Source organism: Paroedura picta, chromosome 1 (genome assembly GCF_049243985.1).
Source record: "Paroedura picta isolate Pp20150507F chromosome 1, Ppicta_v3.0, whole genome shotgun sequence".
NCBI lineage: Eukaryota > Metazoa > Chordata > Lepidosauria > Squamata > Gekkonidae > Paroedura > Paroedura picta.
The window spans coordinates 71,314,546-71,891,261 of record NC_135369.1 but is presented as its reverse complement, the minus strand read 5'-3'; the positions used below and the strand labels follow the sequence as shown (position 1 = coordinate 71,891,261).

The following is a 576,716-nucleotide window of genomic DNA, read 5'->3' as shown; positions in this document are numbered from 1 at the left end:
AAAATTAAATCCATTTGAAAAGTTCCAGCAACATCTCACACAAGCTCATCCATCTGCTCCTGACATAATATTCAAATGCAGGTAGGAAGCTATGGCTTAGATCCTGTGGGAGATTTCTGTGACCAGAAGGAAGGTATTTTGGCTGCTGCCCTATTCCCATTGAAGACCTCTGATTCCCCTCTAATGCTGTTCTTGGGTATCCCCTGATCCTGAGGATCAGCATTTTGGGGAGCACTGTGGGACACAGTGGCAGGGGAGGGAGGAGGCAAGAAAGTCCTACCCCACCAATGGAGCCCTCTTCCTTCAAGGCATACTTACTGTGGCACATGGGGTTGGCAAGGCATCATAAAATTTGGCTTATTTTGGGAGTGACAGAAAACCAAAGTACTGTTCACTTATTTTCTCTTATGAGAGGATGCCTCAGTGGAACACAGCTATTGCTTTAGAAGTGGTAAACTATGTTATATTGGGGTTTTTTTGTTTGGTTTTGTTCAGGCCAGACAAACAGAATATGGTTTAATCATTTATTAACACTAGTACTAGTATTTGGTTCTGGTTATTGAGATTTCACTTACATTTCCCCCAATGACGTCTCATATTGTCCTATATTCTTTGGTATTTTTTTCTCACTCAAATACACTGTTCATTTCTTCAGTTTGGGTTATCATATTCATTTTCCTTTGTTTACTTGACATTGATCTATCTCTATAAGTGGTAGTATTTTTAACCTCTTTGCTGTAAGAAGCTGTTCTTCCGATCATTAACCTTGTGGAGGTGTTATTGATATTTTGAAACATCGGCACACTTCATGAAATTATAAATTAATCCTGTCAATCAGAGTTTTTACAGGTTAGGAAACTGGGCTAACTGGGTGCTTAAAATACATTTGAAGCTGGGAAGTGAGGAACCTATCAGATAGGTGGTGAGGTCTCTACCATTTTAGCATAACCACAGAAATAACATGGACATTAATTATGTGCTAAATGGAGTTGACTTGCAGGAGGGCACTTTGGGCTCAAGGAAGACATGCATCCATTTCTGTTGGCTTAAATAAGGCCATGGCTTTATTATTAACTCCACAGGAGTGCTGGACCAGCATGGGAGAGGGAGTCTGACTTGCAGTCAGCCAGCCACAAGAACCCAGAACCCAGCAGTGCCCTGGGGCCCACCCAGTTCCCCCTTGCCGCATTATTACCCCCATAGGAAAGTGTCCCACCTGGGGTGCCAAGAGGAAGCATAGACTTCCCTCGATCCCATCCCAGGTCACCCAGCACCATAAATCCTGGGGTGCCAAGGAGAAGTGCACACCTCCCCGGGCTACCTGGCAGTGTGAGCTCCATGCCGGCCCTGCTGAGTCGGCCCCACTTTCAGACCTGCTGCCTCTTAAGGAGGCCCCCTAACGTGGGGAGTCCGATGCACAGACCAAACTCCCCCCAAACAAGCTCCATCCCATGCCAAACTGCCAGCTGTGACAAAATGCAATTCAAGAACATATGACAGTGGTCCCAATAAAAAACAGACAGTATTAGCCAACCTAACAGAGAGGGTGGGAGGGAAGCTGTTCTGGTGGCATTTCCAGTGCGAGAGGCCAGACCCTTTTAAGGCATCCTGGGCCTGTGCATCCCTGCCCATGTCATTGGTGTGGCACATCCTTGCTGTGTCGTTGGGCTCATCCCCTGTGCATCCTCTTTCCTGCCCAGCCACTCTGTAGTGTCAACAGTGGCCGGTGGTAAGTCTCTCGGCCACATTTAGTGCCAGATTATTGGCTCTAGTCTTAAATGTACATGTGAAGTAGTTATCACAAGCCTGACACTGAAATCTTTGAAGTCACCATCTAGTGAGCTAGCTGATGGCCCTGGGATTTTACTGTCTTTCCCTGAGACCGGCAGCATGAGTTCCAGTACTAAGGCTCATGGCCAAAGATGACTCCCCTGGGACCCAAAACATCCAATTAATATAAAGAAATAGTTTGTTCAGCTGAAGGACATTTCTGCAACACGATCTCTTCTGCCAGTTTAAATACTATGACACAGTGTTTTACTGTTTGAAGAGGCCATATAAATTATCTTGTAGTCATCCAATGGACCTATAATGTAGGTCAGTATTTTATTGTAGCATACCACCTCTTTAATAGAAAGATCCAATACAAGCAAAAGTATAGGAGTGCTGGGCCTATACAAACTATTCAGATCAGGCCAGGGCATTCCTCAACCTATTGGGCAAGACACAGAAAGTCATTTTTTAATATTTCCTTTTCAAGCAAAGTTGTCTGCCCTGAAGTTTTTCCGTGTTGTTAAAAAATAAACCATTGCTTCAAGGAAGCTGGGTGTTTTTGGTTCGCCACGCAATAGTTGTCAACATCCTGCAGGTGTGGGAATGAACTGGGAGAGCATGGCTTCACTAAGATTACCTAATGAATTCGCAGCAGAAGTGTGACTTGGGAAGTTCAGAACTCTGACTTGGGAAGTTCCTGGATGCCAGCTTCCCGATGGGACCTGGGGATCCCCCAGTTTTACAGCTCATCCCCAGACTAAAAAGATCAGTTACCCTGGAGAAAATGGCTGCCTTGGAGGGTGGACTCTATAGCACTTTCCTCCCTGCCCCAAATCCTGTGTAGTCTTGGCTCTACCCCCAAAGTCTCCAGGTATTTCCCAACACAGATCTGGCAACTGTAGAGTGGCCTGGGGCGGTGGAGTTTGGGGAAGTAGCTGAGTGGCAATGTGATGCCACAGAGCCTTCTTTCCAAAACTCCAGTCTAGAGATCAGTTTTGATTCTAAAACTGCAGACCACACCTGGAGGTTGGCAACCCTAGACAGAAGTGAGGTTGGGTGCCTAGAATCACAGCAGACAGAGACATAAATCCTGTACAGGTGACCCATTTGCATGTTGACTGACCACACAGGGAGAGAGAACAGACTTGAGTGCACTGTTTGATGTAGCTGTTAGGAGTGCAGACTTCTAATCTGGCATGCCGGGTTCGATTCTGCTCCCCCACATGCAACCAGCTGGGTGACCTTGGGCTTGCGACAGCACTGATAAAGCTATCCTAACCAAGCAGTGATATCAGGGCTTTCTCAGCCTCACCCACCTCACAGGGTGTCTAGTTGTGGGGAGAGGAAGGGAAGGCAACTGTAAGCCGCTTTGAGCCTCCTTCGGGTAGAGAAAAGCGGCATATAAGAACCAATTCTTCTTCTTCTTCTTCTTCTTCTTCTTCTTCTTCTTCTTCTTCTTCTTCTTCTTCTTCTTCTTCTTCTTCTTCTTCTGCCCCCCCCCCCAGTCATCTACGTGCTGCAAACACATAGAAGAAGCATCCACATGGACTCTCCCTTCCCATGATCAGCCACATTGTCTTCTGATCACGTGGTGGGGGGGGGGGACATGTATGCAGAGACTTCCTCTGGGCATTCTATACCATGCAGACCACTCAGAGTTTACATGGAGGAAAAGACTGAGACCAGCCTGCCGATGCCTGTTCTTTTCCCTACATGGTCAGTCAGTGCACAGACAGGTCATCTCTACCAAGCAGCAATTGTGACTTTACACTAGTTCCTGTAAAAACAAAAACATAGGGAGGAAAAAAGAGAAAAGAACCATAATAAAATGGAACTTACTGTCTAAGAGAAAAATAAATTCTTTATTTCAGTTGTAAAGAATACTGAGAATTATGTCCAAGAAACATTTTCAGTACACAAAAACTACTGAATCCATGTTAAGTATTCCTATAAATATGGTGATGGATATAGTCGTGCTTCCATCATTCTGTTTCTTCAGTGTCATAACATTAATATATTGGCTCATATATTACTATATTTATATTATTTTTATTTTTTGCATGCTGGTTAAGTGGTGCACATTTTCAATAAATAATATCTTATGCCGTGAAGTTTTACTGTAGATTTGGTCCAGATGAAACTATTACACTATTTCATAAAGCTATTAACAGCCTTCAGGTTATCCTGTGCTAACAATTTTAGGTCACTGCTTACTTGGGACATATCTGAAGTGACAATTTAGAGCTGAAAGCTTCATGGCCCATCAGTATTTCAGCTTTCCAATGAGGTGCAGCCAATCTGCAACAAAATGGAACTGTTTGTAGCTGTGCTGCTGTATACTTCATTATAGAGGGCAAGTGGGCCTTTTATAATTGGCCTCCTTGGCTCACTGACCTTGGGCAGGTATGTGCTAGCTGAGTTACCTTGACCCTGAACTCCTCCGTTGAAAACATCAAGATAGCCTTCCCTCACTCCCCCCCCCCAAGCTCTTGTTCAAGTGAAGTTTGCTGTTCCCAAGAGGGGGCCTAATGAAACCATGCTCCAAACACTTAATAATTAATCAGCCACAGAGTCTTTGTTAACAGAAATAGTTCATATGAGAACATGGCTTAGTAGCAACAATTCTAGGAACTTTCAAACAAGAGAACAAGGTGCCAGGGCAAGCTGTGCATGATCTATTGCTGAGGAGTTTAAGCAGCGAGTTACCTGAAAGCTCTAGATGAGCTGGAGTTAGAAGCATAAAGCAAACCAAGGAACATTTCAGTGGCTTTTCTCCAGATTCAATAGGTGGTGAATTCATGGCCCCGCTTTTCTAGAAGTTCTATGAACTGTCTGCAGTACTGTGCCAAAACTAGATATGTGGCAACTGTAGTCCTCCCTTTCTCTCTTTAACATCTACTAGAATGTATCCATGTCATTTCATGTTCTAAGTATTCCCACTCCCAAGCCACATCACTGGCTGCCGCTAAGGACACAGTGTAAGGATAAAGGGAAGCTCATGACATTATTGCCCTGTAGAAGTGGTAGATCATTTGATAATAAACGAATTGGGGCAATGGGAAAGGTGGGATTGAATTCTGTGGCAGGGGAGAAGACCACCATGGAGGAGGATCCCCCCCCTCCAGACTGGAGTAGTTGGCACTTCAGCTCAGAAGTCCTAGGACTACCACCCATGATGAGGACTAGACTTCTGTAACTCACTCTACATGGGCCTAAAGGTAAAGGTAAAGGTATCCCCTGTGCAAGCACCGGGTCATGTCTGACCCTTGGGGTGACGCCCTCTAGCGTTTTCATGGCAGACTCAATACGGGGTGGTTTGCCAGTGCCTTCCCCAGTCATTACCGTTTACCCCCCAGCAAGCTGGGTACTCATTTTACCGACCTCGGAAGGATGGAAGGCTGAGTCAACCTTGAGCCGGCTGCTGGGATCGAACTCCCAGCCTCATGGGCAAAGTTTTCAGACTGCATATCTGCTGCCTTACCACTCTGCGCCACAAGAGGCTCTTACATGGGCCTACCCTTGTCCTTAACCCAGAAATTGAAGCTGGTACAGAATGCAGCTGCTCGATTCCTCACAGGTACATCTTGGAGCGTTCATATGCAGCCTATGCTGAAGCAGCTGTACTGGTTGTGGGTTGCAGCCCGAATCAAGTTCAAGTTCTTCGTATTAACCTTCAAGGCCATATGAGGTCAGGGCTCCACTTACCTGAGGAACAGCTTGCCTCCTAATGCCCTCCACAGAGCACTTTGCTTTGCGGGTTCAGATTTTCTGGCGATCCCTGGCCCGAGGGAGGTTTGCCTGGCCTTGACCTGGTGGAATGAGCTCCTGGGAGAGCTGAGGGCTCCTGATGAAGCTCAGGAGTCCCGATAATGGCGGAACAGCTACGCCTTTGATCCAAATGTCCCGGGTCCCACCAGGTTCCCGTGTACCCGGCTGCATCCTGACCTCCCCCACCCCGAGTGTGCCAATGCAAAGGCAGGCTGTGCTTCCTCCTCAGCTGGAAGTGGCAGCCTGAGCTGGGAGTGGAGAGCAGGGGCTCTCACCCACTCATCTCTGGGGGTGGCATCTCGGGCTGTGGTGTGTGTGGCGTGCGGGGCAAGGGTCATGGCTGGCGGAAGGCTGCCCCAACAGTGGGGCCTGGCTCTGCTGCTGCGCGGAGGCGCTGCATGGGGACTGTGCACCTGAGGCGCACCACTGGACGTACCGCCGCAAGTTCCTGCTCTGCAACCCCTCGTCTCCAGCACAGGTCACCCCGCGCAACTCTTCACTCCCTCTGGGCACGTGCTTGCCAGGAGCGCCGGCCCTCGCAGGGGCACAAGGCAAGTCCGGACGGGGCGAGGGACAGGCTCGAGTGTGGCTTCTCCGGCCTGGACAGCGATGATGGCCCAGCGGGCGGTACAGACAACCCCCCCCACCTGATCTTTGCTCCATCCCCTGCCAGTCCTCCCAAGGCTGGTGCAGAGTAGAGGAGTGACTCCCAGTAGGTGGTACTAGTTGTCTTGTTCCCCCCCACCCCCACGTAAGGTTTCTCCAGGCCAGTGAAAGGGGTCAGCCTGGGACTTGCTCGCATAGTTGTGGGATGTTTTCATGATGCTGTTTCCTGCTGCTAATTTACTTCATCTTTACATTTTCACTCCTCCTTTCTCCCCATAGAAGAATGAAAAAGCAGCTTGAGGACAAAAGGATTAAATACATACATATCCGCTTAAATTCACTGCCTTTGGAGAATGCTTTTGGCTTCAAAAATCAGATCAAATCACAGATGTATAACATATCTAATAGTTTTGCCCTAAGGTGGTGGTCTCAGGGTCTTGTTCTGACAAAGTATTTGCATGGGGTGTCTTATGGAAATATATATGGAAGAAAAAGGTTGGAACCAAAAATAAATCTACATTTTCCAGAAAAGGTTAGACCAACACAGGCTCCTGATCATGCATCTTCCTTGTAAAACCTAGATGCATTTTAAATTTCAACCGAATTATTTCCACATGTAGCCTTCTTCAAGCTTTGTTCCAAAAGCATAATGCAAGCTAGACACCCTGATCTGGTTGGTTTGGGTTTTCTTTTTGCATTTTTTGCATTCCATTGCATTCTGGAAAGGCTGGAAATGAGTCACAGTATAAATAACTTTTTATAAATAACTTTAATATCTGGTTGTTGTGTGTTTTCCGGGCTGTGTGGCTGTGGTATGGTAGTTTTAGTCTGTGACCTTTGACCAGTTACAGTGGCTTTCCTCCAGACAACTTCTGGAGCTTGGCAACCCCCCGGTCAATGGTGTCCCTCTTTACCAATCTTAAAATCTGATCACCTTACGCATGCAGTTCTGCAGGGCCTGTAAGATGTAGCTCTTCTGCCAGGTCTTTGGTTGAGGCCAGGGCTGCTAAGATCTGGGTTCTCCCCCTCTGAGTGAAAAAGATCTTGCTACTCTCTATTAACAACCTGAGGCGTTTTTGTGTCCTCTGTGAGCAGGGATGGGATAGGATTTTTAGTCTGCTGCCAATATATTGGTTTGAATTTTTAAATGTTTTTATGGGGTTTTATTGTGGGGTTGTAAACATTGTTCCCGGCCATAAACTGTTTATGGGAGTAGTGGGCTATAAACAAACAAACAAACACATGCATGTCCCATGTAAGCCAGAGTAAGAATGAATTAATTAGGAGCACTCCAGTTGCTTCCCTCCATCCTCGTACCTGTTATGGTTTCCAAGACCCTGGAATCAGCAGCTGGACATGGGAGTAAGTACCCAGCTTGCTGGGGGGGGGGGGTAAACGGTCATGACTGGGGAAGGCACTGGCAAACCACCCCGTATTGAGTCTGCCATGAAAACGCTGGAGGGCGTCACCCCAAGGGTCAGACATGACTCGGTGCTTGCACAGGGGATACCTTTACCTTTACCTTTTATAGTGTGAGTGATTCAAAAGGATATGAAGAATATCCTTCAGGGGCATTGGGAGAGATATGTAATTAGCATATTTTGGTAGGAATTTCCTAGTATTTTTCTAATAATCTTTTCCTGACAGGCTCAATTGGAGACTTCCTCCTCCTTTGAGCACCCTTCCTCCCTGCTTACCTCCAAAACAGGCTGAATAAGGACAACAGAACAGTTAGTTTCTCTTTCCTCCATCTGTAAAATGTTTGTTTCTTTTCAAAATAAAATAATTTTATTCTTTTAAGCATCTTGGTTCTCAGATCCTCTATGCATATTTAAAAGCTGCCAACAGAGTCTTCTTGGATTTTTGTATTTGTTCTATTCTTGGAGGCAGGCCATGCTGTCCTGGGTTATCCACATGCCAGTCCACTCCAGAATTTACAGTGGAGGAAAAAGGAAAAAATGACATTCTACAAGTTAGTTTAGTTGCTATTGTAACTCTGCACACAGAAGGTCCTTCCTTACTAAACTCCACATCTGTTAAAGCCTAAGAGAACTAGTGTGGTCTAGTGCAGTGGTCCCCAACCTTTTTATCACTGGGGACCGGTCAACGCTTGACAATTTTACTGAGGCCAGGGGGGGGGGTAGTCTTTTGCCGAGGAATGTCACTGCTGCCTGAGTCCCTGCTCCACCTGCTTTCCTGCCAGTGCCCCTGACTTCCCACCGCCCACTGGGGGGGGGGCTCTTGACAGCAGCAGCTGCGCAGTGCCACGCCGAGGGGGAGCCCCAGCCATGGCGGCCGCTGGAGAGCACCAAAGATGAGCCAGCGGCAGAGCAGCAGGGCAGCTCCTGAAGCAGCAGCCAGGGAAGAGGACGAGGAGGAGCCGCAGCCCGGTACCGACTGATCTATGGACCAGCACCGGTCCCCAGACCAGGGGTTGGGGACCACTGGTCTAGTGGATAAAAAATGGTGCCTCTAATCTAGAGAACTCTGATTCCCCACTCTTCCACATGCAGTGAGCTGGGTGACCTAGGGCTCGTCACAGCTCTTTAGGATTGTTCTTACAGAGCAGTTCTCTTAGAGCTGTCTCAGCCCCACTTATCTCACAAAGTGCCTGTTATGAGGAGAGAAAGGGGAAAGTGTTTGTAAACCACTTTGGGTAGTGAAAAGCGAGGTATAAAAAACCCCAGCTCTTCTTCTCTTCTGATTCTCTTGCCAGGTCTTCTGAATAGTGCAGGGGTTGGACTAGATGCCCCATGAGGTACCTTCCAACTCTATGATTCTATGATTCTATGATTCTATGAATACAAGAAGCATATACATGTGCAATGTGTTTGCACAAACAGAACCATGCAGAAACATATAGTTCAATTTTTCATAATTTTAACATATGCTTAAATGAGGTTGTATTCCAATCATTTATGACTCTTTAAAAATCTTTATTAAAAATCTGTTGTTGATATCTAGCATTCTGATCATCTCTTTCCCCTTATGAGCATTCAGAAGTCAGAGGGCTCAACTAGATGAAATCGATATGTGTGACATGTGAGCTAAATTGGCTTACATTGCTCTTTTCTCTCCAAGGTGGCCAGAAGCCTGCTATTCACCCAGATGGCCCAGGGGCTTTCCGCACCGGGATCCTTGTAGCAAATTGTTTGCTGAACGAAAAATCGCCATTTAAAATAGTGGAATTCATCGTTATGCATACCTGCCTTTGTAGTGGAATCCAGTTGCGTTTCTATCGTTTCCCACAGGCTTCCGGTCTCGGCAAAAATCGCTAGCCAGAAAGTGCTATTGCCAAGCTCATCCCACCCCTGGCCGTCAAGCAGCCAATGGGCGGCCGTTAGCATGCTCCCAAACAGCCCCTTTCCCTTTAAGAAAGGTTTTTTTTTTAAAAAAACACACACCCGTTGCAACGAATATGCGTTGATTCGTTGCAACGGAGAGACCCATCCAGCTGGCAGGTGTGTTTGAGCTGCCGTTTCATCGTTGCCACGCTCCCCCCGAGTGAAAAAAAAAATCCCCCCCCTCACGGGCACTATTTTCGGCCGAAAACAGTGTGAAAAATAAAGGGAAAATACATCAGCAAACGGGCTTCTCTGTTGTTTGTGCTTAGTGACTAAACAACTCTGGGGAGGGACTGAAGGCGGGGAAGCCTCTAAACGGAGGCTCGCTGGTGGGTTGAACTCCGCTCGCTCGGAGAAAAAAAAATGGTGATCGCTTCGCCGGAAGATCAGAGGAGAGAGCCAGGGGGAGGGACTTTGTAGAAACCACAACAATGGTAACGCACAGAACTTTCCCGCTAGTGTTGCAGATTGGTTGCAGGAGTGTAGCGCTTTCCGGAGGGTGAATCCACTTTTGGGGATTTCCCTGAAAGCGCTACAAGGAAGCGCTTTTTGCGGATCGGTTTCAGGTGTGTGGCAGATTGTCAACGACGTTGTGCATAATGGCAAAACTGTAGCGTTTTCAATTGGCAACCATTGTGCGATTTTGAAGGAGTGCGGAAAGCCCCCCAGTATTTTCACTGACTGGATGGGGGGAAAGGGGGAAAGCATGCTTCTTGGGTTTGGATAAGATAGTGACAAGGTAGCACAAGCATGAGGCAGCCTCATGCTTCTTGGTGTTGTACTGGGAGGTGGTGGCAGTAACCCTCAGCATGTCTGATGTTTTTCAAAACAATACGTGGTGACACTTTCCTCACAATAACTCTATGAGGTAGCGGAACACCCTGTGGAAGTCACTATTCACAGTGGCTGGGATTCAAGGGGCTACTTTAGGCACATCCACGACATGTGGTAGATGCCTATGCCATAGGACAGGCTCCTTTGATACCCTTCCATTTCCCCACAGCCTGAGGGAGGGGCCTGCTGTGGAAAGAGTCCCTTCTGCTCAAGGGGATACCGTCTTTGCAATTGTGCCCTTGAGCATAGGGAACCAGTTGTGCAATTCTTTGGCACCTAGTCATTGTCTTTTTGTAATCTTTTTGTAATCTTGAATCTTAAAGAGTTATCATCATTGGCTGTCAGTATCCCAGATCTCCCTTCCTCAGTACCCTCAGAATTCTCAAAAATTGATTATTCTGATTATGGGCATTTTTTGTTTTGTTTTACCCTAGCTATTTTATTTCTTAACATGGCATTGATAAGCAATTAAGCCTGAAAACATGTCACTATGAGCTTGTATCATAAAACAGATACTTTTGTGAAAATTTCATATGTTGGATGAAGGAAACATCATTATTACAATTTTATTTTGGACAGGTTCTTTTACTTAAGTATGTATGTCACAAAAGCCCTGCTTAGAATTAGGCCTATTTTCCACATCATTAGCGGGGTTTCCATGAAGGCAGGATAAATTGCAAAGACAGAAACGGGGAAGGGATGTCCAGGATTTGAGCAAACAGCAACTCACAAACCCTGGATGGATGGGTACGTGTGGGGGGAGAAGTGGGAGGGCAGTGACAAATGTGACCTGGGTGAGGTCACTGGAGCTTTCACAAACATGGCTTTTTCCTGTGTGCTTGGGGGAAACCTCAAACACAAGGCTTCCTATTGTGCAGCGAGAGCCCATGGTCATATGTGCAGATGCTTATTTGTATTTATTTACTTAACGTCTAGGCTGCCACTCCTAGCCAGCTAGCTCGTGGTGGCTAACAACATTCATTAAAATACAACATCAAATCAATAACACATACAGTTAATCCCATCATCCCACCCTCCCAAGCACCCTCCAGAACCCGCCCCCCTACCAAGCTGCCAATTTGCTGCTATATGTGGCCAGGGAATGATGTTACTAGAGACAGGGACAGGGCACAGGAGGAGGGGCAAGATCTTCCTCACCCTGACCTCAACCAAATACCTGGTGGAAGAGCTCCATCTTACAGGCCCTAAAGAACTCAAGAAGTTCTGGGAGCTCATTCCACCAGGCAAGGGCCAGGACCAAAAAGGCCCTGGCCTTGGTCGAAGCCAGGCAAACTTCACAAGGGCCAGGGATCTCCGACCTGTTTGCACCCACAGAGCACAAGGCTCTGCAGGAGGGAGGGATAAGTGGTTAAATGGTCCCTCAAATACATCTGGCCCAGACAGCAAATGGCCTTAAAGTTCAAAAACAAAACTTTGGATTTGATCCAGTATTCAACTGATAACCAATGCAGCTGCCTCAGCCCTGGCTGGATAAGGGCCCTTCATGATGTGAGAACCCTAGCAGTGAGAACCTAGCAGCTGCATTTTGCACCAGCTGGAGTTTCCAGGCCAAGGACAAGGGAGGCCCACAGAGCATGTTATAGAAATCTAGTCTGGAGATGACCATCACATGGATCACTGTGGCAAGGTGTTCTTGAGACAGATAGGACGCTAGTAGCCATGCCTGGCAAAGGTGGAAAAACACTAGCTGGGCTACTTTGGTGACATGAGCCTCCATTGAAAAAGGATGCATCCAGAATCACCTCCAAATTCATGGCTGAGTGTGAGACTCTGAATTGCACTCTGTCCAGGATGGGTAAGCACACTTCCAGATCTGTCCCTTTCCTACCAAACAACAGATCTGTCTTAGAGGGGTTGAGTTTCAACTGGCTTTGCTTGGTCCAAACTGTCACTGCTTCTAAACCACTGGCTAAGCCAGGGGTAGTCAAACTGCGGCCTTCCAGTTGTCCATGGACTACAATTCCCATGAGCCCCTGCCAGCAAAAGCAAAAGCTAGCAGAGGCTCATTGGAATTGTAGTCCATGGACATCTGGAGGGCCGCAGTTTGACTACCCCTGGGTTAAGCTTTCAGGAACGGGGGGGGGGGGAGTCCAGGCTCTCATCCATCAGGAGATAGAGTTGGAGATCAGTGTACCGAAAGCTTCAGGCTAGTTGGGCCAGAGGGTTCATGAAGATATTAAATAATGTAGGGGAGAGTATCACTCCTTGTAGGAACAGGACTGTTCCTCCTCTACAGAAACACTCTGTGTCTGGCTGCAAAAATAGGAGATCAGCCACTGAAGGGCTGTCCATTGGCAAGGTGGTGCACCAACAACTCATGGTTGACATTGTCAAACACTGCCAACAGATCTAATAACATGAGAAGAGCTGACCCGCCTCTATCCATCTCCACCCCATGGCCAGAACAGAAGCCAGACTGGAATGGGGCAGGAGCTGAAGTATCATCCAAGTATGCTAGAAGCTGATCTGCCATGGCCCTTTCAATCACCTGGCCCATAAACACTAAATGCAAGACTGGGTGGTAATTGGCCAGGTCATGGTGATCAAGCGATGGCTTCTTCAGTAATGGGCAAACCACCACCTTCTTAAGATTCTCCAGGAACTCTCCTGAAGTAAAAGAGAGGTTGATAATCTCCTGGAGAGGACCTTCTATCCTCCTGTTCCCCAATTTAAGGAGACAGGAAGGGCAGGGATCTAGGGGGCAGATGGTTGCCCTCACTGAATCTAGCAATTTTGATTGTTTCAGTCAGGTGTGGAAGTAATTTGCTGTAGTGATCCTGCTGTCCCATATGCAAATATTCATACCTTGAACATCTGAAAAAACTGTAGACTGTGTCAGATGTGTAGCGGTGACCCATGTTCTGGCTTCTTGGTTGGGCTGGATTCAACCAGATTTTCTGCTGATGACAAAGGAAGGACAGGTCCCCTTTGAACATCCAAAAAGGATATTTGGAGATCATGGGACTTGGGTGTGCAAAAACCATGTGAAATGAGAGCTGAAGCAGGAAAAAAAAAAGGGATGGAGACAAATTAAAAGTTGCCAGATCCAATCCATTATCTGGACTCCCTTCAGTCAAAGTTGGGCTCAATTTTGAAACTGAAATGGGTGTAGTCACTGTGATGGAAACTTTTGATGAGAAAGAGGGAGGAGCACAACATTGTTGATTCTCCTGGACTTTTCAGTGACTTTCCTTGTCACAGATCTTGGTGTTATTCTTGACCACCCAGCTGCTGATACGGGTATCAGGGGCACTAAACTTTGGGCTTCTGTTTCTATCTGACTGGCAGTTCCCAAGGGAGATGGTGGTGGGTGGATAATGCTCAACTCCTTGGCATTTGTTCTGTGGAGTCACACAGGGCTACATGAAACTACTGGAACAGAATTCCTTCAGAAATCTGGACCACAGAGGGATCAGTATGCTGATGACATGCAACAGTTTGAAACAAATAAACAAACAGGATGGCAGAGGAACAACTTCAGCCAGTAGGCCAACATTTGGAGCTTGTGTGGCCATGCGGCTCCCAGAATTCACTGTTCTCCAGAGGCTGCTGTTTTGCTGTTGGTGTTGGCTAGCTGGAAATGGTAACCATGGCAGCAGTGGCAGCTTCTGCATTGCAAGATAGCTTAAGGGAGAGAATTTTTATTAAAAAGAAATGATTTTTTTAAAAAATTGTAATAATTACAGAGGCATAGCAGTCCTGCTGTGGTTCTGATTTCCTGAGAGTTTTGCGCCTGCAACGGGTACAGGTCCACTCTCCCGGGCACCTGGCTAAGGTAGCAGGCACAGAGAGAGCATTAATAAGGAGGGGGAAGGAGGGGAAAAGGCTTTGCCAGGCACCTTCCCCTCCATGGGAGCCCTTGCTTTGCATGAAGGGAGGGAGCGGCACCGCATATGGAGCTTGCTGAGGAGATAATAAAAGTTTCTGCAACTTCTTGGTATTTTCATATTACAAAAATGAAGTCAGTCTGTGGGTGACAAGAAGGGAGCTGATTAAATTATTGCTAAGCAGCATGTTATATCATGAAAAGGAGTGCTACAGTCGATTTTAAAATCAGACACACACACATCTTCTGTTCCTGTGACATTTTTCTCCCCTAGACTTTTGGTTTCAGTTTGTCATGTAGTTGGGATTGGGAGGCAGAACGGGGAGGAAGAGCAAAGGGTTGGAACACAACAAGCTTTCCAAGCAGAGAAAATAAGATATATCTGTGACTTTATGACAATATGAATGCTGTGATCACACTGCATGGGATCCCCAGAGTCACCAGTTTCTGGCTGATATACTTGGCAGGGCCAGGTGGAAGTCTGGTGCTCATGAGGAAATCAACTTTCTTCCTAAATTATGCATTTCATGGAGGGTCATATGAGTACTCCTGAATCCCAGATTATTAGGGCCTTTGTAGCTGCCGAAGTATGTGAGTCTTTAAGGTATTGTAGGACAATTTGTTTCTATGGAGGGCAGTCAAATACAGTATCATGTACTAGTAGCTCCTGATTCCATCACTCAATGTTCTACCAGCACAATGAACAAAAGTAGTTCTTTTCTCTCTCCTCCTATTACAAAATGATGGGGTACATCCAATGATGAGTGCCTGTAGCTTTGTTAAAAGGTTGCATATGGCTTCACTTGATGATTCTCCCATTACACTGATGCAGGGAAAACACTTGTCAAGATAAAGACTAACAGACATCCATGATAAATTCAAGTGGGTTGCTGTGTTGAGTGCATGCACACAAAAGCTCACACCTTGAATAAATCTTTGTTGGTCTTAAAGTAAGGTGACCAGATTTTAACATTGGTAAAGCAGGACACCATTGATTGGGGGGGGGGGAATATATATTTAATTTCAGCATAATTACAATTTGCCAGGTACTCCCAGATGTCCCTCCAAAAGTGGGACAATCTGGTCACCTTATCTTAAAGGTGCTATTGGACTCAAATTTCGTTACACCTCTATGACCGTTTACGCACTGGAGGTTTCATGTCGGGCTGCAGGCTGGAGTTTTAGTCATGGCAGATTGCCCCACTTCTTTCTGCACCCACACACGGGAGCATTTGGCCCGATGTGCCTCATCCGCCCCCAATTTGTGTTTCTGCACAGGAGCTGGGGCAGTGAAGTTCCCAGTGTGTAAACGGTCTTTGAGGCACAGACTCTTTCATTTAGACATTATGTTTTCAGTGCTAGAAGCGTGGTTGGCTAGGGCTCTACCTAGAGGGAATTAAGCCAAAAATAATATTGAAATTTAAAAGGAGGACAGGAATTCCACAATCAAGTAAATGCATGCATAAATAGGATAATACTGACTACATACATCTCTCCCCCCCCCCCCCGAGATGTTGCTATGTGATCTGTCACTTAAGATGAGAAGGTGAATGTCATTAAGAGACAAAAGCCAGGATTTGGGGTAGGGAAAAATACTTCTGTGGGTGAGAATAGCAGACAAGATGGAAAGACTTCTGGAAAAGGAATTGCATCTGTGTTCTATACAGCATTTAGTAGATTGATGGTGCTAATTAAGGCAGCAATCCTGCTCCCAACAGGAGTGTGCAGAAAAAAGGAGAGAACTGGATTTAGGTCATTTGTCATTTTACAAACTTGAGTCAGATTCTTTGATATCAGAAGCAGTTATTTCCATTCGTTTCAAGGGGAAACATGTTTCTGGGTGTGACTTCTCTCCCTACCCACAGGACTGGAATTAACTTCTTAAGGATTTTATCTCTCGTTCTGGGAATCTTCCTCCCCAAATTTCAGGAAGGCAGAAAAAGCATCCTAGATTTATGGGCAAAGAAAACAGTCACTTGCACAGCACGTACGGGAGGAATCAATTGGTGCCTGGATGAGCTTTCATCTCCTCTTCAAGGATCCCCAAGGAGACAGGGGAGGGGAATTTTTAAAACTGAGCAAGGGGAATTGTGCCCTGCCTTCTCCTGGGCACTACCTCCCACTGCTCTGTATCTTTCAGTTTTTTCACTCCAGCCCAGCTGTTCCAGTGTCAGAGCCTGGCTAGGAGAAAATATGCTTCAAACCACGAAGCATAGCAGAGGAGCAGAGTCAGTTCCTGTGTGCACTCTTAAAAAACACACAAATAAAAACAGACCCTTGATGGCCGAACTACATTTTACAACATGCGCAAGTCCACCATGGAGACTTGAAGCTCTATTGTGGATGTGAGTGCCTAGTGGGAACTCAATTTAAAGATGCCACAGTGGCCTGCTTCAGATTGGGACTGTGGCATGGAGGGAATGGGGTGTCCTTCCTTCCCTCCATGCTCTTTTCCTGACCTGGTATGGTGGTGGGTGTGATTTATGCAAGAGGAAAAATAATGCCCCTCCTCTACCTGTGTGGTGGACCCAACCCATGGCACTTTTGAATGGAGTTCCTATCAGGACCTCAGAGCTGTAATGTGGCTACAAGTTGCTATCGCAGAATCACATATATCAAATCTTGTAGGATGGTTGAGATCTATACATGAGTAATGCCTGGGGGTATTATCCCTCCCCCCAAACTCACATATTCCAATAGGGTTGCTGGATCCCTCCTGGCAACCAATGAGGGATGGGGGGGGGATTGTAGAGCTGGAAAAAGTACAAAGGAGGGCAACCAAGATGTTTTGGGGTTAGAGCACCTTCCCTGAGTAGTCTGGGATTGTTCAGGTTAGAAAAGAGACAACTTGGGAGGGGGGGGAACGATGGCACAATAGAGGTTTATATAATTATGCATGAAGTGAAGAGAGCTGACAAAGATAATTTTTTTGTCCCTCCTTGAAAATAGTAGAACTCAAGGGAATCCAGTGAAATTGATAGGCAGTAGGTTCAGGACAGACAAAATGGAACACTACTTTACACAGACTATGGTTAAAATGTGGAATTCACTTCCAGAGGATGTAGTGATGGCCTCAGGAATAAACGGCTTTAAAAGAATGGAGGTTAAGTCTATCAGTGGCTATTAACCATGGTGACTGAGGGGAACCTTCATATTCACAGTCACTAATGCTCTGAATCCCAGAGCAGGGAGGCAACATCAGGGGAAGGCCAGAGGAACTGTTGACCACCGTTGAACACTGGGTGAGACAGGATGCTGGACTAGATGGATGAATGGTTTGATCTAGCAGGACCCTTCTTATGTTCTTATTTTACCATGAACAGGAGGGAGACCAAGGTGATGTCACTGGCAACTTGATCACGTTGCTTCCATTACAGACCAGAAGTGACATCATCATGTTGTGAGGTCATGACAAATATTCTGGTAAAAATGGTGTTTATCAATGCCAAAGATGTGACTGGACATTGCTGACATGCCATAACTTCCTGCGCACACCAGAAGTGACATTGCCATATCACCAGCAACACTGTCTGGGCCTCCCTCTGTGTCCTGGTAAGCCCTCTGCTGGTCTGCTGATCTGCAGCAGGGGTCCTTGCCTCTCCCGAGATAGGGGTCAGGGAAATGGCAACCCTATGTTCAAACAATCACTTGATGTTGGGAGACATGTCTGTGTGAACTCATCTTTACCTGATATAGAATCATAGAATTATAGAGTTGGAAGGGGCCTGCAGGCCATCTAGTCCAACCCCCCTGCTCAACGCAGGATCAGCCCAAAGCATCCTAAAGCATCCAAGAGAAGTATGTATCCAACCTTTGCTTGAAGACTGCCAGTGAGGGGGAGCTCACCACCTCCTTAGGCAGCCTATTCCACTGCTGAATTAGTCTGACTGTGAATTTTTTTTTCCTGATATCTAGCCTATATCGTTGTACTTGTAGTTTAAACCCATTACTGCATGTCCTTTGCAACCAATGGGAACAGCATCCTGCCCTCCTCCAAATGACAACCTTTCAAATACTTAAAGAGGGCTATCATGTCCCCTCTCAACCTCCTTTTCTCCATTCTCTGAACATTCCCAAGTCCCTCAACCTATCTTCATAGGGCCTGGTCCCTTGACTCCAGATCATCCTCATCGCTCTCCTCTGTACCCTTTCAATTTTATCTACGTCCTTCTTGAAGTGAGGCCTCCAGAACTGCACACAGTACTCCAGGTGTGGTCTGACCAGTGCCGTATACAATGGGACTATGACATCTTGTGATTTTGATGTGATGCCCCTGTTGATACAGCCCAAAATGGCATTTGCCTTTTTTACCGCTGCATCACACTGCCTGCTTATGTTTAGTTTACAATCCACAAGTACCCCAAGGTCTCGTTCATACACAGTGTTACCTAGAAGCGTATCCCCCATCCAGTAGGTATGCTTTTCATTTTTCTGACCCAGATGCAGAACTTTACACTTATCTTTATTAAACTGCATCTTGTTCTCATTTGCCCATTTTTCCATTGTGTTCAGATCTCGTTGAACTCTGTGTCTATCTTCTGGAGTATTTGCCAGTCCTCCCAATTTGGTGTCATCTGCAAACTTGATGAGTAGTCCTTCCACCCCCTCATCTAGATCATTAATAAATATGTTAAAAAGTACCGGGCTGAGCACCAAGCCCTGAGGTACCCCGCTACCCACTTCCCTCCAGTTGGATGAAACACCATTGACAACAACTCTTTGAGTGCAGTTCGCTAACCAATTCCCTATCCACCTGACTATCTGAAAATCCAGATTGCAGTCCTTCAATTTATCCATCAGAACATCATGGGGAACCTTGTCAAAAGCTTTATTAAAATCCAAGTAAACGACATCAATCGAATTTCCACGATCCAGCAAACCTGTCACTTGGTCAAAAAAGGAAACCAGGTTGGTCTGACAGGACCTGTTGGAGACAAATCCATGCTGACTTCCTTGGATATAGTTTGACCATGAACTTCCATGAGAAAGAAAATACGTATGCTACTGGAGGCATAAAAGATAGATGCAGCTGGATAAGCAGCTGTTTCCTGCGTACTAGATGTTCTTGAAAACATGTGATGGAAGGCATTTTGTCATCTGTTATACTTTCCTTGGAGCTCCTAGGCTGAATTCCAGGTTGTGAGGAATTTGGATGGGGAGTGACAGAAACCTCTAAATTCCATTTTAGCAGTGTCCCCTGAAAGCTTGCTGGATTGAAGAAGTGAACTTGAGGATAACAGTACAAGGAGGAAAGGGACTGTCATATTGAATGAGAAGGCCTTATCCCTAAACAGGAATGTCCCTCTGCTGACACTCCTTCATATCTCAGATCCATCACTTTAGTGAGGATGTGTGCATTAAAAATTAACCCAAAACATGTTCATCATTAACATGGGGTGGCTTCATTCCTGGAGCTCTTTGTGCCCATTTAAAGGATTTCTGTTATGCATTTTTCAGTACTTTGTCTCTTTAATTGCTCACTCTCTTCTGACAGCCCAGGCTAGGGCTTGCGAAGTGGTTGTCAACAAGACGTTTGAGCATGCTTACTTGGATACACCTGGGTGGCGTATTCACTGAAGTGGAGATCTAGGTGGATTCAAGTTCTGCATACATTATGGATCAAACTAAACATGATGATGGGGATCTCTCATTATGCAGTTGAGTCACAAAAAGGCAGAGAGGAGGCAATATCATTCAGGGTGGGTTTAACTTTTTGGCTGTAGCATTTCCCTTATAAAATGGCCTCACTGGTCTCCCTCCACCTCCAGAAGGGAAACAGTGTGGGTCCAGGGGAGTAAAGTTTTGCCCTACTAGACTTAAAGTGGATCGTGATCCATTTTCGACTGGGGAGAATACATATATAATCCTTTTCTTAGCATCTTGTCTTTGATTCAAACTGGGTCCTTCCACCACTGCTTTTTCATACCAGGGAGTTAACTCATGAATAATTTGACCATACGCTACAGAGTCCCTGCTCCTTCTCTCAAATAAATGTGGATCTCTTAGGTGGGTATGTTAATTTATACTATTCCATCCCACTATATTTTTATTTCAAGTTTATGGTAATTTATTAGAACAGTTATAGGCACTCTCCAAATCTATCAGAACTGAATCTCTATGAATATAGTTGCTGTTAGTCATGTAAAACAGAGGTCTCCAACCCCCGGTCTGCGGCCCGGTAACGGGCCATTAAGGCCATGGTACCGGGCCGTCAGCGAGAGGGGGGAAGAGGCAGGCGCGGCCGCTGGCATGCCAGCGACGCAAACGTGCACGCGCGGAGCCGCCGCGCATGTGTATTTGCGCCCCCTGCTGGCAAAAACGTGCACATGCGGCTGTTCTGCGCATGCGCGTTAGCGCCACCTAGTGGCGAAAACGCTCATGCGCGGCAACTGTGCGTGTGCGTTTACGTGCAGCTTCTGTGGCCGGGCCGCCGGCTCTCTCCCACCCTTGGAGGTGGTCCCCAACTACAAGAAGGTTGGGGACCACTGATGTAAAAAATGAAAGATGAAGTTGAGTTGGAACGGGCCATACTGGCCATCTAGTCCAACCCCCTGCTCAATGTAGGATTAGCCTGAAGCTTCCAGGATAAGTATCTGTCCAGCTGCTGCTTGGGGGTGCTTGAAGACTACCAGTCCTGTGTGTTCTAAATGTTTTCTAAAATTCACCTCTGTCCCCATTTGTAGGCAAACATTCATTTGTTTGAGTGGCAAAGAAACATAAGAAGAACACTGCTGGGTCAGTCCAGTGGTCCATCTAGTCCAACATCTTGTATCATTCAGTGGTCAACAGGACACTGTTTGCTGGAGGGCCAACAAACAGGACATATACATCTTGCTACCAGCAAGAACTGCTTCTTTCCCCAAAGCTGCACATCACTACGTGCAAGTGAACAGTCTGATACTGCTGTGGATAGGGTTCATGGACATAGGATTCCTGGAACCAAAAATATGCAGACACACTGCATTCTTTCTTTGGATTGTCTGAGCATTTGCCTCCTTCTGTGCACAGTTGCTAAGAAAAAGAATCCTTGTCCCTTAGAAGCCAGCCCTCTGGCAACAGACACCAAGTACTGAAAACCACAAGCCTGATCAGTAGTTGGAACACCAGCTATGATTGGTAGGAGGAAAAGTGGCTTGGATGTTTGAATTTGTTTTTCAGGTGTATTCTCTACAGCTGCCTTCTGAAAGAAAATATGGTTTTCCATTCTTAAATAGAAACACTTGTGAAAGGCAGGGGGGAAATTGATATTAGAGAAATACATATGAAATCTAAGCTGTTAGCTTCATGAGAGCTTTGCCTCAAGTGCTTTGTTCAGGTATGGTATTTGGCAGGATTTACGTGATTCATGAGTCCTGAAGAAATCCACTGAAGCAATCACAAAGCTGCCAAAATATCTGCAAGCTAAGGGATCTGTACTGTGTCTATAGTGCAGCAGCAAACTAGCCAGAAGAAGCCTGAGTTTGTTGTTGTTGCTTTAGGGCTAATAGTCAATAAAGCTAGGGATAATGTCTCCCTCTTTCACTTTTTTTTTTTTTAAGAAACTGCTTCATTTCTTTGACCAACTAAAACCTGCAGCTTTGTGTTCTTCCATGGGACCAGCTCTGGGCACCAACCCCAGCATTACCTAGCTACCAGAATTACGATTTTGAAACTTGGTATCACGTCCCTTATCCCAGAAACCCAGGCTATGGTGAAATAGAGAGTTATGTCGGTATTCCCAGACTCATGTCGCTGATGTATGTTCCCTGTTTATATTTAGTTTATTTATGTATTATTAGATTTTTACCCTGCCATTCCCCAGAGGTCTCAGGGTGGCTTACAGCAGAATTTAAAGTACATAATAAACATAAAATATAATATTGGTTTTAAATTTTAGTTTTAAAATTAGGGCTCGGTTCAGTTATAAATGTCTCTATGGTTAGTCCTTCTTGCACAGAGCATTAAAATGGACTACTGACTGGGGGCCAAGTGGAGTATTTGGTGTGATGCCTATGGGTGGACTTTTGAGCAGGGAAGCCAGCAGGTCCTTGAAGCTCTTTCTCTCTGGCCTCAACCACAGGCCTGGTGGAACAGCTGCCTTGCAGGCCCTGTGGAACTGATCAAGGTCCTACAGGGCCCTGATCTTATCAGGCAGAACATTCCATACCGGACCAGGGCAAAAAAAAAAAAAATCCAGTCACTGGATCTTAGTGCTCATGGGGAATGGAGAAATGGGCCCCCCAGATCATTTAGGGCTTTAAAGGTTAGCATCAAAACCTTGAACCTGATCCAGTCTCCAATCTGGAGGCAGTTTTCAATAAAATAGAATTCTTTAATTTAAAGTTGCATACAGTTTCTGCCTTGTGGCTGGGTTGCTAGGGGCCAGTTCTTGGACCACCTCGGTGCTCGAGAGCTCATGTGCCATCTCATTTCTGGGCTTCACTTTGCGATAGACAGCCACAGCCGCTGCATGGAAGGGAGAGTGCAGCAGTGTCCAGCAGCTGCTGTGTAGTCCATGATTGTGTGCATGGGCCCCCAAGGAAACAGGAGTGGGGCTGAGGAGTCAGTGCTTCTTTGCTGTGTTCTCTGTCATGCTCCTGTGGGGCAAAGTGTGGCACTTGTGGCAACCATACTGAGCTGCAGATCCTGCTTGGCTTATTGCCAGGCGACATCAAGGATCAAGGCAGCATTTCAGGCTTTTCAGCCCCACTATCCCCGCCAGACAGAAAACAAAAGCCAAGATTTGTGATTAGTTTGGCTTTTTAAAAATCATCTGGCCCCCACAGAGTTTCCACAAGCTGGCTAACATATGCTGGCATTTGATTTAATTTGGGTATATTGGTAACCAGATTAATTCTGGCATTCACCGTTTTTGTAATGTGACTGCACATCTATCCAAATTGTAATTGCTAAAAAAAGTACCCTAGTAGCTTGCACTTTATTATCTCATAGCATAAAGAAACTCAATCCATCTATCAAGCAATTAGATATATTAAAGGATAGCTTATCCCTTTATCATTACAACCTAGACCAATCTTTTGCAGTGGTCCATATTTAAAACATTACTATTTCCAGAGAAGATGCATATTTTTCAATCAAGAACTTCACCAAGTGTTTTCCACTCCTTACTTTATTACTTTTGCATGACTCATTGGACAAAAGGTGCATACCTCTATCTTTTTAATAGTCTCAAGATATGATTGTATGTGATCTTATTTAATTTAAAATGTCTTTATTTAAAACATTTCTATGCTGCTTTCCCATCCAAATAGGGTCCCCAAGGCAGTGACCATCAGACATTAAAACATTAAAAGAACAATTAGATGTATATATAAACAATGAACAATATAATAAAATGCGCTCGCATCAGATTGTGGGAACACATAATCTGCCGCAACCTGATCACTGTGCCACCGCTGCTGCCAGCACACTCAGGAGGGGTGTCCTGCTCCCCATCCTGGGTCTCTTGCTCAGCTGTGGCTCAAGGGGTGTCTCCTGCCTGATTGCTGACCTGGTCTGGCCTAGTGTTTGTGGCCAGGCCAGACTTACAACTCCACCCAGTCTGCAGGCTGCTTTGGCCCTCCATCCCTCTGCCCTGGAAAGGCCTGGAGGGGATCAGGGAAGCTGCTGGCTCACCGCCAGCCAAACCAGGTTGGGCTGGGGCAGGCAACAAGGTCCAGTGAGCAGTAAAGGTGGAGTGGATCGCAGCTGCCCTTACTTCTTGCCTTGCCTGTGCTGGGCTGGGCTTTCTGTTCCCTGGTGCCATGCACCAGTCCTGCCACCACACCTCTTGCCCAGGATGCCTCCACTGCCAGCTGTCTTCTATGGCTGGGTGTGCCCCAACCCCTACTCCTGAGTCTGCTAAGTCCAGGTGGCCACTGCCATTACTGCTGCCAATGCTGTTCCCATTGCTGCTGCCACAGCTACAGCCATTCCCACTGCCTCTCATAGTGTTGCACTCCCTGGGGCGGAACTATGAATATCACGTCCGTGACCATTTCCATCCCAGGGATGTAGACATTCCCACATCAAAAACAAACACAACCAGGGAGGAAGTCCAGTAAATTTACTGGGGATACTCCAACAAAACAAAACTATTGACTGCTTAGCAGAAAATAATGACAGAGGAAGACAGATGAATCTACTAAGGGAGGGTGTTCCAGAGTTTCAGTGCTATGACTGAGAAGACCTTTCTTGAGTTGCCACCCACCCAGCCTCTGATTACTGGAGCACTTGAGACAAGGCCTTCAAAGATGACTGGAGTGGACTGATAGGTTCATATGGGAGAAGACTGTCCAGTGTTCTAGGACTCAGATAGCAGCCATGCCGGTCAGCTTTATGGAGGCCCTCCAAACATATGGACCTTTCGGCTGCAGGAATCATGGCTAGAATCATGCCTAACTCATCCCTAAGGCTTGGGAAATGTCTACACTAAATGCATTGTACAAATAAAGCCAGCCATGCCTCCAGAGTGCGTTCTCAGCCAACAGGAAACACACAGGCATGAGGAATGCAGTTACACATAGTTACTGGGGCATTTGATACAACGGTTATCCAGTGGCTTTATTTGATTCTGCATTATGAAGGCTCTCATGAGGTAGAGTAGTTAAGGTTTGGGATGTGAGTCACAGAAGTCCTTGCACTGGGGATGCAACAACAACATGGGAGGTTTGAAATTAAAGGCACCTGGAAGAGCACTGCTGCCTGCCATTGTTTAAACTGAATAATTAAGGAGATGTGTGTGTGTGTGTGTGAAAGAGTCTGTATGTTTAATCATCTATCAGAGTGAAATAAGCCATTCAATAATTAATTGATGAAGTCCCAACTCTGCATTCCAACACTGTGGTGAAGGGTGGGCCCTCAGCATTTGCAGACAAACAGAGTGCAAAGTAATTGCTTGATGAAGAAAGATATTAGCATAAGATTTTCAAGGTTCCTCACAGGAATTCATCACACTGGGTCTGAGGCTTTGGGTGGGATTTACGCTGGTAATTCATCACTAATTAATATTCTAAATTGGACTGGACATGGGGGAAATGGGAGGGGGAAGTGTTTTTCAGAAAAGGTTAAAGATAAAAATAGATGGAAATGTCATGATTTCTTTTTAGGTGTGAACACATGGCTACAAAGGAAGGGAAAGACAGATCACCCAGAACTAAACAAATATGGTCCCAGGCCATGAAGCTCTTTAAAGGTAATGTCCAGTTCCTTGGAATGGATCTGGAAGTGAAATGACATCTGATGAATGCTCTCAACATAGACATGAGAGGTTCTCTGCAGCTCCCTCCAGATAACAACTGGGGAACTGCATTTTGAACTAGCTGAAATTTTCAAGGGCAGCTGCATGTACATCATAGTCTAGCCTTGAGGTTACTATTGGTTGAATGAGCATAGATTTAAATGTGTTACCCCTGTCCATGCCAGATAAATAGTACTTATTATCACCAAATGTGCATTTTTCAAAGAGAACCAGGTCCATCTGCACACCTAGGCTCACAGACTCAACAAGGCCAATCAGCACTCCCTCCATCATGTTGAGATTCAGGTTTGGCATTAGCCATATGACCATGGCATACAAGCATTGGCCTAATAAAGAGAGGGCAGCATCTAATCGAGGTCAGTTAATGAGATGTATAACTAGGTGTCATCAGCATATACATAAGGCTCCTACTCTCGCCCAGTTTGTTTCATCTGACTAGCAATAGTTTCCAGGGTCTCAGTCTGAATTGTTTGGATATGCTAGTGATGGGACTTGCACTTCTTTTTGCATGCATGTGCTCTACCACTGAGCTATGCCCTCATTGCAGTTTCCTTACAAACAAAACTTCAAAAGCGTCATGATACAGGAGCATATTTGCAGTAGAGTCCTGGACAGAGCTATACCTTCTAAGTCCATTGAGATCACTGAGCTAAGAAAAGTGTAACCCCCTTAGGACTGCACGGTTATAGCTTCAGGAATTGATTCTGAATGTTATAGAATCAAACTGCACGTTTGACTAGCTTATAGTTGGATTCCTCCTTTTTTTGGAAACCTTTACATGAAAACAAGCCCTTTAGATCAAAGACAGATAGATCTGAGGAACAATGAAGTCCCAAACAGGCGGATGCCTTCAGGGTTTTACATATCAAAGTGTGGAAGGAGATGGCTTATCCCAATGGATACCGGAGCAGCCTTCTTCTGACCTTTAACCCAAGGTTTAAGCCTCACTAAACATGTACAACATCTATGCCAGATAATGGTAAAGTAACATTTGCCACATCTATATAGCTCAAAAGCTACATCTACAACTAGTTACAGAAACATTACTAACCAACCAACCAACCAACCAGCATCTACAGTAAACTTTTTACCAGATATTTTCACAGTTGAAAATAATGGTACCTGTCTGCTCAGGACTGCAGTTCTTTAAAAAAGAAAAGAAAATGGTGTGCAGAGACTGTGTTCTAATAAGCAACCTGTCTCTGGGTGCTATCACTCAAGGATGCAGGTTAGACCTCAGATGATGGAATGTACCCCCAATGGAAGATGTTTTAAAAACATTCCCACTCACAGCCAGAAAACCTTTTTTGTACTTTGGTACAGCTTCCAGTAAAGAAGTTACTTTACGGGGGGGAGGGGGTAAGTTTTGGAAGTTGCTGAAGATGGAAATTCTTCCATGTGAAGAGGATGAGATTCAGAAAACAATACATGTCCTTAGCATTCCTGCAAGATACTAGGTGTGGTGCTTCTTTTTCTTTGCTTTGTTCTCATACTTCTATCCAGGTGAGGGTAGGAACAGCAAGGTTGAATGAAATATTTTGTCATTTCAGAAGAGGGTTTTGGTCCCCAGGTTCCTTTAAGGCTCATAGCATGTTTCAAAGACATAGATGAACTTGGATGGAGAACACTACAAGCTCATTTCTTGTCTTCTTGGCAGAAACCCATAGAGGGCTTTTCAAAAGATGCATTGCTGACAGTTGGCAATGTTGTTATCCTGGATTTAAATTTATTAGCACTGGGGTCGGCTGCTATATCATTAAGCACCCTGTGCTATGCACTAATAAGTATCTGGCTAGAGTACCCTAGTCACTGCACTTCTTCCCATTTCATTCTTTCTGCTGGATTCCTGTTCAGCTATCTTGCACTTTTTAAAGTTAGACTAGCTGGAATATTCCCTGTACTAGCTGGGAAATTCCTCCAGAAACTTCAAGGATAAGATAGATGCAGTTATGAAAGCCTGGTCTGTTTCCTACCATTCATGACTGGTCTAGACATGCAGTTAGGTAAGGCAGTCAGGCTTAGTTTTAGACTGTCACAGCAAAAAAGAGTGCCTATTCACTGCCAAAGCTCAATGCAATATTGATTGTTGTGGTGCAGGAGGTGAAAGGCATGGCCTCTGGAACTCATGGCTCTGTGGTACTGCCAACAATGCAGAGGCTCTGCTCAGACTAGGGTTCCCAGGTCCCCTGCTTTCTCGACACACCTGCACTCCCCTCTCCCCCCAAACCCCTCCCAAACTAGAAGAATGCAGCAAACTGACGTGACTTGCTGATGTTACCTAGAAATGACATCAGCACATTGTTATGGGGTGATGTTCTGGTTTGGGGGCAAAGCTCTATAGTTAGAACTAATTTCACTATAGAATTTCCCCAAAAGCCAGAGTGTTGCTCCCCAGTGTCACTTCTGGGTGATGTCATTCTTCCCTGCTCCCAGAAAGGGCCCCCACTGGCAGTACCAATGGACCTGGCCACCCTAGCTCAGACCAAAGTGAGGTTGCCAGAGCAAGCAACACATGTACCTTGCTTGGGATGAAAAAATACCTTGAATCAGCCCTGGAGATTACTGAGGTGGTAGAATGAAATGAAGTGCTTCAGACTGAGGGTATGTGGCACAACACATTCTCAGTGTATCCCCCCCCCATGTAAACTTCCCTGCAAATAAAGCATCAGCATATCAGGAATAAGGGGGTTTATCTTAGCACTTCACACACAGCAGTACTTTTACACTTCCAGAGGTTCAGTCAGTTCTCTGCTGGTGTAGAACAAGCCTCATTCTCTGCTTAGCCCAAATATTTAAACCTCTTTAAATGGTAAAATTTACTTATTTTTTGCATCAAATTGTTCATAGAGCTGCCAGAAGGCATGGACTAGCCCTAGCCCACCATAGCTGCAGCAAGGTTGCTATATTGTGTACATGGAAAATAATATATTTAAATTGGATTGCACAGCTACATTAGGGAAATAATAATCCACAAGTAATAAATCGTGCTGCCAGTGAGGGCACATTCAACAGAACTGAAGTACACACATGCAGCAGTCCCAAACCCCATCAAGCCCCCCACACTGGTGATGTCACCCAATCGGAGAAGGGAAAATTCCCTGCCAATGGAATTTAGTAAGTCAGAGTTTGGGGTGAAAGAGCCAGAGGGGATGTGAGGATAGTGAGATGGGCGTTTAGCCGAGAAAGTGTGTTTATCGATGCCTCCTAGCGGGTGTCAGCAGCTCCTTAACTCTCCTCCTCATAAAACCGCCTGCCTTTGTTCATTGAGGCCATTTTGATAGGAAATCCAATGAGCATTTACAAGCTCCCAGCCCATTAACGAATGGGTTCATAAAGCAAGAGCAAAAGATAATCAATACCCTCCTCGTGGGCAGGGAGGGAGAGCTGAAAGGCTGTGCTAATCACATACATAACGGTTGGACTTATTTCTCAAGCATCCTTGGGCAGGATGGAGGCACTGGGTTTAGCATCTGTTGAGGAGAAGCTCGGCACCGATCATCTCCAGCTTCTGTATGCCCCCCCCCCACTGGGGAGGCAGAGGACGGAGGGGGCACCACTAATGGTGACTGGTTGCTAGGATTGACAGAAAGGAAGCATATTAAGTGGGATCCCCCTGTCAATAGGAGGGGTGGGTCTGAGTGATGCTCAATTGCACAGTTGTGACATTTCAAAAGACAAAGTTGTAATGATCACCCAAAGAAGTGTAAAGAAGCCCCTTCTTGGGAGGTCCTTTTCTGCATCATGTTGGCATCACATCCTTCCTGCAAAGGCACTGCACATGAGGGATGGCCTCTTTTCATCCCGAGAGCCCTTCTGTGAAGTAGGTGAGCCACTTGCCTAAGCTACCCATCGAATGGTATGTAGCAGTCTTCCCTGTCAAAACCTGGCACACTATCCAGAGAATTAAGCTATACTAATACATTGTTGAGATTTAGGTGAGCAGGGAGCCATATAACTAGCCCCTGCTGCTCAACATTATGGGGAGGATTTCTTAATTTCTATTTCTCCTTTCAACATTCCCCACAGGTTGGTACTTTCCTTATGCTACTACTATAGACCAGTGGTCCCCAACCTTTTTATCACCGGGGACCACTCAACGCTTGACAATTTTACTGAGGCCAGGTGGGGGGGTAGTTTACTCCTCTACTCTCAACCACTGCCCTAACGCTCTCTGATAATGTTTAAACATCCCTTCAAAATAAGATACAGACACGCCACAACAATGAACATAAGGAACATTTTATTTTCATGGAAAACTGAGCTTGTTTCTCTGCTACGAGATAGTCCCATCTGGGAGTGATGGGAGACAATGACACCCAAAGTGTGTTGTAAAGGGCCGGGGGGGGGTGAAGTAAAGCGCCGGGGGGGGGGAGAAGGTGTCCTTCGCAGCCCACCTCCAATTAGATGACGGACCACATGTGGTCAGCGGCTCACAGATTGGGGATCGCTAGACTATAGAATCTCCTGCTTGATAGACATAACACTGATATCCAAATCCCTGACCCCACCTTATTCTGTGGCAGGATGGAAGACATGGTTGAGATAGGGAGCTGGCGAAACTGCACTGTTTGACACTCCATGGCAGAATCTAGCACAACAAGTACATTTTGCAAACAGTGATATGCCCAACACTCTGAGAGACTGGACTGCTCTCTGGGCCATTAGTCAGTACGGGGCACAGAAGCATGGAGACGGACATCTCTTCCAGTTGATGGACCCACAGCATAATCTTGTGGAAATGCTTCTAGCAAAAAGTTCTGGCTAACAGAGCATGGAAAATAAAGATGCCTAATGAGAAGTCATTTTGATAAAGGTGTATGCACAGAGTGGCAATCCTGTTTGTGACTTGTCTTAATTAGCAGCAGGTATAGTTACAGCTGTTTGTGAAAAAAGTGGGAGGAAAACTTGACTCAAATAGTGATTAAAAAATACCATTAGCCTTGTTTTTGCTTCATGATCCTAATTGTTCCCTGTCATAAAAAAACTTCATGATGCGGGTAGTCCAGGCTAGCCTGATCTTGTCATATCTCAGAAGCTAATCAGGTTCAGTCCAGGCTAATATTTGGATGGGAGATATCCAAGGAATACCAGGGGCATGATGCAGAGGCAGGCAATGGCAAACGATCTCTGAATGTTTCTTGCCTTGAAAATCCTATGGGGGTTACCATAAACTGGCTGCAATTTGATGGTGTATATATATTTGTGTGTGTGTGTATCTGTGTGTACACACAAAGTTTGAGTCCAATGGCATCTTTAAGATATGCACCCAAATCTCTGATATGGTCAACCACGAGTTATTGGTATACTGCCTCACCAGAATGGGGATATGGAGCACAGCCTTGTGCTGGATACCCTCCTTTCTTCAGAACCGGACCCAGAAGGTGGCTATGGGTAATGAGTTATCACACTCCTGTAGTCTCCCTTGTGGAGTTCCTCAAGGGGCGGTGCTTTCCCCCACACTTTTTTAACATCTTTATTTGCCCTCTGGTCCAGAGCTTTGGGCTGGGCTGTCATCAGTACGCAGATAACACCCAGCTCTATCCCCTCATGGACAGCTGACCGGACTTCCCTCTGGAAACATTAGCAAGATGTTTGGAAACCATGGCTGGATGGCTTGAGCAGAGTCATCTGAAACTCAACCCCACCAAGATGGAGGTCCTATGGCTGGGTAGAAAGGGGACAGAACAGAAAGGCGTTTTTCCATCTTTATCAGGCAAGGCTGCTAGCATCCTATCTGTCCTCTGAGCACCTGGCTATGGTGATCCATGTGATGGTCACCTTCAGAATAGACTTCTGTAACTTGCTCTACGTGGGCTTGCCCTTGTTCCTGACCCGGAAATTGCAGCTGGTACAAAACGTGGCTGCTAGCCTGTACTGAGCCAGCTGCATTGGCTGCCAGTTGCAACCCAGATCTGGTTCAAGGTTTTGGTTTTAAACTTTAAGCCCCTTCGTGGTCTGAGACCCACATATCTGAGGGACTGTTTGTCACCCTATGCCCCCCGCAGGGCTCTGTACTCTGTGGGTACCAACCTGCTGGTCATTCCTGGCCCTAGGGAAGTTCATTTGGCATCAACCAGGGCCTTTTGGGTCCTGGCCCCTGCCAGTTGGAATGAGCTCCTGGGAGAGCTACAGGCCCTGCGGGATTTGTCCGCTTTTAGTAGGACCTGTAAGATAGAGCTCTTCCACCAGGTCTACAGTTGAGGCCAGTTTAGGAGGAAGATCTGGTTGCCCTCCCCGTCAGGAAGTACACCACCCTTGACAATCTGGGTAGCCTTCTGCTACCCGGGTGGCAGGCATTCTGTTATGGGAGTAGAATTATTATCTGCCATGTTGAGTTTTTGTATGATTCTGTATGGTTTCAATGGGGTTTTTAATGGGGCTATTGTTATGGGATTTTTCTCTTATACTGTAACCCACCATGAGCCAGTATGTCAAGAATGGCAAGTAAGAAATATAATAAATAAATAATAATACTTTGAATAAAACAGTGTTCATCTAAAATGTGACACTAAACCCATCGAATCATAGAGTTGGAAGAGACCTCAAGAGTCATCTTGTCCAACCCCCTACTGAATGCAGGAAACTCACAACTACCTGCCCACCACAGTGACTCAGTTCCATGCTTAGATGATGCTCCTCCCCCAAAATCAGAATCCCTGACCAGTGTGGCCAGGAAGAAATACGGCTTCTGTTCTCAAAGTGCAATCAGTATTTCTCTGGGCACACAAGAAAGGGCCATAAATGCCCTGACACAATCCTTTCTACCCACCCACTTCCAATCTGCCTAAGTTCACAGAAGCAGCATTTCTGTCAGAAGGCTATTTAGCATCTGCTTAAAAAATTCCAAAGGAGAACCCACTACCTCTCGAGGAAGCCTGTTCCACTGAGGAACTGCCAGGAACTTCTTCCAGATTTTTAACCAAAAATTGTTTTGAATGAATTTCAACCCATTGGTTCTGGTCTTGACCCTCTGGGGCAACAGAAAACAACTCTCCATCTTGTGTGTGACACCTCTTCAAGTACATGAAAATGGCTATCATATCACCTCTTAGTAGTCTTCTATCCAGGTTAAATGGACCAAGCTCCCTCAACTTTTCCTTGGTCACCTAACCACTCACCATTTTCATCGCCCTCCTTGGGATGCACCTCAGTTTGTCTGCATCCTTCTTCAATTGAGGTGCCCAAAACTGGACATAGTACTCTGTGAGGTATAATCAGAGGAGAGTAAAGTGGTACCATCACCTCACATGATCTGGACATTCTTTTGATACAGCTTGGCTGGGAGTGGTGGGCTAGAAATCCAAATATAAATAAATAAAAATCCCATTTTCCTTTTTAGCCCCTGAGTCACACTGCTGACTCATGTTTAGTGTATGGTCTATTAAGACACCCAAGATCCTTTTGGCATATATTACTGTGAATAAAAGTCTCTCCCATCCTATAAGGATGCATTTGATTTTCTTGCCTAAATGCAGAATTTTACATTTATCACTGTTGAAATTCATTTTATTTTTGCCCGGTCTTCCAGCCTGTCAAGATCATCCTGTATCCTGATTATGTTTTCTGCTGTCTTTGCTGCCCCTCCCAGTTTAATATCATCTGCAAATTTAATAAGCATCCCCTCTGCTGCTTTAGACAAACATGGCCACCTGCCTCAATTTAGCATAATGGGGTATTATTGGAGAGGAAGCTTTGCTGGATTTTGCCCCTTTGTTACTATTTTCTTCAAACCTAGCATGCGCATTTGTCAGCTGTTTGGAAAATAATTTTTTTGTAAAATACTATTTAAAAATAAAACATTGTTTAAAAAGTGATATAAAATGTATGGCCATGAATGAGGAAAGAAAGCTGTATTCTTCATTACCAATGACATTATGGACACTATCCAATAGTTGTTGGGCAGCAGACCACGTTATATTCTCTTAGTAAAGACACTGCTGTGTAAATGCTGGGAAAATATTAATTCCTTGTAACAAAAGGGTTACATTGCATAAAACATCACAATTCCACACAAGAATATAGCCAATGAATGATCAGATATTGTGAAAGAGCACATGTGCATACACACACCGTTACTGTAAAAGGCAGTTACCACACTGGCCAGTAAAAGAGACTGAGACAGTCTCTGGGCCAATGGTGTAGTGAGCCAGTTTGGTGTAGTGGTTAGGAGTGCAGACTTCTAATCTGGCATGCTGGGTTCGATTCCCTGCTCCCCCACATGCAACCAGCTGGGTGACCTTGGGCTCGCCACAGCACTGATAAAACTGTTCTGACTGGGCAGTGATATCAGCGCTCTCTCAGCCTCACCCACCCCACAGGGTGTCTGTTGTGGGGAGAGGAATGGGAAGGCGACTGTAAGCCGCTTTGAGCCTCCTTCGGGTAGGGAAAAGCGGCATATAAGAACCAACTCTTCTTCTTCTTCTTCTCAACTTGGGTGGCAGGACCCCTTTAGCGGTCAAACAACCATTTCACAAGGGTCGTGGCAGGGCAAGCAGCTTGGCCAGGGGGTGCCATCCACACAACATCCTTGCAGGGTAGTTCGAGATAGAGCATTCGTCTGTCTGGAGCAGCGGAAAAAAGCGAGATCGGCATGATGGGACAAGAGGCAGAACTGAACTGAGATACCCTGGGGGTGGGGAAACAATTTATATACAATCATGAACAATGGATCTTCATGCCATTGGTCAGTTTCGGTTTAATTTCTGTGAAAGAACACTTGTATAATTGTATGGTTGGGGAGTCACCACAACATGAAGAACTGTATGAAAGGGTCGCGGCATTAGGAAGGTTGAGAACCACTGCTCTAGGCTATATTCCCCCTCCATATTACCAGATATGTAGCAATTTGGTACATATACGCTGGTAAAGTTGAGTCAAATTTAATTTGCAAAAAACAAAAACCCTCAATAAAACTTCTGCCTGTAGTTTCATGGCCACCAACCCCCCCCCCCCAAAGATGCAATGACCTCAACTATACTCAGTCAACCATGGCCAGGACCTGATAGAACATATTAACACACAGTGGGAGAGGAAAATAACAAGAAGAAAAAACAAAAAAGTCAAGACATGGGTTCAGTATCTTTCTTCTTCCCTAGAGACTGTTTATGCTTTGCAAACCTTAAAGAGAGCCAGTTTAGTTCTGTTATTTGTGTGGTATGTGACTGTGGGTGACTCTGCCTATCTACATGCCTGACTGTCTGTACAGCTAATCAACCATATCCATTTATTTTCGACAGAAATGAAACTCGACTCAGCTCAAGGAGTTAAATGCAACATATACTGGTTCCAAGCCAAGCTACAATCTTTTTGCACCACTGATGGATCCCTTTTCCACATTGAGTTGCAGGCAGAATTGAATGGATTAATAAATACAATACTTAATATATTATATTCTATGAATATCATCCCCACAGGCAAGTTTTTTCTTCATAATCTGTTTGGAAACAAGTCTCCTACAAAAGCCCCAGATTGTTTCTTTCATTTCAGTCTAATTAATTACTTCCTATTCCATCCAGGTAAGCTGGTTATTCTAGGACCTTTATGAATAAATGCTTAGGTATTAGCTTTTGTTTCTTTGGTGATAGGGATGTTATGAAATACACCCCCTCCCAATTTCCCTCTCTCACAGGGAAGGGTTTCCCTCTGTTTTCCTTTCCCTTTACTGACTGAGCAGCCCTAGTAACATGTTTTCTCCTTTGCAGCTATAACTTAAATGGCATTCAAGGCATTTTGAAATTCAAAAATAACAAAATATTTTATTTAACATAGAAGGGCAATGTCAAGTGAAATCAGGTGTTGTAATTTCTGAGGTAAAACCAGTACATGCAGTACTTTAGTTATCATATTTCAGGCTAATGAGAATTTCTTGTTTTTCACAGTGACTTAAATATTTATCCTGAGAGGCTTTTGCTCTAGTGTTTTCTCCAAACATTGAGTATACTTTGAGTATTTTCTGACACTTTTGGTTTCCAGAAGGCTGGTACACTCTTACCAGTACTCAAATCCCCTTCCCTTGAAGCACCAATACTTGACTTGAGTTTTTAGACTCTTAGGGTCACTACAGGCAGTTTCTAACCACACCAGGCAAGGTATTTCTACACTGTTCAGAGCTAACACCCTAAGTCAGTGGTCCCCAATTCCCGGTCCGGAGACCGGTGCCGGTCCGTGGATGAGTTGGTACCGGTCCGCGGCTCCTCCGTGTCCTCCTTCCCGGATGCTGCCTCAGGGGCTGCCCTGCCACTCTGTCGCTGGCTCACCTTTGTTGCTCTCCAGTGGCCGCCATGGCTGGGGCTCCCCCTCGGTGGGACATTGTGCAGCAGCTGCTGGCAGCGCCTCCCAGTGGGCGGCAGGAAGTCAGGGGCACCGGCAGGAAAGCAAGTGGAGCAGGGGCTCAGGCAGTGGTGGCGACATCCCTCGGCAAAAGACTACCCCCTCCCCGGGCCTCAGTAAAATTGTCAAGTGTTGACCGGTCCATGGTTATAAAAAGGTTGGGGACCACTGCCCTAAGTGACTGGATTGGGAAATTATCCTCTCTTTAGGAGATCTATCCCCTTTCTTTGTCTTGAATAGGAATCTCCATCTAACTACCCACCTGTCCTTGCCAACTTCCCCCAGTTCTCCTTTCTGTGTTAAACTGCTCTCAGTCAGGGCTGAATTCCAGAACGGTCAGTACTGGACTCTTCTCAGCCGGGGCTGAAATCAGACTCATGTCAGTCAAGGGTTCATAATGCATCTTTGTTCAACTGATGCTAATCAAACAAATTGCTTACAGCAGACTGTTACTCAAGGTTCCCTGTTTCTGTGAAGAATTAACCCTTCACAGCCCTTCAGCTGTTTGTATAGCACTTCTAAGCTTTTAAAAAGTGCAGTTCTTTACAAATGTATACTGATTTTACTTTGTAACAAGGCAAAACTATTTGTCCTATTTTTTATTTTATTGTTAATGATAGTAATAGCAGAATTACAAAATGATGCTAATAAAAATAATGACCTGATTTTAGCTAACTAAGCAGTGCAAAGCAATACTTAAGCCTTACCCCACCAAGAGAACAGGAATTAATTCATTAAGCTGCAAGGAGAAGGAAGAAGCAGTTTTAAAGGGGGGCAGTAGACCTGGGAAGCCTCAATAGTATTTTGACTATCCATACAGAACCTGATGCTATAATTGTATTGTTAGATTTAACACATTGCCACAAATCAGGTTTGGGGAAGAAAAAGAAAAAGCAGCGGGCTAACTGCAGTGTATTCTTGATAGCCCATAAAATGGGTTGAACAAACTATGGTATTCCAACGTAAACAGTGTGCCATACAAAGACTACAAAAAATGAAGCCTTCCCTTATGCCTTCAGCTCTCACAGCTACAGAATAAATGTGGAAGCAAATAGATATCATACATAAAAACTGTGAAGATGTGATAACATATGCCAAGTGTAAATATGGTGGAACAAGAATATGTTGTCTTGATGTGTTTTCGGTTGGGGAACAGAACATCCATTCTGTCTGCAGCTTTCTTCTGAGAAAGAGAAAACAGCCCTTTAAATGGATTTTAACCAGACGAAAGGCTACTAGTTCCTGAAACACCCTGGAACCTACATTTTTCTACTCAGAAATGCATTCCTATTTTGTACCTTTTTGAAATGGATATATTTTTTACTGCTAACTTCTTTCATTGTGGCTTGTTTTACCAGATTCTCTAACTGAAATTCTTGTCCTCAATAATTTTGGTTATTTGTGAGAAACTGATCCCACAAAAAAGACACTTAATGAGGAACTGGATCTGAAAGTTCCAGAGCAAAATGTTGTGCTAACAAACCGGCAACACTATTACCTATTTCTAGCTTTGCCTTGGCCAAATTAACTCCCAAACCTTTCAGATAAAACAGCTGACTTCTGACTGGGTTTGTCAACCTCCAAGTGGTGACTAGTGATTTCCTGGGATTACAGCTTTTCTCCAGGCAAGAGGGAATAGTTCATCTGGGGAAAATGGCTGCTTTGGAAGGTGGAATCTATAGTATTATATCTCATTGAAGTTTTCCCACCCTAAATCTGGGCTGACTCTCTACCCACATTTTTTTCAGGTTGGGTCCCAATGATTTTAGTTTGAATCACACCCACCTGCTGTAACCTGCACCCAAATAAACTTCTCCCTTGAAACTGGAAAAACCAGATTGCCAAAACTTTTTTCTCCCTTTGTTTGATTGGTCTGTTAACTGATCTCTGATGATTGGCTAGTTTCCAGCAGGAGCAGCCCCTTTAACTTCTGGTGGTTTCATTGCAATGCTTTCTCAAGTGAACTAACAAGCATTAATATCAGAAGTAAAGATGAGCTGTTTATTCCTTCAAGGAGGGGGGGGGAGAGAAACTTTCCACAGGGCCACCCTATTTCATATATATATATATATATATATATATATATATATATATATATATATATATATATCCCTTCACTTTATATATATATAAAGTGAAGGGATGTTTTTATACTGGGATTTTTTTGTTTAATAAAACAACTGTGTGGAGTCTTGGAAAACCAAGATAGCTCAGTTAGTAAGCTATTTGCAACCACAACTTAATGAGTTCAAGACTAGGTGTGTGTGGGTCTTTTCCCCCCACACAGGAGTTTTATTTAATTTTTACTTTTGAAAATCACATGTTTTTTAAATGGTGTACTTTAAAAACATGAGCTGTTCAAAAGCAAAGTAAAAGAAATTGGTGGGAGGAAAAAAGACCCAAAGCCAGCCTTGCACTTATAAAGCTATGGTTTTAAAGCAAGTACTTTACTAGCTGAGCTATCTTGGCACTGGCTGACTATGGCCCTATTATGAATATTCACTGAGTTTTTGCAAGCATTTACTCCCTACTTCCCTCTCTCAAACACAATCACAGGTTCATCTTTTTGCCATAAAGCACTAGCCCATTCTTCTGTGATTTTGCCTTCTCCACTGAGACAGAGGCAATCTCTGCTATCTGTCAAAGCCAACCTAGTATAAAGGGTTCCTTCCCTTCTTTGTTTCTTCGGTCTTCTCAATAGCCCTGCCAGGGGGAAACCATCTGTAGCTTACTTCAACTATGTTCTGCTGTGGTTGTATGGCTGTTTCTGTTGCAAGGGGAGAGGACAAGCAAATAAAACCTCTCTTTCACAACTGGCTGCCACAGCCTGAGGCAATAACGGCACTAGGGTAGGGAAAGAGTCTGTCACTTCTGCATCCATCCAGCATGTGCTCCTGCTTAGCTTTTGCTTGGATCTCTCTGGCCATGCTAGAAACTGCCTTCATGCTGCTGCTCATCTATAAAACAGTTTGCACCAAAGTTAGTGCTCCACATCTTGGCACCATGAGGGCAAGACATGCTTCCTGTTTCTCTATCCATCCTGGCTAGTTAGACTAGATTAGAATCCTGTCTGTATCCTATCTAGAATGGAGTTCCTTACAATAAAGGACTCATATTAGCTTTGCAAAGCTAAAGAGGCTCCATCTATTACTTGGTTGCTTGTCAGTACACATAAACCAGATAGGCTCTCTTGCTTTGTAAGCCTTGAACACTCTGCCAATCCATAATATTCCCACAGAAAGGTTTATACCTCATCTAGAGGCCCTTAAATCTCACATGAAAGGATTCTTAGCCTGGTTAAGAACATTGCTTTGAGGAAGTTGCTGATCACAAGGTGTGCAGATGGTCACTTTCTCCACATGGTCATATTGTGGAGATGACCAGGCAACTGCACGGGGTCAGTACACTCATGCCTCCTCTCCTTCCCCATATAGTGAATCAACATGGGAGGGAGATATCTATATTGTGCTCTTGTATGTCTGACATTTAGGACAGCAAACTCTTGGTTAGAAAATTCATGGGGATTAGGGTGGAACCTAGTCAAGGGGTAGGGTGTAATGCCTTAGTGTTCACCCTCATAAGCAGCCATTTTCTCTAGAAGAACTGGAGATCCACTACCCTTCTGGGAAGTCTCCAGGCCTCACCTGGAGGATAGTAACACAATGTGGCAGTTGGGGCTTGGACATGCAATAGCCAGACCTGCCAGCAACAAGGGAGGCAACTGTCAAGCTTCCAGTTCTTACAAAGCTCTCCCTTCTTTTCTCACCATGGCTGTGATGAGGGAATCTACTGCTCACCTGCAGCCATTCCTATGACCCTTTTGTCTCCTTCTTCAGTCACTCAAGGTCTTCCCACTATTTCAGCATTCTTTTTTCTACTTGAAGCTTTAAAACACAATTATGCAAAGTCATAATCATGTGCATGGCTAATGTGTCATATGCTCATTGAATTAATTTGCTTAATCAAGACAAACACTTCTGAGTTTCTTGGCAGAGTGTGGAAGTTGCTTTTTCCAACTCTTCCCCCCCCCATTCAATTTGCACTGTGCTATATTTTAATAGGAGTAGTTTCTTTCATTGTTTGTTTCATAGGCTGTTGCTAGGCCAGGTAGACTCCTTTAGATTTAAAAGGGAAAGCAGAGTAGGGAGAAGAAAGATGGAGGACAAGGTAAAATGAAAACTGTAAGAAATGAAGGCTAAAATCTTGTGTTTAGCAGCCTACCCCTACTTCCTGCATCAAGCTACAAAACACTGCTTTGTTTCAGATTTAAAGGAGAGGGATACATGGGGTTAGGCTGAGGACTTTTGGGGCAACGGTAGGGATGCCAACCTCCATGTGGGGATCTCCCAGAATTACAGCTTATCTCTACAGCATTTGCTGGCAGGGGCTCATGGAAATTGTAGTCCATGGACATCTGAAGGACCACAGGTTGACTATTCCTGCTCAGAGATCAGTTCCCCTGAAGAAAACGGATGCTTTGGCGGGTGGCTTCTATGGCATTGTGCCCCCCTCAGGTTCCTGTCCCTGGCTAGGCTAGAAATCCAGGCTTTCTCTAGGTGGGGCCGGGGGACACTGGTTGTACTCAACTGCATCAACTGCTCTGACCTTGGAGCTGGCAGCGTTCCCAGCTGTAGTCATCAGACCTGGTGGGAAGCCAGCAGCAAAGCTGCACAGAAACAAGCAGTCTGTTACCAGAGTCCAAGTAATAAGTCAGAGTCTTGAAGTCTGAAGGTAGGCAGCAAGGCAGAGTAGTCATAGATGGTCTAAGAGGTTGGGCAGCCAGCAAGGAGTCAAGGTCACGGTTATAGACAGGAGTCTAGGTGCACAGGCACAAGCAGCTATTCCACTTATTGCACCCAGACTAAGCACTCCATGCCTCACCATCATGGCCAAAGGATGAAGAAAGCTCCTGTGAAGACTTACACAGGGGGTGCAGTACTTTCAGTCCTCATCTTGCAAGGAATCAGATATGTCCTCCATTTTCTGGTGATAATGAGCAGTCAGCCAGGCATTCCTTCTGCCACTTAGGCTTTGCCTCTGTCTTTAATGCTCCAGAGGCTCCCTTTTGTGCAAGACTTCCCTGCTGGTGTTTGGCTTAGGAGTTTCCCAGCCTGGAACTGGCAACTCTACCTTGCTATCCCCTGTCAATAGCCAGGGAGGACCTGATAACTCTAGGCAACATGTCCTGGTGAGTTTTCAAGGCAGGGTTGAGCTGAGGACTGTGTCTTTACACCTAAATAAGGGTAACTGAGTGCAGCATGACAGTTTCCTTTCTTCTTTCCTTCCCTCCTTCTACTGTACTGATAGTTTTGGGTGGAATTTTAGATGCCAGAGCAGGAAGCTGAAAGCAGGATGAGGGTTTAGGCTGTCTCTCCTTATGGCAAGCAGAAGGTGGAAAATAACGCAAAATATGTTAATATGTGTAATGGGTTTATTTCTGCAGTTTACAAAGGGCTGTTCTTGGTGCTGAATTTGTAGGAACTTGGCAGAGAGTTTGATTTTCTTCATAGTACACAAACCATTGCTTTCTAGCCAATACTGAGGCACCTGGGGATTTCTTTGGGCATCCTTGGCAAGTTGCTTGTTTGTCTTTATCAAAATATTTGGTTGCATGTGACAGAATAACCAAAAGCTTTTCCAATTCTTCCCCCTTTCTTTAGATTACCACTCATCTTGGATCCCTCCACCCTGTTTCCTCTCTGTCTGGTCCCCCCCCCAATACTTTTAATCTCCCATTCCTTAACCCTTTTTATGCCCTCTCTGCCTTTTCCTTTAATCTTTCATCCCAGCTTCCAGTGCCTAGTTTATTCTTTTGCTGCAACTGAAAGCAATCTTTTGAAGAGAACTTGCCAGTAGAAGCATTAGCTAGAAGCAAAGCTGGGGCCCAGGAGGCTGAAAACAAAGGGAGCCAGCAAAAGAGGGCAGTGAGCGAAGAACAGGTCTGCATTAAGTAGCTCTTTATCACTGCTGAGTCTGAGTATAAAGCTTGCCCCTTGTTGCACATTAGTCACCAACTCATTTGTGAAATGGTTTCAGCCAGCCCAATTCACATTCCCTAATGAAGATGGTCACTTCCAGCCTTCCCCATTGCCCTGAGCCCATGTTCTATTCACTTCCTTTGTTAACCATTGTGCCAGAGAGACATTATGAGAATAATGGTCCCCTTACTTCTCCAAATAATATTGAAGAGATGAAAAAGGTTCATGTTTTAGGCAAAGTTTTCAATTCCATAGAAAAATGAATGAATAATGTGCTCTCAAGCCACCCTGAACCTCTGGGAAAGGGTGGGGTATAAACATAAAAGATAAATAAATTGACTCATGGTGATGCCATCCATGGGGTGTTCAAGGCAAGAGATGAGCAGGGGTGGTTTGCCATTGCCTTCTTCTGCAAAGAAGCCCCCTGGTCTTCCTTGGTAGTCTCCCAGACAAGAATTGTCAATGGTGTTTCATCAGACTGGAGAGAGGTGAGTAGCGGGGTACCTCAGGGCTCGGTGCTCGGCCCGGTACTTTTTAACATATTTATTAATGATCTAGATGAGGGGGTGGAGGGACTACTCATCAAGTTTGCAGATGACACCAAATTGGGAGGACTGGCAAATACTCCGGAAGATAGAGACAGAGTTCAACGAGATCTGAACACAATGGAAAAATGGGCAAATGAGAACAAGATGCAATTTAATAAAGATAAGTGTAAAGTTCTGCATCTGGGTCAGAAAAATGAAAAGCATGCCTACTGGATGGGGGATACGCTTCTAGGTAACACTGTGTGTGAACGAGACCTTGGACTACTTGTGGATTGTAAACTAAGCATGAGCAGGCAGTGTGATGCAGCGGTAAAAAAGGCAAATGCCATTTTGGGCAGTATCAACAGAGGCATCACATCAAAATCACAAGATTTCATAGTCCCATTGTATACGGCACTGGTCAGACCACACCTGGAGTACTGTGTGCAGTTCTGGAGGCCTCACTTCAAGAAGGACGTAGATAAAATTGAAAGGGTACAGAGGAGAGCGACGAGGATGATATGGGGCCAAGGGACCAAGCCCTATGAAGATAGGTTGAGGGACTTGGGAATGTTCAGCCTGGAGAAAAGGAGGTTGAGAGGGGACATGATAGCCCTCTTTAAGTTTTTGAACGGTTGTCATTTGGAGGAGGGCAGGATGCTGTTCCCATTGGCTTCAGAGGAAAGGATGCGCAGTAATGGGTTTAAACTACAAGTACAACGATATAGGCTAGATATCAGGGAAAAAAATTCACAGTCAGAGTAGTTCAGGGGTGGAATAGGCTGCCTAAGGAGGTGGTGAGCTCCCCCTCACTGGCAGTCTTCAAGCAAAGGTTGGATACACACTTTTCTTGGATGCTTTAGAATGCTTAGGACTGATCCTGTGTTGAGCAGGGGGTTGGACTAGATGGCCTGTATGGCCCCTTCCAACTCTATGATTCTATAATTGTGACCAACTTTCCTTTGCTTTCAAGCTCTGAAAAGCTCAAGCTTTGAACTTGGACAGATATGCAATTGTGACTACATATTTCTGAACCTGTTAATGTAGATGTATGTATGTCTATATTTTTAAAGGCACCCTGAAGAAATAAGCAATTCATTTTGAAGCAATTCATGCATTCTTTGGAGGTTTGTAGTCTTCTGATATCGATCAAGAAGAATTCCATGGTGGAAGGTGTTATAAAGTGCTTGTCATCAGCAACAGTGACCACGCTGGTTTCTTGCCATTTCATCTCCTCCAGCTCCTCTACAAAATCTAATCAAACAGGTCCTAATCCAGGGGACAGGGTGTTTAGGAGTAATCATGTCTATGTACCTAATCATTTTGCCACTAAAGAGTCAACCAAAACTACAGCAGCCCTTCCCCAAAGGGTCAGGGTGGCTCGAAATTTTAATACAATAAGTTAAAACATATAATGAAAACATTAAAATTATTGTTATTAAAATTTACATTAAAACCACAGCAGCAGCCAATCTCTCTTTAATGTGTGTGGGGGAAGTGCTGTGCTGATACAGATATTTGGCATCTAGGTGTTATTTCCTATATGATTTCTGCATAGACAGGCCAGTTTTGCTGTTGATCTATGGGCCTCAACTTTAGGTTTGGTAGAGGATGAAGGTAGAATTTTGGCACATGCAGTTTTTCTCACCTTGCAACATTATGACGTGAAAACGGGCATTTATATAAAGAAGGAGAAGGAGGGTTGAGGGAAGTTACATATTGTTGGTATCCCTGCACATCTGCCACCTCATGTGAATTTAATTTTTCTTGACACGGACTATAGCAGTAGGCTCTGAGTCACAGTGAACAACTATTCAAGATGTGCACATTAAATGGAAATCCACATGACTCAAGGGTGGTTCAGAATGTTTGCTAAATAACTTTGTAATCCTCAGGTGAACTCTTTGAACATTTCCACATAGAGGGCTAAAACATGCATGGCCTCTGGTTCACAAATGTGGGATTGTAAATCTTGCCTTTGCGATCCTCCATGCAGGAAAGCCATCCTGTGCTTATCAGCCACCACATCACGCTTTTCCCACTCCTTACAAGCCAGGGGAGAAGGCAGAAGAGAGAGCAATGCATTCTTTACTAACCACTCCTTGGCCTGTCAATCACTGGTGGCAAACAATCCCATCTCAGCAGAGGTTTGGGGCCATTTGAACATCCCCACCTCGAACCCCCCCCCCCCATGTTACCTGTATAAGCCTGACAAGCAGCAAACTTTTCCACCATTGTCCTTTGTTTCTTGAGAGTGGCTATTTCATTTACAATGAAGAATCACTTGACGACCATGCTGGCTCAGGTGGCATCCATCATCCAACTAATTACTGCCGCCCTTGCTCGGATCAGGGAGGACACAGCTCTTTTCTATGAGAGGGTGATCTAGCTATGGTGCAAGTGGACTCCTCACAGACCTATCTTCAGGTGTGCCCAGCACAGCCAGTACATTAGGATCTCACTAAAGTCTAGGAAAGCTGCAAGGCGAAGGTGGCTTCCTCTTACAAAGGAGATGTGGGTGGACAGGAGAACCACTGACTGATGAGAGAACTTTGTCCTGGCCACTTGGAGTGACAACAAATGGATCCTGAACTTCAGGATGTCCAATGGCACCTTTGGGAAGATTGTCTCCATTATCACAGGGAGGCTGCAGCACCAGATAACCAACATGTGCCTCCCCATCACAGTGGAGAAGAGGGTGGCCATAGTTATATGGTACCTGGCCAACACAACCTGCTACAGACTTGTCTCACAAGAGATTGTGCTGGAGGTCAGCTTTGCAATGGAGGCAGAGCTCTACAGCAAAGTGGTGTGCCTGGGGGAAGAGATTGGCAAGGTAGGTAGGCTGGGGTCCTGATGTGCATCTGAATTTCCTCTTTTTTTTTTTTTTTTGCTCGAAAGACACGCAGCCAGACGTATGTGCTGCTATTCACCCCTGGGCATATGCAGGAAAGCCCAGAATGGTTTGGGGTGTGAGGTTAATTTTGTTTAAAGGATTTGCTTTGTTTGTGTGTCTCCTACAGAACATGGGTGGGTTTTGTCAGCTGGGATTCCCCCCACTGGATTGGTGCTGTGGACAGTTGCCAAATCCCAATAGGAGCCCCAAACAGGAGCATCCGGTTGTTTGGCAACAGAAAGTTCTTTTGCTCCATGTTCCTTCCAGGGACCGTGGACCACACTGGATGGTTCATAGAGGTCCATTGTGTGATTGGCTCCTGAAGAATGAATGCATACATTAACATTACAATCACATCTATTAAGCTTTGATTCATTAACCATTGGTATTCCGCAGTGTAAGGCTAGTTTCCTAATTAACCTGCAGTTAAGAGGTGAATCTGAAACAGATTTTAAAACCTTACTTTGGGACAGGGTCCAATACAGTATCTAAAGCACAAAGCTTGTGCTTATGTGTGTGTGTGCATGTTTCAGACCATAGTTTTTATTTAATCTTCTCTTGACTGTCACTTCATCACTTTCATTGCTTAGCACAACCATTAAAGTTTAAAAAATGGAGAAAAATTGAGAAAGTAGAGAGAAGTAATGATCCTTTAGTCTGCATTCTTCAGAATGGCTCAAAGAGGAAAACTCCTCTCCTGTGATACTGAACTTAAATATACATTACTTGGTATCTGCTGCATCACTTTTCTAAGAACTCTCTATCCCTAGGTCATGTTTTAACCACTGAATCCAGCCACACTCAAAGCGTTAACAGGGTCTCTTGGTGCAATCCCATTTAAGTTAATGGGTTTAGAAAGGTGAAACTCTGCTAAGGACTGCACTGTTAATTTCTAAAATGGTCTGAAAGAAACCTTTTGACATACCACATGAATAAAAACAACAGCCTTATATACACAAAGACAACTGCTGACCCTGGGCTATCTGCTCGATAGGCATTAGTTCTCCTAGTTATCAGGCAGATATCTTTCCTAGACATTGCTTCTGACATGGTTTAGCTGGAGATGGGACTTAGGAATTAAATGTGGGGCCAGCATGCAGAGCAACATGTTTATATCACTGACATATGATACACACATACTTCCATATACAGCTGGTGTATGTAGAAAGCCATTTTATGTGTGTGTTTCGAAGTCTGGTGCAGGTTCCATACTAGATCTCTCTAGAAACTCATAAAAGACCTATGTACTAATGGGGTGGGATATATTTATTTATTTAAATCATTTATTCATGCACATCGTACTGGCCATAAGGGTGAGGCAGAAGTCTGTCTGAGAAGGTACCTCCACACTTGCTTTGCATTGCAGCAGTAACCTCAGCACTACTACATGGCCTTCTGAGGAATGTCACTAAACCTTATCAAAACTCCCCTGGTACTCTTTGAAATTCTGCAGGTATTTCACCACCAAATCTTCTGTCAGTTTTGCTTTCAAGCATCAAGCCATGTGAATAGTATCTTCAGGGAGACACTAACTTTGAGTCCAGTAGCACATTGAAGACTAAGATTTTTGGGGTATAAACTTTCAATAGTCAAAGCTCTCTTTGTCTGACATATTCCTTATACTGGATGAGGGAAAAGTGTGTATATCTTTGGATTCTAAGGTACTACGGGGTTTGAATGTAGCTGTTCTACTGATGATCAATATGGCTGCTTTCTGAATCTGTTCTCAGAAACCCAGTGGCTGAACTAGAAAAAACTACACTATCAACTTGCAGTTTGCTATAATACATAAACACTTATGTATTTCTGCAAAGATGGTAGGTTGAGGAGCTGTGATGCTATATATGGTTTCTATGGCCCTGTATGGCAAGTAAAATTAAGTTTTAAAGTCTGTACTAGTGAGAAATTGTTATATTCTGATAGGAAATAGCTGCTCTGTTTAACAATCAACTCTTAGCCGTATAGTCTCATTTTGTATCATAACCTACTAGTAACTTTATATTGTTTCAGATTATTTATCTAGACAAATCCTAAAATCTTTTGAAATAAAGAAAAAGGAGGTTTTTTTTGTGTAAATCACACCATAGTTTGCTTACTTGTCTTCTTTCTTTGATTTATAGACAGCTTTATAGATCAACTGCTCCCCATAGCAGTGTACAAATGATCCCTGGAGCACAGCAGCTTTAAAGTGCAAAGTTGCAATAGATCACCACAGGAATAGATTCATGTTTCTACAAGCGCTGTGCTTGCTTGTAAAAGTATTGTGGAAGACATGGAACTAGCCAGGGCCTTTAAATGGCAAAACATGTATGAAGTGCCAGACAGGAAAAACTCCTAAAATCATTGGGGGCATTTAGTGGATACCCAATTTGTAATTGGCATCCTTGGGTATCCTAGGGGAGTAAGGGAAATAGTGTGCTGCTAAGCAGAGGGGTCCAGTCAGAAGGAATAGGGAAAGGCTTGAAAATCCATTCCTTCACAAGAATAAATGGCAGTAAAGAACTCCTAAAGCTTAATTCTGCAAAGCTTGCCTGCTCTGGAATATCATGGACCAGGGAGATAAATGAACATTCCTTGAAAGGGTGGCTCTGATACAGTTGGAGGCCTAATATATTTCATGGAATATTTCAATTCAAGCTCCGTGCAGCTTAAACACAGGTATGTCTGGAAAAATCTTCCCCCATCTGTACGTGGAAAGAGGTGGGACTTACTGCCCCATTGCAAAGTATCAGTGGCAGTCCAAAGTGCCAATGCCAGTATGGAAGGGGCCCTAGAGAGAGAAGAGAATTCTCTACCCAGTCAAGCAGAGAGTTAGCTCTGAAGAGTGTGGAAATCAGTGGTCTGGTATGGTCAATGCAAGATTTAGATGAAGAATGGCCCTAGGCTATTCCACTTGTGACCCCCCCCCCCGAAAAAGCATAAATGTTATCATTAAACTTTTGTAATAACCAAACTTTGTCAACATTTTGTAGAATAAGCAGGAATTTTAAGAAAAATGTACTGTTATTTTCTTTCTTTGCTTCTATTTTCTTTCTTTTTAGTCTGGGAAATGTTAGCAAGATGATCATGAGAGAACAGTTTCTAACAGGCCTGTGACTAGCCCAAGGTCACCCACGATGTAGAGGAAGAGGAATCAAATCCAGCTCACCACATTAGAAGCTGCTGCTCTTAACCACTGCACCAAGCTATACAAATTGCCGTTGCCTTAAAGAGATGTAGCTAGAGCACAGGCAGATGAAGCTGTTGCAGGAAGATGGTTCAAGTCCTTTTGACATGCTCATTGACTGTTATAGGATTCTTTTCCTTTATATTTGGACCTATATGGAGAGGTGATTGTAAGGTTTGCAATTTAAAAAGGGAGGAATCCTCTCTCTCTCTCTCTCTCTCTCTCTCTCTCTCTCTCTCTCTGTGTGTGTGTTTGTGTACACATGTACAGCCAAGGCCCAACATCCCTCTTCTGCTAATTAGGGGCTGAATGCACATGCCACATTTATAAATCTTCTCGGGTTTTTTAGGTCACTTTACTCTGACTCTGCAAATTTCAGGGGTTTCTCAATGGTAAAAAAGTTGAGAAAAGATGACATAGTGGCAGTAATTTGGAAACCCTCGGTAAGTTCTTTGCCAACCAATGTTTTCATGTTTGATTGTAACATACAACATATTTTGATTTACTTTAATATTGAACTGAAATGAGGAATGTACAGACTGAAAGGTTTTCAGTTCTTCAAGCAAATTTTGCTATCAATTAAATATTTTCATTGAAGTTTATGAATTACTTTATGAATTATTTTATGTTTATTGTTATTAGCAATTACAGCCACACAGCATTTCTCTTTGTTTCCCATCTGGAGCCTGGCATTCTGCACCTCCATAGGATCCAAAGCCAGAGAGTCCCCCCTCCCAAGTAGCCCTTCCCATTAACATCAGAGTACAAATGTCTGAGGACATCTGTGATAGCACTGTAATTTCTGCCTCTGTGGCTCTTCCATGTGCCATCCACCTAGTGTTTGACAAATATTTAGTCACTTTAGACTTAGGTTGCAAAAATGATTTTAGAATTGCCCATATCTTTGTGGAGGATGAAAAGAAGTTATACATTTCATTGATAATATCAAAACAGTTCGCTGCATCAAAGCAGCATTCAACATCCAACCAGCCCACTAAATTTAAAGAGTGACCAGTGCATGGAATAAATTACTGAAGGGTTGTTTAGAGTAGCATGTTATGGCCACATGTGTATAAAAGCCTAAGACAGAGTGAAAAATATTATGCATATTGGCTGGAGGCCCCCTAGATTTTGTGGCCTTAGGCTTCGGCCTAATTTGTCTACTGGAAAATCTAGCCCTAGGTGTGGTCAGAAACTGCCTTTATACTGTTTCCACACTGGAGGCTCTGCACCAGGCTGCAGACTGGAACTTGAGGTGGGAGAAGTTGCCCCGCTGCCTCCTGCTCCTGCATGGTGGAGCATTTGGCCCAGAGAACCTTGTCCATCTGGATTTGTGTTCCTGCATGGGAGCTGGGACAGTGAAGTTCCCAGTGCGGAAACAGTCTTAGAGACCTTAAGAGTCAGTTAAAAAGATAAGGGGTACTGAAAAGAGTGCACTAGCATTCTGTTAACCAAAAGAGACAGAGAAAGAAAGTGTGCTGGAGTATTTATTATTGTTATTGGTATTGGTATTGGTATTGTATTTAAATTCATTGCCCACCTCTCCCCAAGGGCTTGAGGCGGGTTACAATGTTTGACTAAAATCCCCATTGTTGTTGTTAGGTGCAAAGTCGTGTCCAACCCATCACAACCCCATGGACAATGATCCTCCAGGCCTTCCTGTCCTCTGCCATTCCCCGGAGTCCATTTAAGTTTGCACTGACTTCTTCAGTGACTCCATCCAGCCACCTCAATTCTCTGTCGTCCCCTTCTTCTTTTGCCCTCAATCGCTCCCAGCATTAGGCTCTTCTCCAGGGAGTCCTTCCTTCTCATCAAGAGGCCAAAGTATTTGAGTTTCATCTTCAGGATCTGGCCTTCTAAGGAGCAGCCAGGGCTGATCTCCTCTAGGACTGACTAGTTTGTTCACCTTTCAGTCCAAGAGTCTTCTCCAGCACCAGAGTTCAAAAGCCTCAATTCTTTGACGCTCGGCCTTCCTTATGGTCCAACTTTCACAGCCATACATTGCAACTGGGAAGACCATAGCCTTGACTAGACACACTTTTGTTGGCAGGGTGATGTCTCTGCTTTTTAGGGTGCTGTCTAGATTTGCCATAGTTTTCCTCCCCAGGAGCAAGTGTCTTTTAATTTTTTTGCTGCAGTCCCCATCTGCAGTGATCTTGGAGCCCAGGAAAATAAAATCTGTCACAACCTCCATTACTTCCCCATCTATTTGCCAGGAATTGAGAGGGCCAGATGCCATGATCTTCAATTTCTTGATATTGAGTTACAAGCCAACTTTTGCACTCTCCTCCTTCACCCCCGTCAACAGGCTCTTTAGTTCCTCTTCGCTTTCTGCTATTAGAATAGTATCATCTGCATATCTGAGGTTGTTGATATTTCTCCCTGCAATCTTGATCCCAATTTGTGACTCATCTAACCTCACCTTTCTCATGATGTGCTCCGCATACAAGTTAAATAGGCAATGTGACAGTATACAGCCTTGCCGAACTCCTTTCTCAATTTTGAACCAGTCAGTGATTCCATGCCCGGTTCTCAGTGTTGCTTCTTGACCTGCATATAGGTTTCTCAAGAGACAAATAAGATGCTCTGGTATTCCCATTTCTTTAAGAACTTCCCATAAAACCCCTTAAAACAAACATAAAAATCCATTAAATACAATACAAAAGCCCATAAAAAACCAGAAAGAAAGTTGCGGCGAAAGAACACATAACCCGTCTAACAATCCCATAAAAAGACACACTAGCAGGGAGAGGGTGAAACGAGGGCACTGATGTAAATCGCTACTGCCACTCATGTAGGGGGCCCCTGATCTTCCTTGCCACAACTATAGACCTGGCAGAAGAGCTCCGTTTTGCAGGCCCTATGGAATGGCGAAAGATCCCGCAGTGCCCACAGCTCCTCTGGGAGCACATTCCACCAGGTTGGGGCCAGGACTGAAAAGGCCCTGGCCCTGGTCGCAGCCAGGCGGGCTTCCCTGGGGCCGGGAACGACCAATAGATTAGAACCTGCAGAGCATAGAGCCCCGCGGGGGGGGGGCACAGGGCAACAGGTGGTCCCTCAGATATGCTCGGCCCAGACCACAAATGGCCTTGAAGGTCAGAACCAAAATCTTGAACTGGATCCGGACAGCAACTGGCAACCAATGCAGTTGCCTCATTGGATATGGGCCCTCCATGGTGTGCTTGTGCATTTTGCACCCGTTGCAATTTCTGCATCAAGCCCACAGGCAGGCCAGCTTAGAGTGAGTTACAGAAATCTATTCTGGAGGTGACAGTTGCGTGGATCATTGTGGCCAGGTGATAAGAGGACAGGAAGGGTTCTAGTAGCCGAGCCTGGCGAAGATGGAAAAATGCCTGGCTAGCTATTTTCTCAAGCGTTAATGAGGTATCCATAGTCACCCCTAAATTCCTTGCCTGGGGCACAATCTTAAGTTGTGTCCCCACCTGGATGGGTAAGCGTACTTCTTCCTCTGCCCCCTATTACCCAACCAAAGCACCTCCATCTTGGTTGAGTTTCAGGCAGCTCTGCTCGAGCCATTCAGACGTGGCTTCCAAACATCTGGTGAATGGATCCGGAGGGATTCCGGGTGGCCATCCATGAGGAGATAGAGCTACGTGTCATCAGCATACTGATTCAGGAAAACACTGGAACAAAAGCCTCTCAACATAAAGATTTAAGTAACTGTGAATAGCTTAAGAAATTCGCTTTAGTTTGAAACACAAGAACTGAAGTCTGTGCATATACTGGTTTTACCTCAGAGTTATCTATATTGAGTTACCTCAGAAACTTCAGTTCCTGATTTCACCTGACCTTTCCCTTATACGTTGAATAAAATATTATGTTAATTTTTAAATTAAAAACATCTCAAATGCCGTTTTAAGTTATTTAATTTAAAGGGTGATCCTCAGGTTCCTGGGCTGAGCCAGGAGTAAAATATCTTACACAGGGTGAGATAGCCTAAATTCTTCAGGAAAAAAGAAAGACCACTAAGACTGCTCACTCAGAAAGGGGAAAAAAATGGAGGGAAAATCATAACAGGCTTTTGCAATGGTCCATTCTGGATGGTATTCAGTATTTTCTTCTCTGACTGATGTGGCAATTATTGAATTCATATAGGCAAAATCTGGACAGAAAATGCACTCTCTCCAGTCCTGTTCACAGGTTACAGTGAATGCACATATAATTCATGTATAGTGAACATTTTTAAAATATGTATGTGTCAGGATTGTAGAATCTCTGTCATAAATTAGCCTGAGTTCCTCCATGTCAGTTATACTGCTTGATTGGGCCTGGCGCCTGCTTGCCCTGGCCTTGTAGTTTGTAAGCTATAAAATAGAGTAGTGATGTTATGTTAACCTTTATCTTGTTGTGGGCTCACAGGGTTGTTGTCACCTCTCTCAAGGCTGGGAGAATGGAATCCTGTTGTTGTAACACATATGTCTTTTCTCTCCTAACCCCCCTCCTTGGGAACTGTCAAGTTTTGGGCGGGAGAAATGTATTGATAAGCTGGGGCAAATCTGGCCTCTGGTCAGATTTGACTTTCAGTCCAATGCGTATAGTGCTAATCAATAAAACTCTTTTCTTTTGAATAAGTTTTGTTGTGAGTTTCCTGTGCGCCTGACAGTATGTTGAGTAATTCTTATGTTGCATTTAGAGCACATGCAACTGAACATGTGATACATACCTCACCTTTAACTAGGTACTATTCCCCACTCTCATTCATAAACTAAATATGCATTGGCTCCTTCTCACAGATGTATGCATGTACATGCAAAATGTATGCATGTTCACTGTAACATGTGAATAGGACTTTCATCAGGGGCCAATGAGAAATTTCCCTCCAAACTCTTCCTCCAGTCTGATAGAAGAATGCATGTGTGAATCTGTGAATATGTGTGTGGTGTATTTGTATGCATGTGTGCAGAGGGTAAAGATGAGGGGATCTTCCCTCTCCCTTGGGAGGTTAACTCTCAGAGCTGCCACTAAAAAGATCTGTTGCTATTAATAATTCTTGCAACTTTAGTTTTATCCCTCTCCCACTCTATCACATAAAGTATTCTTCAGACTTCCAGTCTGGTATTGAAGGATCAGAGGATGGGTAGGCTGGGGCAGCAGTTGTACAGCTCCTAGGATTGCTGTATTAAAAATGATGAGAGTCCTAACAGATGATGAGAGTCCTAACAGATGCTCAGATGGGAGCCCAATTCACGAGGAGCAGGTGTTGGGAATGCTGTTACTAAGACAGAAAATGTCCCCCTGCTAAGTGGCACAGCATGGCTTTTAGCACTAGAGCACTTCCGCTGGGCATACAGCTTTCTGAGAATCCATGACAGATGGGATAAAAACCGAACCAGGTCTCATTATGCTCTGTGGGCGTTGGGTGTGAGTCTGTGTTTTTATGTACTCAAACTGGTTCTCAGTGGCTTTCCGATGGCATGGTGGGTATGTACACATGGTGATGACAGTGTACCCATGGGCATGTTGAGAGGTGTAACACCTATTTAAGGGTATGTTTTCATTACATTAGCTAAGATACCTATGGCATCAGATTGGTAAAGAATGTGGATATACTATCAATTTTCCTTGTGCAGGGAAGTTAAATATGTGCTAATTAATTGAGCTTAATACAGTAGTTTGTACAGGGGTGACCAATGTATTCAAATAACTAATCTCACATTAATTTTGTTAATACATTTTTGCCAGCTCATGCAGAAAAAACTACATGGTTTAATTAGGCCACCCTATTGGCCAGCTATGGTAAGGCCGAGTAACTAAATCTGAAGCAGGTAGTTGCTAAAGCTATCTTTGTGTTTAGTTAGGATTCTATGGGTATCCAGTGAATGAACATATGAGGGGAATAGATTTCTCCCACCAGTCTCACCATTCTTTTTGCATGTATGTAACAATTTTTGAACCAACCTATGTGCATACAAACTGTATGACGATTTCTGTTTGTACAAGCCTGTTTATTTGAGGGGCCCAATTCCATGTAAAAAAGGTTATAGTTTGTACATGTATAGGCTCATTCATGTATAGGCTCATTCAAATGCATGTAAGGGATGGGTCCTGCATGTGTGAGTGGATATGGTCCCTTTCTGCCACTCATGTGCATGTTCATTGTACATATACTATGTTTTAGGGTAATTACTCATTTAGTACTTTGGGAATCACTACCCAACCAGATATGTTGCTTGTATCATGCACCCTATGTTTGTGGTTGCTGCCATGCTTGTTTACATACTGTGGACATCATTTTGCATGGCACACATCATCATTTGATGCACATCAGCATATGGAAACTGAAGCTTAGAATCAGGAACTGGCAACCAGCATCTGCCAGAAGTAGCCAAGAAACATCCAAAACAGTGACTGGAGAAAACAGAGAAGAGGCATCTACATGACAAGTGAAAGGGCTTTGTGATGCTGACTGAGGAACAGATAACTGAGGAACAAATTAGAACAGGCCCCGTTTGTGAAGCAATCTTCTTCATAGGGGTCCACATCCTAACATACCTAAATACTAGAATGTGCAATCTGTACCCTGTAAAAATCTGAAGATATTGGTTGCATATTTAGAGCCTTTGAGTGGTAGAGACTTGGTATTTACAGTCAACATGGGGAAGTCACAAGCGGGGCTAGCAGCACAATCTTGAATCTCCCCCCTTGTGTGCATATTTTGTCTGAACACTTAGCTGTGAATACCTGTGGTATCAGATTGGTAAAGAATGTGGATCGGAGTGAGCTGGACATCTTGGAATCTGGAAAGCTTCAGCTTACTGAACTCTTGTGTTTTCCCCTGGCAGGTTTATTAGGTTTGGGAGCTTTGCTAAAAGTGGAACTTAGGTGAATGTAACCTACCAAAGGAATGCTTCAACCTGTACAGAGGCCACATGAAAAGCAAGAGTCAACACTCTGAGGGTACAGACACTGGGTTAGTGATAGGTTGGAAATTATGTTTGCCTTAAGCCCTCAGAACCCTCTGAAGTGGGTTCCCCTTTTCAGTCACGTCATCCACACAATTGTCTATTCTGTATGGTGCATGCATTAAGAAACTGTTTATTTGTGTGACATAATCTTGCATCATGGACTTTTCTACATTGTTAGTGATGCAGGATATGGAGAAGAACAGTAATTGCCAGTGCATCCTGACAACACATTGACTGAAGGAGTTGGAGGTCTTCACTTAGACAAGTAACAGAGACTGACTGGAACATTCAAACTTAAGTTTGACTGCCTGTTTCCCCATCTGAGAAGCCTTGGCATGGATTGAATGGAAAAATTCAAAGACTCACTTCCACCTGAAGATCTGAGAATTGGTCATCTAAACATTGGAGCACATCTGTGCATTGATCCCACTGTCAGAGAATATCGGTAACAATAATTTTCTATAAGCTTGTGGTTATTGTTTTTGTGTAGCTATGCAGCCACATAAAATTAGTGGAACACTGTTGCTCTTGGGAGCTAAATTTCATTTGCACACTTATAATTGCCTGAATTTAGCAGAGTGAATCTTGAGTCACTCTGGCTGGTCAACAAGACAGTCTCTTGCATAGCTGAGCTTGTGCTCATAGTCAAAAGTATTGCATCTAACATGTTGAGACTTCCAGTAGTAATACCACAGGATGGGGGGGGGGCAATACCTACCATAGTCCTCTCTTGGCTTCTCATAGTCTCCTCTGGCTTACTCTGTACTTACCAGGTTTCCAGTACAAATTTCACTTAAGGTAGAATGTGGCATCATTCTCACAGGATTTAAAATATAACCTGCATCCATAAAATTGTATAAACTTTCAAATACCACATGACAGAATGCCCATTTAAAAAAATCACTTAGTTTCTTGCTCTAAATTCCAGAGGGACCAGATATTCACCACCCTGTCTTTTGTTATATTTCCAGATTACTACCCTCCCTAGAAAGTGCTTTATGCTGCTCCTTAGAGAATCACATAGCAGAAGGAAATCAAGGAGACAATAACATGGAGCTTCAATTAAAAAAGAATCACGGAACACTAATGGGAAAGTAATTGAGCTAAATTGAAACGTAATTGGAAAAAAAATGTGGCAAGCAGCAGTTTAACACATTTTATTTTAATCTGAATGTAAAGTTTTATGGCTTCATGCTAGGACCTGGGTGGATCTTTCTAACTGCTCAAGTTTGGTCTTAATCTAATGGGATGGTTTTCTCTTGGGACTGGGAACAGCAACCCAAATCACATTGATAAGTGTAAGCCTCTTTTGAGTATATTTTGTCTGAACACATATTTAAAAGAGATCCTGCTAATGACCATGCCCCAGATTGTGTGTTCCTCAGCACAGGAATTGCACAAGATAGTTACCTAACCTTCCCATGAAACATCAAAGTTTGAAGGCTGTTGTATTTCAAACATATCGTGGCTAGCTCTTATAGGTTTGCTAGATCAATTTGGTAACAGGGGTAATATAGTATTTAAGCAGGAACCCACAAAAACATCTAATTTCCCCTCCTCCACCATTTAATCTTTTTCTTCCCTGAAAGCCCCCATAGCCTCTCGTCTTTTCCTATTTCCTTACCTTTTTTCAATTTCTAGCCAATTTACCTGTACCTGCTCCTCTGTCTCCAGCTTCCCCTTTCCCACAACAGCCTGTACCGAGGAAACCTATGCCACAAGTGTAAAGTCCCAGCTACTGGGCCAGGCTGACTTGCATGGTATAGAACACTGAAGGACTTGTGAGGTGGCACATCACTTTCCCCCGTGTCCTCTTCTCCAAATTATTTCCCCCTTCCCTCCTCATGGCAATCCCCACATCCTCTTCCCTTTCCTTGTCTCCGTCTCAGTTGTTCACATTTGATCTCCATTTTAAGATGTCTTTATTATTTATATACTTATTTATATCCTGACTTTCTTCATAGTGTCTTTCATAGGGTGGCTGCTGTTGAACAGTAGCAAGCAGACAGGCCTAAGTGAATCATGCAGTTGGGTGGTATCAAGTCACCCAATGGTTGCTGCTAGCCTGGCCCTGATGAGTTCTCACTTAAAGGCCAGAACTGCCCTGGAAAGGCCTAGGGATGCCAGCCTCCAGGTGGAACCTGGGAATTCCCTGGAATTATAGCTTATCCCCAGGCAACAGAAATCAGTTCCTCTGGAGAAAAATGGCTGCTTAGGAAGAAGAAGAAGAAGAAGAGTTGGTTCTTATATGCCGCTTTCCCTTACCCGAAGGAGGCTCAAAGCGGCTTACAGTCGCCTTCCCTTTCCTCTCCCCGCAACAGACACCCTGTGTGGTGGGTGAGGCTGAGAGAGCCCTGATATCACTGCTTGATCAGAACAGTTTTATCAGTGCCGTGGCGAGCCCAAGGTCACCCAGCTGGATGCATGTGGGGGAGCGCAGAATCGAACCCGGCTCACTTGATCAGAAGTCCGCACTCCTAACCATTACACCAAACTGGCTCTCCACAGTATTATACTCCACTGGGGTGTGTTTTTGTCTCAAATCTTGCCTACTCCTGTCTGCACCCCCAAAGTCTCTAGGTATTTCCCTACCCAGAGCTGGCAACCCTTTCCCTGCCCCACCTTTACTGGCAAAACCCAAGGCCAGAATGCTGCCTAGAAACTGCCACTGAGGGCTTCCATTTTCTGATGCTACTGGCATTCCTTTTATAATTTGGGGTTTTCTTTGTTTTTCAAAAAACTCCCCAATGTATACTTTTTAAAGTTTCTGATTTTTCTACAAATGTGGGGCATTTTCCAGGTTTGTATAAAGATATGTCTTGTCTGTTCACAGCTCCAGTCAGTGGATTTAAGTATCCTCAGATTTGGCTGATTTTGCTATTACCATACATGATATGATGATGATCTTACTTTATGATTTGTTCTGAAGATACCTTCTGCTACACATGGAAGCTGTTCCACAATGCTATTAGTAAAATGAAAAGAAGATGAATGAGGTAAGGGAATAATTACATATCCGAAAGTCCCTTGGGAATTGGGAGCCGAAGTCCATAATGAGGAATTTTTAAACTGAGAACAGGAGAGATCTGAAGATCCCTCACCCCAGCCACTGCAATCCATGTTTGTTCAGGAAATAGGAAATTTGGAGTGGCAGATGTGGATGAACCAGGAGCTAATAAGGGTCTGTGCGTTAAGTGTCAGGAGCAAATTTAGCTAGTTACCTGAACAAGCTGGGTTGACCAGTGTCACTAGACTCTCTGACCTTATAGAATGAGAAATACAAGATCAGCTCTCTTTCCTCAAGGCTGCACTTCTGCTGCAAGGCTATTACATTTTCTGGACAATCAACGCACAACGTTCCGTATCTGGGAAAAGTCAATATTTCCCTCCTATACAACCACGATGCTAGCTGAGTGGAATACAAGGCCTTGTTTATATAAACAGGAGAACCAGGTGGAAGAATGAAAGTGATGGCCCTAAAAATTTCCATGTAAATAGATGAGCAGCACAGGGCGGAGAAAGCTTTTACCCCCTTCTCTGTTTGCAATGCTAGTTTTCTAATTTCAGGGATTTATTTTTTTTTACATCAGGAGTATTCAAAAACATGAGCTTCTGTGTTCTTCTACTTGCGGTCTGAAGTGATATGCCATAATCTATTCTGAATTCTACTGCCTTGTTTCAGCTTAATTTTGTTGCATGTATAAATCAGGCTAATTGCACAACTATCATATAGGGGTGCCAGCCTCCAAGTGGGATCCCCGGGAATTATAGCTGATCAGACAATCCTCAAGTGGAGATAATTTATGGTGCAACTAAACCTTCCCTGCGCACACCATTTTGAGAACCATGCATATGAACCCCTCGTTGTGATATTGATGGACTTGGGGGTGTCAATTTGTTGGGATCTTAAGGAGATACCAGTTATATGCACAGATTTTGGCCATTTCATGCAACAGCAGTTGTGGGTTATAAAGTGCAATAGCTAAGTAGAAAATTGAAATATTTAAAAACTATTAAAATTAGAACAGTTAGCAGCACCTTGAAAGGTCAGACAGTGCACCAAAAACCATTCAGGGAAGGAAATACGTTTCAAAATATTTTAGTGGTAATTAATAGTATATGCATCTGAAGTCTAACTGAGGACAACTTCCTAAGAAGGGAGTTCCACAGCCTGACTGACACCATAGAAACATGTGGGAATTCCTTCATCTAGGGTTGCCAAGTCCCTCCTGGGAACCAGCAGAGAATGGGATGACTTATGAGAAGAAACAGAAAGGCATTGCACAGGAGATGTCATCAGATTTCCCTCTCCTCAAGGACATTACTGTCAGCAAATACCAGCTTGCTGGTGATCCCTGGCCCCAGAGAGATCTGGCTGACCTTAATCAGAGCCTGGAACTTACTGGCCTTGATGCCTGCCTGATGGAATGAGTTGCCAATGGAGATTCAGGCCCTGATGAAACTCTGCAAGGCGTGTAAAACGGCAGTCTTCCATTGAGTCTATGGTTGAGGCCAGGGTGATCCAGAAACATACCAGGTCTCCCTCCTTTCCCCTCTCCTACTCCCCATCTTAGGCTCTCCCCCCACTCCACTGGAAAACTGCAAAATTGTTATCTACAGCGATTAATGAATTTGTGGACTGGCGAAGCACTTTATAAATTTTAGGATTTTTAAAATGTATTTTAAAATGTTTTATTGACTTACGGTTTTAAATGTTGTAAGACACCCTGAGCCTGCTTGCGGAGATGGGTGGTCTAGAAATTAAATGATGATGATAATGTCCAGGCAATACTCTGGTTGTTTGGCAAAAAATCTATGATAAAACTATCTTCTATTATAGAGTTTTTGCCCAAATACGAGTACCTCTAAACTTGGGGGGACATCAATCAGGGCCTCTGTAGATGACCATTGTTAGCTGCCTCAAGGGCTGATGGTATTCAGCAAATGACAGAATATAATTCTTCTTAAATAATAAATAAATAAAATCCTGTAGTGTTTTAAAGCAGAATTTTGAATTGGGCCCAGAAACCAATTGTGAAGCAGTGAAGCTTTTTCCAAACCAGAACCACATAGAATGAACTGGGTGACTGTCTGTCTAGCTATGTTACAGATATTTTTATTGGACTAAAACATGGCTTTGAGTTCCTTGACTGAAAAGTGCAATATAAATCTAATTACTTCTTCTCCAGTTCTCTTAAGTTCCAAGAAAGGTATGAACTGAGTCCTATGCATCTGAGATGCCAAACCATTGGTTTCCATCTGAGAGGAGGCGGGGATTTATAACTCTGGTGAGCACAAGGGCCCTCCTTTACTAACCCTTCATGGCTATTTAATTGCCTTCTAAAATCCCCTCTCTCCTCCAAATTGACTCGCAGCCAAAACTTGGCATGCCAGAGAATCACTCTTTCCCATGAAAAGAGGTCTGTGGGATTCTCAGGATGCTTTTCAAGAGTCTTGTCACTGCTTCTGGGCATCCCATCTGAGGCTCAGCACCTCACGAGAAGATCCACTGGGATTGCAAAGGGATTCATTGGAATAACAGCCTCTCTCACATACCTCCCAATGATCACAGCACATCCCCTGGGGACTACATGCTGTCCTGGTCAACCAAAGTCAGCTGGAGAAGGTCCCAAGGAGTGATTTGTTCATGTTTGCCGCTCTTGGTGCCATCTTGGTAGAAGAAGAAGAAGAAGAAGAAGAGTTGGTTCTTATATGCCGCTTTTCCCTACCTGAAGGAGGCTCAAAGCGGCTTACAGTCGCTTTCCCATTCCTCTCCCCACAACAGACACCTTGTTAGGTGGGTGAGGCTGAGAGAGCCCTGATATCACTGCTCGGTCAGAACAGTTTTATCAGTGCCGTGGCGAGCCCAAGGTCACCCAGCTGGCTGCATATGGGGGAGCGCAGAATCGAACCTGGCATGCCAGATTAGAAGTCCGCACTCCTAACCACCACACCAAACTGTAGAACAGTACCGGCTAGATATCCGGATAAGTTTTTTTTCACAGTTAGAGTAGTTCAGTCGTGGAAGAGGCTGTCTAAGGAGATTGTGAGCTCCCCCTCACTGGCAGCCTTCAAGCATTGGCTGGACAGATACTTATCATGGATGCTTTAGGCTGATGCTGCATTGAACAGGAGGTTGGACTAGTGGCCTGTATGGACCCTTCCAACACTATGATTCTATTCTGCGATTTTAAGTGTAAAGTGTGTGCAAACTAAATCTGCTATAAATTAAAGCTGTATGCTGTTCAGAAATCCAAATAACATCCTAAGTGGTTATATTACCGCATAGTTAAAGTTTGTCAGTTCTCCTACTGTGTAGCCTTAGTCTGGGAGCTCTCTCTCTTTCTACAGCACAAACCTCAGCCTAACCTTTGTGCATACTTAGACCTTCACTTGTCAGATTCTGACTTCAATTCATTCCCTTGTTTTGTTTGCAATTATCTGTCACAGTCTCCTCATTCTTTTTGTCCATATTCTGAAAATACAACCTTCAACTCTGAGTCTTTCCTTTAGAGAGCTAATAAAATATTCGTGGAAATGTTGATCTCATGGAAAAATCAGTCTGCTGTTCACCATTCAGATTGCCAAACCCTATTATGACTTGGTGACTTATCTGATACAAGCTCTAGTTGGCTGTAAGTTAGATCCACATGGCAATGATTCTCCATGTAGCTTTCATGGCCATGATCAATGCCTTCAGTTTAAAAATAGTGTCAGCCGCCCAATTTCTTGAAACTCTTACCATATTGCTCAAGTCAGACTTTGACAGTTGATGGTAGATGGTAAATAAATGGGGCCCAACAGAAGTTAGATGTTAGCATATCATTGGTCCCAACCAAAAGCCTGGCAGAAGAGCTGTGTCCCTGCAGAACTATGCTAGCTCTGGTAGGGCCTAGCTACGTTCTGGGAACTCCTTCCATGTTGTATCGTGTTATAGTATGATTTCCACCCAGCAACAAATGACCTCCTCATGAAACCCTGTAGTGATATATAGAGAAAACGTTAGCTTCCAGGAGCTGAGGCAAGAAAAGTGGTGCTGAGGGAGTCAGAATCTATTGAAACATGGCCTTCTTATCCAGAAAGCTTGCTTAAGTGTTTGGAATACATTCTTTCTGGAGAGTTTAGAGAAACAATGTACTGAGGTCAGGAAATGTCTGGGAAGTTGGTAGAGACCCACATTGTATGATATTCTGAAAATCCCCACTGCAGCAATGTTGAAGCCAAAATTGGGAATACCTCTGTGGGGATGCAACCCCACTTCTGCACTGCTCAATATAACTGAGTTTCAGGATGGCATTCCCCCCTGAGCTGAGGATTGATATAATCTGGCTATCCTTTCTGCACTTTAATAGGTAACTAATCCCAGGATGCCTGCAAGGTCTTCCTTTCAGGCTGTTTCTCATCCTAGCTTAACTATTTTCAGCTTTTATAATGTATGATCCAGCACTCCTGGGAGCTTACTTGCATTGTGCCATGTTTTATTCAGACACACTTCAATGGAACTCTCCACATGCTGGGATGGCCAGCAAGGATTAGATAATTGCCTAGGTTGATTGTGCCATCCCTTCTGTCCACTGTCCTGCTTTCATTAACCTTTCCTTTACATTACTTCCAACACACACCTGGTATACTTTTAGCTTCATTCCCCCTTCTGTCTTACTTGAGGAAGGGTCAGATCTCATCTGGGCTTTTCAGGCTCTTTTCTAACCACTTGATCTTTTGTCATAACACAGTTTTTGCCATTGTTTTTTGTCCTTCAGCAAAGTCACCATCATTGGCCATGGTGAGGAACCACATGACATAAAGTGATTACACCCTGTGATGTAATACACAGAGTTAAAAGTTTGGAGAATGTATGGACTCCACTGGGATCCCTCCCCTCCACAAACTCCACCCTCCAAAGATTCTGCTTCCAAATATCCAGGAATTTCCCAACTTGAAACTGGGAACCCTATTTTATACTCTAGCCAGTTTCCCCCCCAAATGGTCTGCAACTTAGACAAAAGAAGTAACTGCCATCACCAGCCTGTGGCTGATCAGACTTATAAAAATACTGCCAAAATGTCACGTAGCAAAATCAAATTGTTCATGCATAGGTTAAATACAAAGGCAACATACTGCAATTCAAAAGAAAGCTTCTTATTTTTAAGCAAACACGAACTCGATAATATCCATATATTGAAAGAAAGATTTCTAAACAGGCTGGAAGACCATCTGTCTTGAGATGATAAAAAAAGATAAGGCTCACACTTTCATAGTTGCAGATTGTAGAAATCAAAGTGCATCAGCCACAATCAGATCTCCAGATCTGGGACACACAAAAGTGTCCAGGATACTCCAGATGTCTCTGTGGTGGAATGGGCCTGTTCAGGTCTGCAGGCTGTAGTCCACCCTGTCCACTCCAGGGTTTTCCCAAGACCTGGATAGGCTTTTCTTTCCCTTTTGGTTAACTTCTTTCCACCACCACATAACCTGCTTATAGAATGAGTGGGTCAGAACTCCCAAATTACTTTCCATGTTCTGTGATGCCTGCTGCCCAACCCCTTGGCTACCACAGGGACAATTTATTGCTTGGTGCACCCCTGGGGGAATAGCTGCTTGCCAACCACCAGCATCACCCCTCCTGGAGCTCCCTTTTACAATAGTGTGTCCAAGATGGTAGAGGTCTCTGTAGTACAGAGAGCCACTGCCAGCATCCAAATTTATAAAGGATTTATTTAAAAGTTTCTTTATTAGAAATGCAAGCATCTACTTTGAAGGCATAGTCAGAACTGACTCACAAAGCATAGGGTAGACAATATTGGAGCTCTCCTCCGGACACAAACGCGAATGCGCGGCAAGTCTGCGCATGCGCGTTTGCGCGGGGCTGCCACGCATGTGTGGGGCCCCGGGTAGCCCTCTCCCCCCACCCTGTGGCAGCAGTCCACAGCCACGGAAAGGTCGCGGACCACTGACTTAGATGGCATCACTGGAAAATCCATGGCCTTTCCAAAACTATTCATAGGGCCTAGAAACCCCTCAATTACCTCTGCATACCCAGAGCCTCCTTAGCCAGTGTAGGCCTCTTCTTCCTTCCCCTGCTCCTGTTTTGACAACATCCAATGCTGATTTGTCACCTTGGCAGCACCAAGAACCTCCAAGAGTCCTTTATGAAATGTAATTTTCAGGATGCCTGGCATTAAGATAATTTGGCAACTATTGCACATCAGTGTGAAGGCTGAGACAATGCTGAAACAGTTTCAGTGATGCTGGTGTGTGTGTGTGTGTGTGGGGGGGAGACTCCCTGCTTGCCAGAAGGATAGCTGAGATTGAGGGGAATAAATGAAGAAGGAATGGAAGTTTGTCTATGGCACAGCCAGAGATTAATGTGTATACTGTTAACTGTTAACATTGTGTGTGTAGACCTGTTGAGGACTTAGCATAAAGTCTGAGGCAGGATCACAACTGCAATTGCATCAGCCAATGTGCAACTGGACCTCAACTGCCGGATCCAGTCAGTTTGAACTGAAACTGACCTATAGCATGCACTAGTGGGAAGATCCCATTGTTTGTGCATGTTTATAATTTGGGGTTTTGGTGGGTCTTGTTGGTTCAACTCTGCTGGTGTCCTAATAAATAGCTGAAATCACTTCCAGTACCTGTGTTCTTCTGAACCTAAGGATTTATCAGTTAATACCCATTTTAATATTGAAGTCAGGGATCATGAGCTCCTAATGTCTGAGTTTCAAACCGAGGGAATACAAATCTTGGGCATCAGTTCTAGTAATCTGAATTAAGTACTTTTAAATGACGAGTGATTAATTATATTCAGGCAAGATACAGTGATTCTTCACACTCCATGGGGCAGTCTGACAGCAATTAAGAATTCTAAAGAACCTAAAGGACACTCTGACTGTTGAACAACAACATGTAGAAAGAAAGGGGTGGGGAGAAGAAGGAAGCTTCTACTATCTATTGACGACTAATCCCCTGCCTCTGTATGGCTGCCAAGATGGAGGGCTTTTGTGCCCTCAAATTCAAAATTTCTTAGATCGAAGGAGAGTGGGGTTGCAAAATGCTGGGACAGTACAAAGAACTATATCACTTCAAGGTGCATATGGAGGACAACATTTTGGAATGACAGCTTTGCCTCAATAAAAATTATCTGTGATAAAAAAAAACAACAACTCAGCCACCAAAGCAAAAAAGCAGAATCTTTATTTATGTCCTTCCTTTCTCCCCAATGGACAGCCATCAAAACTTACATTTTCCTTTCTTCCATTTTATCCTCACAACAGCCCTATGAAGTAGGTTAGTCAGAGAGTGTGTGATTGGCCAAGCTTCTATCAGGGGGTTGGGATTTGAGCCCAGATTTCCAAGATTCTAGTTCAGTACTTTAACCATGACACCTCTCACCACTATTTGCACTGAGGTTTTTTTTTAATGCAAAGAATGACTCAAAACTGGAATCCAGCACTTGTAGCCAGAAGTAGTGAAGTCCATTCTGTCACCTCAACATTCTTCAGTTTCACTTCCAAATCATTCTTCTGCCAGTTTCAACCAGTGTCCAGAGCTCACCCAGTTCCCTTGGATGCCCCGCAGTAGTGCTGGATTCTTTTTCAGGCCAGTCAACAGGGTGGTGAGGCTCTGTGCCGCTTTAAGGGCCTAGGTCCACTTGCAGAACTGAAGCGCATGGTTGCCAATGCAACTGGACTAGCCAGCCCTGTCAGGAGGTCAGGCTTTTCAAAATGAGCACAGGATTGGCTGCTGTGCTTAGCCCTCTGGTAGGGTTGTCAATCCCTCATTGGGGCCAAGGAATCCCCTAGTTTTTAGCCTCCCTCCTTATTTTAAGGCTTTAAGAAATGGGAGGAAATTACCAGGTGTGGGGCAGGAACAACCAGGAAGTAAAGACGACATCCCTGCTAATTATATCCACAAACCAGAGCATTGTCCACTATGTCTGTGACATGCTACATCACTTCTGGGTGATGCAGGGATATCACCTTTACTTCCTGGTTCTTCCCTTCTAACTCCCAGTAATTTCTCTCCATCCCCAACTGGACCACCCTGGCAATCCTACCTTCAAGGTTGGCAGCCTCTATTTACACCTGGACATATTCCGCTACGACAATTGAACTTATCCCCTGTTGAGGGCTCTCCCTTCCCCAAAACATCCCCTCCCCAGCTCCACCTCCAAGTCTCCAGGAACTTCCGAACCCAGAGTTGGCATTAGGGATGCCAGCCTGCAGGTGGAACTGGGGATCCCTGGAATTATAGCTCAACTATAAATGAGAGATCAGTTCCCCTAGTGAAAATGGTTGCTCTGGAGGGTGGACTCCATAGAATTATACTCCACTGTGGTCCCTCCCCACCCCAAATCCCACCAACTCCGGGCTCCATCTTTAAAGTCTCCAGGTTTTTCCCCACCCAGAGCTGGCAACCCTATTGGCAACCTTATCTTTGCCCCTGCCCTGCACAGGTACCAACGCTGCAGACAGGAATCAGGAGACAGGAGGAGCTGTTACCACGCATGATATGGTCAGCTGGGCCTTGTTGCCCAAAGAAGGAGGGAGGGGAAACTTTCTCAGGAACCTTGGTTGGGCTTTCTCTCCCCTTGGACCTTCTAGGTGGATACAATTCCACCCTGAAAGCCAGGGGTAGACTCAGGGACTGTGTGGCTCTAGGTCAATCCTCTTAAAAATAGGGCTGCCTGCTCTGGGTTGGAAATACTTGGAGATTTTGGGGGTGGAGCTGAGGAAAGTGGGGTTGGGGAGGGGAGAAATCTCAGCAGAGTACAATGCCATATACTCCTCCAAAGCAGCCATTTTGTCGGGGGGAACTGATATTTGTTATCTGGAGATCAATTGTAATAGTGGGAGATCTACAGGTGCCCCTGGGAAGTTGGCAACCTTATTTAAAAAGGACTCCATTGACCATGCAGGTGGGTGGCTTTGAAGTCTAAGAAAATAAAGAATTGGGGTGTTTTGTGAATGTGGTTTAACTGAAACCGAAAGTGGGGATCGCAGTTCAAACATAATGAATGTTTAACTTCCATTGGCTGGATCGCTGGACCCTTCCTGGGATTGGATAGTTTGAAATGTCCAATCATATCAGCAGGGTTTCTGTTGGGCCAGTCATGGGCCAATCATGGGCATTAGTGGGAACCCTCGACTATATATAAGTTTGGGTGGTGGACTGTTCAGTTCAGTTCATATGTGTGCAATCAATAAAGAGCTGATGTTTTGGCATATGGGTGACTCTGCATCTTATTGAACCCATTAGTCAGTATTGGTGATGGAGATGGGATGCTGAGCTGGCTAGTGAGGCAATCAAATCACTGATTCCCTACCTTATGAGGAAGAACTGCTGAAATCACTTCCCAAATTCCTGCCTTCCAAGAGGAATTACTCAGTCCCCACCTCCTAAGAAGGGGTCTGCTGGATGATGTCCCACCGACTAAGCTGAACCATGTTAGAGTCCTACCTCCAAGGAGGAACAGTCCAAACATCCCATGTGTGTGTCATGCACCAAAATCTACATGCCAGACTTCATCATGATGACCTGAGGTCATATCAAAGAATGTGACCTGGCATTTCCAGCCAAGTGGGAGTTGTACACCACCCACCTGGACTGTTTCATGGGGGCCAGCAACATTGCCAGAGCAGACAAGAAGCAGAACACACTCATTACAATACACGCACTAATAAGGAAACACACCATTGAAAATTTGGGGCAGGCCTTGGAAGAGAGCTAATGACTGAAAACTTGACATCTTCTTTCCTTAAGATATTTTACAGCTCTTACTTTGCAGCTTTTATTGGCTGCTGTACATATTTTATATGTGTTAAGAACTGGTTTGTTAAAAGGGCCAAAACTACAAGGGCCAAAACTCATTGGTCTTTTGGTTTTCCCACTGCCTCATCACGACTTTTGCCTCCTGACAAAGCGGAAAGGGAAAACAAAGCAGACTTCTCCCCCCACTCCTTGGCTTGTCAATCACTGCAAGCCACTAATCTCAGTACAGCAGTTGTTTTGGGGGCTCAAACTTCCTTCCATCCCAAGCCCCCAAATTAATTTTATTTAAAAAAGTACACTTCCACATTGCTATGGAGAAACAACACAACAATGAAACATTCCTCTCTTTTTTTGGATTCATATTGTAATGGTCTCCATTTATGTTTGGCTAGATTTGTAATAGGCTGGCCATGGTAACTGGACCCCAATGAGTGATTGTTCACAGTAGGGCTTTAAAACAAAGAGCACAGATGCCTAGCTGATCAGTAGAGGGCTGCTTCATCACAGCCCTGCCCCCCCCACTGCCAGAAAACATGTGTTTTGGCTTCCCAACATGTGTTTTTGCTGCCCAATCCCAAAACTACCATGCACACTAAATATAACATTTTATTTTAACTTAGGGAATATAGCTTTGTGGTCCTGCAGCAACATAGACCTTGCCATCTTTTTAAAAAAAAATCTCTATCAGGAAATGGAGAAGGGGGTTGGGTGCAAGGGTAAGCAAAACACCGCAGGACTGTCATGCATTTCTCCTTCCACACAGGTTTGCCCCTGGTTGCTCCCTCATGTGAACAAGAAGTGGCAAATCCAGTTTTGGCAATTTCCCTCATCTTGAGGCAAATCTGTCCAAAACTCATGCCAGCCCCTGCACAACCCTGACATCATGTGGAAGCAGCACTAAAACCTGAGAGCAATGAGAGGCTGTCCAGGGGCAAACACTTTGTGCAGAAACAGTGATGTTTATGTATGTGTGGGTCTGTTACTGGCCTCTGAAGAAGATCCATTTGGATTTAAATGTGTCTGGTCATTTTGTTATAGGTCATTTTGCTATCTGAGCATATTTTGTGCTATTCCTAGGGGCTTTACGCACCGGGATCTTTGTTGCAAATTGGTCACTGAATGAAAAATTGCCATTTAAAGTAGTGGAATTCGTCGTTATGCATACCTGCCTTTGTAGTGGAATCCAGTTGCGTTTTGTAGCGTTTCCCACAGGCTTCCGGTCTCGGCAGAAATCGCTAGAAAGGAAGCGCTATTGCCAAGCTCGTCCCGCCCCTGGCCATCAAGCAGCCAATGGGCAGCCGTTAGCATGCTCCCAAACAGCCCCTTTCCCTTTAAGAAAGGGTTTTTTTTAAATAAAAAATACACCCATAGCAACGAATCTGGGTAGATTCGTTGCAACGGAGAGACCCATCCAGCTGCCTGGTGTGTTTGAGCTGTCGTTTGATCGTTTGATCGTTGCCACGCTTCCTCCGAGTGAAACCCCCCCCTCTCACGGGCCCGATTTTCGGCTGAATTAATGTGTAAAAAATAAAGGGACTTTATTTCAGCAAACGTGCTTTTCTGTGGTTTGTGCTTAGTGACTAAAGGGGAGGGACTGAAGCCAGGGAAGCCTCTAAACAGAAAGAGGCTCGTTGGTGCGTTTATCCCCGCTCGCTCGGAGAAAAAAAAAATGGCGATCGCTTCACCGGAAGATCAGAGGAGAGAGCCAGGGGGAGGGGCTTTGTAGAAACCGCAACAATGTTAACGCACAGGTCTTTTTCGCTAGTGTTGCAGATTGGTTGCAGGAGCGTATCGCTTTCCGGAGGGTGAATCCACTTTTGGGGATTTCCCTGAAAGCGCTACAAGGAAGCGCTTTTTGCAGATTGGTTTCAGGTGTGTGGCAGATTGTTGACGACGTTGTGCAAAACGGCAAATCAGTAGCGTTTTCAATTGGCAACCATTGTGCTATTTTGAAGGCGTGCAAAAAGCCCCCCTAGTATATTTTCTACTAAGATTTTAATGCATTGTTCTTAATTGACCTTTAGCACTGTGCAATACAATGTGTATTTAATATATTTTTATGATCATCATTTTTAGTCTTCTCAACCTCTTTGGTTCCTTGTTTTACAGGTTGGATCTATTTCGTTTCCCTTCCCTTTTTTGTTTTCTCCAAAGGGCTTTTTAGACAGCTCACAGAAATGTCAGTCTGCTTTTCTGTCTCTGCCAGACTCCAATCCCAGAACTGTATGTACTCCCCCTCAAAAGAACACACTTTGAAAGTAGACAGTTTTTAGCCAGAGCAACAACAGAGGAGAGGCACTTGGTTTCCCTCTGTCCCCTTCTAAGTGCCAGATCATCCCTCCTCAGTGGCTTCAGTCTCCTGATATGGGCAAATGTGCATTCTAAAACTGAGGAGAAGCAGCTGTGTAGCAACTCTAAGTGAAGAAATATGGCTAAAGCACCCTTCCCTTGCCATTGTCTCCCTCTTCTGAAGCTTTTTTTTGTTTTTAAAAAACCCAACCAACCAACAGTGTTGTCTATGACTGCCCACTCACTGACCATCCAACAGACTAAGATTCCTCATAACAGTTTTATAACATTTCCCTTGTACTAAAAACAGTGAAACTGTGTGTCCTTTTATTCAACTCAGTAACTAACTTAAAATCGCACTGTAATGTTGATCCTCTCCCCCAAGTTGTTCTATTTCTCCTCTAGAGAATCAAAAGGAGCCTTTCAATGTAGCCTGTCATAGAATCATAGAATCATCTGTAAACAGCCCGTGGCGCCACGGGCGCCACGGACTGTATAAAGGAGTAAGGGGTAGTGGGGAGGAGTTAGGGCGGGACCGGTCCGGGATAAAAACTCGGGGGGGGCCAATCAGGAGCCGCGAAGCGGCTCCTGATTGGCCCCTCCGAGTGTCAATCCCGCCCCAAGCAGACAATGGGGAGCCGCGCGAAGCGCGGCTCCCCATTGCCTGCTTCACTCGCTCAGAAGATGGCGGCCCGCCTGGTGAGAGCCTCGGCTGGGGGGTGGGCCGGGAAGCCTTCTCTCGGCCGGCGGAGCGGCCTCGCAGCGTTGTGGACGCTGCTAGCCCGCTCCGCCGGCCGAGAGAAGGCTCCAGAGAGCCTCGGGGGGGTGGATGGGTGGGGGGGGGAAGGGAAGCCTTCTGCCGCCGGCCGCAGCGGGCTCACAGCGTCTACGACGCTGTGAGCCCGCTGCGGCCGGCGGCAGAAGGCTCCAGAGAGCCTCGGGGGGGGGATGGGTGGGGGGGGGAAGGGAAGCCTTCTGCCGCCCCAAGGAAGCCCCCGCCGCAAACACAACACAAGACTCCAGCCGCCGAGTAGCTGCAGAGAAAAAAGAAACACCCCCGGAGGAGCCTTTCGCCGCTAGCGCGACGAGAGGCAGCAGAAAAAAAAACCCCTGTAGGAGCTCCAAGCCGGCGCGCCGACGAGAGGCAGCAGAAAAAAATTAACTCTGTAGGAGCCTTTCGCAGATCCAAGCAGCAGAAAAAAAAACCCCTGTAGGAGCTCCAAGCCGGCACGCCCACGAGAGGCAGCAGAAAAAAAAAACCCTGTAGGAGCCTTTCCCAGCTCCACGCAGCAGAAAAAAAAAACCCTGTAGGAGCCTTTCCCAGCTCCACGCAGCAGAATAGAAAAACCCTGTAGGAGCCTTTCCCAGCTCCACGCAGCAGAAAAAAAAAACCCTGTAGGAGCCTTTCCCAGCTCCACGCAGCAGAAAAAAAAAACCCTGTAGGAGCCTTTCCCAGCTCCACGCAGCAGAAAAAAAAAACCCTGTAGGAGCCTTTCCCAGCTCCAAGCAGCAGAAAAAAAAACCCCTGTAGGAGCCTTTCCCAGCTCCACGCAGCAGAAAAAAAAAACCCTGTAGGAGCCTTTCCCAGCTCCACGCAGCAGAAAAAAAAACCCTGTAGGAGCCTTTCCCAGCTCCACGCAGCAGAAAAAAAAAACCCTGTAGGAGCCTTTCCCAGCTCCAAGCAGCAGAAAAAAAAAAACCCTGTAGGAGCCTTTCCCAGCTCCACGCAGCAGAAAAAAAAAACCCTGTAGGAGCCTTTCCCAGCTCCACGCAGCAGAAAAAAAAACCCTGTAGGAGCCTTTCACAGCTCCACGCAGCAGAAAAAAAAAGCACCTCCTGGTGTCCCCTGGGTCCTAGCGCCCATTGCATTCCTGGTTGCAATGGGCTTTCTTGCTAGTAGAATCATAGAGTTGGAAGGGGCCATACAGGCCATCTAGTTCAACTCCCTGCTCAACGCAGGATCAGCCCTGAGCATCCTAAAGCATCCAAGAATAGTGTGTATCCAACCTTTGTTTGAAGACTGCCAGTGAGAATGATCAGGAACAGTACATATATAATCCATTGACTTGGTTTGCCCTGGACAGAGATATTACCTATTCTGATCTAGTTTAAATACCCTCCTAACAAGAACCTGACCCCAAAGATATCCTTCCATGCCCATCTTATGCATTACTAGAAGCAGCAGGCTTTGCAAGGAGCTGGGAGTTGAAGAGAAAATCTCATGGAAATGTCAGAGTACAGAGCACGTCATCTCCAAAATATTTGCAATGTCCTGCAGGGTGAAGAATTCTACTTGTCCATATCATTAGGACACTGGGTGATTCTTGTCCTCCCTCCCTGGGCAGTTCCTCATCATCACTCCTGCAGGGGATGGTGGAGGAGGAATTAGATTTCTCTCTGCCCCCACCTGGATGAAATGGCTGTGTAAGCTGCCAGCCTAAAGCAAATTGGAAGAGCTTCCCTACTGGGTTCCGACCGTTGATTAAAGCAGCAGCCCTTCTTATTGTCATTCCTAACAGATCAACACTAAATTTCTTGAGACAGCTGCTGCTGAAGATAGTCTTTGTTCAGCTAGTTAAAAATTATCTGATATTATTCCTGCAAGGGGGGGGGGCATTCGCCTTTAGAGTGCAATCTCCTCCCTTTGGAAAAGGCCTATTGTGTTCTTGTGTTGTGCAGACAAATATCATTATGTTCCCAAATTGCCATTTGAATTCTCGTGTTTATTAGGCAAACTAATGCAGCCCACCCTGGGCTATCCTCACATTTGGAAAGTTAAGTAATTTAAGCAATATCAAAACATGTCAGTTGCAGAAAGCAATGCAAATGGCTGGAGGATTATAGGCGACAGCTCTGTATGCTCTTGAAATCAATCAGACTTATCAATGTGCTTAGATTGAAGTAAGCTCCTGATCAAGTGTAAAATGGAATTGTCCATTTCTTAGAAGTGACACAGTCCAAACTGGTGAGGGCTAATCAGTTCTTGTCTAAGCAACAGACGTTGCAATCCTAAATTGGGGGGGGGGGGAGGATGCCATCAAGTTACAGCCAATGTGCAGCAATTCTATAAGGTTTTCAAGGCAAGAGATGCTCAGAGGTGGTTCACCATGCCTGCCTCTGCGTCGCAGCTCTCTTATTCCTTGGTTATGTCTCATTCAAATATTAACCAGAACTGATCCTGTTGAGCTTCTGAGACCTGATGAGACTGGGCTAGCCTAGGCTATCATAGAATCATAGAATCATAGAGTTGGAAGGGGCCATACAGGCCATCTAGTCCAACCCCCTGCTCAACGCAGGATCAGCCCTAAGCTATCTAAGTCTGGGTTAAATTGAGTTATACCCTTTTAGGCCTGTTTGCTTCAGTGTGCTAAGAAGGGTAAATTAAGAACCCATCATGATGGAAAAACAAAAGTTACACTGGTGATTTCTATATATAACATCCTCAGGTCAGTCCTTTATACTCTGTTGAGTTCTTGTTATGGCTCTCATTGGTTGTGCTAATTAAGAATGTTCAAACAAAGTTCCATGTTTCTAGAAAGCTGCCAACTTTTCCTTCTGTTCCACATACATATGTCTGACTGTGCAATCAACCCAATGCAAGGGTATATCAAGGCAAATGAGGGGGTTTGCCATTGCCTTCCTCTGCAGAGTCATCCCTAGTAGCCTCCAGGTACCAACCCTGCCTTGATTCTTGGGAGACTGGACTACACCATTCTGTCTTCCTTCTCTTTTCCACATACCACAAGACCAAAAAGACTTCTCTTTTCCACATACCACAAGACCAAAGACTTTCTTATTGACAAGAAGGTAGGCTGCAAAGGGAAGGTGTTGACATTGTGTCAAGGACAGCTAACCAAGTTAATACCCTTCATTTGAATCTTGCACAATAATGTGAGGTTGACATCTAGTTGTGTTTAGAGAAACAAATGGCGGACAGGAAAACCAACTATTAGTGTATAAGTGACATGCCAGGCAAGGTCATGGGCAATTTTCTGTTCTCCCGAATAACATCTGTCAGTAAAATATACTGACTGCAAAAAGAGCCTCTACTTTGGTGACCTCTTGTCCTTTCCAGGAAAGGGAAATAGCAAATTTTCAAAGGCCCATTATCTTGTGTGCCCCAAATCATAGGCAGGAGCAACTGCTTTTGACCCATTTTAATCCAGATACATTCCTCTGCAAGGACAACCTGAGCTGAAGCAATGTTAAAAAAAAAAATCAAGCACCTCCTCAGAGACTAGGTGTTTACCATGCTGGCACCATCCATTCAACCCCCTTATGATCATCTCCATAAAAAATAAACAAGCAAGCCATCAAAAAGAATTTACTATTATCTACTATCTAAGCAATTAGCATAACATCTCTGCTTTAACCTCCTTTCCTAGTTTCTTACTTGGCTTGTTACTTCTCGAAGCAATTAGCATGCACCTTGGGCTTTCCACACTACCAGCTAAATATAAACAAACCTTTAATATATTTTTTCCCCTTCATTTGGAAGCTGTTGATACTAGACCTCTTCGTCTGTATGAAAGATAGCAGGATTAGACATGGGGGATGCATCTTTATAAACATATTGTTCTTAACTGAGCAGCCACAAAGAACTATAGAGAAGGGTGGCATATAAATAAAAAAAAATTAAAATTAAAATTAAAACTGGAGGTGTCTATTAACTGGTCACCACTCCTGATTAAGGCTGGAAGAACAGTTAAATATGCTATAAGGATGGTGATGGTGGAGAATTAACAGTGAGGAATTTTTTTTACAAAATCACCACTCTGAGAGTGTGGAAATGGCACTCACACTTACCGATTATGCAACAAGCCTGGAATAAAAAAAATATTATGAGTAGCTTCCATGCTTTAGAACAGAGTATAACGTAATTGTAATTGATAGGAGTGCTAGTCCCCAGGTGAGCCTATTGGGCCAGAAAATGTTGCTCACTCTAACCTATTGCTAACAGAGTAGTTGTGATAACCACATATCTTAATATGAGCTGTTTAGACAAAGGGTGGAATAAAGAACTGGAGTTGGTGAATGAATGACTTCTTTCTTAAACAAAACACAGAATGCTTATATGTAGTTCTTTAGCAATCTTGTATCAAGCCTGTTCTTGGGGCCAAATTAGGTGATACAATTATGAATAAATTGCCAAAATTTGTAGATTCTTCTAGCTCCACCATGACTGGTAAATTAGAATGGTAATCAATGATTAATTTATTTAAAGATGATTTCTTTAAAGATTTCTTAAAAGTTGATTTCTTTCCTTGCAGATTTTACCTGGAGTTGCAAAAAGAGGTAATATCTCAATTAATTGATGTAACAATTGGTAGATATCACTTGTCAACCTAGTATTCAGTATCTGTAGTCATATTGCAAGTTTTGTTTACTGTGTGCTTGTGTAATTCATGCTGAATTTATGATTAATACAATGTACTGTATAAATACATTAATAATAGCTTTTAAAAAACAGACAAAGCAAAACCCATTGGCAAAAAAGAGGCCATTTCCTTATGAAAAACCTTACATCTTAACTTTTACCTTTTGCTTTGCCCTGTTTTATTTTCTCCTTTTCATCCAACTAGGTGGACAAAGTCTCATTGTTCCCTTCCACTTCTTGCTCCTGGACATTGGCATAACTTGGCGCAGCCTAGTGCAACAAGCATTACAGGGAGAATCTAAGCCTTGAAAGGTGACTGAGATTTTCAGAGGAATTCATGAAGTGGGAACATTTTCCTGACAGCAAGATCACTTGGAGTCATCTCTCAAGAGGAGATGGCTTAAATGAGCTGGAGCGAACACTGGTGAAGATCACATAGATTGGGAGCAATTGTGCACAGGACCCCTGGGAAAAGGTGTGATTGAGCTAATAGCTCTATTCTGCCTCTGGATTCTGGGAACTGCACTGCAGCAAGAAGCATGTAGTTTTGACACATCTTCTTTCTGGATTTCTTGTTTCTCCTCCCCAATAAAACTGCTACCCCTTGAGCCATTGCTCTGTTTAAGTCCATTTGATTACTTTAAATCTTCTTCTGCTCTGATTTCTTTATTCAAAGTTCTACAAAAATTTTTGCCTTTACTTATAGTACATCCAGATATCAGTATGGAAAAGGGGTTGATAGAATAGATCCACTTCTTTTTTTAAAAAAATGGGGGGTGGGTCCATGTTATTTCATTCATCCATGTTATTTTAAATTGATTTGTTCTTGCACCTTGAATACAATTTTGTTGATCTCAAATGTTGTTGTTTGATAGGGCAGTCAGAATACCTTTTGGAAAATCAGTCAACCACTCCGGGAGAGAAGGGAGGCTGGGCTCTGGTTTCTGCTGACAAATCATTGACAGGGTTACTGCTTTTCTCATAGGGCGCCACTTCACCCAGGTAGTTTAAGATGCTGCAAGGTGCACATGGTTGGATGAGCTCCATAGTCTTTTAAAATATTTACAAACACAGTAAATATTTAAATTTCTTTTCCTGCGGACCACAAGGTACATTCTATCAGACATTAACACACTGCTGAAGATTAATTACACATTACACATGGTGATATTAATATTAGTAGACCCCTACAAAATTGGATATTACATGACCATTTTGGGATTGATGTACACAAAGCAAAATATTACCAGAGTTCTAAGTTATTTTCTATAATTTCATCGCCCGAAAGAATACAATTAGAGAAGATTAACAATATTAACAGTACTGAGAATATCACTGATGAAGATATTGAAAACAGACTATACCTAGGAATCCGTTTTGAAATTGTTTTGAACATTGTTTTCATTGGAATAAATAATTTTGCCATCACCAGCTTGAGACTTTTTTCTTCTGCTTACCAATCACAGCACGGCAGTTCTCGCGTGGACTGAAACTCCCCTCCTCCGAGCCCCAAATTTAATTTTTTTAAAAAAGGGAATTCCACATTGCTATGAGGTAATGTTGCAACACAGATGCATTTTTAATTTTAAAAAGTAACACTTCCGCATTGCTATGGAGAAACATCAGAACGATACAGCATCCCCCCCCCCCCCCTTTTCTGGAATGCATGGTGTTTTGGACTCTATTTGTGAGATGTTGAAAATGGTAACTGGAGCTCAAAGAGTGTCTGTGTGTGAACAGTAGGCTTTAAAACAAGGATCATGCATGTCTGGATGATTGAGAGAAGGCTGCTTGATCACCCGCGCCTCCTTTCCTCTTTCATTCCCACCTCCAAAGAACACAAATGGGACTGTGTTTTGCCTGCCTAATTCCAAAAGACCATGGACACTTTAAAGATGATTTTATTTTACCTTTGATATTGTAGCTTTGCAGTCATGCAGCAATGCGGACCATGCCATTAAAAAAAATACTCTGAGCAGGAAATGGAGATGAGAGGGTGGGTGTGAGGGTGGGATAATGCTACAGGGGCTATCACACCTTCCCCTCTCCATATAGGGCTTGCCTCTGGTTGCTCACTGATGGGATGCGAGATAAAAAGTAGCAAATCCATTTTTTGCTATTTCCCTCATCCTGAGGCAAATCTGGGCAAAACTGGAGTCAGCCCCTGGAAAGACTTGGGATGCAGGCGGCGTGATGTTGAGGGGGCTCAAAAACCCACAGGAACAGCAGGCTGTCCAGGGGCAGATTCCTCATGTGGAAACAGACTAGAAAGTTGCTAATCTAATTATCCTAAATACGCATCTCTTCTGATGCCCCCTGTTGGGTATTCTTCCTCTTCCTTGCAATTGTGCACACTGCAGGTCTTGCATATTCCAACAGATGGACCCTTGGTCTGATCCTGCTGGGCTCTTACGTTTTCTCCTTTGTTCCCTTGATGGTGAATACTATTGCACTGCATCAAATAAAGAAGAAGCAAAGGAGAACAATCCAGGGTTGTCGGGTTTTGTTTTTGTTTTGTTTTGGTCTTTCTCAAGAACCAACAAATTGCTTCTCTGCTTAATGGAGCTTCCAGGATTTCCCACCATTACCATATAGCATCTGAAAAAACGGATGGAAATGAATTAATCCATATTACTTTTAACATATGGCAGGAAACCCTTGACAATTTTGGGAAAAATAGAATTGCCTTCTAAATTCTATGGACCAACAAATGTATTTAATCATAAAACCTGTGGGACTAAATTCTATTTACATGGAATTTTCTATTTAGGCAAATGCAGAAATGGAACAGCCCTGCAATTTTGAGTTTACATAAGTATTGCCAGGTCCTTTCGTTGCCTTGTGGGGAAATGTATAACATACTGTGGCCAAAATATGTTTTATTGATGTGAGAATATTCTGAGAATTTCTACATGGTCCTTTGAACCTGCCTCAGGCTCCCTGCACTGTTGTAGTTGTCACTCAAAGGAGTAATTTGAATATGTGCAAGTGTGTGCATGCATGCTCTGCCTTCAAAATAAACACTCCTTTTCAGTCGGAAGCTCTATATGCATGCTTCTCACTGACTCTGTGCCCCACTGTTGTACCTCACCAAATTTGTAAGCAGGACTAGCAAAGTTCATTTAAGTGACATGGGGATCAGGGACATTTATGTTTCTTTAGAACAAATGAAAGGCATCCTTTTTGTATTCGGGGCAGGTACATGCCAGTGGAGGGGTCGCCCAGAGCAGCTGAGCCTCCCAATCAGTAGCAAATAGGAACATCAAATTTCCCTCTTTCTGCCTGAAAAGCAATTGCTTTATGCTCACAGGGCATCTACTAATTTTTCTATTTTACCTTTGATATAGAAAATTGGGGGTTTGGCAGGACTGCTTGCTTCAGGAAAGGGCTCATCTGTATAGTGAAATCAGACCGTGAGCTGCCTCATAAGTTAATGGGGTATGCAAGCAAACGAGAAAACCACCAGTAGTTCTACATGACAGAGTCCATCTGCAGCACATATGGAAGCTGATGGTAGCACCCTGCTATCCCCAATGGTATGCATCAATGGCGTGAATATGCAGTGAAATACATCCTGACACGATGAGGTGAAACAGAGTACTAGTTAATGATGTTTGGATGCGAAAGGCTGCTATTCTAAGTGCATCGACTGGGAATTAAGAATTCAAGTGAACTCAATAAGACTTCTAAGTAAAACTCACAATCCATGTAATACTATGAAAGGACCAAGCAAATGACACATAACACTGTGTGAGATTTTGACTTTCCCAAGAGTTTGTTTAGACTGGACATTAAAGGTATCCCCTGTGCAAGCACCGAGTCATGCCTGACCCTTGGGGTGATGCCCTCTAGCGTTTTCTTGGCAGACTCAATACGGGGTGGTTTGCCAGTGCCTTCCCCAGTCATTACCTGACTGGACATTACAAAACAACAAATCCAATAAAAAGGGTGTTGGTGTGTGTGAGAAATCCCTCAGGACATAATAGAGGTGATTCTACCTCAGCCTATCATTTTACTGGGCAAAATGTGAAGCCTTCCAGGAACCTAAGAAGCCTTCCCCCTCCAAGTTAAGTGGTTCTTCTGTTGGCAAAAGAGCCCTTCCTATGAAGTAAGGACTCCTTGGAAGATGGTTTGATCCAGTATGACATTATGCCCTATTCAGATTCAAACACTGCTGGTTTCAGGTTACACTTAAGAGTTTCTCAGAACAAGGCCCAATAAATTACAAACACCCCATAGATCTTCTCTAAATTTCATGATTCGTTCCCGGCCCTAGGGAAGCACGCCTAGCCTCGACCAGGGCCAGGGCCTTTTCGGTCCTGGCCCCCACCTGGTGGAATGAGCTCCCGGGTGAGCTGCGGGCCCTGCGGGACCCTTTAACGTTCCGCAGGGCCTGCAAGACGGAGCTCTTCCGCCAGGTCTATGGTTGAGGCTGGGGCTGCCGGGGTACATCGACTGCTCTCCCCCGGGCTTCTTGAACATCGTTGACCTCCTTCTCCTCCACCCCCCCTTTTTTAGGAATGGGGGTAGGAAGGGGATCTTATTATTGTGCTGCCATGTTGTGATATTTTAAAGTCTTTTAATGGGAGTTTTAATGGGTTTTTTAAGACATTGTAACCCGCCGCGAGCCATTTGGGAGTGGCGGGAAATAAATCGAAATAATAATAATAATAATAATAATAATAATAATAATAATAATAATAATAATAATAATGAGACTCACAATCTCTTTGCTAAGGAGAACACTGAAATCGCTTGATATTCATTGTGTTAACTCATGAGAAAAAATTAAGATGGTGCACAAGGTATAGAAACAAATAAAGCTAAATTGGATTGTTTTACCTCCTGTTACATTCTTATACGTACAGCCTGCTGCTAGTTGCATTATATTCCAGATGTCACATGCCTGTTTGTATCAGCTGAATTCACATAATAAAAGCAGAAAGTTGTTTGCAGCCATGCTTGTACAAAACCAAAAACTCAAAACCAAGAACACTATCCAAGTGATACTTTTTATTAGGACCAACCAAATTACACATAGCATGGGAGCATTTGAATTCTCTAGAAATAAACCTGCTCAGAGTGTACAATCAGATCCTGTAAATGCACCTTGAAGACAGGAAGTGTTTGGGAAATTTCATATACTGACCTTGACTATCAGGTACATGTGAATATCTTCTGTGGCTGCCTAGAATGACAACTGAATGACTTGCCAAAGTTATAAAAGACAACATACTTTGTGTCAAGGCCATAACAACAACAGCAAAAAATAAAACTGGGTTGACTTAGGAGATGTGGACAAAAGATTTTTGATGTTTGAATGCTCATACCAGAGAGAAAATGGGTATGAGCCATTTTAAATCCAGAACATAGCCATTTTGGGTGGTGAGCCATTTGGCTCAGAATCACAGAATCACAGAATCATAGAGTTGGAAGGGACCACACAGGCCTAGTCCAACCCCCTGCTCAACGCAGAATCAGCCCAAAGCATCCTAAAGCATCCAAGAAAAGTGTGTATCCAACCTTTGCTTGAAGACTGCCAGTGAGGGGGAGTTCACCACCTTCTTAGGCAGCCTATTCCACTGCTGAACTACTCTGACTGTGAAATTTTATCGTTGTACTTGTAGTTTAAACCCATTACTGTGTGTCCTCTCCTCTGCAGACAACGGAAACTGCATCCTGCCCTCCTCCAAGTGACAACCTTTCAAATACTTAAAGAGGGCTATCATGTCCCTTCTCAACCTCCTTTTCTCCAGGCTGAACATTCCCAAGTCCCTCAACCTATCTCCATAGGGCTTGGTCCCTTGGCCCCAGATCATCCTCGTCGCTCTCCTCTGTACCCTTTGAATTTTATCTACATCCTTCTTGAAGTGAGGCCTCCAGAACTGCACACAGTACTCCAGGTGTCGTCTGACCAGTGCCGTATACAATGGGACTATGACATCTTGTGATTTTGATGTGATGCCCCTGTTGATACAGCCCAAAATGGCATTTGCCTTTTTTACCGCTGCATCACACTGCCTGCTCATGTTTAGTTTACAGTCCACAAGTACCCCAAGGTCTCGTTCACACACAGTGCTATCTAGAAGCGTATCCCCCATCCAGTAGGCATGCTTTTCATTTTTCTGACCCAGATGCAGAACTTTACACTTATCTTTATTAAATTGCATCTTGTTCTCATTTGCCCATTTTTCCATTGTGTTCAGATCTCGTTGAACTCTGTCTCTATCTTCCGGAGTATTTGCCAGTCCTCCCAATTTGGTGTCATCTGCAAACTTGATGAGTAGTCCCTCCACCCCCTCATCTAGATCATTAATAAATATGTTAAAAAGTACCGGGCCGAGCACCGAGCCCTGAGGTACCCCACTACTCACCTCCCTCCAGTCTGATGAAACACCATTGACAACAACTCTTTGAGTGTGGTTCTCTAACCCAGTGATCCCCAACCCATGGTCTGGAGACCAGTACTGGTCCGTGGATCAGTCGGTAGCGGGCGCAGCTCTGTCTAAGAAGTTAGGTGCTTCAGCCCATCAACCTCAATCCAACTTTGCAGAAGTTCAGGTCACAAAGCTCCCCTTCTCCATTCCTGCTCTGACTAGGACTCCCTCATCTCACATCCAGGAGTGCCTTATTCCCAGGGCAGCCCACACAACTCCGTGGCAACGAGGTTCCTGCTCACTGCCTTCAGCAATCATGGCAAAAAAAAAACAGAGGCCAGCTTGCTCCCCAGTCCTTCTCATCCGTTTACCCAATCAGAGGAGCCGTAGCAGCTGCCAGCTAAGCCTGCCCCTCTGCCGCCATCCAATGAGGTCCTCTAGTAGACTACCCCCCTCTCCCGGGCCTCAGTAAAATTGTCAAGTGTTGATCGGTCCCCGGTGATAAAAAGGTTGGGGTCCACTGCTCTAACCAATTCCCTATCCACCTAACTATCTGGAAATCCAGATTGCACTCCTTCAATTTATCCATCAGAACATCATGGGGAAACAACATCAACCGAATTTCCACGATCCAGCAAACCTGTTACTTGGTCAAAAAAGGAAACCAAGTTGGTCTAACAGGATCTGTTGGAGACAAATCCATGCTGACTTCCTTGGATCACCAAATTGTCCTCCAGATGTTTGCAGATCACTCCCTTTAATATCTGCTCCATTATTTTCCCCACAGAGGTCAGACTCACTGGTCTGTAGTTTCCCGGGTCATCCTTCCTCCCTTTTTTGAAGATCAGAATAACGTTTGCTCTCTTCCAGTCCTCCGGGACATTTCCAGTCCTTAAAGAGGTTCCGAAGATGATGGACAAGGGTTCTGCAAGTTCTCCGGAAAGTTCTTTAAGCACTCTCGGGTGCATTTCATCCAGCCCAGGGGATTTGAACTCATCCAGTGCAGCTAAATGCTTCTCAACAACCTCTCTGTCCATGTCAACCTGCCACCCAGACACTATCCCTTGGCTACTGACATCTCTAGATGTGCCTAAACACTTTGACCTGTGGGGAAAAAACAGATGTAAAATAGGCGCTGAGCCTTTCTGCTTTCTCTGCATCTTCCGTTAGAGTTTGTCCATCCGCACCCAACAGTGGGCCTATTGCCTCCTTTACTTTACGTTTGCTCCTCACATAACTGAAAAATCTTTTCTTGTTACAATGGGCTTCCCTGGCCAATCTTAGCTCACTCTCAGCTTTGGCCTTTCTGATGATTGATCTACAGTGCCTAGTAACTTGTAGGTACTCTTCTTTAGAGCTCTGTCCTTCCCTCCATTTCCTGAACATTTCCCTTTTCTTTCTTAGTTCCCCTTGAAGTTCTCAGTTCATCCAAATAAGCTTCTTAGGGCTCCTGCAGTGTTTTCTTCTTTCTGGGATAGTCATTGATTGAGCATGCAATAGCTCTTGTTTGAGTAGCGCCCACCCTTCACATGCTCCCTTCCCTTCCAGCATTCTCGTCCATGGTATGACATCATGTCTCTGAGTTTATTAAAGTTTGCCCTACGAAAATCCAACATCCGCGTCTGGCTACAAGCTTCCTTGGCCCCCCATCCCAAAAGGAATTCTATGAGGACATGGTCACTTTCCCCAAGGGCCCCCACCTCCTTCACCCCATCCACCAACTCTTGCCTGTTGGTCAGTATTAAGTCCAGTATGGGTGAACCTCTTGTGGGTTAATCTACCATTTGATAAATGAAATTGTCAGCCAGGCTGGTCAAAACGTCAGAAAGTTGCATGAAAGCTCCAGACAAAATCACCTTGTCTAATGAAGGAAGCTTATACCTCAGAAATCTGGTTGGTCTCCAAGGTGTGACTGGACTCAAATATAGCTCTTCTATAGCCAACTGGCATGGCTGCCCTCCTGAAATATAACCCAAGCCGGCCTGATTTTAAGCCTCACATATGAAAAGCCCCTCTCCATTTCAGCATTGTGAGGCTGGCTGAAGTTTTTGCAGCTGTAGGCTTCCTTGTAAGGCTGGTTAAAATAACTCTAACATGGAAGATGGAAGGAAGGGTATCAGCAATGAATCTGCGTCAGAAGCATTTGGCATTCAAGGTAGAAAGTGAATAGCTGCTGATATAAGACTTTCTTTCTCTGAGCATTTCTGCTTAAGAAGACAAAAAATTCCAAAGATTATATTGTCAATGGAGCTTTTTAAAAAGTTGGCTTTCAGATAGAATTGAGATTTTTGACTTGAACTTTCTTGTCTCTGCTGCAGGCAAAATTTTCTTATTTTTTTAAATTAACCAGCTGAAAAGATCTGAATAGGTAATTCAAATATATGTAAATATTTTCCATAAATTTTACCAAAATTGTCAGGAAATTGAGTACATCTGTCACTTATGCACATATTACTACAAGCATTTCAATATTTCCTTTCCTTCAAATTGTTTCATAAATATACTGAAGTGTATATCAGTGTCTGCTGCTTGGTTCAGAGGCTTCATCCAGACTCAACATCTGCCCACAACCTAGCAGCCAGTCAACCTCTGCCAACTAGAGCTACTTGGCCCATTTGCACCCACCAGGAATGGAAGAGAGCTTGAAGGGAGGGGAACACAACTCTTTTCCTGCCCCATTTTGCCTTGCCAGCACCAACAACGTTGAATGGATCTCTCCCTCTTCCAGAAGGGTGTGCAGATGTGCACATACACTGGGGTGGTGTGGTTAATAAAGAGGTTGACTGGAGGGTATCTTGCTCAGCCCCTCGTCCAAACTTGGCACTAGTTTGGATCATCATTTCTGATCCTAAGCAGAAAAGGGGTTAATTAAACCTGAAGTAAGCTATTGTGTAAATCTGCTCAGTATACTGAAGGCTGTGTTCCTGGACTGAAGGGGTGGGAGGAGTAGCAGGGTTAAGGATTGCATCTTGTAACATACTTCATACCCTTCTAATCAGTTGAGCAACTTTAAATGGCTAATAGCAATCTGAGCTAGGGATTGGTTTCATTTAGTTAAACCCTGAGCGTTAAACCTCCTCCCTGAATAGCAATGATCTAAATCAGGCCCCTCTACAGCTGTAAGTGAATCTCTAAAGAGCTTTTAATGACAGAGAGATCCCTGTCTGGCTTAACCCATAAATAATAAACTGACCATAGTGGGTTCCTTTGGGGGTGGGAATCCTTAAGAACAGAATGCTGTATCCTACAACAAACCAGCATGTAATTATAGAACAGCTGCAACTTTAACACATTAAGAAATGTGTTACTACTAGGATTGTTGTTTTTGTATGCGTGCATAAAGGGAAAAGTGCACTGTCTTTATCATCAACATGTGCATTATCAGTGGGTATATAAAGGTAAAGGTATCCCCTGTGCAAGCACAGAGTCGTGTCTGACCCTTGGGGTGACGCCCTCTAGCGTTTTCATGGCAGACTCAATACGGGGTGGTTTGCCAGTGCCTTCCCCAGTCATTACTGTTTACCTCCCAGCAAGCTGGGTACTCATTTTACCGACCTCGGAAGGATGGAAGGCTGAGTCAACCTTGAGCCAGCTGCTGGGATTGAACTCCCAGCCTCATGGGGAAAGCTTTTAGACTGCATGTCTGCTGCCTTACCACTCTGCACCACAAGAGGCTCTAGTTTAAAAGCTCCTTAGTTAATTTCTAGAGACCCTTGAGAGAGAATAAAACCTAAAGAATGGCAGCTGCAATACTTGTGCATTAACAGCATTCCTCCAAACCTCCACCAAAAGCCAAAATGGAGAAAACAGGGTGTGTTTTACCAGAGAAAGAGACCAGAAAATAGGAGATGTGTCTGATACACAGGAAACAGTGTATATGTTGACGCGTGTGAAGAGAACACTAGGGGCCATTCTGCACAAGGACCAATTTTGCTGAATGTTTGCAGTATGCAGAAATGCTATATTTAATAGTGAAATTTTGTCATTCCACATACCTTTAATTCTAGTGGAATATTGAAGTCCCAGTAGCATTGTATTCATTCCCCACATGTTTCTGGTCTCTCTGGAATCGCAACAAAGGAAGTGATATTTTTGCACACTTCTTCCCGCCCCTGGCCATCAATCCAACAGAACAGCCAGTGAACTGTTGTGTCCGTACTCCCCAAAAGCCCCTTTTCCTTTAAAAACTGTTTTTTAAAAACCCAAACACACCAGTTGCAACGAATATTTGTTCATTCATTGTCTCATAAAGACCTTTTTTGCTGTTGTAGGAGCTGGCGCTTATTCGTTTCCATGCTCTTAAAGTAAAAAAAAAAAATCCCCCCCCCATGGGCGCGATTTATGGCCGAAATTATGGGCAGTGTCAAACAGGGGGTTGTATTGTGCTTGGAAACTTTAAAGACACTTGCAGTAGGGAGCTTTGTTTTATTGTTAAACACTTCTGTGGAGGGACTTTAGCCAGAGAAGCCTCGCTCATTCGTTGCTTTCGCTGGTCTAAGGGGAAAAAATGGCGAGGACTAACTCTCAGTGTGAAGCTCAGGGGCAAGAGCGAGGGAGGAACATTCTTTCTACCGCTACATTGAGAATGCACATGTCTTTTTCGGATGTGTTGCAGGTTGTTCTCAAGAGTCTAGCAGTTTTTTTAAAAAAGGGGGAATCCACTTTTCTGGATTTCCCAAAAAGCGCTACAACGAAGCAATTTTTGCGGGAGTGTTGCAGGAGTGTTGCAGATTGTGTATGACGTCATGCAGAACGTTGAATTGATAGCATTAACCAAAGGTAATACTTCTGCTACATTTAAGTTGTGCGGAATGGACCTAGATATTATTCTTTTTTATTCACTAACTCCTTCCTGCAAATATTATCATGACTAGGAGATGTAAGGTACTCTGAAGCTCACCCAGAGTTCCCAACATTTCTGAAAACAACACTCTTTCCCAGAGAGGAGGGCCATAAAATGCTTAAATGTCTAGCAGAGAGGAAATCAGATAACCCTTTGCCAAACTGCCAGGAAGGCGCAAGATGGATGGCTATTTGGATAACCTGAGCTGGGCAATAAAACAGAAAAATGTGAGGTATGCTCCACCTTGATTGGGTGGAGGAGTGCCAAGGTCCCACAAAGGCATCATTTACCAAACTCAGGATTGAGTAAGGACTTCTACCTTGTTCAGGCAGGAAGGGCTAGAAGACCAAGCTGGACTTGAAGTAAGGGAGGCAACAGGGAAGCAATCGGAAGCAAGGGCGGCCAGCCCCTGTTTCCTACGTTTGCACCCATCTCACGAAAGGGGTGAAGGGGTAAAGTAGTGGAAGCATTTTATTTTCTTCCTTTAGGCCCTGCACTAGTCCTTTGTGTGATGATCTCCCTTTCCCCTTACGTATTGTGCTCTAGATTAGCGGTCCAGAACCTTTTTGCGGTTGAGGACCGCCTCCGGGGTTGAGGGAGAGCTGCTGGCCCAGCTGTGCGCATGCATGTTTTCACCAGCAGGTGGTGCTAACGTGCATGCGCAGAGTTGCCATGCATGCACATTTTTGAAGCAGGGGGTGTTTGTGTCCGCTGGCATGCTGGAGGCTGCGCCTGCCTCTTCCCCCCACTCTCACAGCAGGAAGCTAGCCGGGCTGCGAGTGAAGCGACCGCTTTGGCAGCTGCTTCGCTCGGGGCCTGGCAAGCTTCTCACAGCGGGGGGGGGGGACAGGCAGGTGCGGTTGCTGGCGGCCCGGTACCGAGGCCCTCATGGGCCGGTACCAGGCAGCTGACCGGGGGTTGGCGACCCCTGCTCTAGATTGTAAAGCCATATGGTAGTGAATAAAGTTATTTCACTTTTAAGAAAGTAGGATGTGTTCAAAGCGCCTTGCCCAACTGCTCAGTCATACAATCACAGAGACAGGAGTAGGAGGTGAGGGACACAGAGCCTATGCAAGCACACAGAGCCTTTTACTGGCAGTGGCATAATATAGGTATAGCATATGCCCTAGACACTATTTTATGGGGAGTGCCACTGAGCAGTTTCTAATAAAGTCAGACAAGCCATTCTTGGATAGTCAAATAAGAATTTTCTTCCGATTTATGACTGGTCTTTGATTATCAAACTAAAAAGAGAAGAAACTGAATACACCAATTTTCATCATATCATAGGCCAGCCTTTCTTCCCAATTTTGCACGGAGAAACCTCTGAATCATTCTTCAGGCTTTGAGAACCCCCAGATGTGAGGTCAGCAGGGCACACCTTCCAGCCATGCCCCTGGAAGTCATATGTCACCAGAAGTGACATCATCCAGGCACTCCCACCAAATGTGACATCACCAGGCTATTCTCACAGCACAGGAAGTATCAGAACATAAATATTTTTAGGTGATTTGTGAATAGATCTGCACTCTGGACTGGTTACCAGTTTGCTCTTCTTCACCAAAGGGAGCCTGCAGTGAGAACGTGCAGGCCTATGCTGGTCGATTGCCCCCTGCCCCAGAAACAGGGTCAGCACAGGCCTATGCGGCTCTGTCTTCCCACCCCAATGCCAGAAACAGGGCCAGGGCAGACCTAAGCTGCACTGTCCTCCCATTTCCCCACAGTTAAGTTAAAATGAGAGTACTTACCTCTCTGGATTCTAATCCCTACCATATAAGACAAGCCTTGGCCAGCAAAGATTTGTATGGCCAGGGCCCCTCCCATTTACAAACAAAGAATGAAACAAACCCAAAATCAATTAATCAGTCATATCTGTAGGGATCAAACCAAACTGAAGCTAGCTTTGGAACTTAAAGCCCTTCTTAGAGATAGCAGAATGATGAATCCTGCAAATCTCAGGTCCATTCCGCACAGGTTTATTGTAGCAGGAGTGTGGCAAATTGTAATCGCTACTAATATGCAGTTATGCACAACATTGTACACAATCTGCCACACTCCTGAAACCGATCAGCAAAAAGCGCTTTGTTGTAGCGCTTCCAGGGAAATCCCAAAAAGTGGATTCACCCTCTGGAAAGCGCTACACTCTTGCAAACAATCTGAAACAGTTTCAAAAAACGTTCTGTGCGTTACCATTGTTGCGGTTTCAGCAAAGTCCCTGCCCCTGGCTCTCTCCTCTGAACTTCCTATGAAGCGATTGCCATTTTTTTTTCTTGGAGTGAGCGGAGAGCAATGAACCGGCGAGCCTTCATTCGCCCAGCGAGGCTTCTCCAGCTGCAGTCCCTCCACAGAGCTTTAAAGCTCGCCTCAAGTCACCAAGCACCACACAGCCCCGTTTGCAAGTTCCCTTTATTTTCAACTGAAAATCGCACCCGTGGATGGGGGGGGGGATTTTTTTTTCACTCGGGGAAGCGTGGCAACGATGAATCGGCAGCTCATAGGCCAGCTGCCATCTAGATGGGTCACTACGTTAGGAGGAAGCAAGGAATCAAGGCATATTTGTTGCAATGTGTGTTTTTCTTTTTTTTTTAAAAAAACATGTTCTTAAAAGCAAAGGGGCCTTTCTGGAGCATGGTAACAACCGCCCATTGGCTGCTCGCTTGATTGACGGCCAGGGGCGTGACAAAGCATGGCAAAAATCGCTTCCTTTCTAGCGATTTTTGCCGAGACCGGAAACCTGTGGGAAACGATTGAAACGCAACTGGATTCCACTGCAAAGGCAGGTACACTTACTCAACAGAGAACACTTACTCAGAAATGACCATTAGATTCCATGAAACATGAATCCACTGAGGAGTTAACTACATCAGATCTCAGTGGATGGGGAAAAACATATGGGTGAGGCAATTCCATTGGAGGTTCCAGCCAAAGTTCTTAAGGGCTTAGAAGCTAAATAGCAGGACTTTGAAGCTGGACTACAAGCAGGTTGGAAACCAGTGAAACTGAAAGAGAATGCTTTATGATATCTGAGGCAACCCTCCGAAAATACTGTAGCTTATTGGAGACATCTTATTTGTCTTCATAGCCATCCCTATATGCAGTGCTTGATACTATTCCAAAGAGCTTACTAGGGGCATGTTTTACAGAGGTCAGATCTTCCATTAAAGTGAACGGTTTGACTTTATCAGGAAAGAAATGCCTCTGGGTATAGGATAGCCCAAGTGAAAGATGAAGGTGGGGAGAATTGTGCAGTGTGTGGTGGCTTTGCCAAGATGTGACTTAATCCTTCCCTGGCCTGTGAGAAATTTGATGGGTGTGTTGGGCCTAAGGGGAGAGGGGTGGAAGAGAGATTCAGTAGAAATGGTCAAGGGCCATGAAAAATAAACAAATGAGCAGAAGGGAGGAGGTTTTCTGTAGAAGGGTATACATCATTTTGTAAGCAGACTTTAAATATCCAAAGGAGTACAGAACTGTCTGCCTAAAGAATAATATTAAGAAGCGTGGGGTTTTTATACCCTGGTTTTCATTGCCTGAAGGAGTCTCCAAGTGGCTTACAATCATCTTCTCTTCCTTTCCCCACAACACACACCTTGTATGGTGGGTGAGGCTGAGAGAGCTCTGCTAGAACTGCTTTATGAAAATTGCTCTAACAAGACTGTGACTGCTCTAACAAGGTCACACAGCTGGCTGCATGTGGAGGAATGAAGACTCAAACCCAGCTCTCCGAACTAGAAGCTGCCACTGTTAGCCACTACACCAAGCTGGCTCTCCACAGTAGGATAGCCAGAATTTTTCTGGAAAGAAGAAAACAGATAACCCGGGGAGCTCTTTATTGAGAGAACTGAACTTTGTCTACACTTCATTATTTGTCTGGAGGCAATCAGGGAGGAAGTGTGTTCAAAGTTGATCAGGACACAGGAGGAGAATATTTGAAAAACATCAGGAAGTTCCTAACCTAAATATGCTAACTATACATTTTATTTTTATTTTATTTATTTATGTTTACACTTGTATACTGCTGCTCCCAGCAAGCAGGCTCATGGCAGTTCACAAAAAAGGAAATACAAACAATATCCAATACAATTATATAATATTAATAGTCATCCTAACACAATCCCCAGCATTGTACAAAATGGCGGTATACAGTTTGACCTAACAAACCTCTCTCCATGCTTCGGGGCATTGGTGTTGGTGCAGATGACAACTGTGACTGACAGTTAAGAAAGGAATAGGGCTCCTGGCGCAGTCTAGCACCGCTCCCAGGAGCCAGGAGGGGGAGGACCCAACCACACAGCCCGGGATCCTCTGATGCCCCCTGCATATTCCAACATATTTAAATGCAAACATGTATTACTACCCAAGAAATGTAAGGTATATTTGGAAGGGCAGGTGACAAGAAACGTCAATAATTCTTGCACTGCATCTCTTACAAGAAACCTTTAATTAGGCTTTAAGTACCTAAAATCTTATTGCAGGCAACTTTGCTTTCTGGGGAGAATTAACACTAACAGTGCTTATGCTCTGGATGGGAGAGGAAAGAAAGTTTGTAAAGGAAAGCTTCCCCCTTCGTGTTGCTTCCTGTTCCCTATTCACTTATGGGTCTGTGCTTCCTCGACACCTGGGGTATCACCCCGATCGCTCCAGATTGTGATGTCCTCTCCCGAAAGCTGCAAGGGTGCTGGCAGGGAGGGCTGGGCGATAGCAGCCTGTTTGTAACCCTCGATAAATGCCATGGTGCAGCCAGCGTGAAATGAAGAAATATTGCTCCCGGTAAATATTTATTTTATATCAGAAATTAGCATACCAAATGTAATTAAAAACAACTTTATGTGCGCAGCCCCCCCTCCCTTTGGTCTGTCAAACGACAACTTGGAATAACTAGTCATAAAGAATGCGGCCTTAATTAGCAAGCATCTCAGCCTACTGTCGCCGTTTGATAATTACACTGCAATGAGCTTCTGAAATTAGGATTCTTTTTTTTTAACCTTTCCATAGTATAAGTCACCGTTGGGTGGTTTCTGCCCCCCTCCCTTTCCTTTATTTTGAGCCCCTCTTTCAGAATGCATTATACTTCCTGTGCCAGAGCAGTCGCACAGAAGCCTCCGAATGTCTTGCTTTGCTGATCATGGAAACGATGAGTGACACCTGTCTGCTCTGGAGGTGGGCTTGTGCATATCAGGAAGTTGCTGCAGTCTGTCCAAGCCAAATTTGATAAGGGGCATCCCTGCCCTTCAGTCCTCATCTTCATCTTTTTTCCATTGTTCTGGTGCCTGGGACGTTAAAAAGAAGAGGGGAATTTGAGAACAAAAAGAAAAAGGAAATGCCTAAAAGCCTTTTCAAAATGCTTCCAAAGATGATGGAGAGAAAGTCTTACCACATACCAATCAGAAAAGGTCTTCATAAGAGTAAAGGGAAGGTGTTGATTTCAATCTCTTGCATATCAGTACAATTTCTTCTGCTCAGCAACAAAGGGAAAGGGCAAAAAGCGCACAAAAAAGACATTATAGAACACACGTACTAAGATTTTTATTCATCAGGCATGGTACCTTGGGAAGAAAAAGGCTCTTTCTTTCTGTAATAACAAGCTTGATGTTGGAGATGCTTCTACAATTAAAAGAAAAAACACTTTATTTTTTCCTTCTGTTGATTTCTATTATATATTTATGCCATTTTCCTGATCTGAAAAGGTATTGCTTGCACATCAGGGGCTGTAGGTGTACTGATGAGCTATCCAGGGCCATTTCAGGTTAGGAAAATAGTGTATGGGAGGGGGGAATAAGTCCCCAAGAGCCTTGACATGCTGTGGATTCCATCTAAATCAGACATGTATGTACATAAAAGCCTCAAACTTCAGAACATGCCTCTCCACACTCAGCTCATGGACATCCCTACAGAAAGAGCAACACATATGCCAGGACTGTTTCCATACTAGGGTTTTGGCTTGGATTTGCATTTGTATAGGCTCATGTTTTTCATCCATTTCTGCACTGAAATTCACCTTTCTGCATGCAGACCCTTGCCCCTTCATTTACCCCACAGCAAGGGATTCCTCAGAAACCCCTTTTTGCTTTTTGAAGGGGGGGGGGCTAATGGGGGTCTTTATGTGGTGCCAATGATATTAGATATCCTGAAAGATTTTGGGCACCACTCAGGTTATAAAATAAACAGACAAAAATAAAATAATGGCTCTTGGAGCTCCACATCAAGCTTTGATGGACCTAAGGACTAACTCTCAGTGTGAAGTTAATCCAGATTTAATTAAGTATCTTGGAGTGATCATAGACAAGGATTTGACAAATCTCTGTGAAAATTATGTCTTTTTATGGTTTAAAATTCAGCAATATCTACAAAGATGGACTAAAATGAAATTTTCTTGTTCAGCTAGGCTGGCCATTGAATATTTTACCTAAGCTTAACTTTTTATTTCAAGTAATTCCACTAGGAATTAAGGACAAAATTTTACAAAACTGGGAAAATGAAATTAACAAATTTATCTGGAATTACAGAAGGCCAAGAATTGCCTTTAAAATCTTACAAGGTGAAAAGAAGAGAGATGGTCAAGATGTCCCAAATTTAAAACTTTATTTGAATGCTGCAGCTCTAACTTGGTTGTCAGATTGGATTTCTGATCCAAATTCAAGGGATTTTGTATTTGAGAAGACTGGTGTGGAAGAAGGATTTCAGTCTTTTGTGGCTTGTAACTAAAGGTAAAAGAAAGAGGAATCTCAATTACTGGACTTTAAATTTATTGAATGCATGGAAAAAATATAAATCTGATGAATCTTTGTTAAAATCTCCAATAGAAGTAAATTTTGATAAAGCCCCACAGAAAAGATTGGGCTGCTTTAAGTATAAAGATCTCTTGAACCCAACTGGGAAAATAAATCCTTGGATAACCTTACAAGACTGGGCATAGATATTCCCTGGTTGGAGTATTATCTTTAAACGTCCTGCAGCGCAGGGCGCTGCGGACTAAATAAAGTAGTAAGGGCTTGTGGGGAGGAGTTAGGGCGGGACCCGTCCGGGATAAAAACTCGGAGAGGGCCACTCAGGGGCCAAGTGGCCACGCGCGCCTCCCTATTGGCCACTTGGCCTGCCCTGGACTCCCTGCACACACTCCGTCCCCATATGGCTCGCTGGTGGGAAAAGAGCAGGGTGGTCGCGTCGAAGACATGGCCACCCTGCTCCTTTCCCACCAGTGAACCATTGCCCTCCCCTCCCCGCCACCTCGCCTCGACTCCCCGCCACCTCACCTACAAATGGCCCTGCCGCCCTGCTGCCTCCCCGACTGGCGGCATGCCAAGCTGCTTCCCCCCATCTCCGCGGCCCGCCAACAACCTCCTCCGCCGCTGACTCGATCCGCCATGCCACCAACGCCAACAGGACCATCCCCGCCCAGCCTCTCTGACGCCGACCCGCCCCCTCGACCCCGTCGCTCAAAACAAGATGGCGGCCTCACCCCCACGCCCCGACACGCCACTAATGCTCCCTCTCCTTCCCACCATTGCAATGGTGTGTCTCCCCCGCTTGTGACCGCCACGACAAACACCTAGTGCCCGCTGTATTCGGCCTACAGCGGGCTTAAATTCTAGTCAGATTATAACACGATTCAAAACTGAGTTTCAAGACATATGGACTTGGGAACCATGCTAACTGAGTTTGAAAACATTTTTGTTTCAAGACAAATCTTACTTACAGGGGCAAATCTATAAGCCAGTTTGGTGTAGTGGTTAGGAGTGTGGACTGTTGTGGGGAGAGGAATGGGAAGGCTTACTGTAAGCCGCTTTGAGCCTCCTTCGGGAAGGGAAAAGTGGCATATAAGAATCAACTCTTCTTCTTCTACTTCTTCTTCTTCTTCTTCTTCTTCTTCGGCAGGGGTAGTCAACCTGTGGTCCTCCAGATGTCCATGGTCTACAATTCCCATGAGCCCCTGCCAGTATTTGCTTGCAGGGGCTCATGGAAATTGTAGTCCATGGACATCTGGAGGACCACAGGTTGCCTACCCCTGTTCTAAGGTACTGTTGAAATATGAGACTGAAAATGAACAGGTTAAAGGGTGTATTATTATTTTTTAATTAATATTTTTAGATTTATTTCCCGCCTCTCCCGACAGGCTCGAGGCAGGTCACAACAACTAACCCCATTCAAATTCCCATTAAGACATCAATCCACTAACATGACAGCTAAAAATCCCATCCCTCCCCCGATTATTAAAGAGGTGAAGAGGAAAGGATAGGGGAGTAGCGTACACTCCAACTCCTAGGGGGGAAGCGATGTCCCTGATTCGCTGACCCCAGCCTCAACCATAGACCTGGTGGAAGAGCTGTGTTTTACAGGCCCTGCTTTTACAGGTATGATTAAATGGATGCAGAACTTAAGAGTGTATTGGGCTTCTGCTTTGGGCTTCCGCAGGGCCTGCAAGATGGAGCTCTTTTGCCAGGTTTATGGTTGATGCCAGTACGCTAAGGATGATCTGGACCCCCCTCCTGGATCATATCACTGGTAGCTTGAGATAGGTTCTGCCATGTCCACTCCTGGAGGTGGTTATTAGGGGCGGGGGGTTAGTTGTTTTACATTGCTGAGCGATATCTTGGATATGGAATAGGATATTTTGAATTGTATATTTTAGAGGTATTTTTATCTGGGTTTTTTAGATGTTGTAACCCTCCACGAGCCTTCGTAGGAGTGGTGGGCTAAAAATCAAATAAATAAATAAATAAAAATAAGTGCAATATTGCATTTGATGAATGGGAATGGATGTGGAATAAACAATAAAAATTACAAAAAAAGATGTTTTATCGATGATATATTTTGCCTAAGGTTATTAGTAAAATGTCTAAAGAATATGATCCTGTTGGAGATGTAAAGAAAATATTGGATCTTTCTCTCATATGTGGTGATATAAAAAAATAAGGAAATTTTGGATTAAGTTTCATACCATTTTAGAGATAATGTTGAATATTAAATTTCCTATGTATCCTGATTATAGGCTGATAAGTGTGATGCTGGGAAATGTCCCTCAACAAGCTAAAGTCCTTCAAGAAGCGCCAGCTGGATCAAGGCAGTTCTGCCATACTCATGTTGTTGGATCTGTTGGCCGCATTTGATGTGGTCGACCACAAGATATTGGCTCACCACCTCGCCGGAACTGGGATTGGGGGGATTGCGCTGCAATGGCTGGTCTCCTTTCTCCGAACTGGACGCAGAGGGTTGCAGTGGGGGATGAGTTATCTGACCCACGCAAGCTCCCACGTGGGGTTCTGCAGGGGGTGATACTCTCCCCCATGCTTTTAAACATCTATATGCACCCTCTAGCCCAGTTGGTCCAGGGCTATGGGCTGGGATGTCACCAATATGCAGATGACACCTAGCTCTACTTGCTGATGAACGGCCTGCCGGACTCCCCCCTGAACACATTTGCCAGTTGTTTGGAAGCAGTGGCTGGGTGGTTCAGGCAGAGTCACCTGAAACTCAACCCCTCCGAGACAGAGGTCCTGTGGCTGGGTAGAAGAGGTCAGGATCAGGAAGTGCGCCTCCCATGCCTGGATAGAGTGCAACTAACACCTGCCCCAGTTGCCAGGAATATGGGTGTGACCTTTGATGCTTCCCTTTCCATGGAGGCACAGGTCACTAAAGTAGCCCAGATGGCATTTTTCCATCTTCACCAAGCCAGGCTACTAGTGCCCTACCTGTCCTTGGACCACTTGGCCACAGTGATCCATGCAACGGTCACTTCCAGACTAGAATACTGTAACCCACTCTACGTGGGCCTTGTCTTTGATCCGGAAGTTACAACTGGTACAGAATGCGGCTGCTAGGGTCCTCCCTACCTGCGGGACCACTTGGTTGCTTATGCCCCCCACAGGGCATTTCGCTCTGCAGTTATGCATTTACTGGTAGTCCCAGGCCCTTGGGATGTTCACCTGGCCTCAACCTGAACCAGAGCCTTTTCAGCCCTGGCCCCAGCCTGGTGGAATGAGCTCCCGGAAGAGCTAAGGCCCCTGTTGGAATTGTCAGCTATCCGCAGGGCCTGTGAGATGGAGCTCTTCCATCAGTCATATGGTTGAGGTCAGGGTGGGGTCCCGACATTCGATCTAGGACTCCCTGTGTCCTTCTGATTGATCTGGTGCCTCACTCCCACTAGGAGAACAGCAGGATGGTTGTCCCCTGGCTGAACTAGGGGGAATAGATAGATAGTTGTTTTTGCCTGCCGCCTTGGTATTAATAATATTTATTATTAAGGGGAATTATGGGGTTTCATTTTATTCCTTTATCCTTGTAAACTGTTGTGGGCCCACCCGGGATCCGCAGTATGTAAATCCAATAAAACAAATAAATAAATAAATAAAATGTTCTTTTCTTTCATGATAGATCTGCAGCTAGAATTGTTCTCACAAAGGTCTAGAACAATACAGAGATTCCAACGATAACAGATTGGTTGGATAAGCTTGCAGAACTTTCTAAGATGGCGAAATTAACCAGCCAGATTAATGGTAAATCTTTGGAATATTTTCAAGAACAATGGCACTACTATATAGACTATATGCATAGGTAGCAAAATATGGTTTTTTAAAATTATTATTATTATTATTATTATTATTATTATTATTATTATTATTATTATTATTATTATTATTATTATTTTATTTATATCCCACCTCCCCCTGGACTGAATAAAGCCATAAGGGCTTAGGGGGAGGAGTTAGGGCGGGCTCTGTCCAGGATGAGGAAGGGTGCTGATTGGCCCCTTCCTCCGGACAGACCATTGGCCGGGCCAATCGGTAGGCGCGAATCGGCCGATTCCCACCCTGCTGACAAGGAAGCAACTGCGAGCCGTGCAGAGCGTGGCTCACAGTTGCTTCCTTGCCGGCGGCCAGACGCGTCGGGAGGTGCAAAGCGCCTCCCGACGCGTCAGGCCGCTGGCAAGGGAGCCCCCGGCAGCCGCGCAGAGCGCGGCTGCCGGGGGCTCCCTGCCTGGTGACCTGACGTGGCGAGAGGCGTGAAGCGCCTCTTGCCGCGTCAGGCTGCCGCCCAAGGGAGCCCTCGGCAGCTGCGCTCCGTGCGACTGCTGGGGACTCCCTTGCCTAGCACCCACTGTATTTATTTTACAGCGGGCTTGATTACTAGTATATATATATAGAGAGAGGGACCTAGGGCCAAATCTAGTCCTAAAGTTCAAACACCCCTGGGTCTTATTTTCTTCTTTGTACATCAGGCACTACATACAACAGATCCCAGACCATTTCTGCATGGAGAGGTAAAATGCACGTGGCATCCTGCTTGCAAACGTGGGATGGTAAACCTTGCATTTGCAGCCCTCCTCATGGGAGAACTCCTCCATATTTTCCTCTGCCCCATCATGGCTTTTTGCCTCCTGTTGAGGCTGCAAAGGAAAACAAGCGGAACTTCTCCTTCTGCTCCTTGGCTTGTCAATCACAGCAACCCACCAATCGCAGCACAGCAGTTTTCTCGTGGACTAAAACTTTCTTTTCCCCCGAGCCTCCAAATTATTTTTTAAAGGCACTTCTGCATTGTTATGCTCACTGGTTGCTCACTGATGGGATGCGAGATAAAAAGTGGTCAATCTACTTTTTGCGATTTCCCTCATCCCGAGGCAAATCTGGGCAAAATGTGAGCCAACCCTTGGACAGCCGTGGGAAGCAGGCAACATCATGTGGAGGGGGATCTAAAACTCGCCAGCAACCAGAGGCTGTCCAAGGGCAGATTCCTCATGTGGAAATGGTCTCTATATTGACCAGTATTACAAATTATACTGATAGTGGCCTTGGTATATGCTCTCATATGATTAAATGTAACCACAACAATGAATTTTTGTTAGCCAATACCACAATGAAAATTCTGAAAAAGATAGCTTCGTTGGCATTTGTGGTTTTTGTATATGTGTATAAAATATTTAAAACAGCAACGCTGGTGGATTCTGTTAAAACAACAATTGATTTTCTATTTATTTCTATTTATATACTGTTTATATACTGTTGTATTCTGTGCTTCACGGAAAAATCATGCTCCTTGGGTGCAGATTCAGAAGAAAGGTTTTTATCATGCAGCTTTTGGGAGTTCAGAGAAATGGTGAATTCCTGGGGTGGGAATGCCATTCCGCACAGAAAAAATAGCGGCAGAATATTCTCCCCAGAATAAAGAACACTTACTAACAGCCACATCAGGCCAGTCGCATGGGATGAGTGGGAGGAAGTCTGCTGGTTTGCCCAGAGCTGCTCCAGGTGAGCCACGTAGGATGGGTGGGAGGGGAGGGAAGGGGAAAGTCTGCTGGCTGACCTGATAATGCTCTGCAGAGAACAGAACAGCTACAGAAAATGGCAGGGTGAAGGGAAGAATCTGCTGGCTTGCCCAGAGATACTCCAGGTGAGCCACAGAGAGTGGCAGTGTGGAGGAAGCATCATCTGGGGATAGGGGGGAAACAAGGAGGTATGTTCACTCCACCTTTCAGTGAGCCTTCTCTTGACCCTTTTCTAATAACCCCTAGTATAGAGTTTTCCTTTTTTATTGTGGTTGCACACTGGGTTGGCATTCTTATTAAGCTTTCCACAACCAAAAGAGACATCTTTCCATCTCAAATTTATCCAACAGTCAATATTTAAAATTAGAATTTTGTGCTCCAATGTGCATCCAATACCCCTGTTATTTAATGCGTCACTGACCACCCAATTTAAAGAGATACTCTTATTGCCCTTTACAACCCACCTTGGTTTTGACCATTTTCAATTCTAATTTTGGCTTCCTGTCATCTAACCCACTTTTGATCCATAAAAGGTTTTCTAAACTAATTCAGAAGTCTTGAAGTACCTTGTCAAAAGTCTTTTGGAAGTCCCAGTATATGTTATTGACTGGTTGCCCTTATCCACATGTTAGTAACCTGCTGCCAACAGGTTACTCCAAAAGGCTGGTGAGTCAGTCCTTCCCTTTGAAAATGTCACACACTTGATCATCTGTCACATTGACCTGACATTGGCAGCCCAGGAAAAAATTTATTGGATCTGACACCCATGAAATCCTCTCTGCATCCCACCCATCCTGCACTCCAGGTCTCATTTGCGAAGAAGTCCCATCTCCCCACCCCCAGTCTTGAGGAATGGGTTTATTGGCCATATCTTCCTTTGATAGGAAGCCTCACCCTTGTTTCCAGCTAGAACAATTCTCTAGTTCTGAGGCTGCAAGTTTTGGGCACTTTTTTTTTGCCATGTTCTCTTCCAGCTACCTGCTGTGCAGAAGGTAATACATTTCCAAGGGGAGACAGTAGTCTAGTAAGTTTTATGTAGCAAGAAACTGTGGTGGTGTGTGTGTGTGCGGGTGGGGGGGTACTTTCTGTAGTCTGTTTTCATCTCTTAGACTTCCCCATTAGCTTACTTGTGTGTGCATAGAATAAAAGTCCTTTCTTTCAATTTGTCCTTTGATTCTGGGGATTTCTTTATTTTCCCTCATGAGCCTGAGGCTGGAGCACAGCCTGCCAACTAAAAGAGAAAAGGGGGATGTGGGATCTTTCTTTCCGTCTCCCACATGCATGCAGATTACATTTAACAGCAGAGTTGTTGGCTAGCCTAGAGCCACCTATTAATATATTTTAATTTCCAGATGATAGCAGAAACCGCTAAAGGGTTTAGGAGGACCTAGAGGTTGGACTGCTTGGGAGAGGCGGTGGCAATGATGGCCAGCAATTGCCCCCTTTCTCCACCAGTGTTTCAATGGCTAACAAGGGGGAAATAGGAGGAAATAGAGCAAAAACAACAAAAACAGGTGACATGACAGCTTGATGTTAGGGTGATGGTCTAGGATATGCCCAAAACTCTATGGCTTAACCATAAAATTTTAGGCAAATCCTTGTGCATTGGCCTGATGTCATGCTGTCCCTTCTGGTTTTGCATGGGAAGTGCACACACCAGCACATCTGTTCCCACCCCCAAATCTTCTCAGCAGGTTACCATAGTTCAGTGCTTGACATGAATGACCTCTTCCTCAGATCATGGAGAACCACTGCCTGTCAGATTAGACAGTGCTTGATAGACAAGTTATCTGACTCAATAAGAAGCAGTTTCATATTCACATTTGGAGCCATCATTCTCTTTCAGCCTACTCTGCCCACAGGGTCGTTCTGAGGATAAAATGGAGGAGGGAAAAGTCATGCATGGCACCCTTAGAAGAGGCATAGGATATAATTGATAACATGAATAAATATATTTAAAAGAGTATCCCATCCGAAATGGCTACAATTCCTGGATAGCCCAGGCAAGTCTGACCCTGTCAGATCTTGGAAGCTAAGCAAGGTTGGCCCTGGATAGCCCTTGGAAGGGTGACCTCCAAGGAATACCAGGGGGCGAGCAATGTCAAAGCACCTTCACATGTCCCTTGCCCAGCAACCAGACAATCTTAGGACCTCCTGACTATATTCCACACATGCCATAAGGTAAATAAATCAGCAAGCAAAAACGGTTTGTGATGGCTCCAGTCTGGTTATTACTGGATTAGGACTGGATCATTGGTCACAATATTGCTGGCTATCCCAGTTCAGCCTCCCCCAAGGAAGTCTCCCACCATCTGATGACCCTACTGAACAAAGATCTCCTTGGAATCCCATGTATGAGACCTTGAGTTCTCATAGTAGAAGAAAATGGGATGTGAATGTAATAAATAAATTACAGTATGCTGGAGCCAGAACAACCGAATTTACTTCATAGGGCCATAGACTGTTTGCAGGGCCCAAGCATGAGGGTGGAGGATAGTGTTGCCACCTTCCAAATGAGATGTGAAAATCTCCCAGAATTACAATGAGATCAGTTTCCCTTGAGAAAATGACTTCTTTTGGAGCATGGCCCCACATCCCTCAAATCTCCAGGAACCTCTTACCCCACAGTAGGCAACCCTGGGATATAAGGACCCAAAAATGTCCGTTGCAACTCTGACCTGACAAAGGGATCACTGACTCTCAGAACCCCCAAAATCTTTAAATTGTAATCTAATGTCCCCCATTGATTGATTTATCAAAATATTTATATGCCACCTTTCCCACCAGTCATGAAGCTCAAGGAAAGAAATCCGGCCTGCAATTAATAAATTTCTTTTTTTTAAAGGCAAAACCACAACTGTACAACTCTCCCTTAAAATAATCCCCTTGTTATGAAGTTAGAAGAAGAAGAAGAGTTGGTTCTTATATGCTGCTTTACTCTACCCGAAAGATTCTCTAAGCGGCTAACAATCACCTTCCTTTCCTCTCCCCACAACAGACACCCTGTGAGGTAGGTGAGTCTGAGAGAGCCCTGATGTTACTGCTCAGTCAGAACATCTTTATCAGTGCTGTGGCAAGCCCAAGGTCACCCAACTTTATGTTCTTTGCTTGCATTTGGTGGAAAATGCTGTCAAATTGCAGCTGACTTACAGAGACCCCATAGGGTTTTCAAGGCAAGAGATGAACAAGGGTGGTTTGTTGTTACCTAATTCTGCATAGCAACCCTTGCGCTTCTTCGGTGGTCTCCAGGCCCAACCATTCAGCTACTAACCAGGGCCAGCCCTGCTTTGTTTCTGAGAATTGAAAAGATCAGGCGAGGTGTAGTAAGTCAGGATTTTTATCTTTCCTTTAATAACTGTATTCATGTTTAGTTTTCTCCCTAATCCAGAAGACATCCTTCTGCCTCAGGAAATCACTCACTGTATTAATTACTCTTTTTAATTTCTTTTTTTTTTTTATGTTCCTAGACTTCCTTGTACTACCCTAGCAAGTGCCCCCATAAAGCAGGCAGTCTTCAAGAAGTCACCTCCATATGCCTGGCACATAGTGGGCACTGTGCAGGCTGATACTCGATATGGAAAGTTATTGGATACATTTCTTGGTCAAAGAGGTCAGGCTGGACTCCATCTTGTCTGCCAGAACAAGACTGGAAAATTCCCTTCTCCATTTCCTCTAGGCCAGTCCAATTGACTTAATGGGCAGTTACGGGGAGCACAATAGGACCAGCGCTCCTCCCAGCCAAACCATCAGATGGTCTCTAGAGAAGCCTAAACTAATCTTCTTATGTCTCGGCCTCCTGTCATACCCTTGTACCAATGACCCTTATTGTTCTTCCCTATTCCCATATTGTGAGCCATTATGCCCAGTCCAGATGAGTGCCTGACTGTATCCCCACCTGGAGTTAACACTATTCCCATCAGCATGGCTCATCAAGGGCATTGTTTTCACAACCCCTGACCATGAGTCACACTCTGAGCCCTCAGCTCAGTGACCTCACATTCCAAACTTACCTATCAGGTACTCAAAATATCAGAAACCAATCAATAGCCACTTACATCATACCACGCCTCCCAGGGGGATGACCTGTGGGCGGCCCAGGATTTTCAAACTCTATATCCGTCCCAACATGCACCTCCACAGTGTGCTGTGCTTTAACACACCCAATGTGTTGCTTTGAGCTTAGGTGCTGGTCATCTGAGTCTCCCTTTTTTTTGCTTGCTTGGAAACCATCTTCGTTTCAGGATCAGGCGCAGTATAATGTCCTTCCCCATTTGCTAGCATCTCCTTCTAGAAGTCTGTGTGCTGTATTGTGTGTGTATGTGTTTGTCATTTAATAAATACCAACTTTGATTCAGAAAATCAAGGTTTAATTCAAGGTGTCTAAGGAGTTCTCATCTCACGTATACAAAAAGTGAAAAGACCCCAGTTGCTCCTCCCCTTGCAAGCTAAATCCCCCTACTGAATTAATAATTTTCCAGCAATTCGAGTAACACTTGTTGCTGGGGATCCCTAGGGGTTTTGTACCCCAAGAGTTTAAAACCAATATGGGTCCAAATACATATTAACAGCACTGGAGTCTTCTGGTATTGTCATACAGCATATTGTCATTTATACTTAGCTCTACAATCAAATGTATTTTTAGCAGTAAATTACCCTGTCCCTCCAGGGTCCTGTAGCATGTACATGATGCAAGATCACCAGTGAACTTTGTTGATCATGTTTATTTTTCTTTGTAACTCGACTCTCATTCATTAATTGTTTCCTGATCTGTTTGTTACTCTAACCATTGTGATTATTGAAAGTTGCATCTTTCATTGCAAGACTCCTCCAGAAGTTTCACCAGACACTCAGTCATGTGAACTGTTGCGCCAGATCGGGTTCTGCATGGGTTCACCTCTCCTTTATCACTGGTGACTGTATCTATTTTGTGAACTCATTAATACAAAGGGAGTGTTCTTACAATGGGATTAGAACAGTATGTAATGAGGTCACTTCTGCAAGGGATAATATTACAATGTTTATATCACCTCCCTTTGTTACTCAAATGTCCTCTACCTTTATAATCTCATTCTTCATTATGCCTTAGTATCATGCTTTGGAAAGTTTTTGTTGCTACAGCCAGGGGCTTTCTGCATTCGTCCAAAATAGCACAATGGTTACTAATTGAAATCACTACAGTTTTGCCGTTATGCACAACGTCGTTGACAATCTGCCACACATCTGAAACCGATCCGCAAAAAGCGCTTCGTTGTAGCGCTTTCAGGGAAATCCCAAAAAGTGGATTCACCCTCCGGAAAGCGCTACACTCCTGCAACCAATCTGCAACACTAGAGGGAAAGTTCTGTGCATTACCATTGTTGTGGTTTCTGCAAAGTCCCGCCCCCTGGCTCTCTTCTCTGATCTTCCGGCGAAGCGATCACCATTTTTTTTCTTCGAGCGAGCAGAGATCAACGCACCAGCAAGCCCCCGTTTAGCCAGTGAGGCTTCCCGTCTGCAGTCCCTCTGTTTACAGTCACTAAGCACAAGCAACACAGAAGCCCGTTTGCTGATTTATTTTCCCTTTATTTTTCACACTGTTTTCGGCCGAAAATCGCGCCCGTGAGGGGGGATGGATTTTTTTTTCACTCGGGGGGAGCATGGCAACGATGAAACGGCAGCTCAAACACCACCTGCTAGCTGGATGGGTCTCTCCGTAGCAACGAATCAACGCAGATTCATTGCAACGGGTGTGTTTTAAAAAAAACAAAAACCTTTCTTAAAGGGAAAGGGGCTGTTTGGGAGCATGCTAACGGCCGCCCATTGGCTGCTTGACGGCCAGGGGCGGGACGAGCTTGGCAATAGCGCTTCCTGGCTAGCGATTTTTGCCGAGACCGGAAGCCTGTGGGAAACAATAGAAACGCAACTGGATTCCACTACAAAGACAGGTATGCATAACGATGAATTCCACTATTTTAAATGGCGATTTTTCGTTCAGCAAACAATTTGCTACATGGATCCCGATGCGGAAAGCCCCCCAGTATTCTATTCACATAATCCTACTGCTTAATCTGGATAGGCCACGCAAACCCAATCTTGTCAGATCTTGGAAACTAAGCAGGTTCAGCCCTGGCTAGAATTTTGATGGGTAACCTCCAAGGAATCCCAGATTTGTGGTATGGAGGTGGGCAATGGCAAATCACCTCTAATGTTAGCGGGTTCCAGAAAGAAAGCTCGTACCATTTCTGTATGAGGAATCTGCCCCTGGACAGCCTCCGGGTTGGTGGTGGATTTTAGAACCCCCTCCACATGCCATCCCCTGTATCCTGAGGTTGTCCAGGGGCTGGTTTGCATTTTGCCCAGATTTGCCTTGAGATGAGGGAAATCACAAAAGTGGATTTGACACTTTTTATCTCATATCCAATAGGTGAGGAACCAGTGAGCAACCAGAGGGAAGCGTATATGGAGATGGAAAGGTGCAATAGTCTCTGCAACGTTGTCCCACACTCACACCCACCCTCCCCTCTCCATTTCCTGCTCCGGTAATTTTTTTAATGGTACAGCCCACATTGCAGCATGTTGTCAAAGGTAAAATAAAATCTTCTTTAAAGTGTCCATGGTCTTTTTGGGACCAGGCAGGCAAAACAGTCCCATTTGTGTTTTCTGGAGGTGGAAAAGTGTGAGGGGTCTCCCATGAGGAGGGCTGCAAACGCAAGGCTTACCATCCCATGTTTGCAAGCAGGAGGCCACATGTGTTTTACCTGTCCATTTGGAAACAGTCTCAGTAATCCTCCTGATGACATAATAGAACCCCTCCCTCTACTGAGGCTTCCCTGAGGCTCTAAAAATATTGACAGCTGAAATCAGTGGCCTCCTGTATTCTTGATCTGATGGAGTGGGCAGTAGTTTATTACAAAGTTGGAGTCAAGTGGCACCTTTAAGATCAACAAAGTTTTAAGTTTTCATGTGCAAGCACACTTATTTGTTGGTCTTAAAGGGTTCACTGAAGTAAAACTTTATTCTACTTCTTCAGACCAACATAGCTACCAACCTGAAATCTGTAGTCTATTACAATTTATCCTAGAATAAAAATGCATTAATCAGTATTCTAACATTTCCTCTTCATCAGTTTAAAGGAACCCACAGGTTTCCGTTAAGTGGGCATGCTCAGAATTCCAGCTGTGTTCATTTCAATAAACTAATGAGATATGTGGTTATTACCTGACTTTTGACAATAAAGTTTGGCCATTTATAGACTATGGTGCTGAGTTTTAACCTGATTATACTGCACTTCCACATATTGTACAGTTTTACTTATGCTCTGAATCAGGTCTCCATGTCCTTGGTAACAGTGTTAAACTCGCATTTATCATGTCACCTGGTATATTGGTGTCTGTTTGTGTCTGTCTCTGTGAGTGTCTTCCAGTCTAATTCTGATTTAAGATTTCGTTTGAGAGCCAGACCTACTAAGTCTTAAAATACTGTAAAATACAGCCCTAAAATGTTGTAAAATACCAATCTACTGTGAGGTGTCTACATGCCAGTTGCTTGAGTTTTTAAGTGACTCTGGAATGTGAATTGTAGGCAATTAATTAAAGCTATATATCATTTTGCTGTTGTAGAACTGAAATTATAGTGCATATAACTATCCTGTTCTCGCTCTTTCCCCCCTTTTTGGTGCCACTCTTTGGCTCATGTCTCACTATTTTTCTTCTCCTTATTAGCTTTAGAGGGTGCTGTGGAGGCTACAAATGAAAGGAATTCCCTTCCGGGAGAGGGTGGCGTATGGCTTAATTGCCAGGATTTGGAAGGATTTCTAGAGTTCTGCAACGTGAACCACAGTAAAGGAGGGACAGTTTCAGCTTAATTGCTCTCCCAAGGCAGTCTCACTCCTTAATTAGAAGATATTTTAAAAGATCCTCTTATTTTTTTCCACCCCTTCTGATAGAAATGCCCTGCAGCGTGAAATAGAAAACAGCAGCATCTTCCGTTGTTTCAGTGCCTTCTTTGGTACACACAAAATGTTCTGTTGCAGAACATTTCTCTTCAAATGGTGCCCCAGTGCAGCACCTTTCCTTTGAAGTAAAGGTGTACCCACACTCTTAACTACCTTGGCCTATGTGTAAGATCTGTGGCAAAACAGCATGTTTTCCAACTGCATCTCTTGATAAATAGTTTCCTTTTTTGCCCTGGCCACACTCCAGAGAGGCACTATTTTCTCCTTGGGGGAGGAAGAAGCATAGAAAAGAAACTTAAACATTAATTTACCCCCAGAATGGCAGAAAGCTTCCAGAAAATAGTAATGCCCTCTTAAAGCAGATGATGATGATGATGTTGGGATGGGATGCAGAAGAATTTCTTTGGATCCACATGGATCACTGGTGATGCTTTGGTACTATTAACCCACCAGCTCAAATTGTGGCTGTCAGACATGTTCAATTGGCAGATATACTTCAGCAGAAAAAAAAAGTATCAATATTGATGACAGTTTCTCAGGGTTTGTGGATTACAGGTATCTACGACACTTTGTGTGACAATAAATAATCTTTTAGGTGCCATAAGGCTCTTTAGTTTCACTTCAACAGAATTAATAGCAACCCCTGGGCCTTTTTTAATTTGCTTCATTCAGATGCTATCTTTCTTGCTGAGGTTCTAGGGTGACAACTTGGTGGAAACTTCAAACATTCTAATAACTTTATTTGTTCGTAGTTGGAATGTTTTTTAACAGCCAGCTATGAACAAGATTTCAGCCAGAGACTTCCTGATTCAAAGATTCCTTTTACAACTGGGTAAAACCTACCCCCCCCCCCAGTTGGAAGATAGCCAGTGTAAGGCTGCCACTCACTCTCCTCCAAGCATATATATTGAAACTGTTTCACTCTAAAAGAAATGAATGCAGAGAAGAGGGAGAGGAAGGAAGGAAGGAAAAGGAAGGAAGGAAGGAAGGAAGGAAAAGGAAGGAAGGAAGGAAGGAAGGAAGGAAGGAAGGAAGGAAGGAAGGAAGGAAGGAAGGAAGGAAGGAAGGAAAATAATAGAACTAAAGTACGGCTCGTCATTTTCATTTTTAAATCTTATTCTTCTCAGTAATTTTAAAGAAACAATATGTAGAAGCAATTAATCTCTGCTGCACAACTTCTTCCCCCACTGTGCAAAATATATCTAGCTTCCCATTGAAATAAATTCTGTGACAGATATCAGGGACAAGATGGTGGTCACTGCCTTGGCAGTTGTCCCCAAGACTGTATAAATAATTTACTGTGGGCAGAAAGGGGTTTCAAATGTAAAAGAAATAGGCATATGGAGAGGAACAGATTACAAGAATGAAGTGCTCTTAGCCACTAAAGGGAACTTGTATCTTGGAAGAAGCCATGGTGACATCTTTTGCTTGGGTGCTTTGGGGACAATAGGATATGAGTTATGCTAAAAAATGAAGGGGAAACAGATTCACTTTTCATGTTCCTGCCAAGGCAAAGTCTCTCCCTCTCTTTCTTTCCCTCTTGACTTGGTGACAACTTTTACAAGATCCTTGCCTTGAGAAAGCAAAGTGGATGTATGAGCTCCAGGCAGCCAATGGGTGACAAAAGTCCCCTCAGTGGCCTGTCGCATTCTTCCACCCCAATACCTGCCTTTCTCTCACCCAACTGCCATTTTCCACTCAGTGAGCTCTGCAAACATTTTAATTTCATGCCTGGTTGTCATTGCTGGTTTGTAAAACATCTGAATTATATTAGTGCAGTTTAAAAATGTGACAGGCTGAGGAGCTGCCACCTCTAGTGATTGCTTATTCCAGATGGTTAAGTGACAAATCTCACTTCTAGGTCTGATGTCTTAACTAGAACAGTAATGGGGGTTTGTTGCATACTGACTTTAACACTATGATAAGCAAAAAGGAGACAAAATACCCGCCACGAGCCGCAAGGGAGTGGCGGGCTATAAATCTAATAATAATAATAAAATGGTGGTCCATGCCATTGAAAGGAAAGAATGTGGCAGTTCTAGGGCATGCTGAGAAAGATGGCTTTTTGCAGCATATGATGCCAAACGCCAACAGAATCTTGCAGTCTGAAAGGCTATTATTCTGTCCTAAGATAGGCAGAGGCCTCTTGATCAGATGCATGAAATGGGTACTCAATTGTTAGAGGTGAAAATGGAAAGTAGGATCCAAAGGCAAGGCTAGGTAACAGGTAAGCCCATACCATTTGTCTGAAAAGTCTGACGCTTGGGTGAGGTGTGTGGGGTAGATGTCTTTTAATAAATCAATAAATGCATACAAAATATGCATTTATTCCCAAAGCAGTAACAGGTGACATTTCACTGCCAATGCAACAAAACTTCACTAGAGCTGATAAACCAACTTAATGCCTGATTAGGTATTAAAGATAACTTCTTATATAATTTTGATACATTCAGTGCTTATTCGGTGTTATAATGAAATATATTTAGTAACATCAGGAGCCAAACTAGACACTACATTTTTTAAAGTGTCAATACAGACTCTACTGTCTCTCCACACAATCACAAAGTAGCTACAGGGACTGTTTAAATACAAAGGCAAGCATGATTGAGCTGGGAACTGCGACAGGGGAGGATGTGGGGCTCTTGCTTTCCCCTCTGCACCTTTTCTGGATCTGAAACAGCATGTGTGTGTGGGTGTGGTTTTGTGCGGGTGTTATTTTCCACTTTTTGGCTGCTCCATGTGCACATGAGAATGTAGCCAGAGGTTCAGACACACCACTCTACTGGGATTAATTAATATATGCAATTTAAAAGGCTTTTCAACATCTCCTGCTGTTGCTTTGCCCATAAGAGGCAGCAATTTTTAAATTAATATGTCAGTCAAATGACTGCTATGCAAGAAGAATGATTTACAATGGCATGTTAGCTTTCTCACGCTTTACACTGATATTCGCCTGGGGCTCAGCTTCAGATCGTGATGTTCCCGGGTTCAGCCCTGAGACCCCTGAAAGTACCACAGTTATAGACTGCAAAATATTGGCAAGTGACGGTCCTGTAAATATTGTCTGCCCAGTCACTTCCATTTGGCAAGCAGATCTCGGGGCTTGTGGATGTTTGTGTGCCATTTGTACACGATGATATAGGCAGTTGCCGGAGCTATAGAAAGGGGTCTAACATAAGTTCAAATTCCCCCCTTCTGCCATGAAACTCATTGGTAACTGTAGTAATCATCCCCCAAAGTCCTGCCTCTCCTCCAGGGCTCAGAACCAGTCCTTGTCCAGTCAAACATCGATGGAAATGTTATTTCTATTTACCACATAAATAATTACAGCCCTGGCCTAGCAGGTTCCCATATTAAAGACCTTTAGAGAGCACATAGCTTACATGCTACCACTCCTTAATCAAAAGCTTTTTACTTGATTCTTGGCAGCTGAGACTGAAAGAATCCATAGGAGAACTTAGAATTGGGAATTAGATATTGTTCAGTCCAGTGGACACTTGTCTCAAAGTACTGCCTCCCCCCACCCCTCCGCGGCTTTTTCAAGTGATGGTTACTCCCTGTGTGACACAGTAGCTATTACTCCCTGTCAGCCACTCTACCTCTGAGGGTTGTAATAAGGGGGGGGGGGGCGATTCATATATATCACTCTGACCTGTTTGTAGAAAGGGTGGGATAAAAATATTTTTGATAGGCATGTTCTGTCTCCATTTCTAAGTTCAAAATACAAAGCATGAAGCATCCATGTGAAAAAACATTTTTGTTTAGATTGTCATTCTTCTCCAGCTAACTTATTGCACATTTGCAGCAGCTAGACAAGAAACTGCAGCCACACAAGGGGCTTGTTACAATATTTAAACTTTTGCTTGTTATGTTACTAAAAATGAAAAATTAGGCCAGTTGAGTTGCCGCACACAGTTTTGTAATAAAGTAGCAGAGGCAGTTGTGCTTCAGAAATGTGTATGTTTAATTAGCTTAGAGAAATGATGGTCCCAGAAGAGAGAGAGAAGGGGGGGGGATCAAACTCATAAGAGAAAATGCTGAAGAATCCAGAAACATTGCTTATAATGGCTTATAATTATACAGGACTTTTTAAAAAGGAGTTCTGCACATCTACTAAGAAAAATTTGAAAGGATTTGTGCATAATGTGATCTATACATTATTTTAAAAAGTAAAAGCCATTAAAAGGACCAACATTCTATTTACCTGCTTAGCTTTTAATATCATCTTTAGGTAGACTGAAGCAACAGGGATATGTTGAGATGTATGGAATGCCATACTGTTGTGGTATAAATAGCCAAATTTACTACATACAACTTCTACCTAAACGTTCAATTGTCTGTAGCAGTAACTGAAAAGGCATTTCTTCTTGCTATGCAATTATTGTATGACTAGAGGCCAAGCCCGTTGCATTCAGGAATACAACGGGCGCTAGATTAGGAGGGTGGAGTGGAAGAAGAATGGACAGCCTCCCCCTCCCCCCAGGACCTGAAAAGGCTGCAGGCAGCTGTTATGAAACTCACCGGCAGGGGCAGCTCTCACGCAGCAGGGATCTGCAGACTCTGAGCCTCAGAGGGAAGCGGAAGAAGGAGGGGTGGTCAAGGGTGGGGGCCAGAAGGCGATTGGCTGGCCACTGGACAGACAGGCAAGCCGGTTGGAGGAGGAGGCACTTAGGGGTGGGACAGCCATCCTGAGAGGTGTTAAGCACTTAAGCCATGAGACATGCTCTTCCTCCAAGCTCTTACCAGAAATATTAAGTGGAACAGATTTTATTGTTCTTCAGCTTGTGGAAAGATGATCTTTATATTTAAACTAGGGACAAAGCCCATTGTATCCAAGAATACAATGGGCGCTAGAGCTTGGCAGTGGGAAGAGGAAGGGGAGGAGTTGTCCAGTCTGTAAGGGCATGGGGTTGAATGTGTGTGCTGCGTGGGAGGTTGTGGTGGCTTGGTGACAAATGAGGGCATGGGTATGGAGATATGGGTGTCAAGAACCTGTGGTGTGGAATGTTCCTTGAGTGTGGGAGAGGACTGACCTTTGGGAATTGTGGCATAGTGGTTACAGATGAGCTTTCCAGAGCCATGTCCTCAGATATGTGAAGGGAAAATCAGACTGGAGACTCTTCTTAGGGGAAGATTACATGGCAACCAATTCCTCCCAGTTCTGCGTCATTTCCCTTCTTGTATAAATTAAGCCACAGACACCAAATGCCCCTCTGCCCTAATATACATGGGGTAGTCACAGTACACAGGTGTCCACCCTGTTCCTTCTTTTCCATTTTTTCACATTTGATAAAATGTTATGTGCCCACATGCTTCTTTCATGGTTGCTCCTTAGAAGAACAGATTTTTGTATCCTATTGCTTACTACCCAAAGGAGTCTCAAAGCGGTTTATAAACATCTTTTCCATTCGTCTCTCCACAATAATCAACCTGTGAGATATGTGGAGTTGTGAGAGGTCTGAGAGAACTGGGAATGGGCCGCAGTGACCCAGCAGGCCTCAGGTGTCTCAAAGCATTTTCCAATCGTCTTCCCTTTCTCTTCCCATAGCAGACTCCCCATGAGGGAGGTAGGGTAGCGAGCCTCATAGGGAAGCTGGCAACCCCAAGAGGAAGACTCTCTGTGCACAGCAGTCTTGACCTTAGTAAGGTTTTTTATACTGGTTTTTTATTTGCCAGGCCAAGGTTATTTGCCAGGCCAAAAAATCATTTCAGTTACTATGTGTCTCCAGCCATTTACTTGTTCTCTATTTACAGTTTCAGGCTGTAAATATTTATTTGGATCTTCCTGCACTTTCCAGACTCACAGGACTGATGCTGGTCTGCCTGTCTGTGCCCCAGAATACAAACAGTTGCTGGTAAGCGCTGTCCATAGCCCATAGCCCAGAAGGGACACACCTGCACCACTCCCTCCCAACTGCAGGCAAAAATGGCTCCTTTGAAGGCTGGACTCTGAGGTGTTGTACAATTTTGAAGTTCCACCTCCAAACCTCCAGGAATATTTCTAACTCAGGGGTAGCCAACCTCCAGGTGGGGCCTGGAGAGCTCCTGGAATTACAGCTCACCTGCAGAGTATAATGATCAGCTCCCCAGGCAGAAAGGGCTACTTTGTACAGGGTTGTGGTAGAGAAGAAACATTTAAGGCCTCCCACACAGGTTGTTGTTGAATTGAAAGACTTGAGGCCTACTGCACAGGGTTGTTGTGCAGATGAAACAGGAGACAAAAGAGCCGGTTTCTTCTGCAGAATAATGCTGTGTAGTGGCCTCAAATCTGCAGAGAGTTGCAAAGAAAAAAGACACATGGCTTGGCTGTGTCTAACCTCCGGGCAGAGCAGTATTTTAAGTGAGAAGGGGCTTTTCTGTGGCCCCCCTGTCAGCCAACTGGCAGAAGGTGAAAGCCCCCCCCCCTCAAAAGGAAGGCCCTCAAGCTCCCCTGCGTTGCTCTTGGAAAGGCCTCCCTCCCCTCATTCAGGGCCTGTCAGAGGCTCCTTCGCAGCAGGCCTGAAGGGGGGGAGGGGGAGCACTCTGCAGCCTCCTGCCAGCTCTGTCAGGGTTCTGAGGCAATTTGCAGTTGGACATGGCAGTTAGGGCAGCCTTGGGCAAAAAGGGCTGGCACAGCCTCTGTTCTCATCCCCCTTGGCAGCCCTGCTGACCTCCTCTCCCTGCAGTGGTCAGGAGCAGACTGGCAGCCAGACTGGGCTGGATGAATGGAATTTTGGTCTGTCCTGGTGAGTGGCTAATCGGAAGGCGCTTCGAGCGTTCCGATTGGCCCCTCCACTTGTCAGTCCGGAGCCAAGGGGCCAATTGTTGCCCTTCCCCATCATGGACTGAGCCCACCCCAACACCCCTTACTGTTTTATTAAGAGGGAAAAGATAATGACCCAGCTAAAGTTTAGCCAAGCACTTTAATGTTTATAACTTTCTATAGGAGAGTTCAGCAGATGCTTAAAAGTCCTAACTTTAGCTGGATCATGACTGCTCTAAAATGAATGAGCGCAGAACAATCTTATAAATTGCTTTAGGTCTCCATTGGAGAACTAAAGCTGTCCGCTACTTATTGCAAAGGAAGTTCAAGAAATGGCTAGAAAGGGAGATTGCAGAAATGCAAGTTAGTACAACACTCAATACTATGGCATACCCTGGACTCAACAAGGACAAAGGTTTTTTTAATCTCACTATGTATGCTAACCTTGTTTAACTTGTGTATCCACATTCCTCACAGTTTATTTTAATTGGGATTATGTGACTGTTAGTGATATATAATGTAATTTTGAATTCAACTCTCTAGTCCCAGGACAAGATAGCTGCCAGCTTAGCTTCTACTTGTAGGAATGTTTCACACTAGTATGGAGACAGCTGGGGCCAGCAGTAAATGGTAGGGTGGAAGCTATTGATCACTGACATTTTCTTTCTCATATGTTTTTGTGAACTAAACTGAATTTGAGAGGTCCGATTGGCTGGTTTGGCAAATAATTATCATATGGCTGTATTTTGATGCTGTGGCACAGTTTACTAATATAACAGGATTAACTTTTGCATATATATTCCCACTGTCATGATGGTCCATAGTCTGACTAAGAGTGCTTGCATTCAAAAGCTCACGCCTTGAATAAATCTTTGTTCCCTCGGAGATAATGGAGGCGTTGGAGGGTGGACTCTGGGGCATTGTACCCCACTCAGATCCCTGTCCTCCTCAATCTCCACCCCCAAATCTCAAGTTGTTTCCCAACCTGGATCTAGCTACTATACCTCTCCATGCCTTGCTGGTTGCCAGGGGAGACCTAGCAACCCTAAGTAGTTTACACTCTGCAGATGCAATGGATTTGTCCCAAGTCTTCATCCATTGCTGCTCTAGTCATTTCCCTTGAATTTTGTCTTTTCATAAACCAAAGAGCTACCTGGGCTCTAACATTTCAGAGTGATTGTGTCAACCACTCAGCTCATCCTTTGCTCCTGGTCACCATCCCAAGACAACCTTTGTCCACTCACCCTGTTAGGCAGCAGGGTGACCATTACACTAACAAGATCCTAATCCTATCTCTCAGTCCTGTCATTAAGTATATAGCCTCAAATCTGGACATGTCCTGGATGGGGGATAGAATTTTTATAGACTACAGCAGCACCAATTCCCTGCCTGCCAGACCTAGGCTGATGTCTCATCAAGTACCTTGGGGGACATAGATGGCAAAGGTTAATCCCTCCAGTATGATCATTCTGTTTAGGACTTCAAATAATAGAATAATGACAGGAAATATACAAGATTGTAAAAAAGATATGCTGGGAATTAAAATACACTACCTTGCTAAAAATGAACAAGAGAATGATACATACCTTGGCTTCTCGGGACATTACAGGTCCAGTGCTTAATGCATTTTAAACACCTGGCTGTTGGCCTTTGGCCTCACTTCAGCTTTATAACTGTCTAATTTGCTACTTTGTGCAAGGTTGTGGCAAAGTGTTAATTTCTTCCACATGGAAAACAAAATGCATGTGAATTTCTTAACCTTGCATGAAGCTGTACAATTGTGTGCAGAAAGTAGACCTTTGTGATCAGCACACTTATCTATCTATCCCATGGCCTCTGAGCAGTGCCCTGCTGGGGTTTTTTTCCCTATAAAGGACAAGTTGGTCAGTTTCTGTAAAAGAATAAAAGGACCAATTGGATATCAGAAATGATAAACTAATGAGATTATGCTCTACCTCCCATGAGACTTTGCTGATGATATAACGTGGCATACTTCAACAAAAAAGGCTTCCAAGAGAGAATCCAATGTGAAGCTGCCAAACTAGAATTTATCAGCAAATTTGCCTCTATTGAATTTGTTTCAATTGTGCCTGGGGTTACATAGTCTCTAAGTGTTCAATTAACATATCAAGAAAAATCATTTTCTCACTACAGAATGTTGTGACTCAATTTGTTATTATCTTGTATGCTGATCAGAAACATGACAAGCCTTGATTACCTGTTGCATTTCATTGCTTTTTGACATTACCGTACACACTTTTTTCACTGTACCCATGGAAATGCACAGTACAGCTACTAACACTGCCTTAGCAAATTTTTAAAATGTGGAGCTTCAGGAGGATGTAATTTCCAGGTGATGCCCTAGGAATTTCCTTAATCTATATGATGCAGATCATAGAGATATGAGAATGACTACAGCATTACCATTTTCTCTTATTCCTCAATATTTTGCAGGCAGTGGATTGGTATCAAGGCAGGAGTTTGTGGGGTTGTGGACAGAGGATAGCAATAGAGACAACCAATCTTGCTGCTGGCAACTACCAGTGTGGGGTGCCGCAAGGAGCAGTTCTCTCCCCAGTCCCATTTAGTATCTTTATGTGCCCTCCTGCTCAGCTGATATGGAGGTTCAGACTGGGAGGTCATCAATATGCTGATGACACCCAGCTTTTCCTCATGATGGATGCTGCTCTGACTCACCCCCAAACTCATTAGCCAGATGTCTGGAAGCAGTGATGGGCTGGCTCCAGCAGAGCTGTCTGAGGCTTAATCTTTGAAAGACAGAAGTCCTGTGGTTTGGTAGGAACGGTCTAGGCAAGGAGATGCGAGTGCCCTACCCGGATGGGGTGCAGCTATCAGTTGCACACTCAGCCAGGAACCTGGGTGTGATCTTTGACACCTCCTTCTCCATGGAGAAACAGGTCACAAGAGTAGCTCAGCCAGCGTTCTTCCACCTGTGTCAAGCCAAACTGCTAGCACTCTACCTGGACCTAGAACACCTAGCCACAGTGATCCAGGCAACAGTCACCTCTAGGCTGGATTTCTGCAGCTCGCTGTACCCTTATCCGTGATCCGGAAGCTCCAATGGTGCAGACTGCAGCAGCCAAGGTTCAAACAGGAGCACCTGGAGGGCCCATAGTTGACTACTGCATCAGGCTTAAGGTTCTTTTAATCACCTTCAAGGCCATATGCAGTCTGGGCCCTGAGTACTTGAGGGACTGCCTCTCTACCTATGCCTCCCCCCCAGAAAGCACTACATTCTGTGAACACAAACTAGCTGGTGGTCCCTGACCCCAGGAAAGCTCTTCTGACCTTGACCAGGGCCAGGGTTTTCTCCGTTCTGGCCCACATTTGGTGGAATGAGATTCCAGAAGGAACCAGGGCTCTGCCAAAGTTAAAACAATTTTGCAGGGCCTGCAACATGGAGCTCCTCCATGAAGCCTTTTTTTCGAGGCCAATGAACCAGCTCCACCAACCAGAGGCCCTCCCACCACAAACTGCACCCTGTCGATGGTGCCAAACCGTGATGCAGCCAATAACAACATAGTTCTACTGTTACAAGTTATACCATTAGTAATGTTGTATGTTCATAGTCATATTTTTCTTTATATTGTATCACAAACTTCAGTGTAAACCGGCCTGAGCCGCAAGGAATGGCAGTATATAAATATAATATAATAAAATAAAAAATGAATAAACAATAGCTCTACAAGCACGCACAACTATGAATACAAGATTAGTGCAAAGCATTCACAACATTCCATAGTGACAAAAAAAATTATATACAAGAATTCAGTGATTTCAGGTATAATTTTTACAGAAGTCAAAAGCTACTGATTGGGGAATGGAAATGCAAAATAATACAAATCTTTGGTCTCTGTGCATTGCACTAGTGATTGAATACTACATACAAGTTTCTGCCATTTGGTGCTTGACCCTACTTTCTGTGACAGACATTTTGTGTCAAATTCCACAGGTATCACAGGCTCAAAACATCTGGGAATGCATGCTCTAGATTAGAACTTTCTGGGTGAAGTGGCTTAATGTTACATTAGTCTAGACCAAAACAAGTCTGCACTCGCCCTAGAAGCTAAAATGAGTACATTGAGGCTATTGTACGTTGGTCATAGCATGAGAAGACAAAACTCACTGGGAAAGACAATAAAGCTAGGAAATGTTGAAGGCAGCAGGAAAAGACCCAAAATGAGATGGATTGACTCAGTAAAGGAAACTATTTCCTTCAGTTTGCAATGTTTAGGAGGACATTAACTAATAGTGTCACCATACGTCGGAAGTAGCTTGATGACTTTATTTATTCGATTTATATACCACCCTTACTAAGAACAAACAAACAAACAAATCCTGCCCCATTAAAGTTTAAAAATTGGCAACTAGGTCCAATTAAGCTTTATGGTTTTAAAGTTTGGAAATTCTTTCAGTATAAATATATATAAATGATGGTATCACTATGAAGTATTTGTATCTGATATTTGAATCATGTAGTTACTCTTAATCATCAGTTACTCTTTTCTTCCTCTAAACATCAGATTCTCTCCAACCACGAAATAATTTAATCATACTGTTACTATAATTTCAGTTTCCAGTTACCAGCATGTTACCATAATCAGGAGATTAAATATGCTTAATTTTTGTACTGCTTCCCTGTGCCTGATATCTTAATTGCTGCTTCCTCTGGGCTGAAAAGTTGTTCGGCAGATTCATTTGGAAATGCCTGATAAGAAAGTTGAATTGCACAGAAAGGTCTCACAGTTTCAGTATCCGTGTCTTTTAAAAGATCCACAACATCTGTATGACTGGCAGAAAACCTCTGCTAATTGAGACAAAAGGCTGGATCCTGTGAAGCTGGTCTGCTAATGGTGAAACATACCTCCGTTATGTGAGTTGTCACCCTACAGGTGGGGCCTGGAGATAGCTTGGAATTGGAGCTGAATTCCCAGCTATAGCGATCAGTTCCCATGAAGGAAATGCCTGCTTGGGAAGGCAGACTGGATGGCTTCACATAACGATTGAGCTCTCTCCTGTCCCAAAATATATTTGCTAGTGAATAAATATACTATGCAGTCCAATTATAAAACCTATCCAGTGTTCTTGCCTCTGAAGGAAACTGATGTACAATATATATCCTGCTGTTGGGAGGGGGAGCAAATAGCATATTTAATGAACTAATCTCTAACCGCATAGAAGGCAGGAAAGAAAGAAAAAAAAGATAACCAAAGGTATTCATGAACTTGATCAGCGGCTATTTCCTCTATTAGGTAGGCAGCAGGGAAATGAGAAAGGCCTATTGATTGATTTCAATATGGTCTATTATATATATCATTTGGCTATTGACATATTAATAGTACCATTCCATTAAGTAGCAAAACCCTTCAGTTCCCCAGAGGACCCTGCAATTAGCAAACATGGGCACATTGTACAAGCATTTTACAGCCTCACAAGGACATAAGATGGGCTTATTTCTCAGATTTCTTGCATTCTATGGAAAAATGCCTGTTGCTGCTGATGCCATACTGAGATTGTGAGCTAGGACCCTGATGACTTAATTTTGTTTAGAGAAACTAGGGTGTAGTTTGCACGGGGCTTTTTACCCAGTCCCAGTTAATCCCTCCTGTCTACACGGAATTCGATTTGCATTTTGATTTTGGTCACTTAAAATTTTCCCTCAGCAACAAGCATGATTAATTTGCGGTGACCCTACCTTTCCTGCGTGATATCCTGGAGTGGATATAAGCCTCAATATTTAAAAAACTGCCATGAGTAAATGTGCAGATCTCTGTTCTTTCTGAATTAACTCTGCTAGTGCCTTGTGCCTCCAATGCTCTAACAAAGAAGACTTCCCGGATTGGCCAGGGCATCAGTTCAAAGTCTTCCTGGTTCCCGATTGCAAGGCTTGTCTTAAAGTGACTGTGCTCCAGAAGCCCTAACTTCTCTCAATAGAGATTTGCCTCTTATTAGTTCCCTCTCCTCTGCTGTCTCCAATCCTCTCCCCCTCCACGTTCAAGAAAAGAGACTCCTGCTGTGCTTGGCCCCGCCCCCCATTCTGAGCTTCCACAATCAAGTGCAGAACACTTTCTGTTTCAATGGGGAGGGGGGAATAGAGGAAGTCCCGAGTTCAAATCGATCTGAATTCACAACAGAACACACAAAGTAAGTGCAGAATCAGCCTAGGTGTTTGTTTACCACCCCAATCTCTTCCCTCTCTTTTATTTCTGGTTGAGCACCTCCTCTTTACACGTAAAGGAAGAAGCAAAGTAGGAAATTAACAGTTCTGCCTTCTCTTCATCACCTGTTAAAATTTCACTTCTCATAATGTGACTACCACTTCCGTTTTCTTGTTCTGAACGTAAGAAAAGAAGCCTTTTTGTTGTCTTCAATATTTCTTGCTAGCTAAGCTCTGACATTCTATTTACAGGCATTGACTATCATTAAACATAATAAAGCTCAGGTTGACAGCTCAACTCCTACCTGATTGGCCCTACCTGGGGGTTTGCCACTAATACAGACAGCACTCTGCCAATGAGGGCTAATCAGTTCAAATTGCACTCTGCCAGTGAGGGCCAATCAGTTCAAATTGCATGCAGACAAATCACTCCCTACCTGATTGGCCTTCCCTGTGGATGTGCTGCTAATAAGGAGAGAGCACTCGACTAATAAGAGCCAATCAGTTCAAACTGCATATGGACAACTCACTTCCTACCTTATTCCCCCTTCCCTTCCAAATGCTATCCAGGATTGACCCTGCTTAGCTTCCAAGATCTGATGGGATCAGGCTTGTCTGGGCTCTCCAGGCTGGGTCACCTAATATGTGCAGGGTCTGTGCCAGGGAACGCTGTTGGGTTAGTAGAATTGCTGCATGTACACTGAGGAACTCCCAAACCTGATCTGTGCATCCAGTTGAAAACACCCTAAAGAAATGTCCAGGAACTTGGACTGAACAAGTAGGCAGGGAGGGATTGTGCATGGAAGCCCTCAGGGAAGAAAGATGATCTGAGTCTGCAGCCTGCAAGTTAATAGCTCTCCTCTTTCTCATTAGCTAACAACTGGATCCTGCCATGCCAGGTTCTGTGATGCTGCGTGTCAAGGATGCCGGAGAAAGCAAAACAAATTGAACTGCTTTGTAGGCAGCAAGATGCGTGAGGAAGCCTTTGTTGATGCTTTTGTTTGTTTTTCCTTTCAGTTCCATGCAGAAATGGAATAAAAAGAAAGCTAAAAGCTGCCTGAGATGCGGGAGATTGTTATAGCCTGATAGGTGTTTTTTTCAGGGGGGGGGGGGTTAGGGTAGCAGGGAATGGTGTGTGTGTATGGGGGGGGGGAGGGATGGGAAACACACCAATGGGGGAAAAGGTTACTTGAAAAATATTTCTAATAAGGCACACTAATGATTTGCAATGCCAAGCCGGAGAGAAAGTTAAGAAGAAGGCTTGCTGCAGAGATATCAAGTTAATGGTGCTGAAGGGGCCAAATTATGTTATTCTGAAAGTGAAAACTGGACTGTGCCAGTTTAGATCCTTTATTCCTGTACTGTGTTTGGTAAATTTGTTGTTGTTAGGTGCGAAGTCGTGTCCAACCCATCGCGACCCCATGGACAATGATCCTCCAGGCCTTCCTGTCCTCTACCATTCCCCGGAGTCCATTTAAGTTTGCACTGACTGCTTCAGTGATTCAGTAAATTTGTACCCCCCCAATTCCTCCATGAAGCTTAGGGCAGCATACCTTGTTCAATCTTCTTCCCTTTGACTTTCAGAGCGAGGGACTGGGACTTTCCCAAGGTCACCCAGCAAGCTTACTTAGCAATGGGGGCAGCAGGGGGGAGGGAATTTGTACCTGTTTCTCCCAGGTCTTAATTTGATATGTTGACCTCTACACCCTGCTGGGGGTCTCAGAGCTCTGTTCATAAACTGAGAGTTGGAATGGTTAGAATGTTGGACAGAGATCTGGGAGACCCAGGTTCAAATCCCCAGTCTGCTGTGACTTTGGGCTGAGTCCCATACTCTCAGTCTAACCTAACTCACAGGGTTGTTGTAAGGATAAAATAGAGAACAGAATGATGTAAGCCATGTTGGGCCTCCAGGAGAGGGGCAAAGCAGGATGATAAGTGAAATAAATCATCATAAGACATGATGAAGATGAAAAAGGAGACACCCAGACAACTCCCAGCCTTGCCGCAAAACACCAGTCAGGTAGGGTTGTGTGTTGTCCCTAAATGCTTCTTCCTTGGCCCTTCAGGGTGTCATTGGAGGACCAATCATGTAGAGGATGCCACATCCCCGACTGCCTCCTCCTCCTCCTTGGCCCACTGGAGCATCACTTGCCTTGGAGAACTAATCAAATAGGGGATAACCCAATCACCTCCTCCTCCCACCCACAGGAAGAGCTGACATAGGTTTCACTGGCCAAGAGGGGTGGCTGGAAGGGAGGGAGAGGCTCCAAATCCCACACCCTGCCCGAGCCTCCCTGCCACCTGCCCAGCTACCTCCCCATGGGCCGAGGAGTGGCAGCAGCATCCCTATGTAGTCTGAGCTGCTGTGTGGGAGGGGCGGGGGGGGGGCTTCCCAGTCCTGCACAGGGCTGGGTCTGCCAGAAGTCTCCCTGCCTCCTGCCTGCCTGCCTGCCTGCCCGCCCACCTCCCCATGGGCTAAAGAGCGATGCTGGTGCCTTCCAGCCTTGTATGGAGACAGCGGGCTGCTGCCAGTTTCCTGAGCCAAAAGCTGGTTGCGTCCCCACGAGCACTGGTTCTTGGCTCACAGGGATGCAGGTGGTCAGGCTTCAGGTGGGACCAGGAACCCATGGCCCCCCTTGTGTGGGACCAGGAACCCATGCCAAAGGCCTGGAGCTGCCAGTGTCCCTGCACCAGTGCCACTCTCACCCCAGGGGTAGGTGAGCAGGAGTTTTATTTGATGCTGTCCTTGTTCTCCCACGAAGGTCCACCATTCTTCATGGATATATTTCTAATAATTACAGGATTCTTGGGAGAACAAAAACTCAGTGGCAATTCCAATGTATCCTGCAAATTAAAATTGCTATGTAGGCTGAGAGCAGTTAAATGAGGAATAGCAGGAACAGGGGCTTCAGAAGGCACTGACACAGACATAAGGAAGCAGGCAGGGCACTTTAGCCACTTTGCCCTTGATTTTCCTTCACTTTGATGAAGTGTTTTCAGATCTATAAATGGAAAAGAGCAGCTAATAATTAGAGATGGGAATAATACTCTCCTGATCTCGCTGGGTGATAATCCTATGCCTTGAAGCATGAGAGTCAATTATGTCTGTTGCAGGATATGACTAAAACATTACTTGTTTGCTTTCTAATTTCTTTATTAAAAGTTCATTCTCGAAACTCTATTTGACAAGCAGTGAACTTTGTTCCCTCTGAGGAATTTTAATACATATAGCTGATGCCATTAATCTGTCCATTTGAATCCTCTTCTTGCTTTTGGCATCAAGTTTATGTGTGGGGGTGGTTGGGTGGGAGGAAATGTAAAAACAAACATCCAATATCTTTTATTAGCAATTTAACTCCTGTAAATATGTTTACCTGCCATCCATCCTTCTCCTGCCGTCCATCCTTCTCGTGTGCCAAGATTTCTGTTTCACTGGTCAGTATTCTGGTTCAAGGAATTTACATATCTGTCTTTGGGTTATCTTGTATCTTAGCCCAAAGGTAAAAATGGAAGTCATGAGTGATGGGTGAGCTGGGTGGTAATACCAGTCCAAGACCAAAGGGATGAAGCAAGAACCTTGACAGGACTCTGGCCTCCACCAGAGATGTCTCATGTTCTTTGTGTTGATAACACTGGGAGATGGTGTGCTCATGGGTGGCAACAATAGGTTCAACTACAGAACAAGAGCAGAGGTTATGTAAACCCTTGAGGAACTATTTAGAGGAAGAAAACAGTGCTGCAAACCATGAAGTTGGCTAAGGCCAAGATAGCAGCCAAGTGAATCTTCAGAAAAGAAGGAACAAGCCCCTCAAAGACAAAAGGTAACAGAGATTATGGGTAGTAAACATGAAGGTGTGTGGTGACCCCTCCCAGCTAACCAGCAGAAAAAACCTATGCCATCTATAAGCATATGATTTAAAGGTAGAATGCTTCCGTGAATTGAATAGCACTTTCAAGGACCCCTTTGAGTAGGAAACTGGGAATGGAATGCCCTTAAGAACCAGTTTTAGTGTTCTCAAATGTAGTCTGGTGAAAGTATTTGAAAGGTTGTCACTTGGAGGAGGGCAGGATGCTGTTTCTGCTGGCTGCAGAGGAGAGGACACGCAGTAATGGGTTTAAACTTCAAGTACAACGATATAGGCTAGATATCAGGAAAAAGTTTTTCACAGTCAGAGTAGTTCAGCAGTGGAATAGGCTGCCTAAGGAGGTGGTGAGCTCCCCCTCACTGGCAGTCTTCAAGCAAAGGTTGGATACACACTTTTCTTGGATGCTTTAGGATGCTTAGGGCTAATCCTGTGTTGAGCAGGGGGTTGGACTAGATGGCCTGTATGGCCCCTTCCAACTCTATGATTCTTCTATTCTTCTAAAGATATGATTGTGGTTGTGGATGCCATCAAACTCAACATTTAAAAATGCTAAACATGGACTGGAACATTGTAAACCAGAGCCTGAGGACTGAGTTACTTGGTCAGATGGGAGAAACACCTTGCCCACCTGGATCCAATACTGCTCCAATAAATTCAATCTTTTGAGAAGGATAGATTTTACATTTGTAACAATATATTAGAAAAATATACGACAGAGAATGAGGTGGCTGGATGGAGTCACTGAAGCAGTAGGTGCAAACTTAAATGGACTCCGGGGAATGGTAGAGGACAGGAAGGCCTGGAGGATCATTGTCCATGGGGTCGCGATGGGTCGGACACGACTTCGCACATAACAAACATTAGAAAAATGGATGTATACTGGAAATACAAGTACTTTCTGTGATCAGAGTGTATAGCAGTTTGGAACTATACATCCCTTGGATCTACAACCACAAACCAAAGGTTTAATTTTAACACAATCTGTAACACAAAAGGTAATCATGCAAAGCTTCCTTAACATGCAAAACTTGTTTAAAAAATGAAGGTCCAAATGAAGGCCTACAACCACCATTTCTTTTAGGGGCTGGGAAGAATCTAGAATAAGAATCCCCAGAGAGGTTAGAGTCAAGAACATGCTTGACAAACTTCCTGGCAGTCCAGTCTTGCAATATTTGGGCTAACTGCTCTGGTCAGTATAAGCAGATGCTAGAGGAAGGGCTCTGAAGAAATTCTATGTGGTAGCCTCTTTCTAGAATGGATGGGGCTCTCAAGTCCTCCCAGAAATACCAGAAGGACAATAATCTCTCTGGAAACACTAGAGTAGGGGTAGTCAAACTACAGCCCTCCAGATGTCCATGGACTACAATTCCCACAAGCCCCTGCCAGCAAATGCTGGCAGGGGCTTGTGGGAATTGTAGTCCATGGACATCTGGAGGGCCACAGTTTGACTCCCCCTGCACTAGAGGCTTAGCAGTATTTTGCTAGTCAGGAGGGTGACTCCTTGGAGGACTGAGGATGGGATTGTTTTGCAATTGTCCTCTTGCTGAGAGGACTGTTATGAATGATGAGGTACATAGTATTGCAGAAAACTCTTCTGAGACCTTGGTTGAAGATGGTGGAATTGATGATGAGATTGACCATGTTTGTAAGGCACAGAAGGAAAAGCAGTGACACCTAACAATTTGGCAGTCTGGTGGTTCTTTTTAAAATCTTTGCCAAGGTGTCATTTGTCTTGGTGGAGAAGAGAAGAGCACCTTCAAAAGATAAGTCCTTGCCCTGTGTCTCTGGAGATAATATGGGAAGGTGGTATAAAAATCTAAGACAATAAAATAAAATAAATAAATATTATATAACTCAGCAAGGAAAAACAATGCAAAGTCACTGCTAACGCCGTAGAGTGGGTGGAGCAATCAGCCTCATGTTGTCCAGCATTCATTTGCCGTGTTGACAGCTTAATCACTTATGCCCACAACACCTTTGCCAAGCAGTGCTTATCCTCAGGGATGAGGCTGATGTAGGATGACTGGTACTCCCAGAGAAAAAACTGATATGCAGCCATAATGGACTGATAATTTGCAATGCTCGAAATTTAGTGCACCCACAGAGGGAACCTTACTTCCAACAGAGTCCATTTTAGCCCATCCTTGTCTATGGGTGTTGAATGAGACCCTTCTGTGCATTGCTCTGATTTCTTCTGTGACAAGAATGATGGAAGAGGACAGTTAAAAAGAAACATGCTGGCCTGCTTGACTTTATATATGTTTTGCAATTTCCATAATGTTGCTCAAATAGAAGTTGGTATTTCCCAAATTCTTGAGCCGATGCTGAAGAAATGGTTCAACATTTGGAAGGCTAATAACATTGGAGTGTCAATATAGAAGGCATATTGGAGGTGTATTGGAGTATCAATATAGAAGTATCAATATAGAAGGCACTCAAAAATTGTTTTTATGCCTTGGCTTAGGTGAATACATGCCTGTTTTCAATATCTTTGCCATATGTAGCATTTGCTTTAAGCATAGGTTTCCATTCAGAGAAATAGAGGTCTTGTCCCCTACTGCTTCATCAGTTGACTGGTCTGAAGGCAGCTCAAAATGAACAACAAAGAGGGAAGCATCATCACCTTCAGAATCACAAGTTGGTGCTAAGAAAAACAGGACATCAAAACCAAAGATCGACTGCTGGTACAGCACTGATGCAAAAGTATGCTGGATGTGCTGGGAGTACTCTGCTCTCCAATAAAGCATCTTCCAGTTCCAAGAGGTATGGAGATGGAGTATTCGGAAATGTTAAGGAGTCTTCTCCAAAACTATCTGTTCAGAGCCTCCATGTGAAGAACTGAGGAAGACTTGCTGGAGTGCTTGGGATGTGATGAGACAGAACCCTCCTCAAGATGTTTATGCTTTGTTTTGGTACTATTTGGAGGTGGTTCTGATGCTCTGTGATGCAGAACTGATGGATGCAGAGACTGAGATCAATGTCTTCCCAGATGAAGTGTCAGAAGGAACTGAACAGAATATGTCGATTCTGTCCTGGTACCATGCTGCCATGTGACTGATGGGTTTGATGCTGGCTGAAAAGAGCTAAAAAGGGCCTTTTCTGACAATGTAGCATTTGAATGAGAAGCCCTGTCATTCTGAGCATTAGCAGTAAAGTGCTGGAAATGCTGGCAAGAACTGAGATGCAGTTTTCCCAAATGGGTAAGACAGAATGAATGTTTGTTGGTTTACATCATTTGGTACCACACTGGGTATTTTTTTAATACAACACCTTCAGAGCCATAGAGATAACAAGAATAAGGAGAAGAGGTAAGCAAATTGACTAAAGATCAAAACTGAAAAGTGCTGAAAAACTCTAGAGGAAGGCTAGAGACTAGGGGTGTGTATTTGGCTAAATCAGACAAAACAAAATCTGAAAAATACCTCATTGGGATTGGGGCTGCATTTTGACTGTTGGAGTCAAAGAATGTTTAAAGGGACTGCAGTCCTTTCAAATGCCTTTCAAGTGAACTCGCAACTTAGAGGTGTTTAAAAGTACTGTAAGCCCTATAAATGTCTTAATTCACTTACTTGGAGAGTGCATTTAAAGGGATTGCAATCCTGCTAAACCAATATTGAAACCAATGGAGGATTGGGGCACCCTCTTTGGGGGGCTTAGGGAATTGGAAGGCTTGGTCCAATATTTTTGAAAGGGCCTCAGATACTTCTGGATCAACTCTCCATTTATACCCAATGGGGATCATAGACAATAATGGTCCTCTTATGGTATAATGGAGATGAAAAATTTGGGGTTACCGAATATTTACCAAATTTGGATATCATACTGGTATTGTGATTTGGGAATATTGGGAAATATCAATGTTGGGGGGGGGGGTATCAGTATATCCACACCTGAAAAATACCAGTTTGTTTTATACACCCATACTAGAAACATCCTCCCTACAAAACAATGAGAAGAAAATTGAAGGAAAATGGCACCCCACCCCAATGCATTTGGGTTTGGGCAGGAAGACATCATCTTCAGAGCCAAAGGGGAGGGGAGCCTTTTCAGTCACTAGAAGCTGGGGGTGGGGGAAAGCACCAAACTGATGTTACAGCTAGGGTTGCCAAGCTCCAGGCGGTGGTCGGAGATCTCCTGGGATTATAACCGATCTCCAGATGATAGAAATCAGTTCACCTTGAGATAATGGCCACTTTGGAAGGTGGATTCTGTAGAACTATACACCGTCGAAGTCCCTTCCTATCATAATCCTGCCATTTTCAGGTTCTTAGTTACAGTATGGGCTGATGTAAATATTTTTTTCACAGATTACAGTGTCAGGTAGTTTTATATACAATTTAACTTAATAGCTCACAGAGCCCTTAAATGATTCACCACTGAATGATATCTTTTTAGATAAGAAACATTCAGAAACTTCCTCTTGAGACAATTAACATCTATTAGCCTCTCATAGTCTTGACAAAATTTTATAGCCAGTTTATATCTTTCTGAAGAATAGTCTTCAAGAAGATTAGATCCATTTATACACAGAGGCTCTAATCTACCCAGTCTGTTCTGCTCCAAGTCAGTCTCTCCTTATAATGTACTAGATTTAAAGCCCATTTTAACTTAAAATAAAATGGGCGCTAGGTGGCTCGTTGTTAGGCTCCCGCCAGATGGCAGAAAGCTCCAGTGTGGGCAGGGATGGCTGTGTGAGGATGGCCATGCGTCAGCTGGGGCCGCAGAAGCCTTTGTCTTTCTCTGAGCTTCTGACTCCGGTAGGCTTTAGCGGGGCCGGGGTATGAAGTAAAAGAGTGTGAGGAGGCCGGGTGTTGGGGCACGGGTCCAGAGGGAGCACGCGGTGTGGGAAGGTCGTGTTTTGGGCGGCTTGGCATCCGGGCGTGGCAGCGTCAGAGTGGGGCGATGTGGCAGAGAAACTAACCTGGAGTACGGCGGCTGGGAGTGGCGGTGGTTGTGCGCGGGCTAGGTGAGTCTCGTAGGCAGTCCAGGGGGCCGTCCGAGCATGCACCAGAGGCGTTGTGGAAGGAGGCAATCTGGAATTTCATCATTCCGCATACCTTTAAATTTAGTGGAATATATAAGTCCCAGTAGTGTTGTATTCATTGCCCACAGGTTTCTGGTCTTGCTGGAATTGCAACAAAGGAAGCAAGATTTTTCTGTGCTTATTCCCATCCCTGGGCATCAATCAAATGGAACAGCCAATTGGCTGTTGTGTTCATGGTCCCCAAAAGCCCCTTTCCCTTTAAGAACTGTTTTTTTTAAAACACAAACACACCCGCTGCAATGAATATGTGTTCAATCATTGCTTCAGAAAGACCTTTTTTTGCTGGCCATGAGCTGGTGTTTAATCGTTTACATGCTCAAGTAACCCCCCCCCCATGGGCGGGCATTGTCGAACAGGGGGCTGTATTGTGCTTGGGAACTTTAAAGACACTTGCAGTAGGGAGCTGTGTTTTACTGTGCTAATCACTCTTGTGGAGGGACTTTAGCCAGAGAAGCCTCTGAGAAGCCTTGCTGGTTCGTTGCTTTCGCCGGTCTAAGGAGAAAAAAATGGCGATTGCTTCCCCGGAAGTTCAGGGGTGAGAGCAGGGGAGGGACTTTCTTTCTACCGCTACATTGAGAATGCACATGTCTTTCGCTGATGTGTTACAGCTTCTGCTCAGAAGTGTAGCAATTTTTTCAGGAGGAATCCACTTTTCCCAATTTCGCAAAAAGTGCTACAACGAAGCGATTTTTGCAGGAGTGTTGCAGATTGTGTGTGATGTCATGTGGAATGTTGAATTAGTAGTGTTTACCAAAGGTAAGACATCTGCTACATTTAAGTGGTGCGGAATGGCCATCATTAAAAAACTCTTTAAAAAGAGAACTCCTTTAAAAAAATAAGCCTTTTTTTCTGGAGAGTTCTAAAACTGCTGTAAATTGCCCTTTTCTGAGTGTTCTCCAATATCCCTCATAAATTTTGATGCTCTCTTCATACATTCTCAGTCTCTTTATCTTTGACAAGGGTGGCAGCTGCTGCTGGTCAGGTGATGAGAGAAGTGTTGGGATGTATAGTTTCATGTGTTCAAAAGAAGTTCCTGCAGGGAGCAGTAAATAGGAAAGCTAGTCAGATAAGGATGTGGCTGCTACTCTTCTTTAGTGTGCTAAAAGTTGTTTGCTTGTTTCTATCCAGAATATAACTCTCAGGCCTCCTCTTCCTCTCCCCATCCCCTCCAAGCTCCTGCCAGCCAGAGATCCAGTAAATTCTGCCCCTGATAGGATAATATCCCCCAACATTCCGCATCCCTTAAATATAGTGTTAAGCTTACTTTTTGCAGATGCTATATTTTTGTCATTTTACATGATGTCGTCCACTTCCCTCCTCCTTCCAGCAAAACTCTCGCTACATCCACTGATTTATAGCAAGAGTTGGGGAATCCAAAAAAGTGGATTCCCTGAAAATAAAGAATTAGCTGGCAGTGAGCTACCAGCCAAAGAACGGTATGGAGGTGAAGTTGCGTGAAATCCTCCTCCAAAATGTCCCACCCTCACTCCCGCCTCCCTTATTTCCAGGGATGGCAATGTTTTACTTTTTAAAAATGGTGAACAGCCTGGAGCAATGTATAGCCATTAACATGCCTTGGTGAGGCTGCAAAATGGTGATCTTTACTTGCCCCAAAGTGTGCTTCTTCCATGTTCTCTCTTCCCAAAGAAATAAAAAATCCTTCTAAAAAATGCCTTGCTGAATATACATAGGCACCCTGGTCAACCCCCTCACCACACCCCAGAAACAGATATGTGGCTACCTTGCACATCCATGGCCTTTAAGATATGCTGAAGTTACACCAAGCATGATTATCCCCCTGTCTTCTAAAAATTTTCACCTTAATTTTTTAACCAGCCTCTAAGCTTGAAGAGGCAATATTTTAATTGCCTTATCTGGTGAAAGCCCCCCACCCCCCAAATGTACTGTGCTTCCACATTCTAGGATGGGCATGATAATGCAGGGGGTAAAACAGCTGGGCGAGATATTAAGCCTGTCTCTCCCTGGCACATCCCTTTGATTTTATTTTGACATTATTGTGTGGAGCAACCAGTACACACACACTCACCAGCATTTTAATGATATGTTCTCCTAATCCTTCTAATCTTCTCCTTGAAAGCGGCTCCCCCCCCCCCCCATTTTCTGAAGGGTGGCATAAGCACGTCCTCTGAGAAGGAACAGCTGAGCAATCAGGGTGCAAAGGAGATTCTCCATTGCAGAGCAGATTCAAGAACAACCACCACTATGAAGCAGGCAAAGAACAATGGAGGGAAGGTGTGCTTCTGGAAAGCTTTATTCAGGTGTGTCATGTGGGCATGAAAATTACCTAAAAGGTACAGAGTACTAGAAAACTTCAAGAAAAAATAGTTTCACTACCCTATGCATCTATGAATAAGCAGGGACACGTTCTAACCCATAATTCTGAATTTAACAAAAATTATTCCCGACAAACGGTAGAGATTTCAAGCCCACAAGCTATGCTGGAAGGTGTTTGTTTGTCCAAAGTGATTGACTGTAACAGGCAGGCAGAAGTGCTACAAGCTTAAAGTATGTTGCTCACTCCTAGGGCTTACCCAGAAGGGGGTAAGTAACACAAGAAGTGCTACAAGCCAAACGATTGAAGTGAGACAGCTGTCAAGTGTAAAATGCCAGTAACACGCTACAAAATGTCACGCTTGAGCATGCAGCACGCATCATGCATCATGCTATTCTGACCATTGTGTGGAATGGCCCATTCCTTTTTGTCTTTAAATGGCTACACCTTTCAGCACAGATCTTTATGAACAAAAACTTACTCTGCTAATATGGAGATCATTCTCTTCTCTCCACCTCACTTCCTAGGATATGTAGAAGGAGGTCCTGACTTCCTTCTCCCTCTCCTTGGTCATGACAACATTCAGAGTGCCAGGGAGATTGGGAAATGTAGTTTTTTCCCATCAGACTACCTGCCCTGGCAACATGTACAAGAGGGGCCAAGATCTCCATCTCTACTATGGCCACTACCATTGCTATAATGTCCGGGGAGGAGAGAAGAGAGGGAAAGAATAGCAGATTTCCCTCCCACCACTGGGATAAGCAGCAGCAGCAGCTGTGTACAGGAGGGAAGAAAGTAAGAGTAGGCTTGCCAGCCTCAAGGTGGGACCTGGAGATATCCTGGAATTACAAGTAATCTCCATATTACTGTTATCAGTTCCCTTGGAGAAAATGCATTGAAGAGTAGACTTTATGACATCACAACCTTGCTAGGGTTCCTCCCTAAATCCTGTCCCCCCCCCAGGCTGTGCCCCCAAATCAGAACCGCAAAAACCCAACTGGAAACAGTCAGAGCCTTAAAAGGTTTAATGTCTGTATAACATCAGTCAATTATAAAATTATACGGCTTTTATTGTGCACAACTTAAAAACTTTTAAAATTAAAAACATATACCGCCCATAGCTGTAAAGAATGGGTGGTATAAAAATCCAAATAAATAAATAAATAAATAAATAAATAAATATTCACAGTCCATAGGCTGTGTACTATATAAATAACCTATAGACCTGAATTGTAGTCCATGGGAATTGTAGCCCATGGACATCTGGAGGACCACAGGTTGACTACCCCTGCTATAGAGGACTGACTATGCCCTTGCAATTCAGGAGCAATTGAGTCAATTGCCCACATTATAATATACTGTGAATTTTATAGGGTTGCCAGAAGCCATTTAATCTTGCCCTTGCTATCTAGGTTCTCTGGATTTACAGATTATCATCTAATTATCACTTTGCTTGCAGATAAAGATAAATATTGCAGATAATAAATATTGCAGATATTTCTTACACGGTGGCAAAGTTTTGCTAGACTGCCAGCAGAGTGCGGAAATCTTTGTTTACTGTTGATGCTGAGTGACCTGGCTGTCAAACTGCTGTAATAATGTTTGTGGTTTTGTTTATTCCCTGATATTGAGTGTCCTGTCTGTTAAAACACTGTAACTATGTATGTAGTTTGTATATTTTTTTGATGCTGGTTAATGATCTAATCTAATCTAATCAAAATAAGAGCTGTGAAATAATCAATGAATGGATGATGCCTATTCATCAGTTGTTACCATATTTGTTGGCGTATATGACTACTTTCCCCCCCCCTGAAAAACATGCCTCCAAGTGGGGGGGGGTCGTCCTATACACCGGGTGCACTTCAGTTGGGATAGACAGAGCTGCCCATAGTGGCCTCCCGATGCCCGCCCACCTCATTCTACATTCCATCCTGTATCACGCGGTATCCAGTGCAGCCATGGCGGGTCATCAGCGTGGCTGCGGTGAGCATCAGCAGCAAGATAGGGGTGCCAGCCTCCTCGGTATGACCGGCCCGTTCTGCTCGGCGGGAAGCAGCAGCGCTCCGGCCCGCCACTTGACTACACAGAGCTCACACATGCGCACTTGCACACTAGCACTGGTCACAAGGAGATGCAGGGGCGGGCTGGAGGTGCTGCGGTTGCGCTGCGGCTGTACAATGGTGACAAACTCTATATTTTGAGTGGAAATGTTGGGGGGTCGTCTTATACGCCCAGTCGTCTTATACGCCAGCAAATACGGTAGTTCTCTTCCAAGGGCTGCCAAAAATACCAATGGTGTGTACAATTGTTAGTGCATGAATATATTCCCCCATCCCTTTGGCCCCTGTTCTGCCCCCAGGAATTTCACAACCCTGATTAGTCAACCCTGGGTGAGAATGAGGAGGTTTCCAGCATGATTCCATCCAAGATGGAGAAGAAACTGGAACTGTCATGCTGAGGGTAAGCAAAATGAGCAACATAGGTTCATGTTGAAAGTTTCAGACTCACAAATTAGCAGCATTGTTAATAATAGTAAACCTACAAGGGCCAAAATGATGTTCACCAGCAACTCTGTATCTTAGGGATAGATTCAAATGAGTAGCCGTGTTGGTCTGAAGTAGCACAATAAAATCAGAGTCCAGTAGCACCTTTAAGACCAACAAGGATTTATTCAAGGTGTGAGCTTGACCAAGGGTGCTTGCACTCGAAAGCCCACGCCTTGAATAAATCTTTGTTGGTCTTAAATGTGCTACTGGACTCTGATTGTATTATAGGGTTTGGGTTGGTTCCGAAATATCTGTACAAAAAAAGGGAGAGGGAATGATTTTGAGTAGGAAACTGGTGGGGAAAAGACCATGACCCCATCATCTTCCTACACCCCCCAACTTATCCCCAGCACTATTTTTCTTTGCTCTGGGCTAAACAGAAATGAATCCTAGCTGGGTGGGGGTAATGTAGGTATAAAGGCAAATGCGGGAAAGGTTCAATGCTTCTCAGTTTGGAAACACTCCCCTTGCCCCTTGACAGATGTTGTGATTTACTATTCTAAGATGTGGATCCCCAAAACATTCAGATCTAAACCTGTAGTGTCTGTTAGAGGGTCCTGTACTAAGTGTGGGCACAGGAACTCTTTCTCAGTTAGGTTGCCAACTCTGAGTTGGAGAATTCCAGTATTAGAGTCTGGTGAAGGGCCTCAGCAGGAAGATAATCCTATCAAGTCTACCCCAGCATTCATTTTCTCCAGGGGAACTGAGCTCTGTAGTCTGGAGATCACTTATAATTCCAGAAAGATCTACAGGTGCCACCTGAAGGCTGGCCACCCTATGTCCCACCTGAAAAACAGAAATATTATTGACAGTGTTATTGTGATAGAAAACACAACAATAATATTGTAAAGCATTCTGCAACTATTAAATGCCACACAGCAACAGCAACTCCATGTGGATTTAGAAGTATTAATGTGTTCATTCAACTGCTATGCATTAAATGTTGTCCTGTTACCAATGTCCCTCAAGCGACTCTAGGGCCAGGAACGGGGTGGATTTCAATGACACTGAATGATCTGTCCTTGCCCTTCTCATTCATGCTGAAATCTTGTCCAGAGGCAAGAAGTGGCAGGCAAGGAATGAGGAGGGCCTGCTGGGAACTTGTGAAGGGCAGCATTAACATCACCTCCAAAGAAGTAAATGAAATGCTTGGCAGAGTTCCCAAGATGGGCAGGAGGAGCTTGACTGTGGAAGCTCCTTAAGGGCTTCTTCTTAATACTTGTCAACAGCTGACTGGCAACAAATCAAAGTTGCTGCACTTGTCAAAGGCTTTGCAATGTTTTTGCCTGACAATGAGGCAAAAAGAGAAAGAGAGATAGGAGGAGGAAAGAGAAAGATGCTGTAAATGACCCAGGCAGTGCCAGTTAGCAAAAGGGCAAGAAGCCACCAGAGAGGCAATGTGGGCTGCTCTGGGTGTTGGATAATAGAAGCTTAATCCTCTTAATGAAGATCTCTGCACAGATCATTAAGCTGCTTATTGATGACCATGGTAGCTGTTTGTTGACTTTTATGATCCTGAGCATAGTGCTTGTTCCACATTTACATTTTGCAGGGGATGTTAAGGCAAGTCCAAGCTGGAGCATTCATCACAGAAACTTTGCCAGAGGAGTGAGTTCTTGCATGGAGGAGAGATGCCTTGCCAATCATTCTTGGCACTGACTGGGCTTGAGATGGAAAGGGCCTTTTATAGACTTAGTCTCTCCGCCCCCTAATCTTCTTCAGAAGCTAAACCTCAGTGGTAGGCTTGGCCTTACATTACAAAAGCATGTCTCTACTTTGATTCCTGAAAATAACCTAATTAATAAACAGAACAAACTACATTCCCTGATCAACGCAGTACCCAATAATAGTTGTAGTCCTCCGTTTTCCAGTAGGGCATACCAGAAACTTAGTGGGAGCAAGAGAATTTTACTCCAAAGGAGGGCAGCCTTCTGCTTTGGCTGTTTACCAGCAAAGCAGAGGCAGACGTCCTGGCCTTGTGACTGCCACCTACTGTGCCTTTGAAACAGTCTTTCAAATACATGAGGTTTAAATTGCCTTGCAGCCTCTCTGATCATTTTTCATGTGGAAAATAACGCAGGCATTTGTAATGCGAACAAGTGCTCTATCCAATGTAGGCTTTACAAACCCAGTTGAAGTAAAATCCATTTCAGCTTCTCTGTGTGAGAACTCCCAGTTTTGCACAGATGGGACGAGCTTCACATTGCCCATGATATCCATCATTAGATCTCTTTTAATTTTATAAAAAGACTAAAAAAGCAACTGGGAGAAGATGAAGATCCTGATGCTGGGGCTGGGGTTTAACCCTTCGCTCTGCAGCTTTTGCCTGGTGGAAATGACTCTTCCCTTAAAGTTACTAACCCCAATGTCTCTCTGTGTGTGTGCGTTTGTGAGGGAAAAATAAGTAGCTATATTGTACTTTTTAATTTTGTTTTCCTGTTGTGGTTTGCAGAAGGCCTCCCCCCAACTGCTATGATCATTCTCACAGACACACAAAAGTCACTAATTTTTAGTTTAAAAAAAGACACAATGAGAACTCTAGTGACTGATCTCTTCAATTATGTATGTTCATTCAATACATACATCCCACAATGTATCTTATTATTTATGTATTTAATTTATTCATATTTGGATTTATATAACTATCCCTTCTGGATACCTGCTTGGGGTGGTTTACAACACAATGAATACATTAAAACATTCATCATAAAGCAATAAAACAATAGCAATTTAAATTATACGATAGCTAGAATTCCAAGGGCATTTCTGCACACCATAACTGTAGCTTAATGCTTACTTAATGAAGACGCTATATTCTGACCCCTCCACATGATGTCACCCACATCCTGCATATGGGCAACAAACTGCTTGCTACATTCTCCATTTTAAAGTGCTTCTCTGGGAATCCCCAAAAGAGGATTCACCACCCTAAAAAGTGCTAGCGGGGCTGGAGAGCAAGCAGCAGAAGGACGGTATGAAGGCTCAAATACGCTAAATTTGGCTGTAGCATCTTGTCCTTGCACCCGCCATCCTCTCCCTTGTTCTCAGGGAGAATTACTTTTTAAAAAACGACGAATTTCCTGGAGCACGCATGTAGGCGATACTAGAAATAAAATAATATTTCATTCAACAAAGAGTGCCTCTCGAAAGTTTTCTTCTCCCACCAAAAAATCATCAATTATATTAATTTACTCATTTATCAAAGGAATTGGCCACCTCGGCTTCAGCACCCATGAAAGTCAATGGCGCCATAGATTATAATGGGAATTTCGGCATTCCTGGGGCCTGGGGTGGGGGTGGGGGTTTGAAGTACAGCTTCCAAACTTTCAGGGTAGCTCCAGAAGTGGCATCACTGACTCCCCTCCAAATTTCAAAATGATTGGTACAAGGGGTCCATGACTAGTGGTTCCCTAAGAGGGTGCCCACATCGGCTCCATTATATCCCATGGGATGGACTCTCCATTGGATATAATAGAGATGGAGGCAACCTCTTCAGGAACCCTTATAAGTGGACCCCTTGGACCAATCATTTTGAAATTCGGAGGGGAGTCAGAGAATAGCCTCCCAGAGCTACCCTGGAAGTTTGAAAGCTGTACCTAAAAAAAAAACCCAGGCCCCGGGGAAAGTGGGAATGCCGAAATTCCCATTATAGTCTATGGCGCCATTGACTTTCAAGGGTGCCGAAGCCAAGGCAGGCAAATCGGACCCTTCCTGCACGAGCCTACTCGTGATCCCATTAGGGGTGGCGTTCGAAAGCACTATGCATTTATGATTCTATGCATATGCATTGCAATGAAGAAGTATGATTTTAAAAAAATGAGTGGGAATTGTGGGACCTTTAAATTGCATGAGAATATGGAGGAAAGGGATTGGTTGCCTGAACTGATTGACAGGCAGAAGTGCAACATGCATAAGGCGCATTGTTCTCTTGCGCCCCTTCCAGCAGCAGGTGAGGAGGGTAAGATGCACAAAAAGAAGGCAGACAAAGGCAACACAGCTAAAAGGTGAGGAGAGCCTGGGGGCGCAATATAATGTTGCTTTGCCATTCCATGGGCATGGCACTATTATTACTAACTAGCAAGAAAGCCCATTGCAACCAGGAATGCAAAGGGCGCTAGGACCCAGGGGACACCGGGAGGTGCAGATCTGTGTGTGTGTGTCTCCCTCCCTCTCCCTGCCTTTCTCTCAGTGTGCCTCGCAGCAGGAGGCATAGCACGTAATTAGGGGTGGTCTGTCTGTCTGTCTCTCCCTCCGTTGCAGCAGGGGCGGCTCCCTCTGTATCTCTCTCTCTGTGGCAGCAGGAACCATAGCAGATAATTAGGACTCGTTCTTAGGAGGGAAGCTGGGCTGGTGTGCAGTTTGGGGCAGCTCTCTCTGTCTCTCTCTGCCTCCCTTGCAGCAGGAGCGATAGGAGGGAATGAGGGCTCGTGTTCGGTCTGGCAGGGCTCTGTGTCTCTCTCTCTGTCTCTGGTGCATCTGAGAGGAATGTGGCTAGTGTCCAGGGAGGGAGGGTGGGAGCTGTAGGGACAGGGTCAATCAGGGTGCAGCCAGCATTGCTGGCTGCACCCTGATTGGCCCTATTCCAACTTGGACAGCCGGACACGTTCCACCCCCGGCTGTTTCACAAATATATAGAGGAACCATGGATGGATAAGGATGTGCAGAAATTGTCCAATTATCAGCACAGTCAGCTAACAGATGTTAAATCCCACAGATCTTATTTGTTCCAGAGGGGAGCACTTCTGGGGTTTTATGGGAGGAGAATCTGTACCACAGAACATGTCACCATTTCCATCAATCTGCTACATCTTTCCCATGGAAAAATTTAATAATTTGCAGTGTCAAGAGATTCTTGTAAAAATTAGGAAGGATTTCCATAACCCTGCTGTCTTACAGAGTCCCATAACACATAACCTATAGATATAGTATGAAATTTGTAGAGAGGTATAGAGTTGTGCAGTGGTTATGGTGTCATACTAGGATAGGAAAGACCTAGATTGAAACCTCCAGTCTACCATGGAAGCTTTCTGGGTGTGCTTGGACCAGTTGCAAACTGTCAGCCTAGCCTTCCTCACAGGTACACTGACACCAGCTAGTCAATTTGAAAAATTTCTGCCAACAGGACCATCACCCCTAGCTTCCCTTCCACGTTACTCACATTCCCACTACCCAACAACCGGTTACCATGGGGATAGGTTGCTGCACTTGTGCACGCCTGAGGAAATACTGATCTTGCAGCCAACTGCCTCCCTTCTTTTCTTGCCTGTTTTACTGTGTTTGAACATTAGAGGTCTATGTGGCATAGAGAGCACCATTAACATTTACAAGAGAAATAAGATGTACTAAATAATAAAACTCCACATATATACTCTGCATAACAATAGATCAAACAAGGAATACAAAGAAAAGATGCTAACAGGCACTTCTCTGTCCTTCAGCCCTACACAGTCCTACATATGCCCTAGCTGGTCTTAGTCTAAGGCAGGCTCTTTACACTTAAAAAGTTACAGCATTCTAAATGCTTTTTATTACCTTGAAGTTTTTGTAGAAGAAGAAGAGTTGTTTATATACCCAACTTTTTGCTACCCTAAGGAGTCTCAAAGCAATTTATAATCTCTTCCCTTTCCTCTCCCCACAACAGACACCCTGTGAGGTAGGTGGGACTGAGAGAGCTCTGACAGGACTGCTCTGTGAGAACAGCACTATCAGGGCTGTGCCTAGTCTAAGTCTGCATGTGAAGGAGCAGGAAATCAAACCCGGCTCGCCAGATTAGAAGATGCTGTTCTTAACCACTATGCCAAGCTGGCTGAGTTTTTTGCCTTTTGTCATCTCCATGTGGCAATCACCACCACACAAGATGGATCCTGATATGAAAACACCCTCCTTCAAGTTATTTCTGATTGGAATCAGCCCCAAGTGAATCCTGTTCCCTCTGTTCTGTGTGCCCCCTCCCTTGCAAGTAAATCTTGAGGTCTCCAGGAAGCTACAGTCTAGCTATCTGCATCCTATTTTACCTTCCAACTGTCATATTCCAGCTAAGGTGCATGTTGGCCATTCCATTGTCTTCAATGTGGTGAATCATGAGCATCTATAAAGCTTTGACGTCTGCGTGCTCATCAAAGCGGTTGGCAGGATGAGTGATACTTGTGAAAAATCGACTCTCTCTCATCCAACCAGGCTTTTGATAACAGAAAAACTTTTAAAAGGTAGTCTGGGCTTTTCATAAGCTCCAAATACTGGGATGTATCCCTGAAATAAAGGGCATTTTTTCACAGGCTGATAAATATTATAACTCTCCCCAGTAAAGAGCAAAAGGAAGACAGTGATTCAAATAATTTTCTCAGATGCTGGACTGAAAAAGAGTTACCACTCACATGATGTGATGCAAGTTTTTTTATGAGAAAGAATTGACTTGGAAGAGATCTTTTATCCTTTCCATTTCTTCCTTGGGGATATAATCACTATAGCACACTATCCATTATACCCTGATATCCATAAGGGAACACATGCTTGAGAGTTTTCCCAGACATTTGCATTCTTGAATTTCTGTTCCTCAGAAAATAATGTAATCAGTGCCCAGTGAAAATGCAGAACAAAAAGTTGGTTCTCTTTCTCAAGTCTGTCAATTGAACGCAAAGCTACATTGACTAAATAGACTTTTGATTTTAGAATTGCTCTGTTCTTCTTTCTATACCCCCTTATTATTATTATTATTATTATTATTATTATTATTATTATTATTATTATTATTATTATTATTAGATTTATAGCCCGCCACTCCCTTGCGGCTCGTTCATCAGTGCTACCTTGTAGACTACAAAAAATGCTCTTGGCATCAGGTCACATTTTTTAAAAGGGCCTAAAAAACCACTTTTCTTGCTCCTCCCCCTCCCCCATTTACTGAGGGCGCCTGCTCTGTGGTGTGTGGGCAGCTACATCACTATTGCCATATCTGTGAGAAAAACACAATATTGCCTTTTCCTTCCTAAATGTCAGCCTAATTCCTTTAATCAAGAGTCAATTCCTTTTCATAAAGGGAGGAAAGAAAAGTTAACAAAAATTATTTCTTAAATTGGACCAAATTGTTTTAAAGCTATGACTGAATAACTAGTGCTTAGGAAGTGCAGCATATTTAAAATGAAAGGTAGAAATAGTACTTTAACTATAACCCCCTAATTAGCTGTACTTTCTCTTCAAAGGCACAATTCTAATGTTCTCATCTTGCAGCAATTAAAAAAGCATTTACCACACATTGGAACTTTTAATTAGGTCTAATGTCTAATAAAATTAGAATACACAAAACAAATATTTTCTCCATTGGTGAAGAATTTATAGCTGGATTTTGAAGGCATTGAATTTCAAATAACAATCAGCCAGAACTTTCAGTGGCCTGACGGGAGATTTCATTGCTGGCCCAGAACCATCTGAGTAAAGGGAAAAAAAACAATTTATTTTTGTTTTGAAACAAGCAGAGAGATGTTGGCTATATGATGATATAGAACAGAGATGATATAGAACAGTGGTCCCCAACCTTTTTGAGGCTGGGGTCCGGTGGCAGCAGGAGGGCAATTGCCCGGTCGTGCATGCGCGCATGCGCCATGCGTGACTGAAAGTGCCGAGATTCTCGCTGCGGGGGGGGCAGGGAGAGGGAAGCATGGCCGCCAGCATGCCGGTGGGTGCAAATGTGCATTTGCAGCTCTACGCATGCATGCACACACAAAATTGTCACGCAAGTGCATTTGCGCCCCAGCGGGCGCTAACGCACATGAGTGGCAGCTCTGCACATGCACATTTGCGCGGAGCTGCCACACATGCGCAGTGCCCCCAGGTTGCCCTCTCCCCCCACCCCTTGGCAGTGGGCCTCAACAATAAAAAGGTTGTGGACTGCTGTTGTAGGCCCTACAGAACTGTTTTAAGTCCCATAGGCCCCTGATTTCACCTGGGAGAGTGCTCCACCAAGGTGTCCTTGGCTGTGGTTGAGGCTAGTTTTACTTCTCTGGGGTTGGGGATCTTTAGCAGATTTTGAGTGCTGGAGTGTAAGCTCCTCTGAGGAGCATAGGGGAGAAGGCGGTCAGGTAGATAGGTAGGTCCCAAACCGTTTAGGGCTTTAAAACTAAGTACCAATACTTTGAACCTGATTTGGTCCTCCATTTCCTGCTCGCGATAATATTTTTAAAAATTGCAAGTTCTGCATTGCCCGCGTTGCTGACAAGCTATATTCCCCAAGTTAAAATAAATCATTCTGTTCATTGTCCTCATCTATTTTGGGATCGGGCACCCAAGACACATCCCCATTTGTGATTTATGGCATTTGGGTTTTAATGGAGAAAGGTTGGGCGTGTGTGATGAAGCAGCTCTCTCCTGATCAGCTAGGCATCCATGTGCCTCGTTTTTAAGTCTTACTGTCCACACAAAACCACTAATCGAGGTCCATGTACCATGGCCAGCCTCTCACAAATCTACCCAAATGTAAATAGAGACCAAGAATCCCCAAAAGGGGGAGGTGGTGCTTTATTGTTGTGGTGCTTCTCCATAGTAATGCTGAAGTTTTAATTTAAAAAAAAAATGCTCTCATGTTGTGTTGTTACCGCATAGCAACATAGAAGTGCCTTTAAAAAAAATTAATTTCAGGGCTTGAGGGCAAGGAAGTTTGACCTTCCAAAATAACCATTGTGTTGTGATTGGTGGCTTGCGGTTATTGACAAGCTGAGAAGCAGGGGGAGAAGTTTGCTTTGTTTTCCCTTGCCACCTCTTTAGGAGGCAAAAAGCCATGATGAGACAGTGGGAAAATGCAGGAAGAGTCTCCTGTTAGTAAGCTTTCAAATGCATGGCTTCCAACCACACGTACAACACGAAAAAACAGGTGGTTCTGAATAAATATCCTAACAGAAAAAGAGAGAACCTGTCCCAGGCTATCAAAATCAATTAACAATATATTTATACAATATCTATTTTAATGATAAATGAAACAACCAGAACAGACTCTAGATTTTGTTCCATTTTCAAATATTGAAAACTTCTAGGATACGTTTCAAAATCATAGGAGGTATGTTTCTTTTGCAAACTGGGTTTGTTAATTTGTTAATGATGGAATTCACACTGATTGTAATTTTTCTGTGACTTTCTGCACATAGGAAATAACCACTGATGAAAGGTCTACTTTGAAAACAGAACAAAATCTAGAGTCCGTTCTGGTTGTTTCATGTATCATTAAAATAGAGATTGTGTAAATATATTGTTAACTGATTTTGATAGCCTGGGACAGGTTCTCTCTTTTTCTGTTCCAACCACACATATGCAAGCAGGAGGCAGTACAGATTTAACACCTTTGTGTAGAAACAGTCTGAGTTTCCTCACCTGACTATAACTGAGGCAATCAGATCCAAACTAGCCAACACATGTGGCATATCAGGGAGAGCCCCTGGCCTATACGTATCCCAAGTATCATCTGGATTGGTACTCAGATTGCAGGTGCGAGGGAACTCATTGCCGTAGTATGCAAGATCCTGATTCAGGTTGAGATTCTGGCATGATAGAACACAGGGTTTCAGCTCCTCTCATTCCTGAACCAAAATGGGGGTGGGTGCTATTTGCCTTTGGGGTGTATGTGTGCATGTCTACTGATAGGCCACATGTGAACCAATGCCTATTAACTCTGAAATGCTCCATTTGTAACTATGTTTCGCAAACATTGTTGGTCCACCAGATTGATTTTGAATAAGTGGAGCAGTTGGTGAATGGCTCACCTCAAGGAAAATTTCTGCCAGAGCAGGTGTAGGGTGGTCAGACTCCAGGCCCTCTCATTCCTGTCATATTATGTGCAATATATTTCAAGATTATTTGGAGACAGCATTTTCAAAGCTTTTTTTCTTTGACAGCTAGGCAAAAAATGACTACATTCGAGTCTTGTAGCACCTTCAAGACTAATAAGATTTTGGGGGTATAAGCTTTTAAGAGTCAAAGCTCGCTTTGTCAGATCTGACAACCTTATAGCCTGAAAAGCTTGTTGATCTACTGGGCTGAAATCTAGCTGTTCTAACCCATAGGGTTGCCACTTTGGGTTGGGAAATAACTGGAGACTTTGGGGATGGAGCAGGGAGTAGGTGCGATTTGGTGTGGGAAGAGAACTCAGCAGGATATAATGCAATAGAGTCCACCCCCAAAAGTAGCCATTCCCCCCCCCCCCAGAGGAACTGATATTGTTTGTCTGGAGATGGGATATAATAGTGGGAGACCCCAGGTGCCACTTGGAGGTTGGCAACCCTACTGTCATAGTCCAACATGTCTATTCTCTGAGAAGAAAATAGTCTCCGTTGCCCAAGATTGCTGCACAGACTTACCTAAATGGACTGTGTTGATGCCTTTACAGCCCCTTTGCCTATTTGGACTGTTTATTCCTTAAGAAACATGTTTTTGAAAGGTTTGACAGGAGTTAATACTTCAAACCTTTTTTAAAATTAGGAAAAATAAATTGTTAGCTAGCTTGCATTCCAAGGAGCTATAGAGAAGCTATCACATTTTAGTTTTTAACCACCTTCTATTTAGGCTAGAGGGTACTCTAAAAAAACAAGACCACAGAACTTTTCAGAAACGTAACATCTCCTTGACATTAAACATTGGGCTGATCCTGTGTTGAGCAGGGGGTTGGACTAGATGGCCTGTATGGACCCTTCCAACTCTATGGGGCTTTCCGCACGCCTTCAAAATCGCACGATGGTTGCCAATTGAAAACGCTACAGATTTGCCGTTATGCACAACGTCGTTGACAATCTGCCACACACCTGAAACCGATCCCCAAAAAGCACTTCCTTGTAGCACTTTCAGGGAAATCCCCAAAAGTGGATTCACCCTCCGGAAAGCGCTACACTCCTGCAACCAATCTGCAACACTAGCGGGAAAGTTCTGTGCGTTACCATTGTTGCGGTTCCTGCAAAGTCCCTCCCCCTGGCTCTCTCCTCTGATCTTCCGGCGAAGCGATCGCCATTTTTTTTTCTCCGAGCAAGCGGAGATCAACGCACCGACGAGCCTCCGTTTAGAGGCTTCCCCGGCTTCAGTCCCTCCCCAGAGCTGTTTAGTCACTAAGCACAAACAACAGAGAAGCCCATTTGCTGATGTATTTTCCCTTTATTTTTCATACTGTTTTCGGCCGAAAATCGCGCCCGTGAGGGGGGGGGATTTTTTTTTTCACTCGGGAGGAGTGTGGCAACAATGAAACGGCAGCTCAAACACACCTGCCAGCTGGATGGGTCTCTCTGTTGCAACGAATCAACGTATATTTGTTGCAACGTCTGTGTGTGTGTGTTTTTAAAACCTTTCTTAAAGGGAAAGGAGCTGTTTGGGAGCATGGTAACGTCCGCCCATTGGCTGCTTGACGGCCAGGGGCGGGATGAGCTCGGCAATAGCGCTTCCTTTCTAGTGATTTTTGCCGAGACCGGAAGCCTGTGGGAAACGATGGAAACACAACTGGATTCCACTACAAAGGCAGGTATGCATAATGACGAATTCCACTATTTTAAATGGCGATTTTTCGTTCAGCAAACAATTTGCTACAAGGATCCCGGTGCGGAAAGCCCCTATGATTCTATGATTCAGTGGTTGCTGCTGCTGAATAATAGTTTCTTGGCACTTCCTAGTTCTTTTCATCAAGGATCTCCAGTCATTTCGAGGTGAAACAAACAGGAGTGCTGTGGTTGTTCTTGCTGCTGATGACTAACATGGCTTCTCTGAAATATGGTAATAATATGGTAATATGGGAATCCATGAAGATGCATCACCAACTAACAAGAGGAACACAAAATCTGTCCATGGCTCTATTTGCCTGCCATCATCATAAGGCCTGTCAAATACATGGCATTAATGGGGCTGAGAGACGACATGATGGTAGAGAGATCTCCCAGATGTCACTGAACAGGACACAAGGGACAATAAATCATAGTTACTGCTATAGCTGAAGTTTATTTAGAATATGTCAAGGGGGCATGCATGGTTCAATCATCAACATAGATTTTGACTAGAACTCCTTGGCAGGTTTCAGTTAAGAGGATCGTAATATTCCTGGCCACAGTGGTCAATTCTTTGAGATCTATGTAGGGGTTCTGCATGCTTTGAAAATATAGAATCCATTAAATGAGACCTATAGCATGGAATCCAAAACCAAGCCAAAATCCATGTATTACCCTGTATAGGAATCACATAATGGTATGCAATTCTCCAAAACTGTTCTTCAGGCTTGAAGTTACAAATTCAAAAGTAGGCAGAAGGAGGGGTGATATATATATTTCAGACCATGATTTTAAAAGGTCCAGTGCTGAATGCTGGAGGGCAAAGAGACATAAATTGGTACTTTTTATGAAAGGTTGTGCTCTAGTTTCCCTGAGCAGTGATCCCTTTGAGAAATTGCATTCTGCTCTGGTCTGTCATTCCAAAGTTGGTGGAGACACCAGTTCACTTTATGTATTCCTACCCCACCATGCACTTAAGCAACACAGGATAGTTGTACATGGGATTCCTAGTGTTTCTTGGTAGCAAGTTGGCCCCCAACAGCTTGCCCAGTTCACAAAGGACAGATTCCTTGACAAAGCTATTGAGGCTCAACAGACAGTCTTAGCTATAATATAACCATTCAGTTCTTGTTGTGATTGTTTCTGTACAGTTGCCATCACTGTGATGGGCTGTGCTTGTGACAACTGACTGCTTTGGTCATAGCACATGAGGCCCAGTGGCTGGGAATCAGAAGGACAGGGAGAGTTCTTCACACCTTTTCCCAGATAGGCTAGCATCCAGAGTTCTCTACCCTGTACTTTTCTTCTGTGTATAAAGTCAAGCGTGTAACATACAGACTCCTTTGGCTGGCAAAAGGCTCAGGAAGCGTCTGTGATTGAACTGAGAGTTATTGCTTTGGCATTCACTGAGCATGTTGCTGTGAATCAATATCTCACCATAATTATCTCATTTGGCTGTGTTTTGAATTGGATAACAAGACTGAATCCTTGACCATATCGTCCTTCCTTCATTTATATCTTCCCTATCTCTAGTAGGGGAAGAGGGGGTGTCTCCCCTTGTCTCCTAAATAGTGCAGAGAAGGGGGAGGGAACTGCAGAATGAAATTCTTCAGCACTGTCTGATCAACTAGGCCATCCACATCATTGTGTGTGTGTGTGGTGTCAGAGACTATCTTGATGGCCCTCTCTGTGGAGCTCTGGAGGATGAGGCTGGCAACTAATGTTTCCACTAAACTGGATTCATTCATCATGAAATTACTGTTGATGTTGTTACTGCTTTGAGCTGTTAATTGCCAATTGACGTGGCTGATGGTTACCCGATTAGGCTAGTTGAAAAGATATAAGCATAATCCATTCCCTGCTTTCTTTTGACTGAAGTAGGTTTTAAATATAGTACATTTTTATTAAGATAAGCGATCAAGGCACTAGTTCACACATCCATGTACATGACTTAATTCCCTCTGACTAGATGACTCAATACTCAGCTTACAGCTGAATGTGCAGAATGACTCTATGGTCTGACCATATGGAAAGTGCCACAAAATTGGTGTTTTTTTCCCTCACATGCGTATTATCACTTGACAATGAAGTCCTCAAGGGATGCTCATACACCTGTAAAACATGCCCATCTTTCAGTGGCAAATGTAAGAAATCTAGGAGATGGCGGCAAAGAGAGCTCTGACAGTTCTCATGAAAGAGGTGGTCCCTTTAGCCAGTTGCTGCAGCCATGAGAATAGCTGCCGTTTCTGGCTTTGATCTGAAAGAAGTGAGTTGTGCTTAGCTCTAATGAAAACAAAAGCACCACCTTCAAAAGAGTCATAAAAAGCACCTATAAATTTACTGTGCTCAGTTTAAAAACTAATAAAATGTTTAGTTTTTGTGGCTGTTCGGAGCAGATTATTAAGGAATTTCACTCGAACAGTTAAGACATTTACTTCCAATCTTCAGCCTAAATTAATGGGCACTTTATATCCATTGTTCCTGTTCCAATGTTCTTCTTTAATCTAAGTAACTCTTTCACGTTTTGCTGTATTAATGTTGTATTCATAAAGTGCAATTATCTCTCAGCCCACATAGTAGAATAATTTTCCCCGTTCTGCATCTCCGGACCAATGCAGCAACAATTATTCTCCATTATGTTACACAAAATATCACTTTCAAAGCCCTTGCTTCAAAATTCAGTAGCAGTGCTCATTAACAAATCGAGAGGGCAAGTAGCTGAGTAAGACAGCCAATATCATATGGGTCAGTCGATGCTGTTGAAAGCCATGCATGGGGCTTTCGCAGGGGGATCACCTAGCGAGGATTGTTTTGGGAAATGGAGGCTGCTCCTGGACATGTGGAATCTTTGTGCTGTTTTCCTCACCACTGTGAATACAGACACATGCAAAGAGTGACCTAAGATTGGCCAGGGAAGCCCATTGAAACAAAAGATTTTTCAGTTATGTGAGGAGCAAACGTAAAGTAAAGGAGGCAATAGGCCCACTGTTGGGTGCGGATGGACAAACTCTAACGGAGGATGCAGAGAAAGCAGAAAGGCTCAGAGCCTATTTTACATCTGTTTTTTCCCACAGGTCAAAGGGTTTAGGCACATCTAGAGATCGCAATAGCCAAGGGATAGTGGCTGGGTGTCAGGTCGACATGGACAGAGAGGTTGTCGAGAGGCATTTAGCTGCACTGGATGAGTTCAAATCACCTGGCCCGGATGAAATGCACCCGAGAGTGCTCAAAGAACTTTCCGGAGAACTTGCAGAACCCTTGTCCATCATCTTCGGGACCTCTTTAAGGACTGGAGATGCCCCAGAGGACTGGAAGAGAGCAAATGTTATTCCGATCTTCAAAAAAGGGAGGAAGGATGACACAGGAAACTACAGACCAGTGAGTCTGACCTCTGTTGTGGAGAAGATAATGGAGCAGATATTAAAGGGAGCGATCTGCAAACATCTGGAGGACAATTTGGTGATCCAAGGAAGTCAGCATGGATTTGTCTCCAACAGGTCCTGTCAGACCAACCAGGTTTCCTTTTTTGACCAAGTAACAGGTTTGCTGGATCGTGGAAATTCGGTTGATGTCATTTATATGGCTTTTAGTAAAGCTTTTGATAAAGTCCCCCATGATGTTTTGATGGATAAATTGAAGGACTGCAATCTGGATTTTCAGATAGTTAGGTGGATAGGGAATTGGTTAGAGAACCGCATTGGTTAGAGAGTTGTTGTCAATGGTGTTTCATCAGACTGGAGGGAGGTGAGTAGGGAGGTGAGTAGCATGGTGCTTGGTGCTTGGTCCGGGCTCGGTGCTTGGTCCGGTACTTTTTAACATATTTATTAATGATCTAGATGAGGGGGTGGAGGGACTACTCATCATGTTTGGAGATGACACCAAATTGGGAGGACTGGCAAATACTCCATAAGAGACAGAGTTCAACGAGATTTGAACACAATGGAAAAATGGGCAAATGAGAACAAGATGCAATTTAATAAAGATAAGTGTAAAGTTCTGCATCTGGGTCAGAAAAATGAAAAGCATGCCTACTGGATGGGGGATATGCTTTTAGGTAATACTGTGTGTGAACGAGACCTTGGGGTACTTGTGGATTGTAAACTAAACATGAGCAGGCAGTGTGATGCAGCGGTAAAAAAGGCAAATGCCATTTTGGGCTGTATCAACAGGGGCATCACATCAAAATCACAAGATGTCATAGTCCCATTGTATATGGCACTGGTCAGACCACACCTGGAGTACTGTGTGCAGTTCTGGAGGCCTCACTTCAAGGACGTAGTTAAATTGAAAGGGTACAGAGGAGAGCGACGAGGATGATCTGGGGCCAAGGGACCAAGCCCTATGAAGATAGGTTGAGGGACTTGGGAATGTTCAGCCTGGAGGTTGAAAGGTTGTCAGTTGGAGGAGGGCAGGATGCTGTTTCAGTTGACTGCAGAGGAGAGTACAACCATATAGGCTAGATATCAGGAAAAAAATTTCACAGAGTAGTTCAGCAGTGGAAGAAGAAGAAGAGTTGGTTCTTATATGCCGCTTTTCCCTACCCGAAGGAGGCTCAAAGCGGCTTGCAGTCGCCTTCCCATTCCTCTCCCCACAGCAGACACCCTGTGGGGTGGGTGAGGCTGAGAGAGCCCTGATATCACTGCTCGGTCAGAACAGTTTTATCAGTGCTGTGGTGAGCCCAAGGTCACCCAGTTGGCTGCATGTGGGGGAGTGCAGAACCGAACCCGACATGCCAGCTTAGAAATCCGCACTCCTAACCACTACACCAAACTGGAATAGGCTGCCTAAGGAGGTGGTGAGCTCCCCCTCACTGGCAAAGGTTGGATACACACTTTTCTTGGATGCTTTAGGATGCTCGGGGCTGATCCTGCGTTAAGCAGGGGGTTGGACTAGATGGCCTGTATGGCCCCTTCCAACTCTATGATTCTGTGAGTCTGTGAGTCTGTGATTCTGTGACAGGCAGAAGCCTGTTCTCCTCTTCCACCATTTCAGGCAGGCGTGCGAAATGCCAGGAAGTACAAGACAGCAGCAGAGGAGCCAGCAGGTGAGGAATTCTGGGAGGCACTTTTTTTTTTAGCGTTACGCCATTGTGCTTGCGTAAGGCTTTTATTTTTCCTGTGAGGAATGGCCCACAGTCTGAGTCCCATGCTGCCTTTAAGACCAGTAAAGTTTTGTTCCAGGTGTGAGCTTTCATGTGCATGCACGCTTCCTCAAATAAATTTAAATGGAAGTTACCCTTTTGGGTGAGAATACAGATGTGAGGACTGAATGCAGTTAGTGAGGACTGACTGTCTAGCATATAGAATCATAGAGCTGGAAGGGACCTCCAGGGTCATCTAGTCCAACTCCTGCAGAATTGACAACACTCACAACTTCCTGCCTACCCACAGTAACCCAAATTCCATGCCCAGATGATTCACCCCCCCCCCGCAAAACCCTCAGAATAATGAGATGTTGTCTGTTCTTTCTTGTCCTGTTCCTGGTTATGTTGGACGTACTCCTTTATTTATTTATTTATTATTTATTAATTTAGATTTATATACCGCCCTAACCGAAGGCTCAGGGCGGTTTACATTAAACTAATCAACAATACATGAAACAGTCTTCATTAAAAACATACAGTAATTAATAACAGTGGTTGTAACAATATAACAGAATAATATAACAAGTATAACAATATAATAAAATATATTTTGGGAAAAGATGGTGGGAAAAGGCTTCTAGGTCTTCGCAGAACTAGACCATCTGTGTAGATTTGGTGGGGCAGAATGACAAGCCATGTGAAAGAACTAAGTCCTCCACTGGGCTGAGTCTATGTTGTTAAAGATTGGCAATATTGTTAGAGGAAGGTTTACAATATTGTTGGGAGACGTGTATGTGTATATGAAAGCACATACCTGGAATAAAACTTTGTTGGTCTTAAAGGTGTAACTGGATTCAAGCTTTGTTCTGCTGCTTCAGATCAACATGGCTACTCAGCTGCACCTATTTCTTAGGCAGTCTACTATTATATTAATGAGTTTGCTTTATGCCTTTACTACTTTTAGTAACCCAGTTTAGGACTGTAGGAATTCCTGGGTAAACACAACCAGGCAAACTCACCCTTAAGATTTTGTTCTTCCCAAACAAGATGCCTGACTGAATAGGAAAGATAACCCTGCTTATTTTGGATTCCTTGAATTACTGTTATCAGCAACCCACCATAAGGTGCCATCTTCGCTAGTAAAGTAAGACAAAGGACATCTTTCATATCTTTGGAATCCTGAAGGGAAGGGCAACAGGGAGCACTGATATTGTCCAGCCTCTGACTTATGGAGGCTGTATCTACCTCGGAAAGGTTCCAAGAAGTGATTGGATCCCGCCATAAACATGCCATCTTTCACCCATTTGATTCCACAAGCAGATAATGAAGATCCACACATCAGGCCTGTCATGATCTCTCTCTTGTGACAACTTAAGTCTCCTTGAGGGGAAGGAGGGGGTTGGGTGGGAATCTGCTCTGAAGCAAAGCTCCCTTTGTGCCACACTGGAGCATACCACATGATATGAGCGGCTGGTTATGAGCCCCAGGGGTCCGACTGGATTCAGGCTGGGTTATTAACACCATAAATCACGGAGACAGTCCTGAGGAAGGCTGACGAGGCTGATGCAGGCTGCAAGGAGCATGGTGAAGGGAGGGGTGGTGGCCAATGAAGTGGCTCAGTTTCTCAATGCTGCATGTTATTTTAAGAATCTTTCATTTTTATGACTTTGCTGTCAGTTCCTGCAAGAAAGAAAAAAGAGAGAGATTCCGGTCTGCTTGATTCCTAAAGAGGGAGGCTGAACAAAGTTCCTCGAAAGTGTGGAATGCTGGCAGATCTAGAAGGTTGACAAGGGGTCAGGAAGAACTGGATCCTGAGGAAGGAACAAAGCAGATTCTAGAACGCTGAAAATAGAAGGTGCTTCTGGCAGCCTTTTGCATGAGAAAATGACCTCATGGAAACCTGGTATTGGGAATTAACGTAGACACGTATGGGGCACTGATCGCATTGACAAGTATGTGGTGCTGGTGAATTTTGTATTGCCGGAGTCCCTCAGCCATGATCAAATGTGAGAATGAAGGCAGGGGAACCTTTGAATGTCCATCTCTCCTGCTATGAATCTCTGAGGGGACTTTGCTTTTCTATGCATGCTGTGCCACCCTGCAGGACAGTTCTGTCCTCCTCCGCCAGGTTTTCAGTCCTCTTCACACCCTGCTGGAAAGGATTACAGAAGGGAGTCGGGGGCGGGGGCATGGTTAGCTCTGAATTGTTTTCAAGGCCTAGCAGAACAGTTTAGTTTTCAAGGTCTCTTTGTTGAAGGCATTAAGCCTGCAAGCCGCTAGTTGCGATTTAATGCTATTTAATGCTTTGTGATGCTTGTGTCTTTTTGCTGCTTGGTCATTCTTTGTTGACTGTTCTTTTCAAATCATTTGCTGAGTTTTCCCAATGCTTATACATATATGCGGGTTAGCTGCCTTGTCCCCTTTTGATCGGGGAATGGTGGGCTATAATATTTCTATCTGATGGGAGGCTGCAAGGAGAGAAGAGTCAGGCAAATGTCAGTCTTTTAATACCTGCTACCATGTCGCAGTTCCAGCTTCTGTGGCTGAACATTGCAGTCCCTCTGCTCAGTGCTGATGACTGTTAAGAGGCTTCTATGCTCTTCAAAGCCACTTATCCATAGGCAGCTCTCAGGTAGTTATTGGGGAGGGGAAACACAACACACTGTTACATTTAAGCGCCAAGCTATGTATTGCATTAAGGATTTGCTGTCAGTTCCCCTAAAGCACAGTGTAGCCTTAAGAAGCAGGGCAGGGGTTCCTGAGGTTTGTGGCTGCGACATGAGGGATTTACCAGCATAGTCCTAAACTGTGTTACACCTTTGTTAGGCCATTGACTTCAGGGGACTTAGAAGAATATAACTCTGTTTAGGATTGCATTGTAACCTCCCCCTCTTTGCTGTGTTCCTGATTAGAACTCTCCTTCCTTTCCTAGGATGCTATTAGCCCTTCTAGGGGAAAATGCAGCAATCGACAATAAAAACAATTAAAGCAATTAAAATTATTCCATATGCACATCAGCCATGGGTCTTAGTTTCTGCCCTCCCCACTCAATCTCTCAGTTCTCCCAGACAAATTCCTCCCATGTGGCTGGGAAAATACTTGAAGGTACCTGAGTTTTGAAAATGAATTAAAAATGAGTTCCTTTCAGTTGTTACTAGTACCCAGAGAACTGAATTTTGGAAGAGTTAGTGAGGTACAGTTGACTACAGGAGTGGTTTACAGATTTGCAGGGCCCAGAGCACCAGAGCTAGTTGAAGGATTTGCAGGGCCCAAGCAGAGTACAATTGCAGCAGGAACAACCAGACTCGAGGCAGAGTAGCCCCCACAGTGGAAAGACTCCAAGTGTCTTTAAAGAGGGAAAAGAGGGAAGGAGACAGGCTACAGCCCTGACCCATGGGTGGGAAGTCACTGCGTAGGGCCCCTGGAAGCACGGAGCCTGTAGCATGTGCTCCATGTGCTACATAGAACCGGCCCTGACTGTGCTGCTGCCAATCAATTTCGCCTGGTCCAGCTCTCCTTCGGTTTGCACTGTTAATCTTGAAGGCTGCCTTATTATGTTGGTGGCTCATAGGTAGGTACCTTTGGGCAATTCGTACCTCTCGTTTTCACTGTCAGTTATGCGTTTCTAAGCAGACCAGTTAAAGGGCAGAGTTCATGGCTTTCCCATGTTCACATAGCTGAGCTGAGATCTGCACCAGAGACTTCCCATTCCCTGTGCTGCACTCATCATTTTAGCTCAACACAGGGATGTGTGTATCATTTTGAGGGGCACCACAAGTTCCCTGGGATCTTCTTGCCTCCACTTTGCTTCCTGACTACCGTACTTGCCAAGATCAGATGCTGAACCACAGATGTAGTATAAATATTAATGGTGACTGTGTGAGAAATGCCAGGCTGCTTTCTTGGGAAATGTCAGTAAGAACCAGAGACACGCGGAATTCTTGCTGTGATTGCAATTGGCATCCGTCTGCAGCACACAGAAAACACTCAGAGGCTGTTGCGATGTGGGCTAATCGATCTTCATAAGTATAGGAAGCCAAGTCTTTTCTGGCGGAGACGTTTTCTGGAGCTGATAGAGGGAGCAACAGGTTGTGCCTGCTCTCCAAACATGATCAAGCACCAGAGCACACTGAAGAGGTTGAGTGCACAGCTTGTTAAGAATCTGAACTGAAGGAGCAGGGCTCTTTCATTATGGCACAGAGACAGACGGAGAGCCTGTTGCCTTGGATATAGGAAGATGCTTGCAAGGTCTGCAATGTAGTTATGGCGTAGCCATGTCCTGGTCTGGATAGCCCAGGCTAGCCCAATTTCATCAGATCTCAGAAGCTGAGCATGGGTCACCTCTGGCTAGTATTTGGATGGAAGGTAGGCAATGGCAAACCACCTCTGAATGCCTCTTGCTTTGAAAACCCTCTGAGGTCACCATAAGTCAGCTGCACCTTGATGACCAAAAAAAAACCATTATAAGTTACAGAAACTCCTGTTTTTGTTTTTTTTGTCTAGTAGTCTACTTCAGTCTGGTGTCTCAATTTACTTTATCAGACAAAGGATATCTGCTTCCTTTGTGTATTCAAAAGTTGCCCAGTCCAGACTTTACCTACCTGCAACAGAGACATTCCCCCCTGAGAATGCATCTCTTTATGTGGACGAGTTCTTCCCTTTCCTCAATAAGATGATGTACAACAAAAAGGAAAATGGCGAGAAGGTCGTATGTACATGCGACAGCTTCCTTGAACATGTGTATCCTTGAGTGGAAACACTGAAAGGAAATGTTTGGTCATGGGAAGAAAAGAAAATTATGGCAGGGAGGCCTCCCCAAAGTATGGGTCATGTTCAACTAGTGACAGCGTTGCCGTGTTGGGTTGGGATATTGGTCTGGGGCAGAAAGGGGTAGGGCGGGAGTTTCCAATCCACTCAGTTGCTTTTCTGATCTATCAAAAGAGGTTATTCTGCCTGACCCTCATTGCTTTGTAGACTACAGGTCTCCCATTTCCTATTATTCACAAAGGGGGGCAGCACTGGGGGGCACAGAGCTTGCAAAGTTCCAGATAACAGTTTCCTCCCTACCCTTCTTTAAAGCCATGAGTTATATTGTTTACTTGTAGTTTAAAGGATACTGAGGTTGGATACCTGAAATTGGGTTTCAGGTGGTTCTTGTTCTCCAAGTTCAGCCTCCCATCTCTGGTGTACTTCCAAACAGACCACTTACTTCTCTTCAGCCTAATTTCCTGCATGCTGAAGGCTGGCTCTTCTGTATTGCTCTTGTGCTGCTAACAACTAGTCCTTATTCATGGATGGTTCGGAAATTTTGAGAGAAGGCAGAGATTCCCTTCAAAAAATGAGTCTTCTTTAAGAGACAACTCCCCCCCCCCCACACACACACACCATACACAGTGTGCAGGGATGATTCCATTTTTGCAAATAAAGCATTCGAAGCCCAGACTAACCCTGTTGGCAGTGGATGTTTCTTCTGGAATGCAGCACCTCTTATGATTGTCTTGATGACTGGCTTGCAATTCTAAACCAGTAGTATTTTAAGTAGTTTTGCACTTGCATAATGGTGGAGTTCAACATGACAGCTGGCTAGGTAGCTCCTGTTGGTATGTGCTCACAGCTTACTTCTTTCGTGGACTGCAAAATTCCCAGGGTCCTCCTGGGCACCTCATTTAAAATTAACAGCATTTGGAGTACAAGTGTTGTTTTTCAAACCGTGCTGTCAGTGGCATTTATTCTTTGGTAGCATCCGTCATTGGTGGGAACATCCTGGATTGAACTATAGTTTACAAGGGGCAGTTTAAGAATACACAAAGTGTTCTTTTGCACCTATATAGTTGGCAACATTTCTAGTCCATTGCATTTCTCTTGTTACTATGTGATCAGAATTTACTGCACCAAATTACAGCTCCCAGATGGCAAGATAAGATGGTGCAAAATATTTTGATCCCATTCAGAATACTAAATTAACAAAACATGCACAGCCATGAGTGTCAGGTGTGCGACACAGGTAAGGTGACCAGATTTTAACATTGGTAAAGCGGCACACCATTGACCGGGGGGGGGGGGGGTCTTGATTTAAAATTTGGTCTATATGGAGCAACGAAAAGTTTCATAGAATGCATAGAACGCAAAAATAGTATTGTAATATATATTTTAAATTTTCAACATAAGTACAATTTGCCAGGTGCCCCCAGATGTCCTTCCAAAAGTGGGACAATCTGGTCACCTTAAACACAGGTGATGTGGAAATGTTACAAAAACAAGACTGCATCACACCCCAAATATCAGGAGGCTCAAGACAAGCAAGGAAACACCATTTCCCCCTGGATGGTAGGGCTGCACACTTCCAGGAGGTGTCTGGAGATTCCCTGGAAATGATCTCCAAATGATCACTTCCCCTGAAGAAAATTGCTGCTTTGGAGGGTGAACTGCATTGGGATCATACCCCACGGAGGTCCCTTCCACCCCCAAACCCTGACCACCCAAGGCTCGGCCCTTACATCTCCAGGACTTCCCTTCCCCCTATTTTTTCCTGTCAGGTGTGTTGGGCAGTGGTCAATGGAGGAGGATGAACAGGAACAATTATGGGAAAGACGTGAGAAAACATAGATGTTAAGAATAATTTGGCCCAGTTGACCCAAAGCGAGCCATTTTTCAAGTGTTTGAGAATGCTACTCCATAACTATTTCCAAGCCGTTCTCAAGATTGACAGTGCTATCCTAAGCAGCGCCCCACTCTTCTTAACCCATTGAAACAGCAAAGACTTGAAAGTCAAAGCTGGCAGCTGGGGAAGTAGATACCTTTCCTTGAGCTCCACATTGGCAAGATATTAAGAAGGTATGAGTTTCAGCTTGCTAAAGCTTACATCTAATCTACCTGGGAGGTTGCTGTTAACATTTCTGTGATCTGAGAGGTCTAAGAAGAGCTCTGCCAAGTGTTTGGGATTGCCATGGGAGTAGAGAATCTATTGGCCAGTTACCATTATTTGGACAGCTTTTATTTTATACCAGGGGTATCAGACATAAGGCCTGAGGACTGGAACTGCCCCATCCAGGGCTTTTATCTGGCTTACGAGCAACTGGTGCAATGGAGGGAATAGGAAGCTGCTTGGGTGGGGGGAGTGGGCAGAGCCATTCCAGTTGTGGCTTCAGCACAACAGAACAACCTAGTTTTCAGCAATCAAGCAGAACCACTTCCGTGCAGTGACACCCTCACTGATAGGTTGGGAGGTGCAGCAGCCACGTTCATGCTGCCTCAAGGCTCCAAGGTGAAATCACATGTCTCTCTGCTCAGTTTGCAATTCTGGGGATGCAGTCTCAGATGGGAGTCAGTGCTTGCACAGCCTTGTGCCTGGACCGTCATTCTCTGCTCCTGCACTTCAACTTGTCTTCTCAGCCCCCCTGCCATGGAGACTTGGGGACAGGGGCAGCTTGCAACATCCAGACACTTTGTGTTTTTATTTTGGGGCCCGAGTTCACAACACTGGAAGTGGGAGCAGGCTGAGCAAGGGGGTTGCCCCCTCTCCAGGCAGTGCAGGTTGTCTGATCAACACTTTACTGTTGACTCTCCAATATGCCCACGTGGAGTTTCTTTTGCCTATGGGACCTTGCACTGAGGACACACCAACTAGGAGCTTACCAGCTACTGTCCTTTATGAGGTCTGTATCTCCGGCACCTGGCATTAGATTTTAGGATGCACCTTGCTGGCCTGACAGAGTGACATTTATGTCAGATACAGCCCTCATAACAAATGAGTTTGACCACTGTCTTGTGTTTTGCATTCCCTTCTAAGTTCTTCCTAAAAGCTTTGAACGTTTAAAGAGTTGCTTGGTGTTGTGGCTGAAACAAAGCTGCTGTTGGCTGAAAGCCATCATCTGTAATGAGTTTGGCTCCTTTAAGCCTTTAGAGAAAAACAAAAGTGATGGTGGGGGGACCCAGCTTGCAAATCAAGCCAGGAGGTTGAGCAAAGGTTGAAATATAATACTACTATTTAATATACAGTGCACGGAATCATAGGAGGACAGAAGAGCTGTAAAGAAGCTATCACATTTTACTTTTTAACCTTCTTCTATTTAGACTAGAGGGTGCTCTAAAAAGACCACAGAACTTTCAGAAACTTAAGGTGACTAATCTCCTTGACATTAATCATGTACTGTCACCAATAAAGACCTGAAATGCTTCCAGTTCCTCCGTGTACCTGGTCCCTGGATTTAACTGGGTGTCTGTTGTTGGGAGAGGAAGCGAAAGTTTGAGACTCCTGCTGCTTTGAGCATCCTAGTAGTGAAAAGTGGGGTATAAAAACCAACTGTTTTTCAAAGTGTAAGTAGTACACAGTCCCTCTTTTCATCACCTTTTCCCTGTCTCGTTCTTCTCTGCCGCCTTTTTGTGCTTCTCACCCTCCACATCACCTGCTTGAAATGGCAAAAGAGAGCAATGTGGTTTATATGTGACTCTCTTTCACCAGTCAATCAAGCCAGGCAGCCAATCCCCTTTTGTCATGCTTTAAAGGTCCTGCAATTCCTGCTATTTTTTTTTTAAAGCATACTTCTCCGTTGCTATGCCTATGCATCTAATCATAGTTTTTGAACACTACCCTTCTTGCATCACGAGTCTTGTTAATTAAAAAAATTAATCTCGGTCCTAATTTTGGGGGTGGGGAGAACTTTAGAGAGGTATGCTTTGTGCTACGTTTGGAAAAAATTCTTTCTGGCATCGCTTGTACGCTATTCATTGCTCCAGGATTTCAGACATTTTTAAAAGGACGTTCCCATTCTTGGGAGAGGTGGGTGGAAGTGAGGGTGGGACGAGGCAGGTGCCTTTCATGCGTTTTAGCCTCCATAACTTCCCTCTGCTGGTTGCCTGCTGGTTGCTCTCCATTAGGTATCACTACATAGGTTGGTGAATCCACTTTTGGGGATTCACCAACTAGCACTTCAAAATGGAGGATGTAGACAGCCATTTACTGCCCAGACACTGCATGTTGGTGATGTCAAATGGAGGGGCTGGAATATGACAACAAAAGGTTAGCATTTCACTATTTTTGACAGGTGCAGAAATCCCCCCTGAATTAGCCTTACTGCTGCTGAAGAGCACTACTACTGGTCACATTACCCTTCTGGCAATAAATGCCTACTTGTGAATAACACCCCATGGAAGTTGTAGCCAGTTTTATTCTTCATGTGTTGCTTGATTTCATTCCATGCAATTCCAAGAGAAAGGATCTGTCTGCAATGGGACAGTCAGAAACTAGAATAGATGCTCATAGTTCGGTTGATGCACCCAACATTTCTCATGCCGGATTCAGGGCTGCTACAGCAAAGAGAGTGTCATCTTTTCCAAAGCCCTTCTGTGTTCATAGGTGAAGCACACAAGACTTTCCAGAGATCCAGTTTCTCGAACAAAACCTGTCGGATCAGCTCCAAAGCAGCATTTTTTATTTCATGCTTCATTAGTGCTGTGACCACCTCTCAACATATGTATAAAGTGAAGAACCAAGTTGGAGACCAGTGGCCCATTTAAGACCATCAAATTTTTTTCAAGGTGCATAAGATTTTGTGTGCATGCACACTTCTTCAGATACATCGAAATGAAAGTTACCAGCCCAAACCTAGAGGCAGAGGGTGAGCAGCAAATTAGCATATAGCATAATGAAGGCATTTAACATATGCAAGGACCAAACTGGAATAACAAGCTTTGTTTGTACGGTCATCATCTGTTTGGGTTTAATTCTGGTAGAAAACATAGAGAAGGACATTAATAATGTGTTTAAGGTGTACCACTCAACCTTTCCCTTTTTGGGATGAGAGGGAGTTTTGATACTCTCTCATGGCTAGTTTTGTCAGGAGAGGCTTCATTAAGTTTGAACTGCAGCAGCTGCTGAAGAAAGCATGGGCCATTAATGGGGACAGAAGAGTACTGGGAGGGGAAAGAGTGGCTGACCGCTAATGACCTCCCAACCCCAGGGAGATCCATAATTTAGGACACTGGGCATTCCAAATTAGATAGATTTATTAATATGGTCAAAAACCAGCATACAAAGTACATTTGATTATATGATTAAACATACATGAGGTAAAAAGTGATACATCCATGATAGAGATGATAGAGCATCCCAAGAACTTACTGCCTCACCCTGAATTAATTTCATCAGCTTCCAGGCTCACTTCCCTGCATCCATTTATCCTAATTAAGCAATACGTAACACTGTTGATCAAACCTGCTAGCATCTCCCATCCCAGGGTCATCAAGCACCATCTACACCTATAGGTTACCTCAAGAAAAGACATCCAGATCATTGTATATCTCTGGATTGTTTGGGGGGTTAATACATCAGCCTGCCCCAGGGAACATTTTACCCTATAAAATAAGGCATTGTGTTCCATAGCAGTGTGTGCGCATTCTTGGACTACTCTGCCCCCCCACTTGTGTGGCCCCCCTTCTTCTTAAAAAGTGCCTTTTCCATAGAGTAAACCTATCCCCTTCTATTATGTGAGGACAGAGAATCATGCAACTTATCTATACTAATATCCTTGTAGTGTGTCTATTAGCACAAAGGCTGTAAGGAATCCTTGGACAACTTATTCAACTCCAGCTTGGTGTAGTGGCTAAGAGCAGTGACCTATAATCTGGAGCACTGGGTTTCATTCCCCACTTCTCCACATGCAGCCAGTCACAATTCTCAGAGCTCTCTTAGCCCCACCTACCTCACACAGTGCTTGCTGTAGGGAAAAGAAGGGGAAACTATTGTATGGCACTTTGAGACTCATTGAGGTGGTAAAATGCAGGGTACAACTCCCCCCCCTCCTTCTTGTCCTCCCAATAAATAAAGGTTTATCTGAACCAAGGGATACAGTATATTCCAAGGAGAAGCCCCTAAGAAGGAACCCTTTTGCAACATGGCTTTCATGTTTCTTGACAAAACTTTGACTGATGTGCTCATTTTTCAGTGTGTGTGTGTGTGTTCTTGTGTGTTTATGTGAAGTAGAAAAGCAGAAAATGTGACTATATCTGGTGAAAGAGGAATTGCTTCAACAAGGGGCAGGTTCTTACCATGTACTTAATATTGTTATATATGCTTTATATATTCTTTAAGTGTCACCAGAAGATTTTTCTCAGCAACACTGACATGTCAGCACTTTCCTGTTCCAGTAGTCAGTCTCTCTCTCTCTCTCTCTCTCTCTCTCTCTCTCTCTCTCTCTGTGTGTGTGTGTGTGTGAGAGAGAGAGAGAGAGAGAGAGGGAGAGAGAGGGAGAGAGAAAGAACAGCCAAGGCCCAACATCCCTCTTCTGCTCATGAGGGGCTGAATGCACATGCCACATTTATAAATCTTCTCAGGTTTTTTTAGGTCACTTTACTCTGACTCTGCAAATCCCAGTGCTATCTCATGGCTCATAAATCTTCCCTGTGTCTCCCAGTCACTTAGTTTTCCTCTCTTGGGCTTGTTAAGCAAACAGGGTCAGAGTGTTTGAAATCTAGGTTGGTTTCATTTTCAGAGATTGATTTGCCTCACTGCACTTTCTTCCCGTAAATTGAGTTCAGGGGATCCAGAGGAATACTTGGGATCAGGGGAGAGCAAAAAGAGAGGTTTATGTGGGTATTTGTGGCACACGTGGCCATTAACTGACCAACTAGCAGGAACACCTGCCTGCAGCACTTTACTTTATAACCTAATATACACCATCACTTACATGTGCAGCCTAGTTGGAAGAACGAATTCTTCAGGAGGAATCAAATGACTTCATGACCTGTAGTAACAAAATAGTATGGCAATAGGGCCAGTTCCAGCCTTGTAAACATCTAGATAGCTAGCTAAATTTGCATGCTGGGAGCATTGCCAACCTCCAGATGAGTCCCGGAGATCTTTTAGAATTACACATGATCTCCAGACTACCAATATCTCTGGAGAAAATGGCTATTCAGAGGGTATACTGTCTGCTGTAATGCCCCACAACCCTAATGCCTTTTTTTGGTATGTAACATCAGACTTCACACAGGTAGCTCACTACACTCTCTGGCTAGTTTGGGTTGACTTTTTCTTGCAGCTCTTCACATGCAAAATGGTTATCTGAACTGGCTTTGCCTTTTCTTGCTGGAGGATACAAGGAATTCATGGTCTCCACCTCTCATAGCCATGACTTTTCTGTCTTTCTTCCTCTCTTGTACACAGGTCATAGCAGTTGGCTCCAGAGAAAACAAGGAAGGAGAAGGGTGGGGTGGGGGGCAGTGATTACCTTCATCCCTACAGAAAGAAAAAATAAGGCTCTATAAAAGGTGGTCATATGTGTTGTATGGTAGTGAAAACATCCACATTTGCTCTTGGCGGGAGCACAGAGCAACAGGGAGAGCTAGAAGTAGATGCTTCAGCAGCAGGTGTTTGCAACAGCTGTTGGAATGTACAGGTACCTGGAGGCTTCTATACACATGGCACCTCATTAAGAGGTTAATGTGTGAATCAGCCTTTGTGACTGTCAGTTCAACTTATGATATGAATATATTTTGGAGAAAAAGGATCTGATCTCTCTAGATGAGCACAGTTCTCTCCAGCTGGTAGTAATTTGTGTTGAACGGTGTTAACAAAACATGCTGATGGAACCGGCTTGTGACAATGGGCTAAGGTGACCAGATTTTAACATTGGTAAAGTAGGACACCATTGACCGGGGGCGGGGGCGGCTTGATTAAAAATTTGGTCTACATGATGCAACAAAATGTTTCATAGAATGCATAGAATGCAAAAATAGTATTGTAACATATATATACTAGGAATAAAGCCAATTTTTAAAAATGGGCATGGAGAAGGCAGCAGGGGTGGGTGCAGTGCAGAAAGGGCGACGGGCCCAGCAGGCTCCAGGCCGGGTCTGGAGCTTGCAGCGCAGTAAGAACACTCCCCAGGTCCCGGAGAGGACGGCTTCCCCGGGGCCTGGGGAGCGTTTTTCTTAGCAGGGCAACTTGGAAAAATGCTCCCCAGGCCCCGGGGAGGGCGCAGGGGAGCCATTCTCAGGGAGAGGCCAGGGGCCAGTGGGCCTACTTTCACTCTTGGCAGCCAGCAGAGTAATGGCCGCCATGGAGTGAAGGTTCGCTCTTGTGGGGGGTGGGGTGGGGTGGGTTGGGAGGCGCTTTGCGCCTCCCAATTGGTTTGTGGCCGGGCAAACAGCCAATCAGCAATTTGGGGCTGATCTGACAATTGGGCCCTCCGCTTGTCAGTCCAGGGGAAGGGGCCTATCAGCACCCTTCCTCATCCCGGATAGGGGCCGCCCTCGGGGCCCTTACTGTTTTATTTCTTCCACTCCGCTAGGAGCGGTTAAAGATATATTTTAAGTACAATTTGCCAGGTACCCCCAGATGTCCCTCCAAAAGTAGGACAATCTGGTCACCTTACAATGGGCCCAACTGAAGATGGTAGATGGGACTAGTTCCAGTCACATATAAAGTGAATGAGGGAGCTTCAGTTTTTAAGTACAGGGACTAGGTGGGTGGGGAGCAGCAAGCCCTCTTCCTGCTTGCAACAGCTTCCCTCTTGTTAGTGCCCACCAAATGCTTTCCCCCTGAGAGCCAGTGTGGTGTGGTGGCTAAGAATGGCAGCCTATAATCTGGAGAACCAGTTTTATTCCCACTCCTCCACATGCAGGCAGCTGGGTGTCACTGGGCCAATCACAGTTCTCCCAAAGCTCTCTCAGTCCCACCTACATCACGGGTTACTAAAAATCGAACTCTTCTTCTTCAGTTCTGGAAGTGAGCTTGAAGTCAAAATCCTGATTGATATTTTCCATGTTCCTGCTTTATGGCCTGCTGGCTAGCATCACTGTCTTGTTAGATGCTCCCACAACCTCTGGTATGTTGTGTCTTTGAAATGCAACTGGTTTCGTCCTATCAAGATAGATTCAAGTGGGTAGCTGTGTCAGTCTGAAGCAGCACAACAAAAATTGAGTCCAATGGCACCTTTAAGATGAACAAAGATTTGTTCAAGCCATGAGCTTTGTTGGTCTTAAAGGTGCTATTGGACTCATTTTTTTGTTGGTTTCTATGTTAGCCTCTAGGTATGAAAAGCTGGCCCTGGTCTCATTGCCAGGGTTACTATCTCCCCTCAGTCCTTGAACTGTTTTCCTGTTGGGAGGGGTTGGGCATTCTAGTTGATAAGGGGGTCCTTGCCTAGGTTCCTTGGCAGTCTTGGCAAGAACTCCATGATGAGCTAATTGTTTCTCTTTAATAAACCACTTTCTTTTCATAAGCCTGGTTACTGAGCGAGTTCGGAGTACCTCACATTTAACTGGGAGAAGAAGAAGAAGAAGAAGAAGAAGAAGAAGAAGAAGAAGAAGAAGAAGAAGAAGAAGAAGAAGAAGAAGAAGAAGAAGAAGAAGAAGAAGAAGAAGAAGAAGAAGAAGAAGAAGAATTGGTTCTTATATGCTGCTTTTCTCTACCTGAAAGAGTCTCAAAGCAGCTTACAGTCGCCTTCCCTTTCCTCTCCCCACAACAGACACCCTGTGAGGTGGGTGAGGCTGAGAGAGCCCTGATATCACTGCTCGGTCAGAACAGTTTTATCAGTGCTATGGTGAGCCCAAGGTCACCCAGCTGGCTGCATGTGGGGAGTGCAGAATCGAACCCGGCATGCCAGATTAGAAGTCCGCACTCCTAACCACTACACCAAAGTGGCTTGGAGGAAGAGGCTGAGGAGAGGTTAGCCACAGTGAATGTGTGTACGACTTCCATTGAAAATAAACCCCTTCCACCGCTCTCTCTGTACTGTGAGCGGTCTGCTGCTGTTATCGCTTGATCCTGGGATATCAAGATGTCTGACAGCGGCATTGGTTCAGACAGTGCAGCACCACCCATTCTGCTGTGGAGAGGAGCATCTCAATACTTTCAGTACCTTCCAGCCTTCGTGTCAAAAGTCCAGGGCTGGTAATCAAACTCTCTTCTCACAGAAGGCAGAATGACCCTCTAGCAACAGTGTCATAATGAATCAGCACGTACCTAGTAAGTGGCTGGGGCAGCCTCCAAAGCCTTTCGCTTCCCTCAGGGGACTGCTGAGTCAATGAGTGTCCAGCCTGAGGCTGCTGTAAACACTGAGCTCTGTCTGTGTCAGAGAGACCCAGAGAAGAAAGCAGATCCTGGAAAATCAGAACTCCCCCCCCTTCTCCTAGGTACAGGGCAAGCAGGTGGGCTCTGGGGACAGCTGACTGGTGCTAAGCACTGGACGGGTAAGTTAAGAGGTCTCTCATTCTCCCTGCTTGTTTCATATTAACTGGAATTGTTTTCAAGTGACTGCCCGGTCCCTCAGGGGAGAGTCCTGAATGAGGGAAGGGAGGCTTGCTAATGCTTAACAGCAACAGCTTCTGCAGACTTTAGCTTGGAGAAAGCTGTGTGGCAACAGATAAGCCAATAATCAACCTAGGGGTTTGGGAACACAGGTAAAGTAGCTGGAGAAATGAAATACCCAGAAAACTGGCCTAGGAACAAGCTAGTGGTCCCTGGGACATTACCAGACAGTTCATGGTGCTCCAGGAGGAGACAGCTTTGAGTCAAAACCCACAGTGTTAGCCATGAGTCAGGCCTGAGCCGACTGGCCCCTCCAGGACTGGTAGAGCCCCCTGTCATGGGCTCACTGGGGAAATGGGCTCAGAGGTTAAAGGCCAGGCCACCCCAGGTCTACACAGGTTACCCAGAAATATTTCTAAGGCCACTTCAGAACCTCCCATCCCTCCCACCTCAGTGCCTGTTTCATGTGTTTTAGGGATAATAAGCTGACGTTTGCAATACACAAGCCTGAAACACATACTTTTTTTTAAATACTGCAGCTTTATTTGAATGAAACAGTCCATGTTGAGATTCTATAAAGAACACCATAGTGGATAGAGTGGGTGGGGGTGGGAAAAGTTTATAAAACATCTCACCCTGTTTCAAAGGTTCCTTCCGGTCCCTCTGTAGTTTGTGCTTTTAATTTTTGTAATGTCAAATATTTGCTAGCAAGAGGACTGACACCCCCTTGCCCCATGTCATGACAATGGAAGATGCCTCATGAGGAGCAGAGGAGGAAGAGGAGATGAAACCAAGGAGAAGGAATGGAGCCTGATTCCTGGGTGCTCGTTCTTCTTGGGATCCCAGTAAAAGAAACAACAGACAGGGAAAGATAACCCCACACAGTCCGCTGGCCCAGAGTCTCTTTCAGGGTGTTTAAACGTAGCTCACTGTATTCTTTGAACTGGCCTTGGAGAAGCAGAAGGCTCCAAGAGAGCTGGCAGGGGTAGGCCTGAGTATATGATTTCTTTAATGCTTCTTCCAGGGTTGAGAATTTTGCTAAGGCTGTTCATTGAAGACTGTGGGACAAATGGCTCCTATCCCGTCTCACTGATCTGAAGTAAAGTTGCTACCAGCTGCAAACTCAGGCATGTAAAATGTGGACTAAAGGCAGGTCCCGTATTCCTCCCAGATCTGACCTGCCCCTGCCCATTGGGTGTGGCACAGCAGCTTCTCAGGCTTGTACAACTTGGGAATTAACTGGAAGAGGAGTTCTTCTTAGACTCATTAATAGCTTTGCATGTGGAGCAGTGGTCTTGGCTACAGCAGCTTCTCACCAAGAACCCCCTCCAAATAAAACACATGGTCATAGCCCATTTGGGCCAGGGAATTTCAGGAAATGTATCGTGGAGATCTCTAGGCTCATTTTGTAAAATGAGAACATACTAATGCTTTTCTGTTCACCAACATTGTGCAAATGTTGCCAGTCCTCCACCTATGCAGTTGTGAAAGGAAGCTATAGCTATTTGTCTATTCAATTTACAGCACTTTCATAACTATTACTGAAGTCCTAACAAACGTGCCCATATGTTTACCCAGTTTTTCCATTCCAATCTACCACCCCAGTTTTCTAGTGAGTATTTCGCTGTGTATGCCAGAAGATTTGAAATTACATCTGGCCTACGTTTCTATCGCAAAAAGGGTACAGAAAATTAATTCAGCCTTTCCTTAAATGGCGTAGGCACTCTAGTCTGTCTTTGACAGGGTGGCACTCTACTGGGCTCCTTGCGCATTTTTAAAGATTTCATCATGATAGTTGTTCCCTATTAGAGGTTTGCACACAGGTGCAAGGCAGCTGGAAATACAATAGTTTTTCAGACACCCATGAGCCAGCCTCACAAGATGTGGTTCAATTTGAGGCTGAACCCTGCAGGGGATCAGGTACTTCACAAGTAACCCTTGGTTAGAGAAACTACTCTGCTGCCAGCTTGTCCCTTCTTCTCTTGCCCTCATCCTTTGTGATTTAAATGAGCTTTGGGGTAAAGCAATTGCCCTTCAATTACTTCTGCCACAGAGAAAAGTGTCAGGAACTGTCACAGATGAGAACGCAGAACTGAGTACAAACAAAGGTGGTGAGAATGGCTGCTAGCTTTAGAACCCTCTTGATCCAAAGACACCTCGTCCTTTGAAGGACAAAAATGTGCATTTACCTATAAGAAAGACTTAAGGGCCATCTGTATGCTGAAAAGCAACATGGGTAGGGGCAATTCTCAGCAGAGAAACACCTCTGGAGGGGTTGAAATTGACTTTTTCCCCTGCCCGCTACTTTTCTACAGAAATTGCCTTTCTGCTTCTTTGTACTGCACAGGCTTCCTGAGGGCATTTGCCCTTGCAGACTTACTTCTGAGACTGTAAGGTTGTGTGAGGGTGAAAACCACTATGGAAGAGCAGCATGTGGGAAAAGGTTAAGTACGCACAAGACTGTTCCTCCAAAAACCTTTCCAGTAAAGAAGTGGCTTTATAGGGTTTTCAGAATTGCAGTCCAAACATGGTGTGGCCCTCAAATGGCCAACACAAGGAAGCTTCTCCAGTGCCTCTTTTTATCTAGTCAGCAGACAAAAAATCAGATCTGAATAGATGAAATGGTGCAGGAAGGAAATGGCTCATGGTCATTTCCACTTGCCCTGGGTATGATTCTGAGGGAAAGTAGATTTTCTTCCTGCTTCCCAACAGCATTGTGGTATGTTTCATTAGCTTTTTTTTTCAGTTCAGGTGGCTGCTGCATGGGAGAGAAAATTTAGATTCTCCTGGTCCTGTCCAAATGTCTGCCATTTTTCCTGACCCCATAGCAGTCACTTCCTTCCCCTCCCCACCAGGGAACTTCCCCCCTCAATTAGCAATTGAATTTTGTTATATTTTTATAATGATATAACATCAGTGTAATGGATTCTCTGATTTCCCAGCTTTCCTTTTTTAAAAGTAAGGCTCTAGTTTATTGTGGAGATGTATATTTTCCCTTATATCTCTGCAATGAAAAGGGCTAGAGAGTGTTTTATTAAAAAAACACTGGCAATTCAGATAATCTGATACATAGATTGTTATATTGTTCTAATGATTTTCAGCTGCTGGCTTTAAAAATGCTGAAAAAGCCCTGGTGGTCCAGGGGGTGGAAAGGATAGAGGACCAAGGACCACAGCAAAAAAATTACAGTGAAAACTGCCGTGTGGTATTGGCAGCCATAGAAGTAGTGGGGAAACGAAAGCAGCCTGTCCCCATGTGCAAAACACCTGTGTTGCACCTCTGGCTTGCAGAGAAGAAGAAGGGGCCAATGGCTGCCTCCAACTAAAATATAAAACAGTTGACAATTTCTCTCTGGCACCAAAGAGAATATGTGGGTCACTTAAATGGATGTCAGCAGAGGAAAAATGTACTCACTAGATTAACAATGCTGGCGATTAATTTAGAAGATGTGCTGGGTGAAGAGTCAATGATCACATTGATTAGTATTACTTTATATTGGAGAGCACAAAGTCCCATAAACCTATTCTCTTTCCAGGTCACTTTATTCCAGTTGAAGAATCCCACTCTTTATTGGTTAAATTACTTATTTCTGAAATAGACATGAGCTGTTTCCTCATTTATTGTACGCACATGCTAAATTTCAAAAAGGATCTAGCATAAATATATATTTAAAATACCACTATTTCCACTGAATACCACTTAATACAGAATTTATTTCCCAGGAATATTTTGGGCTTTAAGAGCAGGGAAATATAACATCTACATTTCAAAATTAAAGTTTGGGGCTGAAACTGATATTTTAAAGCTAAAATGGAAGCACTAGTAATCTGCAGGCTCTGTCAAAAGAACTGCTATCTTAGAATCATAAACTTGAATGAAAAAAGAGGCCGTTCTATGTCTGTCTTCTGCTGACCAGTAGCCTCAGCAGATGGAAGTACACCAACAAAAATCTAGACATTCAGAAGAGTTGAGAGGTATACCAAAATTGCAAAAAGTGCAGTTTGGATTCTGCCAAGCTGCTAGCCCTAAAAAAATGTTTTAAAGTAGAATTTAAGATAATTTTGTACCACAAAACCCACTTCCAGCCTTAGATTCCCTGTTGTGCAACCATTAGCCAGATCTCCTACTCAGCATCTTCTCATTCTTCTATATAAGCATGGCCAGGATGATAGGGTTGTGCAGTTCAATACGCTGGAGTCAAAAGGACTCGCGCCCTGTGTCGGGAATCATAGAATAATAGAGTTGGAAGGGACCTCGTGGATCATCTAGTCCAACCCCCTGCACTATGCAGGACACTCACAACCCTCTCGCTCATCCACTGCAACCCGCCACCTCCTTAAATCTTCACAGAATCAGCTTCTCCATCAGATGGCTATCCAGCCTCTGTTTAAAAATTTCCAAAGATGGAGAACCCACCACCTCCCGTGGAAGCCTGTACCACTGAGAAACTGCTTTAACTGTCAGGAACGTCTTCTGGATGTTGAGACGGAATTTCTTTTGAATTAATTTCATCCCATTGGTTCTGGTCCGTCCCTCCGGGGCAAGAAAGAACAACTCTGCTCCATCCTCGATATGGCAGCCTTTTAAATACTTGAAGATGGTTATCAGATCCCCTTTCAGTCGTCTCCTCTCCAGGCTAAACAGATCAAGCTCCCCCAACTTTTTCTCATACGTCTTGGTCTCCAAACCCCTCACCATCTTTGTTGCCCTCCTTTGGATATGCTCCAGTTTGTCTGCATTTCTCTTCAATTGGGGTGCCCAAAACTGAACACAGTACTCCAAGTGAGGCTGAACCAGAGCAGAGTACAGCAGTACCATCACCTCCCGTGATCTGGACACGATACTCCGTTTGATACAGCCCAAAATCCCATTTACCTTTTTAGCCACTGAGTCACATTGCTGACTCATGTTCAATGTACGGTCTACTAAGACTCCTAGATCCTTTTCACACATGCTACTGCCAAGACAAGTCTCCCCCATCCTATATTGGTGTATTGGAGCAACCTCTATTGTGGGGCTCATCAACAAGAACATTCTCCACATAACTTGGGTTGATAATTGGCAAATTAATATGCATCTTTGTTCCTGTTTTTGGCATTTTAACACCCTGGGATAAATACTTCTCTTTCTCTCTTTAATACCCTGGGATAAACCATTTTCTCGCTCTTTCTCTATCCTGCTCCCACGATCACCTGGGACTGGCCCCTGCCAACTTCTTGGCTCTCCTTCCCAGTACCCTGCACTGACCCAGTAGCTTTTTGAAGCACACTTAGCACACCTTTTACTTCGAACTATGAGCACCCAACTTTTTCATGGGGGAGAGGCTAGTCCTTCTTTTGTCTCTCATTCAGGAAATCAAAACCATAGGCAGGATGGCAGGATGCCTCCAAACATGGCAGCACACCCATGGAACTGAGCTAAGCCTAAGCTTTGGATGGGCTCATTCAGAAAGGGTTCACAGCTCTGAAATCAGATTCTTTTGCTTTTACCAACACACTCAGATTGTCAGCTTCTTTGTTCTCTATCTCATACTGAAAACCAACACTATAAAGGATGCAGAGTGAAAGGGAGAACTTCTCTAGTTGGGATCTAAGCTCCGAATCCTTTTGTGGTTATAATTAGCAATGGCACTGAAGTTTGTAATTACCTGGTTCGCTATGTGAATTTGCCCAGCTTGTAATGCTTGGTTGTATTACTAATGAGTGTCATTTCACCCAGAAGCTCTACCCGGCTCAGTGTGTTTAATGATGTTCTGCACATGCATGGTCAGCGTCCAGCAGACCAGGCTTTCTGAGTGGTGTGTTTTGTGGGGGATATGCATAAAAGTGTTTTTTTTAATGTTGCCTTTTCCACTTAATTAAATTCTTCTTAATTGCTATGGCACATTGAAAATATTCCAAATGGGCACGTAAATTACAAAACAATACCTTACCATCAGCAAATACTCACAAAACCACAGCCGCTGCATTCACCACAACTTCAGTCATGCCTGTCGGACAATTCCATGGGGGCAATGCAATTGAACATGTACGCAGCAACAGCAAGAACTTTATACCAGGTCAAATATTTGAATGGAGCAAGGACTACACAGTTGGAGGGGACAGACCTTTCGGATATGTGGGGCTTTGGAAGCTCTAGATGCTCTGAAGTATCCAGTGACTCCATCTGTTTGTGTCTTACTTGACAACTGAGGTTGGGATGCTTGTCAAGGAATCTGGGGGAAAAGCAGTCTCCGTCCAAGCATTTAACACCAATTGCTCGCCATTGTGTTTTCATTTGGAGACATTCCAAATTTTGCTTCTGGTCTTGTAGAGTTTTGAATGGACACATTCCTAGCAATTTGGAAATACGATATCACTTCAGACGGTATGTGGGAGATGCCATCATGTTCCTCCAAGTAAAAATCTCCTGCCAGTAAACAAACAAGCAAGGCAGAAAATATGGTTTTGCCCAATGTGTGCTTCCAATTGTGCTAATTTCTACCAGCAGGGAGCTATTTTTAAAGCAGCAGCGGCAGAACTCTGAAAGGGCGAATGCCCTGCTCCCACTTGCAGCCTAGAGTGGTACCATCTATCCTACTATCTCATGACCCTTATCACCTTATTCCAATCCTATTCTGCTGCAAGTATAAACCCAGACCTGCGTGAACTAAGATGTGTGTAGAAGATGCTAACCACTTACTCTCCCATGAGGACCAGGCCACTCCCCACTGAAGTCACACTGACAGGCCACTGTCTGTCTGTCTTACCCAGTACTATTAGGACAAACATAAGGCCTCCAATGTCCTTTCTTCCTTCCTAGGCTGCCAAGCAGGCTAAGATTGTTGTGAGCTTCCTGTGATAACCACAGTCTCCAGACTGCCGTTTATTACTGTGGAGCATAAATTGGTCCTCGTTAAAATGCAATTTTCCAAAGCACTATGGGAGATCTTTCTCTGTAAATGTCTCACTCGTTTATTAAACATCATCCAAGGCCAAACAGGGCAAATGAAAAACATTGGAATGCGAAGACGGCACTTCAAAGATTGGCAGCTCCTGTATGGAGAATGCCAGTCCTGCTGTTGGGATGCTCGCGAGTGGCTGCGTCATGCTCTGTGAATCTAATAAGGCACTCTGTGAACGAGGCTGCCAAGAGGAGAAGCATCCAGCTGCTGCTTGGTTTTAGGAGAGAAGGAGGCCTGACTTTAGGCAAAGGGCTGCGCCAGGAGTATATGTGGATGTTCTAACCTTTTTCCTTTTCCCAGTCATTAGCAATTGTGATGGGTTAAGAGAATCTAGATGTCTCAACAGCCTGAATGCCTCCTGGTCCCTCCAGAAGAAGAAGACCTACACTGGGTATGGAGGACTTACTTCTCTTAGGCACTGAACTATATGGGTAAGATTTCCAACTTGGCAGCAACACTTTTATAACATGTGCAGTCTTGCAGCATGGCTGAAGATTAAGTTTAATTTATTCCATTGCATGCTTAGTCACAATAACTAATAAATAATAAGGCCGCATGAAACCCCCACACAATCCTTCAATCCTTTCATGAAATTTACCTAACTGAGCCCATGAAGAGTTAGTCCACATTTACTCCCAGTTGCACCCCAGAAATGACTTCTGTAGATGTAGAGGATTGTTGTTTTGCACAAATACTGCCAGTGATAAAAAAAAAAAAACATCTGCAATCTGTACGTTTTAATGTGTCCCTTCTTGGCTGTTGATGTACAAGGATTTTAATGCTCTAAAATGATTATTCTCCATGTATGATTCAATGCTTTCTACATCAATTCACAATGACCTTTCTCCAGGGACTACATCACGCAATAAAATGTCTGCTCTTTGATCATTCTTTCTGAGGCCAATTCTTCTTCAGTGTAAGAGACACATTCTTCTCCTTCTGGCTGCAATCCAAGCCCTAACAAACAGGACTACTTGAACTACAGAAACATGGAAAGTTAAAGTAATCAGGACCGCCCCCCGCCCCCCAAGTATGCAATGAATACACAGAGTTTGAAAGAAAAGCCACCTCAGAGACACCGTCTAAGAAGAGCAGAATAGCGTCTTTGGCCTCAGGCCAAGGCTCCATCTAGCCCAGTGTTCTATCTCCAGAACTGATCAGCCCTTGGATGCTTGCCGTTAGTATAAGATGGTGATGATCGCCCTCAGCATTTGGAAATCAGACTAATATTGACTGTGAACATGGAGGCTGGATTTATCCATCATGGCTGTAACCTTTGCTAAATCTGTCTCTGAATTTGTCTAATCCTTTAAAAAATACCATTTAATACTTTTCTGTATTGAATATTTGTACATATAGGTACGTGTATATTTCCCCAGCCCTCAGAAACACATACATGATCTGAATACTTCATTATATTACTCATAGCCTTACTTGTGTCTCTTTCAACAAGCATCCAACTGGAAATAATGGCATCTCCCACATCTGGGGTAACTTCTGTGAAGGATTATACAGCTATTTACAGTCGACTTCCTCACACAGCTGAGATGCTGTCACCTCTGGGGTGGCAGGAAGATTTTGCATTCAGTTGATGTGGAAGGACTCCTTTAAGGCAGCAGAACAGAGTCCTGTTTCTGAAAGCTCATGCAGCTAGGGAATCAGATTCTAAGCTTCTTGAACTCATGAGAAGTACCACTCCGATAGATCAGAACAAATTTTATGTGTACTTGGAATAACAGCACAACACCTGACAGCCATTAGTTTATAAGTAGCTGTTGATCCCTAAGTGACTAATATCCCTTCTCAGAAAGTAACTGACATTTACGTAGAGGTCTAAACATTCAAGCACTAATGCAGCCCAGCCTTGCAAGGATTTTTGTGCTCCCAGTATGAACTATTTCAATCCCAGGCTTAAGGTTTATGCATGGCTCTGCCCAGTCCTGCATAACCAAGGCATTCCTGTAGTTTACCATCTTATTTCTCTCCTCATTTTAGCAATCCAAACAATTACATGAAATCTTTTGTTTTAGTCATCATGATTTTGACAAGCCAAGGCACTTGCATAGGAACTCTCCCAAAGGAAAAGGGCATCTGCTGTTTCTAAGCCACAAAGAAGAACAAGAAGAATAAAGCCAAGAAGAAGATAGGTAAATGGAGCTCCCTGAGATTCCTAAAATGACTAATGACTGCTACCTGACTGGAAGATATCTGAACCAATGATAGGTGAATATTTCCTCTCTCTACATGAAATAATCAGATGTCAGCCCTACACATAGATGGGTAATTCACTGGCCCTTGTCCATTCTCACATAGATGGATAACAAATTGTAAAACATGAGGCTGATGTAGAACAGTCCTACCACAATCTGCATTTGGTTTCTCTTCTATCTCCACATTGCCACTCTTTCCTTCCTGTTCTTACAAATATGAGCAATATCCATTTGCAATGAAACTCTCCAAATCACCATGACCCATTACTCTACCCCCTAGTTTTTCAAGACTAAAAAAAAACCCACAGACACTTAGCATGCTGACTCCAGAGGATTTAAACTTGTTTCAATACCAGTATGTATAGCTGATCCAGGATAGGAACCGAAATCCAAAATTGCTTTTCTCCTTTTTGAATGCCAAATCTCTTGTTTTGGACTGGGGTCAAACCCAGAAAGTCCTCTTGTCCCTGCAGTGCAATTCTTGAGGCTCACATACAGAAAGCACAACCCGTTACACAGACTGTATTCATTCCTCAGACCAAAGCAGTCTTGCCAGATTGATAGGGCTAATATTCTAGATAATGAAGGCAGAAGAATGCAGAGGCATGGGAATCTGGGGGAATGGGTGTGTAGTTACACTGGATTGGACTATGATTGGGTCCAATGGCACCTTTAGTTTTTGTGTGCTGTGCACATGAAGGCTTACACCTTTGTTCTGCTTGCACCTTTGTTCTTGCAAGCTTTGTTCTGCTACTTCAGACCAACATGGCTAGCCACTTGGACTGGACAATATAAGCAGTGGCTATTCATGATAACCACATGGGATTAGCTTTCCAGCGGCTATGGTATGGCTCCCAGTTGCACGGATCCTCCTTTAGTCTTCGATTGTAGCTTGGAGAGTATAATCCCCAAGTGCTTGGCTCAAGAAGGGCTCCTTATTGCCTACTACTAAGACTTACGTAGGTTCTAGAACCAGAAGTGGCACACAGAAACCACTCTTTTTTTAGAAGGGAAAAATAAATCACCAATAGCTGGGAGGGATAGAGAGTTAAAACGTCTAATCAGATCCTTTTTCTTTCACCTGTCCTCACAGTCCAATATCCTTTTTAAAATAAGCTATGGCTGGCTAGGGTTCTTTGTCAGTACTGCTTCTAGACTGATAAAGGATTGGTAATGGGCAATTCTACTTCTGTGAGAATGAAGACTTCATCTCTTTCTTCTGAGAGAAAAATACATATATGTCACAATTAAATAATATGTGAGCCCTATGCTGATCCATGATCTGGGTTTAAAAAAGCAATTCTCCTCTGCCAGAAGTCTTCTATGCAAGGGAAAGGGTAAAGGTAAAGGTATCCCCTGTGCAAGCACCGAGTCATGTCTGACCCTTTTCATGGCAGACTCAATACGGGGTGGTTTGCCAGTGCCTTCCCCAGTCATTACCATTTACCTCCCAGCAAGCTGGGTACTCATTTTACCGACCGCGGAAGGATGGAAGGCTGAGTCAACCTTGAGCCAGCTGCTGGGATTAAACTCCCAACCTCATGGACAGAGCTTCAGACAGCATGTTGGCTGCCTTACTACCCTGCGCCACAAGAAAACCCAAAGAAACCCACACAAATACTGCCTTATTCCCATATACACCTTCTGTTATGCTTATAACAGTCATTATACTTTCAGCTGCAAGGAGCCCACTGTTAGCAGTAGAACCTGCATATCTATCACAATGAGAATCATCAAAAGAATCAGGTTACACAACCACTATAAAATGTTGCCTCCTTCCAAACTGATTAATCTAGATGCTTGCCTAATCATTTAGCACACATTTTCATCTTTCAGTCATTGCGAAGACAAGTCTCTTAGCATTTCCTATATTTTTTTAACCGTCTCAATTCTTATGTATAATTGGCATATTTTTGTGAAAGGTCCAGATATTTTGGAGAAGGCAAAGAGGATATATGCTGGGTCTCTGCACCTAAAATAACCCCACGTTGCTCCTAAAATACACAAGCTAAAAGTAACATATGCATTGGGATAATGCACACACTCATACTGAAATGCACTACTTCACACATTGGGGGGGGGGAAACAAGATATATGCACAGCAGATTATCTAAAGCTTTGCCTTGTTGTTACCTTCTAGAACAATAGAGGGCATTACTAATGGACAGCTAAACCTAGTGCTCCAAGCTCAGTAATGTCCAGATCAAGATGAAAACAACAAACTGACTTTCCTGAGATCTCTATTATTCTCTTATAGTGGTGGTATGGCTTTATCAGCACTCATTTTCCATGTGAACACATTCCTTTTTGACATCATGAAGTCTCTTTTCCCCAATCCTTGCTGGAGGGTTCCCTTTTTCTCTTACCTTATAATAGTGCAACTGACATACAGCTATCTCATCCTTCAGTACTAAACCAAATACCAAGTCATCCACACCAGATTATTAATAATGTGCCAAGGTAAATGCCACAGTTAGCAGGGAGCAATTTCAATTTCAGATGTCATGAGGGATAAGTTGGCCAAAGCATAGGAGGAGGAGATAAAAGGTAGCATACAGTTCCTTCCCTGATTAAATAACAACTCATCCTGTCTACCTGGGTAGAGTTATAGAAAGGGAGAGAAAACAAAACAAACACTGATAGAAGATCTTTGCCTCAAGGCTTTTGTAGCTCATGCTTTGACACTGACTGACTCAATGTTACCATTCATCTTGCCTTGTTCCTCAACCCCAAAGCATCCTTTTTCAGGCCCTGTGCTGGCTTGCCTTCATGGTGGTGAAAAGAACTAACAGCAAAGGTAGAAAGCTGCATGCAGGTTGAGAGTGCAAAAACAAATAAAAATACTTGGGGTAGCGGGGGTGTCAACAGCTGATCCAGCAGCTAATATCTGCCCCAGATTTTTCTATCCATCTTCACACCATGTCTGTTCATCTGCTTTGTTCCTTGAGCTGAAGTTGGTGACAAAGAGGCAGGAGAGATGGACCAAAGCAAATTGCACATGGACTAGTAAACATATGATATTCTTGAAAATGTATATGGATACTCTGAAGCACATGCAGCGGTGGGGGGCAAGGTTCTATGGTCACCAGCACGTGGGGAAGGGGTGGCCCCCCAATGGAGACGAGTGGATGCTATTTTGGAAGGGAGAGGTGGTGCTGCAGCAGATAGGTTGTAGCCAGAGACAGCCAGGGAAAGTAACAGCACAGACTTCCAGAAGGGAAGCTCTGTGCTAGAAGGTCTCCTAAACCGTGGCTCCGCAGTAAAGAAGGTAACAGTTCTGGTAGAAATTTGTGCTTTAATATATTGTTTTTGTTTAAAACAAAGTTTCCACTTCCCTGAGGAAGTCCCATCCACTGTTCCCAAGGAAACGTGGCTTTTTTCCCATTTCATCCATCCTTTAAATCTCTTTTCCCATTCTCATCTTTGCCTTTCAATCCAGCATTTGTATCTCTTCTTTCCATTGCTTCCTCCCACTTTCTCTGTCTCTCGTACTTTTTTTTTGTTTTTAATCCTTTTTTGTTTGATTGTTTGTTCTCACACTTTATGACTTCCTCCAGGAATCCTTCAGGCTCTGAGCTGGATCCCCTTTGCGTGGTCATGCTTGTTAGTCTTTGGTAACATATGGACACTTTGGTGTGCCAGTGAGGAGGGAGAGGAAGAGGAACAGAGGTGACCAAAGAGGAAAGGAGGAGGAATGTCTTGGTTAGAAGACAGAAGCCATCACTTGCTATCATCTGAGCAGCACATAAAGGAAGGATGGTAGCAGCCCATAGAGGGAAGAGTTGTGTAGTGTGAGGGCACTGTTCCCTGGAAGGGCAACCGCTGTAGGGAAAAGAAAGAGAGAAGGATTAGATATTGAATTCTTGTGTATTTTGCATTCTAGATTGTCAGGAAATGGATGGATCAAAAGTACAGGATCAATCATGGCCAGGGCCACTTTATCCAAGTAGCACGTGCTACAAGCTCCATGCTTCCAGGGGCCCACATGGTGCCTTCCTCCCCATGGATCAGGGCTGTAGCCTCTCTCCTCTCTCCTCCTTGAAGTGACACTTTTCCCCCCTGGGAGGCCCTCCACCACCAGTGGGGCTGCTCCCACTGCAATGGTTGTTGCATAAATTATATTAGTTTTAACGTATCAGGTGTTTTTATGTGTAAATAATTTCAAACGGTTCTCTAATTGTAATTTTTAAATTGCTAATTATTAGGCACATTGGGATGCCAAAAATATACCATACAGCCAAAGGGCAGCATTTCAGAATGCATAAATTATCACTTAAATACCAAGCAGTGATGTATATCTGTTTCATTCTATATCTTGATAAAATATTAATGAAAAACTAGCTTTCTTTCTTTCTTGTATGGGTGTTTGTGTGATTTTTTTTTCTGCACAGGGTTGATTTCATATATGTATTACAAATGTATACAAAGAAAGGAAAATATTTCTCCACAATTTTAGAAGAGGCCTCTTGACCCCTGTTTGTATGTGTCCTGTAACTACTTCTGTAATTATTACTTTCCTGCTTCACAGCAGATGAAAATTCGAAATAAAAATGACTTTAGTTGATTAATGTGGCAAAGGTTTAGAGCAACTGTTACATCTGGTTATAACCTGGGGATTGCAAGACCCCCACCCCCCTTCTCTGCCATCATCTTCACAAACTACTGTAATCTAAGATATGCCTTAGAGTAGATAGCAGGTGATCTGTGATTTGTTCTTCCGTTTTTTTAAAGCAGTGGTCCCCAACCTGCCATGAAGGCCATGGCGCCGGGCTGCGGTTCCCTCTCCCCGCCCCCCCCCGCAGTAAAAAACTTCCCAGGCCGCAAGCTTGTGGCCCGGGAAGCTTCTTACTGCGGGAGTGGGGGAGAGGGAATCAGGGTGACATGCCACACATGCGCAATTTCGGCCGCGCATGGCCCGTTTGCAGCCGTGGCCGCGCATGCGCGATGCGCTGGTGCGGCCGCACATACACGATGCGCGGGCGGGGCAGTTGCCCTGCCGGTCCCCAGCCTAAAAAAGGTTGGGGACCACTGTTTTAAAGGACATAGGCACTATGTTGTAGTAGTAGTGTGGACTGGATTGAAAAGGCAATGTCTCTTCCCCTGTGTAGTTCACACACATAGCTACTGTTTGCGCCATACATGTTTCCTAGGCAAATAATTTGATGAGGTTTCAAGGGGATTTAGATCAGGGAAACATCACAGTGAGAAAGGTTCAAACACTTCCCCAAAACTTATATTCTCCTCTGCATCTACTTTGAACATTAAAAAGGAGATTCAGTGACAGATCTCCTGCAATCTCATCTAGTTTGATTTTAACCAGTAAAGATGCACACTCAGAACATACACTCTGAGCCTGTCACTAAGGGTTTGTCCAACTTTTTCCTCAGATTAGGGGTGCTACGTACACCAAGCACTCACCTTTATTTGGGACAATTGGCTTCCTTGGACATTCCCCCCTTTTAAGGGTGACATCATCAATGGCAATATCTCCCTCGAAGCCTGTGCCACAGACCCCCTCAAAGATGATCTGCAGGCAGAGAACATTAGAGTGGGAAATGATCTTGAGGGGCAATCTAAGGGTACGTCCCCCCCCCATGGCACTGTCCAGGGTTCCATAGCACATAACATTCTCTACAGATGTTCATATACTGAAAACAAATGAAAGCAGAGGAAAAGCAAACAAAATTGTCCTTGGTCCCATTGTGTACACTGGGTCACGTCATGATGTTTAGTATCAGCTAAGAACAAGCTCTTGGGCTGATGATCTATTTGGCAGCTTCATACTGCACCGAGAACAGATCTCCACTTCCACATATATTGGTTTTATATCACTTTAACTGCTAGGGCTTCCCAGAAAGAACCCTGTCAAGCGTAGTCTGGTGAGATGCAAAGGATGTTGTTGGAAATCCTTAGCCTCTTACCTTTACAGAACTCCAGCTCTCAGAGTTCTCTAGAAAAACTCTTAAACTCATACCCACAAAGTATTTCACACACTTCATGGCTCCCACAACATATACTTTCATGCTCATATTGCATGACTCCATTTATTACATATGATGAAAGTATTCACAGTCATACTATTGATGTAAATGTGTAGCAAAGAAATGTTTTCATTTCCAAAACTAGCCCTCATCAATTTTTCTTGTTTGCTTGTCATAATTTTGCCTTGTACTCCATATATTACACACACACATTGTAAGAAGACTGCTGGGGCAGGTGAGGGGGACAGAAGAAAGCAGAGCAGCCCAAAAGTTGGCCAGGCCATGGGGAAGATAAATGGTAGAGAGGGAATGGTACCAAATATTAATGAGAAAGAGGTGATATCAAAGAAAAGCAAAGGAACACATCTCCTTTCAGGGAATAAATTAATAATAAATATGCTGGAAAAGCAGACATATGAGATTGGCATCACATTGCAACCAGTGCTCCTCCTGTCCTTACACCAACCACCATTTCATCTTTGCTATTGGCTGTGCCCCCCATTAATGCATGATAAATGAATGATACAAAGGATACAACATAAATGTGGCTTAATTCTGGACTCTCTTTCTTCAGGCTGTTTATTTGAGAACTCTGAGTGATGCATGTGACTTTTCCTTCTTCCCTTTTATCTATGTAACAACCGCACACAGTGGTTACTAAATATGTTAGAATGAGAGAAAGTGAGATTCATGCCAGAGGGAGGATTTGAACTTGCTTAGTTTAAGTCTGATGTTCACCTTTATGCCATACTGGCTGTCAGGTTTGTGGTCATTTTTCAGAGCCTCCTCAGGTAACAAGTATTGTGCATGTCATCAACTAACATGTGAAGGCACAGATATACACAGCTTTCCTATCTCTTGTGCTAGTGTGGACAGGAGAAGCCCCCAATTGAGACCCCCCCTCCTAGCTACAGCCTGTAGAGGAATAGTTTACCAATTTACTGTCTCAGATGTCTGCATCATTCCGTAGATCAACGACGTTTCTTCTCCCAAAGACTTGATCAACCTGAAGTCACAGCATTGTGGCAAGACAATGCAAGAGATTTTGGAGCAAGCATAACCAGATGTACTCAGAAGCAAGTCCCATGTTATCCAGGGGGCTTACTCTCACAGGGGGCTTATCTTATCCAGGGGGCTTAGTCTTAGGATTGCGAACTTTGTCTTGTTAAAACGGAACTGGCTTTCTAAGTTTAAACAGCAAAGCATCTACATGTGTCCAAGCATTTAATACAATATTTTTATATTGTTATTTGACCCATTCCTTAAGATACTGGCTAAGGAAGGAGACAGGGATGCTTGCTCCAGTGCTCAAATACCTCTGTCCTATCTCTGCAGCAGTGCTTCATACTCTGTTCTCTTGACACTGGACTCATAAGGATTTCCTTTATCCTTAAAGATCAAGACTTACTGCTTCATTAGCCCATGCAATTCATACTGTTCCCATAGTTACAATATTTCAGGGGCAGGTCTGGGCACAACCTGGGGAGCACAGCCAACAGCTGTGTTCACATGCCATTATGCAAGGGAAGGTTACCAGCCAGCTACTATCTGTCCTCATGATATGAAGCCCTGCATTATAAAGTCCATGACCATCCAGGCTTTCAGAATCAAACTGTCTTACATGCTGAAATCAGAGGCTGTGGTTAAAAATATTTCCTGGGAGTAAATCTGGATGAATAAAAGGGGACTTAATTCTGAGCAGGCCTGGGCTGAATCAGCACTTACTTTGTTTATTCTGTTGTGGATCCTGCTGAATCCAGATCGATTTGAACTCAGGTCTCCCCCCCCATTGAAACAGAAAAGTGTTCTGCATGTGGTTAGGGAGGCTCGGAAGGGGAGGGGGGAGCCAAGCACAGCAGGTGCTTCTTTCTTTTTTTTTCTTGAATGAGGGGCAGGGGGAGATGATTGGAGACAGCAGAGGAGGGGGAAAGAAAACCACTAGGCAAATCTCTACCGACAAAAGTTAGGGCTTCTGCAGCTTCTGCTGAGAGAAAATTAGGGCTTCCCCTTTTAAAAAATCTTACAGCCTTGGCCAATCAGGGGTTCTTTACCACAGAGTCAGCCCTGGCCAATCAGGGCTTCTCTACCATGGACCTCTTCAGCAAATTCAAAGCAGCTGGAGTTCCTCATGCTTTCTCAATCCGATTCTTCAAATATTGAGGGTTGAAAGCACTCTAAGATATTGCAGGATAAAGGTAGGGTCACTCTGGATCAATCATGCTTGTTGCAGAAGGAAATTTTAAATTGGACAAAATCAAAATGGAAATTGCATTCAGTAGAGATGGCAGGGACTGAATCAATCTGGGATTGAAATAAAAGCTCTGTGCAGACTCCACCCTGCTTAAGATGGCTCTTTGTAAGATAGAAAAGGGATCTGTTGCTCTTTGAGTCCCCCTCTACTTCCAATCAATATTAGTTCACCCTGCCTGGTGCAAAGGGAAGTGGACCACTGTCATGGGGAGGGATGCTGGAAACAATGAAATAATGCTCAGATTTCTCAAGGCAGGATGCCTTACTGTACAAGAAGAAGAAATTTTAGGGAAAACAATTGTTTCCCCAGCTTGCTGTGTGCTTTCTGCACATCTTCCCACAAGATAGTTTATCTGTTATGGGCTTATTCCATTGGTTGAACTTAATATTTTGTACTGGGAAAAATGTAATCCCTCCTCAGTGTTATTGTAACCGCTGTCTGGCACATACTGGATATTGTTTGTGGCATACATCCCTTCCTCCCTTGTAGCAATCATTTTAGGAACCTTTAGGAAATTCAACAAGGGTTGTCTGGTCTCCCTACTGTGGTTCTCCTTAACAGGAATACAAAGACAACTGAAAATGGTAAGCAGTTGTGTGGTTATTCCTCTGTAATAAGATCTCAACACCCCCTGCCCATTTATCGGTTATGTGCAAACTAGACATTGTACCATGGTCATTGAGAAGTCATGCGGGAACATGAAGCAGCAGCTCAAATATATTTATGGGGCTGTAATTGTATGGAAATGCTCCAGGTTTAGCTCCAGTTCTTAAAACATGCCCAAAAAATAGATAGGGCAGATACAAGGACACTTCCTGCCCAAAACTGTATAAACCTCAAGATGCATCTCCAAATGGCAAAGGTAACATGTTTCGGGCAGGGGGCACCCTGACTTCATCTATACATCTATGTTTTGTATTGTCATTTATCACTGTCAAATCTAAATGGTCCAGAATTCAGAAAAATTGCTGCCACAGAGAAGACTCATGTCCAGCTTGTGAATCAAAGTAATGTGTGTTCTGGAGCAGGCTCATAAGCCACTGAATGATAACAAATTAGTTGCCCATCTCTGCTGTCATTAAGAACACAGCAATAACTGAGCTACAAGCAATGAATGGCACATTTGCAAGTAACTAGATTATTATTTTATGGCACCCCAAAGAATGCTATGCACTTCAGAGCTAAGTAAAAACAAAGCAAATGTGCACAGCCATGCCATTCACAGACATAAGAAATCATTCACTGAACAAAGAAAATAAAATGTAGGGCATAATATATTCACTATAAAATCTCTTGGAAGCTGTTTTTATAATATTGGAAGAGATCTCCTAATCAGAGCGTTCCTATGGAAGCACTGATATTCTGAGGCACTTGGGAATTTAGCTTTAAATAAGCACTTTATCTACAAGATAGGGTTTTCATAATTGTTAATTGTTAATGGTTACTTATTGTGTAACTCTTGTTATTTAAATATAGGGGGGGAGGCATGAATAGGTTTTTAATATAATATTGTAATCCCTGCCCCAATTCAAATAAACAGATTGGGCAGAAAATCCCTCCCAGAATAAACACTTGAGGGCTGATATCTGCAACCAAGTACGATGTATAAATGTGGGTAAGCTAGGTTTACCAGCTCTGAGTCTGGACATTCCTGGGCCTTTGGGAGTGGAACCTTGGGAGGGACCACAGCAGAGTATAATGCTGCATTCCAAAGCAGCCATTTTCTCCAGGGAAACTGATTTTTGTGGTCTGGAGATATTGTAATATTGGGAGCTCTCCAGGCCCTATCCAGAGGTTCGCAACCACAGTAGTACAGTCTACAAGGAATCTATTTATGCTACAGATTTATATTGGTTTTATAGCAGCTCATCTACCATGCTCCCCCCCCCCATCCTAGGAACCCTGTTTTGCCATGGGTACCTCAAAAACAGCTTTTCTAAATACTGTAGTTATGTCTTTTTGTGTCCTTTATCTACTGATATGTCCTCAGCGGTTTACTCTTTGGGGGTTTCCGCATTCGTCCAAAATAGCACAATGGTTACTAACTGAAATCGCTACAGTTTTGCCATTATGCACAATGTCGTTGACAATCTGCAACACTCCTGAAACCGATCTGCAAAAAGCGCTTCGTTGTAGCGCTTTCAGGGAAATCCCAAAAAGTGGATTCATCCTCCGGAAAGCGCTACACTCCTGCAACCAATCTGCAACACTAGCAGGAAAGTTCTGTGCGTTACCATTGTTGCGGTTTCTGCAAAGTCCCTTCCCCTGGCTCTCTCCTCTGATCTTCTGGCGAAGCGATCACCATTTTTTTTTCTCCGAGCGAGCGGAGATCAACGCACCAGCAAGCCTTCGTTTACCCAGCGAGGCTTCCCTGGCTGCAGCCCCTCTGTTTAAAGTCAACAAGCACAAGCCTGCTGGTTTATTTTCACTTTATTTTCACTTTATTTTCACACTGTTTTTGGCCGAAAATCGCGCCCGTGAGGGGGGGGGATTTTTTTTTTCACTCGGGGGGAGCATGGCAACGATGAATCGGCAGCTCAAACACCACCTGCTAGCTGGATGGGTCTCTCCGTTGCAACGAATCAATGCATATTCGTTGCAACGGGTGTTTTTTTTTTTAAACTTCCTTAAAAGGAAAGGGGCTGTTTGGGAGCATGATAACGGCCGCCCATTGGCTGCTTGACGGTCAGGGGCAGGACACAGCTTAGCAATAGCGCTTCCTGGCTAGCGATTTTTGCAGAGACCGGAACCCTGTGGGAAACGATAGAAACGCAACTGGATTCCACTACAAAGACTACTTTGTAGTAATTCCACTACTGGATTCCACGTCGCATAACGACGAATTCCACTGTTTAAAATGGCGATTTTTCGTTCAGCAAACAATTTGCTACATGGATCCCGGTGCGGAATGGCCCTTTGATTTCTCAGTTCTATTGCTGGCTACATGGGTTCTGCCCCTTTGCATCACTGTTGTCCCCCAGGTGAGTGGGCCCTACTCCTTACCAGATTTGTTTATTCAGTGTTCTGTGGCAAACCTTAAGGTACACCAGCTTAAGTCTACTATGTAGATATGCCTATGGAATCATTAAAGTTGCTGCTGCCTTATCTGTGAGGTATTTCAAATTACACTTTCAATATTCTGGGTTGCAAAGTTGCAACTTTGCTTAGGTCCTGAACACAAAAACAAATATACTGACTATGATTGTGGCAGTTTGGGAGGGCTCTGTGCATGTGCCTAGCATTCAGAGAGTCCTAACCCTCATCATAATGGACCACATCTGATACAACTAAATCAGAAGGGAATATTGATAAGTTTATTCATCTCCATTCTGAGTTATATTTGCCGGGATTTTAAAACAAAACCTTACACATAGCTTGCTTATATACCTTGTATCTCCATAAATAAAACAAACATGAAACACCTAGCCTAGAGGGGCCATAGTATTCACACAGAGTCTGGGGGCTGCCTTTGTTGCATTCTGGCACCTGGCAAGAAAAGCAGAGCTGCTACAGTCCGAGCTGCCCCAGTATGGATTTAACAACATGGGGTTGCCATCTTTTTTCCCTAGCCCTGCTCCATTGCTTTTAAAGCAGGAACATAGAAAGTGATTTTTTCCTTTCCTGTTATCAACACTCTGAAAACCTTCTCCTGCTGAGTTTCTGGGTGTTAATAGGAACAAGAGCAAAGCTACTTAAAAAAACAACAGAACAGTGCCAGCTCTGAGATGCATAAGAGACTATCTGCAGTCAACCTTACAGCAAATCAGTATTTGAATTAATTCTTTGAGGAACATGCAGTCATTATAAATAGGAACAAATGTCATGCAGGACTCTCTGCTAACGCAGCTACATGGGTGACCCCAGGATTGGCACTAGCTATTATAGAAGAAACACAGCTGCTACTGAAGACTGTAGTCTGGTGTCTCCCCTGATACTGTCCAGTAATAAATGTATCATGTGGCATCGTCATGCTATGAATTTCCCCACTCCCCTTGGCATGTGGGAGAAACTTTGGAGTGCAGTCATGATAGGTACTGACAGGAGGAGACAGATGGTTGTTGCTTTTGGTAGCAGCTATGTGTCTCCTGTAACATCCAGGCTTGGTCCTACTTAGCTATGTAGACTTATCTGTTCCTTACTGACAAGGCAAATCAATCAGTCTGTCTCTATAGGTCTGTCTCAGTTAAAACAACTCTTTAGCCCATATATCTAATTCATTTATACCCCACTTTTCTTCCCAGTGGCTCACACCATTCTCCTCTCCTCCATTTTATCTTCACAACAACTCTGTGAGGTAGGTCAACCCGAGAGAGTGTGATTGGCCTAAGGTTACCCAGTGAGCTTCCATGGTATGTGTGGGGATTTGAACCTGTATCTTTCAGATACTAGTTCTATACACTTAACTGCTATGGCTCTCATATTTAGCTTGAGTACCACCATGAAGTATTAGTAGTGGGGGTAAAGATTTATCTAGAACTCACAAACAGGAGAATCATTACAGAACTGCTGTTGCCCAATAAGAACAAACTTACACTCAAACAATCATGGTACACACCCTTTGACTCTGGTCTCTTTACTTCCCTGTACAAGGGCTATTTTGTCATGGGCTTTGCTAGCACGTGCCAAACACCTACAGGAGGTGGCATGTGTCCTCTGGGTCCCCAGTGTCTGCTTACCTGAAAAGGTCCTGCTGGGTTGATAGGCACATGTGCTTGTTGCCAGGTATTTCCTCTGTTCCCATTGAGTGACAAGGCTAGAGTGGGCTGCTTATTCTTCACGTGAACCCAGAGATTTAAGAAGCCTGAAAGAAAGCAGCACCAGACACTGGAGTCACACTGCTTCTCCACTGCAATTTCCTCCTTCCTCTTAGAGGGTCAGTCTATATCTGCAACTAAGGCCTAAGTATTGCTCCTACACACTGGCCTTTCCAAACAAAAACGGTTCTGGTAATCACCTTCAAGGCCATACGTGGTCAGGGTTCTGAGGGACTGCCTTTCTGCCTATATCCCTCAAAGAGAGTTATGTTCTTCCACCTCGAAGTGGCTAGTGATCCCTGGTCCCAAAGAAACCTGCTTGACCTCATCCAGAGCCAGAGCCTTCTCTGTCCTGCCCCTCACCTGGTGGAATGAGCTCCCAGAAGAGATCAGGGCTCTAACGGAATTAAAAGAGTTCCGAGGGGCCTGCAAAAGGGAGCCCCTCCACCAGACATTTGGTTGAGGTCAACTGGAACCAACACCACCTCTGGGCCCCCTGAACCTCCCTCCCAGGAATCTCATGCACCTGACTTGCACAACCATGGCCCTGTTTGATTATCATTAGGTTAAACTGCTCTATCATTTGTTACTATTATCATTGCCATTGTTGTTATTTGTTTTTATTCAATATGTAAAAGGGAGTTGGATATACAGTTATTTCATGTTCCATGTAAATCACCCTGAGTCTCAGGGGAGGGAGGTATATAAACGTAATAAAATAAATAAAATAAACTTGGGCATATGACTGAGAGCACCGAGTATTCTGATACACCTTTCATTAAGGCAAATTGAAAGGACAAATTTTAAAAGGTTTCTCACCCTGCAGAGAGCTTCCCCTCAGAACCTCCACTTGAACCTAGTGAATCACCTTTCTGTCTGATTCTGCTGCAGTGCCAACAAGATGTAGCATAGATTTATGAATGTTGGTATATATTAGGTGTTACATTCTATATTTTATTCTTGAATTGCTCACAAACCAAGCTGAAAGCCTCTGGAAAGGGTGGGCTGCCATATCCCATTTTTGACATATTGGACAGAATCAACAGTAATGTGAATTCAAGCCCAGTCACTTTCTTTGTTCAAGCCCTTTTCTTCAATCAAGCTACAGTTATTATTGCCCCACCCTGGGCAGTTAAGGAGCCAATCAAAGACCTCTATGGCAGGATCCTTTCCAGACAGTCCTCCCACAAGCCTGCCTTGCTGCCATTCACTGTTCTCCTGATACAAAGTATCATTAAGTATTTTCCTGCATGGTCACCATGTGGGATGCACAGAGATTGGCCCACGGTCATATGAGCTGCATGAAGTCAGCATTCTCCAATAGGCATGTGCAATTTGGTTTAGACAGTCTGGAAAGTACCCAAATCAATTGTGATTCTGATAATTTTTGGACTAATCTGGCACGAATCGGGATTCCCCTGCAGTTAAACTGCCTGAATCAGACTAGGCCATGTCACTGAACTGTGATTCGACCACGACTTGCCCATGTGGAGATGATGGGCAGTTTAAAGGGACCAAAATTTCCCTCTTCTATCTATTCTGTGGTCTGGGGAGGCAGAAGTTTGCGGTAGAGGCACCAAATGTACCATATAGCTGCAGGAGCCTGTCCTCAAATGAATCTCCAAATTTTAAAAACATTAACCAGAGGGTCCAATTCTATGGGCACCCAAAGAGGGTGCCCCATCTGACCTCCATTGTTTCCAACGGCAAGGGAAAAAAGACTCTGTTCCTGTCTTGCCATTGTAAACAATAGAGGTCAGGTGGAGCACCCTCTTTGACTGCCCATAGAACTGGGCCCTCTGTTCAAATATGTTTGGAAATTTGGGGTTCTTTTGAGGAGAGATTCCTGAAGCTATGCTGCAAATTTGGTACCTCTACTTCAAACCCCTGCCTCCCAGACTAAAAATAGATACAAAGGAAAAATTTCCCATTGGCTTTAATGGCGCCATATGGCTCCAGATTCGGTTTCAGTTTTAGGTGTTTTAGATTTGAGTCAAATCTGAACTGGTCCAATTTATTTATTTATTTTTGCACTTGCCTATTCTCAAATGCCAGCAAGACTTCCTGTGGAGTGCAATCCATGCTGCAAGCCTGATTATTGTCACTAGCAGATTCTGTTTATGAACTAAGTAAGTCTGAATGCAAAGGGAAGGGAAATTGGAGCCTCCAGATGTGGCCTGGAGATCTCTCAGAATTACTACTGAGCTCTAGTCAGTATTCTAGTAGTAAGTTTAGAATTACTAATGAGGCAAATGCTGGCAGGGGCTCATGGGAATTGTAGTCCATGGACATCTGGAGGACCACAGGTTGACTACCCCTGCTCTAGTCAAAAGCAAACAGTTCCCCTGGAGAAAATGGCAGCCTTGGAGAGTGGACTGTATAAGCATTACATTTAGCTCAGGTCTCTCCCTACTTTAAATCCTGCTTTCCCCCATATCTACAGGAAATTCTAAACCTGTAGTTGACAACTCGAGGAACACCAGTTAGGTAAACGAAGTCTTATAGCCTGTGTTTTAAGTCTGGAATGTACTTTTCCATATTTTTATTTCTAAATGTCACAATTGTACATTTTCTCTTACTTGCTTTTTAAATCTATGTCTCATTGGAACTGAAATGCTAAATGGCCCTGGCACAGGCTGTTTCAAAGCTTTTGTCAAGAAACGCTCTGATTGACCTGAAAAAAAATACCCTTGAGAATTGACTAAAGAAGTGTGGATGCTAAAGAAGTCTGGAAGGGATAAATACTAAAATAAAGAGGTATGCTGAGATTTCGCATCAACCTAATGCTGCTGCTACTACTAATAGAAATAATATTTGCTGACACGCAAGACACTTCATGTACATTATCCCATCATCTTTACAATGACTCCATTCTCTGAATCAATATTATTATGCCCACTTTACATAATCAGGACTGGGAGAGGGAGAGAAAGAGAGTGACTGGTTTAAGATAACTTTGAGTTTGGGGCACACAAAGATAGGAATCATAGATTTCATGATTTGGTGCTCAGGCACATGCTGATCTGTGATTACTTCCCCCAAGTTAAAAATATAACTGCACATGGCAAACAAGGGGGCTGTAATGTAAGGAGGCAGACAAGTGTGGGGGAGGAAGATGCTGTTCTGCTCTTTCTCCTTGAACCCTTTTCCTGTAAAAAATTACACACACCCCAAGCTTGTCGCCTACTGAAGATCTTCCTCAATGGGAAACAGAGTTAAATCCTCTCCTTATAAAAGGTAAAGGTATCCCCTGTGCAAGCACCGAGTCATGTCTGACCCTTGGGGTGACGCCCTCCAGCGTTTTCATGGCAGACTCAATACGGGGTGGTTTGCCAGTGCCTTCCCCGGTCATTACCGTTTACCCCCCAGCAAGCAAGCTGGGTACTCATTTTACCGACCTCGGAAGGATGGAAGGCTGAGTCAACCTTGAGCCGGCTGCTGGGATTGAACTCCCAGCCTCATGGGCAAAGCTTTCAGACAGCTGCCTTACCACTCTGCGCCACAAGAGGCTCCCCTCTCCTTATACATCAGTTTAAATCATAGTCCTTATGGCTCCAAGCTGTTTGAAAAACCGTCCACCTTGGGAAAATAATCTGCCCTAGACTACCCCCTTGGAATCCTGACCTGGGCTGATTCTGCACTCACTTTGTTTATTCTGTTGTGGATCCTGCTGAATTTAAACTTGGGTCTTCCTCTATCCCCCCCCCCGCCCCTGAAACAGAAAAGTGTTCTGCACTTGGTTAGGGAAGTTCAGAAGACTGGGGGGGGGGGGTCAAGTGCAGCAGGAGCCTCTTTCTTTTCTTGAATGGGGGGAGGGAGAGAGGATTGGAGACAGCAAAGGAGGGGGAATAAATTCAAGAGGAAAATCTCAGCTGAGAGAAGTTAGGACTTCCCCTTTAAGGGAAGCCTTGCAACCTGGGAACAAGAAAGCCTTTGAACTGAAGCCTTGGACTATTAGGGCTTTTCTACAGTGTTGTTATTGGGTAAGTTATTTTTGGGAAAGCAGATAGTTGCACACTTACTGAAGGCGATATTTTAAATATCGAGGCTTATATCACTCCAGGATATCGCGGGGGAAAGGTCAGGTCACTCCGGATCAATCATGCTTATTGCAGAGGGAAAATTTAAATCGCCCAAAATCAAAATGGAAATCACATTCAGAGTAGATGGTAGGGATTGAATAAACCTGGGATTGGAATAAAAGCTCCGAATCGATTCAGCCCTGGATAGCTCAGGCAAGCCCAATCCTGTCAGATCTTGGAAGCTAAGCAGGGCTGACCCTGGCTAAAATTTGGATTGGAGACCTCCAAGGATTTGGATAGGAGACCTCCAAGGAACACTAGGGTCATGATGCAGAGGCAGCCAGTGACAAATCTCCTTTGAGCATCCCTTGGCTGGCTGCCAGACAATCCTTAGATCTTCTTACTAAACTACACACATGCCATACAATTAATAAACTGATGAAGTCAAAATGTGTTATAGTGAGGGCAGTATTTATTTGCAGATTGCAGTATAAGTGGTAAAACTGGAATGTCTGTTCTGGTTCTGGTCATCCCATGCCTGAGACTGGGTGATGGGCCATAGACACCATACCATAAAAGGACAGCCTCTAGTTCTGTGATACCGGGTTATGGGGAGAGACTAACAAAGGCTGCCAGATGAATTCTGTCACTCTATATTATGGATAGCCTCAGCTGTCTTTTCCTTAAATGGAAAACTTGATTAAAATTGATGCATTGAACCAGGACTTTTGCTTGGCGACTTAAATCGCTGATTTAATTCAATCCATATCAGTTCGGCAAGTAAAATATTTCCTTCATGAGGAATTACCCATAGTGCCTCTGCTTTGAATACTCAAAGAACTTACAAAGCAGATTCCCAGTAATAATAGTGATGATGCTGATGATTTACTTTGTCTGAGTATTCTTTTCTTGTCTCCTAGCTCTATAAACTCCATGCCCCAGTACTGTAGTAATTCATTGTATCAGCCAAGATAGTTGTCTACTGAAAGAGGGTGTTATGGAAGGAGATGGGCCTAGACACTGAAAGCCCAGCTCAACATCCTGATTTCTACTATGATCTGATGGCTTCCTGAAGCTGTTGTCTAGCTCTGTGTTTAACTTTCTCTTCATTGGGGTGATAAAAAAGATAAGTTTGTGATAATAAGGCTCTGTGATACCTGACTGCTATAAGTAACATTCCCCCGGGGTTTACAAGGCCCTGACCTGATGTAGAGATTACTAGGAGAATGACAGATCGGGATGAGGCTGAGTAACTGCACAAATAATTCTCAGTTGTAGTGCCCTCCTCTGCAAGCACAAAGCAAGCTTCAGGGAAAGAGTATATTGAGGAAGAAGAACACCTGGAAAGAGGACAATTACAGCATGATATCATGTAGAAAGTTTTTTTTTTTTTAAGGACTCTATTTTGGAGGCCAAGGAAGAAAAACTCAATGTGGAATTAAATGGTTTCTTTGATGGTACTAGTCATATGAAATATGCAATAAAGAAGCCGCAAAACCCCAAAATCATCAAAAACTTAAAACCTGCATAGCTGAGCCAATAAACATTACGTGTGACATGGATCTTACTTTTAAAATGTGTTATCGTACTACAATTTATTTATCTTTATTTCTTTAAATTTCTTCCCCATGTCCAGATGTGCTCAGGAGGACCTTGTGATGGCAGCTGATTACCAGGGTGGTTTCCAAGGAATCCTTGGTCTAAGGGAGTTTCTGGAAGTGGTCCATCTGGGACACGACATGTGGCTCTGGTATGCTGTCAGAGAGCCAGAGATAAATTGGAAGGAGTTCAAAGGGGTATAATAAAGATGATGAATGTCTAGGCTTCAGGTGATTGAGTCACAAGGAGTGGTGTAAAATATGAAACCCATATATAACTTGGCAAAAAAATGACAACGATTATTGTCTAGGCAAATGCATAGTGTGATGGCATTCAGGAGATGCAGAGAAGCAGAATGCGAGGGCCAACTTGTGCCTGTGAGACAAGCAAAGCCACATTCTGGAAGTGCCCACAATGCATACATGATTTGCTTAACCTCCGCCATATCCCGTCCTTTTCTGTACTGCAGTCTGGTCTACGTGTGGTGCCGCTATAAGCCACGTCTGTATTGTAAGATCAATAATGCTCTTAAAAGATTTCAATGATTTATCATATCCAACTCCTGCTTCATCCAAAGAGAAAGCACAGGTTTTTAGCATAGAAAATACAGAGATACAGACTTGCTCCTCAGATTTGGACAGTGTTTGTTCGATAGGAATAGCAGTGACAATTCACTTTCTAGATGCCACCAAGTTCTAAATGACCCCCGTATTTTCAAGGATGTGATCTACCTCATACCTAAAACACAGCTGCCTGCCAATGAGAATATGTAGGTTACATGCCTGCCACTCTCGTAAATGATCCTTTGAAAATATTTTTTCAACATGCAGAAAATCTACACCTGGGCATTTCTACCATACCAAAGCAACAAATGCAAGAACAGACTAGCCCAGAAGTCTAGAGGAAATTATGACACAGTGTGAAACCTAATGCCTTTGAATAATCTCTGATGAGAGGACTCAGTTACTCCGGTAATACCATTTCTGCATGGGGGTGGACTACATGAGCTGCCTGCTGCTTGCAAATATGCAATAATAAATGGTGCATTTGCATGCCTCCTGATGGGAGTCCCCTCCCGCATTATCCTGCCATCTCATTGTGGTTTTACACTTCTTGATGAGGCGGTGGAGAAGATGGAAGCAAGGACAACCAGCAGATCCCCCCCTGCTCCTCGGGTTGTCAGTCAATACAAGCCACCAGTCCATTCACAGCAGTTGTTTTGGGGACTCAAACTTCTGTCCCCCTGAGTCCCAAAATTAATTTTTAAAACTTCCTTGTTGCTATGGGGACACGGCACAACAGTAGAACAGTTTTTAAAAATTGCACTTCCGTATTGCTACAGGATCATGCCACGACAAAACAACATTTCCTTAGATCTCTTTTTGGGATTCTTTGTATAATGGCCTCTCTCTCTCTATGTTTGGGTAGATTTTTGATAGGCTGGCCATGGTAATTAATTGTATTCACAATAAAGATTTACAATCAAGAGCATGGACTCTGAGCTAATAGGGAGAGGGCTACTTCCTCACATGCCCTCCCTCTTTCCCCATTCATACCCCACCACCAGAAAGCACAAACAGGAGTGTGTTTTAGATTGGGTTGCTGCCCAATCCCAATATTACTGTGCACACTAAATAGAACATTTTTAGTAGAGGAAGAAAGAATCAAAAGATCTAGCTTTTTCCTGGGCAATTTATGTTTAAGGAATTCAAAAAGGGCTGAAAAGAAATCATTTGAAAGGCAAGAAAGTGTAGCAGAGTCTTCCTTTATAGAACCCTTTTTATCAAGGTGAGCAATGTAGAAAAGCATAATCTCTTGCAGAGTTAGATCCCTGCTGCTCAACTTTTGGGCTCTCTTGAGCAGTTCTTTCAAATTAAAGGAACTGTACAAGAAAGCCTGATATGGCTAAGCTGCTGTTCCCTGCTGCTCAGCTGTTTTTCAGGCTTTTTGCAAACTCCACTTAAAGGGACTGTGATTCTTTTCAATAGGGTTTGCAAGGTGATAAGCCACAAACCATTTTGGATCATGAACAAACTTCCTGGTCTGATTCAGTTTGAGGTTTGGTTCATGGTTTGGCTACAAATCACAAATCAACATAAGCTGCATTTTTCTGATTTGTGCCAATCACTAGGTATTAGCTAGTTTCTGAGTAAATCTATAGCAGGACCTGATCATAAGAAAACCTATAGCAGGGCCTGATTTGGATCAAGACTCCTATATCAAACCTTAAGGCCTTGCATGGTCTAGGCCCTGTGTATCTGAGGGACCACCTTTCTAAACACATTCCCCAGAGAGCACTTTGGTTAAAAAGCACCAGCTGGCTAAGGATCCCTGGCCCAAAAGAAGGGCTTTCTCAGCCCTGGGTCCTGCCTGGTCAAATGAGCTCCCCAGGGAGATCAGGGGATCAGGAACTTGGTAAGTTCTGCAAGACCTGCAAGATGGAGCTCTTCTGCTGGGCTTATGGTTGAGGCCAATCAGGTACTGTATTATAACAACTAACCAAACCTCCCTCCCCCCTGCCCTCTCTCCCTTCGACTCCTTTCACCTCCTTATTCTGTAACATCAATGCTAGTCATCAGCCATTACTGGTGCTTACAGTTACTTTTAACTATATTTTAATAATATTTTAAATTATATACCAATTTATTGTTTTACTGTTGTTATATTTTTATTTATTATTTATTTTTATTTATTTAGATTTTTATACCGCCCTTTCCATATGGCTCTGGGTGGTTTTCATGGAATGCCATAGGGTAGTTCCTATAATAAAATATCATATTTACCATAAAAAAATGAATTGTTGGTGACTGTATTGTTCACCACCCTGAGACAGTGAGTCTGAGAGGGGTGGTATATTAATCAAATTATATTATAAATAAATTAATAAAGAAGCAGAAATTCCTTCCTTCTCCACGGTGATGTTTTATGCACCTGAGCCAATCCAAGGGTCTTGGTGGGAGGGGGTTTACTTCATCTGTGGTGAGTCAGCATGTGCAAGAATCCAGTGGAGAGGCTGGCTCCTAATGGAGCAAATATTGTTCTGCCCATGCCCGCTAGGGCTGTGTAAGCCATCAAAAACATAGCTAGGGGAAGCTCCTAGCTTCTTTATCCTGTGTAGCAGTCCCATGTCAAATGGGTTTACTGATGTTGTCCCTGGGAACAAGCAGCTACAATATAGCTATTAAATCTCCATGGTAAACTTATGCACTGTGTAACATCTGGTCAGGCTCTTAAGAAGTCAACTGGAAGATCTACTCATGGATCTTGTCTTGTGCATAGCACAGTTTGCTAGTGAGTTCCCAGAATCTGAGCAACTCCTGGGAAAGCCTCCATGAGAGACAACCTTGAACTCTAGGCATGCTGACAATCACTGACCTCAGAAAGCATATCCAAGAACTCCTAATTTAAGAATAATAATGTCTGAATCTAACTGAAGCCAAGGAGGGAATTAATGGCCCAAACAACGATTAATAAACCAATGAGTATATGTTCAGTATAGCTAATTATATCAGTCAAAGCTTGGAAGGCTAAAAGTGGAAGAAAAGAATTAGCAATGAAATGCCAAACAGTGAGGATTAAGTCTTCTGTTCTGATCTCAACCCCAACTGATGGCAGGTAGGACCTGCCAGCTCAACTCAGCTGCACAGCTAGTAGTGGGACAAATTATCCAGCAAATGAACTCTGGTGCCCTAAGAAGAAGGAGAAGGCCAAATGAAAAGGGGGATGTCATATAGCAGAATCCGGAATGCAAAAGCAACTCAGCTTTGAACTCCTGGCCAATTATCCAACACGTACCCTTTGCTGTGAGCTTCAAGCCTCAAGGTCAGCAAAGAAACAGGGGAAGAGAGCAAAAGCCACCAAAGTCAGCAAAAGCCACCAAAGTCACTCCCTTCAGAAATCACTTAGCAATAGCAGTTAAGACCAACGAGTCTCAGTGAAGCATATTAATCTCAACGTTCCTTCTGGATTATGGAGTAAAAAACTGAATCGTACAAATGGAAGTGTATTTTTCCAAGTTCTGTAAACTGAGAAAGTGACCGCCTATTAGGATGACTAATCCATGCTTTTTTTGCACACTGTACAGTTTCATTCATCTGAATGGCAAAGGATTGCCTAAGATGTTTAGATACCACTGCATCCTGATTGACATGCATTTATAGTGGTTAGGAGCTAGAGGTTCTGATTGGCTCCTGAGGTCCAATTATGGGGGTGCAGAATATTGACTATAAGCTATAGAATATTGATAATTAGAGAGTTATCCTCAAACAGCAGGAAAAGCTGAAATCCGAAACGTGGTCCAACTTTTCACAGAGAGCTTGGAATGTTCAAATATGTTTAACCTAGGGAAACGGCAGAATCAATGCTGTAGTGACCATGTTGGTCTCCCTCAGTAAAGTGTCCTGCCATTAGAGAAAGGGAGGTTGTTTCAGGCTGACCTTTGGACAGAGTAAGAGGTCTGCAGGTGTCTGCTCTAAGTCTTGGCAGCCTTCCATAGCTTTGCTCAGAGTAAGAGATATCAGCATATGCCTGAGTCGGGGGACACGAGACAAAAAAGCATAATCCCGGTCTAGCCCCTGAACCAAAAAGAGATCTGCAGGCTGAATAAATTTTCAAAAGTATTTATTCATTTGTTTCTTCATTGTTATGATTTCACAACGATCAACAAAAGTCCCAAGAGTCCTGTTTTCATATTTTCCATCTCTTAAATATGATCAACAATCAAAACAGTATCCCAGGTATTCTGCCCAATTTCCTGCACCTTCGTCAGTGATTGTTAATCTTAATGCTCAATTTTATTGGATAACACATAGGTTTCTGCTCACAGATTCCTGCCTGTAAGCATTGGGGTCGTACCATAAACTGGCCCCAATGTACTGGAGTGGCTGATGATCTAGTTAGGGTGTGTTATTCTAACCATACAATATCCAGCATCAGAACTTGATTATCATCTCTGTTAATTGTCTTATATTGGTTGCAACCATTAAAATGTTATCTTTAAAGAATTCTCTGGCCTGGTATGGATCCTACCCACACTGGGTGAATGAACAGGCCCCTAGAGTTGGGGATAACATCACTGTCAGGTACACATTGACAGAATATTTTCTGTACCACTTTTCCTAGAGGGATGGGACACTTTGTGGGGCATTCTTTTCCTGGGAAAAGCTTTCCTGAACTCTGGAACCTGACTCTGCCTCTGAGCTTTTTGATGATGCATCTCACACTTGCCCTGAGGCACTGACCCAGGGGGCAGAAGTGGACCAGTGGGGGACTTTTTTGCAGCCATCTGAGTTACTGAGAACCAGTTTGGTGTAATGGTTAAGGCCATCAGCCTCTAATCTGGAGAGCCAGATTTGATTCTCTGCTCCCCCACATGCAGTCAGTTGGGTGACCTTGAGCCAGTCACAGTCTTGTTAGGGCTGTTCTCTCAGAGTAGTTGCATTAGAGCTCTCTCAGCCCCACCTACCTTATAAGGTGTCTGTTGCGAGGAGAGGAAGGGAAGATGGTTGCAAGCATTGAGACTCCTTTGGATAGTGAAAAGCAGGGTATAAAAACCAATTATTTTCCCTTCATTGTAGATGTATTGATTTCTCAGTGGCCCTGTGATGGGCAGGCATTGAAGGTCTGTTTGCTAGGCCTTATTCCAGAAATATCAGACAGCAGAAAGAGCTGTCTAGCGCATTATCTGCAGCGTGATGCTGGCATGACACCAGCAGTTCAGTTGATGCAAATTTCCTTTTCTAAAATTTAGACTCTTGTTGGCAGTTCTTATTTCCTCCTCCTGTGCGGCCACTTCCTCCCCTACCTGATTTGCGTTTGTCTTTTCCTTGAAACAGCTGTTTGTGATGCACAGTCAGGTGTCTTATTGCCAGCTCCTTGTCGGGATCAAAGCTCAGCTGTGCCCAGGGACAGTAGGAATCCCTAGGCACTAACAGTCTCTATCGTTCTCCATTTTAGGAATGATCTCTGGATCTGCCTTGTTATTCGTATGGTTATTATGATGACTATTAATCAGAAAGCCAAATGAAGCTCCACAATGAACAGTGAGGAATCGTTCAACATGTGAGCTGTGCCTTCTGCTGGCTCCTTTAAGACCAGAGCTGGCATTTAGAAGAGTGACTGGTATACAAAAGAGCACCAGCTGTGATGCCAGACACAGTAACCCAGGAGGATACATCTAAATGCTACCTGCTTCTAGATGAAAAGGTTTGATTTTAGTTTCTGACTTAGGCAGCCTGGTCCTTGAGCATGGTGAATAGCTGATGATCAGGGAAGACATTTAAAGCCCAGCTGCTGTAAAGCATAACAGAACGGATAGCCAGGGAGATTGTTTTCAGGTCCTTTAATTCTTTACAGCCACTAGTTTCATGGTACAGGGATGCACTCTACTTATTTGTTTATTTAAATTATTTATATCCTGCCCATTAATATTCCTCAAGGCAACTAGGTTACAGTCAAGCTCATGAGTGAACATGAGTTTCCCAAAGGTAGTAGAGATGGTCTAAGACAGCAAATCCAAATGGAGCTCCTGATGATAAAAATGCTACTTGCTGTCTTTGAATCTTACCCTCATCCTGTGACTGGAGTGAGTTGCCACCCCTTGCTTCGTGATAAAGTCATCCTGTGTAGCAGGTGAATGAGCTATGGATCTACAGTAGGACACCTGCTTTGCATGAGGAAGTCCCCAAGTTTAATTCCTAGCACCTCCACTTAGAAAAGGGGTCAGCAGGTGATGTGGAAGACCTTTCGTTGAATCTTGGAGAGCTGCTGCCAATCAGAGTAGCCGATTCTGACTTTGATAGAACAATGCTCTAATTGGGTCTGGGGCAGCTCCATGTGTTGATGTTTATAAATGAATCAGGATGCTTCTCTGTCTCTGTTCTGCCATGGATCCTTTTGGAATTGGTCTGGTTGCAATTCACCAATCATTTAAGTCAGAGCTAGTTTCAGTGAGTGGAACTTATGGGAACAAGTGATGGGCAGATTCAGCTTCTAGTGGCACAAGCCACGCAGAAGCAGTGCTTCCTATGAATGCCATGAAAGACGCTTTGATACGGGCAGTCAGAAACTAACAAGCTTGGAGATCAGAGAGTCAGTTCTTCAAGGCACTTCAGAAATGCTAAGGGGGCTGGCTGTAAATTAGATCTACCAGGTGAAGGAGGATACCAAGGGCTGCTTGTTAGCACAAACTATTGCATTCAAAAATATATGCCATTAAATCTGACCATGATCTGGAAGAGAGACAGAGGACTGAAATGACGCATTATATGCAAGCTACGCACATGATTCATAAAAAGAAGGCAAAAACCCTTTCAAAACAATGAGTGGATAAACATGGAGGGATGTATGGTTAATCCTGTGATTTCTGTGCCCCTCCAGAAATGGCTTACTCCTTTGTGGGATCTACAATGAAATCCTAAACATCACTAAACTAGGTATGACAGCATCCTCATGGCCACCAAGAAGATACCACCACCATTTAAAGGTCATTTTAAAATTCCATGTCCTGTGCAACAGGCTGAGGCATTCTTGTCCCCCTCCATGGCCATTCCCCCACACCAGCTATTTCAGCACTTGAAAAGGTATGCAAGAAGGTAGGGGACAAGTGTGATATGTTGCAGGCCTGATCAGGATCATTTAAAAGCATAAATGACTTTGAATTGGTGGCAGTGTCCTTATGGTGGCCATAAGGGTGTTGTTATGCCTAGTTTGCCCCGTAGAATTATACCCTTCCTAAGCTCATTGGCTTCAATTGATTTAGATGGGTTTAACTCTGTTTAGGATGCAATGTTAATATATGTGACTAAGGCAAACATGGTTTGAAACCTTGTGGAGGGGCACGTTTGGAGAGGACGAGGAGGAACTTAACATAGTCAAACAGCTGGGGGTGTCCTGGCCCTTCTCTGCTCCTTCCTTCCTTCCTTCCTTCCTTCCTTCCTTCCTTCCTTCCTTCCTTCCTTCCTTCCTTCCTTCCTTCCTTCCTTCCTTCCTTCCTTCCTTCCTTCCTTCCTTCCTTCCTTCCTTCCTTCCGTCCTTCAATCCTCACACATCTGCATGTTAAAATATAGCTCATTCAGTCATTTTAGCTAGTAATATGAGCCCCAATTGCATATTATCTTTTCCACAAAATTTCTGATGAATTCCCATTATAGTGCAATATCCTATCTATGTACAATGAATGAGAGGGGGGAAGGACAATTTTGCCTCAGAGGATAGGAATTCTGCAAAAAGAGCAACCACAGTAAAAAATGCTTGTGGAGTGGCATAAGACCTGGCATACAAGTGAGTGTGTGTTGGGTTTGGGGGCAATATACAGCCCTTATATCCTGCTTTTCTCCCCAGTGGAGACCTCTTCACTTAGTCTCACAACAATCCTGTGGGGGAGTTTAGGCTGAGAGTGTGTGACTGGCCGAGGGCCACCTAGCCAAGATTCCATGACAGAGTGGGGATTTGAATGAGGTATCTCAGATCCGCACTGGCTCTAAGTGACCCCTTGAAAATATCCAGCATCTGCTCACTGAATTCCCAGCTTTCATTTTTTTAAACTGGCAAGTCTCTGGCTCTTTTTCTTGAAGAGCAATAAGGGGAAAAGTTCTAGTGCAGTGGTCCCCAACCTTTTTATCACTGGGGACTGGTCAACGATTGACAATTTTACTGAGGCCTGGGGAGGGGGTAGTCTACTAGAGCAGGAGTAGTCAACCTGTGGCCCTCCAGATGTTCATGGACTACAATTCCCATGAGCCCATGCCAGCAAACACTGGCAGGGGCTCATGGTAATTGTAGTCCAGGAACATATGGAGGGCCACAGGTTGACTACCCCTGTACTAGAGGACCCACCATTGGATGGTGCCAGAGGGACGGGCTTAGCTGGCAGCCGTTACGGCTTCTCTGATTGGGCAAACAGACGAGAAGGACGGGGGAGCAATCTGGCCTCTGTTTCTTTTCACCGTGTTCGCTGAAGGCTGCAGGCAGGAACCTCGTTGCTGCAGAGTTGTGTGGGTTGCCCTGAGAATAAGACGCTCCTGAACGAGATGAAGGAGTCCTAGTAAGAGCAGGAATGGAGACGGGGAGCTTTATGACCTGGACTTCAGCAAAGTTGGGTCAACGTTGGTGGGCTGAAGCACTTAACTTCTTAGACAGAGCCGCAGCCCGGTACCGACTGACCCACGGACCGGTACCGGTCTCCGGACTGGGGTTGGGAATCACTGTTCTAGTGGTTTTCTGCTTCAAGCAATGGGGGCAGAAAGACACAAGAATCAATTAACCCCCTCCTTACAGAATTAATTCTCATCTGTCACATTCCATAATGTTTTCTCCCTGGCCCTTTGCTTCATTTGTGTTTGGTTCTCTCCTCTTTAAAGTCAGCAGCAGTAACAAATGGCAGCACTGTGAAGAAAATCTGAGTAAGAATGCTACTATTTTGGGGTTTCCTCCCCTCTTTGCACTGGGGAATTTGCCTCCAGGTTATGCGAGGACATGGCAAGGGATGGCAGCGAAGTCAAAAAATGAGTGCCTAGTTTCACTGTGTCTGGTATCTGCTTTTAATCACTAATTGCAAACCACCTTTCCTTTTGCATGTGTGAACAAATGAGTACCTTTGAAAATGTCAAAATGCCTTGTATAAGAGGTTTAAACTACAAAACTTCTCACCATTGAAATACATCACTACAAAGGGCCAAATGATGAGGCGCAATAATATTCCGGCAGTCTCTGTTGGAATCTGCAAGATCTGTTGTGGGCAGAATCTCAAGGGTGTCCTGTAGGGCGCACTGGATGAGATGTATATTTAGTGGGTCAACAGGAGACTTCCTGCTTTTCGAGCACTCTTCCTCCCTGTTTGCCTCCAGAACAGTTGTTGAATGAAGAATAACAGCAGATATTTAAGTCTCTATCTCTTTCTATTCATAGTTGTTTCTCTTCACAATAAAATACTATTTTGTTCTTTAAACAGCCTGGTGCCGTGCTCTCTCTGCATATTCAAATTTTGTCAACAGTCTTATAGTGTTAGTTCAGAAAAAATAAGACCTTTGGGAAGATCTAAATACCTCAGAGCCATGAAAGATCCCATCTGTGAATGGTAAGACTGTGTAAACTCTTGTACTCTGAGTACGTGCAGTGTAGACTGCTTTCCCCTCACTAGTCTACAGTAACCATTAGGAGATGAAGTTCTAAGTTGGTGGGAGTGATTACAGGTATATGCTTTTGTACCATTTGGCTCAGAGCAGTCATTAATAGCTGTGTGCTCCAGTTTTGAATCCTATTCCACAGTCTTAAGCCTTGCAACATTGCTTGTGAGAAGAATACAAGTACATGAATTAAATCAACAAAGGGCTCAGTGCATGATTGTAAGCAAAGCATTTTTCCATTAATAGATGATGGCTTCACAACACCCCAAAGAACATCCTTATCTTTACATTTTATATGTTTATATGACTTCATAGCTCTACATTCTTATGGAGATGCAAGGCATTTTGGAGTAATTCAAAATTACTGGTGTTTTGTCACCATGCTACAATTGGAGAATATCAAAGCTGAAGTTAATGAAATAAAGCATATTCAATTTGACAACTGAATGAAGAACTTTTGTTTGACACTTTTATATTATTGTGTATACACAGATTCTGGGGTCCCCCCCCCCATTGCTTGATTCTGTGCATCCTTTTATGTATATTATTGATATTAATAGATTCAGGTGTATTAGTCTGAAGCAGCAGAGCCAAGTTGGTCCAGTGACACCTTTCAGACCAATGTTTTATTTGAGACTAGAAATTAAGTCCACTGCATGAAAAATACAGTGGAGGCTAGCGGGCAGTTTGTGGGTGTGGGAGGATCCCCCCTGGGCCCCTCACCCCGCTGGGTGGGAGGGAGGGAGGGAGGGAGGGAGGGAGGGAAGGAAGGAAGGAAGGAAGGAAGGAAGGAAGGAAGGAGGGCGGGCGAGCAGGCAGGCAGGCAGGCAGGCAGGCAGGCATAGAGAAATGGAGAAATACAGAGAGGAAGAGAGAGAGAGAAGGGGAGAAAGGAGAGTAAGCCATGGGAGAACAAAAGGCAGAAAGACAGAAAGAGAGCAAGTGAGATGGAGAGAAAGAGGCAGAGAGAGAGAGGCAGAAAGGAGAGAGAGCAAAGGCTGGATACACACTTTTCTTGGATGCTTTAGGATGGTTAGGGCTGATCCTGCATTGAGCAGGGGGTTGCTTCCAACTCTATGATCCAAAGGAAGGAAGGAAGGAAGGAAGGAAGGAAGGAAGGAAGGAAGGAAGGAAGGAAGGAAGGAAGGAAGGAAGGAAGGAAGGAAGGAAGGAAGGTTGACGGGGCAGAGGAGGAAGGAAGGGGGGAAGGGTCCGCTGGGCGGGTGTGTTGGGGGTGAATTGTGAGGGGGGACGGCAGGGAAAGAGTTTGGGGGAAAGAAGGGTGGGTGGCTGGGTGTTTGTGGGTGGGAAAGTGGTGGTGGAGTGCGGGGTGAGTAGCGAGGGGGGCGGCAGGGAAAGAGTTTGTGGGAGAGAAGGGTGGGTGGCTGGGTGTTTGGGGGTGGGGGAGGCAAAGGGTCCGCTGGGCGCTCTGAGCCCCCCCCCAGGGCCGCATGGCAGGTTAGGCCGGGCAGCTTCCTACCTGCCTTGTTGGGGGACAGCCACGTAATGGTGGCTGTCGGCCAAAGGCGGCCCAGGTTGGGGGGGTGGAGGGGGGTCAGGAGGCGCTTCACGCCTCCTGACTCATCAGTCTGGGGGCAAGGGGCCAATCGTTGCCCCCCCATCCCAGACCGAGCCCTCCCCCACACCCCTTACTCTTTTATTTATACTGCTCCCGCAGAGCGGTATAAAGATGTAAGCTTTTGTATGCAAGGACACAGATATCTGAAGAAGTGTGCTTGCACATGAAAGCTTATATCTCAAATAAAATGTTGGTCTTAAAGGTGTCACTGGATTGAAACTTTGTTAATTTTCACCCAACCACATCCCAAATGAAAATGACATTAAAATTAAAATGTAACAGCATGCATTAAAACAAGTGAGAGTCAGATTTTTTTAAAAAAACCACCCCTCCCAATATTTTGCTTAAAGCCATTCATTCAGTGTCAAATTAGAGAGAGAAGTGCTACCAAACCCTGCAGCCACATATCTAACACCCTTTGTAATATCCAGTAAAACTTGCCTCACAGCAATATATGATGTTCCCCTTTCCTTACTATATGTCATTAGCAGCTGATTCAAAGTGAAAGTTGCAGGACGTGACCCCTATTCTGAGCCACAGTGAAGAGTCTGTAGCTCAGTGGTACAATATTCTTTGGCATGCAGAAGGTTCCAGGTTCAATCCCTGGAATCCCTTTTTAAGAGGATCAGGTCACAGGGGACGTAAAACACCACAACCTAAGACCCTGGATGGCAATTGCCAGTCTGAGTAGGCAACACTGACCTTAAGGGGGCCGATCAATATAAGACAGCTTTATGTATTCAATGGTGGCATCATCCCTTTTTCAGCCCCCATATTTTACCTCTTTTTAAAAAATCTTTTGTACTTATTTTAACCTCTGATTTTAACTTGTATAATGATACATTGGTATACCAGTTTTCCTGGCTTTTAAGATAAGATTTTAATTTTTGATATTTTCACTTATTAGCTGCTTTGGTAGCCCCCCCCAACACTTTTGTTACAAAAATTAAAGATGTTTGTCTCATCTAGTTGGTAAGAAAATTACTGTGTCATGTTTCCAGCTTGGACTCAGAGCAGTGAGGTGGCCACTCAGATTACTTCTCTTCTTTGTACCTTCAAAACACAAAGTCATGTGTCCCAGAGGGGTTTAGCAGTTAAGAGAGTTGGACTAGGATCTGAGTGGCCTGGTTTTAGATCCCCAGTCTTCCATAGAAGCTTGTTGGATAACCTTAGGCCAAGTCACCTACTCCTAGTCTAACCTACCTCACAGGGTTGCTGTGAAGATAAAATGGAGGAGAGGAAAATTATTTATATATAAATGATTGATGATTATTTATCAACCAATTTTATATATGATACAAACCCAGAACACAAACAATACTACCAAAAATCTGATGCTGGCTCACCATAAAGATTGCAATGGACTATATGGAGGAAGAAAGCCTCTATGATAGCAAAGGCCAAAATTTTTAAGAGCTTTCTGTCCTTTCAATTGAGCCTGGGAGACATCAGGGACACTTCAGTCTCTGATCGTAACCTTTCCTCCATGCAAGGGAGTTTTCTGCTGCAAGCACACCTTCCCTGCCAGTAGGTCTCCTGAGCATAAAGAGCTGCACTCTTGGGAGAGCCCTGCTGACATACAGGCATGCATACAGGGCAGGCTGAGGAAGCTTCTTCTGTTTGGCTTAACCTGCTCTTTAAAGAACCATGCACTGGGATGCCATCATATACAAGGGTGCTAGACTGGCCTATTATGCACGGCCGTTGAACCGGCAGCATGGAGAACACGGAGGAGGAAGAAGCGAAGCAAACTGCTTATGCACGGGACAGAATGCAATGGCGTCAAAACCCAGAGTATCTGATTATGCACGCGGCTACTCCAGAGCCGCTTCTGGTTGCGTCCTAGTTCCGGGAAGCTCCACTTTCTTCCGCATCTTGCTAACGTGGCTTTTTCGGTGGCATACGTTGACTCTGCGCCCAGTTGCCGCCTGCAGCGTGCATAATTGGTGATTTTAGCCACAGCCATTCCACCCCGAATACTCCGTGCATAATGGGCCTATGAGCTGTCTCTGTCAGTCAGTGGGCCAACACACCCTGCATCTGCTAAGGTGCCTATATATATCATGACCTAAAGCACAATACCGTAATGTACCCTGGTGATAGCTAGTTCTGAATTGGATGAGTCTGATTTCAGTCTTCTTGTCAGATAGAGAGGATGAAAAACACTCCTGGCTGCTGTAAAAACTAGAGTTTCTGGGCAGAATGCGAAATTCAGGAGCACTGCCAGACTGCCAACCTGAGGTTGCTATGGCATATATTCCTTCCATTGCCCTGTTTGTTATACATGCTGCCCTGACTGTATCTCCCAGAAAGCTTATTGTAATGTAGCTGGTGATAAAGCACAAGCCCAACACTCTCTGCAGGGAAATCCCAGGAGCGAACTAAAGCCCTCAAAAAGAATCTATTACTGTTCATAATCCCAAGAACAAATATGGGTCGCTCTTTTTCTCATTTAAATGAATGATAATAAAAAGCAATCAGCAGCAAGCTTGTGTTCTCAATTATGGCTCTGTAGTGGCAAGTTACCATTCTACGTCCGGAAAGAAAGAGAATACGGGGGGGTGGGGGGGGGGGAGAATCCTGTTGCTGATGGAGAAAGAAAAATATCAAGCTGCTTCAAGCCATAATTTTTAAGAATGTAATTTGTCTTCATGCCACGATAAGATGTATTTACTCTTCTATTAATGATCCTTTATAGAGCAACATGTGTGCAATAAATACAATTGCGGGACCTTGAATGCCTCCCGATCCCACACCTACTCAGTGCTTTGCTTTGCTGACTCTTAATAGCTGATATTCCGCCTGGACTCCCCAGACACTGGTCCTGTCTGCCAGTTCATGAGCACCGCATTCGGCAGCCCACGGCACACAGGGACACTTTCCCTGCAGCCCGGCTCGGGTCATGCTTTCTAAGTGGTCTTGCTCGGAGGCCTAATGAATGTCGCTACGACAGCCTGCTGGGCTGTACACAAGGGCATTTCAACACCGTGACGATATCCTTTATAAGAACAAAATTGGCGGTTCTCTCTCTGGATGGCATTTGTTTTAAACAGAATTTCAAAGGGTTTTATGTGACTCAAACGTGTATAATGGGAAAGCAGTATATTATGCCGGCTGCCCTCTCCTAGCGACACGGTCCTCCAGGGAACGCCGCTTCCTATACACTTTGTGCTATTAGGAGCTGCTGGCAGCTCTTTGTTCACTCACGGTGGAAAATGAGATCCAGAACTTTTTTGGTGTGAAATAGAAGGGTCTGGTTTCCATCCTTACTTATATCTGTCATAATCTAAGCAGCTATGTTTCACTGTGTGGCACCTTCTTTCTATGTGGGTCATCCTGAAACCAGTGACTTTGGCTTGACCCTTGGAAGCTGTGCTAGTTTATGCTGTGGAGGGCCTTTACAGTGGAAGAAGAAAAGCAAGGATTTTTGTACTCTGTTTTTTACTACCCGAAAGAGTGTCAAAGCAGCTTATAATCGCCTTCTCTTCCTCTCCCCACAACAGGCACCCTGTGAAGTAGGCGAGGCTCTAAGAGAACTGCGACTAGTCCAAGGTCACCCAGCTGGCTGCATGTGGAAGTGTAGGGAATCAAACCCAGTTCTCCAGATTAGAGACTGTTGTTCATTTAACCACTACACCATGCCAGTGGTTAGAGTGCTGGATTACAGCTGGGGCTATCCAGTTTCAAATCCCCATTCTGTAAGAAACTCACTGACGGCCTAACCCACCCCACCACAGTGATATAGTGAGGATAAATGGGGAGGAGGGGACTATATATGATGCATGCCCCAAGCAGGATAAAAAGTAAATAAATACAAAACTTCTTGATAAATAGGATGCTGTCAAGAATCCCAAACAGTTTAATCTCTTACACTTTAACAATCCAATACAAAATCCAGTTAAACTAAAAAATTTGGATCAAAAGCTGATTGGCTTCCTTCCCATTAAATGGTCATGTGTAAAATCTTCATGCTCTTTCACATCAACACTCAGCAATTGTTAGGGCAGATAAAGAACTATCCTGGGATAAAATATGATTCATACTTTGCATATTCATATGCAGTTTCAGTGCTTTGACTGAAGAAATTTTACATAGGATTGTTCTTGGTGTATGTTTGTATGTGTTTATATAGTGTGTATGCTGTTATGCCAATAAAGGTGTCTCGAGTTTCGAGTCAGTATGTGTGCCTGTGTATTCACAGGCATGCTTCATTTTCAAATGTTCCTCAGAGAAGACAAAATGCTTCTCAGATTACTTGCAGCATATACAGTGCAAAATAACACAACGGTATGGTTTTAGGCTTCGGCTCACTTCTCATTACCCAAACGAGGCTCCAAGCATGTAGCAGAGCGGCCATTGATTACTCTTCATGTGACCAGAATGGTTTTCAGTACACCATGAGGTCATTTTTTCAATACATCTCATTATGCAATGAAAATTGATCCAGGTGTAAGCTGAAGCAATTATATGATTGCTTCAGCCCACAGCTAGCTCTGGATTCACTGCACATTGGATTTACTGCACACCTAGTTGATTTGGGGTCATGCAAAACAATCTTTGGAAATCCCTGACCTCAACAGGTCAGTTGGAGGGGTCTTTTTGTTTACCATGTGGTGCCTTCATCAGCTCAGCCTTCTCCAGAAGACATATGATGCTCTTACCTAATTCATCGTCTGGATAGCTAAAACAATATTGCATCTGATTGTTCAGTTTCATTGATGTGGAATGATTTAGGTGGACTAGACTAGACTAAGGGCAACAGGACAAAATCTGGGTCCAGTGGCACATTTAAGATCAATGAAGTCCAATTCTGGGTAGTGTTCCCTTCTCCAGAATAATGGGGCAATAAGTCTTAAAACTTTCTTGTATTGGGTTGTGGATCATGGTAAGTCTGAAATCTGGTGCTATGATTTGTGACATTTGGATAGGGTTCTTGAATGATACTCTAGAATGTTGCACTTGATGCTTCTCTATAGGAACGAAGACAGAAGTGGATAGAATTATGCAGAAAACTTGATAGATTACTCAGAAACCATGGTAAGCAACAAGGAGAGAATATGATGTAGAAATTGTCCCTTCTCCTGTGTTGGTTTTCCTTTAGATATTTAAAAAAGATTATCCCAGAGTACCGCAGACCAGCAAAATCCAGTTAGTGAAACTGAAAAAGAATATCATAGGCTAGAAGCTCGGTGAGTTCACTGCTATTAAACACCATCTAGAATTTGATTTCAGTAGTCAGTATACTGTATGCTTATGAGGATAATACGAGTCCTACATATTGCCTGACAGAATGCTACTATGGTAAGCTGGAGTATGTAGAGAACACCTTTGCCTGTAAGCCCTTCTGAGCACCCCTCATCCTTAGGAGACATACGGAAAGCAAATGGAGAGGAAGGCTGCCTTGCCCACTCCTCTCAGCTGGATGTGTATTTATTGAGAATCCAGCAGAGAGAAAAACAGTGGTTTGAATTAAGTGAATTTGCTAACAGCTACAGTCTATTGAACCTCTCCCTCCCCCTGTGATGAAAGATGGAAAATTATGTATCACAGCTCTGCTTGTCCTTGCAGAGCTGGCAATACACTTTCAAAACCAGCTAGCAAGTGGCAGACATTTTGCTGATAACCATCTTCCACATAAGCTCTGACAGTTTCCAAGCCACGGAGGGGGGGAATGGCTGAAATTTCTCCCCATTTTATACCTTCTCTCCTTCCCCCCACCACCAAAAAAAAAATACTTTCAACCATACAGACAGAAATATCTTTATCTGATACTGGAGAACTAAAATAAGAAACCAAGCTGTCCCTCTCCCTGGGCCCAGATTATGAGTGTAGCCTCAGTATGGCCCTTTATGCATGGAGGGGAAGGTCCGCATTCGGGGTGGAATGGCATCGCCTAAAATCACCAATAACACACGGTGCCGGCTGCAACTGGCCACAGATTCAATGCATGCCACCGAAAAAGCCGCGTTAGCAAAACGTAGAAGAAAGCGGAGCTTCTGGGCGACCAGGGCGCAACCAGAAATGGTGCTGGGGTCGCCGTGTGCATAATTGGTTACTCTGGGTTTTGCCGCCGTTGCGTCCCATCCCATGTGTAAGCTCTTTGCTTCGCGTCTTCCCCCTCCGCGTTTTCCATGTGACCCGAAATCACCGTTTCGGCATCCATGCATAATGGGCCTATAACACACTGCCTGTGAAGATGTGATTTCTGACACCTTCACCTTCTAATTCCCACCTTCATGTACTCCGGTCCTACAATCAGAAGGTCTTCAGGTCCTTGGCTTTGAATGGCTGTTATTCCATTGCCAATGCCAAACATACATATATTAGCCAATTTCTTCTGCATCACCATAATCAGTGTTGTTACAAGATACAGCAGTATCTTGACTACGCACAGACAAAAGTATTTTTATTATATCATATCCACCCAACAATCTTTCAGTTTGTGCAAGTGCAAATTCTAAAAACATGAAAATATGTTTCTCCATTGAAATTGGCCTTGTTTCTGCACAGTTCACATTACAAAGTTTTTTTTGTGTCACACAGCCCAATCTTCTCCAGCTATCATGACTTTTACAAAACTAAATTCACTGTTGTCCCAAAGATGTGACCTTTATTGAGATCCAGTATAAAAGGATGGTCTGAATGGAGGATGTCTGTAAGAATCAGCTTTCCATCCATCAATAATTTATTATGGTCGTGGACATGCATGCCTCCATGTTGATTTGCAGGTTGACTACAAGTCTGCGGAAACCTCCATGTAAAATGATAAGCACATGAAGAAATTTTGGTCACAGAGTCATTCCACAGTTATCAGGGCAGGTAAGCAGACCCAGTTGATTGGCAGGGTGGCATAGGGCCAATCAAGATGTGACACATATTCTATGGCAGTAAGAAGGCTACAGCTTTATTTGATGCCAACTGCAAAATCTGAGGGTTGGCCTGGCATGAGGAGAGAGCAACCATCACAGCCATCAAGTTGCTAACATGGACAACAGGGGTACCCTTCCCTCCAAGCCGGGTGGACAGATCCCTTGCCCCTAGAGTCCCTCCATGGGGGAGACAGCCTGCTTGAATTGTTGGTGGGCAACCACCTCATCCAACCACTCTGACCACCTTGCTCTGACCCCTTGACCTTCCCAGCCGGGTAAGGCCGTGCTTAGTAGCTTTCTTAATGAGACCCCCCAAACTGGTCCCTGGACCTAATGCACTTCTTGTACCTTTTTGTAACAAAACATATATAACCATACTTCTAAACCATAAGAACAGGGGGTGGGCTGGCGGGTAAACTCTCCAAATGGTGATACGGTGGCAAAGATGATGGGCTCTCCCACACAGCACTTTAAGTATGCACCCAAGAGCTCGCCCCTCACGCACAAGGCATGCGCATATAGCCAAGCATGCATATGGTCCAGTGGGCCTGATATGGCTGGTTCTTTCCTGGCCCGCCTTCCTGTGGTGTCAACAGCTGGCCTTCTTCAATTGTGGCTGCTCTAAATCATAGGAACCATCTTCCACAGAAGCATTGCCTGTTTCCTAGCTATTTGGGCTGGGGGTGGGGGGACACTGAAATTCCTCCTCAATTTATACCTTCTCTTAAAAAAAAATCTCCACTTTCAGCCAAACAGACAGAAATATCTTTAACTGATATTGCTGCATTCTGCAGGGGGTTGGACTAGATGACCCTGGAGTTCCCTTCCAATTCCGTGATTCTATACTAAATTAGAACTTAGATTTTCAGGTAAGCTTTTGACATAAGGGAATACCAGAGGAACTAAAACTTGGGTGGCACAGTCGGATATTCTTTCCTTACCTAGTAACAATTCTCCAACTCATTTTGCTCCCACCCAAATAATTCCTCTCCGAGTCATTCAACCTGTTCTCTGCCCCACCAGTCTCCTTTATTTAGATAACTTTCATGTCTACCACAAGAGACAGAGCAAGAGCCCACCTCTGTTCATGTCCCCACATCCTTACGTGAGAGCGCTGACTTCAACTCAGCTTCTGTCAAACTGAACTAGAAATCTGCTTCACAGGATTTCGGTAAGGTTCAAAGGAGCAAGGCAGAAGAAAGAAAGAATACTTGGTTGCTCAGTTCCCTTTCATGCCGAGTCTTAAGAGTTTTCAATTCAGAAGTCAGAGAGGAAAATATTTAAAAAACTGCCTTCTGGAGTTAGCGATAGATATATAGGGCATATTGTTGTGCCAGAGTAGTAGCTTCCAAACATTGCAATCACAATAAAATAGACAATTTTCACATGTAATGTTATATACATTTTTCTTCTACACATGTAGGGAAGAATGTCATGGAGTTTACCAGCTAACACTGCATCTAGTTTTCCAAGAAGCCAAATTGTATTTCTTTCTTTTGCGACAGAAAGATTGGGATGAACCTAGAGGGGATGGCCTCTCAAAGAGGAGACCAGAAATTCCTGGGGCATGAGGGAGAAGCTCTCTTACTCTGATCTCTTACTCTAATTCTTACTTTTGACTCATCACAAAGGATTAAGATGGGACTCCCTCTTGACCTTGGGTCAAAAAACAATGGGGGGAAGTCCCAAATTCTGAAACTTAAGGAAGTTAAGTTTAGAAGAATTCTAAATGTTTAAGGTTATCACAATAGAAATCAGCCTAACATCTTGCCACATACAATACTAAAATTAGCAAATAAAATTAACACTGTAATTATAATTCAACCTTGTTTAGGGACTTAACCATCTGCTTAGGTATGCTGCATGCTCTTATACAAAATTTTGTGATGTTGTGCATTATTTTTGAAGAGAGATCAGAGAGATGCAGAGAGATATAGGACTGCTCTGATCTTCCTGGGGAGCTTGTGAACACTGACATGTTATATTGTGAGCAAATGCCATTATAGAAGGAGTGCAATAGCTGATTTTATAGCAAAATAAACTGAAACAAGGAATACTAAATGCCACAGACTTAATGCATATTAGCCTTGTCCAAATTAACATTGTTTAGGATAAGTGTGGAGTTAAGATTTAGAGCAGGGGTAGTCAAACTGCGGCCCTCCAGATGTCCATGGACTACAATTCCCAGAAGCCCCTGCCAGCATTCGCTGGCAGGGGCTTCTGGGAATTGTGGTCCATGGACATCTGGAGGGCTGCAGTTTGACTACCCCTGATTTAGAGGATTGCATGTTTACACCAAGTCTTTTTGTGCTTTGTTTCTTGATGCTGTATAGGCCATTATATATTCATTTCTTAAATCTTCTTATAATTTGATCTCAGTAACTACACCACACCTAATTTGGTCCCATTTTCCAAGAAGTGGTAGAAGGAGGGGCAGTGGTTGGGCTCACCGTTGCTGATGCATGGAAGAGTATCTCTGCACTAGCTTGTACGAGAGAAGAGGGAGATGCAGCAACTAAGGCAGAGCCTTTTAATTACAACACAGCAAAGAGGACTAGACGTACAAATTCTTCTGGCAGGGGTACTCTTCCAGATTTGTTAGTGGCAGCGGATAGTACACATAGAAGTTATGTACTCCAGGAATAAGGGAAGGTGGTATAGTCTACTGGGTGGAGACCCGGGGAACTCTCTGAGCTATATGATGAACATAAGCAAAGATTGTGAGGCCTTTTCCTGATAGCATGCACTGAAATGAATGAACCTGTACAAATGTTCAATGGCAAGGCATTTATTTCTTTGTATTAAGCAACCGCTTTAAGAGATGCAGAGGGATATGACTGGATCATTGTGCAAGAAGTGGAGCAGTTAATGCCCCATACATAAAATGCAGAAGTGGTCAAGAAACACTGGGAGGAAAAAGTAGACATGTATTTACAGCTTCTTTATCTCTCATAAGTGCCTGATACAATTTATATCCAGAGATTTCAAGGACTGAAAACATAATGAAATGCTTCAAGCTCTCAGGGGCAACCAGGTTGCAGTTATCAAAGTTCTGCCATTGCTTCAACCTCCTAAAAAGTGCCTGCAGCCTACAGAAGGAAACACTTTGCACGACTGTTTTACAAATACTCTCAACTAGTCAGGGAAAGTAGGAGATGTGACTTAACAGTGCAGGCTAGACTCACAAGGAACATCTGTATAGGAAACCAAGATGGGTAACCAGGGCCAAAGGCTACCAGATTTTCATTTAAAAAATACCTTAATCACCTTTCTGTTTAAAAAAGACACTACAATAATGATGTACAACAAAACATTAGCCAATATCAGCAGTAAAACAGTAGCAAAATCAGCAGCAGTAAAAAAGAAAATATTTCCCTGTCCCCGAATAAACTCCAGTTTGGTGTAGTGGTTAGGAGTGTGGACTTCTAATCTGGCATGCCAGGTTCGATTCTGCACTCCCCCACATGCAGCCAGCTGGGTGACCTTGGGCTCGCCACGGCACTGATAAAGCTGTTCTGACCGAGCAGTGATATCAGGGCTCTCTCAGCCTCACCCACCCCACAGGGTGTCTGTTGTGGGGAGAGGAAAGAGAGGGCGACTGTAAGCCGCTTTGAGCCTTCTTCGGGTAGGGAAAAGCGGCATATAAGAACCAACTCTTCTTCTTCTTCTTCTTCTAAATGCCAGATAAATAAAAAAGTGATAGAGTAATTACTAAAGTTCAGGAAAGAGGCTGCTATAGCTTCTTATCATCTATTATGTGGTTAAAACATGGGGAAATGCAGAACTGACAATTCTGAGAATATTAGAAAAGGGAGATTACAGGATTAGTTGCTGAAAAAACATGGTGTTGACATTCAGTCACCGTCAATTAAATCCTTTTCCTAATCACATGCTGTGACTTGCATATTGCTTGGACTATAACAGCTGGAGCTTCTTGTACTATGATCCTACTTGTACTCTAGTCCTACTTGTACTATGAAGGCTCTAGTCTTAATTTTAAAATGATAGACAAAAGAATGCTTCTCAATGGTGTTCAATTTATAAATGAACTCAGAAACATGTAGGTTACTGCTTATTCCTGTTCAGTAGCCTTTCCCCTCTAACTTGCAGTTATTGTTAGAACCCCTCCCCCCCTGACCCTGCTGCCCCTTGTCTAAGGTATGTTCTGCAAAGTCCAGGCTTGGTATTTTTAGTGGCTGCCCCATATCTGAAGAACAAATGCTTGGAAGAAGTCAGGAGAGCTTCTACCATCCTGGCTGTCCAGTGAAGTTGTAAGACAAAATTATTTTAGAGGGCTTTGGGGATAGCCAAAAAGGAAACACCTTGCTGGTGAGAGTATAAGATGTTTGGTTGTTAATGTTCTTATATCTGTTTGCAGCTTTAGCATTTTTAAATATATTACCTGCCTTCAGCTCTAAAAAGTTTGATAGAAAGGAAGATATTTTAATCAATTAGTTGTGTTGTCTGATCTTTTGTTATCTTGATGACTTTAAATGATTGGCTAATGTCTCGTGAATAGCTGTAAATTGGGAGATAACAGCTTGGAATGAGCTTCATGGCAGAATATGGAACTAAACCCAGGTCTTAGAATTGTAGAATCATAAAATGGGTGACACAAGCCATCTAGTCCAACCCCCTGCATAATGTAAGACCATCCTAAAGCATCCAGGATAAGTATCTAGTGCCTGCTTGAAGACCACCAGTGAGGGTGAACTCACTATCTCCTTAGGCAGCTGACTCCACTGTTGAACTATTCTGATATCTAGCTAGTACCATTCTACACTTAGCCATTACTGCGTTTCCTATGCTCTGCTGCGAACAGGAACCACTCCTGGCCCTCCTCCAAGTGACCACCTTTCAGATACTTAGAGAGAGCAATCATGTCCCCTCTCAGCCTCCTCTCCTCCAGGCTGAACATTCTCAAGTCCTTCAGCCTTTCCTCATAGGTTTTGGTCCCCAGGCCCATCCTTGTCCCTCTCCTATGCACCATCTCATTTTGTCCACATCCTTTTTGGACTGGGGCCTCCAAAACTGCACACAGTACTCTTCTAGACCCTAATCCAGTCCTCTAACTACTATGACACATTGGCTTTTCAAGTGCTTGGCATGTCTTAAATGCTTGTTTAATAATGTGTAATATTTTTTAAATTTTCTTATGAAAATTGGCCCACATAAATTTGGCAGAGGAGAATGTGGTTTCTTGAGTATCAGAAAGGCTTGCCAGTCAGCACCATACATAGCCATGCTCACTGGAAACTAAAAGTCTGATACTCATCAGGAATTTATTTATTAGATATTTACTTGCCTTTTTGGGTGGCTGTCTTGGGGCAGTTTACAACAATTCAGGTAACAGCAAGTATTAAAATTAATAATATTTAAAATTTAAACTTTTAAAACATTATAACTCATTAAAATTTCTTATACACTATACTTGCCAGTTTTTGCTGTTAATTAACTCAATTCCTTTTTGGTTCCAGGGTGGGAAATTCTACCGGGAAAGACCTTACGGGGTTCTGATATTCATAGGGCCCAATCAAATGCTCGGCAGAAGAGCTCTGTTTTTCAGGCCTTTCAGAACTGTGAAAGCTTTTGAAAGCTTACCAGAAGGTATAGTATGTGTGGGGCAGTGGGGGTTGGATGTCTTTTTTTAAAAAATGTTTTAGTATGACTATATTTGTTAGTAGGTTTTGCAATTTTAAATTCTGTATTCAAATTTGTTGTTAGGCACCATGAACTGGCTGGTCCAGGAGCTATGGCCTATAAATTAAACAAATAAATAAGCAAGCAAGTATACTTAAGGTAAGTTCCTGTCCACTTCCTCTTTGTTCAGGAAGAGAAGATCCATATGCTTTGCAGAAACAAGGAGCAACCATCATTAGACTTAGCTCACTCCATCTGCTGATGTGTAGGATGTAGTCCTGCCTGCAGCCTAGCCATTGAGGCTTGCAATGTACTGCTTTTGTAATGACTCTTTAGGTTTTTGTACTCTGCTTCAGTAAGGAGACTGCAGTAGATAAATATGATATATAATTATAAATAATTTTTCTTAGTAAAGATTACTCTCTTTTGAACCTCTAAATACTGTGAATCTGAATCTCTGCCTCATCCACAAAAGTAACTAATAACTGCATACTTTCAATATGCTCTATTACTCCGCAGCTCTATTTCTCTGGGGGGATTCAGGACCAGGCCAAGTCCAATAGTCCCAACAGGAAGCAACAGCTGAAACAGATATACAGAGTTGCTTAACACAAATAATACTCTTAGTACACAGCAGAGGGCATGCAGCTATGCATAGTGTGCTGTGACATCATGGTTTACACTTATATGTGTCTGAAAGTTGCTTTGCAGACCAATATACATTGAAGGAACAAAGGGACAATGGGGCAAGCAATTGGTAAAAAGCAGTGTTTTGTTTTCATAATTTAAAAGGCTTATTTCACATTAAAACTATATGATTTTCGCAGTACAAATGTGCATATGGCCAGGAAAGGAGCTATTCCACCATTAAAAATTAAAACCTGTTTAACATAGGAAAGCAACCACATCCCATTAAATTCAAGCTTTCATTGTTTTATATTTTCAAGTGCCATAAAATTCTACATTACAGAAAATTCAGTGTTCAGCATTGGGATGTAAAGCAAACTGGATGCCCGTGGAAGGCAGCGGGTTATCACCACATGTGACAGATATAGCCTCCCAAGTGCGTTGTGATAAGAAAGGCACTAAAAACACATAATACTAAGTGCTAAAAATGTACACTGAAGCCAGGCCAGGCAACACAGTGAAACATAAATGGACCATTGTCTAAATGAATGAATTGACAGAGGTCCAATGGGTGTAGACATTGAAAGGGAAAAAGGCATGGAAGGAGTTTATAGTGAAATTGTCAAACTCAACTGGGCTAGAGGGGCAAATTCTCTACCAGCCAGTGCCATGTATACATTTATTCACTGAAAAATAGCAATTCCTTCTTAACTTAGCATCATTTCTATGTAAACGTTCTAAAATGTTTTATGTAAACCACCCAGAGCCGTAGGGAAGGGCGGTATAAAAATCTAAATAAATAAATAAATAAATTTCTGAACTAGACAATGACACTGGAAACATAATTAGAACTCATTCAGCTTAGCAAGTAGTCTGCTCTTAAAAAGTGTAAAATACATACAATAGTAAAGAAATATTAGGCTGTATGTGTATATTAAACATGTTGTGTCCTAGTAGCAAGATGGTGGCATATATGTGCTACCTTCTATCTACCCACACTATCTGCAGCTTCATAGGTAGTAATCAGGATATGTACCAGGAACAATGGCTGTGTTCTTTGAATTACCTTGATATCAAATAATGTAACAATATCAGTATTCTGAGTTATTGGGGTCCCAAATAAAGGTTTGGATCCTGTTTTTTTGGGGAGGAGGAATTCCAGTATTATTTGGCTTCATTATTCCCTATAGTGAATATTTCTGGGGAGGAGGAGCTGTTTTTTAAGAACATGGCACCAAAATTGCAGTGGAATTGGTGGTGTCTGTTTACTAAATAACTTCCAAGTTGCAAGTGAATTGAACCAAGAGGTCTAATTCTATGAGCCCCTGAAGAAGGTGTTTTCAGACATCCTTCATGGTTTTATGTAGGTAGTAGTGATGATGGGAAATCATTGTTTTCTCCATAGCTAGCCAAAGACACAAGAGCAGGCAAAGCAGCTACTTGTCAAAAAATCTCCCAATGCTAATAGGACCAAGAAGCCCATTAAAACCATTGCAAAACCAGGAAATCCCAACAGAACCACACAACAATGCAGCAAGCCTGACCCAAGCAATGTAAAACTAGAGGATCCAACCCAAATCAACTTTGAAAGAACATTTTGTAGAAAGACCAATAGAACCATTTTAAAAGCACAGAATCCAAACCAAATCAAGCTGGCAAGCTGATACCAACAAGGACACACAGCAAAATAAAAGAAAAAAAATGTCATGGAAGCCTTAAAGGTAAAGGTAAAGGTATCCCCTGTGCAAGCACCGAGTCATGTCTGACCCTTGGGGTGACGCCCTCCAGCGTTTTCATGGCAGACTCAATACGGGGTGGTTTGCCAGTGCCTTCCCCAGTCATGACCGTTTACCCCCCAGCAAGCTGGGTACTCATTTTACCGACCTCGGAAGGATGGAAGGCTGAGTCAACCTTGAGCCGGCTGCTGGGATTGAACTCCCAGCCTCATGGGCAAAGCTTTCAGACGGCTGCCTTACCACTCTGCGCCACAAGAGGCTCTATGGAAGCCTTACTCCCTAATATTTCTGGAATTTTTAACAACCCACTTACGAGCTCCCATCCAGACACCAAACTCTATCTGGAAATACCAATAAGATATATATTTGGCCTGGAAATATCCAAATCCACTTCCCTAGTCAGGAGCTTTTGCTGAAGACATTCAAGTATTAATTAAGCCAAACCACTCACTTCCCCTCAGTTTAACATAATGCCCTCTGCTTGCTTTGGGGGCCAGAGCTTAGCTGAGTATTCAGCTAAACCCTAAACCAAAGGCAAGAGTGGTGTGCCTTGGGCTTGAAAGGGGGGGGGGGGGGAAAGGGCACTCAAACCAAGTCCTGTTTTTGTTCAGAAAACTTAGATAGAAGGAGCACATAGGCCATCCAGCTGCCAAAAGCAACAAGGGAGGGCATGAATTAGGCCTGTGTTTGGCCTTGATTCATACACCACCATCTGTAACTCAGCTCATTAATGCCCACCAGTAAGTAAGGAAATAAATACATGTATGCAAGATGTTGCCTTATATCGAGTCACACTGTCAGTCTATAAAGGTCTGTGGAAGATTATTTGAGAAGGAAGCAGAGGTTGGGGGATGGGATGCAGCTTCCCTGCAAGTTTCTTCAGGGTCGCCACTTGCATATTATAATAGCCACGTCAGCCAGATCTGAGGATACTTAAATCTGGTGACTGGGCAAGAATGGGCAAGAAAGATCTTTCTAGAAACCTGAAAAATGCCCCAGGATTGCAGTGAATTTGGATATTTCCATCCCATTCCCTTCTCCAGACAGCCAGAGATCAAGATGGCTTCTACGTTAAGGAGAAAAAGAGATGAGTGGTACCCACATATTGGTGACACCTCACTCTAAATCCCTGGATGACAGCTCCCAGTGCTTTTATGCAGATACTAAATAGCAAGGGGAACAAAATGGAATCCTGCAGAACTCCATGGAGCTGAGAAATAATCTCCCAGCAGCACCTTCTGGAAGCAGATGATTAAGAAAGAATGGAAAGCACAGTGCCCCTTCTCCCAGCCTAGCCAGCCTCTCTAGAAGGATACTATGGTCAGTGATATCAAAAGTCACTGAGAGGGGCAGGTGAATCAACAGAGACCTATTCCCCCTGTCACTTTCCCGGTGAAGATCATCAGCCAGAGCATTTCCATTCTAAAACTAGGCATGGTGTCTAAATTGTGGTGGATTTTCATAGTCAGGGTTCCCCAACCCTGAGGCTGAGGGCACTTTTAGAATTCTGACACAGCATGGTGGGCACAGTCACAAAATGGCTGACATAAAATGGCTGATGCAAGAGATGGAGCCAGCTGCAAAATCGTCAGCTTCAGTCACACAGTAAAGATCTCTGGGTTTTGGTAGCATCTGCTACCAAAGCAATGTTATTAAAAATCTACACAGTCAGTCAAAAGCCTTGATCGGCAAAAATCCCACCTGGTCCTTCTAAACAAGTACTAGAAAGGTGTTGGGGCGCCTGTTCTTGAGGATTCCTGTTCCTACTGGTGTGGTATACTCTTGATTTGTGTCTACCTGGTTTTTATGGTAGATGTGACTGGTGAAACCTGATCCACAAATATCTTAACCAGTAGGAATTAAATCCAGCTCTTCTAGTTAATTGGGGGGGGGGGGCGAGGAGTTCAGGCCAATAAAACCCAAATCAAACAATCAGCATTGTTCACTGTGAGTATATCAGCATACATATGTGTTTGTGTGTACTGCACTGTTCATTAGGACATGTATCTGGTGCTACGGCATATGTGATGTTTTCCATTAAAAAGGTAAATTGCATCAGCATATTAAGAGAGTCTATGAACTGGGGGGGGGGGTATTTATTTACTTCATTAATCGCCCGCTTTTCTCACAGAAAGTCAAATTAAATGGAGGAAATTATTCAGCCCCAGCTGTTCAAGCCGTTCCAACTGAGCTATTACTAGGAACTTTTGAAGAATTTAAATCACGCTGGTTCTAGAAAAATGCACCCTGTAACTTTTCTACAAGCAATGGAAACGTAACAAAGGAGGGCTCCTATGTATGGAACCTGCTTCTCTTTCACAGATTAATAATGTGCTTCATGCTCCTGACCCTTGCATTTTGATACAACACTTCCTGTGCTAATAAAATTACATCACTTGGAGGACAGGCTACACAAAACAAGTCTTTCTTTTGTAAACCAAAATGAAACTAGAATCTAGACTTGTGTCTCTTTGTGTGTGTGGGAGGGGAGGTCACAGAGTCTGATCAATGATAGTCTCTCTTATTCCTTCACAGCTCAGAGACAGATTAGAACATTAAAACTGCCAATGAGTAAAAGTCCAGACTAGGCCCATAGCGAGGATAATAACTGGCCAAGGCTGACTTGTCATTTCTTCCTGCTGTGTCTGAGGCAAAGGGCCCATATGGTGTGGACAGCACTGCCAGGGCTAGCCTTCATTTACTTTGGACTGCCAGGGACCCACTGGAAACTTCTCTGGTAAATTAAAGGGCCTATCTACCTCTGCACAAACTCCATGCAGATTTCAAGCTCTCTACCAGGGATGCTAATTTCTAGGTCAGTGGTTCTCAACCTGGGGGTTGGAACCCCTTTGGGGGTCAAATGACCCTTTCACAGGGGTCACAGCAGGGCAAGCAGCTTGGCTGGGGGGGGGGCGCCATCCACACAACAACCTTACAGGGTAGATCGAGATAGAGCGTTCCTCTGTCTGGAGCAGCGGAAAAGAGTGAGATCCGCATGGTGGGACAAGAAGCAGAACTGAACTAAGAAACCCCGGGGAAAAAAAAACAATTTCTATACAATCATGAACAATGCATCTTCATGCCATTGGTCAGTTTTGGCTCCTAGTGTTAGGGTTGCCAAACCCAGTCTGGGAAATTCTTGCACACTTGGGGGTAGTATAGAGAGGAATTGGGGAGAGATTTCACCTAGAGTCTGTATGGTATGCCATAGTTGTCCTCCCAAGCTGCCATTGTCTCCTGGGGGTACTGATGTCTGCAGTCCAGAGACAAATAATAATACTTAGAGACCTCTAGGCCCCACCTGGAGGACAGCAACCATACCACTGCACAAAGAAATAGCATGCCCATGAATGTGTGTGTTAGAGATGCCAGGAGAACTGACCTCTGTTGTCTAGAGATGACCTGTAATTCCAGAGGATTCCCCAAGTCCGACCTGGGGATCCCCTGGAATTACAGCTCATCTCCAGACTACAGAGATAAGTTCCCCTGGAGAAAATGGAGGCTTTGAAGGGTAGCCTCCATGGCATAGTACTTCACTGAGGTCTCTGTCCTCCACAGATTCCATCCCCAAACCTCCAGGAGTTCCCCAACCTGGATCTGGCAGCCCTAACCCCCATCTTCCCACCCGTGGCCAGGAGGGACCAGGCAACCCTAGTGGGTGTGCAGAGATGGTTATATCATGATGAGAGACCACCCCAGACCTCCCTTGACCAAATTAGTTTCCTCAGTACGGCTGTATATAATTTAAAAAACAATTTCATTAAGAATTGGGGGATTATTCTTATAACATAATGTGTAGTATGGTCCTTCGACTCCTGGTATTTCAAGAGTCCTAAAGATTACCAGTTAAGGCAAAATCTAATTCACAGATGGCAAGAGACAGGGAGAGTTTGAAGAGGAGAGAGAGAGAGAATGAGAATGAGAATTAGTGTGTGCGTACACACACACACACACACACACACACACAAAAACAGCCAAATAAATTAAAAGGAATGAGAATGGCCTCCAGAGAGCTCTCTTCCACTGGGCTGTCTGCTCAGCTGAGAAATATTCAACATCACCCAACTCTGTTAGTTACTGAATATTTTATACTCTGGCTACAAACGCTCCATTTGTATTCTGTTTCTCTCTTTCGTCATATCTATTATAAACGAGCAGTGTCTGGGAACTCTCCCAGGGAAGATTTGCCTGGATGGCTATGGATATTTTATAGTCAAATTGTAGAGAGTAAACTAGCTTTTTGAGTTGTGCAGCACTGAATGGGGAAAGAAAAAGGTAATAAACTGGTTATTAAAAAAATAAATTTGAGTCAGATTTTACATGGTCTCGTTTCATAGTGTCACACGAGTTGACAGCAGTATGTTGTTGCCATGTGTGAGCCCAACAAGGGACACTAGAAGATTTGCCTGTTACACTATGATTGTGCTAGGAAAAGAATATAAGTAGTTGGCTTGTGGGGCCATATATCTTTGCTTGTGCTGAGCCTGGAATGGTTGTTCTGGAATTGATATACTTCTCAATATTTCAAGTGGCTAATGAGATGTGGAAACCTAATCCTCTGAGGAGCCATATCAGCCGGCCCCTAGGAGCTCTCTCCCTGTAGAGAGTGTAGGGTCGTCAAAGAAATTAATAACCCCCTTCACTAACTTCCCTCTGGCGGAATTATCTACCCTATCCGAGTTCTGTAAGGACTAGGTGGGAAGGTGTCTTTGTGTCTACCACTGCCATTTTAAAGCCTAAAATGGGTGATCTTAAAATGCCACAAAGGCACAATCCTGCTTGGGCCTGGAGAACAGCGGGATAAGTGTCCTTCCCACCCACCACTTTTAAAATACCAAAATAGCCATGAGGCTGTTATGTCATTTTAAAATTTAGGCTTTAAAGTGGCTATCCCTGTAATGGACATGAGGATATGCCATCATGTCCGGTTTGGCCCCAAAAGATTTCTGGAAGGTCTCTACATGTTCTTCTTATTATCCCCTGTGGTCAGAATATGGGATCTCAGAACAGTTGGATCTCTTTCTCTGATGAATTTTAAAGACTGTTTTCCCTCCACAGATTTCCCATGGACCAGAGCATTCAAAAATAATTTAATAAACTATGTCAACTTTTTATTTAAGAATAGGAGGAGATAGGAATCTTGTCATCTGCTCACTGTTGTTCCTTCCAACCCTTAAAGGAACTGGGTAGTGGCAAGCAGCATGATTCAATGCCCATTTCCTGTCAAGCCACATACTTTTTCTGATCATCTTGATTATCTGCTTCCAACCAAAAACAAACAGCATTTTGAGTCATTTTGTAATTGTGCTAGATTAAACTAACCCAGGCTGAAGTAAGCTTTCCCCACATGCTTACAGAATTTTTTAGTCTGCAACTGCAGATTCTTAAATGGTTCAATCAACACACATTACTTTTGAAGTTCTGGCTTCTTACAACACAGAACTTTGTTCTTATAACTCTCACTAGCAGCAAAGCCCATTTATAAAAAAATCAGCTTTGAAAGGGGAGACGGGGCAGGGGAAAGGGACCCCTCCCCACCCCCAAGCCTACCTTAGGAGGTCTTGGGCGGCGGAGAGTGGTGGGTGGGCGCAAGGGCGGAGGAGAGTGCCCCCCTGCCGGGTGCACAAGAAGAGAGTGGGGCGCTGGAGAGGGCCTGTTGGCCCCAGAAGGCCTGGCGCCATGTGTGTGATGGGGCGCAAAGCCTTCCTGTGCCAAGAAGACGCTGCAGGCACCCCCTGCCGGGTGCACTGGCGGAGAATGTCTTCTTGGGGCGGGAAGGCCTGGCGCTGCATAGCAGACGTGGCACCAGGGCTTCCCAGGGCAAAAGGACGAAGCAGGCCCTCCCCCGCCAGATGCACCAGCGGAGAGCATCCCCCTGGCCCGGGAAGCGGGCCATCCCCCCCCTGCCCCCTGCGGCCCGAGTGCCTCCCTGCAGCCTGGAAAGGACACCCGGGGCCGCTGCAAGGCCCCGGGTGTCCTTTCCAGGCCACTGGGAAGTGCTCCCTCTCCCCGCCCACCCCCCCACAGCCCGAGTACCTCCCTGTGGCCTGGAAAGCCTCTGCAAGGCAACGGATGTGCTTTCCAGGCTGCTAAGAAGTGCTCCCTCTCCCCCTGCCCCCCCATGGCCCAAGCGGCTCTCTGCGGCCTAGAAAGCACACCTGTGGCCTCTGCAAGGCCCCGGGTGTGCTTTCCAGGCTGCAGGGAAGCATTCCCTCTCTCCCCCACCCCTCCCGCCCCCTCCCGCAGCTGGTCCTTTTACCTGGGGCCCTGGACGTGGAGCAGCGGAGTCACAGACGTGCCTGGCTTTAACAGCCAGGCAAGGGGTGAGGGCTCCGTGAGGGAGGGCGGGAGCTGTAGGGGCAAGGCCAATCAGGGTACAGCCAGCCCCACCCTGATTGGCCCTATTTCGACTTGGACAGGGAGGGTGGTAGCTGTAGCGGCAGGGCCAATCACGGTGCAGCCAGATGCACTCTGATTGGCCCTGTAGAGGCTAGACCATTTGTCCCCCAAGGCTGTTTCACAATTATTTATAGGCACCAAATGGATAACATATAGAAATATTCTCTCAGTAGTAGAGGTAAAGGTAAAGGTATCCCCTGTGCAAGCACCGAGTCATGTCTGACCCTTGGGGTGACGCCCTCCAGCGTTTTCATGGCAGACTCAATACAGGGTGGTTTGCCAGTGCCTTCCCCAGTCATTACCGTTTACCCCCCAGCAAGCTGGGTACTCATTTTACCGACCTCAGAAGGATGGAGGGCTGAGTCAACCTTGAGACGGCTGCTGTCATGACGGGGCCATGACAGCTGCTGGGATTGAACTCCCAGCCTCATGGGCAAAGTTTTCAGACTGCATATCTGCTGCCTTACCACTCTGCGCCACAAGAGGCTCTTAAGTAGTAAAATAACTTCTTAAATCCCCTGCAATGTGACAAACCTTCTTTCCAGTAGTTTTTTACTTCTACCTTATATTGCATGCCGATTTAGTAACCTTAATTTAGGCCAACTCATTTGTGTCCTCATACTAGCACAAATGGGCCAATCTCCTTCAGTTTTCCCTGCTTTACGATCATTTTGTGAATCTGTTCTAAGTTCTTCTACCTGCTGCAAGAGTCCGCTTGCTTCCAGTTTCAAAAGGTTGGTTCATTTTTTGTGTGTGACTTTTACACAATAGAGCCTACCATATCAAACACAACTTTTAACTGATAGGTTTCACTTTTTGACCCGCTTTATTTTCTGTCTCAGGAGGATTGTTCTATGAATATCATATTAGGCTGCTCATGCTGGGTTGTTTCAATGGAGTATTATAGACATTTCTATGCTATTTCTAATTGTTTTATTGCATGGTTTCACTTAGGGGATGAATCAAGCAGGTGCACATACATTTTCTAAATAAACAACTTCATTTGGTACAGGGAGAGCTAACCCACAAATGTCCAAGTTAATTTATTTAGCCTTTCGCTTTCACATGCAGCCTCCAGGGTGCTTTATCATTCTATGGAAATGGACACAAGAAGTGCAGTCCCAGAACTTCACAGAATCATAGAATCATAGAGTTGGAAGGGGCCACACAGGCCATCTAGTCCAACCCCCTGCTCAACGCAGGATTAGCCCTAAGCATCCTAAAGCATCCAAGAAAAGTGTGTATCCAACCTTTGCTTGAAGACTGCCAGTGAGGGGGAGCTCACCACCTCCTTAGGCAGCCTATTCCACTCCTGAACTACTCTGACTGTGAAAATTTTTTCCTGATATCTAGCCTATATCGTTGTACTTGTAATTTAAACCCATTACTGCGTGTCCTCTTCTCTGCAGTCAACAGAAACAGCATCCTGCCCTCCTCCAAGTGACAACCTTTCAAATTCTTAAAGAGGGCTATCATGTCCCCTCTCAACCTCCTTTTCTCCAGGCTGAACATTCCCAAGTCCCTCAACCTATCTTCATAGGGCTTGGTCCCTTGGCCCCAGATCATCTTCGTCGCTCTCCTCTGTGCCCTTTCAATTTTATCTACGTCCTTCTTGAAGTGAGGCCTCCAGAACTGCACACAGTACTCCAGGTGTGGTCTGACCAGTGCCGTATACAAGGGGACTATGACATCTTGGGATTTTGATGTGATGCCCCTGTTGATACAGCCCAAAATGGCATTTGCCTTTTATACCTCTGCTTCACACTGCCTGCTCATGTTTAGCTTACAATCCACAAGTACCCTAAGGTCCTGTTCACACACAGTGTTACCTGGAAGCGTATCCCCAATCCAGGCAAGATGTAGAACTTTACACTTATCTTTATTAAATTGCATCTTGTTCTCATTTGCCCACTTTTCCACTGTGTTAAGATATCGTCTCCATGTCTTTCCCTCCCTCCCCTCCATGGAGCACACCACCAGCCTGGGGAAAACTCAGAGGCTGAGACTTCTCCGGGCCAGGGAAGGCAGTTCCATGGCCTTCTCCCCCCGCAGCCTCCTGCCTCCCTTCCCCCCTGATGGAGCATAGTTTCTGTGGTGCGAGGCAGATTCGGAGGGCAAGATTTCTCAGGAGGGGGGAGGGAAGGCAACTTCATGGCTGTCCCCTCCCTCCTGCAGCCTCCCCCTCTGCCACGATGCAGCAGACTGTAGCTTCATCGCCCCCCAGCCCCCCAGCGCATCCCCCTCCCCCAGCTTGGTAGGCCAGCAGGCAGCTTGCACAGGCAGCCTGGGCACCTCCTAGGCAGCACAGCCAGAGGCGGCCCCTCCTCAGTGCGGCAACTGGGCTGGGGGGCGCGCTCTGTTGCCCTGCTGTGCGCTCCGCTGCGCCTCCTGAGTGGTGAGCGCCATGTCTGCCTCCTCTGTGGTGCTGGGGCTGGTGGGCCACGCAGAGCAGCGAGGCTGGGTGTGCTTTGCCAGTGGCCAGCATAGCATGGCAGAGGTGCTTGCCCCGGGAGCCAGGCACATCTGTGGGCACGAGGCTGAGCGGGTGCTTCACAGGCGGCTCTTGGAGACGGGTGCTCCAGTGAACATGGCCAGATTGGCCCGTGTGGACAGAAGAACCGCTCAGACACCCCAGACAGTGCTCTGCCCACAGGGATTTTTCAACAATATTAGTTGGCAAAATGGCAAGGATATAATAATTTTATAAGATTTAGCATGAATCCATTTAGCACACGATAATTGCAGCCATTGCTTGAGTACATGGAATTGGTGCTGCTCTCACTTATCACCTCAGACTATCGAACAGGAGGAAAGCTAAGAACTGATTCAGAATTTCACTTCAGGGCATCTTGACTTAGTTTACTGAGAACACCCTTTATTGTGGCTAGATGATCCTGCAAATGTAACAGGAGCGAGGAAGATTAAAAATGGATGTGATTAGTACAGTAGAAAAACTTTAAAAAGAGAGGATAAGGCGAAATACCCACAACACTGGACTTTAGGATGGCCATGTTAGTAGCCTTTAGTTGCAAGGAGTTGAATTTTAATGGCAGAGAATCACTCTCTTTTTTACCCTCTCTGACTTTCAATGTGATTTTTAAATAATTCAAAATGTATCCACTTTGTCCTTAGAACCCACCCTGGGAAATCTCTACACAACATTAAAGCTCAACAATGCAGTCACCTTGCATGAATGGAAATACTTTGGTACTTTTAGACAGGAGCAGAGGATGAAGAAATCTAACTGACCAGACCTGAAAGAGTCTTAAGGATTGGGAATGCACATGAGAGCAGGTAAATTTTTTTGGGAGGGAGAAGGGTCAGAAGAGTCACAGATTGTTTTGCTTAGTTTCTTGGTAGTTAAAATCAAAGTTGAATAAGCTGCTATCCCCAAATTCTCCCAAGCCATCAAACCTTCAACATTTAGTACTCTCAAGATATTTGACCATGAGGGTGAATGACCTTCTCTAAGATTAAGTTATTACAATATTCCCTATATGAAACACACCAACCATACTGTGCTATGTGGAACAATCTCTCTCTCTCCCCCTCTCTCCCTCTTTTGAAGACATTTGGAGGACAGCCGCGTAAAGTTGACAAAGGGAAGCCACAGTTAGTCAGGAAACGCTAAACAGGAAGAAATTAAGATAGTAGTACATTGTATATAGTTCTGGTTCTAGTCTATACTAGATAGACAGAGGAGGCACTTTTGATATAATGTAAAGCAAGACCAATGTAGCCTCTCCCTGTTGTCTCTGGGAAAGTATTAAAGCAGCCCACCCACCAATAGGGCAGATGCAAACATCCATGGAGATCACCAAGACATTCTTTATGGCAAAGCAGAGTTCTCAGGAGTGAGAATCATGTCCATATTGACCAAAGGACAGAACTCTGAGTCTTAGTGGCCTGCACTGGTCTGGCTGAGCTGTAGAACTCCCTGGTTCCTGCACCTGGGATTATCTGTTTCCTTCACCCTTAGAGGATGACGGTAAACAGGACCAGTATCTAGCATGAATCAAATCTCACGTGCTGCAGTACAGAGAGGTGTTAATTAACACCATTTACCAGCCCTGTTTACCAACAGGCGGACACGCTCTTGACTGATTTCTCAGTCAGGCTCCAGTCCAGCAGGTGATTAATAACTTGGTGGGCTTTAGCAAGAGTGCATTTATTATTCAAATTAATGAAATTATAATCAAGAGGTGACAAATTAGCAATTGCTCCTTGACTGAATGTGGAAACTCATTAGGCACTTCTGTGGCATTTGCAGAGTGCTATGGCTTCATCACAGCAGTAACAGACAGGAGGTGAAGCGAGAGGGAGGGAGATGCCCTTCGGAATGACTTTATCCAATAGAATGAACCCCTCCTTCATGCATTATTTTTGCTGTATTCCTGGGTCTTGTTTACTCTCCTTGAATGAAATCACCAACTAGAGAGACCAGTGACACCTGCATTACCCCCACTTGAAATATTCACTCTGAGTTTCTTCAAACCAGACCCCACAGATATCCTCTAAAAATACTTCCCATCCAGATCACATCACCTCAATAAAGCAGCAGGAATAAAAGAGGTATCCCTGCATTTTAGTAGACTATTGAGACAAAAATTATAACAAGAGTCAGACAGTAATAGGAATGATTTGCCCAGAATCTTGCTTCAAATGTGGATACCAACGGCTGCCATGCAGTTATGAAAACAGGAGACCTTGTTTAAAAAATACCCAAACCAAAATCAGGTTTCTGGGAACCATGGAAGTCTAAAATATATCTAAAAATGAACAATATAATTTAACATGGGCTTAGAAATCAGAGGCAGTCCGCTTGGCCAATTTTTGTGTGGCATTGTAAATCAGAAAAAAGTATCTACATTTGCTGGCGTATAAGACGACTGGGCGTATAAGACGACCCCCCAACATTTCCACTCAAAATATAGAGTTTGTTACATTACATTACAGTACTATGGGCCACTATGGGCAGCTCTGTCTATCCCAACTGAAGTGCACCCGGCGTATAGGACGACCCCCCCCCCCACTTGGAGGCATGTTTTTCAGGGGGGAAAAGTAGTCTTATACGCCAGCAAATACTGTACCTTTTCTGTGGAGACATTCTATACGTTCAGTCATGGGCTATAGCATTGAATGGGATGCGTGTGTGCAGCGGGGCTGGCGGTTGTCACTGGACAGATTATCTTAGGAGAAACAGGATGATTTTTAGCTTATGGTACAGCACCTCAGCTTTCCTTTCCACATTGCAAAACAAATAGGGGTGTTTGCCAAAACAAAATTTCACCGCCCAGAATGATGAGCCACACATTGACTACTAGCAATGAACAGATCTGGCACACACTAGAAGATGTTTCCCTCTAACAAGCAGTGAATTCAGCAGCTCTAAATTCCAGTGTGCCCTTTCTCTATCCCACCCATTGTTGCCCTCACATTTACTCACCAATGTGCTTTCCATACATGTGGTAGTAGTACGAGACACAGAATTTGGCAGTAACATTGTACACTGGGCTGATTAACCTGGCTTTGTCTCCTTTCACCCGGGGCTTGGAGGCTTCAATGAACATGTAGTAGCCTAAAGTTCAAAGACACAAAGATAGGAATAAAGCAACACAATGTCATATGTCTCCCGAGGTCAATGTATTGGTAAATGTATTGAGCCTCCGGGGAGGGCGGTATAGAAGTATGATAGATAGATAGATAGATAGATAGATAGATAGATAGATAAATAAATAAATAAATAAATAAATAAATAAATAAATAAATAAATAAATAAATAAATAAAAAATGTAAGCTTGGTAAAATCCAGTATTTATATAGAGGAAGTCTTTAGCAGGAACCTTCTGGAAGCTGAATGGGAACTTCTACCCTCTCCTTGAAATCCGCTTACTTGAGCCAGGAGTATTGTCACCAATTCACTGGTTTTTGCTGCTTCTCCCTATGACCATTTATGCACTGGGAACTTCACTGCCCCAGCTCCCATGCAGGAGCACAAATCAGGGGTGGATGAGGCACACTGGGCCAAATGCTCCCCCGGGTGGGTGCAGGAAGAGGTAGACCAACCTTCCACGAATAAAAATCCAGCCTGCAACCCGGCTTGAAACCTCTGATGCATAAACTGTCTATGTGTTTAGTTTTGTGTGGTGGAGACTCCTGATGGTTCTTGGATTTGTTAAGGAAAACAAAAATAATGGTGTGCAGATTGTCTGGTCTTTGGGCAAAAGCTCTGTGGTAGAAGTCATTTTTACCACAGAGTTTTTGTCCAAATACCAGAGCATCCTGCATCATTAGCAATGTGATGACACCACTATCACTGCATGCTGAAAGTAACATTACAGCAATGCTGGCCCAGACCTCCCTTTACTTCTGGTAAGTCCCTCCTCTGCTGGCTGGCTGATCAGTGGCAGGAAGATGGTCCCTGGGACACGGGATCCCCCACTCCTGGCAGGGATTCAGTAAAGCTCATTCCAGTCTGGGTTCTGAGGCTGGCCAAGGAGGGGGGAATCAACTTTCAAATCTATTTGTTTGATTGTGTTGTGTCTTACTTGAAGGCCTTCTTGACAGCTGGGAACTCCATTCAGCTCCCACACTACAGGCCTTGTGGGGCCATCTAAAGTTTTGTTTGCTCCACAAGGCCTTCAAGTAGACTTCTTTTATCCCTGACTTCAAAAGTGTCTCTAGATTTATATGCTGTCAGTTTTATTGTGGCTCTATGATTTTATTGTATTTTAGCTCATTTTACTTCTAAGCCACCTTGGGCATATTTATAATAGAACGGTGACCCATAAACTGGCCAAATATACAAGTTAGATAGATGAAATCTAGGCAACATTTTCTGTTCACTCAGAGCAACAGCAAGCCCCAATAGAACAGACATTCACCCTAGTAACAGGTATTGAGCAGGTTACTGCAGGCTTGCCAAGTTGCTCTGACTGACCTTCTTAGTAAGGATGCTAGTACCCAAGTGGGACCTGGGGACCCCCCTGGAATTATAGCTCATCCCCAGGGGTCAGAGACCAGTTCCCTGGGGGAAAGGGCTGCTTTGGAAAGTAGACTCCCTAGCATTATACTGCACTGAGGTCCCCCCCACCCCATATCCTGCCCACTCCCAGCTTCACCTCCAAAGTCTCCAGGTATTTGCCAACCCAGAGCTGGCAACCCAACTTCTTAACTGCCTGAAACTTCCCATGTTTACTGCTCCCTTCAGCTTCTCCGCTACTTCTAGAGGTTTCTGGTGTTATATTCCTTTGTATATTATGTAGTAGTCTATATGTATATGTAACCAGACCAGTTCTTGGTATCTCCATGAATACATAAGCTGTTCCAGATAACTCAGGTCAGACCTGACTCAGGCCTGCACTAAAAAAGCCCTTGGCACCTAGTTAGCTTTCCCATATCTGACCATTCATCTCCTGGGAAGAAGTGCATCTCAACAATATTTCTAGTTCGTTGTATAGCACACAAGAAAAAATATGCATAGACAATCTTGCCTCCATTTTACTTCTTATTAAACGTAATAATAGCTAGCTGCCCCAGCTGATAAAAACTAATTATCTTATAACTTTAAACTCCATATAAAATTACCTAAACTGGAACATCTTTTAAAATTATATATAAACAATGAATTTTCTTCATTCTTGCCACTTTTTATTGCAACAAAAACCATCACAAATAGGGATTACAGTTTTCTTTTATATATCCATTTAACCCCAACCAATACACCCCATCTCTGAACTATATCTTCACTTCTATATTTAGTTGGACATTCTTGCCGTTCTCAGGCACTTTTTGTACCTGGGTCCAGACACGTAATATCTATTGACAATGTTATATTGATAATTTATCAGAGGCCATATTAGATGGTTACTAATGTCTTCTTTGTCCCTTCTCAAGCCTATTCTACTCTGCATATCTGGACTACCCTGTTTGGCATGTTCAGTTGAGACTCCAGGCTAACTCTGTTTCTGCCGCACAGAAGGTTCCACCATGATTTTTAGTCAAGACTAGCAACTGTTTCCCTGTTTTTCTGGTTCAGAAGGCTAGACCTGGAGTACCCATTTAAGGTGGTAGAGTGACTAGCCCTAGGGTGGTACCTGGAGATCTTCCACTATTACAATCTCAAGGCTATCAAGGTCAGTTTGTTTGGAGAAAATGGCTGCTTTGGAGGGTTGACTATATGGCATTATACGCTGCTGAGGTCCCTCCCCTCTCCAAATCCCACCCTCCTCTGGTTATACCCCCAATATTTTGAGGTAGTTCCCAACCCAGAGCTCGCAACACTAACTAGCTCGGAAAGTTAACACTTCTTTCCATAGTATAATATCTAATTGGATGCGGCATGGAATGCATCCCAGCAGATACTGGCACAGTGGGCTGGAAATTTCAGTGGGTTCCTGCTTTGAAAGATGCTTGAAGCCAGCCCAGCCATTTCTGAACATGAAACATGGTTTTTCAGTTGCGTCTCTCTTCTGTGTCTTCAAAGCAAGCATCAATGGAACAAGGACATTTGGCAGCAGGCAATTAGCCAGTAACAAGGACTAATGCTCTCCTGATTCCCCTAAACAAAGCTGTGGGAGTTTTAATTGGGTATTTAATACGAATAAGAAACATGCAAATTAACCGCCTGCTCCCCATGCCCAATGCAGAACAGATGTGAGTACACAGAAAGCCAATCTATTTCATCCCCAGGTCCCTAGGCAGCACATGAAATACAGAGAGCTAAATTGATCTTGGAGAGGGCTTGGCAATATCCAGACACAGTGGTTCCCTTCCCTCTCCAAGCACTCACAGCAGTGCACATCAGGGGAATTCTCTAATTCATCAAAGTGCTGGGAAGGAGACAGAGGAGGAGCAAGGGATGAAATTCTAGGGCATTAGGACCCAAAAAAGACAACCTCAGTCATGGAAATGAGAGGCTGAAGGACTTGCCTGTGCAGAAGATGGAAACTTGAAATGGGCTGATGCCTGGTCTGCACAGAACGCTGAAAGTAAGACATTTCCCACACAAGTTCTTTGCCCCAGCTTGGATGCCACTGGAAAGGAGGTTTTTGTCCTTCTTCCTCACACTATTGTGGCCCATTCATGCATCTTTCACCCCGCCCCCCCGAGGTTACTCCAATCTTTTCCAGACATGCTTTGCTTTGAAGTTTTAAGGAAAGACTACAACAAAGCCTGGATAGTTGCCATATGAGTGGGAAAGTTTCAGTTTTCCCAGTCCCACTCATACAACCCCCATTTTTCCTGCTCCCGACCCCTTGCCAGCCATTTTTTCTCCCTTTCCCCAGTCACTGGATTTTTATTGTTGTTTCACTGGCAATTTATAATCTTCTGTGTATCCAATTTTCTGATTTTTTCTGAATTTTCAGGTTTCAATAAAAACAAAAAAAATTAAGTATCAAGCAGGGCTGCCAACTTAGGAATTTTTTGGAGATTTTGGGGCAGTGCCTGGGAAATGTGAAATTGGGGACAGGAAGAAGCTCAGTGGGGGATGGAATGTCCTTCATCAAAAGCTTCCATTTTCTCCAGGGGAACTGATCTCTGTCATTTGGAGAAATCAGCTGAAATTTCAAGAGAGTTCCAGGACCCACCTATGTACTGAAATTACAAAAAATCTGAACAGGGACTGAATAGAGTACAATAAAAGGAAAGCAGTAAACTGATGAAAGAAGATGATTTTTGTCTGTTTTTTTTCTTATTTCTAGTTGTGAGGGTCCTTGGTGACAGGCACCCCCTTTTGCCCAGAAGATGGCTGTAACACCAGTTTGACATAACTCTTGGTCTTTATTGAGGCTTGCGGGGTTATACCAACACGGCTGGAGGCAGAGGTAGGGTAGGTTACATTGCTCCCTGTAGAGCTTCCTAAGTCAGAGTTGCTTGACGTCTCTGGGGTGTCCTTGCTGCCCCCTCTTGGATGCTCCTTCCTCTCTACCTCAACAACTTTCTAGAGAGTCTTTACTCTGGCCACTTTCTCTTTAAATATTCTTCAACTTCTGAATCTTCTTCCAAGCCTTCCCTCTCCTACTTAACCAACTGCCCTCTCTCTTTCCTCTCTCATTTTTATCCTCCTCCCTTCCTTAGCACCTCCCTCTTTGTTAGGGCACCAGAGTTTACTTTAACCATCTTACAGTTTCTTATCTTTTCCTTCCAGGCTTGCCTTGAGGTCCACTGCTCTCGCCTCTGGCCACCTTCAGGCCAACTCCTCCCTCTCTTCCCATCTTCAGGTAAGTTTCATGGTTTTGGGTGGAGCTTCTCTTTTTCTCCCAACTCCTTTCATGTCCTTCTCCTGTCTCATGTGGTCCCCTGTTGCCTTCAGGTTTGTTGCTGTTCTACCTGATGACCTTTGGAGACCTCCAAGCTTCCCCCCATGGTGGTGAAGCCAGTCTGTTGGCCCCCACCTTCTGTGTTGCCCCCCTTAAAGAAGGCAGCTATCCCAGGCTGAGCCTTGCCCTGGGGAAGCGCTGACTTATGCCCTTGGACCACTGCATTGCCTGTTCTTGCCAGCCCATCCTTCATTGTAGTGGCATCAGTGGCATCAGCGTCTCAGCTTCAGGTGGCTTGATTTTGAGTTGCTGTTGCATCGGGGACTGCTGATGTGAATTTCCCTGCCCCTGAGCTCGAGCCCATTGCTGCTGGAGTTGCTGTGGTTGAGTCCATCACCAAGATTGCAATGGCAGATGTCCCCACAGGACCCCCCTCATGTATCCCCACTGTCCTGGTCATCCAGGGCAATCTCCAGGAGGCCATCCAGGATGGCAGGGCTCGTGGGGACATCCTGACACTAATTTATTTGTGGTTTTCACAATAGTACCATCTGGTAACAACCACTTTCATAGTATTTTCCTCAGTGGCAGACCTCACAAAAAATCTAATAGACCCTGGAGTATATTTCAAACAGTAAGCTCAAATTTCTCAAAAGTGGTGTCCTAGAAGATATGTACAAATCATTGGTTGCACTTATGCAAAATTCTGTTCCACAGGGGGATCTGCTTTCAGTAGGGAAAAAAAACCTAATGAGGATCATATTTGCCATACATCACACAAACCCAAAGTAAAAAAAAAACAACAACAAAAAACAATGATGCCATTCACCTGCCCTGGTGGGCACTTCCCTGCTGCTACTCAGCTTTCCTGCAGGTAGAAAAGTGGTGGAAAACTGGGGGAAGAATGGGCAGCAATTTTAAATGTCAACATGTCTTCCTGTGCACATGGAAGTGATAGTGTGTTGCTGGGGTAAACCTGGATAATTGCAAGTAAGTCCCTTGGCTGATTGCTAGACCCTGCCTTGCAATGACACCAGACAACTGTATTCTCAGGCTCCCTAAGCAAGGCCTCCTCTTTCTTACTGCCCTTCACCTTTGTCTTTTCTAAAGACAAAGAGATACCAGTCCCCAGGTGGAATCTGAGGATCCCCTAGATCTCCAAAGATCAGTTCTCCTGCAGAAAATGGTTATTTTGCAAGGTGGACACAGTCTTCTACTCCACTGAGGTTTCTCCATGCCCCAAATCCTGACCACTCCTGGCTCCACCCCCAAAGTGTCCAGGTATTTCCCTACCCAGAGCTGACAAACTTAGTCAACAGTCTTGCTGGGTAGGGCTGAACAAGGTACAGGGGGATTCAAGCTCCATAATGTTGAAAGCTCAAGTCCTACATACCTTCTTGCGTGCCACTGAGATCCATTGTTGGACCTGTGTTGGCAGTGCGCTTGGGATCATAAGTAAGACTGCTCTGTCGAATCCAGTCAAAGTTGTCTGTTGTGTCCTGTGTGTAACCACAGATCTTCTCATCTTCAAAGTGGCAGGTGTTATCTGGAGGCAAGAAAGGAGGCTGATAAGTACCTGTTTGATACATTTCTTCACCTTATCGAGTAGAGAAGAGGAAAAAAATAATTACATTGTTATGTTTATACTACCATGGAGGTTCTCATTCAAGAAGGCAACTAGCATCTTGTAGGGTTGGGTGCTTTGGCACCCGAAGAGTCCGGTCGCTCCTGATGCAGCCAGTGCCATGCCACAAGGTGGGGAGGGGAGATGTGGGCATCAGTGTGCTGGTAGGATCACACACGCAGAGCTCTGTGCCTGTGTGTGTGCGCCCACCGGCACTCTGACGCCCGCGCTTCCCCTCACCCCCCCGTGGTGCAGCGCTGGCTGCATCGGGAGAGAATGGCGCCAAAGCGCCCCACCCTAGCATCTTCCATCAAAAAGAAATGATCCAGAAGAAGCCCAAAAACTAATAAACATTACAACCACCCTTAGACCTAGCTCCTGCCAGGTTCTCAGTCCTCCATCAGGACAGGGATGACTACAGGGCAAGAAGGAGTGGCAATCCTAACCCGAGAGGGTTTCTCCTTCAGGGTGCTTCCTGTGTCGTCAGTCCCAGGTATTGAATGTGTTGGCCTTGGGTGGGGATTAATTGAGAGCATGGCCATCTGGTTAGTGTACTATGCGCCCAGTACACCTTCAGATACTCTGCCAGCCCTGCTGGAGGTGGTGGTGGTCTGGACACTACAGTCCCCCAGACTATTAGTGCTGTGGGACTTTAACATCTATGCCAAACTACTGCCCCCCACAAATGGGTTGGACCTGGTGTCAGCCATGGTGACACGAGGGCTCTCACCATGGGTAACCTACCCATCAGACAGGTCACAAGCCTGGACCTAATTTTTGCCGTGGGTTTGAACATGGATTTGGTCACGGCAAATGCCATGCCATGGTCAGACCACTGTGCCCTGAAGGTTCGGCTAAGGCTCCCTCCTCATTTGGGCACTGAGTGAATTTTAGCTTGACCATGGAGACTTATGGATCCAATTGTATTCCTGAATGTTCTGCAGGACCCAATGCCTCCTGGCACTTCTCTAAATGGTCTGGTCAGTGACTGGCATGACAGAATACTGGCTGCCATCAATGAGATAGCTTCCTGATGTCTTCTCTGCCTCCATGTCAAGTGAGCCCCTTGGCAGTCAAGGAGCTTAGCAAGAAGAAATGGTAACTGAAATGACTGGAGCAAGTTTGGAGGAAGACTCCTGACTCCCCGAAGGCTCATGGCGGGTTACAGAAAAAATACATAAAACCCCCAATAAACTATCCCTAAAAATGTATAAGTTACATCACATAGATTAAACCCCAAGATGGTTACGGCGAAACCAATTAAAAGAGTGCCCCCCTCCCTCCGGGGTAGATGACATAAGCCACCACAGGGGGTATAAAACAGTGCTCTTCCACCAGACCTATGGTTGAGGCAGGAGTGAGCTAATATAGTCAACAAAATCTCTGGGGTAATTCCACCACTAAATAGATAGGTGAACTCAAGGGGGAAAATCAGAGCACTGCAAGGTTTTATTGTTGTTTTAACTGTGATTTTAATAGTAAAATGTATGTATAATGTATGAACTGCCCTGCTTGCAGGGAGGGGTGATATATAAAACCAATAACAAATAAATAATAAATAAATATATCCATATTTTAAAGAAGTGAAGAGCAGGAACCTAAATGGATGTCTATGGTTTTCATTCTCCAGTTCTTCACCAACAAAGTGGTGATTGTCTTTAGAAAGTCCAAATATAGATGTGCTGGAGACTAAAAGGGAGCATGCGTCCTCTAGGCTTTTGATACTTCTGACTCAACAAAGTCAAAACTTACCAAAGTTGCACCAGAAAGCCATAGAGCAAAGAGTGCATGTGATCATTCATGATTTGGATAAGGTTTAGGAAATTCAATAGGCACATGTAAAAAGTGGTGGTCTCCATCTTGCCCTGGACTTTGCACAAAGCCCTGGATGAGTCCTCCCAGAGATGCTTTGCATCTGGTGGCATAGCTGCCTGCAGCCCAGTGACCAGCACTAAAGGGTTGCCCTTGCTGAAGCTCTGCTGAGCACTGGAACTTGAAGTCCCCTGAAGAGATTCTGCTGGAGAGCTCCTGTGAGTGAACACAGCCAAAGGGAGCCTGGCTGCCCACTTAACTGCTAATTAACCCTGACTAAGTGCTCTCTGCGCGGTCCATTCATTTCTAATTAGCATCCTAATCCAAATTAGCCACTGTTCACAATGCTGAATGCTGAGGGACTGCCCAACATCTGGAGCTGCAGAAGAACGGCAGGCAGGCAGGCAGGCACAGGACATCTAAGAGACTGGGAATTGCAAGGACAGACTCCAGAGCTGAGAGGCAGAAACCAAGGCACAATAGCAGCTACTTAGCAGCCCTTCCAAGGAGTTATGTGAATGAGATAGCTGTGATCCAGTTCCTGCAGTGTTGCTCAAGAGACACAAGAGTCTTGCAGCAGAGAATGGCAGGAGGAGTAATTCCAACACCTGATTTATTAACTTCAACCAAAGGTTGTTGCACTGGCTCTGCAGCTCTTTGAGTGCAAACACAATGTCTGCCCATAAAATGTAGAATTCCCAGCTGGAGGATATAGTGATGGCCACAGGATAAGAAGCCTTAAAAGAGAATTAGATAGATTCATAAAGGATAAGTCTATCAGTGGCTACTAGCCATGGGGCCTGAGGAAATCCACCACATTCAGAGGTTCTAATCCTGTGAATCCCAGAGCCAGTACACAGCATCAGGGGAAGGCCTCGGCCTCTATGCACTTTTGTTGGCCTTCCAGAGACACTGGTTGGCCACTGTGTAAGACAAGATGCTGGATTAGATGGACCATTGGTCTGATCAATCAGGGCTCTTCTTATAAAAGAAACCATCTGTTGCCATAAATAAAATGGGAATAGGGTGGTGGGAGGAGTTGGGACTCATCGTGTTGGCCACCATCCAATGAATTTCCAGTCAGGTTGGCTGTTCTGCCCCTGGCCGCATCCCCCTCCAACTTCTTCCATATGGAAGAAGTGCCAGCCTTGGTGCTGCAAGGTGATCTGGCTGCTGTGGGGAGGAGAGCCTGGGGTGGCCATGAAGCCAGTTGTCCCTGCCATCTATCCATCTGCCTGCCTGTGGCCCAGCCCACATCTAAGCCGCACAACTGGCCAACTGCGCAGGCTGGGCAGGTGGTGGCCTGCTGCCAGGAGGGTGGCCAGCTGCCAGGCAGGGGATGGGCATAAACCCTGGCCTCAGTGCCAGTGGGGCTGGCTGCTGTGGGGAGGGGGACCTGTGGGTGTCCAGAATGCCAGCCCTCCCTGCTGCCTGCCTACCCACCTGCTACGGCTGCCTTCGAACTGCACACTTGGCTGGCTGTGCACCCTGGGCCCTGCTGCATGGAGGCCGGCCAGCTGGCAGGCAGAGGCTGGAGGTGGGGAGGCACCATGCCTTGGCACCATGCAGCAGCCAGGCTGCTTTGGGGAGGTGGGGAGGGGGACATGGGGTGTCTGTGATGCCAGCCTTCCCTGCCGCTCAGCTGTATGTTGCCCCCGGCCACCTCCAAGCCATGTACTCAGCTAGCTGTACGGCCCAGGCGAATGCTGGCCTGCCTTCAGGAGGGCAGCCAGCTGCTGGGCAGGGACTGGGCAAAGTGTGAGTGGGGAGCTGCCTGCCGCTGGGAGGCAGGGGGGGGGATCTGCGGGGGCCACAACACCACTAACCTCTCCTGCCCCCATGCTGTAGTGCCCAGTGTATTCCTGAATGCAAAGGGCTTTGCTCCTAGTACATTCTTAAGGAAGAATGGATTCAAAAGTCATCTAAGCCCAGCTTCTCCTCCATTGAAGGAAGAATTCACCACAAAATAGTAAACATCTCCATCAGATGTACAGGTATTTCTTGTTAATACTTATTTGGCCAAAACCCATTAAAACTACAAAAGTTACAGTTGAAAATGGTGTACTGTAGAAGTGCAATCCAACGCAATGCCAAAATCATATGTCAACATTATCATCAGAGACCCTTGAGCACTGTGTTATTGCAGCATAGATCAACCCTGCCCATTCCTCCCCACCTCCTGTGGGTAGGAAACTGAAAGAGCAGAGTGGTGCTGCATGTGCAGTTCTCAAAATTCGACCAGACACAGCAGACACAACACTGAACAGATGGCTGCTGCAGTCTGCATGAACACCACCATCCTCTATTGGAGGTGGGGGAGAGAGAGGCTTCAGTTCAGAGGCTGACCAGTCCTCCCACATACGGTACCAGCCCTGTCAAAGCCTGGCTGGGGGTGTAGAGATGCAATGAAGCAGTTCACTGCTGTCCATGGGCATCTCAATGCAGAGGCTTTTGCCTACTTCATAGAGTCAGCAGGTTCATTCAAACTTCTGTCATCAAACGAGTACAGGGACGGGGAAAATTGCACATGATTATTTTCTGCTGAAAGCAACCATTGGGGAGGGGAGGTTCAGATCTGGGAAGCAGTGTTGTGGGATGGGGTGCTAAATCCTCATCTGAACTGATTTCCTGATCCAAGGTATACCACCCACCTTACAAGTTACTAGCAGTTCCCTGGGTGAAAGAAAGGACAAACATGACACAACTGAGTGTACTTTATTCCCTTTGGCGTACAGGCAAGGGAGCCTCAAAGAATAGCTTAAAACATTTCTTCCTTCAGTACATTTCTCTCAACCGATTTGGGGCACTTGAACTGAAAAAGAAACTCACTGGAAGTCATATTACAGATCATGCTTGAATAAAACTTGGTTGGTTTTAAAGGTGCTGCTGGACTCTTTGTATTGATGCTTCAGGCCAACATGGCTGCCCACCTGAATCTACAGATCACCCAATGTCTCATTTTGTGAGGCCCTTGTGGAGGGATCGGCTTTTCATTGTCCGGGCTTTGCTTTATAACAGGTTGTTTGAATTAGGTGGACTGGGCAGTGGAGCTAAAATTCTTTCCTTTTCTTGGCTGAAGCCTGACACCAGCTTAACATCACACAGGAACCATGAATGATGTTAAGATACCTAACATGAAGTAGAAAATAATCAACAGTATGCTAATGTTGGTATTCTAAATAAAGAGAGTTTATTAAAGGGGGGGGGGAGAAACAAGGCGAACATTAATGACCACAAACAGTCAAACAAGAACTGGAGTAATCTGATTTTGCAAAATTAGAAGTTGTTGATTAAAGGCAGGACTGTTGTAAAATCTCAAAATGCCTGGAAAGTAAGAACTCTCACCCCTGGCAGTCTCACCGGCATGGGTGCAGTCCCTAGCTCTGTACCCATTCCACACGCATGCACACTCTAATAGCATTTAGCAGTAACATCTTAACAACCAAAGAGAAAATGGATGGAGAAATAATTGTATTAAGTGAGCCTCCGAGCCTGTAAATTAATCAGCATTATGGGCCCCTATATCAAGCTGCCACTGGTATTAATCATCCAATCTTTGCCTTTCATTCCAGAGTGTGAAACACTCATAGGTGGGGTTTACTTGGGCAATCATGTGTGATGGCTCCTCTTTCTTATAACTCAGCCTCCTCTACTCCCCTTCAAGAGCAGTTGTCAAAAACAAGAGGGATAGAGAAATGAAGGGGGTTTCATACTGCTGAGTGCTAAAGGGGGTCATTCATTCTGGCTGAATTACACAGCTCAGCCATATGGTTAGTGACAGTCTATTATGCTACATTTTGCTTTAAAAAAAGCTCCAATGCAACTCTTTCCTATCACCAGGACAGCCCAGGAGACTTCACAAAGTCTACGGTAGCTGGGCTCACACCTGCTTGAATATCATATTGTGGTGAATGTCCTGTGCTACAATTGCAGGTAGGAGCAGGTCTCCATAGCTCTTCACCAAGGTGGGAAAAGCAGTGCCTAGCCCTAGTGGCATGATTTTGAGTGTGGAAAGAAATGTTTAAGTAGCCTAAATATGTCCCTGATTGAACATGTAGTACTTAGAGGCTTCCTTTGATAATGTGGGAGGGTCCAGCAAAGTGGGAAAATAAATGTTATCCCCAAAGATTTGGTTCCATAGACCCCTCAGTTTCTTTTAAGAAAGTGGCTATGCAGTGGGAAATTGTCCTACCTCTGTGACATTCTGTGGAGCTATGTTATCTATAATAGCATGCCCAGGGTAGAGAGAGGAGTAAAAGATTTCGAAGCCACAGTTTTTAAATTGTTCTAGCCATTTTCCTTGTCTTTTCATCATTCACAGCCCCTCAGTAAATGAAGGAACTGCTTAGGTTCTGAGAGGCAGCACCTAGGTATGAACATGTCAATTTCCTGGGCCATTCTAGGGGTCAACTAAGGCACTGACCATATCAACAGGAAAATCCATCAATGCCATCTGAAAACCAATTGGATCCATAAGGCTACAGAGGTGGATTGTTCGTTCGTTTGTTCGTTCGTTCATTCATTCCAGTCAATGACAAGCAATCAAACCAAGGATATAATAAGAAAAGGAAACAAATGGCAGAACAGTATCATTTAGGACATCCCCAGATTTAGTAACATCATGGAGATGATGGATATGCAGTCTAAACTCCCCTTTAAGCCACTTAGGGATCTCTGCACCCTCATGGCTATGTACCAAAACCTTTCCACAGTATAAGAAATATTAGTGTCCTTATCCTTAACACTCTTTCGCTCCCTTATATATTTGGATAACAGCCTCCTGGGAGGAGACTGTCCGGGGCCCTGTCTGTCCAGGTCCACCCTGATTGGCCCTCCCCCTCCAGCTCCCACCCTCCCTCCTTGCCTGCTAGAAGCCTAGTGGCTGCGGCCTCCATTGTCACCCATGAGGAGAGAGGCAGCAACAGAGCTTTGTGGCCCACAGGTATACTCCTGCTGGGAGGGAGCCGGGGGGGGGGGGGGTTGCAGCTTCCCTGCAGGCTGTAAAGCCCTTTTGCCACTGGCAGTGGGGGGGGCGCTTTCAATTTCCTTTAGCCCACTGTGTGGCCAAAGGGAGCCGCAGCCACCCTCTCACTCACTCCAGCCTGCCGCCCCTTTCAAAGCCCATTTTTTAAATGGGCTTTGATATTAGTTTGCAAATAAAAAGTTTACTAACAAGTTGTCAGAGTCTCCAGAAAATCTGGTCAGCAAGGGCAAAATCAAACAGTACCTGATATTGTGATAAAAATTGCAATGCAATAAGATCTAAGTAATCACGTCCATTTCTCCAGAGCTATAAGAGCAAAGCTGAGCCTCTATAGGTAAACCTGAAATTATCCCACTGAGCCATGCCAATGGAAAAAACACTGAAGTGACACTTTAGGGAAGTCCCATTAAAATTTAGGAAAGGAAATGGGGGTCATCAGTAGAAAAACCTGCCCAAACCTTTAATGACCTGCATTGCCTTGGTAGAAGAGCCATCTCATTCTGTAGTTCAATGTCCTCAAGTTGCTGACAAACCACATTTTTTTGCTTTCTCAATAAGGAATCTGGAGCTAACACAAGGGTAGAAAGTTTGTTAATTATCTCCATATACCAAGAGTATTGAGGGTTGACTGACAGGAGTAAAGGTAGGGGCAGATCATCTTAATCTACTGTATCCACAGGATTTTGGCATGAGGATGTAGTGTTAGGTATCATCATCATATTGATGACAACTCTAAACCTATAAATTATTTGTACTAAGGGCTTTATATAGGGATTGAAAACATGAGTAGGATTGTGCCCGGTGGAACCACACAGGATAGGTTTCACACTGGTGATAACTGTCTCTAGTGGCAACAATAAACATCTCCTGATATCTACTTCTGCCTCCAAGCCCCTCAACAAAAATGGCATGGCATACTAAATCAAAGGTTGAAAATAAATCCAATAGGAGAAACAAAGATCTATACTCATGTGGAAGTCATAAACTAAAACTAGTTTAATTTTACAACTGTAGTGCTGCTTTTTGTGAAAGGGGATAATTAGAATACATTTTGCCAGTGAGTGACCAGCTCTGACATAAACTATTAGTAGCATCTTGGGACCCCATGCTTAGAACTACATCCCCATTTTTTATCCAGTCTCAGTTCCCACTTTTCTAAATTATGAGGTATTGTTAATAGAGAAGCATTCCATTGTTGTGCTACTCACAACTTCCCAAAAGTGTCCCAAATAATCCTTATCTTAATCATCTGAAACTTCTGGGACCCAGCATTTTGAAAACAATGAGAGGTTACAGCTCAGGAAAAGTAAATGAGACTCTTTGGAATACAGTTAGCTCTAACATAGAATCACAGAAGCATAGAGTTGGAAGGGGCCATACAGGCCATCTAGTCCATCAGCCCAAAGCATCCTAAAGCATCCAAGAAAAGTGTGTATCCAACCTTTTCTTGAAGACTGCCAGTGAGGGGGAGCTCACCACCTCCTTAGGCAGCCTATTCCACTGCTGAACTACCCTGACTGTGAAAATGTTTTCCTGATATCTTGCCTATATCGTTGTACTTGAAGTTTAAACCCATTACTGCACGTCCTTTCCTCTGCAGTCAACGGAAACAGCATCCTACCCTTCTCCAAGTGACAAACTTTCAAATACTTAAAGAGGGCTATCATGTCCCCTCTCAGCCTCCTTTTCTCCAGGCTGAACATTCCCAAGTCCCTCAACCTATCTTCATAGGGCTTGGTCCCTTGGCCCCAGATCATCTTCGTCGCTCTCCTCTGTACCCTTTCAATTTTATCTACGTCCTTCTTGAAGTGAGGCCTCCAGAACTGCACACAGTACTCCAGGTGTGGTCTGACCAGTGCCATATACAATGGGACTATGACCTCCCTCCAATCTGATGAAACATCAAATGCTAAGGTCATATTTTTTGAACTCCACAACTGATTTCAAGAAAGAATGAGTCTAACAGCATCTGTTATTCACAACAGTTAAAAATTGATGGCCAAACAAGGTATGATGGCTTCCTTATGGCTGCCACTAAGATAATGATGACATATAAATGTCATTTTAAAATGCTGGAAGACACTGATCTTGATAAGGCCCGAAGCACAGTGGTCTGAGGTGCTCTTGAATCCCCCCATGCCTTACCAAGTGCTGAAATGGCTGCACTTGAAAGGGCAATGGGGAAGATAAAGAGCATTGCACTCTAAGTCCAGGGCTGGTTTATCCATGTAGCATATGTAGCATGTACTATGGGCCCTGCACTTCCAGGGCCCCTGCACAATGCCTTCCCCCCATGAATCAGGACTGTAGCCTCTCTCGCCCCCCCCCTTTCCTCTTTGACAACACTCAAAGTGACACCTCTTTCCACTGTGGAAAGCCTAGTCTGACTGCTCCCACTGAAATTGTACTTACTAGGGCCCTGCAAATTCTTAAACCACTCCTCTAGTTTAAGATTAAAATGGTGGTGGCATCCTCATGGTGGCTGTAAGGATGTTGTCTTATCTGTCTCTGAGCCTTCAAGTTTGGATATAGGACAAACCAATGAATGACCATCCTTTTTTATTCTTGGCTTGTTAGATGCCCAGGCCAACACTATTGAACACAGCATACTGCTTTTGATGTGGACTAAATACAAAACTGTGTATGGAATAGGTTGTACAATAAAGGACAGTGAAAATTATCTCAAAAACTTGATTGAAGTAAAAATTCTAAATAATTTTCTTATTCACAGCCAGTTTTGTAGATTGATTATTTTAATTTCTCAGTGTATGTCAAGTACACCAGTTATGAACTTGCTTCATTCCACTTCACCAGATGCATAGATATATTCCTCTAGACCAGTGGTCCCCAACCTTTCTGAGGCTGGGGACTGGCAGGACATCGGGCTGCGCCCGCGCGGCCCGGCCCTGATTCCCTCTCCCCGTCCTCCCACAGTAAGAAGCTTCCTGGGCCGCAAGCTTGTGGCCTGGGAAGTTTTTTACTGGGGGGGGCGGGGAGAGGGAGCCGGGCCCCGGCGCCATGGCCTTCGCGGCCCGGCACCGGGCCGCGGCCTGCAGGTTGGGGACCACTGCTCTAGACTACTGATCCCCAACCTGTGGGCCATGGACCACATGTGGTCCTTCGACTAATTGGAGGTGGGCCCCAAAGGACGCCTTCTCCCCCCCCTCGGCCCTTTACTCATCCCCCCCGGCCCTTTACAACACACTTCAGGTGTCATTGTCTCCCATCACTCTCTCGTTGCAGAGAAACAAGCTCAGGGTTCCCACTGATTTGTCATTGTCATGAGTTAAAATTTCCATGAAAATAAAATTTTCCTTATGTTCATTGTTGTGGCGTGTCTGTATCTTATTTTGAAGGGATGTTTAAACATTACCATAGCGATCAGAGAGCGTTAGGGCAGTGGTTGAGAGTAGAGGAGTCAACTACTCCCCCCCCCACTGGGCCTCATTAAAAGGCGTTGAGTGGTCCCCGGTGAGTGGTCCCCGGTGATAAAAAGGTTGGGGACCACTGCTCTAGACCTATGTCTTATACAGCATTTCCAGTTTCAATATTCTGACATACAGGGCTTTCGTAATGACCATATACAGACTATAAAATGCTCTAAACAGGTAACTGAAGATTATTTTGATTATTTACTTCAATTAAGTTTTTGAGATCACTGTCAATGGACTTCGGTATACTTTATTGTACTGTCTATTCCACAATCAGTTTTTTAAATTTTGTATTTAGTTTTGACTGTCTATACTATGAATCTTATATTGTTTGTATCCAATTTTAGTTTGGTACATCAAAGCAATTCTTATGTTAGAATCATAGAATCAATGAATTGGAAGGGGCCATACAGGCCATCTAGTCCAACCCCCTGCTCAACGCAGGATCAGCCCTAAGCATCCTAAAGCATCCAAGAAAAGTGTGTATCCAACCTTTGCTTGAAGACTGCCAGTGAGTAATTAATTAAATGTTTGTAATTAAATTCTAAACTTTGGGGAACTTTAGCCTAAGAGAAGTAAGCACTCAACATCAGCCTTTCATGAAAGAATAGATCAACATATATGGAAGACTGTACTGAGATATATTCTACATCTAAGCTCTCATACTATCCAGCCTGTTGGTTAAAATCTACTTTTCAAGTCCTGATCTTTATGCTACTACCTTCAGAGGTGAAGGGAGTAACAACTAGAGACAGGACATTTTATGAGCTAGCACCTCACCTTTGGGATGCTCTACCCCTTGGGGCCTGGTGCCCAATTCCTTTCAGTTGCCAGGCAAAAGGACATCTTTTTACTCAGACTTTTACTCAAGGGTTTTATCTGATCAGTTTTTTGAGTGGCCTGCTTCTGATTCATGGATTATATTTATGCTGCCTATGCCCAATCACTCATTTTAATTAAACATATCTTAACTAAATTATCCCCCTTCAAGGATCGCTGCCTTGTTGTGGCAAGGGGGCTTGCGTAGTTCAGTGAAGCTATGAGCTATGCCGTGCAGGGCCACCCAAGACGGACAGGTCATAGCTGAGAGCTCTGACAAAAGGTGATCCACTGGAGAAAGAAATGGCAAACCACTCCAGTATCTTTGCCATGAAAACTCTATGGACAGTTCCAATAGGCATAACGATATGACGCTGGAAGATGAGCCCCTCAGGTCGGAAGGTGTCCAATATGCTACTGGGGATGAGCAGACGGCTAGTACGAGTAGCGCCAGAATGAATGAAGCGGCTGGGCCAAAGCCGAAAGGACGCTCAGTTGTGGAAGTAACTGGTGGCGAAAAGACAGTCCGATGCTGTAAAGATTTTTATTCCATAGGAACCTGGAACGTCAGATCCATGAATCAAGGCAAGCTGGACGTGGTTAAACAAGAAATGACAAGACTGAACATCGACATTTTAGGAATCAGTGAACTAAAATGGACAGGAATGGGTGAATTTAATTCAGATGACCATCAGGTATACTACTGTGGACAAGAATCTCGCAGAAGAAATGGAGTAGCCTTCATAATCAATAAGTGAGTAGGAAAAGCAGTCTTGGGATACAATCCCCAAAATGACAGAATGATCTCAGTTCGAATCCAAGGCAAACCATTCAACATCACAGTGATCCAGGTCTACGCCCCAACCACTGCTGCTGAAGAGGATGAAGTTGATCAGTTCTATGAAGCCCTACAACACCTTCTAGAAGCAACGCCCAAAAATGATGTGCTTATCATCATGGGGGATTGGAATGCTAAAGTAGGAAGCCAAAAGATAACCGGGATAACAGGCAAGTTTGGCCTTGGAGTACAAAATGAAGCAGGGCACAGGCTGGTAGAATTTTGTCAAGAGAATACAATGGTCATAGCAAACACTCTTTTCCAGCAACCCAAGAGACGACTCTACACATGGACATCACCAGACGGTCAACACAGAAATCAGATTGACTATGTGCTCTGCAGCCAAAGATGGAAAAGTTCTATCCAGTCAATAAAAACAAGACCAGGAGCTGATTGTGGTTCAGATCATGAGCTTCTTGTTGCAAAATTTAGGCTTAAATTGAAGAAAGTAGGGAAAAGCACTAGGCCACTCAGGTATGAACTAAATCATATCCCCGACGAATACACAGTGGAGGTGACAAATAGATTTAAGGAATTAGATCTGATAGACAGAGTGCCTGAAGAACTATGGACGGAGGTTCGCAACATTGTACAAGAGGTAGCAACTAAAACCATCCCAAAGAAAAAGAAATGCAAGAAATCAAAATGGCTGTCTGAGGAAGCTTTACAAATAGCTAAGGAGAGAAGGGAAGTGAAAGGCAAGGGAGAAAGAGAAAGATACACCCAATTGAATGCAGAATTCCAGAGAAAAGCTAGAAGAGATAAGAATGCCTTCTTAAATGAACAGTGCAAGCAAATAGAAGAAAACAATAGAATGGGGAGGACCAGAGATCTTTTCAAGAAAATTGGAGATATGAAGAGAACGTTTCATGCAAAGATGGGTATGATAAGGGACCAAAATGGTAGAGACCTCACAGAAGCAGAAGAGATCAAACAAAGGTGGCAAAATTATACAGAAGAACTATACAAGAGCGAGCTTAACATCCCTGATGACCACAATGGGGTAGTTACTGACCTGGAGCCAGACATCCTGGAATGTGAAGTCAAATGGGCCTTAGGAAGTCTGAGCAACAATAAAGCTAGTGGTAGTGACAGCATTCCAGTTGAACTATTCAAAATCTTAAAGGACGATGCAGTAAAAGTGCTACACTCAATATGCCAGCAAATTTGGAAAACTCAACAATGGCCACAGGATTGGAAAAGGTCAGTTTACATTCCAATCCCAAAGAAGGGCAATGCCAAAGAATGTTCAAACTACCGCACCATTGCACTAATTTCTCATGCTAGCAAAGTTATGCTCAAAATCCTACAAGCTAGGCTCCAGCAATATGTGGACCGAGAACTTCCAGAAGTACAGGCAGGATTTCGAAGAGGCAGAGGAACTAGAGATCAAATTGCCAACATACGCTGGATCATGGAGAAAGCTAGGGAGTACCAGAAGAACGTCTACTTCTGCTTCATTGACTATGCTAAAGCCTTTGATTGTGTGGAGCACAACAAATTGTGGCAAGTTCTTAAAGAGATGGGAATACCAGAGCATCTTATTTGTCTCTTGAGAAATTTATATGCAGGTCAAGAAGCAACAGTGAGAACTGAACATGGAATCACTGACTGGTTCAAAATTGAGAAAGGAGTTCGGCAAGGCTGTATACTGTCGCCTTGCCTATTTAACTTGTATGCAGAGCACATCATGAGAAATGCGGGATTAGAGGAGTCACAAATTGGGATCAAGATTGCAGGGAGAAATATCAACAACCTCAGATATGCAGATGATACCACTCTAATGGCAGAAAGTGAAGAGGAACTAAAGAACCTGTTGATGCGGGTGAAGGAGGAGAGTGCAAAAGTTGGCTTGAAACTCGACATCAAGAAAACAAAGATCATGGCATCCGGCCCTCTCAATTCCTGGCAAATAGAAGGGGAAGAAATGGAGATAGTGACAGATTTTATTTTCCTGGGCTCCAAGATCACTGCAGATGGGGACTGCAGCAAAGAAATTAAAAGACGCTTGCTCCTGGGGAGGAAAGCTATGGCAAATCTTTGGCAGAGTCGAAGTGAATAAATAATATAAGAGACTTAAGCCACTGGATAGATTCTTTTTCTCTTTGTCACTAATTTGGAATCGTCCATTTTTCGTGTAATGGCAAATCTAGACAGCATCCTAAAAAGCAGAGACATTACCCTGCCAACAAAAGTGCGTTTAGTCAAGGCTATGGTCTTCCCAGTTGCAATGTATGGCTGCGAAAGTTGGACCATAAGGAAGGCCGAGCGTCAAAGAATTGAGGCTTTTGAACTCTGGTGCTGGAGAAGACTCTTGCGAGTCCCTTGGACTGCAAGGCGAACAAACCGGTCAGTCCTCGAGGAGATCAGCCCTGACTGCTCTTTAGAAGGCCAGATCCTGAAGATGAAACTCAAATATTTTGGCCACCTCATGAGAAGGAAGGACTCCCTGGAGAAGAGCCTAATGCTGGGAGAGATCGAGGGCAAAAGAAGAAGGGGACGACAGAGAATGAGGTGGATGGATGGAGTCACTGAAGCAGTAGGTGCAAACTTAAATGGACTCCGGGGAATGGTAGAGGACAGGAAGGCCTGGAGGATCATTGTCCATGGGGTCGCGATGGGTCGGACACGACTTCGCACATAACAACAACAACAACAACTAAATTATATAATTTCATAACTTAATATTCTGAAATGAAGACTCTTACAGAGTTCTTTTATTTTTAGCAAAACTAACTGGAAATGGGTTCTATGTACTGACTGCTGGATATCCTTCTAGAGAGAAGCATTTGCTTATATAAAAGAATTATTTGAAAAAATCATCCTGTATAATACAAACTGGATTGAAGATTGAGTTTGATCTTGGCATCCATTTCCCAGAACAGGCAGAATCACACACAATCACCCTTTATGATAAAGCAAATTGTTTATCTTTTCTATCCTTGTTTAACACTGGCCTCGTGCTTTGAATGCCTGCCGGATTCAGAGAAAGTTAGCAAGTGAAACCTTTCCTGGTTCAGAGAAGAGCGATGAAAAAAAGGTTCAGGCTACCGCAGCCTTTATGGCATTGGTCGTTATGTCTCTGCATTTACAACCCAATCCTATCCATGTTTACTTGAAAGTAAGTCCTCGCATAACCTGTGGGCTTTTGTAAATAAGTATGCTGAAGATGGCAGCCTTGATTCACGACAACAGAGGGAAGAGAACTCAACTTGCTGGGAAATTGTAATTCTTGACCTGAAGGCCTCCTTCTTCCTGATTCCAGATACATGTGGGTTGGCAGTGGGTGACTCAGAGATGAGAGAAGGTTATCCTGTATATGGCCAGGAGGCACTCTCATCATCACCTAGCTGCCAAATGCAAGCAGACAAACAAAAAAGCCAAATGAATGCTTGGAGACATGGGAAATGCAGTTCCTAAGGTTGGTCTTTCGAAACAGATCTTGGGCTTCCATTGTCTGAGGAAGTGTGCATGCATACGAAAGCTCACATCTTGAATAAAACTTTGTTGGTCTCATTCCTCAGAATTACAGTTCATCTTCAGATTACAGAGATAAGTTCCCCTGGAGAAAAAGGATGCTTTGGAGAGTGGACTCTGTGGCCTTGTATCCTACTGAGATCTCTGTCCTCCTCAGAGTCCATCCCCAAATCTCTGAGCTGGCAACCCTATATCTTCACACCCTGCTGGTGGCAAAGGATCATCTGTCAACCCTAGCTTGCTTGCATGCCATTCTTCCAAAGCATTCAGATGGGTCACTCAAAACAGAAGTGTTTCTTGCATGTCTACCGCATGGAAGGTGTTACGTTGCACTATCCCTGGTTTTTGGCTTGGTGACAGTTGCCTTGATTTTTCCCACAATTGCTCAGGGAGTCTTTGGCCTGCTTGGCCCCCAGGATTTGTGTGTGCATGGAATAGCCAAGGGAGAGGAAGTCAAAATTTCCCACTGTTTGTTTTACTCATCCATCATTGTCACATAGCAAAAACTCCCCAATCACATTCCAGCGCCATTTGAGCACCTCCCCTCCATGTCCATAATTATTTTGTTTTTAAAAATTGCCATAGTTGTATTGTTAACACAAATCCCTTACAACACAAACAAGGGGATAAAACATTGGGTTGTTTTATCATGCCACCCCCCCGCCCATACATACACAGGCTGTCCCTGATTTGGGTAAAACCAAGACAAAATAGAAAGGTGTCAAGCAAACATGGTGGTAGGCTTCCCCTCCCTTTCTTATTTCTTTTTTGCTATTGGAATTGTGTTGTAACATGATCAGACATGTCTCTAAAAAACACAAAAGTTTTTGAGGAATGGGAGGAGCAATGCCCAAGTGGAGATGGACCGAGGTTTCCCCCGTATGCATGGCCCTGTCCTGACATACACATCAATGAATTCCAGGGCAAAAGAAGAATGCATTCCCTTGCTGCAGGGCAACTGAGGACCTGAGTCAGGCCAGACCTTGGACTGCCCTGGACCAGCCTGATTCTGTTCAAAAGCGGGAATTCGCCCCATGTGCCAACCAGCAGTGATTGTAGCATAATCCTACATGCAGAAGACATCCCTGTCTTCTTCATTGACTTAGTATATAGTCTTTGGGCCATAGCTGAAGGCACAAAATCTGACCTCTGAACCCAATGCAATTTACATACTACATATAACAAAGATTGTCTCCTCTCCTATGACCCTCTGTGATTTCTAACATCAGCAGATTTCTTGCTTTTGTTCACAGTACGTATCAAATATATTTGGGGCAATCTCAGTGACTTCTGCCCACTTCAAAATTCTCTTCCTCCAAAACTCTGCTCAAGATCCCAACATTTTCTGTAGAAAACAGAAGTCCCAGTCCTCTGAAATATTATGGTTGATGATATAAGGGATTAGGTATACTGGATGGGTTTATATTTATTTTAGCTGTAATTTTAGGCACTTTTGGGGTGTTTTTAAATAGCTTTGTTAACACATGCCGTGTGACAAAAGAACACAGGATGATTTCAGATACATTTTAAAAAGCAAAATACTGAATCTCATTACTTACCTATTGGGTTGGGGGAGCTGAGTGCTAGGAAAGAAATCAGAAAACAGATGTTTTAGATTATTAAATATACATTAGCACATTCAAGGACAAAAGAAGAAAAAATGTCCAGAAGTTTACTCATAGATTTGATAAAGCCGTATCTTGATACCAACACCCTGGATCTGAATTTGAGATTCAGAATCTAGTTTCTTAAGTAGGGCATACAGAAACAAAGTTTTGTCATAAGTTCTGAGGAAAAAGAGTTAGCTTTGATAAACATACCCCATTCCTGAAGCCTGATGGGAACTGAGAGAACAAACACCAATTGCTGAGATGGGAAAATCATAGAATCATAGAATCATAGAGTTAGAAGGGGCCATACAGGCCATCTAGTCCAACCCCCTCCTCAACGCAGGATCAGCCCTAAGCATCCTAAAGCATCCAAGAAAAGTGTGTATCCAACCTTGACTTGAAGACTGCCAGTGAGGGGAGCTCACCACCTCCTTAGGCAGCCTATTCCACTGCTGAACTACTCTGACTGTGAAAAATTTTGGAGGTTCATGTGAAATGGGATTTAAGGAGAGACCTGCATATTTGGTTTCCTCTTGGGGAGAAACCCATGCCAAATAGAAGATTTTACTTTTTGTGGAATCTGAGGTGTTGTGAGATCCTACCAAAATTGTGCATAGTAACAGAAATTCAAACTATAGTCTGAATGAAAATTCATGTTAATTGAAAGCAGCTAGATGCTCTTTAGGATTTGAAGTAGAATTTAAAGGATTTCATCTCAAGAATTCATTTACCCTGAAAATTAGACCTTGGCATGGATCCTATGTGCTCATTCCACATGTGCTTCTGTTTAACCATTGCAGAGGCTGCCCTCTGCTGTGGGGTGCACACTCTATCATGCTAGGTAGGCACTTTTGCTTGTATACGTCAAATGTACGTGGAGGACCACTTCTGCAATGGCCAAAGAGACGTGCATGTAGAATAAAGGCATAGGATCCAAGCTCATACACAGAAGTACATGAGACAGCTATTTGGAAATTTTTGAAATCTTGAGTTCTTTGTGCCCAAGTTTAAACACAGTCGGCAGACTTCTGCAAGTTCATTGATATATATATTTCCTTCTGCTTACCAAAGATTTGTGTCTACAAAGACCAAAGTGTTTAGTGATTTGGGATCAATGTGACAACATTTGTAGTAATTCTATTACTGTTGCTCTGAGCTCTGCCTGGATGAGAAATGGCCTGGGTACTACATATATGCGTCTCTGAGTTCTTTGAAAGAAAAGCTGGGTACAATTTTAATAAAACCCCACAAACCTCTCTGAGTTATTCTGAAATATCTCACAGAATTATTTTGTACAGAACTAAGATTTATACCCTATCTGGTACATTTATTCATGCCTGTTGGACCACATAAAGAACCCTAATCATTTTCTGAGTAATGTAAAGAAGGAGACACTTACGTTCTGTGTAGTGAATGATACGGGTAGCGATGTCTCCGGCCCCAAAGCGGGTCAAAGGTGTCAAGCGAATCTCATAACTATGAGGTACCTTCAGGTCAACTAGGATGTACTCTAGCAGCATGCCCTTCTCCATCTTCTTCACAGGAATATATTTGGGGGGCAAGGGCCTGTGATTTAGCTGCAGAGACAGAGGTCAGGATTTGGTCATACAAAGTACAGAATTCTGCAATCTCCAGACTGAGAAACTCTTACAAACTCAATAATTCCAGTGACTTCTCTTTCCTCTTCGGGTAATAGTATAGTATAGTCATGCACAAAACTGCACAAAACCTTAAAATACAAAGCAAGATTTTAAATTCTGAGAATTTTCAGAAGTCAACAAAAGAAGACATTGGCCGTCTTCACATTTAAAATATGGAATTCTAAAGGCTCAGAATTCAAAAATAAGCTGAGTCGCACTTCAGATAGAATGTAAGAATTTTGCACTTGTCACAGCAAGGTTATTTCACACATTACACAGGAAGACAGCCAGGTCTCCCACGGGAACATGATGCTCACTCAAAATATTGCTATAAGATGATGCTGGTTCTTTGATAAGTGTACCTATACAAACTACTTGCCAAGTAACTGTCTGTCGCACTATACATATATAGGTGTGCTTGTAACCAAAGAATGTGTGAATATCTACTAATGGTTAATGACTAGGGTAGAGGCAAAACAATTTTTTTTGTTATACTGCTATTTGAAACCCTTCTGATTTTGTTGTGTTTCTGACAGCACTACAGGCTACAGTTTCCTGCAGAAGACTAGAATGTAAAGATTTACCAGTCACCTTCTCTCCTCCCCCAAATGTGTTCTTTTACCTTCCTTTTTAATCATTACTGTTTCTATACACTCCAATCTGATTCTGTTGAGACATTTTGGAACACAATTGAGAAAAGCCTTCATGCTCTCATAAATGCCTAAGTTGATGTGATGGAGAGAAGGGACATTGACACACAGTCATCCCACCCTTCTAGGCCCATTATGCACGGCCGCCGAAACGGCAATTTTGGGTCACATGGAAAACACGGAGGGGGAAGACGCGAAGCAAACCGGTTATGCACGGGACGGGGCGCGACGGTGGCAAAACCCGGAGTGGCGGGTGTCGAGGCATCGATGCGGAGCCAAGGGGAAACAAGGCGAGCGCGCCGCTGCGTTGGCGAGCGTCGGAGGTGGAGGCCAGGAAGGGCAGAAGCAGCCTGCGTAGGCGCAGCCCTGCCGGGTTTGTCAGGCACGGAGGGGGAGGGAGCATGTTTCCCCTTCCCCTTAGTTTACTTCCAGTTCGTCTCTCCCCTTCTTTGCTGCCCCGGTTCCTCTGCCCCTTTATATTGTTTTCCCTACTTTAAGCTTTGTATTGTATATTTGTGCTTTGTTTATTCACACTGTTTTATAAAGTTTTTGTATTTTCTTAGAGACCTCGCCTCCGTTCTCGTTTGTGGTTGGGGTGTGTGTGTGGGAATGGGCAGGAGGTGGGTGGCCGGCCTCTCTGCCATTCTTAGCCGCGGCGATCCCCTCGCCCCCCTCCACTGTGAGCTCTCCGGCCGCCTTTCCGTCCGTGTTCCCTTGGGTTCCCCCCAGCCTGCGCTGCCATTCGTTCCAGCAGCCACTTGAGCGGTCACGCCGCCTCCGACCCTCCGGCCTCCCCGATTATGCATGTGGTCAATTCGGCGCTGCCTCCGGTTGTGCCCTGATCGCCCGGGAAGCTGCACTTTCTTCCGCGTTCCGCTAATGCAGCTTTTTCGGCGGCGTGCACCGAATCTGCGGCTGGTTGCAGCCGACTCCATGCGTTATCGGTGATTTTTGTCACCGCCATTCCACCCCGAATGCACACTAAAACCCCCATGCTGTATATGTACTGTATCCTAGTGAGGAAGACAAACAGGAGGACACAGGGCAGAAGGGAGCCTTCTCTTGCTCATGGATGCCTCAGCCTCTTCCCTCCACCAATCTCCTTTAAGCAGTGAAGAGACAAAGGTGAACCTGGGTGAATCTGCCACAGGTGAACCTGCCAGTTGATCAATCTTGAGAAGGGAAAGCTTGCTCCTCTCTCCCACTGACAGGGCTTTTTTGTAAGGATTTCTGTCAGATTCCTACCAGAATGTGACAACTATGTCAAGTGATATATATATCTGCAGCCTCTGAACCTCAGAGGGAAGTGGAAAGAGGATGGGTGGTCAGGAGTGGGGGCCGGAAGGCTAGCAGCTGGACACACAGGCAAGTCAGTTGGAGGAGGAGGCACTCAGGGGTGGGACAGCTGCCCTGAGTGGGTGTTAAGCACTGAGTGGCACTTAAGCCATGAGACACGCTCCTCCTCCAAGGCCTTACCAGAAATATATTATGTTGAACAGAACTAACCCTGAAACCATTGCCAATTGGTGAACTCTCCCTTTCCACTGAAACAAGCTGGTTAAACTGCAGGCTCAGTAGCACTTACTCCACCATGTGCCTTAAAGCAGAACAGAGAAACAATGACTTTCTCCTCACCTATTTTCTTTGGTCTTTATAGCAGGACCCAGAGAACTACTTGGAGCGTATGACTGAGATTTAGGACAGAGACAGGTTTGACAGTATTGATTTAAAGATAATAATGTTGTTTCTGGAATCTTGCCAGGATCTATTTTGAATCAGCCATGGCCCATCTGCATATACCAGGCTTTTTCATAAAGGGTTTCATGAAACCCTGGGGTTTCTTGATGGCACTGGAAAGGTATCTCAAATGGGGGGGGGATTAATTAATGTTTTACATATTTTTTAAAAAATTGTTAAATTTATTTGGCGATATGAATATATATGGTCATGTTGACCTGCTCTCTCTCCCCCCCCCCCACAAAATGTCCAATGATGGGTCTAGAGGGGGTGGGAAAGGGATGATCCTTGGGTAGGGAGGGTGTACACAGCTATGGTTCCCACCATATTCCACACAATTGCACCACTTCTGGGGGTTCATGAGCTCTAAAGAATGTTTCAGGGGTTTCTCAACAGTAAAAACGTTGAGAAAGACTGGCAGTAGATACAAACAGTAGATACTGATTCCAGTGAAAGTTCTGCAGTTATGACATCCTATTTCTCAGAAGGTCTCTCATTAATTCCACTAAGCAAGAACATAGCCCACTTCCAATGTAACCCTCCTCACATCATATATATTGGCATGAAATGCACTACCAGTTGCCTGGAAACAATGTGAGGTCTGATGGCAAAATCAAGGTGAAAACTGGTGCCAAGGAAAGGTTATTTGCAGTGCTGAAGAGTACTGACAGGGGACAGCTATTCTAAGATTAGGGAAAGCTATTCCAAGGCTGGTGCATTCAGCCACCTCAGGCTCAACTTTCTTAACATACATTCTGGAATAATAATTCCTATAACACTGGTGGCTTCCCTTGGCTGGTCACACTGGCAAATGCACTTACAAATGACTCATATAGAGGAGACAACTGGTTTTCAGTAACCCTGCAACCTTGATTTTTGAAAGATGCAGTTTGAGATCCCATGAAGTACCAAATCTGTAACATAAATAAAGCCCAAATGGGGTGGTAGGAGGAGTTGGGACTCATTGCCTACCTGATTTGTCATCCATCCAACAAAGAGCCAATCAGGTAGGCCGTCCCACCCCTGGCCACATCCCCCCCCCCCCACACCTTCTTCCATGTGGAAGAAATTCCAGCTCCCTCTAGTGGACTGACTGCAAAAGGTAAGCCAGCTAGTAAGCGGGAGCTGGAACGGAGGGGGAGAGGGCATAGGACTGCAGGCCTGGGTCAGGGGGGAGCCCTTGCCAGCACTTACCCCCCCCCCTCCAAGCAGCCTCACAGGGCCTTGGCGGGCCTGCCAGGGTCAGGGGGGTAAGGATAGTGGCCATTGTATTTTTTCCACAATGGGCTTTTTTGCTAGTGGCATATATAAACTGTTCATATGACCCATATGCATCCATGCATCTATCTTTGGAAGGCACCTGGTTTTTAGATACTGCCCAGTATTGAGTGAACTTTTCAACATGACATAAAATATACTTTACAGCTCTACTATAATATTGGTATGCACATGTGAATATTGTTAATAAAGGATAAAAATGGAAGAAAGTAATTTAAATCAAATTACATTCTAGCAATGAAAAACCTAGTAGATCTCAATAAACTGTTGCTTGAAAGAGCCTTTCAAAAAAAGAAAAAAGTCTCCCTCTGTCTAGACTGTCTCAACTTGCCTTTGTTCTGTCATATCCTAATGGTGTCTTTTGTAGGAATGAGGAGTGCATTGAGATTGAATCTAAACATTGCTAAACATGGTGATGTTTCTTTTGGCTTTCACATAAGGAGGCACACTCAAGATTGAATCTTGGCCTTGGACAGTGTGGTGGTTCTTGATTAATTTTGATATTTAATTATGAGCTCCACATCTGGAATTTTTATTATATATTCTTGGGAGCTTCATGTTTTATGATTCTTATGCCACCAACCAGGTCTTATCATTATATGTACTGTATCATTATATGTGTGCATATACTTTATATGACCACTGATGAAGACTCTCTGGGTTGAAATGCATTTGATCTATGATCATACCTTGTGCAGCCATTGAGATTGTATGTGCAATATTGCAGACCCCGACTCTTCAGTTTTAATGTCTTATTAATGTACACTTTATAATAAATATTTGTATTTTAATTGTAATCTATTTTTTTGCTCAACCTCGGGCTCCTGATGTTTTCTCAGGTTGGTTTTTGTTTCCTTTTTGTTTTTCATCTTTAATACTGGAAAAACCTGTGTCATGTTCTTTCTAAAAAAGTCCTGATGAAAGATACAGAATTACATTTTCCCTATCCCTAATAATTTCTAACCTTTGCCAAAAGAGAACAGACATTTTTTTGCTGCTGCATAAATGAATATCATATGAAAGCAACAGGATGCTGTATCCAGTATAAATGCGTGGGAATGGGCATGGATCAAGAAAGGGGAGTTTGGTTTGGGGTTTGTGGTAGCCCATGGACTGAACCCCAGACTGAATGAGCCTCACATGGACCAATACAGTGTGTGAGCTTGGGATATGTAAGTGTGCCCCCCTGGGGTCCTAAAGACTCCACACTCAGAAGGGATCTCCAGCTGATTCTCCTTTACCTGCTCACCAAGACTGGTGAAGACTGAACTTCGGGGGTAGGCTAAGCCAAGGTACGCACACAGGTTTATGCACTCTGGATGCCTGAAGCCTCATAACACTATGAGAATGAACAACAGATAGGAAGTTGGAAGATTAATGACAACTGATTTGAGTAATTAAAGACAGAAGGAGCAAGGAAAAGGAGCTCATGCTCAGATTGTGTTTAGGGTGCACCTTCACCACACAAGGATTCTGGATATGTTTGTTAAGTAACGGTCCACCATGTTGTACATTAAAGTTGAAGTTTGTCTCCAGCTCTGGGACCCCTGCACATCTGTCTTATCTGTGATTGATAGGGATAGGTTTGTAGAGGAACAAATATTGCTATTTGTTTCCCCTCCTCCCTCATACCACTTCCATGGCACCATCTCCTTTCCTACCCCCTCTTTATGTGTTTTGTGCTGCTTTGCCTTGATTCAGATGACTTTTCTTGATCACACTGGCCCAGCAATATGGTCCAATATTACGCTGGTACAGTTAATAAAACATACACAGCCACCAAGGCTGGAGAGAAGGCAGGCTGCCTTATTAGAGATTCCAAATCCTCAGCGGAGGAGCTTGTGCAGGACCCAGCAATGAGCTCATTCATCACTGGGAGCAGTAAGCTGCCAGCAGGGCCAGAGCATAAGCACAGCAGAACTCTCAGTCTCATCTCTTTGCCTTCACCTCCCTCCATTTCAAATAATAAGAGCAAGAAGAAAACTACACCACCAACAAACACCATTTCCCTCATTTGCCAAGGGCCTGCTGCACACACCCAGCTTCCGGAAACACAGCTGCCAAGAGCCACCAAGGGCCTCCAGATCTAAACTCTGATCCAAACTCTGATCTAAACCCTGCACCTAATTTTGTAATTTTATATTTGTACATACACACATAGGCGTGCCACTAAAGGACATACTTCTTTCATCTGATGAAGTATCATAATAAATCCTTAGTAAGTACATTGGTAAGAAATCTATTTGTGTCTACCCTTGTACCTTGAACAAGCTCAAAAGCAGGAGCAAACTGGGCTATGTAGTGGTGCTGGATGAAAAGAAGTAGACTCATTGGGAATGATTTTGCAGATATGTAACATGAAGCTTAATGTCTGCATAGAAAAGTAGAATTTATAACAGGATATGAGGTGTCCTGCCAATATAACAATAGCCACCTATTGCCTGACCAGTGTTTAAAATATAATTAAATCTAACTAATGGGGGGGGGGGGGAGAATGACTTCTAACTTTTGCTCCAAGCATGAAATCACTAAAACACTCCAATACCATGCAGGGAAAATTAAAGGGGGGAGAACAGTGCAGGAGTAAATCAAGAACTGTAGCTTTATGTGGGATATTCTACCATCTTAAACCTGCTCACCAAACTGGCTACTGCACCCTGCTTTATATATGAGTTCTGAATAAATGTGTTTTTTCCCCCCAGGGTAACTACAGAAACAATAAGCTGCCAGGAGGTCCCTAAATGGGTATTTCTCCCCCCCCGCCCAGTTATGGTTTGCTAAGGAGAGCATATGCTAAATGCAGGACTGATCACTCTCCATGTGCATGTTCTGCTTCCAACCTCATCCAAGAAATCAATAATCTACTTCTCAGTCTATGAATCATAGAATCATGGATACCTAAATTCAAAGGCTGGGACCGTGGACAGGCAAGGCACTTTTTTTTTTTTTACAAACATGAAAAAGCTCCAGGTTTGAGAAAATCTGAAATGTTAAACCAGGGGTAGTCAAACTGCGGCCACAGTGTGACTACCCCCGTGTTAAACAAATACATTGAGGGTGTTAACCCTCCAAAAATAATAAAGTCAGCACCTGTAGCTTTAAGAAATGAATACATTCTGCTACAGCGAATGTGGAAGTTGCTAGGCAACAACAATACTTCCAGCATGCAAGGTGTTTTTGTCAGTAAAAGGTGGTGGGGCAGAGGGGAGTAGAGTCCTTTGTGGATCTGTTTTGGACTTTGAGGGAGGACTATCTTCATATGTTGTATTCAGTGCTATTTGGTCTCTACAGAAGTAAACATACCATTGGGATTTTGTCATAAATTGCATAAGACCACACAGGGATTTGTTCTTCTTTATAAAACACATGCACACACATATGAAAATATTCAAGGTAGAAAACAGAGTGGTTGAAAATACTGGATGGAATGTAATTGCTCAATTATGTTTTTATTTGAATAAAATCAGAGTCCAGTAGCACCTTTAAGACCAACAAAGATTTATTCAGGGTGTGAGCTTTCGAGTGCAAGCACCCTTCGTCAGACTATCTTCTTACATGACAGGGAATATATAGTTCTGTTACAAAAATCAGTTCTGTTACATCTGTTTTTTTTGTTTTTTATTTTATTTTTATTTGAGGAATTCATTTCTCGTAATCTTCACTCAGGGAATGTAGTATTCTTTGGAGATACCCTCCAAGATGTTTTCTGTGGCAGCTATGTGGTAGCCATCCCAGATACATGATCAACATCACAGTTTCCTTAAAGGTGCTTTTGCTGTTTTGAGGCAGGGTGGTTTTGAGGAAGGGTGTAACAGCCCTGCCTCCAAAGAGTCATTAGTTTATGCTGTGCTGTGTTTAGTGACTGCATGACTTCTAAAACACAGAATCCCTGGCTAGTTTGGTGTAGCGGTTAGGAGAGCAGACTTATAACCTGGCAAGCCAGGTTCGATTCTGCACTCCCCCACATGCAGCCAGCTGCGTGACCTTGGGCTCGCCGCAGCACTGATAAAACTGTTCTGACCGAGCAGTGATATCAGGGCTCTCTCAGCCTCACCCATCTCACAGGGTGTCTGTTGTGGGGAGAGGAATGGGAAGGCGACTGTGAGCTGCTTTGAGCCTCCTTCGGTAGAGAAAAGCGGCATATAAGAACTCACTCTCTTCTTCTTCTTCTTCTTCTTCTTCTTCTTCTTCTTCTTCTTCTTCTTCTTCTTCTTCTTCTTCTTCTTCTTCTTCTTCTTCTTCTTCTTCTTCCATGCAAGAAAGAGGCACAGGAGCCAAGCATGGACACAATCCCTTTTGTCCACCAATTTATAATCTGCCTAAATTCACAGAATTAGCATTTCTGTGAGTTGGCTGTTTAGCCTCTGCTTAAAAACTTTCAAGGAAGGAGAACCCAACATCTCCCGAGGAAGCCTGTTCCACTGAGGAACTGCTCTAATTGTCAGGAACTTCTTCTGTATGTTTAGCTGAAAATTCTTTTGCATTAATTTCATCTCACTGGTTCTGGTCTTACCTTCCTGGGCTACAAAAAACAACGCTGTTCCATCTTCTGTGACAACCCTTCAACTACTTGGAGATGGCTTGTGGTCACACCCCGCTTAGCTGTGGGCAAGCCACATACCTCAGCTAAGGAAGTGTCCATGAGATGTGTCAGAAACAATATTACAAAAACCAAGGAAGTTAGAACCTCCCTGTTAAGTAGGCCGACCACCACCTCTGAATGGCTCCCAAGGCTTTCAAGACTTGAGGACTATCAGGGAATTAACCAAAATCTTAACTCAGTCCAGAGCCAAGAAACCACAGTATAGAATTGTTAGAGAAACACAAGTTAAGGCACAAATTACCAATTAGCTTGTTAAAAAACCAGACAAAAGGCTTTTAAACGGCAGTTCACATAAAACAATCCCCATAAAAACCAAACCCTAAAACCAAGCCTATCCTCAACATACAAAGATGGCAAAAACCCTCCTACTTCCCCACAGCCATCCATCAAGGGGTTCACACAGTGGAGCCTTAGGGGGACGGGGGCATTGTTCTTTACCTGGCCTCAATCAAAGATCTAGTGGAAGAGCTCCATTTTACAGGCCCTGTGGAACTGTGACAGGGCCCTTAGCTCTCATGGGAACTCATTCCACCAGGTTGGGGTCAAGATTGGAAAGGCCCTGGCCTGAGTCAAGGTCAGGCATACTTCTCTAGTGCAGTGGTCCCCAACCTTTTTATCACCGGGAACCGGTCAACGCTTGACAATTTTACTGAGGCCGGGGGGGGGGGTAGTCTTTTGCTGAGGATGTCACTGCCGCCATTTGAGCCCCTGCTCCACTTGCTTTCCTGCGGCCACTCTTGAGTTCCTGCTGCCCACTGGGGGGCACTGCCCGCAGCAACTGCGCAGTGCCATGCCATGGCAGCCACCAGAGCGCACCAAAGGTGAGCCAGCAGCAGAGTGGTAGGGCAGCCCCCGAGGCAGCAGCTGGGGAGGAGGACGAGGAGGAGCCGCGGCCCAGTACTGGCTGATCTTCGGACCGGTACTGGTCTCCAGACCAGGGGTTGAAGACCACTGCTCTAGTGCACATATTAAGGTGCACATAGATAAATTGTTATACTAAGCAGCGAAAAATAAGAACATTGTGAAATATCTCTTGGTAACACAATATACTCACTGGAGCACAAAGAATGGCAAATTTGTCAGGCAGAGTTTTAAAAGTTCAGAAACCCGACAGTTCTAGCCAGTTGGGTAAGGGCCCAATCGGAAGGTGCAAAGCGCCTTCCAATTGGGCCTTCACCAGGACAGACCAGAGTTCCATCCAGGTGGGAGGTACAAAGCGCCTCCTGACCTGCCCACCCAGCCCAGCTAGGGGCAATCTGGAGACATCGCTGTCAGTCTGCTCCGGACCACCAAAGGGAGAGGAGGTCAGTAGGGCTGCCAAGCGGGATGAGAACAGAGGCTTGGACAGGCTGCGCCAGCCCTTTTCACCCCAAGGCTATCCTAACTGTCATGACCAACTTTAAATTGGCTCAGAACCCTGACAGAGCTGGCAGGAGGCTGCGGAGTGTTTCCCCTCCCCCCCTTCAGGCCTGCTGCGAAGGAGCCTCTGACAGGCCCTGACTGAGGGGAGGGAGGCCTTTCCAAGAGCAACGCAGGGGAGCCTGACGGCCTTCCTTTTGAGGGGGGGACTTTCCCCTTCTGCCAAACAGTTGACTGACAGGGAGGCCACAGAAAAGCCCCTTCTCACTTATATTACTGCTCTGGCCGTGGGTTAGACACAGCCAAGCCATGTGTCTTTCTTCTTTGCAACTCTCTGCAGATTTGAGGCCTACTGCACAGCGTTATTCTGCAGACATAACTGGATGCTGTTGCAGAGGTACTTTTGTCTCCTGGTTCATCTGCACAACAGCCCTGTGCAATAGGCCTTAAGTATTTAAATTCAACAGCAACCTATGTGGCAGGCCTTAAATATTTCTTCTCTACCACAACCCTGTCCAACCCTTTCTGCCTGGAGAGCTGATCTTTATACTATGCAGATGAGCTGTAATTCCACCTGGAAGTTGGCTATCCTTGGGTTCAAAATATTCCTGGGGTTTTGGAGGTGAGAGAGGGGTAGGAAGGAGGCCTTCCCCCTGGAGGCCACAGGTGTGCTTCTGGGCCTGGAGGGAAGGCTGCGCTGCTGCCGGGGGGGGGGAAGCCTTCCCCCGGCCCCCAAAGCACACCTAACAGCCATTGTATTTACAAGTACAACAAGCTTTAAATCTAGTAGGCACATAATGCAGGTTGCAGGTACAGGTAGGGTACAACAAAGTGTAACAGAGCTGTCAGCATTCCGCAGGGCCTGTAAAACGGAGCTCTTTCGCCAGGTATATGGTTGAGGCTGGGATTGGTGAGGAAGAACATTGCCCCCCTGGGGGTTTGAAGTAGTCATCATTACTCTCCATCCCCCAATACCCTTGTTCGGGTAGGGGAGAGTGGTATTTTCCGCTGTGTTGGGTATTTTTATAGTCTTTTAATGGGGGTTTTAACGGGGGATTTTAAGACTATTTTTACCTGCCATGAGCCTGTAGGGAGTGGTGGGAAATAAATCAAATAATAATAATAATAATAATAATAATAATAATAATAATAATAATAATAATAATAATAATAATAATAATAATAATAATAATAATAATAATAATAATAATAATAATAATAAAGGCTGAGCAAGTCTGACAGAATGTTGTTACAAATTAAGTTTACGGCTTTTCCCCACATGGGATTCTAGACACATAAACCAATCAAGACTATTTACCAATTTATTAACAAGTCAATAGAATTACTGACATAGAATCATAGAATAAGTGTTGGAAGGGACCTCATGGATCATCTAATCCAACCACCTGTACTATGCAGGATACTCACAACCCTATCGCACATCCACTGTAACCTGCCATCCCCTTGAGCCTGATTCTGTCTTCTGTTGTGTTTGTTACCCCTCCCAGTTTAATATCATCTGCAAATATAATAAGCAGTCCCTCTGTTCCTTCATCCAAATCTTTTATAAGTATCCTGAACATCACAGGGCCCAGAACAGATCCCTGGGGCACTCCACTTGCCACTCCTCTGCAAGGGGTGATAAACCATTTACAAGCACCTTTTGGGTGTGATCTGCCAACCAGTTATTGGTCCACCTAACAGTAATAGGTTCCATACTGTATTTTACCAACTTGTCAACAAGAAAATAATGTGGAACCTTATCAAAAGAATATCATGTAGAACCTTATATATTTGCTTTATAAAGAAGAACAATTCCCTGTGAGACCTTATGCTATTTATGACAAAACCCCAATGGCATGTGTACCTCAGTGGAGAATAAATAGCAATAAACATGCCATATGAGGATATATTTTTCACTTGGCCCTATGCACATCAAAGTTCCTAGTGTCTTCTAAAAGGCCTGACTGTGTCCACTTACAAATCCACAGCATGTTTTAAAAATATTTTCACTGTACAATTATAATTTACATTTAGAGCTAAAAAGATGTATTTCCCTCTAAGCCTCACATATGACTGTATCCTAATATTAAGAAGAAGAAGAAGAAGAAGAAGAAGAAGAAGAAGAAGAGTTGGTTCTTATATGCCGCTTTTCCCTACTCAAAGGAGGCTCAAAGCGGCTTACAGTCGCCTTCCCATTCCTCTCCCCACAACAGACACCCTGTGGGGTAGGTTAGGGTGAGAGAGCCCTGATATCACTGCTCGGTCAGAACAATTTTATCAGTGCCGTGGTGAGCCCAAGGTCACCCAGCTGGTTGCATGTGGGGGAGCGCAGAATTGAACCTGGCATGCCAGATTAGAAGTCCGCACTCCTAACCACTACACCAAACTGGCTCATAAAGTATGAACATGCTTATAAGCATGTCCTTACAACAGTAGTAAACTCTTATTACTTAAAACTACACTTTTAATGTGTAATCTTGTTTTCTTATAGTTAACACTCTTCAACTTGTTGACAGAAAGTGAAGGAGTTGCATTTTTCCTGCAGGGGTGTGAATGTATTTTACAGATATGGGACTGTAGCTGCTGATTCAGATGTGCATCCAGAAAAAAATTATATGGAAGCATCCTTCAGAGAAGGCTACAGGTGATCATATTCTGATACCCCCACGTAAAAAGATACCTGAACACAGAAAACTGGCTTATTAGACAGAGTTGATTTGCTAGTTTTCCACATGTGGTGTTAAAGTTACAACAAAAATGCAATTTTTTGCCTCAAGAGTATCCCCAGCACTCTCCAGAGACACAGTCCTGGAAGCCCTAGTATATGATTCTGCTAGATGTGTTAGCTGTGAAGATCAGCAACTGAGGCTGGAAGATCATGTCATAAATCAGATGCCTAGCAGAAAACAGAGGAGGGTTCTTAAATGTTTTGTGTAGAGGCTCTCAGCTTATGCAAGCCAGTCATATGGAAAACCAATGCATTTTGCTTCCATTTAGTATACAGTTCTTGTGCATGTGCATGCTGAGAGAACTGGGAGAGAAAAGGAGGTTGAGAGGGGACATGATAGCCGTCTTTAAGTATTTGAAAGGTTGTCACTTAGAGGAAGGCAGGATGCTGTTTCTGCTGGCTGCAGAGGAGAGGACACGTAGTAATGGGTTTAAACTTCAAGTACAATGATATAGGCTAGATATCAGGAAAAAAAATTTCACAGTCAGAGTAGTTCAGCAGTGGAATAGGCTGCCTAAGGAGGTGGTGAGCTCCCCCTCACTGGCAGTCTTCAAGCAAAGGTTGGATACACACTTTTCTTGGATGCTTTGGGATGCTTAGGGCTGATCCTGCGTTGAGCAGGGGGTTGGACTAGATGGCCTGTATGGCCCCTTCCAACTCTATGATTCTATGATTCTATGATTCTAACTACCACACAAAACAAATTTTAAGCTCATTTTGTTTTCCTGAATTGACCCAGGTTGCCTCAGGTGGAGTGGGCTTGAATTCAGTGCTTCTAACTCCAGTAAACATCCCAGCAGGACTATACAGGTTCTGACTGATACTCAAGGATAAATTGTCATTTAATACGCAGGATAGTATGGTGGCTTTGGTGCTGCCTAGCCAAGTAGTGATAATTATCTTTAATCATGGGGCCAGGATGTTCATTGCATACACACTTAAGCTTGTTGCTTAATTGGTTCTTCCTGTAAGGAACATATTCTTCCATTCCATCATTTATGTTAATTTCCCACCTGTATGCCAATAAATTCAAATTAGTATACAGATACAATAACCCTAGGATGTAGATTAAGATGAGAAATAGACCACATTTTCTTTCCTTCCATTTTGCTCAGTTAAAGGGCTGATGAGTTGACAGCCACACACCTGTGGGCTGTGGCACTTTGAATGGCTTCCCAGACCTTTCAGCAGCCCTACCAAACTACAAATAAGATATTTTATTTTAAAGTGGGCAAATTTTGAGAAGCAAAGGAGATTAAGGTGAGCTGGACCACAGAAATTAAAGCTGAAGTGTATGCATACTAAGCAATTCCTGCTGTCTCACTGAAGAAACTTTTGAATTATTCTTTTGAATAAAAATGTAGAAGAATTAACTGTCTGCTAATTATAGAACATCTCTCTCTCTCTCTCTCTCTCTCTCTTCTCTCTCTCCTAAACACCTGACTAGGTGAAAATAATGGGCTCTAAAGGGTACCAGGCCAAGGGCTGTCTATAAGCTGTCGATCCTGGGTGTGGGTGTGGGTATTTAACATAAGGCCACATGTATTGCAAGACAGAGATGCTATCTATTGCCTGTGGTGATTTTTCAGAATAAAAAGGTTCTCTCAGGACATTGTAGAGGTCTCTTCCCCCAGTGACCTTGGGGAGATATGCCCAATGATCCTTTAGTAGCATTCCAATGGAAGCTGACAAAGCTGCTTCCAAAACTTTTGCCCTTATCTAACATGGCATTTGTCCATCTAAATTGGACATCTTAAACCTGATTAATAGAATGTCTGGCAAGAAAGTCTGTTCACACTGTTAAGCACAAAGACACCTTCACAGAGTGAGAGACATCTTTGTACAAGAACTTTCAAGCACAGCCATAGAAAAATAGGATAGTTTCTATTTATACAGAATCTCTGGCACCTGAACAAATAGTTCTGACAGACACATGATGTCAATCAAAGTTGAATCCCACAAAAATATAACCCAAACATTCACAATGCCACAGAAGGTGTGTGTGTGTGTGTGTAGGGGGAAGTATGTCACGTTATCACAGGCTTTACAGGGTAGATTTCTCAGGTGGATTGCATGATCTTCAACATCCCATCCATATGTGACATATTTGCAAATGGATAAATGTCATGAAAATGCAAACTATAAGAGAATACTTTGGACTGTTCTTAAATCAGCTGACAATCTTAGAGTTGATTACAAAGTAATATTTGGATCTTATAGAATGACTCTGAACAACACCATGATTAAACTGTGAGAGCCTTTATTTCTGCCACATCCTAGTTATAGATTAATCTAGGGTATCCAGTTCTGAGTTGGTAAATCCCTGGAGACTTTGGGGATGGAGCCAGGCGTCAGTAGGATTTGAGGCAGGGAGGGACCTCAGTGGAGTATAATGCTATGGAATCCACCCTCCAAAGCAGCCATTTGGGGGGGGGATGATCTCTGTTGCTCCTCTCTGGAGAGGAGCTATAATTCCAGGGGATTCCCCAGGTCCCATCTGGGGACTGGCATCTATCCCTGAAAAAGTTGCCCATGTGGCCAATTCTAATATAACTTTTCAACACACAACTGCTGCCAAAGTGACCAGGAAGAAAAATAAATCCCGAAAGGAAGATATTTATCTATGTCTACACTGTAGGCACTCATATCCCTGAGGTGCTAGGTGGGAGGTTCAGTTTTTTAGCTTGCCGCCAGTTATTGTGGGTTTTTATAATGTTTCACTTTTTTGTGGGGGTTTTATGACTGTAACCTGCTGTGGGATGGTTTCCGAAAGTGGCAAGAAACAAATCAAAATAAAAATAAATTTTATGCATCTGCTAGGGTTGCCAGACCAACAGTTTGGAACCTCTAATTGCTTTTTGGGTGTGAAGACAAGCATGCTGGCATAGTGTTGCTGGCACAATGTAACTTCTGCTGAAATTAACATAATGGCATTGGGCAGGGCATTGCTCACAAAAACTCTTTTGGCAAATCCTAGATCAGCCTCCCAATGTGATGATATCACAGTTTTCACACTGGGATTTCCTGACTTCAATTTGCTGCCCATTTTTCTCCCATTGCTATTTAAGGTGTCAGCGAGCAACAACAAAGATTGCGGGGAGATTTACCTCTATTAAGGTTGCCAGTCAGCGGTGGGAATCTAGGGGAGTGGGAACATGGGAGACCACTGCCAGCACAACAGCATTACATCACTTCCAAGGAAAACCTGGACATGACGTCACCCTAAGAATTGCTATAGTTTTACTTTAGGGCTTCCAGCAATTCCTAGAGTGGAGTAATAAAATTTCCAGGTGTTTGCAGGCAGCAGTAACTTGACCTGGTTGAGGCCAGGCATGCTTCATGCATGCCAGGGATCACCAGTTTATTAGAATCTGCACAGCACAAGACTCTGTGGGAGGTGTCAAAGGGAGATAGATATGTAGGGGCCAGACCATGGATGGCCTTAAGGGTTAATATCAAAACCTTGAACTTGATCTGGAACACCACCAGTAACCAATGCAGGTGCTTCAGCACTGGCTGAATGTAGGTCCTCCAAGATTTTCCCAGGTGAGGACCTGGCATTACATTAAAATTATCCCATAAATATTAGGTATATAGAAATATAGAAAAGATAAGACTGGAAGCATAAGCATTGGGCTGCAAGTAAGAGAGTGCAAAAAGAGGAGGAAAGGAAATTGTGAGAAGAAGGCTGCCAGCTCCTAACATCCAGACTGTTTCTCTGTTTTCTGTTGTAGGTATTTACAGCCTGGGATTAGCCAGAGCACAAGATCCTGGATGTGAGCGAAAAGAGAGAGAGAAAAAGGACTCCTATCCCTTGGTTCTTAACCTTTGGCCTTAGCAGAGTAACCTAGTGAACATGGGCTAACCTTTTGTCTTTGTTTTTATACTGTATTTTACTGAAACCTATATTATATTTTGCTTAACTGCTTTAGGTCCCCATGAGGAATAAATATGGAATATCTTTCCATATAATGATGGCAGATGACTCACTTCCTAAAACAGGGGGCCATTGGATCAGAGCCCTGGAGGAATGGTGGGACTTTGGGGGGTGAGTGCCAAAAGAGTTCTAAGGGCTGTCTCTTTGGGCAGTTGCTGGGATAATGGCTTCTGAGACCCTGCTTTTTTCTGCACAGTGAGCAGCTTGGGTGTAGAGAAGATACATATTAGCTGGGGCACTGGACAAAGAGGGGGGTGAGGGGAGGGTTGATGGCAGTGGCCCTCATGAGGAATGTGCTGAAGGGTTGATGGGACTAGAACAAAGCCTTAATTAAAGGAAAGCCAGGTGAAACTTATGCCCAGTGAGGTTCATTTAGACAAAGCCTTGAATAGGTGGGTTGAGGGGCACAGAGAAAAACCTTTCAAAGAACTGAAGCAATTGATTGGTTTACAACAGTTCTAGAGGAAAGTTCCCTCACAATTTTGATGGATCCTGAGGGATAAAAAACGAAAAACAGTGAATGAAGCCACAACTGTATTAGATAAGATTGAAGGGAACTTGGAGGGGAATCTCTTTTCTCATGTCCATAAATCAGTGGATGTATTAAATTCAGTCTGACCTATTGGCTACCTATGCTTTGCCACATCACTTCCCCACATCTCCAGAGACAAGATGCTCTTATCCATGAATATAGGAAGATTGTCAAAAAGAGACAGCTGCCCATTCACATAGACATAAGTAGGCTCTGCCCTCTTCAGTTTATTTTAGTCCTTCATCCTTTCTTTTGGTAAATAACAAAGTATTATTTTTCTGAACACCTGTTGAGTCCAAGAGTGTCTAAAACCATACCTTGTTCATGGGTAGCCTTATTTTACTTCCCTACCGATACAGTTTGATATTAGAAGGAACAAATCGAGCAGGGGGGAGATGGTCACTGGGAGCGCATATATGAAATACATGTTTTGGAATTTCTTTTATACGCACATATACACACCTCCACCTACAGGTTTATATACAGTCTCGGGAGCCTGAGTAGGCCATTTCCCTCATCTCCCTCTGCTTCCCTGACTTTCACTTTACGGCTACATGCTATGTTCTGTGACTCCTGGAGAATACTTGGTCCTTAACAGAACATTTTTTTCCCCTTTCCAAGCTCAGATTTTTATGGAAACCTGAGAAATCTCCAAATAAAGACCCCCCACACACACATACACACATTTTCTGTCAGTGGCTTAGTTTGCTCCTTTCATGAATAGACCAAGTCCCATGCTTTACTATTAGATAGAGTAATGATGACATATAGATAGGAAAACTTAAAAAAAACAAGGACTGCCAAGGATTAAATGGAGATTCAAGATTGATAAGATATGGAACAAACAGTTCATGAAGTGTGTGTGTGTGTTTGCGTGCATGGGCACGTGCAAAATTCAACTAAAATTGAAACTAAACTGAGAGACAGCGAGAGCCATACAGGATTGGGGAACTGGATTATAATGCTTCTGAACTTGAAGAAAAGCACAAGGTCAAAGCTCTTAATAAGTTTAAATGGTAGACCAGATATCCACTAAGTGATATTAAAAAAAATAGCTGACACATGAAATAGCAATGATACCTAGCAAAGCTTTTAAATCAGTTAGCTAACTTGTAGTGGGGGAGTATCTGATGGCCGGAGAAAAGAAACTGGTGGTGGTGGAAAGTGCTGATGCAGCCAAATTATGGCAACATCTAGGGGCCCCTCTACATCTACACTTCAGAACATAATTAGGAACAGCTATATTGTGATAATCGGCACCGTAGGAGTCTGACCCTGAGGTGCTGGGGGGCGGGGGGGAGAGAAGAGTTTGGATTTTTATATATTAACTTATTCTCGCCATCAGACTATGTTGTGTTTTTAATTTTTTATCTTGTGGGGATCTATTTTATGCTGTAACTTGCAGCAAAATAACTTGCTAGACAGCAGCAGGTAATGAATGGAACAAATACATAAATAAATGAACACAATAGATTTTGCAAGGCAAGATATGTTCAGAGGAGGTTTGCTGCAGCCTGCCTCTGTGTAGGAACCCTGATGTCCTGGGTGGTCTCCCATCCAGTACTAACCAGGGGCTAAGTATGCTTAGCATCCAAAATCTGACAAAATCAGGCCAGCATAGGTCATCCATGTGAGGGCAACGTTTTTGCTACCTATATTTAAAAAAAAATAATCGCAGTCATAAAAGCAAATCAGGAAACCAATATTTTTTTATAAATTACAACAGTAAGAAAGATATGGCAACACCATTAAAGGAAAGAAAAATTAAAAACATGAAAGATAGTAACACTTTGGATTTGTTGTTTCACCAAAGGCAGTCCTGTGATATGATCATAGAAAACCAATTAGTTGAACAAAAAGCAACATAGGATAAGAGTAACTGGATAATTCTTATAATGGAAGGAAGCAAGAAGTGGGATTCCCTAAGGATTCATATTTGCACTGATGGTATTTAAATAGTTCATAAGAAATCTGGAATGGTGGGATGTGCAGTCAAGTAGTTAAGTTCACAGAGGATACCAAATTACACACTACACTGAGAAACAAAACAGACTGTGAAGAGCTCAAAGAGGTTATTTCCAAATTGGAAGAGTTATCAGTAACAAGGCAAATGGGTATATGAGTATGAAGTGTATATGAGTATGAAGTGATGCAAACAGTGGCAAAAAACCTTCCCCCAAAATTTATGGTGAACAGCACACTGAAAATGTTGACTCTGTTCAGAACAGTAGTGAAAAGTGCAAATCCTATTAAACCGATTATTAGAAAGGTGTCTGAAAATAATATCTATGACATGGAATAATTGGAATAATAGGACTGGGAGGTACAACTTTTTAAAAAAAGGACAAATAAGAAAGGGGGAGGAGTAGCACTATATATTAAGAATATATCTACTTGTGAGGAAATATATGTGTCTGAGCATGAGAGTTCAGCTGAAAGTCTTTGGGTAATAATAAAAGGAGTAGGAAAAAATAGTGGCATTACGGCAGCATTATGTTATAGGCCAGGCAGAGGACTTGGATGAGATGCTCCTAGACCAGATTACAAGGTTCTCAGAGAGACCTAGTGGTCATGGGAGATTTCAGTTACTCAGATGTCTGTTGGAAGACCAACTCTGCCAAAAATGAAAAGTCCAATACATTATTGATTTGTCTTCCAGACAGCTTAATTTCCCAGAAAGTGGAAGGGGCAACCACTATTTGATTCTTGCAAATAGGGAAGAAGTAGTTGACGAGATAAATGTTGTGGGTGCACTTGGTAGTAGTGGACTTTATGATCTTGGGGAAGAGAAAAGCTGTACGTAGTCACACATACAGATGGGACTTCAGGAGAACAAACTTAAAGTTATGTTGGGTAGAATCATGTGGTCAGAAAAATTTAAGGAGATGGCAGTCCAAGAAGGTTGGGAATTTCTCAAAAGTGAACTCCTGAAAGCACAATCACAGACATTTCCCCTGAGAAGGAAAACTGGGAGGAACCTAAAGAAACTACAATGGCTCCACAAACAATTTTCAAAAGAATTGAATAATAAAAAGATTCATTTAGGAAATTGAAGGTGGACCTTATAACCAAGGAGGATTATAAACAAATAACCAGTGCTTGTAGAGAGAGTGTTAGAAAAGCTAAAGCTCAGTATGAGCTTAAAGGTAAAGGTAAAGGTATCCCCTGTGCAAGCACCGAGTCATGTCTGACCCTTGGGGTGACGCCCTCTAACGTTTTCATGGCAGACTCAATACAGGGTGGTTTGCCAGTGCCTTCCCCAGTCATTACCGTTTACCCGCCAGCAAGCTGGGTACTCATTTTACCGACCTCGGAAGGATGGAAGGCTGAGTCAACCTTGAGCCGACTGCTGGGATCAAATTCCCAGCCTCATGGGCAGCGCTTTCAGACAGCTGCCTTACCACTCTGCGCCGCAAGAGGCTCTTAGTATGAGCTTAGGCTAGCAAAAAATGCTAAAAACAACAAAAAAGATTCTTCGTTATATTCAAAGTAAGAAAAAAGAATAGAGACATGGTAGGACCATTGCAAAGACCAGAAAGTGGCATGGTAACAGGTGATGAAGAGAGGGCTGAATTGCTCAATTCCTACTTCTGCTTAGTCTTCTCTTGTGAGGGGAATCATGCTCAACATGGCAAAATCATTTCATGTGATGTGGGATGGGAATTGTGGCCTAGGATAACTGTAGGAGTAGTCCATAAATAGTTTTTAAAAATGAAACCAAATCCTCTGGGGCAGATTAATTGTCTCCAAGGGTACTAAAAGAACTAGCAGATGTAATATCTGAGCCTCTGTCCATTATTTTTGACAATTCCTGTTGAAAAGGTGAAGTGCCAGAAGATTGGAGGTGGGCAAATGTTGTCCCTATCTTCAAGAAGGGGAAAAAGGAGGATCCAAGTAATTACTCACCCATGAGCTTGATATCTAAAGCTAAATCTCTCTCTCTCTCTCTCTCTCTCTTTTGAAAATGTTACTACCTTGCTAGATCATGGGAATGCTGTGGACATTGTTTACCTTGATTTCAGTAAAGGTTCTGCATGATATTCTTATTGGCAAGTTGGTAAAATGCAGTATGGATTCCTATTACTGTTAGGTTGAGAACTGATTGACAGATCACATCCAAAGGGTGCTTTTAAATGGTTTGTCATCTTCTTGGAGAGAAGTGATCAGTGGAACACCTCAGGGATTTGTCCTGTGTCCTGTGTTGTTCAACATACTCATAAATTATTTGTATGAAGGAATAGTTTGCAGATAATATTAAACTGGGAGGGGTAGCAAACACAGCAGAAGACAGAATCAGGATGATGATGATGATGATGATTTAGGATATAGGATGATATTGACAGGCTGGAAAATTGGGCTAAAATGAATGAAATGAATTTCAATACAGATAAATGTAATGTTCAAATGCATCACTATAAGATGGGTTAGACTTGTCTTGGCAGTAGCATGTGCGAAAAGGATCTAGGGGTCTTAGTAGACCATACACTGAACATGAGTCAGCCATGTGACTCAGTAGCTAAAAAGGCAAATTGGATTTTGGGCTGCATTAAAAGAAGTATAGTGTCCAGATCACATGAGGTGATGTTACTACTTTACTCCACTCTGGTTAGACCTCACGTGGAGTACTGTCTTCAGTTTTGGGCACCACAACTGAAGAAAGATGTTCAGAAACTGGAGCATGTCCAGAAGAGGGCTACAAAGATGGTGAAGGGTTTGGAGACCAAGTTTGTATGAGGAAAGGTTGAGGGAGCTTGATCTGGAGAGCAGGTGACTAAGAGGTGATATGATAAGCATCTGAAAATACTTGAGGGACTGTCATGGAGCAGAGTTGTTTTCTGTTGCCCCAGGGAATCAGGCCAAAACCAATGATTTGAAATAAATTGAAAAGAATTTTCGGCCAAACATCCAGAAGAAGTTCCTGAGAGTTAGAGTGGTTCCTCAGTGGAACAGGCTTCCTTGGTAGGTGTTGAGTTCTTCTTCTTTGGAAGTTTTTAAGCAGAGCCTAGATAGTCATCTCACAGAGATGCTGATGTTATGAACTTAGGCAGATTATGAGTGGGTGGGTAGGAAGGGATGTGTCATTGTTTGTCTCCTGTAGCCCTTCCTTGCATACCCAGGGAATTGCTAATTGCTGCTATGGGTAGTCAAAGCTCCTCCAGGCCAGGCTTGATTCTGGAGATTTTTGGTGACAGGATCACTTGAGCATGAAACTGGGGTCACTGTGGATGGGTGGGTAGTTGTGACTTCCTGCATTGTGCAGGGGGTCAGACTAGATGACCCAGGACATCCTTTCCAACTCTATGATTCTATGATTCTATAACCATATCTTTGCTTGAAGACTTCCAGTGAGGGGGAGCTCACCACCTCCTTAGGCAGCCTATTCCACTGCTGAACTACTCTGACTGTGAAAAACTTTTTCCTGATATCTAGCCTATATCGTTGTACTTGAAGTTTAAACCCATTACTGCGTGTCCTCTCCTCTGCAGCCAGCAGAAACAGCATCCTGCCCTCCTCCAAGTGACAACCTTTCAAATACTTAAAGAGGGCTATCATGTCCCCTCTCTACCTCCTTTTCTCCAGGCTGAACATTCCCAAGTCCCTCAACCTATCTTCATAGGGCTTGGTCCCTTGGCCCCAGATCATCTTCGTCGCTCTCCTCTGTACCCTTTCAATTTTATCTACGTCCTTCTTGAAGTGAGGCCTCCAGAACTGCACACAGTACTCGAGGTGTAGTCTGACCAGTGCCGTATACAATGGGACTATGACATCTTGTGATTTTGATGTGATGCCTCTGTTGATACAGCCCAAAATGGCATTTGCCTTTTTTACCGCTGCATCACACTGCCTGCTCATGTTTAGTTTACAATCCACAAGTACCCCAAGGTCTCGTTCACACACAGTGTTACCTAGAAGCGTATCCCCCATCCAGTAGGCATGCTTTTCATTTTTCTGACCCAGATGCAGAACTTTACACTTACCTTTATTAAATTGCATCTTGTTCTCATTTGCCCATTTTTCCATTGTGTTCAGATCTTGTTGAACTCTGTCACTATCTTCCGGAGTATTTGCCAGTCCTCCCAATTTGGTGTCATCTGCAAACTTGATGAGTAGTCCCTCCACCCCCTCATCTAGATCATTAATAAATAAGTTAAAAAGTACCGGGCCCAGCACCGAGCCCTGAGGTACCCCGCTACTCACCTCTCCCCAGTCTGATGAAACACCATTGACAACAACTCTTTGAGTGCGGTTCTCTAACCAATTCCCTATCCACCTGACTATCTGAAAATCCAGATTGCAGTCCTTCAATTTATCCATCAGAACATCATGGGGAACCTTGTCAAAAGCTTTACTAAAATCCAAGTAAATGACATCAACCGAATTTCCCCGATTCAGCAAACCTGTTACTTGGTCAAAAAAGGAAACCAGGTTGGTCTGGCAGGACCTGTTGGAGACAAATCCATGCTGACTTCCTTGGATCACCAAATTGTCCTCCAGATGTTTGCAGATCGCTCCCTTTAATATCTGCTCCATTATCTTCCCCACAACAGAGGTCAGACTCACTGGTCTGTAGTTTCCCGGGTCATCCTTCCTCCCTTTTTTGAAGATCGGAATAACATTTGCTCTCTTCCAGTCCTCCGGGACATCTCCAGTCCTTAAAAAGGTTCCGAAGATGATGGACAAGGGCTCTGCAAGTTCCCTGGAAAGTTCTTTGAGTACTCTCGGGTGCATTTCATCTGGACCAGGGGATTTGAACTCATCCAGTGCAGCTAAATGCCTCTCGACAACCTCTCTATCCATGTTAACCTGCCACCCAGACACTGTCCTTTGGCTATGGCCATCTCTAGATGTGCCTAAACGCTTTGACCTGTGGGAAAAAACAGATGTAAAATAGGCACTAAGCCTTTCTGCTTTCTCTGCATCTTCCGTTAGAGTTTGTCCATCCGCACCCAACAGTGGGCCTATTGCCTCCTTTACTTTACGTTTGCTCCTCACATAACTGAAAAATCTTTTCTTGTTACAATGGGCTTCCCTGGCCAATCTTAGCTCACTCTCAGCTTTGGCCTTTCTGATGATTGATCTACAGTGCATAGTAACCTGTAGGTACTCTTCTTTAGAGCTCTGTGCTTCCCTCCATTTCCTGAACATTTTCCTTTTCTTTCTTAGTTCCTCTTGAAGTTCTCTGTTCATCCAAATAGGCTTCTTAGAGCTCCTGCAGTGTTTTCATCTTTCTGGGATTGATTGAGCATGCAATAGCTCCTGTTTGAGTAGCGCCTACCCTTCACATGCTCCCTTCCCTTCCAGCATTCTCGTCCATGGTATGACACTCATCATGTCTCTGAGTTCATTAAAGTTTGCCCTACGAAAATCCAACATCCGCGTCTGGCTACAAGCTTCCTTGGCTCCCCATCTCAAAAGGAATTCTATGAGGACATGGTCACTTCCCCCTAGGGTCCCCACCTCCTTCACCTCATCCACCAACTCTTGCCTGTTGGTCAGTATTAAGTCCAGTATGGCTGAACCTCTTGTTGGTTCATCTACCATTTGATAAATGAAATTGTCAGCCAGGCAGGTCAGAAAGTTGCATGACTGAGGACGCTTCGCAGAGTTTGTTTCCCAGCACACATCTGGGAAATTGAAGTCACCCATGATGACAAGGTCCTGCCGCTTGGATATTTTCTCAAGCTGCTCACAAAGTGCAGCATCCACATCCTCTCGTTGGTCAGGCGGTCGGTAGCAGACACCAACCACCACACTGTTTGTTTTCCCCTCGCTTATTTTCACCCAGATGCTTTCCACTGTAGATATGCTCTCCTCCACTAGAATTTCCTGACAGGTAAGCCCTTTCCTCACATACAGTGCCACTCCTTCACCTCTTCGATCTATTCTGTTTTTTCTGAACAGTTCATCTCCATCCACCATTACATTCCAGTCATGAGAATCATTCCACCAAGTTTCTGTGATACCTACTAGGTCATACCTTTCCATCAGCATGAGAAGTTCCAGCTCTTCCTTTTTGTTGCCCATGCTTCGGGCGTTAGTATAAAGACATCTGAATCCTTTTACTTTTGGTTCCCTATGAGCTGGCCTTGCCGGTTGGGCTGCCTCCGATCGTTTTCCTTCCATACACTCCCTATGTTGATCGTCTCCTTCCCCTAGTGGCTTTAGTTTAAAGCTCTCCTGATGAATCTCCCCAGGTTCCTGCCAAACACATTCTTCCCCAGTTTCGATAAGTGCAGTCCATCAGGCGCTAGTAGGCCTTCCTCAAGAAAGCCTATCCCATGGTCCCAGAAACCAAATCTCTCCTGCTGGCACCAACTACGCAGCCAGTGATTCACCTCCCTTATCTTCCTCTCCCGACGCATTCCTCTTCCCTTGACAGGCAAGGTTGAAGAGAATACCACTTGTGCCCCCATTTGCTTGAGCTTCCTCCCCAGATCTTGATAGTCTTTTTTAATAGGAGCGATGGTATTCAGGGACATGTCATTCGTTCCCACATGGACCATCACAAATGGGTAGCGATCCATAGATTTGAGGAGTTTGGGCAGCCGTTCTGAAACATCTTTAATTTTCGCCCCTGGCAAGCAACACACCTCTCGGGTTAGGGGGTCGGGCCCAGCCACATGGCGATCCATTCCTCTTAGCAGGGAGTCTCCAATTACCAGTACTCTTTTTTTTTTCTTCTCAACTCCATTTCCTTCTGTCCCTGTGGCCTCTTCCCTTTGTCTTGGACTTTGTTTTGGGACGTCTTCCCTCATTGACCCTTGCACCTTCTCTGCAAGGGCCTGAAATCTATTCTGGAGCTCCAAAGGCCCTGAGAACTGTCTCGCTCTTCGCCGTTGAGTATTTTTCCGAACTGTCTGCAGAGGCTCCCTATTGTGGTCAATCTCCTTATCCTCTTCAGGACTAGTTGTATTGTCTTTATTCTGAGTTGCAGGGCTCTGGTCTATGAACTCCTCCCCTTCCTTACTTTGGGTCAGAGTAATAATTCTGTTTTCTAATCCCCTAATTTTTTCCTCCAAAAGTCTTACCAGCTTACACTTGGGGCAGCTGTAGTCCATCTTGTCTTCTGGGAGGAAGGCAATCATGTCACACTCATTGCAGATGATGGGATGAGTGTCCTGGAGTCCCATTGTAATGTCTAGGCAGTGCAAGTACTGGTCAGCAGCAACTCTCCCCAGTAGCTCTCTCCACGTGCTCTCAGTTGTCTGAGCTCTGCCTCTGGCGAGGAGCAGCCCTTTTTAAGCCTCCCAACAATTACCCAGCAATCACCTCACCCAGGCAGCACAATAGCCTCACCTGGTCAGCAGCAACTCTCCCCAGTAGAGAGATTAATTAATGCATAATGTTTTGAGGTTAATGTTTTAAGGGTTTTTATGGGGTCATATTGGTTTTTATTGTTTTATTGTAAACTGCCACAAGGTTGTTCAGAGAGCAGATACAAAAATAAATGAAATAAATAAAGTGTCCTGGTTGCCTCATCTCTTAAAGTGTATCATAAAGCCAGAAAAGATATAGAAAAAATGAAATCAAATTATCATAGTTTGGGGAAAGGCTAAGTAGGTTGAGACAACATGAAGGGCATGACAGAGGTTTACAAAAGTATGTGTGGTATATAGAAAATGTGTATGGAGAATTTTCTCTTGCTATTCCATACTACTAGAAGTACCCAACTTGGAAGTACCCAATGAAGTTGATGGGCAGTAAATTCAGGACTTACAAAAGAAAAAAAAATCATGAATATGCCAGCCAAAAAGAATAAGGAAACCTGAGAGGATAGGAAAGAGATTGAGTTCTGTCAGTCCTCACTGTTACAATCTATGAAATAAATTATTTTTTTTTAAAAAAATTAAGAATTTAGAACAGGCTTTCTCAACCAGAGTTTCATGTAACTCTGGGATTTCTTGATGACCCTGGGTTTCCTGAATGGGTAGGAGTTAATTAATTTTTAATATATATATTAAAATTTGTTAAACATTTATCATGTGATATGACCATATACAGGCATGTCAACCCCCTCCCATCTCCCAAAATAGCCAGTTATGGGCATGGAGGGGGTAGGAAGTGGTGGGGCCCCAGGTGGGCATGTTCACAACTATGCTTCCCAAACATTTTGTCCATGATTGCACCACTTCTGGGGTTTGGCGAAGGCTGAAGAATGTTTTAGGGGTTTGTCAATGGTAAAAAAGTTGAAGAAAGGCTAGCTTAGAAAAATGTATAAGCCACAAAAATAGTGAGTGAGAAAAATTCTTGGAATCCAAACTGCAAAGGAATAGGGGGGAAATAATTTAATTATTAATAAGGTGGAGAGCTAGAGGCAAAAATAGGAGATTGTATGTAGTTAACAATAGAACTAAGATAAAAACAAGCCCAGCTAGAGCACAGAATTAAATTTATTGAGCAGAGGTTGAAGAAAGAGGCAGTATAGGATTGGATTGTTGAATGGGCCTCACTTGAAGCTAACCTGGAGAAGGTCCAAAAGCAAAAGCAAAAGCATAATTAAATATGTTGAGGACTACTGGAAATTATTGAAACAAAAGATCTCATGGGCTTTTTAGAAGATGAATAGGGTATTTAAGTATAATATCATAGTGCAGAAGAAGGAATAGAGACAGAATAGAGAATAGGCACAGGAGTAGTGGAAAAATTGGGAAACCACAGGATCTGTTAGCGACATTCAGTATATTGGAAACTAAGTATGCAATTTTGAATAATACATGGAATGGAAAGTCTCCTCTTGTAGATGAGCATGAAATACAGATTCTAAGTGACCTTCATCCTGACACTCTGTCCAAAAGGCTGAGAGGTTTTTAACTAGTAAATTAAGATCGTTAAGAATTCAATGCATTCGAGGTATTCCATTTAGAGTAAGGGGGAGAGGGTTGACAAATGTTTTATATAGGGACTAGTGGCCAAGCCCTTTGCATTCAGGAATACAGCAGGCACTAGATTAGGGGGTGTGGGGTAGAAGAATTATGCAGTCGTGCCTTCTGCCTCTTTTTCCTCAGTGCAGGCCTGCTCTGGGTTGGGCTAGCGATGAAATCTACCTACTGTCACTTCTGCAGTGAGTCCTCCCAGAGCCCCAGCTCCTCACCTGGCTGCTTTTCCTGCCAGCCTACTTGTCCACTTGCAGCATCCCTTCCCACCTCTGACTGTCAGCCACTGGTCTAGACCAGAGGCTGCCTAAAACCTCTCCATTCCTAACCTAGCCTAGCCCCCCAACCTAACCCCCCAACTGGGGTTACTAATTGAGTGCCGGAAAATTCAAATTTAACTAACCAGTAGAGCCCTATAATGCTGCCGCTGCCGGAACCACCATCTTTAGTGAACCAGAAAGAGTTTAAAGTTGTTGTAGGTAAAGAAATTCAAGATTTTTAAAAAATCAGTATTCAGGACCCAGGGATCCTTACTACCCTGGAGATCCAGGGTGAACCAACCAGGAAGGGAAAAGTCAGATAAGGGTAATAACCCTGGATTATACTCATCTCTGTCCCATGTCAGCCACATTAACTATTCATATCCTAACCTGAGTTATAAGTTTTATCTGAGTTTCCAGGACTGTAATTTTAAATAGTCTCCAAACTTCCCAAAGGGATTTAACCCTCTTTACCTTTTCATTCTTCTTCACAAGCCCCCTCATTCTAAAGTTAAATGTGGTTGTGCTGGTCTTTTGGGGCAACCCCTTATTTACATAAATGATAAATTTAAGAGCATAATCATTATTGTTTCCAGCTGATGAAGTCACATATACATTTCTCACCAATTCTTCAATATTTGGATCAAGTCCAGGATCTCCTCCCCACTGGTAGGTTCTGCAACCATCTGTTCCATGGCAAAGTCATTGAGAGTATCTAGAAACCTCATAGAGCCTCTTGTGGCACAGAGTGGTAAGGCAGCAGACATGCAGTCTGAAAGCTTTGCCCATGAGGCTGGGAGTTCAATCTCAGCAGCTGGCTCAAGGTTGACTCAGCCTTCCATCCTTCCGAGGTTGGTAAAATGAGTACCCAGCTTGCTGGCGGGTAAATGGTAATGACTGGGGAAGGCACTGGCAAACCACCCCGTATTGAGTCTTCCATGAAAACGCTAGAGGGCGTCACCCAAAGGGTCAGACATGACTCCATGCTTGCACAGGGGATACCTTTACCTTAGAAACCTAATATCTTTCTCCTGACTTGAGCAAATATTAAATAGGCATGTGCAAGGAGGGAAAGGCTTGCACCAAATTGATTCAGCTGAATCACTTATAGTATAGATTTGATTCGGTTGAAATGATTTGGATGTGACCAAATTGATTCGGAACCATTGAAAACAAATGGCACCATTCAAGTCTCTGGGGATTTTCCTCTTTTTTTCCAGGATCTTGTGTGTGTGTGTGTGTGTGTGGGGGGGGGGAGTTGAAGTAGAGGCACCAAACTTGCAACATGGCTGCAGGAGCTTCTTCTCCAAAGAACCGATAAGTTGCAAAAAGATTGGACCTTAAAAGGGTGCTTCATCCAACCTCCATTTTTAACTTTGGTGAGAACAGACCAGAGAATCTGTTTTTTCCTCATCATAGGAAATAATCATTGGATGGGGCACCTCCTGTAGGTGCCCCTAGAACTGGACCTAGAACTTGGGGGTTCTTTTGAGGAGAGGCTCCTGCAGTTACACTCCTCTAGAGTCCAGGAAAGGACAAAAAAAGGAGGACTTCCCCACTTTCTCTTTCACTTTAAAGTTTAAATGGCTAATTGCTCAAACTGCCAAAGCATGCCAAATTACGATTTGGTGATTTGAGCAAGGTTAATTCAGCCATTTAAACTTATTGGGAAATGGTGATCAGACCAGAATAGGATGATTTGTGCTTGAACTAAAGCTAATTTGGGTGCTTTTTGGGCAGGTTGAATTGTACATGACTAGTACTGATCTTGTGAATGTGTGGGTAGTTTAATAAGCTACTGTGACACCAGTTCAGAGGTAGAATCATGATATTAAATCAGAAAGTGGCTGGCCCATATGTGTGTAATGAAAGCAAAAACAAGGCAGAGGGTTTCTAATACTTGGGGGATTTTTAAAAAATTAACCTAAAAAAAGAAGGAGGTATGGGTGCCCAATAGAAGATGTGCAATAGAATATAAGAGATACAATCAAAAGCTAGTTTTAGGCATCATCAACAAACCCCAATCTGATTGTGATACTAATTAGCCAGAAATCATTGGGCTACTCCATCTCTTTTCTCTCCCCCGCCCCCGAACAAATGGATCCATGATTGAAGAATTCCTAGTTTATGAAATGTTTGATATAACTCCAATTGTCATTTGAATTGGATGTATTAACAAACCACGGTTTGTTTCTTTCCCAGTAACTGAAATTATTATGCAGAATTCTGTCCTGAATAGGAATCCTGGTTTTGTCTTCAATTTCAAAATGCTAGGCAATGAGAGAACAGAGAGAACTTATCACACTGGCAATTAACCAGATTCATGCTTATTACAAGGTGTGACAATGAAGAAGAGTTGGTTCTTATATGCCGCTTTTCCCTACCCGAAGGAGGCTCAAAACGGCTTACAGTCGCCTTCCCTTTCCTCTCCCCACAACAGCCACCCTGTGGGGTGGGTGAGGCTGAGGGAGCCCTGATATCACTGCTCGGTCAGAACAGTTTTATCAGTGCTGTGGCGAGCCCAAGGTCACCCAGCTGGCTGCATGTCGGGGAGCACGGAGTCAAAGCCGGCTCGCCAGATTAGAAGTCCGCACTCCTAACCACTACACCAAGCTGGTTCTCTTGGGAAGAAAATTTCAAATTCGAAAGACAATTTCAGCAGAAATAATAAGATGTGGAAATCCAATAATATCATGTACTTTTTAAGGGGTAATCCTGACTCTCATGGTAGCACTGTTGTGGTTTGTGGAATAGCTGCTGACATCTGATTGTTTGGATAATTTGCTAATTAATTTACTAAAAAGAGCAAAAATGTTTTCATATTAAATAGGACTCTAGGACCACTTATATAACTAGATACAACAAGAGCAGTTTAACACCACCACACCTCTACGTATAGATGTGTAGTGGCTAGCATAAAAAAAGAGGCAGTGATGGGCATAACGTGACCTCTGGATAAGCAGCTGGTTTGCACTGTATATGTTCCAAAGTCTGCATCACAGCGATGGTGTCTCTGGTGCTGTACCCAATACTTCTGGACATGTGTGGGGAAACCTCAGAAGGCATGGGGATAGCGCACCGCCACCTGCTGTAGCATTGCTGGTTAATAAGCAGCTTGAGAAGTGCACTAAGTTCTCTGTCTCATTTAGTCAGTTCCTCTCCCTCAGCATAGCAATAACAGAACTAGGAACCAGATGAAATCCTGGTGACAGGGAAATACTGTAATTGGGATGTACATTTCTCACAGGTATGTCAAAGCTTTGCAAGTGAATAGTGGGTTGACGAAATGATGTTCAATGGCTATGGCTGCTCACATGACGAGCTAGCTAAACAGCAGCCAATTAAGGAACATTTGACATAGACCATCTCTCTCTTTCTCTCTCCTCTATGTTTCAGCAGAGTTTCAGCCAAGCATTCTGTTTAACATGCATACATAGTGGAAAAGTAAATTGGGAATGAGTTTCAGGCATCCTGCCATGATCTCTTGCTAAAATTACAAAAAGCTTATTCAACCAGAAATCGCAGCTGATGGAGTTTTTGGGTGAACATAAGGTCTGAAAACAAAACAAAACATGAGCACCTTAATTCTGAGTGTTTCAGCATCACAGAGGGGTCAAAACCCACTAATACTTGACACCAAAGATATTGATCCCCTCATGTTTCGTTCTGGCCACTCTGAAGGCTTTCCTCCACTGCAGTGCTTTCATTCCCTTCCAAGTGCACAATATTAATCCACATGAAGAAATGTCAGAAGTAGCAGTAGTAAGCCCCATAGCAGAGTGAGCTCTGCTATGCCTAGGCTTTTAACAGAAACTGTCTAGGAAGTGAAGATGAGTGAAGTAAACACGGCAGACATACAGAAAGTGACCTGTCCATTGTCACATGCAGAAGAGGAGAAATATCACCATGTTGCCTATGGCTCAGCTAAGGAATTGAATGGGAACCCTCCTTGGGAGCTCTGGGGAAGGGAGAGAACACACCCATCAGTAATTTGAGCAGTCAGCAGCAGAGCCGAGGTTTCAGGGGGCTTAAGGGATATGTTTTCAAGACAAACAGAATTCCCATTCATTTCCTGCATTCTGCAAGGGTTGGACTAGATGACCCTGACCCAAATTAAAATATCCTGGACTCTTTAAGGGTTCTGTGAGGCAAAGGCCTTGACAGCATGGTATAAAGTGCATAGGGTTTATGCTGACCCTCTTTTACTACTACTGCTCCCAACAGCAGCTCCTTGGGATTAACAGGATCAGCATAGATAACATGATGTTCCTTCAGGTATCCTCATCCTACTTCTGCTTGAGTACTCTCAGTTGATGGAAGAAGCTGGATGGAAATATGGGGGAAGGAGGTAAAACTGGAGGTTATTTCATTTTACTTTTGCATGTCAAAAAGATTGTTGTGGTACCTAATGGTATCTGCTCTGCAGACGATGTGTTACAATACAGCCTTTCCATAATCTGGATTCACTAGGGACAGGATAATAAGAACAGAAATCAGATAGAAATGGAATTTTCCATTTTCTGATTCTTGATCAATGTCATCACATTTTCTGGCAACCAACCTATTTTCTACCTGCAATCTTGTAATCCATTTTGATTGCATTGTTTCACGTACGCAATGTACTGTTTGAGTGCAGTGTCCTCCTGTTTTGTAATCCTGCTTTATTATGTGTACTATACTGTTTTTAATGCATAGCTTCCTGATTTTGTAGTCCACTACAACTGCATTCTTTAGTGCCTGTATTATATGTTCTTATTGCATTATAAACTTGTGTAATCTGCATTGAGCCTCAGTGAGAAAACTGAATTATAAATGTTGGGAGGGGGTGGTAGAACAGAACACCAGACCTATTGAGGTAGAATTCTGGTACAAATCTCTGTTGGAGCTGTGAGCTGTTTTTAAACAACAGAGACTGAAGTCTGAATCTGACTTTTTCATGGTAAATTAGAGGACAGAGGATTGCCTCTTGTGGGGTTTCCCAAGTGGAAAGTGGAAAGACAGCTTCCCATTGTTCTTGAGCATTCTTCCACTTTGCACAGGGGCAACTGATTTCTTTTTGTTACCACATACCTTCCATGGTTTCAGTCTTTTACAATTCACAAAACTAAAATGTATTCATAAAATTTCAAGACAGGAGCCAAATTTAATGGCTGCCAGTGCTCCAAATCTGCACATTTATGACCACCATTCTTCCTCATGCTGATTTGGGCAGGCAAAAGCACTGAAGGCACAGATGAAACACTATTTATGCATAGGCTGCTTTGTGCAAAAGGTAAATCATGTAAAGTTCACAAATCCAGGGAAAACTTTTATACAGAAATTAGATCAAACTCACATCCTACATTAAATATCATTCCTTCACCTTTTGACTTCACTGACCACATTTTTATACCACTCTTCCTCTTCACATTTTACCCCCACAACATCCATCCTGGATAGCCCAGGCAAGCTGTCCCACCTTCTGAGTACCTCCTCCTCCAACCAGCTTGTCTGTCTGTCCAGTGGCCAGCCAATTGCCTTCCATCCCACACCCCTGACCACACCTCCTCCTTCCACTTCCCTCTGAGGCTCAGAGGCTGCAGATCCCTGCTGCATGAGATCTGCTTCTGGGCCTTGGAGTTCCTCGGGGGGGGGGGTACCTAATGCCTACATGACCGAGCTACCTGGCTGCAGCCTGAGCCAGGGATACACCAACCTAACAGCTGCCTGCAGCTTTTCCAGGTCCTGGGGGGAGGGAGGCCATCCAGAGAACAGATGCCTGCTGCCTTTCCAGGTCCTAGGGGGAGGGACAGGGTGATTGCAGGGTCCTTGCTGGTGAGGCCACACCATCCCCACCTCAGCACTTTTTCTGGGACCCTGCCAGAGGTAGCCACAAGCCTGTCCATCCCTGCAGCCTGCGTGGCCGCCATCCTCCATTTCTCCATCAACAAATCCTCATTCATCCCCACACCACAACAATCCCCACTACACACCCCTCCACTTACATGCCCTTCCATGCAGAAAACCTCACCACCATCTTCTTCCACTCCACTCCCCCAGTCTAGCACACATTGTATTTCTGAATGCAACGAGCTTTGCCCCTAGTATAAGGTGACCAGGCATCCAGATAATGGCAGGACACTCACACCTTTGGAGCAAAAGTCCTGTGTACTGCCCGAGTATTTCAAAGTCCCACTTCCTCACTGCCACCCCAGCCACTTGGGCCAAGCTCCTTACCAAGGAGCCTTCTGCGTGCACAACAGGTGGTCTACCCCACAGCCGTGCCCACTCCCCAGGCCCCCAGCCAGAAAAATGCTCCCCAAAAATGAACAGTGGCCCCGTTTGCACTTCCTGCTCTACTCTACTCACTCTGATGATTAACACCACCATTCTACTTGGTGCTCCTTCCCCCAAGAGTGGTCTCTATGGTTTGGAGCATCTCTGCAGCAATGCGCAGTCCTTGTGCACGCACACCGCTTCCTCGGACAGGGTTTGTTTGTTTTTTGCACGGGCCAGCAGCAGCAGCCCAAAATGGGTATGGGGGAAGGTGGTGTGGCAGCGGCCTTCATTCCCAGTGTGGGAAAGAGGTGACGGCAGGTGCGAGAGAACGCAAGTATGGCGGCCGGGGTGGTGGTGGTGGGAGGGAGCCAGCCGGTGGCGCACCCTCCTTGGGGCTCGCCTCACAGGCCCCGCATAGAGATTCATGCTGAACAAGGGGGGTGATGGTGAGCCCTGTCGGAAAGAGGGAGGGAGGGAGAGGGGGCTGCCGCTGTAGCGCATCCCACCTTACCTCCCTAAAGCTCTGGTCGCCTTACCCTAGTACGAAAATAAATGTAGGCATCTGAATTTCAGGGAAAGGATATGATTTCTAGGTGTAACCTCTCTGACCAAATGACATAGACCAGGAGGAGGAGTGGAGCACCTAATTAGAGAGGCTGCTGAGTAAGAAATGAGGAGAGAAACTGGAAGATTTCTGCTTGAGTAACCTCTATATTTTATTCAAGGGCTCCTAACAGCTGGTTTAGTGTAAGCCTAATTGTTGGTGGAGCCTAAGAGGGATGGGAAGTGTGTAATCACAATCTTGAATGTTTAGGATTTATTCTTTACTGAGCAGCTAAACTGAGCAGATGTCAAGCGGTTAAGCAAATTGCCAAGCTGATGGTTGAGCTAACTGATGAAAGAGTTCTACAGGGGAACATTTATCTGAAAGACTAGAGGACAACACATCCAGGTGGATGATTCTTCTTTGAGTAATTAGTAAGAAGGGAAAAATCTTAAACCACTCCTGTGGAGCGGGTTAAATAAAAGGGTAAGGGCTGTTTGGGAGGAGTTAGGGCAGGCCCTGTCGGAGATAAAAACTCAGAAGGCCCAATCAGGAGCTGCTTTGCGGCTCCTGATTGGCCCCTCTGAGTGTCCATCCAGGGCCAAGCCGCCAATGGGGAGCCGTGCAAAGCGCGGCTCCCCATTGGCGGCTTGGCCCGACCTTACCTGGCCCGGCCGGGGATTCACCATGCAGATTGAACTGGAAGCCCACACTATGAGTCCTCCGCACCGGGTGGTCCTCCACCTTAAGGAGCAGAGATGCCGCATCAAAGACGCAGCGTCCCTGCTCCTTTCCAGTCCACGGAACCCTGCTCATGGGGGGTCCGCCATCGCTCGCCGCCTTCTCCCAGCCCGAGGAACAGCATTGCGAGGCTGCTCCTGGGGCCGGGGGAAGGCCCCGGGACACGAGGCTGCTCCTGGGGCCGGGGGAAGGCCCCGGGATGCTCTGGGGTGGGGGTGCGTCGCCGCCTTCTCCTGGCCCCAGGAGACCAGCCCATGCCCGGGAGGATGCTACAGGTCACGGCCCACTTGCCCCCGTGGCCCAGACCCCCAGGAAGCCTTTGCCATGCAAAGGCTTCCCCGGGAACTGGGCCCTAGCGCCCATTTTATTCTGACATAAAATGGGCTTTATTTCTAGTAAATAAATAAGGCGAAGAAATCTTTATTTTTATAACCCGCCCTTCCAAGACACTCAGGGTGGGTAACAATACATGATAACATCAATAAAATCTAAAACCACAGAATATAACTCAGTAAAACCTTTTATGATTCAGTTTGCCCACAACTAGAAGAAGAAGAAGAAGAAGAAGAAGAAGAAGAAGAAGAAGAAGAAGAAGAAGAAGAAGAAGAAGAGTTGTTTCTTATATAAGGTGACCAGATTTTAACATTGGTAGAGCGGGACACCATTGACCGGCGGGGGGGGGGGGGGTCTTGATTAATAAATTGGTCTATATGGAGCAACAAAAGTTTCATAGAATGCATAGAATGCAAAAATAGTATTTTTATATATATATATATATATATATATATATATATATATATATATATATATATATATATATATATATATATATATATATATATATATATATATATATATATATATATTACTTTCAACATAAGTTCAATTTGCCAGGGACCCCCAGATGTTCCTCCAAAAGTGGGACAATCTGGTCAACTTATTCTTATATGCCATTTTTCCCTACCCGAAGGAGTTTCAAATTGCCTTCCCTTTCCTCTCCCCACAACAGACACCCTGTGAGGTTGCTGAGACTGAGAGAGCCCTGATATCAATGCTCAGTCAGAGCAATTTTCTCAGTGCTGTGGTGAGCCCAAGGTCACCCAGCTGGCTGCTTGTGGGAAGCACGGAATCAAACTGGGCTCGCCATATTAGAAGTCTGCAAAAATAGTTTAAATTGTGGGGCAGCTCCTGGGAGGGCAGCTATTCCCTCAGTTTCCAGTAGTGAGACAGCATTTCTTGGTGGTCCATGAGGATCTTGGCCGTAGGCCTGGTGGAACAGCTCTGAGTTGTGGGCCCTGCAGAACTGGTTAAAGTCCCACAGGGCCCTGATCTCTCTTGGCAGACCATTTCACCAGACAGGGGCCAAAGCTGAAAAGGCCCTAGTCCAGGCCAGTCTCACCTCCTTTGAGTTGGAGAACATAGAATAATAGTGTTGGAAGGGACCTCCTGGGTCATCTAGTCCAACCCCCTGCACTATGGAGGACAGATTTTCATCAAGATTATCTTAACACTCTTGGGGGGGGGGGGGCTAGTGGGAAAGACAGTCCTGAAAAAGGGAAATATGTAGATTTTGGGATGTGTACTGTGAAAGTCTATCCTTTAGTTAATAGAAAACATTGTTTACTAAGTTGTTATATATTGTCTTTGTACAAGGAAGAAAGGAAAATTTTTGAACTGTTTTCTTAAGGTTTCTTCTCAGCCTGCCCCACAGAGCCCATGAGCTGGAATTATACAGGCACTAAGGAAATACTCATTTTATCTATTTATTTGAAATAGAATATTTACATGCTCTTATTTCTCTTTACCCACTCAGGACCTAAGGCAGGTGGACCAATCTAATATAAAGCTATGCAATCAAGAGATAAATAGGTTAAACATTAAAACAATAAACATGTTAATACTACATGAAAGGCATACATCTAAAAATATCTTATGCACAGTTTAAAAAGACACTCCCTTTCCCTCAGACCCAGACTGATCCAAAAGATATCCTAGCAGCTATACCCCAGACCTTATAGACGTGTCTGGCTCAGATTGCTTCTTTGCTGCTTCCCTTCTTCGAGCTATGCTCATACTTCAATGCACTTATTTGCATCTGACAGATGTTGGTGCACAATGAATGAGCTTGTAAAAAAGAGGCCAAATCGATACAGTATTCTTGGAGAAAAATGCTGGAATGAGTTACCCTCTTCACTTGAACAAGGGATGGGAGGCAAAGGCTGGGCTCATGTTAAATATTTTGGGGTCAGAGATTATGGCTGTAAGATGTAAAAAACAAGGGTGGTGAATTCTTTTTTACTGTACTTCACTGAGCAGAATCTACTTTAGAAAGAAAGTTGGTTTATTTACTTATATTGTTTATAAACCACGCTGTCTGTTCTACAGATCTGAGGCAGCTCTCAACATCACAATCATACCAGTGCAAACAATTAAAACCTGCTTAAAAGCTTAACCATTAAAAAAAACAAATAGTATAATTTCCTATTAAACAGCGACAGCAACAGACAAAAATAGAATCTCAAATTATAAAAGACAAAACAAAAAACCTAAGATAACAATAAAACCACAGGCTAAAAATAAGTCACTAACAGGAAGTTTTCATGTGGTGCCTGAAGCTCAGCAGACTTGGCATGATGCATACTTTGGGGAAGGATTTCTAGAAATGAGATACCACCACAAAATTAGTCCTGCCTCGAGTCATCACATACCTTACTTCTAAAAGTGTAGGCACACTGAGGAAGAGCCACATGTTCATATAGCAGTAGGTAGTCATTCCCATGTCCAGGCCCTGGATCATTTAGGGCTTTGGGGAAATGGGCCAATACTTTGAACTGTACCTTGGATAGTGCATTGCCAACCTCCAGGTGGGGGTCTGGATATCTCCTGGAATACCAAACGATCTCCAGACTGCAGAGATCAGTTTCCCTGGAGAAATGGCTGTGTCCAAGTGTCAATGGCAGCATCAAATAGCCTCAGCTCATCAGCCTGTTAGAGTAGATCCAGGAGGCAGTATTAGGTGCAGGCCATGTCTGCCAACTCCTCTCTTACTTTCTTGCTACCAAGAAGAATTGGTGGAATGATTCTCATGACTGGAATGTAATAGTGGATGGATATGAACTATTCAGAAAAAACAGAATAGATCGAAGAGGTGGAGGAGTGGCACTGTATGTGAGGAAAGGGCTTACCTGTCAGGAAATTCTAGTGAAGGAGAGTCTATCTACAGTGGAAAGCATCTGGGTGAAAATAAGCGAGGGGAAAACAAACAGTGTGGTGGTTGGTGTCTGCTACCGACCGCCTGACCAACAAGAGGATGTGGATGCTGCACTTTGTGGGCAGCTTGAGAAAATATCCAAGCGGCAGGACCTTGTCATCATGGGTGAATTCAATTTCCCAGATGTATGCTGGGAAACAAACTCTGTGAAGCGTCATGCAACTTTCTGACCTGCCTGGCTGACAATTTCATTTATCAAATGGTAGATGAACCCAAAAGAGGTTCAGCCATACTGGACTTAATACTGACCAACAGGCAAGAGTTGGTGGATGAGGTGAAGGAGGTGGGGACCCTAGGGGGAAGTGACCATGTCCTCATAGAATTCCATTTGAGATGGGGAGGCAAGGAAGCTTGTAGCCAGACGCGGATGTTGGATTTTCGTAGGGCAAACTTTAATAAACTCAGAGACATGATGAGTGTCGTACCATGGACGAGAATGCTGGAAGGGAAGGGAGCATGTGAAGGGTGGGCACTACTCAAACAAGAGCTATTGCATGCTCAATCAATGACTATCACAGAAAGATGAAAACAGTGCAGGAGCTCTAAGAAGCCTATTTGGATGAACAGAGAACTTCAAGAGGAACTAAGAAAGAAAAGGGAAATGTTCAGGAAATGGAGGGAAGGACAGAGCTCTAAAGAAGAGTACCTACAGGTTACTAGGCACAGAAGATTAATCATCAGAAAGGCCAAAGCTGAGTGAGCTAAGATTGGCCAGGGAAGCCCATTGTAACAAGAAAAGATTTTTCAGTTATGTGAGGAGCAAACGTAAAGGAGGCAATAGGCCCACTGTTGGGTGCAGATGGACAAACTCTAACAGAAGATGCAGAGAAAGCAGAAAGGCTTAACGCCTATTTTACATCTGTTTTTTCCCTCAGGTCAAAGGGTTTAGGCACATCTAGAGATGGCAGTAGCCAAAGGATAGTGTCTGGGTGGCAGGTTGACATGGACAGAGAGGTTGTCGAGAGGCATTTAGCTGCACTGGATGAGTTCAAATCCCCTGGGCCAGATGAAATGCACCCGAGAGTGCTCAAAGAACTTTCCAGAGAATTTGCAGAACCCTTGTCCATCATCTTTGGGACCTCTTTAAGGACTGGAGATGTCCCGGAGGACTGGAAGAGAGCAAACGTTATTTCGATCTTCAAAAAAGGGAGGAAGGATGACCCGGGAAACTACAGACCAGTGAGTCTGACCTCTGTTGTGGGGAAGATAATGGAGCAGATATTAAAGGAAGTGAGTTGCAAACATCTGGAGGACAATTTGGTGATCCAAGGAAGTCAGCATGGATTTGTCTCCAACAGGTCCTGTCAGACCAACCTGGTTTCCTTTTTTGACCAAGTGACAGGTTTGCTGGATCGTGGAAATTCGGTTGATGTCGTTTACTTGGATTTTAGTAAAGCTTTTGACAAGGTTCCCCATGATTTTCTGATGGATAAGTTGAAGGACTGCAATCTGGATTTTCAGATAGTTAGGTGGATAGGGAATTGGTTAGAGAACCGCACTCAAAGAGTTGTTGTCAATGGTGTTTCATCAGACTGGAGAGAGGTGAGTAGCGGGGTACCTCAGGGCTCGGTGCTCGGCCCGGTATTTTTAAACATATTTATTAATGATCTAGATGAGGAGGTGGAAGGACTATTCATCACGTTTGCAGATGACACCAAATTGGGAGGACTGGAAATACTCCAGAAGATACAGAGTTCAACGAGATCTGAACACATTGGGCAAATGGGCAAATGAGAACAAGATGCAATTTAATAAAGATAAGTGTAAAGTTCTGCATCTGGGTCAGAAAAATGAAAAGCATGCCTACTGGATGGGGGATACACTTCTATGTAACACTGTGTGTGAACGAGACTTTGGGGTACTTGTGGATTGTAAACTTAACATGAGCAGGCAGTGTGATGCAGCGGTAAAAAATGCAAATGCCATTTTGGGCTGTATCAACGGGCATCACATCAAAATCACAAGATGTGATAATCCCATTGTATACGGCACTGGTCAGACCACACCTGGAGTACTGTGTGCAGTTCTGGAGACCTCACTTCAAGAAGGAGGTAGATAAAATTGAAAGGGTACAGAGGAGAGCAATGAAGATGATCTGGGGCCAAGGGACCAAGCCCTATGACGATAGGTTGAGGGACTTGGGAATGTTCAGCCTGGAGAAAAGGAGGTTGACAGGGGACATCATAGCCCTCTTTAAGTATTTGAAAGGTTGTTACTTGGAGGAGGGCAGGAAGCTGTTTCCGTTGGCTGCAGAGGAGAGGACACACAGTAATGGGTTTAAACTAGAACGATATAGGCTAGATATCAGGGGGGAAAATTTCACAGTCAGAGTAGTTCAGCAGTGAAATAGGCTGCCTAAGGAGGTGTTGAGCTCCTCCTCACTGGCAGTCTTCAAGCAAAGGTTGGATACACACATTTCTTGGATGCTTTAGGATGCTTAGGGCTGATCCTGCGTAAAGCAGGGGGTTGGACTAGATGGCCTGTATGGCCCCTTCCAACTCTATGATTCTATGATTCTAAGAAGAGTTGATTCTTATATGCCGCCTTTGTCTACCAGAAGGAGTCTCAAAGTGGCTTACATTTGCCTTCCCTTTCCTCTCCCCACAACAGACACCCTGTGAGGTACGTGAGGCTGAGAGAGTCCTGACATTGCTGCTTGGTACAAGCATTGCAGTATGTCAATGCACTCCATTCTCATGCTTAAGCAGAGAATAGATCCTGGTTCTTTGCAGCTTACACTCGTTAATAAGCTTCCCACCACATTCAGAATGATTTGTATTCTTTGAAAAGTTCTGAAACACAGTCACAAGTAGAACATGCTACAGCAGTGGTCCCCAACCTGCTGTCTGCGGCCCGATGCCGGGCTGCGAAGGCCAGGGCACCGGGCCGCGTTTCCCTCTCCCCACTCCCCCCGCAGTAAAAAACTTCCCAGGCCGCAAGCCTGCGGCCTGGGAAGCTTCTTACTGCGGGAGGGGGGGGGAGAGAAAATCATGGCTGCTCCGCGCATTGCGCATGCGCGGCCTGGCCGTGCATGTGCACATGCACGCTGCGCGGCTGAAATCGCACATGCGCGGCCGAAGAAAGGTTGGGGACCACTGTGCTACAGTACTCTAACCTGGATGCCATAGCTGCACAAGAATCTTGGAAGAGCCATGATGGATCAAACCAGTGGTCCATCTAGTGCAGCATCCTGTCTCACACCATGGATAACCGGTTCTTTAGAACACAAAGAATAGGATATAGAGGCCAAGGCATTCCCTTGGTGTTGGCTCCTGGCACTGGTATTCAGAATTTTATAATTAATAATTGTAAAGCATAATTTTATAAACCTCTTTTATACCTCCTCCTTAGTCAACTCTTTTGTATATGGGAAAGTCCCAGACTCTTGAGGCTTTCCTCATAGGGAAGTTGCTTCAACCTCCTCATCATTCTGGTTGCCCTCTTCCAGATTTTCTCCTGCTTTACCATGTCTTTTTTGAGATATGGTAGCACAATATATTCCAAATAAAACTGCATCATAGATTTAAACAGAAGCGTTATAATATCAGCTGCTTTATTTTCACTCCCATTACTAATAGTTCACTTTTTACAGTGCAGTACATGGGGTTGACATTTTAATTGTGCTATCTACTACCACTCCAAGATCTTTTTCCCTTTCAACCCCAGCAAGTTCAGATTCCATTAGCCTTAGTTGTACTTGAAGTTGGGATCTGTTGTCCCAATGTGCATTACCAACATTAAAACTTCATTTCCCACAGTATCACACAGTCACCATATTTGTGGAGATCCTCCTGGAGTTCTTCAGAGAAATCCTTGGTTTTCACCGTCCTAATTTTCTGTAATCTGCAAACCTAGCCATTACACTACACCACAATGATCAGGATTGGTCAGGATTGTGTAATGATTGGTTGTGGCTCTCCAGCATCTTATGCTAAGGTCTTTCAGATAACCTATTACTTGAACCTTTTAACTGAAGATGCTAGAAACTGAGTTTGAAACCTTTTGAACGCCAAGAAGTTCTTTTGCCACAGCCCCTCCTCCTATCTCTGTAGATATGGGTCTAAAAGCATACCTAAACTGTGGACTTGCTCCTTTGGGTGGAATGTAATTCGGACTAGAACAACTTGCAAGTATATCCACAATTTGTCCATATCCTCAGAAAGTGATAATGGAAGCCCATCCAAGTATTTGCGGTTAGTCTGACATCTAACAAAATTCTGTGATCAAATGGAAGTAGTAGAATCTAATCTAGAACTGATATTGGCAATTTTATTTGCAAGATGAATAATGAACAGATTGTACTATTTTTGATGTTTACATCAGGTTCACTTATTTTGTCTTGTTCTCCTACTAAGGTCTAGAGTAAAAGAAAATCCTTTGAAATAAGGATTTGTTCCCTTTAAATAACATACACCTGAGTTGAAACTGCTTTCACAATTTCTGTTCTGACTGAAAGATATTTCAAGGCCACCCCCCCCCCACAAAAAAAATAACCCTTCTAAAAGACTGGGTTTGGATGTCTGCATTTCTGCTTCCCTGAGGCTTCACAATGAATGGGATAATGATGATTGGGGTATGGGACAAAAGTTCATCTCCAAATGCTGCCTGCATAGAACTTTGATCGGATTTTGTTGCACACAAACAAACCCACCTCTCCTGACCTCTGATCACAGAATCTTTTGAGAGAACAAAAACATTCTCTCTATGATGGAAACTTCCCTGGGGTTTAGGAAGAAGCTTGATTTCCTGGACTGAAATTCTGCCTGAACCGATGGCTTCTCTGCTGAGTTTATTGCTTCCTCAGGGCTTGATAGGAAGTCCGATCTGGGAACGCAAGAAGAGAAGCCCCGTGGCAAGAGATGGCTAGTTCTGCTTTAGTATGAAACTAAACTTCCTGGATGCCTCTTGAACTCTGGTCTAACCTTTTATATCCACAAAAGTGGGTGGTAAACCTTTCACTGACAAGGAGAGGTTTTTTGTTGCATACTCACCAACTCAGGAAGAGATACGTCAGGAGATAATGGCTGTGGGTTTTAATGAAATTTTCTGTCCAATTATGTATCCTCTCATCCTCTGGAAGAGCATGATTAATGACAGGTTTCCAGAGTGAACAGCCGCACTTGCAAGTATAAAAATCTGCTTACTGTGGCGACGTGCACACACAGGTGAGCTTGAAATTCATGCTCTTACATTCTGTAAACTCTGGCTGTAGCAAAAATGTGATGATTCCTTACAAGCGAAGCATATTCTTTACAAGCAAAACAAAATCAACTGCTGCTCCCTGAACAGTTTCTGTGGGGCACCGTTATCCAGCTGTAAATTACTATTATTATTACCAAAGGGGTTATCTTCTGTAGAAGGAGAAGGCAATGCCCAGTTCCTTTCAGGAAAGAGAGGGTGACCTTCAGATGGGCAGCCAAAATATTCTAAAACTCCTAAACCACAGGGAAGCTGGTTTTTCTCTCATCCACCTCACAGGCATGCACAATCATCTGCCTGTTCTCATTAGGTTCAGAGAACAGCAGTTTACAGCTTCCCAGAGAAGCCAAATTGGTGCTGTCATGAATTACTGTAACTGCTTGTTCTACACACTTCAATAATGTCTTTCATTAGGGGATGATAAGAAAGCAATATGTATTTTATTAGCATATGTTCTGCCATGTAAGAAGCACAGATCTAATCTCCACTTTGTCAGAGAGAGAGTGAGTTCGAATGAAATCTGCAGTTGAGACAAGGCATTAATTGCCTAGCAATCTGAGCCCCGTGGCTGAACTGGACGTCCGGAGAGAAATGCTGTGTTCTTGAGGCAGGACTAAGTGTTCGAAGTTACAATGTGTTTAAGACAGACAGGCAGATAGGAGGGGGGAGAGAATGAGGCTTGATCTCTTGGTCTCCTGTTTCCACCTTTTAAACTATTGCAGTTAAGCCAAGTTAGCTCTGCTGGTAATAACCGACCAAGACCAAATTATGCCAAGGACAACCTAGGTCGCTGTAGTTCTTTCCTTACCACCAGGAAGGCCAGTGAGAGAACAGGAAACAAGAGACCAAGAATGTGTAACCAGAAGGCAACATCATTCCCACTCACTATTCCACTGATGAATCTTCTCAAGGATGGATGTTTCCCCCCACCTCACTTAGGGCTGTCATCTTAAACCACACTACAGGGAGGTAATTTTGGGTTTGCCACCAACTGTACCCTTGTCAGGGAGCTACAGCCAACTCCAGATCCTTGACCTTTATGATATACGTATTTGCAAACATGTTTGTGATATTTATCACACTAAATACCATGTTTCTTTTATTTATTTATGTGTATGCTTAATCTTACAGATATAGCTTAAAATATAATGTATGTACTAGCTATTGCAAAGATCCATAAATCTATCTCTGACAGTCTAGTGTTGCTACTGAAAAATCATAGCCCTACAGAGAGCAACAGAGGATGCAAATATGTCTCTAAAAGCAAGTTGGGGTTTACTCAATCAAGAGAAATCAGAGTGATTCCTGTGGGTGTAGCTCCTCTTTATCACTGAAGTGATACAATTGCACAATGTCAATAAGGCAGGCTTTGACCTCACATATAGAGGCTTTGACCTCACAGCACTTTTCCCAATATATGCTTTCTTCTTGCTCTCAGTAACTGCCACACAGCCTCAGATGGCAGCTGCTGAAAAGTACATTGGCATTTGAGAATATTAAGGTTCTTTTTCAACCCTTGTCTTATTTCAGGAAAACAGATACAAGTCCTGTAGCACCTTAGAGACTGGCAAGAGTTTCAGGTGGTAAGCTTTCCAGACTCTTAATGGGCAAAGCTGTTTTACTGCAGACCAACCTCCTGAAACTCTCTGCTTTGGTGTTGCTGAGATGCTTCCAAGACTTAACAGAAGAGGCTTAACATGAAGACACTGTGTTGTGTACTGGGTAGTCTAGTAGTGCCTGAAAAGCAGTGATGAGATGGCTCAAGCAGAGTCGTCTGAAGCTCAATCCTTCTAAGACGGATATCCTGTGGCTGGGTAGGAAGGGCCCATGTGAGGAAGCATGTCTGCCTGCCCTGGATGGTGTGCAGCTCTCTAAGGCTCACTCCGCCAGGAATCTAGGCATGATTCTGGACGCTTCCCTCACAATGGAAGCCCAGATCACAAAGGTAGCGTGGCTGGCATTCTACCATCTCCACCAAGCCAAACTACTAGCGCCCTACCTGGCCCCGGAACACCTAGCCACAGTGATCCATGTGACAGTCACCTCTAGACTGGACTTTTGTAACTACGCAGGCCAGCCCTTAGCCTTGACCCGGAAACTACAGCTGGTTCAAAATGCAGCGGCCAGGATCCTCACAGCAACACCGTGGAGGTCTCACATCCGGCCTATTCTCCACCAGCTGCAATGGTTGCCAGTTGAATTCTGGATCAGACTAAAGGTTCTGGTAATTACCTTCAAGGCCATATGCGGTCAGGGCCCAGTGTACCTGAGGGATTGCCTCCCCGCCTATGCCCCCAAAACAGCTCTGCGCTCCACCACCACCAATCAGCTAAGGATCCCTGGCCCTAAAGAAGTCTGCCTGGTCTCAACCAGGGCCAGAGCATTCTCTGTTCTGGCCCCCACCTGGTGGAACGAGCTCCCAGAGGAGATCAGGGCCATGACGGAGTTTAAACAGTTCCGCAGGGCCTGCAAAAAGGAGCTCTTCCGCCAGGCATTTGGTTGAGACCAGACATAATCAACAGTGATTGAAGGGCCCCTGCTCCCCCGTGCCCCCCCTCAGAATTCCACCAATATGCTCTGGACCTGTTTGTATTGTTGTACTGTTGTATTGTTTATATTGTTTATGCTGTTACACTGTTATATGGTTACAACTATTAGTTATTATTACTGTAAGGTTATTCACATGTTTATAGACTGTTTTATGTATTGTTCTTCATTCTTATGTAAACCGCCCTGAGCCTCCAGGGAGGGCGGTATATAAATATAATAAATAAGTACTGGATTTTAGATAGCTGTTGCTTTTTGGGTCTGTCTTATAAAATGTTTGTCTTATAAAATATGGGCACATGAAAGGATCTTTAATGGAGTCTGGACACTGACTGCCAGCAGTTCCCCAGAGTCTCAGGATGGCAAAGGCCTTTCTCAACACTTGGTAGATATGGGGGGGGGGGGCAGGCCTCCCACTATAGCAACAGAACTCCTGGCTGAGCTCCCCATTCCCTTCTTCCACTTGACAAGCTAGCATGGGAGAAAATGGAAAGGATTGGCCCACCTATATATATATATATATATATATATATATATATATGTGTGTGTGTGTGTGTGTGTGTGTGTGTGTGTGTGTGTGTGTGTGTGTGTGTGTGTGTGTGTGTGTGTGTGTGTGTGTGTGTGTGTTAAATAATTATTGGGTGATATGACTATATTTGGTCAAGTTGACCCCCCCAATGGCCAATGATGGGCCTGGAGTGGGTAGAAAGGGGAGGGGCCCTGAGTAGGTGTGTATATAGCTATGCTTCCCAACCATATTCTGCACAATCATGCCACTTCGTGATTTCTTCAAGCCTGAAGAATGTTTCAGGGCTTTCTCGATGGTAAAAAAAAGTTCAGAAAGGATACATTAGGTTGATGCTCTAGCACCCACCCCAGACTCTATGGTTTTACTGCAGAGCCTTGGGAAAATACTCTTTTAATTTTGGACAAATCTACAATCCACCATGAGCCAAAAATGAGAGTGGCGGGCAATAAGTCTAATAATAATAATAATAATAATAATAATAATAATAATGTTAGCATGTAAATCCAATGTATATATGTCACCAATGATCTGGGCCAAAAGTGATGACACCCCAGTGGGAGGCTGGAAAGCCTGCAAGAGATTGATGTGGGAGTTGCTAGGCCCTCCTCAAAGAAAGATGGGGGAATATCTGCAATGGAATGCAAGAGCATCCAGGTGACACATGGCTGGGTAGGTGGGAACAGGGGCAAGAATAAAAACTATAGGCCAGGAATATAAAATTCTAAATGGTTGTTATTGTGCATACCAATTTGCTACATGCAGCTCACACTTTTGTCACTAGGAGGGCTAGAAATTCCAATTAAACAATCATTACCACCAGACAACAGAAACTCAGATATTAGGAGTTGTAGTGTACGCTACTCCCCTATCCTTTCCTCTTCACCTCTTAATAATTGGGGGAGGGATGGGATTTTTAGCCGCCATGTTAGTAGATTGATGTTTTAATGGGAATTTTAATGGGATTAGTTGTTGTGACCCGCCTCGAGCCTATCGGGAGAGGCGGGAAATAAATCTAATAATAATAATAATTATAATTATTATTATTATTTTAAAAAGAAATCCCAGCAATAACCTCAGTCTCTTCCACTGTTAGTTTAGGATTCTGGTTACTTGGCCTACTGCCATTTACTGCCTAGCTCTAGAGGGGATATTCACTTCCTTCTGACAAGAAAGTGCATTCTTGAAACAAATCACAGTCACTTCTCCCTGAGGCACTTGGTTGTCTTTCTGTGTCACAAAATAAACCCTCAGGAAAAAAAATAAGAATACCTTCTGCAGCAGGGATTGTGTGCTTGGCTCTTTGATATTTTTTTTTTGTTCTGAACCAGTTTTCAAATCTTAACATGCATTCTTCCTGCTTTAGTCCTTGTTCCCTTTGCTCTCTAACCCAGCATGTAGCTCCTATGAATGAACTGGAGAAGAGGAGAGGAAAGGGAATGAAAGACAATAACACAAAAAGGAGAGCAGGGATACTTGAAAGTGATAGAGAGGAAGATGGTGATTGAAGTAAGTCTTCCCTGGCAGAGCCATAATCTACAGAAACTCTTTGAAAGACTCAGTAAGAATGTGGACTTGCTGATTCACCAAAGACAATGGGGATAAGATGTACATATCAGTCATATTCTGTCATAAATTTGTGGCTAACATTTTTCTTCTTAATTCTGTATTTGTAAATTGCAGCCATCCTATGGCGAGAGTCTGCTAAATTGCTTTGAACAAAACAGAGAACATGAAACATTCACCATGATTGGAATAAAAGACAGGGCATGTTATGAAACCCACCCTAAGTTCCTGTTGTGATGAGTTTGGTATATTTTCAGAAAAGCAGAGTCAGGGTAGAAGACACCAGAACCTGAACTTGGGGTCCTTTTTATTTCTTTGTTAACAACAATTCACCCTATATTTCATGTGACATATTTAATGGGTCACAACTGAAGAAATTGCCAGACATCGTTGTGTGGAGTACACTGAAACAAGTATAACTTTGTGGAAATCTATTCTGGTTGGACATTACCATGTACTAATGTTGGTATAGGTCAAAGCAACCAAAGTCCCAAACTAACAGCTGGGCTATACCTGCTTTCACTCTAGAAGCAAAAGAGCTAAAGCAAAATTCTATTATGGGTAACAAACATGTGGTGCTCCCAGCAGAAATGATAAACCTGTGTTGCATTCCCCCTTTTCAAGTGTTATGTCTAATTTGGTTTATTCCTGCAAAATGTATATTTCTCTAGGTTGGTCAGTGGCAGTCAATGATGTGGGGAAATGGTCAGCTTGCTAATAACTAAAACATGGGAGAAATTGAACTACTATTACACAGTAAAGGAAGAACTCAATTCAGTGCAGAGCTGCCATATTGAGTAGCCAACCAATGACTATTTGTTCCTCTCTCTATGATTATAAAGTATCTCAAACTCATCACAACGGGATGTGGATAGGGTGCGAGCTTTGGTGAGGCTGACCACATGTCCTCTAGATCAGTGGTCCCCAACCATTTTATCACCGGGGACCACTCAACGCTTGACAATTTTACTGAGGCCCGGTGTGTGTGTGTGTGGGGGGGGTAGTTTACTCCTCTACTCTCAACCACTGGCCTAACGCTCTCTGATCACTATGGTAATGGTTAAACATCCCTTCAAAATAAGATACAGACATGCCACAAATATGAACATAAGGAACATTTTATTTTCATGGAAATTTTAACTCATGACAATGACAAATCAATGGGAACCCTGAGCTTGTTTCTCTGCAATGAGATAGTCCCATCTGGGAGTGATGGGAGACAATGACACCCGAAGTGTGTTGTAAAGGGCCGGGGGGGATGAAGTAAAGGGCCGAGGGGGGTGGGGGAGAAGGCGTCCTTCGGGGCCCACCTCCAATTAGTCGAAGGACCACATGTGGTCCGCTGCACACAGGTTGGGGATCGCTACTCTAGATCCCGTTCTCTAGTAGCTCATTAAAGTAAGAGATGAGAGGATCAGGAAGCCTCATGAAGAGATTGTAAACCTGTCCCTTTCTTCAGGGACATTCCCAGAGAAACTAAAAGAGGCAATGGTTTGACCTCTACTGAAAAAACATCACTTGATCCACTGGATCCTGCCAACTACTGCCCGGACTTACACTTAGTGTTTCTGGTAAAGTTGGTTGAGCAGACAGTTATGGATCAAATACAAGTATCGGTCCTGGATCCATTCAGTCCAGCTTCCAGCATGGTCATGGGGTGAAAACAGATTTTGCTGCACTTACAGATGAACACCGAAGGCAGCTGGACTAACTCGGGTCAGTGCTGCTCATGTTGCTAGATCTCATGGCAGCATTTGAAAAAGTCAGCCATGAGCTTTTAGCTTGCTGCCTTGCTAATGAGGGCATACAGGGACTGGCCTTACAGTAGTTGACTTTTCACCAAGAAGGGTAACTGTTAGGGAAGAGAAATTGTGTCAGGCAAAACTATTAGTAGTTGTGAGTTCCTGCATTGTGCAGTGGGTTGGACTTGATGACCCTGGAGGTCCCTTCCAATTCAATGATTCTATGATTATATTAGTGCCCTATCTGACCTCAAGAGACTTAACCACAATGATCCATTCAACGATCACCTCCAGGTTGCATTTCTATAGCTTCCCTACATAGGGCAATCCTTGGCCCTGACCCAGAAATTATAGCTGGTACAGAATGCAGTTGCATAAGTCCTTATGGAGACCTTGTGGAGGGCACATATCTGACCAGTCCCCCAATAGCTGCCCTGGTTGCTGGTGGTGTTCTGGATCAAGTTCAAAATCTTGGTACTGACCATTAAGGACATACACAGTCTAGGCTCTGCATACCTGAAGGACTGCCTCCCCTAAAGTGTTCCCTGAAGAGCACTGAGCTCTGCCAGCACCTATTTGTTGGTAATTCCTAGCTCCATAGATGTTTGCCTGGTCTAGATGATGTTTATCATGGTAGGTATTTACATGAAAGCTAGTGGTATCTCATTGCTAACCAGCAAACCTAATCTGGTAGAATGAGTTGCCAGTTGAGATCCGATTCCTGACTATCAAAGTTCCACAGGGCCTCCAAATCAACACTCTTCCACTAGGTATATGGCTGAAACGGTGGTGGACAGTAAAGAGAAAGACCCTCCCCCTGCTCCTCACAACCCCTGCATTCTATACCACACTCTGGGTTAACTAGCAGAGGCATCATATCAAAATCACAAGATGTCATAGTTCCGCTGCATATCACATTGCTCATACTGTACCTGGACTACTCTTTTAAGTTCTGGAGGCCTCACTTCAAAAAAGATATCAACAAAATAGAGGACAGTGATGAGGATGATCTTTGGCCTGGAGACCAAGCCCTGAGGAAAGGCTGAGAGATATTATACCATAATGAATACCATCATTTCCCCCCATTACTATGTATGGGTGTGAAAGTTGGACAATGAAGAAATCTGAAAGAAAAAAAGTTAATTCACTGGTATTGAATGAGAGTTTTACAGATACTGTGGACTACGAAAAAGACAAATAAGTTAGTACTAGATATCTGAAATGACTAAACTGAAATTATACGTTGAACACAGTATGTGAAGATGAGTCACTGGAAAAGACAATAACGCTAGGAAAATTTTAAGACAGAAGGAAAAGCACATGAGATGGATTGACTCATCATGGGAGCCAAGGCTCTGTGTTCACAAGACCTGAGCAAGGCTGTTAAGGATAAGATGTTTTGGAGGTCATTAATTCAAGTCTCTAGGATTCCAGGAGGAAGGGGGTCTGAAAGCTCTGCTACGGAATCACCCCCCCCCCACTGTGTGCATGTGTACAGTTTAACCATTCTTTGCCTCTCTCCTGTGATGATGGCCTTTACTGCTGCAAAGTCAACTTGAAGTAATCTACATCTAAATAATTATTAAACTCAGCTTCAGATTTCTCAGTTATAAATAAGTGTACTGTATATGTACATTCATCATCCACTTTGAAGAAACTGCAGACTCTGCTATACATAAAGGAATAAGGTGGAATATCCTGCATCTGGTGAGTGCTGGGATATTACCCCAAAAGAAGAGACAGGCTATCCCAACAACCATAACTCAGAAGTGACTTAACAGCACTTCACACACATGTACACACACACACAAACACACTCACACTGAGAGAAAGAGTTTTGTTTTTTTAATGTTGTTATGCTTATTTTTAAAGTATCCATCTATATATATCTGCCTTTCTCCCAAGCATCTCAGGACCCATACATATAGACAATTTCATTGGTTGGTCCATTGTTTTCATGGAAAAAGTGTGCTTATGTTTATAAACAAATAATAAATAAATAAATAAATAAATAAATAAATAAATAAATAAATAAATAAATAAATATCTATTTTAAAATATTTCTTTAACATCTCATGGCCCTGATGGAGCTGGCTCAGTTCCATGGACCTCTTCCACCAGACATTTAGTTGAAGCCAAGATAGTGACTCAGTGTCATCTTGGGCCCCTCCTCTATATCTCTAAATCAAAATACCCCTCTGCTGCTAGAGAGAATACTGATTTGGTTGTGGATTGTTATTAATGCTGTGTGGGATGCTGTTGGGATGTCTTTTATAGTATCCGGTTTAGTCTTTAAGGTTTTAATGTCTTTAATATTGTCATTTTAAACTGTTGTTGCCAGGAGTGGCGAGTCAGAAATCCTAAAGTTGGCATGAAATACACTGAAAACTTTTACAACCCATTTGATCACAGCTCACAGAGAAGGAGAAGAATAGGTAAAGGTAAAGGTATCCCCTGTGCAAGCACCGAGTCATATCTGACCCTTGGGGTGACGCCCTCCAGCGTTTTCATGGCAAACTCAATACAGGGCGGTTTGCCAGTGCCTTCCCCAGTCATGACCGTTTACCCCCCAGCAAGCTGGGTACTCATTTTACCGACCTCGGAAGGATGGAAGGCTGAGTCAACCTTGAGCCGGCTGCTGGGATCGAACTCCCAACCTCATGGACAAAGCTTTCAGATGGCTGCCTTACCGCTCTGCGCCACAAGAGGCTCTTGAAGAATATATATTCTTCAGTTCTACAATGATGCTGACACCAACAATATATATATATATATATATATATATATATATATATATATATATATATATATATATATATATATATATATATATATATATATATATATATATATATATATATATTGTTGGTGTCAGCATCATTGTAGAACTGACCCCCACTGCTATATCTGACTGTAGCTTTAAATGGTTTGGAAAATGCTAAGAAACATTTCACCCCTATGGCTCTCCCCTAAAACAAGAATAAGTCAATCCTTTGTACCCCTGCAAATTTGACAGCTCTTAATAACCCAGAGACTGCTTAGAATGAGCTAAAGAAGAAAAGAGCTGGTCAGCTTTCTGTAACATGTTTTCATTAAAACATATGCTTTTCTTATCAGGAAATCATCTTTATTCAAATTATTGTGCTTTGATAAATTAATAATTGGAAGGCATTCCAGTTGCCTTGTTCTGTATATGCCAGAATACAGAAACTCAGCAATGGCCTCTACCTTTAAACCCTTAAAAATCCCAGCCAGTAATGTCTGGTTCAATGTGAGCACAAGCAATGAGCCTCAAAATAACTCTGTTATGGACACAGGTCTGTCATAACAGTCCCATGTGGTGCTGTTTCCTTGGTGATCATGGAGTCACACAGACAGCATGTAATCCCCTTGAGCTGACAAAATGTTAACCTATTTGTTTGCAAAGCAAATTCAATCACCTGAGTCTTTCCCATGAAGCAGTTTAGTTTTTTACTGCCCTAAGGCAAGAAAAAAAACAGCCACCATGGCCTCAGCTACAACAATTTTCATAGCATTTTTGCCTGAAGCAGTGGCTGCTCTTGAAGAAATAGTGAGTGCTTGATTCATTTCCCTGCCTACAGGGCCAAATGCTCCAACTTGAGATGGAGACATTCCTCTCACTCTGAGCCCCCCCCCCCTTTATGGCCAAGTCAAAAGTGCTGGTTTATCATCACTGTGTCTGACAAATTTCAGCATTCCCAAATAATCTCTCATTAACAAACAAGCATGGTACTTCTAAACATTGGTCTCTGAAGGCAAAACACTGGATTGCACATGTGATTGGACTCCATTAGCTGCCTAGGTGTTTTCCCTGAAATTGTGGAACAAAAGACAGATGCCTTGTGTCAACGCACTGCATCAGCTGTGAGGGCATTGACATGCTCAAATGGTTGTTCTGTGAATCCCTCTTGCTTCACTGGTTTTCATCTCTCTTTGTGGCCTCATTCTCCCTGATTTTAGAAACACACAGAGCCAGGCTCCACAGGGTAAATAATTCCAGTGTTCCCTGGAACATAATTGCATGTAAAGGGGTGACATGTGAACATAATCCTCCATGAATCAAACCATCTTTTCTCAATAGCAATATATACCAATACGGTAACTGAAAAGTGTGTCATGGTAATGGTGGGAAATTCTACCAGGAATATGCACCCAGGAGGGCTCATTCACATACTCCATGTGAATGTATTTCTCCCCCCACCCCCAAGAGGCAGAGTACATCACATGGAGTCTTTGGTAACATACAAACTGGATCTGGATTTTCTTTTAATACAATCTTACATCCATCACCAGCTGCTGTGATTTCAGTTGGCAATAACTAGAAAGGAAATGTGACAAGTCCCATCTACAGAACTTGCCTCCATGTTCTTGTTGGAGTGTTTGATTTCCTGTGATAAAATTAATGAGAGGCTTCTGGAAGAGGCCTTGATGCATAGGAGGTAAGAGGATTAGGATACACACAGAAAACAGCATTTTTGTTGTTGTTAGGTGCGAAGTTGTGTCCAACCCATCGCAACCCCATGGACAATGATCCTCCAGGCCTTCCTGTCCTCTACCATTCCCCAGAGTCCATTTAAGTTTGCACCGACTGCTTCAGTGACTCCATCCAGCCACCTCATTCTCTGTCATCCCCTTCTTCTTTTGCCCTCGATCGCGCCCAGAATTAGGCTCTTCTCCAAGGAGTCCTTCCTTCTCATGAGGTTGCCAAAGTATCTGAATTTCATCTTCGGGATCTGGCGTTCTAAGGAGCAGTCAGGGCTGATCTCCTCTAGGACTGACCGGTTTGTTCGCCTTGCAGTCCAAGGGACTCGCAAGACTCTTCTCCAGCACCAGAGTTCAAAAGCCTCAATTCTTTGACGCTCGGCCTTCCTTATGGTCCAACTTTCGCAGCCATACATTGCAACTGGGAAGACCATAGCCTTGACTAGATGCACTTTTGTTGGCAGGGTGATGTCTCTGCTTTTTAGGATGCTGTCTAGATTTGCCACAGCTTTCCTCCCCAGGAGCAAGTGTCTTTTAATTTCTTTGCTGCAGTCCCCCATCTGCAGTGATCTTGGAGCCCAGGAAAATAAAATCAGTCACTATCTCCATTTCTTCCCCATATATTTGCCAGGAATTGAGAGGGCCGGATGCCATGACCTTTGTTTTCTTGATGTTGAGTTTCAAGCCAACTTTTGCACTCTCCTCCTTCACCCGCATCAACAGGCTCTTTAGTTCCTCTTCACTTTCTGCCATTAGAGTCGTATCATCTGCATATCTGAGGTTGTTGATATTTCTCCCTGCAATCTTGATCCCAATTTGTGACCCATCTAACCCCGCCTTTCTCATGATGTGCTCTGCATACAAGTTAAATAGGCAAGGCAACAGTATACAGCCTTGCAGAACTCCTTTCTCAATTTTGAACCAATCAGTGATTCCATGTTCAGTTCTCACTGTTGCTTCTTGACCTGCATATAAGTTTCTCAAGCGACAAATAAGATGCTCTGGTATTTCCATCTCTTTAAGAACTTGCCACAATTTGTTGTGCTCCACACAATCAAAGGCTTTAGCATAGTCAATGAAGCAGAAGTAGATGTTCTTCTGGAACTCCCTAGCTTTCTCCATGATCCAGCGTATGTTGGCAATTTGATCTCTAGTTCCTCTGCCTCTTTGAAATCCTGCCTGTACTTCTGGAAGTTCTTGGTCCACATATTGCTGAAGCCTAGCTTGTAGGATTTTGAGCATAACTTTGCTAGCATGAGAAATGAGTGCAATGGTGCGGTAGTTTGAACATTCTTTGGCATTGCCCTTCTTTGGGATTGGAATGTAAACTGACATTTTCCAAAACAGCATACACAGTGCTATATACAACCATGACCATATGTTCTGACATTTGACAAAATAAGCATACTTGCTTCATATTAAGTAGGACTTCAAAGCTACATGTGTAGTTTGGTATTATTTTCATGAATTATGAATTATGAATTATCCCCCCCTGATTTCTGACAAATATATTGAATGTTGTTTCAATACTCAATCCTTTTTTTCATTTGCAGGTGCTTCTTTCTCACCCTCACTATTTTGAGTTTTGTGTGCTGCTGTTTGTTGCCGTATAATCTAATTGGATGTCTTATCCCCTGTTATTCTGTCAATGATTTTACATTATCTACAATACAAGGATGTCATAAATCTGCTATGTAGAGCTGTGGTAAAAATATGGAAGTTTTGACTTTTTAAAATTTAAAAGCAGGGTAGGAGGGAGGATTTTGTGAGGATTGCTAGTTTTAAACATGTAAAACATAAAACAATTAAAAACATAAAAATGGCTGGCTAGATTTCAGATATAATATTTTCCTCCAAAATCCTTAATTATAAAAACATTAACCTTCTTTATTAACCTATCTGCTGCCGTTGTTTATTCATTTTGCTATTATTTCGGCACCATTTTTGTTGTTAAAATTACTGCACCATCATCTTCTATTAACAAGTAGCCCAATGGGAATTAGTAGCAAACAGGATGATGTCACAGTGTTGTGTGGCCAATCAGATTTGGCCATCTAATATCACTAAGGGCAAATGAAATCAACTGAGAATGAAGGCAATGCTTCTGGAAATGCCGTAAGATTGATCCCAGATAATCAGGGATCCTACAGTAAATGGATGATGTCACAGTCATAAATTTAACAAAATTTAGCAAACAAACACCGTGGTTAGATATGATCAAAAGGGACACTGGCCAGAACATTACACAACTAAAAGAAGCTTTGCAAGATCGGAAATTGTGGCAGCAGTTGCGCCACAGGATTGCCAAGAGTCAGACTCAACTGAATGGCTAACATCATCACAGTGATAAACAGCCAGTCAGACCTGGCTTTGTTATGACACTACTAAAGGCAAATTAAGTAAATTTGCCCTCTCTCAGAATGGGTGACCCCTTCAGGGGTCATAGATTCATAGAATCATAGAATCATAGAGTTGGAAGGGACCATACAGGCCATCTAGTCCAACCCCCTGCTCAACACAGGATCAGCCCTAAGCATCCTAAAGCATCCATGAAAATTGTGTATCCAACCTTTGCTTGAAGACTGCCAGTGAGGGGGAGCTCACCACCTCCTTAGGCAGCCTATTTCACTGCTGAACTACTCTGACTGTGAAAATGTTTTTCCTGATATCTAGCCTATATCGTTGTACTTGTAGTTTAAACCCATTACTGCGTGTCCTTTCCTCTGCAGCCAATGGGAACAGCATCCTGCCCTCCTCCAAATGACAACCTTTCAAATACTTAAAGAGGGCTATCGTGTCCCCTCAACCTCCTTTTCTCCAGGCTGAACATTCCCAAGTCCCTCAACCTATCTTCATAGGGCTTCGTCCCTTGGCCCCAGACCATCTTCGTCGCTCTCATCTGTAACCCTTTCAATTTTATCTAGGTCCTTCTTGAAGTGAGGCCTCCAGAACTGCACACAGTACTCCAGGTGTGGTCTGACCAGTGCCGTATACAATGGGACTATGACATCTTGTGATTTTGATGTGATGCCTCTGTTGATACAGCCCAAAATGGCATTTGCCTTTTTTACCACTGCATCACACTGCCTGCTCGTGTTTAGTTTACAATCCACAAGTACCCCAAGGTCTTGTTCATACACCTAGAAGCGTATCCCCCATCCAGTAGGCATTTCATTTTTCTGACCCAGATGCAGAACTTTACACTTATCTTTATTAAATTGCATCTTGTTCTCATTTGCCCATTTTTCCCATTTTTCCATTGTGTACAGATTGTGTTCAGTCAAACGACCCTTTCACAGGGGTTCGTGGCAGGGCAAGCAGCTTGGCGGGGGAGAGCACCATCTACACAACAGACTTTTGTGGGGTAGATTGAGCTAGAGCGTTCATCTGTCTGGACCAGCAGAAAAGAGCGAGATCAACATGGTGGGACAAGAGGCAGAACTGAACTGAGAAACCCCGGAAAAAAAATAATTTATATATAATCATGAACAATGGATCTTCATGCTATTGGTCAGTTTCAGTTTAATTTCTGTGAAAGAACACTTGCATAATTTTATGGTTGGGGGTCTCCACAACATGAGGAACTGTATTAAAGGGTCACGGCATTAGGAAGATTGAGAACCACTGGATTAGACTGACACTGTTACAGCAGCAACTGCCACCATGGTATTGGTCTTATTTTCTCTCATACTCCCTCTTCTCCCCTGTACTTGGGCTTACTTAACGTGGTTGCCTGCTGAATCTCCTGCATTTTGTGGCTGTGCTTAAAGCTGTTTGCCGGAACTCCACAGGCTGAAAAAGGGGCTAGGAGACCTGGCTGAGGTAAGTGCAATGGCGCGGCTGGGGGAGGTGGGGAGGGACTGGGGGGAGCGGGGGGGCAGGGGGTCACCCCTGCCAGCCCCGTGCCACCACGGAGCCCGCAGGGGCATGCAATATCCCTTAAAGCAGTGGTCCCCAACCTTTTTTTATCACCGGGGATCACTCAACGCCTTTTATTGAGGCTCGGTGTGGGGGGTAGTTTACTGCTCTACTCTCAACCACTGGCCTAATGCTCTCTGGTTGCTATGGTAATGTTTAAACATCCCTTCAAAATAAGATACAGACACGCCACAACAATGAACATAAGGAACATTTTATTTTCATGGAAATTTTAACTCATGACTATGACAAATCAATGGGAACCCTGAGCTTGTTTCTCTGCAACGAGATAGTCCCATCTGGGAGTGATGGGAGACAGTGACACCCAAAGTGTGTTGTAAAGGGCGGGGGGGGGATGAAGTAAAGGGCTGGGGGTGGGAGAAGGCGTCCTTCGGGGCCCACCTCCAATTAGTCGAAGGACCACATGTGGTCCGTGGCCCACAGGTTGGGGATCACTACCTTAAGGGACTCCGCAGGTCAAGGCTGGGCGGCCTGACAGGCCCGGCGCTGCCAATTATGCACAGCACCGGGCTGCCACAGCCCTGGCTTACCTGGGAAGCTCCGGAATATCCCACATTCGCTTAACAGGGGTCTTCCGAAGCCCTGGGTCGGAAGGTGCCCGCACTTGCGGTGGCAGCATGGGTTCTCGGTGATTTTAACCGAAGCGCTGCTGCCGCAAGCGCCAGTCTTGTGGCCTGTGCATAATGGGCCTTTGTGAGTTACAGTGATGTGCTTCTCAAATCCCTGAATTCTAACTTCCAGTTTTTAAGCAGAGTTTTTAAGTAGAGTCTATATAGTCATTTGAAATAAATGCTAATTTTATAAACTTATGCAGATGGATGGGCAGGAAGGGATGTGCCAGTGTTTGTCTCTTGTGGCCCTTCCTTGCATACCCATGGAATTGCTGATCACCACTGTGTATAGTAGGCGACTTTCCTCCAGGCCAGGCTGGATTCTGGAGATTTTGGGAGGGCTGGGTGGGAATCACTGTGGCATGAAATTGGGGTCATTGTGAGTGGACAAGTTTTTGTGAGTTCCTGCACTGTAAAAAAAGAAGAGTTGGATTTTATATGCCACTTTTCTCTACCCAAAGGAGTCTCAAAACGGCTTACATTTGCCTTCCCTTTCCTCTCCCCACAACAGACGTACTGTGAAGTAGGTGAGGCTGAGAAAGCCCTGATATCACTGCTCAGTGAGAATAGCTTTATCAGTGCTGTGGCGAGCCCAAGGTCACCCAGCTGGCTGCATGTGGGGGAGCGCAGAATCAAACCCAGCTCGCCAGATTAGAAGTCATATTCCGCTACACCACTGTTCTCTTGTGCAGGGGGTTGGACTCGATGACCCTGGAGTTCACTTCCAACTCTATAATTCTATAATTCTGTTTCCCTCCAATTTTTGAGCCATATTTTCACACAGGTATAACCCTATGTTTACTGTGTGGTTTAGAAGACACCTTGTTTTCAAAATATCAACATTTTGTTCTATATAGGGCATAGTCTCAAAGCTCTAAGATTCAACTGTCTAAATAAAAAGGAAGAACTACCAGTGATATATATCTAGCTGGCAGGTAAATTGTGAGTATGAGGTATAAATACAGTAGGCATCAGCAATTCATATGCACTGTTAGAAAACAAGTAGTGTGCCTATTAATGTCATTTTGCCTTGTATATTGGCGAAACATACTCTCCTGCTTTACCTATAAAACCTTGCCCACCACAAAAGAATAAATCTCCTTGGTGTGTTTCTGTGGCTGTCAAAAGAGTTCAGCCTCAGGTCTAATTATCACCAGTAAATCCCTGCTAACACCCTCCTTTTCCCCATGCAAGTCCCAACAGCTCCATTACCTGTCGCCTCTCAATGTGGTCAGCCAGACTCCCCACTGCCTCAGGCCTCATTAATGCTAGTCTGGCTGGCTGATGAGGCAAGCAGCTGCTGGCACCAGAACTCAGCCCTGTTTTGTAGACAGCAGGGGTTGTTTATCAAATACTAAGGGGATGAAATGGCAAAACAAAGTGAATCGCTCACTTCCCTCCAACTCCCCCCAGTCACTCTAGCTTTCTCTCATTAAAGACACACCAGGTTGTCTGGTAGGAATTAATCTGAAGTGACAATCTGGTTCAGCAAGTGGTCTTAGAATGGAGTGTTCTCATTTAAATAAAAAAGAAGACACTCAGTTTGTGCTACAGCTTGGTGTGGATCTGAGGGATAACTTATTAGGTAAAAATGGAGTCAGTTCCATCTTGGGAAGCATAGCAGGGAGGCATACCCCTGGCACTGGCATAGCTCTGAATCTTTGCAGGAGAACCTAAGAAACAAAGAACTGCTTCAGGCTTCCTCAAAGGCCAGAGCAAAGATTAAGCATTTCTTCTGCATCAATACCTTCTACTGCCTTTTTCTGCCACAGCCTTGGGTTACAGATAGGTTCCAGCTCATTAACTAAACAGTGACTCTACCCTGTCCCCTGTAACGGTAACCACCAGCTCAGCCGAGATCTTTCCTTCTGCTTGAAAATATCAAAGGGCTTTCGGTTTTCCTTCTGTTTAGATCTCCGGGAAGGCACAACATAACTAGAGAGAAACAAACACCTTAAAAGCTTTTTTTAAAAGTTGTTTTCAAGCAAGGTATTGTTTGAGTTGGCTGGTAAGAATCATAAAATGCTTGAAGAACCTGCCAAGTGTCTTTTCATACCAAGAGAACATCCACAAATATCCCTGGATCTATCAACTGGCAGAAAGCCCAATGGCTCTAAGGTATAAGCTCTCATAAACTGAGAGTTGATCAGCATTTGGCTGAGATGTCTCAATGAAAAACAAAGTAGGCCACTGTAGGTGTTTTGGCAGTTCTTCAATGAAGAGTGCTCCTTCCTCTGAATCAATACTGAATCCAGTGTGTAGAGGAAGAAGGTAGGATTTAGGTAGGATGCAATGCTTAAGGCTTCTCAAAGAAACATGGATGGTATTTTTCAACCTCTCTGACTATCAAGATAACACACAATGTAGATTTGGCATTTTTAATTGAAATTATCCTGGCAAATAGATGGGGAGGAAATGGAGGTAGTAACAGACTTATTTTCCTGGGCTCCAAGATCACTACAGATGGGGGACTGCAGCAAAGAAATCAAAAGACGCTTGCTCGTGGGGAGGAAAGCTATGGCAAATCTAGACAGCATCCTAAAAAGCAGAGACATCACCCTCCCAACAAAAGTGCATTTAGTCAAGGCTATGGTCTTCCCAGTTGCAATGTATCGCTGTGAAAGTTGGACCATAAGGAAGGCTGAGCATCAAAGAATTGAGGCTTTTGAACTCTGGTGCTGGAGAAGACTCTTGCGAGTCCCTTGGACTGCAAGGCGAACAAACCGGTCAGTCCTAGAGGAGATCAGCCCTGACTGCTCCTTAGAAGGCCAGATCCCGAAGATGAAATTCAGATACTTTGGCCATCTCATGAGAAGGAAGGACTCCCTGGAGAAGAGCATAATGCTGGGAGCAATTGAGGGCAAAAGAAGAAGGGGATGACAGAGAATGAGGTGGCTGGATAGAGTCACTGAAGCAGTAGGTGCAAACTTAAATGGACTCCGGGGAATAGTAGAGGACAGGAAGGCCTGGAGGATCATTGTCCATGGGGTTGCGATGGGTCAGACACAACTTCGCACCTAACAACAACAAATTGAAATTAATGCTATGTTATCTGAAGTAGTTGTACCAACTAAAAGATAAGAACATAAGGGAAGCCATGCTGGACCAGCCCAATGGCCCTTCCAGTCCAACACTCAGTATCACACAGTAGACAAAAACCACGTGTCATCAGAAGGTCCACCAATGAGGACATTGTAAATAGTTAACATCCTTCCTAAGCACACTTCAAAATGCTATGTCCTTTAAAGTCAATGGGCTTAGAACATTACTGTTTGGCACCCCATTATAATTCACTGGCTAAACAGCAAACCAACAAAACAGGAACAGAGAACACAATATGTTCAAAGACCAGGTGGGTTAAGACTCTTAGAATCATAAAATCATAGAGTTGGAAGGGCTCAATGCAGGATTAGCCCAAAGCATCCTAAAGCATCCAAGAAAAGTGTGTATCCAACTTTTGCTTGAAGACTGCCAGTGAGGGGGAGCTCACTACCCCCTTAGGCAGCCTATTCCACTGCTGAACTACTCTGACTGTGAAATTTTTTTTCCTGATATCTAGCCTATATCGTTCTAATTTAAACCCATTACTGTGTGTCCTTTCCTCTGCAGCCAATGGAAACAGCATTCTGCACTCCTCTAAGTTGTCATGTCCGACCCATCACAACCCCATGGACAATGATCCTCCAGGACAATGATCCTTCCTATCCTCTACCATTCAACCTATCAAATACTTAAAGAGGGCTATCATGTCCCGTCTCAACCTCCTTTTCTCCAGGCTGAACATTCCCGAGTCCCTCAACCTATCTTCATAGGGCTTGGTCCCTTGGCCCCAGATCATCTTCGTCGCTCTCCTCTGTACCCTTTCAATTTTATCTAGGTTCTTCTTGAAGTGAGGCCTCCAGAACTGCACACAGTACTCCAGGTGTGGTCTGACCAGTGCCGTATACAATGGGACTATGACATCTTGTGATTTTGATGAGATGCCTCTGTTGATACAGCCCAAAATGGCATTTGCCTTTTTTACCGCTGCATCACACTGCCTGCTCATGTTTAGTTTACAATCCACAAGTACCCCAAGGTCTCGTTCACACACAGTGTTACCTAGAAGCGTATCCCCTATTCAGTTGGCATGCTTTTCATTTTTCTGACCCAGATGCAGAACTTTACACTTATCTTTATTAAACTGCATCTTGGTCTCATTTGCCCATTGTGTTCAGATCTCGTTGAACTCTGTCTCTATCTTCTGGATTATTTGCCAGTCCTCCCAATTTGGTGTCATCTGCAAACTTGATGAGTAGTCCCTCCACCCCCTCATCTAGATCATTAATAAATATGTTAAAAAGTACCGGGCCGAGCACTGATCCCTGAGGTACCCCGCTACTCATCTCTCTCCAGTCTGATGAAACACCATTGACAACGACTCTTTGAGTGCGGTTCTCTAACCAATTCCCTATCCACTTAACTGTCTGAAAATCCAGATTGCAGTCCTTCAATCTATCCATCAGAACATCATGGGGAACCTTATCAAAGGCTTTACTAAAATCCAAGTAAACAACATCAACCGAATTTCCACGATCCAGTAAACCTGTTACTTGGTCAAAAAAGGAAACCAGGTTGGTCTGACAGGATCTGTTGGAGACAAATCCATGCTGACTTCCTTGGATCACCAGATTGTCCTCCAGATGATCTCTTTAAAAAGATCAGGAGCAAGCAAACACAGCAATGCTGGCAGCCCTGCACAGATTGCTCTGCTTGGATCTGGTTGATGGTGCTGGTGATGATTGGCGCAAGCCAGCTCTCACACTTAGATCTGCTATTGTCACTACCGATTGCTGGATCTGAGATGAGTGGCCCACTGGGAGCTTTCCAGATAAGTGAAATCAAGAATCTGCCCCGGTCAAGGGCACATACTGAACATTGCTTAATTCAGGTCCATTTGTTAATTGCCCTATATCTTTTTAAATTGGTTAAAGAATAGTAAACAGGCTGATTTTTTAAGAAATGCTTGGGGGGTGGGGTTTGTGCTGATGGGGTGATTCTGAACAAAAAACCCCAGTAACTTGTAGTTATCTTAGATCAATATGTCTGGATTAATAGATGTGAATTTCTGTATGTGATCTGACTCACTGAGCCTCCTAAGAAAGCTTCGCTCTATGCAAGATACTGCTGCAAGGAAAGGAAATGAGGGAGTTGGTGAGCCATGGGTATAAGTCACAAAAAATAACACTGCATCTCTTCTCCTACACAATTCGTATAACTGAAAGACTATCTGTATGTCCTGTACTGTTCAGAATACTTGGTACCATATATGACAAGTAGTTTTATTTTTAAACTTTTAAGCAGCATTTATTTGGGGGCGGTCAATTTATACCCATCTATCTCCTAACACAATTGAGACCTAAGAAAGGGGGCAACAAATACTTCACAACAATAAATGTCTATTAAAAGATTAACCAAAAAATGTTATACCATGGCTTTAAACTTTTAACTTATGTTTTTGTTGTTGTTGTAGAATTATTTCCATGTTGTGTTGATTGTGAGCTGCCTTGAGCACCTCTTTAAATTGGAAAGATGGCATATAATATAAATGGCCTAAACAAAATGAATGATGCTGAAAGATTGCAATGAGAGCTAGTGAAGGTCACAAGATAGACACCTAGCTTCCTACAACTCCAGATCAATCACATTTGACATCATCCATTTGCCCTCCAATTAAATTTGTGTCTTAGGTCCAAAATGTCAGTCTAGTGATCCACAGTCATCTTGTGCTGTATTTTATGTGTGTGTATGAATCTGTGTGACTTACCCGGACAAATATTCTCATGGAAGTATTTTTCAGTCTAAAGATTCTTCAGAAAAATCATTCAGGGCAGTTTATGTTTCACCCAGTTGTATGCAAACTTTCCTGTATTGTACTAGAGGAGAGGTACTCGGAAGGGATGCAAAAGCTAGGATCCAAAATGGGCTGTTTGTGTTGCTTTATGGTCCAGGTTACAAGTCTCTGACACATGAAAACAGTTGTACTTTCAGAAACTGAAAAGGGTTCAATTAGGAGGAATCAGTAGCTATCTTTTGGCTTTGTTGCGTGCTAGCTCAAGATGAGAGACCTGCTGTAAGGCCAAACTGTAGAGAAAACTAATGGTAATCCATTAGTAACACAAAGTGTTAGTAACACATTAGTAACACAAAGTGTTAGTAACACAAAGGATTCTCCTGCATAGAATTAAACCTGCCATCCTACATCTTTTGTTCTGCCAAATTGAATTTGATACTAGAGCTTGATTCAACTGGGCAACAATGATAATTTTCAACATCATTCCACAAATATGCGCACAGAGAAAGAGTTGATGTTCTTGTTAGGAACAAATATGGTTCCATCAAAGTACAGTAGTATGGAAAAGACCAGGAAAAGTGTAATTTGTTGTGGCCTGCCTGGTTGTGGCTTAGACTGAGGCTTCTTAAGTCTTATTGGCATATCCCCTGAGAAGAAATGATCTATGGCCAGGCAATACCAGAAATCTCCATTGGAATGGTTGATTTCCAGGGAGCAAGAGCAATCTTTTTCAGATCCCAAGAAGCAAATCAGAAGTGATAAAATTTCATAGCTTTTTTTTACCAGAAGACATTTAAAACTCAAGCAGCTCATAAATTTGTGACATTCCTCTCACTGAGCCTGGCCTACTGTAGGGATCTTTTAATAGTCAACTGGGCAAGCAGGGTAACCTAGTTTGTGCCACTGTTGGAATACTACTGAGCATGCTCACTGGTATGGGGTATCTGGCAAACAAGTTGACACATTACAAAGCTACAGGTTACAGGTTACAGAATAGGTGATGGTTGGCTATCAAAACTGCCAAACTCCAGGAGATTCCTTCCTTAATCATTCCTCAGATTATGATTTGCAGCAAACCATAGGCTAAGCCCCATTAATTACAGCTGATATTTTAAGTTAAGAATATCACAGCTGGTCATAAACTTTTCTGCAGACCAATCAAGGTTAAGTTAGTACCACTTTAATACCTTTCTCATGAAGACACTAGGGAAATGAAGCACTAATCTGAGTTATAGGAAACTGAATATTATGAAATGCAGGCTGCTTTCACCATTTCTTGGGCTATTTTCAGTCTGATGATGAATGGGTGAGCATGCACCATGTAGAAATGTGTTGTTGAACCAACTGAGATAAGGCAAGACTATATAGGTACTGGCAAAATAAAAGCTCTACTTTGGTAATGATAACCTGACAGGTGGGAATGATTCATTACAATTAGGAGGAGTGGCTCAAATGTACATAATACATCCTTTGTTTTGACCTCTGGTCTATACTAATGGGAAGCTGACAACAACCTTAGGTTCATCAGTTCTGCTTTCTTCAAACCCCCACAGTCCACAGTCCATTATGCCCCCAGGCATAATGAATTTTTGTTAAGAGATCTTGAGTATGTATGTTGCTTAAGAGCATAAAGTTTTTCAGAATCTATTCTAGATTCATCTACTCCAAAATTTGCTGCAGGAAGCACAAAAACTAGCTGATATTAAATGATTTGCCAATAATTAGAAAGTGAGTTACCAGTGGACTGCATCTTACCTTCTGCTCAAGCCTCATCTAAAACATAATGCTATTACTACCACTAAACAAATGGAACTATTACTTTCTTATTTTCTTACTCACTACTTCTACTATATAACATTCCAACAAAGAGAACAGGACGCCAGACATCTGCGACTGCCAAAGTTTCACAAAAACTGGCAAAGTTAAGGTGCAGTCCCTACAGCTTTCATAGTTATTTACTGATCAATACTGGATTTACTTTTTGTTTTCTTACTGGCTCACCATTGTAGGTTGCTTTTCTGTAGCAGCTTCTGTGTTTCTGGGGCAGTCAGAGCAGACAAACCTATTTTCTTCTGTCTTTTCCAGCCTTTCTCAGTTGAGAAACCCCTGAAACATTCTTCAGGCTTGGAGAAACCCCAGAAGTGGCATGATCATACAGAACACGGCTGGGAAGCCAAGCTCTGGACACACCCACCCTTTCCCACCCATTCCAGGCCTATCATTGGCCATTTGGGAGAGGGGGCAAGTCAACATGACCATATATGGTCATATTACACTATATTCATTTATTTGTTTATTATTTAAACTTGTATACCCCCGTTCGCCACAAGATCTCACGGCGGTTCACAATAAAACATTAAAACCACAATAAAACCCCATGTCCCATTATATATTTTACAATAACAACAATGATGGTGTTCTAATCCTACAACCCCCACTTGTTCAGTCAGAGGCCATAATGTTGACTCCATAAGAGAGAGAGGGAGCTGGCTGATGAATCTGAGGGAATCCAAGGATGGGACCTGGGCTCTGCCCTGGCCTTAACCATATGCCTGGCAGAAGAACTCCATCTTACAGGCCCTGTGGAAAGCTGGTAATTCCCGCAGGGCCTTCAGCTCTTCCAGGAGCTCATTCCACAAGGTTGGGGCCCGGACCAAAAAGCTCTTGGCCCGGGTCGAGGCCAGGCGAACCTCCCGGGGGCCTGGGACAACCAGTAGATTCATACTCGCAGAGCGAAGAGCCCTGCGGGGGGGATAAGCAACCAAGTGGTCCTGCAGGTAAACAGGACCCAGGCTGTGTATGGTCTTAAAAGTTAGTACCAAAATCTTGAACTTGACCCGGAAACAGACTGGTAACCAATGCAGATGTTTAACCTAAATGTTTAATAATTTTTTAAAAATATACCAAAATTAATTAACTCCCATCCATTCAGAAAACCATTCCAGGGCTGCCAAGGAACCCCAGGGTTTCACAAAACCCTGGCTGAGAAAGCCTGGTCTGTTCCTTATTTTCCAAATTTTTCAGGAAATTTCATTCATGTTAAATCACAGGATTTCCAAACCACAGGCACAGCAATCTTAAGGGTGCTTTCCTGGAAGTAATCCCTAGACGTACTTCTGAGTGGACCTGCTTCTGAGTGGACCTGCTCCCAATTTCACTTGCAGAGTTTGGTGTCAACAGCAACATTTTCTGCTTCCACATACAGAATGGAAAGTACCCTTACTTCAAGGAATACAGCTAAACTCCTTTTTGACAGCTTACTTTTAAAAAAAGGCCTAGAAAATATGTGCTTCTATACTAAAGACTAGAAAATGAAAGCACAGAATCAGCTGAGTGCAGGAAAAAGGCCATTTTCTCACAAGATATGTACTAGCATGAGCACCGCAGTCTGGATCATGTGCCACAACTAATTATTGTATATTACCCACAAACACAAATATTTTTTTTTAAAAAAACAGTTCCTTATGGTGGGAGACAGAACAAGTATCAAGACCAGTCCCTTCCTTAGGAGTTAAAGAAATATTCAACTTCTGTGTTTTTTCCCATGGTATCACGAAAAATTCACTCCCAAATAAGGATGTTTTAAATTCTGAAAAATTGCAGTGAAGTCTAGACACAAGAGTGAGAAAATTATGTGACTGCACTCTCCCCTCCCTCCAAGAGGTATGGTTGAAGGTTCTGCTCTATCATTAGGTGCAGATTTATTACACTTCAATGGCTGGCACATCTACAGACAATGAATGGGCAGCGTACTTATATGTGTCTCTGGGATAGCACCTCTTGGCTCACTAAGCTGCAGATATAGACTCCCATTCACCAAGAGAATCAAGTCCATCTGCCAGAGTCTGGCATCCAAATAATAGTCCAAGCTACTCTTCTGAGGATACAATCTTTCTTTGTGTTAGCACACTGTTAGATGGAAATTGCACTAGCGCATCTCGGCATCCCGTGTGTACTGTACTGGTAAAAATGGTTATTATTTGTTAAGTACTGATGATGTGCTCTGCACTGTATGAGAAACTAATATACAGACAGACCCATCCCGAGAGAGCGAGCCATCACAAAGAAAGACACCAAAGATGGCATTCTGCATGACCTCAAGAATGGAGGTGCTTGGTTCTTTTGAAATTGCACTGGCTTGTGTATAAAGTAAATAATCTTTTGCTTGGAAGCACCAGTCTAACCTATTAACTGTCATGCTGCATGCTACCTTCATTGAAAGCGCCAGCCTTAAAACCCTCATCCCTGAAATGGGCATTATCCCTAATAAAGCAAAACAACAACAGAAATGGTTCTGTAAGGCTACTACACGCTTGAAGCCTGTAAGCAGAATTGTATTGCTCAAACTGTAAACACAATGACATTGGAGAGAAGACCAAACTCACATATTGACCATTATATTGTGCAATGTACATCCCATTTCTGGTGGCTGTTGGTCCTACAGTTCCAACTACCAAGTTTTCTTTAGGTGCTGGTCACAGATATGTGGGTTCTACAATGTTTGATTGGCTATTTATTAGCTATATCTTTAACAGCTCCTAGCGGAGCGGATAAAATAATCCGTTAAGGGCCCCGGATAAAATAATCCATTAAGGGCGCCTGCCGATTGGGCCCTCCGATTGTCAGTCCGGCGGCAAGGGACCAATTGGTTCCTTGTCGCCAGACTGACTAATCAGGAGGCGGGCTTTTTTACTAGTATATATATATAACCCGCTTTTCTCCACAATGAGGACCCAAAGCTGTTAGTCCAATTAAATATTTAAGAACTTGGGTTGGAGAATTTAGTGACATGAGAAGGGTAACAACAGGATCTCTACCAGTGTATATAGGGCCATTCCCTTCAGAAACTCTTAAAATGAACCAGCCAGGGATAAATATTGTTGTTTTATTAAAGAGGAACTTAAAGTCAGTTTTAAATTCATGCACGCATACACACCAAAGATTCTTGAAACACACATAAATTATGCAAAGGAAAGGCAGAGATGAATGGACAAAATAGGAGGAAGCAAGGGAAGCTACAGTTACAATGTGGAAAAGAAGGCTGTGGAATCAGCAAAGATGACGAGCATCTTGGAGAAGAAAAGGATTATCTACATGCAACCAAGTGATATATGCAGGACATCCAAAGAACATAGGAGTGCTATGTGTTCTACTCTTAAAGGAAAATTGTAACCTTGGACTATAGTTGATGAATAACCCCTTAAAAAGTGCTTGATGTGATTTCTTGTGTATGATAAAGAAACTAGAAGGCATGTGATGGGAATGTCCTGAGTGAGGACATAGCCCATGATAGAACCTTGGAAGTTTCCTAGGAACCAAACAATAACTATGATTGCTTTACTAGTATAGAACTAGAGATTTTAATGCGTCTTGACAACCCCTGGAACAGGAAATTGCTAGAATGCGGCATGCGTTTAGCAATCACTAATTGCTAATGAGAGCCATCTTGGTGTAGTGGTTAGGAGTGCTGATTTCTAATCTGGTGAGCCAGATGTGATTCTGCGCTCCCCCACATGCAGCCAGCTAGGTGACCTTGGGCTTGCCACAGCACTGAGAAAGCTGTTCTGACCGAGCAGTGATATCTGGGCTCTCTCAGCCTCACTACCTCCCATGGCAGACCATGTAGTTTTGCATTTAGAGGTGCTTGTCATCTCTTCTGCCAGATAGTGTGCTGTGTCATATTTGAGGTGCTCTGGGAGGGTATTTCTGTTTATACTCTACCCTTCAAAAATGAGGAGGGGTCTGGCTGCTTTGAAAATAGCTTATAACACTGTTCTTCTTTCCTTCCTTTTAATCAACCCTGCTAACAGTAGGCTAGTCTGACAGGCTGGATTAAGGTTACCCAGGTGTTTCCATGGCAGAGTGAGGATTTGAACCTGGGTCTCCCAGATTCTAGTCCAACATTCTCACCATTATACCATATCATAGGGAAGGGGGAAGTATTGCCATAAAAGAACTTCCCATATTTGGAGTGTTTATCAAAAACCTGGACCAAGTGTCGAAACCCAGAAAAATTAATAAACCCAGCAAATAGACTGAATTAAATTTTAACATTTTAAGAATTCCTATAACCACAGCAGCTAAATTTACTTCTTGAAAATTTATTGTATCATGAGGCTGACTGAGTTCAAACGAGCATATGGGTATAAAGTGAAATATATGAACTTAACAACCAGAAATTGAAGTTTATATTTCTTTGTGCAACTATCAAATAATTATGTACAAATTACTCAGTTTAATTAACAAAAATGAGATTCCTAATTTGAAATGAATATTCAAAACATATGCTGTCTTGGTTTAATGGGAACCATGACCAAATAACAACAAACAATGATAACTATTAATTTTAACAGGGAACATTCAAAGTGAGGAAAGAAAAACAGGAACAAAAATAAATGTGTGTGTGTGTGTGGGGGGGAAACCTCTGGGGAAATGGAGGTCTGAGAACAAATGTTTCTAAAAGCTCCAGATTTCTGAGGATAGACATAATTTATTCTTCTATCCTTACCTTTAACGCCACAGAGAAGATTCAATTGACAGATGAATCTAAGTGAATTCACAGAGGGAGCCTGATTTATACTAGTTTCACTTGGGTTCTGATAACATCAAGATCAGTGGAGAACAAGTGGTACTTGTCCTCAGAGCTGAACGTCCATTACCTTTTTTTTTCTTTTTAGAAATTCTGGCTAGCCATCAAAGGCCCACTCTGTAATTATTATTCATTTTGGGAGAGTAACACACTGTTGCATCTCAGCAGTAAGAGGGGTATTAAAAATTTACAGATTGCAAATTAAAGAGATCTGACAAGAAGTTTATGAAATTTTTCTCAGGGGAGAGGGTAAACTATTGAATTGTGCTTAATTTAACATTTCCCCTCAAGAAGACTCTAATATAAAATGAAGCAGATAGAGAGGTGTGATCTGGCTGCTATTTGCAATTTCATCTTGGATGAACTTTTTATTGTTGGTTATACTTGTGGAATATCCTTTCTATGGACTATACAACTGGCCATTTCTTTTCCTCCTTCCTCCTTTTTTTTTCTTTGAAGAAAAAATGTTTATTTAAAAAGGTCAGCATTTGGCTCTGCTGCGATGCAGCATTAAAAATGAAACACATAGACAGGCACAGATCGGCAGGTTCACCAATTAAATGGCCTAATGGAAAGATATATTACATACTGAAGAACTATTCTTGATACTCCCCAGAAAATTAAGATAACGAGAAGACTTTGTACTATTTATTTTTACTATATATCTACTGGTGATGGTGATGAGAACCACACACAAATCAGCACCTTGGGAAACAAAAGCATGTTCACTAGATAATCCCCCCCCCCTAATTTTATTCCTTTGTCTTCTTTGGGCAAATTGTAACAGACAGATAAAGACTCTAAGAGCTAATAAGTCAAATACATTTTTCTTTCTTTTTTTTCCCTATGACTTTTAATATTACCCCCTCTGATATAATTGTATATAATAATACACAATATAACCCCTTCTTCTTTTCATTTTTTTCCCTCTCTTGTTTATTTGTTTTTACATTTTTCTCTTTCCCCCTTCTGTCCCAATCCCCTTTTTATTATCTCTCCATTTCCCTTTTTTAGCAAAGCCGAATTTTAATAAGATTATAAACCATTTTGTTGGTGATACAACTATGTTTGTAAAATGACAAGAAAAGAAGCTACATCCCTCATCTCATCTCTTCCTATTTAGACTATTTACGGTTTAGTGTGACTAATTCCCCAAACAAGGATTTAAGATAGCATCTCTCCGTATTACGATATATACTTTAGTCTGGTTATTTTAAAATACAAATTGTGATAGTACCAGTATTCCTATATTTTCACAGAAAAGAGTATATTTGCTAATTTGCATATTTAAAAGAATATGGAAATAGTATATAAAAATTCTTAGTAAGAGAAGAGCAGAAAGTATAATGACAACTAGAACACATCAACTAGAAAAAAGTATCATGAACATTGATCAGAAATTAATGTAAAATTTAAAGAGCAAAGAGAAGAAATTGTAAGAATGAAAATGAAAACAGGCTGATATATACTTAGATAGACAAAACAACCAGATTCAGAAAGCAGAAAATTTGAATTTTTGGATACCCATTGCAAATCTAATAACCTGTATTTTAGAGGCATCTCGGAAGACTTTGGGATGCCAAATATTAAAGAGAGCTTTCACAAGCTGCTTCAGGACTACTTGAAGATACAGTGAGATTTTCTTAACACTGAGTGAATGTAAAATTTGCATTCAAGAATAACTTGCCTTGAGATATATTTGTTTGTTTCAGTCATAAGGAAACACAAGATGCAATATTAAAAAAGCAAAGACAAATCTCTGCTTAAAGTAGCAGAGAAAGAAGTGCAGAGCTTTCAGGATTTACCAGAAGTGTAGATCTTTCAGTGTATTAAAGAAGAGGAAAGATGTAGACTTTCCGAGCAAAATAAATACATAAAATGCTGCTGGAAAATACAATTCGCAATGGAGGTATGTTTACCAAAGGGAAGGAAAGTAATTGAAATTAAAGAACTAGTTGAACTACTGGCTGAAGAATTGCAAGTGGAGGATCTAAACAGAACCAGTGCTTCAGCTCCCAGCCCTTGCAGGAGCAAGGCTGAGATAACTGGCAGGTATCTGGCATGGTATCTATAAGCAGCAAACTAGGGAGTGGCTGCGTGGAAGCAACTTGTTTGTTTGCCACTGACCTCACAGTCTACACTCTGGACTGATTTCCTTGCATCTAACCCTAGCTTGTGTCTTAAATATTCTGCTTTTAAGATTCTCCCTTGACCTTGAGGCTGTGAGTTACATCTAACCAGTATCTGACCCTTGGAACTGTATTCTGTAAAACTCTGATGCTGAGAAATTGCCTCTGTCTGTCTGCAGCCAGGACAGTTACATTTTTTGAGAACTTTTTCCAATCTATGCTAGAATTTCAAAACAAACAATGGTTTTTGGATACATGGATGGAGTACTAGATCCAAAGAAAATTATGCTCTTCTATCACAAGATGATACAGCAAGAAAGTGTAAACAAGATCAGAAAGATTTTTTTTAAATAACCAATACAGAAGGAATATCCTCCGCTACAATTTGAAAAGTAAGCAAAACTTTTATCAGCAGAAACTTCTTAGTGGTTGTCTTGCAAAAGAAACAAGAAAAATCAGAACTACAATGTAATAGCAGAAGAAATCCAAAGATTAGAATATAAAATAACCTTAATAAAAACATCTTAGCAAAGATCAGCCAACTAAAAAAACAGTGAGATATATCAGAAATGGAAGAGGTACAGGGAAAAAAATCTAAAATTTTGAACATGCAAACAAACCCAGCAAATATTTGGTACATTGTATTAGAAGAAGGAAAACAGAATAATCTTGACACCGCCTGTGGCGCCACAAGCGCCACGGACTATATAAAAGGGTGAGGGGTTCTGGGGCGGGATGTGTCCGTGATGAGGAAGGGTCCGAATTAGACCCTTCCTCCAGACAGACAATCGGAGGGACCAATCGGCAGGCACTTTGCGCCTGCCGATTGGTCCCTCCGATTCCCAGCCCCCATTCCCAGCCCCTGTTGCTCCATGGCCGGCGGCCTGACGCGTCTCCCGAGGGAGCACCTGCCAGCCGCGCGTAGCAACATGAACACGGAGCCCCGTAGCACACAACATCAATGACGAGCCCCACAGCCCGCCGCCGAGCCGCTGGCCGCCCCGAAGCCGGTGGGGCCATCAACCCAACAATCCAGAGGCTTCTGCTGCGCTGGCGGCAAACCTTGCGGCCCCATCAGTGGCGCTGCCGGAGATGTCCACGCCGCCCCTGATGCCCCCGCACCCAGCAGCTATGCCTCCGCCGCCTCTTGCTGCTGCGCTGACCTCTGCTGCTGCCGCTTCCTCAGCTTGCCGCTGGGCCGAAGCCTCCTTCTCCCGCCCGTCAGCCAGCCAGCCAAGCTCGCCTCGCTCAGCAAGGGCGCAGGGCCTGCCGCGCGGCCTGTGCACCCACTCCGCGGGGCGGGGAGAAGAGCCTGAGGAGCCCTCGACGAGCGGCCAGGGCAGCCGGAAGGACGGAACTCAGAGAGGGAGGGAGAATGCCTCCGAATGGCTCTCCGCTCTTCCTCCCTCCTACGCTTTAGGTAGGCTGCTCCACGGGGGGGGGGATTAACTGCTAGGGCCCACTGTATTCAGACAACAGCGGGCTTATTTTCTAGTAATATGTATAAAGAAAGAGGATCATATTATGAATATAGAAAAAATACAAGAAGAATTTATTAGTGCTCTCTCAGGATTATACAAGAAGTCTAACTAAGAAAAAAAGAAATAAAATATTCTAAAGACATTGCAATCCCGATGTTCATGTCAGAACACCAGGGATAAAAATCAAACAGTAACAATTCAAGGAATTTCTCAGGCAATAAAAAATATGATAAGGGACAAAGCTCCAAGTCCAGATGGGTTAACAACAATGTATTATAAACATTTTGAAGAAGTCCTAATGATACCATTACAAAAAGTTGTGAATAAGATAAAAGAAGAAAAGACAATACCTCTAACATGGCAAGAGGCGTATACAATGTTAATATACAAAGAAGGCAGTGATTCAATGCTACCACAGCCATATAGATCTATTTCTCTGCTGAAATTTTGCTACAGATCTGGCAGAAAGATTAAGAAAATGTAAACAATCTAATTCACACCAATTCACACCAATCTAATTCATACCAATAAAATATGTTTTGTACCACAGATGCATATGACAATGTATAATTTATAGTAAATACAATTGAATTTGTGAATGAAAAGAGAAAGAAAACAGCATTTAAATTTTGAATGCAGAGAAAACATTTGACAATTTAATACAGTCTTCTAAAATTGAATGTATTTCAAAATTTGAACTGTGGTCCTTAATTCTGTAACTGGTTGCAAGGCATATATTTGAACCAACAAGCAAAATTTTTAATAAATCCATGATTAACAGAAACAATTTGTATAGAAAAAGTAACATGTCAGAAATGACCTTTGTCACCTCTAGTATTTATCCTATCATTAGAGACTAGCTACAAGGATCACAAAAAACACAAGGATTAAAGAAATAAAAGTGAATTATATAACATTTGAAATGACAAACTATCCAGTACTGCCCAAACTATTTTTTCCAACTGTTACCTTCACATATAGAGGAAAGAATATTGAAAGAGTGGCAGAGACAAATAAACTAATTTATTTGGACTTGTAAGAAACCAAAGCTAAGCTTTAAAATATTGCAAGATAAAAGAGAGGATGATTAGCAGTTCCATGTATAAAATTATACTATCAAATGACAGGTCTGGTCTGGATTACAGATTGGATTAAAAACCTAAATCAAAGAACAATAAAATTTGAATCAGTAAATCTGGAAAAAGACTTACACAAAGAAAACAATCAAAACCAAAGAAGGAAGCCATATACTCAGAGAGGGACTTTTGAGAATATGGCTTAGATAATGGCACTTACTGAGCCCTTCAAACCCTCTGCTTCATAGAATCACGGAAGGGTTTCAAGGGTCATCTAGTCCAACCCCCTGCACAATACAGGAACTCACAACTACCTGTTTACCTTTCAGCCTAGCCACAGGACCTCTATCTGGGAGGGGTTGCGTTTCAGGCAACTCTGCTCTAGCCATTCAGCAATCGCTTACAAACATCTGGTGAATGTATCTGGGAAGGGAGAGTCTGGGTGGCCATCTATGAGGAGATACAGCTAGTCGTCATCCACATATTAGTGACAGCCCAACCCATAGGTCCTAACCAGTTGGCCAGAGGGTGCATAAAGATGTTAAATATTGTGGGTCAGAGTACTGCTCCTTGTGGGACTCCACAAGGGAGTCGATAGGGATGTGATAACTCCCCTACAGCCACCTTCTGTGTCCTGTTGCAGAGAAAGGAGCACAGCCATTGAAGGGCTGTTCCCCAAATCCCAGCCCTGACATGGCAGTGAGCCAACAACTCATGATGTCAAACACAGCCAATAGATCGAGTAATATGGATATGGCCAATCAACCTCAATCCTACTGGAATCGGAGGTCATCCATCAAGGTGACCAAACCTTTCTCCATACCATGGCCACGACAGAAGCTTGACTGGTATGGGCTGAGCTCCAAAATTTCATCCAAGTATGCCAGGAGCTGGTCTGCAGCGGCCTTTTCGACCACCTTGCTCCGGAACACAAGATGTGACACTGGGCAATAGCTGGCCAGGTCCTGTGCCTTCAGCGATGCTTTTTTCAGTACGCAATAGACCACTGCCTCCTTTGGCACCTCCAGGAACTCCCTCATTGACAGAGAGAGGTTGACAGTATCTCCTATCTGTTGGACCCTCATTCTGAGCAACCAGAATGGACAGGGATCAAGGGGACAAGTGGTCATCCTAACTGACCCCAGTAACTATATAGCTATAATAAATACGTTGAACAACACAGGGACTAGGACAGATCCCTGAGGCACTCCACTCGTCACTCCTCTCCAAGATGATGAACCATTTATAAGCACCCTTTGGACATGATCTGGAAACTAGTACTCAATCCACCTAACAGTTATAGGATCCATATCACATTTCACCAACTTCTACCGGGGTCAACATTTCCCCACCTCCAATTTTCTGGCACTTTACCTGTTCTCAAAGAATTGTCAAAAATAATGGATAGAGGCTCAGAAATTACATCTGCATGTTCTTTTAGTACTCTTGGATGCAATTCATCGGGCCCATAGGACTTGGTTCCGTTTAAAGAAACCAGGTGTTTATGGATTACCCTTGGAGTGATCCTAGGCCACAATTCCCATCCATCATCATCTGAAATGATTTTGCCACTCGAGCATGATTCCCCTCACAAGAAAAGACTGAGAAGTAGGAATTGAGCAGTTCAGCCCTCTCTTCATCACCTGTTACAATGTCACTTTCAGTCCCCAATAGAATCCTATCATGATTAGAAATGACATTTTAACATATAGTAACATAGTAAATGCTCAGGGAAAATCTAGTCTTGGCAAGACATTAAAGATGAAGGAATAAATATTAAATGGTTACTATATTAGCAGTCTCAAGACTAACTAAGATCATTAATATAGAAGGGGGAAATCTCAGAGATATAACTGAGTTTGAACAATTGATTACAAAACAAATAGATAATTTATTATCATGAATATAGAATACAGAAGATGTTATTACAGTTAGAAATAGGAGAACTGAAACAATATATCAGAAATATATCAATCATCAGAAAGGCCAAAGCAGAAAGTGAGCTAAGATTGGCCAGTGAAGCCCATTGTAACAAGAAAAGATTTTTCAGTTATGTGAGGAGCAAACGTAAAGTAAAGGAGGCAATAGGCCCGCTGCTGGCTGCAGATGGACCAACTCTAATGGAAGATGCAGAGAAAGCAGAAAGGCTTAGCGCCTATTTTACATCTGTTTTTTTTCCCACAGGTCAAAGGGTTTAGGCACATCTAGAGATAGCAGTAGACAAAGGATAGTGTCTGGGTAGCAGGTTGACATGGATAGAGAGGTTGTCAAGAGGCATTTAGCTGCACTGGATGAGTTCAAATCCCCTGGGCCGGATGAAATGCACCCGAGAGTGCTCAAAGAACTTTCCGGAGAACTTGCAGAACCCTTGTCCATCATCTTCGGGACCTCTTTAAGGACTGGAGATGTCCAGAGGACTGGAAGAGAGCAAATGTTATTCCGATCTTAAAAAAGGGAGGAAGGAAGACCCGGGAAACTACAGACCAGTGAGTCTGACCTCTGTTGTGGGGAAGATAATGGAGCAGATATTAAAGGGAGTGATCTGCAAACATCTGGAGGACAATTTAGTGATCCAAGGAAGTCAGCATGGATTTGTCTCCAACTGGTCCTGTCAGACCAACGTGGTTTCCTTTTTTGACCAAGTGACAGGTTTGCTGGATCGTGGAAATTCGGTTGATGTCGTTTACTTGGATTTTAGTAAAGGTTTTGATAAGGTTCCCCATGATGTTCTGATGGATAAATTGAAGGACTGCAATCTGGATTTTCAGATAGTTAGGTGGATAGGGAATGGGTTAGAGAACCGCACTCAAAGAGTCAATGGTGTTTCATCAGACTGGAGGGAGGTGAGTAGCAGGGTACCTCAGGGCTCAGTGCTCGGCCCGGTACTTTTTAACATATTTATTAATGATCTAGATGAGTTTGCAGATGACACCAAATTGGGAGGACTGGCAATTACTTCGGAAGATAGAGACAGAGTTCAACGAGATCTGAACAGAATGGAAAAATGGGCAAATGAGAACAAGATGCAATTTAATAAAGATAAGTGTAAAAATCTGCATCTGGGTCAGAAAAATGAAAAGCATGCCTACTGGATGGGGGATATGCTTCTAGGTAACACTGTGTGTGAACGAGACCTTAGGGTACTTGTGTATTGAAAACTAAACATGAGCAGGAAGTGTGATGCAGCGGTAAAAAAGGCAAATGCCATGTCATAGTCCCATTGTATACAGATGTCATAGTCCCATTGTATACAGCACTGGTCAGACCACACCTGGAGTACTGTGTGCAGTTCTGGAGGCCTCACTTCAAGAAGGACATAGATAAAATTGAAAGGGCACAGAGGAGTGCGACAAAGAAGATCTGGGGCCAAGGGACCAAGCCCTATGAAGATAGGTTGAGGGACTCGGGAATGTTCAGCCTGGAGAAAAGGAGATTGAGACGGGACATGATAGCCCTCTTTAAGTATTTGAAAGGTTGTCACTTGGAGGAGGGCAGGATGCTGTTTCCGTTGGCTGCAGAGGAGAGGACAGGCAGTAATGGGTTTAAACTACAAGTACAACGATATAGGCTAGATATTAGGGAAAAAAATTCACAGTCAGAGTAGTTCAGCAGTGGAATAGGCTGCCTAAGGAGGTGGTGAGCTCCCCCTCACTGGCAGTCTTCAAGCAAAGGTTGGATACATACTTTTCTTGGATGCTTTAGGATGCTTAGGGCTGATCCTGTGTTGAGCAGGGGGTTGGACTAGATGGCCTGTATGGCCCCTTCCAACTCTATGATTCTAAATATATGATCAAATGTTGTTGTTGTTAGGTGCGAAGTCGTGTCCGACCCATCGCGACCCCATGGACAATGATCCTCCAGGCCTTCCTGTCCTCTACCATTCCCCGGAGTCCATTTAAGTTTGCACCTACTGCTTCAGTGACTCCATTCAGCCACCTCATTGTCTGTCGTCCCCTTCTTCTTTTGCCCTTGATTGCTCCCAGCATTAGGCTCTTCTCCAGGGAGTCCTTCCTTCTCATGAGGTGGCCAAAGAATTTGAGTTTCAGCTTCAGGATCTGGCCTTCTAAGGAGCAGTCAGGGCTGATCTCCTCTAGGACTGACTGGTTTATTCGCCTTGCAGTCCAAGGGACTCGCAAGAGTCTTCTCCAGCAGCAGAGTTCAAAAGCCTCAATTCTTTGACGCTCGGCCTTCCTTATGGTCCAACTTTCGCAGCCATACATTGCAACTGGGAATACCATAGCCTTGACTAAACACACTTTTGTTGGCAGGGTGATGTCTCTGCTTTTTAGGATGCTGTTTAGATCTGCCATAGCTTTCCTCCCCAGGAGCAAGTGTCTTTTAATTTCTTTGCTGCAGTCCCCATCTGCAGTGATCTTGGAGCCCAGGAAAATAAAATCTGTCACTATCTCCATTTCTTCCCCATCTATTTGCCAGGAATTCAGAGGGCCGGATGCCATGATCTTTGTTTTCTTGATGTTGAGTTTCAAGCCAACTTTTGCACTCTCCTCCTTCACCCGCATCAACAGGCTCTTTAATTCCTCTTTAATTAATTAATGTGATCAAATAGATGTAGAATTTTAGAGAACAGGTATTTATGGCGGGAAAAAATTTATGCTTATGGCGGGAAAATGCTTATGCTTATGGCGGGAAAAAATTTAGAGCCAGACAGGCATTAAGAGAAAACTGACACAAAATGTAATTTAGATCAGCGGTCCCCAACCCTTTTTGGGCTGGGGACCGGGGTGGGGGAGATGGAGGCCCTGGGGGGAACCAGAAGGCGGTGCCCGCGCCTTCCCCTCCAGAGGTTTTTGTGCCAGAGGCGCGTGTTCCGCCAGCAGGCACACCTAGCCAGCAGGCACATGGTGTCAATGGCTAGAATTATCTATGCAGCAAAATAAATGCCTGCCCCTACCTAGAAGAATGGATAATAAAGTCACCAAATATGTAGTAATGGCAAAATATGTAGTAATGGTGAGCTGCCCTGTTGACTCAGGAAAGGGCAGCATACAAATGCATAAATAAATACATAAATACATGAATGCATGCATAAACAAAAAAACAGATAAACATCTGAGAAACAGACCAATCATGATATTTGATGAGAGATGGAATGTGTATTTCGTAAGGAGACAAATTTAGAATGAAAAAGTTTTAAATGTAACATCTTGCATAAAAGTGTATAAAGAAGTGGATCCTTAGCAGAAATATCCTCTGTCTTCTTATTATGAGATATATCAGATTTTATTTCTGTACTGTATTATTTGTTAAAAGTAACATTGAGTGGCTATAGGTGGCAAAAAGATATAATACTGAATGTGTAGTAGAGATGAAATCAATAATATAGATACAAAACAGATTAGTTTGAACTAAAAATGTAGAATATAACTATAACCCAACAGAAGTATTACTGTATTATATAGATAGTGTTTTAAAAATTATAATAAAAGGGGTGTTGGGGAGAAATGCTTTTTGTTTCATAATTCGTAATGTACACAAGGAAACCTCTTTTTCATGTCTGTATTTCCTTCACATCTTTACTTTATTTAATAACAAGAATAAAAATATATCTAATAAATAAATAAAGGGGGTGTTTATTCACAAAGAAGTAACAAAATGGAAATATTTGACATGAATGAGACAGCTTTCAAAATCCAATCTCTAATTGAAACATTAAAAGCGGATATCCCTTTCTAATCTCATCCTGGAATGCTATATATAAAGCATAGTTTATTTTTATAATCTGTATTTCTCACTAAAATTCAAGGCGGATTACCATGTTTTCATTATGCTTGTGTCCTTTGCAATCTTTATCCCATATCTTTTTCATCTTTTGACTAACACTTCCCCCCATAACCAAAGGAAATGCATCTGATAAAGTATGATAAAGCCTTTGAAGAACCACAAAATTTCTTTTTGTTTTTGTGACAGCATATAAATGCACCTATTCCTTTATGGTTGCCAGCCTCCAGGTAGTGTCTGGAGATCTTCTGGCTTTACAACTGGTCTCCAGATGACAAAGATCAGTTTCCCTGAAGAAAAGGACATTATACCCTATTAAGGTCCCTTTCCTCTCCTCCCCAGACCCTGATCTCCCCAGGCTCTAGCCCCAAATCTCTAGGAACTTCCCAACCAGGGGTTTGTAACCCTATGCTCTCCAGAATTTGCATTTGCATTTGCATGTCCTCTCTCTAAAGGCTACTTTCTTAAAAGAATTGTGCATAGGCAGGTTGTGGGGGGAGGCACCTATTGATTTAAATCTATGGGGATAATATAAACAGGACAGACACAGATTCTAATCACTGGGAAATCTTCAACTCAAAAGAGAAGACTAGAAAGGTTCTGTTGCAAATGCAAAATCTGATTTACAAGCAATGTATGAACCCCACGAGATGATCACACAGCTCAGGGTTTGTTTGTTTGTTTGTTTGTTTTAAAAAAAAGATTTAACACAAATTAATCTCACTGGATTAATAGTAAACAATTGGCTAAAAATCCAAGAACTTTGTGTGAGCAGAAATGTAAGAATTAAAGCAGTGATCTTTAGGGCTCTTGATTCTAAATCTTATTAACAAACCCAGGCAGAGAACACACACATTTTTTAGGAAGACACCATTAGCCCCTCTAGAAGACACCATTAGCCCCTCTAGGTCCTAATCCACCAATTTCCTCTTCTCCTTTGTATCCTCAACAGCTCCATTTCATGCTCAATAGCCCTTATATCCCACACTTAACTCCGTCAGAATCCCACTATTAAGATGACAACTTTATGAAGGCCTTTGTGCAATACAAACAGACAATAACTTTCCCCCACAGCTCCAGCCTGGAGAGCCCTCCAATCTGCGATCCATATTTGTTCAAAGTGAAGAGGCTGAAAGTCCACTCATCTGAATTGCTGGCCTATAAAGGCTACAATCCCTACTAATGAGATCTCGTTGTATTATGGCTTCTTTCAGAAGACTGAGCATGAAAATCTCACGGGAAGACAGCAGGCTCTCTTAGCTCTCAGTCATTTACAGCATCAGACTTTAAAACAGAGGCTTCTCTGGCTTCTTGACTGGCTTCTCTGCTTTGTAAAACAGAAAAGAAGGGCCATGCCCTCCATTCCAGCTGTTCAGGACACATCAGCCCTGAGTCTTCAAGGGATGGTTAATTTAACCTCAGTTTAAACAGAATACAAAACATTGGAAACTCCTCATTCAATAGCTGGACATGGGGGCTTCAATTGTTAGAGGTATTTCTTAATCTTACCTGCTGGACATCCAGCCTGTAACTCAGTACAGTATCGACAGCATCTGGTTCCTTTTGTGTCCACTGCAAGATATAGGAGTAGTTCTTGGATTGCTTCCTGATTGGGTTAGGGGTGTCATAATAAAACTCTGGGTTATAAGCTTTAGCTGAGAAAAGAAAAGGGGGTAGGGAGAAGGGAGAGAAAAAAATTAAGGAGGAAAATTATTGGAAGAGCTATAAGAATGTATGCTATCAGTTCACATATTATGGTGCATTAAGATCATAGGTAGCTATCATACAGTGCAGCAGTTCACTTGCATTGCATCCATTTACAGCTCATGTGTCATCTTTTTCCACCATTCAACTTTAGGTAGACAACACAGACAGCCTAGCAACTCTAACACATCAACACCTCAGGACACTAATGTTAGAAGGAAGGACTCATCATGGCTGGATACTGGGGAACACTACTTCACTCCAAGTGTATATAGGTGTCATCTCCTTGAATGGAATGCCTCTCTTTGACCGATTATGCATGGCAGTAGTTGTTGCAGAGCAGCATGCTCCGTTGTTTGGTGTGTCCCCATGACCCATTATGCACGGGGGTTTTAGCGCACATTCGGGGTGGAATGGCGGCGACTAAAATCACGGATAACGCACGGAGCCGGCTGCAACCGGCTGCAGCTTCGGTGCATGCCGCCGAAAAAGCCGCGTCAGTGAAACGCGGAAGAAAGCGCAGCTTCCGGGTGAGCGGGGCGCAACCAGAAGCGGCGCCCGGATCGGCGCGTGCATAATCGGTTACTCTGGGTTTTGCCGCCATCGCGCCCCACCCCGTGCATAACCGGTATGCGTCGCGTCTTCCCCCTCCGCGTTTTCCACGTGACCCGAAATCGCCGTTTCGGCGGCCGTGCATAATGGGCCCATGAGGGATGCATTTCAGCAGCAGAGGTGACCTGCCACTTTCTGCATCACAGCAGGGGACATGTTTTGGTGACAGAACAGCTCTGCTGCTGAAATACATCTCCCTGGGAAACACAGCTGTAGTGGAAAGGTTCCACCACATGGTGGGGGTGGAGGAGGAGAAACAGGGTGGCGGTGGAGGTTTATTCTGTAGAATCATAGAATAACAGAGTTGGAAGGGACCTCATGGGTCATCCAGTCCAACCCTCTGCACTATGCAGGACACTCAGAACCCTATCGCTCATGCACTGGCACCTGCCATCCCTTTGAGCCTTCACAGAATCAGCCTCTCCGTCAGATGGCTATCGAGCCTCTGTTTAAAAATTTCCAAAGATGCAGAACCCGCCACCTCCCAAGGAAGCCTGTTCCACTGACAAACTGCTCTAACTATCAGGAACTTCTTCCTGATGTTTAAACGGAATTTCTTTTGAATTAATTTCATCCAATTGGTTCTGGTCTGTCCCTTTGGGGCAAGAGGTAATGACTCTGCTCCATCCTCTATATGGCAGCCTTTTAAATACTTGAAGATGGTTATCAGATCCGCTCTGATGCAATCCCACTTTCCTGCAATCCCACTTTCCTGCAAACTAGCAAAAAATATCTCCATTTGATCCCGTGGTGCTTTGAAGCACCATGGAGCTGAGTAGGACATTTTCTGTCCCCTCTGAGCCACGATAGCAAGGGGAGAAACCAGGTCTGGAAGACCTGGCTCTTACTTTGTGCATGGGCCTGGCCTGGCCTGGCCACTGATGGCAGCCACGTCAAAAAAGGGAATGCTGGAAATCATCGTTCCCTTGCCACAGGCCATCAGAGGCCCTAAAGTGGGCCAGGGTTGGGAGGGGGCTGGCTTGGTATTGATATCATGCATAAGCAGGGATTTGCCCCACTGTCATGCAGGTGCCAGTCTGGCTCTTCCTGCCCGTGCATAATCGGTCTTTGTCTTAACATGGGAGGTGAACTCTGACCCCTCCTCTCTCTGACCTTTCACTTCACATGGCCTTCAGTCGAGACACATATCTCTGCAGGTCTCTTCTGTTAATACAAAACCCTCATATTCCACCACATATGGTGCCAGAAAGCTGGACATTTGTGATAGGGAAAGTACTCTTTAGATTAGCCTTTTTTCTCTTCTTTTGACTGCAACCTGAATGTGAACTGGATCTATTTGATTATGTGTAGGTTTACTGGTTTTTTTTTGCCAGATACTTATTGGGAGATTTATTTACTACACTCAGTATCATGCTTCTATGACTGGGCAAAACTCTTCTATAGTAACCAAATATCCCCATAACAAAGTCTCTCCCCATAGACTTGTGTTTAGATCCAGAGCTGAACTTCCCTTGATCTCTCTCCTACATGTAACAGTGTTGCTGAAAAGACTACTTTGTTAGTACACTCATATCCAAAGGGTAGTGACCTTGCCTTCAAAACACTTGCCTCTCTTGAGGCATGCTGCTCATCTCAGGTTAAAAGCTTCCTTTGTATTGCAACAATTTATCCCAAAGCAATTAAGACACCAAACACAGAAGATTCTGAGGTCAGCTGGGGAAATAGACATTAAGAAGGAAAAGATAAGGAAGCAACCACTGATGAGGAACATGGATGAAATGCATGGGAAAAAATGGATGGCTTTAAAAGGTGACACTGTCCCTGCAATGTCTGAGGCAGTTACCTTTCTCGCTGCATATGTAAAATATATCCCACTGCCCAAAAAACCCTACACTGAATTTAAATGGGGAATGTATAAATGGGCTGAGTATAATGAATACAGCCAGCAGTAGTCAGAGTGTTGGATTAGGATCTGGGAGACCCAGGTTCAAATCCACTTGCTGGGTAGACAGAGGCTATTCACTCTCTCTCAGCCTGATGTGGTTTACAGCATTGTTTTGAGGATGAAATGGAGGAGCAGACAGTAGTGTACACTGCCCTGAGTTCCTTGGAGGAAGGGTGAGATTAAAATGCACTAAATAAACACAATTATTAAGTTAGAAGGGCTAGCAGCCTCTAGGTGAGCCCTGGGAAGTTCCTATTTATTTATTTATTTGTTTGTTTGTTTGTTTATTTTTATATTCCACCACTCTCCATGGATTATATTTATATACTGCCTACCCTTTTGGCTCAGGGTGGTTTATATTAGAACTCTCACAAATAATACATACATCAACATCTTGGCTTAAATATATTACTTCTTAAATGAAAACCTGCATTGAATAAAATAGTTTATAAATGTATAACATTCAACATTCAGCACTCAACAACTTAGTTTTTACTGCACTTTGGCTCCATTTTTCCATTCTGGGTGCAGTTGACGGTGTGTGTGGGGGGGGGGGCTGGGCTCTGGCTGATGGCTTGTTTCACTTGTCTTGGCTGAAAGCCTGGTGGAAGAGTTCCCTTTTGCAGGCCCTGCATAATTGTTTTAGCTCTAGCAGGGCCCTGATGACAACTGGGAGCTCATTACACCAGGTGAGGACCAAGACTGAGAAAACCCTGGTTCTGGTCTATGACAGATGAGGTTCCCTGGGGCCAGGGATCATCATTTTACTGGCATTGATACAGCATAGTGGTTTTTTGAGGGCATAGGAAGAGAGGCGATTTCTCACCTACTCAGGGCCCAAGCCATGTATGACCTTGAAGGTGATTACCAGAACCTTAAGCCTGATCCGCTAGTCAACTCATAGACAGTACAGCTGTTGGAGTATGGGCCGGATATGGGCCCTCCAAGGTGTTCCTGTAAGGACCCTGGCTGCTGCATTCTGAACCAGTTGAAGTTTCCAGATCAGAGATAAGGGTAGGCCTGCATAGAGTGAGTTGAAGAAATCCAGCCAAGAAGTGACTATTGCCTGGATCACTGTGGCTAGGTCTTCTGGGGCCAGGAAGGGGGCTAGTAGTTTAGTTTGGCATAGGTGGAAGAACGCTAGCTGTGCTATACTGGTGACCTGCTCCTCCATGGAGAGAGAGATCACACCCAGGTTCCTGACTAAGGGTGCAACTAACAGTTGCACCCCATCCAGGCAGGGCAGTCACACTTCCTTGCCTGGACCTTTCCTACCAAACCACAGGACCTCCGTCTTTGAAGGATTAAGCTTCAGATGGCTCTGCTGGAGCCAGCCCATCACTGCTTCCAGACATCTGGCTAATGAGTCGGGGGGGGGGGGGAGTCAGGGTGGCCATCCATCATGAAGAAAAGCTGGGTTTCATTGGTGTACTGATGGCACCCCAGCTGGGCAAGAGGGTGCATAAAGATGTTAAATAGGATTGGTTCTCTCCTACTGCTACCCTCTGTCCATGATCCCAAAGAAAGGAGATCAGCCATTTAACGGCTGTCCCTCATATCCCGACATCAGCAAGGCGGTGAGCTAGGAGCTCATGATCTACTACTACTGATCTTCAGGCAACAATGATCAGTTCCCCTGGAGAAAATAGGTGCTTTGTGTGGCTTTTATACCCTGTTGAGATCCCTCCCCTCCCCAAATCTCATCTTCCCTAGGCTCCACCCCCAAATCTCCGAGAAATTCTAAATGCAAAGTTGGCAACACCATGCAAGAATCTAAAGGCTTATTGACTCACTGTGTAACAGTGAAGCTTGCCATGCGTGTAGTATTACAGAATTACATTTTTATCCTTACTTTCCTACAAGAAGCTCAGAGCAGCATACAAAGGTTCTCCTGTACCCATTTTAACCTCCTACCAAGGTAAGTGTAACTGAGAATTGCCCAGGTGAGCTGCCTGGCTCAATAGGGATCGCAACAAGGATCTTTCAGGTCCTAGACTGCCCCTCTAATTACTCTATGCTTGCTGTGACTCTCAGTGGATACTCTAATACTGGACAAGCAATATCTGTCTTCAAGCACATGATGAAGAGGCAGTGGATACATGCTGGGGAGCCACAACCACCCATGGTTCCCTCATGAGTGTCTACAACAAATGTCCATCTCCAGCATTCATCAGGAGACAGGCAGCATGCTAGTCTGAACATAAAATGTGAATGTCATAAACCTCTGAATGAAAAATATAAAGCAAGCAACTTTTATTCCAATGTTTTATTCAAAACAGGCCCTTCTGGCTCCTGAGTTCTGGAATATCCAGTGTATTGTGCAGTATAGGTGCCACAAATGGATCTGAGAGAGCTAGCCACAAACCCCTCCACTTCTGTGATGCTCTCTAAGACATTGGGCCAGTCACACTCTCTCAGCTTATGCTTCTTCACAGGATTGTTGTAAAGATAATATGAGAAATTAAGCACTAGGTATACCCCCTAGGGTTGCCAGATTCATGGTAGACCACTGAATTAAGGGATGCATATCACAAACTACATGCTGCTTTTAAATAATTTTAATAATTTTAAATTTAATATATTACAAGACTATGTTTGAATGTACTTTAATATTATGGAAACTGCTGAGCCCTTGGGCAGTATAAAAATTTAATACCCACCCACTTAGGATGGGTATCAGAGGGGGGTTAGTTTAGGCTTATTAGTTTTTGCCGCATCTTGGTTTACTGTATTGACTATGCTTATGTTTTTTGTGATTTTATTGTATGGTGTTTTTATTGGGAGTTTTTATCTACTGTAACTCACCTCAAGCTTCTGGGGAGAGGCGAGTAACAAATCTAAATCTAAATCTAAATCTAAATAATAATAATAATAATAAACAACCAAAACAAGAGACACAGTCAGGTGAAGAAAGTCTATGTATAATACCAAAGGGGCTAAAGTGACCAACACAGGGTATTCCAGAGAACAGAGGGTAGAGGCAGAGCAATTGTTTGTAAAATCAAGATCAAGAATATGCCCAAGGCAGTGAGTAGTAGAGTCAGCTTAAAGGTGACAACACCCAGAAGAGCGGTAGTATTGGACTATGGCAGCAGGAACAAAAGTTGTGTGAAGTCTTAAAAACTAATAATTTTTGTTCTGGCATAAGTTTATCTCAACTCAAGCCTATTTCATCTAGTCCATGAAACATAAAATAAACAATTAAGGTCATAAGAAGGCCCCCTGCTGAATCAGACCAGTGGTCTATCTATCTCACACAGTGGCCTCTAAAGTACCAACTATATGAAATCAGGGGGATTGGAGGAGGTTAGGAAAATAGATGGAGGTCAGAGTCTGACCCTATGTGAGATGGTCTGTCAACATAGATGTTGAAATCAGCAAGGATGAAGATAGGTGTTTGAGATGTCAGAGAGGCAGAAGGTAAGTCAGGCATTCAACAAAGCTTGACAATTAGGCTGAAAGGACAGCAGCATGAACTGCAGAAGGGAGTGCAGAATGAACTTGGATAGTTGAGAATTAGTGGGGCAGAGGGGTGGGTTGGGGTGGAATCAAGAGGCATCCTGAACATTCTGTGGAAAACAGAGAGTAACTTTAGTTACAGTATATAACTGTTGACTGAAACAACAGCCTTCCATAATACAGGCAGTATTAACATTAATCATCTCACACACGAGAAGCCAAGAAGCAGTACTTATTTACTGCTTTCGAGATCTGAAGAAATGGTGGTTTGAAACGAATGAACTGTTGTTAGATTAAGATCAATTCCATGGTCTGCCTTTGCAGTGTACTCCATCAAATCAGCCCCACTGCTCAGAACACAGATTTCTTTTGTTACACACATCTTTTGTTTGCAAAGATTTGACAGACCAAAAGCCAGAGCAACCACACAACTGGAAGGAGACCAAAACACTGCCATGCCTCATTCCCAAAGTGCCCCTATTTTTTTCCATTCCACTTCATCCCACTCCAATTACTGGCTCAGCCATTCTTTTCAGCTATAATTAAATGGGAATGATTCAATGTTTATTTTTATTAACTCAGAATGCTAATATTGATGTTTATTTCTGAGCCCCTTTTTTCTTATTATTTTTATCGACTTACATTTCTGAGTGTGCCAGAGATTCAGACCACCTTGGAGACTAATTGTTGCTTATTCAACTTGTATTGACTGTGAAGTCAAATTTCATAAGAGATTCAGAAATAAAATTAGAACAGATGAGAATCATTATCTTGCATAATATCAAATTTTTAACATTAATTCATTCCCAAGATGGAGGATCCCATGTCTGTGATTTAATAATCAACTATATTGGTTCCTTTATTGTTTTCTTCCTAGACATTTAAGTCACCCATGGAACATTTCTCAACATGAGGGAAGAAGCAAATGGTTGTTCAATAGTCCCTGTGCAATCCCCATGCATTTATCCTTCTGTATATGAGGAGTAATACCCTAAAATGGATGTTGGCTGGATTATATCTCTGTACTTCAGCTACAGTAACCCACTGGACAGAAGAGGGTTCTGCGTATTCCATGGATATGCATTTCTCACTAAATTGAGGTCATCAGCCCCAAACCTGTTTGGGATACCTGGCCCAAAAGAGGTGAGATTGGTTTAGAAGAAGAAGAAGAAGAAGAGTTGGTTCTTATATGCCGCTTTTCCCTACCCGAAGGAGGCTCAAAGCGGCTTACAGTCGCCTTCCCATTCCTCCCCCCACAACAGACACCCTGTGGGGTGGGTGAGGCTGAGAGAGCACTGATATCACTGCCCGGTCAGAACAGTTTTATCAGTGCTGTGGCGAGCCCAAGGTCACCCAGCTGGATGCATGTGGAGGAGTGCAGAATCGAACCTGGCATGCCAGATTACAAGTCCGCACTCCTAACCACTACACCAAACTGGCTCTCTTTAAGCCAGGGCCTTCTCAGCCTTGGCCCTGGCCTGGTGTAAGGCTCTGTCAAAAGAGTTCAGGGCCCTGTGGAACCTGAACCAGTTCCACAGGGCCTGCAAGACAGAACTGTTCCACAAGGCCTATGGTTGAGGCCCAATGGAACAAAAATAAGTCCTGGCCTCACTGCAGGAATAGAAAGAAGATCTATTTCCCCAAGAAGGATCTGGAAGCCCCCCTCCCAAGTTCTACTGAATGGGGCTGATGATGTATAAATGTTTTAATGATTATGCTGTTTTTTATACAATTCTGGTTGATTTAACTCATGTTGTTATGCCCTGAGCTACCAGGAGGGGCAGGATACGAGAATAAAGATGTATTGAATGATTCATCCCTTTGAAGTACAAGCTTGGGAAGCTCATAATATGAAGATAAACATTATATCTTCCCCAGTGATGGTAAGTGGAAGGATCTGTCCTACCAGTCCACTGATCAGAGTTTGAAGCCTTCCTTCAGCCTAAAGGGCTTCCTCCCATTTAAGTTATTCTTCTTAAGTTAATTTTCTGTTTGTGGGAAAACTATGTAAGTTGGAGGAAGACTCATTGGAGGGTGGTTGAATCTAACCCAGTGTGGAAGAGGAAAAAGGTAGTAGAAGGCAGAGGAGGAAATGAGATAGGGTAAGCTTGATCATCTGTGGGATGCCACCATCTACAAACACAGAGTTTAAAAATAGAGTAACTGGAGAAAAACAGTACAAATAACATAGTAAATAGAACAATATCAATACAGTCATAACAGCAGAACAATATAAGAATGGAACAAACATGATAAAAACATCCATTTCACTGTAACATACTGATGGTCCCATGGGATGGTCATATTGGTGGTGGTTTACATGGGATGGGGTGGCAGGGGCTAATGGGAGGTGATTGTATTCAGGTTGACCTCAACCAAATGCCTGATGGAAGAGCTCTCCTTTGCAAGGCCTGCAGAATTGTTTAAGCTCTGCTAGAGAGCTTGTTCCACCAGGTAGAGGCCAGGATGGAAAAAGCTCTGGCCCTGTTTGAGGTCAAGTGAGCTTCCTTGGGGCCAGGGATCACCAGGGAGTTGGTAGTAGCAGAGTGCAAGGCTCTTTGAGGGGTGTAGGCAGAGAGGTGTTCCGTCAGGTACACTGGGCCCAGAATGTGGATGGCCTTAAAGGTGATTAACAGAACCTTAAGCCTGATGTGGATTTCGACTGGAAGCCAGTGCAGTTGTTGAAGGATGGGCTGAATGTGGAACCTCCATGGTGTTTCTGTGAGGACCCTGGCTGCAGCTTTCTGGACCAGTTGCAGTTTCCAGATTAAGGTTAAGGGCAGCGAGCGAGTTCCAGAAGTCTAGTCTAGAGGTGACCATTGCATGGAAGAGGCAAACCAACTAGTGGGGGGACTCACCAACAGGGTGCATGCATTTTCAAGTTGAAAATGGTCAACTGGAATTAGATTTATTACCCTTTAAGAACTGTGAAGCTATGAAATTAAAGCCATAAATTGCAGAAGTTTTAGTTCACCATTTCAACTTTTGCTTAGTGTAGCCTCACAACAAAGCAGGCGAAAATCTTCACAAGCAGACTGAGCATTTTGAATGGCAAGCCCCTTGTAACTAAAAGGTGAGCTATATGATCTGGGTGCCAATGTAAAGGAGTTATTATTGGATGATACCATTTCAGGCTGTCTGTACCTGGAAGAGGAGAAATGATTGCTCCCTCATTTAAAAAAAAACAAACCCTTCTCTATCATATAATAAGCAGGCCTTCAGTGGTCCAATTTCCTGCTGGCACCCCCACCCCCAATGGCCTTAGGTCAATTGTGTGACTTCTGGGTTTTTCTGGTGAAATCAGTACTCTCTAGGAATTGCTGGAAACGCTATGATTTTATTATAGAATTTCCAGCGATAATTAGAGAGGTGCAATGTCACTTCTGGGTTTTTGTGGAAGTGATGTCACTGTGTTGCAAATGCTTCCTGGTCTCCTGCCTGTTGTTCACTTGGCACAGAAAATTAGCATATTGAGAACTGTATAATTTATCTAACATAAGTTTACTGGTGATGATTTTGGCTCTACAACATTCCCTGAAACTTGTCTGATCCGTTCTTCTGAATATTCAATACATCCTCCATCCCCACTTCATTGTAGGACAGAGCCTTTAGGTTTTCCTCTTCCTGCAACATTTATTCTTTCCACACTTTACTCCTGTCCAAACTTCCAGTTCTATAAACTGTGCCAAATGTAAACAGTTCAAAGATCTTCTGGGTGCAAATGGGAGAAGGAACCATTTCACCATCTAACTCTTTGAATACAACTGTGGAAATAAGGTTGCAGTCCTAAACACAACTGGGAATTAGTCCTATTGAATACAATATAATTTACTTTTATGTACACATGCATAGAATTTCATTGTAAATTAAAAGATGCGGTGCTGGGCAAAAGGATAGAAAAATAGGTTTGAAAGTTGCCAGAAGAAGAAAACTATCCCAATCTATTTCTATGAATCACATCATGTAAGACAGAAAAGCAGGGGACCAAATTTCTGTGCAACCTCAACTGCCAGTAGCAGACATAAGGAAGAATTAATAAGAAGATAAAGAAGATATAATTGAAAGTCAACTAGAGGCAGATGTGCTAGAAGTGCAAAGCAGGAAAGAGAATGGAGAATATATTTGATAGTGTCAGAGTCATTACAGAGCAAAGATGACTGAGAAGAAGTCCTGAATTTGACAAGAGGGTGCTTAAAACTGTGCCAAGAACTATTTCAGAAGAGTGCAGAGGGCAAAATCAAGATTACAACCCATTCATTTTAAGGAATTGCTTGGTCTCTAACTTAATATTTATTAGATTAGATTTGTATATCTCCCCTCCCTGCAAGTGGGCTAGTTGTATTACTGCATGGCCTGTTCTGGTTCCTCATCGCTGCTGCCTTCAATATGGTCAAGTGGGAATCAGAATAAAATGAAAGAGAAGTGAGGAATGCTGGATTGGAGATACTGTGAAGGTATATCTTGTCCCTTCTTCAAAGTCACCATATGGTTGTACCCTTAGAAACCACAAAAGCAATTAATTAAGCTACCACCTTTGCTGACAATTTTAACAGAGATCTGATTTGACAGTAGAAAACTGGCAGTGGTTCCCAATTTTGTCCCAAACTTCTTCCCCCAAATTGTCTGAGTTTAGATTTCTTCACAGCTTCTTGTTCTTCAGAGTATCTCCATTGTATAATAATATTATTATTATTTATGAATTTTCTAGACTACCTTTTTGAGGCCCGTGCAACAATAATAAGCAACAAGCAAAGAATCAGGAATAGTACAATCAACTAATGAAGTGTTCTTTTCTTAAAGAAAAACAAAATACCTTTCTCTTAGAATGTCAATAAGTCTGAATGAATGCATCATCCCATTTGGGGATTAAACAAATAGACACATTAATCTAGCTAGCAATAAAGACCATGTAAAACAAATACCAGCTTGTCCAAAGTGTTGTAAGTCAGTAGTATCTTTTGTTAGTCCTAAATACAAAGGAGGGCTGGATTATGAATTGACATCATTCCATGCACCTGGTATTCTGCAAAGGACTCTCTCCAGTACATACGAAATCACATGGAAGCTGTTTGTATGAAGAAGCTGCCCACAAGTAATTCCACCAATTTCAATTATGTCAACACAACTTCCATTTTACCAACCAGTTTTAATCACAACAAAAAATCCACTAAACAGGATAAAGTGAGCATTACTTGCAGGACTTACCAGATACCTGGAAGAGGCAGGTTGCCACTCCAACGTCATTGGAGATGCTGCATTCGTAATTGCCACTAGTCTCCCGGCTCACATTGTCCAGTTTATATTCAGAGTATTCCTGTTGCTCTACAGGAGGCACAGTCAGCAGACTACCGTTGATTCTCCAGACAGCTGTAGCCACTTTCATAGGGCTCCCCTTCAGCATGGTGCAACGAAGGGTGACACTACGGCCCAAGGCTTGCCGGATATCTAGGGAAACAGGCTCCACCACTGGGGGAACTAGAGGACAAATGACAGAACGACATATGAAGAGAAATGGATGTATCCAACACTGTGTCAATTCTAGTTCTTTTTACTTATTAGGAGTTTCATCCTATTGATTGCATTGACTTAAACAATGTAATCCTTCTTGAGTCACAGTGAGAAAAGGAGGATATAATGTAAATAAATCAAATTTTATTACTTGTACTCTACCCTACCTTATTCTATGAGCTCAGACAGGTTTAGAAATTTTAGCAGTCTCAAAGAGATCCAACAGAAGTCTATAAAGGTACATCATCCAAGAATGCAGTCACTTTGGAGATTGAACCTTGCAAGCCCTGCTTGGTTTAATTGATCAGAACTGGTCTCTTCATGTTGTGAGTAGCAAGGTCAAAGTAGGTTAAAGTGTCTTTTTAAAAACCCATCCTATCTAAAAGGCCAATAACAATGTGGGAAGTCTGGTTTTGATGAACAAAATTGCTCAAGGCTTGAAGAGTTTCCTTCCCCATATGCAACCCAAACACAAACTATGGTAGCATACAGAAGGCAGCTTTTACAAAATTACAGGTTTGTGATCTTTATAATACTTGTTTTGGCCTTAGGTTCTACCATCATGCATACTGTACATTTGTATGTTTTCATTTCCACATTTTATTAGTTTTAATTAGAAGTGTTTTTCTCCTGTGAAAGTTAACAGGCTATTGACACCAAGAACTAAAAACAAAACAAAAACAAACAAAAAAAACCCCCACAACCCCAATAGTTCCAGTTTATCATCTGCGATATAAATGTATATAAATGTACTGGCACTGGCAAACCACGCTGTATTGAGTCTGCCAAGAAAACGCTAGAGGGCATCACCCCAAGGGTCAGACATGACTCGGTGCTTGTACAGGGAATACCTTTACCTTTACCTATATAAATGTATCATTTGCATATCAGTTGAATTCTGAATATTATCTCTATGAACCACTGGTCTTCTTATAATATGTACATATAAAGAGAAAATATGTGCTGTAGCATCTAGACCAGTGATTCTCAACCTGGGGGTTGGGACCCCTTTGGTAGTCAAACGACCCTTTCACAGAGGTCACAGCAGGGCAAGCAACTTGGCTGGGGGGAGAGGCACCATCCACACAACAGCCTTGCCGGGTAGATCAAGATAGAGCATTTGTCTGTCTGGAGCAGTGGAAAAAAGCGAGATTGGCATGGTGGGACAAGAGGCAGAACTGAACTGAGAAACCCTGGGGGGGGGGGGGGAAAGCCAGTTTATATACAATCATGAACAACGTATCTTCATGCCATTGGTCAGTTTCGGTTCAATTTCTGTGAAAGAACACTTGCCTAATTTTATGGTTGGGGGGTCACCACAACATGAGGAACTGTATTAAAGGGTTGCAGCATTAGAAAGGTTGAGAACCACTGATCTAGACACATGTATTTGTGTGTATGTGTGTATGTCATGTCCTTCCTCTACAAAACCTAGGATGGTATATATGGTTCTCTCCTCCACTAATGTAGTTTCATAGCAGCATGTGAGGGAGGTTAGTTTGACTGACCATGAGTAGTCCAAGGTCAGCCAGTCAACTTCACAGAGGAACGAAGGTCTCTCCAGTCCCAAACTCTGAGTGTTATACTGGTTATTCACAGGTGGAGGTGTGTTTCTTCTGTCAAGTATCACTGTTTTGAGAACCAACATTTATTCTGGCCTTCAGCCTCAGATGCTGTCATTGCAGTAAAATGACTTAAAGCCAGCCCAGGGCTGATCTTGCTTTACAACCTGGATTGCCACAGTCAGCTTATTTTAGATGTGCTTCAGCAGGCACCACTTGCTTTTGGTTTCTCTCAGTTTACAGAAAGTTTACATTTCTCAGTTTACGGAAAGTTTTTTTTATTACAACCAGCACAATGGATCTGTCAGCTACACCCCTAGTTGCTGCCTAATTTCCCTGCTTCTTACAGAAAATAGTTGGAAAGTTTAGAACTTCAGCAAGGTTGCTGGCTGGTCTGATGAGAAGGAACCTAACAGACAAGACATAACAACTGTAGTCAGTCAGGCAGCCAGTCAATTATGGCTGTTAACCTCCACGTGGGTCCTGGCAGTCTCCTGGAAGTATAACTGTATAACTGATCTCCACTGTACAGTGAAGAAAATGGCTGCTTTGGCAGGTAGACTCTATTGTATTATGCCCCACATCTCAAAGGCTGGTTACTGAGAAGGAAGAAAATTTGAGCTCATGGCAGGAAATTTAAGGAGATTAGGCAACATTCACAGACCATGGGTGGGGACTAGCCATGATTTTTAAATGCACCTTCAAATTCTGAATGCCAGTAAGGGGGGGGGGCAATGAAAGAAGAGTTGCTTTTGTGCCCTGCTCATGAATTCCCCAGAAACTGGTCGCAACTGGGAAAATGACCTTAGAAGACAGGAACTCTTAGTCAGCTCCAGCAGGATTGTTATAACAGGATCACTCTCAAAGTTTTCCTTTAACAATGCTTCTATGCTTTTGATAGCATAATAGCAATGCAATTCCAAAGGCAAACCAGAGTACTCCCCACATTTTCAGATGCTGAATTCTTGCATGCAGTGCAAATATGAAAAAAGCTCTGTTTGACTAAAAGATTTCTAGTATGGAGTATGTGCATGTGTGTGTGTGTGGGGGGGGGAGGTTTCTGTATGAATTTTTAAACAATAAATTAAACTCTGCTCCCTCCAAAGGGCAAAAGCTCATTGCAACCACTGAGGTGACAAAATCAAAAATGTAAAAATAATGAGGTGTTATAGAACTGATATTTTTTCAAAAAACAGGGAAATCTCTCACATTTCATGCAATTACGGTGTTCAGAAAAGAACAAAAAATGCTTTCAAAGAGGCATCCAGGGATCTCTTAGCCACAGGTTGTAAAGGGAAAGTATCTCCTAATAATCTATGCTCTTTTGCTGTTGTTGGTAAGGTAAGTACTACAAAAGAGTATGCTGCAGTATTTCCAGTAAAAAGTTCACTGGAAAAACAAAAACAAAAAAAACATTGTGCTATTATATTTTCACTGCACTGTCCGCTTACATCTTCCAGTAAATGACCCTCAAGTATATTATTCATTTAAAACATTTATTAGTTATCTTTCTACTTTACAGGAGCTCAATGTGGCATACAATGTAAACATCAAAACATAATAAAAGCATTAAAACCATTCATTTAGAATCAATAATTTAAAACTGCTAGTAGGCAGAAAAACTGAAACTAATTAAATGCTGTCATGAATAAAACTGTCTCAGGTACTTCCTAAAGGTCAAAAGTGAGGGAGTCAGGTATACTTCCCTGACAAGGTTTTTTCATAATCGCGGGGCTGCTCCATACCCAGCAAATAAGCTTATTCGATGTATGGGACAAGGTATTCAGGTAAAGGCACTCCAAAACACAGCAACAAGCTGATTATCTAGGGTGTCCTCTCACTGTGATCTTATTCCTGAGCAGGAATGTTTGGGAGACAACAGTCTCTCAGACATGACTCCCAAGTCATGTAAGGCTTTAAAGATCAAGACCACCACCTTGTATTGATCTTGGGAACAGACTGGAAGCCACCTATAATATTGGGACTGCATGCTTCCGGTAACTGACCCCAAGCTGTCTAGCCTCATCGTTGTGCATCTGCTGCAGCCTCTGAACACTCTTCAAGGGTACCTCAAGTAAAGCACATGCAGTAGTCCAGTCTAGATTTAACTAAGGCATTGATCATATGGCTAGATCACACTGAAGAAGGAACAGGAGCAGCGGATCTACCAGCTGAAGCTGGGTAAAGGCACTCCAAAACACAGCAACAAGCTGATTATCTAGGGTGTCCACTTTATCAAGTAAGCTGAGATCCTCATGTATCAAGGGGAATATAGCTCCATCCAAGACAAGGGAGATCTCAAGTTTCTAGTCTGTCTTTCTACTAACCCTGGGTACCTCTGTTTTGTCAGTCAGTCAGTCTGCCCTATGATTCTATTTATAAGTATTTTGTGATGTGCAGTGGCAACCTAAACATGAAGCTGTCTTACTTTTGGTTCATCAGAGTCAACACTGTCTACTCAGACTGACAGTGGCTCTCCAGGTTCTCAAGTAGATGTTATTTAAACTGGAGATTCCAGGGACTGAACCTGCATCCTTCTGCAATCCTTCAGATTGGCTCTACAACTGAGTGACGTTCCTTCTGCAGTTACATTCTTCTAAGATTTAGAATTCTAGGACTACACTGTTAATCTTTTGCTATTTGATCACTATTTTCCAATCCAAAGAGGTGGCATTCACTCGTTCAAGCAATCTTCTGGGCACATGTTTCTATGTGGATGAGGACATGAGTGGGCACCTTGGTGTTTTGCATATATGGTTTTATTCAAGCAGATTGCTGGGCCAAACTGCTGCCCCACTATTGTAGAGATGGATGGGGCCAAACCATGCTCCCTCAAAGTGCTGTTTGGTGCTATTGCCAATATTATGAGAGGTAAGAAGGAAATGCACATGTTTGCTTATTGGCTGGGTTTGTGTGTGAAGGTTCTTGCTTTAAGACAAGGAGTTGGACTAGGTCTACAACTCATTTCTTACACTGGGCAAGATCAAAATAAAAACTTTGTGGCACCTCTTTCAGTGCATACTCTTTCAGGGCAATGATGTCTGTAGAGAAGCGGGCTCCTGATACAATAACTGGGTTGGTCTCTGAGGTGCCATAGGATTCTCTATTATTGCAGAAATAGTGTGAGGCCCCACTGGCCACACTAAGTCATACAAGAGGAGGTGTCCAGTGTGGATGTTCTGGCTGCTGCCAAGAGATAGATAAGGCCTAGCAAGCTCCCAAAGAATTCTTCTGTGAATCACCCCCATCTCAAATACTAGAACATTAGCTGGCTTGAATCCTTCCCGGTATTTTGGCAGGTGCTTGGATAAAGTATCCATCAGAATTTACATAAAGGGAGTATGCTTTAATCTGTTCAGTTTGCTCCTTCACTATCAATATGCGTAACATGCAAATTATGTGGCCTGGATATTCTGATGCTGAGACACAGAACCCCACATGTGAGCTTTTTCACTATTCAAGTGATATCAATTCTTCTGTTTTCTCTAGTTCATGAATTAAACCATAAACCTGCTAATGTGGCAAGCGGAATTGTGAAAGAGGTGAAGAGGTCAGAGCTGTGGCCAGTATTCAGCAAACAATGCTGTGCTTCTCCCTGACTTCTTAGTATCCTGCAACTTCAAAAACAGAGGGCAAAGCAGTTCACCTCAGCAGTAAAGCAATTTTGCTGTAACAAACTATAATCATTCACCTGCTCTTCAGGAACAAATAAACTGATAAACTAACATTATGTGTGTCCCACTCCATTTTGCACCTTGTAAAAATTTATGCATCAGCATCAGTGTTGCACAGAACAGGCCAGAGAGTTTGGCAACAGGAAAACATACACACAGAGCAGATCTATTTCAGGAAAAGCAATACTGAGCGCATGGCAATGAGGGCAAGAGCCAAGCAAACAAGGGCAGGAATTGTCAAGTGCCAGACATGCAGCACTCAGCCTCCAGTAACCTTCCACTTTCCTAGCTTTACAAGATTGGCTGGTTCTGGATTTATTCTTCAACAGTGATGACGCTCCAAAACATAAGGGTCACTGGAGCATGGCCAACTTCTAATACCCTTTTAAAGGTCTATTTTGCTTGCAGGAAGAAACCTCGCTTTTAAATGAAGCAAACAAATGCTTGGCGAGAGCAGCTCTGGGTGCTTTAAACAAAAGTTCGACAAAATGCAGGCAGCCTGATTGCCCCCTAGAAATTAGGTGCTGGCATCTAAGATTTGTAACTTTACAGTTTTTGCTGAGTCCAAAAGTGAACTTTTGGTTCTAAACATTCAAATTAAATTTTACTTACATGAACATTCTCCCCAGATTAATTTTGCCTAGGTCACAACATGCTGAGAACACATTTAGACAAACATCCTGCTGCAGCATATCAGAATTCAACTGTGGCCATTCTTGGTTTTCACCCACAATTCATTCCTAGTCATCAGGGACTCTAGCAATATATATTGATTTCTACATGAATTTGACAACAGCCAGGAGTAGCCATTAAGGATGCCCTTCTGACATATCACAGGAGTTTTTGCTGAGTGCCTCTGAGCCTTTAAAGCATTCTACTGAGTTTCCAGGCAGTGTACTAACAACTGAATCCTATTCATCTGAGGATGAGGAAAAAAACCCAAATGAGGGGATAGTTCAGCAATTAGGAGAAAGGTAGCAATTTGGGGAAGGCGCTGGCAAACCACCCCATATTGAGTCTGCCATGAAAACGCTGGAGGGCGTCACCACAAGGGTAAGACATGACCCAGTACTTGCACAGGGGATACCTTTACCTTTAGCAATTTTCTAGTCTGTGAAGTATTTATAGACTTGCTCCTCATGAGATGAACTTTGGCTTTTTCCAGTTTCCAGAAACTGGTGGGGGGGGGGGAGTCTAGAAATCTACCCATAGCAACAATTGATATGGCTGATATATACCATGCTTCTGCTCTTCATTGTTCCTTCCCGCCACATTCACTACCCAACTCTTTTTCTTTCCTTTAAAAAAATTATTTAGGATTGGTTCTACTGTAAACATGTAGCAACCTTGCTCATTTCATCTACTTGTTTCTACTGACTAAAGCAAATTTGAAAACTACAGAACTCTGCTAACTCATAATTCTGGAAGTTCCTTCCTTCCATTTTTTCTGATGCCATCCTGCAAATTAATATATATTTGTCTAGGAGTACAAACTCATGATTTATTTCGGAGTCCAGTTCTAGAAGACAGAACATATGAATGAAAAAAAAATGAGTTCAGGAATGGTGTGGGGAAAGTGACATGGAGAGAGAGTGGCAGGCACACCCAATATCTGAAGTGCTAAAAGGATTTTAAGGGGCTTTCTGGCCTCCAGTCCAAGAGATGGGCCACATGATCTAATAAATGTTGACTCAGGCTGCTATTCTAAACAAACATTGCATACTAAGGAGAAAGCACAACTGAATTAACTGGGGCACTTCCAAGTAAGTATAATTGGGTTAGAGGCTTATTACCTGAGGACTAGGGGCAAAGCCTGTTGTATCCAATAATACAACGGGTGCTAGAGCTTGGCAGTGGGAAGAGGAAGGGGAGGAGTTGTCCAGTCTGTAAGGGCATGGAGTTGAATGTGTGTGTGGTGTGGGAGGTTGTGGTGGCATGGTGGCAAATGAGGATATGGGTGTGGAGATATGGGTGTCAAGAACCTGTGGTTTGGAATATTCGTTGATTGTGGGAGAGGACTGACCTTTGGGAATTCTGGCATAGTGGTTACCGATGAGCTTTCCAGAGCCATGTCCTCAGATATGTGAAGGGAAAATCAACTGGAGACTCTTCTTAGGAGAAGATTACATGGCAACCAATTCCTCCCAGTTCTGTGTCATTTCCCTTCTTGTGTGAATTAGGCCACATTCACCGAAATGCCCCTCTGCCCTAATACACATGTCCACCCTGTTCCTACTTTTCCATTTTTTCACTGTTGATAAAATGTTATGTGCCCAATGCTTCTTTCATAGTTGCTCCTTAGAAGAACAGATTTCTGTACCCTATTGCTTACTACCCAAAGGAGTCTCAAAGCAGTTTACAAACACCTTTTCCATTTGTCTCTCCACAATAGTCAACCTGTGAGGTATGTGGGGTTGTGAGAGATCTGAGAGAATTGGGAATGGGCCGCAGTGACCCAGCAGGCCTCAAGTGTCTCAAAGCATTTTCCAATCATCTTCCCATAACAGGCTCCCCATGAGGGAGGTGGGGTAGTGAGCCTCACAGGGAAGCTGGCAACCCTAGGAGGAAGACTCTCTGTGCATAGCAGTCTTGACCTTAGTAAGGTTTTTTATACTGTTTTTTAATTTGCCAGGCCAAGGTTATTTGCCAGGCCAATAAGATATTTCATTTACCATGTGTCTCCAGACATTTACTTGTTCTCTATTTACAGTTTCAGGCTGTAAATATTTATTTAGATCTTCCTGCACTTTCCAGACTCACAGGACTAATGCTGGTCTGCCTGTCTGCACCCCAGAATACAAACAGTTGCCGGTAAGGGCTGGCCATAACCCATAGGCCAGGAGGGACACCCCTGCACTACTCCCTACCAACTGCAGGCAAAAATGGCTCCTTTGAAGGCTGGACTCTGAGGCATTGTACGATTTTGAAGTCCCACCTCCAAGCCTCCAGGAATATTTCCATCCCAGGGGTAGCCAACCTCCAGGTGGGGCCTGGAGAGCTCCTGGAATTACAGCTCACCTGCAGAGTATAAAGATCAGCTCCTCAGGCAGAAAGGGCTACTGTGGACAGGGTTGTGGTAGAGAAGAAACATTTAAGGCCTCCCACACAGGTTGTTGTTGAATTGAAAGATTTGAGGCCTACTGCACAGAGTTGTTGTGCAGATGAAACAGGAGACAAAAGAGCCAGTTTCTTCTGCAGAATAATGCTGTGCAGTGACCTCAAATCTGCAGAGAGTTGCAAAGAAGAAACACACATGGCTTGGCTGTATCTAACCTCCGGGCAGAGCAGTATTTTAAGTGAGAAGGGGCTTTTCTGTGGCCTCCCTGTCAGGCAACTGTTTGGCAGAATGGGAAAGTCCCCCCCCCTCAAAAGGAAGACCCTCAGGCACCCCTGCGTTGCTCTCTGAAGGAAAAGGCCTCCCTCCTCTCAGTCAGGGGCTGTCAGAGGCTCCTTCACAGCAGGCCTGAAGGGGGGGTGGGGGAAGGAGCGCACTCTCCAGCCTCCTGCCAGCTCTGTCAGGATTCTGAGGCAATTTACAGTTGGACTTGACAGTTAGGACAGCCTTGGGACAAAAAGGACTGGCGCAGTCTGTGTTCTCATCCCCCTTGGCAGCCCTACTTGACCTCCTCTCCCTGCGGTGGTCAGGAGCAGACTGGCAGCCAGACTGGGCTGGGTGAATGGAATTTTGGTCTGTCCTGGTGAGGGGTCAATTGGAAGGTGCTTTGCGTGCCTCCCCATTGGCCACTTGGCCCTTGAGTGGCACTGGGAGGGGCGAATCAGGAGCCGCTTTGTGGCTCCTGATTCGCCCCTCCGAGTTTTTATCACGGACAGAGCCCGCCCTAACTCCTCCCCAATAGCCCTTAGGGCTTTATTTTATCCGCTCCGCAGGAGCAGTTAAAGATGGTGGTGGGAGGTGCACTGCCAAAAGTGAAGGGACTGGAATATCCTGGAAGAAGTTTTCCCCATAATAGGCAACATGTAATAAGAGACATTTTAACCAATCTGTTTCTAATACTCAAATCTCCAGTCTGGCACATGGAAGGTTGCTAGGTGACAAATTCATGATATGACATCAAGGGGTTGTTGTAAGGATAAAATAGAGGAGAGGAGAACAACTAAAGCCACTTTGGGTCCTCAATGGGAAGAAAGATGGCCTATGACATTTAGCCTACAGTTGACCAAAAAATGATGATTGCTATTGATGTTGTTTCATCATGTATACTGCAACTTACTTGGCAGAAGAAAGAGCTGCTCATTCACTATTCAAACTACAGTTAAAATTGTGAGTGTAGCAGTTGGGGCAGGCCCCTAGTAGAGAAAAAGAGCACAGTTTTTGTACCTTACTTTTCACTACCCGAAGGAGTCCTAAAGTGGCTTACAAATATATTTCCCTTCTTCTCCCCACAATAGACACCCTGGGAGGTAGCTGGGGCAGAGAGAGTTCTAACAGAACTGCATTGTGAGAACAGCCCCAAGACAACTGTGACTAGCCTAAGGTCACTCAGCTAGCTGCATGTGGAGGAGTGAGGAATCAAACCAGGTTCTCCAGATTAGAGTCTGCTGTTGTAACTACTACACCATGCTGGAAAGAGAAATGGAGAGAGAGATTATGAAATGAAAACAACAAAAGAATGTGTAGAAAAGGAAAGTAACTAAGAAGAGATTGGAAAGTTATTTTATTTTGCTCCAACATGCTAAGAGTGCTACCCCTTTGCAATATCTGGTTGAGCAGACCAAATTATGGAGCCAGGTAGAAAGACAGGAACAAGGAAACAGAATCGCAGAGAAAACAACCTTGCTATGAACTGCAGCCTGGCAATTATTGCATCAGTCATCAGCTGAGCTTGATGGTTTTGTCTTGTTCCATAGCTTATTGAGTGGATGGTTTTATTAGCAACTCATTATCAAAAAGCCTCATTGCCATAAAGTTCTCAGAAAGGTGTGGCAAGCAGATAGTCATGTTCCTGCTGTTCACTGTGCTCTATTGTCCTTGTGACACTAATGGCTGCAGTGCAGAACTTCATTAATTAAAAAAAATTGAAATGAATTTGCTGAGTGTAGAATGACACTGGCTTGATAGGCTCCAGAGTGGATTTAGGCTCCCTGTCCTCCTCTCTTGGTAGTCCTGTTTAACTTTGGCTGACCAATGTACTTTGTGATTAGGGCCTGGGTCAAAAAACACTGATCATTACCATTTCTCAGTGAAGGAGAAGAGGAAGACTGTGAATAGCCTTTGACTTTAGAGCTCATTTCCCTTGCAACCTCCTAAGGCAATTAACATGACTAGCCAAATGTTCTTCAGGAAAGAAGGGAGTACTTAGTGATTTGCTTCCTCTCTCTGATTCCCTGCAATGACTAATCCATCACACCACAGTTTTTACTTCACAAAGTCCACCCTGGGTGGGCTCATTTTGATCTCTTTGCTACCCCTCCTCAAAACACCCCTTCTCGAAGCAGCTGAGAGCTGAAATTTAACTCTGACTCTGTGCCCAATTAAAGCATGCTAACAAGGCACTACAAAGCGAAATTTTCCCTCCCGGCCACAATGTTCCCAAGTCTCAGCTACCTTGAAGTCTCAGGTTTCAGCACACTTGGTCCCCTTAACTGAAAAACATCAGATGGAAAAGCTGGAGCAGGTGCAGAGGAAGCCAAAACATGCACATGCAAATACAGAAATAAGCCCCTCCTACTTATCATTTGATTAGTGTAATGTTCCTCAAACTTCTGATAGATAAGGCTTACCCACTGAATTAAAATCTGAGCTGCATCACTTTTAGATACTAAAGGCTCTAGTTTTAGAATAAGACTGAGAATTATCCACCTTCAGTGGATGTCTCATGTTTCTGCAAAAGTTATTGGTGTAGGTATGCATCCTTATTAGAAAGAGGCAACTTCTGAGCAGTATGCAGATACAATGGGGAGCATCATCATCACAAATGGTAATAATATTTGGTCTTTACATCAAGAGTTGTTTAATATTTTAAACACCTCTGATGTAGAGACACCACAGACTTCCGCATCAGCAGCACACTGGGAGAAGAGGAAGGGAAAGGTAATCTAGTAAAAATAGTTATCATTTTATTTAAATATCCCACCTTTCCCTAGTTGGCTCAGGGCAGGTAACATCAGGTTTAAAACAGTCAGTACACAAATTGCATGTATAACAAACATTAAAGGTAAAGGTAAGGTATCCCCTGTGCAAGCACCGGGTCATGTCTGACCCTTGGGGTGACGCCCTCTAGCGTTTCTTGGCAGACTCAATATGGGGTGGTTTGCCAGTGCCTTCCCCAGTCATTACCGTTTACCCCCCAGCAAGCTGGGTACTCATTTTACTGACCTCGGAAGGATGGAAGGCTGAGTCAACCTTGAGCCGGCTGCTGGGATTAAACTCCCTACCTCATGGACAGAGCTTTCAGACTGCATGCCTGTTGCCTTACCACTCTGTGACACAAGAGGCTCTTACCGTATAACAAACATTAATCAATTATAAATTTAAGCTTTAAAATTGTTTTTTAAAAAGGCTTCCTCTTCCAGTTTAAAATCATTCCTGAGGGTTGGATGGATTTTGTGCTGGACAGCTTTTGTTGGCTGGATGGGTTGTCAAGCAGGGAGGCCAGCATCTGTTTGATATTCTCTGGCCTCAGCCATAGATCTGGCAGAACAGCTCTGTCTTACAAGCCCTCTCAGACTGTTTAAGTCCCAGAGGGCCCTGATCTTGCTCGGAAGAGTGTTCCCCCAGGCTGCAGCCATGGCCAAAGAAGCCCTGGCCCTGGTCAAGGCCAGTTTTACCTCTTTGGTACCAGGAACCGTGAGCAGATTTTGATTACTCAATCACAAGTCTTTTTGCAAGGCATAGGGGATCCCATTGATACAAGGACCCAGACTATTTAGGGCTTTAAAAGTAAGAATCAGAATTTTCAACATCATTCATTCACTAGTCTGGAGCAGGTGCAGCTGGAAGAGCATAGGTGTAATATCTCCATTGGGATCCTATAAAGGCTTGAGCTGCTGTATTCTGGACCAGCTGGGAGCTTCCAGAGCAGTTTCAAGGGAAGCCCTGTATAGAGCAAGTTACAGAAGTCTAATCTGGAGGTGGCCATTGTGTGGATCATGGTGGCTAAGTCAGGCATTGACAAGTAAGGAGCAAACTCTCATGCTTGGCAATGATGGTAACATGCCAGATGAGTGACATTTGTGACCTGGGCCTCCGTATGTATGTATGTATGTATGTATGTATGTATGTATGTATGTATGTATGTATGTATGTATGTATGTATGTATTATTTATTTATTTATTTATTTATTTATATTAGCTATTGTTAACCACCACTCCCAGGCCTTGCTGGCTTGTGGCAGTTTACATACAGTCATAAAACCCAACAAAATACAATGCAATTAAAATACAAATACTGGCAGCAGATCCCATTTATATCCTCCCCCTCCCCACCCATACCCAGTAACAAATCCCTACCACTGCCCCAGCCACTACCCTGAGGGGGTAACTCATGCCCAGATGTTTGGCACATAGGGCCTATACAAGGAGGGACCCAATCTTCTTGGCTTGGCCTGGCAGAAGAGCTCCATCTTGCTGGCCCTGCAGAACTGTGATAGCTCTGTCAGGGTCCCTCAACAATTCCAGGAGCTCATTCCACCAGGTTGGGGCTAGGACTGAAAAGGTCCTGGCCCTGGCCAACACCAGAAATGCCTCCTGGGGACTGGGGGCAACCAACAGATTCAAACCCATATGGAGACAAGAGGTCCCTCAGATAAGCAAGGCCCAGGCCATGGATGGCCTTGAAGGTAAGAACCAAGACCTTAAACCTCATCTGGAATCTAACCAGTAGCTAATAATCCACAGATTATGAAGCATCTAGAATCACACTCAGGCTCCTGACCATCAAGAGCTGATAGTTGCACTACATCCCCATTGGCATGCTGACCCAGTCAGAGAACCTCTATTTTAGCTGAATCTAACTTCAGCCCACTCCACTTTAGGCAGTCCACCACAGCCTCCAGACATTTGGCCAAGGAATCTGGGGGCACAGAAAGGTGGCTGCCCATCAACAGAAATAGTTGGGTGTCATTGACATGCTAATGGCAACTGAGTCCGAAACTCCAGACCAACTGGGCAAGGGGACAAATGTAGATATTAAATAACATTGCGGGGAGAATAGATCCCTGTGGAACTCCGCATACTAGGGCCTGCCACTGGGAGGTTCTCTCCTCTACTGCCACCCTCTGTCCCCGATCTTGGAGGAAAGACTGCAAATATTTAAAGGCTTTGCCTTGAACCCCCAGACTGGCAGAGGTATGGGAGGCATATTCCTCTATGAGTGTGTTATCTGAGCTCACATAGACCGTTTATGCACTGGGAACTTCACTGCCCCAGCTCCTGTGCAGGAGCACAAATCGGGGGCGGATGAGGCACACCGGACCAAATACTCCCCTGTGTGGTTGCAGGAAGAGGTGGGGCAACCTGCCACGACTAAAACTCCAGCCTACAGTCTGGCATGAAACCTCCAGTGCGTAAACGGTCATACAGAGCATTTAATATTTTTGTTCATCTATCTATTAGGGGGCACAATCAGTTTTCTAACCTCAGGAGGTAGTTAGGCAATTACTAGATTAGGCAGTGAGTATACATTATATCTAGATGTAGATTCTAAAATTAAACCCTGGGTTGATTCCCAGAACCCTTTGTTTCCAAACAGATCCACATTTTCCCCTTTAATATGCTTTCAATTAGGCTGTGATAATTTGTTACAGAAACAGGTTAATCATACTCCTAGATTATGTGAGTCTGTGCAGAAGGTCTACCTAACTCATCGCAGTTTGCTAAATGAAACCAGCTTAGCGCACAAATAAGCAAATATACAAACAAGCCACTGCTTGAAATAAGCTCTAAAATCTATATACCTAGTACCATCTTTCCTTCAGAAAGCTCAGACGAACACACCTTGTTCTTTCAGGTTTTATTCTCATAACCACCATGTAAATGAAGTCAGTTATATGGCTACAAGGTCACTCAGAAAGTTTCATAGCACAGTGGGGATCAGGGTTAGGTGCATATTTGGAAGGCCTCCAGGGCTTCCCCAAGCCTCTGACCACCACAAGGACCCATTGCTTGTGCTGTCCTTGCAGCCCATACATATCCATGTCTGCATGTGTGTCCTTCCTTCCCTAATCATTGACCATATAGTTCTTTCCCCAATGGTGCTGGCTAATGCACTATGATTGTGTCCATATGGAGTGCCAACACCATACACCTCCTGGATGCCCTTTCCTGGCATCATGTGGATGGAAGCTTTGCAACAGTGAGCCCTGCCAGAAACTGTGAGCCCCAGCAGGTGTCCTACTACAAGGTATGCTGACACCAGCCTTGGTGGGGATTTGAACCTGGGTCCCTCAGATCCCTGTCTAACAGTAGAATAAGAGAACTGAAGAGTTGGAAGGGGCCATACAGGTCATCTAGTCCAACCTCTTGATCAATGCAGGATAACTCAAAACCATCCAGGATATGTATCTGTCCAGGTTCTGACTGAAGACTGCCAATGAGAGGGAGCTCACATCTCCTTAGGCAGTTAAAGAACTGCTGAACTACTCTGACTGTGACATTTCCCCCCTGTTCTCCACGTAGTTTAAACCCATTACTGCAGGTCTTATCCTCTGCTGCCAACAGGAACCTTTCCCTGCCTCTCTCTAAGTGGCAACCTCACAAACCCATAAGGAAACAAGATGTCCCCTCTCAACCTCCTCTTCTCTAGGCTGAAGATTCCCAAGTCCCAAGCATATAGCAAGGAGTTAAGTGTAAGCATCATTGGAGAGAAGCATTAGATCATATGGACCTGGTGTTATTGTTACAATTGAACTGTATTGGAAAGCTTGTGGCCTATCTTAGCAAACTGGCTGGTGTTTGGGTTATGCCATCAGGGAATATGACAAAAGGATGGGGCATTAGCCACAGGAATAAGGGGTGGGAACTCCAATAGGCGTGCCTTACCAGTGGGAACCCCAATAGGCATGCCTGTGTACCACCCATTTCATTATGTGACTGTGATGTTTACATCTGTCAAATGACGCCATGCCTGGGAGGGATCTAAAAGCTATTTAGCATGTTGTATGTTCATGTTCCAACATCTTTGTCAATTTTTGTGTCATTTTTCACTGTAAGTCCATCCTGCAATACAATCTTCTTTTATGGGATCTTGAGAAGGGTCATCTGTTGACTTTGACAATATTAATTTTAAAAATCCAGAGTGTGTAAACATTACATATTTACTCCCACCATGTAATTCTGCCCTCAGAATCAATAGAATGAGATCAGAATTAAACATAACAATATTCAGGAAACTTCCACCAAAATGGCAGCTGAACATCTAGTTCCTTTTTCCTCCTCCCAGAATATCTGCTATAATGGACATGCCTAATTCCTGTGTGCCCCTCCCACGATCAACAATCAATGAATTAGAGCAGGGATGGGGAAGGGCAAAACTTGTAGGGTTGCCAGCTCCATGTTGGGAAATTTTTGGTGACGTGAGTAGAACATGAGGCAGGCAAGGGTTTGGGAGGAGAGATAGCTCATTTAGTTTTGATTTCATAGAGTTCCCCTCCAAAGCTTGCTTGTCATGCAGGAGAACTGATCTCTGCAGTCTTGAGATCCATTATAATTCCAGAAGACTGCCAGGATTCACCTGAAAGTTGGCAACACTATAACACTAGTACTTGTGTAAATTGTATTAACTGATATAGGGGACGAAAGAGAACCCTTGCCTTGAGATCAGCTTCCTCATTTGATTCAAGTGGGTGGTCAACTTTGCTGCCACATACACTCAAATAGCACAGTCACTGGACCTAACATCCTACACCATCAAAGGCTTATTCACTTGGTCATCATTGTATATGCCTTTAAATGCCAACAATACCTCTCTGTTCTCTACATAGGGCAAACAGGTCAAACCCTCTGCCAAAGAATTAATGGACATCAAAAACATCAAAAACCACAGGACCGAAAAACCTGTAGGGGAACACTTCAACCTTCCAGGACAGTCAATAAGGAACCACAAAGTAGCTGTTTTATTGCAAAGGAACTTCAAGAACAGACTAAAAAGGGAGATTGCAGAAGTGCAAATTATTACAATACTTAAAGCAATGGCATACCTTGGATTCAACAAGGACATAGGAGTTTTTTAATCTCATTATGCATGCTAACCTCATTCAACTCTTATATCCACATTCCTTACCATCCCCTCTTCTTTTTATTTTATTTGGGACAATGTGACAGTTATGTGATGTTAATAATATGTAGTGCAATTTTGAATCTAACTCTCTGGTCTCAGGACAAGATAACTTGCCAGCTTAGCTTGTCACTTGCAGGGATACTTCCATGTTTGGTTGGAGACAGATGGGGCAAGTAACTAGACTCTTTTAATTATATTTTTTTCCACAACTGGGAAAATGTCTGCCATTAATTACTAACATGGACAGTTTTATTTCTCCAGTGTTTTTGTGAACTACAACTGAACTCAAAAGGACTGATTAGCTGTTTTAGCAAAGAATTATCATATGGCTTAATTTGGATATTATGACGCAGTTTACTAATTTGCCACAATGTACTTTTGCCTTATATCTGTACGCTTATGATCCTTGTTCTATTTAGTCTGAGGAAGAATGCATGCACTCAAAAGCTCACGCCTTGAATAAATCTTTGTTGGTCTTTAAGGTGCTACTGGACTCAATTTTTGTTGTTCCTCATCTGATATTCTAAAATATACCCGCATCCAGTGCACTGGAAACATTTTAGCCTAGCTCGTGTCCATCCAATTCTACCAATGGCAAAACTAAAGTAGCAGGTAACATCACTCCAATGGCAAGCAGCACCTCTTTTTTATTAACAAGAAGCACAAAAGCAGCTCTGGGCCACATTTCACTCGTTAAAGGAGCCCCTGACAAGATCACACTGGCATTTATTCTAGCTCTTAACATTTCCCTTTCCTGTCTTCTTTCTCTGATCTTAAGCACCCAAGAGTACAATGTTTTATTTTACATTTAGGTTTAATTTCCTCTGGGGAGAAACGGTGTCTCAAGTTCTAAATGCCAGTAGAGTCACATACAAGCAAAACTGCCTTCTTGTCTCCTACCACTGCTGCCCCTGACTGTCAATGGTAGAGGATGAAGACAGACCAGAATCCCAGTTAGAGGTGGACAAAGGTTCAATTTTAAACGGTGGTAAAAATCGGAGAAGAGTAGCATCCACTAATCTAAGATAAGGTATTCCCTTCCATTACCACAAAGAGAGCTAAATGAAAGAAAGTCAAAAGTGAATTTATATATAATAACAGAGAACCCTGGTCAATATACACGGGGTGATCCCATTTCACCCTATGGAGCTTCAGGGCTAAGCAGGGCTTTGAATCTACACCTCCCTAGCCCATGTCCAGCATAACATCACAGACTTTTGAAACAAGGGAACAAGTAAAGGGCTGGCTTCCTTTATTTCCTTTATATCTGGTTTGCATTTACTTCACTGTTGTTTGCAGCTCCAGCATTAGGAATGCATGCTGGGTTTATATTTATTGGGGGGCAGTCATCGTGTGACTACTCTCTTCTATTAAATGGGTGGGTGGGATGGGGGAGAGTTTTTTTATTGTTGTATTGATTTTATACGTATGTTGTAATCTGCCGCAAGCCAGCTTTGATGAGAGTGGCGGAATATAAATGCAATAATAATAAATAAATAAAATACAAAATATTATGAAAATAAATGTTTAGAAAATGAAGCAACTTTACAACCCCACCCTCAAGGACTAAAGAAAGATCAAAATTAGTGTGTGTGTGGGGGGGGAGGAAATTATACCATTTTCATCCATTGGCCCGTCAAGGTTACTACTGTCTACTCTGATTGGTAGTGGCTTAGGTAGTCTTTGATATGACCTACTTGTTAGTTCTTTTAAAACTGGAAATGCTGCGGATGGAACGAAGGGCCTTCCACATGCAAAGCAGATGCTCTACAACTGAGTCACCTGACATGAAATACGGTAACTACAACACAGCAGGATAATCAAGACAGACCTGACAGTGTGAGGAAAGGTGCACCAGACAGGGAAAGACCCACCCATTACTACACCTCCCTGGGATTCCTGACACCACCTGACTCAACACTCATGAGCTGCATTTGTGTGCCAGCTGGCCAGGTGCCAGGGCAGGTAATTGGGGTCAAATAAGTATGACAGATGCCTCACGTGCAGTAAACTACTTGTGCACATAAACTCTTGATCTCCATACATTTTAAAGATTAATTATGGCTGTCTTCCAATAACGAATGTTGTTGTTGACTATGACTAATACAAGTAATCTGAAGTCCAACTGGGATGCCTGGGTTTCATAAATAATCATCAATAAAAGAGATTGCTTCTTGCTGTTGTGTGTCACAGGAGACTGTCTTCTGTGCGCTATGTTCCCTTCCTCCCCTTCCAGACATTACGCTGCAAATGATTTTTAAAGATTCAGATGATAGACGGTGGCACAGCTGCTTGTACAAGATCAGCCAAATGACAAAACCTGTCTGCCCAGATTGTCCTCAAAGTGCCATTTGGGGGTTTCATTTTTTTGTCTGTTTGTTTGTTTCTGGCAATGCACAAAGCTACCCACTAGGAACTGCATTGAGACTTTTGCTCCCTTATCACTCATTTGACACATTCAACTGAACAACCATTCAGCGTGGAAGGATTCTTGGTCATTGCTGCACTGGCCCGGATTCAAAGTCACAGTCTGGAGGAGAAGGGCTTCATGACACGCTGCCAAGAGCTGTCCAAGTCATCCAGTCTCATTCGTACATTTGGTTCTTCTCACACCATAATTGAAAGTTAAAAGCAGTTAATGTTGAGGGTTAGACGATGATGAAGACAGTCAAACCCGACAAAGGGGAGGAGAAGATGCACAGCCGTACAGAACTATGATCATCAAAGCCACAGGTGGCCAGAGCCTTCTGTTTGCAGCTGGGACAGAGAGCTACCTTGCCGTCTGCTTTCAGCTTCAGAGCCAGATTGGGAGCACAAGGCAGTCCCTCCACAGCTGCTTCCCTAACAGACAGGGAAAGGAAAGAGTACAGCCAGAGGCTGACACGATGACTAGATAAGAAAGAAGGGATGCATCACATTAAAGGTAGGAATCAGATGCAGAGCAGAGGAGGAGCCTAACGAAGTCATTATGCCACAAAATGTTCACATTAATCACACACATTCTGTAGAAATGGAAGGAAACTATTTTTCACATGAAGGGAGTACCTCAAGTGCCAACTGATAAGGGGATGGAAGATAATAATAAATAAATAATAGGGTTATTTATTGTTCCTGGTTTTGCTCCTAAATATTTTCTGCTTAGGGGATCTATATTCCTAAGGCCAGCTTTGATTAATCTCCTTCAGAAGCTGGAGATTTACAGGCTGAGAAATTGTGGCATTTAGAAAGTAAGTGATTTCAGAGCAATGTGACTACAGCAACGATAGCAAGAGAACCACCCTAGGGCATGTCTTTCAGCTATGCTCCATGAGGAGGATCCAGTCGCCAAGGTCAACCTGAGAGCTATTAAAAAAAAAAAAGCTAGATGCCCCTGAAAATTTTGCCCGTCTTTCATCAGGTTGGAGACCTCATGGGCTACCTGGAGAATGAGAGGACACGGAAGGCTAGGCAGCAGGCTTGATTCCAACCTCTCTCGCACCAAACAGTCACACACAGAGCTGCACCTGTGGCCTAGGCTTCCTTTATTGCAATATCGTTGGGGGTAGGGATGTGCGTGGCAGCATCTGAATCAGCCTTTCCAGTGCCACAGTGCAGGTGGGGGGAGGTGTGAGCGCCATTGCATCAGTTGGCAGACATGGAGGACCACACTTGCATATATGTGCCGAGTTGCGCACTGGTGCCTGTGCCTCCCCTCCCCCCTGAGGCGCGGTGTTGGCTGCGTCGGCCTGGAACGGCTGATTTGGACACCGCTGTGCAAAACCCTAGTTGGGGGGTGTTGTTGGGACTTGGGAATGTTCAGCCTGGAGAAAAGGAGGTTGAGAGGGGACATGATAGCCCTTTTTAAGTATTTGAAAGGTTGTCACTTGGAGGAGGGCAGGATGCAGTTTCTGTTGGCTGCAGAGGAGAGGACACGCAGTAATGGGTTTAAACTTCAAGTACAACGATATAGGCTAGATATCAGGGGAAAAATTTCACAGTCAGAGTAGTTCAGCAGTGGAATAGGCTGCCTAAGGAGGTGGTGAGCTCCCCCTCACTGGCAGTCTTCAAGCAAAGGTTGGATACACACTTTTCTTGGATGCTTTAGGATGCTTAGGGCTGATCCTGCGTTGAGCGGGGGGTTGGACTAGATGGCCTGTATGGTCCCTTCCAACTCTATGATTCTATAATTCTATGAATCTATGAAATTTGGTGCCCTTGGGTCTTAAAGGCCCTGTGACAGCCACCATTACCCACATCTGGTCCTAGCCACCTGGGCCTAATGGGTCCTTTTGTAACACAATCCCATATTGCTTGTCCTCAAAATCTGGCCCTTGGAATTGCTTGGGCTTTACCTATTTAGCTCCAGGAGTAATAGCAGTTATTACTGTTGTCATTGCCATTTAAGCTAATGGACGTTGCCATAGTTTGTGAGTAAGGAATTTCATGGGTTGAATCCAACCCACTTGTTCAGCCATTGCCTTTTGGTCCATCTAGCTCAGTATTGTCAACTAAGACTGGCAGCATCTTTCCAGGATCTCTGGTAAATAAAAGTCTCTGTCAGCATCGGCTGTGTGAGGTCATTTAACTGCAGTTGCCATGGACCTGGGACCATGCTTGGCATAGCTTATTGTAGCGGTTAAGAGCAGTGGCCTCTAATCTCCAATCTATATGTAGCCAGGTGTGTGGCCTTAGGCTAGTCACAGCTGTTCTCACAGAACAGTTTCTGTCAGAACTCTCTCTGCCTCATTTACCTCACAGGGTGTCTGTTATGGGAAGGGAAAGTGATTGTAAGCCACTTTGAGATTCCTTCTGGTAGTGAAAAGCAGGGTATAAAAGTCAACTCTTCTTCTTCATATACAAAGTATGTTGTCAGTCACAAAACCAAAATCTCTTTACTTCAAATCCACTACTTTGTGATTCCAGGTAGTTCTATATACAGATTGCTTCAGCAGATATGGAACTCCGCTATGGACACTTTCCAGACATCTCTTTTGTACTACTTGAGTGCTTAAAAAACAGACAGAAAATAGTAGGCTGAATCCTACAGAGCATTCATACAGCATTTATGGTTAACTACATCATTAATTCCGGAGAGTAGCAGTCAACAAATTTAAATATGTAAATAACTAAACTACTCTGCGTTTCTTGACAACTGCTTGCTTTGGTACCAGAAGTCATTCTCCTTAACAACAAGTTTCCTTCTGCAGCCAAGGGTACAAGAAAAGAGCCAGTGACTACACTGGCACAAGATCTGTAATCTGCTGCCCATGCCTAGTCCCCCTCAGCTTCCCCATCTGCAAAACAGCTGGGCCCCTGTTTCATCTGGACTCTGATTCAGGGAGAAGGATTTATAAATTCACCCATGCAGAAAATAAACATATTTTGACATTTGATTTCTCAGGTTTCTTTGGCTACAGCCTTCAGTCAGGCAGGCTGGCATCAAAGGAGCTTCTCAGAGGACCTGACTTCACTCATCACAAAGCCAACAGAATCCTATGCAGTCACCATTTTAATGTCAACTGGAGAACATTTGCCTACAGAAGAAGGGACTTTCACAATCTAGTGGCAGGGAATGTAATTCCCCAGCATCAAACTGGAGCCCTTCTTTCCCCCATCCATCTCAAGTTCTTCCTAACCAAAGTTCATGAAAGGTATTTCAAAGAGGTGCCAGTACAGATGTTTTATAGCTTATCCTTTAACAACAATTAGAAAGCCAAAAAGAGGACATGGGATCCAGGTTCCCTTCCCAGCCACTGTCCTTTCTGAGAAAATTCCTCCCCAGTCCTTTCCTCTTAACCATGGTTTACCTTAACCAAACATTTAAATCGGAATTTGAAAGGTCCAGCCATCTTCAAGATCCCTACAAATAGTGACTGGCTAGCATTAAACATGACTATGGCCAGTGGTTTTGTTCTATATAGAAAAGTTCCAGGGCTTACTTAAAGCTGTGCTGATTTCCACCCATTCTGCAGATCTCTACTAGACTGTTCTTGAGGGTCTAATCTCTCTTTCTGTGGCTGAGTGGGGCAGACTGGAGCATGAGGATCAGGACCAGGAAAAAGGTGCTGGTATGCAGTACCAGTGAGTACTGTCATTAAAAAGCCCTCACCACAGCTAGCAGAGGAAGGGCTAGGAGAATTTATTACAGACAGCGGTGGGTCTGAAAAGAACACAGACAATTTCTCATTTGGCCGATTCCCAGGCCCTTTGCCAAAGCTAAACCAGTGGAAGAGTTATGGCCATTCTGAGCCTCAGATGCTGGCATTCTTTCCATCTTGGCTGCAAGTTTTTAGGAACTTTTAGAGCTCCCACCTCCTAATCTTACCACAGCACGTACCATTAGAAATGGTAGTTTGATGAATTAGCCTAGGCAATGTCATAATAATTGAGAAAGGTCAGTATTAAATCAGATAGCCTGTACATTACTCCCTAAAACAAGGGTGGCTACCTTCTTCCATTTTGGGACATGTGAAAGAGTGATTCCTTCCAGCCAAGCAACTTTGGGGTGCTGCTGCTGGCAATAATATCATTCCTTCTGGGAACAGCTGGACTGGGAAGAGTTGGCTTCCCAAAGTGATCTAAACATTTTACATTAGTTCATTTTTAAAATATAAAACTGAGCTTTTATGTTGCAAGTAGAAATATGCACGGCTGTTTCTAAGGAAGCAGATTAAATCACAAAACTGCATACCCCAAGGTAAAAATCTTAGGTTTTGCATTCATAAAGGTATGCATACAAAAAATGTGAGTGATATAGCTATCAGTGCAAACCTGCTGGAAATTTGCCTCAAGATATCATCATTTTCTTTAGAGCCAATTAGCTGCTACAATTTTTCATCTTTCCCCAATTCTTGGGCATCATCTCTCCAACAATGTCTCCTACGCCAAATGCATCTTTCCCCAAAGCCCCAGTCTCCCATTTCACGGCACAGCAAGCAATTGGCCAGGAGGTCGTGTATTATGCATATGCTATGAACTGTTAAAGGAAATCCCAGCAGGACTGTTGCCATTAAATCCATCTATATTGCATTAAACTCTTATTAGCTGCTATATTCTGGCTTACAATTAAGACAGCCAAATATGTCTTCATTATAAATGTCCAATATGGAACTCCCTAATCAGCACAAATGCAATTTTCATTTACTGTCCCATGACAGTCTTCAGATACAGTTCAGGCTGTATTGGGGGTAGGAAGACAATTGGCTTCTGCCAGACCTTTGACTGGAGCTAAAATTTCTCCAGATCTGTGAGGCACAAGATTTATGGATTTGCCTAGCTCTAATGGTGCTCTAAGGAAGCAGCATTCTCTCTGGAGGACTGAGAGGAAGGCCTAAACTTGTGCTTGTCAATACTGCTCTTCCATGGAATGTTATGAAAGATGACTATGCCAGGATGGACCTCACTGCCCTGAGACAAATGCAAAATGTGAAGAAGAGGCCAAATGCATTCGATAGGGCACGAGCTTAAGATGTAACTGAAAGGTAATTGGAATGAAAACAAGCATGAGGAAGTGCCAGCTACAACTATATAAAACTAGTGAAAGAGGAAAAAAAAGAATAAAGCTATATGAACACATGAAAAGACTGTTTAAAGCTGTTGAAGATCAATGTATGGGCTGAAACACAAAATAGAGATGGGTACAAAAAGACTGATGCCCTAGGACAATGGTCTCCAACCTTTTTATCACTGGGGACTGGTCAATACTTGACAATTTTACTGAGACCTGGGGGGGGGGTTAGTCTTTTGCCGAGGGATGTCACCACTGCCGGCTGAGCCCCTGCTCTGCTTGCTTTCCCACCGGCGCCATGACTTCTCGCCATGACTTCTCGCTGCCCGCTGGGGGGCGCTGCCAGCACAGCTGCATAATGCCATACCGAGGGGGAGCCCCAGCCATGGTGGCCACCGGAGAGCACCAAAGGTGAGCCAACGGCAGAGCAGCAGGGCAGCCCTTGAGGCAGCAGCCAGGGAGGAAGACGAGGATGAGCCGCAGCCCGCTACTGACTGATCCAAAGACTGGTGCCGGTCCCCGGACCGGGGGTTGGGGGCTGTCCTGCAACTCTGCCGCCAGCTCACCTTTGGTGCTCTCCGGTGCGTGGGCTCCCCCTTGGTGTGGCACTGCGCAGCTGCTGCTGGTAGCACCCCCCAGTGAGTGGCGGTAAGTTAGGGGTGCCAGTGGGAAAGCAAGTGGAACAGTGGCTCAAAGGGCGGCAGTGACATCCCTCGGCAAAAGACTACCACCTCCGGACCTCGGTAAACTGTCAAGCGTTGACCGGTCCCCGGTGATAAAAATGTTGGGGACCACTGCCCTAGAGTACTGGTCTGCAGCCCAAGGAGATTGTCTTCTGCCCACTCTGCCAGTGAATGCTGAGTGGAACGCCAAGAGAAAATGGTTAGGGAAATTTATTTATTTATTATTTTGATTTATAGGCCACACATCCCACTTTTCAGTGGGCTCACAACAGTAAACAAAACAAATATTAGAAACTTCTCAAATTTAAAAGTCAACCCAGCAGTCTATGGATAGATAGGTTAAGCAGGAGGTGGGGGTGGGATAGACAAGGAGGTCAACTAACTAGATTGACATCTGGATTTTCAGATAGTCAGGTGGATAGGGCATTGGTTAGAGAACTGCACTCAAAGTGTTGTTGTCAATGGTGTTTCATCAGACTGGAGAGAGGTGAATAGTGGGGTACCTCAGGGCTCGGTGCTCGGCTCGGTACTTTTAAACATATTTATTAATGATCTAGATGAGGGGGTGGAGGGACTACTCATCAAGTTTGCAGATGACACCAAATTGGGAGGACTGGCAAATACTCTGGAAGATAGAGACAGAGTTCAACATGATCTGAACACAATGGAAAAATGGGCAAATGAAAACAAGATGCAATTTAATAAAGATAAGTGTAAAGTTCTGCATCTGGGTCAGAAAAATAAAAAGCATGCCTACTGGATGGGGGATACGCTTCTAGGTAACACTGTGTGTGAACGAGACCTTGGAGTACTTGTGGATTGTAAACTAAACATGAGCAAGCAGTGTGATGCAGCGGTAAAAAAGGTGAATGCCATTTTGGGCTGTATCAACAGGGGCATCACATCAAAATCACAAGATGTCATAGTCCCATTGTATACGGCAATGGTCAGACCACACCTGGAGTACTGTGTGCAGTTCTGGAGGCCTCACTTCAAGAAGGATGTAGATAAAATTGAAGGATACAGAGGAGAGCGACGAAAATTATCTGGGGCCACGGGACCAAGCCCTAGGAAGATAGGTTGAGGGACTTGGGAATGTTCAGCCTGGATAAAAGGAGGTTGAGAGGGGACACGATAGCCCTCTTTAAGTATTTGAAAGGTTGTCACTTGGAGGAGGGCAGGATGCTGTTTCTGTTGACTGCAGAGGAGAGGACACGCAGTAATGGGTTAAAACTCCAAGTACAACGATATAGGCTAGATATCAGGAAAAAGTTTTTCACAATCAGAGTAGTTCAGCAGTAGAATAGGCTGCCTAAGGAGGTGATGAACTCCCCCTCACTGAAAGTCTTCAAGCAAAGGTTGGATACACACTTTTCTTGGATGCTTTAGGATGCTCGGGGCTTATCCTGCGTTGAGCAGGGGGTTGGACTAGATGGCCTGTATGGCCCCTTCCAACTCTATGATTCTATGATTCTATGACATTGTGCCCCTGGGATTAATTTATTTATGATTTAATTTGTATACCGCCGCTTCCAGCAATGCTGGCTCACAGCAGTTCACAGCACATATATAATAAAACATCTATCAATAAAAACATCAATACAAGAATAAATCATGAATGTATTATGTCTAAAGCATGATCTTTGCCTTTGTTGTCACTAGCAGTCGATCCTTTTGCACTTTCCCTTCTTATATTGTACTTTTATATGCTATTAAAGGCTTGTTGTTCTTGTTGTTGAATAAAACGTTCCTAACATTACAACAGTTCCTAATAACAAAATCAAGATAGCAGTTACAAACTACAAACGTTCCCCCAACCTCTAATGCACTTAAGCCAATGGGATGGAACAACTGGAGATGAAAAGACACCAAGGGGTGGTTCAGTCACTGGCTCCAGGCTGGTCTAATACCTGATCCTGGAAACCGGAGGAAGGGGGGGCTGATTGACCTTACCATGCAAGAGCCAGCCTTTAGGATTTGCCTCAAACTCTGAAATTTGAGTAAATCATTGAGCATCACATTAGTCTGGTGATGTTATTTTAGGGTGATGCTGTGTCCATTGTGTGATATTATTTCCCTCTCTGATTCCTTCTCTATTCTACTGGTGTCCACAATGCTGACACAGGTGAAGTAATGAATCTAGCTCTCCCTGGTTTTATTATGTGATCATGGCATTATGTGGTTGTAGCTCAGTGGGGAGGTTAAAGATGAAACCCAAGTCTGAAATCTTGGTTCAGAGAGCCAGTATGGTGTAATGATTAGGAGTACGGACTTCTAATCTGCCGAGCTGGGCTTGATTCTGTACTCCCCCACATAAAACCAGCTGGATGACCTTGGGCTTAAAGCACTAATAAAGCTGTTCTGACTGAGCAGTAATATCAGAGCTCTCTCAGCCTCACCTCCCTCACAGGGTGTCTGTTGTGGGGAGAAGAAAGGGAAGGTGAATGTAAGTCGCTTTGAGACTCCTCAGGGTAGAGAAAAAGCATATAAAAACCAAATCTTCTTCTAAAAAGGCTGTGGCCTTAGGAGAAGTAGTTCTGTACTGGGCCTGGGGACAGAGGCTATAACATGAATCACTGGGCAAATAATTCACTCTTGATTACTACAAAATGGGAATAACCATACTGCAAGATTTTATCAAAAGTAAAATTAGAAGATACATTACACATTTTAAATGCTAGGCTTTCCCAGCTTAGATTCTGTAACTCCCAGTGAGCTTTCTTCATCTGTCTTTTCTCTAACTTTCACCTTCACAGCATTCAGTACACCTTTGGTGACTCACATTTAGCCCCAAATCCATTGATCTCCTTAATTGCCCATTTCTTGGCCTGCTGCCTGGCTCTTGCCTCTCTATAGTATGGTGTCAGTTCTCCAACCTGTTCTGTCTCTGAACTGCATGAAAATCTAACTTGGAGTTCCAGAAAAAGATTTGCTTTGATAGAAAGCATTTTCCTCTTTAAAGATCTGACCCAGACAGTTTCCTGGATATATTAATATACCCTGCCTCTAGGTCAAATGGCAAGTAACCACAGTACTTGGTACACAAAAATATAATCTAAAATCTGAAATCATTAAATGACATCATTAAACAGATAAGACACTGCCCATAGCCTTCAAGCTTCCCCAGAAACTCTCCCATAGCCAAACTAAATATTATATTTTTCCTGATCCAATTGTCAGAACACCAGTCACATGCCAGTAAGATTCCCAGTAGCAAGATCCAGACTATAGAGATCAGTTCCCCTGTATGACATACCAGCTTTAAAAAGAGGACTCTAGGACATTATACCATGCTGAGGCCCATCCCTTTCTCAAATCCTACCCTCCCCAGGCTTAATCCCCCAATCTCCTGGAAATTCCCAACCTAGAGTTGTCAATGCTATATACTGGGAGCTGATTTCCCAAGCATGCAGGAGCCCAGTCTGAACCAGGACCATGACAGAGTCGGAGACAAAGCTTAAGCCTCCCCCCTGGGCGTTGTTTCCCCAACCTAAAATATTCCTAGGGAGCACTATTTGGCAGGGAGGACAACTGCACATGCAATGCCAGCCTCTAGGTAGGATGTGGATATTACAACTGCAGACTACAGAGATCAGTTCCCCTGAAAAAAATGGTTGCTTTGGAGGCTGGCGTTATACTCTCTGTAATGGGTTTGATCAAATCGACCCCTATGACAGCTCTTTAGCAATTAGAAGTAAATAATCTCAACCAGGGACAGAAAGTCCTATGTAGAAACTGTCTCGGTTTTAAGTTTACTGCTGTGATCAGAACTAGACAAAATATATATTTACAGTCACATTGGAATCCATATAAAATATAACAGGTTCCCTTATAAATATGAAGTTCTCTGCAGTGATTTATAGTTGCTAGTCCCTTGAGTGATTGATGACCCTGCAGCAAAATCAGATGAAAAAACTGGAGATTCAGAGGGTTTGAGGAGGCACCTGGCAGCTATTTTGGAGATTTGGAAGACCCTTTCCTGTACAAGACACTTCAAAAATTCGGGAACACGGCAAAGTTTCTTTGTGGAGAGTGACAAACTCATAATCTCACACACCTGGAGTGATGAAATTGACACAAAGGTTACAAAATTTATTTTCTTGATTTCTGGACAATGTGAATGTATACCCCTTAGTGTTCTGATTTAAGTAATAAAACAATTTAAATTATATAACCCATTCATGTTGTATATTCAGTATGCACCTAACACTGCAGCAAGAGTTGTCAGCTCCAGATTGGGAAATTCCAGGAGATTTAGGGGTGAAGCATGGGGAGGCTGGGGCTTTGGAAGGGGAGAGATCTCAGCATGGTATAATGCTGCAGAGCCCCTCTCCAAAGCAACTAGGAGAACTAATCCAGGGGGCACTAATCTGAGTAACCTGGGGGGAAACTGTAAATCCAGGAACCTACCTACTCCCCACCTGGAGCTTGACAACTTAAGCCATAATAGATCTACCTCTAGATACATCACTGGCTGAGTACCTGTTTTCCTGTTTTTTTTTGTCATGGAAATACAGAATTTGAGAAACACACAGAAATAAGAATTGAAGGGAAGGGGGAGAATAGATCCAGTCCTTCCCAGGAATTGACTTCTGTAACTCACTCTATGCTGGCCTTCCCTTATCTCTAACCCATAAATTGCAGCTGGTACAGAATGTAGCTGCTAAAGTCCTCACAGGAACTCCTTGGAGGGCCCACATCCAGCCTGTGCTGCGACAGTTGCAGCCTGGATTAGGTTCAAGGTTCTGGTTCAAGGCCAGGGCTTTTATGGTCCTGGCCCCAACCTGGTGGAATGAGCTCCCAGAATAGCTGAGGGCCCTGCAGAAGCTCTCTATGTCCTGCAGGGCCTGCAAGATAGAGCTCTTCCACCAGGTCTTCGGTTGAGGGCAGGACACGAGAGACCAGACAGGCCCCTCCAGGTTAGATCATCATCTGGCAGTGGACTGCTAGCACCCATAGACTATTCCCATGAGGCACAGAGCAATCTGGTCTAGATATAATTCTGAGAGGGAATGTCAGTTACTGGGCCAAACAGAAGATGATCATTTTCTTTACTTCTTGTACAGTCCACTATCAGTAAATCTTATAAACACCAAACCGACAAGTCATCCACTACCTGATTGGCCCTTATCCAGGAATGGGCTGCCCTCTGGGATTCAAGGTACCAAGGAAATGCCTTTTCCCTAGGAATGTTTACTCATGAGTTTATACCTAGGAATGTTTACTCATGAGTTTACCATCCAGGAATGGCCTGCCATAGTAGTTTAGCCTCAATCAGGAGGTAGCCCTCAGCCAGGAAGGTCTTACCAAGGGGTCAGCTCTCCGCCTCCAACTTTCTGCTGGTTTCAGAAGTTTGCTGTGTGGAAAAGGAGCTGGATTCAGAGCATGCCTGGCTGCCAGTAAGTTGCTGTAGCCTCTTTCAACTCAGAGAACATGGGGGGTACTGGGGCAGCCTCTGTGTGCCTTCTGGAGGTGGGGGGCTTCAGGAGCCCCAAAAACAGCCCCCTTGCTGGTCCTCTGGGACCCAGGGTACCCAGGAAAAGTCACTGCCCTGGGAATGTTTACTCATGAGTAAGTCATGTGAGGTTTGCAATTTGCAATCTGAGAAGGGAAGTATGCTTTGGGGGTAGCCATCACAGGCAATTGCAGCAGGAAAAATAATGCTGATGTGGGTGGGACTGGGAAGATGGAGACTTTTCCTTTCCTTGGTCTTGCTACAGTCTTCCCAAAACCATCACAACAAAGCAAATTTGAGACCAATGTCATGGAAGAAGGGGAAACTGTAGATGGGGCACAGAAGCACCATGAGGCCATGGGGACATGTGTGTGAGTGTGGGGAGGGGGGAGACACTGTTTCCCAATAGCACTTACCCAGTAGAAGAAGAATTGTTTTTTATACCCTGCTTTTCACTGCTCAAAGGAGTCCCAGATTTGCTTATAATTGCCTTCCCTTCCTCTCCCTACAACAGACTCCCTGTGAGGTAGGTGAGGCTAAGAAAACTCTGACAGAAACTGCCGTGGGAACCTTTTCTAATAGGATTGTGAGTAGCTCAAGGTCACCCAGAATGTGGAGGAGCAAGGAATCAAATCCAACTCACCGCATTTTTTATTATTATTATTATTATTATTATTATTATTTAATTTTTAGACCGCCCTTCTCCAAATAGGTCTCAGGGCGGTTTACAACATAAATAGTTAAAACACAATAAAATCCCCATAAAAACCCCAATTAACATCAACAAAAGTTACAAAAGAAGCTGCTGCTCTTAACCACTACACCAAGCTGCACAAATTGCCATTGCCTAAAAGAGATGTAGCTAGAGCACAGGAAGAAGTTGTTGCAGGAGGATAGCGTAAGTCTTTTTTGATTTGCTCAATGATTGATATGGGATTCTTTTCCTTTAAATTTGGACCTCCTGACTGATGGCTAGTTAGAGCAATCAAAGGAAGAAGACACTCAGGTATTTCCTACATGGAGTGGTGATTGTGTGGTTAATAAGGTTTATAATTTCAGAAGGAAATATACTTTTGTCTTCTGTGTGCTCTCTCTCTCTCTATGTGTAGAGGCGAGTGAAACACAGCCCCCATCCCCGTTCCAAGCAGCCCTTTCCTCCAGAGAAACTAATGTCTGCAATCTGGAGAAGAGCTTTCATTCTGGGAGTTTTCCAGTTTCCACTTGGAGGCTGGCATCCCTGAACAGTGGCAGGGATGCCAGCCTCCATCTGGGACCTGGAGATCCCAATTCTCGAGTTTCTTGAAGCCTGAAGAATATTTCAGGGGGTTCTCAATGGTAAAACAGTTGAGAAAAGCTGGCATAGAGGCAGTAATTGAGAAACCCACTGTAATTTCTTTGCCATCCAATGTTTTCAATGCCACAGAGACCTTCCTTACCCAAGCAGCCCTTTCCTTCAGGAGAACTGATTTCTGCTGTTTAGAGCTTTCATTCTGGGAGTTCTCCAGGTCCCATCTTGAGGCTGGCATGCCCAAAGAGTGGCAGGGATGCCATCCACCAGCTGGGACCCAGAGATCTCACTTCTGGGGTTTCTTGAAGCCTGAATAATGTTTCAGGGGTTTCTCAATGGTTAACACGCTGAGAAAGGCTAATAACACTATCACTAAACAATATAAAGTTGAACTTACGTGCAGCCAACTCACTTCCTACCTGATTGACCCTCTTTTCAGGTATGCCACTAATAGAGAGGGAGCACTCTGCCAATGAAGGTCAATGTTCAAACTGCACTCTGCTAATGAGGACCAATCAGGTCAAATCACATGCAGACAGCCAGGAAAAGCCACTACCCTGGGAAGTAAGTCATGTACCTAAGCCAAGAAACCCTAATAAGTGGTCTGCTCTCCACCTCCAATTTCTTGCCAGTGTCAGAAGTTTGCTGGGTGGAAGAGGAACTGCTCTGCTGCCAGTAAGTTGCCCTGGCCTACTGTGCTCTTTCAATTTGGAGGACATGGGGGGGAGGGCCATGCTGGTTGCTTTGGGCGTGAATGGCCGTTTTGCCGGCTGAAGCACCCAACCCCAACAGAAAGCCTCTATATATAGAGGTTCCTGTTAACTTCAACTCTGGGTCAAGAAACGGGATAGACATGACTTTCATGCTTTATGAGCTTCCTGATTAGCACCCTGGTGGAGATAGTGTCAGAAACAGAACTCTGAGCTTGACTGAACTTCTCCTCTGAGGCAAGAGGGAATTTCTTATGTACTTCAGTAGATCTATTTCAATCTGACAGACATTGGAGAAATGTGATAAGAGCAAGGCTACAACTCTTGTGCTTCTACAACAACTTTAGGCTGTCTATGGCTCAAGAAGAGCATAGCTGGACGGAAAAGGATGGGAGATTAAGGAGACTGTGCCTTTCAGAGTTGTAGATTTATTACTCTTATGGCCCTGGGATCAATTTGTGTTTCATCTCCTCTACTAGAATTGCCCCTATCTAACCTTTTACTGTTAGGATAATGTGTAAAGGGAGGTGATATGTGAGTGCCCTATCTGCTCTGACCTTGACAGAAACCTATGTCTACCCTTATAAATATGATATATCTGCCATTCACTGAACACATATCTGCATTCTACCAAAAGAAGGGAAGTGATAACATGCAATCAGTGAGAAAGAATTTCTTGACAGTAACACAGCCTGCTTCCAGGAGTGTGAAAACACCACACCCTTACATTCCAGCAGTTTGTGTTGCTGCTGCCCTATTCCTCCCTGTACATCCCCTGCCCCATGCACAACTCCTGTTTACGGACTGAAAAGGGGGGAAATACAGAGTTCAGCTCACCATTTTGAAAGCATCTGAGCAGAAAGGGGGAAAATAGGATTCGGATGAGATCTGGCACAGACTGGGCATAATGTTCTCCATATACTTTACCTGGGCTTGTCAGGATGGGGGATTCCCTATCCCTGCTCAAAGCAATGGCAGGAGAAAAAGAAAAGAAAAAATGGACCAAAAGTGCGATGTCACTCCTGGGGGGAAGCTAGAAGATAATTTAGTCATTTCTAGCAATTGCTGGTAGCTCTGTGTTTTTACCAGAGATTTTCTGGTGATTACTAGAGAAGTATGATGTGACTTCCAGCTTTTTGCAGAAGTGATGTCTTTTTGCTACTGAAAGCCCCTTCCCATAATCCCTTGACCAGTCCATTTTAAAGTTTGGAGAAAGATTCTTGTCCATGGCTTCAGCCTCTGGATTTAATTATCTCCAGATTTAGCCATTTTGAGACATGATTTATCTTGAAATACACATATATACTGATACAAGTTAGAAAAACTTTTTTTAAGTCTCAGTATTCACCTGGAATATGCACAAATTAGAACAGTTCTAAGATGGCAGCCATTGTTGTGGGCTACAATTCAGAGGTTTCTAGGATCTTAGGGACTGATAGCCATTATCTGGCAACCAGCAAGAAAGGAGGGGAGCAGGGAAGGGTGGATAACTGGTAGTGACACCACCACATCAACAGGCTGCTCTAGAATTCCCGTTAAACTCTGTGGTATAAACCATTGAGTTTTTAGGGAGAATCCTAGAATGTCAGGCTGACACAGTGACTCACTTCCAGTTCTTCATTGGAAGTGACTCTGGCCACTGACAAAACTCTGAGTTTTGTACCAGTTTCCCCCTCATTGCCCTGCCAAGGAACTGTGGGCAAAGATGGGAGGTAGGAGAACTCCTAGTATTCCTTATAACTGCAAATGTAGATCAGGAAAACAAAGGGAGGAGAATGTTGCCTCTAGCAAAATGTATATGTCACATCTCACCCTTAGAATCAGATTAAGAACCACAAACTGAACCATATTCGGGGAACTGGCCTTAACATTTCTTTGCTGTCTATAATAACCTGTAGAAATACTATCATAAGAACATAAGAAGAGACCATCTGGATCAGACCAATAATCTGTCTAGTCCAGCATCCTGTCTCACACAGAGGCCAACCAGTTCCTCTAGAAGGCCAACAGCAGGGCATAGAGGCCGAGGCTTTCCACTGTTATTGCCTCCTGGCTCTGGGATTCAGAGGCTCAGTGCCTCTGAATGCGGAAGTTCCTCTGAGCCATCATGGCTAGTAGCCACTGATAGATTTATCCTTCATGAATCTATCTCATCCCTCTTTAAAACATTTATTCCTAAAACCATACTATTATGAATGCAAACTTGGTGACAAAGATTTTAAAATTTTCCCAGTTTGAAATCTAACCACTGTTCCTGTGTTTTATATCAAGGGAATAATCAGAGATTTTAAAGGAATGGTGTAAGCACCCTGCCACACCAGGGAACTCCTGAATAAGTTCAGCCTGATGGCTCCATTCTATAGTTTATTTGGTGGTTAATCAGGCACTGCCTGCCCTTCCAACATTATATGGGTTGCTGCTAAAAAAAATGCAATCTGCCTCTTACTTTCCGTCATTTGCAGTTTCCAAGATTAAGTTTCATATTGCCCCCCCTTGAGATTTGTGAGTGGTTATGGAGAATAATGCTAGGTTACAGATTATCAACTCCTGTTAATCTGAATCCATCATTAATAAACTGGACAAGAAGAAAATTAGCATCTACCAATCTGGACAACTTCTTTCCAAACTGAAATACTTAGTAGGTTTTTCCAACATCCAGTAGAGCAAAATAAGCTGCTAGTAATGGAGACAGGCATCAACTTTTTGTGCACCAGTCAAGCCTCCTAGAGAGGAGCAGTGGTCTTCTTCTATGTCAAGCATCAATAAAATCTAGAAATTTTGCAGGCATGCTGTCAATTTTAAAATGCTAGCAAGTTTCAGTAGGACTCAAGGGACTATTAACCCAGGAATGAATAGCCGTGTTCTTGGCTTGAGTAGAGACCAGGGCATTAGTAAAACTCAAGCCCTTGAATGATAGCTTCAATTGCCAGCCAAAACAGAATTTAGTACATTTCCATTTCCAGTGATGTACATCCACTGATCTGTCATGCTTATTTACTGTCCCTTCCATATCCTCTGTTTCTGGTCCTATGTTCCCTTCATAGATAACAGGTTAAATTGATAGAGACTATTATTTGCCTCACATACAATACTGCAAGCTGTTCTGCCAGATACTGAAGTGGATTAAACATTTGTTTCCAAGCCAGAATAACATTTGTAGGTTTGTAAAGGAATGGTGGACTAAGGGGGCACTCTACTGTAAAGGAAAATGACACTCGGGCATTAGTGACATAGAGCAGGAGTAACCAAAGCCTTTCAGCCAAATTTTTCATAGCACCAAGCCAGATTCCTGTTCTAACCAACACTCTCTTTCAGTCTCTGCCACCATTGGCTCTGAGTTTCCTATTCTGCACTCTAGCTCACTACTGCCTTCCTCCAGATCTGCGACTATCCCTTCCCATCCTCCACACAGTAGCCCTGTGTGACTAATAATTGCCTTGATGCTTACATGAAAATGCTGCCTGATATTCTTCCTGGATTCCTCTAGGCCTATTTTCTGACTAGGATGACAGAAACTCTCCTTACTGTCCCCCTGACTTCACTAACTAGTTTGGCATTTTCTGCCCTTAAGAAATTGAGGAGTAGGAGAAAAGGTGACCAGAAAATGGCCACCGCAGTTATGCTCTAATAATTTCTTCATATCTCTTTGTCCTTTGCCATCCATATTAGGATGAATTACTAGGGCATCACCTGGAAGACACAAATCTCCCTCCCCCAAGTTCCATCCTCCTTTGGCTCAAAATGGCTCATCATTTGCCATGTCAGTCTTTGCAAGCCTAGATGGTAAACACAATTGATCCTGAATCTAAGAATCAAATCAGCTCTCTAATCCCCCCCCCCCCCCCCCCCACCACACAAGTATCTGGTAGATATGAAATGCTTAAGAATTGCAGTGGAGAAAGTCTTACTCTAACGCTTCTCAAAGAGCAGAAGCCAGGCTTTTTCATAGCTATGGTGATGTTGCAGTCTTATCCAGCAACAATTCCAAGTAGCAAGAGGTCTTTAATATCTAGCCCCCAAAAGGAAATAGTAGATCCCTCAGCAGCTCACTGTGGCCAACTTGCAAAGCACTACATGGCAAATATCAGTTGCATTCATTGTGATCTGGACTCAATTTTAATAACAGATGTCATGAATGTGTTTGAAGCTGTTGCCTGTCAGGTTTACATGGATACTTTTCAGTTTGTCTGGCCTGAGGCTATGGACCGAATATTTCTAGTAAGCCCACCATCTGTTCATTCAGTCATTGCCCATCTTGGCTAAATATGCCAGAGCAACACAGCCCAATGGATGAACAATGTTCTTAATGCCTCCTTAATAGAAGGATCTGAATGTATGCCCTAAAAGAAGTTGCTGTAAAACCTCTATTAAAAAAACAAAACATCCCCTCTAACTTTTCTGAGCTTCAAGAGTTCAGTAATCAGTCAGTTTCAACATACCATTTTTGAGCTAGGTGTTCAAAGGAGAAGTAACTTCTCAGCTCCACATATTTCTAGATGAAACTGATTTTCTGGATTTGTTTCAATCATGCTGATAGGTGTTTCTCCTGGACCACTCATTGGTTTCTGATACCACCAACCATGGCATCCTTCTGGGGGCAGTCCTACAATGACTCTGTTCCTTCTGGCTGAGTTGATCTCAGAAGGAGGTGCTGGAAGACTATTGTTCCACTACTTGGCTACTAAAAATGCTTTAGGATTCCATCAGCTTTTATGCTGTTGGGTAGTCTCCCTTTGTTTTACCCCGCCATTCCTCAAAAGTATTTAGGGGGGCTTACAATAAAATTAGATACAAAGTAGTAATATAAGTTTTAAAATGTCAATGCTAGATTTAAATTCAACTAGACCAATCAATTGAGCCTCTTGTGGCGCAGAGTGGTAAGCGGCAGAAATGCTGTCTGAAGCTGTCTGCCCATGAGGCTGGGAGTTCAATCCCAGCAGCCGACTCAAGGTTGACTCAGCCTTCCATCCTCCCGAGGTCGGTAAAATGAGTACCCAGCTTGCTGGGGGGTAAACGGTAATGACTGGGGAAGGCACTGGCACACCACCCTGTATTGAGTCTGCCATGAAAACGCTGGAAGGCGTTACCCCAAGGGTCAGACATGACCTGGTGCTTGCACAGGGGATACCTTAACCTTTTTAGACCAATAAATTAAAACCCTGTAGTTGTCTCTTTTTATAAACTTCTGTCTGAGGAGACACAGGTGTACTTAGATGTTACTTACAGGTAGGCTTTAAGGCAGGGAGGCCAGCATCTTCCTGATGTGGCCAGGGATCCTGAGCAAATTTCAGTCACTATATCTTAGTGGGCGTATTTGGGGGGGGGGTTGTGAGAGATGTCCCAAAGATACGAGGGTCCCAGACCATTAGGGCAGCCTTTCTCAAAATTTTTACATTTGAAAAACCTCAGAAGTAGCATGATCATGCAGAATATGGCTGGGAAACAAAGCTGTGTGCACACCTGCCCAGAGCACCTCCCCTGTGACATGTCAACCCGGCTGGAGGACCTCCATCTTAGCAGGATTCAATTTCAGCCAAACCCACGAGTCATTTTCCAATGATCTGGTCAATGAATCTGGGGGGACAGATGGAAGGCCAAGGGGGACAGATCAGGCTAGCCTGGGCAATCCAGGTCACAGTATACTGTTTTACCCCTACATTAAATTACTGAGAGAAGTCATCCTCAGTTGGCATAATGTGTGGAAGTTGGTAGGAATAGCTTATCATGCCATGAAGGTAAACACTTAGTAAGTATCCCTTTAAGGCTCTGTTAAGGGGAAACAGCATTTTCCCCCTCCAGGTTGTTGGCAACCCTGTCACCAAGATATTTGGAGTGTGCTGTCGTCAATGGACTGATGAGAGTCAATTAGTATTCTTGCCTGAACTCATCTGTGGACTCAATGGAGGTCTGGATGGAAGCAAACAAATTTAATGTTAACTCAGACAAGACAGAACTGCCATAGAATGGTGGTAAAACCAGTGCAGGAATAGGCTGACAATCTGTTTTGAATGACGGCACACACCCTATGGAAGATCAAGCTTGTAGCTACTGATACTCAGCTAACAGATGTGGACAGCACTGGTTTTTAGTTTTCCACCTATGACTGTTCCTGGAAAAAGCATACCTGACTGAAGTTACATACCTTAGACTCATGTGATAGTTTTATTTTCTCCTAAACACCTTTCTTACTACCTCTCATACAACCTTGTGCTTATAGCAGAATAATTTGAAAGCAACAAAGTTTCCCTCTTTAATTCTAATTTTAACTCTTCCCTGCATGTCCTTTCCCCAATTCAAACTGGCCACTCCAGGCTACGTTAGGACCTGGTAGTAAAAGATTGCATGCTAACTCCTTGCAAGTCTCCTTTTCCTTACTGAGGCCTCCCTAATAGGAGCCAGGGTATCCAGGATTGATCAGAGAAAAGAATAGGGTCCCAATTCATATTTCTCTCCTCATGCTCTGTAAGGATAAATTAAACAATGAAAAGACCGATACTACAGATCCCCAATAAAATGTGGATCTTGTGGTTCATTGGATATTGTGCTATCATTGCACTATAGCAATCAGTCACCTCTGCGTTACCCTATAAGGTCAAGACAATCCAATTCTGAATTATTGCAACATGTACATGCAGCCTATGCCTAACACAATAAGCATAGGGTTTTCCAAACTGCCTCAGCAAATAATAGATTTCCTGGGAGGTTTGGAGAACAGCATCTGGGGAAGGTGAACTTTGGTGGGGTGTGAGATCATATTCAGATGGCAGCCTGGGCTACTTCAACTAGCCTTTATCATAGAGATAAGAGGAAATTCCTGGTGTCACTAGTACCACTGTGTGGAGGCTATTTTTGTCCTGATCCTCAGTTCCTTAGAGAAGGGGAAATAGTGCTGGAAGCTGGTATTTCCTCACCCTCAGCTACTTATTGGGAAACATAGGTAAGCAGCCATTTTCTTTCATACACAATACCTATGTTCTTCTAGCATAATTTTTAAATTGCTTTTATTGATCACAGTAATTTTGGACACATGTTTGTCACAGCAACAAATTATCCAGTTTCCTTGGTCCAGTCTCTGAGTAAGGTTGCCAGGTCCTCCTGGAAATGGCAGGGAGTGATGATGAGAGACTTACTAGAAACAAAGAGAGGGCCAATGTTTCCAGCAACATGATGAGATCACTTCCTGTGCCAGAAGTAACCATCATGGACTAGCCCAACTCAGCAGACCAGAGAGATGCTGAAGACTCCTACTTTGAGGAAGCAAGTGGACCTGATCCTAACCCACAACCAGTGGCAGAGGTGCTGCAGGAGGAGACAGCCTCTGAGGGGCCAGACATAGAGACTCAGTGAGGTACCCATGGACTGGCCCCCAAACCTTGAGCTTGCCACAGAGGGTCAGCTGCCTGTCAGTTCATGCACCATCACCAGAGCCTTGGGAATACTGCTGGAGGAAGATAAGGAGGGACCTTCAAGACAGAAGGTGCAGTGATCTTCTAGCTGCACAGCTCCAGCCCAGCACTAACAATGAGGATGAGTGCTTTCAGGAGCAGATCTGAGGCAGCTGCATAACTAAGTACAAGCTGCTGGGCAATATGGTGCTTAAAAACAGTAGAGAAGGGAATGTGCTCTGGATTGACTTCTTTGTCTCTGACCCTGGCATCCTTGTTCTTGAATTTCCCTCAGACCTGAAGCTATGAGTGTTCCCTATCTTGTGCCTCAACCTTTGAGCTGTATTTAGATGCCTGGCTCTGGAGTTGCTTTACAAGCTCTGATGATGGCTAGAAACTGCCTCTGCGTGCCTGCTGTCTGCCAGCAATCAGGACTGTGATGTTATCATGCTGCTGGCAATGAAGGGAAGCGCTAGTATTTGGGCAAAACTCTATGGTAGATGTAATTTTTGTCATGGAGTTTTAATGCAAATATCAGAGCATCCTTGGGTTGCCAGCTCTTCCGCTAGCATTTGGTTGAGGTCGACCAGAATCAGCAACACCCACTGGGCCCCTGAACCTCCTTTCCAGGAATCCATGTACTGAACTGAACCATGGACCTGTTTGATTGCTGTCCTGTTTAAACTGTTACCTTCTGTTGTTGTTATTGTTACCATTGCTGTATTCTATTCTATTTAACACAGAAGTTCAATGTATTGTTGCGTTCCATGTGAACTGCCCTGAGCCTCAGGGGAGGAAGGTATACAGATGTAATCCTTATCCATGGTTCCTCTATATATTTGTGAAACAGCCTGGGAGGTGGAATGTGTCCGGCTGTCTGGCTTGGAATAGGGCCAATCAGGGTGCAGCCAGCCCTGCCCCCTACAGCTCCCTCCCTCCCTCCCTGGACACTAGCCACATTCCTCTCAGATGCACCAGAGACAGAGAGACACACAAAGCCCTGCCAGACTGAACATGAGCCCTCATTCCCTTCTATCACTGCGAGGGAGGCAGAGAAAGACACAGAAAGAGTTGCCCCCAGTTGCTGACCAGCCCTGCTTCCCTCCTAAGAATGAGCCCTAATTACCTGCTATGGCTTCTGCTGCCACGGAGAGAGACACACAGAGAGACACCCCTGCTGCGACGGAGGGAGAGACAGAGAGACAGAGAGCTGCCCCAAACTGTACACCAGGCCCTCCTTCCCTCCTACAAATCAGCCCTGATTACCTGCTATGCCTCCTGCTGCGAGGTACACAGCAGTGAGAGGGAGAGAGAGATCTGCACCTCCTGGTATCCCCTGGGTCCTAGCGCCCATTGCATTCCTGGTTGCAATGGGCTTTCTTGCTAGTAAATAAATAAATTAAAAAACAATGTCATTTGCAGTGTTCACCAGAAGTGGTGTTGCCACACTGCTTGTGATGCAGGACTAGATCTTCTTTTGCTGCTGCTAAGTCCCTGCAGGTCAGCGGATTGATGCCAGAGGGAGGAGTCATGGTGAGGGAGATTCCCGAAGCAAAGAAATGGCAAGCCTATCCCTGAGACACTGTTATTTGAAGATGGGCCAAAACATTAATGTTTCAGCATGTCTAATACTCATTGTTTTGCTGTTATAATACAGGTATTGAATAATAGAAACATCAGTACAAGCTGCTTCTGTGAAAGTGGCCTTGAGAGACCTTAGAGTCTCTAGCAATAGCAGAGAACCAAAGAGGCTTTTCAGAGTTAGCATCTCAAAGTCTATGGAATGCATTGCATGGATAAAACCTATTTATGGGCCATCTGTCTGCCTGCCACTTTCTCAGATGAAGATGATTTCTGGTGCTACCATAGGGAAATTTTTCAGGCTGGCCTTGAAACCCATCTGATCTCACCTGCCTTCCCCTCGTTTAATATTCATCATGGTGGCTGATGCATTTCATTTCCATGGTGACTCTGTGACCTGATGCGTCTGGTGGATGGCATTCATAATAATAATTCTTGCCTCATCTATAGAGATTTTTATTAAAGAACTTCAAAATAATCTGCAACCACTAATTAAGTCTCACAAACCTCTGGCGAGAGGGGTCAGACTTCTCTTCATTTTAAAGATAGGGGAAGTAAAGCACAGGGGATGACTTGCATCTTAAGGCAGACCAAACCGAGTGTAAGATTCAGAAGTCATTTCTCCCTCTTCATTCTTGCTGTATGATCCATTACTTCATCTTGAGAACCACAGTTGGAATCACAGAAATGCAGAGCTGGAAGGGATTTCAAAAGTCATCTAGTCCAACCTCCTGCAATTAAAGTCACAGCTACCTCCCCACACGCCCCCAGTGACCTGGCTTTGTGCCCACCACTTCACAAGGAAGCCTGTTCCAATGAGGAACTGCTCTGTCAAAAAGTTCTAATGTCTAACCAAAAATTGTTTTGGTTTAATTTCAACCTGTGGGTTCCAGTCCAACCTTCTGGGGCAACAGTAAACAACTCTGCTCCATCCTTTATATCAGTGGTCCCGAACCTTTTTATCACTGGGGACTACTCAACGCTTGACAATTTTACTGAGGCCCGGTGTGGGGGGGTAGTTTACTCCTCTACTCTCAACTACTGCCCTAACGCTCTCTGATCGCTATGGTAATGTTTAAACATCCCTTCAAAATAAGATACAGACACGCCACAACAATGAACATAAGGAACATTTTATTTTCATGGAAATTTTAACTCATTACAATGACAAATCAATGGGAACCCTGAGCTTGTTTCTCTGCAATGAGATAGTCCCATCTGGGAGTGATGGGAGACAATGACACCCGAAGTGTGTTGTAAAGGGCCGGGGGGGATGAAGTAAAGGGCTGGGGGGGGGGGGGGGAGAAGGCGTCCCTCGTGGCCCACCTCTAATTAGTTGACGGACCACATGTGGTCCGCAGCCCACAGGTTGGGGATTGCTACTTTATATAATAGCCCTTCAAATACTTGAAGCTGGATAGTGTATCACCTCTCAATCATCTCCTCTCCAGGCTAAATATACCCAGCTCCTTCAGTCTTTCCTCATAGATCTTTAGATAATTCACCCTTTTGGGTAGTGTTCCAGTTTTTCAACATCTTTCTTAAACTGTGCTCAGAACTGAACACAGTATGCCAAGTGACCACTTTGCATGATCTACTTCTAGAGGGCCTGTGGCTCAGTGGTTAGAACAGGCTTTCTCAACCGGGGTTTTGTGAAACCATATATGGCCATGTTGACCCCCCCCCTTCCAAAATGGCCAATGACGGGCCTGGAGGGGATTGGAAGGGAAGGGACCCTAGGTGGGCATGTACACAGCTATGCTTCTCAACTACATTCTGCACGATGTGCCACTTCTGGGGTCTCTCAAAGCCTGAAGAATGTTTCAGGGGTTTCTCAACAGTAAAAAAGCTGGTAAAGTCTGGGTTAGAGTTTCTGCTTGGCGTGCACAAGGTCAGAGGTTAAATCCTTGGTAGCTCCAATTAAAAAAGATCTGGCAGTAGGTGATATAAAAGACCTTCCTCTCCCTGAGACCCTGAAGAACTGCTGCCAGTCTGAGCAGGCAATATTCATTTTGATGAACCAATGGTATGATTCAGTAGAAGACAGCTTTATGTGCCTTGATACATCCCAAATGATTTTTGTCCTTTTAACTGCCACTTCACACCCTGTATGGCCTTTTGCTGTATTTGCTACTGCTCCCAATTTAGTATTATCTTCAGATTTAATGAGCATCGCCTCTATTTCTTCACCCACATCATTTATAAGCATGTTGAACCACACAGATCCCTGAGGCCCTCCCCTTGTCCCTCTCCCAGCAGATGAGGAACCATTAACAGGAACTTTTAGGTGCACCCTGCCAACCAGTTACAAATCCGTCTAACAGTAGTAGGATTCAAATCATATTTTAGCAATGTCAACAAGAAAATCATGAGGAACCTCATTTTTTATGGTTCTGGCCTAACTGAAATCAAGATAAACTATGTCCAGTTTATTCCCCCAATTCAACAAAGTAGTAATTCTATCAGAATTTTTTTTTCCCTTGGGGACTCCATACTGACTCTGGTAATCACAGCCATCTTTGGCTGTTGATTTGATTATTTGTTCTGAAACCTTTCTAGGTCTGGACATCAAGGTGACAGGTTACCTGGATCCCCCTTTTTGAAGATGGGAGCAACATTTACCTGCCTCCAGTTGCTCTGGTAATCTTATTCTTCTGTAAATGTGTCCTGGGGACATCCCTGTGCAGCTGTGCAAATGTTTGCCAACCCGCATAGTAAAAGATGTACAATTTATGCCCCCACAGATGAGACATGTAGCTAATCTGATTTAAATTACTTTATCCCCTCTTTTAAGTTCCAACAGATGTTTTGGTTGTGTCTCTTATTTTAAGTTAGGGGGAAAAAAGGATAATAACTCTGGCTCAGTTTCCTTACAGCTTTCCAGTTTGCTTAAAAATATGAAGAAAGTGTGGCTCTGATCCAAAGTTGTGGGGGAACCTGCCTACCTGTCCTCTACCTGTCCTCTCAGGGGAGATGGATAAAGATTCAGGTTGGGAGATTTGTTGCTCACCTTTAGGCCCGTAAGCTGACTCAGGGGTGTAGTTAAAGAGACTCAGAGGCGTAGGCTGCATCCAGATGGCAGCTTTATATATTGCTGGTTGCATGATGTAAAACTAAGCTGGCATTAAAGGCAACTGTCCTACCAAAAAATAAGTAGGCTACTGCCCTTGAACTAGCTGTTGCTATTCCCATGGCACTAGGTTAGTGATTGGATGTAAGCCCAAGCCTCTCAGGATATCTTTTGGCTTAAAATGAGACCTATTTGGGAGGCTGGAGAGAAAGCCCGCCCCATACACTTTTGCCTTTTGCCACTGCTCTTTTGTGGGTCAGACATGTTTGGGATCCTGGAGATATTTGGTGGAGGGATCACTTGGGCAGGAAACTGGGGTCAGTGTGGATGGGAAGGTAGTTGTGAGTTTGTGCATTGTGCAGGGGGTTGGACTGGATGACCCTGAAGATCCCTCCCAACTCTATGGTTCTATGACCTGGAGCCCTATATATATATATATGATAAATATCACAGGCAGGACACGCAGTAATGGGTTTAAACTACAAGTACAACGATATAGGCTAGATATCAGTAAAAAAAATTTCACAGTCAGAGTAGTTCAGCAGTGGAATAGGCTGCCTAAGGAGGTGGTGAGCTCCCCCTCACTGGCAGTCTTCAAGCAAAGGCTGGATACACACTTTTCTTGGATGCTTTAGGATGCTTAGGGCTGATCCTGCGTTGAGCAGGGGGTTGGACTAGATGGCCTGTATGGCCCCTTCCAACTCTATGATTCTCCCTTCATTCTTTTACATACAAGATACCAGAGAATGGGTAGGTAGTCAAAGCAGAGTGAGGGTAATTCTTCTCACTGACTAGTAAATGATGGGTTAAAAATAGAGTGGAGGACATCCTACTGCAGTAAGTGTGGAAAAACTGCACCCCTTGTTTGCAGAATCCCCTGAAAAATCACCCATGGGGAGCTCTCATTTCATCTTTGACCTAGCTTTGGCACTTGCACTGCTACCTGGACTAGCAAGGAGCAACTCTAAGGTTAGTTCAGGCCTTGGATGGTATGTAGGATTGGAATGGCCCTCAAATATATGTATGTAGGGGTTTATTTGTGTGTGAATATTATGTTATCATTGGGTGTACTTTTCCAGTTTTTGAGACAAGAAAAAAATGTTGGATCTGTGAATCTGAGTGATTCTTGAGTGAATCCTTCATTCAGAAAGATTTAGCAACATATTGTTGAGTGCTACACACATTACTAAGCAACTTCAGGTTTGCCCTTGAGGGTACTGAACAAAGAACCACAGCCAACCCAGTTTTCTGATAAATTCACAATCTGATTCACCTTCCTACAGCTGCTTGGCTCATTTTCATACACCTTAAAAATTATTTTAAGTGTGTACCTAAAAAAATACATGTGAACTGGCTTCGGGTAAAGCGTGGACACTTCATCTTTAGCCCATTCCTGAAAATAACATGAAAGGTGTTTTGTTTTCCCTGGTTTTGAAAGATATAGATGACAATGTTATCCACAGTATCATCTCAAAGAGATTATTAGTTTGTTATCCTCCCCCTGTTTCGTACATCAGTGTGTAGCTGTACTGCTGGCAAAGTTAATTTCTGAACTACTGCAATGCAATACAAAACTATGTATGGGTAGATGAAAGGGGGGGAGCAAGACGAGGAAAGGAGAAAGAGAGAAACAGGTTCTGACATCTAATCAGATCCGCTGTATTGATTTTTTGCAACTTTAGCTTTGGAACAAATCAGCAAAACAACCAAATTATCACCCAGAATTCACTTTTCCCAAAGAGAGCCAGTTCAAAAGCAAGTCACAGGCATGCACATACACAAACACACACCTAAACACACACTCAGCATCCGACTGGATTCTCAGTTGGAAAGTACAAGCGGAGGGGGAAAAATTGTTCTCTCATCAGAGAGCCTTCAACAACCACACGATTCCCATTTCCGACAAGATTAGAATTCCTGAGCAAGTCACAAAGCTAATGAGCTTCTCAAGCTGGAGAGAGGCAGCTCAGTTAATGAGAGCACATCCACACCCTCCCGTCTATAATGCCTGGCACCCTGTATGAGCAGGGGAAGGAGAAACAAAAGTCACTGGCTTGGGAGCGGGGCTGCTGAACTCTTCGCACAATGAGACTCATTTTTAAAGAATCCAAGGTTTGGGAAAATTTTAGCCTGATAGTCCTAAAGAAAGAACTGTGCAGACTCTTGGCTGAAACAGTGCAGGGTGCTGTCTCAATATATCCTCAAAGCACAACTCAATCCCCAGAAAGGTTCTGAGAAATGTTTCAACAGGGGCATGGTGAGCTGATGCATCACCCACCCACTTCTGATCCAGTCAGCTTGGAATAACTTTGCCCTAAGGAATATAGAAGCAGTTCTCTGTATGATCCCTCAGAAAAGAGTGCTTGGTTTCTGTGGCTCCTGCAAACCATGGTTTATAAATCAGAAGCCAGTCTGGGGACATGCACACTCCCTCCTCCTCTTTCTTGCCTTGTCTAGGACAACTTCTTTCCCTTCCATAACATAAGCATGGTTTATATCACACACACCCAAGATAAATCACCCTGATGCCAAGATTCTCTTATAAGAATGTTCTGCAAACCCACTTCAATCTCTGCTTTACATCAGAGTTTGCATCAGTGTGCATGATGTAGAAGAGCCTCTTGTGGCGCAGAGTGGTAAGGCAGCTGTCTGAAAGCTTTGGCCATGAGGCTGGGAGTTCAATCCCAGCAGCCGGCTCAAGGTTGACATCAAGGCATGATGTAGGGAGGGGAAAAAGATGGACAATCCCAAGTTGTGTCCTAATTTGCAAGCCATGGTTTGCAGGGAAATAGTATTATATCTGACCCAGGCTGGTGGTGCATTCAGGGCATGTTTTCTCTGTTGATCCAGAAAATATTGCAGGGTAATGTGAAGGGGTGAGTGGGAGGAATATGCCTCTTAGCAATCCACTGTAGCAGAAGCCTAGCATTTGAAAACAGAACCCTGGAAAGGGCAGGTTATAAAAATAAATATTAGCTTGGTTATATTACTACTTGTGGGTACTTAAACAGTAAAATTGAAGGCATCTGTTTTATTACATCCAGATTTTCAGATCAGGTTCCTCTCTTTCTGCAGTGGAATAGGGGGAGGGTTTGGAAAGAGTTTGGAAAAAGTTATCTAGTTTGTAATAAATGCAGCTACATGTTTTATAAGAATGCTATTCGATGACAGCCTAGGGATGGTGCCTGGTGGTGTAAATTAACATTTTCTCTCTTAAGCCTACACTTGATCCAAACGCTATTGGTCCAGAAATATTTTCCTGATGGGATGCTACCTTTGCAAAGAGACTTCTCACCAAGAACTTCAATTTACCACTCCCATTAATAATAACAAGCAATGGCTTCATCACAAACCTAGAGAGTAAAAGAGCCAAATTGCTTTCATCCTGTCTCAGATATTTACAAAACTCTGCCCAGTTCAGCATTTGATCACCTGAAAACGGTGCATTACTCACATGTAATTAAAAAAAGCTGTGACACTGTGAGCACTAGGGAAGGATCTATTCTTAAAAGACATACAGAGATGCATGTGTGTGCACGTACGCATGCATGTGCACTCGTGCACACACACTCTGTTTTGCTGTACTTTAGAGTTGTGACTGATCCAAGTCAGATGTAAACTGGGTCTGGGCCAGCCATAACACAACCTAGTTGGATTCACATGCATTCACATTGCCTTCTGGCTGACTCAAAAATAACTTGCGTCAGTCAAGGTCATAAGGAATTGCATGTTTATGGAACACAGAGTAAATAGCTTCTCTCCAGGATGGACAGATGGGCTATGAACTGGATATGACCAGAGCCTTCCAGAATTGCCATGTGCCGTACATTAGGATGCCACTTGGATTCTCCTTCTGGGGGAACATATGAATTATATGCTTTGCTGCCTCTACAATAAGCCAAACGCTAACACTAAGTCTTAAGTACACTTCTTTAATGATTTGCAAAACAGTTCTGAGATTTAAACATCCATGTTTTTGTAGAAGTAAACAGAAGGAATGCTTTATCATGTTCACAGGGATGAGAGGATGAGTGAGCAGGGGTGAGAAGGAGGCAATAACTGGAGATAGCCCAACTACATATTTGGCTCAGGGCTTTCTCTGTCTGAGTGTTGCAGAGAAACATCACCTGGCTAGCCAAGCCTTTTCATGAGTATGTGAATGTTCTGAAACTAGAACCAGAGGACAAGTCCATGATGCTAACAATTGCCCCAGTCCTCAAAAGATGAAGGGATAACTCCCATTGAAGATAATAACAAATGTTACTAGTCTTCAAAGCCAAGACTTTGTCCAAATAAATTTAAATTAACCATTTGTGTTAGTCAGTTATGTTCAGGAAGGAAGGAAGGAAGGAAGGAAGGAAGGAAGGAAGGAAGGAAGGAAGGAAGGAAGGAAGGAAATTTTGCCATTTGTAAGTTTCACTGTGTACTGCGGGGGTGGGGGGGGTGCAGCTTAATCAGTGGTAAGTCCTGAGTTCAATTCCCAACATTTCCATTTAAGAAGATCACATAGAAGGTGACATGAAAGTCCTCTGCCTGAAACTCTGAGGAGCTCCTGACAATCAGAGAAGAGAGTACTAATCCTGATAGACTAATAGTCTAATTCAGTGTAAGGCAGCCTTGAAAGTGCAATCAACAAGTAGGCAAATTACAGAGAGGGATAAGGATGTTTCCTTCGCTAGTAGCCAAGTTAATTCGGGTCTCAGTGATAGGAAGGATAGTGATTTATAATTCCCTATTGCTTAGAATATAGCAATACATGTGTGGTTTCTAGTTTCAGACTCCATAGGTTGCATGTCTTGCACATAATTATGAGCTGTGTCAACAAAGTCCTCAAGAAAAAAAAGAGAGCAACTCAATCTAGTGAGGATGTCATTCCTATCAACACACACACACAAACACACACCTCCAAGCCCCCCCCCCATCAATGTTGCTGAACTGTATGAAAAGCTATGCTTATACTCACACTGTACATTGAGCTGAACCAGGGCTTCTCGGGGTCTAATGTTGAAGCCATTGTACCTGGCTGTCTGGCATTTGTACGTCCCAGTCATTTCTCGAGTCACGCTCTCCAAATTCAGTTTCCCATCACTGGTCTCTGCTGTCATTGCCCCTGAGGGCATGGGGACTTCCTTATCTACTCGGGACCAGATAATGGGAGGCTTGGGCTTTCCTCGGACTTCACACGGCAGTTCTGCCTTGGAGCCTTCGCGCACAGTAATGGTGGACTGGCCCTTGGGCACCATGATGGTTGGAGGCACTAAAAAGAGAAGAGGAGAAGAGAGGACCATTCTTGGGCTGCACTCTATCTTGAAAGAGCAGTCTTGGAGAGATGGTCAGCAGAGGGCACTGCAATAAGGGAAAGCAGTCCTGAGATGGAAATTCTATAGTCAGGATTGGGGGCACTTTCTGCTGGAAAAAATCCAAAATCTCTTCAAGGATCAAGCAATGATGAGCCCAAAGAAGCCGAATTCTGTGATCAGAAGAGACTATGTATGTAAAGCAAATGTATAGGCACTGGCCTTGTCTTGTAGATTTTATTCAGTTTCAGCAAGTTGTGTGTGCAAGGGTTTCTCATTCAAACAGGGTGAATCCTACTAAGCCTGAGGTTTTTGCTGAGCATTGTCCCATCAGTTTACAAGTGTACTTTGGAAACTGTAAGGGGGTAGAGGTTTTCAGTAGTAAAATGTTCCTTTGTGCCATGGGATCATGCCACACTATTTTGCCTTCAGGTAAAAAATCACTATATCAAAACCAGAAAATTGTGACAGGCTACAGCCGTTATCCTCCCACCCCACTTTGCCCTTGCAGGTGATGCTTCTCATGACGTTCAAGATCCATTGGTACCACAGGTGCACTGTAAATAAAATTGATTTTGCTCACCAAGTTAAGAAGAGCCCTACTAGATCAGGCCAATGGTCCACTTAGTCTAGGACAGTATTGCATACAGTTGCCAGTCACACATTCCAGAAGGCCAAGGCCAAAACATTAAGGACAAAGCGTTCCCTCTACTGTTGTCCCTTTTCAACTGGCATTCAGAAGTATACCACCTCTGAATAGGGATTCCTTTTTAGCCCTCAGGATGGGATGGGATGGAATGGCTCCTGATCTGCTAAGAGTTTTTTCTTCAAGTTGTCTCTCTTTGCATACTTTTCACAGAAGGCATGATTTGACATATAGAAGGGTTCCCTGTTATTCTTCTCTGTGTGTGTGTTAAGCAATGTCAGGTCGCTTCTGGTGACTATAAGATTTAATGACCAAGTTATGGTTCTGAAGTTATTTTGACCTTACCTGCCCAGTCACGGCTCACACTGACCCACATTGTAAGGGGACTAAGGGAGAATGTGACGCTTTAGCACATAAAGGAATCTATTGCTGCCTCAAGAGGGATACTTAGGCTGTTCCTAGCTGCTAGCATCTCTGCCGGCTACTGCCACACTAGGCAACGAAGAGATGAATTTTCAATTTACAGGTCTTCTGTGGGCTGTGGAATCTCATCAGATCCTCTCCTCCATGGTGTGAAGACATAGCTGCACCCTCACTGCTCAGCACTGCCAGCAGACGCTTACCTGGCAAGAGACAATTTTCTCCATGGGAAGAATGTGTAAATTGCATTGGAGGGTTTTTTAATTAAAGCCATCTCTCCAGCACCTCCCACTGTGCACAGTCATCATGAAGAGCTTCTGCCTTGCTTGTTGGATGGCAACAGAGAGTCCAGGAAAGCAAAGCTATTTCTAGCTGGCTAGTTTTGTCCCATGACCCAGTCCACTGACCATCCATGGGTCAAATACTAGATGGCTCTTAAAAGCACTTCAGGAATTAACAAATGTGGTGTTCAGCCAACTGTCAGCTTCAGGATTTCCTTGTGAGAATTGATGACTAAATAACTGCCTTCACTTGGAAGTTATGTTTTAGAAGTGAGGCTATCATGTCTTCTTAAAAATAAAGTGGCCAGCCTCTGTTATGGTCATGAAAGCAGCAAAACTGGAAAACCCACAAACAGGTCAGGGGGTTCTAAAAATAGATGACTTTACAAATTGACCAAAAGTTCTGTTCCCCTGCCCCACAAATGCCAGCCTGAAGAGGCCAAGAATGCTGGGAGCAGCAGAGTCCATTAAGACTAAAGGGAAGGATAATAAATTTGCTCAAGTCCCCAAAAGCTTATAGAATATAGGAGGGGTCCTTAGGAGTATGTGTGTGTTGGGAGCAGAAGGAAATGTCCAATGTGTCTGTTCCCTTTCTTCCTTTCAGGCCCCTAGTTTATTATGCATGTGTGAGTATGGATATAAATGTTAATATATGATTCCAGCTAATGTACCAATGTGATCAATAAAGAGATTTATTACTTAGACTATATTTCTGAAATTCCTTCAAAAAAAAACTGGCTGAGAGGCATGCATTTGTTTTGTTTTCATGCTGCCTCATTGTTCAAAAAATCTCGAAGGGGAGACTCACCTGTTTCTGAAGAAATGTTCACCTCCACACTGAGGTCAGGGATGGGTGCCCCTTGGAAGGAGGCTACACAAAGGTATGTGCCATAGTCAGTGAAGCGGAGGTCAATTATTTCTAGACTACTGGTCACGGGTGGGAGTTCAGGGTCATTCCGGATGACCACGAGTCGGTCTGAGAGCTTGACCAACTTTCCATTCTTGTACCAAAAGTAGAAAACCTTTTCTTGTGGTACAGCGTCCACATGACATGAGAGCTTCAGGTCTTGGCCTAACTGGATGGTCTCACTCTCTTTGATCACATCAGGAGTGATTTGGAATGTTGCGTTCCTCATGGCTGAAAGAGATAGAAATGCCAAGTCAGTTAATTCAAGCACATAAAGTAATGATGCTTTGTATCCCCTAGCATCCACCAGCCAGAACACAAAACTAAAAGAAGTGGTGCAAAATTGAAAATCGTGGCAACAGTTGCGTCATAGGATCTCCAAAAGTTGGACTCAACTGAATGGGTAACATCTTCCTCCTCCTCTAGTGAACAGGAGCACAGCAAAAGCAAGCTGCCTTGACATGGATGAATGCCAAGAGATAGGATAAGAACAACACGGGAAGAAGGGATGCAGCAATGACTTAAGGAACCTGGTCAGAGCCACCTGTTGGCTGCCCTGCCTGGAATAGCATGTGTGAATTTTGGGAAAGGAATGTCAGGTAAAAAGGAATAAGCAGCAGTAAGCAATAAGTAAAAAGACAGGCATAGGCAATAACATGTCTCGCCCATACTATTAGTATTATACTTCTTCCAGACTTAAAATGAACAATGAAAGTACACTGAGAATCCAGACTTTATCCCCAAGTGGGTCCACTCAATGACGTACATCGGACCAGCACGTTCACTGTCTTCTTAGCTGGATTCCCCACATTGTTGATAGCTGTGCAGTTGTAGTACCCTGAATCTTCCACACGGATGCCCCAGATGGCGAGTTTGCCCTTTTGAACAAGGCTGTTGCGTGGCATGGGGCTGGGTGAATGGGACCAAATCACCTGAGGCAGTGGGTCCCCACCAGTCAGTGAGCACTGTATGGTGACATTGTCCCCAGGATTCACCACTAAAGTCTCATTCACAGACAACTTTAAGGCTGGTGGAGCTAGACAAGAAAGAAAAAAGGGATATAGATCAGTGATGGAGATGAACAAGTTTCCATATGTAAATAAGGATCTTTGTTTTTGTTCTAGAATTTAAAGCAAATGGGTAGCTGTGCTGGTCTGAAGCAGAAGGACAACATTTGAGTCCAGAGGAATAGATATATGTAGTCTGGAGATCAGTTGTAATATAAGGAAATGTCCAAACCTCACCTGAAGGTTGGCAGCCCTATTAGGCACCATTCCTGCTAGTTTTGCTGTGCTTCAGGCAAGCTATGTGTCCTATACTAATCCATTTGTCTGGAGCTGCCAGCATCAGCTCCTCTAGCAAAAAAAAAAAGTTTCACAGGCACAGAAAATAGCCTTCATAGCAACATAGAATCATAGAGTTGGAAGGGACCTCCAGGGTCATGTAGTCCAACCTCCTGCACAATGCAGGAAATTCACAACTACCTGCCCACCCATACTGACCCCAATTTCATGCCCAGGTGATTGCCTCCCCCCCCCCAAATACCCAGAATCCCTGGCTAGTCTGACTTGGAGGAAATTCGCCTCCTGATCCCAAAGTGACAATTGGCATTTCCCTGAGCATTCAAGGAAGAGCTACAAGAGCCAAGCACCAGCAAATCCCTTCTGCCCACCCACTTACAATCTGACAAAGTTCACAGAATCAATATTTCTGGCAGATGGCTATCTAGCCTCTGCTTTAAAACTCCCAAAGAAAGAAAACCCACCACCTCCCAAGGAAGCCTGTTCCACTGAGGAACCACTCTGTCAGGATGTTAAGCTGGATATTCTTTTGAATCACATTCATCCCATTGGATCTGGTCCATCCCTCTGGGGCAAGAGAGAACAACTGTGCTCCATCCTCTGTGACAGTCCTTCAAGTACTTCAAGATGGCTATCATATCTCCTCTTAGTCATCTTCTCTCCAGGCTAAACACACCAGGCTCCGTCACCATTTTCATTGCCCTCCTCTAGCCTCGCTCTAGTTTGTCTACTTTCTAATTCAATTGTGGTGCCCAAAATTGAACACAGGACTCTGACATCTAACCAGAGCATTATATGAACATTATAGAAACTTCCCCACGTTTCTATGGTCCTTACCACAGAGATTGAACTAAATTCCCAGAGCATCACCTGGAAGTGACAACATATCTTTTCCAAACCCTTACCAGTCACTCAAAATTTCCCAGCATTTGCTGAGGAAGTACAAGCAACCCTACTTACCTTCCACCTCTCTAATCTGTTACATATTTTGGAGGCAGGGGGGGCGGTTAGAAGGAGAAGAAAACTATCTCCTATTTTTTGTGGTTATCGGATAATCTGTTTACTTTCCCCAAGCCAGCGGTGACAGCAGCAGGTGCAGTTGGTGGGCATACCTCTGACAGGTGGCTCATCTGAATCATGATGGTGGGGGGAGACCAGCTATAGGTTCACTGGTATGCACATTGGTTATTTTGCTTGTGTAGTTGGAATGAAGTCACTGTCTCTTCACACTAAGCCTCCCTTCACTAGATAGAGTGTCCTACTGAAAAGCAGAATTTTCTCTCTTTGACTAGTTATAACAAGGGATTATGCCATTGCCTCTGTTTTTCTCCTCTACTGCAGGCAAAAGAGAGGTGAACAATAATAGTTTACTGCTACCGAAAGCGTAATATAAATGTGTCGCACTACTGAAGATACTGCTATTGTTTGATAATGCAAGCACATCTCGACTTTCATATATAATGGTGACCAAAATTGATTGGAAAGTTGCATCAGTAGCTTGTATCTGCCTTTTGCATATTTTACCAGCCTTCAGGGCAGTGTACATGATTCTCCCTTCTTCACTTTACTTTACAATTGCTCTTCAGGATAGGTTAGGCTGAAAGAGAAAGAGAGCGGCTGGCCAAAGTCACCCAGCGAATAATGCTGAGTAGAGATTTCAACCTGGGTTCCCAAATCCTAGTCAGACATGCTGAATTCTCTGATCAGACCAGTTTGTCTGTTCATAGTCAGCATGCTGAAAATGGCCCTGTGGAACACTGCTGAAAAATGAATGTAGCGCCAAATCTCCACCCACACTGCATTCCTCAAAGTGGGCTCAGGACATTAAAAGCTGTTTCCTTGCAAAATTAATTCCCATGAGTACAACCTCCAATAGCGAAAGACTGGGACATCACAGTGGTGTGAGCCATTCAGGCCTCTTTCCTTGCTCTGTGTACATCTCAGTTACCCAGATGCAGCCACAAGTCCTTGAGGCTGCCCCTTTAAGCAAGGAGACCTTGTTATGAATGGGCAGTTTCCCCACTTGAAAACACTTAACCTCAACCTTTCTGATTAATTCCTCCTCTCCCACATCCCCAGACACAGCTCCAAAAGACTCTTCTCTCTTTAATCTCTCAAAGGTCCTTTAAAGCCCCTTGTCAGCCCCACCAGAGGCTCCAAAGAAAGCTCAGAAAGCAGCCACGGCACAAAGGCTGAGCTCGTGTTTTAAGTAACAGCCGTAATAATGCAAAATAAGGTGTTGTTACATATTCATAAAGCTTGATTTAATGGTGTCGTTATGTCTGCTTTCTCCTCTCCTTGGACCCCTGTTAATGAGCTGTGCTGGGTTTGCCTTGAATCACTAAGTTACAGCTCAAGTAAACACAACCGGAAGGATTGTTCTCTCCTTTCAGGGAAGGTACAGAGTTTTAGCAATATGCATATTTCACAGCTGTTCTGGAGTTCTGGGAACACAAACTGTGTCTACCTCAATGTGGCTCTCCCATCCATGAGCTCTCTTCACGTACTGGCCTGCATTTATCCTTTGCTTTTTCTCCTCCCATGGGCCCCCCATCCTGGCTTGCTGCATTGTTCTTTCCTCCTCCATTTTACAACCATAACAACTGTCCTATATACGATATATTACACTAACTGAGCTTACCCAGTAAGCTTGGGTTTCCTGACACTGTATCCCATATTGTTGCTTAGTTGTACACCACTTGTTCCAGTTCCTTCCAGCCAGTTTGGTGTAGTGGTTAGGAGTGCAGACTTCGAATCTGGCAAGCCGATTCTGCACTCCCCCACATGCTGCCAGCTGGGTGACCTTGGGCGCGCCACATGCTGATAAAGCTGTTCTGACCGAGCAGTGATATCAGGGCTCTCTCAGCCTCACCTACCTTACAGGGTGTCTGTTGTGGGGAGAGGAAAGGGAAGGCGACTGTAAGCAGCTTTGAGACTCCTTTGGGTAGAGAAAAGCGGCATATAAGAACCAACTCTTCTACTTCTTCTAGTGACTTAGTAGTCAGGTGAATTTGTCCTCAAGGTTGGGAACCTCCAGGTGGAGCTTGGAATTAGATTCTCCTGGAACTATAACTAGGCTTCCTACCACCCTATGAGGTCGGTTAGGCTGAGAGAGCGTGGCTGGTCCAAGGTCATCCACCAAGCTTCCAAGGCAGCATGGGGATATGAATCTGGGTCTTTCCAGCTGCAGACTAACATTACACTACACTCAGGGCCAAGGGGAATACTTTTGCTTGTCACTGACTTCCTGGTACCTTGGTCTCACACCTTCCTTGAAATAACTCTCACATATGGGCAACAGGGCCAGCTTCCAGCACCAAGGACCAGTGCAAAACAAGATGCAGTTTATAGTTGCAATGCAAAAGCCATGGGCTCAGAATGCGTTCCCCCTCCCCGCCTTGATGTATGAGGCCTTGCTCTGAAATAAAGTCTATGAAGCCCTGGTTTAGACAAGAATCCAAAACTATTCTTTTTATTTTATGTCAGCTTCTCAGCCTTAATAGCTAAAATCCTGCTGAGCAACAACATTTTATTTTATTTTGCTCAATAATGTCAGAAAATGTGACCTGATGGGACTGGAGCTACCTTGGTGCAGCATGTTTATATGTATAACTGGGAGGAAAGGAACCTGTAAAAGTGCCACCTGCATCTTGTAAAAGTGCCAGCAGCACCTCTCTAGGCAACTGAGCTCTGGCTAGGCAACAGAAAAGCCAAGCACAGCTTTGGGGCCCTTGCTCCCTCTCCCACCCTCCCCCCATCCATTGCCAGAGGATGGCAGCTAGCAATATGCAGCCATTGTTATGCAGGAGATGAATCTCATTTATTTGTAACCTGTGGCGATTCCTTTTGTTCTCGGCTGTGAAAAACTTGCTGGCAAAGTCGGGCTGTGGAAGGGTTTGTGTGTGTGTGTGTGCCTCTGTGTGTGTGTGTATGGGGGGTGCCAATAAAAACAAAGAGTCACTTTCAATTCCCTTTGATGTCCAATTTGCTGCAGTAAAACTGCAGGAGAATTTGCTAGCTGCGCTGCTTAACTTCTCGGAACGCAAGGGAGAAAACAGCATCGCTTGTGCTGTGCTGTACACAGTCTGCTGGATCAACAACAGCCCTGTGGTTGACCTTCTGCGCCTCATAATTATACAGTCATTAATAATAGAAGCCTAAGAAACACCGGATGCATATACAGAAAGGACTTAACAGCGGTCAGTTAACCCCTTTAATGGATACTTGATTGCACTCACAAGCAAAGTAGTTAAAGAGTGGGAAAAGCTGATCTGGTTTCTCAACAAAAATATTCTAGTGTGTTTGTGTGTTGGGGGTGGGGGTGACATGATTCTGATGGGGCAACGACTATAAGTCAAAAATGAGGGAATGACAGTTCTTCTGAATAAACTGAAATGAGCCATCCAGGAGGTACCATCTAGCACCATGTCCCAAGGCAGCTTATCCGATACTGACAACATTCAAAAGTGTCCAGTCCCAAGGAGTTCTTACACTGAGTCAGACCACTGGTCAACCTAACTCAGTTATCGTCTGCACTGAGAGGCAGCAGCTGCCCAGCACAATAGAATGTAGAACATGACAGGCTGTCCTTCTTGCTTTTCATGGACACATTTCCTCCAGGGTGTGTGTGTATAGTCTGCTCACTGAGATATTCACGCATCTGATGAAGTCAGCTCTAGCCCACAAGTGTATATTATGCCCCAACAGGATTTCCTGCTCTGGTTTAGGAATACTCTGGAGACTTTTGAGGTGCAGCCTGCCAAGGGTGGGCTTTGGGGAGGGGGGGACTTCAGTGCCACAGTCCATCTCCTAAGCAGCCATTTTCTCTGGGGAAACTGATCTCTGTTGCCATGAAAGCAGCTGTAATTCCAGGGGATCCTCAGGTCTTACATGGAGGGTGGCATCCCTGTGCCGCCATGAGTCTGATAGTCTTTAACGTGCCATTACTCTTTTTAAAATGTTTGTTTATATGCTATATAAATTATCCTTACAACAATGCTGCAAGGTACATCAGTGTTATTTGCCCTATTAAAACGGGGGAGTGTCAAGTAGATGAGATGGAGATCACAACTTTCCCAGCATCTTTCAAAGGAAAATTTCAGGCATGGGCAGCCTCCATGAGACTTGCACCCTAAATCCCCTACAGAAGTTCTCTAAATCCTTCCTGATGTGCCAACATTCTTCTTGGTAAACTCTCAAAATTGAACCTGGCCCATGCAATGATCCTATTGCTCACTACAGAGGTGCTACTCCTTCCCATGTCCCAGATTGGATGCTTTAAAAAAATGCCCTTCTATTGGCCTTTTCACCTCTCATACTACAGCACCACATTGTTAACTTGTGTTCTGTTGTTGGTTCCCCAGAGGACATAGCTCACAAGAAGAGTGCATGCACTGCATCTATAAAGTCCCAGCTTCAACCCTGCCCATCCTTTTGAATGGAGCAAGATTCAGTCCCTGGCATTGCCAGTTAAAGGATCTCACCCAGTGGTCTCAGGCTGAAATCCAGGAGAGCTGCTGTCAACTGGAGTAGACAACACTGAGCTACACAAAAACAATGGTCTGACTCTGGAACCAATATCTTAGATCCTAATATGTGACAGGCACTTCTGCTAACAGAAGAGTGGGTGGGTGATTTTAACTGAGTTCCCCCTCCAACAACAGTCCTCCATCTCAATCTCCAAAATGTTCCTGTGGATCCATTGATGCATGGGGGCACAAATGGGGGGGGGGGGCTTAAAAGACTGCAGGACAAGACAGGAAACCCCCTGATACTTCTTCAGGCTTTGAAAAACCCCAGAAGTGGGGCAATCATGCAGAATACGGTTGGAAGCATAGCTGTGGACATACCTACCCAGGGTCCCTCCCCTCCCCTTCCCACACCCTTCAGATCCATCACTGGCCATATTGGAAGGGTGTGGGAGGGTTGGCATGACCATATATGGTCATATCAATCAATAAATGTTTAACAAATTTAAAATATATTTATATTTAAAAATTAACCCCATCCATTCAGGAAACCCTTACAGGGCTGTCAAGAAATCACAGGGTTTCACGAAACCCTGGTTGAGAAAGCTTGCTGTGGAGATATGCTGCCACTTAGAAAAACAGAACAACATGTTTGAAAGGTCTGACTCAGTATAAGGCAGCCCATATTTGAAATTCAGTTTACTCAAGGACACTTCCAACACAGCATTCTGAGCTCACAAAGGTAGTTTTTGCTGCAATCATTGGAGTCCATACATAAGCAACTGTGATGATGGAATTAGTGATTTACTAGTTGTTTCCTTTTATACGAGTATCAATAAACTGGTCTCCCTAAGGGTCCAAGGAAATGCTGATCAGTACTTTGGGGTTGGGAGGCAAATTTCCTCCAGGCCAGACTGGCCATGGATTCTGGTTTTTTGGGGATGGGGGCATCATCCAGTCTTGGAATTGATATTGTGGTTGGCAAATAGTTGTGAATTTCCTACATTCTGCAGTCAGTTGGACTCGATGACCCTGGAGATCCCTTCCAACTCTATGATTGTATGATTCTAAGGCTGTGCGCATACATTCCTATTGCCCAAATATCCCCATACAGAATTCTTAATAGTGCATTTCCAGTTGATCTTAGTGGGTGGCAACCATATAGTGAAAGGCATTTCCTAATGACATTATCTATTGGAATTCCCTAACTTACCTGTTGTGTTGGTAAGCCCAAAAGTGATTGACTTGTCAGGAATGCCACAGACATTTCTAACAGACACTTGACATGTGTAACTGGCATAGTCTTGGGGTCGGAGATTTTTCAGCTTCAGTACTTTAGTTTCTCCCTGGAGGTTTGTAAAGGAAACAAGATGAGAGAGGAAGAATGATGTATTACTACTTGCTTCAGTCACTTGAAATGACCCAAATAAGTTATTTATTGAACAGACTGATTCATATACATTCTGCAGAGCTAATTTCTCCATGTGATCATTTTGTGCTTGCCAGAACCCATCCAAATGGTCACATCTACCCATGATCACATGTGTGAACCCAAGTACTGTCTGCATTAGTAATACAAGACGGTGATTCTTCTTGTGATCCTGACAGGTTCAACAGGGGAGATGCCTTTATCCCCTCTATCATCTTCCATTGTTTTCTTGTGTACTTGTGTCTACATATACTTCTAGTACACATGGTTACAAGCCTGAAATAATGCATGGAAGAAATTTTGCAAATTACTAGACCACAAATTACTGGATGATGTGAAAGATTCCCAGTAAACAAACTCCTTGAAGAGATGCTCAAAATCAACAGTATTTTAGCATGCAAAGCAGATCAGAACTTAATCCTCTGTCTAGATGAGGCAAGTAGCAACTTTATATGGCAAGGAAATAAATTAGCAGAGAATCACATTACCTGAAAAGATCACTGAAAAGTTTTGCAGATGGTTCTGCTCAATTTGCTCTCTGGATCTATTTATACAATTGAACCTGCCTTTCACAACAAAAGTTTGTGTTTCACATGGGGCTACTGAAAACAGCTCTAATGCAGTTACTTAGGAACTCAAGATGGTCAGATGCACATAAACAGCATTTGGTATTTTAAAACCTGCATAGCCAGAGTTGGTAATTGGACTGAAAGGATATACAAAAACAAGGCTGACAGGAGAACACAGAAAAACATGCTGAAATGACTGATCAGGTCTTTAGTTTGCTTAAGATTCTACTCAGATGCCGACCAATCTAAATCCAGCTCATGGTACTAACCAAATCTGATTTTGCCAGTTATTGACACACAATCAGAGAGTTGTAATAGAATCAATGGATCAACTACTGCAATTCCTTCCCCTAAAACAATTTACTTAATTCCTGACAGATGCATTCCAATCTCTTACAGAAGCAGCTTGAACAGTCTCTCTACACTCTTTATTTCACAGCTGAACTGCTCTGTAGTACAAAACATTTACTTTATTGTTCTTTCTTCATAAACTACACAGTAGTTCCTCTTCATTCAGCTATGTTTCTGAATATTTGAAAATAGTCAAATATATGGAGTTGGCTCTAAACTCTCATTGCTGCTCAGGCAAGAGAGTGAACAATGGTCCTTGCCCATTCTTTCTTCCCACTGCAGACCTCCACCCTGCACCCCATGAGGATTTAAGGGTTTTCTGACATCCCAAAACTAGTTTGTTGGGGGGGGGGCGTTGGAAAGGAAGAGGCAGGAATCAGCCTTCCCATTTTGAACTTATCATTAAAATGTTTCTAAAACGTTTCCCCATGTTTGATGTGAAAACTGTATAACTGCTTTATCGACATCATAAATAAAGACACTAACTTACCATGCTGTGAGGAGATCCTTCTGTCTAAGATGAATGGTCTTAAAGTGGAGTACGGTAATTGGGAACAGGATTACGCTGTATATAGAGCTGAACTGAGACCATCCCTGCAGCATACAACAGAATGCTTCTTTCTTGACCTGCTTTGACTGATTTGTTACTATGCTCTGAGGTTTTTTCAGTTAGACCGTTTACGCACTGGGAACTTCACTTCCCCACCCCCCTGTCAGGAGCACAAATCGGGGGCAGATAAGGCACACCGGGCCAAATGCTCCCCCGTGTGGGTGCAGGAAGAGGTGGGACAACCTGCAACAAATAAAACTCCAGCCTGCAGCTCAGCATGAAACCTCCAGTGCATAAACGGTCTTACTGAGACAATCATTTTGGATTGTGAACTTTTGCACATTTTGGGAGTTGGTTCTGGCCCTATATTGTTTCAGATCATCCCCTTATTTCCAGACCCATTTTTGTGCCTCTAGTTTTCATTTCAGTTTTTTTCCCTCCCCCTTTCACTTTTGAGACCACCAAAATCTTCTTCTGGAATTTGACTTGCCTTTTTCCTTGTGAGTAATGATTCTGTGGGTTTTCTATGTGCCACCCACTCCCAATCAACTTCCAGTCCACTTTTTGATGACTGGACTATAGTCATAATCAAACCACTCCTCCCAAATATGGATGATTTCACTTTCATTTTATAAAATACACAATACGTATCTTAATATATCAATACAACTTTGTTTTGCATGTTCTCTTTCATTTTGTAAAGTAAGTCTGTAGTGTTTTGTCTTGTGAAGACACACCTTTTCCTTTTTATATCCATGATGAAAGCTATAGAGACTTACTTTTTATAATGAAAACTGTGCATAAAGAAAATCTCCTCGACCCATCATTACAACAATATATGAATAGTTTGTAAGAGTCAGCATGGTATAGTGGTTAAGAGCAGTGACTTCTAATCTGGAGAGCTATGTTTGATTCCTCAGTCCTCCACATGCTGCCAGCTGGGTGAGCTTGAGCTAGTCACAGTCCTGTTAGAAGCTGTTTTCACAGAGCAGTCCTATCAGAATTCTCCCAGCTTCACCTACCTCACAGGGTATCTGTTGTGGGGAAAGGAAGAGATGGTGATTGTAAGATGCTCTGGGACTTTCTCGGCTAGTAAAAAGCATGGTATAAAAACCAACTCTTCTTGTTCTATATAAGAATATTTTAGTGCTTTTCAAAAACAATTCAGCTGTGATATTGATACAGTGATACAAGTATGCAGAAAAAATAAAAAGGGAGAGAGCACTATGATACCATCAATGGCAACGACAGTGACAACAGAAAATTCTGATTATTTCCTTGAAAATCCTGATTATTTATGGCAGTGGTCCCCAACCTTTTTATCACCGGGGACCGGTCAATGCTTGACAATTTTACTGAGGCCCGGTGGGAGGTAGCTTTTTGCCGAGGGATGTTGCCGCTGCCTGAGCCCCTGCTCCACTTGCTTTCCTGCCGGTGCCCCTGACTTCCTGCCGCCCACTGGCGGGCGCTGCCAGCAGCAGCTGCGCAGTGCCACGCAGAGGGGGAGCCCCAGCCATAGCGGCCGCTGGAGAGCACCAAAGGTGAGCCAGCGACAGAGTGGCAGGGCAGCCCCCGAGGCAGCAGCCGGGGAGAAGGACGAGAAGGAGCTGCGGCCCGGTATCGACTGATCTATGAACCAGGACTGGTCCCCAGACTGGGGTTGGGAACCACTGATTTATGGCATGTGTGGAAAAAAGTAAATTCCACAACTGTGAATATGCAGAGGGAGGGCAGACGTGAAGAAGTGTTATACCCAAACTGATTTTGATGCTTGTGGAATGACTGCCAAGAAAATCAAGAATACAGAAAGGCCCTGTTTCTTCTGTTCAAGAATTCTCACAACTGAAGAAGAACAGGTTTTTTTACACCCTGCTTTTCACTGTTTTTAATGGTATAGGATGGAACTAGAACTAAGAAGAATCACCAGTTCTTGAACTCAGATCTTTTACTAGTGGACAAATGCCTAGCCCTGTGGGTAGGGCCCTGTGGATCTTGGAGCAAGGCCTGCAGTTTGTAATATGACCAGGGCAATAGGCCAAATATTAGGGAGCTGACCTAGAGTGCAGCCCAGTAGTTTGGTTTGCATCACACTATTTTTTTCATCAAAGGTGTTGGCTTTCCCCCTTCTTCTTCCTCTTGATTTCTCTTGTATTTGGTACCTTTCCCTTAAGCAGAAAAAAAAACATAAAACAACTCAACCACAACATATCAAATGAATTTCAAAACTTGAAACTCACAAATGTTTTGATATAATTTGTTCCAATAAAAATATATGCTGGCTACTAGCACACACTCTGTTGTTCTGCAGTTTCTTATGAATTGTTTTTCTATTTGAACAAATTCCTGTATACACAATTCAAGATGAGGAGGACTGTAATTACATTTCAAGAATAATGGACACCAGCATTTACTTCTATGGATTCTATTGGGATTAAAGCGTTTTAGAAAAGTATGTTAGTATCTTTCATTTGCACTTTATTTCACTGTGTTTAAATTTTTGTTTCAGTTTTGAGGCAATTTGAAAAGTCCCACTGGTTTACACTGATCTGTTTCTTTCTTCTCGCTTTATGGGTATGGTTTTCCAAAGTCTATTAGTCCTTGTGACCTTTTCTTCCATTTATATTACCTTTCCTTCATACTTTAATAATTTCTTCAGGCTGTCAAGCTACTAGTCTTCCACCTAAAATATGTCAATATTTTGATTGAAGTGGCATGCTAACAGGAAGCTCTGAGAATCACTCCCCATTGTTCGTGCTGTATATGGCTCTTATCTGTACAGGTGAGCTCACACCTGCTGTTTTGCTTGGAATAAATCTGTTTTAGAATATACTTTTGGTAATAGTGGTCTCATGAAAACCTGTCAATAATACAGATTTACTTATGTAGATCAGGATATGGAGCTTACACCAAAATATGTATGGGGCTAGAAGACATATGAGCTGGTGAATAAGATAAATATCTAGAATACAATACTCCTGTAGGGTAAAAAAAGAAAAGAAAACAAAAACCACCCTAGAGAATGGATGTCATGTTGCATGAGCAATCACACTTAAAGTCTGCCTGTCACCCAGTGAAATATGTGTGGTTCCTACGCATTCAATTTATTGATCAGTAAACGTGTAGAACCCTGGAATGTACATTAGTCTACAAAGCCGAAGCTGTTCAGTGTACTATTCAGTTGTTAATGTAAACCACTGTCTAAGTCTTGTTTCAAAGACCAATGTATGCAGCTCTAATGACCACAAAAGTGGAAGTGATACAAATGTCTTCTATTGTGATCCAATCTACAAAGGGTGCATTTCACATTGTATATTTGTCTTGATCCCTGTGCCTATGTACTAATTATCTGAACCCCTTAAACTAGAGGTGGGCATGAACCTGGAAAATGGAAGTTCACTGGATTTGTGGGTGGTCACTGGTTGGGGGAAGTCACAAACCCCAAATTTGCATGGACACCCCCCCCCCCCCGGTGTTCATGAACCTTTGGGTCACTTGAGTTTGTTAAATGCCTAGGTGTTTCCTGGGGTGCTATACGTGTGAAATTCACTGTGGAGGCCCCTGACCGTATCACTTCCGTGTAGACATGGGCCACCCTTCTCCCCTTTGGCCCTGGGAGGTGGTCATCCACCCACCTACCTTCCCATGTCATAGTTTTAGAGAGGAGCAAGGTTTCCTATGGACTTAACAGATATTGACTAAAATGGGCATCAGAAGCCCCCACAGGGGCTAATGACAAAGCTTTTTCTGACACATGTGGGAATGTTCTCTTGATTTAGAGCTGGGCAAAAGCTGAGCATGGTGGCCTCAGAAAGCACATATTTTAGAAAGCGTGCTCAAAATCAGATACTTTAGAAAGACTAGATGGAGCAGCACCTAACAGATTTTTCTTTGCCACCCAGCAAGCCTTTTGATTTTGATTCTATACATTCTATGCATTTCTATACATGATTCTATACATTCTATGCATTTGATTCTATGCATTCCTCACAATAATTTGAACACTGAGGAAGACCCCTCAGGGTCGAAACATGTTTGGTCCATTCTTTTGGTCTATTTCATTTGCAGTTAGAAATGTGTTGTTTTTAAATTATCATGACTATGTTTTAAATTTGTTGAATTAGTGTACTTTTTGGCCCTGGCCCCAACCTGGTGGAATGAGCTAAGGGCCTTGACAGAGCTATCTAGGTTCTGCAGGGTGTGCAAGACAGCTCTTCTGCCAGGCATTGGGTTGAGGCCAGGGGGATTGATCAGAGTTACAAACAGGGGGTCCTGCCCTACCTTATGTGTTCCTGAGACCATGACCCAGTATATCAACAGGACCATATTGTCGATCCCAGTTGGGAGTAGCTGAGTGTATGTGGGTGAATTATTGTTGATTAGACTGCAATCTTTAATTGTACTTAATTATATTGGTTAATGTTTTAATATTTTAATGGGTTTTATGGGTTACCCTGTTTTTATGGTTTTACGATGTAAACAACCTCAAGATGATATTGTCACGATAGGCAGGACATACATTCAAAAATAAAATAAAAATAAAAAAAAATTTAATTTTTTTTAATTGCAGCTCAGACTTTGGGTTCCTAACTTTTCTGGTTAGTCTGAGTTTCGGTTACCCTTTTTGGTTTTGCATACCTATCAACCTAACCAATTTTCTACCTGCCTACCTAAGCAACTGTCTACCTGCCCACCTACACCACCATCTACCTAGCTATCTAACACCTGCTGAGCACAACTACCTATGAGCACCGAACCCAGGGTCCAGGGAGTGCGGTGACAGCTTCAGCACATCCTGGCCCCTCTAAGCTTGTAGATGCTCCTAGTCACCCCTGGCACCTCCAGATCCATTGTGCAGAGGACACAGTGGCCCCCCTCTCCCTGGGAGTCATTGCGATGAACTCTGGGGCATGACTAGCAGCCAGGTAGCCAAGAAAAGGCTGGGATGCCTGACCATCTCCAAGTGCCAAGGTGTGGCCAGACATATTTTTGGCCTCTCCATCCTGGGGGAGAGGGCAGCCACGGCTCAACCCTAACACCACCCCACCACTTCCACCCCCCTCCATGCATCATCTCCAGAAGTTTCATCCCCAGTAACAGAGGTCACAAACCATCATTCAACAGAACATGTCCTTCAGTCTGCATTGCCTACGTGGGTACTCAAGCAAGGGGAGACTGACAGACAGAAATGCCAACTTTTCCACCATGGATGGGTCCAGTTGTGAGCACTATGGGCTAATTATGTCTCCCATATTAGAGAACACGTTCACTATGAATGCTAGCGGAAGGCAGGACAGAATATCCATGGCTAGAGCAGGCCACATGGTGGCCTTCTGTGACCAGTACTCTAATGGATTACAATAGGGGCTTGGGGGCTCTCCATGGTATGCCATGACCATGACTTCAGCAGAGTCCTCCTCAATGTCTGCTGTGGGCTTACTGACACCAGCCGCCTCCCATGAGACTACCAAGGATCAGTATTGTCACTCCCTAATGCTGAACAACCTTGTTCAATAGAGGACAACTGGGAAGAGGAACATTCTGCCTCCACCAAGCCCTCAACTTCCCCCTCATGCTTGATGCCCGGCCCTCCAACATCTAGCTTGAAGTCATGGTTGGGGCTGATCCTGCGTTGAGCAGGGGGTTGGACTAGATGGCCTGTATGGCCCCTTCCAACTCTCTGATTCTATGATTCATGCAAGGCCCGCACTTCCCCACAGAGTTCATGCCTCCAGGCAGACAGTTCAGAATTGCAAAAAGCAATGCTTCCTTTTATGCATGGGTCACAGATGCAAGCAAGCCTAAACTCCTTCCCATACATAGGATGCAGGCAGATCTCGACACCGCTCTGCAACCTATGCATCAAGCACCACACTCGTGGCAGTGGACAGTGCCCAATCCAGACCATGGATGAGGGGAATCACCTGTCCAAAACAAGATGTATGAGCACTGAGGACCTTAGTGGAGTCCTGAAAAGCAGCGGTCCGCAAGCTTTCGCCCGCTGCGGACCTCTGCGGCGTCGTGGGGGGAGAGGGCAGCTGTGGACTGCCGCGCACAGGCGTTTGTGCCCGGCAGGGGTGCAAACGCGCGTGCGTGGCAGTCTGCGCATGCGCGTTTGTGCCGCCGCCATGCCAGCGGCCGCGGTTCCGCCTCCCGGTCCCTCTGGGCCGCCAGCAAATCGGCCGCTAAAGCGGCCGATTAGCTTGCGGATTGGCAAGCTTCTCTTCCCTCCCCTCCCGAAATAAGAAGCTTGCTGGGCCGTGAGCTAATCGGCCGCATTGGCAGCCGATTTGCTCATGGCCTGCCGAGCTTCTCGCTTTGGGGGGGGGGAGGGAAGGAGCCGCGGCCCGGCGCCAAGGCCTTCACGGCCCGGCGCCGGGTCGTGGCCCGCGGGTTGGGGACCACTGCTGAAAAGGCTTAAGGACATGGACCATCAGAGTGAGAGTTAGCCACTTGGAGAAGCTCCTCTTCACCATGCATTATGGGATTCAAGAATATGACGTCCTGCACAACGGGTCTCTGCTCCACCAGATGCCATATCATCAAATATGTGTAATTCCATCAGGTAGGTATGTCCTGAAGCAGCTTGTGCTCTGGAGCACCCATCCTGTCTGACATGCAGCCTCTGTGCAGACTGGGTGCTGCAGGAGAAGTGGACAGTGAGCTGACGACAGGTCTCCAAAAGTGATTGCATCTCCAAAATGGCATAGTCCCGTGCGGACTTCACCAAAGTCTCTCTCTCCACCACCCAATCCCACCAAGAGCAAAAGAATGCAATGCTGCTAAAATACAGCTTAAAAAAGACTAGAAGAGAGAACCAACTGAGTATGATGGTAGCTTTACCAAAACATCTTCCCTCATAAAGCAGATGTAAGTAAGGACTTCCTAATTTACCAACATTCTGCTCTTCTTCCTATGGTAACCTAGAGATTCCAACATCTATGTGGGGCCCGTAGATCTGAAATAATAACTGATATTCAGACTTCAGGGGTCATTTTCCTTTGAGGATATGGCTGCTTGGGATGGCAGAGTCAATGGCACTATCTCCCACTGATGATTTTCCCCTCCCCAAACTCTGCCCTTCCCAGACACTGCCCTCAAAACTCCAGGAATATCTCAATGCAGAGCTGGCAACCCTAGTGGCAACAATAGCAGCTGCAATCTCCCAATGTGCTAACTAAATAGGATGCAAGCCGAGCAGGAGACCACTTTTGATATGATTCCTGAGTGCAAATTCTATGCCAGAGTTTGTTCATTAGTCATGAACGTTGGAACTCAGGAATTTTCTAGTACGTGTTCCTGAGAAATACACACAGGCCTGGTCTTGCAGTTGCCATATACATGCATTTCACAGAGATGTGCTTGCGGAAGTTTGTGTTGTGTATCTGATATAATTTTCTTGTACTTTGCATACCTGACCACATTTGTGTACAAACATCATGTCAAAATCAGTTGTGAATTTCTGTGCTTTCCTCAAGGCAACACTAAATCTCTGGCACCAGAGTAGCCCAACAGCCAAGATTGTGAGTAGCATAGCTGAGAGAAATGGCAGATGATGGGGCTGGGCTCATGATAGATGTAATTCTCTAACTTCCCTAGCTATTCCCACTATCCTAGTTCCAGTATTTTCCTGTCATTAAGCCATCTCCTAGAGTTACCACACAGAACACTTTCTTCACCATTCTTTCTGTAAAAGAAAATAATATGGCAGGTCTTTATTTTCTTGGTAGGTCTATATGTTTAAAAAAGAGAGACCCTTTTGTTGCTAACTAATAAACATTTCAACATCTTCTTTTCTATTCCACTTAGGAGCCCCCCACCAACACAGATAATGTCCCTCTCACCTGTGTGTACAATGGCTCATAGATATCCACTCCATTATCTTGGCTGTGGGAGAGTGTCTCTGAACCTCGTTTCCAAATGAACCGTGCAGGTGGATTGGAGTTGATTGTACATCGGAGAAAGACTGTCTTCTCCTGGTAGAAACTGCCACGTACATCACTGATGGTCTGGTGGACAGTGAGGAGAGGCTCATCCAAATCTGCAAGGAAGGGAATGTGGCCATGGTAACTGTTAGCGAATGGTGAGCCTGAATGCACACAGCCAAGACTCCAAGAGGAAAGGGAAATTTCAGAAGAGCCTGCTTCCTCCCAGGTAGTCAGATAATAAATACAGGTGGGTTCTAAAATGATCACTCTGTAGTTCTCAAACTAATGTCTTCTCTAACAAGGTTGTGAGATAGCTGCTTAACTGAAATTGCCCCCCCCCCACACACACATACCTAAAATGAATATCAAGAATAGGGAGAAACTTAGAAGTGGGGGGGGGGGAGAAAAATAAGATTGTAATGGAAATTCATTTAATAGGCAAGAAAAAATGAAATGGAACACTGACTGTGTAAATTATGAGAAGCAAAACATGAGAAAACATACAACTTGCCTGCCTTCTGGTCTTCTTTCAAGCCCCATTAAATCTTTAATCTGTTCTGCTGGTTAAACATATGGACTTTAGAAAACCTAACTCTGAGTTTGGATCTTGAAACACTCTAATTCAAAAACCGAAAAATTTTCAAAGTATGAAATTGAATTTCAGCTGTAATGTTTCTCTCCCCTTCCCCTGTCCATTTTCTTTTCAGAAGCTGTTCACATTCTCTCTCTTCTACCATGCCACACAAACCTCACTCAATTTCTGTTTTTCCTCTTTTCCTTACTGAGGTCATGCCTTCTATGCCTCTCAATGATCTCCTCCTCTCCTCTAGACCTGCCACATCACCATTCATGTCCAGTTGATTAGTCATGAAACTAGATTTGCATCTTGGAGGTCTGCAAGAGGCTGACTACATGTCCTTGTGGGCTGGAAGTGTAATTTCCTCCCTTAAGTGAAATGAATGTTTTGTGGCCTCATAACTAAACAGATAGCAATAGAAAACAGTAACTGGATTACTTTTAACATTGTGTTTTGACCGTTTAGGCAACTTACTTGTGTGCCAGTGGTGGAATTAAAACGACTGTCTATGTACATCAGAAAGGAGACATCTCATGGTTAGCAAAGAATTGGACAAGGGACTTTTAGTCAAGAGTGTACCTGCTATCTGCCAAAGACATTCGCCATGACCAGATTTTGCTTTCTAGTGTGTCCTTTACCACAGTTTACTGAGAAAGGAAACAAAACTATTCCTTGGAGTTATACAAAAACAAACAAAAGAGAAAGACTACTGGAATCCATTGGTTCCTCCTGAATGACTGTAAGAATTCACTCCACATCCCTCATAGTCTCTTATTCCAACATTAATAAGAATTTCAGAGGGATTCAGAAAGCACTATACAGTTTAAATCAAGTAAATTTTAAAACAATTCCTCTTCCAAGAAATGCTTTAGACATTTTCCTATCAGAGCTGAGCAGGAATAAAGCTGATGGATTCTGGTGTGAACAGGAATGGCAACATGAAATGATGCCAGCATATCTCAGTATAACCTGGATTCATTAGTGAGGTAAAAATAGAAAGAATCCCTCTCAAAGATCAACTGCAACTCTAAACAGTTGTATCTTTCTATGCTCATTGACTTCAGTGGATTTAGAAGAATGTAAAGCTGTTTAGGATTACACTTAAAAATTCTAGAGGAGGAAGAGGAGCATGAACTCTTTCAAGCTTCTCTTAGCCCCACCAGTACTAATAATGCTCTTCCAGCACTGACATAATTGGGGGAGGGGAGAAAGGATAAAATGCAGTTGCCCATGGATACTCTTTGCTTAAACCCTATATCAATTCATAGCCAAACTTCAGCAGCCTCCATCATCCTGCATACCTTTAGAGGATTTTAAAAACTGAGAGACACTGTAATTTACTGTTTTGAAAGCTTTCAAAATTTTAATGTAGAGGATTGACCTGATTTTAATTCTTTTGTATGTATTTTTCTTTTTTGTATCTTTTGGTCAATGACTGTGAATAAATGAAGACACCCTGAATCTTTATTCAAAGGTCCCCCACAAGTGCTTTAAGTTTGAGGAGATAAGAAATATCTGTCCAATATCTCATCACATTTTCACTTCAGTTTTGCTGTTTCTCGACCTTTTGTCTTTTTTCTTCCTTTCCCTTTCTCACTCCTTTCTTCTCCCTTCCCTGTCTCTCCCTGCTTCTTGTCACCCCCTCTCCTTCAGCATTCCTTCCCCTCCTTTCTTCTCTTTCTAAACAACGGTGGTTCTTATTAATGTAGAAATAAAATGATATAAACTGTGCTTGTGATAGTCTTGTGCATTATGATTTTATTCAGAATCTTCTAATAAGAAATTGTATGAGAGGAAACTATAAAATTAACAACTTTCAAAAATATTTTGTTTAAATGATGCAAAGTAGATCTAATTACAGATCAACAATTTAATAAGTAAGAGCTCCCTCTCACTGGTGGTCTTTAGGCAGCAGCTGAACTTATCATGGGTGCTTTAGGCTGATCCTGCATTGAGCAGGAGGTTGAACTAGGTGGTCTGTGTGGCCCCTTCCAACTCTGATTCTAAGAAAATATGAACTGAAAAACACTTTTTACCATCATCTTATTTATTGAAATTTTTACTTTCTGTAAGAGTAATTATGTTGCGTATATGAGTAATACCTCTGGCTTTTGTTACAAATGCTGGGGGAAAAAAGACATTAGAGTCTGCCAAGGTATTTTAATCTGCCATTAGGAGACAGTCCTTAAAGATCACCTTGTAAGCAACCAATCCTTCCCCCTTTTAATGCTTTTCAATTGCCATTCAGAAATACAATGCATTCCTATTGTCATTTGGAAAGAAGAAATGGATTCCAATAGTCATTATCTTGCATTTATTTTTGTATGGCCACAGTTCCACAGTTGCAGCATAAATGTGAAAGTGGCTTCTTCTACCAAGCCACAAGTGATAAGACTCTTCTTGTTCCTATATTATTATCCTATATTATCATCAGCTTCCCTTGATGAGAAAGGTATGTCAATACTTACCTTCAATTTAAGCAAAACCTATCCTACTCTTTCCCATAAGGAATATATCGAACATTTAAAGGGAGACTTGTGTGGTGTTTCTATTATGTTAGAAAGATGACGAATCTGTTATTTCCAACCAATCAAACTGCAGAATCCTTAGTGGTCTCTAATGTAACTGTGGGAAGGGAATCACACAGCTGATTTTCCCCTCACACTAAATAAAACATCCATGTTTTAGGGGAGGGGTTAGGCTGGAACCTTTTCCATTGGTACACTAGTTTTCTTCAACTGGGAACCTTTTTTTAGATAGAGGAAGCATTCAGAATTGTTGTCCCCTTTCATATTATGTGTTGGGTCCTTTCGATAGGTTCTCATTCAGGGCTATCTTCAAGAGTGAGTAGGCAGAGAAGCAAGGAGCCCTTGAACAGGTAATCAAACAGTATTATTCCTGTCATCCATTTATGTTCTCGCTCCATTTAATGTTCCACTAATAAGGAGAGACAGGGCTAAACCAGATTAATGAAACTTGTCATCACATTCCATAAGAAACTGATTCTAGACTGTGGGGAGGGGAGGAGGGTGAAAGCCACTGAACTCAAAAGAAGGAGCCGAGACAAAGGGCAAAAAGCAGGTCTTTTGTTCCAAGGTGAAAATTACACTTGCACCTTTGAAGATGGTGCTGCTGCTGTCCACAGAGCACTTTAAGCCAAAGTTTGTGATCCAGCCTCAGTTTTTCCTTCTCTTGCACCAAGCTCTCATGTTCAACTAGAAATGTAAAACAGTGATCTAGACATATTTAAGTCTGGAAATTTGATTTCAAGAGAAGAGACTACTTTCTGCTTAAGCAGACGTTTCCCATCGAGATGTATGCCTGGAACAGACTATTTGCATTTTTTAATGAGACGCGTGTTTTGAAGAGACAGCCTTCGTAATGGAAGCCGAGATTCATTAGGCTGATAACATGAAGCCTGAAGCTCAGAAGCTGAGCTGTTGGCTGGGTGGGGATCGAGACTGGGAGAGAGAAGAAACAAAAAGAGATGCAGACCAAGATAAAAGGCTCTTCCTAATCATTTTGGTAAGCAGAGATATGGCTGATGTATGCTAACCCTAATCCCTCCAATTTTTTAGTGCCCTTTTCCTATGTGCCCAGATTCTCCCTTCTCCCTATGAATCAGTTTTCTGGGAACTCACAATGAAGTAAGACTGGGGCAGCCAACTTCTTTGGCAGGATGATTAAACCTCTCTACAATACTATGGATCCATTTTACATATTTAATACAATGTACAGAGGGATTTTGTTTTATATTGTATTGTATTATATTATATTATATTATATTATATTATATTATATTATATTATATTATATTATATTATATTATATTATATTATATTATATTATATTATATTATATTATATTATATTATATTATATTATATTATATTATATTATATTATATTATATTATATTATATTATATTATATATTATATATATAATATATTATATATTATATATTATATTATATTATATTATATTATATTATATTATATTACCCATCACTCTCAGCATGCCAGGGAAGGAGACCTTAAGGAAACCTTAATGTTGTACCTAAATGTTCAGTTGTGTGTGTTTTGAGTTTTTTTTTAAAATCTTGCCATTCAAGGGAGAAAATATGCATCCCATGAGGCTCATCTCTATTCCTTTCCCAAGGCTGCCATTGCGTTTTGCTTCCCTTCCTTGCAGTACTTCCTGGTTGGTTGAGTTTCAGGCCTGCCCTCTCCCTTGCTCTGCTTTCTAAAACCATCGGCAACAATGGAACAGCTGAAATGGCATCAGTGGGCTTTTGAGATGACATGCATGCTAGGAGATGACAACAGAACTCACTTGATGCAAATCTCAAATAACTACATCCTTATTCTTTGGCTATTTTGGTGAGGTATGATAAAGCATACAGAACACATGCACATACCCATCATGTAGTGAGATTTTGTGCATACCACCATCTGGAGAATTTTAGTTTTCTATTAGTCTCCAGGTCTTGTAACTACTATCTCTCACCATGCTTAGGAGGACTGTGTGTGTGTGTGAGTCTGTGTTTGGGGGAAGTTTACTGTGCCAATATGGCAGAGAAAAGTACAGTTGTAGCTGCTTACGCAGATACAAAATAAATGTGAGAATTGAGTCTGGATCTCTAGATTTGTGTGTTTCTAGTCCAATGGGCTAGTGCCTGTTGTGAACTGTCTGCTGAGACAACCGCTTCCCAGATGTCACCCTTTTTTCTGTTTGTTTCTTCCCCCTGGCAACTCCTCCCACGGTATATACCCTGAACACAGAGGTAAAATTAGTGGCTAATGTCAGATTGGACCCCAGCCATGATCGTCGTGCTTGCCTTTATCTCAGTGGTGGCAAAAACTTATTGGCAGTTGGGTTAAAAATCAAGTCCAAAACATGAGAATACTTCTCCAATACTTATGGTAACACATGTGCACACACACACTCGACTATGGAGAAGTATTTAGATCTAAGGAGCAACAGCAGAGGCAGATGAAATGTGAGTCTGTGCTAAAGTTAGGCCCATGAGTACTATAAATGCCTGCAGCATGTACCTTTGGCACCCTTGCTGCAGCTAGACCAGCCATGCTTCAGCTGAACACCTGATTTTCTCAATGCTCCTGAATACCCAACCCCCCAAAAGAAAAGTGTTATATTATAATGACCACACAGCAGCAGCCATTGTGCAACCCACTTTTAGATACCCTTTTCACGTGTAGGTACTTCACTGACTACAGGCTAGCACAAATGAGTAAATGAGTCCAATGTTTTGAGAGATATTACACCTGGAAAATTCTTTTATACATAAGCATCATAAATTAAGGTGTTTGAAGCACCTACCTATTGCAAGATATTCATATGCCTGCAACAATAAAGTTACATCACAGATGAATTCAGTCCACAGTTGGGGACTTGTCCACTGATGCAATCATGTGGGGTGTTTCAACACCAACATAACTTTTAAATGTCCCTTCCTTCCATCTGGCTTCCCTTTCTCTTCCTCCCAGCATGGAAAGGCTCCAAGCAGCAGCTTCCCTGATTAATGCTGATATCTGGGGACTTGCTGCTACTGACAGCAGCTGCCTAGAACCCCAGCACACCTGCCTTGCTGGCATCAATTGAAACACAGCAGCCCACTGCTTGGCTTTCTTCCTCATGGATTGATGGCAAGCTCTGAAAACAGATTGGGGAAGAGGGTGTAAATGGCAACACATGACCTACGCTCTTACATAAGCTGAGAGTTGCTTAGGATTTCTGTCTTCAAGCACTTTTTGCTCTTGTTTTGTTTTTGGAAGAGTACTGCCTTCAGAATCAAGATGGTCACAAGCAAAAACAACTGGCACTATCCCCCTGGCTTCAGTGAAGTCACATCAGGAATCTATGGCCTGCTCTTTTCGAGAGATAGGGCTGCTGTTTTACGGAGTGCTTGCAGTGATTTGGTCATGACTGCATCACACATCATCCCAACTGGGGCCAAAGACAGACTGTCCAGTATAATCTCATAATGAATTCACTCACCACAAGATCCTCTGAGGGTCCTTCTCCAAGGCAACTGTATCAGACAGAGATGTTTATGTAATCTGTACTACACCACGCTACACGTCTCCAATAACATAAAAGCTATAGTGAGTGTGGGTGGATATTTACCTTGTGATGTGTTAAGGATAGGGGGAGAAGTCAATGGTTTGTGCAGTTAAAGGCTGACAATGGTAAATCCCAACCTTATTTTTTTCCCCTTGCCCTCTCATTCTTGCATTATAACAAAGGATTATAACATACAGGCTCTTCCCCAGTATGAGAAAAGAAAAATGAACAGTAAGGAGGAGACATGTTACCAAGTCCATCTGCAGAGTAGATGTTAGTATTGGAAAGCCCTTGGCCACCCAATTGACCCCATAGCTCTAAAGGTCAGATAGCTATGAACAACAGCAGGACTCTGCATCAGCTTAGATCCAAGCTACATCCTAGAAACAAAGGGCCTCCTCACAAGAAATAAATCCCCTAATGAAGGAGATCATCTCAACTCCTCCACACTCCAGCATAATCCTTCAAGGGCAGAGAAGTTAGGAATGATATAGGTTAAGCAAATGACAGGAAGAGAAAGGGAAATGGAATCAGTCCCAAAAGAGTCCTAGAAACGTTCATAAAGTTACCACAAGCCCAGATCTATTTGAAAGGAATGATTATTATTGGGGCTAAAGCTGATTTTTTGCAGAGGCGTCGGCGGGGCAGGGGGGATGTTGAATTAAATATGCATGTTCTGAAGACACAATGAACTCTGCTGGGATCAATTTGATCAAGCATCATCATGCGCATGATCAGATAAGACTATATCCTCCTCAAAGAGTCAACCTGAGGTGAATTCACTATATAAAAATGGTAATGTGAAAAGGTCCTAACCTAAGAGGTTAACAGTAGAGCTCAAACCATTCTAAATCCATTTAAGAGAATTGGTTTAGGAAAGGAATAACTCTGTTGAGGAAATATGAAATATGAGATACTCAAAGAAAAGGAGATGTCACAGAAATGTGAGGAAAGGTCTTTTCCTGTCTGGAATAAAATGTTTGAGTAGCTAGGCTCCTTATTTTGGTTCCTGATATATTGACAATATTATTTGCCACTTCTGATGATTCTAGGACACCACATATGCAACTATCTTACTTCATCATCACAACAACCCTGTGAACTAGGTTAGGAAGATAAATAGTGTCCAGGCTTTCCAAGTGATCTTCATGGCTGAATTTCCATCTGCTTGGCCTAAGATACTCTACTCAATCCATCCTGACTTCTATCTATGTTGGTAGGAAATGCCATGAAGTCACCGCTGACTTGTGGTAACCCTATAAGGTTTTCAAGACAAGAGGCATTCAGAAGTGGGTTAGCTTTGCCGGCCTCTGCATAGCAGATCTAGACTTTCTAGGCAGTACTAGGCAGGGCTGACCCTGCTGCCAAGCTCTAGATAAGATTGGGTTGGCCTGGGCCATCTAGGTCAGAGTGCTTCCATTTCCAGACCCTTCTGAATAATGTTGTTGTTGTTAGGTGCAAAGTTGTGTCCAACACATTGCAACCCCATGGATAATGATCCTCCAGGCCTTCCTGTCCTCTACCATTCATTAGTTAAATAGGACTATTTTTGCTCTAGAATTCCAAGAAAAGCATTTTAAGAAGAGTGAGCTTGGGAATAACTGCACATCCCTTTGTCTCTGTGATATGAGGATGGCTCTAGGTCAATGCAGAGTTTCACTGGCCAAGCAATCAGATACAGGCACACAGTAGAACTGTGGGAAGCTTTGGCTGGCCAAAAAATGACTTACACTGCACATCTACTCGAATGGACTTGATGGCAGGGGACCCAACCCCATTCTCTGCTTTACAATAATAGCGGCCCCCCTGCAGCCTCTGGATCTTCTCAATCCGAAGTGTCTCATTAAACACCGATGTCTCTTGGAATTTGTCCGAAGCGCTGCCAGCAGTTTTGGTCCACCTCACCTAGAGGAAGGGAATGAGAAAGACAGAGATGAAGAGAGAGAGAAAGCACAGCATCAGGACACAGACAGAACTGGCCTGGGGCTCTGGCCGGACACAGTGAACTCTAACTAGTTCTCATCTGGGGTTTCCCATGCAATTTGCCAGATTTTTAAAAACGGACCCAAATATGTCCCTGCCATGCCATAGGCTTCATCCAGAAACTCAGAGTTCCCAAGAACTGAGACAGGATTGGGAAGATTGCCCCCCCCCCATCAAATCCTGAATTTAGTTGGAGGCTATATATGGCAGAATGTTTTATTGTATTTATACTATTTTTAAGATTTTATTGCTATTAATGAGCATAGGAAGGGCAAGATATAAAAATAAAGATTATTAATATTTTATTAAAGATGTTTGCCAGAGTTCCCAAAGATGTTAGCCATGGGCAACAACTCATGCCACGTGGCTCTCAGCTAATGTAGAATGTCCTTTTTTGCCACTGTGAAATGTCCCATCAACCGAAAACTGAGCATCAGCCAAATAGGGGTATAGTGCAAGGCTAATTGGGCTTTCCAGTTCCAATTCTTGCAGAGTGTGAAGTGACTGGTAAAGAGGCTCACGGCTACAAAGCTTTCATCACACTTCAGTCAGAGCTTTTTCATCTTGTTGCCTCTTTGGACACTGGGAATATTTAATCTGTTAAACTTCAGAAGGAAGAGATGCAGGAATCGCTGCTACACTGCAGATCCCCTTTCTCTTCCCCTGCGTATTTTGGCTCTGTGGTTGGGTATCTGTGTGTGTCCATGTGTGCGTGTGTGAGAGAGAAGAAAGGCAATCCTCTGAATTCTTGTTTGTTTGTTGTTTTTTTCCCCAAGTCTAGATTCAAGGTGATTTGTTCATGGAGCAAATAAGTGAATGCCAGGATTGTAAAAAGGCAGACCCATGAGATCTTATGGAGAGAAAAACAGTGAGCACTATATTTGCTCAGGATTCCTTTGCCTTGCCATGGCTTGCCTTTGCATCCCTGATGCAGGCAGGAAGGGCGGAAGGTCCACTGAAAGAGAGATGCAAAATAAGAGATGGGAGGGAAAGACAGAGGCACCAAGCATGGGAAGGATGAAATAAGGTTGCTGGACAAGCAAGCAATCAGATGTGGCTGCCTGCTTTCACTGGAGCTGTTGGCAAATGGACAGCTGTGACTGCAACACTGCTAGGAAGGTAGCCAACACTCATGCCTGATAGCCACAGCACTAGCCAAAAGCTTTTTAAAAACTGATTCATGACAATACCTAAGCTTTGAGCCTCTACAGAAGCTTGGAGCCATCAGGAATACCTAAGCTTGGAACCATCACAGTATCACAGGGCCTGCAAAATGGAGCTCTTCCACCAGGCATTTGGTTGAGGCCAGGCCAGGAAGATTCCCTACACAGGCCTTTTGTGCTAGACATCTGGGGGTAGTGCCTGGGGCAGTGGTAGTGGTTGTTGCCGAGTATGGATGGGGGGGGGGGAGGGTGTGAAGAGGATCTCACTGCTAGTATTATATTGTATTTTTATTGTAGTCTGTAGGGTTTTTATAACTGAATGTAAACCACCATGAGCTGGTAGACCCAGGAGTGGTAACTAAAATAAGTAAGTAAGTAGGTAGGTAGGTAGGTAGGTAGGTAGGTAGGTAGGTAGCCTCACACACACACACACACAGTGCATTCCCAGATCCAGAGAAGTGGCCTTGGATTTCACAGATTGTTTACACTGCTAGTTCTCACTTTTAGGTGCTAGTTGTAATTTGCATTCCTGCTTTGAGGATAAGGCCTTTCCTATGTGAACTTTAAGTTGTGCATATTCACTTATAAGGGGTGTGTGTGTGTGTGGGGGGGGTCTCTTTCTATAAAATATCTTCAACTACTATAATCTATGCTTAAAGCATCTCAAGGGTTACCTAGAGAAAGCATGTATCCTGAATATTTCTGGAATCCTGGAAGAATAAACTTCAGAGTATTTTGCCTAAGTTCTGAGGTTTTGCTTGCTCTCCCAGGACTTTACTGCAGTTTATGACAGATTTGGTCTGAGATATTGGGGATTCTTAAAATATATGAAGCAGAATACCAATGAATAGAAGAAGGAGAGTATGGTTTTGATACCCTTCATTTCACTCCCTAAAGAATCAAAGCAGCTTACAACAGCCTTCTCTTCCTCTCCACATAACAGACACCCTGTCAGGTAGGTAGGGCTGATACAGCTCTGAGAGAACTGTGGCTGGCTGCAAGGAGAGGAGTAGATAATCAGACCTGGTTTTCCAGATTAGAGTCCACTACTCTTTAACTACACTGGCTGGTTGAGTGTAGAACTCTTTCTCCTTTGCCACTCAAATCTTATATGTACTTCTCTAATTTCAAAGTCAGACATTCTATTCATATTTCAGGCATTGTTTCCTGTAGACCCAAGGGCAAAATATGTTATCACACTTCATTTTCTCTCTCTTTCTCTCTCCCTCATTAGTTCAAATCTTGTGAGTTTAAATAAATGCCAGCTTTGCCACTCAAACAGCAAATGATGTTCTACTTTGTGCAATCATAGCCACAATGCTCTACATCCCTGCCCATGGCATGTCTATTGTACAAGAACAGACACCCATTCACCTCTCAGCATCTCCAGAATGCAACTGCAATATAGAGAACCTGCAGCTCATGATCATGATAAGAAGAAGAAGAGTTGGTTCTTATATGCCGCTTTTCCCTACCCGAAGGAGGCTCAAAGCGGCTTACATTTGCCTTCCCCTTCCTCTCCCCACAACAGACACCCTGTGGGGTAGGTGAGGCTGAGAGAACCCTGATATCACTGCCCGGTCAGAACAGTTTTATCAGTGCCATGGTGAGCCCAGGGTCACCCAGCTGGTTGCATGTGGGAGAGCGCAGAATCGAACCTGGCATGCCAGATTAGAAGTCCGCACTCCTAACCATTACACCGAACTGGCTCTCACCTAACCTAAGAGGCCCAGCTTGCTTACTTTTCTTTAATACATAATACATTTCTCTCTCTCTCTCTTAAATGCACTGTAGACATTATGTTTCATTTGGCTCACATGAACCAGCCATGTGGATTGGAAGTGCAGCATGCTTGATTACTAATCTTGGGTGTATTATGCAGTATTAGGGATGCCAGATCCACTGGTTTAAATGGGGGTCCCTCACTTTCTGGATGCACCTCGCCCCCTCAAACTCCCCCCTTACCTGAAACTGGAAGAAAACTGCATTTTAATGCAACATGCTGGCTTGACCCAGAAGTGATGTTGGCATATCAGGGTCATTGGGGGGTGGGAGGTGGGATGGTGACACTAATTTTCAGCAAAACTGTATGGTTAGAACTATAGAGTTTTGCCCAGAAGCCAGAGCATCACTCCCTGACATATCTGATGTGCCGACAACCCATCTAGGGAATGTCAGCACATCACATCCCTCCCAGAACGTGCCTACCCTTCCTCTGCCAGCAGCACCAATGGACCTGGCAACCCCCTATGCAGTGTGTGGATTTCCCATAGAAGTACAACTTCAATTCACATGAACGAGAACCACAAACGGAAGTTGTATCACATAGAAAACCCACACATTACCCAGTTCATGATGGCAATTGTGCCTATCGTGTTCTTAGCTGGTAGGCTCCCAATTTGCATGCCCAGAACAGAGTGCAATGTCTTCTGATGCAAGCAAAGGCCTGAAGAAGAGAGGTCAGCATTTGCTGAAACCAGAAACCTCAGGGATTTATCAAATGGGCCACTTTCCATATCACTACTTTATAGGATTGCCAGCCTCTATGTGCTGCCTGCTGCTCTCCTAGAGTTCTCCCAGAGTTACAACTGATTTCCAAGGCTGTCAGAGAAAATGGCAGTAGACTCTATGGCAATATACTCTGTGCCATGAGTCAGCTTAAAAGGGCCAAGAATGAGACAGAAGGTTGTGAAAAGGGGCCAAGGGAATCAGACCAGATGACTAAAGTAACACGGCAAAATCATTAGGTACAGCCAGAAGAAATAGGAGCTAGCAAAGTGTCCTTGGAAAGGACAGAGATGCAAGATATCAATGAGCCTCTCAAACGTGACAGAAATGTAGGAAATTACCATAAGTAGCAGAAGAAGGTGCCCAGCTAAGTGCCCACTACTCTCAGGATAAGGACCGAGGAACACAGACTCTATGAGTTAAGTCATTACAGGATCAGTAGTTTTTGTTCAGGCATGACTATTTCAGCCCAAGGCACCGGGTTCAGTCTGGGTGCAATGAGTGTGTTTGTCACTGAGTTCACATTCCTGAGCACTTGGATCCCTGCCTAGCTACCCTGCTATTTGTCTGATCTTCTTGTTTCAACCCAGAGCTTTGAGCTCTGCCTGCCTTGTCTGTGGAATGCAGACAACTCCACTTTGAATGCTGATTTCAGGAGCAGTGCTATTTATACTTGACCACAGTTCCAGTTTTCAAGCTACTTCTTACAATCCTGCCAGAATAGTCTTGAAAAAAAGAAAAGAAAAAGAAACCAAGCAGACAGGAGCACTTAAAAGAGAAAAACCATTTAAAACTTTGCAGTACCCCTTAATATATATATTTATCTCTTTGATTATTGCCATAAGGTCATGATGCCATAATGAAAGAAGGGATAGGCACGCCTTGGGTCAGTGTTTCCAAGTCTGGATATCCCAGATGTTTTAAACAGGAGATTTGTACAGGAGAATTTGGAAGAGGACCCAGGTGCAGGTGGAGAGTAGGTTAAGATCCTCCCCTCCCACTGTTTTCTGCCTTGAAAATGACATGTTTCACCTTGACCGATTATGTACGGTAGCAGCCATACCCAGCCGCTTCTGGTTCCTTGCAGTGGGGCAGCATGCCATGCCACTTCCTGTGTACACATGGGGGATGAAATACCATGGCACACATGGTCCGCCCCAGGTGGGCAGGGGTGGGAGGGGTGTCCCTGCATGAAGGTGGGATAGCATGGCAGTGGTATCCCACCATCATGCAGGTTGATGGTATCCCATCAGTGGTATCCCACCATCTTCCCCATATGCACAGACCCAGCCCGGCACGTGCGCCAATGGTACCCGTGTTAAGGTGGGGCATCGGAGGCCATAACATGGGCCAGGGCCAGGAGGGGGCCAGGCTGACGGTGATGTCATGCATCTGCGGGGATTTGCCCCACTGATGTGTGAGTGCTAGTCCTGTGCATCCCTCCTATGCATAACTGGTCATAGTGATGCAAACATACACAGTTCTATATGTTTCTTCTGTATGAGGTAATGGATGGGGGAGATAGTTAAAATATATTAGAAGCAATGAGAGAAGGTTATGAAGTGGTAGGGATGCCAAACCTGGGGCATAACTTCATGGAGATTTGGGTTGTGGATCATGAGGAGGGTGGGGATTCATGAGTCAGAGCGTGCCCGGCCACGAGAGACTTTGTTTGGTGCCTCGCAGATCCTTCCCTATTCAGGAAAAGGCAGAGAATAGCTGTGTTGTCATGAGGCAAGGGGACCTTACAACTCTCCAGTTTAAAAATATTTGGGATCTCCAGATTTTGAAATGCCAATGCACCTCGACTACTGTGTAAGAAAGTCTAACCTTTCCCTCTCCTGTCATTTTCTTTGTTTACTCCTCATGGGAATAAGTTACCAGGAGCTGAACACACACACACCAAGAAGAGCAAAAGCAGTTCCCAGCAGAGGCTTTTGCAATAAGAAATGACAGGGGAAGAAAAATTATTAACATTTCCCTCTCTCCCCATGCAGTTTTTCTTCTCCAACCTCCACTGTCTGTTGCTTTCCAAGCACTGCAAGAAAAAAGGTTGCCATCTTTTGCACTGCCATGTCACTTCCAGGGAAAACCCAGAAGTGACTTTGAGTAGCCCTAGGAATGACTGGGAACTCTAGAGTTTCTGGCAACTCTTAGGAATTCCTTCTGGCAAAAACTTCTGACAGTTCCTAAAATTATCCAACGTCACTTCTGGATTGTACCCTGAAAATGATGTTATGGTGCAGATAACAGTGCAGCTCCTTTGCTCTGCTCCCAAAGTTCTGGCTGGTTATCAGACATGGCAGGCAACCCTAATACAGGCAGGTACCATATAGCTATGTAGAATCATAGAATCATAGAGTTGGAAGGGGCCATACAGGCCATCTAGTCCAACCCCCTGCTCAACGCAGGATTAGCCCTAAGCATCCTAAAGCATCCAAGAAAAGTGTGTATCCAACCTTTGCTTGAAGACTGCCAGTGAGGGGGAGCTCACCACCTCCTTAGGCAGCCTATTCCACTGCTGAACTACTCTGACTGTGAAATTTTTTTTCCTGATATCTATGTAGTGGGTTGCCAACTCTGGCTTAGGGAATTCCTGGAAGTTTTCAGGTGGTACCTGGAGACAGCAGTATTTTGAAAGGAGAAAGAGCTCAGCAGGCATGTGATGTCGCTCTAGGACTTAGAAGGTGAGCTAAGGTGAGCTATTCTGCCGTATAGAGCCATTAAATATCAGACATTCCTACTCAATTAAATAAAGCAAGGAAATAGGTAATATTCCCATTTTACATATGATAAGCTGAGTACAAAGTTAATGGCTTGCTAAAGGCCAACAAGGCCTTAACAGTAGGGAATTGGACTAGGGTTTTACAACCACAAGGCATCCACCTTAATCAGATCCTCTCCTACCTAATGGTTTCTAGCAACTGCAGTGGAGCGCCCATAGTATTTTATGGAGATGCTATGACAGGATTCTGCAGCCTCCGCCCAGTGCTTCCATATTATCAAAGCTAATGGCTGCCCATGAGGGATTTATTTAGCCTTTGTCCTCTCATTAGGAGCCCGAAGCCTCTCAAAGACCATTCTGTTTGCATGGCTGCTTCAGTCAGTTCTTTAATCTTTCCTTGCCTTTTTTCATTTTAGCCTCATTTATTTAGTTTGACCACATTTCTGAGCTTTAACAAGCAACTGAGACACAAGAGAAGATTAAACAAAGGTTAAGAGATAAAGCTTTGATTTAGACAAGCAGAAAATAAGGACACAGAATATGTGTGTTCGTGTGAAAGAGAAAGAGAGAATATTATTGTAATTTCAAAACTACCCTTGGACCAATATTGAGGTTGTACTAAAATGTGCCCACCCAAGTGGCAAAAAAAGAAATATATGAAAGGAAAACATTAGAAATGATAGTAGATACATTTACAGGGAATGTAACTGTGCAAAACAGAAGAAATCTCCCCCCCCCAAAAAAAAATAGAAAGATCCTGCTTCTATGGCATGAAGGTATATATAGTGGTGCTCTAAGCAGAATGTGAATGTTAATTCAGCATAGCTATTATTCTCATGTGACCAGCTTGCTTACATATGCAGGTGGTATAAACAAACTGATATCCAGACTGCACAATTCTCCATATGTTTTATTCTAACTCACCTGCTCAAAGAACTGTCTCTAGCAACCCAGGTGTGATTGTTAAAAGCTGTAATGTCTAGTTTAAGCTTCCCTATTGTATTTATTTGCTTAATTTATACTCTTATTTTTCTCCACAATGAGGACCTAAAGAGACTTACAACATTATCCCCTCTTCCAATTTATGCTCACAACAACCCTGTGAATTAGGTTAGGGCAAGAATATTTGATTTGTCAAAAGAAACCCATAGTGAGGGTATCTTCCATGGCAGAGTGCACATTTGAATCTGGGTCTCCCAGGTCTTAGTCCAATGCTGTAACCACTACATCATGCTGGCTTCTTCAGTGCTTATGATTACAGTACTTGTAAAGTACTGATCCTTGCTGGATCAGGGAATGCCATGGACATAGTTTCAGTAAAGCTTTTGATAAGGTTCCACATGATAGTCTTGTTCACAAGTTGGTAAAATGCCGTATGGATCCTAATTCTGTCAGGTGGATCAATAACTGGTTGACAAATCGTACCCAGAGGGTACTTGTTAATGGTTCAGCATCTTCTTGGAAAAGAGTGTCAAGTGAGTATCCCAAGGATCTGTCCTGGGGCCTGTGTTGTTCAACATATTTATAAATGCTTTGGATGAGGGATTAGAGAGGATATTTATTAAATTTGCAGATAGCAAACACAACTAAAGACAGAATCAGGATGATCTTGATAGGCTCGAGAAGTGGGCTAAACTTAATAAAATGAAGTTCAATAGGGACAAAGGTAAAGTTCTGCATTTAGGTAGGAAAAACCAAATACACCAATATAAGATGGGGGAGACTTGTCTTGGCAGTGAAAAGGATCTAGGAGTCTTAGTAGATCATACATTGAACATGAGTCAGCAGTGTGACTCAGTGGCTAAGAAGACAAATGGGATTTGGGGCTGCATCAAATGGAGTATCATGTCCAGATCACGGGAGGTGATGCTACCGCTGTACTCTGCTCTGGTTCGGCCTCACTTGGAGTACTGTGTTCAGTTTTGGGCACCCCAATTGAAGAGGGATGTTGACAAACTGGAACGTGTCCAGAGGAGGGCAACAAAGATGGTGAGCGGTTTGGAGAATAAGACATATGAAGAAAGGTTGGGGGGGCTTGGTCTATTTAGCCTAGAGAGAAGACGACTGAGAGGGGATCTGATAACCATCTTCAAGTATTTAAAAGGGTGCCATATGGAGGATGGAGCAGAATTGTTTTCTCTTGTCCCAGAGGGATGGACCAGAACAAATGAGATGAAATTAATTCAAAAGAAATTCCATCTAAATATCTGGAACAAGTTCCTGACAGTTAGAGCGGTTTCTAAGTGGAACATGCTTCATTGGGAGGTGGTGGGTTCTCCATCTTTGGAAATTTTTAAACAGAGGCTAGATAGCCATCTGACGGAGAGGCTGATTCTGTGAAGGCAAAGGGGTGGCAGGTTACAGTAGATAAGCGATTGGGATGTGTCCTGCATAGTGCAGGGAGTTGGACTAGATGACCCAAGAGGCCCCTTCCAACTCTATGATTCTATGATTCTACTATTTATTTAAAGAAATATAAATGCTAAAATTTGTGCTCTGGTTTCCTAAGCTTTGCTTTCTTCATGACGTTTAAGAAAGCTTCTATACACAGGATATATACTGGATTTTGAGAAATCTCCTATTAAATGTGCTTAGGAAGAAAGGGAAACTATTTGTGAATTTTACCATATCTTAATCGCTCTAGCTTTGGAGAAGAAACTAATCATTCAGTGATCTTACAAATGTTCCCTTGGAGACAATCTGAGCCAAATTTGTTAAGGGACAGTCGCTCTACATTAACTGGCCTTTGGAACAACCCCTTCTGCACAGAGGTCATAATATATGGTCATTTTTGTGACAACTGGAGTGCAGGGAGGGTATTTAACTCAGATTAATAAGGAAATGGAAAACACTATCTTGAGGACACTTCATATTTTGATTAGGCAGAAGGGAATGGGTGTTTGCTAGACAAATAGCTCTCCGAACTTGACCTTTAAGCCCTGGACTGCTCTCTTTCATTTGGTATGTCCTATATCCTATGTCAAATAGTTTCTTGTCTGTGAATTCATGAAGAAATTAGATGCTGACAGCCACTGTACTTCAGCTTGTGTGAGTAGTGAGGCTATGGAAGAGGATCTGAAGGGAGCAGGAGGAGATACTGTGGCTTTCCCCTGCCTTTACTTTACTCTGTTCCCTGAGAGCTCCATAACACTGTCTTCAAGGGCCACTTAGGTAGTTGTTGCTGGGCTTTTAGAGATGGTGTTTCCAAGTGGAGACGTTTTGTCTGGTCATTTCACCTGCTATGTTAAGAAACAATTCTTACCCCTGCACCATGGCACTCCTTAAATGTCAGCAATTTAGCATCCACTGGCAGCTATGCAACTAGCCAGTCTGGCAGATGAGCTAGTAAAAGTACAATCAGGTATCTACATTAGAAAGCTTCAAAAAACAAATCAGTTGAAGAGGACTCAGCTTTTCTGCTCAGAGGAATAGTTGCACTATTCAGATCCTCTTTGTTTTCTTGATGGAAGACTACCAGTTTTAAGTTTTGTTAGCATGGAAATGAATTCAGTTATTCATGGGAATGAAATTCAGTATGGAAATGAATTCAGAATTCAGTTTAATGAGTCCATTTCTGAGCTCTATACACTGAACAATAATTCACAGGACATACTTGCTGGTAAACAGTGGTCTGCCTAATATTTGGCAAAATAACAAATCACAGAGAAAGGGACCATAAATGACAGAATGGGCCAGAGAGGTTACCTGTGGCCGTGGGTGCCCCGTAACCAAACACTGCAGAACGAGGGTATCACCCTCCCGAATAGTGTATACTCGTTCACTGATGTTGTCTTCTTTTACCACACAAGCCTGTCCAGCGTGGATGATCTGTGCCTGAGCAGGAGCTATGGAAGAAAAGCAAGAGTTAGGGAAGTCTCTGTGCACCTGATGTATATCTACTTAGCTGTGTCTCTATATTTTTACTGAGTTGCTGCTGGAGTCTTCCATGTTTTCAGAGACTATGAAAGACTCTAGCCTGACCAGTCCTAATCTTTTAGAACTAATGGCACAAAGCCCAGAGATCATAACATAATGAATCTCCAGGATAAGAACTCAACAGACACTGATTTTGAACAGTATATGTATTTTTAAAGGCACCAGACCTTGTGCTCCGTATCCAGGCAACATTTCTGATCACCAGTCTTAGCACTGCCTGCTACCTGAGGTCCTTTTTAAGGTAAAGATACCAGGAATCAAACAAACTTGGTGTTTGTGAACACCAAGTATGTGCTTTACCACTGACAGGTTGCTGAATTTGGGAAATTGTACAAAATAAAAGAAACTACAGAAATGGTGAGAACAGACTTTTTGTTGAATAAGGAGAGAGGTGGCCCAAGCTGAGCAGCATGTGTGTGAGTGCTTATGCAAGCTTTGTCACTTTCACAATACAAAAGAAAGCCAAACAATAGTAGAAATGGCAGAATAAGGTTGACAACAGGCAATGGAAAATAGAGCTGTCAAGGTAAATGCAAATAGGCACTTTTTATTTCACACTGGTCATAAGGACATGTAGATTATGGGCTTCTGATGTGAGCCCAACAGCAGCAAATGGCAGTAAAATGGAGTGACAATCATCCACCAAAATGATTGTTTAGAATAACTCTTAATCTGTATCCCCACTCCATTATTTAATTTTGGTGCCTAATGGCTATTTAAACAAAATGAGTTTTGAGGAAAGGCATGGGAACAAAGATCTTAGAAGGCTTGACCACAAAATTCTGAATCATTACAGAACTATGATCACAGAATGCATACCAGAATTCCTTAAAGATCAATCCCAGTTCTCCCAGAAACAATCACATCCCGAAGTAAGAAAATGCAGCACAAATGTCATATGTCTATGTAGCACAGGAGGCTTGCAATATAAAAAGAGGCCATGCAGAAAGCCTAAACCGAGTTACTTCATTTAATCCTATCGATTTCAATAAATTTGGACTGGACAGGTAATCCTGGCATTTTAAAATTTAAATTAGGCCTATTGTGCTTTATGTGCTGTTATTACATACTAGTAATCAAGCCCGTTGTAGTCACAATACAGCGGGCGCTAGGCAATGGAGCTCCCGGCAGCCGCTCCCTGGCTGGCGGCCTGATGAGGCGAGAGGCGCTTCGCGCCTCCAATGTGTCAGGCCGCCGGCCAGGGAGCAACTGTGAGCCGTCGGCAGGGCAGGAATCACGAAGTGCCTGCCGATTGGCTCCGTCGATGGTCTGTCCGGAGGAAGGGGCCAATTGGCACCCTTCCTCATCCCGGACAGAGCCCACCCTAACTCCTCCCCCTAAGCCCTTATGGCTTTATTTAGTCTGCGGTGCCCGCGGCGCCGCGGGCAGGGTTAGGATATTGGAGTCCATTTTGTTTACTGGTGCTTTGTTTTCCATGGTGTAAAAAGACAAAGGATATAAATGTTTATTAAATAAAGACACATGATGAAATCAGTTGACAGAGTAATGCTAGATTGGCCAGGGCTGACTCCGTGGTAGAGAAGCCCTGATTGGCCAAGGCAGTAAGCTTTTTAAAAAGGGAAAGCTCTAATTTTCTCTCAATTTAAGCTCTAGAATCCCTAACTTCTGTGGGTAGAGATTTGCCTCATGTTTTTTTTCTCCCTCCTCTGCTCCCCCCCCACTTCAAGAAAAGAAAGAGGCTCTTGCTGTGGGCTCACCCCTTCCCTTCTGAGCCTCCCTAAGCATGTGCAGAACACTTTTCTGTTTCAATGGGAGGGGGAGAGGAAGACTGAGTTCAAATCGATCTGGATTCAGCCGGATCCACAACGGAATAAACAAAGTAAGTGTAGAATCAGCCCTAGTAAGATCAGAGTTGAGACTTATCTCTGCTTCTCTGGGAGAAGACTAAAAGGGAAGTGATTGCCCTATAACAGAGATGCAGCATTTTATCTTTCCCCAGAGTAAGTGAGTGAGGGAGAGATCACACAGCCCTAGGAGTTGGTTTCCTTATAGGGAACTTATTTAAGAGGGAAATTCTTTAGACGGATCATGCTTAAGTCCCCCATGTTCCTTGTCTATTTTAAGAAGTTCATTTCATGCAGTTTTCTATGAATGAGAATGCAGCGAGATCTCATCAGGTCAGCCTTGGTCTTATTGGGGTGGGAGACCATCAAGGAATACCAGGGTTGCTATGCAGAAGCAGGCACTTTGCCTTGAAAACCACACGGGATTGCCATAAATCAGCTGCAACGAAGGGGGGGGGAATCTCTCTTTATAGGAGTGTTAACCAGTTAAGCATCCAAGGAAATCATAAATTAATTCCAAAGTATAACTGCCTCAACACATATGCATTTTATACTCCCCCAAATGATGGTAATTATCCAGTGTGGAACAAGAGTTTGAAAGAGGAGAATATTTAAATCTAGGATGGCCATTAGGCTAAGAGGCACACTGGGGAGTCCATTCGCTCTATAAACTGGAGACAACCACATTGCACAATTCTACATTAACAAAAAGTCCTGTGCACGTTTTTATTTATTTTATTTATTATTTGATTTATATACCGCCACTTTTCACATAGACTTGCAGCAGTTCACATAATAAAAATCAGTAAAACACCATAAAACCCCATAACATCCAATCTCAACAACCAGCGGACGGCGATAAAAATAGCCCCTTCCTCCTCCCTCCCTGTTCAGCCTACAAAACAAATAAATATACTGTGATAGAAAAGCCTCCATGAGCCATAGTTATGGTTGCCAATTTCCAGTGTGGTTAGGAGATTTTCCAGAATTACAATTAATCTCCAGACAGCAGAAATCGATTCCCATGGAGAACATGGATTCTTTGGAGGGTGCCCTCTGTGGCATTATGATCTGCAAAGTACTCTTTCCTGCAGTATGTCTTACACATTAAAAAAAAACAGGTATCTTGTTTTATACTGTTATTTTATATGAACAATATCCACTCCAAAGAGTAAATGAACCCATCAGGCTGATAAACTGGCAGTGGTTAATAGTGCATGATAAACCAATAAGGGGGAAGAATTACTTTTTTAATGATGTCGCCTCTGCAAGTTCTTATTGAGCCCAAGCTTGATAGCATCAACTGTACATATGAATCCTAACTCAGTGACCTCACACTTGACATTCCCTTTCAGACTTAGTTGCTGAAGGATGAGAATCTAAATCTGTTACTGGTTGCCTAGGGAAGATGAAATTAGGAATGCTGTGAACTTTGGCACAAATCTGTCTGTCGGATGAACTTGCCACACATTATGGGTAACAACTGTGGTAGGCTGAAGCCACATTGCTTGATGGCATAGTTTACAGAATGTATCAAGGAGTGGTAAATCACAGCCAGTGGTATCCTGTCTCCTTCCCTGTGAGACCTGTCTTGTAGCATGCGAATCTTGCAATTGATACTCCACCTATCCAGTGCTTTGTACACTATATAAACTATCCAACATATAAATGTTTTACAAATTCTGCATAAAAAGACGGGGTATATCCAGAGTGTCTGTCACATGAGACATGACATGAGACCTACTCCGCATTTTAATAATGAGGAGCCAGCTTGGTGTGGTGGTTAAACTGGAGAAATGGGTCTGATTACCCACTCCTCCACATGCAGCCAGCTGAGTGACCTTGGACCAGCCACTGTTCGCTTAGAGCTCTCTCAGTGTTGCCGACCTCACAGGGCATCAGTTGTGGGGAAAGGAAGGGAAGGTAATTGTAGGCTGCTTTGAGACCCCTTTGGGTAGTAAAAAGCAGCGGACAAAACCACAGCTCTTTTTCTTTGCTCTAATAGGTGGAAATTCACGAATGGAAAACCATTCACCATAGATCATCACAAAATTACTACACAGAAGCTTCACTGCCCCCTCCCCATACACAAACACCCCTTATTCTTTCTATTGGACTGTTGATTTACTGGCAAGATTACTCCACAAGCACTATCCAAACAGTTGTGGATTAATAGATTCAATGTGTTTACTAGAATGCGTTTACAGCAAATATGTCAGAGCTCATCTCTGCCCCTCCTTCCCTGCCTTCAACATCTGCAGAGACCGCCTGCTATTATGATCACAAGAACCTGTGTTGTCATTAAAAACAAACATGTCCAAAACAGAGTGCAAAGCTCCGTAGCTATAGCAGAGCAGATGGGAGGCCTGCCCTTCCCCAGAGGAAAAGGGATTACTGTTTACTAAGCATGGCAGTAGTTGGAGGATGAAACATTTATATAAGCCTAAACGGGGGGATTTAGGGCTTGGGGAAGGCAAAACCACAAGACAAGAAAGTCAGAATAGAATAGTGGAACTTCCATGTTCTCCTCTTGGCACCTGTTCCATAGTTAGAAGTCTGTGGTTGCCTCTTTGCCAGGGTCCAATTTGTCCTGGTTTTTGGAACTGAAGCTTCTTCATCACAGGTTTTAGAGGCACTTTTTATGTGGTTCAGTCCCCATGCTGAGAGGCCACTTGAAGTTATTCTGACAGCTGTTTAAAAATGGTGGGCCATTTCAATGCAGCAGCTCAGCAAACAACTCTGATAATTTTCAGTGTCTTCCCATAAACGTTTCCCCCTTTTTGGGATGTTGAAAATATTCCAACTTGTTTGATGAGCAATTACATTCAGGCTCCTGCCATATGATAAAAGCCACTACATAGCATGACCAAAAATAACCCCTCATGTGATGGCTGCTAATATGCAAACTGATCCATAGATATTTATTTTTCTAGAGGGTCAGCCATATTAGTTTGTTGCAGACAAAAGAAAACAGACCCAGTGGCACCTTAAGGACTAGCAACATTTATTACAGCCAGAACTGAAATGCCTGAAAAGCTACACAGTCCTTACCCCCTTTTGTGTGCCACTTCTGCCCTGTTGCAGAAGTCCAGTCTAGAGGTGATTGTCGCATGGATCACTGTGGCTAGGTATTCTGGTGCTAAGTAGGGTGCTAGTAGCTTGGCTTGACGTAGATGGTAGAAGGCTGGTCTACATGACCAGTGCCTCCAGGACAACATCTTAGGAATCAAAGAGGTGGGAAGACAGGAGAGCAAGAGATGGCCATTCATCCCTCTGCCCACAGGGTCCTGGAGCGGTTTTATGATTGTGTCCTATGAGAGGGAATGGTGGCATCCGCTGAGAAAATTAGAATTGTCCAAGTACTTTTTCCTGTCAATGGTCATAGTAATCACAATCACAATAATCACAAAAAAATCCCATAAAAATTCTGAGAACAATAAAACTTTAACAAATGAACAGAAGTTGCAATCAGAAATATTTGCTATAACTTTCTGATTATTGTTAGAAAGTTTCTCCCCTTACTTCAAAAAAGGTTATTCAAATCCACTCCATTTATTTGGTAACCCTACCTAATCAAGTGTCCATAGATAATAATAATACAATGGTTTCAGAAGAGTATTTAACATAGCTTCTCTTGTGTGTTGTGTAGCATGTGCTGCCCTTTCAGGTGGAACATCTCATTCCATTCCCTTCTGCCCTGTGATTCAGTGTGACTTAGTCTCACCAAAGAGAAAGCTGCAGGTTCCTAGCATTGATTGTCATAACCTATGTTTACATAAAATGAGGTATATACCACCATAGCTACTACAATTCTGTTTCAAGTATTTTACCCATCATATTATAAGATCCATTGTGTTAAACAACCAAGAGATAAAAATGGGGGGGGGGACTATGTATGAGACCAAAACTAATTCCAGAGCAAAACAACAAATTAAAGTAAATTCAGCATAGTACCCGTCCTGCAGAACAATTACCCCCTCCCACTAATGTCAACTAGATTTGGAGAGAAATTTCCTCTCAGTTTCCTGTATGGTGATTACTTAGGATTTGGGTATGAAAGCAGACTGTACCTGACATCTCATTCTGGCCATGAGGAGACCAACAACTGATGAGACACATTAAAACCCATCAATATCCACATATTGATCAACAGTTTTGGTTTTCTAGCTAATGAAGTTATTTGCTGTCGCAACTGGTCAAGAGAGACTGTCTCAGAATTTTAATTAATGTTTGCTTTAGAGACTCTGATTCTCATCCTTATATTGTCATATCAAGGCTACTCTGGAATCTTATGCTCATGCTACACCACCCCTGGAAATGCCTGGCTTTCACATGAACATTGGCTCTGAAGCAAGACAGTTAAGAAGCCCTTTGTTTGATGTATTTATACATTAAAATGAAAGGGAAGGGAAGAGAATAATATACCTTTATGCCCAAAGCAATGCACTGTACAATATTATCACCATAATATGTGTGGTTTATGAGATTTCTGCTATTGGATAGCCATTCTCATAAAAGCAGCACTGGGGAAAGAGGTGGGAATTTGGGACAATGGTTAAAAAACTCACAATCCTTTAATTATTTTATGTCAACACTATAATATTTTATTCCACATATTGCTAGCCAATGCTAAATGTGTAATCAGAATGCAAGCATTTTCCAGAGTATATTACAAGACAGGAAAATCCAAGATTAATAGTTTGAAAAGAAACTTGCTGTAGGAGAAAAATTCTTCAACTGCCAACATTTAATTCCTCTCCTATTAGATGACATCCTGAAATACATACCCTGCTTAGGCCTGACCTGTTGCAGCCCAAATGCTGATTACATATTCTCTGATGTAGCATGAGAGGAAATAGAAACAGTCTCCCTGCTATTGCTATCCACCCTTAACCTTGCCTGCTGTGGCACAAAGGACTCTGGGTATACTGTGCAGTACATAAAGGAGGGATGGACAGTGGGGGGAGGGGGTGGAAAGTAAGAGCTACATTTACCTACTCTCTTACTGCATTCGTGTTGTAAAGTGCTATCAAGTCAGAGCTGACTTATGGCTGACCACTTCCAGCAACAGCTGAACAGTGGCAGGTCAGTGCTGCCTGTGCTGTTGGACCTCACAGCAGCATGTGATGTGGTAGATCATGAGCTTCTTGCTCACTGCCTCACTGACAGTGGCATTCAAGTGGCTAATCTCCTTCCTTCAGGATGGTGAACAGAATGTTACTGTGGGAGAGAGTTACTCGTGCCCATGCCAACACTCTTACAGAGTACCACAGGGTGCAGTTCTCTCTTCTACTTTATTCATCCACTTAGTCACCTCCAGATTGGATTTCTATAATATACTATGCAGGTCTTCCCTTGACATCAATCCAGACATGCAGCAGCAGAATGTAGCAGCATGACGTCATACCAATACACCATTATTATTATTATTATTATTATTATTATTATTATTATTATTATTATTATTATTATTATTATTATTATTATTATTATTATTATTTTATTTTATTTTATTTTATTTTATTTTATTTTATTTTATTTTATTTTATTTTATTTTATTTTATTTTATTTTATTTATATCCCGCCTCCCCCCGAAGGCTTGTGACCATGGAGGAGTCACGTTTGGTCTGCCCTGAGGCAGCTGCACTGGTTCCCAGTTGCATTCCAAATACATTTTAAGATTTCGGTGTTAACCTTCAAAACTATATGTGTTCAGGGCCCGGCTTAACTGAGGAACCGCTTGGCCAACTATATCCCCAAAAGGACTCTAAGATCATCCAACTCTAACAAACTGGTGATCCTTGGCCCAAAAGAAGTACATCTGGCCTCAATCAGGGCTTTTTCTGTCCTGGTCCCAACCTGATGGAATGAGCTCCCAGAGGAGCTAAGGGCACGGAAGAAACTGGGTCAGTTCCACAGGAACTTTAAGTCAGAGCTCTTCTGACAGGCATTTGGTTGGGGCCAATGGACATCGAGATAACTCTGGTCAAACATCCACTGGGCTCCCTCTACATGGACACTCCCCCCTTCAAACCGAGACAAGATTTAAACGTTCTGGAAAAAATTAACTGGTGAAAAAAGGCTATGATTTATTTGTATACTTTTAGGATTTTGTTGTTGTTGTTGTTGTTGTTGTTGTTAGGTGCAAAGTCGTGTCCGACCCATCGCAACCCCATGGCCAATGATCCTCCAGGCCTTCCTGTCCTCTACCATTCCCCTGAGTCCTTTTAAGTTTCCACCTACTGTTTCAGTGACTCCATCCAGCCACCTCATTCTCTGTCGTCCCCTTCTTCTTTTGCCCTCAATCGCTCCCAGCATTAGGCTCTTCTCCAGAGAGTCCTTCCTTCTCATGAGGTGGCCAAAGTATTTCAGTTCCATCTTCAGGATCTGGCCTTCTAAGGAGCAGTCAGGTCTGATCTCCTCAAGGACTGACCGGTTTGTTCGCCTTGCAGTCCAAGGGACTCGCAAGAGTCTTCTCCAGCACCAGAGTTCATAAGCCTCAATATTTTGACGCTTGGCCTTCCTTATGATACAACTTCACAACCATAAATTGCAACTGGGAAGACCATAGCCTTGACTAAATGCACTTGCGTTGGCAGGGTGATGTCTCTGCTTTTTAGGATGCTGTCTATATCTGCCATAGCTTTCCTCCCCAGGAACAAGTGTCTTTTAATTTCTTTGCTGCAGTCCCCATCTGCAGTGATCTTGGAGCCCAGGAAAATAAAATACCTCCATTTCTTCCCCATCTATTTGCCAGGAATTGAGAGGGCCGGATGCCATGATCTTTATTTTCTTGATGTTGAGTTTCAAGCCAACTTTTGCACTCTCCTCCTTCACCCGCATCAACAGGCTCTTTAGTTCCTCTTCACTTTCTGCCATTAGAGTGGTATCATCTGCATATCTGAGGTTGGTGATATTTCTCCCTGCAATCTTGATCCCAATTTGTGATTCATCTAACCCCGCCTTTCTCAAGATGTGCTCTGCATACAAGTTATATAGGCAAGGCAACAGTATACAGCCTTGCCGAACTTCTTTATCAAGTTTGAGCCAATCAGTGATTCCATGTTCAGTTCTCACTGTTGCTTCTTGACCTGCATATAGGTTTCGCAAGAGACAGATAAGATGCTCTGGTATTCCTATCTCCTTAAGAACTTGCCACAATTTGTTGTGCTTCACACAATCAAAGGCTTTAGCATAGTCAATGAAGCAGAAGTAGATGTTTTTCTGGAACTCCCTATCTTTCTCCATGATTCAACGTATGTTAGCAATTTGATCTCTAGTTTCTCTGCCTCTTTGAAATCTTGCCTGTAATTCTGGAAGTTCTCAGCCCTCATATTGCTGGAGCTGCATTCAATTTCTCTTTCTCCCTTGCCTTTCGCTTCCCTTCTCTTTTCAGCTATTTGTAAAGCTTCCTCAGACAGCCATTTTGCTTTCTTGCATTTATTTTTCTTTGGGATGATTTTAGTTGCTACCTCTTGTACAATGTTGTGAACCTCCCTCCATAGTTCTTCAGGCACTCTATTTGTCACCTCTACTGTATATTTATTAGGGATATTAATTTCGGCCTCACTTGGAGTACTGTGTTCAGTTTTGGGCATCCCAATTGAAGAGGGATGTTGACAAACTGGAACATGTCCAGAGGAGGGCAACAAAGATGGTAAGGGCTTTAGAGACCAAGACATATGAAGAAAGGTTGGGGGAGCTTGGTCTATTTAGCCTATAGAGGAGACGACTGAGAGGGGACCTGATACCCATCTTCAAGTATTTAAAAGGGTGCCATATGGAGGATGGAGCAGAATTGTTCTCTCTTGCCCCAGAGGGACAGACCAGAATGAATGGGATGAAAGTAATTCAAAAGAAATTCCATCTAAACATCCAGAAGAAGTTCCTGACAGTTAGAGTGGTTTCTCAGTGGAACAGGCTTCCTCAGGAGGTGGTGGGTTCTCCATCTTTGGAATTTTTTAAACAGAGGCTAGATAGCCATCTGACGGAAAGGCTGATTCTGTGAAGGCAAAGGGGTGGCAGGTTACAGTAGATAAGTGATTGGGATGTGAGTGCATAGTGCAGGGAGTTGGACTAGATGACCCAAGAGGTCCCTTCCAACTCTATGATTCTATGATTCTACTATTTATTTAAAGAAATATAAATGCTAAAATTTGTGCTCCTAGTCCAACCCATAGGGCAGGGGGTTGGACTACATGATCCATGAGGTCCCTTCCAACTCTATTATTCTATGATTATATATGATTTAGTTCATACCTGAGTGGCCTAGTGTTTTTCCCTACTTTTTCAATTTAAGCCTAAATTTTGCAACAAGATACTGATGATCTGAGCCACAATCCACTCCTGGTCTTGTTTTTACTGACTGTATAGAACTTCTCCATCTTTGGCTGCAGAGCACATAGTCAATCTGATTTCTGTGTTGACCATCTGGTGTTGTCCATGTGTAGAGTCGTCTCTTCGGTTGTTGGAAAAGAGTGTTTGCTATGACCATTGTATTCTCTTGACAATATTCTACCAGACTGTGCCCGGCCTCATTTTGTACTACTCCAAGGCTAAACTTGCCTTTTATCCCGGTAATCTTTTGGCTTCCTACTTTAGCATTCCAATCTCCCAGGATGATAAGCACATTGTTTTTTGGCGTTGCTTCTAGAAGGTGTTGTAGGGCTTCATAGAAATGGTCAAATTCATCCTCTTCAGCAGCAGTGGTTGGGGCATAGACCTGGATTACTGTGATGTTGAATGGTTTGCCTTGGATTCAAACTGAGATCATTCTGGGGATTGTATCCCGCTTTTCCTACTCTTTTATTGATTATGAAGGCTACTCTGTTTCTTCTGAGAGATTCTTGCCCACAGTAAGATTTCTGTGGTTGGTTTGCATTAATTCTGATGGTCATCTGAATTAAATTCACCCATTCCTATCCATTTTAGTTCACTGATTCCTAAAATGTCGATGTTCAGTCTTGTCATCTCTTGTGTGGCCACATCCAGCTTGCCTTGATTCATGGATCTGACGTTCCAGGTTCCTATGGAATAAAAATCTTTACAGCATCGGACTGTCTTTTCACCACCAGTTCCCTCCACAACTGAGAGTCCTTTCGGCTTTGGCCCAGTTGCTTCATTCACTCTGGTGCTACTCGTACTAGCCGTCTGCTCATCCCCAGTAGCATATTGGACATCTTCTGACCTGAGGGGCTCATCTTCCGGCGTCATATCGTTTTGCCATTTGGAACTGTCCATAGAGTTTTCATGGCAAAGATACTGGAATGGTTTGCCATTTCCTTCTCCAGTGGATCACCTTTTGTCAGAGCTCTCTGCTATGATCTGTCCATCTTGGGTGGCCCTGCACGGCATAGCTCATAGCTTCACTGAGCTACGCAAGCCCCTTTGCCACAACAAGGCAGCGATCCTTGAAGGGATTATTATAGTAACATAACTTATTGATAACTTGTAATTTTACCATACATGTTTATGATTTTCAGTGTTGGAAGCCGTCCCAAGGTGGCATGCTAGGAGGGTGGGGTATAAATTGAAAAATCAATCAGTAAATGGTAACCCTGTGGGGTTTTCAAGGCGAGAGTTATTTAGAGGTGGCTTGCTACTGCCAGCCTCTGCCCAATGAATCTAGATTTCCTTGTCGTCTTTTTATCCAAACAGTGACCAGGGCTGACCCTGCTTAGCTTCCAAGATTTGAAGAGATTAAGCTAGTCTGAACCATTGGGAGAACTTAAATATATGCTTCTCTCCAAGTGTATTGCTCCTTCTGTTTACTACCATATCATCCCTTGTTATTTTAATTGATTAGTTCCCCAGCCAGAAGCCACCTCAGTATCTATACCAACATTAATTCACTGCTTTATGCAGCTATGCATATGTCCACACAGAAGTATTTGTAATTCTTATATGCAACATAATTATTGCGCCTTATTAGCAAGGATCTCCCATCAGCTGACATAGGGAACTATGGTCTGTACTTAATACAATTTTGTGCCATAACAAACAAATATGAACAGGTGAATCTTCCCTCACCACTTCAGCTCCATTCTGGGATAAATCTCTGTTGTTGCCTAGCAGGAGTGCATTCTTTCCGGCCACCAATGAGGACACATACACCAAACGCTGACATGTAATAGGCCACAGCTTTATTGAGCAAGGAATGTCAGCGCAGCCTAAGAGGATCCTGGTGCTCTCACAGTCAGCTATCAAGAAGAAATCCCAGAACCCAAATGCCTGACACATCTGCTGACCTAACGGAACCCCAGGAGAGCAACTCCCATCCTAAGCCACTGGGTCAAACCATGAGGGAACCAATGGGCATGGGCCTCTGTTTGGCTCATCCCAGTCACCCTGCGATATGAGCCTACCAGCCTTCCCAACTGGGTTGGCAATGTGTCTCAGCATCCCTGTAGCCACTTAAGCTGGAGAGCCCAGTTTGTAGACACAGGCTCCCCAAAAAGAGTCCTCCCTAGGCCCAAAATCTGCCAGCTGTAACAAAAACTTTTAACTCACAATTTTTATAACCAAGAGTATTCACAAAATTGAATGAACACAATATTTTACAAATAAATCTCACAAATTAAAGGAGATGGGGGTTAACCCAAGGAAGCAGCAAAGAGGCCTAGAATGCAGGGTGCAGCCTCCTATGAAGGCTCATCCACTCCCCCTTACAGGTTATATCCTCCTTAGTAGCCAGCACTCTACCGTGGCAACAGAATGGCCTTCAGTGAATGGGCGGCCACTTTTGCCTTTTAGAAGTGCCTTCTTTCCAACCACCAATGAGGACACACACACCAAGCCATGTAATAGGCCATGAGCAAGGAGCTTTGGCATAGCCTAGGGGGGACCCTGGTGAGCTCACGGTCAGCTGACTGTCAAGGAGAAATCTCAGAACCCAGCAGCCTGACCCATCTGCCGACCCTTCGGCACCCCAGGAGAGCAACTCCCATCCTAAACTGCTGGATCAAACCATGGGAAGGTGGTCTTAAATTGACCATTGCCAGGATAGGAGAATAACTCAGTGAATTCACAGCTGAGGGCAGTTTAGCCCAGATTTATTTTAAAATCTCTTCTCACAGCTAAGCTAGCCAGATTCTCTATGAGCACCTATTTTCTTTAAGCTGATTATTTTTTTATTTCATTTTTAATGTTCTAAAAATGATTATGTTGTACACCAGATCCACTGTCAGCCACATTGGTCAGTGACTGTCAGTTTTCTCTCTAATGTTGGTATATTACAATCTTGGTACAGTTTCTATATAGTACTGTCTCCTATGTTAGTTTTATGAACCATAGTTCTGGGTGTAAACTGCACGGAGCTTTTTATTCCAACCCCAGATCGATTCAGTCCCTGCCCTCTACACAGAATGCAATTTCCGTTTGGATTTGGGGCGATTTAAAATTTCCTTCTGCAGCAAGAAGGATTGATCCGGAGTGGCCCTACCTTTATTGTGCAATATCTTAGAGTGCGTTTAATCCTGAATATATTTAAAAATCGCATTATTTTGAATCGGGGCTCTCCTCCGTGGTAGAGGGCCCGTGATTGGCCACAGGTGGTCATGTGCCGAATTTGCCTTAAAGAAGCCCCTAATTTCTCTCAACTTCTGTCGGTCCTGGATTTTTTTCTCCTTCTCTGCCCTTTTCGATCTTCTCCCCCTCCCCTCCAAGAAAAGAAAGAGGCTCCCTTCTTGGCTCCTCTCCCCCCCCCCTGTCAAGAAAAGAAAGAAAGAGGCTTGGCTCCCCCCCACTTCTGAACTACCCTAACCACATGCAGAAGACTTTCCTGTTTCAATGGGGGGGGAGAGGAAGATCCGAGTTCAAAGTGATCTGAATTCAACAGGATTGACAATGAAATAAACAAAGTAAGTGCAGACTCTGCCCTAGACTGTTTGGGGAATGGTTGACTGGGATATTGTCTATCTCGGTGATCCCCAACCACCGGGCCGTGGCCCGGTGCTGGGCCACGAAGGCCCTGGCACTGGGCCGCAGCTCCCTCTCCCCGCCCCCCCCCCACAGTAAGAAACTTCCCAGGCCGCCAGCTTGCAGCCCGGCAAGCTCCTTACTGTGGGAGGGGGGAGAGGGAAGCAGGGCCGGGCATGTGCACATGCGCCATGCGTGGCCGAAAACGTGCATGCACTTTCTTGGCTGCGCATGCACATTGCGCATTAGGCATTGTGCATTGCACATGTGTGGCGTGCACGGCCAGGCGTGCGCACCGTGCGCGGCCGGGCAATCACCCTCCCTGCTGCCACCAGTCCGCAACCTGTAAAAGGTTGCGGACCACTGGTCTAACTGATCAGACAAATATTGTCAGTTGATAACTGATTATTGATCACAGCCAATAATATGAACATTCCACAAAGTCAAAAACATTCTATTTCTTTATTCTACCATGGGGTCATCTGATAGAAGTGGAAAAATCAAGCATCTGCAGAAGCCAGATACACACATGCACAAACACTCTGACTTAAGAGCAAGACCTTTCTGTTATACAATTCTCTTCATGGAGCTTCTCCCCTCAAAATCAACACTGTAGTCATATAAACACTTGCACCCTTCTAAGCCCATTGACTTCAATGCACTAAAAAGTGCTGTGAACAAATGGACCCACCAGCCTTTTCTGTTCCTTCTAGTTGGTCACTAGGAGGATGGAAAAACTCCACATCTATTAAGCATCTTTGCTTAGTGATGTCAGCCATTCCCATGAAACCAAAAATAAACTAGGTTTCAAGCTGCCACCAAAGACTCTGAGAGTATTATCTCCTGCTAAACATACTTGTGCATTTAGAACCTGCATTGCCATTTAGAGGTTCCACCTAGTTGCCATGACTGCTTACTTCATTCCTATTAGCTGGCATGAGAGTGATCTATTGTAATTTCACAATTTTAAGCTAATGCTCCAGGGATGGCAACCTTACCTACTGCCCCTACCCACTACCACAATTTAGATAGCAAGACTAAACAGGTGTGTTCACCTTAAAACATTCAAAACATAAGAACATTTAATAAATAATTAAAATAATACATAGTGGTATATTCTGTTCAAGTATTCAAGCTGAGCAAGGGAACAAATAAAAGGTGGAAACACCCCCCCCCCCTTTCCCTATGCTCAGAACTTATCATAAATGCCATTTAATTAGGACAGGATAGTGTTACTTGGAGTTGTAGTAGTTTAAACTTAATCAGTTAAGTTTTCATGGTTGAGACATCTCCCCAATGTCTTTTATCATCTGGACAAGATGGGGTTCTTAGGCGAAAGCTTACTTAAATATGGCATGTGGCTCTCTGATCAAAAATAAGTAATTGATTTCTTCTCCTCTATGTCCAGGGAACTTATATTCTGACTTGAGGAAAGTTCATATCCCTCCCACCCACAGACCATTCAGATCTTGTTGTCTCCTGAGCCAAGGGAATAAGTATCCACCAGGATTATGGGTGAAGCCTAAAATAACATCTACCAAGATGGCCTCACTGTTGAAGGAGGAAGTGAGATGGAAGACCAGTTCCTGACAAAACACCCTGTCTGAGATATTTAGCTGCGGCATTAGGAAAACTGTAAAGTTTTAGATTTTTTAACTCTGTATGTTTTCAATATTGCTACCTGCCCTGAGTGATGCAGAAGGTTGGGATATAAATACAAATACTAGGGTATATTAATACAGTAATTTGGCTGTTTCAGTCTCTGTCTCTGGGCATCACCATCCAGCCGGGTGGTAAACTATTGTCTTATTTCAGCCAGAGTCACCAACATAACCAAGCGTTTGAGTGCTCTGTGCTTGCAGCTTCATGCATCTTTCCCCCACCCTCTCCTTTCTCCAGTTACTAGCTTCCAGCTAGGCTCTTTCTGATGGACTGAGGGACTGAAATATGACTGAAATACAGGGGTGAATTCTTGTGCAGGCCATTTCTCCACAGGCTTTAACTCTATTTGGGATTATACTGCTGAGTTGCCAGCTTGTTTCTCCCACTGCCATGTGTGAATCTGCAAGTATTTCAGAAGAGGAATGCAGTGTTCAGCAAGAAGCATGTTGCAAACATGTGATAGCTGTCATCTTGGGCAGGGGGGGGGGAATCAAAGGTCATTCTGACCTAGGGCAATGCACTATCCCTCCTTTCAGACATTCTGCAGAAGCATGGAGCGAAGACGCACAAGCTTGTGATGATGCTTCTGTGGTAACCTGAAAACTACATGAAAGGTTGCTGCTAAGTTACAGAGCTTGTTTAAATTATTATTTTATTTCCTAAAGTGAAATATATTGACTATGCTCAAAACATCTGATGACCAGATGTTGCTTCTGCAATATTAAAGTTATGTTGCTTTGAGAAGCTTAATCAGAAACAAGAAAATATTAAAGGTAGAAAAACAGATCTGATTCAAGCCCTGCACTTGGCTATTGTAGGCATGAGTGCTAGGCTAGCAGATCAGCAAGTTTGTTGTCCTCTCTCTCCCTTCCCAGAGCTTATTTTTAAAAATCAGAAATATAGATGCAGTAGACCTCTGAATGCAAAGTGATGCCAGCAAACACAAAATGACAGAAGGGCATCACCTTTGTAAAGTAGGTTTTGTGAAACTCTTGTGAAACTCCAGAGGAATCTAATTGGTCACTGTTGAAATGGACGAAATAGATCATGTTCTCATTTAAAAATGAAGTTTTTATGGCAGAACTGACAGGACTCCTGTCTATCTAACTATGGTCAGCAACACCTTGATCTAATTCCAAACATGAGGTGTTGATAAGTAGTGATGATGGAATGTTATGCACAGCACAGCCGTTCCCTTCTGTCTGGTTCATCTTTATCCTACCCTGTCTTCCATGAGCTCTAAACAAATGATTTTCCATTTCTCATGTTATACATACAACAACCCTGTGAGGAGATGAAGCTGAGAGAGCTTGACAGGTTCATGATTGCCCACCAAGCTTCATAGCAAGGTGGGTTTCCCACATCAAAGGCTACATCATTAATATGTCAAATATTCCCTGTCATCACAATCAGTCTTCAGAAGGATATGTCATGGATGAGTTCATGCTAAATGAAGAATGTTTCCTTCCTTCCTTCCTTCCTTCCTTCCTTCCTTCCTTCCTGCCTGCCTGCCTGCCTGCCTGCCTGCCTGCCTTCCTTCCTTCCTTCCTTCCTTCCTTCCTTCCTTCCTTCCTTCCTTCCTTCCTTCCTTCCTTCCTTCCTTCCTTCCTTCCTTCCTTCAGAAAGCCAGCTTGGTATAGTGGTTAAGAGCAGTGGCTTCTTGAATTGGTTTGATTTTCCACTCCTCTGCATGCAGCCAGCTGGGTGACCCTGGCCTAGACACAGAGCTGTTCTCACAGAACAGTTCTGTCTCTCAGCCTCACCTATCTCACAAGGTGTCTGTTGTGGGGACAGGAAAGGAAGGCAATTGTTATCCACTTTATTACAAAGTAGTGAACATTGGGGCATATAACTAAGGGCAATTCCGCACATTAAAAAAAATAGTGTTACACCAATGAAATGGCATAGCGCTAAAAATAATTGTGCCTTCAGCCATTCCTCGCCTTATTGTTCTCTCACTTTCATCTGCCACCTTCATGCTCCTTACACTCCGTATGCCTGCTTGAAATAGTGGAAGAGAGCAACACACGTTACACACAACTCTCTTCTGCCTGTCAATCAAGCCAGGCAGCCAATCCTTTTCCCCCATGCTTTAAAGGGCCCTCAGTGCCAGGTAATTTATTTTTAAAGTAAGACTTCTCCATTGAAATGCCTCTGCATCTAATCATAGATGCATAGTGTCTTTTATAAAGCCACCCCTTATGGAATCACGAGTCTGTAATCTTTAAAAAATTAATCTCATTCCTGATTTTGCGGGGGGGGGGGGACTTTAGAGAGGCATACTTTGTGTTTAAACTGTGGGGAAAATGTTTTTTGCTTTGCCTGCACAATTGAATGGCTACCTGTTGCTCCAGGCAGTTTGCTTTAAAAAAAAACCCTCCATCCATGGGAGAAGGGAGAGGGAGGCAGGTTCAAGGGCAGGACATTGGAGGCAGAGATAGTGCTACTTCGCCTCCATACATTTCTTTAGCATGTGGCTTGCTGGTTTCTCTCCCGTAGCTCGCAATTTTTAGGTTGGGGAATCCACTTTATGCGATTCCCCAGCTAGTGCCTTAAACTGGGGGATGTTGCTTGAGATTTGCTGGATGGACATGGGAGGTTGGCAACATCATGCAAAATGCCAAAAATATAGTGTCTTCATAAGGTAAGCCTTTCATTATATTTATCAGGTACGGAATGGCCCTAACCATTTTTCTTCTTTTTTTTCCTGGGTCCATTATGCACACATTGGATAATGCACTTTAGATCATCCTGTTCCACACAGGAAAATCCAGTTGCAAAAGCATATTGAAAGTACATTATCCAATGTGTGCATCATGGGCCCTGGTCCACTCCAGGGAAGTCTAACCAATTAATAAAATTGGGAGAGGAGGAAGTTGGCTATTTTTGCTCTTTCCTTCTATGAGATTTTTCCTCATGATTCTCACAATTAAAATTTTTTCCACAGCACAAAGAATTAAAAACAACACCCCACGTATTGTGACCTGTGAAAGGTATGCATAAACAGGGAACCCTCCAAGGAAAGAAAAGACACAGAAGAGCCCAGTGAGGCAAAGTCCCCCACCTCAAGTGTAAGGGCAGTTGCTCTGTCCCTCAAGTGTAAGGACTGTTGCAGTGTATTATATAGGAGTCACTATCCAATGTGAAAGCTTTTGAAAGAACAGACTCATAAAAAAGATTATGTGTACCTGACAATCCAACGTTCCCCAAGTCTGAGCAGCAGGATTCAGAGCAGACAACCCTAGGGAACATTGAGAGGAATATGGGGAACTTGCTAGACCAGCCGACCTGGAACCATCTGCTTGGGCCCTCAAGATCTTGACTGCCAGCTCTCCTTCATTCTGGATTTGAATCAGGAGATAGCCGGTATTTATGCCCTCCACCTGGTGCTAGGAAAAAGTAAATCCTAAATCCTGGGGACTTGGCATTTAATTCTAAAATCCACTGTTTTTATCCCTGGGTTGAAATTCTAGGCTGCTTTCAGATGTTAATCTCTTGGCAAAACAGTAAGAAATCATCTGGTAAGATTTGCAGGGGCAGTCAAACTGCAGCCCTCCAGATGTCCATGGACTACAATTCCCATGAGACACTGCCAGCATTCACTGGCAGGGGCTCATGGGAATTGTAGTCCATGGACATCTGGAGGGCTGCAGTTTGATTGCCCCTGTTGTAGTGTCATATCCCATGACTAACTAGCGCATCAGGATGGATGAGAAAAACAAGGCAAGGAGATCCAGGGATCCAAATGTAAGCTTTTAGTACAAATCCAGAGGAGATCTAGGCAGGTTGAAGATGATCAGGTTGAAGATGTCGAAGACAAAGAGCAAGGCTGTTATACTATTTTATATACCTTAGTAAACTCCACCTAGGAGCAGGGTCAATTTACCAGAGTATCAGAGTTACATCAAGAGTAAGGCATGGTGAAATCCCTTTGCACCGAATGCAGATGAGTATGGCCAGAGCATTCTGGTCTCAAAGCATTCTCACAGTTTGTAAGACAACAGCCCATAAGACATAACATGCCCCTGGGAACCAGTGCAGAGACTTTATCATATCAAAGATTATCTAGTTTCAAAGTCAACAGGCAGCTAGCATTTCTAGGATTAATGCAAGACTAAACCAAAGGATTTCCAATCATAATACAAAGATTAACAATTTATATATAATTACAGGAATACGAGCAATGGGTCCCTAAAAAAAGACATTTCAAAGATTTAGCTACAATTTCCAGTTCCAGAGATCTCCAGGGGAAACCTGGAGATTTCAAGATCTCTCTGTTCCAGGCCTTGAAGAGGCTTTCTCTATTCCTGAGTAAAATAACAGGCTCTCTCGCCTTAGGTCAAGATTTACAACTTCCATGAAGTTCTTTCAAGAGGGCAACTGGCACATCAAACAGGATTCACTTCAAAGGCCAAATACCAACAGGCAGTTTACAGAATGAGTGTTAAGGACCACATGGCTCAGGAGCATATATCAAATACAGATAACAGATTAAGCAAACAGCAGATTCAGATGAGAGCTTCCCTGGGGAAATTCAGTTGAAGAAGAGTTGGTTCTTATATGCCACTTTTCTCAACCCGAAGGAGTCTTGAAGCAGCTTACAGTTGCCTTCCCTTTCCTCTCCCCACAACAGACACCCTGTGAGGTAGGTGAAGCTGAGAGAACCCTGATATTCCTGCTTGGTCAGAACAGCTTTATGAGCGCTGTGGCGAGCCCAAGATCACCCAGCTCACTGTATGTGGAGGAGTGCAGAATCGAACCCGGCTCGCCAGTTTAGAAGTCCGCACTCTTAACCACTACACCAAACTGGCTCTCAGGCTGACTCAGTTAGACTCAGACACAAACACCATTGATCATCCAAGATCCAGGAGGGAGCTGGAGAAGGTAGCATGATGCATGACAAGTAGCATTTCTTATGTATGTGACTATACAGACATACTCTTTTTACACTGGTAATGATGCAAAACATGGCAGGGTTTCTCCCCTCAAAGTGGACTTTGGGTTACATTTCCTAATGCAGAATAAAAGGTCTGTACTGCCTTCCAAGGAATATATAGAAGCTGGCTCTGAAACTAAATTATCCACAACTCAATTACTAGAGGATGGGAAATAGGAAATGCAGTAAAAATCTATCCCGATGAACTTGTCACTATGATTACCATGAAGAAGGAAACTGCTGAGACCTACTGATCATTTCTGGGGTGCACACCATACTGTCAAGAGGGTAACACAATTCTACTAATACTCTGGAGGGGCCATAATTCAATGGAAGAGCACATGCTGGGCATGCAAGATTTGCTAGGTGCACTCCTTGGCATCTCTGCTTTAAAGTAGTAAGTCTGAGAAAGATTTCTGCATGAGATCCTGGAAGGCCCACTACCAGTCTGAGTACAAAGTGCAATATTGGATGGACCAGTGGTTTGACCCATGTAAGGAACCTTTAGAATGTTCATGTGTGATTTTTTAATGTTACACTGTAGTCCAGCAGTGCAATCCTAAAGAGGGTTAAGCCTGGCCATAAAAGGGTATAACTCTTCTTAGGACTGCATAGTAAGGCTCTGAAGCAGCGGCAAACAAAGCATTCTGTCTCTATTCTAGAAGATAGAATTAGGGGCTGATTAGTTGATACATTATGTGTAAATTGGGCTGGGAGAACAACCAATTAAACTCACTTTTAAAGTGTAAAAATACTGGAGGGATGGACTCCTGATCATGCACATGATAGCACAAAAGTTTCATCATTCACTCCCTTCCACCCAGCATGCTTTCAGACAGAAAAATTCACAGCTATCCCCCCTCCCCCTTTCCCCTATACCCAAAGGAAGGCATAAAAACTCCAAGATCCCAGGCCATTCTGACCTGGAGGTAAATTCCTTCCTGACCCCAAAGGGGTTATTACCATTACCCTGGGTGTGTACAAAAGGGCCATGAGAGCTAAGCCCTAACTCATCCCTTCCTGCTCTCCGCCTAAGTTTGCAGATTCAGCATTGCTTTCAAGTAGTCATCTAGCCTCTGCATAAAAACTTCCAAAGAAGGAAAGCTTGTCATATCTTCCATGTAAAACTCTTCTACTTTTACTTTCTCTCTGCTTCTTTATGGACTTTATTTAAACTCAGCCTTGTTCTTCCATTTACCAGTAGAGTTGCCAACCCCCTGGAATTACAGGTTATCTCCAGACTATGGACATCAGTTCCTCTGAAGAAAATGGCTGCTGTGGATGAAGTAGGGTTTGTGGATGAAGTAGGGATGAAGAAGGCCTTGTAGAATTATAGTCTGCTGGGGTCTCTCACCTCCTTAAATCTCACCCTCCCCAAGTTCCCCCACATTTCCAGAAATTCCCCAATCTTGAGTTAGCAACGTAACTCTGGCACCCAAACACCCTTTTCTTTCTCTCACTATTCCTCAACTGAAAAAGATTTATCCTAAGTTGACACCATTTTGAGTCAAAGGAGAGATACTAGGGTTTCTAGCTCTGGACTGGAAAATTCCTGGAGATTTGGGAGTGGAGCCTGGAAGTTTGGAGAGGAAAGATTCCTCAGTAGGTATACTGTCATAAAGTCTACCTTCTAAAGCAGCCATTTTATCCAGGGGAATTGATCTCTCTAATATGGAGATTAGTTGTAATGCCAGGATTTCTCCAGGAACCACCAGAAGGCTGGCAACTCTAAGAGGCACACAACACTATTACAATCCAGACCCCCCCCCCAAAAAAAAAGAAAAGAAAAGAAAAGAAAATGAAGTCCTGGAAGACCCTCATGTTAAAGTCTATAATGTTCTAGGAAATGTGAAGGACTCTATGACCATTCCGTACTGGTCACACACTTCATTTACCTTCACTGCCATCAATACATAGCCAGATCAGATATGTAGTCTCATGTGATGTCAACCACACTCACAACAAGTTTCTGTATGGCTGGAAGCACCATAGAAAAGATAAAGAGGCTCTAACTAGGAAAAAATGACATCAAGACAGCAGCAGCAGACAGAGAAAACAGTTCTCAAACAGGTGACCATTTGATCAACTGAGGGCTTTCCAGGAAATACTTCTTCCTTCTCCCTATCTAAAACCCTACTTCAAAAAGCAAAAATAGAGATTTGTGAACATTTTATGCAGCCTTAATTATCTCATTATGGTTTCTAATCAACTATGTTTTAGATGTTCATGTATTCAAAAGCCTCCAAACCTGATCGATCAGAGAAGGCAAAAATAGTATAATGATGCATGGGCAGAGAGGGCATTATATAACTGAAAAGGATATGAAATTGTTTAGTTAATTTTTTTCCTTCCACAATTGGAACACAAAGAAGCTTACAAGACAAAACACACATTAAAAATAATTTAAACAAAAACATACAACCCACCAGGTTTTCTGTACAATCTTAACTGGGCTGGGAAACACCTGAAGATTTAGCAGGATACAATGTCATAGAGTCCACCCTCAAAAGCTGCCAGGAAAAATCCAGGAAACTGGTCTCTATACTCTGGAGATCATTTGGAATACCAGAAGATCTCCAGCACACCCACCCCCCTTGAGGTTGGCAAACCTGTTATGAGCTGGGGCTGGTTCAAAGGACATAGTTCACACAGGGCCACAGGAGAAAATCCCTTTGGCTATTGCCCTGTGAAATGTCAAATCTAGGCATCAAAGATGCTCACCCCAGTTTTTATTTAACCTACCCAAATGTTCCTAATTTTCTCGAATCCGCACACCTCTTGGCTTCAGATAGATATTGAATGACAGTAGTAGATGGAGGAAGAACTAACATATTGTCCTCAGATGCCAAAGAATAAAGGACTTCTATCTAGAATCAGGATGCATCTCCTGTACCAACAGTGCCATCTGAAGCTCATCTGCTCAGAATCCTACTTAGGGAAATGGGGCTCCCTCCCAGGAAAACATCTTTACACTGGCGCTGGAGAAAATGTGTTTTGCAGACGGCATGGTTATTTCTGTCTAGGAGAAGATGGTGGATGGGACCTACAAGGAGGACTATTTCATTATTCCACTGGTGACATTCATTACCCTATCAGGGATGAAGGCTGGAGGCACCACTGAAATCTGAAACAAAACAAATAATCAGATTTCTTCCCCTTCAGCCTAGAGAGCAGCCACAGTATTGATGAGAGCATTTGCAATGGGAAACTCACTTCAGCTTGAGGCTGATTATGGAAATAATAATACACGATCAGTGTCCATTAACTCCATCATGAGGGGTAGGGATCGATAGTGTATTAATGGCTGCAGAAAGACCATTCTGTGCCCGTCAATACGGTTAACACAACAATACAAACAGAGGAAGGAAGAGAAGGCAACAGGCAGCATGTAAATAACCAAGGCTGTTGATGATTTCGTACTGACAGAATATGCCATCACTGTTACTATGCGTGGTTATAGATGAAATCCTGGCATTGATCCGGAGTGACCCTACCTTTATTGTGCGATATCTTAGAGTGCTTTTAATGCTCAATATCCGGATTGGGAAACCAAGCTCCATGGTAGAGAACCTCTGATAGGCCACACCTAGTCATGTGACAAACTTGCCTTAAAGGAGAAGCCCCTAATTTCTCTCAACTTCTGTAGGTCCTGGATTTTTCCTCCCTCCTCTGCCTTTTTCGATCTTCTCCCCCCCCCCTCCAAGAAAAGAAAGAGCTTCCCTGCTTGGCTCCACTTCCCCCCACCCTTCAAGAAAAGAAAGAAAGAGGCTTGCCCCCCCCCCTTCTGAACTACCCTAACCACATGCAGAAGACTTTCCTGTTTCAATTGGGAGGGGGGGGAGAGGAAGACCCGAGTTCAAAGCGATCTGAATTCAACAGGATTGACCTCTTCAGCCTGGAAATGACCTGCAATTCCAGCAAATCCCTATGCCCCAACAGGAGATTCAAATCCCACAACCTCTCTGCGGCACAGTGCCACAGAGTTCCCCCTCCCAAGCAGCCGTTTCATCCCCAGGAGCCTGGTGATGAGATATATTGCAGAGTCCCCCTTCCAAAACAACCATTTTCCGCTTGGGAACTGATCTCTATAGTCTGCAGATGACTTCCAATTCCAGGAGATTTCCAGGCTGCATCTTGAGGTAGACAACCCCTCAGTTAGGAATGTTCCTTCAGGTTTGGAGGTAAGACCTCTGGAGGGAGGAGTAAAGACTGCCTGCTAGCCTCATGGGACCCAGCTTAGCCTTCGTGTTCTTTCTTTCTTTCTTTCTTTCTTTCTTTCTTTCTTTCTTTCTTTCTTTCTTTCTTTCTTTCTTTTCCATCCCATGATTACACTTCGGCCATGTAGCAAGAACAGACAGCATCTACACACCATTCCATCACAGGAGCCACTGGGGAACAAGTACCATCCCTAACACAACAACGCTACAAGAAAAGAGACTCCACATGGACTCCCCCAGAGGGTCGCAATGACAGACTGGACCTCTACATAGATTGCTTCCGGCACAGGGTCCAAACTGATGTGATCAACAAACAACATCGCACACAGCAGAATATCAGCTGTGCTGAAAAGAAGGCCATAGAGAACCTTAGGAACAATCTGGATATAATAATTAAGGAAGCTGACAAAGGAGGAGCTGTTGTCATCATGAATAGATCAGACTACATCCAGGAGGCTCAAAGGCAGCTCTCCAATACCACCTTTTACAAACAACTGGACGCAGACCCCACACAAGAATACAGAAAAGAACTACACAAGATTATCAAGGAATTACCCCCATGCATTCGGGAAGAAATCCTTTCAGACACACCAAAGGAACCACGTCCAGGTACCTTTTATCTTCTACCCAAGATCGACAAACCTGGCAATCCAGGATGCCCAATTGTCTCAGGCATAAACACTATCACCACGGGGGTATCTGGCTATATGGCCTCTGTTCTAAGGCCCTATGCCATCAAGGCTCCTAGTTATGTTCGAGACACCACAGACTTCCTGAGGAGAATACAATCTTTGAAAAACCTTCCAGAGAACACCATTTTAGCCACCATGGATGTGGAGTCCCTATATACCAACATCCCACACAAAGATGGATTACAAGCCATTAGGAATACAATTTCTAACAACACCATAGCTGACCCAGCCACCAAACTGTGTCAATTTGTTCTCACCCATAACCACTTCAGATTTGGTGATGACTTGTTCCTTCAGATCAATGGTACAGCCCTGGGCACTCGCATGGCACCTCAATATGCGAACATCTTCATCGCAAATCTGGAGCAACGCTTCCTGAATACTCACCCACTCACACATTTTGTTTACCTGCGATTCATTGATGACATTTTTATTGTCTGGTCACATGGTAAGGAAGCCCTGGATACTTTCCACCAGGCATACAATGACTTTCACCCCACTATCAACCTGACAATGAACCAATCTACGCAAGAAATACATTTTCTGGACACTACTGTAAGAATAAAAAATGGATGCCTAGAGACTACCTTATACCGGAAGCCTACTGACCGGCAAACGTACCTGCATGCCTCTAGCTACCATCCTGAATATACCAAACAATCCATTGTATACAGCCAGGCCCTACGTTATAACCGCACCTGCTAAAATCCCACAGACAGAGATTCCCATCTAAATGATCTACAACAAACCTTTTTGGAACTAAAATACCCAGCCATGGAGGTCAAGGAACAGATTAGCAAAGCCAGAAGGATACCAAGAGAAAACCTGTTAGAAGACAGACCCAAAAGAGAAAACAACAGAACACCAATAGTGGTTACATACAGCTCTCAGCTCAAGACAGTATAACGCATCATCAGTGATTTACAACCCCTACTGTAGCGATCCCCAACCTGTGGGCCGCGGACCACATGCGGTCCTTCGACTAATTGGTGGGCCCCGAAGGACGTCTTCTCTCCCTCCCCCCGGCCCTTTACTTCATCCCGCTGGCCCTTTACAACACACTTTGGGTGTCATTGTCTCCCATCACTCCCAGATGGGACTATCTCGTTGCAGAGAAACAAGCTCAGGGTTCCCATTGATTTGTCATTGTCATTAGTTAAAATTTCCATGAAAATAAAATGTTCCTTATGTTCATTGTAGTGGCGTGTCTGTATCTTATTTTGAAGGGATGTTTAAACATTACCATAGCGACCTGAGAGCGTTAGGGCAGTGGTTGAGAGTAGAGGAGTAAACTACCCCCCCCCCCACTGGGCCTCAGTAAAAGGCGTTGAGTGGTCCCCGGTGAGTGGTCCCCGGCGTTGAGTGGTCCCCGATGATAAAAAGGTTGGGGGCCACTGCCCTACTGGATAATGACAGTTCTCTTTCCCAAGCACTGTGGGGTAAACCTTTTCTTTCACACAGACAGCCCCCCAATCTCAAACAACTCCTCACCCACAACAATGCAGTATCGAATGGGAACATGGACACTGGTACTAGAGCTTGCAACAAACCCAGATGCCAACTTTGCTACCATATACACTCCAATGCCACAATTACTGGACCTAACAACATCACCTATACCATCAAAGGCGTATACACCTGCTCATCTTCAAACTTGGTATATGCCATCAAGTGCCAACAATGTCCCTCTGTTCTTTACATAGAGCAAACAGGTCAAACCCTCCGCCAAAGAATTAATGGACACAAATCTGACATCAAAAGCCACAAGACTGAAAAACCTGTAGGAGAACACTTCAACCTTCCAGGACATTCTATAAGGGACGTAAAAGTAGCTGTTGTATTACAAAGAAACTTCAAGAACAGGCTAGAAAGGGAGATTGCAGAAATGCAAGTTATTACAACACTCAATACTTTGACATACCCTGGACTCAACAAGGACAAAGGTTTTTTATCTTACTATGCATGCTAACCATATGTAACTTTTGTTTCCACATTCCTCACAATTTATTTTAATTGGGACTATGTGACTGTTATTACAAAACTCTATACTATGATATACCCAGGATTCAATAGAGACAAAGGCTTTTTTTATTCATGCTAACCTTGTTCAACTTGTGTACCCATATTCCTCACTATGCATTTTATTTGTGATAATATGACTGTAAGATATGGCATTCTAATGGAATTTTGAGTTTGACTCCCTGTCCTTGGGAAGTGACCAGCTATTCCCTGGGAGGAATGTCTCACAGTTGTATGGAATAAACAACATATGGAGAGGCGATAGCCTTTGATCTCTCTACCAGCAACACTTTGGTTTCTCTTTGTAAAGTACACTGAATTCTAGGGGATTCATTGGCTGTTTTGACAAAGGATTATCATTGGCTGTATCTGGTTGTGACACAGATGTAACATAACTGATTTTTGCTATATATTCCCTGTCATGTAAGAAAATCATAGTCTGACGAAGGGTGCTTGCACTCGAAAGCTCACGCCTTGATTAAATCTTTGTTGGTCTTAAAGGTGCTACTGGACTCTGATTTTATTGTGCTACTTCAGACCAACATGGCTACTCATTTGAATCTGCTTTGTCTGTTGAGCTGGATCCCATGATATGGCCGAAGTAGTTGAACTGGAATTTTGTGATTTTGCCTACCAATGATATATCAGTATTTTCAGTATTTTCATCAGTATTTCATATATCAGTATTTCATTTTCATAAACATTAGTATTTTCTTGTTTGTGATGTTTGCTGACCATGGAATCTGCAGAAGCTTTCTACAACACCAGAGTTCAAATGAATCGATTCTTCATTTATCCGATTTTTTCTTTGTGCAACTTTTATAGCCATAAGTGGCTATTAGAAATATGATAGATCAAACTATTCTACATTTGGTAGTGAGGCTTTGATGCGGTGGCCCTGCTCCTTTCCCAGTGGCGAACCATCTGGGCGGCCAGTCCATGGCTTATGTCCTTGCTTCTCCATGTTCAGCACAAGCTTATCATTGCTGATCAACCAAGAGCAATTTAAATAACAGATCTGCATAGCTACCAAAGCCTGTTTATATTCTATTAGCCATCTTCCATGCTTTATGTGACAAGTCAAATCCTGCAAGCCTTTTATTGGTGTTTATCTGGTTATGAATACCATGTAGAATTGATTGCATCTATGTTTGCAACTAGTAATTCCCTAGATTGAAATTTTGTGACAGCAGAATTTGTACAGATCTTATTGCTGGGTGTTGGGTCCTAGTCTGGATAGGCACACATCAACCATGTCTTTGTAGATGGGCAACTCTCAGTTTTCAATGATCTTTCTATATTAATGAAGAAAAGAATCTTATCAAATACAAGATTCAGGGTAGCAATGTGGCACAATGTGTGTAACCCATAGGTTGGCATGGGTTTAATATATCTGCTGATGGTTCTCAAGGTTGCCTTGAGTTGAACATCAAGTTTGTGGATTTGGGGCTCTTGATGTGATGTTGCAAGGATAAATGTACTGCCAGGTATCCATATAAAAGGGGAATTTCAGCACGAGATGCCAGGAAATTATACAAAAGGAGGAGAAATGGGGAAAAATCATACAAATACTGAAGAACAGAAGACTCCCAAGAGGCGTCCACATATGTCTTGTCTTCTTGTCTCTTCCCTAGAATTTGTCCTAATGACCTCATGTTGTAAAGTTGGCCAGGTAAACTGGTTACTAAGCAGGGGGCAGGAATCACTAGTTGCTAACAATATTTTGCAGGTGAACATTTTTACTGCCACTACCCCATGTGCTTTGTCATTCTGTCTCTTCTCATGCCTGTGTTGGAGAGCAGATAATTCCCAAGGTCACTGTCAACACTGTGTGTTTTATTTCCTTCCTTTCTTTTGCAGCTTTGGTGCAACAAACACTGTCCTTTCATAAAAAGACTAGGATCCAGAAAAACTGGTACTTTGAAACTCAGATGATATTTTATTGCTATACAATTCCACAGAGGACATGAAAGATAAGGATTTATCCCTTCAAAGGGAAGAGGAAAATGTCACTTTGCTAATCATCTGTGAACCGGAATTGTTGCAAAGGTACATATGGGTGCCCTGATCAATGAAGGATGATGAGGCCTTTGCACATCAAAAGCCATTGGGCAGCAGCTGTGACTTCTGTGCTGGAAGAAAGACACAAAGGCAGAGTATGATGTGCCATACGGCAGTCCCTGGCAAACAGGGCTGGACATATTCTGGACTTAACACAAGAAGAGCAAAAACCTTCTGATCAAAATTTAAAACACACTACAACTCCATTTGATAGCTAATAACAGGTGTACATTTATGTTAAATATACAGAGGATTTCACTGTTACTTATGAATGAATCTGACTGAGCACAAACTGATTTACTTCCAAGTAAATACATGTCTGTGTTTGGACAGTAAGAAAGCAACTTATTAACATAGCAAGGTAACAAAATGGCGAAAGTGAACAGACTACTTCCATTGCATGTAGTACATGATATCCCTTCCCACCCCCCTACCCCAGGTAAGAGAATCTAAAAGGTGTAATGTCCAGAAGAGCATCTGGTCCTACCAGATAGATTCATGGAGGATAAATCTTTCAGTGGCTACTAGCCATGGTGACTCAGGGGCAACTCCACATTCATAGGCACTAAACCTTTAAATCCCAGAGCCGGGAAGCAACATCCGGGAAAGGCACCAGCCCTCTGGCTTGTTGTTGGTGCTCCAAGGGCCAAATGGTTGGCTGCTCTGTAAGACTGGACTAGATGGACTACTTGCCTGATCCAGCAGGGCTCTTTTTATGCTATTATGTTCTTACACTTCAGCCACTCAACATGTCATCTGCTGATCTAACAGAGAATACAGAATCCCACTAGCAACTAAGAGGTACATTGCAGAAGGGTCTTTGGCAATCATCCATTTCCCTGGACAGGAGGGCTTCTGCTGGTGTATGATAAGCAGTAAATCACACACTGTGAAGATCTTTGTTGAGGCAGTTGCTCTAAGAGTGCTGGTCTGTTTTCCTCCCAGTCCACAGAAGCCTCTTCATTCTTTCACAGGGGAAGGGGCATCTGTCAGAAGCAATGTGCAATTAAATGCCCCTTCTTCCACCTATCACCAAGTAAGGTTGACAAGTTTCCCCTGGACACCGGGGTAGGATGGCCCGATCCAAGAGATTGGGGATGGTGCTTAGGGAGGACAGGGACGCCAAGGGGATACAGTCCCATAGAGTCCACCTTCCAAAACATCCACTTTCTTCAGGGAAAATGATCTCTGCAGTCTGGGGTTGAGCTGTAATTCTGGGGGATTCCCGGGTCCCACCTCGAAGCTAGAATATCTAGTACCAAGTGAATTCAAGGTATAGTTCTAGCCAGATTGAGGAAAGTATACAAGGTGCTACTTTCCATATGGCAAGTGCTCCTTCTAAAAGAAAATGACAGCAACTTTCATTGCCTGCTGGGAAATGCACCTGTCAGATGAGAAGCAGCACAGGAGAATATGCCAGATGTAGCTAGTGAACCACTGGCTGGCTATCCTTGATTTAGAGGGTGGAATATCTGATTTTTTAAAGCATTCAGATGAAGTTTGATAAAAGCAGATGGGCAGTTAGACAGCTGGACAGAGACAGCTGGTGAATGCTAACCAAAGGACACATGTCTCTAGTGATATGATATGCCAAAGAGAGAAGAATAGACTGCAAAGAAGAAGCTCAGCATGGGCATGTACCTATAAATGACAATTTCAGTGCTTTGTGTGGGGATGCTACTCAGGTGGGATTGTGGGGGAAGATCCAATGAATAGAAATGTTTCATTGATGTTAAATTACTCAAGTTTATCTTCTACGCAGTTTGAGAACCGTGGAAGCACCAATTTATCCATGAATAGCAGGTTCTTTTGATAGAGAGCAGTGCATGGTAAGGAAATGCATTATAGAGTTGCAAAATAAAAAGTGCAGAACCTGCTACTTTGAAGGCTATTTGGTGGACTATCTGAAATGAATTGGTTGGTCTCAGTTCAGTTCTTAGAAAACACAGTCCAACTACTGTGCTAAAGGTATGCATTCATTTTCTTGCAGTCAACAGATAAATCAAGAACCCAATGAATGAGCACCTGTTTACCATCTAAAATGTACTCATGTGCTCATAGTAATTGGAGAAATATAGATGTCCCCACAACTTTTAACACTGGAGCAGGGGACCCTAGCCTGGACATTCCTGCGTGTCTTAGAATGTTGATCCCAAACACTTCCAGAATACAAAGCATTTTCCTTTTTGAGTGTTCTACTCTTCATATGGATGGAGTAAACGGTTGGCAGACTTGAGCCCTCTAATCAGATTTCAGTTCTTTGCTCTCTAGTTCCTAATATAGAACACCAGGGAATTCTCAGAACTCCTGTCCCCAAAAAGACAGGACATCCCAATGTAAGAATACACGATGGAACGGCACACTCTTGGAACACAGGGGATCAAGCATGCTCAAGGATGAAGTGAGAAGGATATTTGGTTACAAAGAGTGTGTGAAACATGATTCTAGCTTGCTGTAGATACAAATATAAATAAGAAGTGGTTGCAAAGCAGTGTCTTTTCCTCATTAGGCATGCCTGAGCTTAGGCCTTTGCAGATTCAGCTACATAGTTTTTGCGATATCTCTCAAGTATCTCTCCCAGACAGATTCTAAGATGGAGTTAGTCAGGAGGACTTTTCACATGCTACTTTGCACACACACAAATTCACAGGGTGCTTTTGACTTTTGTTTTCTTTTTAAAAGATGCCATAATTGGTTGTATCAATTTTCACCAATTTTCTTCTCCTCACTAAGGTTGTTGGTGAGGGTCCACTCTCTGGCTGAATGGGACTATAGTGAAAATGAGGATCAGGACTTGGGGGAGCCCTTCCTGAAAAAGGCACCAGTATTCAATACATTCTACTTATGAGCATCATCACACTTATAAGTACCATGACATCAAGTACTGACACCTTCTACCTATACCATCACAAAACAAGTCCTGTATTCTTATGAATGTACCATTTGTAAAATATCCGAATGCACATGCATCCTGATCTTTCATATAGGGATCAGTATCTGACAATTCTAGGGTCCAGATTTTATGAACTGAGGGATGTGTTTATATTACACATACATTGTGAATTGTGCTTGCTATGTATACATGGAGGAGACTGAAATTATGCACACTGTTCCAAGTTAATCTGAGTTTCAGCAGTGAGCCTAGGTACATACTACTATATATGTGGAGGTTCCTCCACTCATGAGGAGGGGAAATGCAGCTTTCCCAATCATAGGTGCATTCAGTGTGTTATCCAAACACAAACTGAACCCATGTATAGCAACCATGTGTAAGTGTTAAAGTCATCATGTTCTATAACTTATGACTGACTGGTTTCTTTTTTGTGCTACTGTTCCTATCTCTTAACTTCAGTTCTGCAAGAGGCAACAAGACGACTTGTCAAGAAAGAAGTCAAAAATCCTAATGCACATTATAAAACACAGGGGAAACTGTACAGTGAAACAGAGAAGTAATATGAAAAAATAGTCAAAATGTTAAAGTATCAAAAAGTCTGAGGGTTTTTTGAAAGTCTAGATACCTAATGGAGGAAAAAGTTGATATAATTAGCATTTTGGAGAGACAGTCTGAAAACAGCTACACCACAAGGGTCCCTGTCTACTTGCCCAGCTTTGGCGGAAGACCAAGAGCACAACGTCTAAGGATGACTGTCAAGAATGAGCAAATTCTTCTGAGAATGGGAAAACTCCCAGGTACCTGGGACAAGTTATCAAAATGACAAGTTATGTTTCAGGAGCCCTTTATGGCTAAAACTAACCACTGTTGAACACATGAAGCTGCTTTATACGTAAACAGACCCTTGGTCCATCAGTCAGTATTGTCTACTCAGACTAGCAGCAACTCTTCAGGATCTCAGGCAGAGGTCTTACACATCATCTTCTGCCAGATCCTTTAATCAGGGGTGCCAGGGATTGAACCTGAGACCTTCAGCATACTAAGCAGATGCTCTACCACCGGACCAAAGCCTCTCCACTTTCAGAGTATAAAGGTAGTCCAACAGCCCTTTTCAAGCATGAAAAACTACTTCAGTATGATGCTGCCACGAGAAGAAAAGCAGCCAGTGGTAAGGAACATGGTACTGTTGTGGAACAACAACAAAAATTAACTCACCCCCCACAAGGAGATATTCCCCTCCAAGGTTTTAGATACATTTTTATCTTCAAAAAATAGGGTTTTGATCCAATGGTGACCAGAGTTACTGTTTCAAGCCTATGCATGTGAGGTATAGTGTTCCATTCTAAATACTGATAGTTCCTAAGTGTTCTTACTGGCTTTGCTTTTTAACAACTTGCCATGTAGAAATGAGACAGGATATACTTTTTACATATGTTTACCTTGATTCCAAGAAAGTCTTCACTGGATACATTTCTGTGCATCATGCTGTTAAAGGCACAAGAGCCTGGTAAGTTTAAAGGACAAGTTGGCTACTTGACAGCTCCAATTGGCACATCTGCGTAGATATTAATCTAAAGAGGTTTTCTAAGAATCTGTGTTATCTATATAAATGTAGGTGGCTTCTGAAGACCTGATAACTTTATAAACATCACATTGCAATAATGACAGTGCACACATTTCTGAGCAACTATAAGTCATGGACAGAATTAAAGAACAAAAACCCTTTGGATACCCATATGCTGCATTCCATTTTGGCTGTCTGCTTCCTGATGCTTTATCTGCTTTGGAAACCATCATTTATGAAATCAGACACAATCCAACAAAAGTTAAGCTACTTTCAAGTCCCATTCATTGTAATGGGAGAGTTACATTGGCTGTTTTAATTTCTCTTGCTGAAATCTAAACTTTAAAAGTGCTCAACTGTGTCTAGATCACAACTGTGTATTATCAACATGAGTATTTTCAAGTCTAAATCCATGAATGACATTTCCTTCTTGCACATGCAGGAGAATCAGCGTTAAGTGACATTGGACTATTGTAACTCACTCTACGTAGGGGTGCCCTTGAAGTTGCTCTGGAAATTTCAACTGGTCCAGAATGCAGCAGCACAGATCCTTACCAAGACTCAATGAAGAGCACATATTTGACTTGTACTTTCCCAGTTGGACTGGCTCCAGATTGAAGATTAAATCAAGTTCAAGTTACTGACTTTCCAAGCCATCAATGGTCTGGAACAGGGGTAGTCAAACTGCGGCCCTCCAGATGTCCATCAACTACAATTCCCATGAGCCCCTGCCAGCAAATGCTGGCAGGGGCTCATGGGAATTGTAGTCCATGGACATCTGGAGGGCCGCAGTTTGACTACCCCTGGTCCGGAACCATCTTACCCGTAGGACCACATCTTCTATTATGTCCCCCAAAAATCTGCTCGGGATCCCTGGCCCAGAGAAGATAAATTGGCTTCAGCCTGGGCCAGGGCTCTTTCAGCCCTGCCCCCAGCCTGGTGGAACAATCTGCCTAGTGAAATCAGGGCCTTACAGGACCTCAAACAATTCCTCAAGGTCTGTACATCAGAGTTGTTCCACCAGGCCTACAGTTGAGCCCTAGAAGAACACCAAAACTCTACCTGGCCTCCCTGCCTTAACCCATCCCAAAATACTATCTAATAAATTATATTATATACTAGAAACTAAGCCCGCTGTACTGTAAATACAGCGGGCACTAGCGGGTCTCATGAGTTGGTCGGGGCGACTCTCTGGCTTCCCAGGCCCCATCCCCGCACCGAAGACCGGCCATGGGCCGGGCTGTAAGCTGCCGCCGCCTCCTCCCCCCCCCCCGTGCCGCCGCTTACCTAGGTTGGTGTGTGCAAGGCAGCAGATAGTGGTGGGCGAGCTGGAGGCCAGAACACAGGCAATGGTAGCGATGTTCTGGGGCTCCTCCGCCAGCCGCTCCTGAGTGCATGGGCCGGCGGGCGACCTGTGCTTTTAGTGGGTGGCACCACCGCCAGCGCTGCATCTGCCGCCGCCGGGCACAGGTGCCGGCCGCCCCTGGCTGTACAGGCCAGCGGCGAGGCATCCTGGTGGGGGCTGTGGTCACAGCCGCCGGCGTCGTCACGGCTGCCGGCGTCGGCTCCTCCTGGATGTGCAGCCAGGCAGCGACCTAGCCTCTCTGCACCGAGGCAGGTAAGTGGCCAACCTGAAGTCATGGCTGGGGCTCGGGGCGGGAAGGGGGCGGTCGGCGGCGGGCGGTGCCGGGCAATCGTCATTAGCGTGGGAAGGGTGCGGGAGGGCTTGGGGCACGGCGAGGCTGGAGGGCGAGTAGTAGGAGGCCACGGCGAGGCTGCAGGGGCAGCATTAGTGTGGATTCCTTGTGGGGCCATGGCGAGGGGAATCTTTGTTCCTGGCGGCGGCAGGGAGTCGAAATGGGGAGGGAAGGGCAATGGTTCTTCTTTGACGCGGCCGCCCTGCTCCTTTCCCGGCAACGAACCATATGGGGGCAGAGTGTGGGTGCGGAGTCCGGGGCGGGCCAAGTGGCCAATAGGGAGGCCACTTGGCCCCAATTGGCCACTTGGCCCTGAGTGGCCCTCGGAGAAGGCCAATCAGGAGCCGCTTCACGGCTCCTGATTGGCCCTCTCCGAGTTTTTTTCCCGGACGGGTCCCACCCTAACTCCTCCCCCAGAGCCCTTACTCCTTTATTTATTCCACGGCATGCCACGCCTCGGGGCAGGTTTAAAGATATTGTTTTGCATCCTCTTCCTTACAAGAAGTAAGGACACTAGTCGATCAGCAATGTTGATTTTATGTATTTTGTATTTTAAAAAAGATTTTATTTTAATCATTTAAAACTAAGATTTTTAAATTTAACTTGTAAAATTTTAATGTTGCGTATCATATATGTTGTTACCTGCCCAGAGCCTTTGAAGCAGGGCAAGTTAAAATAAAAAATAAACAAAATAAATAAAAAGCATTGAAATTCTAACAGCCCCACACACACCTTAAGTAAAAAGAAGACAATGATCTTAATCAAACCGCTCTCTTTTGTCTCCAGGTATTTTCAACCAAAGCTCCATTCATGCTCTCCATATGGGAGGGGGGGGAGTGTCTGTGGATTTTTCAGATTATCTAGCAAACAAATGCTTATTGCTCCTCGACTGCCGCTGCTTTCCTCCACAGCACAGAAGTGACTGGTAGCAGGAGGTGGGGTGATGAGGGGGCAGGGCAAAGTCAAATACCCCAGCCAGGTTTCATCAACCAAGCTGTTTTTCAAGCTACAAGACAGAACTTCAAAGTGGTCAAAGAATGCTTGTGTTTCGGCACCTTTGTACATCCTGCCAAATGAAGTCTTTACAAAGCTTCTGCACAAAACAGGTCCTCCCTTCTCTTCCCATGTGCTAATACTTAAACCACAGCCAGACAGGAAAGCAAACAATTCCCGTCTGCACTAATAAGAGGAGCTGACATCTCCCTAACCCTGGCCATCTTCCTTGTTTTATTCTCTTTATGTTTATTGATCCTTTTATGCGCATAATGCAAATTGACATTTTATAATTCAGCCAAGTTAATGGTCCTTAAATATTAAAATACTTTTCTCTTCTAATTAGCCACAGCAAAACAGGGAACAAAGGCATGCCAGGACCTGGTTTGTTCAAAGGGGAGTCCTCTAGATTCCTATTGGGGGTTCAGTCTAAGGGGAGGGAGCTGAAAACTGAAAGGAACCACTCTCAGTAGTGAGTGACGAAAGCTTTTCCAAAAGCTTTTTATCCTCATTGGGCTGATTGATCTCAGTCAGTGCTTCTATTTTATGCAATTTCTTTTAAAAAAACAAAACAGGAACTAGAATAAGGGGCTTCTATCATTCGTGCAAGGTTCTGTAACTAAACCCTCCATCTAGCAGAACAGATATAATCACCTTGGTTTCTTCTAATGTATTCTTCAATGCAACTTTAAAATGACAAACTCTTGAGCACTGTTTTGCTTCCTCATCTTTGAGAAATAGCAAAGCCAGGGAAAGAATACAGAAATGGTTGACAGTTGATAGAGTTAGGAAGGAGTGGCACAGCGAACCTTCGCTTTTCTGAAGGCCCTGGGGTTGCTAAAGACATCACAGATTATAATCCCAAAGCAACAACTCATCTATTGCTCTGACACTGTAATCATTACATGCATGCCAACAGTTTCAAAGGTTGTTAGTATATCCACAGTGGCTTATATTTTCAGGGTTGCCTTGCAAAGGACAAGGCTCCGTATATGATCATTTGGTTTTTCAAAAACAATTAACCGTCTTTTCTATGACCAAGTTCATTTGCGTGTTGAATATCATAAATCAGTTTTGTGCAGAATCACACATAACATTTGTAAGTACTAACAGAAAGGAAGAGCAATCTTACGACGTATCTGCAAAGAACTAGTTTGGTGTAGTGGTTAAGAGTGGCAACTTCTAATCTGGAGACCTGGGTTAAATTCCCTACTTCTCCACATGCTGTCAGCTGGGTGACCTTGGGCTAGTCTCTGTCTTGTTAGAGCTGTCACCATAAAACAGTTTCTCTCAGAGCTCTCTGAGCCTCACCTCCCTCACAAGGTGTCTGTTGGGGGGAGAGGAATGGAAGACAATAGTAAGCTGCTTTGAGATTCCTTCGGGCAGTGAAAAGGGGGGAGGGTATAAAAACCAATTCTTCTTCAAATTCTTCTTTATTTACTAATTTTTGGGAAGTGAATTTCTAATAAGTATGCAGCAAGCAGCACTGAGTGCAATCCCTCCCAAATCAGTGCAATACTGCAAGTCCAATAAACATTGAGCATATACAGATATCTCTCCTAGGATCAGCTTCCAACATCTAACCTGTCTGGCTGAAAAATCAACATTATCCTTCTACAATCTCCACTCATAACCCTGGAAAAAGCAGACCGCTAAATGGCTCTCATGAACCAAAACACCCCTTATTATACAGCTACAGTGCAAGGGAAATGGCAGGACCCTATTTTGCCAACCTCCAAGTGGTGGCTGGAAATCTCTGGAATTACAACTGATCTCCAAATGACAGAGATCAGCTCACCTGCAGAAAAGTTGGACTCTGTGGCATTTACTCCCACTGAAGACCCACACTCTCTGAACCCTCCCCCCTCCTTAAAGATTAAGCTTCATAGGGCTTTGCTTGAGTCAGCTCATCACTGCTTCCAGACATCTGGCTAATGAGTTTGGGGGTGAGTCAGGGTGGCCATGCATCATGCGGAAAGGCTGGTATCATCAGCATACTGATGGCATCCCAGTCCAAACCTCCATATCAGCTGGGCAAGAGGGTGCATAAATATGTTATATAGGAGTAGTAGAAAACTCCCACATGGGAGTTCCCAGCAATGTGATTGATTCTCTCCTACTGCAACCCTCTGTCTGCAACCCTGAAGAAGAGATCAGCCATTGAAAGGCTTTCCCTTGTATCTCAGCATCAGTGAGGTGGAAGCTACTAGCTCATGATCTACTGTGTCAAACACTGCAGAGAGGTTGAGTAGTAGACAGGGCAGTAGTTGGCAGGCTGCCATGGGTCCAGCAGAGGCCTCACCACTGCCTTCTTCAGACCCTCTGGGAATTCTCTAATTGAGAGGGAGAGGTTGATTATCTCCCAGAGGGGTGCCCCTATCCTCTTATCTGATCTTTTGTTTAGCCAGGAGTGTCAGGGGTCTAGGGAGCACGTGAGTGGCCTTGTTGAAATCAATGTCCTGTCCAGTCAGCAAGAGTCATCCTTTAAAGGTGGCCAAGAGGCCTCTAGGTCCTTCTCTGTATCCAAAGTTGGCAGAATATTGTGGTAGAGTGTTGATTCTTTATCTGCAAAGTAGCTTGCAAATGCCTCATAGTTGATATCTGATAGTTTTCCTCCAAACCTGTTCCCTTTTCAATTCACAAAGCTCCTCTGTTTATAAGGGGCTCATTTTTATGGGGGTGAAGAGGGCATAGAGGAGTGATCTCACTTATGGCTGTCAGCATCCTGTCATGCCAGTCACTGATTAGCTCCCAGGAACTGGCTCATTACTCACAAAGTAATATAAAATATAAAAACAAATCTCCTATAAAACGCCCTAGTATTAACATCTAAAAACTCTAGCATAAAAATGGCACTATATAATTTCCAGAGGACAGCACTTTGGCATGGACATTAAAGTCCCCCAGGATCAGTAGTATGGGGAACCTCCAGCAGGGCTAGCAGGGCATCTGGTGGTGAATTGGTGCACAGTATCCAAATGGCCAAGCTCTCAGCTGTATCCCACTTCAGGTCAACACATTCCATGCCTTGGATTGATGGTACAGGAAGAGCTTTGAAGGAGTAATCCTCCTGGGTTAAAATTGCTAAAAAAAAAAAAAAAAAAAAACCCTCCCCGCTGTCCATGACTGGTGGAGGACGGGAACCTGGTAGGGTGTCTGTTTCGGTCTCCCTGGCCCAGGTTTTTGTCTTGCATGACAAGTCGGTCACACATGCATTTGTACTCTGCCTTTCTACCCCTAAAGTGGTTTACATCAGTTCTTAGGAGCGGCGATAATATAAATCTCATTATAAATAAAATAAAATAAAATAAATCATTCTCCTCTACTGCATTTCATCCTCTTGAGACTATCCTTTGTGCATACATCTTGTGAGGATTAATACCTAAATGTTATTGTTTGCCGTTACCCTTTCCCTTTGGTGTTATGTGTTTCTGCCTGTTGGTTCAAATTGTAGCTTCCCTTGAATTCATGGCAGAAAGCAGTTGAAAAATATATAAAAATAAATCCTCAGGGCCACACATTCACAACTTGGTCTTTCTCACAGGATTGTTGAGACAGTAAAATTAGGGAAGAGATACAAAATTAGATGTGATGACAGAACATTGATTGCTGAGATTCCTCATGCTGCTTAAGGCATTCTATTATCCCCAGATAAACAAACTCACTGCAGGTTGGTTGATGACCCCATGCTACTACCAAAAACAAAAGGGAAGAAGGTGAAAGGAGCAACTGCAAGATGACAGACATTCCTTCCTGCCCACAAAGGCAGGATAGCTTCATCGTAATTACAGGTCCCTTATAATAGCGACATCAGGACCAAGGAAACAGTATGCTCATGCAGACATTGTTTTGCTGTTGTTTCTTAAAACTTCATATTATTAAGAAATGGCACAGTGTTGTATCTGTGAACTGTAAGCTGCATTGTTCCTAGTTCATATTTCACCCTAGCTCACTACCTTGTTTTAAGCAAGCTATCAGTCACTCCTATTCAGCCCTCCCATCTGAAGATAGCAACACTGCCTACCTTTACAGGGCTGTTGTAATAACTGCTGAAAGAATACATGCAATGCATTTCAAACACCAGAAATGTGCTATATAAATGCTAACTATTCCCCAAGTTTCGGAACAAGCTAGGGGGTTGCCTTGTATTCCATAAACAAGCCTAGAGTTTTGAGTCACAACAATTTCTGAGCTGTTTTTCACACAGGGGGATTCTACTATGCATGTAAACACTTCCAGAAGTTACGTTCAAGCATTTTGCATTTAAATTTCCATTTATACTTGCCAGTGCAGATCTTTTTAAGAATGATGCCCATATCTTGTAAACTAGAGTCATCACTTGAAAGGTAGTAAGTAGACGTAGTAGTCACTTGCTGACGGTCTGTCTCCTATGCTGCCTACATAAAAGTTTTAGTCCATATTACATGGAGACACATGTGACTATATTCCAATAGCCCTCTTTTTCAGGAAAAACAGCTCTGAGAGTGTGTGATTTTGAACAAAGAAGTGGCATGGGGGACGTGAGTGCTTAACTCTTTCCCAGCCTACTACTTTTCCGTTCCAAAGAACTCTCCTCCAGTTATTACCCCCACCCTTAATTGGGTTCCGTATGTGCTTGTGGGAGCGAATCAAGGAAACATTGATTTGTGTCTGCTTGATTTAACAGCAACCTGGCATGAGCCTATTAGGCATTCTATAGCACTTTCTTCTGCTGTTATGACAACAGTAATGGGAAATCTTCCTTTGCAAGAGCCATATCCTTGGCTCAGTGGGATTTAAGATGGCCACAGTACAAATCCATGTGCTTTACATTAAGATTATGGGTACACAAGTCAATGCTGTGGAGAAAATAAGTACCAAATAAGACATGATATGACACAAATGTGAAGCTTTCTGAGCATGGTTTCCTCATAGAGGAGGTGTTTCTGGATGGCAGTTTTCAAAGAGAAATCTATCCCTGGTGTTTTTTACCTCCCTGTGAGTCCATTCCACACTACTGTTCTGCTTGCCCATAATGCAAACAAAATTAATTGTAATCAGGTAATATGATTGTGTATTACTAAGTCATTGTAACTGGTTAATTGACATGTGATATTATACTCTGCACGTATTCTGTGTATCTGTCCTCTGTATTAGAATATTTCAGATATTATTAATGTTATACAATTATGTACTGAATATTGTTTTTATTTTTACATTTTTCATTGATACCCCCCTGAAGAAGCCTGCCATGAAATGCATTGAGAGTTTCACATATATTAAAGATTCATTCCCTACCACCACCAATTGTGGTTTTTTTTTTCTGTTTTTTTTTCATTGGACTCAGTATGGCCCTTTTCTTCTTTCCTCTTACAAATATGGCCATAAGGCATGAGTCACACTCATAGCCAATAAAAAAGATATCAAAATTGATCTATCTTCTCCCTTTTCCAAGTTGGCCTACAAACTTGAAGCATTCAAAAAATGTTATGTATAAGAGCCCTGAAGAGAGTTTTCTCTTGATGACAAATTTTAAGGCTTGTACCTGGATAGTCAAGGTTAGCCCAATCTTGTCAGATCTCTGAAGCTAAGCAGGAGTGGTCTTGGCTAGTGTTTGGTTGGGAGGCCATCAAAGAATACCAAGATCATAATACAGAGACAGACAATAGCAAACCATATCTGAAAACCCTACCAGGGATTGTTATAAGTCAGTTGTCACTTGACACTAGGCATTTGCAAACACACACACACACACACACATATATATATTCTGTTTTGGACATGTCTGGAAGCAATTCAACTGAATTTGAGAAGCATGAATAACCCTTCACTTTTTTGGATTCTGCTGAATCCAAAAAGTTTTGGGGCTTTTTGAGCACATGCTTCTGCACCCTCCCCCTTTCCCAGGCAGCAACACCCGCCAAACAGCTGATGATGACAGGCATCCTATCCGCTCCTAGCTGGGGAGGGATTTAAAAAGAACAGGCAGGGTACCTATCATCATCAGCTGTTTGGTGCATTGGCCTCTCCCTTTAAATGCAGCTTGCCCATAATGGTGGGGTGATCATTTAAAGGGAATGGCCAGCGCGCCAAACAGCTGGTGATGACAGAAGACATGTCCCCTCCCTTTAAATCCTTTCCTGAACATTTATAAGAAGCTGGCAGGGCACCTGTCATTATCACCTGCTAGGTGCATGCTTCCCCCCCTCCCCCGCCTTCTCAGACACTGCCTGGAAGTGGAGGGATGCATTTAAATGGGCTAAATTGTGAGCAAATCACAAATTTCAATTCAGCCACCCTGATTCAAGCCATTTAAAATGCAGGGAATGGGTGGTTCAGCTCAGATGAGCATTTGACAGCTAAACAAAGATACTGGATTTCTGGGGTCTATTTCTGATATTAGAGTGCAGGAATGCCCTGATAAAGTCAAAAGCTTTTCTATCTATTTTGCTTTAGGATGCTTTGGACTGATCCTGCGTTGAGCAGGGGGTTGGACTAGATGGCCTGTATGGCCCCTTCCAACTCTATGTTTCTATGATTCTATGATTCTATCATTACAGCAAGCTAGTAGATATATGGGGAGAACAGCCCATACTGGGCTGGGTCAGTTTCCCACATGCAATGTGGAAACCACAGTAATGGAAACAAGACATCTAATCTCTTATATAAGGGACATAGTGGATGGGTCTTTGAAAACCTATGGTAAGGACAGATCTATCACTGCACTCTATTTCACCTGTGACAGTGCTATACCTACAAGCCTGTATGCTAATTAGTCAAACTAGTCATTATAGAACAGCACAAAAGACAGAAAATGAAGAGCTGAAATTTCTGCATTAAAGTTCCTCATCTTTATCTACAACTGTCTTATCAGTACTGTGTGCTGTGTGAGCATACAGTGAAACATCTTCAGCACCATAGCAAACAGTTTACATTAAGCCACATTAATAGATTTTCCATATGCTCTTCCAGCTGTGCAGGACAGCTGGTTGAGTTGCAACAACTGTGCAGATGCTAGTCATTCTTGTATCCCTGCTTGTCAACATTCTGCCCTCCCCCCAGAGAGAGCAATGCTCTGTGGGCAAGTAGCTATTCCAAGAAATATCAAAGAGGATGAAGCCACAGCCAGCTTGTAGCTTTCTTAAAGACATATTTATCAAAACTGGCCTTCTGTCATCATTATCCATACCTAGGGCTATTGCTTGGTGTAAGTGGAGTTGCTGTCCACAGGTACAGCATTAACCAACAAGCTAAGCAGTATCTGTACTGTAACTGGCAATTGCTTTACGCCACTGTATGATCCAAACCAAATTTCCAACTCTTTTTTTCCCCACCTCTCAACAAACCCCTCTATAACACAGGCAGAATGGACTTATCTTGACCAATAAAAAGTGATCAGACAATCTCACACAATTCAATTTGAACTGCTATCACTGACAGATCATTCAAGGAGGAGGAAACACTTTTTGTGGAGGGTAAGATATGGGGGACTGGTGAGAAAGAATTGCTTCCAACTGAGAATTTAGGAACTAAATATTATATTGGGTGATGATAACAATGGTAAATGCAACACTGGCCTCTATATCTATGCAAGCTATGGCTCACTTTTGTTATGCATCACCTAATCATGATGAAATGTCTTTTTTAAAGATTAGAGACAGAAAGCTGGAAAAGGTTTAGGTATGGAAAGGCAGGAAAACAAGACTTTAAAGGAATACATTCCTCACTTTGCTCACTGCAAAGAGAAAAAAGTGCTGACAGGCACAAGTAGGGAGATTTTTAAAAATTGAAAAACAACATCTCTGCATTTATGGATTCCCCCTACACCTCCCAAAAAACTTTTACTCTTGAAGAAAAGTTCTTCTGATTAGGGAAACTGGATTGACTATAAAGGAATGAACTGAGATACATACAGTGTTTTTCATGATGTGATAGGCTCATTGGTACATTGCTGTGACTGTATGAAGAAGAGATACATGAATTCCCCAAGAGATTTCACTATCCTCGCTGTAACACTTTTAGGTTCCCTTAAAATTCCATAGACTTCACTGCCCGGGCATCATTGTCATGGCCAGAGTTTTACATTTGGCTGTAATTGTGCAATCTCTTGAGAAACAATCCACAGTAAGTATACAGGAATCCTTCCCCATGCTGTAAAATTGTAGAGATGAAAAACAAAATTACAGGAAAACTACAACTAGTCTCCAAAGAACAACCATAAAATAGGGAAATACTACCAGTCCTAATAGGTCAGCCTAGTCCAACCTTCTCAGAGCTTGGAAGCTAATTAGGATCAGTACTTGGATGGGAGACCATTAAGGAAGGATGGGGCCCCTATGCAGAGGAAGTCAACAGCAATCCATCGCTTGCCTGGAAAACCACCAGGGTGGAACTTCATGAGTTTCCTATGAGTAAAACACCAAAAAAAAAAATCTTCACACAACTGCACATACAATTGTATCCAGATAGTGCTGTTTTGTCATGTTTTATCAGTGCACACACATAATGCACATGTGTGCATATGTATCGGGAAGGGAGTAAAGAATTATATGGAAAGGAATAAAAGATTCAGTAAAATGTATATCCTTGGTACAAAATTCAGAAGTTAAAAAATTGAACCAAATTGGTTTCAGATTGGAAATTAGACCCGGTCATTCAGAACTCCAAAATCTGGATAGAAATTAAGATGAAGGGAATCATGACTATCCAGATAGAGGGAGCAGGACTAATGCAAATTTCAAACAAACATAGCAAAGACTCCCCAAAATTCCATTTCTTTTGTCTTGATGTTCATTCTTGGGTAAACCTTTTGACTTCATAGTTCTCAGTTTTACCATGTGGGTAATGGGGAATAATCACACTACTCCTGTCTCCTGAGGGATTTAAAAGCTTATTGTTGGAATGCCTTTTGTTGAACAAGCAAAGTGCTGTATAAATTGCTTAGTACTATTGCTGTTATTAACTTCCTCACAGGGGGATTATGGTGCTTCATAATTAATGTTTGTAAAACAATCCCAGATCATCAAATCAAATGCGCTTGAGAAGTGCAAAGGATTAAAGAGCTCTGTAATCTGCTGTGAGCTTTAATTCTCTGTGCAGTGTCTAATTGAAAGAAAAAAAGATGATGAAATGCAAAACTAAGATGGTGGCCAAAAAAAAAAAAAAAGATCAAGGAGGATGTATGCTGGTGCAGCTGGTGTATGAAGAGGGCCAGTCAAGTGTGTTACATGAACCTATACAAGGAAGGGAAGAGCACCTACTCTTCTGACTTCCCACTACTCAAATTTAAATAAAACTAGAAGTAGACACTAGGGTTAGTATGAACCAGGAAATGTACAGGAAACTATTGGTGTTTCCAAAACTAGAGAATTCCCAACTCTTTGCTTTGAAGTTGCTTTGTTGCTTTGAAGTTTGGTGAACATGAGCAGAGACAGTCTGTCTAGAAATGTATCTATTCACGAACCACCATAAACTGCCAAGAATTGCTTGAAAGCTTTCAGCAGTTAAACCAACACAAACTTAGTTCACAAACCACAAAATTCATCACAAAATTTAGTTCCTGAGCCAGTTCATGCCTATCCCTAGTAGCCACTCATGCCCTAGTAAAATACAGATCAGATTACTACAAAACACATTATGTATGTCTTGTCATGTACTGCCTCTTACATATGAAGATTCCTGCTGGATGAGACCAGTGGTTTGAATCTAGTCCAGCATCCTATCTCACACAGTGGTCAACCAATTCCTCTGGAGGGCTAACAACTGGGCATAAGGGCAAGAGCCTTCCTCCAGGCACTGGGATTCAGAGGTCAACTGACTGTGAATGAGGGGGTTCCCTTTTAGTCACCATAGCTAAAGCTATCTATGCATGTAGCTATCACTAAATCCTCTGGTAGCAAATTCTGCAATTTAATCACTCATGTAAAGATGCATTTCCTTTTGTCCATCCTGAATCTAGTGCCCATCAGCTACATTGGAGCTTCTAGTAATTTGCCTGGGATAACTGCCTTGTAATTTCCTGATTCTCTTTAAGAGGTTAACCTAGAAGGCCTTAGTGGAAGCTAGAGAGCAGAGGGGCACTGTTTCACATTCCAGTTTGTAACATGGAGGAGTGCTGGGCCTACACAAACTATTTAGAATCCAGCCAGGATATGCCAGAGTATCTATCTACTAGACAAGAAATAGCTGTTAGTTAAGAATCATCGCATTTCTTTTTCTCAAGCCAAGTTATCAAGCCAACGTTAATAAATAAATCATCTTTAAACCGCTCCTGAAGAGTGGATTAAAGAATCGGTTAAGGGCACCTAAGGAGGGCCCTGTCCGTGATGAGGAAGCGTGCCGATAGGCCCCTTCCTCATGACTGACAATCGGAGGGCCCAATCGGCAGGCGCTTTCTGGCACTTTCTGGCTTTGCGCCTGCCGATTGGGCCCTCCGATTGTCAGTCCGGCAGCAGGGGACCAATTGCGAGCCGCAGACAGTGCGGCTCACGATTGGTCCCTTCCCGCCAGACTGACGAATCGGGAGGTGCGCAGCGCCTCCCGATCCGCCCACCATCAACTGCGCTTGCCGCCGCCTCGCCGCCACGATTACTATCCTCAGCCCCACACCAGGCAGGTCGCCGCCTGCCTCCCGCTCCAGCCACACCACCGCCCGTGGCTGTCGCCCCGCCGCCTACCGCCCAGCCTCTCTTGCCCACCTCTCCACGAAGCCGCCCATGGCCCACCTCTCTTGCCCACCTCTCCACGAAGCCGCCCATGGCCGCCAGCACCTGCTGCTGCCACCCACCGCACCAACTCGCGCCCATGTCCCCGCTCATGTGCGCCGCGCCTTTTAAATGCTACGGCCCTCACCCCCATGCCCAGCCCCCAAGAACGCCCGCCGCTGACCCGTCTTTCCGCCGCGACGACGACCACCCCGCCCACCCGCCGGCCGAACCTCGGCCACCCGCACCACCAGAACTCCGCAGAGCTCCCATGAGGCCCCCTGCCCTCGGAGCCCGCAGGCTACCTCACCCCTGCTCCGAGTTCCTGCCGGCCCTTACACAGACAGGTAGGCTGCGGCCTGGCCTGGGCACTCCCCGCCATTTCACAGGCCGCCCGCCCTATGAGCCACCCCCGCTGTGCCCCAAATATCCACCGCCCCGCTAGCGCCCGTTGTCTGAAGCTTACAGCGGGCTCTATTTCTAGTTAAGTTATAAAAACAGAGTTTTGTTGTGGCTTAGCTATACAATATTTGACAGCAAGGATTGAGCCACCCGTAGTTGGACTTTGAGGAAGAAGAAGAAGAGTTGGTTCTTATATGCCGCTTTTCTCTACCCGAAGGAGGCTCAAAGCGGATTACAGTCGCCTTCCCATTCCTGATGGCTGTTTAGAACCTGACATTGGTTACAAATACAGAGATGAATTTATTCATTGGAACTCACTGAACAATGAATATAACTCCAATCTCATTTCAACTACACTGAAAGCATGTTTGTTTGGGCATATTCAAATGGATGGTTTTGGCCTATTAATGGACAAGCCTATTGTCAGGATTGTCTTGAACCAAACAGATAATCTCTTAATCATGTATCGATATCTGAGAGCTTATTATATACACTGGGGTGTGGGAAGTTGGGACAAGGGAGCTAGCCTTCTCAGTGATGTTGCCGTGCTGATGGAACACCCACAATGGAGAAATTTGTATTTACTCTGTGCTGTTTTTGTTTGGGTTTTTTTCAGCTAACAGAGAAAACCTAGTTGTTTAAAAGGGTTTCATAGTCCAACTAACCTCCAATTACTGTGTGTGGAAAATTAACTTCTGTCTGGACTAAGTTGACTGTTGCTTGTCTTTTTGTCAGCTATAATGAAATGGGCTGTGGTGTGCATGTAGATTTTTAATATTGATAACTTGTTTTGTGGTGGCTTAAGTTATGAGCTGAATTTATTGTTTAAAATTCTGTTAGCTGTTTTGATAACTATTAATTTAAAACCAGGCAATATGCTGTAATATGCTGTGTTACTACATCCATTTTTTAAATTGATGAAATGCATGCCTTCCTCAAACTCACACAGAGTGTTTCATTGCTCTGGGCAAAGATGTGCAGCAACCTTAAAACCATTTGGAGCATCTAAATATCCCAAAAATAATTATTCTGGAATTAAAGAATATAAAACTAGTTGAAAGAAACATTACTTGATGTTATGCTACAATCCTTGCCTGTGGTATTGAACTACAGGTGGCGAAAGAGGGATGATAAAACTTCCAATTATTACAGCCCAGCAAAACACAGGAGACTTCTGAGCAGCCTGCCTTTTAGCTATTCTCCAAGGTCTCAATTTTGAACTAGTGAACTATGAAAGTGGAGCAGCATTAGGGCTAGCAAAGGACTCCAAGGTGAGCTCTCCTGAGTGATATAAACTGAGCACTCCTGGAGCCCAACTGCTTCTGTTTCTTTTTCATTTACTAGGACATACAAGGCCAGCCTGAATATATGTCAGCTAAGGATACAATTGACTATGGCTTGCTGATATGCTACAGCTCTAAGATGTGGCCAGCGGGGCTATGAGATGGGGATCTGAGAAGATGGCTGTTGTTTCCATCCTGAGACTTATCCAATTATCATTTGGTAAGGCTTTTTAAAAAAACTGGGTCTTCTCAGTGAAGAGAGTCACTTCTTGTAAAGGACAAATTAGAGGATACAGGTAAAGATAACTGTGTGCCAAACAATATACCTAGCAAAATTGTATTTCTGTCCATCAGTTCTTTAAAAACAATTCAATCAGCTTAATTGTAAACCACATGTCAGGCATTCCCATATTGTTTGATCTGAACTAGACATGATTTGTTCAGTCCTACATGGAATTCAGATGAAATTATTGGCAACAAATTGCATTCTCACATTTTTGATGCTTATGTTTGGGGGGGGGGGGGACTAGTTCTGAACATTTTTTTCCATTTTAAAAACACTTGCACAATCATAGAATCATAGAGTTGGAAGGGGCCATACAGGCCATCTAGTCCAACCCCCTGCTCTACGCAGGATCAGCCCTAAGCATCCTAAAGCATCCAAGAAAAGTGTGTATCCAACCTTTGCTTGAAGACTGCCAGTGAGGGGAAGCTCACCACCTCCTTAGGCAGCCTATTCCACTGCTGAACTACTCTGACTGTGAAAAACTTTTTCCTGATATCTAGCCTATATCATTGTACTTGTAGTTTAAACCCATTACTGCGTGTCCTCTCCTCTGCAGCTAACGGAAACAGCATCCTGTCCTCCTCCAAGTGACAACCTTTCAAATACTTAAAGAGGGCTATCATGTCCCCTCTCAGCCTCCTTTTCTCCAGGCTGAACATTCCCAAGTCCCTTAACCTATCTTCATAGGGCTTGGTCCCTTGGCCCCAGATCATCTTCGTCGCTCTCCTCTGTACCCTTTCAATTTTATCTACGTCCTTCTTGAAGTGAGGCCTCCAGAACTGTGCACAGTACTCCAAGTGTGGTCTGACCAGTGCCGTATACAATGGGACTATGACATCTTGTGATTTTGATGTGATGCCTCTGTTGATACAGCCCAAAATGGCATTTGCCTTTTTTACCACTGCATCACACTGCCTGCTCATGTTTAGTTTACAATCCACAAGTACCCCAAGGTCTCGTTCACACACGGTGTTACCTAGAAGCGTATCCCCCATCCAGTAGGCATGCTTTTCATTTTTTTGACCCAGATGCAGAACTTTACACTTATCTTTATTAAACTGCGTCTTGTTCTCATTTGCCCATTTTTCCATTGTGTTCAGATCTCGTTGAACTCTGTCTCTATCTTCCGGAGTATTTGCCAGTCCTCCCAATTTGGTGTCATCTGCAAACTTGATGAGTAGTCCCTCCACCCCCTCATCTAGATCATTAATAAATATGTTAAAAAGTACTGGGCCAAGCACCGAGCCCTGAGGTACCCCGCTACTTACCTCTCTCCAGTCTGATGAAACACCATTGACAACAACTCTTTGAGTGCGGTTCTCTAACCAATTCCCTATCCACCTGACTATCTGAAAATCCAGATTGCAGTCCTTCAATTTATCCATCAGAACATCATGGGAAACCTTGTCAAAAGCTTTACTAAAATCCAAATAAATGACATCAACCGAGTTTCCCCGATCCAGCAAGCCTGTTACTTGGTCAAAAAAGGAAACCAGGTTGGTCTGGCAAGACCTGTTGGAGACAAATCCATGCTGACTTCCTTGGATCACCAAATTGTCCTCCAGATGTTTGCAGATCGCTCCCTTTAATATCTGCTCCATTATCTTCCCCACAACAGAGGTCAGACTCACTGGTCTGTAGTTTCCCGGGTCATCCTTCCTCCCTTTTTTGAAGATCGGAATAACATAAGAACCACCATTGCCTATATGAACTGACAAACGTGTTATTGTGAGTGTGGTGAAATACCCCCCCTTTTCTTTTTTTGCTGGGCAGATTCAAAATGACCACCTAAAAGCAAATTTCTTTACTATGCTTTGGGAGAGAGGGGGTGATGTTAGCCCTCTTGTTCACCTTCCTTCGAATGGTAATTGATCTAGCCAGGGAAAAAAGGGATTCTTCCAGCCACTTCCCCTTCTAGAAGCAGGTAGTGGGGGGGGGGGGAATCTTCTTCCCAGAATGCCCCCAGAGTGGGTAGAAAACAGAAGGTGATTATAATCCAAGGGGAATAAAATTCTGTGCTAAAGGTATAATTTTAGACATTTTTCTTTAAATAAATCTTTTATAAATTTTAAAGCTGGCAATGGTTCTCTGATCCACGTAGTGCTACACCATCTCAGAACAAGGGGAAACCACAGAGCCAAGGAAGAGAGATTGGCAAGCAGCTACTCATCTGGGGGCATACCCTGCAGTAAATTGTCCCAATCATCTGGGGGCATACCCTGCAGTAAATTATCCCAATGGTGCTCACCTGCTGAGCTGTGGGACACACAGAGGCAGGACCTCAGAACTGGAAAGGGAAGCTGGGAGTTCTGATCCTCCTAGTAGGTAGCCCTGGACAAAGATCATATGGTGGTGATGATACCCGGAGAGGGAGTGGGCAAGGTGGAATAAGGCTGGCAGAGTTAAAGCGGGCCTGTTCCGTCATAGTGGCTTTCCATACAGCCTATCCCTTTAAAATGTCTTTCTGTTTTAAAATTGTTCAGTTTATCAGATAACTTACTGTTCAGTCCAAACCAAAACAGCACCATTCTAAGCTCACTTACTTCAATTGATTTAGAACAGTGTAACTGAGCTTAGCATTGCACTGTTAATTACATGCTGTTCACTCCCTGTGGCTGTGATTTTATCCCTAATTTTTTTTCTTTTATTTTTCAGGATCATAATTTTGTAATTGCAGAATTATGATCCTAAAAATAAAATTAATGAGCAATGCTTTATGGCTGCTAAGACAAAAGTAGTCATTAAAGCTTCCCTCCACCTGCTCAAATTATTAAGAAGCCATTCCAGAATGCCAAGGCATAGTCCAGCCCAGATTGCTCTGCAATTTGGTGCTTGTGACCTCCCCCAATTTGGATACCCCCTTTCCAAGCTAGCCTAGGGCTAAGGGGAAGATAGGTGATCCACTCAACATGGGTGCTGGCACAGCATGGAATGGCTGCAGTGAAGATTAAATGGTTGGTCTGCTACACTTCTAAATGGACCTCTGTTGGAGTAAGTCCATTTAACAGAATGGGGAATTACTTCTGAGTATAAACAGAATCAAGTCTGCAGGGATATCAAGTCTGTGTTTGCTGCAGGAAACATGGCAATAAAACACTTCCAGGTTATTAGATTATAAAACTATAGCTTGCCAGTGTGGGGAGAGGAATGGGAAGGCGACTGTAAGCCGCTTTGAGCCTCCTTTGGGTAGGGAAAAGTGGCATATAAGAACCAACTCTTCTTCTTCTTCTATGTCGAAGAATGCTTACCGCAATGGTTAATCCAACTCTGTCAAGAATTCAGATAGGTATTTTGGTTGTTAAGCATAAATATATCCTGTGTCCCACAGGTACTTTCCATGTTTAGTATGTTATGTACTCCTTCTTTCCTGTTACAGGATAATGTAGCCTATCAATTAAAAAATGCTTCAGGAGTTGTTATAGGTGACATATGCCAGAGAACTTCAGCTCACAGGAGGTAAACCTGTCTGTCTTGTACAGTGTCACCCCCACCCTTACTCTCTCAAGGCAGCATATGTGATTCTCCCTTTCCTGAATTATCCTCACACCAGCCCTCTGATTAGTCTTTATTTCTGGCCAGTCAGGGAATTCCATGGCAGAGGTGGGATATGAACCTGGGTCTTAACAGGCTTTAACTGTTCATCTTGAGGGGAAATTCTTGGAAATTTTGGGAGTGGAGCCTGATGGTGGCAGGGTCTGAGGAGAGGAGGGAGCTCACCAGGGTCCAATGCTGCAGAGTCTATCCTCCAAAGCAGTCATTCTCCAGAGGAACTGATCTTTGTAGTCCGGAGATGAGCTGTAATTTCAGCCCCCCTGCCACTGTAACAGTAACAGATATGTCAGCAACTAAATAGTATTAAAACTAAATGTCATTGCATTTCAATTATAAATAATCAAATATTCTAGTCTGACAACTATCTAATACTATCAAATGTCAGCTAATGAAATCAAATGTGAAATAGCATCTGAGGTAAAATACTGATAACACCAACATCTTTAGAGAATTCTGGGTGACTACACCTCTGCCTTCAAGGTCACATACAGTTCTAGAATTCTATGATTTATTGTATGAAACCTGTCACTTTTAAGTTAAAGTGTTCAAATCCTACCAAAGTTAATGACCCACCTAAACCTGACAACTCCCTGTTAATCATTCAGGAACACATACTGAATGTGAGGCAAGACTACCGCTGTCAGCAACATGAACAAAAATAAATCCAGTGGACATTCTACAGGTAACCTACCTTGTACTAGATATGTCTCCTCCAAGCAGAGTCCAGCACACTTAAACACAGAGAAGTTCTTGGCATACATATTATAAGTAATTAACAATGGATTTGGGATCTTACTGCTCCAGTCAACAAAATATGAAATTTGCTGGACAATGGGATCCAATCTAATATTTTTTTCCAAAACTACCCATGATGAGAGTTCTGAATCCCTTATCAGAAATCTTCTCTGCTGTAATGGCCAACAGTGAGACATAGGCAGACTGTTCTTCATGAACTGGAGAATTTAACGCTACCATATACATTCAGCAATAAACTGCAGACGTTAGTGGGCCCTACTAAGCATTTAGGAGCAGCATAACAGCAATGGTTTTTGGTGTTGCATAAGATAATTATGTTGAAATTCAGTGAAGGAGAATACAGAAATGGCTTAGTCAGGGGTCTGCAACAACAAATTGGAGAGGAGGACTGGCAGCTGAAACTGAACCAAGGTTGATAAGGAGAATTTCTGAACTATCTGGCTTTGGGGTAGTAGCTTCAGCTGCATTCACAAAAGAGAGAGAAAGAAAAACTGCCACACAGGAAAGCTAACTTGGGCAATGGTGGTGATGGGGAATGATAAAGGGGAGGAGGGTGGGGTGGAAATGAAAGAAACCACTGGGAGATTCTTGGAGAATTATTCTCATCAGAGAAAGGAAATCACTGGCAATTCCATTAGCTGTTCAAGTACCAGCTGCCTCCCCCACACAGCAGATGCTGCAAAGCTGAACAACTTCACTGCACAAACTAAAGCAAATAGCTCTCTGGACAATGAATGCCGCAACTCATCAATAACACCATCCATGTTCGCTGTGAAAAGATATACACAATGCTCAGCACCAAGGCTGCAATTCTAGAAGCCATGATGACAAATCCTAGTCATGGACACACATCCAAAAGTCATGCATATGACAGCAGAGTTCAAAAACCTATGACAAGTATGACCCAGTTTGCTTTTGCTCTGTGCGAGGATGAGTCCTTCTGATGCCAGCTGTCTCAGGCAGGCTGCCAAGGAGACTGACACAATGCCACTGTTGCATTTGGGTGTAAATGATTGAATCAGTATGACCCAAAGGAGGTATGGGGGGTACTGCATTTTTTGTCCTTACAGAGGGCCTCTTTTTTGCGTGGTTCTCTGACTTGTTGTTCATGACCAGAGGCTGCTGTTATGCATGCCACCTTCGAAAAGTACTTCCAAACAATTATTTTCAGAAATAAGAAAGACCAGTACTGAATGACAGCGATTGTTCTTTTTTTCGTCTCTGTATATAGTCAGTGATCTTACACAGCCTCCCAAATAGGTCGATTTAAAGTAATTAGCCCACAAAACTATTTACTCACCCATCTATCTGCATAAAGCAATACATGCCATTTGTGGCACAGTGGCAGCCTAAGGGTGGGTGAAACAGAACAAACTGGTTTTCAGTTTACAAAAAAAACTTTGCCAGCTGACTGGAGACAATTCTTATACATCACAGGCAAATCAGCTGTTTACAGGATGGTTCCAATATCACCTAGCTATGACTACAGACTTCACTTTTTAATGCAAACAGGTAGTCTCTTAAAACATAGGTGTGTTCTATATCGTTCTCCAACCTCGATCATAATCTCAGATACCTAATATCATTTTGAAAATCATGCTGATGACCCAAAACAGGGATTTCTATGTATATCTTCAGTTTGGGAATTTCCTAATGCAAACCTCTTGTGCCTACTGACTAAGGGGAAGCATTATATTTGTTGTTGTTAGGTGCAAAGTCGTGTCCGACCCATCGCGACCCCATGACAATGATCCTCCAGGCCTTCCTGTCCTCTACCATTCCCCAGAATCCATTTAAGTTTGCGCCTATATTTTCTGGATTTCCCCCTAAGCACTATAAAATTCCGATTGTTGCTGGAGTTTGGCGGAAGTTTTGCAGTTTGTTTACGTTTGCAGTTTGTGGAACGTTAAATGAATAGCATTTACAAAAGGTAACACTTTGGCTGCATTTATGTTGTGCGGAATGGCCCCTAATTTCTGTCTGCAAGTTCACAGTGAAGTGACTAGTTGACTTGCCAACAGTAGGGCTGCACTACAAATGCAGGCACATTGTTTGGTTTCACTGTACTTCATAAGTGGCAGTGTGTGAACTGAATCCATTGTAAACACTGCAGTTGGAGGGGATTTGAAAGTTCTGCCTGCCATGGACCATTTCCACAGGCCGCTCATCAGCTGATTAACCAGATCTTGGCAACTGAATGTATGCAGAATGGGTGACCTGCATTCATGAAAAAATACTGCATTTGTGATAATGTGATGTGATGTGTCTGTGATGTTCAGTCTGTGAAAGCCCATTCACTCATTTAAGTCCTCATTTGATGAAAAATTCCTGCACCAAGCCCCATATCTTTGATTTATGGGTGTTGCCAATATGGTTTCTAAGGCATCTAGTTACAACTTTGCCATGTATTCTCTCCTGTGACTCTGGATCTCTCCTGACCTTTTATAGGGTAGAAATCATTTATGCTTTGAAACAGCACAAGGTGGGAAGCTTTGATATAGACTGTGGGGGAAGTTTGACAAAAATGCTGTTTCAGGGCTTCTGTATTTCCACAAAGATCAACTTCTTCCAATAAAAAAGCCATACAAATGTTTTTGCAAGGCCATTTCAGCCTTCGGTTTGGGTGCTCACATTCAAAGGACAGGAAGCTACCTGAGTGGCTGTGGATGAATCATGTGAAGTATGTGAACATGCCAATATGCAAATGACAGCTTGAAGGCCATCCAATCACTAACTTTTAAGACTCTACTAATGGACCAATCCGGGGGGGGGGGCTTTTAAGGGCCAATCAGGTTCCTCCATTAAGGGTCAATCAGAACCCTTGGCAGGCTGTCTGAATTGTATATATGTGTGTACCTCTGTTCCCTGTTTGGTGTTTGGAGTTAGAGTTGATTGAATAAAGAGCTGCACCTGTGATTTCCTGAAACCACAGACTTATTAAATAAAACCATGAAATCTTGTTCGAATGAAGTTTCCTCAAGTCATCCTGGTTTCCACAACACCAACTGGCTTCTCAAGATAATTTAGTGTCTCACCTTTAGACAGCAGAATGCAATACTTTTGGCACAACCTCTGCCACCATTGCAGCGTAACTGAGCTCTTTTCTGAATGTTCTTTTAAAATCTTGGATCCGGCCCCATAGTGTTTTAGTTTATCTCCTGATTTCTATGCGCACTTTTTTTTTTTTTTACTTTTTTTTCCTGGCTGTTTTCAGACCACTTTTATCATCATGTTTTTTTTTTTTCCTGCAAGCTGATTTTTGAGTTGGCTTCTTTCTAATGCATAATGTTTCTACCAGCTTTCTTTGTCCTACCCAACTCAAGCCCACTTTTCAACGACTGGACAGTCACCATCATTAAACCACTCTCTTTCACCACTGAATATAAGTGCTTTCAGTCAATATTTTAGGGCCATTAAAAAAGGGGCAGTGCTGCGATAGTCCTGATGGCAGTGATGATGACAGCACTCCACTGCATGGGGAAGAAACCAGACTGGTAGAAATACACAGAGATGACAGACATGCGATGAGCCCTGCCCAAATGTATTCCAATGCAAAATCAGGAGTAATGTGAGCATGTGGCAAAAGTCTGAGAAAGGAATGCATGCCAACTGCACAGCTAAGCACAGTTTACTGAAGTCAGCAAGACTTCTCCTGCAAAGTAGCCACATGCTTAATATTTGGCTGTATAGAAGCCTGAAAGAGCATTTGGATTTGAAATCCCTTCGTACCCTAAAGGATTATAAAGAGAATAAAGAAGAGAGGGGGAGAAAATACCTGACAATATTATTCAATACAGATTACTTGCTGAGCTGTGCTTGATAATAGCTTTGGTGATATGAAATGTGGAAGAGGTGAGGCAATTGAAAGCTTGTTAATAAGACTCAGGGAGCATTCCCACTTGGAAATTCTTTCAAAATGCTGCAAGTCATAATGCAGTCTTTTCTAGCACAAAAGCAAAACAAAATATGGGCTATGTAAGTGTATGTTTAAGAGCCAAGGGGAAGCTAATTTAAAAACATACATGGAGGAGAGGGGAAGGCTACGCTGCCAGCGGGGACCTCAAACATAAGCTTTGCTTCAGAGTTTAGTAGGAGAACTTCAGCATCTGTGAATGAGCAAGATTTCTACAGCATTGTGCTCAAATGCAATGGATCAACATGCAAGGAGGGAGACTCTTGCATAATTGACTTTAGATCTAGGTTGCTCCCATGGAATGGCCCTGACCACCAGACCCAGTATGTAGCCCAGTGCTCAATCACATTTTGTTGATAACTTTGCCCTCTACAATTTCCCATACTCCACCATGGTTGTATCTAATACAGATAGCATGCATGCTTGGTATGTCTAAAATGACAGCAGCATATACTGAGCACAACAAAACTGACCAGTTGTTTCCTTGATGCCCTTAGCTGTCACCATGGGACTCCTTGAGCTTTGCTCCTTTGTTGCCACCCTTCCCACACCATAATTCAATTGTGCTGTGTGTGTTCAGCACATATTTTAAAATAGCCCCTACATGATATTGCTACGCTGATCAGCTAACCAAATGAATTAATTATTGAGGGAAACCCCTTTTCTGGAAGGTACATTTAATGGTGACAAGGATGGTGACAACTGCTGTGAGAATTTGAGCTATTTAAAATTTTTACTACATGAGGGACTATTTTTTGATTGATCCCCATTCTGAAATTGTTCTGGAAACTGATCTGGAGCAAGGCAATGGTGCAATTGTAATATGGTGCCAAAATCTGGGGCTGGAACGATGGATTTATAGTATCCAAAATTGTGTAAGCACAGGAATAGTCTCACTGGCCAGTTTTCAAGGCAATGCTTTACCCTGCTTCAAAGATATCCTGCCTGGGTTGCTGGCTACAATGAAATTCTTTATCACTGTTGACAAGGCATGGAGACTTCCTGGAATTAAAACTGATCTCCAGACTACAAAAATCAGTTCCACAGGAGAAAATGCTTCCTTTGGAGAGTGAACTCTATGGCATTATACCCCCTGGAGGTCCCTCCCCCCTGCTCCAGGCTCTACCCCAAAATCTCTCAGAAGTTCTCAACCCAGATTTGGCAACAATACTAATTTCTTTACTAGCTAACTCCCAGGATATTGCTCCAGACAGTTTCAGATGCAGTGTCTGAATTTTCAGTCTTGATGCTTAGTTCAATAGGCATGCCATATCCAGCCTCAAATTTCCCCCATGATTGGGATTGATCAAAAAGGATCACAAGAGAGCCTTTCTAACATCACTTTTCATAAACACAGAATGGCTTTCATCACCATTCACTTCCAAACTATGCCAACAGCCATGTTAATGAATCATTATACTCCAGAGCCTGTTGTCTGGTGCTCACAAGCTGAGCTCAGAAGCAGAGGGCCTTTCACATATCCCTTTGTCCTGCCCTCTCTATTGGGTGCCTAGGTCAATTGGGAGCCTATGAAATCTGAAACCAAGTCATGCCCATGGCCTAATTTTACCCAATGTATGTTTGGGGCCAGTAAATCTTTTGTGCTCATTATTAACTTTCATATTATATGTTTTTAAATGTTAATCTGTTAACCCTTGTATTTTAGGTAATTTCTTATATTTAACAAGACTGTAAAGGCCTTTAGCCATATGCAAGGTATTTTATTACTGCTACTAAACATGATTAGAGTGTTTGTCTGAATATGGACCACTACATGATTTATTTTTATAACTATTTATAAACTTCCATTTATACACTGACTTTCACCCCAATGGGTCCCCGGAATGGTTTACATTGTTCTGCTCTCTTCTGTTTTATCCAAACAACAATACTCCTAGGTAAGTTAGACTGGCCTAGGGTTGCTCTGCCAGCTTCCATGGCACAGTGGGAATTCAAACCTGGGCCTCCCTGGTCTAACCCTGTGATCACTCCATCATGTTGACTCTCACACAACACTGATTTTGGTTAGTTACGGTTCATCAAACCAAGCTCTGAAGCCAGGATCAGAAGATGGTTTATTAACCACAGTAAACACCTTACAATTACCTTCCCTTCCTCTCCCCACAACAGTCACCTTGTGAGGTAGATGAGGCTAAGAGAGTTCTGAGAGAACTGTGACTGGCCCAAGGAGTAAGAAATCAACCCCCCTCTTTACTCTTTCACATGTTCTCTGAAGTAACTTGAAGCCCCATAAGGGGGTTCTACCAGTAGTGTGACTAGCCCAAAGTCATCCAGCTGACTGCGTGTGGAAGAGTGGGGAATCAAGTCCAGCTCAATAAATTAGAAACTGCTACTCTTAACCACTACATCAAGGAGATAGATTTTCTAGTGAGGGGAGAATTTCCCTACCCAGCCCAACAGTGAGTTAACTCTGAAGAGTGCAGTGATTCCTGATCTGCTATGGTTAGAAACTGCCTGTAGAGACCTCAGGAGTCAGTTAAAAATTCAAGTCAAGTACTGGGGTTTGAAGAGAAGGGGTTTAGGTTCTGGAAAGTGTATACCAGCCTCATGGAAATCAAAAAAGTCAAAGAATACTCATTTAAATTATACTAAAGTGTCTGGGGGTAAACACTGTAACAAAAGCCTTTCAACATAAAGATTTAAGTCACTCTGAAAAGCTGAAATAACTCTCATTAGCCTGAAACGTAAGAATTAATGCCTATGCACGTACTAGTTTTACCTTAGAAATTTCAACCCAGATTTCACTTGACCTTTCCACTCTATGTTAAATACAATATTTTGCTATTGTTTAATTTCAAAATGACTCGAGTGCCAAAATATTATATTGTGACAGGGTGGGGCAGCAAGAATTCTTCAAGAAAGAAGAAAAGAGATAACTAGAGTGGCTCAGTCACAAAAGGGAAAGAAAAATGGAGGGAAAACCTTGCCTCTGAGGGAGTGAAGTGGACGGGGGTGTCACAGCTAGAAACCGAAACACTCCCTCTCAACTTTAAATAACCCCCTCATAAATGACATTCTGAAAAACAGTGCTCATTCCTAATAGCATTAAACTGTAAAGGAAACAAAATTAAATTGCAGCTGTGGCTGCTGTTTCTGACTGTTTGAAGGCTACAGGTAGGCAGTGAAAGAATGCTATTTCTTAACGTTGTTACCATACCAGTGGAATTTTAAAGGAATCTGCAGCAGATCTTGCTGCGCTGCTTGGAAGCAACAGTTAATAGGGCAGGGCAGGAAGTTGTAATGAACACAAAAGATCAACCAAGACATGTGGGAACTGCTTGGTGCCCTCCACAAGCACCCTGCCCCCAAGCTGTGTCCAAATACATGTTATTCTGCAAATATGGTGAATAGGAACACAAAAACCAGCCACACCACAGAAATAGTGCTTCTGTTCCAAAATAATAGGTGGAGTGGGCGGAACCCACAGCAAACTGACCCCTAATGACACTGTAATGGGGAAAGAATGGCACAGTTGCAGTTGCAGATGGTCTAGAACCACTATTTTAACTGTATTTGAAACTGATGACATTGACTGGTGTGGAAGCACTCTAACTCTGTGGTCCGAGCAGCACAGTGTCTAGGTCTGGAGTCCCACTGTCCCTGCAAGTAGCAGGTGGCAGGTGTGGGTAGCAGGTGGACTGGCCTTTCCCATAGTAGCATAGCTGTGGGGCTTTTGCTAGTCTTAATCTCTCAGGCATGCTTATGTAGCCAGAACAAAGATATCCCTGGTGATATTCCTTACCAACGAGTGATCTATGAACTAATATCCGTATTCATAATCTGCACCCCATAGGGCTCTGTCCCCCCTCCAAAGAATATGTCTCCTCTGCTACCATTAGGTTGTTATTAAAGAACACACAATTTCAATATTAGGCATATGCACATTCCTAATTACCTATTTGTTATTAGAGAATGCTAGATTACATTCATGCAATGTGTGATTTACTGATGGTGCTGCACAGAGGCAAAAGAAAAGCAACAGTCAACAAAAGGAGAGCTCCGGTTCACTTTTTTGGTTAAGCAGATTAAACACAAGCCACAGTGATTATCAAGGGAAATGTTTGTATTCCAAGTCTTCATCAAAGGAATCAGACGGTTTAATATGACTCATAAAGTTTGGAAAGGGTGTTTGTTTCTACTGTTATTGCCTCACAGACCCATTATGCACGGGGGTTTTAGCGCACATTCGGGGTGGAATGGCGGCGACTAAAATCACGGATAACGCACGGAGCCGGCTGCAACCGGCTGCAGCTTCGGTGCATGCCGCCGAAAAAGCCGCGTCAGTGAAACGCGGAAGAAAGCGCAGCTTCCGGGTGAGCGGGGCGCAACCAGAAGCGGCGCCCGGATCGGCGCGTGCATAATCGGTTACTCTGGGTTTTGCCGCCGTCGCGCCCCGCCCCGTGTATAACCGGTATGCGTCGCGTCTTCCCCCTCCGCGTTTTCCACGTGACCCGAAATCGCCGTTTCGGCGGCCGTGCATAATGGGCCACAGTGGGACTGGGGGAGAGGAAGGGGAGGCACATTCAGCAAAGGGGAGCAGGCTGCTGCGGAACAATCTCCGTCAAGCTGCCAAGAATCCTTTACAGCAATGTGGGGCCTTCAGGCAGGAAGCAGCCCAGGAATTCTAAGGATGAATTAAGAACATTTGACTGAGATTCTGCATATAATTCATGTCCCTCCTTACAGGGCTGAATCTCCATTCCCCTTTTCCCCAGAGAGTGCTGAGTGAATGTTATTGCATTCAATTCAGCGTCCCTTCTCTGCTGCCTAACAGTAACTCAATATCACTGGGCCCTGCGGACCCATGTGATGCATTGTTCGCACTGTGTGGAGATTACATTGTTTAGTGGACATGTTAGCCAAACAGCATAATTTTATTAGTTGTCAGCAACGATGATGGTAGACCGTCAGGGAGGAGAAAAAACTCCAAAAGAAAGGGGAAAGAAGACAAAATTTCAGAGAGCATGCTCATCTGTCTTCCTGGAAGGGCATTTCCAGGAGGCACACAAGTGTGAGAATGAAATGGGGCATGAATACAAAGTCACACCTTTCCACTCAGGATTGACTGTGGATAACTGCCACCCCATCCCCACAATAGCACTTCACTTCTTCTACTGCATAGTTTTCCTCAGCCTCAGTCACTCTTTGTGATAGGGAAGGACAGTTAGGTTAAAGGATAACAGGTCTGTGCAAAGCAATCTGGAATATGTGCAATTAGAGAATGGGAGTCATTTTTGTCTTCCTCTCTTATTCTTACATGTTCTTTCTCCTCATTTACTGATTTCTTCTGTGTGGGTTCTTACTGATTGGGAATTCACAGGCTCTCTCATTAAATGTAAATTTGATAATATAGCTGCTTCCCCATGAAGAGGGGCCCTGATCTAGTTCTTTCTGCTTTGAATGCGAAAGAAAATGTGAGCAGAGTCTGTATATCTATTAAATGTTCAGGGCTAGACATTTCACGCGATAGAGCAGCAAGAGACAGTTCTAGGGAAATGCAATGGGCCAAAGAAAAATCCCAATCCCAAATCAATAAAGGTAAAGGTATCCCCTGTGCAAGCACCGAGTCATGCCTGACCCTTGGGGTGATGCCCTTTAGCATTTTCATGGCAGACTCAATACGGGGTGGTTTGCCAGTGCCTTCCCCAGTCATGACCGTTTACCCCCCAGCAAGCTGGGTACTCATTTTACCGACCTCGGAAGGAAAGTTCTTGGAGATTTTGGGGTGGGGCCTAGGGGGTGACAGGATTTGGAAAGGCAAGGGAACTTAGCAAAGATGTGATTCTTCAGCCTCTACCCTCTGAAACTGCCACTTCCTCCAGGGAAACTTATCTCTGTACTCCAGATCAGTTGTAATTAAAGGAGAACTCCAGGCCCCACCTGAATATCAGCCCTATTCACTAAATGCTTAAAAACAAAAAGGATGGCAGAGATGTTCTCAACACCACTTTCCTACTCTTGTTTGGAGAGCCCAGCAGACTTACAAAGCACTGGGCAGGGTTGTATAAGGCACTCTTAGCCCAGACAGCACAGTCTTTCAAGTAAACACCCTACCTCACTATTAAAAAGCCACAATCTGATGCATCTGCACACAAGTAAATTGTTTGGTATCCCTTTGGTCCTTCACAGGTGCTTTTTTCACAGTACTTCAGATGCACTAAAGAGGTTGTTGTTGTTAGGTGCGAAGTCATGTCCAACCCATCGCGACCCCATGGACAATGATCCTCCAGGCCTTCCTGTCCTCTACCATTCCCCGGAGTCCATTTAAGTTTGCACCTACTGCTTCAGTGACTCCAGCCAGCCATCTCATTCTCTGTCGTCCCCTTCTTCTTTTGCCCTCAATCGCTCCCAGCATTAGGCTCTTCTCCAGAGAGTCCTTCCTTCTCATGAGGTGGCCAATGTATTTGAGTTTCATCTTCAGGATCTGGCCTTCTAAGGAGCAGTCAGGGCTGATCTCCTCTAGGACTGACCAGTTTGTTCGCCTTGCAGTCCAAGGGACTCTCAAGAGTCTTCTCCAGCACCAGAGTTCAAAAGCCTCAATTCTTTGATGCTCAGCCTTCCTTATGGTCCAACTTTCACAGCCATACATTGCAACTGGGAAGACCATAGCCTTGACTAGATACACTTTTGTTGGCAGGGTAATGTCTCTGCTTTTAAGGATGCTGTCTAGATTTGCCATAGCTTTCCTCCCCAGGAGCAAGTGTCTTTTAATTTCTTTGCTGCAGTCCCCATCTGCAGTGATCATAGAATCATAGAATCATAGAGTTGGAAGGGGCCATACAGGCCATCTAGTCCAGCCCCCTGCTCAACGCAGGATCAGCCCTAAGCATCCTAAAGCATCCAAGAAAAATGTGTATCCAACCTTTGCTTGAAGACTGCCAGTGATCTTGGAGCCCAGGAAAATAAAATCTGTCACTACCTCCATTTCTTCCCCATCTATTTGCCAGGAATTGAGAGGGCCGGATGCCATTATCTTTATTTTCTTGATGTTGAGTTTCAAGCCAACTTTTGCACTCTCCTCCTTCACCCGCATCAACATGCTCTTTAGTTCCTCTTCATTTTCTGCCATTAGAGTGGTATCATCTGCATATCTGAGGTTGTTGATATTTCTCCCTGCAGTCTTGATCCCAATTTGTGACTCATCTAACCCTGCCTTTCTCATGATGTGCTCGGCATACAAGTTATATAGACAAGGTGACAGTATACAGCCTTGCCGAACTCCTTTCTCAATTTTGAACCAATCAGTGATTCCATACCCGGTTCTCACTGTTGCTTCTTGACCTGCATATAGGTTTCTCAAGAGACAGATAAGATGCTCTGGTATTCCTATCTCCTTAAGAACTTGCCACAATTTGTTGTGCTTCACACAATCAAAGGCTTTAGCATAGTCAATGAAGCAGAAGTAGATGTTTTTCTTGAACTCCCTAGCTTTCTTCATGATCCTGCATATGTTAGCAATTTGATCTCTAGTTCTTCTGCCTCTTTGAAATCCTGCCTGTACCAGAAGTTCTCGGTCCACATATTGCTGGAGCCTACCTTGTAGGATTTTGAGCATAACTTTGCTAGCATGAGAAATCATTTCAATGGTGTGGTAGTTTGAACATTCTTTGGCATTGCCCTTCTTTGAGATTGGAATGTAAACTGACTTTTCCAATTCTGTGGCCACTGTTGAGTTTTCCAAATTTGCTGGTATATTGAGTGTAGCACTTTTACTGCATCGTCTTTTAAGATTTTGAATAGTTCAACTGGAATACTGTCACCACCACTAACTTTACTGTTGCTCAGATTTCCTAAGGCCCATTTGACTTCACATTCCAGGATGTCTGGCTCCAGGTCAGTAACTACCCCATCGTGGTTATCAGGGATGTTAAGCTCGCTCTTGTATAGTTCCTCTGTATAATTTTGTCACCTTTTTAAAATCTCTTCTGCTTCTGTTAGGTCCCTACCATTTTGGTCCTTTATCATACCCATCTTTGCATGAAACGTTTTCTTCATATCTCCAATTTTCTTGAAAAGATCTCTGGTCCTCCCCATTCTATTGTTTTCTTCTATTTGTTTGCACTGTTCATTTAAGAAGACATTCTTATCTCTTCTAGCTTTTCTCTGGAATTTTGCATTCAATTGGGTGTATCTTTCTCTTTCTCCCTTCCCTTCTCTCCTTAGCTATTTGTAAAGCTTCCTCAGACAGCTATTTTGATTTCTTGCATTTCTTTTTCTTTGGGATGGTTTTAGTTGCTATCTCTTTTATAAATTGTGAACCTCCGTCCATAGTTCTTCAGGCACTCTGTCTATCAGATCTAATTCCTTAAATCTATTTGTCACCTCTACTGTATATTTGTCTGGGTTATGATTTAGTTCATACCTGAGTGGCCGAGTGCTTTTCCCTACTTTCTTCAATTGAAGCCTGAATTTTGCAACAAGAAGCTGATGATCTGAACCACAATCAGCTCCTGGTCTTGTTTTTACTGACTGTATAGAATTTCTCCATCTTTGACTGCAGAGCACATGGTCAATCTGATTTCTGTGTTGACCGTCTGGTGATGTCCATGTGTAGAGTTGTTGGAAAATAATGTTTGCTATGACCATTGTATTCTCTTGACAAAATTCTACCAGCCTGTGCCCTGCTTCATTAAAGAGCTACAGAGAGACAAATGAGAACAAGATGAGTGAAACCCACAAGGGACTAATAAAATTACACTCATTAAAAAAGCTGAATTCTGATTCAGACCCTGCCCTTAGGAAGCAGCTTGGGAGCCAGTCCCCTCCTGCAATCTATCTTATTATAGTTTCTCTTTGTTGGCTCTTAATAAGTGTAAACGCATAACCTATTTTTCATTTCTTAAGTTTTCTAATGGGTAGCATTTCTTAACAATTGGGGAAAGAGTGGGACTAGACAGAGATGAAGTCTCCTAGTCCCAACCTGTTGGGAATCCTTGCTGGTATACTTGCTTGAACAAGGAATATTCACAAAAGCAAAGCAGTCTTTCAAGATGAGAGCATGGACTTTGCTAGATCACATGAACTATAGCAACATGGCCTCCACAAAGACCTCTGAGTGAACTGACATCTACTAATTTGCTAATCCAAGTTGTGGGAATGTCAGAATCCTCAATATTTACCTAAATAGACATATGGCGCAGGGTAGCCTAATCATATTGGATCCTGGAAGCAAAAAAGTCTTGGCCTTGCGTACTACCAGAGTCACTATGCAGAGGCATGCAATGGCACACCACCTTTAAATGTCTGCTGGCTTGAAAACTCCTCAGGGTCACCATAAATCAACTGTGATGATGGCAAGAAAAATATAACTATATCTGTTTGTCTATCTATACTGCAGCTCCTCTGAGCTCTTTGGAAGGAAAGTGGGTCAAAAATATAAGGAGGTTCTAGTGGAATCAGTCTGATAATGTGGGTTGTTGCTATACTGATGAAAGCCAACCTGGTTTCATGATGAGATCTGATTCTTTGTGAAAAGAAGTGCAGTCATTTTTAGCAGCATATGGAGAAGCTTTACAATCTTATAACAAAGGAGTAGATAGATGGGAGGAGGACAGAGGATAGATAAAACTGGGAAGAGCACAGAGTTCCTGTCAGTGGTACACCAGAGGGCCTGTTCAGTGAGGATAAGACATGAAGAGTTTGTTTCTGTCTATAATATCAGAATCTGCCTCAAGGTGTTTTTGGCTTAAGCTCATTAAAACCCAGTTTACTTTTCTAGCTTGCCTCCCAAACCTCTTGATGACTGGCTGCAAACACAATAAAAATCACAGTTCAGAGAGCAGACAAACTTATAGTCTTAGCACTTCATCCTCTTGTGGCCTGAAATGACCCCAGGGCAGAGTATCAGATCAGTCAAGAAGCATTCCAGCTTGATCACTCCTGCATGGTTCTGATACTTTGAGCCTACAAGTCTGCTTTTTTTGCCTTTCAAACAAAGTAAACATCAGATACATTTTAAAAGGGGGCAAAACCTGTTCAGAAGTAAGCCTGGGTTATCACTATTTGTTCCCCTGCCCAACAGTCCCAGGTAATCCACACGTCACTCTCTGTTCATAAATTTATGTTAAAAAAGTCATGTTGTATGAGCTTAGCCTAACAACATTTTCTTTCTTTATTTCTGGACTTATATACCACCGCTCTCAAAGAAACTCGCAGCGGTTTACAATACAACAAAAAAACATTGCAACCCCAAAAATTCCCTTAACACATTAAAACATTAAAAGATGGCAGTACGTTAAAGTTCCACTTCCTCCCCCCTTGTCCAGCTTACGAGCCGTAAGGGAGTGGCGGGCAATAAATCGAAAGATAATAATAATAATAATAACAGTCCTTACAGTCAGAGCTCTTTCATTAGGAGTGAGGGTCCTGATCTCACTGACACTAAGGGGTTCCCAGATGGTAACACCAGGGCCTCAACCGGCCTCAACCATACACCTAGTGGAAGAGCTCCATCTTGCAGGCCTTGTGGAAAGCTGACAACTCCAGCAGGGCCCTCAGCTCTTCCGGGAGCTCATTCCAACAGGTTGGGGCCAAGGCCAAAAATGCCCTGGCCCTGTTCAAGGCCAGGCGAATATCCCGGGGGCGTGGGACAACCAGCAAATTCATACCGCAGAGCAAAGTACCCTGCAGGGGGCATAAGCAGGCAAGCAGTCCCGCAGATACTTAGGGCCTAAGCTGCATATAGCCTTAAAAGTCAAAACCAGGGGTAGTCAAACTGCAGCCCTCCAGATATCCATGGACTACAATTCCCATGAGCCCCTGCCAGGGTTTGCTGGCAGGGGCTCATGGAAATTATAGTCCATGGACATCTGAAGGGCCGCAGTTTGACTACCCCTGGTCAAAACCAATACCTTAAACTAGATCGGAAAAAGAAGAAGAAGAGTTGGTTCTTATATGCCGCTTTTCCCTACCCGAAGGAGGCTCAAAGCGGCTTACAGTCGCCTTCCCATTCCTCTCCCCACAACAGACATGCGCGTTAGCGCCTTCTGGTGGTGAAAACGCTCATGTGTGGCAGCTCCGCGCATGCGTGTTTTCACCACCAGGGGGCTCTGCTGCGCATGCACGGCGCTCGGGCCGCTGGCTCTTCCCCGCCCCCAGAAATGGTCCTCAAACCTATAAAGGTTGGGGACCTCTACTCCAAGGTGTTCTAGTGAGGACCTTTGCAACTGCATTCTATACCAGCTGTAATTTCAAGGTCAAAAGCCCGTGTAGAGCGAGTTACAGAAGTCTAATATGGAAGTTACCATTGCATTGATCACTGTGGCCATTTGTTCAAAGGACAGGTAGGGGTAGGGTAGGGTGCCCAGCAATTGTAGGGTGCCCAGCAATTGTCCAGTTACTAGTTGGATTTCTGTTGCATGGAAATAGCTGTTTGATAGCAATTGCATTTTTATTATAGTTGATGGCTAACTATGAGTCTTGCTGCAAGTCCTTTTGAGTGGTCAAAAAGGAGACATTAATATCCTGACTGAGTATCCACTGGATGATTTCAGCAGGTGGATTGTCACAAGTGATTACATATAACAAACTAAAAAGTCCACCTTTTTATTTTTAAAAATATTCTTCTGAGTTCCATTACCTCTCATTTTGTATAGAAGTTACATCTTCTAAACAGTGTTCTTCATGGTTCATTCGAGAATTTGACATTCTTGCTTGCTCTGGACCAAATGAAATACTATTGTATCAAATGAAGAGAGAGTCACCTTTTTGTTTTTGTTCAGATAATGGTCAAAATGGTTCTTTACTAGATATTAGTGAACAGAAGATATTGTATACTCAATGGCTTTTGATGTCTGATAGCTGCAAGGTACTGGGACACATACTCTACCTGTTTAAGGAAGGGCTGCAGAGAAACAGTTGGAATGTAGTCAGAAAATGATATGGACATCTGAGTTTAGTAGATGAGTAGGTTCTCAGAACATATGATGTTTGCTTTGGGAAGAAGTGATTCAGATCCTGAAAGGCTAGTACCATCCATAAGGATTTTTTGCATATTCTCCTTTGCGCCGACTCATTCTATAGAGTGTAGTATATGTATATGTAAAACAATAATACCCGCCAGGAGTCTCCCATGTTCTCCCCTCACAAAGAAGTATAAAAAGGTTACCCCAAAATATCTTAAGACGTGGGGAAATTAAGAGTCAGGAAACAATAGCCCTCCCTTCTGAATTGAGGAACTCAGATCTATAGATGGCGATCAGATTGTTGAAAAAACAGGAAATATTCCTTACCTCGTTCTCCCAGCATAGAAATAAATAAAATGATAGTCAGTGGCAGCAGAAAGAATACAAAGATGGCTTACCATCTTTATTTCCTACTGTGGCACATAAGTCATTCCACTTTCCATTAAAACTTAAGGGACTGGTCATTCTCCAAGCACAATTCTAAGAGTTATTGGATCAATTATGTGGCAAGCAATGCATAAGCTTGTACTCCTGGTGGGATGTAATCAATGGCACTTACAAAGCAGCATCAGCTTGGAGTTTCATTGTTCCCTATTGCTTTGAGAGTACGAAGTGCACTTTGCAAGTATGCCATATTCCCAAACTCTGGGAGTGAGCAGAAAATGAAGAACAAATCTCTCTCCTTGGTACCTATCCAACGTAACAATTTTCCTGGATGAACAGAAAAAATGCAGCTTCTTGCCCTCTGTCCTAGCCTTCACACATGCACACAGAGAGATGTGCTCTCTCTCTCTCTCTCTCTCTCTCATACACACACACACACACACACATATATACAAACACCTCCATAAATGAGCCTTCAGTGACCTATAAAAGCAGCAGCAACGCAGTCCCCAGATCTGACACTGTTAAATACTCCCCTTAAATATTACAAAATGTCAGCTCTCCCACTACTCTTTTCACATCAGCCCCTGTAGGGACCTCTGTTTGACTGCTTTAAAACCTCGTAAACTCACATACTCTTTTTCCTGAAGTCAGAGTTATAGCTCTCTCAGGAATTTAGGCCTGTTCCTTGAAAGTTATGGCTAAGTCAAATACAAACTTGTGATTTCAAAAAATTGAATGGACTTAGGATTTGAAGTTCTTATTTACTCTCCCACCCCCATCCACAATTTTCTTTCTCTCATCATAAGTCCAAGTGTCACGAAGACTGGTGCTAAACTGGTGCCAAACCCTATATGGCAGGGGAAGAAGAAATGTCCAGGCTACTTCATACCCAGCATACCTGAAGTCTGTCTGCTTGCCTCCTCCATATCCCCCACATGGACACATTTTATACTTCCCATCACAGCAACTCTTCTACTCTGCACACAAAGGGACTCATGCAGGAATGTCACAGCATCAAAAGAAGTTCTGCAATTGGAGTATGTAGAATATAGTAGTTAAGAGGATGAATTATGAGCTTAACATTAGGTTGTCCTAGGCAAAATAAGATGGTGGATTGACTCAAGCTGAGTTGGTGGAAGTTAAATCCAGCTAAAATGGAGGTCCCCTGGCTGGGTTGACATACCCCAGGTGAGACAGTACAACTCCTGACACTTGACAGGGTCCAATTAAAAGCTTTGGTGAAAGTCAAGAGTCTGGGGATGATCCTGGATACCTCTCTATCTATGGAGACCCAGGTCATCAATGTCACTCACTAGGCATTTTACCATCTTTGCCAGGCTTGATAATTAGCACCCTACATAGCCACTGTGATGCATGCAACAGTAACCCCAGGCTACACTACTGTAACTCACTCTATGCAGGACTGCTCTTGAAACTTCAACTGGTCCAGAATGTGACAGCACGGGTTCTTAGTGGGACCCAATGGGGACCATATAGTCAGCGTGTACTCTCCCAATTGCACTGGCTTCAGATGGAAGACTGGATCAAGTTCAAGGTTTTGGTTTTGACCTTCAAAGCCCTAAATAGTATGTGGCTGTTGTATCAGTTGGACCACCTCTCCCACTATGTCCCCCAACAAATGCTTAGATTGAATAAGCAAAATCTGCTCGGAGTCCCTGACCCCAGAGAAATTAAACTGGCCTCAACCAGGTCCAGGGCCAACATGCTGCCCAATGAGATCAGAGCCCTGCAGGACCTTAAAGAGTTCCATAGGGCTTGTAAGGTGGGGCCGTTCTGCTGCACCCATGGTTGAGGCCCTCAAGTAACATCACTGCTGGCCACCCTGCCCAAATCTACTCGATGAATCCTTTCTTGACAAGGATGGGGCCTCAGGCAAAGTAGTTTTTTTGTATTATTGTATTTTTTGTTGTATTTTTAATTGTATTTTAAAGAAATTTTAACATGTAAGATTCCAAAATTTCAAATTTTGTTAATTTCTAATGTATGTTTGAATGTTATGGTCCACCCTGACCCTTTGGGAAAGGGTGAACTAGCAATGTGATAATAAATCTTTAAAAATAAAAAAATAAAGAAGATCAGATCAGTGGCCCATCTAGTCCAACATCCTATCTTATACAGTGGCCAACCAGTTCTCCTGGAGGGACAACAACAGGGCATATAGAGACTCAGATTTCCCCCTGATGTTGTCTTCAGAGGTTGGCTGCCTCTGTACATGGTGATTCCCACCCTGTCTCAGTCATAGACTTGAATCCACTGGATGGAAGAGTTTCCACTGATGGAATGATTTCAATTTGGGGGTGTGACATTCCAACTCCTCTCACTGCAGCCCCAAGTGGTCCTGAAATGCATAGGGATGACCCAGAAACAGCATTTCAAGGAATGCTTTGAGCTGGGGTGGGGGAGAGAAGATAGAAGTCATGCTTCACCAACACAAATCCTTCTGCTTTCTGATGGCTCTAACCCTTTGGTCAATAAAAATGACTTCAGTTGGTCTCATAAATGTGGATGTTCTAGTTCTAATATCCAGAGGTCTCCTCTCTGCTTTTTCATATCTTCATCAGTACCTCTCACAAATGGACAAAATTCCATCATTTGGAACAGGAAACATTTCTGCAAAGGGCCAGGGTAACAGAGGTGCAGTTATCCCTCACTCATATTTATATTTGATTAGTACAATGTTAGACTGCTCAAAAGACTAAAAGATAGCAAGGTGAAAAGTCAACTGCCCTTCATATATCACAGGAGATTTATGTGTTGTTGCAGAAACCAGGAGTATAGTTCTTCATCATGAACTGTGTCAACACATCCTGGAACCACCATCCTAAATAAACATCAAGAATGAGGGTCTTTAGATTATTTGGAGGAGGTTTTCCAAGTGAGTGGAAAGCAACCTCTGCCCAGGTAGGGACAGCCTGAAAGAGCTTTGATGTTCTATCAGGAGATACGGCTTTCAGATGCTGAGGCTCTGTAATGAAGAGGGATAAATAGAGGGTGCAAAGATCCAGGTATTAACTGGGCTTTGTTCAGCAGGTTTACCTAGCTCAAGCCTGACAAGCACCACCCAACAAAACCCTCTCCATGAAATGGCCCCCTCTGAACATGGTGCAAATTGGAATACAAATCAGAGGAAAAAGCTTTCCTCTGTTTGAACAAATTGCTATAGATTCACCCCCGTCTCAGGTCAGAGCCCCCGATGGGAAATATTTTCACTGGCTGACTGCTAATAGACTCTGGAGCAGCCATTGGATCAATAGCTGAATAAGAAAATTAGCTAAAGCACACAATCTGATTTTTTGCCTTGGTCTGAATTACAGCAGCTTGGTGGGACTGTTTCACTCTCTCCCTTGCTATTCAGCGGCTCTCCCTCCTTGTTCCCTGTTCACCTATCTATCAAACCTAGTCAGATTTGTGGGCGTATAATAAAATACACACAGGAAGATGTAATGCCTTTGGAAAACTGTTTACGTGCATTAATATTTCCTGGCAAAATAGTAGGGTTGCTGCTTCCCTGAGGAGAGGAGAGACCAGGACTTAGCAGTGGGATTCCTCACATGCCTATCCATTCTGCTGAGGAGCTAAACACAAAGGCTGCACAGGTAAGCCTTTATCCATATTGCCATGGCAGGAGGAGAGAGAGGTCTTTCTCTCCCTTGTCAGAAAACTTGACAGGAGAAAGGGTTTTGAGAATCACAAATAAATAATGGCTATTCAGCCTAGGCAGAAGGATCGCCCTGTGACAAAAGGAACATGGGCACAGCGTAAAAGGAAAAACAACTGCAGGTGGAAACTGATAGCAAACATTATGCACTCTTAACACGCAGACATGTATATATACATGCACCAGGAAGCATACCCAGGTATGTGTAAACCTAGCAGAATTTTGTTACTTCAAAATCTTGAGTCAAAAACTGGATGCCATTCCGAAATCTGCTGTGTGTTAGATGAATCCGCCTTTGAGTTATGCTTACACGAATGAGCATGGTGGATCTGCATTCTCGTGGTACTTTTGACTTTTTATTCTTGCAATAACTTGTTTACTTGCACATCAAACCTGAACCAATTTTACAGAGTCTGAAACACCCGGGTACTGCAAGTGGACCTATGATGTACTGCGTGACAGAGCCTTTTCACAGCAGTGTAAAAAGGCATTCTAGTTGTGTTCTCAAGCGACAGGAATCTGCTTTAGCCTCTGTAGAAAAGAGTCCTCCTCTTCCGTTGGAGGCGGAAAAGATGCTCATTGAAGAGATGAGATCAAAACCTTGAATATCGATCAGCTAGGGTGCTGATTTAAGCCAGTCAACTCAGGGGTACTGGACAAATAGAGACTGTGACCCTATTTATAATTAATCATGTACTCTTCCAATGGCTGTTGGGATTTGGAATAGTCACTCCCATGGAATAACTGGTGTCAAAATGCATGCTCTAAAACATCATGTCTTCCTAGCATTCATAGAATGCATTTTTTTTCTATATCTCCTGGCCAAGTTCAGTGAATGGGAGGATACAGGAAGCTATCAATCGTATTAATGCTGTCAGGAAATGACAATCTGAGCCATATCTAGGATCACCCAGATCCAGCAAGCCCTCTTCTTCCTTGTCCCCTCCCCTTCTCAAGGGGAGGTTTGTTTGGAAGAGGGTTGTCAGCAGGGGCTTCTCACAGAAAGGTTCAAATTAAAAACATATCTTTAGGAAAGCTATAACGCAAATAACAAATGCAACAATAGTGTTGAGATAACAAATGCAACACTATTGTTGAGACAAATTAATGAGATGATTTGTATGAAAAATACACTTGTGTACCAGTCTACTAACTGTAAAAATCAATTGTCCCTAAAAGTGCAGTATTTGTCCACTTCTGATCTGATGCTGTTATTGGGCTGTATTCAGCTATGTTAAATTTTAGGACCGTTTTAATATTGCATTTTTACTTGCATGTTATTTTAAATTTGTAAGCTCCCACGAGCTGGCCTGCCAGAGAATAGCAGGCTATAAATTGAAAAAAATAAATCAAAGAAAATAAGAGGCACAGCCATTCAAAATTACATTTGGTCTGAAACAAATAAAAAATATTCCAAATTTTAATTTTTAAATTTTATTTATTAATTGGATTTATACCCCGCTGCTCTCGAAAATTGGCTTGTGGCAGGTTACATAAGAAGAAAATCCATACAGTAAAATCCAATAAAATCCAATAAAATCCCATTAAAACCCCATTAAAATCTATCTATTACAGCAAAATCTAACAAATGACAAAAAAAAGCATGGCCAAGGGCAGCATGGGAGGAAACCAAGAAGCAACATGGAACATGGGACTGGGGAGATTTACATTCAAGCCCCTCCTGACCCACAACAAATTCACTGGGGGACCTTGGCCTAGTTACTTTCTCTCAGCCTAACCTACTTCATAGGGCAGTTGTAAAATGAAAGGAGTACCATGCTCACCACCCAAGTCTTTGGAAGATAGTGCAGGATAAATATTTAATGTTCTAAGAACTGCAAATCTTATTTTACAATGTACAGCTACAGTGGCACACTGAGTGTATTCTAGAACACAGTTTCAATATCTAGAGGGTGAGGGTGAAGTCCCGGCACTGCCTCAGGCAAACTGAGAGTTCCCTTCAAAACATGCCTCAGTTGTCAATGCATAAATCATTCTCTGAGGGTTGCACATCAGTTATCAGTAATATCCAATACTATACTATCACTTTCTGTAAAATACTTGCATTCAAATATTGTTGTGTAAAATACAGATTCATAATTTTGAAAAGCATTCAGTTTCTACAGAACAGCTGAAGAATACCAATATGGTGTAGCAGTTGAGTGCTATATCTAAAGTTCACTGGGTGATCTTAGGCCACTTTCTTTCAGCCCAACATATCTTACATAGTAATAGTTGTGTGTGTGGGGGGAGAGATTATCCATTACACTATCATGAATCTCTTGGAGAAGGATGGCTTACAGTCACAAGAAATGAATTAGATTATTCTGCATCAAAATTTGTAAAGAGCAATTTATGGGAGCAAATTTGTTCCAGTACTATATTCTGCAGGGTTTACGGTCTCCATAGCTTAATGCTATAAAAGTCTGCTCTTCACAAATGTCATGCATGCTCTGAGCCTTTAAAGAGACGTCTCCTTTCTCTGGCAAGGGGGAGCCACCAGAGTATGGGTCTGTGGTAATGCTAAAACTGATCTCAAACACACAGCTTTATCAGCAAGGGCCAGTCAATGTCAAGCAATCAGTCTGAGGTGATGTTGCCTGAATTTAAAAAGTTACAGGATGAGAATATTATTTATTGTTTATTCATTTCTGTTTAAGTGCTTTTTTTGTCAGTATGTTCCTCAAGGGTGGCTATCAGTAACTTTAACTACGACATCAGTATCAATTAAAAATTGTTAAAATCAACAATAATAAATATCAGGCACAAACTACAGCAAATTGACAAGATGCAATGTGGTTCTGGCAAACTGTCCTTGGGGCAGCTCTATATGATCAGTATCACTACTGAGAAGGAACCTCAACAGATTACAGGTTTACTCCTGCTAATAGTGATGTTTGCTGCATCACATTTTCCAGAAATCTGTTTTATGGCAGCTTTACAGCAGTTTTGCAGCACTAATTCAGTAAGACATGTTGCTTTTCAGTCAGTAGCCTTTTGCTTTTTCATTTAAAGGTCACAGGAAGAGCTGAAGAGGACAGGCTGGAAATACTTCCATTGTCACACACTGGGTCTTCTGGATTTTTTAAAATATAAATAATTCCCAGAATGTAACTATCCCATTTTTATGCTGTAGCTCAGTTCTTGGAGTCTGCATGTGTTCTGTTGATATGGAAGACGACAGGCTCTCCCATTTAGAATCCTAAATGCCTCCCTAGACCTTCCTTGTATTAGCAGCAACTTCTAAACCCATGCAGGGGGAGGGGGGCAGCTCTTCAATTATTCCTGTGTGTGCAGAAGAGAAACTGTAAAGGTGGTGGTGGGGGGGAGCATTATCTCTACCCAGTTACTGAGACTTGACCTTGACAACTGGGAGAGGTCTTCAGATCTGAAGGAGCTAAGAGGAAACTTCCTTTAGTAATAATACATCAATTTAAACTTAAGGGGCTTTTTTCTGGTTATTTAGTACACATCTCACTGGAATAAGACAGATACGATATTCAGACCTTCCAAAAGAGGTACTTTGCTTTCTTAATAGCCGAGAAAATTAATTACATTAGGGATTTTCAATGTATCAATTTTAAATCAATAGCAATTATAATGACAGTTTCCAATCTGGTGTATGTTACCACTTGATGCATGTGGGCTGCAATCAGCATGATATGCAGAATGGTTTTATGATGTGGCATCAAAATAATGATCCATTGTAAGTACACTGATTAAATTATAAAGATAACAATACAGATCCTTTGGGGAGGTACATGTGCTAGATAGTAGAAAGATTAACCAAGTTTTGCAGATGGCTGGGGGAGGGAAGAGAGTATGTAATGGTAAGGAAGAACAAAAGGTCTTGTCTAAAGGAAATAATGCCAATCTTGACTTTGCATTTAAAGAAAACACATTTCCATTGCCTCTGAATTTGGAGTACAACTGCAGTATACCTCACGAAACAGTTGTTTTGTGATGGTAAAGCTCCAGAAGATGGGTCACCAGATATCCCAGATGTCCATTCTGACCCGTGATGCATATGTCTTTATAAAAATACCTGCAATTAAAAATAATTGCTCCTCTCAGAGTCATTCAGCCCTTCTATGACCTACAACAGCAGTTCTCAACCTTTTCTTCACCACGACCCCAACTTCGGTGGTGCCTGGTGTGGCAGCGGTGGCAGTGTGTGCGCATGCACAACAATCAAGGCAGCATTGAGGCAACCATTGCCATGGCTCAGCCAGCCTCCAGCTCTGCCAGCGGCCATCCGCCGCTGCCACCACCTGTCTCGACATGCCACCGCCGCCCGCTGCCGTGGCACTGGCGGACAACCTGGCAACCCCAGGGAAGGGGCCAAGAGACCCCAAATGGGGTCACGACCCCAAAGTTGAGAACCACTGACCTATAAGAAGCAAGATATCTCCAGTGTTTTTGTTAAAAAATGTGCATCAGGGCTCCTGTGACATGCAAATCCTTATCCCATATCCTAGATGTCTGGAGGCTAGTTATGGTTCATCAGTGGCAAAGAGGGAACAAGGTCAGAAAAGGTCATATGTTTGCCCTTCCTTCTTGTCTTTCCAGGTTTTCCAGCCTCCAAATGGTAGTTGGAGGACTCCTGCTATTACAACTGACCTCCAGGCAACAAAGTTCAGTTCACTCAGAGAAAATGAATGCTTTGGAAGGTGGACTCTATGGCATTATGCCCCACTGAAATCCCTCTCAAACCCCACCCTACTCAGGCTCTACCCCCATGATATTCAAGTATTTCCCAATCTCATATCTTCCTATAACTAGTCTCTGTCACTCTGCCAAGTTCCAGAACTCAGCTCTGTTGACGATCTTACATATGGATGTCCAACTTGTATTCAGAATATGTTTAGTGCAAATGTGGTCTAGTTTATCTTTACAGACAGTTCTAAGCCTTTCGGAAAAAAAATAAAGCACCAACAGGTGTACATGAGATACAGTGTGTTTGTGCTTCCTCTTAGAGGAGATTCACTTACCTTCCTGACAGAGAGTTGAATGAATTCCATATGCAAGGAAGATGCTCAAGTGTTCTCCTCGTTTGGGAGTGTGAAAGACCCGGAAAGGGTGAACAGACTGAATCACTTGTGACATGAGTCCTCTTGTCAGCCTTGCTGTGTAACATCCGAAATTGCTCCAGGGTTCACTTGTTAACTCATCTTATCCTTCAGTACAGTTGAACCCGCTCATACAAATGTGTCAGTGACTTTCTTCTCCATCCACTTGAAGCATCAGATACACTTGCCATCACCTACAGATGCTTGTGCCTAATGCGTTGTTTTCTATGGTGTCACAGAACTCTTCTTTCTGGCAAACACAAAGAGCATAGTATCTGCACATACAACTCCCCTTGCTTGCTATTCCTGTCATCATCATCTGTCACATAGACACAATATAGTTGGTTCTCCTCTTGACAATGGCCAATCCAGCACAGTTCCCAGTTCAGTCCTCTAGCTCTTTCATCTCCTGCAGAGCTAATGAGAATTTTTTTAAAAAACAAAACTTGTTTGTGTCAGTTAAAGAGAACAGGTGCAAGTTGTAGACTTGCAAGTAGCAAGCCATTATATCTTGGGAAATCCAATAAGTCAAATATGCCTTGCAAACTAATTAGAGCATCCTTAATTGGATCAGAACAAAAGCAAGCAGAATAAGACAAGTTAGCACAGTAAGTGGGTTGCAATCTATAGCCATCCCACTCACTCTTGTTCCCTGAGCTCTGCGTCCTTCCTTGCCTCTGAGATTTGCACTCCTAATGGCTTGCACCTCTTAAAGGGAGATGCAAAGCAGGATTTGTCCCTTAAAAACATACAGGTGATACTGCTGCATCCAACTTCCAGAAATCTCCTCTGCCATCCACCTCTGTATCGTTTTAATATTACAGGCATTTCTGTGTAGCGGTCTGGGATTGTTTGTATGAGAAATCTCTGCCAAGAAGAATGCTGGGTGCTCTGTTTCTTAATTTTCAAATTTGTTTTCCACAGTAACACTGTCATTGATATCACCACTCAGCTCATAAAAAGGATAAACATCCTCTCCCCATAATTACATTGTCCCTATCAATTCCTTCTTTATTTTCCTGGGCACTGTCTAAAAGCAACAGCCAGATGATATTCCTTCATCATTTTGCAATTTACTTCTCTAAGTCTGTTACTGGCCCAAACGCTTGTCTTGCAGTGTATTTTCCAGGAGGCTTCCTCAACCAAAAATGAACTGCTTGATCTGGTTATTAAGGAAATATAAATGATATGCAACACATACATGTGTGCGTGTGCACGTGTGTGTGTGTGTGTAGATCCCTTTCCTTGTAATTGATTTCTTTAGCTACATATGATCTGAATCCACCTATTTTCAAAAGGGGAAAATCTAAGCCCCAATCTCCTGGGCTCCTATTGGGCTGTGGGCTAAATTTGCGCATTCAGTCTTGTGGATAAGGAATGTTTTATCTCTTTGCAATCTAATGCAATGTTGATGGCAACCTATCTACTTAATTTCCAAGGATCCAGAAACAGTTATTGAAACTTGCAATCAATCAAACCTATGTAATCTGCATAACCCCATTATTTTATTTTCATAGTCTCAAATCATTCCTGTTCCATAATCTTTGAACAAAAAGTGTGTTTTACTAAACTCTGGCACTTGGACTGAGCATACAACCGGTTGTCAAAAATAAAAATAAAAATCTCCCTTTTTATATTAAAGGACAAAGAACAGCAATGATATTAAGGATAAAATATAAGAAATTAAGAAAATATTTGTCAATTTCATCATCTCTACCAATTTTAGCTTTAGTTTGAATGTGACAGAAGTAAAATGACCTCATCATTATCAGAAAGTATACTGCATTTTACAACAAAAAAATAGAAGTGGACAAGGGTATGAACCACCATCCAATACTTGACATCATATAGCCCGAGGAATACACACAGAGTGTGGAGATGTTAGGAGACAGAAAGCATTGTTTTTATTATTTTCCCTCACTGTTATGGGTCAATTTGATCCCATTTTTTTGTTAATCAAGTATGATGACGCCAAAGTGTATTGGGGATTGGAATGAATAGATAGACATTTATGCTTTTCCATCATGGACTTTCAATTTTTATATTCAGAGAGTGTGCAATTTTCAACTCAAAATTCAAGAACCTTCAATAAGAACCTGCAAAAAAACATGCAAGCAAGTTTCATATAGAGTACAGCCCATTGCTTCTACTCAACATTCTCTCTAGATTTGTCATTTTTGTAAAAACCTTTCTTGTGGTCCCATGTTAACTAGAGATAAGCAACAGTTGCAGAATGTTTCCCTTATCATAGGCAATCTCTTAAGCAAAGGCATACTCTGTAGTCATAGTCTGCAATGCCTTAGCACTGTGAGCAATTCAAGTGTTTGGGAAGAAGTATGTATCACTGCTGGCCACCTGGAATAAGCATTAAATAAAAGTCAGTGCGCATTCTTCTTAGCCTCTGTTCAAAACTGGTATATTGAGATGGAGCATGCTCAACAGTCAACAGCTGTTTCAATAACCAATACTGAATCTCAACAATAATGTTTGGCTATAAAACTATTTGGTCCAGGGATGGCGAAACAGTCGCCCTTAAAGGGCTAGCCCCTGCCAGATTCTCTGTCCACTGTTGTGGACCATGGGATGGGGAGGAGAAGTGGCAATCCTGATCCATGATAACATCTCCTTCAGGGCTCTCCCTGCACCAATACTCCCAGGAATTGAATATGTTGGCCTTGGGTGGGGCACAACCAAGTGTAGCCATCTGGCTGGTGTACCGCATACCCAACACACCTTCAGATGCCTTGCATACACTGCAAGAGGTGGCAGCCACCTGGACGGTGCAGTTCCCTAGACTAGCAATCCCCAACCTGTGGGCTGCGGACCACATGTGGTCCGTCGACTAATTGGAGGTGGGCCGCAAAGGATGCCTTCTACCCCCCCGCCCCGGCCCTTTACAACACACTTTGGGTGTCATTGTCTCCCATCACTCCCAGATGGGACTATCTCGTTGCAGAGAAACAAGCTCAGGGCTCCGATTGATTTGTCATTGTCATGAATTAAAATTTCCATGAAAATAAAATGTTCCTTATGTTCATTGTTGTGGCATTGTCTGTATCTTATTTTGAAGGGATGTTTAAACGTTACCATAGCGATCAGAAAGCGTTAGGGCAGTGGTTGAGAGTAAACTACCCCCCCCCCCCACACCGAGCCTATGAGGTGGTGGTGAAGTCAGTGAAACTTAACTTTTAATCGACTAGCATCACATCTGTGCACTCACACCCAGCACAATTATCCAGGATAATCCGATCCCTTACTGCCCTCAATGATGGGTGACAAAACAATAGCCAATTGGACATTAGCTGTGAGGCATTTGCAAGTCACGCAGACAAAATCTCGACTCTCCGCCATGACCTTCCTCCAACTTTGGACACAGAAAGTGAACTACAGGGCCTTTGGCCGTCTTTGGAGAGAATAATGAGTTACTTCAGATGACTCTCACTAAATGAAGTGGACAGGATGCTAGCAACAATGAGGCCAACCACCTGCCCACTACACCCATGTCATGGCTCCTAAAAACAACAGACATGAGAATAGGAACCCCCCTCCAGGAAATAATCAACCTCTCCCTCTCAACAGGAGAATTTCCAGAGGGATTAAAAGAGGCAGTAGTATACCCATTGCTCAAAAACTACTGCCCTGTCTCACATCTAGCATTTCTGTGGAAGTTGGTTGAAAGGGCTGCTGCAGACCAAATATTAGCATTCCTGGAGGATACTTCAGCCCTTGACCCATTTCAGTCAGGCTTCCAGCCTGGCCATGGGTTAGAGACAGTGCTAGTCACCCTGACGGATGACCTCCACCACTAGCTGGACCAAGGCAGGTCAGCGCTGCTGGTACTATTAGACCTGTCAGCTGTGTTTGACACAGTCAATCATGAGCTTCTAGCTCACTGCCTCGCCGACACCAGGATATGTGGGACAGCCCTCAAATGGCTGATCTTTTTCCTCCGGGGTCACGGACAGAGGGTAGCAATAGGAGAGAGAGTATCTATCCATCACCAGCTTACATGTAGAGTCCCACAAGCAGCAGTCCTATTTCCTATCCTATTTAATATCCTTTTTGCTCAGCTGGTGCAGAGGTTTGAGCCCACCCTGGATGGAGTGCAGCACATAATGGTTCACTCCACCAGGAATCTGGGCGTGATCCTGGATGCTTCCCTTACAGTGGAAGGTCACTGTACAGGTCACAAAGGTAGCACAGTACAGGTCACAAAGGTAGCGCAGCTGGCATTTTCATCACCTCTGCCAAGTCAAGCTGCTAGCAACCTACTTGGCCCTGGAACACCTAGCCACAGTGATCCATTTGATGGTCACCTCTAGCCTGGACTTCCGTAACTCACTCTGTGCAGGTCCTTGATCTGGAAATTACAGCTGGTATAGAATGTCGTGGCCAGGATTCTCACTAATACATCATAGAGATCCCATATATGGCCTATACAACAACTCAGCTGGCTCCCAGTTGAATTCTGGATTAAGCTTAAGGTTTTGGTAATCACCTTTAAGGCCATACACTATCTGGGCCCAGTGTATTTGAGAGACTGCCTCTTTGCCTATACCACCCAAAGAGCCTTTGCCATCTCCAACTGGCTGTGGATCCCTAACCCCAGAGAAGCATGTTGGACCTCAACAAGGGTCAGAGCATTCTTGGTCCTGGCCCCTACCGGGTGGAATGAGCTCCCTGAAGAGATCAGGGCCCTGTCCGAACTCTCACAATTTTGCAGGGCCTGCAAAAGGGAGCTCCTCCATCAGCCATCTGCTTGAGGCTGACCAGACCAAAAACACCCACTACCACCCCCCAGACACCCCTTCCCATGTCCAAAGAATCTGACCAACCCAAAGCTGTGCCAATGTCCCTGTTCCTGTTTAAATATTGTTCTGGTTGACATGTTATGATTGTTATATTTGTTATATTTGTTGCAGTGTTCCATATAATTACCCCATGATGTCATATGTAAACCACTCAGAACCATATGGAAGGGCGTTATAAAAATCTAAAATAAAATAAATGTCAAAACAAGTATTTTCTGTTAATAGCAGCTATTCAATTCAAAACTCAACCTCCTCTGCTTCACGCTGAAGATTCCCAAGTCTCTTAGCCTTTCCTCATAGGGCTTGGTCCACAGGCCCTGATCATTCTCACTGCTCTCCTCTGAACCCTGTCAATTTTGTCCACGTCCTTTTTGAAGGCAGGCCTCCAGAACTGCACACAGTGCTCCAGGTGGCATCTGACCAATGTAATATACAGTGGGACTATGACATTTTGTGATGTTGATGTTGAAACAGCCTCTGTTGATACAGCCCAGGACTGCATTTGCTTTCTTTACCATCACATTACACTGTCTGCTCATATTTAGCTTACAATCCACAAGTACCCCCAAGATCTCATTCGCACTCACTGCCACCCAAAAGTGTATCTCCCATCTAGTATGTGAGCATCTCATTTTTATAACCTAGAGGTAGAACTCTGCACTTCCCAATATTGAACTGCATCTTGTTCTCATTTGCCCACTTTCCCAGCACGTTGAGATCTCGTTGAACTCTATCTCCTGGGAAGTTTGTTACAATTTGGTGTCAGCCACAAATGTTGAAAAGTAGCAGACACAGTACCAAGATATGTGGCAGCCCACTGCTCACCTCACCCCAATCTGATGAAATATCATTTAACAATCAGTGTTTTGGTATAGTTTTCTAGTCAGTTCCGTACCCACCTTACCATCCAAAAATCCAGTCTACAGTTTACCCATCAGAACATCATGGAGAACTTTGTCAAAAGCCTTACTGAAATCCAAGTAAACAACATCCACTAAATTTCCATAATCTAACAATCACATCACTTGGTCAAAAAAGGAAACCAAGTTGGTCTGGCGGGACTTGTTGGAGACCAATCTGTGCTGATTTCCCCAGATCAACAATCTGTCATTCAGCTGATTTCAGATCACCCCCTTTAAAATCTGCTCCATTATCTTCCTTGCAATTGAAGTCAGACTCACTGGCCTATAGTTTCCCGGGTCATCTCTCCTCTCTTTTTTAAAGATTAGGATAACATTTACTGTCCTCCAGCATGATGAAACCTAGAGGCTTCCAAGCTTCCTATGTCCTCCAGGTCCATAGTGGGCCTTCTATACAGTCACAGAAACATCATTCTGAGAAGGGCTTAGCAGGGATGCAGTGTAAATATTTCAAAGTATTTTGACATCTTCAATTGTATTTCATGATGTCCGGTTTTAATGGGGTTTACTGGGTTTTTAGAGCCTCTTGTGGCGCAGGGTGGTAAGGCAGCTGACATGCTGTCTGAAGCTCTGACCATGAGGCTGGTAGTTCGATCCCAGCAGCTGGCTCAAGGTTGACTCAGCCTTCTATCCTTCCAATAAAATTTCGGTAAAATGAGTACCCAGCTTGCTGGGGGATAAAACGATAATGACTGGGGAAGGCACTGGCAAACCACCCCGTATTGAGTCTGCCATGAAAACGCTAGAGAGTGTCACCCCAAGGGTCTGACATGACCCAGTGCTTGCACAGGGGATACCTTTACTTTTACTGCGTTTTTATGATGGACTTCTGTAACCTGCCACAAGCCGCTTTGGGAGTGGTGAGAAATATGATGATGATGATGATGATGATGATGATGATGATGATGATGATGATGATGATGAAATAGGTACTTTTGTGAGCCACAGTCTACTCCATCAGATATAAGGTACCCTACCTGGTGAGAAAAATATGCTCTGAAAACAGAAATAAGAGATTCCCTCCATCCCTCATTTGCCTCTCCGTCTTCCCCACCTAGGCTCCCAATACCACTTATTTTATCCCTTTTTGTCTTAAATCCTTAAGTGTCAATACTATTACTACCTTGCCTTCCTAAAGTCCATTTCTTGTACCTAAGAAAGGGGACCAGCTCTTTCATCAATTGCCAGAAAACTCAGTTTGAACAGTTTGACCACCCCTTAGGTACACACGGCATCCATTTTCTTCCCCTTAGCTAAACACAACTCAGTTGTCCATGTTGTTGTACTCATCTTCTCCTACCTTACTCCATTCCTCTTGTACTCATCAGGTTTCACAACTGGTTCTTGTGCTTGTTTTGATTACCCCTCAACATCTGTCTTCACCTTAAAACTTTATCTAGCCTTTCTGCTCTGTCCCCTTGTTTTAGTCAACTGTGAAAAAGTTAACTGCACTGTTGCAGGCCAGAAAAGGGATACCTCCCTGAGCAATATTAGTTTTAGAATTAATTTTTGGATAAAGAGCATATCTAAGTAGATACTGCTGTCACAACTTTAGATAACAAACATTTGTTTTCTTTTGATATAAAGACAGTGTTTTGCAACACTCACATCTAAAATAAGCACCTATTCACAAATGCATTTAGTTGATCCCGGCAGCTCAAGACATTGTTTAGGTATATTACAGCAGATAAATTGCGAATATGCCTCCTGTATTACCAAGGTAAAACTGATCATCACTCAAACATCCTTGGATGCAATCATAAACTCATGTTACAATTAAACTTGCTGTATGAGTTTGGCTTTAAAAGTAAAAATGTTCATGGGAGGGTTGCCATAAGGACTAGTGTAACAAGTGTCCCATCCCTTTAATAGAGATTTACAGGATGTCATTTACCTCCATGCCATGAAACCTTCAGCTGCTCATTTCCATACATTAAACTTCTATTAAAGGGATAGGACATTTGTTACTCCAGGCCTGTTGGCAACCCTGGTGCATGAGATTTTTTATGATGTACCATAAATCCCTGGACAGATTACAATGTATGCAAATAGCCCCTAAATGCAAATAGTAAAAGAAATACATTTGTCTCCCAGTTTCAACACTAAAATTATGCGGTCATTTTAAGGTATGTCTATGCTGTCTGATATGCTAATTAACATGTACAATCAAACCACCAAACAGCTAAATTAAATATTACTTGGAATATAAAGAAATTGCCTTAGGGCAAGGCAATCGGCAAACATCCAGAGTCCATATTTTTAAATAGCTTCTTACTATCTCCCTCTCCAGAATTAGGAGTGCAAAGCGGAGAAATGATCTGATTAACATCACTGTCTCAGATATTAATGGAGGTGGAGCACATAATAAAAGTTTGTATAAGGTTACCACAAGAGAAGCTCCTAAAGCATGGTAGCTTGACCCTGTTATAGCCAGCCTTGGCCAGGTGCAATCCTGTGATTGCACAAGCAGCAATACAGTCATACAAGGGAAAAGAGATCTGAAGTTGTGGTTCCAGTATGGCTACCCTGCCCACATCTGACACACATCTGAGCATGATCCTATCCCAGCCAGGTGACATAAAATGAAGATAGAACTGATCTGTCAATATAAGGGCATTTGATGTTAATACATGCTACAATTTACCATTCATTAAACCAGCATTCAATAGCTCCTCCATAATCACAGTCATAGAATCATAGAATCATAGAGTTGGAAGTGGCCATACAGGCCATCTAGTCCAACCCCCTGCTCAACACAGGATCAGCCCAAAGCAACCTAAAGCATCCAAGAAAAGTGTGTATCCAACCTTTGCTTGAAGACTGCCAGTGAGGGGGAGCTCACCACCTCCTTAGGCACCCTATTCCACTGCTGAACTACTCTGACTGTGAAAATTTTTTTCCTGATATCTAGCCTATATCATTGTGCTTGTAGTTTAAACCCATTACTGCGTGTCCTCTCCTCTGCAGCCAACGGAAACAGCATCCTGCCCTCCTCCAAGTGACAACCTTTCAAATACTTAAAGAGGGCTATCATGTCTCCTCTCAACCTCCTTTTCTCCAGGCTGAACATTCCCAAGTCCCTCAACCTATCTTCAGAGGGCTTCGTCCCTTGGCCCCAGATCATCTTCGTCGCTCTCCTCTGTGCCCTTTCAATTTTATCTACGTCCTTCTTGAAGTGAGGCCTCCAGAACTGCGCACAGTACTCCAGGTGTGGTCTGACCAATGCCGTATACAATGGGACTATGACATCTTGTGATTTTGATGTGATGCCCCTGTTGATACAGCCCAAAATGGCATTCGCCTTTTTTACCGCTGCATCACACTGTCTGCTCATGTTTAGTTTACAATCCACAAGTACCCCAAGGTCTCATTCACACACAGGGCCATTCCGCACCGGGATCCATGTAGCAAATTGTTTGCTGAACGAAAAATCGCCATTTTAAATAGTGGAATTTGTCGTTATGCATACCTGCCTTTGTAGTGGAATCCAGTTGCGTTTCTATCGTTTCCCACAGGGTTCCGGTCTCGGCAAAAATCGCTAGAAAGGAAGCGCTATTGATGAGCTGTGTCCCGCCCCTGGCCGTCAAGCAGCCAATGGGCGGCTGTTAGCATGCTCCCAAACAGCCCCTTTCCCTTTAAGGAAGGTTTTTTTAAAAAAACACACACACACACGTTGCAACGAATATGCGTTGATTCGTTGCAACGGAGAGACCCATCCAGCTAGCAGGTGATATTTGAGCTGCCGTTTCATCGTTGCCATGCTCCCCCCGAGTGGAACCCCCCCCACACGGGCGCGATTTTCAGCCAAAAACAGTGTGAAAAATAAAGTGAAAATAAACCAGCAAACGGGCCTCTATGATGCTTGTGCTTGGTGACTTTAAACAGAGGGACTGCAGCCAGGGAAGCCTCACTGGGTAAACGAAGGCTTGCCGGTGCGTTGATCTCTGCTCGCTCGGAGAAAAAAAAATGGCAATCGCTTCGCCGGAAGATCAGAGGAGAGAGCCAGGGGGAGGGACTTTGCAGAAACCGCAACAATGGTAATGCACAGAACTTTCCCGCTAGTGTTGCAGATTGGTTGCAGGAATGTAGCGCTTTCCGGAGGGTGAATCCACTTTTTTAAAAATCTATTTTGTTCTGTAAACCACCATAAGCCCAAAGGGAAAGGCGGTATAGAAATTCAACAAATAAATAAATAAATAAATCTCTCCATATACTCCTTTTTGCATGGGAAATGTGCATCAAAAGCATTTGTCTGAGCTCCACTTAAACAAAACAGGAAATGAGTGGAATAGCCAAATTCTCATAATCATTTCGGCAGGGCAAGAAAGATTAATAATTTACCAAGTGGCTACTGGCATACTGTGGTAAATTGCCTCTTGGCTAAGGGGCCATAGCTGCTCATCCTCACATTTAAAAAAGCAACAGAACTTGCAACAGGTAGCAAACACCTTCACAAGAATTGGGGGGGGGGGGTGTTTCAACAAGAAGAAGAACCTGTGATGAGCCCAAGGTCACCCTGCTGGCTGCATGTGGAGGAGCAGTGGGGAATCAAACACGCTTGCCAGATTAGAAGCCACTGTTCTTATCCACTACACCACACTGGCTATGTTATTGCCCTAATCTATATTAGTGCAGATTGTGATTTTGCCACAGTTGTGGTTTGTGTGTGCACTGTTTTATGTGGGGTTTTTCTATTTTTATGTAAACCGCCACGAGCTGGCTGAGTCCAAAAGTGGCACTTAACAAACATGAATACAAATAAAGAAATTATGCATGTTCAGATGTTAATGTGTTTTTATTTATTTTCTTATTTATTCATTAGTTCATTCATTTGATTTATTTCCCACCACTCTCAGCTAACCGGCTCGCGGTGGGTTACATGATAAAAAACCCATAAAATAAAATTCCCATTAAAAACCCCAATAAAATTAACAAAAACAGTAAAATATAGCATGGTGGTAAAAATATATCATACAGCAGTTTCAGCACTACCTTTCACAACAACTGCTCTAGAAATGTTCCTTTGTAGGACAAAACTGGAGATTAGCAGCTAAATAGTAATAATAATAAACATTTATTTCTATCCCACCCTTCCCTGGTTGGCTCAGGGAGAGTAACAACGAACTTGTAATAGAAGACCAGATACATATAATCTGCAAGGCTGCTTTTGTTCAGGTGAAGAAGACAGCTATCTATCAAATGTTTTCTCATAGCTGGTACATTTCTTGGATGATCATTCATATTTAAAATAACTGCTTCCCACTTATATGCTGTTTCTATCATTTTTCATGGGTGTATGTTGTGTGAGTTGTTTTTATTTTGGTTTAAGTCAATCTGCCTTAAAGACAACATGGTGTACTTTCATGTCAGCTTTAATATTCTTTACTGTTCAACACACAACACCCACAAGAATTCACTTTGGTCTCATATGTGTTACAAATCTTCTCCTAGCTGTTACAAATGCACATTTAGCACATTTCTCTCATTAGGATCTCCACAGAGAACCTGGTGGTTCCTTCTCTGTAATGCTGTCCTTTTGCTTTCTACAAACTCTTTAAAGAACAAAAGACACAGAATGGATTTTAGGGGAACATGGAATGGTGTTTTAAATACAAGACAGTTTTGATATGAGGCTGCTCACTGAAATCATGTCTGTACTGGATTTGTGTTTTGCTTTACGTTTCTGCAGCAGTTCCAAAAAACAATGTCCAATACTCCAATCCAGATTTATCTTGTTAAGTCAATTTCTGCCAATTAGCGAAGGACCATTTCCTTCTGTAACAATGAACAGTGACAGCAAATTGCTACCTTTGCAGTCTTCCTTCATCAGCAAACAACCTAAAAACCTTTATCTTGCATCTTTTTGACTATAATTTGCAATGTTATATCAATTTTCTGTTAATGAAATATCAGCAACTTTGATTTTCTGAAATTGTGTAGACTACTGGCAGTGGGATATTTTCAATATGAAACAACTTTAAAGAGGTCTATTTTTGATCAATATATTTAGATTTGTAAAATTCTCACCCATCTAATTTTCCTTCATAACATAATTTTCCTTATAACATATGGCACTCATACATAGATTGTTGGCCCATTATGGACAGTGTGAAATTCATTGTTTCCGGCTTCCCCACAGCATAATGTTGCTTCTGTGCTCTTCCTTGTGTCCCAGTTCCCTAAACTTATTTTGCTGTGATGTTTTGAGTAAGGTCACTGCAAAACCCAGCTGATGCACATGGATGGGAAAGTTTGGTTCTTCCAAATTCCACTTACATGGGCACAACTGCCCTTGTCCCTGCCCCAGTCCCCCTTTGGTTTAAAACAGGCAACTGACCCAATGGGCAACATGTGAATTCATAGCTTTCATTTAAAAAAAAATCCCCAGCCCCCTTTCATTGGGGAGATATGCTTTTTCCATACTATCTCTGCAATGAATGGGTCTAAAGATTTACTGACGATTCAATGATATATCATTAATTTTTATTATTAACCACCCCAAAGTTGCTGTGGGGGACTCAGCCAGGGAAAATATTTGGAAAGCAGATATATGGAAGCCCCACTGCTACTGCACTGTATTGGCAAACATGGCAACGATGGAGAAACCACACAAGACCCACCCCCACGGAAATAATGCCCCATTGGAACATTAGAACATGCATAGCCACTCATCGGGGCAAACAGTACCCCAGGTGCTGTTTCAAGTCAGAAAAACTATGGAGGGGGGCTGAAGCCCCTTCTCCCCATGTACCAAGATCCATATTTGAATCAGGCCCCACACATTTGGCATAGAAGCTCCTCCACTCTTGAAGTCTGACTGTCAGAGTCAAAGTCAGGCCATGGGAAACCATGGTCTATACACTGCAAAGTGTAATGTGATCTGGGCCTTAGTGTGCAGCAATGACAAGAGATAAATTCAGTGCTGTGAATTATTAAAAATTGATTGAAAACAAAGCAGTATAATAATACCTTATATAGATGTGTGCAGCTGCATTTGAAATACTGTGTACAGTTATAAAAACGTTGAGTCCAGTGACACCTTTGTGTGCATGCACACTTCAGTACCTGAAGAAGTACATGAAAGCTTATATCTTGAATAAAATGTTGTTGGTTTTAAAGATGCCACTGGAGTCAAACTTTGTTCTGCTGCTTAAGACCAATATAGGTACCCACCTGGATCTCTGTACAGTTATGGTTGCTGTAGCTCATACAGGATATTGTAGAGCAAGGAAGTGTGTAGAAAAAAGCAAGCAATATAGTTAAGGCTAAATTTGGGGCTTTTGTAGTTTAGAAAATGATGACCCTGGGGTCATGATAAAGCTTTTGAAAAACTTTTCTCTTTGTCCCATGATACTAGAAATTGCAGACACCAATAAAGTTGATGGACAGTGGTTTCAGAAAAGTAAACGTTTTTTCACCCCAACAATAACTAGCCTGTGGAATCCACTGCCACTGGATTGTAGTGCTGGTTATTACTTTAATAGGCGTTAATAGGGGATTAGAAAAATTCAGGGAGGTTGCACCTAATAATAATAATAATAATAATAATAATAATAATACTGATATTACTAATATTACTACTACTACTACTTGTAATCACTAAATAGAAGCCAATAAAGAATATGTAAGTGTAGCTACACATATACAACGCCTCTGAATAGCAGTGGGGGCAACAACAATGGGGGCTTTGTGGGGACATCTGCCCAACCCCTTTAAGAAGCAGGATGCTGGATGCAGCAGGCCCCCTCTTTGACCTGTAGCACGTGTTCCAACACTCTATAAAATTTGTGTTATACTACATGTACTTTTAATAATACAAGGATTTCTAGAGGATATTCCCGGCAGGATATGGGTGCAGGAGGGGATCACCCAATTCAAGACTTTGTGTCCCTGTTTTCATGGCTGTTTCAGAGCTTTAAAGCTATGGCTAAATAACTTCATTGACTGATCCCACTACATCATAGAGAAGGCTCCAAATATAGGAAATAACTAGTGCTTTGTTTTTCAGCACACCACAATTAGGATTTTGTGAAAGAAGAGGGGGATTGTCTACAAAGCCCTAATTTTCAGCTATGTCTCAACTATGTTTTATTTTCGTGTCATTCCCATGAAAACAGAGCATTACGTGTTCAACTGTGCTCTCTCCAGGGATTGCCCACTCCACTGGAGCTTGCTGCCTGCTTCCGGGGTCTAGGGGTTCCTCTCCTTTTTCCCTGCAATATGGTGGGTCACGTGAGCTGCTTTCCAGCTCCAGGGCTCTGTGGATGAGCTTAAACATGGGGTTCCGAATATATTATTCATGAGAAGTCTGAATATTATTTAACACAGCTTTAATTAAAAGCTCTCTGAATTTGTGTTTTATTTCACTGGTAACAGCATATGTTAAGATATGTTTCCAAGAGCACATGCAAAATTAGGGTAGATTGAAATAAAATAGTATCTAATCACAACCAAACTGTATCTTCTGACAACATGTTCAAATGTCCAGGCTAGAATACATCTGCTTTATTACAGCCTACATAAGATGCTGACCTGAGGGGGGGGGGAGAGAGAGAGAGAGAGAGAGAGAGAGAAAGAGAAACCAATATTCCTTCCCATTTCATGGATCCAGCCATCCAAGATTTTCCTGTAAATTAGATAGCTACTTCTGGCACTCAATGTTTTCCCCTCCCCCCAGCTATACATTTTGCTTCTCTCTCTCTCTCTCTCTCCCCCCCCCCCCATCTCTCTGCATGTGTGTATGTAGAAAAAGGGTGATAGTGGCAACAAATGTGTTTAATTCAAAGTTTATGTCAATTGGCAACCTTGCGGCATCATGAAATTCAGGGATAGGATGAAAGGAAGGACATATAGAACCCTCCATATAATTATGTCAAACCCTTGGTACTATCTATTCCAATTGCCAGAGCTTCCCCAAGGATCCAGATAGAGTGCTTCTTTAGTCCTCCTGCAGGTAGCCCTTTAAGACCTTCCACACAGAAAATAAATGGTTTGCTACTCATAAAATGCTCAGCAAGTCACTTCAAAGCACCTCCCCCCCTACCACACACACACACACATTTTCAAAGTCATGAGTCCCACCCACCCCATCTCTGGCTGAAAAACACCTAAGACACACTGAAATCAACAAAGTTATTTCCCAGTAGAATAAGAAGAGTTGGTTTTTATACCCCGCTTTTCACTGCCCAAAAGAGTGTCAAAGTGCCTTACAATAGTCTTCCCTTCCGCTCACCACAACAAGCACCCTGTGAAGAAGGAAGGCTGAGAGAGCCCTGACAGGACTACTCTATGAGAATAGCACTATCAGGACTGTGACTAGCCCAAGGTCATCCAGCTGACTGCAAGCAGGGAATCAAAGATGACTCTCCAGATTAAAAGTTGCCACTCTTAACCACTACACCAAGGTTTACAATCCGACTGCTAGACAATAATACTGTGGCCCCAACAGGTTATTCCATCCCCGTGTGAATCAATACAGTACAGATGCCATCTCAGTACATATGCCACCAAGCTGTTTCACAATCATATCTCTTTGTATAGCTTTCTACTTTTTAAGCATCCCACCACATTGTTTTTCTGCATGGTCCTGCTGCTACTTCCTTAAGTGCACTTATTTTTCTAGGAAAAGGAAAGAACAGGAAGGCTCGGCTCAAGGGATCCTACAATTCACACATCAGGACTCCATCAATTTTAGACTGTATGGGTTGTAATCACCATTCCACTGCTAGGTCATAGTTCTTTATTAAGAAAAAATGCATTCACTGTATGTATACACATACACATACATATACATATGGGAAAGTTTTATGAACATAGTGCAAATAAACACCAAGAGCAAACTGGAATGACTTTTTATTGAAATAGGCAGTTTTTAGGACCAGGAAGTTTCACTTGCCTCAGGTATTCAATAAAGGTTCATAGTGAAGAATGATATGGACAAGTCCTCCCCCTCCTGGCCAGAGTAGGGGAAGCGACTCCAACTCCATGCCCACATGTGCCACCCAACTGGTGGACAGCAAACCATCTTGCATAACAGTAAATCAAATCAGTCAAGCCCAAAATCAGAATGGAAAAGGACTGAAGAGACAAAGCAAATGTTTGGACATGAAGATACATTACAATGGGACTGATTTTAATGGGAACTTGATCATCCTACATATGGTGTTGACAAAATCAGCAACAAATAAGAATTTTTGAATACAGATGAAGCTGCCTTATATGAAATCAAACCATTGGTTGGTCAATATCAGCACTTAATCTGACTGGCAGCTGACTCTATGGTCATTCATTTCACCTGTTACTTCACCATTTTTAATGAAAATGAATCTGGGTCTCTCTCCGCATGCAATGTGGTAACACTGAATCACTCCCTCCCTGAAATCCTAAATAAACATAGAAGTTGTAAGCAGGGGTTTCTTGACAGCCCTGGAAGGATTTCCCAAATAGGCTGGAGTTAATTATTTTTAATATATTTTTTAAATTGTTAAACATATATCAAGTGATATGCCCATATATGGTCATGTCAACCACCCACCTCTCTCCCCAAATGCCCAATGATGGTGGGAAGGGGATGGGCCCTGGGTGGGCATGTACATAGCTATGCTTCCCAACCATATTCTGCATGATAATGCTACTTCTGGGGTTTCTTGAAGCCTGAAAAATGTTTCAAGGGTTTCTCAATGGTAAAAATATTAATGACACATTGACTTTCACAATGTATGACTGTTCCAGGATTCCTTGGTGCTGGTCCCTTCGCTCTCTCTCAAACGCATGCACACATGCACACATGTGGACACAGATTCCTTCCACCTACTCCTGGCCTTTCCTCTTCTCTCTTGGTTCCCCAACCTCCTCCCTGGTTCTTCCCCTCTCTCTGTCAGACACAAACATAGAAATTCCTTCCCCCCACTTTCCCCTGCCCTCTTCCCCCTTACCACTCGCTTCCCTGACTTCCTCCCTGGTCCTTCCCCCGTCCTTTAGACACACTCCCAGACTCCCTCCCACCTCCCCTCCCCTCCCCCTCTTCTTACCTGTTGCAGCAGCGCTGGCCTGGTCTCATCCCACACCAACCCGCACCACCAAGTGGCTAACCCAGCCTCTTCCAGCAGCAGTGGTGCTGATCCAGCCTCCTCCCACACCACTCCATGGCTGCCCCATCTCCATGAGCAGCAACGGCACTGGCCTGGCCTCCTCCCATGCTACCTCATGGCTGCCCCAGCCACTTCTGGTGCACTCCCAGGAACAAGACCATTTGTTTAAAGATAACTCTAATAAAAAGTTATTGACAGAGCGCATGTGTACAAGGTTAAGGCTTAGTTCTGACTGAGGTGCCAAATACAGATGTGTACATTAAAAAATTAGTACAATTTTAATTCACCCCAAATTGATTCACATATACCGAAATCACAGAACTCACAGGCTTGGCACAGTGAATCAGGTTCCCATGATTTGCTGGTGCTGTGGAGAGCTGGCTCTCCACAGTTTCCAATCAGGTCTGCTGTGTGGCCACACATGACTGAATGCTTCTTGGATTAAAAAAAAAAGAACCATTTACATGGAAAACTATATACCATATATACTCGCATATAAGCTGAGTTTTTCAGCCCTTCCAGACAAGACAGGAGGGTGGAAGTAGGAGACAAATATATTTGCCTGAGGAAGCAGAGGCAGGAACAGCAGAGATGCAGCAAGCCTGGGAGGAAAAGAGCAGTCTCCGCCTCCCCCCTCCCGGCCTTAAAGAGGCTAGCACATGCTGCAGGACACTCTGAAGCTTCTGTCTTAGAGGGAGAGCAGAGAGCAGAAGGGGGAAACACCCCTAGAGGAAGGAATAAAGGCAAGAGGGATCACAGGGAAAGAGGAGAGGAGGAGTGTGGGAAGAAAACAGAACAAAATCCTGCCCAAAACAGGGGGGGGTGGGGAGGAAAGGAGAAAAAGCCACTAACCAAACACCATGGCTTATATGTGAGTCAATAAGTTTTTCCAGCATTTTGTGGTCTAATTAGGTGCCAAGGCTTATATGCAGGTCGGCTTATATGCGAGTATATACAGTACTAGAGCAGTGGTCCTCAAGCTTCCTAACGCTGCGACCCTTTAATACAGTTCCTTGTGTTGCGATGACCCCCCAACCATAAAATCATACAAGTGTTCTTTCACAGAAATTAAACCAAAACTGACCAATGGCATGAAGATCCATTGTTTATGATTGCATATAAATTGTTTTTCCCCCCAGGATTTCTCAGTTCAGTTCTGCCTCTTGTCCCACCATGCCGATCTCGCTCTTTTCCACTGCTCGATCTATCTCGTTCTACTCCACAAGGCTGTTGTGAGGATGGCTCCTCCTCCGGCCAAGCCTTCTTGCCCTGCCGCAACCCCTGTGAAAGGGTCATTCAACCCCCAAAGAGGTCCCGACCCCCAGGTTGAGAACCATTGTACTAGGGGAAAAGTTTGTAGCCCAGCTTTTCTCTGACACATAAGGTTTTTAAGTACAGGGATGAGATGGAGCATAGGGAAACATTCTGTCTCACAAGTCTTCATCTGTGATGTGATTCATATGAAGTGGTACAACCCAAGGCCTAATTTTCGCAATAAAAATGAAGCCTAAGTTCATGAGGTTCCCAATTACTTACCCTTTCAGTAGCCATCATTGCTTGAACTACTATTCAACTGGAAGTGACTTCAGCCCTGCATTTTTCTTTCCCTGTTCCAAATATTGATTCCTTTCATAACTCATTTGAAGTGTGATTTTGATATAATTTCCACAGAAGAACTGATAAAAAAGTAAAATTAAAGCTTACTATTTTAATTTTCTGTTCTAAAGAAACATAAACCTGTGAGACTCTTCAATAAAAAGGAAGATTGAAGCTATTTTTAAAAATTAAAGAAGCTCTCTGGGTTCTTACTTGATAGTTCATTCTAATTAAACACGGCTGCATTTTAAAATATATCTCAGTTCCTGACACATTCTCTCAGCTCTGGGTCCCAGCAGATCCTGATAGATATATAAGAGCTAGTATAGTAGAGTGGTAGAAAGCGTGAGACTGTCTCCCCTTACTTAAACACGATTGATCATAGTGCCAAATACTGACAGTCACAACTCTCCCTGTGTTTCTAATAACATGTCTGTGATGTGTTGCATCTAGACAGAAAAGTGTTTTGGAAGTAGATTATCATTGTAGTACCAGAAAATTGCAGCCAGTTCTAGAAGGGAACAGTGGAGAAGGGGTAGTCTGGAACAGGGGTTCCCAACCCCCGGTCTGCGGCCCGGTACCGGGCCGCAAAGGCCATCATACCGGGCCGCCAGCGGCCGCACCTGCCTCCCCCCCCTGCAGCGAGAGGGGGGAAAAGAGGCTGGCACAGCAGCCGGCGCGGCAACGACGCTAACGCACATGCGTGGTTGCGCCCCTGGTGGCCAAAACATGCATGCGCGGCAACTCTGCGCATGTGTGTTAGCGCCACCTGGTGGCCAAAATGCGCATGCACGGCATTTCCGCGCGTGCGCGTTTTTGAGCAACAGCCAGGCCGCTGGCTCTCCCCCACCCCCGGAGGCAGTCCCCGACCAGATGAAGGTTGGGGACCGCTGGTCTGGAGGAGACATGTCCTGAGGGAAAACAAGACTTAAAAATAAGGAAGCACTACTTCTTGACACATTCTTGGAAAACCTTCAGAATCTGATTTAGCCTGAAGAATGGAGATTCTTCCACCTCTTTTGAGCATGGTGGAAGCCAATGAAGATGACTGAAGCTCAGTAATGTGTAGCTCACAAACTAAAGTCCACAACTAATTTGGGCTGGTTCATGCTTTGTGAAGTCAAGTTAATGGCAGGTCAACCAGAATGAACTTCCCATGAACTTTCCAGCTATTCATGGAAGATCATGAGTGGATATCCAGACTCAAAATGTTTACAAAATGTTGAAGCAACAAGTTGGAGATTATGGAGAGGAGTATCAGGGGGAAGTTCCCTCCAAGTTTGGTGTTTCTTGTTTGCACAGGAACTATTCTATACACTCCTGAACCTGCATCTGTCAAAATGACTATAGGAGGTTCAGGAGTGTATAGAATGAACTGGTAACAATGGTTACCAGTTGAATCCCAGATCAGACTTTAGGCCCTGGTAATCACCTTCAAGGCCATATGTAGTTTGGATCCAACGTATCTGAAATACCATCTCTCTGCCTATACTGCCTCCCCCACCCAAAAGAAATAGCACTATGCAGCCAATGCCAGTGTACTTTACAGAGAGAAACCAAAATGCTGGTATCAGAGATCAAAGGCTATCATCTCTCCATATGTTGCTTGCTCCATACAACTGTGAGACATTCCTCTCAGGGAATTGCTGGTCACTTCCCAAGGCCAGGGAGTCACTCAAAATTCTCTAATAGCAGCATTTTGGTTTCTCTCTGTAAAGTACACTGAATTCTAGGGGATTGATTGGCTGTTTTGACAAAGGATTATCATTGGCTGTATTTGGTTGTGACACAGATGTAACAGAATGGATTTTTGCTATGTATTCCCTGTCATGTAAGAAGATCATAGTCTGACGAAGGGTGCTTGCACTTGAAAGCTCACGCCCTGAATAAATCTTTGTTGGTCTTAAAGGTGCTACTGGACTCTGATTTTATTGAGCTTTCCAAGTGTGTTAAGGATTAGATTTATGTGGTCTGAGATACAGCCTCCCCCAAAAATGTGACAGGCAGACATTCCCCAATAAGCACTTTCCTAAGGGCACCTTTTTTGAGGGGAATCATAACTCTGATGGCAGGATAGAGAAGAGTTAGCGAGAGATCCCATGCAAGTCGGGTGTCTCTCATATGCTCTGGGTGGGGAGGGGGACAGTTCTACTGCATCACAAACCAAACCAGTTGATGAGATGCCTAAGCATCCTTGACACTTTGCGGTTCATAAACTGAACACCCCACGACCCACAACAAATTGCATTTTGCTGATTTGTGTCCACCCCTGAAGGGGAAGTTGAAAGCACTTTTCATATCATTAAGGATTACATAATATCAAACAGAGGCTAACGATGTGATTCTAAGTAGACTTACAGCATTCCAAGCCTACTGACTTCAATAGATTCAGAAGGGTGTAACTGTATTTAGAATGACAATGTAATAGCCAACCAGGAATACACTGGTACATGGCAAATTGACCGTGGGAACGTGGCTGCCTCTAGGATTAAAATAAATATCCCCTTTATTTATTTACTTTACTTTCTCCCTTTCTTTCTTGATATTAACTGGGTTGGGTGCAGAACAACTCACTGAAGAGACCTGCCCCTATTAGAGGGAGGGTTATTTCACATTTCATGTCTCTACTAGGCTTCAAAGTCCACTCGTAAGAGCGGGTTTTGAAAGAGGGGTGCCCCGCGGCGGCACCCCCTACACCCCCGGGGGACCCCCACCCCCCTCCCAGCCAAGTCCCTGGCTTCCTTGCAGGCCTCAGAGCAGGCCTGGCAAGTCCCCGACACAACGGGCCTGCTCCGAGGCCCACAGGGAAGCCTCCCCCAGCCGACTGCCTACCTGTCGAGTCCCCGGCTCCGTGGCAAACTCCAGGCAGACGGGTAATGGGTCAATCGGAAGACGCAAAGCGCCTTCCATTTGCCCCCTCACCCAACTGGCTGAAATTCTTGCCAGTCTGGGTGAGGGGCCAATCAGAAGGCACTGCACACCTTCTGATTGGCCCATTGGCCCCATATCCTGGACTCTGCCCACCCCTTGTTAAACCAGTTATGTATACTGCTCCCCGAGTGGTTTACAGATAAGAAGAAATAATGCTTACTTAGCATTTCATTATTTAGGACAGCACTTGCTAAAAGTATAAATCCCACCAAGCTGGGTTTAACAGTAAAAAAAAGGGGGGGAAGGGGAAAAAACCTCCAACAGCATCTTATTTCATGCAGAGAGAGAGAGAGAGAATTTTTGTCTGGAGGTGAATGAAACAACCTTGTTCACAGTGAAATGTTCATCACACCAACTGCCCCTCTACATCTTGTTTCACCCCTGGCTCCTGCTATTCAAGAAATCCCTTGAGATACATTGCTAATCCCCAAAGGATTACATGCATGCAAGTTGATTCCTAACCTTAGCCACATTTGTTAAATGTTTTTAAAGAACTGCAGACCTGCAAGGCAGAATGAGGCTTGAAGAACCTGCTCTGAAGAAGGCACTGTCATTGCCTGATATACTTTCTATTCAAAATCACTAGCTGCAATGATACAGATGGTAGGGTGCTGTGCTACAAACAAATAGCATGCAGTGACCATGTGAGAGCTGCTTCCTGGACAAAGAATAAGATTGGGGAGGAGGAAACATTCATCCAATGATCTGTACGACCGGGGAGAGAGGAACTGGAAAGTGTAGTGATTAGAGTCCAAGTATGAGAGCAAACTGCATTCTCAAGCCACCTGAAATTCTATTCTGGCACAGGAAAGAAAATGATGTGCTCTCATTAATAGTCAAACAATATACCTAAAATTTAACAGTTTGCCATGTTGGTTTTCCCAAAATGGTTAAATAGAAATCATCATAGAAATTAACATTCTAACATTAATGTTCACTTTAGAGACATGTCTTCTTACTCCCATATTGCAAAGAAACTTTTTGAAAACTGCAAAGATTATCTTTAAACCCCTCCCCCCGCTCCGGAGGAGCGGGATGAATAAAAGAGTAAGGGCATGTGGGGAGGAGTTAGGGCGGGCCCTGTCCGGGATAAAAACTCGGGGGGGGGCAATCAGGAGCCGCGAAGCGGCTCCTGATTGGGCCCCCCGAGTGTCCATCCAAGGCCAAGCAGCCAATGGGGAGCCACGCGAAGCGCAGCTCCCCATTGGCCGCTTGCCCGAGCCTCGCTTGCCCTGGCTGGGGAGTCACCAGACAGACAGAAGACGCTGCCTGCCCGGTGAGTCCTCCAGCCACCCTCCTGCCACTAGGGAAAGGAGCAGGGACGCCACGTCGAAGACGCGGTGTCCCTGCTCCTTTCCCACCGCCACCATTTTCTAGCTTCTGCCGGACCCAGGCGCTCCTCCGCTGCCGTGGAGGAGCGCCCGGGTCCAGCAGAAGCCTCCCGCACCCACCGCCGCCTTTCTCCGGCTTCTGCTGGACCCGGCCGCTCCTCCGCTGCCGTGGAGGAGCGCCCGGGTCCGACAGAAGCCTCCCCCGCCCACCGCCGCCATTTTCCGGCTTCTGCCGGACCCGGCCGCTCCTCCGCTGCCGTGGAGGAGCGCCCAGGTCCGGCAGAAGCCTCCCCCGCCCACCGCCGCCATTTTCCGGCTTCTGCCGGACCCGGCCGCTCCTTCGTGGCAGCGGAGGAGCGCCCGGGTCTGACAGAAGCCTCCCCCGCTCACCGCCACCATTTTCCGCCCCACCCCCCACCAGAGCTTTCCTTTGCTCCACGGCGGCCATTACTTGGCTGGCCGCCGAGAGCAAAGGTAGGGTCCCTGGCCCCCGGCCCTTAAAACACTCCCCAAGCCCCAGGGAAGGCGTGGATCGCCTTCCCCGGGCCTCGGAGAACTTCTTAAAACTGCCCTGCCGCCTTAAAAAGCTCTCCGCGCCCCGGGGAAGGCGTGGATCGCCTTCCCCGGAGCACGGAGAGCTTCTTAAAACTGCCCTGCTGCTTTAAACAACTCTCCGAGCCCTGGGAAAGGCATGGATCGCCTTTCCTGGGGGCTGCTAGCGCCCATTGCATTTCAGACTGCAATGGGCTATATTTCTAGTTTAAAAATAATATGCCTTCTTGCTGCATTTATAACTGTAAGTAGCTTATTTCACAAGCAGTGGGTTCATAGGATTTTACTCTGTTTCTTCAACTGATCCTATCATTATCAGATAGATGCAAAAATGGAGTCTTCAACATACTTCAAAATCTATTTAGGGAACAAGTTATCTAATAGCTGGTGTGGAACACCTCAAGCAAAGAAATAAATGGTTAACATATGTTCTTCAGGGCCCTGGCTTACCCTCTAGTCTACAACACAACTCCTGATGAAGAACGTATGCAGAAATTGTTTTGTTGCACTATATGGTGGTGGGAGTGTGATACACTCTGTCATCACAAATACTTCTCGTATCATATCCAATGTGCAACACAGTGTTCCCTCAGAATTCCTTCATACAGGGAAGGGTTTTTTCACTGTGGGAGGCAGGGGAGACTGAACTCACTTCAATCTCTGGCCTGTATTTTTAAACAAAGGAGCTGATGGCTGCAAGGCAGATAAACAGCTTCTGCATTTGGGGGGGGGGGTGCGTTTTCTTTTTACCCCAGAAGAGGTGCACATGTAAACAGTAGCATAAATATTACCTTAGGAATGCAGGCAGAATAAACAATCTAGGGCAAGTGTGTACTGAACTAAAGCAGTAAGCAGGTCATGTATGAGGCTCTGTGGGACATCTTCCTGTGAAACTAAATTTATTGACCAATCTGAAGCAACTTCTGAAACATCTCAACAGTATCCAGTTACCTTAACAAGCCCTAACTCCATCTTCAGGAGCTATATATAAAATGTGCTTTTAGGAAAGAGTAAGATAAAGGTAAAGGTAAAGGTATCCCCTGTGCAAGCACCGAGTCATGTCTGACCCTTGGGGTGACGCCCTCTAGCATTTTCATGGCAGACTCAATACGGGGTGGTTTGCCAGTGCCTTCCCCAGTCATTACTGTTTACCCCCCAGCAAGCTGGGTACTCATTTTACCAACCTTGGAAGGATGGAAGGCTGAGTCAACCTTGAGCCGGCTGCTGGGATCGAACCCCCAACCTCATGGACTGACAGCATTTCTGCTGCTAACCACTCTGTGCCACAAGAGGCTCCTCTTAGGAAAGAGTATCTTATCTTGCCCAAATTGCTATCAGCAATGCCTCAAGGTTTGTTTGGATTTGTTAGGGTTTTTTTTGGGGGGGGGGGTACCACACACATACACCCTTTCTCACTCTGTCTTTTTAAGTTGTCTGAAATATGTATTTCCACAAAAATCTGACAAAAACTTGACATGGTGATAATTTTCTAAGCTATGTTGCTCACGTCAAATTATTCAACATCTGTCTTCGTGTTCCCACAAAAATTAGCATAAGATAGTGGTTTCTGATGACACCTCTACTGAAATATTTTGACTTCTACCAGTAAGTTGCAAACAACCTGTCAGGTAGATAATGTCAGTTGCCAAGTACTGCATATTAAGATTGTTCCATGAGTTGCCTGGGGGTTGTTTGGAGTGAAGTACTACTGACCTAACACTGAATTTGGGCTAAGCAAAAAGGCAGTATTACTAGGCTGTTCAACAAAAAGAAGAGTAGTACCATTCACTTAAAACGAAAAAGGAATCTAAATCCATGTTTGATGCTAGGCATGTTCCATTCACAGAAAATGAAACTGATAGAAAGGAAAGGGCAGGAAGGATCTCAGTGAAATTATATACATTTATATTCAGCAACAACTTTCAAAAAGTGTTCCTGCAATGAGATAAGAATTGTATTCCAAGAAGATCAAATCCAAAACCAGTCTGAATGAGCATAGGAGGAAAGTTATATATTGTGACAAGGAACATCATATTTATGCAACTACTTCATAGATTCTAAAACTTACTTTCATACATGCTGAAAAATATGCTTTCAATTCACTTTCCAACTGGATTTTATTGTGGGAGACAAAAAATTCTACTTGCAAACAATGTCCTATTATACACAAGTGTTTTCTCTCACTTTCATTGTGTATGTCCATTGGGTTTTCTTTGTTGTTTTGCATTGATTTTCCTTACTTCAGCATTCAGATTGCTTTCTGGTCACTGTTTCTCTGGGTTTTCTTAGAGTGCTTTTGTTTTGCTTCCAAGCTGAAGATAATTCAAAAGTGTACAGATTTCCTCAGATTTCCCTCTGCCTTTTTGCTGCTCCTCAAAGATTGCTCCTTTACTCCCACCAAGGTCATTCTTCACATTCTACACCCTCTGCCATCCTCTCCTTTTTATCGGTGTACAAGCTCCATTTTCCCTTCATTTTTTTTATTTTAAAGGGCTTTTTTACTTACTTTTTACGATTTCTCATGGCAAGACATAAAAACTTTGCAACTGGTTCAATTATATCAGGGTTCTGGGATGTCAAAAGAAACTGAGTCTTTCGTTCATCCGAATGCAGTTCTCTTTTACACAGCAATGAGTTAAGAAATTTGGCTCGGATCGAAGAATAAAATGGACAATGGAAGAAAACGTGTGTAGTTGATTCTATACAGCATTGTCCACATGGGCACAACCTAGCTGAATACAGGATCTGTTGAAATCTCCCATATAGAACAGCAGAAGGTAGAGCATTAGTTCTAGCTAACATGAATGCTCTATGCTGTTGGGGGATGATTAGATGGTAGAAGTACGCAGCTAGGGGCTGAGAGCTTGGTGAGATCCCCAAGCTCAATGGCGAGCAAACGTTTCTAGCTTTACTGCTAAGTTCCTGCAGTTCTATGTCTAACAGTCTGCGTTTAATTGGATTTAAATGTAGTCTTTTCAGATATCAGATACAAGGAGTCTAAAGATATCCCTATAGATTTAATTTTCCCCTCAATGTGTCTTAACCAAAACTTGTTTTTTTTACAAGTGGCATGTCTAGCGATAGAAGACTATTGCTAGTAACAGATCATTGAATTTTAAAAAATTGAATGGAGGGAGTTTAAAGATGCTGCACAAGGTTTATTTCCCTACTGGTAGTGACTTGGGAATCAGAGAGGAGGCAAACAGCAGCATCCCTGGTGCAAAACAAACAAACAAAGTTTCAGCGCTACATGCAAACAAAATAAAGGGGGAATCATCAGCATGAAATGAAATTGATGTGGGATGTAAAGGGGGACTGAAACTGGGATGGGAAGCCTAAAACTGATAACATTTTTCCCTTTCATGCTTTAGTGAGCAAAGTTTTTGGGGAGGGAGACCATTTTGGCCGTCTCTGGAAACCTAGCATTCAAATGGCAGATGAGCCATATGGACATTCTGCTAACCACTGATTTTAAGGATCCATCCACTTGGAGGACAGAGTGTAATTTGCACAGGACAGGATTTTTAAATATCTAATATCCACCTACGGATTACCAAAGAGTGCACTTTATGTGAGAGAAGGAGGTGGCCTCTCTGGAATCATTAAATTATTTGGATTTTATTGTTTATTGTAATGATTGTGGTGAGCTTCTCTGAACCCTCAGAGAAGGCCAGCATACAAATGCATGTATAGATGCATAAAAATCCTGCAAAGATCACAATCAGTGTGCAGGATGATATTAGAGAATGACAAGGAGAAAGCACACTACAATGCAGGACAAGCAATTAGTGTTACAATGCAGCTTCTTTAGGACATCAGTGAAAATATACCCCTTTTTTCAATTTAATGGCACAAGACTGAAAAATGTCTCCAGAAGTGCCAGAAGACTTCTCCCCCAATTCAAATTGTAGCCCTGTGCAAAGTGTCATGGTGTTACAGTCAATTTTGCACACAACCATGCACACTCACATTGCCAACAATCACAGCTTCCTGTTGTCAGTGAGTTCCTATCATGCATTCTCTACACTCAACATGTTTCCCTATATTATGAGTTTGAATGGCTCTTTCCCATTTTTCACAATGTCTGATAACAAAGCAGAAAACCTCCTGCTGTTCTGCAATATGGAAAATGGAGCTTTGTAGCTGATACTCAAAAAAAGTCTTGGCATTTTCAACATTGGGTTTTCACCCTTTGCCTGCATTCCTTTCTGCTCCCTTTCATCCAAAGCACTAATGCTAAAATGCATGCACAAATCCTCAGCCATGAAGATTTAAATGGAAGATGCTACTGTTTGGCTGCAATAGGGCAACTGAGTAATCAAGGGGAAAGAAACACTTTGGACACTAACCCCTGTTCCCCCCACTTTGCAAGTGGCATTCCATCCCAATTTAGAAAACTGTTTTTAAAAATTATTGCTGCATAATAAATACATAAATACATAAATAAGGAAGGCCAAGCATCAAAGAATTGAGGCTTTTGAACTCTGGTGCTGGAGTAGACTCTTGCGAGTCCCTTGGACTGCAAGACGAACAAACCAGTCAGTCCTAGAGGAGATCAGCCCTGACTGCTCCTTAGAAGGCCAGATCCTGAAGATGAAACTGAAATACTTTGGCCAACTCATGAGAAGGAAGGACTCCCTGGAGAAGAGCCTAATGCTGGGAGCGATCGAGGGCAAAAGAAGAAGGGGACGACAGAGAATGAGGTGGATGGATGGAGTCACTGAAGCAGTCGGTGCAACCTTAAATGGACTCCAGGGAATAGCAGAGAACAGGAAGGCTTGGTGGATATTGTCCACGGGGTCTCGATGGGTCGGACACGACTTTGCACCTAACAACAAAATACACTAGAGGAAAAAGGATGGTGCACAAGGTGGGCACAGAATCCAAAGTCAAGAATAAAGTCTTACTGCTCTACAAATCTTTAATAAGATGTGTGCGACTGTGACAGACTGAGGTTTTTAAAGATCAGAAGTGCTGTACAAACAGGTAAAAGACTATGAAGGCTTAATGCTTCACAGAGTCAGAGAGCCTTAAGCAATAGGCTCTTCCATGATATCTGAGGACCAGCTAGTGTAGTGGTTAAGAATGGCGGCTTTCAATTCGGAGAGCCAGGCTTGATTCCCCACTCCTCCACACGCAGCCAACTAGGTAACCTTGACTTACTCACAATCCTATTAGAGCTGTTCTCACATGGCAGTTCTGTCAGAGCTAGAGATGTGCAATGAAAAGAGGATTCAGACCATTTTTGATTTGGTCCAAATAGATTTGTCCAAATTACCAATAGTGTGGTTTTGATTTGACTGAATCTATTCAGCACCATTGAAGCCAATGGTACCATTCAAGTCTGTGGGGATTTTCCCCTGTCTTTTCTAGGCTTCTGGTGGGGTTGAAGTAGAGGCACCAAATGTGCAGTGTACTTGCTGGAGCCTTTACTCAAAAGAATTCCTACACTGCAAACAGATTGGACCAAGGGGTCCAGTTCTAAGAGGGTGCGCCCCCATCCAGCCTACATTATTTCCTAAGGTGAGAACAGACCAGAGACTGTTTGTTTTTTTTCTCATCACAGGAGATAATGGAGATTGGATAGGGGCACACTCTTTGGGTGCCCCTAGAATTAGACCCCCTGGTCCAATCTTTTTGCAACTTGGGGTTCTTTTGAGGAGAGGCTCCTGTAGTTATGCTGCATTTGGTGCTTCTACCTCAACTCCCTCCCCCAGCCTGAGAAGGACGAAGAGGAGAACCTTTTCCCCTCTCTCTTTTCTTTTAAAGTTGAAACAACCACTTGCTCAGTTTGGCAATTTCAGCAAGGTTGATTTAGCCATTTAAATTTATTGAGAATTGGTGATTCAGACTGGATTCTACTGATTCATGCCTAAATCAAGGCTGATTTAGGTATATTTTAGTCCTATCAAATTCCACATCCCTAGTCAGAGCTCTCTCTGCCCCACCTACCATATAGGGTAATGTTGTGGGGAGAGGAAGGAAAGGCAATTGTGAGCCACTTGGACCATTTACACCCTGGGAACTTCAGTGCCCCAGTTCCTGTGCATGAATACAAATTGGGGGTGGAATAGATGCACCAGGCCAAATATTCCCACGTGTGGGTACAGGAAGAGGTGGGGCAACCTGCCATGACTAAAACTCCAGCCTGCAGCCTGGCATGAAACCTCCAGTGCATTAAATGGTCTTTGAGACTCCTTTGGGTAGTGAAAAACAGGGTATAAAAAACAGGGTATAAAAACCAACTTTTCTTCTGCTGATTGGTTAGCCCCCTTCTGAACTAGATAGTCAGGAGAAGGTTTTCATTCAGAATTCAGCCCTGACAGCGCAGTTTAACACAGACAGGAAGAACTGGGGATAGTTGGCAAGGACAAGTTGGAAGTTAGTCAGAGACTCCCATTCAGGCCAAGGAAAGGAGATAGATCTTTGAGAGAGAGGAGAATTTCCCTACCCAGTCAAACAGGCAATGATCTTTGAAGAGAAAGATCATTGGTCTGATGTGGTTAGAAACTTCCTTTAGAGAGAGTCAGTAAAAAATTCAAGATGAGTACTATTCTTTCAAAAGATGGGGGTTGGGTATATCAGTCTTCTGGAAATTCGAAGATTTAGAAATGACACAAATAAAGCGTACTGAAGAGTTCTGAGAAAACACTGCAACAAAAACCTCTCCTATAAAGATTTAAGTCACTGTGAAATTTAAGAATCATAGATTCATAGGGGCATTCTGCACAAGGACCAATGTTGCTAAATGTTTGCAGTATGCAGAAATGCGATATTTAATAGTGGAATTTCGTCATTCCACACACCTTCAATTCTTGCAGAATACTGAAGTCCCAGGAGCGGTCTATTCATTCCCCACAGGTTTCCGATCTCGCTGGAATCGCAACAAAGGAGGCGATATTCTTCTGTGCTTCTTCCCGCCCATGGCCATCAATCAAACAGAACAGCCAATGAACTGCTGTGTTCATGCTCATGAAAAGCCCCTTTCCCTTTAAAAACCCAAAAACACCAGCAGCAATGAATATTTGTTCATTCAATGTCTCAGAAAGACATCTCTGGCATAGGAGCTGGTGCTTAATCGTTTACACGCTCTTCAAGTAACCCCCCCCCCCCAATGGGTGCAATTTCTGGCCGAAATTACAGGCAGTGTCGAACAGGGGGCTGTATTGCAGAAGGCAGCTTTGTTTTACTGTTAAGCACTTCTGTGCTTTCACCGGTTGGGGGGGGGGGGAATGGTGATCGCGTCTCCGGAAGCTCGGGGACGAGAGCTAGGGAGGGACATTCTTTCTACCGCTATTTTGAGAATGCACATGTCTTTCACTGATGTGTTGTGGCTTGTGCACAGAAGTGTAGCGTTTTTTTCGGTGGGAATCCACTTTTCTGGATTTCCCCCTATGCACTATAAAATTCCGATTGTTGCTGGAGTTTGGCGGGAGTCTTGCATTTTGTTTACGACGTCATGCAGAATGTTAAATTAATAGCATTTACAAAAGACTACGGCTACATTTAAGTTGTGTGGAATGGCCCAGTCCAACCCCCTGCACAATACTGGAACTCACAATTACTTGCCTACCCACAGTGACCCCAATTTCATGCCCAAATGATCCCCCACACTAATTCTCGTTAGCTTGAAACATAAGAACTGAAGTCTGTGCATGTATTGATTTTACCTCAGAATTATCTATATTAATTTACCTCAGAAATTTCAACCCCTGATTTCACCTGACCTTTTCCCCCTATATTAAATAAAATACTTTGTTATTTTTGAATTTCAAAATGCCTTAAGTGCTACTTCAGTTGCTTAAGTTAAACAAGGGTCCTGATCTTTCCCTCAGGTGTCTGGCTGAGCCAACAGCTAAGACGTCATACTGTGACAGGATGGGACAGCCAGAGTTCTTCAGCAAAGGGGAAAAGCCTGCATTACTAGAGTGGCTCCATCAGTAAAAAGAAAGAACAAAGGAAAAATCTTACTTCTGAGGGGGGGAAGTGAATGGGGCCATCATAGGATTGATAACCAAAGTGCAAATAAATTGAACATACAGTTTTCGGCAAATGTGAAAGAACCCTTTAGTGATTAGATTTTTCCAGGCTACAGAGTTGATTTCATAACTATGAAGGATAGAGGAGCAAATTCTATGAAAAGTGCTTCAAAAGAAGAGACCAAATGGCAAGGTGCCTGCATTCTGCCTATGTTCTGACTGTCTTCTAAAGCTAGTAGAATATTTGGATAATGGCAGTGGATCAATATTGACTGCCAGGTCAGGTTTGAGAACATCGCTTATTCTCACTGTACCAAACTCTCATGGTGTTTGTAGAAAACAAGTGCCCTGTTGAAATAGGGAGACAATGTTCTAAAAGCAGAGGACCTGACCAGAGAAATGAAAGCAAAGTTATGAAGATGCTACTGGAAAATACAAACCTACAGACTTCCCCCTCCCTTCCCATCTAATGAGGACAGATTATTACTATATTCACCCTGTCAACTTCAGAAATATAGCATTGACCCCCATATTCCTAGAAAGTGGGAAATTTTTAACTTCACCCCCTCCCCCCTTTTCTTTGCAATGGATTAGTCCTAGTCCTTGCAGTGTGTGTTCAGTCGGCATTATATTGCCCCCAATAATGGAGACATCCCCTGTGTGATTTCTATCCAATTGCCCATCAAGGATATTTTCTCAGATAGTCAACCAATGTGCTCTTCTGAAACTCATCATCTAGCCCTTTTATCTTCCACTCTGGAACATTCCTGGAAGGTGTTGATTTGTTTTCTGCAAGCAGACAATGATGGGGGACTGCCAACTCACAGCCTTTTTCTCAGCATGAGAAGAGAAAGTTGGGCTGTCAGCGGCTCCATGTTAGCAATAAAACACTCCTATCAAGGCTTGTTAAATCCTGTTCCTAAAGTAAACAAAGCAGCAGCCCACCGCCCAGGATAAAGCCACACACACTGAGAGACAGAGAGAGAGAGAATGCTGGTTAAAGGGAAATCTGCACACTTAATACAATACTCTTTGTCTCTATATTTAATACAATACTCTATTCTCCAGCTTGGTGTAGTGGTTAGGAGCGCAGACTTCTAATCTGGTGAGCAGGGTTTGATTCCATGCTCCCCCACATGCAACCAACTGGGTGACCTTGGGCTTTCCACAGCATTGATAAAGCTGTTCTGACCGAGCAGTGATATTAGGGCTCTCTCAGCCTCACCCACCTCACAGAGTATCTGTTGTGGGGAGAGGAAAGGGAAGGTGAATGTAAGACGCTCTGAGGCTCCTTTGGATAGAGAACAGAGAGCAACTCTTCTTCTTTCCAATTTGTTACATTTTTTGCTATATATTAACCACTATATTCTACAAAATTTTTACAGACTCTTTCAAGGATCAAGTAAGGGTAGCTACATTCCTGTGGACCAATATGCACAATACAAGGTGTTTCTGTGGGGTTATTTGGAACACTATTTCTTATTTCACTAACATTCTCAAACTGTCACTAACATTCTCAAACTGTGTGTGTGCATACTGCTGTCTCTCTCTTATACAAAAGTATGAAGATGCCTTATACCATGTCAGACTATTGGTCTGCCTAGCTCAGTACTGTCTATATTGTGAAACCTTGCAGCTCTCCAAGACCTCAAGCAAGGAAAGGGCTTCTCCAGCACCAGCTACATAAGATCCAGATGTCTGCATCCAAAAACTGAGCTCTGCTACTGAGCTATAGCCTCTCCACATTCCAGGAAGACTTTTATATTCAGAACTAGATAAACTGCATGCCTCACTATTTCAATATAAAAAAATACTGTCCTGGTTTGTTTGCATTTCCTTGATTATATATAGAAAAGACTCCTGATCAGATCACCTCCATGTTTCTGGGTGCAGTGTGCCTCAACTATAACACCATGCCCACCGACTTCACCTATGCAGGAGCCACAATTTGTGGCTGCTTTCACCCAGTTCAAGAAACTGGGTCATTTCTTGAAGTAGTTTCCCCAGGGTCATGGTTGCTTGTGTCATTAAATTCACCAACATATGAAACACGGAGTCACTTGCCTTCATCCCTTCTTTGCACCTGTGCAATCACACTTGCTTCCTTTAAATAAGCAACAACAGACAGAACATGTTGTCCACTTGTTGTATCTGTGCAGTCAGCATTTGTTCAAGAAGTCATCAGAAGTAATGACTGCAAGATTAACAAGACACTGATACAGTGAGTAGTAAGTCTCAACTCAAAAATGTGAAACTGATTCTTCGCCCAATTTTACTACATACTTTTTAAACAATTGGAAGCAGTGGCAGCCGAGTGGCAGAATGGCAGTAGTGACCAAACTTAATCATGTGAGATGGACACATCCAAATTAGATAAATCCAAACAGTTCATAAAACAATTGGCTTTCTGTTCATCACCCATAAGTAGGGAATGAGCTGAACCAGTGGTCATTCCATCACACTTAACAGTTGTATTTCTTTTGTCATTATAGCCACATTGTGTTTTTAACTTTTAACGTAAGGTAAGATACAGCAAGCAAAAGGCACTCAACACATCTTACTGCATTTACTTTTGCTTCAGCAGTTAAAGGATGTAGTGAGCTCAACATCAATACATATTATGGATAGTCATTGCTATCAGTGTATGAAAATCCACCACACTTCAGAGACAGGCTGGCAAAAAAATGTTTCCCACTGATTTTACACTCCCCCAACCCACCTGGTTTATTCCTGATGTTCCAGTTTCCAAACCAAGCCTTCCTTGGTGTGCTTTACTAATTCTGAAGAATTGACAGCTCCAGACAATTGTGATCAATGACCCTATTCCAGAATTCTCATCTGTTCGGCTTTGTCAACAGAACATTGTAGTGGAACATGGGTTGAAAACAGTCAGAGAAGTGTAATATGCAGGGTGTTAGACTAAGATCTGGAAGACCCAGATTCAAATCCCCACTCTGCCATGAAAGCTTTCTGGGGGACCTAAGGCCAATCTCAGACTCATTTAACTCCCCGGGTGGTGACTGTATCGATAAAATAGACAGGAGAATGATGTAAGCCGGTATGAGTTTCCATTGGGTAGAAAAGTGGGGTATAAACAGTTGAATAAATAAATACATTTCCTGGTGACATTTAAAAATGTTTTGAGGGCTCCTCTTTAAAGGAAGAATGTGTATTCCTGGTTTTGTCTAATTTCTGACTAATATCTGACAAATAGAGCTTCAGTGCTTGAAAGTTCAAACCCTGAAAATCTTGTTGGTCTTTAAGCTTCAACTTGGCTAATTTGGGTCTCTCTCAAGGCCCATTTATAGGCACTTCAAGCCATACTACAAAGGGCTGTTGTCACATGGCATGCAGATGTGCCAGCACAAATCCTACTTTGGGATACAGGATCATTCTTTCCCATTCCCCTTGGTATGCCAACACATGGAATACTTTCAAGCACCTGTCAGAAAATATAGGCCAGCCTGTATGCATGATTTAAATATTATTTAAGGTGTTTTTTTAAGGCAAGTAAACACAACTTTAAGTCAAGAGGATTCTATGATTTCACTAGGAGCCTAGTAAGACTTGACTTTTGACAGCTCTCTTAACAGCTGTACTCCAGGAAGAAGGAAACAAGCCCTGTGACCAGCTTAAACATGTCTTTTTAGTAAATAGGTCTGAATGGATGGAATCAGATAATGAAGGGAAGGAAGATTATTGGGCTTCAGACACTCTTCAGTCATTATATCAAACACCAATTTGTGTAACAAGCCTCTTCAGGTAGCAAGCGAGAAGTACTTTGACTCCTAATTAAAGGAAGCCTCTACTCCAAGCATTTTCCTTTAACACTTGCCCTTATTTATTTCATCCATCTCAATAAAGCCAGGCTGAGGCCTCTTTATGAATGTCAGAGTGGGTTATTATTTAAAGGGTACATCACATGGATATTTCATCTGGTTTAATCTGATTTAATCTCACTAGATTTATCTTTGCAAAAAATATTTATAGCCTTCATACAAGTCCGTGTGTGTCTCCCCCTCCACCAGCCCTCTTCTCCTCAGCACTATAACGCTCAAAAGAAAGCAAAATAAAAGTGAACTGAAGCACAGCAACTGAATTCCCAACATTTCCACATTAAATGCCACAGGAGACAAACACAGAGAACATGAAATAGTCCTACTAAATATAGCTTGGGGCTACAATTCAAGAACAATGTTCAGGGCAAAAGAAATGGAGAGCTCCTCTCTAATCCTAGTTTAAATTTTCTTGCAAAAATAATAGCTTTGCTGGAACACCACATACATCAAGAGCTGCAATTTCACCATCTAAACAAACAGCTGTGATTGGAGACAGCTTCTGAGAGGAGCCTCAAGGAAGGACTGCCAAGGGGAGGGAGAAGTTTGTGGCATGCCAGTGTCCATGGTCCGAGCCACATGCAGAGAAATAGTTTTATATTAAAACCATTATTCTCTCAAAGAGATGGGAGAAGGCAGCTAAATGGCTGTTGAGTGTTGATACAAGAAGGTTGGAGGGACAGCAAATGGAATACAGGGGAGTTGCACACTATGCTAGCTTTAAACAATGGCTTCATTTCAGTGTGGTTTGTTATGAACTGCTTTTCCTGTTCTTTCCCCTAAACATCTAGAGCTCTGAAGGAAAGGTAGTAGGCAGTGTGGTGTATTTAAAGCAGGGGTAGTCAAGCTGTGGTCCTCCAGATATCCATGGACTACAATTCCCATGAGCCCCTGCCAGGGTTTTCTGGCAGGGGCTCATGGGAATTGTAGTCATGGACATCTGGAGGGCTGCAATTTGACTACCCCTGATTTAAAGGGTCCATACAGATAAGAAAAGGGTATCTTTAGAAAGCCAGGGTGCAAGGTTTAAGAGAAGCCAGGGGTGCCAGGGGACTGACAGCTTTAAAGGGACTGGTGAGGCCCTTGGAAACAAATCTGCTGGTAGTTCTGCTTGGACTGCAGCAGTCACCTAATTAAAAATAAAAAGTTTGCCTGGGAGCATATAAAACACCCATGGGGATGTCAAAACCTGCACACACTGTTTCTCTTGCTACAAAGCCATTACACACCCCATCTCACTGCTCTTGGGTGCTTCTTCTAATTTCCCCCTGGACCTTAAATCCTCCCTTCCGCATGTGAGAGACAAGAACCAAGAGAAAGAGAGTAGAAACAAAATTGCATCTATTTAAGGCAGTTAAAAAAGGCTTCTAAATCTGAATTAACATCCTGGAGGATGTTAAAGGGAGGACAAGGGAAATCCAGTCCGTCCGTCCCCCTCCTTTTTAAAAAGACATCATTCAAGTGTTCTACAAAGGCATCACTTGGAGCCGGTCCACAGCGAGCTGAACTCAGCATCTGTAGATCTCACATATACATCACACGAGCCAAAGGGTGGCGGCTTTGAAAGACCACGGGAGGTCTATTGTTCCTCTGAGCCCCCGCCCGCCCCTCGGCGCGCAAAAGGAGGGGGTGCGAGGGGCCCGGTGCTCCAAAGCGACTTCAGAGCAATAGCCCAAGAGGCCGTGACGGGAGACACCCTGGACGGCTGAAGTGCGGAGCGGTGCCTTCGAGAAAGAAACGCCTTGAGTGGCGAGTGTTGAAACGCAACTCTCCGCGCGTGGGCCATTTGCCTGCGGCACAGGATAGGCGTGCGTGTGCACGGCGAATCGTCGGAGCTGCTTCGGAGGCAACCCGCGCGGTGGGTCAGTGGTTGTCCGACAAGTTTTCCCTGCCCCTCCCCGGCTTCCTTCTCCCGCAGCCATTTGCAAACGTGCCGGCTCACCGTCTCCTCCAGCATCCCGGCCCGCGGCTCTCTCCCAGCGCGAAAGGCGCGCGAAAACCCGCTCGTCCCGAAACGTGGGAAGGCGATCGCCGGGCCTCCCGCGCAGGCCTCTGCTGCTCGCGGGAAACTCTCCGGGGCCGAGCGAGAGGGCTCCCTTGGCCCCGTCCGCTCCCGGGTTGGCCCTCGGGGTTTTCCGGTGGCCCCCCTCCCGGAGGGGGGGGAAATCCCTGCTCCAGAGGGGAGCCCTCGGAAACCGCCGTGCATGCGCGGTGCCACTTGGCAGAGCCGACTCGAATCCCGCTTCATTTTAAAATCACAGGCGCTCGCGGGCGACTTGGCGGGGGAGCTGCTCGGCCCCCTCGCTGCAGAAGAGGAGTCGAGTCGGCTCCTTCCCCGCGCCCGGCCCGCCCGCTGCGAGCTCCGCTCGACCAACGCAACTGTCGGGGGGGGGGGGGGAGGAGGAGAGGGAGGTGTAGCTTGAACTCGCCGTTAAGGGAATCCGGCCGGCAGAAGCACACGGAAGGCAGCTGCTCTCGCCGCACATGGGACCCCCCTCAACAGGTAAGAAAGCAAGAGTGGAAGCAACAGCCGGCCCTGGCGGTGGAAGAGGAATGGGTCTGCCCACGAAAACACCCCCCCCCTCCCAGGCTGCTGGGCTGGATCGGCAAAGAGCCGCATTGACACTACAGGCGCCCCTCCAGCCGCTACAAAAGGCCACGCAAACACAGCACACCCCCTCCCCAGCGCCGCCCTTCCGGAGGGGCCCTTTCGCCTTACAAGAAGTTGCAGGCTCCCTCCCTTTCCTGAAAGGGTTAATCGGCTTCCTCTCTTCGGACGCGTAAATCTGGCACGGGGCGCTGGGGGGGAGGGGGGCCGCGGGAGCACGGACTACCGAGTCGCTCCCGGCGCTGGGGGATCTGCGACCAGCGTGGCCCCCTGCCAAGAGCATTCCGCGGCAGGTGCTTCAACAAATAAATCACAACTTTGATCTGCCCGTCGTCGTCGCCCCCCCCCCCCCCAGTTCGAAGGAGGCAATCCTGGCCCGGCGGCGTCGCTTACCGTAGGCGCCTTGTCCCCGGGTGGATACCGGGACCAGAGAGAGGAATAACACCCAGATCGTCTCCATCTTCAAGGCAGAAGCTTCATAGCCAGCGAAGAATAGCAGCCAAACCCCAAAAAGCCCCGGCAGCATCAGGCGGTTCGTCCTTGGACCAGGCGAGGCAGCTGGCTCGGAAATGCCCTTCGTGGCGCCCCACTTTCCACGGCACGGCGAGCCCTTAGCCGTCCGCTTCAGCCTGCTTCGCTCAGGCAACGGCGCTCGGGCAGGCGGCGAGCCGGCGAACGGAGCCCCGACCGGAGTGCAGCGCCGCCGGCCGCTGGCGAAGGTGCGCGGAGGGAGTGGGTGGGGAGGGGGCGCCGGCCAGGGCTCGGCCTCGAGGCCAGACTCGCTAGGCAGAGCCCGCGGCGCCCGAAATCCCGAAAGTTGCGCGGCTTCTTCCTCTTCGGCTGGGCCCCGATCCCCTTGGCTTCCTTCGGCGAGGAGCGTCAGGCGCTTTCGGAACTCTCCGCCGGCTTCTTCCCAAACTGCCGGCCAACTTGCGAGCCGCGAAGGACGCCGCGGAGCGGAGAGCAGCGCGCGCCAGAGTCCTCCTCGCCCTCCCTCCTGCTAATGAGCCTCTGGCTGCAACCCCGGGAACGGGGGAGGGGAGGGGAGGGAGGGGAGCGGGTGGGCAAAGGGGTGGGGGGAGCGAGACGCCGCTGCAGCTGCTGGCCCGATAGGTAATGCTCTCGCCTCGCTTGCCGCTCTTCTCCCCCCAGCGCTGCCGGGCCGGGCCTGGCACTGAATGGAGAGCAAGGATGGCTCCGGGGTGCCTTCCCCCGTGCCTGATAAGCAGCTCGCCGGATCTCTTTCCAGATGCCCAGCTTCGCTCCTTGCAGCCTGGAGGTGACCAGCAGCCACAGCGCCTCACATCCTGCCCACGGCGAAACAACTGACCCGGGACCGGACCCCGCAAGCAACCGCTCGCCTGGTTCAGCCTTTCTCTCTCCTTTGACCTCCCAGCCAGCGGGTCAGATCCCTGGCTCCCCCTTCCACGGCCGCCGCCCTCCACCCGTGTGCTTCCCGACTGGCACTCGACCAGGGAAGGACTCTCTTTTTCTTCCCGAAAGGAGCCCCCGCAGTCGGAGATAGAAAGTCTCTCGCTTGGCTTAGAATTGGGGACGGGGACGAGGATCTTGGTGTTTCAAGGTAAAGCCCAGAGGATGCTCGGGAGGGGGGGGGCTTGGTAACTCCTGGCTCCGCCCCCTGCCTAGAAGAATTTTAAAAAAATAGCAGACCCACAACTAATCACTCGGGCAGTTTGATGGCGCTCGTGGAAGCTTCCGGGGCGGTTCGACAGGTGGGACACCCTCGCTCGCTTTGGTGTCCTTCAGGAGGGCGAGTCAGACGCCCAGAAACTTCACCGGTTAGCTGGCCGTTCCGCGCTAAGAGCCCCGCCTGCCTCTTCCAGCGGCACCCCGCCCCTCAACCCGTCCTTTGGGGAGTTGGATCTCTCGATCCCGAGCACGTCGAAGAGCTCCTAGTGACTGGCCTCTCCCTGAATGTAATCTATAATCCTTCCAGATCTGCCTGCACCTTCTGTTTACGGCCGCCCCCTCTCGGTCGCCCCCTCTTTCTCCCTCCCCGCTCTTTGATTCCCCCTCTAGTTAAAAAAAAAAAAAGCAAAAAGCGAACCAATTAAATCAACTGTGCTTGAGCGGAGTCCTTCCTCCTGCCCAATCCCCCTGCCTCCCTTAGGACCAATTAGAGAAAACAAAACAAGGCTTAGGAGAAAACGGATCTGTCTGGCGCTTTCCTTTCTTTTTCTCACTCTCCCCCCCCCCTTTCCTTTGGCATCCTTTTCTTCTCTCCCCGCCCCCCCCTTCCCCCGGCAAAGAACTGTCTCAGAAACCGGCCGAGGCTTCATCCCTCCTAGAAACGCGAAGGCAGCGATCGGCGCCACCGCCTCGGTCTCCTAAGCAAAGCGGAGTTTTCGCGGGCGAAGTCGGGCAGAGAGAGCTGAGAGCAAGGAGGGGACGAACGGACCCGGTCTCCCAGGGCTGCGCAATGGCGCTGGGACCAGCGGCCCAAACGACAGGTTTGCAGGGGCTCGTGCGAGGCACGTGGACCCCGGGGGTGCGCGCACGAGGGGCTGGGGTGCTCTGCCCGGGGGTCCAGGCGGGAATACGTGCGTGAAGTGCGCGCGCACGTGCACCTGTTGGCCATCGGTCTGCGAGGATAGCCCGGCTTTCTACGTGCCCGCGAGCGCATCCGGCAGAGACAAGACGAGGACACGCTCCGTGCGTGTGTGGAAAGGTCCTGCCGCGCGGGCTGGCGGTGGCGCCTTTTGCCTCTCAATCGGCGAGCGTTCCTGCCTCGGGCTGTGCGCCTCCGTCCTCCGGGGAAGAGCCAGCGCGATTCGCTTGCTGCTCCGGAGCGGCCGCAGAGCCCGCTCTCCTGCTGCCACTTTGCCGTAAACCCTCACGCGAGCGTAGATCGACGGCGACCGCCTCCGCTTCCCTTCCCGAGAAGTCCCCCCGGTGCCGAGGCCGGAGACACACCGAAGGCCCTGTGGGGTGAGGGGTCGGCCCCTTCCTTGGAAGCGACCGGTCTTTCCTGGGAGTTCAAAGTGTCACAGCCCACTCCAAAGAGAGCCGGGGCACTCTGCATGACCCTTGCTTCCGACTCTGCCAGCTCCCTGGTTGGTTCATGTATGGTCGTTGACCTTACTAATGAGGGGGTTTTCTGGCACTTTTTATTCTTCCTGCAGCCCTGGAGAGTCCAAATCATACTTTCTTTTTCTTGGTGTCTGGTTGAGTGAGCAGGCTTCCTCTGTGACTCCACAGCCCTTCTTGATCCTCTCCTTTTTGTTCAGTGAGTCAGGACAACTCTTTCCTTCAAAAACTCCATTATAAACTTCCTATGGGTTCCCTCAGGTTGTTGGAGAAAAAGTGGAGGACGAGAGCTGCAATCAAAATTGCCTTTGGGAAGAAATCCTTAATTTTCAGCTTGGCATCAAGATTTTCCTTTCTTATAGATCTTCCCTACTTTTTTAGACAGATGGGGCTAAGTTGTGCAGAGAATATAACCTGGGCTGTTAAAATATTAATCATGAAGCTTCTGGCCTTACAGAAAATGATGGCGCAGAATAGTTCAGTTAAGTTTCACTCTCTGCTCAGCCTAAATGTGCTTCCTGAAATAATCAAGCTCCCATCTCATTCTTAAAATAGCACCTGTAAAGTATTATTTTATCCTAGTGCATTAAACAGATTTGAGCTATCTGAAAGTAATGGAGAATGTATATCTCGGCATGAAACCTTGGTGGTGATGGGAAATGGGGCTGCTATTGTGAATGTTTATTCTTCCTCCTGAACTCCTGACAGTGAAGAAATTGATTGCTGTTTTGATCATTACAGCTGAGTATCCGGAGGTGTGCGAGATGCACAGAGAATGTTTCTTGACTGTGTAGGTTTTCTACAACTAGCAATCCATCTGCTTTTCTTGCCCAAATAAACATATTACGGGACCTCTGAAACCTCTCTTTCTCACACACACTCATACTTTGTGTCTCCTATCTGTTGTCTTTTTCAGAGGGTTCTTAAGGAGAGGAAGGGGCCTTATGACACTTTTCTAGCAAGCAGCCCTTGGCTGGACCCAGCACCTTTTTCATGTGGAACACATCTTCTGGCGTGATCTCTGGGAGGAAAATGGCAACAGACAGGATGTCCATAGTCCCACCCCAGGGAGTATGCCATAAGAGGCAGGGGGGCAGGAGGCTGAGGCAACGCCCATGAGGCCGGAGGAGTCCAGGGCCCTTCTGCCACAAGAGGTAGAGGGAGGAGGGAAGAAGTCTGTGTGTGTCTGAGGGGGGGAGGGACCAGGAAGGAGGGAAAGGAAAGGGAGAAGTGGGGGAAGGAGTCTACATTTATGTGTGTGAGGGAGGGGGGGGGGTCCAAGGAGCCCCGGAGCAGGTGTGTTTTCTACATACCTGTGAGAGTCTGGCTGTCACTACTTGTATTTTCTGTGAACCTTGACTATTGGCTCTTTACTGTCATTACTGTATTTGTACTTGGCTTAATAAATTAAAGAGACAGAGACAAGCTGGCTAAAATCAAACAGGAACAAAACGCATGTGTTTCCCTGGCAGGGCCAACCTGGCCTTACCCCCAGTACATTGTCCTAACCAAATATATCATCCTTACTACTAGGTACGGTGAAGTGGGCAGCCTCCTGCAGCAGATCTTGGGTGCTATTAAAGGGCACCAAATTACCAGGTGCCAAGTGGCTGCCGGGTGCCATTTGGCATAACTCTCTAGCGAAGTCTAATTGCAATATATCTCCCCTTGAAATGATTGGACATGGCCAGGACACAAGCCTCAGTTAAGGAGAGATGAACAATTGTTTTGCAGCAAACTGGAGATGTGCAGTATTCAGAATTAGTCATTTATAGTGTTCTTGAAATGTGCCAGATCCATTTATGTGCCAGTAGCTCATTTATATCCATTTTACAGGCAAGAAAGAGAGCCGTCCTTTGCTAGGGTGACTTATTTATTTATTTGACTTATTTACAGCCTGGATTTTGCATTGAGACTCAAGGCTATGATTTGTGCCCAGATCCAAACTCAGCACACTGTTCAGTGAAATACAGCCATTAAACGCAGCTGGAAGATATCAAGAGAGGTATATCGGAATCTGTTTTACTCCGAGGCACTGCTTGGTGCTCATTGGATAACTATTTTGCGGCCTTCTCCTTAGTCACTTTCTTTTATAGCTGCAGCATCTCTTGTGTAGTTATCAGCAATTTTATAAAAGGGTTTGCTATGTATCATTAAAGAATGTAGCTGCCTCAACAATCACACCCATTAATACATCACAGCATACAATGGACCACCCGCTGTGAGGTGTCACCGCTATCACTCTGCTTCATCCCACTGGAATGAGAAAGCGGACTGCAAAGGAGATGTGATACCCTGGGGGGGAGGAATGCATTTGTAAAGGGTAGGCGGGCAGGTATTGATTTGCTATATGAACAAGAATCATTCCCAGAGTTATGGAGACTTATAGCCCAGTCAAAGACTGGTTACTAATTCACACTCTAACAAATAAGCAGTTAACCGATATAGCTGCTAATTAGTAAGCAGTTATTTTCTATTATAAATGGCATTCAGCCGTGAAAAGGAGCAGTTAGTTTACATCAGTGACAGGGCAAGCAAGAGCTGACAGAATAGCTTTGACAAAATGACCAATTTCCCTTCAATGCGGGAGGCAATGGGGACTGTATTCTTCCACAAATATAGCTGGAAGAAGGGAGATTAGCAAAAGGCCACCTCCTGTTACTAACAAAGCAATCCTAAGCAGAGTTATGATGTTCTAAACCAGTTGACTTCAATAAAAGTATAAAGGCATAACTACAGTTAGGGTTGCACTATTAATTTGCTACATTTACATGTTTCACTTATACAAGATAACAATTTGTTTGACTAGGAAAGGTAAGAGAATATAAAGTGCTTTCATGTTCTTGGCATAGCACCTTGGTGCTGCTTGATATAAAAACAGCCTGATTTAATACTGTTAACACCAATGTAAACTCCCTAGATATCAATAGAATGTGACTTAAAATTGCAGGGTTATGGGCACAATTGCTACCAAACGGTATGACCACGTGCAGTAAAACATGTTTTGGGATATACATGCATAGCAGTAGGTACACCCCATCTTAAGTGTACGGTAGAATGTGTACTAAGCAGCTAAATCTTAAAATCCTGGTACTTGATATGTTTCCCTGCATGAGCTATGCCCCTAGTTAAAGTCAAGAGGGGTGGAGAAAGACATGGAAAGTGAAACCAACCACAGCCGCAAAATTGTGCAAAACTTAATGAAATGCAACAAGGGAATATAGCACCAAGTTTCAGGACGTGTTTATTTGAAAACTGATACTCCACCTTTCCATTTAAATGGGACATTCAATCATTTTATGGGTCTGTTCTAAAGATCTAGCTATTATCAGACGGACTGTGAAGATTTTGCCACATAACTATTCTAATGATTTTTTCTCAATTAGATTATTTTAAATGGCCCAGGTATTAAAATTAGTTACTGGTCTGGGTGAATAATTTTAAAGGGATAAACTGGATCTATATTCATTGGGATAGTTTCAAAGTAATTTTCTTTGGCAGCATTACTATGTTACTTTGTTGAGGTTTCAAGGGCAAAAATGGCAGTGGAAAATTAAAGGCTACACATACATAAAGCAGCCAAACTTCTATATTCAGTTACATCGTTATTTGTGACAGTGGTATTTATGTACTCACCCAGACATTAAAAAGAAAAAATATATAGATTTATCTGTTCTGGTATGTGCATGGTTACTCCCCTCCCCCAGTGTGTGGGAGAGAACTGTTCATAATCCACCTCTAAAGTTTAACTCAACATTAATAGAATAATAAAAAAGATACTGGTCTATTTGCACTTATTCTGGGAGGTGTAAAATGTTATGAATTATTTGCGCTGGTCTATCACTTTGTAATACTTGTTAAATATTATCATCCACTGCTCCCATTGCAATGTGAGATATCTTATGAATTTTGTCACATCATTTTTTTCTTGCACATTTATAAGAAAACCGTAATCCTGCCCAGTTCCACACATTATAAATTATAAAGTTTGCATCTTCTCCTGTCACTAATTTGTGTACATTCCACTCAACCCCCCCCCCCAGCTGAGAACAGGTACTTACATTTCCTACGCTTTAAAACCATACATATCAGGTTAAATCACATTTATTTTAAAGATAGTCAAAATACTTCCTTTCCATCACATTTTTAACATGCTGAGGGAACATTCTCTGCAACAGACATGGTGTTCAAAGGGAGAAAATCAGTCATACATACTTCACAGTGTCACCAAAGACTGCTGATGAACTGGGGACGCCAAGGTCCAGTTACTACACTATTAATTTTCTTGTGTTGGTATTTTTGTGCTATAACCGAGGGCTCCTCATCACTCTTCCTTTCTCAGTGGCAGCTGGACGAAGCTGCTGTCTCTGTGTCCCAGCAGCCATCTTCCAATCCAAAATTTCCCTCACCTGTTTCTAGTATATTTCCCCCTTTTCTCACTATTCCAAAGATTCTATCAAGTAACTCTTAAGTCTGTTGTCCTTGTTTTGCATTCTATTCATTAAGCAGAAGACAGGCTCAAAACAAAATCAAAAGAAGGATATATGTTTATGCACTGGGAAAGGGAAGTGTGTGAGTAAAGTGTTCCAAGGATGCTGCAGCCAGGGCTCAAGCTAAGGGTATAGAAGAATTTGAGAATCCTAAAAGATTGAACTGCTGTTCAGAAGAGTGACAACCAAAAGACTCTTATGAAATCACAGAAAGAAAAAATGAATTGGGAAGTTCATTCATGTATGATACTTGAAGCCTAGGATTAATAAACAGAAGCCTTGTTACCGCTTGTTTCCTATCCTCTAATTTTTTTTATTTTGTATGTCTCCCATATTGATTTTGAGAGTGTTCTATGTAAATGTTTCAAAATGTTTTATGTAAACCACCCAGAGCCGTAGAGAAGGGCGGTATAAAAATCTAAATAAATAAATTTAAAAGCAGATGAGCATATTCCAATAGTAGTACCAAAATGTTAGGATCAGGATATGTTGCATAGTAAATATATAAATTCAGCCAGCTTTCTCATACTTTTCAAGACTGTGCTAGAATTGATTACTTGCACTCTTTTGAGCTGGATACTGACCAGGGGGGCAGCAAGACATCCTAGTATTTCAGGGTCCACAGGGAAAGACAAAGAGGAGGAAGAGCTTAAAATTGATGTACTATGAAGAACAGCTAAAATCTCTCATATAATTGTTCATGAGTCTTTTTCCTAGAAGAATCTAAGGTCATGTGATCTTATGGCAAGTTGTCAAATTGCCAATTCTTTAGCAATGTTGAACATATCCCTGGTTATAAATTCTAGCACTGTAGTAGAGATCCTAAGACCTTTCTGGCTAAAGTCCCAGGTTTAGCATACCATCAAGCTGGAAAAAAGAGATGACATTAATTAAAACACTTGCATTGGTGCTACCATTCATTGTATTATACAGTTAGTAGGTGTTGGTTTAATAACATTTCCTTCCTCAATAACAAATACCTACATCTCTCACACAGGGGGCACACAATGCTATGTACTATGTAGAAAAGTGAGACCAGGAAACCACTAATGCTGGTGTGCTTTCACCAGGCAACAGAGAATGCAGCCAGATTACTGCATGAGCAAAAGCCAGCCAAAGCACCCTTTTTGCTTTTTACTTTACAGAACTGGCCACATGAAGCTGCATATAGAGAAGTGGCACACAGATTCTCAGGGCCTTTCCACACAAGGACCAATGTTGCCAATTGGTTCCTGATAGCGGAAACACTATTTTTAATAGTGCAGTTCTGAGTTACGCATACCTGCCTTTGTACTGGAATCCAGTAGCATTTCAATCGTTTCCCACAGGTTTCCAGTCTCGCCAAAAATTTCTCGCCAAGCGATTTTTTCTGTGCTTTGCCCCGCCCCTGGCCGTCAATCAAACAAACAGCCAATGGGTGGCTGTTATCATGCTCCCGAAAAGCCCCTTTCCCTTTAAGAACAGGTTTTTTAAAAAAAAGAAAAACACACATTGCAACGAATATGCCTTGATTCCTACTAACGTAGAGACCCATCTAGCTGGCAGCTGGCGTGTGAGCTGGTGATTCATCCTTACCACACTCCCCCGAGTGAAAAGAAAAATCCCCCCCCCATGCACGGGCACGATTTTCAGCCAAAAATAAAGGGAACTTGCAAACGGGGCTGTGTTGTGCTTGGGGACTTAGGGGAGCTTTAAAGCACTTCTGTGTAGGGACTGTAGCCGGAGAAGCCTCGCTGGGTGAATGAAGGCTCGCCAATTAGTTGCTTTCTGCTCGCTCTGAGAAAAAAAAATGGCGATAGCTTCACCGGAAGTTCAGAGGAGAGAGCCAGGGGGAGAGACTTGGCTGGAACCGCAACAATGGGAACGCACAGGTCTTTTTCGCCACTGTTGCAAATTATTTGCAAGAGTGTAGCACTTTTCGGAGGGTGAATCCACTTTTCTGGATTTCCCTTTAAGCGCTACAACGAATCGCTTTTTGCGGGACTGTTTCAGGAGTGTGGCAGATTGTGTGCGACGTCGTGCATAACTGCAAATTAGTAGCATTTACAATTTGGAAGCCTTTTGCAACATTGAAGTCATGCGGAATGGACCTCAGTGTCTCTAACCCAAGGAATAGATACCAGGGAATAGATACCAGAGATAGGCACAAGCTGGTTCACAAAGTAAAGTTTGTAATGAATTTTGGCCGGTTCATGGTTCATAAAGCAATGTTGCAAAAGGCTTCCTTACTGTTTTATTTATACCGCTCCCGGAGCGGTGTAAAGATGATTCTATGATATATTATTATAGTCCATTTTATAGTAATATTAGGAATACCTTAATTTTACCACTGCTGTCACATTATACCAAACATTCATCTTTATCCTCTTATAATAGTGATATTTCAGTTACATTTTTGTTAAGGGATAAAGAGCCAGTTATCTCTTAAATGGTAGCTACATTTCTCTATATTTCTACCAGAATAAAATGAACAAGAATGTCTGAATGATAGTAAAGTACAGGTAAATATAATCTGATCATCTGTTTTTTGTAAGGTAAAGGTATCCACCGTGCAAGCACTGGGTCATGTCTGACCCGTGGGGTGATGCCCTCTAGCGTTTCCATGGCAGACTCAATATGGGGTGGTTTGCCAGTGCCTTCCCCAGCCATTACCGTTTACCCCCCAGCAAGCTGGGTACTCATTTTACTGACCTCAGAAGGATGGAAGGCTGAGTCAACCTTGAGCCGGCGGCTGGGATCAAACTCCCAACCTCATGGACAGACAGCTTCAGCCAGCTGCTTACCACTCTGTGCCACAAGAGGCTCCTCTTAGGAAAGAGTATCCTGGGACTTTCCACAGAGTTCTTAGAATGGCCCAAAGACCAGCAGGTAATAATGCCCTTTGAAGAAGTCCCTGACAGGAATGATTGTGGGAGGGCATCATCCCAATCCCTCCCAATCCCATACCTTCCCTAGTGATCCCTGTGTGGCACAGTGCCAGGTGTGTTGAGTTCATATTGATAGGGCACAAGGAGTGGTCCTCTCTCCTATCCTATTCAACATCTTCATGTGCCCTCTTGCACAACTGATATGGAAGTTTGGGCTGATGACACCCGCAGATGACATCCAGTTCTTCCTCCTGATGCATGGCTGCTCTGACTCTCCCCCAGAAGCATTAGCCCCCTGCCTGGAAGCAGTGATGAGATGGCTCAAGCAGAGCCGTCTGAAGCTCAGTCCTTCAAAGATGGAGGTCCTGTGGCTGGGTAGAAAGGGTAGGAGGGGCCCATGTGAGGAAACACACCTGCCCACTCTGGATGGTGTGTAGCTCTCTACGGCTCACACCACCAGGAACCTGCCAATCCTGTCAAGTGCGGATCATGAAAGTCTGCCATCTGGCCCAACCTCTCTTGTGTGGCCATGACTCTTCTTCTGCCCTCCCACAAGTGTACAGAGTGAACAAGTATACTCCCACCTGGGAAACATTCTCAGCCCCCACCACTCCTGCTTGGACCTGGCCTGGGTGGATGTTGGTCTTCCTCAAGGTACATGTCCCCCCATTCCTCCTTTCTGGGTGATCTGGCCTGTGGATTGCACCCTTGAAGCTTGGGTGGGAGGATGGCCATCTCTGATTTTTTAATGCTGCTGGCTTCCCTTTGCCTTTAGCAGAAGAATTAGTGCAGTCAGAAATTGCTTTTCCAGGGGAGAGAGACATGCTGTGTAGCACATATATGGAATTAGGCTCACAAACTCTGTGGGACTTGACATGGTAGTCACTAAATTATACCCTTCTAAATTCATTGATCTTAGACAGGTGTGACTATTTTAAATTATGCTGTTAGTTTCAAGGAAATATGACCAATTCAAAGATTGGGCTTATTTACAGATAATAAAAACTCTCTTATTTCTCTAAAATTATTGATTGCTTCTGCTGTTTTTACGCTTTTAGATTATTAATAGTTCTACTTTGGAAAAAAGACAGTATTGTGTTTTTAAATGCTGCTTCTATGTTTGGGTGCTAATGATCTTAGTTTTAGATAAATGGTTATGTTTGTTATTGCTTATATTATTTTAAAAATCCTAAAATGCAGATTTCTTTGAGGAACTGAGGAGTGACGTCACTTCCAGTGACATGTCACTTCTGGGGGACATGGCAGGGAGGTATGGCTAACTGACATCACTTCTGGCTTGGTTCCAGGGTTCCTCAAAGCCTGAAAAATATTTCACAGCCTCTTCCACAGTCCAAAGGTTGAAATCATCATACAATATAATATAAACTGAATCATAAATAAATAAATAGATAGACAGATAGTGTGGAAGAAAGGAAAACATTTTTTTCAAATGAAAAGCTCTTAAATGCTTTTTGTAGGATGTATAGATGGAGGAAGCTCTTAAAAGAGTTTGATGGAATCGTTTATGAAAAATAAGCATTAAGAAAAGGTGACAAGCTGTTCTGGGATCCATTTTAGTTTTAACCTTATTTTAAAGAAAAATTATCTAATTTGCTGCCAGTTTTTGTTTATAGCAACAAACTCAGACTTGGCACACACAAAAACTTAGCCACTGTAAGATTTCGCTTTGTTCAATATACGTTATTTTACCACTTCAGTATTACTTATTCTTTTTTCTGTGTTTTTCCAAGGTTTATTTTTTTATGTGTGTAATACCCATCTCCTGATGTTTATCTTCTCTCTGCCTCAAATAATATGGCAGAGACCTTTGGGAACGATAGTTACGTGGAGATTCACTGATTTCTAACATAATTCTCAGCACTCTCACCAAACAACAGGTCCTATGACTTTTTCAGAGGAAACTTTTGACAGGTTGTATTCACTGAGAAGAAACCCTAGGTATTTTAACATTTTTGCCCCTATATGAAACTGGCTGCCTTCTAGTGTGTGTATGCTTTTTACACCATTTTGCAAAATGGTGTAAAACTGTTCAAAAAGAGGGAGACTGTTGGGAAAATGAGCAGACACAACGTTCTTACTGAGGCAATGAATGTGAAGCTGTCAGTACAACATGAAATACTGACCCAGTTGCCTGGGCAACAGGGAACTATTCCCACCCCTCCCCTTTCTGAGTGAGGGCAAGGGGAGGCTTTGTTTACCCTCAGCACCATGTAGCCAGGTCTGAATGGTAGAAATCAGGCCTCACAGTTTTCACTGCACGATCCCCCACTGGCAGGGCTGACACAATGGTGCCTGAGCAGCAGTAGGTTTTATTTATTTATTTGATTTACTAAATTTACACCCCACCTTTCTAGCATCAGGCACAAGGCTGTTGATAATTCAGAATACCTGCCTACAATACAGGAACCCACAATGTGAAAAGAAAAGGGCACAGGAAGGGAAGTGGAAAACAAGCAAACCCTCAAGTAAAAACCTCTAAGATAATTTATGAAACTAATGACCCCCCCTGGAATGACTGCTGCCAGAGGCAGTTCCTGCAATGTAAGAATCAGCAACGGGTCTCAGGCTCCAAATATTGCATGGAAAGGTAGAAGATAGCAATTTGACCATGGCACCAACTCTACTAATTTTTGCATCAAAAATTTAATCTCATAAAATTAACAAAGTGTAATTTAGATATTCCCTTTTCATTTATTTTGGGTCCTTATCTGACAGCAGACAACTCTAGTTTGTTATTGGTAAAGATACTTCGATTGTGCTCTTGGCACCGGGAAGTGAGCCTTATAGACTAGTGTTCCTGATCTAGACAAACTGTATTCTTTGCTACTTACCCATCCGGTCCATGTTCAACAGATGGCATGTCGGCTGCAGTGCTCTTCAGTGCTCCTGAATGACTGGAGGCCCGAGCTCTCTGCCTTGCTGGCTCCCTCCTGAAACAGATGGCTTCAGCCAAAGGTATAGGCTCTGATACAAGGAAGCTGCACTGTTAGAAAGCCACACAGTCTGAGCCTCTTTTTGGCAAGGCATTTGAAATCCAGCAAATGGCAGCAAACAGATTGGCCAGTGCCTACTCAAATTATACCTCCTAAGGAGACCAGGGCAATGGTGACCAGAGAGTCTCTTAAAATACAAACTGTAAATGGAGACAGAAGACTCAACTGCCATTCCCATTTAAAATGGAATTAAATAATTACCAAACCAAAAAATCACGTGTTTCCATGATAAAACTTAATCTAGTTATCTTTAAGGGAAATGAAATGAAAATAAAAATGGCCTTATCTGACATAGTATGCATGCACATGAAAGTTTATACCTCGAATAAAACTTTGTTGATCTTAAAGGTGCCACAAGCTTCAAACTGTGTTCTGTGGCTTCAGACCAACACAGCTACCCACCTGGATCCATGAAAAGAGGTGGTGCATTGGCCTGAGGGTAGAAAGTATCACATCTGCCCGTGAGTTTCCCAAGACAACTGACTGCCTCAAGAAAGAGAACTAGCTGGCCCCTTGATCTGCTCCACAGCTTTTTTAGTATCCTTCTATGAGAAACATGTAGCATAGCCAATGCACAGAAGTACAGGGGAAATAATCTGGGGAAATAATCAAGCAGAAGGATGGACTGAGCAGCGGCAGCAGCCTCCTTGCTAAGGAGCAAAAGGTCTCCAAGAAAAAGGATGCTGGGCAGAATGGATAATGCAGCTATATGGGAGATTCAAGGGATATCTAATATGTGGTTGTATGTATGTAAAGTGCTATCAAATTATGGTAACCCCAGCAAGAATCTTTCAAGGCAGGTGAGAAACAGAGGAGGGTTGCCATTGCTCTCTTCTTCTGTCATCCTTGGAAGTCTCCGATCCAAGTACTAACCAGATTTGGCCCTGCTTAGCTTTCAAGACCTTATGTGATTGGGTTGCATTATGCTGCATCCCTCTCCTAATATGTAGTTGCTGCCTTGGAATGCTATTATGTATCTTACAAAGCTAGATCCAGTTTACGAAGATTTGTTGGGGCTCTCAGGATTATTTTCTTATCTGTGAATCGAATAATGATAGTAATCATAGTATTTATCACATGGTAGGCCAGGGATTAAATTGTGTATATTTCTCCAAGCAAATTGAGCAAACTAGTTGCCCACCAGTTGTCATGTAGTTCCATTCCAGTCTAGATCCTCATATTTGTACAGTGTGCCTCATGTGATGATGACAGATTTTGCCCGGTCACTAGCATTTAAGCATGAGGCTGTACAGACACAATGATTGGTTGACTCACATCGCAGACACAGTGCTACATGTTGTAACAACTGAGTATCAGTCTTTTTGTCCAAGTCTGCACACTTGTATGGCCATACATCAGCTCACAGGATCAGTCTACTAGACAAATAGTTCCTGATAACAACAGTGGCCACATATTCTCCATAGTTGTAGCAACTGAGGCATTCTCTCCTTCCAACCATGAATATGCATGTTGCCCTCTATTTCAGCCTCTCTTGAGGTTCTATTGTTCACACAGTGAAGGCATGTTTTCCTAGTTAAGTAATTGCTTTCTGAACACAATGGAACTGTCTCCCTGGGTGGTAGTCCTGTGAGACACGGTAACAAGCTACTTAACAATATTTATAGTGCCTTCATAATAGAGGTATAGAATCCTTCAATATACATTTCTCCCAATGGGAGCAGAGAGGGCAGTCGAAGTACAATAATTCCAGCCCACATATTTCATTTTTTCCATCTGAGTATCCACTGTCAATCCATGTTTTTTCCTGAAATCTGTAGTAACCAAAGTCTTTATTTCATTCACACTAAACCTTTAAGCTTCCCTCCAGCATATCTTAAAAAAAACAAAAAAATAAAAACAGTTGCACTATTAAGCTTAAGGGAAACCAAAACTTTGGAAAACAAATAAAAGGGCTATTACAATATACTCTACTCCACTCTACCCATTCATTTTCAAAACTTGATAACTAGCAGAGTAAGTGGTCAGGCCCTCCCTGCCACTCTTTCACTTCAAGGTGCAATTTCCTCAGGATGATATTGACTTATTCCTTTACTTTCTTTTTATGCGCTATACGTTTTTAAAAAGCACATACACAGAAAGTATGCATAGAAGAAGAGTTGTTTTTATATCCCACTTTTCACCACACAATGGAGTCTCAACAGATACCCTGTGAGGTGGGCATTACTGAGAGAGCTCTGATATAACTGTTCTGTGAGAACAGCTCTAAGAGAACTTGACTAGTCCAAAGTCATCAGTTGGCTGAGTGGGGAATCAAATCTGGTTCTCCAGATTAGAGGCCACTGCTCTTAACCACTGGGCAGATTTGATTCCTGAAATTTCAGAGTAAGAGCCATTCTGCACCTGGAAAATATCGTGAAATGCTTACCTCTCACTGACACCATATTTTTAGCATTTTGCACAACATCATCAACATCCAGTATCCCAGCAGCAAATCTCAAGCAACATCCTCCATGTTAAAGCGTCACTTGGGGAATCGCATAAAGTGGACCCCCCAAAATATGTAGCATGAGCAAATAAGATTAACCAGAAAGCCACATGCGAGGGAAATGTGTGGATCCAGAGTAGCGCTATCTCTGCTTCCAGTGCCCACCCTCGCACCCACCTCCCTCTCCCTTCTCCTGGGGATGGGGCTTTTTTTCCTTAAAAAAAAATACCTGGAGCAACAAATAAGTGTTAAATCATCCAGACAGAGCAAAAAAAGATTTTCCCCACCAGTTAACACACAAAGCATGCCTCTATAATGCCCCCCCCCAAAAAATCAGGAACAAGATTATTTTATTAAAGCTTCAAGTCTCATAAATCCAAAGGGGGTTGCAATAAAATAAGCACTATGCATCAATGATTAGATGCATAGGCATAGCAACGGAGAAGTTTTACTTTTTTAAAAAAGAATATTTTGCATCACGGGCCCTTTAAATCATGGAGAAAGGTGATTGGCTGTCTGGCTTAATTGACAGGCAGAGGAGAGTTGAGTGTGTAGCACGTTCCTCTCATCCACCATTTCAAGCAGGTGTGCAGAGTAATTAGAAGCATGAGAAGGTGGCAGAAGGAAGCAAGAAACCCAGGAGGTGCGAAATGGCCGGAGGCACGATTTTTTATAGTGTTAACGCCATGGCACTGGCATAACCCTACTTTTTCCAATCTGTGGAATAGCCCTAAGTATTTCTCTTCCTCTCCCTTACATGTTCATAATTTTATTAACTTCTGTTATGTTTACAGTTATGTTTTCCCTAAATCAAAATGTATCAATTTCTTAAACATTTAAGATGTCCCAGTCCCTTAATCATTTTAGTTTTCTTTTTCTATAGCTTCCTTAGTGCAGCAATATTCTCTTTAAAATGGAACAACAAATGCAGAGTATTCTGAATGCAAGCAAACCATAGATTTATAGAATGGCATTATGGTACCTATTTTCAATCTTTTTCCTAGCAATTCCTAACTTTTTCTTTCCTTAGCAATTTCTTTTTCTCTGCCACAGCACACTGAACTGACATTTTCTGTGAGTTTTCTATTACAAACCCAATATCTGTTTCTTGAGGAATGATATCTAATTTAACCTCTATTGGTATGCATGAGAAGGCAAGATTTTTTGTCTGAATGTACATCACTTATTGTGAGATTCAACTACCATTCTGTTACAAAGGGCCCAATCCTATGCTTTTGTACTCAGAAGTAAATACCACTGACTACAGTGAGACTTACTGACAAGAAAATGTGCATATGATTGCAGTGCAATCCTTTACCATTCTTTGGACACTTCATGTGGTGTCTTGAGTATTTGTTTAGGATTTGGAATTCCCACCCAGCCATGAAGCTCACTGGATGACCTTGGGTCTGTCAATCTAACCTACCTCTCAGGGTTGTTGTGAAGATAACATGGAGGAAGGGAGAAAGATAAACCCCATACTGTGCTCCTTGGAGGAACAGTGGGATAAAAATATGAATCTAGGCAGAGTTAGACTGGCCTGACCCAACTTCAATCAATGGATTTAGGTTTAAGACGAAGTAACTTGGCAAAGGACTGTTTTGCTAGACAGTGAGTTTGAAGAAATCTCTTTGGAGTTTTCCCTAAGCTGTTTTGGACTTTAGCCAACCTGAATAATTTGGTGTTCCCTCTCCATTCTCCAACTATTGACTTTGATGCCAGATAACTCATGGATGAGTCAACACATACTGGTTCAATTTTTTGGAGCTCCCACTCTTTGTTTTCCAGCAGCTGAAAAACAGCAAAAAACAAAAAAACAAAAACAAAAACCATTTCTAATTCCTCTGGCCTCAGCTTTCTTTTTTTGCTGAAAGATCATGGATGCTGATGCCATATACGACTGTCAGAACCTCCGTGGAACTGCACATTTGCCTATGCTGGGTATGAAATATGGTTCACTTCAGACAATATTAGTATACTGGCTCATGGTGAATTCAGAAAATATGGAGCCAGACAACAAAAAGTTTGCCATATGATGTCCATAACCATGTGGGGTGTCAGTCATCCATAGTTTACAAACACACAGTTAAACTCAGAATGACTGGCCCTACGGCCAGCTGAGCAATAGGACTCACAGGAAAAGCAAGGAAGGAGAAAGGGTAGAATATACACTGCTCAGGGGATATATATAATACAAACTACTCTAATTATAGAGAAAGGTTTTTCCCAATTATATACAGACAAGGACATAGACACCTTTTCTGAGTATAATGAACATAACCAAAGCCTTCAGAGTCATATTGTTTATTCTTGCTTTTATACCTCCACTACAAAAAAAAAAAGTCCACAAATGAACCAGACTGTGTATATGTTAGCATTTGTTTTTATTGGACACACAGGAAGACACAATGAAATATTAGACACTTTTGCCAACATTTTGAAAAGGAGACCATTAAAATTATTTTAATTTCAAAACATGCCTACGCAATTTATTCAAAAATGTCAGAAAATGTTCTATTGTCAATGAGATTCAGCAAGCAAGATGTTTACGTGCTCGATGGGCTCAAAGAAACACTACACAGAATTTTAAACAGTAAGAGTTTTTCTTTTAAACAGAAAAACAATTTTATAAAGCTCTCCTCAAACTTTCCAGGCAGTGTTCTTTGGATGCATTTGTACCTGCTTGTCTTCCAGGATATATCCTTGGAACAGCTGTTATTGTGTGTACCAGATCCCAGGTGAGGCCACTTTTTGATTGATTGTGAAGCTCTTCTTTGAAGAAGGGATGCTTCAGAATTTCTCCTCTACAAAATTTCCCCCCAGAAACTTTTCCTCACCAAAACCTGTGGCTAACTGTACGTGCTCCACTTCCAGAATCAATTTTATAAATTCTCCTAGTTAAACCAGGAACCTACTTGGGTCTACTCAATGGGGTTTCCTCTCAGGAAAGTGTTCTTTTGCATCCGAAGCCTGTTTACCCCAAAGGCTTTCAGTGGCAGAAAAGGAAAGGGATCCTTGCTATAAAGAACAAGGAATGAAGAGGAGATGAAAGGAAGTTGCAAAGTGTGTAGGTGCAAAAGCAGCATGGATCTAGCCACCTGACTAAGCTGCTTCTAATGGAGACATCCCATGTTGCCCTGTGGCATTGTAGTCAAGTATCACCCACCAGCTTTGCTGAAAACTGCCACTGTACAGATGCAAAACTGCTTGTAGTATTATTTGTACACTATTTTTTTTAATAATAAAGGGGCTCACCTTGACAAAGGGCGGGGGGGGGATTCAAACAAGATAAATGTGATTATTGGAATGTTTGGGGAAAGTCCTCAGCATCCTTGCACAGGTTTTTATGTTCTTCAGGCACTTTGGTTACCTAACAGAACCTTCACCCTAATTTCAACTCAATTTCTAATATCTGGTTTGCTACCTGCTCTTGTCTACTCTGCTGTCCCATGTCTCTCACCATTCCATTCCTCTTTGTGCCCTTATCCAGCCACCAAACTTTTGTTGTTCCATTAGAACCAATGCTCTGTCTAAGAAAGCACTGCCTCAAACGATCAACTAAACAAGATGAACAGTTAGGTTCAAGTTCAGTAGCAACCTTTTGAGAGTCAAAGCTCCCTTAGTCAGACACAAGTAGGTATGGATATCTTTGAGTCTTTTTATCTCAGTTAGAAGGTGAGAAGGATGTTCTAAAGAATACTTGTAAAGGACTCAAAGGTACTATGCTTGTAAGGGATGAAAGGGTAAAATGAAGGGGGCCTGGACTCTCTAAAGCTTATACCCTGAAACTCTTGTTGGTCTCTAAGATGCTACTGAACTTGAATCTAACTGTTCTACTGCAGACCAACAAAACTCGCCTCTGAAACTGAACAAGATGGTAAGGGCTGGCTTGCTGAGCTAGACCAAGAGGGGAGCATCTTGAATCAGTTGTAGAATGGATATTATCTAGTTCAAGGTCCATGTAATTTGGGGCTTGAGTGAGGCAGATTGGTAAAGCAAGAACAGAAACTCAAGCTCCTATGACCTATGAAGTGAGGCTTAACGCTGCCTACCAATCAGAAGGAACACACAAAACCTTATCCAGTTACAGATTCCCTGGCAATGGCTGTCTATGTATCTATCCTTGTCACATATTCATTTATTTAACCTATGAGAGAGGAAGAGATAAATCATTCAGTTAAGCAGATGTCAGGTTTACCAAAATGTTATATAGAAAGTTCTAAGTAGTATAGATGAAAATAAATGTGGATACATTATTGATAATCAGGTTTTAACTGTATAGCACCAGCTTACAAATA

At 43.7% G+C, this 576,716-nt stretch overlaps 1 protein-coding gene and 2 long non-coding RNA genes across 6 annotated transcripts; 2 read left to right on the top strand and 1 right to left on the bottom strand.

Annotated features, from left to right (window-relative positions):
- Positions 1 to 42,097: 42,097 nt before the first annotated feature.
- On the top strand, positions 42,098 to 56,278 carry LOC143838479 (uncharacterized). The gene is made up of 3 exons (XR_013231403.1): positions 42,098 to 42,206; positions 55,412 to 55,678; positions 56,205 to 56,278. It is a non-coding gene; the product is annotated as an uncharacterized LOC143838479 (long non-coding RNA).
- A 35,725-nt stretch (positions 56,279 to 92,003) lies between these two features.
- MDGA1 (MAM domain containing glycosylphosphatidylinositol anchor 1) lies at positions 92,004 to 557,140 on the bottom strand. 3 transcript variants are annotated; one of them, XM_077342142.1, is made up of 17 exons: positions 556,947 to 557,140; positions 440,281 to 440,420; positions 429,927 to 430,101; positions 421,452 to 421,648; positions 411,925 to 412,057; positions 404,709 to 404,978; positions 403,844 to 404,173; positions 401,355 to 401,648; positions 351,958 to 352,227; positions 340,581 to 340,726; positions 256,576 to 256,753; positions 255,126 to 255,149; positions 237,975 to 238,127; positions 231,766 to 231,897; positions 187,647 to 187,771; positions 180,157 to 180,265; positions 177,320 to 178,560 (listed from the first exon to the last, which is right to left on the bottom strand). In XM_077342142.1, exons 1-17 carry the CDS (start codon positions 557,077 to 557,079, stop codon positions 178,469 to 178,471), a joined length of 2,901 nt encoding a protein of 966 aa, XP_077198257.1. In that variant the 5' UTR covers positions 557,080 to 557,140; the 3' UTR covers positions 177,320 to 178,468. The 3 variants fall into 3 exon arrangements, 2 of the variants coding, with proteins under 2 accessions (XP_077198266.1, XP_077198257.1); XR_013231840.1 differs by lacking the exon at positions 187,647 to 187,771 and having other exon boundaries at positions 178,501 to 178,560; XM_077342151.1 differs by lacking the exons at positions 177,320 to 178,560; positions 180,157 to 180,265; positions 187,647 to 187,771 and adding an exon at positions 92,004 to 92,160.
- Positions 557,141 to 557,157: 17 nt separating this feature from the next.
- LOC143839739 (uncharacterized) lies at positions 557,158 to 564,337 on the top strand. 2 transcript variants are annotated; one of them, XR_013231843.1, is made up of 3 exons: positions 557,158 to 557,272; positions 557,706 to 560,755; positions 561,498 to 564,337. It is a non-coding gene; the product is annotated as an uncharacterized LOC143839739 (long non-coding RNA). The 2 variants fall into 2 exon arrangements; XR_013231842.1 differs by lacking the exon at positions 557,158 to 557,272 and having other exon boundaries at positions 557,636 to 558,135; positions 558,824 to 560,755; positions 561,498 to 564,336.
- The last annotated feature ends 12,379 nt before the right edge of the window (positions 564,338 to 576,716 follow it).

Excerpts from the sequence above, each read along its gene's own strand:
- MDGA1 (XM_077342142.1), bottom strand. The coding sequence starts at position 557,079 with ATGCTGCCGGGGCTTTTTGGGGTTTGGCTGCTATTCTTCGCTGGCTAT. Across the intron at positions 352,228-401,354 it reads GGTTCAGCTCAATGTACAGT|TTCCCCCAGTGGTGGAGCCT; the intron begins GTGAGTATAAGC and ends TTTGTCCTCTAG. Across the intron at positions 178,561-180,156 it reads GCCAATTGTCCCAAATAAAG|CGGTTGCCCTTCCAGGGAAC; the intron begins GTGAGTGCTTGG and ends TTTTCCCTACAG.